Below are 576716 nucleotides of genomic sequence, written 5' to 3'. Positions count from 1 at the left end.
GTAGTAACTATACATCACCACTTAGCAAAGTGCGTTTTTTACTTTTAATGAAGGGATTTTAATGGCATAAATCTAAGTAATTTTATTACCATGCTAGGAACATTGTAAGTAATCAACAAATATGTTTGAATAGTTTCTCCCTGTGTCTCAGTTGAGTCCTGTACAAAGACCTGTTCTCTAGCAGGTTTCTCTTTTATTCTGCTTTCTGTCTCTAATCTTCTTCCCTTATCTACCTCCAATGACAGAATCTTTCTATGAGTTGCGTGCACCTTCAAGCACACTGCAGGTTTCTCAGAACAGTTAAACAACAACTCTAATTACTATGTATAATTGAGGAGTAATTTTCCACAGTACAGGTGCAGTTACCTGAAATCCATTCTTCCGCAAAATACTAAACTCTTTTCCCCATGTTAATTTTGCAAGGAAACTATTTATCTTTCAATAACCTCCCTTTTTTTCTATTTAGGAGGTGAATTGGGCTTTACTTTCTTTGCAACAAGAGATATTATCATATCAGTTTATTCCTGTCAGCACAGTTTGCTGAGATTAAGCTGATTCTATTGAGGAGGGCATGGGCTTTGTCCATTTACTAGAATTGACTATCATTTAATGCAACAGTGATTATTTACTTTTATTTCTTCTGGTCCGAGACCATTAATGCTCTTTACTAAGAATCTAAGTACTGTCTGTCATAAAGAAATGAGCTCTGCAAAAGCAAGACCCTATCAGTTTTGTACTCTTTGCAGTGTTAAGTCAGGTGTAGCAGGGAGGGCAAGAAATGGAAGGTCTCCTTCACAAAGAAAGGTTTTCTTTTCTTGATTTTTTGGAAGTCTGACGTAAACAAAATAGCATTTTATACTAAATACATAACTAACTTCCATTAGTTTCCTCAACCGTGAGAAAGTCTGAATGTACAGCTCTGTATACACATTGAAAAAAAAGCTTTGTTAGAGAATTTGTTCTGTTTCAGCTTAATAATTAGTAATATAGCCTTTAGTTTCAGGTAATATTTAATCTGTTAATGGAACGTTAATGAATAGAAGGAAGACTAAAATAGAAGTGTTGCCTTACAGCTGAAAGATGGCTGGAAATAGCTGTTTTTTGAACTGATGACCCCGCCTCCCCAAACTCTAAGCAAGTGATGCTCTCGGTCTAAGGTATCTTTTATCTTCATAATTAGAACAGAGAAAATTAAATCCTATTCCTGAATTCCACATATTTCAGCTTCTTTGCCTCATGTCATCTTCAACTTAATAATTATCCTAAAGTTGTTGTTGTTCTTTAAGGAGGTTTAATCCACTTTTTAGGGCAGTCTGAATGTCTTGTGATTCTTGAAAACAAAATGGCAGTGGCATTTTATGCTGCAACATGCTACATAACACTTCCCCAGCAGCAGAAATTCAGTGCACCATAAGTGAGGGTTCTTGGATTCACACACACACACACACACACACGCGCGTGCGCATACACACACAGAGTTATTAACAGTCTTGTAGGACTTTGCAGGGCAGATTCTATGCCTGAGTTTGCTGATTAATTTGTATAATTCTTTTGCAAGTGTTACCCAGTAGGCTTCTTGGGTATACATTAATACAGTAGACTTAAAGTCACATATGCACAACAAAACAAATCATAAATAATGAGATACTAAAAACCAACTGTCACTGAGGTAGCAATTATTGGTGTCTCTTTTTCGCTTCAGTGACTTTTTCCTTTTACCCTGAGACATGCAAACAGAACAAACAATTAGCGAAATAATTGATGATCAGTACCTTCAAAGCTTGTGGTGACCTGGTTTATGCTTTATAAGCCTAATAATGAGAACACCTCTTATTACTGATTAGGGTGCTGCCTGGTGCTCTCTGATGGTGTTCAGGAGGCACATCTGTATCAGACAAAAGGTTTTATCTGCCCTTTACAGTTAGCTGGTCCCTAATGAACTGAGCTTTTGTCCCTTGCTGTTTTTAGATTCCAATTAAACTTGTTTATAGAATAGACAAATAAAGATGAACTGTTTTCCATGACTTAATATTGTCTTCCAGTAGGGTTGTGTTGAAGTTGGTGGCAATTAACATATATAGTAATGTTTTTAATCATTTACATATTAAACCACGTGCAAAATGTGTCCATGTTTTCTGAGTCTTCTTTGTGCTTGTCAACCCATTCTCTTAACTTGCAGTGGGTATGCTAATTACCCTCTGTCAAGCTAGGGTAATTCATCTTTTCCAAGAAAAAAATTCGGTTTTCATTTTTATGCTTGAGAAAGTCAAAGAATGGCAATTTATTCTTGAGCTTTCAGAACCAGAAAGAAATGCTTTAAGGTTATGACAAACTGATTTTATGTTGTGCACAGCAAGAAGTATTAAACAGATAAATAGCATGTCATGTTAGAAATTTTATGTGAGAGTATAATTTCGTGCCTCTTTTGCTGATTTTTCTATCAACTTGCATCCTATATTAGGTCCTTATGCAAAATACGTGTATAAAATATTTCTTGATCAGAAAAACATGCAGAATGAAATAGGGAATCCTTTCGGTAGCCACGTCATCCCCAAACAAATTAAAAAGTCCCACAAACCTCAGAGACTGTGGAACTGTTAGTTCTCTTGTAATCTGTAGATAGCCTCAAGTTTTCACTTTCAGTTTTTAAACAAAGATTTTAAATATGGTCATACCTTATCAGTGAGATGGGAAACTCTTTAAAATTCCTGTGGGATTTTCAGGAAATGTGTGACATTAGCTCATACTCCCATATACCGAACACTATTCCTTCCATGTGGCAGGCCCTCAATAAATGTCTATTAGTGGATTCATTTCTCCATCTCCGTCCATTTGATTCATCTGATTTTGAGTTAAGTATTAGTGAAAAAGCTATGCCCTGGGCTTCCAATGGCCTCAGTGAACAAGGAGACCACCTGGGAGATATTGTTTGAGTAGGTGAGCTTTTTGTTTTCATGAAACATCCAGAGTATGTCTTGCATAGACACTGCAATGGAAAGCCAACCTAGTACAATCTGATGCCTTTTGAAAATTGCGATGAATTTGTTGTCTTCAACCAATTAGAACAAGTAAAAATAGAAAAGGTTCTTTATTCTGTAGTTCTGAGGAAAAGATGGGAATATAATTCTAGTTGTATTCTAATTTCTTTTCCTCTTTGTTCTGGAACAAATCTTAAGACAGTTTGTACAAGGCACGTTTTGGATGGCTATCAATCCTTCAGACACTAAAACTTGCTACTCTACAATGCAATATAAATAGATTGGATGATCTATAATTTTTAAAAATATATATTTCCAGCTATGTGTTGAGTCTTTGAGATTAATACCAAGTGGACATTTTTTTTCCTTATGCAGTTATGGTCAGTGAAAGTGCCAGATAACGAAATCCTACAAAATAGAAGACTTCCCAGTAGGTCATGTGTACATGTGGTTGGAGTGGGTATGTAGAAATACGCAATCAAATTGCTAGATCAGTCAGCTCTTTCTGTTCCTTTAGTAAGACGTGCTGACAGATGACCATGGCACATGGAGTGCCAGTGATTAGTAGACTATTCCATAGGGAACCCACACATTTTTGCTCCCACAAGATAAGTTGCGTGCTTACCAAGAGTTAGTTGTGTTTGCTCCCAAGCCTATGTATGCCATTGGTACTTGTTATTTTAACCACATAAAATGGCTTATAATCTTAACTACTTTTTACATCCATGAAATATGAGTGCAAAAAAGAAAGCTATGTTTCTGTGAAAACTAAATTGAATGCTTTGGGAAAACATGTTAAAGTTAACTTACTAAAAAAAAAAAGTGTTGTAGAGTTAGATTTGGGTGAGACAAAGGAATACATAAAAATCTTTAAGGATACCCCACTCAGATTGCTATGTAAGTCTCTATTAGTTGAAGAAGCTCCAACTAGAACTCATAGAAAATGCATTATGGGTGTGATTTATGCAAGAAAGATAAACAGACAGACCCACGCTCAATGAAAAGGCCCACACAGAAATGAAAATTATTTGGTTCCTCCTCAAAATATTGGTGAAATAATGCACAGTCATATATTTTAATTTAAAATGCTTAGAACATATTCTTTTAACTGTCTCCCACTTTAACTTCCTTTTTGGGTTAATTAGACAACTGTTATTCCCATTTGCTTTGATAAGAGAGCATCTAGTGTAACATAAGTAGAATTTCCTTATAACCAGTACTTTGGGTAATTGATTAACTGAACACCTTTGGCCAGGAGCCCAGACTCATATTTATTTTCCTGCATCTTGCTCTGTGGTGATGTTAGAGTGAAATAACTCTAGAGCATGGAAAAATATTTTTGTCCCAATTTGAAGCATGGTAAGGAACTAAATTATGGGTAAGCCAAATGACTGATTCAGGATCAGATCGTTTATAAAGTAGAGTGTCTGGGTGATCTCACACCAGTTTACTCCTCAAAGCATGAAACCTGTACATTTATTTCTGGAACTATAATTTCTTCAAAGGCTAGCTGTTCTCATTTGATGAATAGTAGGCTATTGGATTTTGGCAGCAAGTTCCAGGATTTCTCCCATTTTATATGCATATCTAGCACAGAGTATGTAAGTGAGAACTAGGCTCTGGGTAACTGACACATTAGCATGTGTGAAAATAGCTCAATTAACACAGGTAGAATGTGAGAATGTCCATTAATTCCTCAGGAAACTATGGCTCATAGTGCTAGGACCAATGCAGGGTCTTGCAGATGGTGTCCAACCAACTGTGTTTGCAAAGACACAATGCAGCATCTGGAGGGCTGGCAAAATACAACAACTTCAGAGACAGCAAGTCAAATTTGATCAGAGAGACCAACACTTGACCACATGAGTGTCTCAGCTTCCTGGGATGTGTTCCAAAATCCATCCATCTCATCCAGTGTGACAGTCAAAAAAAGTCACACTTCACATCTCTGCATCAAGCCATGTCTCTGACTGTCACACAGCTCAGCCTGCCTGACAGAATAAATTTATGGCATCCTCCAAAGGCTTCCTCACCTTTTTTTAAATGCATAACCTTTTCTTCCCCTTAAGTAAAAGAATATGCATAATAGACACAATGAACTACAAATGCAGTTTTCTGTGGACAAAGGAGGAGACCAAGGATTTTAATAATTTCATTGATTTTAGAAAATGCATCATCTCTTACCAGTGGTCCCTTTGTGGAAATCAGGGCACCAGGCAATATAACCACCTGAGCGTGTGCAATGGTAAACAGAAAGGGCGCTTGAGTCCAACTTTCTGAGTGCGCATAGCATTATCTATTATCAGCTGTGTGCCCTTGTGTGAGACACTCAACATTCCTGGGCTTAGTTTATAATTCGTTTTTTAATTGGGGGGAGTAATAAATATATCTATCTCTAGAGTGTCATGAGGCTACAAGTAGAATAGTTAGGATATTGTCTAGAATATAATACAAAGTTAGTAAATGTTATAAATTATTTTAACATCTTTATTGGAGTATAATTGCTTTACAATGGTGTGTTAGTTTCTGCTTTATAACAAAGTGAATCAGCTATACATATACATATATCCCCATATTTCCTCCCTCTTGCGTCTCCCTCCTGCACTCCCTATCCCACCCCTCTAGGTGGTCACAGAGCTCCGAGCTGATCTCTCTGTGTTATGTGGCTGCTTCCCACTAGCTATCTATTTTACATTTGGTAGTATATATAAGTTCATGCCACTCTCTCACTTCATCCCAGCTTACCCTTCCCCCTCCCCGTGTCCTCAAGTCCATTCTCTACGTCTGTGTCTTTATTCCTGTCCTGCCCCTAGGTTCTTCAGAACCAATTTTATGTTTTAGATGCCATAAATATGTGTTAGCATATGGTATTTGTTTTTCTCTTTCTGACTGACTTCACTCTGTATGACAGACTCTAGGTCCATCTACCTCACTACAAATAACTCAATGTCATTTCTTTTTATGGCTGAGTAATATTCCATTGTATATATGTGCCACATCTTCTTCATCCATTCATCTGTCGATGGACACTTAGGTTGCTTCCATGTCCTGGCTATTGTAAATAGAGCTGCAGTGAACATTGTGGTACATGACTCTTTTTGAATTATGGTTTTCTCAGGGTATATGCCCAGTAGTGGGATTGCTGGGGCGTATGATAGTTCTATTTTTAGTTTTTTGAGGAACTTCCATACTCCATAGTGCCTGTATCAATTTACATTCCCACGAACAGTGAAAGAGGGTCCCCTTTCCCCACACCCTCTCCAGCATTTACTGTTTGTAGATTTTTTGATGATGGCCATTCTGATTGGTGTAGGTGTTACCTCAATGTAGTTTTGATTTGCATTTCTCTAATGATAAATGATTTTGACAAATCTTTCATGTGTTTGTTGGAAATCTGTTTATCTTCTTTGGAGAAATGTCTATTTAGGTCTTCTGCCAATTTTTGGATTGGGTTTTTTGTTTTTTTGATATTGAGCTGCATGAGTTGCTTTTAAATTTTGGAGATTAATCCTTTGTCAGTTGCTTCGTTTGCAAATATTTTCTCCCACTCTGACGGTTGTCTTTCTGTCTTGTTTATGGTTTCTGTTGCTGTGCAAAAGCTTTTAAGTTTCATTAGGTTCCATTTGGTTTTTTTTGATTTATTTCCATTCCTCTAGGAGGTGGGTCAAAAAAGATCTTGCTGTGATTTATGTCAGAGAGTGTTCTGCCTATGTTTTCCTCTAAGAGTTTTATACTGTCTGGCCTTACACTTAAGTCTTTAATCCATTTTGAGTTTATTTTTGTGTGTGGTGTTAGGGAGTGTTCTAATTTCATTCTTTTACATGTAGCTGTGCAGTTATCCCAGCACCACTTATTGAAGAGGCTGTCTTTTCTCCATTGTATATTCTTGCCTCCTTTATCAAAAATAAGGTAACCAGATGTGTGTGGGTTTATCTCTGGGCTTTCTATCCTGTTCCATTGATCTATATTTCTGTTTTTGTGCCAGAGCCATACTGTCTTGATTACTGTAGCTTTGTAGTATAGTCTGAAGTCCAGGAGCCTGATTCCTCCAGCTCCGTTATTCTTTCTCAAGATTGCTTTGGCTATTTGGGGTCTTTTCTATTTCCATACAAATTGTGAAATTTTTTGTTCCACTTCTGTGAAAATTGCCATTGGTAGTTTGATAGGGATTGCACTGAATCTGTAGATTGCTTTAGGTAGTATAGTCATTTTCACAATGTTGATTCTTCTAATCCAAGAGCATGGTATATCTCTCCATCTGTTTGTATCATCTTTAATTTCTTTCATCACTGTCTTATAGTTTTCTTCTTACAGGTCTTTTGTTTCCTTAGGTAGGTTTATTCCTAGGTATTTTATTCTTTTTGTTGCAATGATAAATGGGAGTGTTTCCTTAATTTTTCTTAATTTTTCTTTAATTTTCTTAATTTTTCTTTAATTTTCTTAATTTTTCTCAGATTTTTCATCATTAGTGTATAGGAATGCAAGAGATTTCTGTGCATTAATTTTGTATCCTGCTACTTTACCAAATTCATTGATTAGCTCTAGCAGTTTTCTGGTAGCATCTTTAGGATTTAGAATTTTTAGGATTCTCTATGTATAGTATCATGTCATCTGCAAACAGTGACAGCTTTACTTCTTCTTTTCTGATTTGGATTTCTTTTATTTCTTTTTCTTCTCTGATTGCTGTGGCTAAAACTTGCAAAACTATGTTGAATAATGGTGAGAGTGGACAACCTTGTCTTATTCCTGATCTTAGAGGAATTAGTTTCAGTTTTTCACCATTGAGAACAATGTTGGCTGTGGGTTTGTCATATATGGCCTTTATTATGTTGAGGTAAGTTCCCTCTATGACTACTTTCTGGAGGGTTTTTATCATAAATGGGTGTTGAATTTTGTTGAAAGCTTTTTCTGCGTCTATTGATAATATCGTTTTTCTCCATCAGGTTGTTAATATGGTTTATCACATTGATTGATTTGCATATATTGAAGAATCCTTGCATTCCTGGGATAAGCCCCAGTTGATCATGGTGTATGATCCTTTTAATGTGCTGTTGGATTCTGTCTGCTAGTATTTTGTTGAGGATTTTTGCATCTATGTTCATCAGTGATATTGGCCCGTAGTTTTCTTTCTTTGTGATATCTTTGTCTGGTTTTGGTATCAGGGTGATCGTGGCCTCATAGAATGAGTTTGGGAGTGTTCCTCCCTCCACTATATTTTGGCAGAGTTTGAGAAGGATAGGGTCTTCTGTAGATGTTTGATAGAATTCGCCTATGAAGCCAGGTGGTCCTGGGCTTTTGTTTGTTGGAAGATTTAAAATCACAGTCTCAATTTCAGTGCATGTAATTGGTCTGTTTATATTCTCTATTGCTTCCTGGTTCAGTCTTGTAAGGTTGTGCTTCTCTGAGAATTTGTCCACTTCTTCCAGGTTGTCCATTTTATTGGCATACAGTTGCTTGTAGTAATCTCTCATGATCGTTTGTATTGCTGCAGTGTCAGTTGTTACTTCTCCTTTTTCATTTCTAATTGTATTGATTTGAGTCTTCACTCTTTTTTCCTTAATGTGTCTGGCTAAGGGTTTATCAATTTTGTTTATCTTTTCAAAGAACCAGCTTTTAGTTTTCTTGATCTTTGCTATTGTGTCCTTCAGTTCTTTTTCATTTATTTCTGATCTGATCTTTATGATTTCTTTCCTTCTGCTAACTTTAAGGTTTTTTTGTTCTTCTTTCTCTAATTGCATTAAGTGTAAGGTTAGGTTGTTTATTTGAGATGTTTCTTGTTTCTTGAGGTAGGATTGTATTGCTATAAACTTCCCTCTTAGAACTGCTTTTAATGCATCCCATAGGTTTTGGGTCGTCGTGTCTCCATTGTCATTTGTTTCTAGGTATTTTTTGATTTCCTCTTTGATTTCTTCCGATATCTTGTTTATTAGGTAGTGTATTGTTTAGCCTCCATGTGTTTGTACTTTTACAGATTTTTTCCTGTAATTGATATCTAATGTCATAGCGTTTGTGGTCAGAAAGATACTTGATATGATTTCAATTTTCTTAAATTTACCAAGGCTTGATTTGTGACCCAAGATATGATCTATCCTAGAGAGTGTTCCATGAGCACTTGAGAAGAAAGTTTATTCTGTTGTTTTTGGATGGAATGTCCTATAAATATCAATAAAGTCCATTTTCTTTAATGTATCACTTAAAGCTTGTGTTTCCTTTTTTATTTTCATTTTGGATGATCTGTCCATTGGTGAAAGTGGGGTGTTAAAGTCCCCTACTATGATTGTGTTACTGTTGATTTCCCGTTTTATGGCTGTTAGCATTTGCCTTATGTACTGAGGTGCTTCTATGTTGGGTGCATTAATATTTACAATTGTTATATCTTCTTCTTTGGTTGATCCCTTGATTATTATGTAGCTTCCTTCTTTATCTCTTGTAATAGTCTTTATTTTAAAGTCTATTTTGTCTGATATGAGAATTGCTACTCCGGCTTTCTTTAGATTTCCATTTTCATGGAATATCAGTTTCCATCCCCTCACTTTCAGACTGTATGTGTCTCTAGGTCTGAAGTGGGTCTCTTGTAGACAGCATATGTATGGGTCTTGTTTTTGTATCCATTCAGCCAGTCTATGTCTTTTAGTTGGAGCATTTAATCCATTTACATTTAAGGTAATTATCGATATGTATGTACAATTACCATTTTCTTAATTGTTTTGGGTTTGTTATTGTAGGTCTTTTCCTTCTCTTGTGTTTCTTGCCTAGAGAAGTTCCTTTAACATTTGTTGCAAAGCTGGTTTGGTGGTGCTGAGCTTTTGCTTGTCTGTAAAGGTTTTAATATCTCCATCGAATCTGAATGAGATCCTTGATGGGTTGAGTAATCTTGGTTGTAGGTTTTTCCCTTTCATCACCTTAAATATGTCCTGCCACTCCCTTCTGGCTTGCAGAGTTTCTGCTGAAAGATCAGCTGTTAACCTTATGGGGATTCCCTTGTATATTATTTGTTGTTTTTCCCTTCCTGCTTTTAATAATTTTTCTTTGTATTTAATTTTTGATAGTTTGATTAATATGTGTCTTTGTGTGTTTCTTCTTGGATTTATCCTGTATGGGACTCTCTGCGCTTCCTGGACTTGATTGACTATTTCCTTTCCCATATTAGGGACGTTTTCAACTATAATGTCTCAAATATTTTCTCAGTCCTTTCTTTTTCTCTTCTGGTTCTGGGACCCCTATAATTTGATTGTTGGTATGTTTAATGTTATCCCAGAGGTCTCTAAGACTGTCCTCAATTCTTTTCATTCTTTTTTCTTTATTCTGCTTTGCAGTTGTTATTTCCACTATTTTATCTTCCAGGTCACGTATTCGTTCTTCTGCCTCAGTTATTCTGATATTGATTCCTTCTAGAGAATTTTTAATTTCATTTATTGTGTTGTTCATCATTGTTTGCTCTTTAGTTCTTCTAGGTCCTTTGTAAACGTTTCTTGTATTTTCTCCATTCTATTTCTGAGATTTTGGATCATCTTTACTATCATTACTCTGAATTCTTTTTCAGGTAGACTGCCTATTTCCTCTTCATTTGTTTGGCCTGGTGGTTTTTTACCTTACTTCTTCATCTGCTGTGTTTCTCTGTCTTCTCATTTTGCTTCAGTTACTGTGTTTGGGGTGTCCTTTTCACAGGCTGCAGGTTCATAGTCCCCATTGTTTTTGGTGTCTGCCCCCAGTGGCTACAGTTGGTTCATTGGGTGGTGCAGGCTTTCTCTTGGAGGGGACTAGTGCCTGTGTTGTGGTGGATGAGGCTGGATCTTGTCTTTCTGGTGGGCAGGATTGCATCCAGTGGTGTGTTTTGGTGTGTCTGTGACCTTATTATGATTTTAGGCAGTGTCTCTGATAATGGGTGAGGTTGTGTTCCTGTCTTACTAGTTGTTTGGCATAGGATGTCCAGCACCGTAGCTTCCTTTTTTGTTGAGTGTAGCTGGGTCTTAGCATTGAGATGATCTGTGGGAGAGCTTTTTTTGTTTGATATTATGTAGAACTGGGAGGTCTCTGGTGGACCAATGTGCTGAACTTGGCTCTCCCACCTCAGAGCTACAGGCTGGACACTCGGCTGAAGCACCAAGACCCTGTCAGCCACACGGCTCAGAAGAATAGGGAGGAAAAGAGAAAGAAAGAAAAATATATAAAATAAAATATAATAAAGTCATTAAAAAGAAAAAATAATTATTAAAAATAAAAAAATTTAAAAGTAAGGAAAAAAAAGAAAGAAAAAGGAAAGAAATAAGGGAGCATCCAAACCAGAAAACATATACACCAATGAAAACAAGTGCTAAAAACTATACTAAAAAAAAAAAGAGACCAAAAATAAAGACAGATAGAGCCATAGGACAAATGGTAAGACAAAGCTATACAGACAAAATCACACAAAGAAACATATACATAGACACTCATAAAAAGTGAAAAAGGAAAAAAAATATATATCTATATTTAAAAATAAGGAGGAAGAGAGCAACCAAATCAATAAACAAATGTACCAATGTTAATAAACTCTAAATACTAAACTAAGGTAAACATAAAACCAGAAACAAATTAGATGCAGAAAGCAAACCCCAAGTCTACAGTTGCTCCCAAAGTCCACTGCCTCAATTCTGGGATGATTTGTTCTCTATTCAGGTATCCCACAGATGCAGGGTACATCATGTTGATTGTGGAGATTTAATCCGCTACTCCGGAGGCTGCTGGGAGAGATTTCCCTTGGTCTTCTTTGTTTGCACAGCTCCTGGGGCTCAGCTTTGGATTGGACCCGCCTCTGCATGTAGGTTGCCTGAGGGCATCTGTTCTTCACTTAGACAGGACGGGGTTAAAGGAGCAGCTGATTCGGGGGCTCTGGCTCAATCAGGCTTGGGAGAGGGAGGGGTACGGAATGCAGGGTGATCCTGCGGCACAGTGATAGCCACGGCTCACTCCCATCTCTGGAGCTTGTTTAGGCGGTGTTCTGAATTCCGTCTCCTGGCGCACCACAAAACAATGGTCTCTTGACTCTTAGGCAGGTCCAGACTTTTTCCCCCAGACTCCTTCCTGGCTAGCTGTGGTGCACTAGCCCCTTTTAGGCTGTGCTTATGCTGCCAACCCCAGTCCTCTCCCTGGAATCTGACCTCCGAAGCATGAGCCTTACCTCCCAGCCCCCTCACGTCCTGGCGGGTGAGCAGACAACCTCTCAGGCTGGTGAGTGCTGGTCGGCACCGCTCCTCTATGCAGGAATCTCTCCACTTTCCCCTCTGCACCCCTGTTGCTGTGCTCTCCTCCATGGCTCCACAACTTCCCCCCAACCCCCGTCTCCTCCAGTGAAGGGGCTTCCTAGTGTGTGGAAACCTTTCCTCCTTCACGGCTCCCTCCCACTGGTGCAGGTCCCATCCCTATTCTTCTGTCTCTTTTTTTCTTTTTTCTTATGCCCTACCCAGGTACGTGGGGAGTTTCTTGCCTTTTGGGAAGTCTGAGGTCTTCTGCCAGCGTTCAGTAGGTTTTCTGTAGCAGTTGTTCCACATGCAGATGTATTTCTGATGTATTTGTGGGGAGGAAGGTGATCTCCACATCTTACTCCTCCGCCATCTTGAAGGTCTCTATATATTGTTTTTAAGCCTCTGCTATATGTTAAATTCATGTCACAGTCATGAGAGAGAATGAATAGAGCATGGGGCCTATGGAAATGGGACTGGAGGTTCTTTTCCTGTTCTAGTCTAGGCTTATGGGAGAGGATAATAAAAAGCCCTCTGAATGGTACTGTCAGGGCTGCCAAGGTAGTAGAGTGTTATAAAGTGTGCACTTGCCTGGAGTCCCCCTGTGCCATGTAATTCTACTGTCAGGAATTGGTGGCAGCAGGTAGCCTTTAGGTAAAGATTTGGGTATTCAGGATCCTGGCCATCTTGCCATCTGTTGTGACTAAGTAATAATGATAATAAAATAACCAGACAGACATAGTAACCATGTTTAGACTCTGTTTTAAGCACTTTTCATATATTAACTCATTTTTTCTTCTCAACTACCCTATAAGGTCTTTTTCCATTTTACAGAGGAAGAAACTGAGACTCAGTGATTAAGTGTAAGAGCTGGAATTTGAACCCAGGCAATCTGGGTCTGACATCTGATCCATAGGCTATGATATTAGGAATAGATATGTGTTTCCATTATAATCTGTATCATTATATTGTGCTATGACTTTCAACTCTTCCATCACTTTTATCCCCAAAAGTAAGAATTCCAGGGACTATTAGAAATTGTAAGTAATAACTTCATTAGGAGTACGTATAGTAACATAATTCACTGATAGTAGAAGGGCACTTACAGCTTTCATTACTGTAATTCTGTAAATTCTCCTGGGGAAAAATAATTGAGAGGCATTTTCTCTTGGGGAATGCTTTTGTGTTTAGTGAATGACACTTATTAACTATTAAATCACCAAATCATAGCCTAGTCTATGAATCTGAGTTCGATCAGAAAATCAGAAGCCACCAAGGTATTATGGTTAGAAATTAGAAATTTATTAGAGGAGTTTATTTATTTATTAGAGGAATTTATTAGAGGAATTAAAGATGTATACAACTTCTGGAAATTCTGAGAGGATGAAGTCAGGAGACCTTTCAAGAAATATTTCAGGAAATCCCATGAGACAGGGTTTGCAGGGAAGCTGCAGCCAATGCTCTCAACTCCTTGTAGCACCATTGTGGCTGATTCTTAGTAGAAATCCTCAGAAGTCAAAAGCAAATCACACCTCACATACTCTAAGCTTCCTGCCTGCAGTTGCCACTGGGGAATGAGCTTCAGCCGGTGACAGTGCCTTTTATAGGCACTAAGGGCCATGAGAAGGCCGAGGACTTATGGGAAGTGTAATTCCAGACTTCCCTCCTACCGTGCAGAGATGAATGCAAATGGGGTGTCACCGAGACTGAGCTCAGTACAGACCCAGCACCACACTGAGACTCAGCCTCAGGAAGTCAGATCAGTCATACTCCTACTTCTCAACAAGATTTTGTCAACCCTATGAGGACAGTTATTTTCAAAATGCATGAGAGAGTTCACTTTTTCCTTGTGATAGTTAAATGGTATAGTACAGAGAGTTCATTTATTAATTCAACAGATACTTACTGGCCACCTTCTTTATTTAGAACACTGTTTTAGGGAGTCCCTCATTACTAAGGTGTAGGCCTAACACTGCATATTCAATTAAGACTTTATGAGTGAATACTTTAATTTTACATCATAAAGGTATTAACATCTTTTCTTGCCTTCTAGTAGATACTGTGATCATTGTGTGTCATCAGCAGGACAGATAAATGCTAGAGGAATTCTGAAGAGGAATTGGCCATTTAAAATTTTTGTGGCCGAGGAAGACCTTGTTAAACACATGGAATTTGAGCAAGGCTTAGAGAAAATGACCAGGCACTGCCATAAGTGATTTAATTATACCAGACACTAAACCTAGGCCTCTCTGAGGGTAGGTACTCTTCCTGCTCCCATTGTGCATTGGTGGTAACTGTGGCTCAGAGAGGTTGTGTGCCTACTCTCAGTTGCCTAATACCAACTGGCAGAAATTATTGGAGGTGGGCCTCAAATCCAGGTTAGTGAGATTCCAAAGCTTCTTTCATTATCACCCATACTTAGTACAACTATGTTTTTTTTTGTTTTTTGTTTCTTTTTTGCGGTACACGGGCCTCTCACTGTTGTGGCCTCTCCTGTTGCGGAACACAGGCTCCGGACGTGCAGGCTCAGCGGCCATGGCTCACGGGCGCAGCCTCTCCGCGGCATATGGGATCTTCCCAGACCAGGGCACGAACCCGTGTCCCCTGCATCGTCAGGCGGACTCTCAACCACTGCGCCACCAGGGAAGCCCCCAACTATGTTTTAAGCTCTAAATATAAACTGAGATAAAGAGAGTTCCCAATGTAAGTTTATGAACATATCAGTAAAGCTACACAGGTGACCCAAGTTTCACATAGGAACATAGACATGAACTCATATTGAAATAAGTATGTTTAATGTAATATACTTATGTCTGATATCAACAGAGACCCAATGGTATAATTGTGAATTAAGATACTATAAACCCTTTTGCAGTCAACTCTAAATTGTTTGTTTGAGTTAAAGTCACTTGGCTATGGTATAGTAAGCGGTCCAATTTAGAGAAAGAACTTTCATTCATTCGTTTATGAGGCAAGTTGGCTTTGTGATTAAGAGTGTGGACTCTGGAGCTATACTGCTCTTCTTTGAATCCTGTCCCTGTTATTTACTAGGTACATGAGCCTCAGAGTTCTCACCTAAAAAGTAGAAATAATAATAATAATGTATCACCTATTGCTGTGTAACAGATTACCATGAAACTGAGTCAGGAATCCAGGTATGGCCTAGCTGGGTGCCTCTGCTTCAAGGCCTTTCATAAAGCTGCATTTAGAGTGTCAGCAAGAGGGCTGTGGTCTCACCCGAAGGCTCAGCTGTGTGAGGATCTGCTGACAAGCTCATATGTTCTTAGCAGGATTCAGTTCTTCATGGACTATCAGACTGAGGGCCTGAGGTCCTCTCTAGCTGTTGGCCGGAAGCTTCGCTATATCCAGAAGAGTTGATTACAGACAGGTGTGAATACTAGGAGTTGAGGATCATTGCCAGTCCATCTCACAGGCTGCCTACCACACCTACCTAATGGGTCTGTTGTGTGGGTTGAGTTAATTTATGTAAAAGATCTTTGAACAAGGCCTGGAACATAATAAATGATAGATAAGTGTTGGCTCTAACTATTACTATATTGAAATCACTGGAATGTTTAATAAATAAGACTCAGTTTCTACTTTCAAGAAAATGATAGCCTAAGATACTATACGGCAGAAAATGAAAAGTACTGTAATAGAGGCACAAATGAAGAGCTGTGGATGTTGAGAGGAGGGAATGGTCACAGTGAGAGGTGAATGACCAGAAAAAGTTTGATTAATGAAACAATATGTGCTGTGCCCCAGAATATGGGTAAGGTTTTGATGGGGCTGGGTGAGGGAAGTTTGGGGGGTGGCGTGGGATGGACAGGGAGCTGTTGAAGGCAGCAAAGCAAGGAAAGTAACGGTATCCTTAACTTATATAACCGTATGACAATGCCCAGGGTTGCTAGGCATTATCCAGGAAACCATGGCTAATCCAGGTCAACTGCACCATCCAAAATGCAGCAAAAGCTGGGAGGGAAATAGAATGAAAAGAAGGATTTACACCTGTTTATTGAAAATACTGAAAAGCTGATGTATTTTGACGTAGTCCTATCTGTAGTGGGAATCATTGAAGATTAGGAACTGAGCTTCAGGAAGTTTATTCTGGAAGCTGGAAACAAGAATGGATTGGGGCAAGGAAATCCTGGAGAAGAGCCCAGTTAAGTCATTATTATAATAGTTAAGGTGATTAGGGATAAAGATCTATCTGACTAGAGCAGTGTCAGTGGGCTGGATGAGGAAGGGGGTGAAGCTGAAAGAGGAACAGCCTCAGCTGATAGTTTTGTTATCCCTGAAATATAGGATGAGGTTGACTGGCTTTGAGGACAGGCTTAGGGACAAATCCTGACTTTAACAACTTTTAGCTGTATCACCTTGGGTAAATTGTTATAAACTCTTTGAACCTTAGTTTCTTTGTGACAAGAGGATTAAATGATCTAATGTGGGTAAATATATGTAAAGGACTCACCGTGGTGTCTATCATAGTAAATGCTCAATGAATACTAGTTTCCTCCCTCTGAAAGGGTTATTATTTACAAGTAGAACTATAAATAGAATTCTGAGTCATAATTTTATAATTAGTCCCACTTGTAATGGGTTTAAGCTTTAACTATTATAGTTATATAATATATATATATATATAATATATATAATAGCAACAGCAGCTTTTATTAATTTATGCCCAGCACTGTGCTGAGCACTATACATACATCATCTCATTTAGTTCTGCCATCAGCCATATGAAATATGTGTTTTCATCATCTGCATGTTATACTTCAGAAAACTGAAGCTTAGAGAAATTAACTTTCTTAAAGCCTGATGAGTGGCAGAGCCCATATTTGAACAGGTTTTTGCTGTTTCCAAAGCCTTGCTCTTAGTTATTGAACTGCCTTTCTAAAATATAAACGAGAGCACATGAATATTTCTCTTTCCATCTATATCTCACCTGATATACCATTTATACAGTGAGAGTTGCTAAATCAATACTTGCTTGTTGATGAAGACCCATCACTCATGTTCCAATTGAGATGATGTGGCTGCCAGTTTTCTGGCTTCAGACTCTCTTGGCACTTTACCTCCTGCATGATGAATGTGGTTTTACTCCTTACTATTTTGGCACTGCTAAAGTGCTTTAAAAATGTTCCCTTCCTGACTTCAAGAGGTGATTTACCAAAATGTCAGTCAGAATTAATTTGAATGATATTCATTGCAGTTCCCCAAGGCCTAGAGTTACTGGCATGTTGTTTTTGCATGTCATATTTTGATGGGAGATAACATTTTAACCGGAGTAGGAAGGGCACGATATTGGATGAGTCAAGCAGTAAGTCACCAGGGACTATATTCATAACTGTATCACTGTTCTGCTTTTACAGGAGTTGTCTAATCACAGTGATTCCAAGCCATTTAAAATTTCCAGCACCCTATTTTTTATCTCATTTACAAAATCCTTCTCCTTAAATTACTCTATGCCATGTTTTTCTTAAAGAGGTTTCAAATTGAGTTTACTTTGATGACTTTAAAAAATTATGTTAATATCAGTGAGATCATTAAGGCCATTCCAGGAGGCTGTAGTACCAGGATTTGGAAGTGTTGCTTCCATGATTCCATTTCTCAGCTCTGCTTATTCAAATAAACTTGGAGAATCTGAAGTTCTTCCTTTTTTGGGGAAGAGACTCTTTTTTTAAAATATCTTTGACATATGGAAATGGTATATATTTAAGGTTTACAACTCTCTGTGTGTAGATGTGTGTATATAAAAGGTCATCATACTCAAGCTGAATAACATCATCCCATGTACATATTTACCCTTGTGTGTGTGTGAGAAGATTTGATTTAAGATCTATCCTTTTAGAAAATTTCAAGTATATGGTACAGTATTATCATCACCAGGCTGTAATTTAGATCTCCAGCACTTATTCATCCCAAATAACCGAACCTTCATATTCTTTGACCAACATCTTTCCATTTCCCTCATCCCTCAGCTTTTTACTCTCTGATTTTATGAGTTTAACTTTAAAAAATTCCACATATAAGTGAAATCATGCAGTATTTGTCTTTCTGTGTCTGGCTTATTTTGCTTAGCCTAGTGTCCACCAGGTTCATCCATGTTGTTGCAAATGGTAGGATTTCCTTTAAAGAGATTATTTCCAGGTACAAAAGCAGGATAACAATGTTTGCTATTTTCTGGGATCAGAAGGGTTGCATCTCAGACTCATTTAGTGTGAGAATTGCAAGCAATTTTAGAAATCATCTAATTCACGCCTTGTCTTTTAGGAAGAAGAACATTAAGATTCAGGGTGGTGAGGTAATTCATCCAAGGTCCTACAATTGCTTAATGATGGAACTAGAAGTGAAATTCAGGACTTCTGGCACCCAACCCAAATTCAAATTAAATTGACTTAGCAGGTGCTTAGCTCTTCAGAGGTGCCTTGTTTAGGTGTTCAGTAAAAAAGCCGTAATCCTTGAGAATACATTACAGTTTATTACTGAGGATAAAATTCACTCTTACATATTGTCTTCTGAATTATTGCTAACTGGCTAGAAAATTCATTTTGACTTTAGTACTCAGTATTGCCCATAATTATTTTCTTATCACATTTTAGAAATACATCAATTAAAAGAGATGATTCCATCAAACCAAATGATTTTCCTAAAGTATTTTTGAAATGGAAACAAAATCCCTTAATACCAGCATTGGACATTATTTATTAGGTACCTGTCTATACCTGATACAGTTTAGTCATTGTACAGACTAAGACAAACATATATTCTGATTTTTCTACTTTTGTGAAATGATTGCTGACTGGAATGGAGTTGATGGAATGGCATCCAGTAAGTTTAATTAAATAAATAACATTTTAAGATACATGTAACAAAGGGGTTACCTTGCAAAGTGGTTAACAAAGAAGGGTCAAGTCAGTTATTTAGACAAGTGGCTCCCAGACTTTTGACTTTAAAAGATTAGGGAAATTTCTCCCCAAAGTTTGAAAATCAAATAAAATGAAGCCCTGCTTATAAACAAATTTTATTTTGACAAAGAATGAAAAAAAGTTTAACAGACACTTCATCTACCATTGACATTATTATATAAGAAACAGGATCTATTAATATTTTGAAAAGTGTAAGAACATAATTTTAGAATAAAGGATAAGTCTTCCCAAGAAAAGGTAGTTTCAGCTGGCACCTTTATACCAATAGGGATGTGTGTGTGTGTGTGCGTGTGCATGCGTGCACCTTATGTTTTCATTTTGCTACAGGTGGTACAAACTCTGTAACAGCAGTGGTCCAAGGACTGGTATTTAGGAACGATTAATATTTGTTATGTAGAATCTGTAGATATTTACTTCCTGCCCTGAAGCTAGGGAAGGATTAAAGGAAAAGGAAGAATTGCAGGAATGTTAAAAAAAATAAGCTACCACAGGTGAGAGCCAAGTACATTTTCAGGTATAGATATAGCCTGCAAGAAGTCTTAGACTTAGGAATGTAATTATTCAATGAAGAAAGCATTTGATAAATACATCTGAGGAAAACATACAACCTGTATAGAGAATGAGATGGAAAAGAAGAGGTTGAAGAAAACCTTTGGGTCATCTAATTAATTTAAATTTGAGGGAATTTATTACTTTTCTTCTGAGTTTTTAATCATGGCCAGAGTAATAATGAAGAGCATTGATTCAAGAAGAGAAGGGAAAAGCACTAATAAAAATGGCTGTTCTGAATAAGTAACTAGAAATTTTTCCTTTTGAAAATACCCTACTTGAAATGAATGCATACCTTTCAAGCTTCAAGGTAAATGCACTAACTCTCTTTTATAGGAGTTTGTCCTTTAAAGATATGTCTTTCTTGCTAAGAAAATGTTATTTAAAAATCCGTAATATAGAAGATAGCAAACAGTTATTATGAACTCTTCCTGAACACCTTGCCTGGGAACAGCAAGGCCAGGCTATGCCAGGAGCAGAGAGACTCCCTTTAAGTCAGGAAAATTATTTCCAAATTACCTTCCTTCCAAGGTGTTAGGGTGTGGGGAGGCTTTTTCTTCTCTTCATGTGGCTGGTAGCTGCTCTCATTTGTAGGATGAGGCTTTGGAAAATCATGACTGGAGACCGAGTTTCTTCTTGCCAAGTGGCCAGTACTTCCTTCACCAGTATCATGGAACACCTATGTTAATCTGTGATTGGAATCTCAAATTAGAATTTGGGATACCATTTTCCTTTCAAAAGCAATGTTATTAATGATAGTTACATCCTAGGATGGAATAGAAAATGTTATCTCCTTATGTAACCTCAGTGCCAGTTCTAATTATTTACTGAGCACCTACCAGGTGTCAGTCACAGTTCTGGATCAATAATGGGCCTTCTCTACTTTTTTTTTTTTTTTTTTTTTTCCGCTGCATTGGATCTTTGTTGCTGTGCATGGGCTTTCTCTAGTTGTGGCAAGCGGGAGCTTCTCTTGTTGTGGTGCACAGGCTCTAGGTGCATGGGCTTCAGTAGTTGCAGCATGCGAGCTCAGGATTTGTGGCACGTGGGCCCTAGAGCATGTGGGCTCAGTAGCTGTGGCGCAAGGGCTCTAGGGTGCGAGGGCTTCAGTAATTGTAGCATGCAGGCTCAGTAGTTGTGGCACGTGGGCTCTAGAGCACAGTATTAGTAGTTGGGGCACGTGGGCTTGGTTGCTCCGTGGCATGTGGGATCTTCCCGGACCAGGGATCAAACTCGTGTCCCCAGCATTGGCAGGTGGATTCCTAACCACTGTACCACCACGGAAGCCCCCCTAATTGTTTTTTAACTCTGTGACTGTGACAAGATTATTTGTTCTAACTGGCTATGGCCTGTTTTATGTATTCTCCATTAAGATTTCTCTAAGTGGCCTCATTTGTACTATTATGATAAATGAGTGTAGCCAATTAGTCTTTTATTGTTGTTGTTGAAACAATTACCAATAAAAACAAATATTCCATAGACCCAGGTCAGATTGCAAGAGATTCCTTATTCAACAGAATTTCACTTTTTTCTTGAATTTTGAATTACAGTATTACCTATAAACAATTAAAGAACCTCTTTATTTCAAGTAATGCAACTAGGGATTTATACTAGACCCCAAAACACAGTTCAAAGAAGATAATTACACTACTACCTTTACTTTCTGATAATGGAGATGCCCTAATTAACAAACGTAGAAAAAGTTGCATGGGTCAAATATTCCTTCCTTCTCATCAGGAGATCTTTTGTAGCATGACTGATGCTTGCTCTAAAGAGGTCACTGGGAGGGGTAGTTGGGGAGCATTTGGGGAGATGCAAGGTAAATAAATGAATACACTCTTCTGTTATAGAAAGCACCTTTACCTTCCTCTCTATTCATAACTTGTTTTTGATTGTAAGGATAACTTTTGTTAATCTTAAAAATAGCATAATTTAGTATTAGGTAACAGCTAAGGGAGGCAGTGAGATAAGATGCACAAAGGATTGAGGGGTTACGTGTGAAGTATGAAGTGTGACCAATAAACCTTTCTCTGTATAGCATGTTGAATATCCATACTCTGGACCACATTTTCTGGGTGTGAATCCCAGCTCTACCACTTCCTAGTTGTGTGACCTTAAGCAAATCACTCAGCTCCTCGAGGCTTCAGATCCCTTATCTGTCTGTAAAATGGACATACTAACAGTATGAACTTCAGAGGGTTGTTATGTGAATTAAGTGAGTTAATATATCGAAGCTCTTAGAATGAGACCTGGCACAATAAGTATTTGCTGTTATTATGCAGCAGTGTTCTCCAAAGGAGAGAGTGTATTCCTCAGAGACTGACAATCCAAACATCTATTCATGTCTATTTTTATCTTAGCCTTTTAAGTTTCCTACTTTGTGTATGTTTTCTAATGTACATAATATTTATAAATTATGTAATATATGTATATATTTCATAAATATTACATATACATGTATTAGAGGTATATAAACTTTTTTATAGTCATAAAGATTGGGAGACCATTGATATGGTAGTCTCCTAATTTTGTTTCAAAATCTAGTTTTAATTAGTTCTCCTTGGGAAGTATCTTTATGCATAGCAAATTTTATTTTGTGTTGAGGCTATGGCCAAACTCATCAGGGTAGGAATATACTGCTTTTAAGACTAAATTAATAACACCACTAAATTTACTCAAAGTTTTCTTTTTCTTCTTTTAAATCATTTCTTCAGAATGTTCCCCAGTAGGGCATACATAATTCTTTAATTTTTATGAACATTCAAATAATTTATATTGACCCATTTCTTGAAAACACGGAATCATTCTGGGTGTCATGTACAGTTAGAAAGACCTCACTTGGGTATTTGTAAACTACTCAACTCCTTTCTACTTCCCCTTTATTTAGGTTTTCTTCCATGCATTGATATATTAATTTCCCAAGTTATCTCCTAAAAATCTAAGGACAGGAGTATAAAAGAATCATTAGCTAGGTGAACTTTTTTCCTTTTCAAGTTAGATATTTTAAAAATCTGCTTCAAAACATATGTTCCTTTATGGCCCAAACCATTTTGTTACAACTGAAGAACAAACCTATGGCATCTAATTTAGGCTGAAAATTAGCAGGAAGCTTTTTGAAAGCACCACTGTGGTGACAGAACAAATATATGAAATAATTATTACCTTCAAAAGATTCTAGAGAGGCTTGCTTTCACAATATGTCATTATATAAATGATCTTTGGAGGGCCCCAGAGCTCATGATAAAACTACCAAATTGCTTATTAGGAGGCAAACAACAGCTCTGCTGAGATAAATGTAACAGGCTTAGAAAAGCACATCCCTGGTGCAGTCCACCTACACAAATTCAGCTCCTACAGGAATACAGAAAACACTTCGGAATACATTAGCATGCAGTATTTACTCAAAAGCTGCAAAAACATTGTGTTTGCATAATTTTATCAATTGTCAATAGCAGTGCTTGCCAACATTCTTATCTTTATTGAGATGTAAAATTAAGAGCAGGAAGAAAGTTTGTATCAATATTAATACTGAACTCACTTGAAAAGATGACATTTATTAATAAAGCATCTGGCTCAACATTCACAGTGGTATTTAAAGGCTAAACAGAGTCCTGGTGCAGGAAACATTTTTTAGCAAATCTTGTTCATGAGCCACCTTATAGTTTTGAAATGTAGAAATCATTTTTTCCATTCCACAAATGGCTACTTCCCTAAAATTCTTTTGAAATTTGGGATGGGCTGGTTGTAGTCAGAACAAGAGCAGTAATAAAGATTACAATGCATTAAACATTCTATGGAGAATTGTGTTGGTGCAAAGCATATTAGTTTTAAAAACTCTATGTTTGGGGAACAGCTGGTGTGGGCTGAACATGGAAACAACTGTTGTAAAACAAATGTTAAGGAATTGCTGTAAACAAGACTCCATCTATTTACAGTATGTTTCAATTCTCTTTCTTTCCTCTCTCTCTTACTCCTCTATCTACATCCATCCTGTCCAATAGAACCAGAATGGTGAAAGATTCCAGTTTGTAGGTGCATTGTGTGTGTGTGTGTGTGTGTGTGTGTGTGGTGTGTCTGCGCCTGTGTTGTGGGAAGGTTATATGCACATGTACACACACATACATATGTAATATAAAATATATCAATATCTATCAATCTATTCTGATTTCTTAGGTTGATCTTTTGTGCTCAAAAACTGTAAAAATGGAATAGTGATGATATTATGGCCATGATGTAAACTGGAAAAAAACCTACAGATTTTACTCACTATATTACCCATATTCTGAATTCGTGACCAACCATCCCTTTGTTTTTTATGAACTTCAACTTTCAATGCATTGTGGATACATTACCCACAGATACGTTACATTGTTCAAAAACAACCACATTTCACATATGACCTAAACAGTTTGAAACTTGAAACTTTAGATAAAAATGAGGACGATGCTGAGAATACTTGAAGTGGGGCAGGTACCTCAGATTCCACCTCTCTCTTTACAGTTGATCCACATAAATTTCTAGCGACATTAAGAACCTAACACTGTCTTGTCCTATTTTCAGTCTGCTTCCAACCCACTCCTGCTCAGCTGTTCAATACATAAGGAACTCATGCATCATGTCATTTTTTTCATCTTAATGTTGTTGCCCTTGCCTGCTTCCCTAAATGATTATGATTATACAGCTTAATTAAAAGAAAATGAGGGACTTCCCTGGTGGCTCAGTGGTTAAGAATCCTCCTGCTAATGCAGGGGACACGGGTTCAAGCCCTGGTCCAGGAAGATCCCACATGCCGTGGAGCAGCTAAGCCCGTGAGCCACAACTACTGAGCCTGTGTGCTACAACAACTGAAGCCCGTGCACCTAGATCCCATGCTCAGCAACAAGAGAAGCCACTGCAATGAGAAGCCCACACACCACAATGAAGAGTAGCCCCCACTTGCCACAACTAGAGAAAGCCCACTCACAGCAACAAAGCCCAACGCAGCCAAAAAGATTAAAATTAAAAAAATTAAATATTAAAAAAAGGAAAATGAAAGGATTGTAGATAAAATAATCTAATGGAAAGCTTCTTACGCAATTATACCTTAGCATATAAATTCCTGGAAGGCAGATGGATGCTCTAAATACCATTCATTTTTTCTTTCATTGCAGACTTCTGGAAACACCTCTATTTTCTAGAAGACACTGGCATCACCATGACTTGATTCTTAGACAGTAAGTATACTTCTTTTTAAATTCACGCCTCAGCTCCAATATGTCAGGAATCCTCACTAAATCATGCCGTGATTCTGGTCAAAATCCTGCAGTGGTTGTCTGATTCTAGACCAAGAGAAAATACTGCTTTGTTTTAATTTTAGTGACAAAATGCTATTAAAGAAAGAATACTCTTCTCAGAAAAGTGGTTTTGTTCCAGTTCTCTCTTAACTTTCATTGCTTTGTTGTATAATTTTAAGGCAAATCATATGTATTCTGCTTCTTATGAAATGAGAATTACTGGTATTTAGGAATTGAATATTTTTCCTCTGCAGCTGTGGGCCATTATTATTTATCATTTTTCACCATGTGTGTTATAAAGTTTGATGAGTCCTAATTGTTTTATTTTTAATCCTTAGGAAGAAAAGTACAATATAGAATATGATGATTACTTTTATTATTGCAAGAAATCTATCAAACTATCCCATTGATCTAGAGTAATCCATTTATTATCTTTTTTTTGTTTGTTTCAACAAAAAACATCAAGTGCCTACTATTTGGGAAGTTGCACACAATTGAATATTCTTTGTCATAGAGCTTACAGTTTAAAAGAGCAGCAGAAAAATCCCCCCAAAGTATTGAAAATTGCATGTATTTAATGAAAAAAAAGGGAGTTAGCATTTATTGTGCTAGGCTGCTTACATAATAACCTCATTTAATCCTCACAACCATCCTGTTTTGCTGGTAAGGACACTAAGGTTCTGAAAGGATAAATAGCCGAAAGTCTCAAGGCCCAGTAATGAGGATAGGGGAAGTCAGAGTCGTTCCAAAAGCTACATTACTTTCATCATAGTGAAGTACATTTGAAATTCAGAAAAATAGCGTTAGGGAATGGTGTCAAAGAAGTCAGTGGGAAGGAAGTAGATCAGGAAGAATTTTAGAGTGAGTAATAGTGAGAAAATCCTTTTTCATACAAATAAGTGTTTGCAAATGGTAATAATTTTTAGCTGCTTACATATCTTCTCAGCTTGATCTTCAATTAAACTAATCTAGAAACTTGAAATCTGTTTAGAATGGATTTTTGATTTAAAGTTAAATTGTTAAAAATAAATATTGACATTCCTTGTTCTGAATATAAACCTATGACTTGAAGCCTTCAGAACTCACAGTTAACACCAAGCTACCTGTATTACGATATATGTTATGGATTTGCTTATTATTGCTCAACTGACTGTTACTCTGTGGGAGGATCATGTGGTAAGCTGATGCATCTGCACCTTTCAGAGCCCTGACCGAAACAACTTGCTTGGGTGCTCTGCAGGGGTAGAGTGGCTCTAGAGCTCTGAGGGAGACCTAAAAAGAACAAGGATGTAGAGAAGAAGGAACCCTAGTGCACTGTTGGTGGGAATGTAAATTGGTACAGCCACTGTGGAAAACAGAATGGAGGTTCCTCAAAAAACTAAAAGTAGAACTACCGTATGATCCTGCAATTCTACTTCTGGTATTTATCTGAAGAGAATGAAAACACTAATTCAAAGAGATATATGTACCCCTATGTTCATTGTAGCGCTATTTACAATAGCCAAGATATGGAAGCAACTTAAGTGCCAATTGATAGATGAATGAATAAGATGTGGTATTTATATATGCAATGGAATATTACTCAGCCATAAAAAGAATGAAATCCTGCCATTTGCGACAACATGGATGGACCTAGAGGGTATTATGTTAAGTGAAATAAGTCAGAAAGAGAAAGACAAATACCATATGATTTCACACATGTGTAGAATCTAAAAACCAAAACAATGAACAAATGAAACAAAACAGAAACAGATTCGTAGATACAGAGAAGAAACTAGTGGTTGCTTGGGTGGAGGTGGATGAATTATGTGAAGGGAATTGAGGTACAAACTTCCAGCTGTGAAATAAATAAGTCACAGGGATGTAATATATACATAGGGAATATAGTCAATAATATTGTAACAACTTTGTATGGTGACAGATGTTAACTGGACTTATTGTGGTGATCACTTCATAATGTATAAAAATATCAAATCATTATATTATACACCTGAAACTAATATAATACTGTCAAGTCAAGTATAACTTAATTAAAAACAAATTAAAGCCATATGTTAAAAAAAAAAAGAGCTAAAGACTTCAGAACAGCTCTCACTGTCTGCTTTAATGACTCCCAAGCGTCAACACTGGAAGGTGACGTCCAGAGGAATGTGGGGAAAATTTTTTTTTTTAGTGGAGGAGAGCATGCAGAAAACTAGCTGGCATGCATAGTGTCTTTGTGACCTGTGTACACTCACCTGTAAATTTTACAAAAATCAATATACATCAATCTGAATTAAGAATAAAGAAAGCAGTGCAGAGCTACAGTTCTCCCAAGTAATGACACATTTCCAATACTCAGGTATATGCAGAGTTGGGGAAAAATCTCCATTAAAAATGAGGGAGGAGCCCAAGCAAATAGGCTTGATAATCTACAGTGTATCAAAATTTGATACAGAATTCATAGTTATATGCTTGTTTTTAATGATCAATTTAAAAATAATTTTAAAATACCTTTTTAGGAAACAAATTTTGAACAGCTCCTGAGTATTACCACAGAGCTTTATAATCTTCTAAGGGACAGAATTTGAGGAGTACTGATTTAAAGCATAATTTTCCTCCTGGAGAACTAGAACTGTTGAATATAGAGGTAAACACTTCATTTTACTCTAAGGAAACAGGGGTCATTTGTGCCTGTCCAACTCCTTTTTCTAAATTTTCAGAGGATCTCCTACTGCTTTTGTTGACATTAGTAATAGCCCACTGGGAAAGAAACTTTGTGGAGAGAAATGTTAAATGTTCCTGCTAGAAACTGGAAGTGGGGAAACATACAAGGGGACTATATGTGAGTAAATAAAGTACTGTTGAATGACTTAAAATACAAAGTAGCACAAATTTTTTTTTTTCCATTTCTGAACTCGACCTCTACAAAGCTGTTTTGGGCTATAATAGAAAGGATTACAATAAAAATGTAATATAATAAATTACAGTACCTCCAACTATATCAGTGATAATTGAAAGTTATTGCATTCAATTAGGTGATTACTCAATCACACACATCTACATTTCTACGAATTACACTTCATTTTACTATATTATAAAAAAAAGAATCATTTTAATAGAACAACTTGAGAAAATTAACTAGAAGAATATGTCCACTTTCAGATTAGATATACCATTGTGCATTTTGGCATACATATTTAACCGCTCGTCCTTAATATATTAATGTAAAAATTTTTGGCTTTCTTCAATTTAACTTCTAAGAGAAAGAAGCAAACCACACACACACACACACACACAAAGCTATCTATAAAGGAAATGCAATAAAATAGAATAAACTGAGTTTAGACTCAGCTCTATCATCTACATCTTCTACATCTCTGCACTAGAGTTCATCTTTACATCTCTATGGTGATCTGTATGTTGAAAATTTATGTTCAGATCAATGTTCCAAAGGTATTTCAGTGTATTAACCATCCAAGATAGATTCAAGCAGGTTCACTTGTGATGTTCTTACTAAACAATTCTAGTATGTCTGTCTGTCTGTCTGTCTATCTCTCTCTCTCTCCCTCTCTCGCTATCTATCTATTCATATGTATAATTGTATAACAATACTTTTAATCTTATTTTATTTACTATATATGTGTTATTCTCTATCAGTAGAGCAGAGTTTGGCAGACTTTCTATAAAGGTCCAGATATTTTATACTTTAGGATTTGTGATCATATTGTCGCTGTCACAGCTACTCAATTCTACCTTTGAGCTCAAAAGCAGCCGTAGCCAGTGAGTAAATTTACGGTTTGGCTGTGATCCAGTTAAACTTCATTTTTGAAAATAGGGGTGAGCAAGATTTGGTCCTTCATCCTTCTCCATATGTGTAATTCAAATTCATCTTTTATGGATTATATGTATATATAAAATCAAATCATATTGAGGGATATTTAGGTTTCCAATTTTTACTCTTATAAACTGCTGCAATAAATACCCTTGTGTATGTATCTTTTAACTCGTTGATTGTTTCTTTATAGTAATTCCTAGAATTTGAATTGTTGTGTCAAAGAGGGTACAGATTTAAATATTTGAATCATTACATAATTGCTCACCAGAAGAGCCAGACCAGTTTATACTCATGTGCACTGGATATGAGTGCTTGTTTTCCCATATCCTCCCTGATACTGGGTCATATTTATCTTTTAAATTCTTTCTCAGCTTGGTTGGTAAAACATTGATTCCTCATAGTTCTTTGGGTTTTTCTGATTTTAACAATATGAGCATCCTTTCAGTTTCTTATTGTTCATTTATTTATTCTTCTGTGTGTTGTCTGTTTATGTAATTTGCTTATATTTATACTGACTTGTCCTTTTTTTTCTTATTGATTAGTAAGAACTCTTTAAATAATAAAGAAGTTAACATTTTGATCTTTATAGGTATTACAAAAAAAATTCACCACTTTGTTATTTGTTCTTAAATTTTGTATGTTTTTCCATGTAGAAGCTTTTACTTTTTAAAAGTGTTTTAATGTAGATCTTTTCTTTTATTGCTTCTGAATTTGGAGTCATGTTTACAAAGACATTTACCAATAGAAGATGTAAAACTATTTTCTTGTATTTATTTGTTGTGCTTAAAGCATTTTCCTTTTTGAATCTATAATATACTTTAAAATAGCGCTTTTAGATTTTTAGCTTATTAGTATAAATTTACATGTCCTGTTTCTTATTATTTTAAATCTCCCTTCCATAAATATGATTACATCTCTTAAAGTTATGCACTTGTTTTTTTCTCTTTTATTATTTATCCATTTCCTCAACATTTGCACATTGTCGTATGTTATTTTTCTTTTCAGAAAACCAGCTCTTAACTTTATTGGTTAATTCTTCTTGGTTCCTGCTTTTAACTTATTTACTGCTTCTTGTTTTATAAACTTATCCATCCACTTTCTGTTTATTTTCTTGTACTTTTTTCCATCCTGAATTGAAAACTTTATGAAATTATATTCAGTAGTTCTTTCCTTACAGTAAAAGAAATATTTAAGGCTATAGGTCGCATCTCACTTCTTTGCATATATAAGGATACCATTAGATTTGATTTCTAAGTAACCTGGAATTATTAAGCTCCCACACATTATAGTTTCACAGATGATTTAACTCAGGTTTAACCATTAAGAGGTCATGGCTCTTTATCTTGATTCAGATAATTTGGTTGGTTGTTACACAGATGTATACATTTGTCAAAACTTTTCAACCTATATTTTTGAGAGCTGTGTATTTTACCATGTATAAAATATACTTCAATAAAATTACTACCACAAAACAAAAGTAAAATAAATGTGAGAATGTGGAGGGGGGATATTTGTGGCACAGCTTACTAGCTTCTCCAGTTCCATAGAAATGCACTGGAGGAGCAGGTGCAGGCAACTTCAAGCTTCAAGCGTCCGAAAACCAGGCCCACTGCCTTCCTTACCCACTGTATAAGCCCCACTCTGTATACCAATGATGTATACATTGGTATACATCAACCCAATCAGATAAATTTGAATAGTTCAAGGTATTCAAGCATACATTTCCAACACAGTCAATTTGTCTTTGGAAGATTATTCCTGTGGAGTTCATGATCTCCATTCCTTCCACATGAACCGCTACCAAGATTCTCCTTCTGATCCATTGATTTTATTGCTTCATCCATAGACCACTTCAGTTCTAGCAGTTATCATGGATCTCAATTATTACTGTCAGGCCTGATTATCATTTGGTGCCATATGGAAATTTTGGCCTGATTATGCATAGGAGATTGGCTGTGAAGTTTCAATACTTTTGCTTTGCTATATCTTTGCCTCCTTACTAGTCTTGAATTCTGGAAGACTAATTTTATTTCAGTGTGTTAATGATACAATGTATTAACTATAAAATGTATAAAAAATTAAAATATAGGCAGCCTGATCTTTAGCAGTAGCTTATTTTTGAAGATGTGTGACAGAGAAAAAGCACAAGAAAATTTTATGTTCAAACTCTTAAAAGACCACATGAAAAGGACGTTTCTGAAATAACTCCCTTGGTCACTCTGAGTTCCACATAGACATGCTGGCTGGCAGGTTCATGGCTGAGAACCTCAATCTCAGGTGCCCAATATGTTCTTATTTTGTCCATAAGCATAGGGATGCCTATCAACTTAAAAAGATACATCTTTTTTTTAACATCTTTATTAGAGTATAATTGCTTTACAGTGATGTGTTAGTTTCTGCTTTATAACAAAGTGTATCAGCTATACATATACATATATCCCCATATCTCCTCCCTCTTGCATCTCCCTCCTACCCACCCTATCTCACCCCTCTACGTGGTCACAAAGCACCGAGCTGATCTCCCTGTGCTATGTGGCTGCTTCCCACTAGCTATCTATTTTACATTTGGTAGTATGTATAAGTCCATGCCACCCTCTCACTTCGTCCCAGCTTACCATTCCCCTTCCCTGTGTCCTCAACTCCATTCTCTATGTCTGTGTCTTTATTCCTGTCCTACCGCTATGTTCTTCAGAACCTTTTTTTTTTTTAGATTCCATATATATGTGTTAGCATATGGTATTTGTTTTTCTCTTTCTGACTTACTTCACTCTGTATGACAGACTCTAGGCCCATCCACCTCACTACAAATAACTCAATTTCATTTCTTTTTATGGCTGAATAATATTCCATTGTATATATGTGCCACATCTTCTTTATCCATTCATCTGTCGATGGACACTTAGGTTGCTTCCATGTCCCGGCTATTGTAAATAGAGCTGCAATAAACATTGTGGGACATGACACTTTTAGAATTATGGTTTTCTCAGGGTATATGTCCAGCAGTGGGATTGCTGGGATGTATGGTAGTTCTATTTTTAGTTTTTTAAGGAACCTCCATTCTGTTCTCCATAGTAGCTGTATCAATTTACATTCCCACCAACAGTGCAAGAGGGTTCCCTTTTCTCCACATTCTCTCCAGCGTATATTGTTTATAGATTTTTTTGATGATGGCCGTTTTGACTGGTGTGAGGTGATACCTCATTGTAGTTTTGATTTGCATTTCTCTAATGATTAGTGATGTTGAGCGTCCTTTCATGTGTTTGTTGGCAATCTGTATATCTTTGGAGAAATGTCTATTTAGCTCTTCTGCCCATTTTTGGATTGGGTTGTTTGGTTTTTTGATATTGAGCTGCATGAGCTGCTTGTAAATTTTGGAGATTAATCCTTTGTCAGGATTTCATTTGCAAATATTTCCTCCCATTTCATTTGCAAATATTTCCTCCCATTCTGAGGGTTGTCATTTCATCTTGTTTATGGTCTCCCTTGCTGTGCAAAAGCTTTTAAGTTTCATTAGGTCCCATTTGTTTATTTTTGTTTTTATTTCCATTTCTCTAGGAGGTGGGTCAAAAAGGATCTTGCTGTGATTTATGTCAGAGAGTGTTCTGCCTATGTTTTTTTCTAAGAGTTTTATACTGTCTGGCCTTACATTTAGGTCTTTAATCCATTTTGAGCTTATTTTTGTGTATGGTATTAGGGAGTGTTCTAATTTCATTCTTTTACATGTAGCTGTGCAGTTATCCCAGCACCACTTATTGAAGAGGCTGTCTTTTCTCCATTGTATATTCTTGCCTCCTTTATCGAAGATAAGGTGACCATATGTGTGTGGGTTTGTCTCTGGGCTTTCTATCCTGTTCTGTTCATCTATATTTCTGTTTGTGCCAGTACCATACTGTCTTCATGACTCTAGCTTTGTAGTATAGTTTGAAGTCCAGGAGCCTGATTCCTCCAGCTCCGTTTTTCTTTCTCAAGATTGCATTGACTATTCAGGGTCTTTTGTGTTTCCATACAAATTGTGAAATTTTTTGTTCTAGTTCTGTGAAAAATGCCATTGGTAGTTTGATAGAGATTGCACTGAATCTGTAGATTGCTTTGGGTAGTATAGTCATTTTCACCATGTTGATTCTTCCAACCCAAGAACATGGTATATCTCTCCATCTGTTTGTATCATCTTTAATTTCTTTCATCACTGTCTTATAGTTTTCTTCTTACAGGTCTTTTGTCTCCTTAGGTAGGTTTACTGCTAGGTATTTTATGCTTTCTGTTGCAGTGGTAAATGGGAGTGTTTCCTAAATTTCTCTTTCAGATTTTTCATCATTAGTGTATAGGAATACAAAAGATTTCTTCTCATTAATTTTGAATCCTGCTACTTTACCAAATTCATTGATTAGCTCTAGTAGTTTTCTGGTAGCATCTTTAGGATTCTCTATGTAAAGTAAGATGTCATCTGCAAACAGTGACAGCTTTACTTCTTCTTTTCCGATTTCAGTTCCTTTTATTGTTTTTTTCTTCTCTAATTGCTGTGGCTAAAACTTCCAAAAATATGTTGAGTAATAGTGGTGAGAGTGGACAAGCTTGTCTTTTTCCTGATCTTAGAGGAAATGGTTTCAGTTTTTCATGACTGAGAAAGATGTTGGCTTGGGCTTGTCATATATGACCTTTATTATGTTGAGGTAAGTTCCCTCTATGTCTACTTTCTGGAGGGGTTTTATCATAAATGGGTGTTGAATTTTGTTGAAAACTTTTTCTGCGTCTATTGATAATATCGTTTTTCTCCTTTAGTTTGTTAATATGGTTTATCATATTGATGGATATGCATATATTGAGGAATCCTTGCATTCCTGGGATAAACCCCACTTGATCATGGTGTATGATCCTTTTAATGCGCTGTTTTATTTTGTTTGCTAGTATTTTGCTGAGGATTTTTGCATCTATGTTTATCAGTGATATTGCCCTGTAGTTTTCCTTTTTTGTGACTTCTTTGTCTGGTTTTGGTATCAGGGTGATGGTGGCCTCGCAAAATGAGTTTGAGAGTGTTCCTCCCTTTGCTATATTTTGAAAGAGTTTGAGAAGGATAGGTATTAGCTCTTCTCTAAATGTTTGATAGAATTTGCCTGTGAAGCCATCGGGTCCTGGGCTTTTGTTTGTTGGAAGATTTTTAATCACAGTCTCAACTTCAGTGCTTGTGATTGGTCTGTTTATATTTTGTTTGTTCCGTGTTCAGTCTCAGAAGATTGTGCTTTTCTAAGAATTTGTCCATTTCTTCCAGGTTGTCCATTTTATTGGCAATATAATTGCTTGTAGTAATCTCTCATGATCCTTTGTATTTCTGCAGTGTCAGTTATTTTCCTTTTTCATTTCTAATTCTACAGGGTTGAGTTTTCTCCCTTTTTTTCTTGATTAGTCTGTCTAATGGTTTATCAATTTTGTTTATCTTCTCAAAGAACCAGCTTTTAGTTTTATTGATCTTTGCTATCTTTTACTTCATTTATTTTTCATTGATTTCTGAACTGATCTTTATGATTTGTTCCTTCTGCTAACTTTGGTGGGGTTTTGTTCTTCTTTTCTAATTGCTTTAGTTGTAAGGTTCTTAATTTGAGATGTTTCTTGTTTCTTGAGGTAGGAGTGTGTTGCTATAAACTTCCCTCTTAGAACTGCTTTTGTTGCATCCCATAGGTTTTGGGTCATCGTGTTTTCTTTGTCATTTGTTTCTAGGTATTTTTTGATTTCCACTTTTATTTCTTCAGTGATCTCTTGGTTATTTAGTAGTGTATTGTTTAGCCTCCATGTGTTTGTATTTTTTACAGATTTTTTCCTGTAATTGATATCTAGTCTCATAGCATTGTGCTCGGAAAAGATACTTGATACTATTTCATTTGCTTAAATTTACCAAGGCTTGAATTGTGACCCATGATATGATCTATCCTGGAGAATGTTCCATGAGCACCTCAGAAGAAAGTGTATTGTGTTGTTTTTTTATGGAATGTCCTATAAATATCAATTAAGTCCTTCTTCTTTGATGTATCATTTAGGGCTTTTGTTTCCTTATTTATTTTCATTTTGGATGATTGGTCCATTGATGAAAGTGGGGTGTTAAAGTTCTCTACTATGACTGTGTTACTGTCAATTTCCCATTTTATGGCTGTTATTTAGCATTTGCCGTATGTATTGAGGTGCTTCTATGTTGGGTGCATAAATATTTGTAATTGTTATATCTTCTTCTTGGATTGATCCCTTGATCATTATGTAGTGTCCTTCTTTGTCTCTTGTAATAGTCTTCATTTTAAAGTCTATTTTGTCTGATATGAGAATTGCTACTCCAGCTTTCTTTTGATTTCCATTTTCATGGAATATCTTTTTCCATCCCCTCCCTTTCAGTCTGTATGTGTCCCTAGGTCTGAAGTGGGTCTCTTGTAGACAACATCTCTACATGTCTTGTTTTTGTATCCATTCAGCCAGTCTGTGTCTTTTTGTGGGAGCACTTAATCCATTTACATTTAAGGTAATTATCAATATGTGTATTCCTATTAGCATTTTCTTAATTGTGTTGGGTTTGTTATTGTAGGTCTTTTCCTTCTCTTGTGTTTCCTGCCTGGAGAAGTTCCTTTAGCATTTGTTGTACCAATGGTTTGGTGGTGCTGAATTCTCTTAGCCTTTGCTTGTCTGTAAAGATTTTAATTTCTCTGTCAAATCTGAATGAGATCCTTGCTGGGTAGAGTAATCTTGGTTGTAGGTTTTTCCCTTCATCACTTTAAATAAGTCTTGCCACTCCCTTCTGCCTTGCAGAGTTTCTGCTGAAAGATCAGCTCTTAACCTTATGGGGATTCCCTTGTGTGTTATTTGCTGTTTTTCCCTTGCTTATTTTAATAATTTTTCTTTGTATTTAATTTTTGGTAGTTTAATTAATGTGTATCTTTGCGTGTTTCTCCTTGGATTTATCTTGTATGGGACTCTCTGCGCTTCCTGGACTTGATTGACTATTTCCTTTCCTATATTAGGGAAATTTTCAATTGTAATCTCTTCAAATGTTTTCTCAGTCCCTTTCTTTTTCTCTTTTGATTCTGGGACCCCTGTAATTCGAATGTTGGTGCATTTGATGTTGTTCCAGATGTCTCTAAGACTGTCCTCAATTCTTTTCATTCTGTTTTCTTTATTGTGCCCTGCAGTAGTTATGTCCACTCTTTTATCTGTCAGGTCACTTATCTGTTCTTCTGCCTCAGTTATTCTGCTATTGATTCCTTTTAGAGGATTTTTAATTTCATTTATTGTGTTGTTCATCATTGTTTGTTTGCTCTTTAGTTCTTCTAGGTCCTTGTTAAACATTTCTTGTATTTTCTCCATTCTATTTCCAAGATTTTGGATCATCTTTACTATCATTACTCTGAATTCTTTTTCAGGTAGACTGCCTACTTCGTCTTCATTTGTTTGGTCTGGTGGGTTTTCACCTTGCTTGGATAGTGACCTGTGCTTGCACACAGGCTTCTTGGTGGCTGCAGCAGCAGCCTCAGCATCTCATGCCCGTCTCTGGGGTCCGCGCTGATAGCAGTGGCTTGCACCCATCTCTGGAGCTCGTTTAAGCGGTGTTCTGAATCCCCTCGCCTTGCGCACCCCGAAACAATGGTCTCTTGCCTCTTAGGCAGTTCCAGACTTTTTCCCAGACTCCCTCCCATGTAGCTGTGGCACACTAGCCCCCTTCAGGCTGTGTTCACGCAGCCAACTCCAGTCCTCTCCCTGGGGTCTGACCTTCAAAGCCCGAGCCTCAGCTCCCAACCCTCACCTGCCCCGGTGGGTGAGCAGACAAGCGTCTCAGGCTGGTGAGTGCTGGTCGGCACTGATCATCTGTGCGGGAATCTCTCCGCTTTGCCCTCTGCATTGCTATTGCTGTGCTCTCCTCCTTGGCTCTGAAGCTTCCCCCACACATTGCCCATCTTCGCCAATGAAGGGGCTTCCTACTGTGTTGAAGCTTTTTCTCCTTCATAGCTTCCTCCCAGAGATGCAGGTCCCATCCCTCTTAATTTTTCTTTTGTCCCCAGGTACGTGGGGAGTTTCTTGCCTTTTGGGAGGTCTGAGGTCTTCTGCCAGCGTTCAGTAGGTGTTCGGTAGGAGTTGTTCCACATGTAGACGTATTTCTGATGTATTTGTGGGGAGGAAGGTACTCCACATCTTACTCCTCTGCCATCTTGAAGGTTCTCCCCGCAAAAATACATCTTAATTTAGAGGTGCAGCACAGTCTCCAGATCTTAATGCTTGGGTTTGTATCCTAGTTCTGTTAGTTACCCATTATGTGATCTCAGGTAACTCTTTTAGCCTTTCTACGCTTCAGTTTGCTTATCTATAGAGTGGGAACAGTACTACTACTTACCTAATTGGGCTGCTGTGAAAATCAAATGAATTGATTCTTAGAATAGTGCTTAGTGTATAGTTAGTGCTAAATGTGTGTTATAATATAAATTGTAATTAACATTATCCACCATCCCTATAAAGCAATCCATTGGGTTATTATCTTGGTTGGGCTCCTTGTCTTTGCATTCTCAATACATGAATACCATAGATATGTTTTCCTGTAGTTTCATGAAAAATTGCTGTTTTTGATGTATTATACTCAATTCTTATGGACATAGAAATTATACTTGTAAGTTGTCTCTTGTTTTATTCAGTAACTATGTTTTAGTTCAATTGCTCTGATTGTTTTTTGTGACCCTTGCCCGTAATATAATTGTTGTTGTTACCCTCATCATCCTCCATCACCCTTCACTTCTGATTCCAATGTTCTACCACACTAAACATGCCTTTCTGGTGGGGGCTCCCAATCAGAGTACACCCCCTTACCACAAGCTAAGCTTATCATAGTACTTCATCATTCTGGCCACAGTGACTGCTCTAGGCATGGATTCCCAAGTTGGACCAATTATAATTCTTCCTTGGGATTTTTAACATGATAGAAAGGAGGCTCCTTGGTGTTTTGTGTTGTAAAACTGAAAGTGTTGGAGTTGAGAGTAACCAGCAACTACGCTCCCTGCTATGAGGATAAAACTCATATGCAGCAAGAGAGAATGAGGCTAAGACATTCTTATAAGCAGAGAAACTCCATGGTGAGATTCCTGTTGCTTTTCCAAATCCTTCATTTCAGTTATTATTACTAAGACCAGTTATACTCTTGCATTTTCTGTTTGTGTAAGCGCCTCTAAATTCCATACCCCTCTCCTCTTTTTTGTCTTTATTTTTGTTTAAGCTAATTCATATTGGATTTTCCTCACAGCACAGTGTCCTAACTTATAGAATACCTCTCTTTCAAGCAGCCAATTCTTTTACATGTTCGGAAATTTTAAAATGCCTATTCATATTTACAAATAACTGGTTAGAAGTCATTTTCACTAGTTCCATGAGGACATGGACCACGTCTGTCTTAATAATCACTACATCCCCAATGTTTAACATGGTGTCTTATGCTGTAAGATAGTAAGGTGGTTGGGATTCTCCTCCAATGAACCAGACAGAAGGTAGTTGCCCTAAAGCATGGGCTGATGGGTTACCAGATTGTTTTAAGCGTGTACTAAAGAGGACCAAGGGAGACCTCCCATCAAGTGTGCTAGATGGAAGGGGGCTGTAGGGCTCTAGCAGGTAGAAGTTCCTGTCCATTCACTTCTAACCTATTGAAAGGACCCCTCTGTAATTATCTGTGGTAGAAGTGATACACATATTTAGCAACTGGCTTTCAGCATTGGTTGAGCTACCTCACTGGGAAATTTGGAGACAGATAGATGCAACTTAGATTTAGATTAACATATTGCTTCCAAAAAAAATCAATAAATATAATTTAGATAGGTTATCAAGTATTAATGTAATATTTCTGGTTGTAAGAAATTTAAATATACTAGTCTTCCCCATTCTGTACATTTTCATTTATCATGATTTATTATGATTGTAGTGTACATTTATAGCTGTTTTGTTTTTAATCAACAATCTATAAAACTCTGAATTCTTCTAAATTGAGTCATTGAAGCATTAAATAGGAGCTAGCTAAAGGAAATGACACATGTAAGATATTTTTGTACATATATATGCTAAAATTCACCTTTTTCTTTTTTCAGTAGATAAATAAATGCACAAAATGTTTTTATTTAGAAAAATGAAAATTGAATGTGCTCTCAAATTCCTGGTATTGGACCATATTTTTAAAGCAAGATTCATTATAATCTTGTTGGATATTAAATCATCAAATCGGATCCATTTCAAAGATTATTTCTTAATTCTGGATAATGAAGTCATTTTTTTTTTCCCCAAGGAAAGCAATCAAAATAAGAGACACTCCCCTTTCCATGATGCTGCAGAACTGAACCTGTTACTAACTGCATCTCAGGCACTCTGCAGCTAAGCCAAGGAAGTGTGCACAAGCAGTTGAGTGACTTGACATTGAAAAGCAAGGTTTCCAGTCAGATCCTAATGAGAAGAGAATTTTAAGGGAGAATAAAAAGAGAAAATCCTAAAGAGACTTGACTGTACTTGCAGACAATTAGGAGGAAAATCCAAGGTTTTGTGTTAGGATGATTATAGGTATTCCTGGCATAAAATATGATTGTACCAGTTGTTGCAGACAACCACCTAGCAATTCTCATCCCTGACTGATACCAAAATGCAAATGAAAGGAGCCTTCTCTGGAAGTTATGGATACCGGTGGCATTTCTTCTCTCAATTCTTTCTCTTTTAGTCTCAAAATTCAATTCAAACACCATTATGCTTTCTTTCTCTACCCAGCCTTTCTGCTTTCCTGCTATCAACTGTAGCTTCTTGTATATTAGCAGCTTTGGGAACGTACTAAAGCTATCTTCTGATTATACTCAAAGGGGAAGTCAAACTATACTGAATGATGACTTGAAAGTATAAAAAGCTTATATAGAAATGAGCTCTTTCAAGAAGTTCAACTGAGTCTCCTTAAATCAGCCTTGACAGACTTAAGAAGTTAGGCTTTTCCAAAAAAATCATAAGGGTCATTATCCCGATGTTCTGTGAAAGACAGACATGTACTGTGTCTGATTAAACACAAACTCCTGGGCCCTCAGCTGGGCCTGTAGCATAAAAGAGAGTTGAACAATAGCTTATGAATTCATTAGAAATGACAGCAATGTTTCTATCAAACATCTCATCTGTTGTATTTATGAGCCACATCAGTAGAATGAAAACTTTCACCACTTTGTGTACAAAACTTAGGAAAGCAACATACAGCAGCAATTCATAACATGTACACACTCATCATCTGGTTTGTAAACCATTAGGTTTGGGCCTGAATACACTGTTTGACAGATGCTTTCAGCCTCTTAGGTTTTAAACGGTTTTCACTTGCCAAAATTCTCACTTCATTATTATGAACATAACATGAGGTGGCAGCAGCTGCTTCAGGTAAGCTAGCGATTCTCATCCACACCTAACAGTGAATCTTAAATTAAGAGTTACCTTCTCAGAAAGTTAGGAAAATTTAGATTGGTGCTTTGAAGTCCTTTTCTGGTTTCAATTTCAAATACTTTTCAAACACAATTCTTAAATTTTCAAACAATGCAACCACGGAAATACCCAAACTCGAGCAACTTACAGGTTATTTCTTTTGCTTCCCTATTGTACAAAATCCAAAATTTATGTCCAGAAAAATCTATTTAACTCTGACGGTATGTCTGAGGTGAAGGGCAAAGCCAGGAAAACCAAGGGCCTGAAGCCTGTGGCAAGAGGCACACATTACCATGAAGAAAGAGTATAAATCTACCTAGAAATCTAGCATGCTGGGCAGCCTAGGGAAGATGAGAAAAAAGGTGTCTTCTCACATGTTGCCTTTCCCTGAGACCAGAGTGCTGCAGAAAATTTGGTTCAGGAAAATGGGTGAAGCATCCACTTTTCTTTTTCTGTCTTTTTGTTAACATGTTTTTATAACTGGCCTTGAAGAAAGATAGCTGATCATGGTCCACTAAAAGCAAAAAAGAAGAGAAAAATATCAAAAGCAAATGCTGAAGAAGATAGGTAGACAATTAGAACAGGGATTTGTAATTGTCAGTTATAAAAGATGCATGGTAGGATCTGATAGTGGTAGGCTTCTCAGTTAGACAAGACATATGTTTTCCCCATGTTTAGTTTCTTTCCTGACACACTTCGTCTCTTTTTTGGCCAAAAAAAAAAAAAAGAACAAAATAGAAACAAGACTTAAGTTTTTTAGAGCATGTAGCTAATTTCATCTGCTAACACGTTAGTGTTTAATTGAGTTTATGGTAGTTACAACACTTTATCTCTGAGAATGACTTCATGGGGCTTTATCATAGTGGCATGTACTCCCGTGGAGCCAGCCCGTTCGTTCGTGCCACCCTCCCTTCCTGCCACTCGCCAGCCACACACACTTGCATACTCATGAATGCTACATTTTCCTCATTTAATTGAATCCCTTTTTTCTGTTTGTATGTTTGTTTTTTTTTTCTTTCCACCTGTAATTTTGGTGAAGGAGTTACGGGTGTGGCAGTAGGTAAATGAATCACTGAAAGCAATGGCAACCTTAGGTCTTAAATATATGAAAAACCACAAAGCTGAAGTTCCTTTCAACCATATCTCTCTACACCATGCTTTCAAACACAAGAAAAATGCTCATTTTTCTTACAGGTTTATGTGTTTTAGATTTCCCCAGTGTTATTAATCTGCCAATTCCAGTTCAAGAACTAACTCCAATTGTACACATTCTTTTTCTAATCTCTTATTGTTCCTCACCTGTTCATGTGCAATTTTTTCATGCCTGGTTATTTGTAGAATACAGATAGAAAACAGTAGAATACAGTGCTCTCTTGTTCCTAAACATAGATAACCAAGTCCCAAGACATTAGAAAATAGAGAGAAAAACAAATGCTTTGCAGGATATGTATTTGGATGCGAAAGATGTATTGCAATAGTATATGTTTTTACTCTATAGACCATTTGGTTAGAGTCTTGTGTTAACTTAATGAGCATATGTTTTATTTCATATTTCTGTAATGAACATGTGAATAAGTACATTTGCAATGTGCAGGTAGTGAACCTATAAGTTCTATCTCTTTGTATTCATCTGTATTTATCAGTGGGAAATGGTCACATAAGCAGCACCATGAACAAGTGGTTACAGTCTAATTTTTCATAATCATTCTTCTTCTTGCCCATGTCTTTCATTATACAGACAGTTTATCAACTAGACCAGAACATTCACATTTTTTCAGTAATGGGCCATTCAATCAGATATTATATGTACTCAGATTGTAGGGACTTTTAAAATTAAAAAAAATATAAACTGTAGCCTATATATATTAAAATATTCAGTTTGAAAGTCATAAAAGAGCAATTTTAATCAACTTATTTATGTGAAAAGCTTACCATTAACAGCATATTGCTAGTCATTGATCATTTTTTTAGCAAATCAGTAAAAATACTGCTACTTAGTACATTGAGTTAATTTTAAAACCAGAAGGATATTTTTTACTTAAGACACGTAACAAAGTGTGGTATATATATACAATGAAATATTATCAGCCATAAAAAAAGAATGAAATAATGCCATTTGCAGCAACATGCATGGACCTAGAGATTATCATACTAAGTGTAGTAAGTCAAAGACAAATATCATATGATGTCACTTATATGTGGACTCTAAAAAAATGATACAAATGAACTTATTTACAAAATGGCAATAAACTTATAGACATTGAAAACAATCTTATGGTTATCAAAGGGGGAAGGGGGAGTATAAATTAGGAGTTTGGGATTAACAGATACACACTACTATATATAAAATAGGTAAACAACAAGGACCTACTGTATAGCACAGGGAACTATATTCAATATCATAATAACCTATAATGGAAAAGGACCTGAAAAAGAATATTTGTTTATTTATTTATTTATTTATAAAAGGAAATCGTTTTGCTGTATACCTGAAACTAACACAACATTGTAAATCAACTATACTTCAATAAAAGAAAGATACATAACAATTCTGATTCCAAAATTGCATCATTGGTGGTAGCTTTCACTTTCGAATTTGTGGTTTCATGAAAGAGAATACATTTTCACAGAGTCAAGTAAAATCAAATAAAAGCCAAAGTTTTGCTACAGGGCCACAAAGGACAGTTCTGAGATTTATATATTCATTTCCAAATTTCAGGGAAACTATATTTTCTGTAATTCTCCCTCAGCTCAATAAGTTCCATATCCATATTAGCAGCTGGTTTATATTTCACTGGGAAGTTTTTCCTCCATGCACCTCCACTGCAGAAACCTAAATCATGATAAATATTTATCAATCTATAAATTACTTCCGACATTGTGGCTTCCATTGACCTCATGGAAGTTCAGCTGTACAAGTGATTTTTCTCCCCTAGTGGTGGGAAGAGAATTACTTCCTACAGAGCTTGGGGCAAGATTTAGGAGTCACAGTGTCTGATTTCTGCAGTAGAGATTCATAGGGCCGTGGGAAAAAGGGAAGATAGGACCTGGAATTGATGTCCAGGTCAAAGCCTAAAGACTTGTTCCAAATAGATTCTTAATACAGATAGTGAAAGAAGCCCTGGAGGAGGGGTGGGGGGGGGATGCAGGAAAGGGAGGAAGAACAAGAGCAGCTGAGTGGTGGGTGATATCACATGTTAATTCCAGAGACAAGGTACCAACACTTGTGGGAGGCTTTTAGTATATTACTACATACACCTATATTTGTGTTTACTAGTTAAGTTCATTAAGAGGTCAAGATTCTACTTGCCCTTTGCTTAGTCTAGGCAGTTTGAGTTTCTTCTAAAAATCCCCCAAATTGGCAGAGGTTAATGGCACAGTCATAAGGAGATAGGCCCTCATAATCCATTCTTCTGATCACATTACCTAATAACCCTTAAACCAAAATTCACAGTATATGTTTTTCTGTGGTACAAGGGACACTGGGAACATCAACTTCCATTTAAAAAGAGATTTTTATTCAATTATAGTTGACCTACAATACTATTATTACAATACTACAATACTATTAGTTTCAGGTGTACAGTATAGTGATCTTTTTATACATTAAAAATATATACAATATATATTATACATATAAAATAAATGTATATAATAAATGAAATATGTAAAATAAAAATGTATTTTAAAGAATACGTAAAAATATACGTAGTTTTCTTTACATTATGAAATAATTACCATGATAAATCTAGTTACCCTCTGTCACCAAAGTTATTACAATATTTTAAAACTGTATCCCCTATGCTGTACATTACGTTCCCATGACATATTTATTTTTATCTAAAATTTTGTACCTCTTAATCCCCTTCATCTGTTTTGCCTGTCCCCCATCTCCATCCCCTCTGACAAATGGCAGTTTTCCTATGAGTCTCTTTCTGTTTTGTTTGTTTTTTTAGATTCCACAAATAGGTGAAATCATATGGTTTTTGTTTTTTCTCTCTCTGACTTATTTCACTTAGCATAATACCTCTCGATTCATCCATGTGTTGCAAGTCACAAGATTTCATTCCTTTTTAATGGCTAATACTCCTTTTTATATATATATATATATATATATATATATATACGCACACACACACACACGCACACGCACACACACACATACATACATACACCACATCTTTGTTCATCTATCGATGGACACTTTGGACACTTAGGGTGCTTTTGTATCTTGGCTATTGTAAAAAATGCTGCAGTGAACATAGGGATGCATATATCTCTTCAAATTAGTGGTTTTGTCTTCTTTGGAAAAATATCCAGAAGTGGGATTGCTGTATATTAATTTTGTAATTTATGACTTTATTAAATTCATTTATTAGTTCTAATGGTTTTTTGGTGGAGTTTTTAGTGTTTCCTATATATAAGGGCATGTCATCTGCAAACAGTGACAGTTTTGCTTCTTCCTTTCCAATTTGGATGCCTTTTATTTCTCTTTTTTACCTAGTTGCTGTGACCAGAACTTTCAATACTATACTGAATAAAAGTGGTGAGAGTGGGCATCCTTGTTTTATGCCTGATCCTTGAGGAAAAGCTTTCAGCTTTTCACGATTGAGTATGATGTTACCTGTGGGTTTGTCATATATGGTTTTTATTATGTTGAGGTATGTTCCCTCTATACCCACTTTGTTGAGAGTTTTTATCGTAAATGGATGTTGAATTTTGTCAAAAGCATTTTCTGCATCTATTGAGATGATCATATGATTTTTATTCTTCAGTTTGTTAATATGGTGTATCTTGTTAATTGATTTGTGGATGTTGAACCACCCTTGCATCTCTGGAATAAATCTCACTTGATTATGGTGTATTGTTGAATTCAGTTTGCTGATATTTCATTAAGGGTTTTTGCATGTATGTTCATCAGGGATATTGGCCTGTCATTTTCTTTTTCTGTGGTGTCTTTTTCTGGTTTTGGTATCAGGGTTATGCTGGCCTCATAAAATGAGTTTGGAAGCATACCTTCCTCTTCAATTTTTGGAGTTATTTGAGAAGAATAGGTATTGACTCTTCTTTAATTGTTTGGTAGAGTTCGCCTATCTAGTCTTGGCTTTTGTTTGTTGGGTGTTTTTTAAATTACTGATTCAGTGTTACTGTTAGTAATCGGTCTATTCTGATTTTTCCTTTCTTCATGATTCAGTTTTGGAAGATTATATTTCTAGGAATTTATTTCTTCTAAGTTGTCTAGTTTGAACTTCCATTTTGAACTGAATAAATTGCTAAAACTTTTTCTTCTCTTTCATTTTTCTGCCTAATCTGAGATAACCGACCTCAGTGTTTGTAAGCTTATATTAAATTTCTTAATATAAGCAGGGAGTTAAGACCTCTGGTTTGTGCATGCTAATTGTATTAGTCTAATATTTTTAGTTTTCTTAATTGGGTTTGATTTCAATTTAGTTTTGTTGTCCTAAAATTCGTGGGTCTCAGGTAGATTTTACTTGGCACTTAGACTAAATGTGAATTTTCTTTAGAGTTAGTTAGAAAGGTAGTGCTTAAAAAGCCATTTGAAATGGACAAAACTACTTAATACTGCTAGAATGTAAAGCCACAAAAGAAAGGATTTCAAGTAACATCTTGCCTTAGAAAGTTATTAAATTATGTGAGTGTTGAGGATACTAATGTTTTAGATCAATATAGGTAGGTAGTACTTAAGAAATTAAAATTTTTTTCTATTTATTCTTGAGTTGGTGATTTTCAGGGAACTTTTCTGCTCTGTAGATTCAGGCTTTATTAATTTTAAAATTTCTATTATTTGCTTCTACCCTATTTATTTTTCTTTCTTCCTTATTCTTGGTCTCTATCATTCTGTTATTTATTATATACAGAATGGATGATTAGAATTTTTCTTCCATAGAACCTCTTATCTAAAATTATTTTTATTTTTTTATCCTTCACCTTTAGATAAATTCTGAAATTTGTCTTCTATTTCGCTAAAGTGAATTTTCTGCAATATCCAATCTGCTGTTTATTGCCCCTCCTCAGGTTTTAGTTGAACAATTTTATTTTTTACCTTCATGAAATCTGACATTTCTTAACTTCTTCCTTTTGATATTTGACATATATTTTTGAGAACTCAAATTAGACATTTTATAAAATGTGCTCTTTTTCTTGCAATAAATCTATTTTAAGGAAGGCATTTCCTCTGCTTCCTCCAGATGGTCTCTCTCCTTTTGACTTACAGTATCTTTTACATGTCTTTCTGAGGAAGCCCTACTTTGCCAACTCTTGGTTTTGGGGGGCCATCTGTTCTAGACTAAAGCTCATCCACACATATTTTCTGTTTGGTGCAGCTGCCTGCTCCATATCCTGCCCTCATTTCTCAATTATAGGGTATTAGTATATTATTTTAGGGCCTCCTGTACCTGTCTCCCAGGTAATTCACAGTATAGAATAGTCACCAGTTGGCCTTCTATATCACCTTCAATACAAAAGAAATTCCAAGTGTCTGGCTTATGAGTGGTATTTTCCCCTCATTTCCAGCACAGGTACTGGCATATTAGTTTCATGCTCTTTAGCCTTTTTCATGGCAATTGGGAGTGAGGTGAGTTAAATATCTACATTCATAGTTTTCTTTTTCTCTTAAAAACATGGTTTTTAGGTTCCACGAAGTACCATCTCCAGTTATAGGCACTACTGAGAGCCCAATGAGAATCTGGTCCCTCAAATCTTTTCCTTATTACTGTTCTTTTCCCTATCCTCCTTCTGGTTTTGAGCTCTCCAAGAGTGCATGGGAACCATGGCATTCCCATGCTGAGGTTCCCCTTCCTATATACATTCTCTAAATTCCTTCCTAGCAGCACTAGCACCCTCTTCTGCCTTCAGTCTTGATCTCCTCCCAGAGGTGCTCAGGGTTAAGATTATATTGCTGCATTATTGTGGAGAGAATGGAACATCAGGATGTCAGACTGCATCTAGCATGAGTTAGAAGGCAGCTCCCTTAGAGTGAGGAGGGATTCTTCTCCCTCATTGAAAGGGCAGGGAGGTCCTGAGACTGTAAAGAATACTTCTTCCCATGGATACAACCTGATTTTAATCTGTTCTATGTGATTTCCAGTTGTCAGGAAAGTTATTTTACTTCTCTTTATAACTCTTAAGTGTCTGAGGAACTGAGAATCCAGGGACGTAGAAATCTTTAGAGTCTGGAAAAGTAGTTGGAGCCATTTTGTTTTAAACCAACGTTTTAGTCTCTTTCTCTTTTGATGTTTTTTAAAATCACATATGTTTGATGATTTGGGGGTTGCATGAAGGATTTTTTTTTTTTTTTTTTTGGTAAATCTGTTCCTACAAAAAGCAATCCAAAGCAATCAGGCTTTAATTTATTATATGATTACCCAATTGCTCTTATTGTCAGCACCCTAGCTAGCTTCCTGAGAACTTCCTTAGCCTCTTAGATTAGTTATAAATTAGCCACAAAGGCTGAGAAATCTGAGTGTTTAAATGTGCTTTGCTGTGAACATATCTTTCTCTTAAAGCAATGACAAAGCTTAGTACAATTTTTGCCAGTGGAAGTATGCTTGAAAAAGGGAAGCAGATAGCCCAATGAGGACGAGTGGATGTGATGCTAAATGCAGCATGTTTGGAGGAAGAACACCTGGGCCAGGACATGGCCCAGCCTAGCGCCCTGAAAAGAAAAGCTGACAAGGTGGGAGGTGGGTTACTGGGCACCGCAAGAATTTCCTCACATGCAAATCAAGCTGATGTCCCTACCATCCTCTACCCTAAAGTATTAAGGGGAGAGAGCCTGTGATTCCGGCTCCTATGACTGGATGAATTCCTTGTGGAATGTCAGAACAAGAGAGGCTGCAGCAGGGTGAGTTGTGTTTTACTCCTTTATAGTCCACTCACTTGTATCCCCATCTCCTTTATAGTTTTTGCCATGCTTATTTGCTGGTTTGGTAATAAACCAAAGTGAAAATAGCCTTAGAAGAATCTGAATCTATATTCTCAAAAATCTTTGGGCTTGCATGAGCTTGTGTTTTCTGGTCTGGCTTAGTGCCATATAAACAAGGTCAGTTTTTAATGAGAACTTTTCATCCTGACTATTCTGCCAGTGATTTCATAAAAAAGGTTTGAGGGCAAAATTAACCATTTTACCAATGTATCAGATTCATCTTTCAAATGTAAACACTCTTCATGATCTGAGAATGACAAGCTTACCTCTGCAGAGCTCTGGAGATTGTCATTTTTGGATAGAAAATATCTCATTCATCAGAATGTTAAATAATCCACAGTACTTATATAATGTGTTATTATTTATCAGTCTTGAGCAGCTCTATTTCCAGAGGGGAGAAACAAAATAATTTCAACCAAGTGAGCATAATATTAATGACAGCAGTTTTATAAATAAATTTAAAATGATACCAGAAAGCACGTGACAACAAGAAAAAAACCCCAATTCTCTGAATTTTTTTTTCCCCTTCAATGTGCAAAACATGCTGCTATATATACTTTTATCCACAGACTTTGCTTGAAAATTTCTCAAGCCACAAGCCACCTCCATGTCAACATGGAGGTGGGTACTTGGTTTGGTGCAGTTAAAAGATTTTTACAATTTCTACAATGGAAAACTGCAGGAAACCGGGAAAACTGGCAATTCATCAAACAGTCTAACTGACGGGAAAAAACAAACAGGGTGTAGATGAACCACTGAAAAGAGTACCATTCTTCTCTGTGATATTACAATAGGAGTGATCTTAGGGTCCCATGAATGTGAATTTCAGGCTCCCTTTCATTAAGCTCTCTTTAGACTAGGAATTATTCCAATATGATGTGAATACCCCTTTACATCCCTCATTCTTATAATTTAACTTGGAGCCTGTGTCCCTAAGCAGCTGTGTTGTCATCCTCCGAATAGGACAAACAGACAGGGACACTGTAGGAGACAGTGGTTCTCTGTGGGACACCGCTCAGTCTTCCTGCAGAGGGAATCATGTTTCCAGTTTGAAGTTTGCTATTTTGATGCAAGTAGGCAGAGTGTGCTATGAAGATGAGCTATCTTTTTATACCTAATTACATTGGCTTCTGAGGCCTGTTCTGCTGATCTGCATACCTGAGAATTAAGTTGTTATTTATGCTGAGACTTTGCCACCAGGATGTATTGGGCCAAGAAATAGATTTTCTAATCTCAATATTTTTCTCCAGTGCTTTATCCAATGGGTACCATTCTTAAAGAAAGGTGTTATGTGACTGTCAAATGCCAGGCTCACAAACAGGAACGTTAGCTCATGTGGTTGATTCTAGGATGCCTCTTAGGATTCTTAGTTGTGTTTTGCAGAAGTTTACATCCTAAAAATATACACAGATTCAACACAACCCCAGTCTAAATCCCAGCAGTATTTTTTTTGCAGAAATCCCCAAGCTGATCCTAGATTTCATATGGAAAGGCAAAGGAACTAGAATAGCCAAAACAATTTTGAAAAAGAACAAGTTGGAAGACTCACACAGTCTGTTTTTAAGACTTATTATAAAGCTATAGGAATCGAGGCAATGTGACATTGGTGTAAAGATAAACTCATAATCAAGAGAACAGAATTGAGAATCAGAAGTAATCCCTCACATATCTGATCAATTGATCTTTGGCAGAGGTGCAAAGGCAATGTAATGAAGAAAGTATAGTATTTCGTCAAATGATGTTAAAGCAATTGGACCAAGCAAAGAAAATAAACCTTGACCAATACCTCATATTTTATACAAAAATTACCTCAAAACAGATCGTAGACTTAAATGTAAAATCTAAAACTATCAAATTTCTAGAAGAAAAAAATAAGAGAAAAACTTTGTGACTTTGGGCCAGACAAAAATTTCTTAGATATGACACCAAAAGCACCAAAAGAAAAATCAATGAATTAGATTTCATCAAAATGAAAACCTGCTTTGCAAAAGACATTGATAAAAGAATGAAAAGGTAAGCCATAGACTTCATGAAAATATTTGAAAAACACATATAAGAGGACAAACTTTTATCCAGAATACGTACAGAATTCTCAAAACTCAGTAAGGAAACACAATACATTTTTCTGGATTTGTACAAATACATCACCAGAGAAGATACATGGATCACATATAAGCATGTGGGGTGATGGTCAACATCATTAGTCATTAGGGAAATGCAAGTTAAAACCATAATGAAGGGCTTCCCTGGTGGCGCAGTGGTTGAGAGTCCGCCTGCCAATGCAGGGGACACGGGTTCATGCCCCGGTCCGGGAAGATCCCACATGCAGCAGAGCGGCTGGGCCCGTGAGCCATGGCCGCTGAGCCTGCGTGTCCGGAGCCTGTGCTCCACAACGGGAGAGGCCACAACAGTGAGAGGCCCACATACTGGAAAAAAAAAAAAAAAACCATAATGAAATATCACTAGAAACTATCAGAATGAATAAAAACAAAGAATAAAAAAACCCGTGACCATACCAATTGTGAGCAAGTGGAATTCTTGTACATTGCTGGTGGGAATACTGCAATATGGCCAACCCAATACAATATGGTATAGCCCCTGAGAAAGACAGTTTGCCAATTTCTTTTAAAGTTGAACCTACACTTACTATATGACCTAACAGTTTTACTACTTTTCCAGTATTCCAGTATTCCCAAGAGAAACAAAAGCTTATGTTTACACAAAAACCTGTACATGAATAGTGATAGCAACTTTATTCATAGTCACCAAAAACTAGAAGCAACCCAGATGTCCTGCAACTGATACATGGATGGACAAACTGTGGTACATCGTACAATGTAATTCTGTTCAGCAATAAAAAGGAATGCACTATAAATCCATTTAAGAATATGGGTGAATCTTAAATATGTTTTGCTAAGTGAAAGAAGCCAGACTCAAAAGACTACATCCTATATGATTCAATTTATAAGACATTCTGGAAAAGGTAAAACAATGGAGGCAGAAAACAAGTAAGTGTTGCCAGGGTTTGGGGTGGATTCAGGGTCTGGCTGCAAGGGGACTTGGAGGAATGTTCTGGGGGTAAAGGAACTGTTTGTATCTTTATCATGGTGGTATTACACGACTGTATGCATTTGTCAAAACTTACAGACCTATGCACCCAAGAGTGAATTTTACTGTATATAAAATTTTTGCTTCACTTTGTATGACAGACTCTAGGTCCATCTGCCTCACTACAAATAACTCAATTTTGTTCCTGTTTATGGCTGAGTAATATGCCATTGTATATATGTGCCACATCTTCTTTATCCATTCATCTGTTGATGGACATTTAGGTTGTTTCCACGTCCTGGCTATTGTAAATAGTGCTGCAATGAACATTGTGGTACATGACTCTTTCTGAATTACGGTTTTCTCAGGTTATATGCCCAGTAGTATTGCTGGGTTGTATGGTAGTTCTATTTTTAGATTTTTAAGGATTCTCCATAGTGGCTGTATCAATTTACATTCCCACGAACTGTGCAGGAGGGTTCCCTTTTCTCCACACCCTCTCCAGCATTTACTGTTTCTAGATTTTGCACAGGGAGATCAGCTTGGTGCTTTGTGACCACCTAGAGGGGTGGGATAGGGAGGGTGGTAGGGAGGCTCAAGAGGGAGGGGATATGGGGATATACGTATGCATATGACTGATTCAGTTTGTTGTACAGCAGAAACTAACACAACATTGTAAAGCAATTATGCTCCAATAAAGATGTATAAAATATATATATATACATAAAAAATTTTTAACTGTTAAAAAAGAAAGAATCAGCACTTAGAGCTTAAAAAAATCATATTGCAGATTTTTGAGGGTAAGGACCCTGGCTTCTTTTTCATCCTAGTGCCATACAGTAAGTGTGCATGTGTTTAAAGCTTGTATAAAGTAAATTTTGTCTACATCAGGTCATAGTGAGATTTCTGTAGTCAGACACTTCTATGTTCTTGAGACCAACTAGATTTATTTTTACCAGAGATTTTTTTAATACACATAGGAAAAGAAATAAATAAAAGAGATCATTCATTAAAGCATCCCCAAAGGCATTCCCAAGAATTGTTTTGTCTTATGTAACAAAGGAAGACTTTATTTTATAATGTATCTGCATAAATAAGAGCTTTTCCCCAAAATGAACCAATGATGTATTTTTTTAAAGGCAGAAATAACAGAAGAGAAATACATGTGACCCTTTACAGTGTTTTTCTTTCCCCCTACATTTGAAAATGTGACAGCCCCTCGCCTCCAGCACCTCAGCTGCAGGATCGGGATGCGGAAGGATTATTAACGAGGGCGCTCCCATTCTGTTTTCAAACCCACATAATACCCGTTAAAAAAATAGCCTTGCTGAAAGAATATTATACATCTTTCACACCATATTTGGAGATTTCTGACAGCCAGCTCCAAAGAAGTACAACACTCCGTAGTCTTTGTCAACCAGAACGACTTTTCTTTACATAGAATCAAGAAGCAGTGCCCGTTTTCCCCAGAGATTCTCCCAGCCCAATATTCCCCAAGTCAAATGTGTCAGGGGAAACTACATCTTGCTGTGGGATTCAGATGTAGTTAATAGAAAGAAACGCTACTGTTGTTGCGGTACTTATGGTGGTGACGATCTAAAAAGTTCTCATGACAGCAGAAATGACACTTTTGACATGCTATATATAGAGGCAGAAGTGTACCATTTAGAATCTGCAATGGATCGTGACTCAGTCTGCTTGTTCTCACACTTGGTATTGTTCCTTGGCACCACTGTGTGTCTTAAAGCACACACCAGTTCTGCCAGTCACAGACCTCCTTAGCGGATCCTCATTATCACCATGGCACAGAATCAAACCCCCATTCAGCTCTCTCTGCTTTTAAGAAGAGTATCTTTTAAGCTTTACATCAATGTCATGTCAGAAAACTAGGGAGCTCCCTGCTTATGGATTTGCCCTATTGAATAGAAAACAAGTAAATGGAATAGTCAGTGTTTGTGCTGCAACAAAGGAAAGCTCCCAGCCCTAACATTTACCCCACTGGGCTAGCCAATATCAGGGAAAACAATCTTCTGCCTCTGGGGCAATAACCTTCGCGAAATCGGGAACATTCATGTTTTCCGTCCTTCTCGACAACCTTCACTCTTCGCCATGAGGGAACAGGAAGAAACTCTTCCAACTTTACTTTCATCTGAAAGGCCATGCATATTCTGTTTGCCACCCTGACTGCTTTTATAGTAATGGAAAAATTTCTGAGTAATGGAAAATATCCTGAGGCCATGATGGTTCCTGAGAATAAAATAAGCAGAAAATGGAATGGAAGAGAGAAAGTTATAGAAGGCCCAGAGACAAGGTAAGAAAGAAAGAGAGGCTAAGGGGAGCCAAAAGAAAAAGGGTCAGTGTCTGGGCAGACTGAAGAACACTTTGAGAATTTCACGAGGGCCACAAAACCTTTACATAAATGCTATTCTCTGCTCAGGCAGTTACCTCTGCTGCTGTTCGGATAATTCAAGGTTCTGCTCTTTATCCCCAGCTTCATTACTTACATTCAAGGCATTTTCCATTGAGAGGGCATTTGTTCTTTTTTAAAAAATTTTATTGAAATGTAGTTCATCTACAACGTTGTGTTGATTTCTGCAGTGCAGCAAAGTGACTCAGTTATGTGTGTGTGTGTGTGTATATATATATATATATATACACACACACACACACACATTCTTTTTCATATTCTTTTACATTATGGTTTATGACAGGATATTGAGTATAGTTCCCTGTGCTATACAGTAGGACCTTGTTTATCCATCCTATATATAATAGTTTGCATCTGCTTATCCCAAACTCCCAATCCATCCCTCCCCCATGCCCACTAACCCCCTTGGCAACGACAAGTCTGTTCTCTATGTCTGTGTGTCTATTTCTGTTTTGTAGATATGTTCATTTTTGTCATATTTTAGATGCCACATATAAGTGATGTCATAAAGTATTTGTCTTTCTCTTTCTGACTTACTTCACTTAGAAGACATTTGTTCTTAATGTTCTATCCCACATTGTATGATACCACAACTTTCCTACCACCACCAAGAATCTTCTTTCACTTGCCTCGGGGGTCACAGGATATAAGCACCCACTTACCTCGCCCTCGCCCCTCCCCCCCAAAACAGACTGAGCAACCTTGTCTGTCTGTACATCTCTATATGCCATTAAAAAATAATTATTACCATGTAAAAGAGCTGGTGAAATTTAGATGTATTTTTGTGTTTTCTGTGTATTCATTCATGAAGTTGTTTTTTGGTTTTTGTTTTTTGTTTTTTTTTTTCAGTACGCGGGCCTCTCACTGTTGTGGCCTCGCCCGTTGTGGAGCACAGGCTCCGGACGCGCAGGCTCAGCAGCCATGGCTCACGGGTCCAGCTGCTCTGCGGCATGTGGGATCTTCCCGGACCTGGGCACGAACCCGTGTCCCCTGCATTGGGAGGCGGACTCTCAACCACTGCGCCACCAGGGAAGCCCCATGAAGTTGTTTTTTAATTGAGCAGTGTATCAATATATAATTTGTTTTGTTCTAAAGGTTTTTACAAAGTGAAAAAAAATAATTTTATGTATTAAAAGGCATGCTTATTTTTTAAAATTAGAAGAAATAAAATTATAATGAAGAAAATTTATAAAATACTGTAATTCCATATACAAAAACAAACTATATTACCTTTTACTATATTATGTCCTTGACACTTGTTTCATTTAACCTGTCCTGAATCTTTCAGAATGTGTATCAGTTAGGATTGACTAATCTATGCTGCAGTAACAAAAATCCCCAAATCTCAGTGGCTTAATACTACAAAAGTTTATTTCTTGCTCATGTTACATATCCCAAATGAGTCAGTGGAGGGCTCTGTACCACACATTCACTTACGGACCCAGGCTGATGGAAGCTCCGTCATCCTGTGGCTGCAAAGGTTGGAATGCCCTGCCTGCTCAATTTTCAAAGTAAGAGAAGGGAGAGATTAGAAAATCTTACAATGGCTTTTAGTTGCCTCGATTTGGAAGTGGCACACCTGACTTCCACATTCCACCTTGGTCAGAGTGAATTACATGGCTCTACCTCACTACGAGGGTATGACAGAAAATGAAAGGAGTAAGTGAAATATCTAGTAGGTATTACTGTCTCTGCCAGATGAGGATGGGGAAAGAAAAGAACTCCATTGTTTTAATTTTTATTTCTTTGATTCTTTGCCCTATGCTTTAAAATGCTCCATTGTTCTGGGTGAAAAAACTCAAGACAATTCAGGACTTCAAGAAATAGGCCAATACAACAATTTGTATGAAATGAGAAAAATTAAATAATTTTCATATAAATTATTATAAAGATATGTTTTGAAACTATATAGTAAATAATTTATCTACTTATACTTAAAAAGCAAGTTCAGTTTCTCAAAGTTTTAAAGCAGCTAGTTTATAATCTCAGAAGTTTTGCCAGAACTTTTTCACCAAGAGCAAGTAAAATATCACCAATTTTGAAAAACAAATTTTGCAGATACTTTCTTCAATCACGTATGGAAATCATTTATCATTTTTGTCCCAAACAGTAGAATTTTAAAAAATTGGATTGGTTAGGTGCATTCAGCATTTTGGGAAGGTCTGTGAATTAATCGTTTGAAGTACAGTTAAATAATACAAAATATATTTAAATATACTATAAAGCATATTATAAATATTATAACCTTGATAAGGCCATAAAAATCATTATCCTATGAAAGAAAAGCTCACTTGTATAGTTAGATTTTTGAAAAGTGTATGATGTACAGAAAAATCATATTGAACACAAAGAACAAAGTAAACATATTGGATCAGAATCTTTGATAAATAAATCTGAGTAAATGTTACTAAATCGATAAACACACTGTTGGTTTGAAGAGAGAGAAAGAAATTTTGTTCCTGTTTGCTTTTCGTTACTACCTTCCTACCTCTAATGTTTAATTTTCTTATTAATTTATGAGGTGACTTTATCATGTTTATAAGTCAAGGAGAGGATGGCCGTCTATATTTCATTGTTTCTATGGCGTACTTTTTCTTGGTTCACATTTTCATATTTCTGATATCGGGATGCATTTTGCAGTTGCTGTTAGTGAGGCAGCAGTCATGACTTTTAGTCACTGTCAGCACATGCGTGTCAAAGCTTAGAGGATGGGGGAAGCAATTGAAAGAACGTCTTGGAGACAACAGTGGAGCGGTCATAGGAAATGGTGTATAACACTTTTGATAGCAGAGTGTAATACTGTGTGGAAAAATATCCTCAACATCCCTGAGTATAAGAGGAATCGACCTGTGAATGCAGAGTTTTAGGAATACCTTGTTCAACTTCTTTGCCTACATTTCCCTTACTGTCTAGGCTCAAGAGAGATATATGTGAGTGATAAAGTGTTCTAGCCTAGTTTAATGGCAATGTTTATTTTTCTTTACAAGTGATGATATCTTAGGGTCAATAAAATCGAGTTTTAGAGAATAGAAGAGGACAAAAAGTTGAAAACTTGAAAGATGGGTTACGGTACTAAAAGAGGCAAAAGTGGTAAGATCATTGACATAAATAGAGGAGTTACCCTGGCAAAGAAGGTGAAGTTCTTTCTCTGTTGGAAGGAAAGGAGAAGATGAACTTTCTTCTAATATCCCATTGTTCCTTATACCCACCTCTCACTCATGCTGCTGCAGAAATCCAAGTCAGTCTATGAAGAGGAAGTGATTATCCTGTTGCACATTGACACCAGAGAATCCAAATAATAAAGTCTGTCATTTATTCAACAAGCCTGCTATATTCCAGGCTTTGTACTAGGTGCTTTATTTGCAGATCAGAAGAAAACATTTGAAAGTGCACTTGTTTCAGTGTCCTAACTTCGAAAGTAAAAGTTAAGGCAGGTGAGGTTTCTCAGAGGTGTTTTGAAGGAGGAGGAAGGGAAGGCAAAAGCCTGATATGACAATTTTAATAGGCGATTCATAGATGCCATAGCTCTAGTGTTCTACAGAAGATATTGGGTCATACTAATGTAAGGTCATCTGTGAGTACATATTCAAGTCTAGAGTAAAGTGACAAATTTAGAATAGCCTTTATAGTATAAAAATAAATACCACTCATAGAGCCCATCTATAGATGTAACAGTAGGCTAAGTGTTTTACATTTATTTCTTCATTTACTTATAAGGAATAATTGTTGGGAGGCAGTACAGTGAAGTGCTATAAAGCATGGGTTCTGGATGTTTAAATCCTGCTTCTGCTATGTGTTAAGTATATGGCCTTGATCAAGTTAGTTACCTTCTCGGTCCCTCAGTTTCCTCATCTGTAAAATGGTGATGATAATAGTGCCCCCTTCATTATGTTGTTGTAAGGATCAAGTGAGGTAATTGTAAAGGGCTTAGAAGAGTGCCATTATTTTCACCTTTTTTATGCATGAGAAGATCAAGACAGAGGAATCTTTGTGATAGTTACTATGATAAAACCTATGTTTCAGGTAAGGAAACCGAGGCATGGAGAGGTTAGGGTCATATACTTAGTAAGTGGCAAAAGCTGTGACTTGCTGTTAGGTCTCTCTGATGCCAAATCCTATACTGCCTTCCTAATACGGTTGGCACTCAATTTGAGGTGAAAAACAATTGCTGAGCAACAGAGTAGACCCAGCTGAAGAGCATAGATTTTTTAGTGAAAGCACCCAATGATTTTGGGTGACTTAAATTTCTGTAGACGAATATGTGCGTGATATTTGTGTGTGTATAAATTTAAAGATTTTTCTTTTATGTATATACATATCTTTTATGTATATATGCTTATATATGCAATTATCATACAGTATATTTTAAACAAAACACAAAAACCATAATTCATTAAGAAAAAACCTGATATATCGGTATTAAAATGTCCTTCTGACAACTCATGAGAAAGTTATAAAACAGACACCATATAGAGAAGAGATTTTTACAAACATATATGAGATATAATAGTAGTATTCAGAATATATAAAGAATTCCTATAAATATGACAAAAAGACAAACATCTCAAAAGAAAATTGGATAAAAATACATGAAAAAGCAACTCACAAAATAGGAAAGCTAAATGGCCAATAATTATGAAAAAATCTTCCAGTTTGGCAATCATTAAGGAAATTTAAATTAAGGTAGGGAGATTTTATTTTATGCCCATAAGATTGGCAAATGGTCTGACAATATAAATATAAAATGTTGGTGAGCACATAGAGAAAGAATTATCAAACATTTCTGGTGGGAATGTAAATTCACATAACCCTTTAGAGAACTAGTTGGTACTAGGTAGTAAAGATGAAAGTGTGTAAAGATGTGTATAAGGATATTCATACAGTATTGCACATAATCGTGAAAAATGGGAAATATCTAATAGGGGAATGGGAAAATTTATGGTATGATCAATTATATAATGAAATGCTACCTAGCAGTTAAAGTGAACAAGCTACTTACACATTGTTCATGTAACACATTGTTGAGTGATAAAAAGCAAGTTGAAGAATATGCACAGAATGAGTGCATATATGAATAATTAAAAGAACATACAAAGCAATATCATATATTATTTATACACAGATGTATGTTATAAAATGACCTAGAAGTATATACAAGACCTAGAAGTATACAAATCAAATAATGATAGCATCTGGAGAGGGAGGGAGGGAGGGGTACAGGGTGGAGAAGAGTAACAAATACTATTTCAAATTTTTCTGAAATGCTCTATTTTTAAAAAATCTGAAACAAAGTGACAAACTATAAGCATTTGTTAGTTCTGGTATGTGAATAGTACATGCATGATGATGATGATGTGTGTGTGTGTGTGTGTGTGTGTGTGTGTTTGCATTTTTACTGTATTTAAATTTTTTTCTTCCAAATATTTAATGAGAAAACAGAGCTTCCAGGAGGTCACTGCAATGAGGAAATGGTATTGTTGATTGAACAATGCAAATTTCAAAAGAAGAGTGATTGGCTCTAAAATGCTTCCCTTGACCCTGCAACTCTGCCAGACTACTTTCTCTTCTCTCTAAATTCTTTCGCAACCAATATAAATGCAGGTGTTAATTTGGGAGTTTAACCCCTTGACCCAGTGATGTAGTAACGTAGATTATTTTTCCAGATTCGCAGAAAGCCCTGTAAGGCTTCAAGGCAAGAGACAGAGCAAGAGGAGTAATTTTGATCAGTAGTGCTCAGATTGCAATAATTCTCATCAATTTCTGTGTGGACACTGTTCAAGACAATTTGTAAATTGTAAGGTTTAAAATAAAAGCCCAGAGTTTAGAAGGTAGGGTTTGGGGATGGGACAGGGCAAGGCTTGGCATTGCATGTTGAGTGGCCCCAGTGGAGGGGTGACCCTGTGTGGCTGGGACAGTGGATGAGAGCCCTGCAACTTGAACAGGTGACAGTCCTTACATTGGAAGCAAAGCCAGTCCTGCTCCCCAACATGGACCTCCCCTAGGGTTCCTGAAACTGCTGGATTCTCCCTCTGTTTTCCATGCTGGTACTGGGTCGTTGCTCAGACGATCAATCAACATTTTTTTTTTTTTTTTATTGTGGTATGCGGGCCTTTCACTGTTGCGGCCTCTCCCGTTGCGGAGCACAGGCTCTGGACGCACAGGCTTAGCGGCCATGGCTCACGGGCCCAGCCGCTCCGCTGCCCGTGGGATCTTCCCAGACCGGGGCACGAACCCGTATACCCTGCATCAGCAGGCGGACTCTCAACCACTGTGCCACCAGGGAAGCCCTCAATCAACTTTTAATGGCTCTTCCTCACTTTTCAAGGAATACTGTACTCAGTGACGTGGATACTAAAGAGATAGAGATATAAGCCACTTAGAAGAGGAATGGCATAACTACATTAAAAAATCTCTTCCGTAAGGGGACTAAGAAAAGATTTTTGATTAGCTATGCAACCTTTCCTCTGCCATCACAACTCAGAAATCAGCAAATAAAATTCCTTTGGAATAGGACTTCTCTGCTGAGATAATTTTAGGCTTAGATTTTGTGGGTAAAATTCTTTCTTCCTTTCAATTAAACTCCCTCAACAGAGATCTCTCACTTCTGTTATGTAGAGACTTCAGCACAAATTTCCCTCAATTTTATACATTTCCCAAAAAGGCCGACTGTGAAATATTTGCAGTGTCGCAGTTTCCTTCCTTTCGATATTTATTTTTCCCTCAGAGGAATACATTTCCATGATGACATGTAACTACTACTTGGGCTCATGTGATGTATCACTCAGAAAACCTTTCTAAGCCTTAATAACATTTTCACTTCCGTTTGCTATTGTGGTGTATGGTGCTGACACACTCGGAAAGTTTGTGGTCTTTCCCAGCACCTGCTTTTTTTCAAATATGCAATTGAATTTTTCACAGTTGAACTCTAACATTTCTCTCCTAACTGAGTGAAGTTTTACAACACATTTGAAATATTTCTGAGCCTGGGCATATGTTCCTGTTTATCCAACACGAAGCTGAGGCCTCTTTGAACTTTCATCTCCTGATAATGTTCCTCGTATTTTAACATCATAACACTCTAAGATTGGAACTGTTTGGAGGCTTTTGTGCTTTCCAAAGGCTTTTCTCCTTTTTCTCTCCTCCGTGTTTCTCGTCTCTCATTTTAAGCAGCTGTGCAAGGGCTGCAGTAGCAGAGTGTATCGGTGGTCAGTGCCAATAAACCTTTGGTATGTACCCTCTGTTTTCTCAGTGGGGAATTTTCTAAGAATCTTTATCTTACACATATTTAAAATCCTACGAGACCTTCTGGAGAGTTCCAGTACACCATCGTGGGTGTCAGAAGCCCAATCTATGCCAAACGTCTTTGCTCCTGAGTTGAGCCCCTTCAGTTTTTCTTCTCAGATGCATTTCCAGCCCCCTGTTTGTTCTATTTCTCATGTGTTGCTTCCCATAGGTAATGAGAGACTAGCGTAACAAAGCCTCATCTCCATTAGGAAATGGAATGATGTGGTTACAGGTTGGATATACTAAAATACTAAACCTCATCTGGAATCTGTCAGGTTTGACTTTTTATCTTTTGTGAGGTTTGTTTTTTTTTTAAAGAAAAGTCTGGCTCAGAGAAACCTGAAAATGACTTTCTTTGGCTTTTTAACACCTTCTTCACATACCACAAGAATATTATCCAGAATGCATTTGGCCCCCTGTCTGCCATGAAACCTTGGTGAGATATTTCTCTGGAGTTCCTCCAAAGCTGGAGGAGCCCACATGGCATCCTTTTACACCTCTAGGAAAGAAAGAAGGTATTCAGACTACATTTATTGGCTGATTTCTTGGTTGGCTCCAAAATACCAGCTTTATTTGAGCATTGGTACCTTATGCTAGGAAAATATTACCTTCTCAGTCCCTCTTTTTAGATAAAGTTTGACATATTCTTCACCTTTTTTTATCTTCTCCTACCTCTTCTCATGATAGGGCATAATAAGTCTCTCACATGAGTTCTAAGGGAATGGATAAAGTGATAAAGTGTTTTAAGACACAGTAAGTATTTGGGCCGCACAAAAGCAAAACTTTAGCATTGTTGTCCAAAAGATTAGCACCTCCGATTTTAACAAAATTTACAATTGCAGCATCTCATGTGAGCAGATTTTTATTTCAGCCTAATGTTGTCTGCACTATTAATTATCTTTGAGTTCTTCATAAAAAGAACAATTTGTAAATCCAAGATATGTTTTTGTCTTCCTTGAAATTTACTTAAGTGATTGGGCAAAGATGGACTTCTCAGTAATTCTTTTTCTTCATCTGTATTTAAAAGCTTAATTTTTCTATATGTCTTTTATCCATGATTGTATTTTCAAAGACGAAAGTAGCAATGAATTAATTTGTTTGGTATAGATATGCTGACTAAATAATTGGGTCATCTGGATCTGGAATCTACTCTAGGGCCTAAAATACTTGACTGAACTGTCTAAGACTTCTGAAATTTTTTTTTTTTTTTTTTTTTGGCTGTGCCATGCAGCTTATGGCCCCGAACCCAGGCACCCCTGGCAGTGGAAGTGTGGAGTCCCAACCGCTGGACTGCCAGGGAATTCCCTGAAATTTTTAATTAGAAAGACGAGACAGTCAATTTTATTTCCCAGGAGATCCAACGCGGCAGAAAATCTAATCATGAGGAAGTTTTGTCCTTAGTTTGGTTGTCTGAAAGAATAATGTGTTCCTAACTAGGAGTCAGATCAACTTACATAACTTAGAAAATCTACACAAACATTCTCCAGATGTGTGGTCAATGGTCATGTGAGGCAGAGAAATCTATTTACTCCCTTTAGTATATTCTGTACTTCTCCTAAGTTCTTTTTTCTTTGTTTTGTTTTGTTTTTTTAATTAATTTTTATTGGAGTACAGTTGATTTACAATATTGTGTTAGTTTCTGCTGTACAGCAAAGTGAATCAGTTATACATATACATATATCCACTCTTTTTTAGATTCTCTGCCCATATAGGTCATTACAGAGTATTGATTAGAGTTCCTGGTGCTATATAGTAGGTTTTTATTAGTTATCTATTTTATATATGTGTATATGTCAATCCCAATCTCCCAATTTATCCCTCTTGCCCCCCCTTTCCCCTTGATAACCATAAGTTTGTTTTCTACATCTGTGACTATTTCTGTTGTCTCCTAAGTTTTTGATAGACTGAGTTATGTTTTGAATCAAAGATTTTAGAAAGATTTATTAGAAATGGTTAAAGGTCTACATTTCCATTTTTTGCATAATCATTTAGGGACCATCACATAACTGATTCTCCTTCTCCTGATCTTTCTGTTTTCTAATTCATTTGTCACACATTTGTTATGCACTTATTCCTTCAGCTATTATCTCTCAAAAGCCTAGAAGGTTCAACACAAATTAGTCTTTTAAATAACTGCCAAGTTAATTGAGTATTTTAATTGAATATGAGTATTTAGCTTTACTTTTTCTTGTAATTCACATAACCTGTGTATCATTGGCAACTTCCAAGGGCTTTTAATTACAGTATAATACCTGTGTGCTGTAAAACCACTGACTGTACCATACTTCTGTGCACAAAATTAATAAGTATACCAGAAATATATGAAAGTCTACTAATGCAAATAATCTTACTGAAAATAAAGTCAAAAGGTGTGCCTCAGAGATATTGTGGGTTCAGTTCTAGACCACCACAATAAAGTGAATATCACAAAAGAGTCACATGAATTTTTTGGTTTCCAAGTGCATATAAAAGTTATAGACTGTAGTCCAATAAGTATGCAGTAGCAGTATGTCTAAAAAACGCAATGTGCATACTTTAAATCAAAACTACTTTATTGCTAAAAACTGCTAACCATAATCTGAGCCTTCAGCAAGATGTAGTCTTTTTGCTGGCGGTGGGTCTTGCCTTGATATCGATGGCTGATGGTTGATCAGGGTGGTGGTTACTGAAGATTGGGGTGGCCATGGCAATTTCTTCAAATAAGACAGTGGTGAAGTTTGCCTCATCAATTGACTTCCTTTTATGAATGGTTTCTCTGTAGCACGCAATGCTGTTTGATAGCATTTTAGGCACAGTAGAACTTTCAAAATTGGAGTCAGTCCTCTCAAACACTGCCACTGCTTTATCAACTAAGTCTTTGTAATATTCTAAAGCTTTTGCTGTCACTTCAACAATCTTCACAGCATCTTCACCAGGAGTACGTTCCATCTCGTGAAACTACTTTCTTTGTTCATCCATAAGAAGCAACTCCTTATCCCTTAAAATTTTATCACGAGATTTCAGCAATTCGCATCTTCAGGCTCCACTTTGAATTCAGTGACTTCCTCCACTGAAGTCTTGAACTCCTCAAAGCCATCTATGCAGGATGGAATCAACTACTTCCAAATTCTTGTTAATGTTGATATTTTGACCTCTTCCCATTAATCCTGAATGTCCTTAATGGTATCTAAAGTTGTGAAGCTTTCCAGAAGGTTTTCAATTTACTTTGCCCAGGTTCATCAGAGGAATCACTCTGGCAGCTATAGCCTTACAAAATGTATTTCTTAAATAATAAGACTTGAAGTTGAAATTACTCCTTGATGAATGGGCTGAAGAATAGATATTATGTTAGCAGGCATAAAGACAACATGAATCTTGTGGTACATCTCCGTCAGAGCTCTTCGGTGACTAGATGCATTGCCAATGAGCCGTAGCATTTTGAAAGGAATCTTTTCTCTCAGCAGTAGGTCTCACAGTGGGCTTAAAATATTCAGTAAACCATGTTGTAAACAGATGTGCTATCATCCAGACTTTATTGTTCCATTTAGAGGGCATAAGCTGAGTATATTTGGCATAATTCTTTTTTTTTTTTTTTGCAGTACGCGGGCCCCTCACTGTTGTGGCCTCTCCCGTTGCGGAGCACAGGCTCCAGACGCGCAGGCTCAGCGGCCACAGCTCACGGGCCCAGCCGCTCCGCGGCACGTGGGATCTTCCCGGACCGGGGCACGAACCCGTGTCCCCTGCATCGGCAGGCGGACTCTCAACCACTGCGCCACCAGGGAAGCCCTGGCATAATTCTTAAGGGCCCTAAGATTTTCAGAATGGTAAATGAACGTTGGCTTCAACTTAAAGTCCCCAGCTGCATTAGCCCCTAGCAAGAGAGCCAGCCTGTCCTTTGAAGCTTTGAAGCCAGGCATTGGCTCCTCATCTCTAACTATGAAAGTCCTCGATGGCATCAGCCGCCAGTATAAGGCTGTTTTATCCACATTGAAAATCTACTGTTTAGTGTAGCCACCTTCATCCATTATCTTAGCTTGATCTTCTGAATAACTTGCTACAGCTTCCGCATCAGCACTTGCTGCTTTACCTTGCCTTTTTATGTCATGAAGATGGCTTCTGGCTTCTTTCCTTAAACCTTGTGAACCACTTTCTGGTAGCTTCAGACTTTTCTTCTGTAGCTTCCTTACCTCTTTCAGCCTTCCTAGAATTGAAGAGAGTTAGGGCCTTGCTGTGGATTAGGCTTTGGCTTAAGGGGATGTGTGGCTGATATGATCTTCTGTCCAGACCACTACAACTGTCTCCACATCAGGAATCAGGCTGTCTCGCTTTCCTATCATTTGTGTGTTCACTGGAGCAGCACTTCTAATTTCTTTCAAGAACTTTTCCTTTGCGTTCACAACTTGGCTAACTGTTAAGCACAAGAGACATAGCTTTTGGCCTATCTTGACATTCCACATCCTTCCCTCACTAAGCTTAATCATTTCCAGTTTTTGATTTAAAGTGAGAGACATGCAACTCTTCCTTTCACTTGAACACTTAGAGGCCCTTGTAGGGTTATTAACTGGCCTAATTTCAATATTGTTGTGTCTCAGGGGATAGAGAGGCATGAGGAGAGGGAAAGGGACTGGAAAATGGCTGATGGGTAAGCTATCCAAACATAAGCAACATTTATCAGTTAAGTTCACTGTCTTACATGGGCACAGTTTGTGGTGCCCCAAAACAATTACAATAGTAGTATCAAAGATCACTGACCACAGATCACCATAACAAATATAGTAATAATGAAAAAGTGAAATATTGCAAAAATTACCAAAATGTGGCTCAGGGACACAAAGTGAGCAAATGCTGTTGGAAAAATAGCACCTAGAAACTTACTCTACATTGGGTTGCTATAAACCTTCAACTTGTGAAAACGCAGTATCTGTGAAGCACAATAAAACAAGGTATGCCTGTACATGAAAACTGAGAAAGGAATCAGAATTAAGAATTGAAGAGTGAAGTAGTCATAGGGCAACAACACTAGTGTTTAACTGAAACTAGCATTGTTTTCAATTAAACATTTCAGTTAAACAGAGGTCAAAAAATTATTTTAATTTTAATTATAATGTGCAGCACAAATGTCAAAATGATTCCTAAGAGAAAGCACCAAATGTTCAAAATAATGTTTTAGTCTCAAGTAGGTGAAGCTAAACATTTACACTGTATTAACAAAATGATGAAGGGCAGGGGGTGGGTGGGGAGAAAGCAGTAGAAGTTTGTTAAATGCCTTATCTTAAAGAAATGTTCTACAGATGAGTTGTTTATTTTTACTCTTATTAATTTTCAAGTTATAAGAGTAGTTATGTTTGTTATACATATCACTTGAAAATAGCTTCTATTTACTGATTTAATTTTTTTTTTTCTGTACCTACTTTTTGTTTTTCCAGTATTTCTGAAATGAGACAGTTTATAAGGACTTATTTCAGCTATTGCTTGGATATATTCTGCAAAATGAAATTCTAATAGTGCTTTCTCTAAGTACATGAAACTTTGAATTTTTATTCAATCAGGATTCAATGATGAAATCTAAAACCAAAATTTAATTTGTATTTTCCCCCAAGAATCTGTTGTTAAAGCTGCCAATTATAAGTAAAATAGTCAAATAGACTAACAAATGAAGAATGAAGAGGAATAATGTATGGATCAAGGACGATTGTACATGTTGGTTTTGTCTGTGGTATTATTGAGACTTACCAACATGGGGGAAAATGAATCTCACTGGGGTGCTAAGTTATCATTAAACCAGAGGAAGAAGGAGGAGGCCTGGCTAGTCTCTGCTGAAAGATTTAGTCAGGGTATGTGTGGAAGCACATGGGAAAGAGTGTCAAGAGATGGGTCACCAGCAAGCCTATATTCCCGACTGAGGCCCAGAATGTCTTCTAGAGATTGCCCTAACTCCCCCAGATTCAGTTTATGGGTTTAAAAGTTAGCTTCCTCTTGTCCACATATCACAGGTACTCTAAATGAGTACTGAGCTGGAGGATAGGCTACCTAAGCTGCTCTTGAGTCATCTCTTAACTAATGATAGGAAGGAAATGAACACTATCTAGGAAAGTACAAAATGAGCATAATGGCAAGCAATGATGTGCCTTTTGCTGAAGCAGTAACTTCACTGGGCTCGGAAAGGATATGAGGAAATCCTTGGGGAAAAAAACACGTTTCAAGAATCTTAAGTAAGCCAGCAATTCCACATGCATATGGCCATTTTATTTTTAAAGAGACCAAAAAAAAAAAAAAAAAGAGGAACTGCCCTTTCAAATATATAAAGCAATTGGATTCTTCGTATACAATACCACTTTAAAAAAAAGTATCTTTATTTACATGTATTAGGAACAATAACGAAAAGCTTAAAAGTAGAGTGCTTAAAAATGAGTTGAAGAATATTCTTGACACATTTGAGGTTGCCTAATCATGCTTTTGAAATATTTTGAAATGATATAGGCAATGTAAAAATGAAAGTCTTCATTTTTTTTGGAAAAACTGTATCAAATATGTTTTTAAAAGAACATTTCTGCCTATTTGAGAACTTCTTGCATTTTATTACCAGACCAAATATGAAAAAATACAAACTAACTCCAACTTATCGATTAATTCAAAAATTCAGGTTTTGGGGGTTTTTTGGCTGTGCTCCACGGCTTGTGGGAATCCTCGTTCCCTAACCAGGGACTGAACCTGGGCCCTCGGCAGCAAAAGTGTGGAGTCCCAACCACTGGACCACCAGGGAATTCCCAAAAATTCAGTAATATTTTTATCATTAACTATGAAACGTGCTGAGGTTCTACCCTCGTGAAGCTGGCATGGCAACTATAACAAAACAATCCCTAAAGTTAAAAATCTACCTCAAAAGGAAAGTATCCAAAATGATGGTACTTGTGCTAGGGTGATCAGTTTATGGGTGATCTTTTCCCCTTTTTTATTTTCTCAGTTTCGTATAATGTGAATATTATCCTTAAGGTACCACTGATTGAGATCAGTGTGCTAATAGGTGCTTTATAAACATTGTCTCATTAATCTTAGTGATTAATAACAATCCCTATTTTACACTTGTAGAAACTACAGCTTAAAAAATTAAAAATCATACCTCAAGCACTTATCATGGAGTAATTTGAAACCTAGTTGGTTTTACCTCGAATGCTCACAACCACTATGAAATTTTAGCAAATCACAGAACCTTTCAAGCAATATTTATTTCCCTTGAATATGATATAATATGTTAAAAGATAAAGTAAGAGAAAATTTTCCTGGACTTGAACTTTGTAAATTAAAATGTTTTTGTGAGAAACATAGCAATTCTTTATTTTCTTTAAATCAACTCGATGTCCAACTCTTCCCTTCCCATTGGGCTGCTGGGCAGCTCATTCATCATTCTTTAAGCTCTTCCTCTTCAAGGTTGCACCAGGGATCCAATATTATAAACAAGTTTCAAGGGGTTCTTGAGATCTATGGATATTGGTTATCTGTTTCCACTGGTTAGTACTGAAATGTCCATTGTCCAAGCCACGCATTCCATTCAGGTCTGGGTAACTCTACAGCTTTTTTGATTATGTTTTAGGCATAGAGGTCTTTGGAGAGACTGGAAACTTGTAGCCATTCTTCTGTGGGGTCTTGTAATCTCTTTGGGGCATTGTCAGAGAACAGGAAGTAGGTCACTTGCCCACCCCACTCCCCACCAAAACAGCTGTAAAATGTAAAACCTCTGTTGGTCTTGTATGAAACCATCATTTTCCCCAAACATTTGCTAATCCTTGTGAGAGGTAAGAAAGGGTTAACTTGTCCAAAACTGATCTCCTGTAGATTGGCTTCCCAAAGAGAGCTGGGCTTCTGCAAAGCTCCATGGAAACTGGCTATGACCTATGTTTAAGGCCACCAATACTTGGCAGTCTCAAGGCTTGGACCCCAGTTGCTCACTCCATCATGCCAGTTGAGGGGCCACTGCTTCAACTATGAAAGCACGGGGGCAGATTCTTTGCTGACTTGCCACTATGTGCACCTATCAGACTCCCAAGAAAGGGCATTCCTTCCAACTGTGAACACCAAACTGGCAGCTTAGAACTGTAGCAAAGGTTCTGCATATGATGTTGCTATTGAAACTTGGTTTTTAATCCCTGCAGAGAAGGGGTTGGCCTTTCTCAATCCCGCTGCATAAAAGCATCATAGCCCAAGGATCTGAGTTGTTTTCCTAGACTCCAGAGTTGGGCTCTACTAGATTGCTGTGAGGTGTTCCAGGGTAGCTGCTCCTGTCCCTTGAAAGTTTCCCAGGAAAAGCTGCTCAAGAGAGCCTGGCATGTGAAGTGTGTGGCCACTTGAACCTGTTTACACAATATTTTGACATCATCAAATTAAAAAAAATTTCATTGCTAACCTGAAGGGTATAAAATGATATATATTGTGCTTTTAATATCCATTCCCTTGGCTATTAATGGACTGAGTGTCTTTCCTTATGTTTATTGATCATTTTTGTTTCCTCCTCTGTGAAATTCTTGTTCAGTCTTTGCCTTTTTCTTATTAATTGGTAGAAGTTTACTGAAAACCAATCTTTCGTTTCTTATATGTGGTTCAAACCTTCTTGCCCATTGTTTCTCTTCTAACTTTATTTATGTTATCTGTGTTTGCAAAGAATTTACATTTTCACTCCTGATTTTTTCCAAGCTTTGATACCATATTTTCTTTCTTTCTTTTTAAATCTGATCTTATTTATTTGTTACTCTTAGAAAATCTTATTTTTGACTTGACTCAGACTAGCATAGAAGCTCTTAGAGAGAGTAGCCTCTGTCTCTTGGAAATGTTCCTGGCATTTCTCCTTGGTCTTCCATTCTCTTGATCAAAAGTTTAGCGTATTCTTCAACCTCTTCCTTCTTTTTATTAGTAAGCTGTTTCTTCAGAGCAGTGTGTAGAATGCATGGAGTAACAGGACATAGAATTTGGGCACTCTGGTTCTGGGTTTCTTAATTTCTTTGTGCAGTGATTTTCTAACAGCATCTTGATGGACATCATCTTTTTAGAGAGATTGAAAACTTTACAGATGCTTTTAGCCTTTTGGGGCCTAAGCAATGAGGCACAGCAGTATCCTTTCAGGAATTTCCTACTCTCCCTTTTAAAAAATAACCAAGTTAAGAACACTCAAATTACCATTTCCTTCTCCTATTCTCCTTGGTCTATCACAGGAAAACCCCCTACTCAGTAGCAGATGAACATGACCATGGATCAGGACACACTGGATCATAGGGAAACCTTGTTTGTCATTCCCACCACTGATTCAAGCCACATAACCCTTCCACTTTTCACTCAGAGCATCATCAGCAACTTCTGTGTCCATAGGCTTCTTAACAAAGGTATGAAGTTTTTGTTCATTGTCTATTTCAGTGAGTTTCTGGCGGCTAGTGACTGGGAAGAAGATACCTATCTTCATCCTGAAGGAGCTGCTTTTCCTCTGAGATGCCTTGTGAAAGAGGGAGCCAATCTTATATTTCTAAGTATGTGTTGGACATCTTTCAAAATGAAGTCGTCTTACCTTTCTCTTATGACCTCTCCTTCCAAACTTTTCTGTCTTGCATGATCCCAAACTACTGTTGTACATAATGACTTGAAACAAAGTCAATTTTGACTTATTTTCCCCCTTTTTTTTTTTTTTAACCTTTAGGCCCTTTCTAAAGACAATAAGTCAAAACACATTTGATGCCAAACAAACACACCACGATGTTACTCCTTTGGCTTTTTTTCAAAGTTGGTAGAGAAAATATTTTATTGTTATTTTTCTTGCAACATGTTCCCTGGGTTCTAAGTTCAGTTGGGGAAGAAAAATGCTTATGCAAATAAACTATCATGTGCCAGTTTTTAGTGAATGAAAGCTATACTGTAAAATGTTTCTATGATTACTTAATATGCGAATAAACTCCTGTATTTACCTTTCCAAAAGAAGGGGTTCTTGGCAAGCCTCCTTTCTTGACCTTTTAATAGAACAGTGTTGTGAGTATGAAGGTGCTCTGGAAAGGGCCAGCACTCGCTGTAGCTTTTTCTCCTGGCTCCCCGTTTTCCTATGTGGTTACCTCCAGTCCCATCTATGGGAATTTCTGTGAAAATTTACTATATGTTGCCTTTCTACATGAGGCATACAACCATCAAAATTTTACTTCTCAGTAGCCAACTAGGTAGAAGAAAAATCAGCTGTGATTGTAATTTTAATGCAGCAGAATTTACATTGTTTCCAGGCTGTCTGCCAATTTGTTATTTAGGAAAGTTAACCCAGATGCAGCTTAATCAGTTTGTCTTTTTATTTTAATCATAAAATATTCTCTTGTCAAGATCAGATGAAGGGTAATAATATCCCCTTAATGGTTTTGCACACCAGACAGGAGTCAGTCCCTAACTTCAGTGAATAGGAACCAGCTGGAGGTCCTAATGGGTCCTTCTCTGCACCCACCCATGGTCTAATGCAGTCACATTCTCTCCTCTCCCATCCAACCTGTTTCTGTTGGCTTCAGCAAATCCATCAGTAGCTGGGGTATGTGGCCTCTTGACCAAATAGCTTGGGAAGCAAAATCTGACCTCATTGTGATACGTCTTCCCCTGACCCATAAAAGTTTTCATTATATTAAAAGTGTCTTGGGATTTCCCTGGTGGCTCAGTGGTTTAGAATCTGCCTGCCAATGCAGGGGACATGGGTTTGAGCCCTGGTCCGGGAAGATCCCACATACCACGGAGCAGCTAAGCCCATGCACCACAACTACTGAGCCTACAATCTAGAGCCCATGAGCCACAACTACTGAGCCTGAGCCTAGAGCCCATGCTCCGCAACAAAGAGAAGCCACAACAATGAGAAGCCCACACACCTCAACGAAGAGTAGCCCCTGCTTGCTACAACTAGAGAAAGTCTGGGAGCAGCAACAAAGACGCAACACAGCCATAAATAAATAAATAAATTTACTTTAAAAAGAGTGTCTTGATGAATAGATTTGAATCTTACACTCTCACAGAACATTGGGATCACAACTTATGTTGCACAATTTACAAAGCTGGTTCCTGAAGCCATCACATTTTACGTTCTATCATGTTTCTGTCAGTTAAAATGTGTGTGTGCGTGTGTGTATGCAAAACACTAGAACATTGTGATATCATACTGGAATACCAGAAGTTTGTTGTGAGACAGGGTAATGTTGTGGCCCCTGCTCCCAGGTGTCCACCTAGAAATGAGACTGTAGCGGCATTGATAAGCCTAGTGTGTAATGCAAAAATCAAGAGACAGAATAGGTCCCAAACACGTTGATTATTTTCCCGTAAAAGAATAAAAGCTTCAGGGTCCATTTTATATCCTCTACCAAAATATAAATGCTACAACTCATTCCACGTTCCTTTCTTCACTAACAGTCCTCACACCCTTCCACCAGCCCCACCATAGCAGGTAATTATATGATGTGTGTGTCCTGGATCTGCTTGCTCTCACACCCCTTCCCTGCCCTCCCCCTGCTCTGCTCTGTGTCAAGAGGCAGCTCTGGTTCCCATGCTTTTCAGACTGGATTGTGGAGGGGGCAATAGAGAGGAATAAGCCAGGGTATCTCTCTTCCTCCTTCCCTGCCAGCAGCTTTATGAATCCAACTCTTGGCAGGTGGGCCAAACTATGGTTCCAGCTTCCACTAGTGCTGGGAACACTGCCTTTGCCTTTTATCCCGTCAGTTGTGGGCGAGGGTGGCTTCCTGCTGTTGTTAATCTTTGGGTTGCCCCAGTGTCCCTTGTTTGGTGTCTCAGCTCTTTCATCACCCACGGAATCAATTTTCTGCATTAAAGTCTCTTTAACTACTCAGGTGGTTTCTGTTTCCTGACTAGACTTTGATGATACACATAATTTCCTCAGTACATATGAAATAACCTTTCAGACTTTTTTTTTCTAAATCTCTATAAAGACTGAAAATGATTCAGTCACCCACAGAGGGCAAATCCAAAAATAAAACTGCCAAGGGGGAAGCCCAAGAATGTGCAACTTTTTAATTTACTCTGATACATCTGTCGACTTGCTCTATTTAGAATATATTTATTTAAATTAAATATTTCCTCATTAAAGATGATGTAGAAAATGAATCTCCACTTTAATAAATTTCAAGAAGTTGAAATATTGCTTTTTACCTATTCGTATCATTTCTCTGGTTAAACTTTACTGATGGTTAGATTTTTACTTTTACAAAGAGAATTATTTCAGTAGTTTGTGGAGAAGGAAAAATCAGCATATAACATTTTGCATTACTTTTCTCTGGTTAACTGCTACAAAATGTGAACCTAGTAACAGTAAAAGTAGCTTCCAAGGTTTCCCACTTAATTTCAAACTGAAGCAATGACTTAGAGTAGAGCCCTTTCATCTTTCTTCTATTTGACATTAAATATTGACTTTCAGTAAATTGCATCTTGACATTATTCCTCTGTTTTTCAGTGTAAGATGACAGACATTTTTATAAAATAAGAAATAATATTTGTTGTGTATATGTGTGTGTGTTTGTCTGTGCACATCTGTGTGTCACACTTTCTGCTTGTTGCTGTATATTCCCCCTGAAAAAAATGGTGAGAGTTCCAAGGAAAAAAAGGCACTGATAAGGAAGAGTTAGATATGACATTGTAATAAAAATAGTTAGAATCTGAAATACCTTTTGTAACCATTTAAATGGCTTCCATTCTCCCTTTTCCTTTATTTCTAAAACAAAAACTCTAAGCCTAGTTTTTTTTTTTGTTGTTTTTTTAAACATCTTTATTAGAGTATAACTGCTTTACAAGGGTGTGTTAGTTTCTGCTTTATAACAAAGTGAATCAGCTATACATATACATATATCCCCATATCTCCTCCCTCTTGTGTCTCCCTCCCGCCCACCCTCCCTATCCCACCCCTCCAGGCTGTCACAAAACACCTAGCTGATCTCCCCGTGCTATGCGGCTGCTTCCCACTAGCTATTTTACATTTGATAGTGTGTATATGTCCATGCCACTCTCTCACTTCGTCCCAGCTTACCCTTCCCCCTCCCCGTGTCCTGAAGTCCATTCTCTAGTAGGTCTGCATCTTTATTCCTGTCTTGCCCCTAGGTTCTTCATGACCTTTTTTTTTTTTTTTTAGATTCCATATATATGTGTTAGCATAAGGTATTTCTTTTTCTTTTTCTGACTTTCTTCACTCTGAATGACAGAGTGACAAATAACTCAATTTCATTTCTTTTTATGGCTGAGAAGATGTGGCACATATAGACAATGGAATAAGCCTAGTTTTTAATTGCCACATTGCTTTTATCAATGTTGAAAGCACATGCCAGGTACCAAATGCCTGCCGTGGGCTGTATGTTTTACTTGCCTGGTTCTAATCATTATTAGCAAGTTAGACATTTTTACTCTCATTTTACAGATGGAAAAACTGAGACTCAGATGTAAATTAATCACTCAGCATACAGAATTTAGGCAGGAAATTCAGGATTCAAGACAATGTAGTACTCTTTTATTTCACTGAATTACTTCTCTGTGAAAGAAGGAAAGCAAACTAAAAACATTTCTGAGCCATTTATTTATGCATAGGACTCTGTTAGGATTTTTTGAAAACTTTAAAGTTGAAAATATTGACTCTACTCAACAGAGCTTACAATTTAATTTGAGAAATAAAGTGTCCCAGATCATGAACAGTAACAGAATAAATGGCAATCCAGACTATGACCATGAGAGTGTCAGAATAGTGTGGATAAAAAAAAAAAACCTCTGGAGTATTAGGGTCATGTTAATCAGGGGTGTTTTCTTTGAAGGATTAAATTATGAAAGGTTCAAAAGATAACAGAAGATGCAAAGTATTGAAAGAGAGAGGGAGAGGATTGGTTTGATTGAACCAAGTTAATAAATAATGAGTAAAAGAAATAGGAAACAAAATAGATAAGTTTTAAAAACTAATCTGACTTCACCAGGGCAATTAGGTAAGAAAAAGACATAAAAGACATCCAGATTGAAAAGAATAAAATAGGAATAAACTTAACAAAAGAAGTACAAAAGTTGCACTCTGAAAACTATAAAACATTTTTGAAAGAAATTTAAGAATACTTGAATAATTGGAAAGACATCCCATATTCATGGATCAGAAGACAATATTGTTAAAATAGCACTATCCCTGAAATTGATCTACAAACTCAGTGTAATCCCTACTGAAATCTAGCTGGCATCTTTGCAGAAATTGACAAGCTGGCCCTAAAATTCATATGGAAATTCAAGGGATCTAGAACAAGCAATAAAAAAAAAAAAATCTTGGTAAAGGAGAATAAGGTTGAAGGATTCACATTTACTGATTTCAAAAGTATTACAAAGCTATAGTAGTCAAGACTGTGTGGTACTGCCACAAGGATAGACATATAGATCAATGGAACAGAACTGATAGTCCAGAAATAAACTCTCATGTTTATAAACAATTGATTTTTGACAGGGTACGAAGACAATTCAATGAGGAAAGAATATTCATTCAACAAATGGTGCTGGGACAACTGGTCACACAGACCACATGGTTCTCTATTGTCTTTCTCTTGGCCCAGTTTACACATTTCTCATACCTGCTTTGTGTCTGTAAGCATTTGATTTTTCAACCTTGATCAAGTCCAACCATTCACCCAGTGCTTGAATTCTGCCTACCATTTCCCCGAAAAGAGGTTCTAGCATATGCTTGAGTATGTCTTATGGCAGGGATCTCCCTTACATTGAGCTCCATTACTTAAACCAGTAGTTCTGGGCTTCCCTGGTGGCGCAGGGGTTGAGAGTCCGCCTGCCGATGCAGGGGACACGGGTTCGTGCCCCGGTCCAGGAAGATCCCACATGCCACGGAGCAGCTGGGCCCGTGAGCCATGGCAGCTGAGCCTGTGCGTCTGGAGCCTGTGCGTCCGGAGCCTGTGCTCCGCAAAGGGAGAGGCCATGGCAGCGAGAGGCCCGTGTACTGCAAAAAAAAAAAAAAAAAAAATCAGTAGTTCTTTACAGGGAGAATTTTTAAGTGATGTGATCATTTTTATTTTTCATAGCAAATAGAGGATGATGTTATTTAGAGGGTGTGGGTGGACAGAGATGGTAAATGTCCCACTATGCATGTGTCAGTTTTACACAGTAGAGAGTTAATGGTACATGACTTTCAAATTTTTGAAATTTGAAATTAATACTTGTGTAGGGGGAAAATCGTTTACAATTATTTGAGAGACTAGAAAATAATTTTACATATTACAACAAAGTTTCTTCCTTACAGTTATAAACTCAAATTTCCAGGAATGCAGTACTGTTTATATCAAGGGAATATTGCACTATGTTTTCTGAGTGATATTCGCCATTTCAGAAAATCACATCAAGAAAACAGTGCCACTCATTATAATTGAGTCATCTATATAACTTACCAGTGTCAGTTGGCCCACATAGCTGCCACATGCAAATATATAACAAAGGAAACCTGAGACTCCTTTTAACAGACTTAGAATTAAAAATTGTTAAATTAGTGAAGATACACAAGATACAGGGATCTTGTTGAATTTTATTAATAAAGATTGTTTTTATATTTTATGTTATTGCCATCACATACATTTAAAAAATTTTGTGAATAACAATGATAAATCTAGATTATAAAAGTTACATATTGGAATTATTTATTTTGAGGATTGTCTGTTTTTGCCAGTGTACATAGATTCTCTGTCATAGATTTTCACTGGTTTCTTGTATTACTGCTTCTTTTTGCAGTGCACCCTCCATCCCCCATAGCTTAGCAAAGGATATGATCTCCTGGGTCTTTCTAAGTGCCAGAGACTGATAGCGAGCCTCAACATGTGGAGGAATTCAAGGCAGGAGATATGTTTTCAGAGATACTTTGTCACTATCCCATCATAACACTGGGAATTATTTTGACATTGCGCTCATAAATAAGGCTTATCTTGTTCGTGCTAATATCATACTTCATCATTTTCTCTGTTTCCAAAGTCTGTAATTTGTCTTGGCATGTTATCCTTATTTCAATTAAGATTATTTCCCTCTTTTTCTTATAGACAAATAAGTCTGGTCTGTTAGGACTTATTTTTAGTTTAGTGGCCATCGGTATCTCCACTCTTTTATCTTCTGAATTTCTTGTGATGATGGGTTTCTGATCATGTTACTCTGCTACTCAAAGACCTCCTATATATATACTGAATGTATATGTATATATATGTATATATAATGTACATACTGCATATAATATATAATACATTTATATATAAATGTATATATTATACCTCTTACTCTTCCTCATTTTTTCCCTGAATTAAGTCCAAATCCCTTATTATTTCACTCATGACTTTCTTGATTCTGATCTCCCAGTATCATTTGCATCAATCTCCTATGCACAGGCTTTGCTTATGCCACGTGGGTGGTTTGCAATTCCCTGAATCCATTCATAGATTTCCAGATCTTCACACTTTTGTTCAGGCAATTCCATTTGCCTGGAATGGCCTCTTCATGTCTGTGGGCATCTTTGCTACCCTTCAAATGCACATTCAATTGTTGTTCCTTCTGAACTTTTGCTTGAGCCCCAATCTGATTAACATCTCCCTCCACTGAGTTCTGAAGCCCCTTTTTACTTTTACAGGACTTAGATGACATCACATATATACTGCATATTTTTAATTTCCTTTACAAAATCCAAGTTCCTTGGTGAAGCAACAGGGCATAGAATTAAGAATGTGAATTAAGAATGTGAGACAGACCTACAGGGTCCAAATCCAGATTCGACCCCTTATTAGCTTATGTGGCTTTGATAATACTAGTACCGTGCCTCTAGGGTGTGTTACGTACTTATTTTTATTCTGATGATTTGATATGTGGGACCTTACTGGCACTGGAGACTTACCTTACTCCCAGGGCTAGCCAGTTCTGAGAGATAGTAAATGACTAGTCTGTGAGTATGGCTCTTACATGCAAACTACCCAATCCAAAGCCTACACCCTCTCCTACCTCCTCTATCAGGCTCTTACACTGCAAGCCAATACCTCCCTGCCTCAGTCACCCCAAGGCCAGGCATCAGGCAACTTGGGACAGCCCCTACACCCCAGAACTACCTGAAATCATTCCAACTAGCCAATCTTAAACCTTTTTATCATGCCTTGCTTGTTCCTCCCAATGGAAACCACAATAAAAGCTCTTCCCCACATTTTCCTTCTACTCTTTTTATATTCTGATTGATCCTGGTGCTTCTTTGTGTGGCCCTGCACAGTGTGACGAGTCCCCCTCTCTTGGGAACTGTGAGTAACAAACTATCTTTTCAATGGCAGTCATCTCCTGGTCTGTTGGCCTCATCATACCTGAATAATAATAAAACCTGAATATTAAAACATAGGGGGGCTTCCCTGGTGGCGCAGTGGTTGAGTCCGCCTGCCGATGCAGGGGACGCAGGTTCGTGCCCCGGTCCGGGAAGATCCCACATGCCACGGAGCGGCTGGGCCCGTGAGCCATGGCCGCTGAGCCTGCGCGTCCGGAGCCTGTGCTCCGCAACAGGAGAGGCCACAACAGTGAGAGGCCCACGTACCGCAAGAAAAAAACATAGGGAATGTTGGGAGGGCCAAGCAAGTTGATATTTGTAAATCACATAGATCATTGTCGGACACATAGTTGGTGCTATTTGAGCATCAGCTGCTATTGAGAGAAGTGATGGTGTATAGAGCATCTTTGTGTTCTCCCACAGTGTCTTGCACATAGTAAATTCTCAATAAATGACTGACAAATGAATGCAGTTGTTCTTCTGCTGTCATCTCTACAAAGTCTTCATTAATGAAAAGCAGGAGCAAGTTCATGAATGGATTATAAAACAGAATAATTAAGAGGAAAATAAGACTATAACTGAAGGAAAACATTAGCATTGATAATTTAAAGGGGAGTTTGAAAGGAAGCAAGGGAGCTGAAGAAAGCTGAAATCAGAGAAGTAGACTGCTATGAAGAGAAGAGATAAGGGCTCATGGGAAATAGGAGCTAAGGGATATGGAACATCAGAGAGGGATCCAAAAGAGGAAACTCAACAAGCAGGAAAATTAAATCCAAAGTTATTATTGTTGCAACTTAATTACAAACTCCCTACTTAGGGTGTTCAGGTATAACTTGCCCATCTTCAGACTTTGATACTGACAAAAATGGGGGAATGAAGAGTAGAGCTATTCAGTGCATGTGCTTGGGGCCAAAGTGAGAACTGTGTGAAATGATTCCATTTTCACTACATGAATTTTCACTTTTGAAAAATTAGACTTTTGCAGAAACTATGAATTTGATGAGAACTAAAATTGTGTCATTTCTACCACAGAACAGTAGGTTGTCATAGCACAGAAAATAAATACAAGTGGCAAAATTCCACATCAGTAATACATCCAGAACTCACTAATATTGCCTCTGGCAAAAAATTTACTGAGCTATATAATGGTTAAAGGAAAAAGAACTCTTGAGGGAAAATGACAGACTTTCACCTGTGAGAAGTCACCTGTCATGGCAGAGGGAAAGAAAAACTTAGAAACTTCCAGAAAAAAAATGCAAGTTGATTTTGTTAGGCGTATATCACATTTTTCTCACCAATGGTGAGAATTTTTTCTCACAGTTCTAGAAGAGAAAGCAAAGCTGAACTCAGCCAAAGTGTCCTGTATGAAAAAAAAAAAACACAAAAAAAAAACTGTGTCCATAAGCTTGGAAAAGCACAACGTTTCATTTTCAGTTTTTTTTTAGGAAATATGACAAATACAAAAACAGAACAGATGTTATGTCTCTAAGCAACATCATCTTTGACACATCTTGAAACTTTGTGAAACCTGCTCTACTTTATTTCTAACTTTTATATCATAAATGGAGGAGGACGAAAATGTTTGGTTTTCATGTTCCCGTGAGCTGTTAGTTAATTCTTTGCTCTTTTTCTACCACACCACAAGCATATACTTGCGCTTAAGCTTTCTCAATCTATAATCAAAGGGTCGTTTAAGTGCAGTTACTCATTTAATTTAATTAAGTGCAGTTATTTAATTTAACTGTGTAGCATAATTATTATTTATAGATTGTGAAGAAATACCTAAAGAAAACTATGCCAGTGCTAAGCATATTCTGGTATGCTATAAATGTATTATCGTGTCACCTCTGTAACCCTTTAGGCAAAATTACTGTTTATTTTCAAAAATAAATTTATGAATCACCAAAAGAAAATATACACAGAAAATTTGAGTCCTTTACCTGGCACAACAAATCAATGCTACAGTCAACAGCTTTGTTCTTTATTTATTAAGATCTAACATACGATGGTGAAATTATTAGACAAAGTAATGAGTCTCTATCAATCTGTCTTTAATTTTATAAAACCCAGCTTTACTCTGTCAACCTTGTCAATGCTACTGAATATTAATGGGAGTAAAGTTAATTGCTGGGTGGAGAAAGGTCTTACTCAAAGTGAAAAGGAAGCACCTTGTTGAAATCTGTCATTTTTGACAAGCCATAATTTATTTCTATTTAGTGATATGTACCGACAGGTTTCAAACCTCACTCTTATCTTTACCACAAATCTAATTATTTTCATTCGGGATATTGTTGGATCCTAAGCCTTTGACCACTTTCATCATTTAGAAATAAATTATTTCATGAAAGGTAGTAACGCATTGTTAGTAGAAGGAATTTTGTCTAGAGTATAGGGAAGCAACTTCCTTCTGCAACCTCTAGAAGACATATAAATGTATTTATTTTATTTCAGTAACCAAGGAGAGGAAAGTAATGACTTTCATAACAAGAAAGGGTTATATGTGAACATAATAATGCTAGCATAGCTACATGCTAGTTAAACAATTTCATTCAGAGAAAATGAATGATGAATAATCACTTAAGGTTCATCCTGATTAGTTTGTCACCTGATTGGAAACACAACATTCGGTTGTGTTAAGAATCTTAAGAAGTTTCCATTAACTTTAAACAGTTATAACTTTAAAACAATACATATTTTACTTTAAATCAGTAGCCTGTCAAAAGTAATACCATTCTTCACTCAGTAGAGTTTAGGAAATAAATTAACCTTGAAAATAAGCAGTGGCCAGCTTATAAAGTTCTTATTTGAAAGGACCAAATTAAAATAAGGTGGTAAGATGAAAATGCATTTAATATTGTCCATTTCCCTTTCATATATCTTTGCAGTTGCTTCTTTATGAGAATCTGCATTTATTGTTGGAAACTTTGAATTACATATTGTTAGCTGAAGGTTCATTGTGGTCCTTACACAAATAATAAAGAAAACACTAGAAAGAAGAGAAACAGCTAAGAGGAAAAGGGGTAGCTCAGTGGGGTCAACACAGGATTTTGTTTTTAGAAATTAGACTTTGTGGCCTGATGATTTTGGTAATGATTTAATAAATGAAATCCACCTGTCCTCATGACCGGGCCTCTGATAGTTGGCTGTAGATTCTTCATTATATTTGTCATCTACATCTAGTAACAATTCAGGAACCTGCTCTTTTCCCTTGGCTAAATGTAAGTGCCACATGTGACTGGCCAGCAGATTGGGTGGCGTTTATGTTGTGGTTCTTAGTCATCCCAATTTTTCTCCACCACATCCCAGTCACAATGGGGAAAAATGAAAAGCAGCTGCTAACAGCCTCGCAACAGTTCTGTAATTACTTTCCTGGGCTGGCATTATATGATTTGACAATGGCCTGGGGATGTAACAAATAAGAAAAACCTTGTCATTCAATTTAAAAGGCTTCCTACCAGGCCAACACACTCCCCACTTCATCAGAATGACAGTACCCCACTCTGACACAGCCAGCGTGTTTAGTGCTGAGCGATGTAACTGCAGCCAGGTGGTGCCAAGCACAAACACCAACCTAAATAAATAGGTTGGTGCTTTCCTATTGACACTGCCATTGAATTCAAAGAGGAACCCTAACTTAGGCCAGAGATTCACATCTCAGGTCCAAAAAGCACCAACCTATTTATTCCAAGAAAAAATGCTAATATATTGGAGCATTTTAGTTAAAAGCAAAGATTTTTGCCAGAGATTTCAAGTTTCCTTGATGCTAACACATGCCATTTTCATAGCTTTGCACAATCAAGTTTCATCCTACCTTTCTGAGACAATATTAGGTACTGGCTCAATTGGTCATGGTGGAATACATATAAAAATCAACCCCAATTATCAGTGCGATAAAACTATAAAGATTTTAGCCATCATTCACGTCGCTGTCCAGTGAAGAGTTTGGTGAATGGTCTTCCACCTTGTGATTCAGAGACTCAGCCTCCTTTCATCCGGTGATTCCATCATGTTCTAGGGCATCTGAATCCTCCACTGCATCCTCTCCTTCCGACTAGGGGACAAGGGAGAAGAAAATCACAAGGGAAACGTAAGGACTCAGCCTGGAAAGCGCAATCCTATTCTGTTGAATTTCTACCGTATTCTACTGTCCAGAACTACACTCATAACCTCCCTAAGACTCCCAGGGCTGAGAAGTGGAGTCCAGCTGTATACCAAGGAAGAGATAGTGTCACCCCTGCCATGCTGCATTGCACAATAAGGTGAAGGACCATTAATCATTGCAGCTTACAACCACTTTAAAGTAACCTATCCAAGACCAATAAATTGTTATGCCGCTTAGCATTACTGTGAAGCTCTTCTCCACTAGTGTCAGTGATGAGGTATATTTCTTGAAGGCAGTTTTTGGTGTTACACTAGTCATAATTATACCTTAATTGGTGAGATCACTAGAGGAAAAAGAAAAATTCTTTTTGCCTTCAGAAGCTATTGGTCTAGCCTTAAAAGTTAAAGCATTCATTCACTCAACAAGTATTCAGTGTTCTTGGTGCTTGAAATGCATCAGTGACCAAACAGACAAATTTTCTGTCCTCACGAACCTAATATTGTAAAGGAAGGAAATGATAAACAATAAACGTAAGAAATATTGTATAAATAGATGGTAGTACAAAGTAATGAATACTTGGGGTGTGGATGGAGGTTGGGATATGCCTCATTGAGAAGGTAATAATTACTCAGACTTGAAGGAGTGAGGAATTAGAAATGCAAGTATCTGGAGAAGAGGCATTTTAAGCAGAAGGAAAAGTAGTTGCAAGGGCCCGAAGGCAAGGGCAAACCTGACACATTTGATGAATGTTAAGAGGGCAGTATGGCTGGTGTGAAGTTAGTGACAGAGAAAATAGAATGAGGTTCAAGTTTTCAAGAGGCCAATTCACATAGGGCTTTATGGGCCACTGTAAAGACATTGGCTTTTACCCTGCATGAGGTGAGGAGGCATTGGAGGATTTTGAGCAGAAGAGACATGTTATATTACTTAAATTCTAACAACTTTACTCTGGCTGCTATGTTGTCAATAAATTGTAGGAGGACAAGGGTAGAAGTGGGCCAGTTGGAAGAACATAAAAGTAATAATTTAGGTGAGAGATGATAGTGCATTTATAAGGATATATCAGTGGAGATGGAGAAAGTGGTAGAATTCTGATTATATCTTTTTTTCTTTCTTTTCTTTTTTTTTTGGCCAGGCTGCACGGCATGTGGCATCTTAGTTCCCTGCCGTGGAAGCACAGAATCTTAACCACTAGACCACCAGGGAAGTCCTGATTCTGATTATATCTTGAATGTACTTTATATTTTGAACAGCAAATCTTTGTGGATTCCATATGGGGTGTGAGAAGAAGGAAGAAGTCAAGAAAGACTAAGATTTTTGGCACAAATGACTGAAAGAATGGAGTTGCCATCATCAGAGGTGGAGATGCTAAAAGCAGAGCAGGTTTGGTGGCAGGATGACTTCAGCTTTGGATGTGGTGAGTTCGAAATGTCTATTACACACTCAAGCATATTGAATTGGCAGTTAGTAATGTAGTCTGAAGTACAGGAGAGGGCTCTGGACCAGTGATATATATTTTGGAGCATTTAAGGCCAAGAGATTGGATGAGATGCCAAAAGTGTGTGCGTGTGCGTGTGCGTGTGCGTGTGCGTGTGTGTGTGTGTGTGTGTGTGTGTATGAAAAGAGATCCAAGGATGCTTTAGTATGCTCAAATATTAAGAAGTTGAAGAAGAATCACCAAAAAAGATGAGTAGAAGGAGCAACTAGTGAAGTGAAAGGAAATTGAGAAGAGTGTAGTGTCCTGGAAGGCAAGTGTGTCTACAAGACAAGAGTAGTCAACTGTGTCAAATGCTGTTGATCGGTCAAGAAAGATGAAGATTGAGACTTGAACGTTGGATTTAGCAATGTGGAAGCTATTGATAACCATGACCAGAACACTTTGAGTGGAGTGGTGGGGTGAGAGTCAGATTGGAGTGTGCAGGAGAGGACTTGGTGAAGGGAATATAGATGTCTTTCAAGGGGACAAAGGGGAAGAAAGGGAACAAAACCATTTGTGCAGGATCTGTCAGATAAAATAGACTCAAGAGTTCTTTTGAGATGTGCAAAATAATGGTATCTTTATGCATGTTGATGGGAATTATACAGTTGAGAGTGAAAATAGGAAAGTCAGGGAGGGGGGATTTGCTGAAGTATAGGATTTAGGGTACAAAGTTACGGATAGGCTTTAGATAAGAGCATAGATAATATATATCTGGTAACAGTCAGGAATCCAAAAATGTTGGGGAAGATGTAGGAAAATCTTTGGAAATTCTCAGCAAAGTAGGAAGAAGAAACGATAGCACCAAAGAATAATCAAACAAAACTCAACACTATTGAAGAGTTCTAAATGAGATACTTCTAATACTTCAAATTTATGTAGGCTATTTTGGGAAAGACACCTTTCGAATTGATTAATATGGTGTAGCATCTGCACCATGAATATTTATGACCCAGGTCTCATGAATTCCATTTTCATGATTATCCTCATTTTTTCCATAGTACATGTGCTCCATTTCATTCAGGAGTGTCTTAACTGGGCTGTTGTAGATTGAATTGTGTCTCCCAGGAAGATTTGTTGAAGTTCTAACCCTTGGTACCTGTGAATATGATCATGTTTGGAAATGGGGTCTTTGCAGATGTATGGATGAAGTTATACTGGGTTAGAGCCTTAAATCCAATAACTAGTATCCCTATAAGGAGAAAGAGATTTGGACAGACACAGACATGCAGAGCAAAGACAACCATATGAAGACAAAAGCAGAAATTGGACTGATGTAGCTGAAAATCAAGGAACAACGAGAATTGCCAACTATGAGAAGCTAGGAAGAGGCAAGGAAGGATTATTCCCTGGAGTCTTCAGAGGGAGCATGGCCCTGATAATATCTTGATTTCAGACTTCTAGCTTCCAGAACTGTGAGAGAATACATTTCTATTGTTTTAAGTCACCCAGTTTGTGGTAATTTGTTACAGCAGCCCTAGGAAACTACATCAACCATGATCATTTCAGCCTCCATAATTTTGCTGTGCTCTTTCGCTCACATGAAGTGCCTTCTCCTGTCCTCAATTTAATTCTTATGTATTTCCACGCATTAATTAAAATTATATATTGCAACCGTTTATGCTAAATGGTCTGTAACCAAAAATTGAGATCTGTAACAAAGGTGAGATGGAAAAGTTGAAAATAAAACAATATCTAGTATTTGCTATCAAAATAATTTCAGGAGCTCACCCCAATCAAATTCTGAGTGTATCTGCCTTAGAGAAAATCCAACAAAGTTTTAGCATTTGAAGAATAGAGAAAACTCACTTAGGAAGAGTGAGTTTTAGGAAGAAACCAATTATATTGTAGATGTCAGTCATTGCCCTCATTCCCAGTCTATGCGCCTTCCTAAGGAGATCTCCACCCATGACCCCTGCTGAGAGGATCGCCATAGAATATCAGAAGTACTTCAATAAGCTTGACCCACTGGCCCGAGATTACTGATCCAAGATGGATGAATCAGACTCTTTCTTTTGAGAATTGCAAAATGAGCACTAAATGACTAAGTCTGTTGTGGAAGAAGAGCTGTAATGTCTGTAAAGACAAATAAAAGTCAGTTCATGCCAAACCAAAGCCATGTGGCCTTTTGTGGGAGTAGAGAGACCATGGGCAAACAAAGCTGGTTTATAAGAGGAAGAAGAATAATAAGATAAGGGGAGAAGCAGAGACCCACTGGCATGAACCCGCTTTAAAGCCAAGGTGGATAGCCTTGTCCTGACCTTTTGGATCCCATCCTATGAATCCTGGTGTTATTGTTTCCCATTCTTGAATTCTCGTGAGATTGTCTATCAATCCTGAAACCAAACTTCTCTATTGATCCCCCTTCAAATAAAACACCTACGCATTCTTGCAGAGAATAGGCTGGCATGCTGTATTTTATGAGGGATATGTGTTTCTGGAAGCAGACATGGAGCTGAATTAGGACTATTGGGGGATGAAGATAGGTAACCCCAATCTTGAACAAAGGCAATAATCCTTTCTCTTAAAATGATCAGAAATCATGATATTTTTACATCCATTGTTTTAGCCACCATTGCACACAATTATCGGTCAGGGCTACTAGGTCTCTATGCTCTTAGGATGCCATAATGTTATGGTGCCACTTATAATAACAAGGATATTGTGAATCCCCATTAATAATATGCTGACTGCTTTCTAATCTTTACCTTCCTTTATAGATCATTTAGTAGTCCTAGACCACTGGTAAGGTGGCTTAAACAACTGTAAAATTTGCATTTTGAAATCCATCATGATTCTCTTGTTTTGTTTATTTGGGACAGGTTCAACCCTGTCTCTTGCACCACTGTAGTCAGGCATATGTGTCAAAATTGTTCCCCAGAGCAGAAACTAAATGGTGGAAAAGGGTCCACTGTGGAATAAGGAATGCATGATTTGAAGGTAGAACTTTGGGCCATGGGGGAAGGAAGAAGTCAGCAAATCCTGTTCTCAAAAGCCAAATGTAAAACGGTACAAAATTGTCAAAGCAAATCCCCCAAGCATTTCTGAGCTTTAGAAATCAACGAAAGGCAAACAGTAAAGAGAGAACCATTTATTTATGAAAAGCTGCTAGAATTTAGGTAAAAACAGTGGGAGGCAGCGGCCTTCTTGCCTGAGGCTGCTTCCATCTCTCCTCCACCCCAGCTCAGTTGGCACACCAGTTAGACCAGGATAAGGCTGTCTGTGAAACCAGCAGCTTTGCTGCCAGAGGGAATGGAATTGGTCTGTAGCTGAAAGCAAAATCCCATGGCTGACAGGTGTTTTCAGTAAGAGCAGCAAACTTGGTAAGAAATGAATAGGCAAGCCTGCAGCTTTGCTAGCTTGAGAGTGCGGTCCTGCTTGTGATGGGTGGCAGGCTTACAGACTAGCCAGAAATTTGACAGGGAGATCCTGGAAGTGAGAGAGCTGTAGCAGGGCTATGTACATTCTCCACACATCCCCGACTGACTGGGGACTTTGTGAACACACAGAGGGACTCCAGAGAGCTGAGAGGAAAATAAAATCTGGAACAGACAAGAAAAAGTTGTCTGAACTTTGAATGTCTTCTTCAAATCACACACAGTTCCATTGGCAGAAGATAAGTTTTATGAGCACAAGGTGTTTGAGCACAATCTCTGACCACTAAGCTATGGCTTATTGGCTGGCCACTGAGCAATTCAGAGTGACCCCTAGGAAGCCAGGGTAACAAATAGAAATAAGAATTTAAAAAATCTTAGCAGAGACATTTGTGGTGGCACATTACAGAGGAGACAGCTTCTACAGCATAAGTTCAACGAAGCAATGTATAAAGAGAGAGAGAGACAGAAAGGAAGTAGGGGGAGAGAGAGAAAGAAGGAGAGGGAGGGAAGGGGGAAAGAGAGAGAAAGAGAGAGAGAGAGAGAAGAACTCAATGAAGAAAATCAGGAAAACCAGGATCCAGAGCTACTACAATATACTACCTAAAATATCCAATGTTTAACAAAAAAACGTATGAGACATGCAAAAAAGCAGGTAAATGTGACACATACCCGGGGGAGAGGGGGGGAACACTAAATAGAAACTGACTTTGAGTGGACTTTACAGTATTTTGGATCTACCAGATACAGACTTCAAAGCAGCTGTTAGTAATACATTCAAAGATTGAAGGAAACCATGTACATGTAATATAAATATAAACGGTTAAAAGAAAATATGATGACAGTGATAAACCAGGAATCTCAATAAAGAAACAGACTATAAAAAAGAAACAAGTGGAAATTCTAGAGATGAAAAGTAAAATAACAAAAATAGAAAATTCACTAAAGGGGTTCAATAGCAGATGACAGGAGAAATAATCAGAAAACATGAAGACAGACCAATAGAAAAATCAAATAAACACATTTTTTGAAAGAAGAGAAAAATTATTCATTATGTACAGGAGAAACAATATGACTAATAATTAATTTCTCACCAGAAGCAATAGAGGCCAGAAGATAATGGAATGGTATAATCCAAGTGCTGAAAGAAATGGAAAACTACTGTCAACCTATATAATTCTATATCCAGAAATGCTCTAAAATTGATTCTGGTGATGGCTGCACAACTCTCTGACTATACTAAAAAAAACATTGAAATGTATACTTTAAATGGGTAAATTATGTGGTCTATAAATTATATCACAATAAAGCTGTTAAAAACAGACACAGAAAATTCTATCTACAGCAAAATTATCCTTCAAAAATGAAGGCAAAATAAAGATAATTCCTCAAAAATGTATACTGGAAGAATTCATTACTAGCGGATCTTCCTGACAAGATACACTAAATTTAGTTCTTTGGGCTGAAAGGAAATGTCACCTGAGAGTAACATGAATCCACAGGAAGAAAAAATACCATCAGAAATGGTAAATATGTGGGTAAATATAGGACCATGAAAAAAATTTTTCCTTTTTTTTTCAATTATTTCTTTAAAAGACGTAAGATTATATATAAAACAGAATGAAAGATGCCAGAGACACTCAATTTAAAAGAGTACAATAGAGCATTCATTGACAGAAAGCAATGGAAACAGGGTGTGCTATACCCATTGCCTGAAAGCTTACATGGCAGTTTGCCTTAAAGTGCTTGTTGGGCTTCCCTGGTGGCACAGTGGTTGAGAGTCTGCCTGCCGATGCAGGGGACGCGGGTTCATGCCCCGGTCCAGGAGGATCCCACATGCCGCGGAGCAGCTGGGCCCATGAGCCATGGCCGCTGAGCCTGCGCGTCCGGAGCCTCTGCTCCGCAATGGGAAAGGCCACAGCAGTGAGAGGCCTGCGTACCACAAAAAAAAAAAAAAAAAAAGTGCTTGTTAACTGAGAGAAAACCACACTCAGCAAATGAAAACACATACTATAAATTTTTATGTATATATCTATTTTATTTTATTTTATACAGCAGATTCTTATTAGTTATCCATCTTATACACATCAGTGTATACATGCCAATCCCAATCTCCCAATTCATCACACCACCACCACCCCCACCTCTTTCCCCCCTTGGTGTCCATATGTTTGTTCTCTACATCTGTGTCTCTATTGCTGCCCTGCAAACCGGTTCATCTGTACCATTTTTCTAGGTTCCACATATATGCGTTAATATACGATATTTGTTTTTCTCTTTCTGACTTACTTCACTCTGTATGACAGTCTCTAGATCCATTCACGTCTCTACAAATGACCCAGTTTATCTATTTGATGTGTATATAATTGTTTTATATGGTTGGCCCTCCATATCCACGGGTTCCACATCCTCGGGTTCAAGCAACCACAGACCAAAAATATTCGAGAAAAAATTTTATAAAATTCCAAAAAGCAAAACTTGAATTTGTGGGCAACTATTTATATAACTAACATTGTAGTTACAAACTATTTACATAGCATTTACATTGTATTAGGTATTAAAAGTAATCTAGAGATGATTTAATGTGTACAGGGGGATGTACTTAGGTTATATACGAATACTAGGCCATTTTATATAAGGGACTTGAGCATCCTTGGAATTTGGTATCCGCAGGAGTCCTGGAACCAATCCCACACAGATACCAAGGACGACTGTATTCCAGCTTTGGGAATTGGACTATCTGATTGATTTATCACCGGCCATTTTCTCATGGCAGGGTTCTCAAGGAATGGGACACAGGAAGCGAAAATATTGATGGGAGAAAATGGGTGGGGAATGTTGGGAACATGAGTTCCTGCCAAAGGCCTCAAAATCTTATGTGTGGAAGGTAGTGGTGATGGTGGTGGTCATGGCGGCTAGGGGAGCGGCCGCAAATAACGAGATGGGAGTCCTAAAAACCTGTAGGAGTCTTCCGAAAGTAGGGACAAGCCAAAGAAAAACTCCTCATATTTTATAGTTTTGCCTGGGGATGACCTTATCAATAAAATGTGATGACAGTAACTGTAGTAGGCAGGTGAGTAAACAGTAAAAGCTCCGGTGGGGAGTTGCAACACCTTTTACCCCTCATGAACAGGTTCTTGCACTTTTTTCCCCTCTATGAAGTCAGTAGAATTGACCTATTCAGGGCTTTTCTAACTTTAACGAGTGTGATTTTGTCATACTGTTCTGAATTCTTATTCCTCTCCATACATCCTCCATTGCCTTGGGGAGAAGAAAAGAATGGAACTATTAAATAGGAAAGGGTTTATCCTTAACTACTTCTTCTATTCTTCTCTCATCATCAAAGAACTACACACCTCCCTGCCAAACAACAGGAACAAGAAGGAGTGGGTGTGTGCCTTCCGGCCTTTCTGGATGTTAAAAGGGATGGATTGAGCAAAGATGGTTTTATAGCAATTATTTGCCTTTGTTTCTGAGTGTATGTATTTGTTTCCATAAAAGTTTTTTTTTCCCTCTGTGCTGTGAAAGTGTCGTAACAGCAGTCATTAACAATATCTACATGCTAAACAAATACCTAACTAATAGATAGTTAATAAGTATTTTTATTATTGAAAAGGTAGCCTTTCCTTTGCACCCCACTTTAATTTCCTACCCTAAGGCAGATATGAAGTAGCAAACCAAAGGGGAGGGAGATGGGAGAGAACTAGAGGCCTACTCTGTTGAGGAGCACTATGCTATCACCAACGTGATTTAGAAATGCATGGTGATAAGAAGATGTAAGCAGATTTTTAGTTGGTTTTATTATGGTTTTTCAGTTGCCTACAGACAGTGTGCCTCTTTACGACCTGCACCTGGGGCAGACCACACCCCCGCACCACCATCACCTTACTCTGCCACTGGCATTTAGGAGAATAGACATGACATGCATATTGGAGCCCCAAGAAAGCAGACACTTTGTGTGCACCTTCATACAAATGAATATGCATGCAAACATGAAAAGATGGTTAAGTTAATATAGGGTCTTGAGCTTCATGTCCATAAATGAATTCTTATTTAGCTGTAACCTTCTGGTTCTGCTTCAGAGAAAATATATAATATATGGACACACATATATCTTACATTTGTAACTATACACACATTCATGGTTTAGGGCAAAGTTAACAATTCTTATTCATATCTATCTATCTATCTATCGATGTAACTACGTATCTGTGTAACTATATATCTATCTATGTATCTGTGTATCTATGTATCTATCCATCTAGGAAGAGGAGGGAGATAAGCAGAAAAATAGCAGTCAGATAAACTTCTCCCAGCTCTTCATGTATAAGTTGTATCATTTACTACCCAGTGCCTCATTTTCCTCAGTGGTAAACTAAGGATAATAGTTATGGCTCCTCATAGAGTTACTGGAGGATTCAGTGAAATGATGCACATGAAGTGCTCACTCCAGCATAAGTCCATGTCCAATAATCATTAACTATTACTATTATATGAAATAGCCTTGTATTATAGTAACTTGGGTATGTTTTTATATGCTCCATTTCTCTTTTGCCAAATTTCCTCACACTGCAAAGGTGAGGTACAAATGTGGCTTTGTGCCATCAGACTTCGGCGTGTATGTGCACGCCCATTCCAGGGGCTACTTCAGTAACACCACTGTTACTAGGAGAAGACAGCATTTTCTGTGAGTCATGTATTATTCTAAGTGTTTCATAAATATCAGCTACTTCAGTCGTCCCATCAATCTTATGAGGATGAGGAAACAGATGAGGAAACTGAAACCTAGGCACAGGTATTTTGCTGGAAAGCATGCTAACACGTGACAGAGGCAGGAAGTAAACACGGGCGGTTTGGCAAAGCCCTGGTGGTTTGGACTAGCCCTCTGCACCACTTCCCACAGTTCTGCACAGATACACACCATGCGGGGACCTGGCTGTTTTCCCAGAATGTGGATGCATAGACCGAGGTACTAATAAGGTCAGGTTAAGTAGTTTTGAAGACAAGTCAGTTTCATAAAGTGAGCAACTCTGCCCTTTTGTCACCTGCGTTACAAGTTGCTGCTTCTGGTTGTGAGAAGCACTGCTGAATGCTTCACCACAAGAGGGGAAAAAATCCCAACTCACATTTCATTATTCCCAGGTGTAAGAAGCACCATTATTGTGTATGAAATAGGAGACATTATTTCATTGACTAGATTCTCCCCTCTTTGTCTTAAAACAGCCTGTCATTTTTCTAGTCATCATTGGGCCTTTTTCTGAGCCTTTCTTTGGGAAGAATTCCTCCAGATTACATCCCCCTCCTTCACTCCCCTAGGGAGGAAAACCAAATAAGAGCAAAACCCTCTTTAGTATTATAAACTAAACTTCAGAAGAAAATCCATCCCCAGAGAGTACAGTAATACAGTAATATCTTACTTTGGGGATCTATTTGCCTTCTCTAGGCTAGAGCTCTCCTAACATTTCAGTTCGGAGTACATTGCTCCTTTTTATGTGACCACCTGCATGGCTCTGTGCACCTTTAGTGCCAAGAAGCATGAGAAGATTTTATAACAAGAGTAATTGTAATAGGATTTAATCATGTTGTTGGCAGCAAAGGGCCAGCAACCCTAATGATAATGTTACAATAGAGAGCCCTGGAAATGGTATAAGTAGGTAAAATACTGTAAATTGAAGGTGCCTTATGCCTGTAATACACACTTAAATAGCCATTCAAAACCAGGCAGCATAAAAATATGTCCAGCGTCTATATCAGGCATTAAACATGAAGCAAACCTCTGACAAAAATCCAAAACCCCAAAGGATGCCCTCATGTTAAAACCCCATCTGTTAGAAAACTGAATTACAATGCATCAAGAACAGTTAAGAAAGCAACAGTGAAACCAAGGAAAAATTACAAATTACTAGATCTTTCAAAATTTTGAACAAATGAAATTTCACAACCCATTCTTTCGCCTCTCTAGATGGAATGGGTAGACTGGCACACTGAGTTTAGAAGGCAAAATAGATATATAGGTATAACCTTTTGGCAAATGCTTTAGGTGTCAGAGAGTCTGGTATAAGCCGAATATCGGGTTGATCAGGAAGCTATCATTTGTAGGTTTTCTGCATGTCTTTAAGGGATAATTTGTGCATTAAGTAATAGTGACACTGTTTATTCCAACCCTTTTTACAGAATGCTGCAAATGTTAATTCATCAGCCTCCACAATACCCTTTTGGAATAACATAAAAAGCAATATTAATAACACTTTAGGCTTATGTAACGCTCTTGTCTGAAAATCCCTGAAGGCATCATAAACATTAATAACATGAACAAAAGTCCTAATAATACTAGCTGGGTCTCAAACAGAAAAGATTCCTAACCTCATTTTGTAGATGCTGAGATTTAGTCACAAATCGGCTAGGAAAATTGCCTCAGACTACAGAAGCAGTCACCAGCTGAGCCAGCAATAGAAATCAATGCTTTTTGATTCTCACGTCCCCATTCCAGACATTGGACTTTTTCCTATAGAAGCAAGAGGCATTCGATCTTTACTCTTGAACTCTTGAATGTAACATTTTATGTTCACAAAACTACCTAAAACTATCTTGGACTCTCCTCCCTGCCTGCATCTGTTATCCCCAGTATCAGGAACATCAGTTCACTCCAGATGTCTATTTTAGGTGTGGACACAAATATTGTAATGGCTGCCTTTCACGTTCCCAATCATACTTACCTGTACTAGATCTTGTAAATGCTCCCACTTTAACAAGATTAGGAATGGTTTGGTTCTCTTTCACCATACCTAGACTTGGAGGCTTTATTGAATTTGAAACTTGCTAAAGCAACTGACACACACGCACACAAATCTAATCCATTAGATGATCTCACTATTAAATAGATTTTTTTTTCCTACAAACTGGTTGGTAAATATTTACCTTAAACTAGATTTGCGTTAAATTCAGCTTGTACTCTGAGTGTCTAATATCTTTTACAGCAGATCAAAATCTACTCAAAGCCAACTAACTAGTTTCTTCTCCCATTATAGATCTTGATGACTTTTAGTATTTCTCCCTTAGAGCTGCTTTTATGAAATGATGTGGAGCTTTTCAGCTTTACTTTTGAAGGAAGGTGATGCTTTGCTTCCCTTTTATATTTGTCTGAAAGCACCTTTGCCATCCAACTAGCATCTGTGCTACATGTGAACTTTTCTACAGAATCTCCCAAACAAGGTGAAAAAAAATCATTAGTAGTCCAGATTTCAGTCTTCTGCACAGCTCAGGTAACAATAAATGAGTAATTTGCCGCCCTTCGCTTTGGCAAGCTGATGCCTAATGATTACCCAGGGACAGGATAATGGTACCATAGTGATTACACTATGTTTTTCTAACCACTTTCAAGGCCTTTGCTTTCAGACCTGCCCTAATGAAAAGAAAGCTCTGAAATTGGGCCAGGTTTTTATTAAAAATGTTCTGACAGGCTCTGCTTAGATAAAATGTATTCACTTCTCAGATTTGAACCTTCTTCAGAGGATTTGGGCTCCAGAGTGGATAGGATTGCCTGATCACTTTCATAAGGAGGAAATGAGGTGTTGGTTAATTCCAAAAGCCACTGGAAAGCTTTATTTAAAGAAGATACAATGATAACCCATCTCTAGACAGTTTTACTGGCTGAGGAAGAACTGTATAAGAAAAGGAGACAGAAGATCATAAAAATCTGGTGTTTGTTTATATTACTGAGTTACTGTGTGATTTTACAAAAGTTAATTAATATTTCCAAGTTTCTTGGTCACTGTAGGCAGTCAGCACAGATGTTAATCATCTATTTTATAGCTAGAAGAGATTGATAGGTGATAATGATAGATAGACAGGAATATAGGTAGACTTACTATTGACAGGAACCACTATCTTTTGCATGCAGTTGTGGCTGTAACTAGAACCTTTAACATTTTTATCTGAAGGAAAACATCTGGGCAGCATTTAATCAGCCTCTAGTACATCCTGCACACTGCTTCCAGAACTGTCTTTCTGAAGCACAATATTTTATACAACGTCATTGTGTAATACCTCACCAGTGCCCAGTGTTTATCAGACAATGGTTTGTTTGATAATCACCTGGGAAAATTTTAAAACACGGCTTATTTCTGCCCCCTTTCTGACTCAGTATATTTATGGTGGGAGTGGGGGTGGATAGGTGTACAAATAACAAACCTGTATTTTTAAATAATCTTCCTCAGGCTCTCTGGGTAAATCAGATTTGGAAACCATTGACTACAGTATACATCCCAAACTCTTTGAAGGACTAAAGACCCTTTGCTGGAGGACGCTAGGAAAGTATCGTAAGAGTCCACACTGAGGTAGAAGAATACAGATGTAAAAACAGGGGACAGAGCAGGTAGGAGGAGCTCTGGATGTTACTCGGGATTTTGGATTAGGTGATAGGAGGATAAAAACCAAAACAGGGATGTAAAATGAAGTAGAGCAGTGGTCCCCAACCCCCTGGGCCGTGGACCGCTAGCGGACCCGGGCCGCACAGCAGGAGGTGGGGGGCGGGTGAGGGAGCGAAGCTTCATCTGCCGCTCCCCATCGCTCCCCGTCACTCACATTACGGCCTGAACCATTTCCCTCTCCCCGGTCTGTGGAAAAATTGTCTTCCATGAAACTGGTTCCTGGTACCAAAAAGGTTGGGGATGGCTGAAGTAGAGACATATTTGAGGGATGAAGTAGAAAGTGAACGTATGAGAAAAGTGATGAGTTTAATGTGTGCAGAGTCTGAAGCAGTTGTCGATAATTAGCAGCCAGTTAAAATGAGAGATCTGGAGCTCAGGGAAGGCTTCTGGGTTAGACATATTGCTTTGAGAGTCAGCACTCATGGAACATGGATAAGATGACCTAAGGAATATAGCTGAGAATTGAACCCTGAGTAGCTCCAAAATTCAGGGCAGGCAGCGGATGGGGAGCAGACACAGAGATGACTAAAAACAAGAGGTCGGAGAGTTAGAAGAGAGGTGTCCCAGAAGCTTGTGTGTCGGGGGTGAGGAGTTGACAGTGTCCCATGTTCTAGCGGGCCCCAGGAGGATTAGAACTGAAAGGCCTACGCTAGGTTTGATGAGAGCCAAGTTATTGATGTGTGTTGACAGATGTGTTGCTGCAATTCACTGGGAGGGAGTGGGGCTGGAAGATACTTAATTATGTATTTATTTATTTTTATTGAAATATAGTTGATTTACAATGTTGTGTTAGTTTCAGGTGTACACCAAAGTAATTCAGTTATATATATGTGTGTGTGTATGTGTGTGTGTGTGTGTGTGTGTGTGTGTGTATATATATATATATTCTTTTTCAGATTCTTTTCTTTATAGGTTATTACAAAATACTGAGTATAGTTCCCTATGCTATATAGTAGGTCCTTGTTGATTATCTATTTTATATATAGTAGTGTGTATATGTTAATCCCAGACTCCTAATTTATCCCTTCCCTACCCCTCGCTATCCTCCTTGGTAACCATAAGTTTGTTTTCTGTGTCTGTGAGTCTATTTCTGTTTTGTAAATAAGTTCATTTGTATCATTTTTTTTAGATTCCACATATAAGCTGTATCATATCATATTTGTCTTTGTCTGGCTTACTTCACTTAGTATAATTTCTAGGTCCATCCATGTTGCTGCAAATGGCATTATTTTGTTTCTTTTTATTGCTAATTTTCTATTATATATATGTGTGTGTGTGTGTGTGTGTGTGTGTGTGTGTGTGTGTATATATATATATGTATATATATGTATATATATATATCTCCACATCTTCTTTATCCACTCCTCTGTAAGTTGTGCTGCAATGAACATTGGAGTCATGTATCTTTTCGAATTAGAGTTTTCTCTGGATATATGCCCAGGAGTGGGATTGCTGGATCATATGGTAGTTCTATTTTTAGTTTTTAAGGAACCTCCATATTGTTCTCCATAGTGGCTGCACCAATTTATATTCCCACCAACAGTGTAGGAGGGTTCCTTTTTTGGGGCTGGAGGATATTTAAATTCTATTCTTCTCTTTAAAGCAGCTTGGCTGTGAGGGGATGAAGAGATGTAGTAATAGTTAAAGGGCCAAAGGCGGGATTTGTTAGGTAGAAGAGACTTGAGCATGTGTATATGCTAAGGAAAAAGAACAACTGAGACGGGAAGATTGAGGATAAAGAGGAGAAGAGAAAATTGATGGAATGAGGCTGTCAAGGAGATGAGAGAGAAAGGGATTCAGAACACAATTATGCGTTTGGGCATGAGAAGCAAGAGAAATGGCCCTTCCTCTGAGGCTTAAGGTAGGATGGCAGTGTAGATAGAATTCTTATCTCAGGTGCTTTGATAAGCCTGACTGGGGAAAGGTTGAGTAGGGCCTTGAGAATAGCAGTGAAATGTGGAGCAGCTTCTCTGCAAATTGAGAGAACAAGGCTCTGAGATTCTAGGCAATATTAATAATCCACTGGCAGTTAAGGACTATGAAAATATAACAGCACAAATCTCATCCACTTTGTGGTTTTTCTCCCATAGTTCTCAGCAGGGTATACAGTAGATTCAGAGTTGGGTTTGTTCAGGGAGGGTATGTAGAACAATAAGATAGAACTCTAAGGATAATAAGAATTGGGAGGTTGGAAATTATGATTCTGAGCATTAGACTGGAAGTGTAAGCCCTACCATCATAGAGCAGAAGTGAAAGTTCTTGGAGTTAGGAATTAAAGGAATTGAGAGGTGAGATGTGAGTTGGTGTGCGATAAAGCCTAAAATTAAGGCTCAATATGATGTGCTGCCTTGACATCTGGTAAAATAAGAAGGGCCTCAAATACCTTAATCACAAGCTTCCCCCACTCCCACTCTGCTCTCAGAGGTAAGACCCCCCTAGCCAAACAGCCCTCCTTATCATGGGGACCAGGTGCAGTTCTTGCTTATCCCTGAGTAGTGGGTTTCAGTTTCCTGTCATCCCATAGAATTATCCCAGCAAGCCAATCCCCTGGGAACCAGGGGCACCTACCCTCTTGGTACTATAACACCGCCTCCCACTGCCCCTTGGTAGTTCACTCTGCTCCCAAGCACAAGCCCATGTAGCCTGGCCTGGCATATGGTGTCCTCCTCTCCTGAGCTGTGAGTATCATGAGTATCATGGGACCTTTGGGGCCATCCTCACAACTCCAGGGCAGGAATCCCTCCCTCACCAACAGGGTTCTGAATAGGAGGTGATTAAAACAATTGGGTGTGGTGTTCACCTGCACAAGATGACACCCAGTAGGTGGAAGTAGTGTTTTTCTGAAGGAAATGAATGTTCCCACTGTCAGTCATCCAGGGAAGTGATTAATCATGGGGCAGAAATTGAGAAAGCTTTGTATGCCAAGCATTGAAGGATGTAAAGTTACAGAGCTCATCATGGTCATTTATGTGCTAATTGTGTTACCTGGAGCAGTTTTGTTGGGAAATGGATAAAGGCAGTCAAATTTAGATGGACAGAGAGGAGGGAAAAGTCAGCAGGGGCCTGGAAGAGTGTGGCACTCTGAAAAGTTGAGGCAAATCATGACCCCAGTGGGGGAGGCAAGATAGACAAGAAAAGCATGTATGGCATGATGTCAGGACTTGGGGAAGAGGGAAATTGAGAGTCAAAAGCCAGTTTTAGTAAATGCTGGAAAGCAATTTTGAGGCAGGTGGAGCATTAAAGATAAGAGCAGACAGAGAATATCCAGGTAACATGAGCCATGTGAGTGGGGTCTAAGATTGTCAGAAACTGCTGACCTTCCTAATCCTCAAGCTGAGGCGTGTCGGAGAGTTGTAGGAGGTCAGAAAAAAGGACCCACGTCTTCAGAGACAGATCTGTGCCAGATGTTATACTGGACACTAGGCATGATACTTCATTTAATTCTTTACCAAGCCAAATAAGGTGGGTATTATCATATTATCCTCTCCTTTTTTTTCAGAGGTGGTAGCTGAGGACCATAGAAATAGGGGAACCTGGCCAAATTCTCAGAGACAAAGGCTAGTCTAGAACACTGATCTCCTAAGTCCCACTACTGTCCTACAGTGACTCTGTCAGTTCCTATCACTGAAAATTTTATTTTGAGATACTATTATGTTCAAAACTCTATCTTAGACACCGAGGATACAGGACATCAGTGGATACAAGAGTTCCTTGCTTTCAAAGAGCCTACAACATAATGGGAAATGTTGTCATAGTCATTCCTCCAGGAGAAACAATGACTTATGCCAAAAGAATTTTTAAAAATTGGTAATGTGAGGTCTGTCTTTACTGCATACTGGATTATAAGTTATTTTCAAACCTAGTGTAATCCTTTTGCCAAACATGAGAAGAGGGATCACTTTTACTAGTGAATATAGAAGCATCTATTTTTAATCACCCTTTTGTTTTTGGATCTTGCACCAGCCCCTACAGCTTAAAGCTGTGTCTGTTTCTCTTATAAGCAGCCTAGTTATAGGCATTGTATGTGGTTCTTTAAGAGACTTATGATTTTTTATTATCCCTTTGTGACAGTTTTCTCAGAGTTATGCAAATGGTATGCCAAGTGTAGTAGACTGAAATTTCTTCCATTTTATCTCTGTCCAAATAGAAGTTGCCTCATCTGCATATAACAGTTCCCTCTGCAACTCAGTTGTAGTAGAAAATTGGAATTCATTTGTATTTGCATTTCCTGGGGATACAGACAAGAGCAGATGCCAATAATGGATGTCATAATTTGCTGCCTTCTCTTTGCTGCCTATAAATCTTTGAATATTTTTCCTACAATAGCAAGTAAAGAGATTCAGCAAGCATAATGGGGAGAGAGGAGATGTAAATCTCAGCAGTGGTGGTGGATTCCAGCTATGAATATTTCAGAAACAAGGCACTCTCTTTAAATGAAACACTAATGGTTTGTAAGATGCTGATAGGCCTGATGTGCTTTTGATTTCATTTAATAACCAAAGCTCCTGACTGCATAACACTAGTTCCAGGTTGGTAGATTCTAAAGGAAGTCTTTTCTCCAGTGCTGGCCTTATTGTGGTGTTAAATCTTGATTGCCTACACACTACACCAGAGATATGCAGGTACGCACAGTTCAAAATTTAAATTATTTATATTTGGTTTTGAAATGACACATATACAAAAGGTCTCTCTCTCTCATTTTACACACAGGTGTACAAATATGCACACTCACCCACATTCACCCCCAAACACCTAGCCTTGAGCCTTTGCTTCCCTGAACCTTTTTCCAGTAGTTTGTGACTCAACTGAGTGTTGGTGATTATCCAAACATCGATATGAAAGACAGCATTTTTACTCAAATTTTGAGTCCCAAATATAGAGATTTCAAAATGTAATGCTATTGATCAAATGTTAATTTTGTGTGTTTTTTACATCTTATATCTTGCAAGTAATAAATTAGGAAATCCAAAATTCTCCAATCTCCTCCTTTTCTAAATCACTTGGGCCAGTTTTCTACCGTTTTACTTCATTTATTTATTTTTTAACATCTTTATTGGAGTATAATTGCTTTACACTGTTGTATTAGTTGCTGCTGTATAACAAAGTGAATCATCTATACATACACATATATCCCCATATCCCCTCCCTCTTGCGTCTCCCTCCCACCCTCCCTATCCCACCCCTCTAGGTGGTCACAAAACACCAGTTGATCTCCCTGTGCTGTGTGGCTGCTTCCCACTAGATATCTATTTTACATTTGGTAGTGTATATATGTCAATTCCACTCTCTCACTTTGTCTCAGCTTACCATTCACCCTCCCCATGTCCTCACGTCCATTCACTATGTCTGTGTCTTCTTCTTGGATTGATCCCTTGATCATTATGTAGTGTTCTTCTTTGTCTCTTGTAATAGTCTTTATTTTAAAGTCTATTTTGTCTGATATGAGAATTGCTACTCCAGCTTTCTTTTGATTTCCATTTGCATGGAATATTTTTTTCCATCTCCTCACTTTCAGTCTGTATGTGTCCCTAGGTCTAAAGTGGGTCTCTTGTAGACAACATCTATATGGGTCTTGTTTTTGTATCCATTCAGCCAGTCTATGTCTTTTGGTTGGAGCATTTAATCCATTTACATTTAAGGTAATTATCGATATGTATGTTCCTATTACCATTTTCTTAATTGTTTGGGGTTTGTTATTGTAGGTCTTTTCCTTCTATTGTGTTTCCTGCCTAGAGAAGTTCCTTTAACATTTATTGTAAAGCTGGTTTGGTGGTGCTGAGGTTTTGCTTGTCTGTAAGGGTTTTAATTTCTCCATCGAATCTGAATGAGATCCTTGCTGGGTAGAGTAATCTTGGTTGTAGGTTTTTCCCTTTCATCACTTTCAATATGTCCTGCCAGTCCCTTCTGCCTTGCAGAGTTTCTGCTGAAAGATCAGCTGTTAACCTTATGGGGATTCCCTTGTGTGTTATTTGTTGTTTTTCCCTTGCTGCTTTTAATATTTTTTCTTTGTATTTAATTTTTGACAGTTTGATTAATATGTGTCTTGGCGTATTTCTCCTTGTATTTATGTTGTATGGGACTCTCTGTGCTTCCTGGACTTGATTAACTATTTCCTTTCCCATATTAGGGAAGTTTTCAACTATAATCTCTTCAAATATTTTCTCAGTCCCTTTCTTTTTCTCTTCTTCTTCTGGAATCCCTATAATTCGAATGTTGGTGCGTTTAATGTTGTCCCAGAGGTCTCTGAGACTGTCCTCAGTTCTTTTCATTCTTTTTCCTTTATCCTGCTCTGCAGTAGTTATTTCCAGTATTTTATCTTCCAGGTCACTTACCTGTTCTTCTGCCTCAGTTATTCTGCTATTGATTCCTTCTGGAGAATTTTTAATTTCATTTATTGTGTTGTTCATCATTGTTTGCTCCTTAGTTCTTCTGGTCATTGTTAAACGTTTCTTGTATTTTCTCTATTCTATTTCCAAGATTTTGGATCATCTTTACTATCATTACTCTGAATTCTTTTTCAGGTAGACTGCCTATTTTCTCTTCATTTGTTTGGTCTGGTGGGTTTTTACCTTCCTCCTTCATCTGCTGCATATTTCTCTGTCTTCTCATTTTGTTTAACTTACTGTGTTTGGGGTCTCCTTTTTGCAGGCTGCAGGTTTGTAGTCCCCATTGTTTTTGGTGTCTGCCCCCTGTGGGTATGGTTGGTTCAGTGGGTTGTGTAGGCTTCCTGGTGGAGGGTACTGGTGCCTGTGTTCTTGTGGATGAGGCTGCATCTTGTCTTTCTGGTGGGCAGGACCACATCCAGTGGTGTGTTTTGGGGTGTCTGTGAACTTAATATGATTTTAGGCAGCCTCTCTGCTAATGGGTGGGGTTGTGTTCCTGTCTTGCTAGTTGTTTGGCATGGGGTTTCCAGCACTGGAGTTTGCTGGTCGTTGAGTGGAGCTGGGTCTTAGAGTTGAGACAGAGATCTCTGGGAGAGCTCTCGCCAACTGGTATTACATGGGGCCGGGAGGTCTCTGGTGGTCCAATGTCCTGAACTCGGCTCTCCCACCTCAGTGGCTCAGGCCTGACACCTGGCCAGAGGACCACTACCCTGTCAGCCACACGACCCCAGAGTCAGTTTCTGCTTTCCTGGAGCGCCGTCTTCTGCCCCAACTCCTGTTTTCTGTTTAGTTAAGCAAGGAGGCATTAGACTGTGGAGGCTCCAGTGCCATGACAACCAACATAAGCAAACCAAAATCTGCTCCATTTTACTTTAAATGTAAACCTTTGTTTACTACATTGTTTCGGAAATTCTGGAGCCTCTGGCAAGATTACCTCTCATACACAGTTTTTCCTTTTTAACATCTGCCAACGTATACAGCCTTTCTATAAGGTGTCTATTATTACTCTAGTGAGATGTTGAAATACATTAATTAGTGTAATGTTGTACACTAACCCCAGTATACCTCATTAACCAGCTATATTCAGTAATACTACTGCCAGGAAGTATTGGCAGCTTATAGCTTAAAGAAAATTATCCAAAAGAAAAAAAGGAAAATGGAAAGAAAGAAAGAAAAGAAAAGAAACTAAATAAAAGTTAACACCTAGCCTATTGATGAGCTTCCACTGAGTTCAGAAAAATGTTGAAATCAGATATATACGATTCTGACCACAAATCTCCTCCAGATTTGAAGTCAGTGATCTTGTTGCCTAAATTACTGTTCACTCCCTAACTTGAAGGCTACTCCGTTCTCAGCCTAATTACCTCTTTTCTCTTCCTAACAGGCCAGGTGTAATCTTCATGACAAAATCTTTTCTAATTCCTCAGCAAAGAGTTTCTCATTCCTCCTGTAGGAGAGCTGCTGGTGCCCGGCCCAGATCCCTTTTAGCAGCTCACGTACAATGATTGCCTCCCACCAACAGGAGCCTCCTCACTCAGAAGCGTCTGAAATGTTGCTCTCTGTCCCAGAGATGATGATACGGGGAGACAAAAGGCTGCCCTCTTGCCTCCAGGTGGGACAACTCGGGGTGCCCTTCATGCTGGAGAGCTCACCAGGGGATCGCTGAGGCTAGACTTCTACTGTATCTCCATCTAGCTTCATCCTCTGCCCTATTCTGCTTTCCTCACTAACGTAAGGTTTCTTCTGAGAGAACTCCTTCATTAAATCATTTGCACTAGAAGCCCTGTCTCTGGCTCTGATTTTAGAAAACCCAACCCAAGATAGTTGGTACCAGGAATAATCCTAGAAAGCAGTCTCTAAGGATGGGAGGCTGGGGTCAGATCATTCACCAGCCAGATGGCAGCAAGGACTTCATTACTTTTGGTTAGTAGCGTACTGATTCCTGACCTGCTATAGCAGTACAGCTGCTGAGACTTTCACCTCTGGTGATCTTGGATGGGATACAGGTGGACATAGCTTGTGTAATGGTCCTGAGGCTTAAGAATTTCAGGGAAAATAATAACTGTAAAGACTGAGGTATTTGGGAGCTGTTGCTAAGTGCTACTAATGCCTTAAAGAGAGAAAATGACAGGCTCAGACTCAGTCTCCAATTTAAAGTAAAACATACTTCCTTGGCTGCAATTAAAGAGACCCGTACCTCTTGTTGCCAAAGTGCAGGCAGATCTGACAACCAGTCACAGGACTTAACTGTTAAGAGTGGCAGAAATTCACAGAAAGCTGAATTCATAGGCTTGGTGAGTCTGTGATAGTCAGAGCCCTGATAGGGATGGGACCAATTGAATGGGCTCCCTCTCAACATGGTTCATCTGGCTACTACCATGGCTGACTGTCTGACCTGTCAGGCACAAACACCAGCACTTAGCCTCCAATCAGTTTAAGCAACCTGATAAAAGTGGACCGTTTCCACCCTAGAAGGAGAAACCATTTAATCTGATTGTGATTAACTCGTATTCTGGATATGAGTTTGCATTTCCTATTCACAGTGCCTCAGCCAGTACCAAGATTCAAAGGTCTGATCTACCAGCATGATATCCAATATAATATTGCCATGAAGCAAGACCCACTTTATGGCAAATGAGGTGTGCTGTTCCTACCACATACTATACCATTCAGAAGCGGCCAGCCTGACAGAGTGTTGGAATGGCCTCTTGAAAGTACAGCTGAGGCTTGAAGATGACACCCCGTAACATGGTGCTACGTCTCCAACAGGTGGAATATATGGATCTGGTGATCAAGGCATGGAAGTGGGAGTCAGCCAACACCTATAACTGAAGTAACCCATTTGGAGAATTTGTGCTTCCCAACCCCACATATTTAGGCTCTGTGTGTCTAGAGGCCTCAAGAAGAGGAATGCTCTTTAAGTTTTCCACTGAAATAAAAACTGCAGCTGCCACTGGTCATTCTAGGCTCCTTATACCAATAGACCAGCAGAAAAAAAGGGAAATTACCATACTGGCAGGGGTAATTGAACTCAGATAAGCAGGAAGTAAGACTCGTTGCATCGTGAGGTAGGGAGGAATATTTTTGGCACACGAGTGACTCCATGAGTCATCTCTTGGTAGTCCCATGCTCCATTTTAATAGTGAATGTGTAAATGGTAAGTGGGTTAATATAGCAACCATGACCTAGAATGGTCAAGGTAACCAGAGATTCAGATCTGTCAGGGATGACAGTCTGGGTCACCTTACCAGGAAAGCTACCTGAATCAACAAAAGTGTTATCTAGGGATTTCCCTGGTCGTGCAGTGGTTCAGAATCTGCCTGCCAATGCGGGGTACATGGGTTCGAGCCCTGGTCCTGGAAGATCCCACATGCTGCGGAGCAACTAAGCCAGCGTGCCACAACTGCTGAGTCTGTGCTCTAGAGCCCATGAGCCACAACTACTGAGCCCACGTGCCCCAACTACTGAAGCCTGCACGCCTAGAACCCATGCTCTGCAACAAGAGAAGCCACCGCAATGCGAAGCCCGTGCACTGCAACAAAGAGTAGCCCCCGCTCACAGCACCTAGAGAAAGCCCATGTGCAGCAGCAACAAAGACCCAACACAGCCAAAAATTAATTAATTAATTAATTTTAAAAAAGAAGCCGCCTACCAATGCAGGGGACACGGGTTTGAGCCCTGGTCCGGGAAGATCCCACATGCCACAGAGCAACTAAGCCTGTGCGCCACAACTACTGAAGCCTGCGTGCCTAGAGCCTGTGCTCCGCAACAAGAGAAGCCACTGCAATGCGAAGCCCGTGCACTGCAACAAAGAGTAGCCCCCGCTCACCGCAACTAGAGAAAGCCCGCGCGCAGCGATGAAGACCCAATGCAGCCAAAACTAAAATAAAAAAAAAAAAATTTATTTATAAAAATAATTTTAAAAAGTGTTATCCAAGGCAGAGAGGACTCTGGAATGGGTGGGTAGAGAAGGGGGATGGTGAGTACTAGTGCTGTGGGGACTGTGGTTTGTCTCACTAACCCTCCTCCTGTAAGTTTCTCCAGAAATTTTGAACAACCCAAATCTTGGAGAAGTGGTGCCATCATGATACTAATTTAATGTGAGAAGCAGGTGGGGCTGAACGGTGTAAATAGTGGAATGCAGTAGACAGATTCTATTTCCTGGGCCAGTGCACCCATCCCCCACTTGCTGTGAGTGATGGCAGTTAACAGCCTACAGGGATATGCCTGGGAGTTGTCCCTGGTCCACAGAAGCCTGCCCATTTGGAAGTGCCTAGGAGCATATGCCTTCTCCCCAGGGCCATCCTGGAGACTGTGGTTTATTGATATAAGGTCTGGACCTTTATCTCAAGGTGGGACAACTTTATGATGCTGTTCCTGACCCGGAGCTTCTTGAAGAATCAGACCGAAGCTGAACTACTGAACTTACATCTTTGTCTATATTCTTGCTGCCCTCACTGTATGTTATGTTTCACTTGAACACATTGCCTCAATAAATCACTTGCACAAGAATCCTTGTCTCTTAGGCTCTGCTTTTAAGAAACCCACCCTCAGAAATTCTCTTCTGTGTTCTCATAGCTCCGTTCACTTTGTATCAAATACCTCCTATCATATCATTTATTTTTATTTATTTATTTTTGGGCTGCGTTGGGTCTTTGTTGCTGAGTGCAGGCTTTCTTTAGTTGCAGCAAGCAGGGGCTACTCTTTGTTGTGGTACGCGGGCTTCTCATTGCGGTGGCTTCTCTTGTTGCAGAGCACGGGCTCTAGAGCACAGGCTTAGTAGTTGTGGCGCACGGGCTTAGTTGCTCCGCGGCATGTAGGATCTTCCCGGACCAGGGCTCGAACCTGTGTCGCTTGCATTGGCAGGTGGATTCTTAACCACTGTACCACCAGGGAAGTCCCTACCATATCATTTAATACTTTGCATTTATCTTCATTACTAACTATGAGCTCCAGGAGGAATTTGTCTCTGGGTCTCTATTATCTAAAACAATTCCTGACACAGACTACATAAAAGCATATTGAATGAACTGAACAAACAACTGAGCAAATGAGTAAATAGTCATTATTGTAGGGTTTGCCAAATCTGGGCTAGACTATGCTTTGAATCTTTTCATCTTAATTAGAAAAAAAATTCAAGATACTTACTGTGGCTGATCAATAGTTTCAATGTACGTAATTCTCAATTGAATGTAATTTCCAAGTAATAATAAGGTGTTTTTCTTCATTTTTAGCTCTATACCTGAAGGTGGTGAAATTCAACTGATCAAATTGTGCTGGTCTCAGGAGCTACCAATTGCTCACTCTGTGATGGAAGGACTATACCATACTCCTGCAGCATAGAGGAAATCCTCTAGGGTAAATTGTTTTTTTACAATTTCTTCTGATGGTAAAATTCCACTAGGCTTTTTCCAATGGGGAAATCCCTTGAGCTTTTCTTTTGATTTATTTAGGAAACAATGGTTCCTGCCTCTTCCAAAATAGTTTAGGCATACATATCAAAAGGAACAAACAGTTCTAAACAAAGGTTTGCAAATTTTCTTCGTATTTCCTCTGTGCAGATTTATAGATGTCTTATTGGAAAATCTCAGAGACTTTAGTTAGCAAAGCTTCCCATGTGGGATATTTCCTGTTTGCTCCTTCGGATTCACTCCTCATTTTCCCACCCTTCTATGTGACCCTATGAGTCTGACCTGTTTGGACTGCATCAATGGTAGAGGTTTTTTTACCATTAGTGAGCATAAATGCTTTTCACATACTTATCGGATACGTGTGTTTTATTGATAATCTGTTCATGACCTTATTCCATAGGGATGTTTATCTTTATCTTAATGATTTCTAAGTTATTTTTATGTTAGGATGATTAATGCATTGTCTTACATATACGTTACATTATCCCTAGTTTTCTGTTTATCTTTCAGTCTTTTCAAACAGTACCTGAATCTTTATTTTGATATTCTTTAATGGTTTGTGTGTTTCATAGCTGACTTAGATATCCATGAAAAATTCTGGTTATGAGTCAGATAAACGGAGGATCCCTAATACTATTTCGCTGCTATGCATAATGCCTGTTGTTTTAGGGGGTTACTGAAAATAACTTCTAGCTTGGACACTAGAAGACAAAAGAACATCAGATTTCTTTAATGTTTCTATTGTAGAATAGATCATATTCATTGATTTTCTTTTGAGAATTCTTCCCTCTATTTCATTTGGAGCTGTCTAGTTGCAGAGCTTCCCAGTTACTTTGTGGAGGTTGGAGGCAAGTGCACCTCAAGCATTTCATTCCTCAAGCATTTCATTCCCTAATCCAAGGATTACTAGCAACTTTTCGGCTCACTCAGTAAATGGGCCAATGTGGAATATGTTGCTTCTAAATTCCAAAGAGGCCCACTAGGCATTGTGTCTCTTTTTCGGTTGTGCCATAACTTACCCTTAATCTTAGAAGGCACATCTCAACATGCCCTACAGTACTGAAGCCCTAGAAATTTCACTGAGGTAGAAGGTCCCTGATTTTTTGTCAGATTTATTTCCCACCCTGACACACAGACGTCTTACCCATAAGTCTAGAGTAGTTTGTATTTCTTCCTCACTAGGTCCATCAGTGTAATAGACCAGAGTGATATCTTGTGGAAAGGAAAGGCAGTCAAGATTCCTGAAAACTAAATGATGACATAGGATTGGAGAGTTGTTGATATACCCCTAAGGCAGGACAGAGAAGTTGTATTGTTGGCCTTGCCACCTGAAAGCAAACTGCTTCTGGTGGTCTTTATTGACAGGTATCAGAAAAAGCGTTTGCCAGAGCAATAGCTATATACCAGGTACTAGGGGATGTATTAATTTGCTCAAACAATGAAACCCCAACTGATATAGCCGTTGCAATTTTAGTAATTATTCAGTTAAACCTAAAATAATCCACTGTCTTTTGCAAGATCCCTGTCTTCTTCACAGATCCAATAGGAAGGTTGAATGGGGCTGTGGTGGGAATCAGCACACATGCATCTTTCGAGCCATTGATAGTAGTACTGATCTCTGCATTCTCTCCAGGAATGTGGTATCGCTTTTGGTTTACTATTTTCCTAGGTAGAGGCAGTTCTAATGGCTTCCAATTGGCCTTTCCCACCGTAATAGCCTTCTCACCACAGATCAGAGAACCAAAGTGGGAAATCTCTCAGCTGCTAAGTATGCTTATTCAAATTATGCATTCTACAACTGGAGAAATAACTAACCCCAGGATGGATTTGGGGACCCACTGGCCCCACTGTGAGTCAGACCTGAGCTAAAATTACATTGATCACGTCACCTCCATAAGCCCCTACTATAACTGGTGGACCACAGTGATGCTTTAGGTCACCTGGAATCAGTGTCAGTTCAGAGCCAGTGTTCAGTAGTCCCAGAAAGGTCTGATTATTTCCTTTTCCCCAACATACTGTTATCCTAGTAAAAGGCCATAGATCCCTTTGGAGGAGGACTGAAATACAGATTAGCAGTATAAATTTCTGGCAGCGTACCAGGGTCTTTCCTTAAGAGGGCCTCCCTTGCATTTAAAGGGTTCCAGGTCTGTAAACTGGCTCAAGTCTGGGAACGGATTGAGGGGCTGTGACTCTCTCTTTTTATATTCAAGTTAGACTTTTATTCACTTAACGTAGAGTTTTTCTGCTTATACAGGTCAAGTAAGTATTTAGTAGGCTTGCTATTTAGTTCACATTTAGGTGTATACCATGATCAGCTAGTGAATACTGCTTGAGTCAGACTATTCTAATTGCTGCTTTGACTCTGCTGTCCACTGCAGTAACCATACTCACTTTTCTTTTGGCAGTTGAGTGGTGCCTTTTGGACCCTGCCACTCTGGGATTCAGTTACTCTCTTGCATTTAGGTTTCCCAATTCAGTGACTGCAGTTCCCAATGTAAGGTCTGGCTTGCAGAGATAAGCAAGCAACAGAGCACTTCAAGGCTGTTGGGACTCCCCTCACAAATTGATTCCTCATAGTTGTGGTAAAAAGTGTGTCTTCTGGACTATCCCAGGGTGGGTGAGTAGGTCTTAAGTGACAAATCCACTCTAACATTTCAGTCTCCCTAAGCCTTTGAATCCCTTCATCTACAGTAAAGCAAGGTCGGTCCAGCATTTCCAGCTTGCTCACTGTGGGCCACCTTTTGGTCCATGCTTTAGCCAATCAACCAACCAAATTGTTAGATCCCTTTCTAAGCCCCCGAGATGCAAAATTAAATGCAGAATCACTGCTTAGTCAGTCCATATTAATGAAATTGGCCTGATCCAACTTTATATTCCTGATACCATTATCCCACATCCTTATTATCCATTCCCACACATGTTCTCCAAATTTCTGTCTGTACAAATTGGAAAATTCAGGTTCTTTTTTTGGAGTATATTGCACATCCTCATGGGTCACACTTTCTACCTCGGCCTTAGGGACCTATTGGGTCTTTAGCCTGGTTGTAGGTCGGGAAGCACAGAGGAGTGGAGGACAGTCAGCATTGTCTTGCGTGGCATCTGCCTCAGGGTAGGCCATTACTCTTTCATCAGGCATTGCAGAGTTAATCCCCCTCAGATGGGGATGGAGAGGCTGCTTCTACTGGAGGTTCCACTGGGGATGAAAAGACCTCTTCCATGGTGAGTAGAGAGGCTGCTTCCATTGGCAAAATGATTCATCAGAATTTAGGGGCTCAGTGTCTGTAGCTACAGCAAGGGCTTTTCATGTGTCCTCATTCCACTTTTCAGGATCCCAGTGCCTTCCCAATCAGTGCCCTTTAACAGTAGACACCTTACCAGGCTGGGAGTTCAACATGCCTTGTAAGTCAGCCAGCTACAGGTTGAGATTCTGCTTTTGATTTTCAGCATTTTCAGCCCTGCAGCTATAGGAGCATACATAGAGCTTTCAGGTCATTTATGTGGCTCTTGAACTGGGAATGTGAATCCCTGAGCTCCTTTTCTTCTCCCACTTTGTCCACCAGTGAGTGTTAGGAGCAATGAGTTACTCTCCTTATACTTGTTAGTTTGATAGAAGCATTCAAAAGTATCATGTACACAGACACTTAGATCCTTGCTTCTTGTAAGTGGTTGTTTAGGAGTCTCCAGTGGTGATATTTTGCTTATCTCTGTTGCCAGAGGTTGCCTGATCATGAACTATTAGAGCTTTCTTTACTACTGGAAATGGAGTCATTAGCATCTTGAAACCTAATCAAATTAGAAAGCCAATTCCAGAAACCCGAGAACCAATTCAGAAAACTCATAATTCTATTCCTCTAGAATCACTGTTGGTAAAATCTGTTTTAGAGTTCCCCAGAGAAACAGAGCCAGTAGGATAGAGATAGAGAGGGAGATAAAGATGGAGATAGAGGTACAGCTAGAACTAGAGTGAGAGTGATAATGAGAGCAAGAGAGAGAGAGATTGAGAACGAGAGAGATTTATTATAAGGAATCAGCTCACATGATTATGGAGGTTGGTAAATCTTAGATCTGCAGGGTTCATCAGCATGATGGAGGCTCAGGAGAGCCAGTGGTTTAGTTTCAGTCTCAGTCTGAAGGTCTGAGAGCCTGATGGTGTTGTTCTAGTCCAAAGCCCAGAAGGCTTGAGACCCAAGAAGAGCTGATGTTTCAGTTTGAGTCCAAAGGCAGAAGAAAGCCAATATCCCAGTCCTCAAACTCTCAGAAAGAACTCTTTTACTCATGAGAGGGTCAACCTTTTTGTTCTAGTCAGCCTTCAACTGATTGAATGAGGCCCATCCACTTTAGGGAGAGCAATCTGCTTCACTCAGTCTACTGATTTAAATGTTAATCTCATCCAGAACTATCTTCATAGAAATATCCATAACAGTGTTGACTAAGTATCTGGGTACCCTGTGGCCCAGTCAAGTTAACACATAAAATTAAATCATCACACCAGACTTCGCCCCCACAAAAATAGGCCTCAATCTTTAATACCAAGTATTACCACTCCACCTTGTATGTTATGTTTGTTGGGTATTTAAATCTCAATTTGTTTGTTTCCTCCCCAAATTAATCATTATTATTCTTGTTATTTAATGAAATCAGTACTTTTTTAGTTTTATCTATTTTTTACCAATTTATTTGCTCACCTCCCCTTTTTTCATCTCAATCCTTCTTTACCAATTCAATATTCTTTTTCATGAAGAATATTCATTAGCAATTCCTTCAGTGATAGTCTATTGATAGTAAATACAATTCATTTTTATTTGTGAAATGCCTATTTTGATCTCATTCTTAAATGATGTTAAATGAGCACAAAATATCCATTTTTAGGAGAATTTTCTCAGCTCATCGAAGAGGGTAATTTACTTTCTTCCCTTTTTCATATTGTTACTGAGAAACATCTATGTCTAATTGTTGATTCTGGTCTGCCTCTTCTCTTGGCTTGGTTTAAAAATCATTTATTTGCCTTTGCTCCTTTAGAGACTGCTTGGGATTTATAAGATTTCTTGAATCTGAGGACTGGAGTGTTTTATAACTTCTGGAAAATTCTCAGCCATTCTTTTAATAGATAGGCTTTTTACCATTCTCTCTATATGCTCCCCTGAAATTACTTTTGAATATATGTGTGACTTTCTCATTTTACCTCATGTCTCTGAACCTCTCTTTTTTTTCTTTTTTACATCTTTATTGGAGTATAATTGCTTTACAATGGTGTGTTAGTTTCTGCTTTATAACAAAGTGAATCAGTTATACACATACATATGTTCCCATATCTCTTCCCTCTTGGGTCTCCCTCCCTCCCACCCTCCCTATCCCACCCCTTCAGGCGGTCACAAAGCACCGAGCTGATCTCCCTGTGCTGTGCGGCTGCTTCCCACTAGCTATCTACCTTACGTTTGGTAGTGTATTTATGTCCATGCCTCTCTCTCACTTTGTCACAGCTCACCCTTCCCCCTCCCCATATCCTCAAGTCCATTCTCTAGTAGGTCTGTGTCTTTATTCCTGTCTTACCCCTAGGTTCTTCATGACATTTTTTTTTCTTAAATTCCTCTTTTTGTATTTTTCTATTTCCTTGGTCTCTCTGTGTTTCTTCACATTTATCCTTCTATTCACTAATTCTATCTTTATCCATATCTAATCCCTTTTTAAAAAATTTCAGTGACTAAATTTTTTATTTCTAAAAGTTATTTTTCATTTTTTTTTCAAATTTGCCTGGTCCAATTTTTTCATTAGTAATAATCTTGCATTATGTTTTAAAATTATAGGAAACAAAACAGTTAACTGGAATCAGATATAAAGAAACTGAACATCCTTTGTGGAGAAAAGGGAACTCTTATGCACTTTTGGTGAGATTGTAAATTGGTGTAACCACTGTGGAAAAAAGTATGGAGGTTCCTCAAAAAATTAAAAATAGGACTGTCATATGATTCAGCAGTTTTACTTCTGGGTATCTATCTGAAGAAAACAAAAACACTAATTCAAAAGATAACATTCAAAGCAATGTCCATTGCAGCATTATTTACAATAGGCAAGATATGGAAGCAATCTAAATGTCCATTAAGAGAAGAATGGATAAAGAAGATGTGGTATATATATGTATAAATATATATATATATGTGGAATATTACTCAGCCATAAAAAATGAGATTTTGCCATTAGCGACAACATGGATGGATATAGAGAATATTATGCTAAGCGAAATAAGTCAGGTAAAGACGAATACCATATTATCTCACTTTTATGTGGAAATAATATTATAATAACTTCGTACAGGGACAGATGGTTACTAGACTTATTGTGGTGATCATTTCATAATGTAGGCAAATGTCAAATCACTCTGTAATACACCTGAAACTAACATAATATTGTACATTAACTATATTTCAATTAATTTTTTTAAATAAAAAAGAGAATGAACATCCTTAGAGCAAACACACAGTGCCTTTTCAATTCTTTTAAACAACAATGGATTTATACTATATGATGCTTTTGTAACTAGCTTTTTTATAAGAAAATTTGGAGATCTTTATATATCAGCATATATAGATATACCTAATCTTTTTTAATTGCTGCAAAGTATTCAATTATATGCATTGTTGATAGTATTGTATTACTTTCTTAGACTTTTGAGTCCTTCCTCTATTTATTTTAGTCATTTTAAACGTACTTATTTTTTTTAGTGTGTCTCAATCTTATTACCTAAAGCTCCCAGGATCTTATTCTGCTGTTTGCTTTTTCTGTGGATGCAAATTTTTTATAGACCTTTTTTTCCTACCTAGGTCCCAGGACACCTCAACAACGTTTCTCTCATTTCACTTTGCCAGTAGATGACTTTTTCCCTAGCTACTCTTGCCCTGAGGACATAGCCCTTCATGTATCCTGAACTTATATATGTGTCTTTGAGGGGAGGGTTTGCTAGTCCAACTCCCCAACTCAAGCAGTTCCAGTGCCTTGGTTTTTGGTCCATAATGTTCATTAAATTCCTTTCAATAACAAGAGTGACTAATATGCCCCACCCTCTCAAGCTGCCAAACTATCAGCATCAGTTCACTAATCTGGTTTTCAATTTTCTCTTTGCTTTTAGCCCCTGGGGATGTTACAACTTCTCTGTGAGTTTGACTATGCATTTCAAACAATGTTTGTTATGTTATTATCTCATACTTATAAGTGTTTGCTGCTGAAGATTTTCAGGGTCTCTAATAATCTGTAATGTTGCTAGACACAGAAGTCCTACTGTTTTGTCACTCAGCCTTAGAAATGCCTGGGTGCTGCTTGTCTCTGAAACTCTCTAACTCTGAATTCCTTGTCTTCACGTGTTCTTATTGATATATTTAAGTAAAGTGGGGCTAATTTAGGTCTGAAAATTTGACATGGGGCTTGTTTGAATTTCGAAGTAAAAATGAACATGCCTAATTAACAATGCCAAGGACATATCTGGCAAATATCTTTATTCTTCATCACCTCCTTCCCTTCTCTCACACAACAATAGCTCAAACTCCCTGTTTCAATTTCAAGTCCAATATCAATTTTATAATTACATTCGAGGCAGTGCAAGGTAGTAGAAATAATAGTGACTACAGTGAAACAACCTGAATTATAGTTTAAGTTCTACCACTAAATTGTATGCCCTTGAATTAAATTATTCTACCTTTTAGTGCCACTGTTAATCTGTATGAAACCCTCAAGCTCTATCTATGATCATGCAATTCTAGAGCTTATTACTTCTAAGAATTACTTCTAGCCACCAAAAGTATAGAAAAATTAAAAGCTGGAAGGTTTTATGTTTTTAAGTTATAATTTTTAAAGGCATTCATAAAAACTGAATGAAAGGGTAATTCTTAGTTTCTGGGGTTTTCCCATAAATCAGGAGAAAGTGGTCATTAGATACATTATATTAAAATTATTGAGGGTAAGAAAATAGACTGACATGATTTCAATAGGAAAAGTCTAGGCATCCCAACCTGTAAGTGTCTAGGTTACATGTAGGGCTGGAGCTAACTATTCTGACCCAGAGCATAATTGAAGGAATTAAATATAGTCACAAAGCATGTAATTAAACAACTGACTATGGTGTTTCATTCTTTGAAGTAATTCAACATTTCGTCTACAGTGTCAGTTTATCTTGTCTTCTCCCCTGTTTACTCTTACCCCTACTCACACAACCCACTGAAGCCCAGAAATAGACAGAAGTCACTAGAAAAGGTCTCAGAATCCTGACTCCCTCGATCCTAAAAGCTATTTGTAATAGTTAGGAATTATATACACATATTTCTATGGTCAGAGCACTTCCTTTAATAAAAATGCTGGGAAGGAAATTTGTAGATCTTTTTGCTCGTGGCCTTTTAGTACTTTTGACATTTCAGAGGTGAATCTCTCTTGTGATTTTGCCTACTCAAATTTATATGGGTTCCTTCTGTACCTTCACCAGCGATTAATGAGATTATTTTATCTTCAATTTTCTTTAACAGTGGTAAAGGACCTCCAAACCTGTGGTATGATTTCCTCAAAAAGCACTGATAGCATTTTTTAGACTCACTCTCTGGAGGCCTTAGTTGATAGCAGGGAAATGTACCTCCCATAGACTTCCAGTAGATGGCAGGTACAGTATTTCAAACCTCTCATAACATGAAAAAATCCAATAGCTCAATGCGTAAATATAGATTGTTATTGTGTTTTAAATCTCAAGAGCAATAAAAAGAAAGAGTAAAACTTTTGTTTATGGATCTAGTATCATATTACCATATAAGTATCTTCTTATTTTTGTCTTCTACTAAAAATACAAATGCAACAAATGAAAATACATCTTTATCAGGGAATGCCTGCAATTCCAGATTGCAAATTAAGCATTTAAATGTTGAATAATATAATCACCATGTTATAGTTGTTAATTAAAGTGCTTAGTGAACAAAGATACATTTAGCAATTTTTAAATATAAGTTTTGGAGGACGAGAACCTATTGTTTTATAGCAATTATAGTTTAATAGGCTTCCATTTTACACTTTATTTATTCAGTTTTGTTTTACAGATTCATAGATGTCAGAAGTACAGACATAGATAGATAAATACATACAGATGTACATACATACATACAGACAGATTTCTCAATCTGTTCCTTTGTTTTCTTTGACTAATTAATCCCGTAGTGTTTCCTTCAGCTTACTATAGAAATGACTTTCTACAGTGTGTTTGGAAAGAAATTCCTCTCTACTATCTGTGGTAAGAAACAAAGAACGTTTAAGCTGGCCCCTTATAGATGGGAAATGAGCACTCGGTCAGACCATATATCACCGGATTAGTAAGACAGATGTTTGTTCTGAGAAGGATGACTGTGAAAGCTACAAAATATTCCATTACACATTCAGATACACACTTTCATTAAAAATATGTCCAGGTGTGACACAGCTAAAGTTCCCAGGACTTTCTGAAATATTTTTTATTAACTCAGTAAAATACTTTCAAAGGATTTAAAAATAGTTTTAGCTTCACCATATATCTTGAATTCCTTATAAATTTATCATATTTGTGTTATACAAAAGATGTTCAACGTGACTTGTTTGAATGAAACTCAGCCAAAGTAGATTTTGGGCTATTTACTTGACTTTCCCAACTTTAATACTATATGTTTTACTTATTTTGTTTATTTTCTGTCCTTCCCTTGAAATTATAAGCAAAGGTTTCAAATTTTATTTTATAGTTTTATTCATTACTGAATCCACAACATTTAGAACAATGCCTGTCACTTAGTGGATGCTTCGTACATAAGTGCGTAAGTGTAGACTAAGTGAATGAATGGATTTACTTTATATGGTTAGGTCGCAGGATAAAAGAAAATAATGAACAGCAGTCACTCGATGAATGTTGGATTGGCTCAGTTTCCCTTTTCTCTCTCTCCTGTCTACTATAGCACACTAGAAACCTTGGAGTCATCTTTGACTCTTATTTTCCTTCGTCACACTGGATTAGATCATTATTTTCAAAATCTTGTCTTCTTAACGTGTGGTTCACAGATTAGCAGTGTGGGTATTACCTGGGAGATTGTTAGAAAGTCAGAATTCTGGGCCTTAGCCCAGAACTACTGAATAATAACTTGCATTTTTAAGAAGATTCTCAGGCAATTCATGCATACAGTAAAGTTTGAGAAGTACTGATCGAAGTCTGTTTCTTCTCCCACGTCTTCGATTTTTTTCCCCTCTCTGTAATCACCGTCAGAGAGAAAACATCTTCCAAGTTAGTTTACTTGCCTCTGAACTGTACAGTATACCACAACCAGATTTAACTTTTTACACAAACATTTGGTCACAATACACCTCTGCTTAAGGATCTACCACTCCTCCTTTTACCTAGTTACAGGAAGTCCAGGTAACTCCTCTTCTGTAATTCATGCCTCTCCATCATCTGGCACCACCCTCCTAACCCAGTATCATCTCTTATCACAATTTATTCTTCCGTTGGATTTCTGTAGCTTCTACGGTCATTCCTGGCTACTTTGTCTCTTAATCTAGAACACATTTTTTTTAACCAAACTTTTTATCTAATCAAACTCTACTCATCGTTCAATGTTTAACACAAAGAATTATGCCTCCAAGATCTTCCCTCCTTGCTAGAGCCCACATGGATTTCTCCATTGTCTACTGCACATAATTATGCCACCTAATGCTCATTGTGGAATAAGCTGCATTGTTTTGGAGAGTTTTGTTATATGTGAAGTTCTTGTTTCCCTAATAAGAGTTTAAGTTAATCAAAAGCAGAAAGTTTATCTTTTTATTTCTTTGGTATCACTCATAAGTGATTTAGAAACTTAAGTAAATGCTTGTGTTCCATTTTAAACGAGTCAATTTTTAGGAATCTCTGGGTTTCCAGTAATACAAAACAAAGCCAGTTGGCTTAAGCATAAAGAAGTATCTCACAGACTCAAAGGGCAGAAGTTCAGTAGAGCCTCAGAAGGTACAGGAATTAGAGCGTGCAAAGCTGTGTAGAATTCTTTCACCACTCAGATCCCTTTTCCTTCTGCCTGGTCTGTTAATTTACACATATCTGCTTCATTCTTTTCTTCTTTCTCTCTGCGTATTTGCTGTCTCTGCTTCTCTGATCTGCATGGAAGGCAGATCACACTCACCAGTAGCTCTGTCTTTGAGCCTACATATTTCAGGACTCAAAGACGTTGAGTCAGGCTCCTCTCACCCCAATCTCAAATTCCTGATTAGTCCAGCTTAGACCCATCCAGTCAATGTCAGAAAGGGAAATCATTGCTGCCAGGGCTTCAATGTTTTTGTGATAAACAGTTAATATGGAGAGAGGGGAATCATAACTTCGGAAATTATTCCAAGTTTGTACATTTTAACCAGGTAAAATAGAATCTTAGCCCGTATCTATTTAGGTCAGATGAGAAGAAAGCTTTTTTCCCTCAGCAAGTACAGAAAATATAATTAATTCAACAGTATAGCCTTCTCTTTTCTCAAAAAATTCCATGATAACTTTTGTTTAGTCATTTGATCAGTAAGATAGATGTTTCACTCTCTACTTCAACAGGGCCGTAGCAAAAGAGTTTTCCAGGAGTTATCTTGCCATCCTGCTTTTATTCAGGAAAGGCTGCAATTTTCAAAAGCTCTCTAGGGTTGAAAATCTTTCAGTTCCAGTTAAGAATCTATTGTACAATTCCAGTAACCCTAAATATACACTTCTGCTACTTAAAAAGCAAAGGTGGCAGAAATACTTCTGTTCACAAAAACTGCTGTAGGAAGATTTTTATAATCATTAGAAGTTTAAAATAGGTGAACTCTTTTTCTTTCTGACTTACACACACACACACACACACACACACACACACACACACTGAGGTCACTGAATCTATGTGAAAAAGAAACAAGAGCAGAGGTAAACCCTAAAGTGTGGACTTTTTTTATTAACTAACTTTTTTATTAACTAACCCTAAAGTGTAGTCTTTTGACTACAGTAATTATGATTTGAAACTGTAGTCAAAAGAAATATCTGGGGATGATGAAAAGCTTCTAAAATTAGATTATGGTGATGGTTATAAAACTCTGTTAATATACCAAACGACACTGGATTATATGCTTTAAATGGGTGAACTTCACAGTATAAAATTATAACTCAATAAAGCTATTAAAATACATTGCATAAGATTAAAAACCAAATTTAAACAAACCTGAAAAGCACAGGTACAATGTTGTTTAGATCACTGTTTGGACACTAAAAATGTCTCTTAGTATGTGTGACTCATCATTTTGATAATGTTGTATGATTATAAGCAAAATCGTTGAGTTGGTTTTAGGTTATTGAATATTTGAATAAGGTGAATTATTAAATAAAGTCTAGAGATATAGGAAAATTATAGTTGTGCCATTGTAATGTGTGGTATAAATGAAGCAATTCATTTGTAGCAAATGACTTGTAGTTTTCATTTAAGTGATATATGAATAAAGCTAAGTATAAGGTTGAGGAGCAGTAGGTTGTCACTATCTGGATATTCACTTGAAGGTCGAATATCAGGGAACATTGAGCTAATCATAAAAACAAGCTCTTCAAGAAGAATTATATGCAGGTTTTTTGTGTATGAATTATCCTGAATAACCAGCTACCTTGAATTTGGTTGATTGATTATTCAGTTTTTCATTTCACTTTGCTCACATAGTGTCAACTTTGTTTCAGTAATCAGCACTCATAGACTAAGAGAAAAAGACCTTAACGTCGGCACTTACTTAATGCTTCAATGAAGCTCTAACAGGACTGTTACACTGGGTCTCTCTCTGGATCATTAAGCAGATCATACAACCTTTAATTCCAGTTATCAGTGTAGGCAAATGAAAAATCTTGCAGACAAATGTAAAAGAAAAATAAATGTCACCCACTGTCCTGCAAAATGTCTTCTAGTGTACAGTATAGTGGTGCCTTGTTCTCATGCCATGTTCTTCAACGATTTTCTATTTTCTTATTGTTCACTGGGGATAATCCTGGGTTTAGTGATTTCCTGTGCCTTCTGATAGCATAACCCCTAATTGTCACCCACTACTGCTTTCTCAGCAGGTTCCTCTACATTTTTCTTCCTTCCTCCATCACTTTGTAGAGCAAGCCATATTTACTTGTATGCTACAGCCTGTATTTCTTACATGTCTACTTGATCAGTTTCTGTGGATCATGCTATCTGTCTTCATTTGTTCCTTCAATGGCCAATTCTCTGTAGTCAGTCAATTCACTGACTATAAGGGCCGAATTCCTCTGTGATCAAGAAAAATGTGATGCCTGTGAAAATTTATTCAAATACTGTATTTATTGCGCTATTTTTATTGTAACTTTATTTTTAATTGTTTAAAACTAGAACAGAGACAAAGAACCCAGTAAAACAGATAAATTGTGTTATAGTCATACGATGGGATACTATACAGCAATGAAAAAGAATGTATGCCTTTCATACACAGGATCATTGTGTACAAGCATACTATTAAGTGAAAGATTATTCCATTTATATGAAGTTTTAAAAGAGTCAAAACTAAGCTATGAAGATAGAAGTAAAAGAGGTGTACTGTTTTTCCATTGGATAATAAGGGCAAAGGGACATGAGGGATGTTTCTGGGTTGCTATTTTAATATTCTATGGCGTGATCTTGACAGAAGTTTCACAGGTGTATCACTTTGTAAAATTCACTGAGCTGTACACTTGACTTAATATTTGTGTACTTTGTGTGTATTATATTTCTTTTTCCTACTCTTTCTCTTTAATATTATTTCATACAAATAATAATGTTATTTTTATATTCCTCAAGATGGGCCACAGAACTGTTTCAGATAGCTTTTTAGTATTAGATTTAAATTTCCTTTTTTTTAACCTTTTGACCCCGTTCACTCATTTCTTTCACCTCCCACCCCCTGTCCCCATCTGGCATCCACCAGTTATTCTCTGTATTGATGAGCTTGGTTTGTTTGTTTTAGATCCACATGTAAAAGAGATAATATGCTATTTGTCTTACTAGATGCCTAGACCAGTGCTTGGGAAACAAAGGTAAATTGCATAACCCCTACCCTCAATAAGTTCACAGTTAATTGAAGGAGACATTTACAATCAGATAATATGAAAATAAGTGTCACGACTTCTGGCTCCCAATCCCATGACTCTCTGTATCCTCCTTATGCCTTTAGGTGTGAAAGTACAACCAAATACGTCTTGCCTTTAAGAGCTGTTAGTCAAAAAGCATAAAATCCCATATGATGGGAATGTTACCACATGAGAAAATTCCTTAATCAGCTAAAAGAGCTTAGCATCCAGAACTATCCAAAGTGACTAATCAGACATTTTATCCTTTGAAAAAGCAAGCGATAAAGACAGTCATAAAACACTACTTCTAAGAACTTTGTCAGAATTAAAATAAATATCCCCCCCAAATTTGGAATAAATGGTTACTTTAGTATAGTACAAATAGATATAGATGTTCTAAGTAACAGTAAAACAATTTTTAATTCAATCATATGAATTTTAAAGGTAAATTTGGGGCAGAAAAATCACATAGATGTCGTTTTTAGGCATTTAAGTAGTCTGTTTTATCTGTCCCCATTATTATTGTTTGCAAATGCATTGCCTGTCTTTAGTCTTCAAAAGCATGAGCATGATATCTAGGTAATTTGGGAATATTCTCCTTTTTCATTCAGTAAACTATTCTAAGCCTCCAACCTGGTGACAAGATTCCCTTCACCCTCTGACTAGTCATCTTTTACAACATAGCACAACAGCCAGGATTGCGCTAGACAGATTCGCTCTATCATTGTAAAGAGGAAAATACCCAAGTCTGCAGGAATCACTGCAAGGAACAAACTGGTTTACCGTAAATAAAAATGCCAATTTAAAAAGGTAAATAACAAAAATTGTTTTTAAATGTCATTTTAGCACCCTTGTTTCATATAGGCCTCTGGACACACAAGTTCACATCATTTTGTGTTACTGGGTTTGTTGGAGATTTAGTGTGTCCTGATCACAAGGGCTTTTTCCAGAGTCCATGTGACTGTAAGAGTTTTCTTTGGTAAATTTTTGCTTACTTACTAATTAATTCAATTATACATTACCTGATTTCCTATTATGTGCTTTATATAGTTTCTACAGAATTTGCCTTGTAAGTGGTAGGCAACCTGGAAAAAAATGAATGAATTATTGAATAGAAAACATTATATCCTAACCTTCAAGAAACTGGCACATAGGGTGAAAGTACTTGTGCCTCCCCCATTCCCACCCTCTATGGCCTGATACCCTGTGCTTCTGTTCTCTTTGACCAGGCTCTACCCACCCACACAGAAACTTTGTGGGAATTAGAAAAACACACTTCTTCCTCAAGGAAAAAACACGTATGACAGTATATTTTCTCATTTATCAATAGCAAATTTATAACAAATTAAATTGTTACCCCAATTGGATTTTGTTACAAATGGATTATTAATATTAAATATTAGTTATGAAATATAATTATATGTGAATCATGTCTCAGTGAAAGAACTTGTAGATTTAAACTGGAAACTCAGCATACATTCTGATGGAGTAAATGTGGATGATATTAAATGCAAAATGAAACATTAGAATTATCTAGATTAAACCATCAGGCTTTTTTTTTTTAATGTAGAGATATGCCCCCTAACTTGTACATCTGTCAGGAAAGAAGCTCCTCTTTTAGAAGCACAGGTTATAAAAACGTTGTTAGATCAGCAAGAGTTTTCTTGAATTCACATCACTTTTGTAAGTCAAAATGTAATAATCAAGACCAACTATATAGGAACAAGCCTAATCATTTCATTTATTTACTATGATAAAAGCCAGAAAATGGCCATAAGTATATAAATTGGCCATCTCTGGATTCAACAATTATAGTGAAAAGATGCAAAAGTGAAAAATAATAAAAATGTGAATTATGACCCATTGATAATGGTGCTTTTGTGCAGTGCACAGCCTAAACAAAGGTGTGCTGCAGACCTGTCCCTGACATATGACTCTTTCTATATTATCAGTTTTCATATGCAGTCCCCTCTATTGGAATGCCATGGCAACCTTCATAATTCTGACACAAACTTCTATTCACTTTTTGGCCAAGTCAAATTGAACCGATCTATGAGGATATTCTGGAACTTTCTCCTCCTGTTTGGTTGAGCATTGCCTATGCTTCTACAACACATGCTTCATTTTGTATTGCAAAACACTCATCGGGTTGTTTTATGATATAGTCAGTAGTGTGCTAATAAACAAGCTCCCTGGAGGGTATGGAGAAACCCTGATTAGTAGTATTTGTTTATTTCCATGGTATAAGTACTCCCACCATGGCCACTTTGAAGTTATCAATGGTTTAATGGTTTAACAACTGGCTGGCAAAAATTCCCAGAAGGAATCGGGAAGATGGTGGAAGAGTAAGACGCAGAGATGACCTTCCTCCCCACAGATACACCAGAAATACATCTACACGTGGAACAACTCCTACAGAACACCTACTGAATGCTGGCAGAGACCTCAGACCTCCCAAAAGGCAAGAAACTCCCCATGTACCTGGGTAGGGCAAAAGAAAAAAGAATAAACAGAGACAAAAGAATAGGGATGGGACCTGCACCAGTGGGAGGGAGCCGTGAAGGAGGAAAGGTTTCCACATACTAGGAAGCCCCTTCGCGGGCGGAGACTGCAGGTGGCGGAGGGGGAAGCTTCGGAGCCGCGGAGCAGAGCACAGCAACAGGGGTGCGGAGGGCAAAGTGGAGAGATTCCTGCGCAGAGGATCAGGGCTGACCGGCACTCACCAGCGCGAGAGGCTTGACTGCTCATCCGCAGGGGTGGGTTGGGCTGGGAGTTGAGGCTCGGGCTTCGGTCTGAGCACCGGGAAAGGACTGGGATTGGCAGCGTGAACACAGCCTGCAGGGGGTTAGTGCACCACGGCTAGCCGGGAGGGAGTCCAGGGAAAAGTCTGGACCTGCCGAAGAGGCAAGAGACTTTTTCTTCCCTCTTTGTTTCCTGGTGTGCGAGGAGAGGGGATTAAGAACGCTGCTTAAAGGAGCTCCAGAGACAGGCGCGAGCCACGGCCAACAGCGCGGGCCCCAGAGACGGGCATGAGATGCTAAGGCTGCTGCTGCCGCCACCAAGAAGCCTGTGTGTGAGCACAGGTCACTGTCCACACCTCCCTTCCGGGGAACCTGTGCAGCCCGCCACTGCCAGGGTCCCGAGATCCAAGGACAACTTCCCCGGGAGAGCACACGGCACGCCTCAGGCTGGTACAATGTCACGCTGGCCTCTGCCGCCACAGGCTCGCCCCGCATCCGCACCCCTCCCTCCGCCTGGCCTGAGTGAGCCAGAGCCCCTGAATCGGTGGCTCCTTTAACCCCGTCCTGTCTGAGGGAAGAACAGATGCCCTCAGGCGACCTACACCCAGAGGCGGGGCCAAATCCAAAGCTGAACCCTGGAAGCTGTGCCAAAAAAGAAGAGAAAGGGAAATCCCTCCCAGCAGCCTCAGGAGCAGCAGATTAAAGCTCCACAATCAACTTGATGTACCTGGAATACATGAATAGACAACAAATCATCCCAAATTGAGGAGGTGGACTTTGAGAGCAAGATTTATTATTTTTTCCCCTTTTCTTCTTTTTGTGAGTGTGTATGTGTATGCTTCTGTGTGAGATTTTGTCTGTATAGTTCCACCATTTGTCCTAGGGTTCTATCCGTCCTTTTTCTTTTCTTTTCAAAAAAATTTTTTTTCTTAATAATTATTTTTATTTTAATAACTTTATTTTATCCTCTTTCTTTCTTTGTTTCTTTTCTTTCTTTCTTTCTTTCTTTCTTTCTTTCTCTCTCTCTCTCTCTTTCTTTCTTTCTTTCTTTCTTTCTTTCTTTCTTTCTTTCTTTCTTCTTTTTCTCCCTTTTATTCTGAGCCATGTGAATGAAAGGCTCTTGGTGCTGCAACCAGGAGTCAGTGTTGTGCCTCTGAGGTGGGAGACCCAACTTCAGGACACTGGTCCACAAGAGACCTCCCAGCTCCACATAATATCAAATGGAGAAAATCTCCCAGAGGTCTCCATCTCAACACCAGCACCCAGTTTCACTCAACGACCAGCAAGCAACAGTGCTAGACACCCTATGCCAACAACTAGCAAGACAGGAACACAACCCCACCCATTAGCAGAGAGGCTGCCTAAAATCATAATAAGTCCACAGACACCCCAAAAGACACCACCAGACGTGGACCTGCCCACCAGAAGGACAAGATCCAGCCTCATCCACCAGAACAGGCACTAGTCCCCTCCACTAGGAAGCCTACACAACCCACTGAACCAACTTTAGCCACTGGGGACAGACACCAAAAACAATGGGAACTACGAACCTGAAGTCTGCAAAAAGGAGACCCCAAACACAGTAAGATAAGCAAAATGAGAAGACAGAAAAACACACAGCAGATGAAGGAGCAAAATAAAAACCCACCAGACCTAACAAATGAAGAGGAAATAGGCAGTCTACCTGAAAAATAATTCAGAATAATGATAGTAAAGATGATCCCAAACCTTGGAAACAGAATAGAGAAAATGCAAGAAACATTTAACAAGGACCTAGAAGAACTAAAGATGAAACAAGCAACAATGAAAACGCAATAAATGAAATTTAAAATACTCTAGATGGGATCAATAGCAGAATAACTGAGGCAGAAGAATGGATAAGTGAACTGGAAGATAAAATAGTGGAAATAACTACTGCAGAGCAGAATAAAGGAAAAAGAATGAAAAGAACTGCGGACAGTCTCAGAGACCTCTGGGACAACATTAAATGCACCAACATTCGAATTATAGGGGTTCCAGAAGAAGAAGAGAAAAAGAAAGGGACTGAGAAAATATTTGAAAAGATTATAGTTGAAAACTTCCCTAATATGGGAAAGGAATAGTTAATCAAGTCCAGGAAGAACAGAGAGTCCCATACAGGATAAATCCAAGGAGAAACACGCCAAGACACATATTAATCAAACTGTCAAAAATTAAATACAAAGAAAACATATTAAAAGCAACAAGGGAAAAACAACGAATAACACACAAGGGAATCCCCATAAGGTTAACAGCTGATCTTTCAGCAGAAACTCTGCAAGCCAGAAGGGACTGGCAGGACATATTTAAAGTCATGAAGGAGAAAAACTTACAACCAAGATTACTGTACCCAGCAAGGATCTCATTCAGATTTGATGGAGAAATTAAAACCTTTACAGACAAGTAAAAGCTGAGAGAGTTCAGCACCACCAAACCAGCTTTACAACAAATGCTAAAGGCACTTCTCTAGGCAAGAAACACAAGATAAGGAAAAGACCTATAGTAACAAACCCAAAACAATTAAGAAAATGGGAATAGGAACATACATATCGATAATTACCTTAAATGTAAATGGATTAAATGCTCCAACCAAAAGACACAGACTGGCTGAATGGATACAAAAACAAGACCCATATATATGCTGTCTACAAGAGACCCACTTCAGACCTAGAGACACATACAGACTGAAAGTAAGGGGATGGAAAAGATATTCCATGCAAATGGAAACCAAAAGAAAGCTGGAGTAGCAATTCTCATATCAGACAAAATAGACTTTAAAATAAAGACTATTAGAAGAGACAAAGAAGGACACTACATAATGATCAAGGGATCAATCCAAGAAGAAGATATAACAATTGTAAATATTTATGCACGCAACATGGGAGCAGCTCAATACATAAGGCAAATACTAACAGCCATAAAAGGGGAAATCGACAGTAACACATTCATAGTAGGGGACTTTAACACCCCACTTTCACCAATGGACAGATCATCCAAAATGAAAATAAATAAGGAAACACAAGCTTTAAATGATACATTAAACAAGATGGACTTAATTGATATTTATAGGACATTCCATCCAAAAACAACAGAATACACATTTTTCTCAAGTGCTCATGGAACATTCTCCAAGATAGATCATTTATTGGGTCACAAATCAATCATTGGTAAATTTAAGAAAATTGAAATTGTATCAAGTATCTTTTCTGACCACAACGCTATGAGACTAGATATCAATTACAGGAAAAGATCTGTAGAAAATACAAACACATGGAGGCTAAACAATACACTACTTAATAATGAAGTGATCACTGAAGAAATCAAAGAGGAAATCAAAAAATACTTAGAAACAAATGACAATGGAGACATGATGACCCAAAACCTATGGGATGCATCAAAAGCAGTTCTAAGAGGGAAGTTTATAGCAATACAATCCTACCTTAAGAAACAGGAAACGTCTCAAATAAACAACCTAACCTTGCTCCGTGCTTTGTGACCACCTAGAGGGGTAGGATAGGGAGGGTGGGAGGGAGGGAGGGAGACGCGAGAGGGAAGAAATATGGGAACATATGTATATGTATAGCTGATTCACTTTGTTATAAAGCAGAAACCATCACACCATTGTAAAGCAATTATACTCCAATAAAGGTGTAAAAAAAAAAAATTCCCAGATGTTTAACAGTTGGCTCTCATAAGCCTGTATCAGCCCGCTCTAGCACACCAGTGGATATCGTTGTTTTATATATCGGTCTCATCTACTGGATTGTGAATTCCTCAAAGCCAGGAATCCATGTAACCCTATGAGCTAATATTGTGCTAGGTACAAGATAGATGCTTAATACATATATTGAGATGTTAGCTTATGTTGTTTTCCATCGGGTGTTCCCATTTTCTATTCCACAGTTAAAGCAATTGTCTTTGAGTTCATTGGTTCAGAGAATATGCTGTAGGGTAGAAAAGAGAAATAAATGCATGTGTCTTGTTTTTGTAAACAAAAAACCTGAGCCCCAGAGAGGGGAAAGGATTTAGAGTATAGATCAAGTGTTAAGACATTCTATTTGGGTAAATTTTATAAACATTTCTATGTGCTCTAATTATTGGTTACAGTTATTAATTGTGTCATCCAAATTTTCTATATCCTCAACTTTTTTTCCTTGATTTATCAGTTATTGGTAGAAATGTCCTAAAATTTTCATCATAGAGAATGGATTTGCCAATTTCTCCTAAAGGTTTTATCATTTAAAAAATAAACACCTTTCCAATTGTATAATGTAAATAGAGGAAAGTGTATTTATTATTCATATCAAGCCATAGTGTTCGGCCTGATGAATTATGACAAAGAGCCTACACCGAGGTTAAGAATCCCAGAAGTCCCCTTTAGGCCACTCCTTGTCACTAGCCCATGTTCTTTCCCAAACCACTCTCCAAACTTCTAATATCACAAGTTAGTTCTGTTCATCTTTGAGATTCATATAAATGGAATCTGTTTTATATACTTGATTTTTCAATCAAACTCATGTTTGTGAGACTATTCATTAATGCAGTTGCATGTAGCTTTATTTTTTTAACTTTCACCATGGTGTAATATTTCCTTATATGAACATACTATAATTTATTCATTCTACTGTTGTGAGCATTTAGGTTGTTTCCAGTTTGAGAAAATTAAGAAAAATGTTTGTCTTTTGGAACACATTTCTAAACATTTCGGCTGGGTATATATCTAGAAGTGAAATTGCTGGTCATATGGTGTACATATGTTCAACTTTAGTGGATAATGCCAAACAGTTTCCCAAAGTGGTTACACCAATTTCAATCCTACCTGCAATGTAATGAGAGCTTACATTGTTTTATATCCTTAGAGACACTTGGTATTTTCAGCCTTTTTAGTTTTAGTCATTCTAGTGTTACGTGGTATTCTCTCATTGTTTTTTTGTTTGTTTGTTTGTTTGTTTGTTTGCAGTACGCGGGCCTCTCACTGTTGTGGCCTCTCCCATTGCGGAGCACAGGCTCCGGACACGCAGGCCCAGCGGCCATGGCTCACGGGCCCAGCCGCTCCGCAGCATGTCGGATCTTCCCGGACCGGGACACGAACCCATGTCCCCTGCATCGGCAGGCGGACTCTCAACCACTGCGCCACCAGGGAAGCCCTCTCATTGTGTTTTTTAATTAAACTTTTTATTTTGAGATAGTTGTAGATTTATGTGTAGTTGTAAGAATTTGTACAGAAAAATCCTGGGTTCTCTTGCCCAGTTTCCCCCAGTGGTAACATCTTCCAAAACTATAATATTATATCACAAACAGGGTATTAACAGTGATTAGCAGTCAAGACAAAGAACATTTTCATCACTATAAGTGAATTCCCATCACTACTCATTTTGCACTTTTACGGCCATGTCTAATTCCTTTCTACTCCACCTGCTCCTTAACCCCTTACAACTACTAATCTGTTCTCCATTTCTATAATTTATCATTTCAAGGGAGTTATATAAATGGGTCATACAGTACATAATCCTTAGGGATTGGCATTTTTACCCAGAATAATTGTCTAGAGATTCATTCAGATTGTTGCACATATCAAATTTCTTCCTTTTGGGGGGGATGAATAATAGTTCATAGTACAGATGTACCACAGTTTGTTTAACCATTCACCCATTGAAGGACATCTGAGTTTCCAATTTTTGGCTATTACAAATAAAGCTGCTGTAAATATGCATGTGTAAGTTTTCATGTGAATGTAACTTTTCATTTCTCCAGGATAAATGCCCAGTAGTGTAATTGCTGAGTCATACGATAGTTGCATACTTAGTTTTTTAAGAAACCAAATTGCTTTCTAGAGTGGCTATACCATTTTCCATTCCCAACAACAATGTATGAGTCATCCAGTTTCTTCACTCCCTTGCCATTGTTTCTTGTCATTATTGTTTTTCAATCATACTGATTTGTGTGTCGTGATATATCATTGTGGTTTTAATTTGCATTAACCTTAGTGATTAATGATGTTGAATATTTTTCATGTGCTTTTTTGCCATCTGTTCCTATTCTTCAGTGAAATATCTCTTCAAGTCTTTTGCCCATTTTCTAATTGGATTTTTCCTTTTTTATGGTTGAGTTTTGAGAATACTTTATATAGCCTAGATACTTTGTTGGATATGTGGTTTGCAAATACTTTTCCCCAGTCTGTAGCTTATCTTTTTATCCTTTAATAGGATCTTTCACAGAGAAAAAGTGTTTAAATTTGATGGAGTCAAACTTTTCAGTTCTTTCTTCTACAGATTGTTTATTTGGTGTCAAGTTCAGGAACTGTTATCTAGTCCTAGATCAAATATTTTGTCCTATTTTTTTTGGTAGAAGTTTTATAGTTTTACACCTTACATGTAAATTCATTATCAATTACAAATTAATTTTTGTATTAGCTGTGATATTTAGGTTCAAGTTCTTTTCTTTTTTTTTAAATCTATGGATCGCAGTTGCTCTAGCACTATTTGTTGAAAAGGCTTCCTTTCCTTCATTGAATGTTTTTTTTCACGTTTGTCAAGCATCAGTTGGGCAAATTGGTATGGGTCTATTTCTGGGTTCTCCATTTTCTTGCATTGATCTATGTGTCTATCTCTGCCAGTTGTACACAGTTTTGATTATTATAACTATATAATAAATCTTGAAATTAGGTAGACTGATTCCTTCCACTGTATTTTTAGTTTCATAATTGTTTCAGTTAGTCTAGTCCCTTTGCCTTTCCATATATATTTTTGGAATAATTTTGTCTGTAATATATAATAATATATATATAATTTTGTCTTTAAAATACTTTGGGGATTTTGATAGCAATTGTGTTAAACCTATATATAAATTTAGAGAAAATCAACATCTTTACTCTGTTGAGTCTCCTAATTCATGAAAATGGTTTTTCTCTTCATTAATTTAGATTGTCTTTGATTTCTTTCATTAGTGTTGCATTGATTTTAGTATATAAACCCTCTACATTTTTAATATTTACATTTAAATATTTCATTTTTTAGTGATTGTAAATAGTGTTGTATTTTTAATTTCAGTGTCCACATGTCCATTCTAGTATATGGAAATACAACTTGTTTTTGTAGGATTATTTTGTAATCCCATAACCTTGGTGATCTTACTTATTAGTTCCAGGAATGTTTTTGTAGATTCCTTGAGATTTTTCTATGTAGACAGTCATGTCATCTGCAAAAGGGAAAGCTTTATATCTTTTTTCTAATCTGTGTGCATTTTCTTTTCTTTTCTTTTCTTGTTGCATGGGCTAAAACTTCTAGTACTGTTTGAATAAGGGTAATGAAAGCATAGATTCTTGTCTTAGTCCCAAGCATAGTGGAAAAACTTTCAGTCTTTCTCCATTAAGTATAATATTTTCTGTATGTTATTTGTAGTTGCTCTTTATCAAATTGAGGTTGTACTTAGACCAGTGTTTAGATACAAAGATAAATTGTATAATCTCCATCCTCAAGGAGCTCAGAGTTTAATGGAGGAGACAAATGCAAACAGATAACTAAAATACAATGATGAAAATACGTGTAAGACATTACAGGAACTCAAGAAAGGGGGAAATAGCAATGTGTATCCTAGAGTGGGGATGGGTGTGAAGGTCATGAAAGATATGTCAAAGAGCCCATGCCTGAACTAAGTCTCCCCCACAGTCAACATTTTATTATGGAAATTTTAAGTATACAGCTAAGTTAAAAGAATTTTAGAGTTTCCACATCAAGAACCTAGAAAAAGAAGAGCAATATAAACCCATTGTATTCAGAAAGAAGGAAATAATTAAGATTAGAACAGAAATCAATAAAATTTAAAACATAAAAGTAGAATGAATCAATGAAACCAAGATCTGGTTCTTTGAAATATCAATAAAAGTGACAAATCTCCAGCAAGACTGACAAAGAAAAAAGAAAGAACACAAATTACCCATGTCAGGAATGAAACAGGATATCAGTACATACCCTGCATACATCAAAAGGATAATACAGGATTACTATGAACAACTCTACACACACAAATTTGACAACTTAACTGACATGGATCACTTCAATGAAAAACAGAAAGTACCAGGCTTCCCTGGTGGCGCAGTGGTCGAGAGTCCTCCTGCCGATGCAGGGGACACGGGTTCGTGCCCCGGTCCGGGAATATCCCACATGCCACGGAGCGGCTGGGCCCGTGAGCCATGGCCACTGAGCCTGCGCGTCCGGAGCCTGTGCTCCGCAACGGGAGAGACCACAACAGTGAGAGGCCCACGTACCGCAAAAAAAAAAAAAAAAAAACACAAACTACCACAACTCACCTAATATGAAATAGATAATTTGAATAGACCTATAACTGTTAAGGAAATTGAATTAATAATTTTAAAACTACCAGAAAAGAAATCTCCAGACCCATATGGTTTCACTGGAGAATTTTGCCAAACTCTCAAAGAATTAACACAAATTCTACACAATCTCTTCCAGAAAATAGAAAAGGAGGGAACAATTTACAATTTATTTAACAAAAAGTATTATCATATCAAAACCAGAGAAAGACATTTCAAGAAAAGAAAACTATAAACTGGTATGCCTCATGAATATAGACATAAATATTCTTACCATAGTATTAGTAAATAAAATCCAGCAATATATAGAAAGGATTATACACAATGACCAAGCAGGGTTTATCTTACTGAGGTCTTAATCTGTATTTTCCTGAAGAGTAAGGTTTAAGGACCTTCTTAAATATTTATTTTTCTATTGTATTGTCTGTCATTTGCTTATTGATTTATAGAAGTTCCTTATATATTCTGGTTACAAGCTGTTTACCATTTAAACGTGTTGCAAATATGCTTCTCCTTGTGACCTGCCTTATCCCTCTCTTAATGGTGTCTTTTGTAGAAGAGAAGTGCTTACTTTTAGTTTAGCATAGTTTGATAATCACTGTCTTTATGATCAGTATTTTTTGCGTCCTATTTACAATTTTTTCCTATTATTAAGATGTGTTCCTTTATTATCTTCCAGAATTTTATTTTTACTTTACCTTTAATAGTTAATTTGTAATCCCTTGATTTTTGTGTGTGGTTTGAAAAAGAAATTATATCTTTCTTTTAAATGAACATCTAATTGGTCCAGCACAGTTTATTGACTATACTACTTTATTCCCACCGCCTTTGAGGGCTTCCTTTGTCATTATGTGCATGGGTCTATTTCTGGATTCGCTATTCTATTCTACTAGTCTATTAATCTATCCTTGTGACAATTCCACAAAGTCTCTCTTTTTTTTTTTCTTAAAAATGGCGTTGCTATCCTTAGTCCTTTACATTTCCATGTGAATTTTAGGATTATCTAGCTGACTTCCACACAAAACAAAATGTGCTTCTGTCACCCGGATTGGAATTGCATATAATCTACAGACTAATTTTCAATACAATTCATGAACATTGTTTATCATTTCATTTATTTGGATCTTCTTTCATTTCTCTCAATAGTGCTGGAGTATATCTGGAGGTCTTGTATATTGTTAGATTTATTCTTAGGTATTTGATTTTTTGTTATTATAAATGTATCATTAGTCACTTAAATTTTCAATGTCTTATTTTCCGTATTTTTACCCTATGTGGTAGGTACAGCTACTTTAGATGAAGAAAGTAAAACTTAAAACAACAACAACAATTTAAGGAGGTTAATTATCTTATGCAAGGTCACACCTCTAATAATTGGTAGAGCTGGGATTTAAATTCAAAGCAATTTGACTCTAGAGCTTACAGCCTTAACTACCACCTTGTTAGGCCTCATCAGTCATTGCTCATTTCAGAAATACCAGTGGACTGCGATGAGACTGGCCACAGAGAGTGCTACAAAATGCCCTATAACTCTGGGCACATGCAGGATGGCAAGCACAAAAAAGAAGAAAAGGAAGTGCAGCCTTATCAATTTGCTGACAAAATTAAATTCTCAGATTCCCAAGAAAATACCTAAAAAGAGAAGGGTTAAAGGTGATTTTTAAAGTCTTATTTTCAACTCTAAGTTTTTTAAAAAAAGTGAGAGGTAGATGATTCCAGTGGTACCAGCTCAGGTTCTAATACTTAGATGGACTCTTACTCAGTTAAAAGTCCTAGGTGGGGGCTTCCCTGGTGGCGCAGTGGTTGAGAGTCCGCCTGCCGATGCAGGGGGCTCGGGTTCGTGCCCCGGTCCGGGAGGATCCCACATGCCGCGGAACAGCTGGGCTCGTGAGCCATGGCCGCTGAGCCTGCGCGTCCGGAGCCTGTGCTCCACAACAGGAGAGGCCAAAACAGTGAGAGGCCCGCGTATCGCCAAAAAAAAAAAAAAAAAAAAAAATCCTAGGTGGCATTTTGCTGGCTTTATGGAAAGGCCTGGTGGAGCAGCCACAGACCTTCCAAAGCTGATCCAGGGCAAAGGAACCCATGGGTTTCTCCAAATGGGCAAACACTAAATTTGCTTCCCATGAGGTAGCCTGGGACCCAAATGGAGAAACTAAGACCAAGGGTAGAATTCCTACTGGGAACACTGCTCATCCTGATGGGATAATGTTTCTAAGATTTAGGGAAGCATAAACACTCCTCTTTTTGTTTTGATTATGGAGAAGATGGATTTTTTTATGGTCAACAGGCCTCTTCAAAAGACTGCAGGGCTGCAGCCATGGTGAGTTGGCTGGTGAACAGACTCTAGTTGCTGCAATTTCTGATCTGCTGATACTGTAGTTGTAGGGTCTGAAGAAACCAGAGCAGGACCAGAGTGTGGAGCTCCATTGGCCCCACAAGAGCCAGGCTCAGCCCAATCAGTTTGCTTTCTTGTACCAGATGGCTGATCTATGAGGAAGACAAGGTAATGGGTGAGGTCAAGTTGGAGAACTACCCATTGTTCTTCTCCAATTCCCTGCTTCACTCCCCCACCAATTATGTGAGGCCTGCTGGAGTTTTATCTCAAACAAAGAACTTTCCGTCTGCACCACTGGCTTAGCTTCCTGGAGGGCAGGACTGAGACCCTCCTGAGGGAACACGTAGTGACCCACAAACAAAGGAAGTAAGACATCTGTCCTGTAATGAGGCTCCCCAACTCCACACTTAGGGAAAGATCGCCACACAGCCAGCCAGTGCTATCAGAGTGGGAGTTACTGTCCCCAGAACCCTGTTGCGGACAAAGACACAAGTCCTATACTCTAGAGATGGGTAATATCTGGATGAAAAGTAAAATTTCTTTGCATAAAAGCAGAGAATTTCTAGAAAAATGTATCAAGATGATATTTTTCTGATATTGATTTATATTTCCTGTCCTAGTATTTCCTCCCTCCCGTTGCCCCTATTGAGACAGATAACAATACTCCTCATAGCTTCAGAGAAGGAATGTGAGAGGTTTTAGGGCACAGATTAAATAGCTAAGACAGAAACATGAGAGAAAAACAATGCCCAGAGACTAGAAAAAGTTTCGTTGGATCAGACAGCTGGGAGGAGAAAAGGAAGTTGCTTTGAATAGCTTTCTCAGAGTGTATCTGAAGACAGACAGGACCCCAGGCAGTCTCACACATAAGGATTCCCAGGTTCCAGGAGTAGCATGGAAGCTGAAGGGGTTTCCTGGACCTTAGGGCCTTGCTTGACTGGGTCAGTGAGTGTCTTAGCAGTAACTGGTGTGTCCCTCTCCTTTGCCTTGTTGCCACATCTCTTGGGACATAACATATCCCTGGACAGGATTGATGAGACAGTTGCTAGGATTTCCAAACACAACCCAGTATGGCAGAGCTAAGACAGTACAGTTTTATTTCTTGGACTCCTGAGTTATTGATCTGAGGTGCATTAACTATCACATTCTATTCTACCATACCTAAACAGATTAACATAGTATTTCCTAAAATGTGTTTTCAGGGTACAAATGGGGATTCCTCAATTAAACAGTTCCGTGGGATGTTGTTCAAACTGTTCATGAGCAAGACGTTAGAGGATTAGTGCTGGAATTGGCCTGGGGTCCACAGCAGAGAAACAAAGGCACTAAAAGGCCACAGTCTAAATTTAGAGAAAGCTATCGGGCCAGCTACCTTTCCAAAGGCATACTGAGAGCTGGCTCTCAGCAGAACAAGGGGAAATGGGCCAGGACTTCACCTTCTCCAAGTTACCAGTTCCCATGGAAGACTGAAGCTGAAGAGTTGGCCACAGCATGTAGATGATGTTGGGGCTTTAACCTTGCAGGGGACTGTCACAACACAGCACAGAGAAGCACCTGCTTCAGAGGAAGACAATATGATGTTGCCTTCTACCAGTCAGCACAACGATATAGCTGAGTCTCATGGGCCACCAAGGCCAGGGGCTGCTGGGTGTGAGTCCCTCACAGAGGGGCTGCCTACTGGACCCACCACCTGTTTTACATCAAGATGATGAGAATAAGCTAGAACTGAAGTTATAGCCACTTGCCCAGGCAATGTATTAAGCAGCTATTAGTATTTTCCTTCTATTTTTTGCCCCATCAGAGTAGCAAACCTTGTAATGAGGAAAGAAAGTGGTGTGAAGACAGACTATGTCTTTCTTAAAGAAAAATTTTCATGGTCAAAGACATTTGGGAGACATTATATTAAACAAACTAAGTTTCTTTATTGCACTGCTTCTTGAAGCAATTAATCACATGAAATCCTGAGAAAGGGAATGTTATGCACAACGTACCCAAATTCATTTAGCCACCTATTCCTTTTTTCACAGTCTGGTATAAAGGTATCGTCAACTCTGAACACCTTTTTTTGGGGGGGGGGTAGGAGTTAATTAATTAATTAATTTATTTTTTCTGTGTTGGGTCTTCGTTTCTGTGCGAGGGCTTTCTCTAGTTGTGGCAAGCGGGGGCCACTCTTCATCGCGGTGCGCGGGCCTCTCACTATCGCGGCCTCTCTTATTGAGGAGTGCAGGCTCAGTAGTTGTGGCTCACGGGCCTAGTTGCTCCGCGGCATGTGGGATCCTCCCAGATCAGGGCTCGAACCCGTGTCTCCTGCATTAGCAGGCAGATTCTCAACCACTGCGCCACCAGGGAAGCCCTCTGAACACCTTTTGAGAAACATTGGGTTATTTGTCTGCACACAGTCAGCAGGAGGGTTGGGGGAGTGGCGTTCACAGAATACAAGGGAAATATCCAAGTTCATTCTAAACCAGTGCTTAAGTAACACCCATATTGCTTTTTAAATATAGTTATGCAAGTATTTTTCTCTTCACAGCTGAAATGGTAGTAAATATCAAAAGGTTGAAAGTCCTTTCATTTATGTATAGGCTACAAATATTCTAGGTCTTCCGTAGGTGTTTAAGTGTTTATATGACCCTGTTTTCCAGAACAAAACATTCTGGAGAAATATTTCTTTGTGAGCCTTTGGCTACTGTAGAACAAGATAAACAGGTTTTATTGACAGAGGAAAAAAGGTAACTTTTATTTCAAGAAGTAACCACATTATTCAAAAAAATAAGTACATTTGTCATTAAAAAAAATGTCTATTTAATTGTATTCTGAACTTCAGTTTTACAAACGTTTTCACATTTCTATTTATCCCATTGGCTTTTCCACCCTTCTGTGAAACACACTCATTTTTTAAGATTAAAAAATTTTTTGCAATTATTCCCCAACATACTTACACCCACACACAACCACACACACACACACACACACACACACTTTTATATCTCTCTCTCTAAAACTACATACAAGGTCATTTCTTACCATCAAATCTTTTGCTAATAAGAATCAGGTGTGTTCAGTTGTGTTCTAACCTGGACAGACATGTAATTAAAAGTGACCGTTTATTAATGATTGATTCCTGAGAGGGGAGAGTTCATCAGTGTAAAGCCTCCCATCTAAACTGTTGTTAAGACATCTGAAGTACAACTTTGTTGCAAAAACTTGAAGTCAAGCTGCAGCCATTAATTTGTTCTCATTCCCTGAACTTCTGGCATCCAATGGGGGTGAAATTCTCTATGTACAGCACACTTTTCAGTTACTTGAACTCTACTCCTTGTCCCCATCAAGGTACACAAAACTCTTCTCAAGGAAAGGAGTTTTTGTTGGAAGGACAAGTCTTCTGGTACCCAATGTCAAATTGGGTTTTTTTTTTTTTTTTTTGCGGTACGCAGGCCTCTCACTGTTGTGACCTCTCCCATTGTGGAGCACAGGCTCCGGACGCGCAGGCTCAGCGGCCATGGCTCACGGGCCCAGCCGCTCCACGGCATGTGGGATCTTCCTGGACCGGGGCACGAACCCATGTCCCCTGCATCGGCAGGCGGACTCTCAACCACTGTGCCACCAGGGAATCCCCTCAAATTAGTTTTTATCAGTGAGTGACATATATAACTCTGAAAAATATCAGTGTAATTTTAGTAAGCAGGATTGGGAACCTAACAGTTGCCAAAAATGATAAACAGACCATAACATACACATTGTGTATGTTCACCTCTGATTTTCAGGTGAAAATATCAGAATAAGGTGGGAGAATGCGCAATGCAGTGTATGAGGTAACTGTCAAGCGTCACGTTTGTCTTGGGGCAGCACCTCTCTTATATAGCACCTCTATCCCTCCAGATAGGCTCAGCTTCTGAGCCATCTTAATAAGCTGAGACATATTCAACACACAGGAAAGGGCAGGATTTCAGACATGGGGACCACCTCCCCACTGTTTCTCTATCACACCATAAATATACACAAGGCCTGATCTAGTGATGGAAAGATGGAAATGGGTTACACATCTTGTTTATCAATTGTTATTTCTTGTGCTTTTCTTTGATTTGTCTTTAATTTTTATAACTTGCTATAGCAGCTACTCAATTATTTAATAGTCAAGAAATAAACCACCACTGGAAAGAGAAAACACTAAAAAGATCATTAATATCCAAATTGACTTCTTAACCCAGCATGATAGATTTTTTTGACCATTTTAGAGTGGTAAGGGAAAAATCAAAGTGGCATGTAACAAGCTGACACATTGAACAAGTCACATAATATTAGGTGACCATATGAAATTCAACACACAAAAATGGCTGTTTCATAGGGCTCGCTCTAATAGCAAAGCACACAGACCTTGTCTAAACTGACTTGCTGCTGCCTTTCCAGGTCCCAAAGGTGAAGTTTCCATGGGTAAACCAAGGACTTCCTCATTTGCTGAAGCTTTGTAATGCTGAACCATGGTAAGAACAATAATAATGGTAGCTACCACTTAACACGTACTGAGTGCTGCTCTGTGAAAGGAGTCTTATATTATTTACCATATTGAATCATTACAAAGAAAACACTGGCATAACCATTTTGCCAATAAAGCTCAAGGAGGCTAAAGATTTTGCCGCATTCACACAAGCAAAGAGGTTGTAGTGCTGGTGGTTTTTGAACTTAGTTTTGCATAAAATGTGCACGTCACATCCCCTCCCATTAATCATATAAGTTTATTATTGTTTTTTTTTTCCTCAAAGACAATCTGTTTTACTATGTTTTCAAGGTGTCAACTTGAAGTTAAAAATAACTGCTTTCTCATTCACTGCTATAAAGTTAACAGGAAAAACAAACTACAGTTGAAATATATGAGTTCAAAATGAAACTAATAGTTGGAAAACTTATCTAACCAAACTAAAAGGTAATAGCAAGTGAGAACAGCTTGAATTTCCACTTTACTGCCTGGTTTCCTCTAACTGTGGTTAAACTGTCACTTGCAATTCTTCAAATGACAGGTAATAGAGACCAGCCTAAACAAACCCTTTTCAAAAAGTACTTTTTAGTATAGATACTGATAAGCTTAATGGTTTTAAGAAACAAAAACTCTCTAGGTGTCAAGGGTAGCCAGGTGAATGCATCTTTCAAGTTTACTTTTTTCTTTAGATCTAATACTTTAGAGAAGCAGCCGGGGAGCTTCTGTGCATTCTGCTGTCTGGCCCCAGTGTGATCTGTCAGAGAAAGTACACATCACAATTCCTGCAAAAGTGCCTAAGGAGGGAGATACAGAGAGCCTGCATCCACATTTCAATCAAATGTATACACACATTATTGCACAAATTTACCTGGGAATCTTACTAAAACATTATATCACATAGTTTAAGGAAGCATATGTTCAAAATGTCCACTATCACTCATTCCTCTATAATATTCTGGGAGTTATGCATAACATTTGTGTTTCTAGTGAGATAACGACAATTTCATTTGAATGTTTAGTATCCCTCTGCTGCCTATCTTATTTAATGTCAACATTACCATATTTTGTCAATTCTAAAGCGCACCACCACTCATTTTAACATCTCTGTAATCAGGATGCATCTCATAATTAATAACTTCTAACTGTTGTTGACCCAGGACGCAGTTGTAATATAATTTTCATTGCTGGTGCCTGCATGAACATCTTAATTATTCCTCTTGCTAGAGCTGGACAATGGCAATTCCCTGACCTTTTAGTCAAGAAAAATTTTAAGGATCACTTGAAGGCATATAAATCCTAGACATTGTCTAAAAGCCTTGCTTTGACATGCTCTTGTAAGATCAACAGAGTGCCAGCTTCAAAGCTTACAACTTCAAAGAAAATCTCAGAAACAATAGTGGAGAACTCTTGTTGGCACAGAAGACAATACTGTGTGAAAAAAAATGGATTTTGACAATTCTGAGTAGAAAAATGACTTGGAAGAGTTAAATTCTGAATGTGAAAGAAGTTTTAGGAATGCTTTCTAGTTTGCTTATGTTTTCCTTTTCAGAAGAGTAAACTATGATCTTTAAAATTTCTGTCTAAGTAAATCTAAAGTAACTTTTTCAGTTGGTTCAAAATAAAAATTCTAAGAGATAGGAAAACATTATGTTATAGTTTAATAGAGTTTTTCCCTTTCTTAGTGAGAGGTCATATAATGGTGCATTCTACAATCAAAGTTGACATAGATTAGTAATAATCTAAGCTAAAGATGATCAGAGGCTTCCACAGCATCTTCACTCCTTGTATCCAATTAATTACAAGACTTTGTCAATTTTGCCTGTGGAATGTAATTTTAATCTGACTGCCCTCCACCATCTCCATTGTTTCTTCCCTAATTATGATCATTGTAATTTCTTCCAAGATTGTTAATAGTGTTTTATAGCTCCCTTTGTCTTGGTCTCTTCCCAGCCCAATTCATCCTTAACAACTGAGTGATCCCCACAAAATACAGTTATATTCAGGTCACTACTCAGGTTGCAGACCCTCAATAGCTCCCTATTTCCTAAAGCACAGTTAATGAATGTACTGTGTGTCTTCTTCCCACATGTCCATGGCTAATCAATCAAGGTGGTTTTTTTTGTTTTCTCTCCTTTAGTTTCTATGCTCAGTAAGGACAGGTTTGTGTCTACCTTGCCAACCACTGAATTCCAAATCCTTAGCATACCACTGGCATATAATATGATCTCAATAAATTTTTGGTGAATGAATAAGTAAGCCAAATTTGCTTCATAAACCATCTAAACACCAAACTCCTGGAGGCAACTATCTATCTCTTGGAGTTGGCGCTTAAAGTTAACAATCCCAAACCTTCAGGACAAAATCCTAGACTCTTTAAGATAATAATCAAGGTCATTAAAAGTCTATAACTCTGTTCTTTTACAGTCTCATCTTTTGTTTCTCTCCATCATGAATCCTTGTACTTCAACCTCATCATACCACTTGACATTACTTGAATAGTCTTGCCAAATTTCATAACTTCTGCCTCTGTGCTCCCCTCATACTACTAACTCAACATTATTACCCCGAGTTAATTGAATGTGTCCTTTTGCCCTTTTAGAAAGTGAAGGAATTACGCCATAGTCATTTTTTATGCCCTGAATGCCTAGCATCATTTCCATCACAAAAATGTGCTGAAGTAAAATGTTTATGGATGACCGTATTCATGTTTCCTAGGGCTGCCATAACAAATTGCACAAACTTGCTAGCTTAGAACAGCAGAAATGTATTCTCTCACAGTTCTGGAGGCCAGAAATCTGAAATCAAGCTGTTTGCAGGGCTGTGCTCCTTTCAAAGGGTCTAGGGGAGAATCCTTCCTCTCCTCTTACAGCTTCTGGTGGCTCCAGATACTTCTTGGCCTCCATAATCACCGGTCTTCTCCTCTTTTTTGTGTCTCTCCTCTGTGCCTCTCTTATAAAGACGCTTCTCATTGGATTTAGGGCCCACTCAGATAATCTCATCTTGAGATTATTAGTTTAATTACATCTGCAAAAATCCCTTTTCCAAAATAGATTACATTCATGGGTTCTGGGATGTGGACATATCTTTTTGAGAGCCACCATTTAACCCACTAAATGACTGTCTAACATACACACTTTCCCCACAAATAGTTCTAAAGGTGTGAACTCAGTAAAATGTAAAGGTAGACCTTACAGGGACCAGGTACAAAAAGACCACACATTTTGAATAATACTAATATGTACTCATGTTGCTTAAATCTCAGGCTAATGTTGACATTTGCATTATTGCATTTTTATTGATGTTAAAATTATGGCCATTCTATGGTGTATCACTAAAATGCAAATAAGTGGTTCTATCTATTACAGACTTTGACAGATTTTGAAATATGATCTCATCTCTCCACATTCGAAGTAAGCATGCATTTTATTCATAGACTTTCCAAAGATAAGTCAATGATTCTAAAATACATATATGTAGTTATACAGATATCTAACTGTCTATATATCTATGTATCTATGTATCTATCTATGAGTGTTTTCCTGCTTTTGCTAGCCCTAGGGAACATTTCCATCTCTTGTTGGTTTCCTTTAACCTTGCCCACAAATTTTAAATAATCCCTCCATTAATTTCTCTTTAATCTCTTATTTTGAGTTTGACACTTTTTTCCTTCTAGGATCCAAAAAAAGTGATTTGGCATCAGGAGTGACTGCAGGAAATTAACCTTTCAAATGGGATTCTGTAATTGAGTTGCTAACACATTCGAGAAGGATGCAGATAACCTCCCTGCCATAGGAAAATACGACAAGTCCTTGTGGCATGTAGTGGCACCACTATTACTCAAATTATCACCTATCATGGCATAGAATAGAGAGTAGGTCGAGGGCAAAGTATTTTAAGATCAGGTGACTGTGACACTTCATCACTTTGGAGACAATGGTGATTACAAAATTGTGGCTTGAGCTGGTTATTTCTGACTATTCTCTAGTGTGTAAAGAGAAGAGGACAAATTGAAAGGCTTGAATGCCAGAGTCATTGCAAAGAGGAAAATCACAAAGCCCTTATGGTTAAAGGAATGTCTTAGCCCCTATTGCTGCAGAGCAGATATGGCTGAGCATCAAGCCCACGGCCTGACTCTAAGGGTTGCAAAGTTGTGGTGCCAATTAAGTAGGCCGCCTTGTCAGGTCTTTTAGGCCCATTTGATCTGGTGAATAAGAAGTAGCAAGCACCCTAGATGCTTTACTAAAACACATGCATGCCAAAGGATGGGAGGTAAACCCCATAAAAGTACTAGTTTCTTCGTATAAGTGAAGTTTGTAGGCCTCCTCTGTGTTGTCTGGAGTGTGTGGTGAGACCCCTTCTAAAATGAGAGGTACATTGTACTGCCCACCACAGAGAAAGAGGCACAGTTTGACGGATCTCTTTGGATAGCTGGGACCAGATATGTTACATTTGGGCATGTTGCTCCAGTTTACTGAGTAATCCATAAGGCAGTTTTGAGTGGTACTAAGAGCATAAAAATGTTCTGCAGCAGGAACCGGTGTGGTGTAAACTGCCTCGCCACCTAGGCCTTAGGACCCAGGAGACCAGTTTGTATTCAAAGAGTTTGTGGCAGATGAAGAGGATCTGTGGAGTATCTGGTGAGCCCTGATAGGAAAGCCCTAGGGTTTTGGAGTAAGTTCATGTCCTCTTCTGCCATTAACCATTTTCCATTTGAAAATAAGCTCCTGGCTTGCCTTAGTAGAGACTGAAGAACTGATCGTGGCACATTGAGTGACTGTGCACTCTGAAGTACCCACATTATAGTCCACAGGGTCATAAACTTGTATATGTAGAGCAGTATTCCTATGTTAAATGAAAATGGTCTGAATAAGACAAAGCTTTAGCAGATCCAGAAGGCTCTACAAAAATGAATGAGTGGCTAGCTCAGAATCCCATGGTATCTGTTTCTACCGCTTTGTCACTTCTTTCTCAACTTGCATCCCTGGCTCAGCACTGTATGCTAACACATGCCTGAAAGTTGATAGGCACTGCATTACAGTTCCACTCAGAGGTGGCCCTGAAAGACAGTGGCTAAGGAAAATCCTCCAAAAGAATAGAACATCTAGCTGTCTAGTTGGCAGGGAAGGAGAGATGGCCTGAGACGCAGATCTATGCAGATTCATAAGAATAACTAGCAAGTTTATGACATCAGTTGGTCAGGGACCTGGAAAGAACAACGTTGGAAGAATGGTAACAAAGAGTAATGGGGAGGAATGGAGATGAGCTCTTCACAATTTGATAAGTAAAGCTTTTCATAAATCAGTGAGTAAGATGACCTGACCCATGAATATCAGTCAGTTTTTAATCCCAGCCACTCTTAATGTTTGTTGAAGGAGCCCATGAACAAAGTGCCAAGGGGGCAGGGATGGAGGCCGTACATGGACTCCACAATATGGACTTTCCCTCACTTATGCTGAACACTAGCTACTCTATTCCTCTACACCCCACATACAGTCTCTCAATTCATCCCTGAACTTCATCGCATCCCTGGGAGAAAGGCCTACCACTGCAGATAGGAAAAGTTGAAGCAACAGAAAGACTGGTGCTTGAAAGACAAATGTTACCCACTTTACATGTGTGCCCAGAGACTTATCCCCTTCCCTGCCAAGTCCTTACAGTGATATTTTATAATGATATGGGATTGGTTTTCTACTTGTTTCACATTTTACATAGAAGATAAGAATTCAGGTCTTTCTAGAAGAGAGGCATTTTTGTGGAAACAACTCTTTGCTGAGTTGTCATTTTTAAAATTTACTTGACTTGATGCTGTAAATATCTGAAAAATTCAGCAAGTTGCAGAATACAAATATTTCTGCCTACATGAACCTTGAAGGTGTTCCAAATATCCTCTTAGCTTTCTAAAACCCATGCTCTTACCCTGCATTTGTGTCAGTTGAAATGCCTTTATCAATTTAGAAAACTTTAGATTGGGAAACACCACCTTAGAAGTAATCTAGATGATGGGTTTCATTTATAAATAGAGAACGTGGATCTCAGTTAGATACACTGATTTGATGAAAGTCACACAGACCTGAGAGTTAGGACTTAGACCCACTCTCCTGTCTCCCGGCTACTCAGATAACAGGCAGGGATGTTTGCCTGGCCTCTCTGGAGCATACTCCACAGCTGTCATGAACAAACCAACAAATCTAATTAGTCAACAAAAAATTAATAAAGAAAAGAAAGCGCTAGGTCTTTATTGGCATTGTGAGGATCCAGTTTCACATGGTCACTGAACACATCAGAGTAACTTCGTTCTTTCTCTTAGTATATAACGCGTGTGGATGTTAGAGTCTGATGTGTCACCTGCCAGCAGCTCTGCCCCTTCAGAATTCAGTGTCACATGAACAGAACTATCCATGAAATCTACTGATAGATGGCCACAATTCATTCATTTACCAGGAAATTAGAAAATTAGAGTTTGACGGCAGGTGGGGGGCATTAAACAGTCACTGTCACTTTTGTCTGTTGAGTTCCAGATATATAGTGATGCTAGCCTTGCATAAATTTATCTTTCATCTTTTTATTAAAATTCAGTCTTATAAACTAGCAAAAGAAGAGGAAATTTTTTCTATCTATATATGTATTTTTTAAATTCAGCAGCAGAAATTTCAGGCCAGTTTCCTCTCCTTGAGCCTTAATTTATTGGTCCCATAACATATTCAGTCTCAGTTTCCTTATTTAGGTTTCCACAAGTTAGTCATCATTTAGAGTCTGCATTTTTACTTTGTAAGAAGGTTCTATGATCCTTTTAAATTTAGGTTGTTTGAGCTGTGAAAATGCTTACAAAAATAAACATGCTTTGTTTAATCTGCTCTAGTTGTCGGAAAACTGCACCCGATTCATGCTTTTGTTTTGTTCATTGTCTTTGCCTTTGTTTATTTTTCTGATGGGGTAAAGCCTATGATTTCTAGTCTAAACTTTTTTATAATAAGCTTGTGATTATTTTAACTTATTTCCATTATAGTCTATGCCTATCTCATTTAACTTGCAAAGGATCTTGGGGAATACTTAGGGGCTAAAAACTAAAGATTAAATGAATTCTTGAAAACTAAAAACTAAAGGAAAACTAAAAACTAAAGATTAAATAATTCTTGAATTTATTGACAGAATATCATAGCTAGATTATTTTTTATTTCCCTATGTCCTAGTCAAGTAATTAGAAAAATTTAAGTCATTGATTGTGTCCATTTGAGCCATATAAACTTAGTTATGTATACTTTTAAATGAATCTCTTTATCTGTTAATCCTTGATTGAAGTAAATATATTAAATCAATTCATTAAGTCACATTATTTAACTTAGCATCAGCAATACAAACCAATTTCCAGAAAGACTGCCTTGCTTATTGCTTGGTGCCAGATAGCCTCTTAAGTACATATGGAAAAGTCCACCTGATTTAGTCAGAAAATTTGTTTCTAACAACTTTATGTCTATTTAAATTGAAAACCCATTACTATTCATATTTCTGAAAGTAATTAAGAATGATTCCCTCTAAGATCATATGGCTTCAATTCCATCTTTTTTTCCAAATGCACTAGAATATTAATATTTATTTAAAAGGATTGTTGAAATAGTAGTTTCTTTTAACTTAGCTTTCTAATCCATTATTAAAGCATGCATAATAATCCAAACATTAGCATATGCAAATTTGAAAATGTGGCAGTACAGAATAAGCCATTTACTCCAACCTTTGGGGAGTAATGCATGTAAGACCTGGTGCTAATTCTAACTTGATTAATATCTGGCTCATCAGTCTATGCATTTCCATTTTCAGTGTTGATGTGTATAAACAACAGGTGTTATGCCAATCCACATCCAATAAATGTTTTTTCTTTACACCATTACTTTCATCATAGGAGAGGAGTTGTGTCTGTCTACATAAACACATGCACATACACCAACCGTTAAGGAAAATGACTTTAAATCAACTAAAATACAGAGACCCCAAAATCCTTTAGTAACAGGGTCTGAGATAAAGAGGACACATTAAAAGAAAAGTGTTCTACAGATTACCAATTGCACCGTTGATCAATGAACATTTTTTTAACAGAAAAATGTACAGAATAAAAACAATGTCTCTTAGTTTCTGTCAGTATAATGGTAATTCTCTTTAATTACCAAGTTAAATGGCAGAGAATATATCAGGATCATTTCTGGATTCAAGGCTCTCATGCTCATGGTTAATAATCAGAGATGAGAATAAAGTCATCAAAACACACCAGAAATCAGCAGGTGAACAAAACTAACTTGTCGTTATTTTATTCTCATCACAAAATTTTAGGCATTTTTTTTTTTTATTATTCCTTTGGGAAAGTCTGACTAAAAAAACTAAACCCTGTTTCAAATTTAGAAATTCTGAGGGATGGGGTTTGCCAGTTTACTCTAGAGACTTACAAAAAGACAGACTTTTGTGAAAAATCATATCCTCGGCATCTCAAAGCATATATTTGGTAATTGTATACTGACCCTAACCTCTTTGGTTCTCTCTGAGATATTGCCTCACACAATAGTCCCCATTCTTGGGCATTTTCAACCTATTCTGCTCCAAGAGCTCCTTTCTCTCTTCCTTCAGGCATGTATAAGCCTCCTTCATTCTGAAAATAGCTTTCCACAACCAGTCTCCTCTCTAGCTACTACTGCTCCTCTCTCGTTCCCTTCTCCAACCAGCCTTCTTGAGAGAATATCTATATTGGTTGACTTTTTCCTCAATATTTATTCTCTCTTTACACCCTTACAAACCTGGTTCTACTTCTACCACTTTACTGAAAACTGCTCTCATTAAGGTCACCAAGAAGATTCTTCAAGAGGTTAGGAGCAGTAACTGTGTTAAAGGCTGTTGAAACCTCAATTGGATGGTAATTGAATCTAGACCTCCAAATGGGGCAATTAGAAGAAAGGCAATCTAGGCTTTTCACTGGTGCATGTCTAGAGGTCATGAAACAGTCGGTGCCCCCCAAAGTGAGGAGGCCCTTTTAACATTCTGAAATGTATGCCCTCTGATTCAAAGAGAGGTTAAAGCTCAAGAATGTCACCCAGTTAAGGCAGCAGAGAAACATTCTGAAATAAACAAGAAATCTGGAAATTTCACATATTTTAAGGAAAAAATATTACCCCAAATGTACATAATTCAACTGAGAAATGAAGCAAAATTAACAGCTCAAGAATAGGGAACTTATAAGAATTTATATAAAATGACAAGAATGAAACAAGGCAAAAATAGAAAAATAGTCTAAAAGAATCAAAATTTCATTACAAAACTAGTATCAAAAATGAATATTGAAAAAGAAGCTATGTAATATAAAGATTTTTTTTTTTTTTTTTTTTTTTTTTTTTTTGCGCTACGCAGGCCTCTCACTGTTGTCGCCTCTCCCATTGCGGAGCACAGGCTCCGGACACGCGGGCTCAGCGACCATGGCTCATGGGCCCAGCCGCTCCGCGGCATGTGGGATCTTCCCGGACTGGGGCACGAACCCGTGTCCCCTGCATCAGCAGGCGGACTCTCAACCACTGCGCCACCACGGAAGCCCTAAAGATAATATTTTAATAAATCATCTGGGTCAAAAAATAATAGATTATGCAGACAAGGAGCAGTACGTGAATGCGGTACCCAAAAGGAAGAAGGTTGTAAAGTTCAAGCTGACCAAAGAGATATGCAAATAAGTCATGTCTAAAAATTTATAAGGGTTTAAACCTCCCAATAAGGAGAAAGATTTTCATATGGAATAAAAAATTAATATAGATAAAATTACATGCTTTTTCCTACAGCTACCTCCGTAAATATATAATTCACATATCTTGGCCTCTGGGCCAAGATGGTTCCAAGTAATAGAAATAATAGATAACTCCCTATTATAGAAACTGAGAGTTTGGTTTTTTTTAAAGGTGGAGAAATATATCAAATAGTACAAACTTTTAAAAAGTACTGTTTTTAGTTTGAGTAGAATTCAAGGCAAAACAAAAAAACAACAAACAAATATTGAAAAATACACAGCCCACAATGAGGACGTTAGTTATGGACCTTTAAGTGCAGAAGACATAAAAATATGTAAAGCAAAATGTCCTAGGAATATAAGGATTCATTGATTAAAAATGCAGTAGAAGTAGGAGACCACATTACTCTATGAATCTTTGACAAATTAAAGCAAAGCATGAATAAAGGTACAGATGTGAATAATATGATTAGAAAATTTGATTTCAGAAATTGCAGATGTGTCATTTTGTCCTAAAATTGAGAACACCCTCTTTTCAGAATCCATGGAATATTCGCACAACCTAACATTAAAGTAAGCTGTAAAATACATAATACAATCCATATATTCTGACTACATTGCTATAAATATAAAACATAATGTTTACAAGTTTAAACGTAGCAACCTGAAAACGAAAAATTACTCTAGTGCTTAAATTACAAAGTATTTAAGACAGGAATTCACAATAGAGGGAGGGGTTTTATTTCATTTGTTTTGGAATTCAAATAAAACGTGTAAGTGTAAGATTTTCATATTTGTTGAAGAGATAGGACTTAAAATTTTGAGAAACACTGATTCAGAATTTAATTTAAATGAATATACTATGTATGAAAACTCATAGGTACAAAGTCAAACTTGAAGCGATCCTTAAATGTTTCTATTATAACCAATAAGAATTAAAATAGATTATACATATGCTTAAAAAGGTAGAAAGAGAACACAACCATCTAAAGAAATTAGGAAAAGATAATTAATATATTCACTTATGGATATCAATTCAAAAGTCCTAAGTAAAATGTTCAACAAATTTAAAATATACTTCAAAATGATTAATGAAGGAAAGGATAGATTAGTGGGAGAAAAACTACTACCTTTGTATTATTAAGTCAAAGGAGAACAATGTTGAAAAAAATTTTACTAAACTGGAAAGATAAATTATCAACATTATCAAGAATTTCTAACTAACTGCTGGTCTTATACTTAATGGAGCATTTCTATTAAAGTTAAATTTAGGAGTGAGGTGGCCTGGCATCACTACTTCCATTTATTTACATTTTTTTTTCTGGAATTCAAACTAATACTATGAAACAAACCAAAAATGAGGGAAAGAAGGAGGAGAGGGAGGGAGAGAAGGAAGGAGAGGAAGAGAAAGAAGGACACAGTAAGAGAACAAGAAAGAGAAAATAAGTGGTATAGATATTGGGAAAGACAAAAATCTAGTTGGAGTTAATGGGATTATCATGTCAGTGCCCTAAGAACATGTTAGCTATTAACACAGCAACAACAAAGAAACCACATAATTTTTATGAAAACAAGAGCAAACTAGAAAATATTACAAAGCAAAAGATTAAATAGATAGGCATTTATTTTCTACTGGGTTTTTTGGTAAGATTCAGTATGGTAAAAATATAAATTCCCCCCAAATTAATTTATATACTAAAGTTAATTCAAATAAAATTCTTAACAGAACTTATAAACAATCTTAAAGTACTTCTGTGGTGCTTCTGGAAGAATACATGAACAAATATTGCAAGAAAAAATATAAATAAAAGAATATTGAGAAGGAAATTGCCTTACTGATATTAAAACATATTTGTAAAGTGGCAGTGGTTAAAACATTGAGGTATGAGAATAGTCAAGTCAGTGTTACAAAATTAAAAACCTGTTTTTAATGTTTGTATTTTTGTATTTTGTATTTTTAATCATATATGAATCATCAGAGGAGAAATTTATTCTTCATCCCCAGGAACTTGCAGTGAGGTGAACAGTTGTGTCTGAAACATTAGGCAAATCCAAATAAGGACCTTCTGAACAAACACACATACAAAAGTAATCATGTTTCTACGCAAGTGAAGGAATGAAAGCACTTAATGAGATTGAGTAAAGGATGAATGAAGTGTAAGGAGAAAAATTCAAAATTTAAATATATAAAAAAGGGCACAAAAAGTAATCCTATACTTCTGGTAGATGATGAGTAAAGGAAATTTGCCAAATAAGAGTTACTGGTAAAACATTGAAGTAGTAAGATGTCTTTAAAATTTTTATTTTTCAAATATTTGTGGTACAAGTAAGTAAACATGATAAAAGATCACCTTTTAAATGATTTGATCATTTAAACAAATGCATCTCCTTTTTATTATTTAACTTTATTGCAAGTAGCAGCTTCCGAAGCATTAGCTGCAGGATTGTGTTATAGTCTTTGGTAGCTCTTTAAAGTGAAAACAAGGCTGACCTTGGAATGTAGTAACTTATCATTAAGGGCTCTCTACGAAATTAACTTTAAAAGTCAGACATGAAGACTTATGTCCAAAAACTTATCAGAAGATAAGCTTTCGGCCTAAGGACTTCATAGGAGAAAGCATTGACCTTGCTCTGGCAGTTTTTAGATAGTGCTTCACTTATACACAGAATAAATGAAATATGGTGCTTGTCATATCAGAGTTTATTTTGCAACCTTAAACACTACAGGTGGAGCATGACTTTTTCTTTTGGAAGATTAAAACATGATCATGAGAATTGTTCCAGAGACGATTCTGGTCAGAAAAATTATTCTAGTGGGAACCCTCTCCACAGAATCCCTTTTTCTCAATGTTTTTCTTGGCCTGGGACAACAATTTTTCAAATCAGTCCTTGACTCACCTCCCAAGTTGCTTTTCAAAGACTTCCCTGGAGGCAGGATAGGGGAGTGGACAGAGGCCCAGCCAGAGGAAAAGGAAACTGATTTTGATAATAGTGTGTTATATAGCTTTGTATAAGTTTATTTCTTTCTCTAAAAAGGGAAGATGATGCCGTCTCTGCCCAGCAGCCCAATATGCTGGCTCTGATTTTCTTCATTCAACATTTACCTACCCCATAATATTACTTAATTATTTCAATGTGTTAAGAATGAGGGACCAATATATTTATTTTATATTCCCCACAGTTTTATCATGGGGCTAAGAGCTATAGTAAGGTACTTAATACTTCTGTGGATTGTCACAAACTTTGAATTGAATGAGAATTATAATTGCATATTATTCATGTGGAATTGAAACACTTCTAAGAGTCTAAGTTGATGAGCAAATATAAGATTTTATTACTATATTTACTCTCACAATAATAGAAGTCAGAGGTTCACTACATCTTATGTCTCTCTCCTTTGTTTTGTTTATCTTACTTAGTCCAAAAGTATCGATGCCAAAAACTCGACCTTTGTGCACTGGTGCCAAATCGAATATCAGAGACAGAGTTTTGGGTGAAGTAGAGAAGAATAGCTTTACTGCTTTGCCAAGCAAAGGGGGACACAGCGGGCTCATGACTCAAAAACTGTGTGTCCCAACCCAGGAGGATTTGGTGAGGAGTTTTATAGCAGTGGTTCAAGGGCTGAGTTGCTGATAAGGGTCAGAGTGTGTGCAGGGCCTGCACTCCTTTAGTCTGGTCTCAGGTGGTCTCCTGATGAGCTTCTCTGGTTCCTTTAATCTGGCCTTAGGTGGTCTCCTAATGAGCTTCTCAAGGTTATCAAACTGTGACCTTCTCTGGAATGAAGAATGCTAACATCGTCCATCTGTTGGGAGTTTTACTTCTGTAGAGAGCTCAAAGATATTGTTCTGTGTATCCCTGGAGGGGGAACCAGGACCCTGCCCCAAGGCTGCACTATTGTTCCTTGGCTGTTCCTCCCTTGTCTCTGCATCCCCTTCCTTCCCTGATTAGCAACTGTTCAAATCTGCCATTTGGAACTCAGGGAAGTTCATGGAGGCTGGAATCTATTTCCTACAAACAAGAAAAGAGAGACACGGAAAGGCTTCCATGCCCAGGAGCCCCACAGGGTCCTGCTCAGTTTCAGTATTAGGGTCCAAATTCTATGTTAGTAAACTCTTAGGGGGTGATCTAAATTATATAGTTTCCTTAAAATTTTTGTTGTGTCCAGTAACACTTCAAAGTTGACTGAAGGCTGGATTAATTTTGTTATACATAACTTTAATATTTTATTGATAGAAATAATTTTAGATTTCACATTAGGATAATATCAATCATGAATGCTAACCCTCAGGTTATTTTCAAAACAGTCCAACATATTTTTTGTTAACTTGATCTTAAGTACAATAGTTTTTTTTTTCCCCAAGCCAAAGTATATTTTCTTTTAGACATCATGGATCTTCAGCCACAAGCCGTCTATTACAGGTGAACAATATTTTGTCCACATTTATAAAATTCAAAAAACTTTGAAAACAGAACACTTTTCATGACTCATTTAGAGCCAGAATCCAACCTAGACCAACTCATTAGATAGCACAACTTGACTTGGACTGACATGAAGCTATTTGTGTTTTTATCCGTTTTTGTACATTTTGTTACAAAATACAAAAATATTAGCATGTTTGATTACAGAGTGTGGCCGTAGACCTAGATGGGCTTATTAAGAAATACATAGTAGATGTATTGCATTGCTTTCTAAATTTCAAAAATAATTTAAATTCCCAAACACATCTGGAATTTGGGGACTGCATTTGTGTTTTCATTCATGAAAAGATTTTAATCAGGTCAGAAAAGATCACAGCACTTATTTTTTGGTTAATCTTTGCAGGTAACTCTTCATCCTATTGCTGTTTGATTGTTTATTTGTTTGCTTTAACTCCCCTGGTTGTGCACCTCATGGTTCATTCTACCTTAACCATCATCCTCTATTCAGTGCTCCTTTGTGTCCCTTGGACTAAAAGGCACTCTTGCCATGTCTCTCCACTGTCACTAGCAACCCTTCTTGCTTGTCTCTGGGGAAAGAGTTTCTACAAATCACTAAAGGAACCCCTTGACTTGCTCCAACTTTCCTTCCTCCAAACTCCAAATTTCTGTCCTTATTTACCCTTTTCCATTATTAATTGCAAACAGTCGACTTTGGTGATATTTGAAACATTTTTGTTATTCACAAAATGGGAAAAAAAGCCAGTTGAAGAGGAATTTATTCCAATATATTTTAAGCTCAGAGATTGATATACCAAATAGTACTTACCATATATAAATTACTGAAAAAATAAATGAAGATGGCATGGTGTTCTGGTTACCTGTTGCTGCATAACAAACTGCTCCAAAACTTGGTGATTAAAAAAAACCCAATTTGTTGTTATTTTATTTCATGGTTCTGTGGGTCAGGATTTTGGACAGGCACAAAAGAGGTGGTTTTCTTCTCAACCATGATGTCTAGAGCCTCATTTTTTTTAAATTTAATTTTATTGAAGTATAGTTAATATACAATGTTGTGTTAATTTCTGCTGTACAGCAAAGTGATTCAGTTATACATATATATATGTTCTTTATTCTTTTCCATTATGGTTTATCACAGGATATTGAATATAGTTCCCTGTGCTATACAGTAGGACCTTGTTGTTTATCCATCCTATATATACTAGTTTGCATCTGCTAATCCCAAACTCCCAATCCTTCCCTCCCCACCCATCCCCGCTTGGCAGCCACAAGTTTGTTCTCTATGTCTGTGAGTCTGTTTCTGTTTTGTAGATATGTTTGTGTCATATTTTAGATCCCACATGTAAGTGATATCATGTGGTACCTGTCTTTGTCTGACTTACTTCACTTAGTATGATGGTCTCTAAGTTCATCCATGTTGCTGCAAATGGCATTATTTCATTCTTTTTTATGGCTGAGTAATAGGGATCATTGTGTATATATACCACATCTTCTTTATCCATTCATCTGTCGATGGACATTCAGGTTGTTTCCATGTCTTGGCTATTGTGAATAGTGCTGCTGTGAATATAGGGGTGCATTATCTTTTCAAATTATAGTTTTGTCTGGGTATATGCCCAGGAGTGGGATTGCTGGATCATATAGCAACTCTATTTTTATTTTTTTGAGGAACCTCCATACTGTTCTTCATAGTGACTCCACCAATTTACATTCCCACCAACAATGTAAGAGGGTTGCCTTTTCTCCACATCCTCTCCAGCATTTGTTATTTGTAGACTTTTTAATGATGGCCATTCTGACTGGTGTGAGGTGATATCTCATTGTAGTTTTGACTTGCATTTCTCTAGTAATTAGCGATGATGAGCGTCTTTTCATGTGCCTATTGGTCTAGGGCCTCATCCTGAATGACACTGAGACTTTAATGGTTGGGAGCTGAAATAGCTAGACACCAAGCCAGAATTTCAACCTCTCTCTCTCATGATCCACTGCCTCTTCATATGGCTATTTTGGACTTCCTCATAGCATGATGGCTTCAGATAGGCAGACTTCTTACAGAGTAACTTGAGGCACCAAGAGGTAGGGAAATGGAAATAGAGTTCTCTTAAAGGCTAGGCCCAAATCTGGCATAGCATCATTTCCACCATACTTTACTGATAAAAGCAATGAGAGACTTGTCAAAGAATTTGTGGCCTTCTTTAATCTGCTGCAGTGGGTCAGTCAGCTTCCTCTGTTCTCTGGAGTTCTTCTCTTTCCCTTTACTTTCTTTATTCTATGATCATATGACCTGATTCCATATCACACTTAGTGGATTTACAAAAATTTTCCTAAGTTGTTATTTTTAAAAGCCAATTTGTTTGCATTTTCTGTAATGTTTTTGCTTCCTCCATTCTTCCTATATGTGTTACAAGAAGGCTAATGGAGGTGATGATTGCTCTAGCTGGGACTTCACATTGCAGTCTAATATTTACTTGGAAAAACAAGCAATGCCAAGAAAGACAGAGAGTATTCCATCTTACCTTTCCTCCAAAAAGCCCCACAGGGAAAAAGTTGTGGATACCTCTGAAATCTCATTTTATATAAGATTAGCAATTAAAGAAATGAATTTAGAGAGTGCTACAGAAAAGATCAAACAAAGGAGAGGTTTTAGAAGTCCTTTATTTCTCCCATTCAATACCACATGTTCTTGAAGCTCCAAAAAAGTATGTTATTTATAGGGTATTATTAAAGTTCTTAACTGCAAACAAGAGAATCCACTCCAGCTAATTTACAGAAAAGACTTGAAGGAAAGGAGGAAGAGATAAAGAAACTATGCAAGCTCCCAGAAACAATGAACAGGAACACACCCAGAGAGAACACACCCAGAGGAACACACCCTGATGAGAAATCTGTCACCAATATCTGAAGAATGATAGCACTACCTGCAGTAAGAAAAAAAATCACCACACAGACTTTTCAGATAGTTCACTTCTGAATCATTGTCTTCCATGAATGTTTCTGATCGATGGAACCATGGCCATGTGTCCCACCCTAGCTATTAGACTCCCTAGGACCTTTAGGATTAAAAAAAAAAAAAAAAGGCTAAGATTGTGGCAAAATATCAAAATGCAAAGTGGGTGTTTAAAATTTATTTGAAAGCAGACATATATGAGAAATATCTATCTCAGTCCATCTTTCAGTTGACAAACATCAGTGTACATTTTTTCTACCATATTAAACTTATAAAGAACACAGCAGCAATATTCTCCAACCTGATATTCTGTAAATATCGATTATACTTTAAATATTCTTACTCTTTTCCTGAAAGGACTACCCAAATTCTTCTCAATCCAGCTCCAAGTTGGAGATTTAGGTAATGTCCTTTCCTCCTCTGGTGTACAGTAGTCCCCCCCCTTAACCTCAGCTGCACTTTTCACAGTTTCTGTTATCCATGGTCAACCTCAGTCCTAATATATTAAATGGAAAATTCTAGAAATAAACAATTTATAAGTTTAAAATCAAATGCCATTCTGAGTAGTGTGATGAGGTCTCATGCCATCCCGATCCATCCTGCCCACAATGTGAACCATCACTTTGTCCAGTGTATCTGACCTATTAGTCACTTAGTAGCCTTCTCCAGTTCGGTATCACAATGCCTATGTCCAGTTAACCCTAATTTTACTTAATAAGGGCCCCAAACTGCAAGAATAGTGATGCTGGCAATTTGGACATGCCAAAGAGAAGCTGTTAAGTGCTTCCTTTAAGTGAAAAGGTGAACTTCTTGAATTAGTAAGGAAAGAAAAAAAATCGTATGCTGAGTTTCCTAAGACCTATGGTAAGAACAAACCTTTTATCCATGAAATTGTGAAGAAGAAATTTATGCTAATCTTGCTGTTAACACCTCAAACTCAAAAGTTACAGCTACAGTTCATGATAAGTCTTTCATTAAGATGGAAAAGGCATTAAATTTGTATAAGATATTTTGAGAGAGACCACACTGACATAACTTTTATTACAGTATATTGTTATAATTGTTCTATATCGTTATTGTTGTTACTCTCTTACTGTGCCTAACTTAGAAATTAAACTTTATCGTTGATGTATATGTATGGAGAGGGAAAAAAATAGTATGTATAGGGTGCAATACTATCTGCAGTTTCAGGCATCCACTGGGGGTCTTGGAAGGTATCCCTCGGAAAAGTGGGGAATACCATATTCACAATTCGGTCTTGATGTACTTTCTAACTTATGGACTAAAATATAATAACATTGGGAAAGGTGGGGCATGGAAAATGTTATAAGTTTATATATGACCATCAAAAAATGAAATGTGTCTGCAAGCATCCTCCTTTTTTGAAACTAATCATAAGGCTGTAGTTGACATTTACAACTCTGTGCTTTCACTACACATTCCAAGTTCCCTTTTCCCTCAACCAAATCTTAGTTGGTTACGGTTCCTTACCTTGTAGGGTGATACAAACCTTTATTTTTGAGGGAGCTGAAGCTCATCTCCCTTGCCCTGAGTTGGAACAAACTCTGAGGTCCAGTTTATGCTCCAGAGATCCCTCAGGGTCAGGCTGAGGCTGTTCCTCTTCCAGGTCCAGCCTCCCAGCTCCCTTCCTGGCTTCTCTTAGGAGCACTTTTTAAATACGTCACTTGGGCAGGAATCCTCACTTCAAGTCTACTTCTGAAGGAACCCAATCTGACAGTGTTGTCATAGGGTTCATCCTCAAGAATTCCCAGCCTACTCTGCATTAAGAAATTCTGTGCTGTGAATTGACTGAGGGAGCCATGGCATGGAGGCTCAATTCTGGACTCTGTTTTCTGGATGGAGTTGTTGATGTTGTTTGTTTGTTTGTCTTGCTTATACAGATAAAGGGGGACTTTAGTGAGTGCATAACTTTTTCAGAGCTGAGGACCTCCTAATCAATTAGCAAGGCAAAGTGATATGTGTCAGATGACTCTGATTATCACTATGTGGGTTAAGTGCTGCTAATGAGGCTCATATTAATGGTAGCATCTCTCACCATTGTTTTAAGCTTGCAGAGAATAGACACTGCATACTTTTCAAAGATGGTTGTGTCTTTTGTCATTTTTTTTTAATCTCATACTTTCCTTTTTCTAAACTCATATCTAAAACTTTGCCTCAATAGATAATTATATTCCATTTGTTCTGATTCAGAATCTCAGAATCCATTCCCACATATACTCCTGCAGGTGTTTGGCAATATAATTTGGCAATATACGACATTCTTTTTGGTGTATAAGCTTTTTATTCATGGGTTTGATTTTGCAGTGGCACATGCTATACTCTGACACTAGTTATGAGCCTAAGGCATTGAAGGGTATCAGGAATAGGTTGTGAGGAAAGTTACACCACCTTGCAAGGTAACTGCCCCAGGCAATGTGCCTACATAATTTTCAAAGAGGACAGGAAAAGCTCATTAAACAGTGGTGAAAAAACTATTTCTTCCAGTAAGGGATGTTTAGTAACTTAAAGTATTCAAGATGCTCTGAGTTTTCAGGGTTTTCCCATTTGTTCCAGTTAGGATTGGGATTTCAATGTCTTAACTTTCAACAAGAGACATGATACCAGCTGAATTCAACAGACATAATTCATAAGCCACAGGATTAGACTGTGCATCTAATTATTAGTTCCATCAGTCCTGCAGAGTTGAGAGCTAATTTTAGGCTAATCATTTTGTCACCCTGGCTTTTTTACTTTCTTGAGTTGAAAATTTTAAACTGTAAGCTTGTCATTTCGTTTCTTTCGAAGAGCACATTTAGAAGTAGTTGACTCACCCTGAAGCTCTTGCATTCTTCATGCCCATTATACTGTTCTAAGGCAGTGACCATTCATTCTTCCCATTCCTTGCCTTTAATAGTCACTTTATTCCAGGGGACCAATAGCACAGATGATAAAATAAGCAACTGTTTCATTACAGTATGCACTGGGTACCAGTGCTCTTCTCTCTAAGACTCACTGGACTCAGAGCTTTCACTCTCAACTTGCCAGATAATGAATCCCAGATATCCATTTCCTTGAGGGTTCCTTGCACTTCTGATACAAAGTATTCTATTGTTAAGAATCTTAGTTGCAAGCAACAACATTCATTCCATTTAAGCAGAAAAGGCATTTATTAAAGATACTAGGTAGCTTTTTTAGTCATTGAGAGGCCTAGAGGAAGAAACAGGATAGCCTCACCAGAACATTACCCATAGTCTACTGCCAACTTCTGAACTGCTTTAAAAACAGTCCCAAGGGAGAAACTGCCTATGGCACTGCCAATGCCACAATCACCAGAAGAAAATGGATGCTCTCCAGAGACTGTCCTTACTTAATTGAAGACTTATGTGGGTGCAAATGATTGCCAGTGTCTGGTTTTTAATTTAGACCATTTATATATATATATATATATATATTTTTTTTTTTTTTTTGCGGTACGCGGGCCTCTCACTGTTGTGGCCTCTCCCGTTGCGGAGCACAGGCTCCGGACGCGCAGGCCCAGCGGCCATGGCTCACAGGCCCAGCCGCTCAGCGGCATGTGGGATCTTCCCGGACAGGGGCACGAACCCGTGTCCCCTGCATTGGCAGGCGGACTCTCAACCACTGCGCCACCAGGGAAGCCCTAGACCATTTATATTTAATGTAACTTTTGACATGTTAGGGACTAAATTTTCCATTTTATTATTTGTTGTCTTTCTTTTTCCGTTTTTCATCCTTCTGCTTTCTTTCATTATCTTCCTGTGAGTTACTTGAACATTTTTGAGGACTCCATCTGGATTTACTTTGGTGTTTATTAATATATGGTTTGTATAATTTTTAGTTATTTCTCTAGATAGTATATACATACATAACACAGTCTACTGTTATTGACATTTTACCACTCTGAGGGCAGTGTGCAAGACTTACTTCCATTTAGCTTCCTCTCTTCTCTCAAGTTTTAAAATATAATTGTCTCAAGTATTTCCCCTATATTCATCGAGTACCACATCATATACTCTTATAATTTTTGCTTCAACCATAAAGTATGATTTAAGAAACTCATGACTCAAGCCTCAAGTAATATATTCTATTACACTGACCTTTCTTTTTTCCATTCTGGTGTTCTTTCTGTTCTGAAGTTTTGAGACTTCAGTTACAATGTCCTTTCTTTTCAGAGAACTCCCCATAGCCATTTTTTACAGGTAGATTTAGTGGAAACAAATTCTATTTTTTCTTTTTTCTGAGACTGTCCCCACTCCCCCTTCATTCATGAATGATATTTTGACAACACATACCACCCTGTTTTTGTTAGTTTGCCTTTCTTTTTTTTTTCAGCTTTAGTGAGGTATAATTGACAAAATTATAAAATATTTAAAGTGAACAATGTAATGATTTGACAGTTGTATACATTGTGAAAGAATTCCCACAATTGTGTTACAATGCTCAATTGAAGGAAAACTTTCAGTACTTTAAAAATGATGTACCACTTCCTTATGGCCTCCTTGGTTTTTGATGGAAAATTTACTGTCATTTGAATTGTTTTTCCCCAAAGGTAAAGTGTCATTTCTCTCTGGGTGCTTTCAAAATATTTTCTTTGCCTTTACTTTTCAGAAGTTTAATTATGATATGTCTTGGTATGAAATTCTTTGGTTTTATCTTATCTGGAGTTCAGCTTCTTGAATCTGTAGTTTTATGTATTTCACCAAGTTTTGGAAATTTTCAGCCATTATTTCTTTGAATACTTTTTTAGTTCCATTGTCTCTTTCTGGAAATCGGGTGATTCAAATAGTAGCTCTTTTGTATTGTCCCATCAGTCTCTGAAACTTTATTTCTTCAGTCTATCTTCTCTTTGTTGTTCAACATAAATTCTCTTGATCTGTCCTCAAGTCCACTGATTCTAGCCTCTCTGATCTCCACTCTACTACTGAGCCCTTCAAGTAAGTTTTTGTTTCTGATATTGCATTCTTCAGTTCTATACTTTCCATGGGTTTTTTAAAATAACGTTTATTTCTTTGCTGAGATTGCCTGTCTTTTCATTTGTTCCAACAAAATTTATAATAGCTTGTTGAAACATTTTTATAATGGTTGCTTTAAAATTCTTGTCAGATAATTCCAGTATCTGATTCTCCTCAGTATTGGAATCTGTTGATCATTTTTTCTCATTCATGTGATTTTCCTGGCATGATGAGTGATTTTCTGTTGTATCCTGGCCATACTGGATACTATCTAATCTTCTTTTAGAAGATAATCCCCTGGTGAGGTATAGCCCAAGGGTTGGCTGGATGTGTACATTCAGCTTCTTGCTGGCCTTCACTGACACCACTCAGGCAAAAGAGGAGCAATGACTCACACTGCCCCATCTGTCAAGCCAGACTTCTGTATCTAGTGAAAATGTCCTTCAGGAATTAAGGTAAATAAAGATAGTCCCCAGTGAAGGAAGACTAAGAAAATTCAAATGTGGGCAGTAGACTTGCACTAAAAGACTTGCTAAAGGAAGCTCTTTAGATAGAAGGGAAATGATACCAGAAGGAAATGTTAAACATTTGGAAAGAAGGAAGAGCAATGAAATTGCTGAAGTTACACAGTAGCTGGGGATATGGGGCAGTAAGAGAGAGTGGAGCCACATGTAAGTACAGGCCAGTGATAAGGATGTGAAACTTGAGGAACGGGGAGAGGGTGAGGGCATGAGCCAGCAAGCTTTGCAAGTATGATTGCAGGCAATGAAGAGGGGTGGGAGGGTCCACAGAGATACAGGCCAGCAGGCTTAATGACCAAGGACACAGAATGGTGTTGGTGGTACTGTGTGGAGGTGGAGGGTGGGCCAGCATTGTTGAGAGATTGGTTACATTGAAAACATAGGTAAATTACTTGAGCAAATGAATAAAAATACTGAGGATGATGGGAACCAAGTTTCTCATGTTGAAGAGTATATTAACAAACTCAGAAAAGGAGAAGGCTAGAAAACCCTGAATGCTAGAAAAGTGGATTACAGTTGGAGATACAATATCAGTGTGAACTCCTTGTTTTATAATATATACAGATGGATATAAAAATAGTTATAGAAGTATTAATGTGCATACATTCATGTATATATAAATATATACATACATATATTTCCTAGCTCTATCTGCTGAGAGGGACTAGAAGGAATGACCCATCAGTAGCAATGGGCACTACTAGGCAGGGCCCTGATCTTGGTTTCTGGTAACTTATCCTCCACTAAAGGAACCAGAGCCTCTTGGGGAAATGACTGATTTCAGGGCTGAAGATGGAGGACAACGTGAGCCTGGGATATCTTTTTGTGCCAGAAGGTAAGACTAGTCAATGATTGGGATACATCATAAGGACACAGAAGTCAGCTGGAAAGGGCTCACTGGCCAAGTACAGGGAAATTTCAGCATCAAAATAAATAATAATAAAATATTTCAATATTGTAAACAAATAAGAATCCATGAGCTCACAGTCATAAATTTAAAAAGTGAATAGAGTACCTTCTCAGAAAAAGGAGAAAAGAGAACGTGGCTAACAGTGAGCTTTATTACCTTGTGGAGGAAACCTCCACTTCCTGAGGTCTCCAGATCTGAGATAAACTTCTTTTACATCTTAGATTTGAAGTTGGCAAAAATGTGACAAATACATTCCATTTCTCACTCTTTAATATATAGGAATTCTTAATTTGGGGGGGCAAAAGTTTTAGCAAATTTCAGGGCTTCTCTTAGATGCTTGACTTTGGCCACCCTCCCTGCTTTAACTTATAACTTGTCCTCTTCTCCCCATTCCCTGTCACAACCAACATTAGTACTACCAGTTAATTATCTAGATTTTTTCTCACCAGAACTCAACCTGATCTTCAACTTCCCAGCCTCCAGAACTATGAGAAATAAATCTCTGCTGTTTAAGCCACCCAGTTTATGGTATTCTGTTACAGCAGCCTGGAATGACTGAGACAGTCAGGCTTTTGGTGTCATATCTAAGAACTTTTAAAGTTATGGATTTACTGTAATTTCCTCAATAGTTAAAGATGATTCAATTACCTATTCATTATTGAGTGAGTTCTGGTTTTTATGCTTTTAAAGAAATGCTCTGCTTCATCTAAGTTGTCAAATTTATGTGTGTAAAGTTCACTATAGCATTCCTTTCTCATTTTGAGGTCTGCAGGGTTTTGTAGTGATATCCCCTGCTTCATTCCTGATATCAGAAATTTGTGTCTTCTCTCCTTTTTTTTGTCAGTTTTACTAGAGTTTTTTTCATTTTATTGAAAAATAAAATTCAGCTCTTTAAGAAGCTGAATGGATTTTATTTCATTGATTTTCTCTATTTTTCTGTTTTCAATTTTATTAATGTCTGCTTTTTATTATTTCCTTCCTTCTGCTTGCCTTGGGTTTATTTTCCTCTTTTTCTAGGCTCTTGAGGTAGGAATTTAGATTATTGATTTGAGATTTTCCTCTTCTCTAATAGATACCTTTAATGCTATATATTTCTCTCCCAGCATTGCTTTAGCTGCATCCCACAAATTGTTAGATGTTGTATTTTTTTCTTTTAGATCAATATATTTCTTGATCTCCCTTAAGACTTCCTCTTCAGCCCACTGTTTACTTAGAAGTGTGTTGTTTAGTTTCCAAGTGTTGTGAATTTTTCCTGTCATTGTTCTGGAATTGATTTCTAGTTTGATTCCATTGTATCAGAGAACACATTCTGTATGATTTCACTTCTTTTAAGTTTGTTGAGATTTGTTTATGGCCCAGGATATGGTGTATCTTGATAAATGCCCTATGAGTGTTTTAAAAGAATGTGTATTCTGCTCTTGTTGAGAAGAGTGTGTTATAACTGTGAATTCAATGTTGTTGGTTGACGGTGTTGTTTATTTCTTTTACATACTTGCTGATTTTCTGCCTAGTTGTTCTATCATTTGTTAAGAGTGGGATATTGACATCTCCAACTACCTTAGTGTGAATTTGTCTATTTCTCTTTTTACTTTTATCAGTCCCTCCATCCCACTCATTTTGCAGTTCTGATGTTTAGGGTCTCTACATTTAGGATTGCTATGTCTTTTTGGTGGATTGACCTTATTATCATTATGTAATGTCCCTCTCTGTCCCTGGGAAATTTTTTCACTCTGAAGTCTACATTATCTGATATCAATATAGTCACTCATGCTTTCTTTTCATTAATGTTTGGATAGGATATCTTTTCCATCCTTTTACTTTAAATTTTTCTATAGTGTTATATTTGAAGTCATTTTTGTAGAAAGCCTATACTGAGTCATGATTTTTAATGCACCCTGCCAATCTCTGCCTTTTAATTAGTATATTTTAGATGATCTATATTTAAGGTAATTATTGATGTATTAGAGTTTACATTTGCTGTTTTATTTCTTATTTTCTGTTTATTCCTTCTGTTTTTCTTTTCTGTTTTTATTCCTGCCTTCCTGTGTGTTACCTAAACTTTTAAAAAATAATTTTATTTTGATTTATCGGTAGTGTGTTTGAGTGTATATATTTGTATATTTTTTAATGATTGCATTAGGTTTTACTTTATACATACATAACATACTACAATATACTGATATCAACTTTTTATTCATTTGAGTGAAGTGTAGTAACCTTACCTCCTTTTAACTCCCCTTACCTTCCACCATTTATAATATAATCACCTTAACAATTTCCTCTATATAGACTGAGAACAACCTTATATAATTTTATAATGTTTCTTTGAATTACAAATCTTATTTTAAAACCTCAAGAGGAGGAGAAAAGTCTATTGAATTTATCTGTGTATTTATTTTTCCCTTGCTCTTTCTTCCTTGTTTATGTTCCAGGTTTTCTTTTTTATTTCCTTTCAATTGCAACAGTTTCCCTTAACCATTCATTTAGGGTAGGTCTGCTGGCAAAAAATTCTCTTTAGTTTCCCTTCATCTGAGAATGTCTTTATTTCCCCTTTTTTCCTAAAGGATATTTTCATTGGACATAGGACTCTGGGTTGACAGATCTTTTCCTTCAGTACTTAAACAATATTGTGCCTTTTTCTTCTAGCTTCCATGGCTTCTGATGAAAACCCACTGTCATTTGAATTGTTTTTCTTCTAGAGGTGAGTTGTTATTTTTCTCTGGCTGCTTTCAGGATCTTTTCTTTGTCTTTAGTTTTCAGATGTTTGATTATGATGTATCTTGGTATGGAATTCATTGGGTTTATCCTGTTAGGGATTTACTCAGCTTCTTGAATTTGTAGGTTTATATCTTTTGCCAAATTTAGAAAATGTTCAACCATTATCTCTTTGAATACTTTTTAAGATCCACCCTCTTTCTTCTCTCCTTGTGTGACTCCAATGGTATAAATGTTGGAGCTTCATCTCTTTCCATGGATAGCTTAGGCTCTATTTATTTATTTATTTGTTTCAGTTTATTTTTTCTCTGGTTTAGATTGGGTGATTTCTATTGTTCTATCTTCAAGTTCACCAGTTCTTTCCCCTGACCTTTTCATTCTGTTAAGCTCATTCAGTGAGATTTTACTGGATATTCAGTTATTGTTTCTTTCAGTTGTAAAATTGTCATTTGGCTTTTCTTTATTTCTCCTCATCCTCCTCCTTCCTTTTTGTTGTTCTTTTTCTGTTAAAGCTTTCTATTTTTGAGTCTTTCTATTTTTTATTTTGTTTCAAGCATGTTTGTAATTGTTCATTGAAACATTTTTTATAATGTCTCATTTAAAAATCATTGTCAGATAACTCCAACACCTTTGACATCTTGGTGGTGTTATCTGTTGATTTTCTTTTCTCATTCAAGTTAGAATTTCCTGATTCTTGTTATGAGAGTGATTTTCAGTTGTATCCTGGACATGTTGGATATTGTATTAGTATACACTGGATCTTATTTAAATCTTCTATTTTAGCACGTCTCCTCTGACACTGTGTGAGAAGAGGGAGGGGCAAGGTAATTACTGTCAGGTGGAGGTGGAAGTCCAATTACCTGGTCTGTCTCCATTGTCACTAAAGTGAGGAGGCTTAGCTCATTGCTGGGTGGGTGTGGAATTCCAGACTCTCCACTAGGCTTCTGCTAGCACCACTCTAGCGATAGGGAAAGGGATGCCTCGTTACCATTCAGAGGGTGTGGAAGTCTAGACTCACCATGTGCTCTCTACTGATAGGAGATTCAGATCCTAGAAGGATTGAAAGTCCAAGCTCCGCACTTGGCTTTCTCTGATATTATCCCAGGGGTAGAATGATGGGGTATTTTATGTGTGCTGGGTGTGGTGCTTGTTCCTGGGGGTTGATGAGAGTTGAAGTCTAGGCTTCTTGCTCAGCCTTTGATGATGGGTGTGGATCACAGTTTTTCCCATGGCGTTAGGCTGGAATAAGGTAGTTATTATCTCAAAGTTTTCTGTCTTACTGGGCTTCCCCTTTCCTGGTCCTTTGGCTACAGAAAGCAGGCTTTCCTTAGGGCTTTTTTGTTTATATCTGTTGGTATTTCCAGGCTGTTGGCCTCTCTAGCACCCAGTCCAGACATATAAGGCAAAAATAAAACACAGTGAACTTAATTTTGTGTTATTTCTTAGGTCTCAAAATCCCTAGTTTGCCTGTCTTCTTCTCCCTACTTTTCAGAGTCCCCCTTTGTTTCATTAATACAGTGTGTAGGGTTTTTAGTCGTAACAGGAAAACTACAGAGTAAGTGTATCTGCTTCATGTTATCCAGACCTGGAAGTCCTGTTTGTAAATGCTCTTCTGAATTTCTATTTTTGTATATATTTTTACCAATCATATAACATTAATATAATTATACGTATGTTAAATTACAAGTAAGTACACAAACACATACATAGAAGGTACATGCTCAACTTTTACTCAACTTTTACTAATGGGGTACACAGTCAAATTCAGATTGCAGACCACTGGTGCAATGAAAGCACTGTTGACTCATTTCTTGCCTGGCTTGTCTACTAACTTATGCTATTTGGAGTATTCCTTTTTTCACCTCTAAAATGAAGCAATTGGATAAGATGGTCTGTAATACCACTGCTACCTCTAAAATTCTACAAATAAGACCAGCCAGTATCCCTTTTTAAAGATATAAAATACCACATGAAAATTGTTTCCCTTATTTATATTTTATTTAAAGCACTTTTTAAATCCTGAATAATATTCATTCCCTCAAGTGTAATTTTTTATACAATTTTTAATTATAGTAACAGTCAAGATTGATGTCAAAAACAGCAAAATTGATTTGATTAAAAAGAGCCTATTATTCTGTTCAGTAGCTTCTCTTTTTGTTTTGTTGATGTTTTGTTCTCTTTTTGCTTTTGTTTCCTTTGCTTTAGGAGGCAGATCCAAAAAAATATTGCTGTGATTTATGTCAAAGACTCTTCTGCCTATGTTTTTCTCTAGGAGTTTTATAGTATCCAGGCTTATCACTACCTTTAGTGATAAGTGATGGTCTTTAATCCATTTTGAGTTCATTTTTGTATATGGTATTAGAGAAGATTCTAATTTCATTCTTTTACATATAGCTGTCCAGTTTTCCCAGCACCACTTATTAAAGAGACTGTCTTTTCTCCTTTGTATATTCTTGCCTCCTTTATCATAGATGAATTGACCATAAGTTCATGGGTTTATTTCTGGGCTTTCTATCTTGTTCCATTGATCTATGTGTCTGTTTTTGTGCCAAAACAGTACTACACTGTTTTGATGGCTGTAGCTTTGTAGTATACTCTGAAGACGGGGAGCATGATTCCTCCAGCTTCTGATATTTGCAAATGATAAATAGTTCTTACAACTCAACATCAAAAAAACCAAACAACCCAATTAAAAATGGGCAGAAGAACTGAGCAGACATTTTTCCAAAGAGGAAAGGCAGATGGCCAACAGGCACATAAAAAGGTGCTCAACGTCACTAATCATCAGGGAAATGCAAATCATAAACATAATAAGATATCACCTCACACTGGTCAGAAAGGCTGTCATCGAAAAGAACACAAATAACAAATGTTGGCAAGGATCTGAAAAGGGAACCCTCGTACACTATTGCTGGGAATGTAAATTGGTGCAACCACTGTGGAAAACAGTATGGAAGTTTCTCAAAAACTAAAAATAGAACTACCATATGACCCAGTAATTCCATTCCTGGGTATATATCCAAAAAACCAAAAACACTAATTGAAAAAGATACATGCACCTCAGTGTTCCTAGCAGCATTATTTACAATTGCCAAAGTGTGGAAGCAGCATAAGCATTCATCAACAGATGAATGGATAAAGAAGATGTGGTATATATATACTACTCAACCATAAAAAGAATGAAATTCTGCCATTTGCAGAAACATGGATGGACTTGGAGGAAGACTACTGTATGATATCACTTATATGTGGAATCTAAAAAATACAACAAACTAGTGAATAAAAAAAAAAAGACGCAGACTCACAGATACAGAGAAAAAACTGGTAGTTACCAGTGGGGAGAGGCAATATGGAGATAGAGGGAAAAAGGGTTATTATGGGATCATATGAAATCATGTGTGTGAAACCTTTGAAAATTGTAAAGCGCTATAGAATTTAAAGAGTCTTACATTCAATTAAAAAAAAAAGAAAAAAGAAAAATAATCTATTATCCTAGTTTTCTGTGAATTGTTAAGTTCAGGGTTATATTATCTTATTAAGCAATTTCATACTTTTCCTTGACATTTTTCAGTAATATGCTCCCCTCCCACACTTTTCTGATGAAACTAAAGAAGGTCAAACATCAGAAAGAGAGGCTATTGTACTCTATGTCTAGTGGTCCAAGAAAATAGACCTTTGTCTTTTGGCTCTGTATGTATACTGAAATATATTCATTCTACTCTAACATATTATACGTGACTGTGTTAGTTTGCTAGGGCTAGCATAACAAAATACCGTAGCCTGGATGGCTTAAGCAATAGGAATTTATTTTCTCACAGTTCTGGAGGCAGATGACTATTCCCTTGCTGCCTCTTCACATCGTTGTACCTCTGGGCATGAATGCTTCACAGTCTTTCTATGTGTCTTAATCTCTTCCTCCAGTCAGACTGGAGTAGAGGCTACCCTAAAGGCTTCATTTTTAACTTAAAGGCCCTATGTCTAAATACAACCGCATCCTGAGGTCCTTGGGGTTTGGGCTTCAACATAGGGATTTTAGTGGGGACACAATTTAGCCAATAACAACTACATTCACCATTCTGCCATTAAAAAGTAAATTCTTTAAGATTTTGAGATTATGCTAATGACCATAGTTTCAGTTTTGCTAATACAGTACAATGGAATGTATGTGTGTGTGTGTGTATGTGACATATTTGTTCAAAAGAAGCTACCTTTCCTCAGGTTATCTCAAGGCTGTGGGCTGTCAAAGTGCTCCACAAATATGCAGTTTAACAGTTACTAAGAATATAGGTCAGTTAGAGATACTGTACTGACATAATTTGGGGACAAGCCAAGCAAATTTTATAGGCCCAATAGAATAAAGTTGCTTAATTATTTTTTTTTAACTAAAAACTAGATGATTTCATCAATTGTATCATTAACCAATAATCTGTGGCTTTGTAATCTTGAAAATGGGATTGGTTTGTTAAAATAGAAGTTTTTTAAAACATAGTTTTACTAGGTTTTAAAAATCAATTTTAAACATCCTTTATTCCATCTACTTTTGAACCATGTGCTTATAATTTTTAAAGTGTTATACTTTAGCATTAAGAAAATTAGATTGGCACTTATATTTCTAGCCAATTAACAAAAAGTATGGTTGGAAAGTAGCAAAGCAAATACTTTACAATTTCACTTGTCAATGATATTTCATGAAGTTAATTAATTTCTGTCATAATAAGATACAGTAAAAAAAAATATATTCTATCACTTACTTTCTAAATATAGCATACATCACTGTTTTGATTTCTGACAGCAGAACTGATATTCTCCTGAGGTGTCAAATTTGATTTGATTATTCAATTTAAAAACCTACAAAGTGTCTTGCTGATTTAAAAAAAAATGGTTTTTCAGATTTTATGTCAGCTTAATGTATTTCACCGTTACAAATTCTTTGAAATTTTGTGCATTTTTAAATGATTCTATTTTAATTAAAAGCTTCTAGATATTATCCTTTTTAGCAGAGCCAGTTCCTCCCAGAATTTATTAGTCTTATTTATGTTTTTTTCATGCAGCTGCATTTCTAAATCTGTATTTCAATTTATGAATATCTTTATTGCCCAAGCAATAGTGCTATTATTCACATTTTTTAAAGTGTCCTAGCAAAAACAAAAATAAAGTAAATGTCACAAAAGCGAGACACAAACCTTATTCTAGCATACTCTGCAGCCATTCCAAATGATGTTTCTGAAGAACATTTAATGACTTCAGAAAAATACTTTGGTATATTAAGTTTAAAATCAGATTTAACAAACAATATTTTATTTATATTACTCCATACACACACTCACATAGGAGAAATAGAAGATTAACATTAACTCTGAGTTAGGAGCTGATAGATTTTTTTTTTTTTAGATTTTTGTTTTTTCCAGATTTTCTAAATTAACACATATTACTTTTATAATCAGCAAGAGAACAATGTATGTTATTCCAAAATAGAAGCACAGCTGAAGTAATTGATTTGGGGGAAAGCTAGGCCATTAGATTATTGCAATCCATCTTTTTAAGGCGTTTTAGACTCAAGTCATTGACTCCTTCAATAAACAATTATTGAACTATTACCAAGTATCAGCATCTATTCTATATCAGGTTTAACAGTTGATTCTGGAGACACTTGAGGAGGGCTATGTTGAGATGATTACAAAATGGTTCCCACAGGTATACGATGCAAGTAAAATCCATATAATGTGATAGATACTATAGCAATAGCCCTAAGAAAGTGCTATAAGCATATCAGGCCAGGGGAGCTATGTCAGACTACATCACAAGAATTGAATTTATCTGAACCTTATTAACTGAGTCCCTCAAAGAAATGTCTATCTGATTTAGAGTTGGTTTCTGTGACTTGAACTTTTGAGCAGGGTGGATATAAACGACTATTATCTTGAAAAAAAATATTTGCAAATTTTTAATCTAACTGTAGTTGAACAGTTTTATTCAAAAAAGCACATTAATAAACATTTGCTATATTTGGGTGCTAAGCGACAGAAGGTGAGTTAAAACAAGAGTCTTGCCCTCAGGAAGCTCTGGTTCTAAATCAAGTGTTTTTCTATGTCTTGTGTAATATGGACACTTGTGATAATTTCATTTAAAATTTTTGTTTAAAATTAGACAATAAGAATTAGAAAATACATTGTTTTCCTTCTTTTGTATTGACTGTGAGGAGGGTTAGAGCTAAATGTTTCAACGGAAATCGTGGATATTAGTTGAGATATTTGCACTACTTTGTTTTAATAAAAATGTTTCTAATCATTAAAATGGCTTCATTGTTTTTTGAAAAGATGCAGGTGATATATCATAAATTAAAACCATGTAAATCCATTTATCATTTAATTATGAAGTATTTAAAATTTTATATAAAAGCAAAGAAAATATTGGTAAAGGAAATAAAGGTTAAAATGAATCTTCCTCATAGGTGACTTAAATTGTTGTATTTCTCCAAAGCAAGTGCAATTTATTTCAATAATTAAATTATTTTAAAGTTCAACTTGCAAGGTTAGATGTAGATGGATATGTACTGAAATAAAATAAAGAGAATACAAAGATGTGCTGGGAAGTGATAGGACTGCTGTGGCATGGACAAACTAAACAAGCATTCAAATCTAATTATCTACACTTGTAGACTTCAGCATTCAACCACAGCAGCAAAGTGCAAAGGTTAAGGCACTCTAGAATGTTCTTCCTTTATCTAAAAGAGTAAGTACATAATTCTTTTCTTGAATATATTCTGAAATAAGTCTGAAAAATAATGATTTTTTTCAGTTTATGAGGACTCCAATTTTCCTAGACAGTCTGGATGACAAACTTATTGAACAAAACAAAATATATGTATAAAAAGTATGTATAATATCATATAAATATAAAGAATTTATATATTTAAAATAAACACAAAATTAATATTTAATTCAAGAAGTAAATATTCTACTTTGAGCTGTATGAGGTAGAGATTTTTACTTCGAATGTATGTGAGATCAAATGTGTAAATTCAGTTTAAAAATAGTAAAGTATGGGTAAGAAGGTTTACTGTGGTTGCAATAATATGATTTTTTAGGATGGTATGTTTGAGGATAAGAATTGATAAAGAAAATGCAGCATGATAATTAGATAAAATATGGCTTTAATTCCATATAAATGACCTCATTTTAACTATGCAGACTTTCATCCTAGTGGAATATGAATTTTATAATAAATGAATTTTAGAAATAATGCCATTTAAAATTTTTCTAAGCCAAGAAAAGCAAATTATTTTTTTCTTAAACTATTAAAACTATTTTTCCTGGTTATGTCACGAAGAAATAAATCTGCCAAATTCTTTCCCTTAAAAAGTTCATTTTCCAAATCAAGCATCAGAAACCACACACGAGAAATTTCAGCTCAAAAAATATTTTTTTCCAGGAAGGAACCCAAAAAGCAACTTTGGGTTAACTGTACCTCCTTTATTCTTTCTTATTAGTTTTTCAAGATTTAGCCAGTGTTTTATAAAACGTACTGAATAATAGCATGTAAAGTATCACAAAATAACCTGTACTAAAGAGAATAAATCAGGTTATGGAATATTATCAACTGATGGGATGTATTTGATATTCACAGTTGGAAAATATTTGGCTATGAAAACATGTAAGATCCAACAAGAATGGAGGAAAAGTTTGTATCCCTGGAACCAATGTGCCTCAAAATAGGATTAGAAGAATTGAATCTTTATTAAAAAATATATATATGTGCTGCTGTTAATAGTTTCTGAATTTGAATGTTGGATTGACTTAATAAAAGCTGTTGTGCACAATTAGAGTTGGCAACTCTAAGCAATAGCCTTCTGAGTATACTATAGTCCAAGGAAAAAGTGTTTCAGTCTGTTTTCTGCAGGGGACCTGAGCAAATTTTATAATACCTTGGAGTCAGCAGATTTTAGTTCTTATTACAACAGCAGAGTCAGAGTGATTACTGTCCAGGAAGGAATGATGTTTAGGGAATCAAGTCTAAAGAAAGAACATAGTATAAAATAGAAATGTAAATGTAGGTATTTTGCATGTGTGCAAAAAGTAAAACCTTCAACATTTTGGACAAAAAATTTTAAAGTTCACTTCACTCATGACTTTAAGCATTAGAGAAATGTAAGTTAAAAAGTACTTTAAAAATTTTAAGCTAAACACTGGAAGCTGGATCTATTTTTTCTAACCCATTGATGAATATGAAAGCAAATAAAAATGTCCTCCAATAGCTGAGACAATTGACATTTTAGAAAAATATAGGTCTCGAAATCAGTACATGTACTCAGCTCCCAGATTGATTAAAGTTCTTAAAAAGCAATATAATAGAGTAATAATGGAAAGTAAAAACTACAGATGAATATTTTTCTGATCTCAGATTAGAGAATGCCTTTCTAAGCAATATAAACAAAGGCAGAAAAAGACATTTATAAAGCAGCTTGAAAGATATAACCCCATAAAAAATTAAAAGATGAATGACAAAAAGCATTTGCCTTTATATATAACAAAGGAATGACATTCCTTATATATGACAATCTCTTAGTCATTAATAAGCAGAGAGCAAATATTCCAATATAAAATATATGAGGAACTTAGAATGTAATATTCAAAAAAAGAAGACATACAAGTGATCAATGAGCACATTAAAACGTTTAACCTTGCGTGAGTAAAAATTAAATTGAAAAATTTAATTATTGCCTATAAGTTAATTTCTGGGTGGGGCGGAGAATGTTTAAAAACTTGGCGCTCTCACATATAGCTAGTGCATGTTATTTTTAGCTTAAAATAACCTTTATTTTTATTTACTCTTGCTCATATAGTTTATGTCTATCTTCGTTCATTCTCTTTGCAGATCTGTACTCATCCAAAGCTTCAAGTGTAGTCACACTGGTGTCTGAGTTTATTGCTCACCCAGATCATCTGTAATTTTATAGTTAAATGCTTCTTCGAGGGCCTCCTGTCCTTTTGAGAGTCTCTGACTCTAGGATCATATTTGTTTTTTCTTTGAATTTTTGAAATTTGCTTTCTTAAAGAGTAAATCAGTTTTTCTTCTTGGTGAAAATTAATTTCAGTTCTTTTCTGTTTTATTTTCCATGAAAGTATTGGCAAGACAAGGCAACATTTTGTCACATTCTCAGGTTTCAGCAGAACAGTATTTTGGCAGATGACTGTATAGTTGATATCTCCATTAGGATATTATTTTTCTGTTGTGCCAGTTTTGTGTCATTAACTTTATTTAACCTGGTCTTACAGACTATCATTTATGAACACTCTTAAGGAAACAAACAATATAAAATGGTTATCATCTACGTTAATCATCTATCATCCATCCATCTATCCATCCATCATCTCATCCATCCATTATCCTCATGCTCACAACTTTCAGTGATTAATTGTATAAAAAGGAGGCCATTCTGGGACCATACTTTCAAAATTTCCAGTTTCCACATTGGTATATAATTTCTCTGCTCTTCAGTTTTTTAGGCTGTAAAATGGTTGTAGTAGGTGTAGATAGGATCCTTTCAGCCATAGAATTGCACATGTTTTCTACTCATTTTTCTTTCTCCACCATCTGTTTCATCTGGACAAAGCATATAGTGCTTCCAGACTGTCTTCCATTCAAATTGGGTCATTCTCAATCCTCTTTCTGATTACTGATTGTGAACTACTAGACACTAAATATGCATCTGTTTTTGCCATTCATGCTCTTCTTCAAAGTGTCTGCTTTTAATTATCTGAGCAATTTTCTTTACCTTCAAATTTTAACTTAAATTCTTTTACATTTGTTGTATAGTACTCCATTTCCCAGAGTGTGTTCTGTGGAACACTAGCCATGTGAAATGTTAGGGTATGCCGTGTGATAGAAACAACAGCAGCAGCAGCAACAACAACAACAGCAACAAATGATAGGGGTTCTGAGATCAAAAATGTCTAGAAAGGAGTGGGTTAAATGCATAAAACTTTTGTAGGACTTCCAAGTGCCTTCAAATGGCTAGTTTATATCGAGAATTTAAATGCTAAGTTAATTTATAAGCTATAAAGAAAAATAAAATGTATGCACTTATATCTAAAACTATTTCAACATCCAGCCCTCTTTTGAAGGCCATTCTAAAGGATTAACATTCAGCTTTGGAAATTGTAAGTACCTCCACATACTTCTGTACACTCAAATCAGTTTACAAGGAGTCTTGATTAGGGTAGTGAACCTACTTTCCAAGATGGTATTCCTTGACACTGCCAGAAGTCCATTATTCCAGTAATGTTAGCCAAGAGTAAGAAAAAAACCAAAATTCATGAATATAATTTATACAAACAGCTATTCACTCTCTACATCCTTTTTTTCTTTTCCGAAGTTCAAACACCCAGAAGGGATTAAAACCACTGAATTCTTTCAAATCCTTCAAGTTTTCTATGTATAGTTTCAAAGTCACCAGAGATGCACGTCAGGTTTCTTTTAGGTATTATCTGTTGTTCATTCTCTTTTCACTCAGCAAAAATAGGGAGCAGTTGGCAAACTGTCAGATCTCAGGTGCCTACTATTCAAATTGCAATAATCAACTCCATAGCATTTTCTGCTTGTTATGGGGGAGCTCCAGTGGTTCTGAGATTTTTTTTCTTCTTCTTGTTTCCCTTTATTCACTCCCTTGCATTCAGTAATTTACCAGCCTCTTAAAAGTGATTCTAATTCTCCAGAATTAAAATTCTTTAGAAGTCTCTCTCCCTCCCCTGCTTTCTTCTCAATTATTTCCAACATCCTACAAGAATCTTTTATACTGTTGAGAAATCAGAGTATAAGCAGCAGTTACTGTCCCACAGCTTACTTTCTTCCTATACAGGACATCTAAGTTCCTGTCTCATATAACTGATGACTGCCTTAAGCCCTTCCTCTGTAGCGATCCCATCTAATCTCAGTTTGAAACATCTTTGCATTACTTATTTCCAAATGTATTTCTGACCATCCTCTCTTTCCTGAATTCTGGGCTCAAATATTCAACTATAGCTGTTATTTCTAAGTTGAATGTCTAGAGGCATCTCAAACTCAACATGGTCAAAGCAGAAATCTTATTTCTCCCCAAACTTGCTTCCTCCTTGTCTTCTCGGTCTCAGGCATCAGCACTACCATTTGGCTAATTGCTCAGAAATTTAGGAGCCTTTCACAACTCTCCTGTTCTTTCACTCCCCATAAACCTCTGATTCATCAACAAGACCTTCAGTTCTGCCTCCAAATTAGATCCTGCATCTTTACATTTTTTAGTATCTCTACTACGACCAGAGTCGTCCAAACCATAAATGTCTCTAGACTGAACAACAGCTAATATCCTACCTGGTGTCTCTGCTTTGACTCTTTTCTCTTACACACAGAGGCAGAGAGTGATTTTTAAAAAATGCTAATTAAATCGTATCACTCCCCACTTTAAAATCTTCAAGTGGTTGGACAGTGCACTGAGAATAGAATGAAAGGGTCTTTCAAGGGTCTTTCAAGACCCTTTGTGATCTGGCTTCTACCAGCTCTCCGACCTCATCTCAGGCACTTGCCCCTCTGTTCCTGTGCCTTGAAAATGCCAAGTACATTCCTATGTTAGTTCTTTGCACTAGCTGTTTCCTATGCCTAGAGTGTAATTCCCCCAGATCTTCTTAAGGCTGGCCCTTTTCTTTCATCCATGTTTTGGCTCAAATATAAAGTCAGTGAAAACTTCTATCTTTAGTTCAAAACTTCTCTCATCTTTAGTTCAAAGTTGTGCTTTTTCCACCATCCCCCTCCACAAGTCACTCATTACTATTGTATTATTGTTATTCACTGCAATTATGATTATCAGAAATAATCTTATTTATTGTTTTCCTTTTTTTCATTTTAATATGATCTGTTATGGTAGGAACCTTGTCTGTCCTCGCAACTGCACACCTGGTGCCAGTAGTGCCTGGCACAAAGAAGGCCTGAATAGATCATTGCTGTATCTACAGAACACGAATGTCTTCATTTCTCCTGAATCTCAAGCTTTTTGTAAGGCCCTTGTAAACTGACCAGCAAACTTTTTTTTCTCGTGATAGGAAATTGTGGGAAAATTGACTTATTCCAACTTTAAAAAAAAATGAAATACATTTTCTGACATTTAAAAAAAAACCCCTCAGAGAATTCCAAAGGGCATTCATTGCATTAAGAATAATTCCACTATTCTCCTAGCTTAGCTGAATCTGGTACATTAAGGAAATTACACTTTACCATGGATGAAGCGAATCACTTTTTAAGTAAGTTAGGACGGAAACTGCCAACACACATGTAGACCTTCTCAGACCATCAAATCCAGGGAGAAAATCAGGTCTCTTCTAGAGCAGTGAATGACACAATGTTTTTGGGGACATTCAAGACTCCATTACTGACCCTGGGAACAAGGCTCAAAGAGAAAATCACCTTGCAATGTCATGTCCTGGGTCAGATACAGAGGTCAAGACATAAATAAACAAATATTATAAACAAACAAAAAATGCAACTGAGTGCAAAATATGCATATTCGTTTGCCTGTGTGTGTGTGTGTGTGTGTGTGTGTGTGCTTGTGCTGTATAAGGGGAAGGACTAGGTAAGTGCAGAAGTGGGCTACATAATTTACCTGGCCCACTGCAAAATGAAAAAAAAAAATTATTACGCATTCCAAGATGGTGACAGGCAGCAGATCGAGGCCCTGTGCACCTACCTGCACAGTTACACACCCTGCGCAGTGTGTGAAGCACGCCCAGGTGGGAGGAGAAGATTAGAGTTCATCTCCAAACACCACACCCCCCATCTCCCCACCCCCGCCAAAACTACAACAACAAAGGCAACAAGAAGAAACAGCTATCAAAACTAAAGCAGATGGTGTCCAACTTTGACGGTGGCGCTAGTGATGGCGGTGGCGGCTGAGAGCATCACTCCTAAAAAGCAGACTTTAGAGTGATGGCAAAGGAAAGAAAACGGTTTCTGAGGCTCCCGAAGTAGAAACGTCAGACACAAAGAATAAGGTAAAGGGAAAGAGGCCACACCAGACCTTCCTCCTTTCTTTATGTAGACAATGCCTTCTCTTTCAAAATCCTGATTTCAGTGACTTGTGTTTGGTCTGGTGCCTTGGTAGCTGCGGTGGAGCGTGTGGGATTGGGGATCAGGGTGTGTCAGAGTCAAAAAAGGTAGAGACAGGTTTAAATACATTTCCGTGGATTGGCTTCCTACCCTGTTTGGCAACAAACCCAAGGGCTCCTAAAAGGAGCCGGGATGTACGTGGGTTTCCAAGGACCCTCTATTTTCATCCTCCCTCGACACTCCGAAGGTAAGACCCACGGAGAACCGCAGGGCTGGGCATTCTTGGGTCCAGCACAGGTCACCTCACTGGTAGAAGTGCGTAGTCCTCGGACATTTGGAAGAGGTGGCGGGGACTGTGGGGACCGTGAAGCTCGCGGTCCGGGGCAGCGGGTTGCAGGAGGTGCGCCCCGTCCCCTCCGTCGGCAGTCGGGAAGCCGGGCCAGCGGAGAGCGGAGTCCGGGAGGGGAGGGTCGGACCACGCCCGCGGAGGCGGCCCCGGGCCCTGCCGCTCGGTCCTGATCCGGCCTCGGGAGGCTTAGGCCCCAGGAACCTCGGGCGGAGGGGGCGGCGACCGGGAACCCTGCGGCCACTGCGGCCGCACGGCCGCGGCTCTTGCGGCTCCGGTGCCTGCCGGGTGGTGGCTCCGCAGTGCCCGCCCCCAGCTCCCCTTCCCCGCCCCTCGCGCCCCCTTCCCCGCCCCCGCCCGGCGCCCTGGCCTCGCTGACCCGCCGCCCCGTCCCTCCGCGCGCGCAGCGGCTGCTGCTCCTCCGCGCGGCGGCGCCTCCCCCGCGCGCCGCCCGCGCTCCCGGCGGCGCAATCCTCCCGCCTCGGCCATTTTCCCTCCACCCCCTCCCCTCCTGATCCTCATCCCCTCGCCCTCCCCCCGCGCGGGGACTTTTCCGGAAAGTTTTTATTTTCCGCCTCGACTCTTGAAGAAAGAAGCTCCCGGCTCGGCGGCAGCAAAACTTTTCAGCTGTCCGGACCCGCGGCCCTCGGCGCGCCCGGCCGAGCGATGAGCGCCCCTCCGGTCCTGCGGCCGCCCAGCCCGCTGCTGCCCGTGGCGGCGGCGGCGGCGGCCGCGCTGGTCCCGGGGTCGGGGCCGGGGCCCGCGCCGTTCCTGGCTCCCGTCGCGGCCCCGGCCGGGGGCATCTCGTTCCATCTGCAGATCGGTCTGAGCCGCGAGCCGGTGCTGCTGCTGCAGGACTCGTCCGGGGACTACAGCCTGGCGCACGTCCGCGAGATGGCTTGCTCCATCGTCGACCAGAAGGTAAGGCGCCGCGCGGCTCCGAGCCCGGCGCCTCCCAGCCGCTCAGGGGGCGCTGCCAGCCCGGCCGCCCCCTCGCCGCGCCAACTTTCTGGCTCCGGGGCCTCGGCCGGGAGCCAGCCTCGCCGGCGCGCTGGAAGGGTCTGGCACCCGCCGAGGTTGGACGCCCGCATCCGAGGCACTGCGCTCCCTGTTGTCCAGTTCTCCCCTTGCCCCATCCTCTTATATTCCCGATATCTCTAGGGTCTGCATCCTCCTCACCCATTCCCATCCCTTTCAGGACATTCCCAGGTATCTTGCTCTTTTCGGGTCGCGCCTCTCCCTTCCCCTTAAGACTTCCCGGCTCTCCCCTCTCTTCCTTCTGCACCCTGGACCAGCACATTCCTGGCGCCGGAATCCTCCTTCCTGCACTAGAGTTCCCCCGGGGACACGCTCAGCACGATTTCAGCACCCCTCCCCTCCCCTTCAGGCCCCTCTCCCAGCTCAGATTGATGCTGAGGAGTTCCTGGAATGATCTGGAGAGGAGGAATTTCTCACCTGTCAAATAAGCTTTGAAGAGAGAATGATTGACTCGGCCAGCTGTGAAAACAACTGACCAGACCACGACTACCCACTTCCTTGTGGTCTTTTATTCCCAACCTTATGTGAACATAGGAGCAAATTTTTCAACGATAAATCTGAAAGTTGCAGTCTTCTTGATTTTGATTCCCAGGGTACTGATAGTAGAGCGTTGAAGCTGGGACACAGATATGTAGATGGTAGGGGTACTGTCCAGGAGCACCCGAGGCTGGCTGTGCCCTTAAGTTTGAGGCTGTGGGACTCTGGACAGCGGCCACCAAAGGCAGGGTTGAAAAAGGGCCATTATCCTGGACCAGGCCACCCGAAGAGGAGACCTAGCCCGCCCACCAATGTTTATAGTGCAATTCTGAATTTCAGGTTGTGTCTGTAGCCATCCAGAGGGATGTTGCGTGGAAGGGGGTGATAAGAGTATAAAGGAAAGGGGGCCATGGCGCCAGTCTTCTTAGTATAAACAGCAAGTGTTTAGGGGTGGAGACAGAGGTCTCTAAAGGTGCTGAATTTCAACCCCTGGAGGACTGACTAGTACTTACCTTATGAAGATCACTTGAATAATCATGAAAGCTTTCTCTAAACTATTTGGAACAGAATTTGCTAAACCTGCCTGTTGCAAATGGTGGCACTGAGCCCAGGAATATTAGGAAAAGCCCCAGGGAAAAAATCACTAATTTAAAAGTTGTGAAAGTTCTGGAGGCCAGACTAAGGTAACAGCGAGTGCCAGGAATTTTTGTTTATTGAACGTAGTGACATTTTGTAATGCATGTTACTCTTAAATTTTTGCAACTTCCACAAAAATTAGACAAATTTTGTCTAATTCTGCTACAAGTCATATCATATGACTTATCATCAGTATCGTGGAGTGTCTATTGCAGGTGAAAAGGAATATTCTCCTAGGCACTGAAAGCCTTCCCTTAATGGCAGTTGTAGTCTACAACAGTTTTCACTGAAAGCCTTCCCTTAATGGCAGTTGTAGTCTACAACAGTTTTACAACAATTAACTGGGGTGCAATCCAGTTAATTAAAGGACAATACTGAATAAGCATATAAGCAAGGTAAATTAAAATTTCTTTAAAAAGCTAATGTAATTGTATAGAATTTTAATTGAAAGCGAGTGATAGAGTTACAGGTAATATTAAGTTAATATAGACAGACTGTTTTTGACCAGCTTTAAAACACACACACACGCACATACATATACACACACCTTGATGGAGTTTAGGATGGGGAGAAACATGTATGGTTCAAGAGGTTTACGACTGGAAATTGATTAGAGAGCTAATTCTTATCTCAGTAGCTACCAAGAGGGATGTTATATGGAGGGGGTGATATGCGTGCAGAGGAGAGAGGCAGCAAGCACCTGTGGAACACAGTGGACCTGAGGGTAGTGGCTAGGATATTTAGAGAAAGTAAAACTGTGAAAAGGCCTTGCAACTAAGATGAACTCAGTTTACTAGGAGTCTCTGTAATCGTCCACATAGAGATATCAAACCAAGGACATCTGAAAGATGGATTTGCTGCATGGAATATGTTTTAGAATGCCAAGAATTTTATGGCAGATGGAAAATTGGAGTTCATGAGCTAATGGAGTCCTGAGCCAAAGCTCTTGGGGAGAGACCTGGAGAAATACTGGAAAAGGAAAATCATCAGCCCTGGTGACTGAGATATAGGGGGAACCCCTTCCTTCTATATTTATTCTAGCAGTTCTGTCCTGAAGAGTTGGAAACATTTGACTACTTGGGATAGCCAGAATAAAGATCTCACTTACACTTTTTTTTTAAGGTTATGGCAAAGGGAGAGTTAGATTTAGAGATGTGGATTTGACAGTTATTTATGTACAAGATACTGTAAGTAAGTATTTACTGGATTGTGGGTCTAAATAGGAAAATTTTCATCTATTTATCTGTCTTCTGTCATCTATCTTGAGATACAATTATGGCCCCAACAAGATTAAGAGGGCTGAGTATCCATCACAGGATAGCAGAGATCACTTTGTTTTGTGACAGTAGAAATGGAGGAGGGGTCAGTGTGTAGTTAAGGAAGTAGGAGGAGGTCCTTTGTTCCTCATTTCAGGTTCTCTTGAAGTACTTTTTCAAGATACTAACTCTGAGGAAGGATGACAGGAGAGAAAAAGAGAGAGAGGAAGGGAGAGAGGGAAGGAAATGGATGTTTTAGGAGAGTGCTGGGAGTTTGAAGTCATTTATAATTTACTATGTAGAACGGAGCCATGTTGAACTCACAGCAGAATTCTCCAGATTTTCTGAGCCCTCCACATTCACTGTGTTACAGCGTGTTAAGAGGGTTTTCATATGATATGTCTGAGAGTTTCCTAAATACTAATAGAGATCAGACTAGCTTAAATCTTTGGAAGTATTAGCTGACAGTTCAGTTTATATCAGCAACATCCATGGGACATTTTCTGTGGGATGAGTGCTTGAGGTGTATAGAGCTAAATAACAGAAGTCCTGTCCCTCAGAAGCAATCTTTAAGTGATTATTGTTATCATTTAGAATTCAGAGTATAATTTTCTTTTTAGTTACATAGGTTTGAAAAGTGGCAGACATATGATCGTACTCGAAAACTTTTGATGGCAATTGATCAAAAATATTCTTAGTTTAAGATAAATGTACCCCAAATATGTACTGAATTATATAGCTAAAGAATTTAAAAAATTTTTTAAATTATTTTTTAAGTTTAATTTTATATTGTAGTATAGTTGATTTCCAATATTGTTAGTTTCATGTATATAGAAAAGTGATTCAGTTATTTTTAAAAATAGTTTAGATGAAAAATCTAGTGTTCCATTTCTGTATATAACAATTTATGAATGTAGAGATAGAACTAATTCCTTCTTTTTTTAAATACTGGCTTAAGGTTTTATTTATATTATGCTTATTTCTTTATTTTGCAAGCGTGTAACCTTGAAGCCTGGTTGTATGTAAAGACATGTATCATGTTAGTTAGTATACATGATTATTATTTTCTGGAGGGTAAAAAAATAATAACAGTAGTTGACTTCACTTTGAAACGTTGTTACTTTCTACTATCAAAAGAACCTTGAATATATAGACTAAGAAGGAATTGTTTTCAAATAAGGAACAGTATTCCAAAGGAAGAATTACTTTAGTTTCATAGTACATCATCTATGTGTCTACACACACACACACACACACGTTTTTAAAACAAGCAGTATTAATTTGGGGATGTGGGATGCAATTAATATGACTATCCATTCATTTTGCCTGTTATCTTATTAGAAAAACGACTCATATTTCCCTTTTTTTTTTTTTCCCGGTACGCGGGCCTCTCACTGTTGTGGCCTTTCCCGTTGCAGAGCACAGGCTCTGGACGCGCAGGCTAAGTGGCCATGGCTCACGGGCCTAGCCGCTCCGCGGCATGTGGGATCTTCCCGGACCGGGGCACGAACCCATGTCCTCTGCATTGGCAGGCAGACTCTCAACCACTGCGCCACCAGGGAAGCCCCATATTTCCCTTTTGAATTTACTTAAATGGAGTAATAGCATCTATAAGACTCCTGGCATAGTTTCACTTTGCATAGTCGTTTATCTGACCAAAGAAACTAAGGAGTGAGATTTTATAGACGATAGCTCACTAAAGGAATAACAAAGTTTAGTGCCTTGGTTTGAGAGCAACTGTGCTCTGCTTATAGTTGTTTTGCTTTCTTTTTTTTTTTTAAAGAAGATGTTGGGGGTAGGAGTTTATTAATTTATTTATTTTTGCTGTGTTGGGTCTTCGTTTCTGTGCGAGGGCTTTCTCTAGTTGTGGCAAGCGGGGGCCACTCTTCATCGCGGTGCGCGGGCCTCTCACTATCGCGGCCTCTCTTGTTGCGGAGCACAGGCTCCAGACGCACAGGCTCAGTAGTTGTGGCTCACGGGCCTAGTTGCTCCGCGGCATGTGGGATCTTCCCAGACAAGGGCTCGAACCCATGTCCCCTGCATTAGCAGGTAGATTCTCAACCACTGAGCCACCAGGGAAGCCCCTGTTTTACTTTCTTAATTGTAAATTGTTTTTCTAACACTTGTAGTGTCACTTTAATTTTTATTGTTAATTTTAGCTATTCTGCTTCTACATAGATTGAGGAAACTGGAAGTAAATAGCTGCTTGATGAGGCCAGCATATGTGGACTAACAAAATCCTTTTAAGCTAATAGGTGTTTGGGTCTTAGGTATATTATTTTATTTATATTTTATATTTGTCATCATTATATGTTTATTGATTTCTGATTTAATGATGAAGTATAGAATGTGTCAGTTCATTAAGCGATTCTTAAAGTAATATAATGCTTTAATACTGTATATCTAAAATTTTGTTTTCAAGATTAGTTAATAATAGGATTATATTTTGATATACAAGTAATGCCTATGTAATATATATCTAATATATACATACATCTGTAGTATATTATCTAAATATCTGTGTTTTGAAGCATAATTTCGAAAGCCTAATTATTCATAGCCTCCAGATGCTGAAGTATTGTTTTATATTTTGCATTGTAGGCTGCAAAACGTGGGGCCTTGTTATATATCTCATAATCCAAAAGAAACTCTGCTTTATGATTTTTCTATCAATACACAGAACTAAAAACCTTTTCTTATCGGTGTATACTGTTTAACAGTTTTCCCAAGGAAATACCATTTGAGTAAGCCTTCCAGACTTAGGGCTGGGAAGAATTGGACAAATATGTGAATTACTTTAGACCTTTAGATTCAGGATTAAGATAAATTTGAAGGAATTTTCTGCAGCAACTATAGTGTGTGTGTATGTGAGAGTGGAGGTTGAAAGTAGGGAGTGGAGCTGGAAAACTATTAACGAAGTCTGAAAATTTGTCCCATACTTCATGACTGCATTGCTCTGTATCACCGGACCCCTGTCATAATTATTAAGGGAGATTTAAAACTTTATTTTGCCAATTATTATTACGCTTTTTTTTGACAAGATGATTGTATGTAGGTCTTCACTATTTTTGCATAAATGACTTTTTTTTAAACATCTTTATTGGAGTATAATTGCTTTACAATGTTGTGTTGGTTTCTGCTGTATAACAAAGTCAGTCGGCTATATGTAGACATATATCCCTTTATCCCCTCCCTCTTGCACCTCCTTACCACCTTCCCCATAAATGACTTTTAATGACCTTACTAGTCAATACAAACAAATTTATAATCCTATGAATGTATGGTTGTCACTTATCTAAGATTACTTTGAAGAATAAAGATAATATGTGTAAAGGATTAAATATACTGCCTGGTAGATAGGTGAATAATAAATAGGAATATTGATGTGCGAGGCTTTATGAATTAGCATACTGTTTTGTTAACAAAGAAATGTATATTCTATTATCTCATTCTTATCTCAATATAAAATTAAAATTGTATTAAAAAGCAATATAGCTGTATGGTCAAGGTAACTCTTTTTTTCTGCCCTGTATAATAGAGCAAATCTTAGGAGTAGCTGCATTTTGATACTGCCTCTGAAATTCAACCTCAGAATTCCTCAAGGAGTAATTTGATTATTGCTAAATGAAAAACACATATGTTGATGAACTAAAGCATCTTTTTATTGCATTTTATTATTTTTGACAAGAAGTTGATTTAATTGCTTTTCAGTTTCAAGTGGCATTCCAATGATATTTCAGTTGATAAAAAAAAAAGGGACATAAAATAGGTAATTGTGCAACATTTGGCAACATAATGGTTCTCAAACATGGTCCTCAGGACTGAAATCAAAAGTTCCTTTGTAGATTGACCCTTGATGTGAGGAGGAAGGCACTTGGAAATGACTTACGGAGATCACATTTTGCTGCGATGCTAGCATATAGAGCTTATTTGTTAAACTGTTGCATCTGATGAACATCTAATATAACGTGGTTGGTTGTGCACACGCAGAAGTGTTATATTGGGATGAGAGGCGATTTTACTGGGAAACGATTGAGACAACAGTTTGGCTAAGCCAATCACAAGTCTTTTTCCAGGTCTTTTCACTACCACTTACCACTCATGGGAGTCCATGCTCCTTTAAGACAACAACAATCAGTAATTATTCATCCATCTTTTAAAGAAGAAAAATGGAATGGATAATTACATGAAACCTGTGTGTGTGTGTCTGTGTGTTGTGTGGTGTGTGTGTGTTTATATTAGATTGGAATCATTGAATAAGCTCTCAAACTGTAGTGAGAAACTAGTAGTATAATCAAGATAGCAAAGCCTGGACTCAGATTGGATTAGAAGTGAATAAAATGCAGTTCCATTGGAGTTGATCATAACATGAGAATTCTTTGTTTTATTTTTATATTTGTTTGTGGTGTTTCTGTGTGTTGAGGATAGCTAATGCTTTTGACCTCTGACCGCTGATAGTCACCTTGGTTCATCTGAAAGCTCTAAACCCAAATGTGAAAATAGAGGTTGAAAATATAGGGTGTTTTTAACGATAGTGCTCATCTTTTAATTTCCCCAGTATTATTCTAGAGAGGTTTTGAAAATGAGATTTCAGTTTCTTAAATCTTTCCTTGGTGTTGGAATATGTTAGAACAACAAGAAAAATAATGCATCAATTTTTCTCTTTCTTCTGATAGCGTTTAGATACAGAGAAAATGGTTATTTTGCTCACAGATATTAAAAATTCTTTTCATATTTTCTACAAGAATATGTGAAATTTCTCCCAGGAATTCCTCTGATACTGTCAAACAAATATTTTTGTACCATTAAAAATCGATAATGACAGCACTGCTTGACATTGCTTGGCAGCAGAGAAACCCACATTATGCTGTTTTTTATTCTGTCTTTCTAGTCTCACAGAAAATAGATAATTAAATAAATAAAGCCTTTAATTACATGGCCACTGTGGCCATTATGGAATATCATACAATTTATATAGTTATAAAGGTGAGAGTTGGGATAAAAATCTCACATATTGAGACACAATTATGCTGGTCCAAATTTATAATTTCCTATATAGAAGTTTCTTCCAAAGTTGCAAAAAGGTTTATTTGGCTAAAGCTAGACAGTTGATACAGCAGCTAAGCAGTGTTGGCAAATATGAAGATTAGATTTTTAAATATGCAATCATGCACAAATTTTGTCCAACTTATTTTACTAAAAAGAAAAAAAGTTATGTACCCTTTACTGCTTCACTGGATTTTATTCTGACTAGGCCACTAATTGATGAGGAATTTGTTGAATTTAGTCACAATTTCAAAAATTTCTGAATGCCTCTCTCCCTTTCCACAGCCATTTTTTTTCACATATATGTTATGAAATGAATGAAAAGTATGAATGTGATAATGAAAATATGAGCCACAAGCAGCTGTGGCTTTCACCATTGTTAAAAGCAGAAAAGAGTTGAGGGGAATAGTGGGGACAAGAGGGGTGGCAGTTAAGCTTTGGTGATGGCTTTGAATCCATGGTGGCTGAGTAGACTTGAGTAGGCTACCGTGGGCGAGGCTGGTGGGATTTTGAGACTAGTGGCACCTTCGGGCAGTGAAGGAGAATAACAGCAAAGCTCTGACCTCTTATGGATTGAATTAGCAGGAATGGTCCCACCAAGTAAAGCCTGCATAGCAATCGGGAGAGGTATGGAAGTGGCTTTTTACAAACAGAGTTGGTCCTCTTGGGAGGTTTTCAAAGTGCCACAGGCGAGAGGTTCAAAGAGCAACCCCACAAGGATTTGACTGTGAGAGTTTCAGGAGGAGCTTGTCCTGGGAGCCTTGGACCCTGCTCTACAAGGTTCTCGGGCCTCATGGTAACAGTGACCTGCAAAGGGGAGCCTACAGAGCAACACCTTCCTGTCAGTGACTCTGTGTGCCTGTCTGTGTCTTGGCTTCTTTGCTTTTGTCGCGTCTGATTTTCCCAGTAGCCCTTTGTGATAGTCCTTTTCTCTCCATTTTAAGGATGAGGGAGCTAAATAAGGGTCAGAGAGGTTAAGTCGTTCACCCCAGATCACATAGCTGCTAAGTAAAAAGCAAAACCGTCCAATTCTTTCTTCCCTTCATTGTAGGTAACCCTAAGAGCAAGGAGGGCCGGGAGGGCCATAGGTCTATATACAGAGTTTGGAATTATCAAATTGAGGGGGAGGGGAAATGTTAAACTCCCATATGTTGGGTGAAATTTATTTAAAAACACTTCAGCTTTGACAGTGTGATATTATTTCTGTTAGTTTAAAGTATTCCTTAATCTGGAAGACTTCCCTTATGCCGGATTCACATCCCAGTTAGCGGTCAGCTGGAATTCTAACCACTTTGGAGGCTACCACTGCACGGCTTCTTTCATCTGTGGCAAGATACCTACCCCAGCTATTGATAATTAGCATAAGGGACATTAAATATGGACTCTCATTGGGGATATTAGGGCCATTAGAGATATGTGATTGCCTAAAGTATTTTAGAGACATGCATCACCCTTGAGGAGTCATATGAACTGTAATGTATCTACTTGTTAATATGTTGGGTTTTATTAAAATAAATATCTGTGTGGCAGGATCTGGTTTGGTATTTGCTTTCAGCCAGTCATCACCCATCTTTAAATTTCCAGACACCACGGTTATTTATCTAGAGAAGTTAATTACCTTATGTGATTAAATTTCCTGGGTTGGTTCACAACCCTTCCTTCCAAGGAAATATGGACACAGAGGTGTTTTGGAAGAAGTGATTATGTTAAGAACGTCTATTGATTAGTGTGGCTCAAGACTAGTGTATGTAAAGAATTTTAGGTACCCGTGAACATCAGTGAATCATTTCTTCTTGAATAGTATATTGATTCTGAGCAGATTTTGAGAAAGTAATTTAGGGTCTTAAGAAAAGTGCCTGTCAGTGGTTGCTTTTCATTTGAGAAGTATTTGGATTGCCTGTATGCATATGCTTAGGATTATGCTTTTCAAATATGTTTCCTATTTTTATAAATTTTATGTATTTGTTTGCTTATTTTTGGTCAATTATAAATTAGTCCTCACCCTAAGGTAAACTTAGTCTCACTTGTGCATAATCAATTACAAGCCATGTGGAATTTTTCTTTCCACTTCAGTAGTGCTCACCAATCTGGATTGTGAATTGTCTTGTGTTCCTTTGCATTGTCTGTGTACAGGGCTAAGGCCAACACTTACCATATAGACTAATTGTACTATTTTTACAAAAACATAATTGTATATATAGGTAGACATGATTTGATTTAAAGTATTATCATAACTCAGTTATATCCCAAGGGTTCCTGCCCTGAATGACCATTGGGAAGCCTATAGTAAAGTAGGTACTCAGCCCTAATAGATTAGAAAGGTACCTGAAATATTGCCTCTTTCTGATATATTTGGAACTTTGGAGCTTTAGTACAATGGACAGGTTACATAGAGAATTATCTTTTTTTTTTTCGCGGTATGTGGACCTCTCATAGTTGTGGCCTCTCCCGTTGCGGAGCATAGGCTCCGGACGCGCAGGCTCAGCGGCCATGGCTTACGGGCCCAGCAGCTCCGCGGCATGTGGGATCTTCCCGGACCTGGGCACAAACCCGCGTCCCCTGCATCGGCAGGCGGACTCTCGACCACTGCGCCACCAGGGAAGCCCCTGGGAATTATCTTTTGATATGACTCACTGATAGTCTCTTGGCTGACAGAAAGGGAGCAGAGCTGTCCAGCTGTACTAGAAATCTGAATTTACTGGATGTCTCCTAGTGGAGTACTTACTGTTCTTGTAAGCCTTATCTTCAGATAACCTGTCTTGAACTAGGAGGGCACGGCGTCAGTTGTTGCTCGGGGAGTAGTGAGGTGGATCACTCATGCCTGGCTCTCCTCTACCAACGATCAGTGCTGAGAAAAAATTGCGTAGCTTTACAGTGCTCTCCAGACAGCAGGGTTCTGTGCCCTTCCCTTTGACACATGCTAATTCCATCTATTCATGTGGCATGAGCTCTTGTCACCTGGGATGTAGATTTTTAGAGTATTTAAATAAATCCTGTAGCTTGCATAGATTTGCAAAGAATGAAAGACTAGATATTGCATGATCTTCGCTTTTATTCAATTCTTTGGGAAGAATAGGGAGCAAAAGTGAACATAGAGTGACGATGGACTAATTAGTAGAGTTAAATACAGTGACCAGATGCCCACTTGTCTGGGATAGTTCCAGTCGTGTCTGTTTTCCAAGAATTCTTTTTTTTTTTGCAGTACGCGGGCCTCTCACCGTTGTGGCCTCTCCCGTTGCGGAGCACAGGCTCTGGACGCGCAGGCTCAGCGGCCATGGCTCACGGGCCCAGCCGCTCTGCGGCATGTGGGACCTTCCCAGACCAGGGCACAAACCCATGTCCTCTGCATTGGCAGGTGGACTCTCAACCACTGCGCCACCAGGGAAGCCCTCCAAGAATTCTTTTACATTGTATGTTTACTGATAAAGAACTGTGGAATTTTAAGTTAAAAACAAACAACAAAAAAAAACAAAGAAAAATCTTACTTAGGACAGATATTTTATTGCCTTTTGGCCAAATGTCCTTGTATATTTAAATATAAAAGCAAAACTTACACTTAGAATTTATTTCGTGGAGTCACCAGATTATTTATATTAACCATGTCACATTGAGTAATTTTTCTAAACGGAATCTTAAGCTAAAAACAAAATGAAAACCTTACTGTGATTAGAATATTATCCCCTTTGACCAAAAATTAATGTATAACTTAAAGATGAAGACAGTCAACATTTAGAATTGATTTCATAAGCCAGTTAATTAGATCTGACTTTGAATATAGTATCTAAAGTAATTTGAGCTCTATTTTTTCCAACCAATCAATGTAAATCAAGATATTGTCATGTATGTTTTTTGTTTCAAGCAGCAAATAATTGTACTTATTCTGGTAGTTCATACTACCCTTATTAATTCAAGTAAGTAAATAGAAAGGCCTGCCTTGAAGCTCCAGCACCCTTGGCAACCATCACAAAGGTAGAGTACACTGACTTACATGCAGAGGGATAACATTGTCATAGTTTCAAGGTGTACTTTACTGTATTCTCTGGTCTGCAGAAAATATAGTGCGGTTAGCCAAAAAGGAGAGAAATTACACACAAATATCCTTGATTACTTAGAAAACTTGTCTTATATTTAAAGAAAAATAAGGCAAATAAGAGAGATAATTTCTTTGGAAATTATATTGTCCCACAATAACAATGTGTAGGCTGTAGCTCATATTTTCTTAAGATGTTCACAGGCATAGCCTGGAAGAAGCAAATATATGAGTTATACCTGTTCTTCTATGCTTGATTTCTATTGATGAATATACTGTTGAAGTAATATTAAGAATTTTAAATTCAGAAATTATAGTGTTGAAAATAATGCAAGTCAGTGGGGTCTAAAACCACTTGAAAAGGAACTTGATTTTGTATAATCATTTCTGTTTAGAATTTTCCTCACATGGAATATTATAATTTTATACTTGAATTAAATAATTGTTTTTCTTTTACTTTGAAAATTATAAAATTACCACATACAATAGGCTGAATAGTGACCCTCAAAGGTGTCCACATCTTAATCCCTGGAACCTGCAAAGGGTACGGCAAAAGGGACTTCGCAGATGTGATTAAGTTAAGAATTGTGAGTTGAGGAGAGTATCCTGGATTCACTGGGTGGGCCCAGTCCCATCATATGAGCCCTTAAAAGTGGTGAATGTTCCAGGTTAGGTCAGACAGGTGAGACCAAAAAGCAGGAGAGATTACAAGTATGAGAGGGACTGTATCCCCTTTTGCTGACTTTGAAGATGGAAGAAATGGGCCAAGAGCCAAGGAATGCTGGGATCACTATGAGGGGGAAACAGGAGGAGTCAGATGATAGTAGTAGGAGGAGATGTGACAGCAGTAACTGGAGGTGATTCAAGAAAGGGGTCATGAACCAATACAGCTGAAGCTAGAAGCTGAAAAAGGCAGGAAAGATGATTCTCCCCTAGAGCTTCCAGAAGGAACCATACCTTGACTTTAACTCAGTGAAACTGATTTTGTACTTCGATGTACAGAAGTGTGAGAGAATAAATTTGTGTTTTTTAAAGCTGCTGAGTTTGTGGTAGTTTATTACAGAAGTAATAGGAAACTAATATACCACATTCGCTTGAGAAAAGGCGAGCAATTCAGATATATCCCAAAAAGGGAGCTCGATTCATTCTATAAATGAATATGCTCATCATAACTCGCATATAGTTCTTTTTCTCTTTTCATTCGATACTGTCTTTCTGTGTCAGATTTTAAATATGAAATGTTCAGTGCCCTTGGGGTTAATTTTTGTGTGAAGAAAGGCTATTCAGATATTTACTTTGGTTTTAGAATTTAATATTCAGGGTATTAAAGTTACAGATTCAGATGTTAGTCTTAATCTTTCTAGTGCAACTTATAAATAGTTTAATTTTTTAAGTCTAGTAGATTTTAGCAGTCACATTTAAGGACGTTTGGAGAATTAGTATCTTTTGCAAATGTAATTATTTAAATACTTTCAAACATTTCAAAATGCATTTCTAAATTTAATATATTCTGTTTTCTTTAAATACTGCAATCACCTGCTTGATAAACCTTTATATCTTCTTTAGTAATTCTTATACATTTTATAAATGAAACTTATAAATATGCAAATATGGTAAAATTTAAGTTCTTAAATGTTCCATTGCCATATACATAAGCCAAAATTAATTGCTTAATTATATTTATATAATATGCACAAAAGTATTAATATGATGGTTTTGACTCTCAAACTTTTCTATATTTAGTTTCAACTATTCCCATTTTTGAAAGATGTTTTTCTACCTGTGAAATAATTATGTGATTCCACACAGTTTGTGGAGTTCCCTCCCCATATAAATTCTGCAGTTGTCTTCTTGGCTTGGTTAAGGTTGCATAAACACCAGTGCTTTTAGCTGGGATGGAGATTGGATTCTTGCTGGAAGTATAGGTCAGTTCCATGGAATCCTGTTTCTGTCTGTGATTCCATTACTTCAAGAATGGGGGTAATCATGTATCCCATCCCTGGATTCAATTTATGTATTACTTCTGAGTGCTGAAAAGTCTCAAATTCCTATCCAGATTGATCATTTGATTGGATTTTGAATCACTTTAAGTCCTAAGATAAATGAATCCCTTTTCTGTCTACACTAAAGAGCTTTGAACCTAACGGAATAACTGCATTTTCATATTTTTTTCTTAAGGCTCTTAAGGCTACATTATTCTTAGAGATATTAGTATGTGATTGAATGTTGGCCCTCTCTCAGGGCCTTGCCTGACCATCTAGTCACAACTCATAAGATGATTCTCCTAACTTGGTATTTTCCCCTGTAAATAAAAGAACACTCAGGGCACCACTTTCTAATATCTGAATAGAATTGGTATATGGATTTATCACAATATGTTTAACTTGTCTCCTACTCTTGGATATTTAGGATTCTTTCAATTTTGGGTTTTAGTTTTTCTTTTTTTAAGCATCTTTATGCATATGCCATGGCAGAAATTTTATATTTGAACTTTTATATTTGAACTTATCTGTTAAAATTCCTAAGATTAATATTGTCTTTTAATATTGTCTGTTAATATTCCTAAGATTAATATTTAGATTATAGTTCTTATTTTAGACTTACAGTGATTCTTTGCTTTCTTCAATTTGAAAAGTACAAATGCATAGGGTTTTGGGGGTTTTGCTCTGCTTTTAGAGAGAAAAATCAAGTGGAGCAAGCAGCAAGATGCAGAATAAACTTATTTTTAATAGCCAACACTTAATCCATCATTGGGTAGACTACATATGGACTATATCTAGCAAATTCACAGTGAACAAATAATAAAATTTAAAAAAAGAACACTTTCCTTTTTCCTGTTTTCTTTTGTAACAACTGGCCTGATATTTTCTCTGTATATCCAAATTCACTTTGATCTTTTAAAAAGCAGTTTGAAAAATACACATTCCTATAAAATTTCCATAGGATAATTTCTTAAAGATTAAAATTTCATCCTAGCTTGCTCTTACAGTTCTCTGTAATGTTCTTTAGATACCTGAAATGCAAAGAAGAGGTCCTTAAAGACCTCAGTGTGAGTGTCATCTTTACATGTCCGTTTTTTTCCAAAAGTCTTTTCTTTTGCAAAAGAAGCAATTGCATTATTTATTCAATACTGTAGAGCTGTCTTTGATAATTTAAAATATGTTTTGATTGATAAAACTTTGATTTACACACAAAGGTTCAGGAACGTCTTTATTGAGTAAATTGAATAAGATTGAGTAAATCACATGAGAGTGTAAATACCATACAGGCAGCCATCTTTGCCTGTTTCTCCTTTGTTACATCCCAGGGATCTAGAATAGTGCCTGGCACTGAATGATTTGAAATAAAGATTTGTCCCATTATTTACTGGTTAAGTTTCTAGAAGTAGAACTGTGTGATCAGTCTGTATGCAAATTTGTCTTTAGTTATATCTGGTCTATTTGCTTTCTAGGAAGTCCTCATTTCTACTTTTGATCCGTAATTATTATTCAAATCATTGGTTTTTTAAAAAGTGAATTAGAAATATTTTGGGAGATAAGATGTACTTCCAGAGAAAGTTGGGCTGTTATTTGAGGAAACAAGCAAACCCAAAATTCTGGAATTTGAGTGTCATCTGAGGAACTGGTATTCCTCTCATCTAACTGGGCCAAGAATTTGAAGCCAGCGAAAGCTTTCCTGAAAACGTTTTATGATTGGGCCTGAATAAATATTTGTTGAATTGAATTGAGTCTTTGGAACAGAAGGAGTCTTTTGTGGTTGTTAGTGGATACCTAGTTGAAATATTATGAAAGGCACTTCAGTGTTTTACTTGTCAAATCTCAGCCTAATTTACCTGTAGATTTTAAGAACATAATTATGGAAATAATAAAAAGTCTGACATATAAAATATAGTGGTAGGAGAGACAGTGATGGAGAGGAAAGAATAATGTCTTTGCGGGAGTGGGGGGGTGAATCAGAAAATAACACAAATTCAACCAATGTTAGCTGGAAGTCCCTTTGCTTTTTTTTTTTTTTTTTTTGTTTTGTTTTTTTGCTTCCCACTGGCTTGTAGAGTGAACTTGAGAAGCTCGGATGGGCTGGCAGGGAACAGGGAACATTCAACAGAGTGGCCTCAAGCAAGGAATTTTTTTAATAGTTAATAGTCACTAGTTTGGCTGCTTTGATGTGTCAGTAGGATTACAATTTAAAAACATTTACCTTTTCTTTGTTTCCTGCCAATTCTTAACCTTAGTTACTTTAATTTCTTTACTTTTTATGTCACAATTACTGTGTTTTACATTTCTTAAGTCAGATTTTAGCTTTTTAAATGATATAAAGTTATGCTTTTTCTTTTTTTCTTGCGGTACGCGGGCCTCTCACTGCCGTGGCCGCTCCCGTTGCGGAGCACAGGCTCCGGAAGCGCAGGCTCAGTGGCCATGGCTCACAGGCCCGGCCGCTCCGCGGCATGTGGGATCTTCCGGGACCGGGGCACGAACCCGTGTCCCCGGCATGGGCAGACGGACTCTCAACCACTGCGCCACCAGGCAAGCCCAAAGTTATGCTTATTTTTGAAAATCATTTTTATTCATACTTTTAATACTTATTGTATACTAGATGGCAGATGTTAAATTATATATCTATATCTGTCCATCTGTATGTGTATATGTTTGTGTTTCTTATTTGGGGGGATATTTTTTAAAGTCTTATCTTATTTGGGGGGTATTTTTTAAAGTCTTTTCTTAATTCTTTTTATTTTCTGTTCATAATTTTAGCTCTTGACAATCCAGATTTACACCTCATATGTTTTAAATTTTCTGTCCTGCTGTTAGTATCTTTTTTTTTTTCCTTCATAATTTACGTTCTCATGCAGTTTTAAGACTTCTCAGACATTCTTAAATGTCTGAGTTGATTTTCTCCTGAGTCACAAACACTACTGGGTGGATATCATATTTGATTTTCTGCAGCCCTGTTGCTTTTTAACATAACATCCAGTCCTTGGATGAGGAATCTGTGATCACCCAAGTACATAACCACTCTATTTGGGCAAAGAGTTGCGTGCTGTCAGCCAGAAGTTTGTGTAACTTCAGCAGTCACTCCTGGGGAGGGCTTCTCCCAGCCCTTGGTGCCAAGCCAGGGAAGATGACACCCTCATCAGTCATTCATAACAGGTGGAACAGTAGTGATTTTGTACCCGTGATTCTGTTTAAAACTATCCTGCTTCTAGGCTACTTATACAAGGATGGTCCCCACCTTTCCTGGCAAGATTTTACAAAGAACGAAAAAGCTGGTGAGAAGAGGAGTTATCTCAACTTGGCTTTTTCACAGTGAAAATTTTCTCCACTGGAAAACAGTTGTTTAAAGTCATCAAGTGTATCTTTTATCCAGCATTTTAAGAGTCGAGCTCTTGATATTGAAAAGAACTTTCTTCCTGTTTATTTTTGGATTAGTGACCCTACCCCCCTCTTCCCCCCAATTCCTTGTGGTGCAGGGATATGGAAGACTAAGATTTCCTGGAGAGAAACTTGTTAAATTTCATGAATTAGGCCAAGTTACAACACTCTTGATGGTGTAGTGTGACCTTCCTGCCTTTCTCCTCCAAGAATTTTCTCTCTGACTCCCTTGAAGGTGTGCTCTTTCATCTTGATGGGGTTCATCTCACACAGTCAGTGTGCTGTGCATATGAAAATCAGCTTTAGAGGTGACATCAGTCATCTGGCAGTCCCAGAGTACAAGTAAACTGTCTTCAGAAAAAGTACCATGTGTTCTCCACAAATTACTGATTTATTGGCCTTTTGTCCAAACTGATTTCCAATTAAAAATCTTAAGTCTTGTTGAGGCCACTGATTTTTTATACTAGGAACAGTCAGGAATTGGATGCTATTTTTGTACCACCTCTTTTAACTGGAAATAATATCAAATTACTTTTAGGTTTTATTAATTTCACCTTGGCCTTTGAATCCATGAAATAAGAATCAGTTGTGATTTAACTTGTTTGAACTCAGCACACAGCCCTGATCATTTAAACTCTATCAGAACCTGCTCAGTAAGGGACCATTGGCATAAACATCAGTAGGAATCAACTTCTGATAGGTCACTTAAGATAATAATAGCAATTATTATTATTATTGTGAGTATTATCCCTAGTACAGCTAACATTTGTCAGCCATTACTCTACCACTCTTAAAGGGCCTACCTCGTCTAACTCATTTACCCCAGAGGTAGATAACAACTTTTACCCTCATTTTACAAGTGAGGAAACTGGGTCACTGGAAGAATTATCCAGTATTACATAGGCAATGACAGAGTTGGGATTTAACTTTAGGCATCTAGGCTCCAAAGTTCATGTACTTAGCCGCCAGACTATATCTATAGAACATCTTGAACATTTCCAGGCAGATTAATAAACCTGAAAAAACAGTGGCCCCTCATCCCTTTAGCTTGTGTCTTAATCATTTGATAATACTTTTGAATGCGCTAGATGTCTGTTATAGAAAATACAAAGAAAACATTCTTTTCTAAATGGATAAGTTTTATTATTTGAAAGTACGAGGAGCCCGGACTAGAGACTGATCCTGTTAATTAATTATTGCCATAAAGACAGGTACCTATAAACTTTTCTAAATCTAAACTTATTATGTTTCCAAGCTTATAATTGATTTTAAAGAAGCGATTATATATATTCGTGTGTATTTGTACATGTAAAATATATGTATTTGTTAAAAGCATATATAATTAATATAAAATGTAGATGCATATTTAGGTTTCTTGGTATCGTCACAAATAGTTTATCTTAAAGAGTACATTAAGACTAGTACTGTACAATGTTAGGCTTTCTTTGGATACTTTACTAGATTTTTATTTTCACTTTTTAATTATGGACTCCATATACCTATAACCTAACTTCAATAATTACAAAATATAGCCAGTTTTGTTTTATTAATAATTAATTTCTTGTTCCCCAGGCATTATCCCTTCATCCTCTTTTCCCCAGATTATTTTGAACCTAAATATTAATATTTATTTTTAATTAAAGTTCTGGAAAGTCTTCAGAATGAGTTTTGGAGAGAATCTGGGTGTTGTAACAGTACTTTCTAAGGGGGGATGCCTTGCATTTAAGTGCTCAGCTCTGTATGGCTCCTTACATTTTAGTTTTATTGTCAGTCAGGATATGTGTTCCTTTGTTCAACTAGCAACAAAGAAAAACTGTGCTCCAGGCATTATACTGATACTTGCTCCTTAGTAGTATCTTAGGTGAGAGAGATGGGCTTCAAGGGGAATTGCTTGAAGGACACAGAGTCCATCCATTCTCCCAGATCTTTGAAAGTACATTCCTGAATCAAGTTATGTTAAACAGCTGTGCGCCAAAAGGCATTGCATTAGTGAAACGTAGAATTACTTGTCGTGATGCCATTAAGCGATTTCTAGGTTGGTTAGTCCGCATGATCCTATGAATCTCAGGTCTAGGGTGATGCGCAATACATTGTTCATTATGATGTACAGCCGCCTTTGTAAGGAACCTACAGAAGAATTTCCTGTTAAACTTTAGTTCTGAGAATAGTTATTCGTCTCTGGAGCTGTTCCTAGGCTTCTAATCTCACTGATAGTGTGAAGTGTGAAATTAACATTTTTCAAACTTGTGATGACTGCCCTAAAAGTTAGAGCCAAATTTGAGGCCCAAAGAGCAGGTGTACAGGACTTTATGGTATGGATTTTAAAATTTGTTCCTACCTCTCCTTTGTCCTCACACTTGTTCTTCTTTTTCCTTTTTCAGCTAAGACAAAATATAAACAAATGAATAAAAATCCTAATAACGGTTATCTCTGTTTTGGGGTAAGACAGATGTTTATTATTTTCTTTTTACTTTTCTTAATTCTTTTACGAAAACTGTGGTTGGAGAGCCAGGGTCATGTGAGAATTGGAGGACTCTTTGAGTGCAGATTTTATTTTGTCATTTTGAATTAGCCCTATTTGAAATGACCAGATCTTTATAGAACGAGGCTGTTACGTTGAGTACTTTCAGAACAGTACGTCATTGCATCCTTGGAGCATCCATGTAGGAGAGAAATACTCAATCCCTCAAAAATACCTTCTAAAGGAAGTGACAGTGGCTATTAATTTGATGCTTCAGCTTTACTCTATTTGCCTCACTTTTAGAAGGCTTTGGTACTGTTTTGATGATCCATATTATTGATAAAAATAATTTATTCCGGTAAACGTAATGTGTTTTGAATGAGTTTCTTGCCGTGAACATGAATTAATCACAATTCCAATGCACCTCGCTCCACGTTGTGCGTTGTGTCCCGTGAGAGGAGTGACAGCATGACAGAGTGGAAAGAGAAATCTGGCTTCCGAGTAGAAGACCCAGGTTATGGTCTTTCCAGACGTACACCTGGTACTTAACTATACGCCAACCACTGTTCTAAGCACTGGAGATGTAAACTTGAACAGCATTGGGATCCCTGATAGTCTCCTAACTTCTGAATCCTGAGTCCCCACATTTTTACAATGTCTTATCTAACAGGGATAACAGTTTCTCTTGTTCCTACTACAGGGGTGGTTGTTGAAACAATCAAAAGAAAAATGTCTTGAGTGAGTGTTTTGAAAAGGGCCCAGCAGTGTTACGATGGGAAGATAATTTTCTTGATGAAATAGTTTGACATTTTCATGTTACTGTGGATCAGATGCCAGTGTAAGTTGATTAAATGATACATGTGGAGTTGAAAACTCATAGAATTAATGAACTTAATGCTTTACCTTTTAAAGTGCTTTATAGTAGGTTTATTATAAGAGTTTTCTTTTTCCCTTTCCAAAGCCAAAGGTTTTTAATTAACACTGGCTCTCACTTGGCCTGGCTTGACTACTGTTTTTGCTACATGCTTTCTGAGTAACCTTGGGCAATTTACTTATTATCTCAATTGCCTTTTCTGTAAAATGGGGATAATAAGTGTCTATGCATCATAGTGACTTCTTTTTTAACATCTTTATTGGAGTATAATTGCTTTACAATGGTGTGTTAGTTTCTGCTGGTGATCTTTTAATAATATTATCATGCAGGTTAATAATGTCTATAGGACAAACAGTGCTTTGCACATTTTAAGCAGTCTATGCTAGCTATGATGACATCTCATTCATAGCATTAAGGTCATAAATTCAGGCTTGTATGGGCAAAATCATACATGGTAAATTATTATTTTACATGAACAACCTCTTCATGTTTAAGGGTGTATTGTATAAAATAAATTGATTCTACATTTTTTTTCAGTTTCCTCATTTTATTATTATTTTAATTTTTTATGGAGTTATAACTAACATACAATAGTATATTAGTGTTAGGTGTACAACATACTGATTTCATACCTTTATACGTTATGAAATGATCACCACAATAAGACCAGTTACCATCCATCAGCATACAAAGTTGTTACATCATTGACTATATTCTCTATGTGTACTTTTCATTCCTGTGACTTATTTATTTTATAGTGGCAAGTTTTTACCTCTTAATCCCCTTCACCTGTTTCATCTGTCCCTCCCACCCTTTGGCAACCACCAGTTTGTTCTCTGTATCTATGACTCTGTTTCTGTTTTGTTTTGCTTGTTCAGCTTTTTAGATTCCACATATAAGTGAAATGATATGATATTTGTTTATCTGTCTGACTTATTTCACTTAGCATAATACCTTCTGTGTCCATTTGTGTCATCACAAAGGGCAAAATTTCATTCTTTTTTATGGTTGACTAGTATTCCAGTGTGTGTGTGTGTGTGTGTGTGTGTGTGTGTATGTGTATATATGTATATATGTGTGTGTGTGTATACACATACACACACACACACCTTCTTTATCCATTCATTTACCAATGAACATTTAGGTTACTTCCATAGTTGGCTATTATAAATAGTGCTGCAGTGAACATAGGAGTCCATACATCTTTTGGAATTAGTGTTTTCATTTTCTTTGTATAAATACCCAGAATTGGTATTGCTGGATTGTATAGTAGTTCTATTTTTAATTTTTTGAGGAACCTCCATACTGTTTTCCATAGTGGCAGCACCAATTTACATTCCTACTAACAGTACACCAAGGTTCCCTTTTTTCCACATCCTTGCCAACACTTGTTGTTCTTATCTTTTTGATAGTAGCCATTCTCACAGGTGTGAGATGTGGTACCTGAAAATGGTTTTGATTTGAATTTCCCTGATGATTAGTGATGTTGAGTGCCTTTTCATGTGCTTGCTGGCCATCTGTATGTCTTTGGAAAAATGACTATTCAGGTCCTCTGCTCGTTTTTTGTTGTTGATTTACAATGTTGTGTTAGTTTCTGGTGTACAGGAAAGCGATTCAGTTTTATATATATGTAGTTTTTAAGATTCTTTTCCATTATAGTTTATAACAAGGTATTAAATATAGTTCCCTGTTTTATGCAGTAAGACCTTGTTGTTTATCTATTTTGTATATAATAGTGTATATCTGTTGATCACAAACTCCTCATTTATCCATCCCCCCTTTCCTCTTTGATAAGCGTAAGTTTGTTTTTCTATGTCTGTGAATCTTTTTCTGTTTTCCAAATAAGTTCATTTGTGTTGTTTTTAAGATTCTGTATATAAGTGATATCATATGATCTTTGTCTGATTTACTTCACTTAGTATGATAATCTGTAGGTCCATCCATGTTGCTTCAAATGGCATTATTTCATTCTTTCTTATGGCTGATAAAGAATAAGAAAGTGTGTGTTTATACCACAACTTCTTTATCCATTCATCTGTCAGGGTACACTTATGTTGCTTCCGTGTCTTGGTTATTGTAAATAGTGCTGCTGTGAATATTGAGGTGCATGTATCTTTTTGAATTAGAGTTTTTATCTTTTCCAGATATATGCCCAAGAGTGAGATTGCTGGATCATATGGTAGCTCTATTTTTAGTTTCTCAGGAACTTCCATACTGTTCCCCGTAATGGCTGCACCAATTTGCATTCCCACCAACATTGTAGGAGGGTTCCATTTTCTCCACACCCTCTCTAGCATTTATTATTTGTAGACTTTAATAATTTACTTACTTATTTTTGGCTGCGTTGGGTCTTTGTTGCTGCGTGCCGGCTTTCTCTAGTTGCAGTGAGCAGGGGCTACTCTTTGTTGTGGTTTGCGGGCTTCTCATTGTGGTGGCTTCTCTTGTTGTGGAGCACGGGTTCTAGGAATGTGGGCTTCAGTAGTTGTGGCATGCAGGCTCAGTAGTTGTGGTCCATGGGCTTAGTTACTCCGTGGCATGTGGGATCTTCCCGGACCAGGGCTCGAACCCATGTCCCCTGCTTTGGCAGGTGGATTCTTAACCACTGTGCCACCAGGGCAGTCCCTATTATTTGCAGACTTTTAGATGATGGCCATTCTGACAGGTATGAAGTGATACCTCATAGTTTTCATTTGCATTTTTCTAATTGTTAGAGATATTCAGCATCTTTTTATGAACCTGTTGGCCATCTATATGTCTTCTTTGGAGAAATGTCTGTTTAGGTCATCTGCCCATTTTTTGATAGGGGTGGTTGCTTTTTTGATATTGAGCTGTATGAGCTGTTCGTTTATTTTGGACATTAAGTCCTTGTAGGTCACATCATTTGCAAATATTTTCTTCCATTCTATAGGTTGTCTTTTCATTTTGTTTATGGTTTCCTTTGCTGTGCAAAAGCTGATAAGTTTGATTAGGTCCCATTTGTTTATTTTTATTTTATTTATTTTGCCTTGGGAGATTGACCTAAGAAAATATTGCCATGATTTATGTCAGAGAATGTTTTGCCTATGTTCTCTTCTAGGAGTTTTATGGTGTCATGTCTTATAGTTAAGTCTTTAAGCTACTTTGAGTTAATTTTTGTGTATGGTGTGAGGGAGTGTTCTAACATCATTGATTTAGTCCCATTTGCTTATTTTTGCTTTTGTTGCCCATGCCTGAGGAGACATACCCTCCCAAAATATTTCTAAGTCCAATGTCAAAGAGGTTACTGCCTATTTTTTTTTCTAGGAGATTTGTGGTTTTAGGTCTTTAATCCATTTTGAATTTATTTTTGTACATGGTGTAAGAAAGTGGTCTAGTCTCATTCTTTTGCATGTAGCTGTCGAGTTTTTCCAAAACCATTTATTGAAAAGCATGCTTTTTCCCCATTGTATATATTCTTGCCTCCTTTGTTGTAGATTGATTTACCATATGGGCATGGGTTTATTTCTGGGCTCTCTATTCTGTTTCATCTATCTAGGTGTCTGTTTTTGTGCCAGTACCATACAGTTTTTATTAGTATAGCTTTGTAGTATAATTTCAGATCTGGGAGCATGATACCTTCAGCTTTGCTCTTCTTTCTCAAGATTGCTTTGGCTATTTGGGGTCTTTTGTGGTTCTATACAAATTTTAAGATTATTTGTTCTAGTTCTCTGAGAACGCCATGGGTACATTGATAAGGATTGCATTGAATCTGTAGTTTGCTTTGTGTAGTATGGACATTTTAATGATATTGATTCATCCAGCCCATGAGCATGGTATATCTTTCCGTTTATTTGTGTTTTCTTCTGTTTCTGTCCTCAGTGTCATACAGGATTCAGAGTACAATTTTTTAACTCCTTGCTACTCCTAGGTATTTTATTTTATTTTATTTTTTGGTGCAATTGTAAATGGAATTGTTTTCTTAATTTCTCTATCTGATGCTTTGTTATTAGTGTCTATATTAATTTAGTATCGTGTAACTACTGAATTCATTTATTAGTTCTAATAGTATTTTGGTGGTGTCCTTGGGGTTTTCTGTATACACTATCATATCATCCTCAAATACTGATAGTTTTATTTTTTTCCTTTCCAATTTGGTTGCATTTTATTTCTTTTTCTTGCCTGATTGCTGTGGCTAGGATTTCCAATAATATTTTGATTGAAAATGGAAAGAGTGGAATCCTTTTCTTGTTCCTCTTCTTAGATGAAACACTTTTAGCTTTTTCACCATTGAGTATAACATTAGCTGTGGGTTTGTCATATATGATTTTATCATGTTAAGGTATTTCCTTTGTAACCACTTTGTTGAGAGTTTTTATCATAAATGGAAGTTGAATTTTGCTTTTTCTGCATCTGTTGAGATGATCGTATGATTTATATACTTTGTTTTACTAATGGGGTGTATATCATTGATTGATTTACAAGTGTCAAACCATCCTTGTATTCTTGGAATGAATCCCATTTAATTATGGTGTACGTACGGTCCTTTTAATGTATTGTTTTAGTTGGTTTGCTAATATTTTGTTGAGGGTTTTTGCATCTAGGTTCATCAGGGATATTGACCTATAATTTTCTTTTTTTGTGTATTGTCTTTGTCTTGTTTTGAGATCATGGTAATGCAGGCTTTGTAAATTGAGTTTGGCAGTGATGCTTACTCTTCAGTTCTTTTGGAATAATTTGAGAATGATAGGTATTAACTCGTCTTAAAATGTTTGATAGAATTCACCTGTGAAGCCATCTGGACGTGGAATTTTGTTTGAGGGGAGTTTTTTGATTATTGATTGAGTTTTGTTTCTAGTAATTGGTCTATTCAGATTTTCTGTTTCTTCATGATTTAATCTTGGAAGATCATATGTTTTCAGGAACCTATCCATTTCTTCTAGGTTGTGTAATTTGTTTGCATGTACCTGTTCATAGTATTCTCTTATCTTTTGTATTTCTGTGGTGTTGGTTGTAATTTCTCCTCTTTCATTTTTAATTTTATTTATTTGGGTTCTCTCTTTTTTTCTTGATGAGTCTGGCTAAAGATTTGTTGATTTCATTTATCTTTTCAAGGAACCAACTTAGTTTCATTGAGCTCTCCTGTGGCTTTTTAAGACTATTTCATTTAATTCCTCTCTAATATTTATTTTCTTCTACTAACTTTGGATTTTGCTTTTTCTTTTTCTAATTCCTTTAAATGTGCATTTAGATTGTTCATTTGAGATTTTTTCTTGTTTCTTGAGGTAGGCCTATCTCACTATTAATTTTCCTCTTAGAACTGCTTTTGCTGCACTGTGTAAATTTTGGGCAGTTGTGTTTCCATTTTCATTTGTCTCAAGTGTTTTTTTTTTTAAACTTTCTTTTTGTTTCCTTTGTTGACCCATTGGTTGTTGAGTAGCATGTTTACTCTCCATGTGATTATGTTTTTTCTATTTTTCTTCTTGTGGTTGATTTCTGGTTTCATACCATTGTGGTCTAAAAGATGCGTGATATGGTTTTGGTCTTAAATTTATTGAGATATGTTTTGTGGCCTAAAATGTGATCTGTCCCTGGAGAATGTTCCAGGTGCACTTGAAATGTTTTTCTTTTGTTTATGTTTTTGTTTTTGCTTCTTTTGGATGTATGGTTCTCTGTATATCTGTTAAGTCCATCTGGTCTAATGTGTTGTTTAAGGTCAGTGTTTCCTTATTGATTTTCTGTCTCAATGATGGATCCATTGATGTAGGTGGGATATAAAGTCCCCTATTATTGTATTACTGTCTATTTCTCCCTTTATTTCTTTAATATTTGTTTTATATATTTAGGTGCTCCTATGTTGGGTGAATAAATATTTACAGATATTATATCCTCTTGTTGAATTGACCCCTTTATCATTATGTAATACCTTTCTTTAGCTTTTGTTATAGTCTTTGTTTTAAGGGATGATATGATTATTGCTACCCTGGCTTTCTTTTGATTTCCACTTGCTTAGAATATCTTTTTCTGTCCTTTTACTTTCATTCTGTGTGTGTCTCTAGATCTGAGGTGAGTCTCTTGTAGGCAGTATATAGATGGGTCTTGTTTTTTAAATTAATTCAGCTACCCTATGTCTTTCAATTGAAACACTTGGTCCATTTATAATTGAGGTAATTATCGATAGGTTTTTACTTATAGTCATTTCGTTCATTGTTTTCTGGATATTTTTGTAATTCTTCTTTGTTCCTGTCTTCTTCCCCTGGTTTCTTCTCTTGTGGTTTGATATATTTCTTTAGTGTTATGTTTTGATTCCTTTCTCTTTTTTTGTGCATGTATTCACTGTAAGTTTTTAGTTTGTGGTTACCATGAGGTTCATATATATATCAGCCTGTATATATTGCTGCCTGTTTTAACCTGATAGTTGTTTAAGTTTGCACGTATTCTAAAAGCAGCACCTTTTTATTACCTCCTTCCTTCACATTTTCTGTTTTAGAAGTCGTATTTTACATCTTTTTATTTTGTGTATCCCTTAACTACTTATTGTAGTTATAGTTAATTATAGTATTTTTTCTTTTAACCTTCATACTAGCTTTTTAAGTGGCTGATGCACTGACCTTACTATATATGTGAGATTTTTCCTATATTATCCTGTGTTTTCTTGTTTGTAGTTGTGGCCTTTTCTTTTCCACTTATAGAAGACCTTTTACCATTTCTCATAAAGCTGTTTTAGTTGTGTTAACTCCTTTAGTTTTTGTGTCTGAGAAGCTTTGTTTCTCCTTCAATTCTGTTTTTGTTTTTTTTTGCAGTACGCAGGCCTCTCACTGTTGTGGCCTCTCCTGTTGCGGAGCACAGGCTCCAGACGCGCAGGCTCAGCGGCCATGGCTCACGGGCCCAGCTGCTCTGCGGCATGTGGGATCTTCCCAGACCGGGGTATGAACCCGTGTCCCCTGCATCGGCAGGCGGACTCTCAACCACTGCGCCACCAGGGAAGCCCCTCTCCTTCAATTCTGAATGATAACCTTACCAGATGGAGTATTGTAGGTTGCAAGTTTTTTCGTTTCAGTACTTCAACTATATCTTGCTACTGCCTTCTGGCCTATGAATTTTTACTGAAAAATCAGCTGATAGTCTTATGAGATTTCCCTTGTATGTGATTAGTTGTTTTTCTCTTGCTGCTTTTAAAATTCTGTTTTTAATCTTTAACTTTTGCCATTTTAATTAGACTGTGTCTTTGTGTGCATCTCTTTAGATTCATCTTGCTTGGGACTTTTGGTGATTCCTGGACCTAGATGTCTGTTTCCTTCCTCAGATTAGCAAAGTTTTCAGCCATTATTTTTTCAAACAAGGTTTCTGCCCCTTTCTCTCTCTCTTCTTCTGGGACCTCCATGATGGGAACATTAATATGTTTGATGTTGTTCCTTAAAATCTCCTTATTTTTAAAAAATCTTTTTTTCTTTTGCTATTCTAATTGGGTTATTTGCACCATTCTGTCTTCCACATTGCTTATCCATTCTTCTGTATCATCTAATCTACTGTTGATTTCCTCTAGTGCATTTTGTATTCTTCAGTTCTAATTTCTAATTTCAGTTCCATTTTCTGAGTTTAAAAAAAATTTTCATTGAGTTTCTCCATTCTTCTTCCAAAGAATAAGCATTCTTATGACCATTTCTTTGAACTCTTTATCAGATAACTTACTTATCTCCATTTCATTAGGCTGTTTTCTGGGAGTTTTATTTTGTTCTTTTGTATGGGACATATTACTCAGTCTCCTCATTTTGTTCAACTTTGGATTTTTATTTCTATGAATTAGGCAAAACTGCTACCTCTCCTGGTCTTGAAGAATTGGCTTTATGTGGGAGTGTTCCCTGTGTAGACTCCTTGTGCTGGTGGCTTTGACAGGCTGGCTGGAGCTGGAATGAGCCCTGGCTGGGTGTAGTCTTTGGGTAGTGTGGTTCCTCAGGGTGGCTGGAGATAGAGCAGGCTGGGCTGGGGGCAGTCCCTGGGGAGCATTGTGCCTGTGTCCACCCTGACAGGAAGGCTGTGGCTGGAGGGGGCATGGGCTACTGGTAGTCCTGAGGGTCCTCGAACAGTGGTTCTTGCTGGTGCCTCCAACCTGGGAGAGGACTCCAATAGTTTCCTGCCTGTTTGACAGAAGCTCTAGTGTTAGTAAATGGATTTCCTTCCTGTATAGCCCAGCCTTTTAAACTGCTATTTTATCACTGTGTCCCAGGGCAAGTGAGTCTGCATTCTGGCCCCTCAGCAATATCCCTCCCTATTGTAGGTCAAAGCATGAGGAGTTGGGTTCCTCTGGATACTGTGTCTCTGTCCTCCTACCCATTTCTGTGTGGTCCTTTTATTTGCAGAAACTGCACGCAAAAATCAATCAGCCCTCAGGTCTTCTTCAGGCAGAATTGCTCTATATGTAGGTGGAGATTCGATGGGTCTGTGGAAGGACGTGAGTTCAGGGTCTTCCTGTGCTGCCATCTTGGGACCCTCTCCGCTGATTCTGTAATTTTTTGACAAGGTTTGAAAACTAGAAAATTGATTTATATCATAGAAACTCTCATCAAGAGATGTTTGAATTTTATTTACAAATGTGTCTAAATTCAGTGTTATGAAAATACTGTATTTATTTGATGTAAACTGCATTCTGCTGGTGTGTGCTTGTATTGATTCTTAGTGAACTGTGGATTGAATTCAAAATAGCAAGTGCTAACCTTGGTATAAATATTTTCATATTTGCATCATAAGTATGAGAATTTGCACTTTGAGCATTTCATAAATATTAATCAATTAAACTTCAGAATACTCCAATGATCAAGATATTGTAAATCAACCTTCTGGATGAGTATTAAAATTTTCCAGCCCACAGAGGTATTCTCCGCCGTATGTCCTCTAAAATACCATCCAGATAAGAGCCTTAATATTGATTTGTTCTTCAAAATATATCTTACTTTTTATTTTAAAAGGAATATTTTAAAATATACTAAGTGTAGCAAAGGAAGGCTCAGGCAGTTTGTATCTGTGGGCACACCTGATTATTTGGAGTGAATTGGAGCCTGTTTAGTCCAGTTTTCAGCCAGCTCAATTAAAAACAAAACCAACATGAGTAGTGATAACAGTGTCCTCTGTTTTGCTCAGAATTATTAATCTAGTTATGTTGGAAGATATAATGTTGATGTGCTTTGTCTTAAGAAGTCTAATAACCCAGTGAAGTGATGAAATGTGAAGTAGATTACATCTTATCCATGAAAAGCACCAGTATTTGAATAATGTGGGATTCATTTATTCAATAAACATTTTATAATGTGTCTTTATTGCACTAGGAAAACATAGACCTGTTGATGTAAAAAGAGAAAAAGACCATGCCTCACCCTGAGGAGATCACAGACCACTCCACGGCTTCCTTAGGCACATTAACTAAAATGTAGTGAATTTTTTTTAATCCTTTAAGAAATGAAGTAGCCTCTTTTTTTTTTTAAACTTAGATGATTATTATCTAATGACCTGCATAAACATTATAGAATGAGTCCCTGACTTCCTTAATGTGCAAAAATATACATAAATGTAGAACTGCAAAATCCAGGATTGAAAAGTTGGATATATTACTTTTGCAAACACAATGAATAATAAAAAACTTAATTTTTTTAAATTTGTGAAATTAAGAAACAATTAGTAGTTTTAGGATAAATTTACTTCAATTTTAACTTGTTTTAAATTTAAAGGGGTGCATAATGTATGAGGTATGTCCTATATTCCTTTACATTTCAAGAAACATAGGTAGCTTTATATTACTATACAAGATTGTTTTTGAGAAATCACTTTAATATATAAGAAAATGCTAACTACTATTTCTTGAACATTAGTACTCAGAATTTATCTTTTATCAAAAATAATTGAAAAGAATGATTTCTACTGGAGAACTTACCAAATTATTTTTTTAAAAAATCTTAATTTTCCCCAGATTTTAAAGTATTATATGTCTGTCTTTAGTGATATAACATACATGACCAATATCTGTTCCATTACTTTGGCATTTAAGCTTATCTCCTCAAGAAAGGAAAGCATTATTTTTTAAGGTTTTTTTCATGTGGACCACTTTTAAAGTCTTTATTGAATTTGTTACAGTATTGCTTCTGTTTTATGTTTTGGTTTTTTGGCCGCAAGGCATGTGGGATCTTAGCTCCCCGACCAGGGATCGAACCCGCACCCCCTGCATTGGAAGGTGAACTCTTTACACTGGACCACGAGGGAAGTCACAGGAAAGCATTATTAGTTTTCTACTTTTGCATGAAATGCCCTCCAAATTAAACTTCATATGCAGATAATATTTTGAGTATTGCAGAAGTCTTTTTTTTTCACTAACTATACATCACACTCTCTTCAGCAATAACTAAACTTTTCTTTGATGGTTTAATAGACTTGTTGGTGGGTCCTGTTTTGCTTGATTTTCTACCACAGCTATTGTGCACTGAACAGTTAGTTAAGCTGTCAAAATACTATGAGATCATAGTTTCTGCCAAGTTAGAAAGTCAGTCTTTCAGAAATGCAACTCTAATTCTTTATCATATCTTTAGAAAAAATTAGAGTAACTAGGCACCTACCAGATACTGATCACTTTACTTATTTTCTTTCCATCTTCATAAAAATGCTGTGAGATTGTAATTGTTCTTATTTTACAGATTAGGAAATTGTGACAGAAAGAATAACTAGTAAATGGCAAAGGTCTTTTTGCTCCAAAACACTTGTTCTCCCACTGGATCATGGTTCCACATCGGAGATCATTGCACTGCAGTGCACAAGGTTGCTTTAATATGGCATTTGTCGCCTGGTCATAGAAAATACTCCCCTTTTCAACATGCATTGGATCTGTTATAGCTGTTTGTGGGGTTCCATCAGTGTAGAGAGTTACTGAGGGTTTTGGACCACACCTTCCTCCCTAACACATGCTTCATCCTTGTTTTCTCTATTAAGGTGTTTCTTTTTAATTCCTTTCTAAAAATACCAGTTTGAAACACAAAAACATTACATAATGCTTCCCTATGTGTTGAATTTTAACCTTAAGGTTAAATGGGAGTTGGCTAAGTCACACAATTTACTACCAAATATTCTCCAACTTAAGATGCACAATTTTAAGGTTTCTGAAATTGGAGAATTGGAGAATTTCTTGTCTTTGTTTTGTAATATTATGAAGAGTTTTCCCTTTTGTTAGCTGTGGGGCATTGGACAAGTTATTAAGCCTCTCTGCGTCTTTTTCTTTTAAAATTTCTGGAAGTATCTCCAGATCTTCCTGTTCTACCTGCTTATTGGGTAGCTCTATTGAGACAAAGTAAGCCAAACCTTTTGTAAGCTGTTCAGCACTATAAACATTTAACATATGGGCTAGTGATTATCAGATTTGAGTGTTCATGAGAATCATCTCCTGAGCGTGTTAAAAATGCAGTCCTGGGGGCTTCCCTGGTGGCACAGTGGTTGAAGGTCCACCTGCCGATGCATGGGTCACGGGTTTGTGCCCCGGTCCGGGAGGATCCCACATGCCGCGGAGCGGCTGGGCCCATGAGCCATGGTCGCTGAGCCTGCGTGTCCGGAGCCTGTGCTCTGCAACGGGAGAGGCCACAGCAGTGAGAGGCCCGCATACCGCAAAAAAAAAAAAAAAAAAAAATGCAGTCCTGGGACCCACTTCCAGTGATTCTACTTCTGTGGATTTGGAGAATAGAAACAGGTCATTAGAAAAAAAAGATCTTGCCAATAGCTTATGAAATTTTGTAATAAAAATGCACACAAAACATCTTTCAGAGACTGGTTTTCACCTTTTAAATTGGTAAAGACGAAAACAATAATAATTGATGTCAGGGAATGACTGTTCTTGTATGTCATTGATGTGAGTATAAACTTGGAATCACCTTTCGGGAGAATAGTTGTGGAATATGTATTAAAATATGTAGAAATAGGGCTTCCCTGGTGGTGCAGTGGTTGAGAGTCTGCCTGTCGATGCAGGGGACACGGGTTCGTACCCCGGTCCGGGAAGATCCCACGTGCTGCGGAGCGGCTGGGCCCGTGAGCCATGGCCGCTGAGCCTGTGCGTCCGGAGCCTGTGCTCCGCAACGGGAGAGGCCACAACAGTGAGAGGCCCGTGTACCGCAAAAAAAAAAAAAAAAAAAAAAGGTAGAAATATTCTTGCCCTTTGATCTAGCAATTTCATTTCTTGGATTTTTTTAAGCAGAAAATCTCACATGTACACAGTCATATGTGCAGGAATATCCAAGCATATGTGCAGGAATATCCATTGCATAGTTGTTTATGAAAGGAAACATACACTCGACAACTGAAATATGTCACAATAGGAATTAGGTAAATGAATTATGTTATATCCACATTATCAAGAATTATGCAGACATTAAAATGTGGATGTAGAACTATATTTACGTAAAGGTGTCTGTGATATGTGGTTAAGTGAAAAAAGTTTATAAAACACGTATAAAATGAACCAATTAAAATTTGTATATATACATATAAGTCTAGAAAGATAATCTGATCATCTGAAGTGGCAAATGGTTTTCTCTGGCTGATAAGATTGTGTTTTCGTTTTTATTGTATTTCGTTTTTAATAAAATATGAAAATTTACAAATTTTTATAACCAGATAAATAAAGGAAAGCAATTTCTATGCTTTTAAAAGGAAAAACATTTAGGGGACTTATATTACTGATTAATATCATTATTTTCTCTCATATTGTGTATCTATAGCCCCTTCCACTGCCCATTCTTCTTCTAAACATGATAGTATTGGGTTGTTTTCTTCTTAGGCTCTGACAAGAAGCCTCATTTATGTGTTAGTTGTGGTTATAGAAGCCAATGAGTTTCCTGCCCCCTCCTCGACTTTTAAATTTAATTCTCATGATAAATTGAAACATCAGCATTTTTGGACCATTTGATGTAACTAAGGCCTAGCAACCGTGATATAATGTACTTTTACTTGGTTGCCACATGTCTTATTTGTTTCGTATTATGTTTTCCCAGCTTTATAACCATATCTAAAAGTTTTGCTGATGGAGGGAGAAATAAGTTCTCTCTTTTTATTTTCCTGATAGATTACTGATTATCAGGGAGAGAAAAAACATTGAGTCTGCTTCCACTCCTGTCACCTAAGCAAATATTACTTGTAGAAGGGAAAAACAAACCTCTGTTTAGGCTAACAGTTTTGATGGGGAATGTTTGTGAGTGTGCGTGCAGGTGCATGTGTAGAAGCATTAAAAACCTGATTACTCTTATAAACATGGTACTGAGCCAGAGGGTAGCCACTTCTCAAAGTTTTTCTTCAGGGCTTTGAATTTAAATATGTACTGTTATTTGAATGTACACGTTTTAATATCATATATATAGAAATTAAATAGGACATCTTAGTTTTAGTGATTTAACTAAAGCCCTGGGGAAGAAATAAAGTTTCAAGCACAATAAAGATTGCCTTTGTTCTTCCTTTGACAGTACACGGTCTGGGGTGATTCAGTGTTGCCCTTGCTTATTTCAGAAATTGAGAAGGCATTCTCAACACCACCCTCTCTCTGTCCCCTCTCTACTTTATAATCACCATGTCTTGTCCATTGTGTTTTCATATGTTAATCTCTCACCTGTTTACTTCTGTACATCTCCACTGTTATCCCCACAGTCCTAGACATCATCAGTTTTGCTTGTACTGCAAGTATCCTCATCTATCCTTAGCAAACAGAGACTTTTGTATAAACACAAGTCTCATCAAATCACAGCCCTGTGTAAAACCATTCAGTGACATCTTCTATAGCTTATTCTCTACAGGCCCCTGTCCCTTCTCTGCCCTGCTCTGTACCTCAGAAGGCACAGACAACATCACTGGAACTCGTTTGGCTTCTGACTTCCCATTGAAGGTGGTATACTTCTCCTTACACCTAGGATGAAGTCCACAATCCATGACACTGACAGTAATCTGCAAGGCCCTGTACCATCTGACAATCCACCCAGGACACTCATCTTGCCTCTTTTCCCATCTCTGGCTCTAATGGTTCCCTTTCAGTTCCTTAAAGACCCCAAGCCCCTCCTACCTCCTTGGGTTCATACATCTCATCCCTCCTGACTGGACCTCCCTCCCCCTTCACTTCTCTCACCCTTGCTCATCCAGAATGTCTCAGCTTTAATGTCTCTTCCTCAGAGAAACCTTCCATGGTTATACACTTCCATTTCTCACTAAATTTTTCCTTTGAAGCAGGTGGCATGACTATATATAAATATTCATGTCATAATTTGCATAATGCTTCTTTTCTCTGCTGGATTCCAGGCTTCATGAGGTCAAAGATATGAAAGTTTTTGTTTATCTTTTGAATCTCGGCCTCAGATGCAGTACTTGGTAAATAGAGAGCACTCACTAACTGCCTGGTGAATGCATTCAGAAAGTGAAGATAGCTTCACAGGTAGTTTTCAGTAATTATGAAATAAATTTTAATGTGTTAGTGTAGGGTGAGACCTAGGAGCAGAACTAGAATTCAGAATTACAAGGCGACCTCCAACTAGAACCTTGGTGTGGCATTCTTTCCTGTGCTGAAATTGATACCCATGAACCCAGTGGTAACATGTAAGACACTAAGAATCGTGTGATAAAGAAAATAATGTCAACAGGTATTTCCCATCTTTCAGTTTTGAAATGGAAAGAGTATATAATTTTTTTCATTACATGTGCTTATTATAAATTTTGTGACTGGAATTATTGACATTTTTTCTAACTTTAATTAAGAGCAGTTATATGTAACAAATGGAAATGAGGGAGGGAAAACTTTGGCACCATATATGTGGGTGAAGACAAAAAAAATGACAATAAGATTTGAAAAACAAACCTATAAAGCTATGTTATAGATAATTCTTGTTCTTAAAAAATTCCAGTTATTTTTAAAAACATTAACCTTGGTCATTAACACCCTCAATAAAATATAACCTTTAAACATAAAATTTGTTTTTGCCAATAATGAACTACCCTGTTACATGCGTTAAATATTTTGAAATCTTATATTTTACATTTTTGTCATTATGAAACTTATTTTCTACTAGAAAATGAAAATCTACTAATCTCAGTATTATAATTTAATGTCATTGATTAATTTTTAGAAGTTTGAACTGTACCCTGAGATAGTGCATCAGTAGCCATTTCAGAAGTAAACAGATATGTCATTGAAGTACATATGGTATTCTAAGCATTTCAAGTTCATAGAGCTGAATGGAACTTATTTTTAACTTTATGAAGAAATAGTCTTTGATGGACATTTTTAATGGTGCTTCTATTCCAAAATAAGTTTTGTGGCTGTAACATTCTAGAAATAGATGTGTTTGATGGAAATGTTGACAGATAACTTATTTGTAAGCAATGAATAAAGCCACCTAGAATTTTAGTGACCTCTCCTTCAATGAATGGCTATTCATATTTATTATTATCAATTCTAATAATAATCAGTTTTAAAGTGCCAGCTGAGCACTGTATAACATTTGATGTGCTCTCAGTCTAACAGGTCCACTTTTAAAGTACCGTGGTTCAGCACACTAAAGCCAGTGCACAGCAGATGGTTCAGCTTTGAGCCTCTACCTTTTCCACGAGTTAATATATGACAGGAGGTCAGGATGTATATGTAATAGACCTTGTAGCGTTAAGTCATTCTTGGCACTGCAAAAAAAGGTAATTTGTGTACGATTTTTATTGTGAGGTGGAAACTGCAAAACAAACTCCTGAAAGAGATGATGTCTAATACTCTTTTGTCTTTTATTTATTATTATTGTTTTCTTGGTATGGGTGGCCAGACATGATTCCAAATTTAGTAGAAAAAGGCACAGAAATTTGTTCTAGATACACAGATAAACTTCCTCAATAATTTGGCTAAGGTATTTGGGAAATTTGAATCCTTAAATGAAAAGAGAAAGCCCAGTTAATTATTTATCTAGTATCTACCATATACTTATTCAAGGTGTTACACTCAATACACTGGTGTGTTTTAAATGAAAGAAAGAATGGTTGTATGTATAGACATGGACGATGAGATGAAAGAAAGGTGCTGAAGAGCCGTGTGTAAAAAATCATCTGGAGAATGTGACCTGTAAGAAGTGTGTGGTGTAACATCCCCCATATACTAAAAGGACATGTGGTTTCATGAAATTAAATAATTCTTAATTTATAACAAAGTGAAGTCATTATTGTTAATACCAACAGGATGATTTAAGTGACTTATTTGTCAGCATCAATGGGCCTTAAAACTTTTGATGAAAATATTTTAGAAATTTTAAGAGGTAAATAGGGAAGTCCTTTAGAAGTTTTTATAAAAAATGAATTTAGATTAGATTATTTTGGTATTTTATATATATGTGTGTGTTTATAAACAGCTAGCTACATAGTAAACTCTGTTTCTGAATTTAATTCCCCAGATATCTCTCAAGTACCTTCTATTTTTCAGACAATGTATTTTTTTCTGTAAAGGCTAAATAGGGGTAAGGTACACACATTCTTTGAAATTTACCACATATATGGCAAACAGAACAATCTAGAAGGAGATTTAAAAAAAAAAACACAACACTAAAAGTGTACCATCTAGTAGTAAAGGCAGTTTGGAAGAAACCTTGCCTTGGGAGAGACAAAGAAGGACAAGGTCCCATTCACTTGGAGGGATCAGGAAGGCTTACCTCATGGAAGGGGTAAGCATTGGAGAAGACCTTGAAGAAAGAGGCTTCTTTGTATATATGAAGATGGAGGGGGAAGAGACATCATGACTTTAGCTAATAGATTGTAATAATATAATAGTGCATGGGAGGGAGGGAGAGGGCAAACTGGTATCTAACCAGACAGTTCACTTGTGGGTTTTGGTTTTTGCTGCTGAATTGGCCTGAGGCTGTTGCCATCCATGGTGGCTCTGCTTTATATGCGAAAAGGTCGCTCCGTTTTTGAGCAGCCAGTACCTTTGCCACACCAATGATATTTATCCCCTTTAAAGGAGTTTTCCTGTCCACTCATTTTGCCTTTCTGCTTATTACATAGCTGTCTATTGGGCATCCTGCCAGCATCCCTTGACCATATGTGATGGGAGGTGTTGTGCATTGGTGTTTCTTCCTTGATAAGTCCCCAGTGTCTAGAACAGTGCCTGGGATATAGCAGGCACTTGTTAAATATTTGGTTAATGTGCTTGGTATTCTTCTTTTTTAAAAAAATATTTATTTATTTATTTATTTGATTGTGCTGGGTCTTAGTTGCGGTTCATGGGCTCCTTAGTTATGGCACGCGGGCTCCTTAGTCGTGGCATGTGAACTCTTGGTTGCGGCATGCATGTGGGATCTAGTTTCCTGACCAGGGATCAAACCTGGGCCCCCTGCATTAGGAGCACAGAGTCTTATCCACTGTGCCACCAGGGAAGTCCCTGTTCTTGGTATTTTCTTATATTTAGTATCAGGTATACTGAAATGCAGATTAAGCTCATCACAAGAAACTGTGACTAGTAACTGTGGTGATAGATACAATTTTCAGTCATATGAAGCATCTAACACGAAGCATCACAACAGTGGATCAGTTTCATAAAAAATTACACATCTTTGTTTGTCAGAGTATGTGATGTCAAACAGCTGTCAGGTTTCTTTGATAATTGGTTTCAGTGTTTGCACTCTTATCCATCCATATGCTCTCTAGGCAGTGTCTTCTCTTGGAGGAATTATTGTATTGGAAGATTCCCTTTCCTTGGAAGATACTTAGAATATATTATCTTTAACCACTTTATTAAAAGAAGAAAGACAAGTCAAGGAGCTTGTTTCAATCCTGTGATAGTCCTTAAAGTATATCTGAATTTTCTAAGGTTATTGACAAACTCACCTTCATTCTTTGGATTGTCAGGAGTTTCCTCATCTATCTTCTATCTATATCTACATACATACACACACACACATATGCATGTATTTATTTTGGGGTAACATTTATTATGTCAGGTACTAGGCCACATTTGTTATTCCTCCCAGCATATTTGCTTTATAAATGAAGAATTGAGAATTAAGAGGCTTAGCTCTCTTGCTCAAAAGTAAACTATTAGTAAGTTATGGGAAGGGATTGACTCTGAGAGATTATTTGATGGGGTTCTCGCTTTCGGACGATGCCTTTAAGAGATTTATTCTTCTACTTACACAGATTGGGAGAATTAATAAAAGTTCTCAACAGTGAGAAAAAAGAAAACACTGAAATATCTGAGCATATCAGAAACTAGCAGCTCCTTGCTTTTTATCTTAGGAGAAACAGAATGGTGTCTGGAGAGAACTACATTTGATAAAATATGGGCAAAAATATTAACTTACTATGGTAATATAAATAATCGTTTAGGGATTTAAGAAGCTCAAACGTGTAATAAAAATGGCACAAATTATTTGAGAACCTTGTTAGAGAATTACCAAGAAAGGATTTTTAGTTTAAGTGATTCCCTGTATTTTTCAGGGCTAAGATTTTTCCAAAAGTTTCCCTTTTGAAGAGTCAAGGAGAAAGGACAGGATTGAAGTATATTTCTGAGCACCTTAGTGGTTGACTTCTTCAGATTAGAATTCCCTAAATACCTGAACTATTGCCAGCTGTTATTGGCAGTATTCTCAGTTTGCAGTCTAAGGTATACTTTGTGCTTCTGATAATTTGGGGGAGTGGGTATGACTGTGTCGTATTATTTCATCTGCAAAGTGAGCAGTTTTAATGGTAAAATGATCTTGGTCATTTTATGTTAGAGTAGCATAAACTTTTTACTTTTTCTATGTATCTCTTTTTTTTTAAAAGTAGCTTCATCACATTGTTGTCTTACTACAGTGTAATTTTACACTTATCTGTGTGATTCTCTAAGTGATGTCTGTCTTCTCTGTTGGACTCTACATACAAGAATACTTTTCTGCTTCCTTCTATATCTGCAGAGCCTAGACGAGTGTCTGGCATACAATATATGCTCTGTAAATTCTTGTTGGATGCATGAAAGGACATGTGTAGGCTTTTTAGAGTAGGCTAGATAATCCGTTTTTCAGGAGCATCACTGACTGCATTATTTTCTAAATGCTCAGGAAGTATTTGTAAAGGATGGAATTGTCATTTAGCAGTCTATAGGTTTTATTTTATTTATTTTTTATCTTTTAAAATTATATTTGTACAAAGTAATTTCTTATATTCAAAAATGGTTACTTTTTCTCATCAAACATACCTTATGTTATTTTTTAGAAAAGTTTTAGGTTTGCAAAAAAATTAAATTGAAGGCGTAGAGATTCATATTATTTTATTTAATTTTTATTAGAGTATAGTTGATTTACAATGTTGTGTTAGTTTCAGGTGTACAACAAAGTGAATCAGTTATACATATATCCACTCTTTTCTAGATTGTTTTCCCATATAGGCCATTACAGAGTATTGAGTAGAGTTCCCTGTGCTATACAGTAGTAGGCCCTTTTTAGTTATCTATTTTATATATAGTAGTGTGTATGTGTCAATCCCAATCTTCCAGTTTATCCCTTCCCCTGCCCTTCCCCATGGTAACCATAAGTTTTCTACATCTGTAACTCTATTTCAGATTCATATTATTTTAAAATGATACTTGGACTACTGATTAACCGGTGAACCATTTGATCATACGCATTATATATTATACATATAAACTGATGTGCTGTTATAAAACTCCATAAAAGCAAACTTTTGTCCAGTAATATTCTAGATATCTCTTAATTTATTAATGAACTATTGGACCACCATAGGAATAGTTTTTAAATTTTGAAACTTTTCTGTTTTGAAAATATATGATATATTTGAATTTATTCATAATTAAAACCACTTAGACATGTTGACTTCTTGTCTGATTTCCCAATAGCTTTTTATTCCTTGAAGGAAATAGTAATGCATATTAGATACTTTTGTCTATATTTGCAGATGAGGAAATCGAGGTGGAATGATTTTTTTTATGATCACTTAGCTAATAATTAATAGGAAGTTAGAAAGAATTATTTTATCTATCTTTGTTGTTGTTGTTGTTGTTGCAAAGAAGAAAATAACCATTCATGGGGTAGTTTTTCGGTTGCTTCTCTATTTAGATGTGCTGTTATACTCAAATGATGATACTGTCATTTCATTTTTAATACATAAACTCTTTTATTTCTTTTTTTAAATGTCCATGGCATTGGGCAAAACTTCAGAAAAAAAGTTTAAAATGTGAACAACAGTATTTCTAGAAGAATACTCCTAATGTGTCATTATTAAGTAATGATGTCAGCTGTTGTTTTGTATATATTTTCATGTAAATGGAAACTTCTTTTTATCCCTGATAAAATAGTTGTTAGTATATTACTTGAAGAAGCATCGGTAGAGATCATTGCAACTACAAATCCTTTTAAATTTAATTTTTTTATTGAAGTATAGTTGATTTACAATGTTGTGTTAGTTTCTGGTATATATATGTGTGTGTGTATATATATATATACACACACACACACTATATATATATATATACACACATATACACATATATATTTGTATTCAGTTTTCATATATATGTATTCTTTTTCAGATTCTTTTCCATTATAGTTTATTGCAAGATATTGAATATAGTTCCCTGTGTAACTACAAATCTTAAAACAATTTTGGTTTGGGAATAGTCTTTCTAATTTAGATCTGAAACATAATTGCCTTTAAAATCACAATTTTGATCATATTAGGATAACAGTATTTATAATTTTTTTTGTTTTTTTGGCCACTGTGAGGCATGCAGGATCCTAGTTGCCCGAACAGGGATCGAACCGTTGCCCCCTGCAGTGGAAGCACAGAGTCCTAACCACTGGACCGCCAGGAAATTCCCAGTATTTATCATTTTAAATTGCATTAAAATTAAAATGAGTTTAAGAAGTAGTATCGAGAGCTCAAAGGCTAGAGGATTACTGCTTATAATTTTATAGTAATCTTACTCTGAGGAGAACCCGAACTCAGAATGCTTGGGAGGTGTTTGCACACATTAGGAACACAGCGACTCAGGGGATAGGGGAAGACAGATGTTTCAAAGGTTTAGGTCACTATCACTACTTGTATAATAAAAGGTTGACTTTGCCCAGCTTTACTCACCAAGTTATTTTCATCTTATACATTGTATGCTTTCTTTGTGAACTCTTTTAAAATCATTTTAGAAACAGGGTTGAGTAGGTATCAGTAAATACTGGGAATTTTGGAACTAGGTGAGCTATAAATAACTTAGCGCAGTATAAATAAATTATACATTACCTAGGAACTGAATTTCTGATTTGTATGGTGTACCTGCTCTTTTCATCACTCCTCTAATTTTTTTTCTATTTCTTTGCTATGTGGAGTTTTATTTCCATTACTCACCTGTGTTAACCCTGTTGGTCAATATGGATGTCACAGATTTCCTTATATGCCACTTGTGATTTGCTGTCTTGTTACCCTTGAATGAAACCATTTAGGTCTGGATTTTTTCTTCTTCTCTTGAACATGTTGCTTACTAAAATACAACCTATATTCCAGGTCTTGAGCATATGGTATCTCCCTTCATGAGATCCCTTTCTAGCCTATTCCATGTAAAAATTGATACATCTTTTTATAGGCCTTCTTGTGTTATTTTGTTTTATGAGGCATTTATACATTGCCTCAAGTCATATTGAATAGGACTCATGTCACTTATGACATATGACACCATAAATTAATAACTTGAGCTTTTCTTTCTTCCTGATTTTAAAGTCATTGAGGAAAGGCTCTTATATTCTTTTATATCTCTCAAGGAGCCTAGTGTTGTTGCTTTTATAAATTGGGTGCTCGGTTTTTCCCTATTCTTATCCTCACAGAACGTATAGCTTATTTAATGCTTATTTGAAAGAAATATTGCTCCTACTGCAGTATGGATATATCAAGTACACACACATACAGGTACAACACAGATCAAATCTTCATGCATTATAGGGGGCATGCATTGTGTTAACTCCCTGTTGTGTACCTGTCACAACCCTAGTGGGCGACTTGACCATCTTTGTGCAAGATGAAGAGAGAGCAATAGTGGCAGTGGGCTGTCATAAACGTTAATTCATATCCACCCTCCCAGGGCAGTCAGGATTGCTTCCTGAGTTTTCCCCTGTAGTTTGAGCTGATAGTAAGCATTAGAACCGTCTCTAGAAGATTTTATATTAACACTGGCAAGAAACAAATAATTGACATCAGGCATAAGTCTTATTTTGCGTTATGCTTTTGGCGCATCGTTGCTGGGAAAATTATGCTAATCCACACCATCTGCAGATACCAGATGTGCCATTGAGAGGTGCACAAGTTCCTTTCCAGAAAACTGCTTGATGTCGAATGTCAATCATTCATGTTAAAATGACAGCATCTACCATCAAAGGAGGGAGAACAACTACAATTCGTGTTTTATCTTTACCATCACATACCAATCTGGATGATTTATACTGTAAATTAAATGTGGCTGACAGGGGTAAAGTAACAAATGCAATTGCTCAGTCCCTCTTCTGTTCTTTTGCAAATAGCTATAGAATCTGTTAAAAACTGTCTCATTGGGTACACGTGTACAGTGGGTGTGGTTACAGCCTGCTGACAACCTTACATTTCTTGACTTGGATGGTTTATTATATTAAAAGAATTGCCTGGAAGGGTGTCAGCAGATGGTGCTAGGCACAGAGTAAGTTTTGTCATTGCGTGGTTGCATATGCTTCCAGGAACTCTCTCCCAAATACGATTTTTGAAAATAAGTTCGTTCATTTAAACACACTAATAAGTTCTTCATTCATAACGTTATGTCATAAAAGACATTGCCATCAATTCAGTGGAACTATGAATTCGTGTCTTCTGGTTGGGGGAGGGAGAGGGAGAGAGAGTAAGAAGCAGTTACAATTGACTTTCATCTGAAATCTTTTCATGTTCTACCTGGGTCTGGGTGTATCTACATTTAGAGGTAATAGAAATCCTTTACGTTCTCTTTTCATATCTTTTCAGTTTTGCTAGCTACTGTTAAAAGAATGTCAGGGCACAGTTCAGTCTGAACTGTTGAACATGTCAGGTACACCCTAAAATTCCATTAATTTCTAGGATATTAATGAATAGCAGTGTTTGTCAGCAGCTAGAACTTACTGTAAGCGTTCCTTGTGTAGTAATGTGTCCAAGTGGGGAGCAAGTCTTTTCCTCTCCTTTTTCTTGTCCTTCTTCTAAAGTTCCTGCAGCCACACTACACTGTCGCCTGAAGGGACTTTGTACGGACATCAGAGAGAGTTTCTCATAGGTCAGGTATTCTATAAACATGTTGCAACCATTGTATCAGAAGAAAGTGTGGCTTGATTGAAATTCCCCCTTAACCCTGCTCAATGCTGTTCTGATTCAGATTTTTCCAGGAAATGAAGCATTTTTTTTAAGTTATAATTATTTCCACAAACTGTCTTGGATAAATATCTAAAGTCACTCTTTGGTCCTATAATTGGTATATGGTATCATTCCTAAGTCTTGAGTAAATGGGAATTTATAAAAGAAAATGAATGAAGAGCCAGCTTCATCCAAAAAATAAGGGGTCCCTGTGGATAAGTAGGAGATCATAATGTTAAAAGAATTACACTGTTTTGCTTTTTTGAATAACAGTGCCCATTGAAAGCTCATCTCATAAATAAATAAAATTGTACGTTTTCTTTTCTCAGGACTGATAACAAAGCCTATAGAGAAAAATATTTTAAACATTTTTTACTGGCCTTTGTGCCTTTGTCCTCCTCGTTCCTTCTACTTAGAGACTTGTCACTTTACCCATGAAACCCTGGGCTCAGCCCCAGGTGAATTTACCAGTGAATTATTTACTAGTCTTTGCAGGATGCTTTTTTTTTTTTGACTTCTCAGGGGAGAATTCTGTACTTGTTCCATCCTGTACTCCCAGTCTCCTTCCCTTCTACTCTCAGTGAACTGCTTATATGCTCTAATAATATGCTAACTTTTGTCTTTGTCACCTAACTAAAGTCCTTGATGTGTTGAGAATTTCTTCTCTTCTCCTTTTTTGTTAGATATATCTTTGAATCTGTCTTTGGGATATAATGAATGTCTATTAAATGTTTGTTGAATAAATGGATAGATGAATAATTTAATATTCTATTATTTTTAATTGACGTTTAGTTGATTTATAATGTTGTGTTAGTTTCAGCAAAGTGATTCAGTTATATATACATATATCTATTCTTTTTCAGATTCTTTTCCCTTATAGGTTATTACAAAATATTGAGTAGAGTTCCCTGCGCTATACAGTAGGTCCTTGTTGGTTATCTGTTTTATATATAGTAGTGTTATATGTTAATCCCAAACTCCAAATTTATCCCCCACCCCTTCTCCTTTGGTAACCCTAAGTTTGTTTTCTATGTCTGTGAGTCTGTTTCTGTTTTATGCATAAGTTCATTTGTATAGTTTTTTTAGATTCCATATATAGGTGATATCATATGATACTTGTCTTTCTCTGTCTGGCTTATTTCACTTAGTGTGATAATCTCTAGGTCCATCCATGTGTCTGCAAATGGAATTATTTCATTCTTTTTTATGGCTGAGTAATATTCCACCATATAAGTATACCACATCTTCTTTATCCATTCATCTGTCAATGTACACTTAGGTTGCTTCCATGTCTTGGCTATTGTAAATAGTGGTGCAGTGAACACTACTGGGGTGCATGTATCTTTTCGAATTATGGTTTTTTCCAGATATATGCCCAGGAATGGAATTGCAGGATCATATGGTAGCTCTATTTTTAGTTTTTTAAAAATAGTTTTTTTAGCCTCCCTACTGTTCTTCATAGTGGCTCTACCAATTTACATTCCCACCAACAGTGTAGGAGGGTTCCCTTTTCTCCACACCCTCTCTAGCATTTATTATTTGTAGATTTTTTGTTGATGGGCATTCTGACCGGTGTGAGGTGATACCTCATTGTAGTTTTGATTTACATTTCTCTAATAATTAGCGATGTTGAGCATCTTTTCATTTGCCTTTTGGCCATAAGAATGTTATATTATTCTTATATACAAACCTTTCATATATGGAAAGTCATATTTGCCATCTTTATCTTCAAGGTTCAAGAGGGTATAAAATTGTGGACCATGAATTGCAGATAACATAATTAATATCTCTATTTTGAAAAATGTAATAACATAATGTGTTAAATTGATCATCGGTATTGCTAATATTAGACTTGACATATTAATACATCAGTGTACATTTGAAAGTTTTTTATAAAGTCTTATTAGTTTTCTGTGTTTTAGTTATTTTAAATTTGAAATATTATTTGTTTCATATTAAAAAATAACTTAGCTGATAAAAAATCTTACCAGCCAAAGTTACTGTTACACTTTTATTCATTATACAAGCAGAACATTGCATATAGTTTGAAAAAATTGTTTTAATCCTAATGTCAGTAAATTATTTTTGAAATGTTTGTCTATAGCCTTGCAGACCTTTTAAAATGTATTTGCGGCAGACCTTTTAAAATGTATTTGTATACAGACTTTAAAGTACAAAGAAGATCACATGTTGTTCTTTAACTGAGCATCACTTTTGAGTTGACCAAATTACCCAAAACATTTTAGGGTAGGAGTTGCCATTTGATGATCATCTCTGCAGATGATGCTCACATTGAAACTAGAAGGTCAACCATATGGAGAGGTTAAAAATAAAATCTGCTGGCCTTCAAAATCCTCTTATCAGCCACCTAACGGGGTCAGATGCTGACAATGATGCATCTGAGAACAGTGAGTAAAGACAGATTGCAGAAGTTTCGTAATTGTGAATTGTGTTCTCAATTTATTTAATTCTGCTTATCTTTGTTCCCAGCCTTGGAGTCTCTGGACTGTGCAAATTTGGTGGCAAATCTCAGATGCAGCCCCAAAGGGCCCGTAGTTGTTTACATATTTATGCATGAAGTAAAGTATTTTATGCTGTGTCCATCAAATATACGCCAAAATCAGAAAACAGGTGTTTTCCCAAAGTAAGTACCTTCTAAATGTAGCTTAAAAGAGCTACTTTATCATTAAAGTGAATGAATATTCATTTTTAGAACAGACATGATATTTGGCTTGTGTTAAACGTATATCTGTTAGTGAAAGTGTGAGTCACAAAGATAAAATTTCTTCTAAAAATAATATCAATAGAAAAAAAGCAATAAGTATACACATGGTAAAATATTTCTCTTTTCTGTAAGCTTTTACTTCTTTATTTTTTTATTATTTATTTATTTATTTATATTTTTGCGGTATGCGGGCCTCTCACTGTTGTGGCCTCTCCCATTGCGGAGCACAGGCTCCGGACGTGCAGGCTCAGCAGCCATGGCTCACGGGCCCAGCCGCTCCGCGGTATGTGGGATTCTCCCGGAGCGGGGCACGAACCCAGGTCCCGTGCATCGGCAGGCGGACTCTCAACCACTCTGCCACCGGGGAAGCCCTACTTCTTTATTTTTAATGATTGTGATATTGTTTATTTTCTGTTATTAAAAGAAACTTGTGGGACTTCCCCAGTGATGCAGTGGTTAAGAATCTGCCTGCCAATGCAGGGGACACGAGTTTGATCCCTGGTCCGCGAAGATCCCACATGCTGCAGAGCCATTAAGCCCGTGCGCCACAACTACCGAGCCTGAGCTCTAGAACCCATGAGGCACAGTTACTGAGCCCACGAGCCACAACTGCTGAGCCCATGTACCACAACCACGGAAGCCTGTGTGCCTAGAGCCTGCGCTCTGTAACGAGAAGCCTGCAATGAGAAGCCCGTGCACCACAACCAAGAGTATCCCCCACTCCCCACAACTAGAGAAAACCTGCACACATCAACAAAGACTCAACACAGCCACAAATAAAGAAAGAAAGAAAGAAAAAAAGAAAGAAACTGTGACCATGTTCATAGTAGTGTTTTTCACAATAGCCAAGAGGTGGAAGCAACGCAAGTGTCCATTGATGGATTAATGGATAAATAAAACATGGTATATACATACAGTAAAATATTATTCAACCTTAAAAGGGAAATTATGACATGTACTACAAAATGGATGAACTATTATGCGAAGTTTAAATATGCGAGTCACAAAAAGACAAATACTACATGATCCCGTTTATGTGAGGTATCTAGATTTGTTAAATTCATAGAAACCATTCGGTGGTTGCCAGAGACTAGGGAAACAGGAAATGAGGAATTGTTGTGTAATGGGTACAGAATTTCAGTTTTGCATGATGAAAAATTTCTGGCAATTGAATATACCTAACCCTACTGATACGTACAGTTAAAAATGGTTAAGATGGTAAATTTTATATTAAGTATATTTTACCACAATGAAAACAAAGAAACAGAAGAGAAGATATAACTTTTAGACCAAAGCTTATTTATTTTTAGTCATAATTGTTTCTACAGAATAAATACATAGGATTGGCCTTTGAGCCTTTACAGGGTTATGATATGTTACATGATTACAAATCAAATAGAAATATACAATGGATATAGTAAATTATTATTTGTAGAATAATTAAAAGCTAACTGAAATACTGAAATCACTATGTCCAAATATGTATTTAATAGATTCTTTGCTTTTATGGTTATCAGTTCATAATTTGAAAACATTTGTTTATTCAAATATTTATCAACTGCTTACTGTCATGTCAGAGACTGAGCTGGGTTCAGATATACAATGCTAATAAGTCTTGTCCTCAAAGAGTGTAAAGGCAATTGCAGTGGAGCAGGGGGAGAGTTTACAAATAAACAGAAAATTAAAATGAAGTACCATAAAGATGATGAAAGGGGTAAATAAAGAGTGAAGTGGGAAAATGGAAGTTTAGGGATTTCAGGGTTTCTTTTCTGGGGCTTCAAGAAAAATTTTATGAAAGAAGCAACAGCTTAGTTCAATGAGAACTGGAAGTTAATTAGATGAAATGGTTGGAGGCGACCTTGGAGAGAACAATAAGGGCAGAGGGCTTGTGGGCTGAGAGAGCATCTTCCAGTTTTCCTGGGATAGTCTGTTATGCCTGTTGTTCTATTTGGATGGTTTTTTTTCACTCTCACAAGTCCAGGTTTGGTGATCTGCCTGTAGAGCTCAGAGAATCTGCCTTCATAACTGAGAGGAGTTTACTCTGCTTGGAACATTGAGTTTGGTGGTGGGGAGAGAAGAGATGCCATAGATAAAAGGAGGTTATATAATGAAGATATATGTCACCTTTTACCATGATTCTGATGGCGTGGAGGAACCATGCAAGAGTTTTGTAGAGGAGAAGAGTATGGCAAAATATGTACTTTAGAAATTTAAGTCTGGCTGCATTGGCAAGAAGAGATTGGAATGGAACAAGAGGCACTGCTGTCACTTACTAAGTACATTACAGTAAGGGCAATAACTGGCACTGATTGTGGGCATAAAAAGGAGTAAATGAATTCCAGAGCTGTTCAAAAGCTGGACTTAACAAGACTTGAGAACATTGCATGTGAGTTTATGTGCATGTGGGGTGGGGAGGGAAAAGCAAAGGATGACATTAGCTCAGACTACTGAGTGAATGATGGAACGTTTCACCAAGGTAAGGACATAAAAGGAAGAGGAGATTTTGGGAAAACACATCCGTTTCCACTGAAGCCTTGGGAGGGGATGGATAAGCCTAGTGAGAGTCCATGGAATGGACTCAAGAAGTCTAAAATATGGAACCAGAGGACAAAAATTAAAGAATTAGCAGAGGGTGAACAGCCCACAACCAAACCTAACCAAACCAACAAAAACAAAAAACAAATAGCAAAACTGGGCAGGAGTGGGTCAGAGAGGAAGAAGGAGAACCTAGTGTGTCATTTAAAGAAACTGAGGGAACACGGTGTTTTTAGTATGAGGCAGTGGTCAGTGGGCATGTCAGGGAAGGATTTGGCAGTGAGGTTCTGGGCGGTGTGCTTGGTGAAGGCATTTCAGGAGCCCTATGGGGCCCAGGCCAGGCTGAAAGGGGTTACAGAGTTAGATCAGAAGTGGGCGCCATGAGTGAAGACAACCCTTTCAGTAATTTTTACTGTAAAGAGGAGGAGACTAGAATAGAAAGAATTATTCTGGAGAGGATGTGATAGTATCATTTTATATTTATTTATTAAAATGTTTTATTGTGGTAAAATGAACGTAGCATAAATTTACCACTTAAATCATTTTCAAGTGTACAATTTAGTGGTATTAAGTACACTCATGATGTTGACCAACCAATACCACTATCTAAATCCAGGACTTTTTCATCACCCCAAACAGAAATTCTGTACCCATTAAGCAGTAACTCTCTGTTCCCTCCTCCCTCTAATTCCTGGTAATTTATAATCTTTCTGTCCTTGAATTTGCCTATTCTAGATATTTCACATAAGTGGAATCATATAATGTTTGTCCTTCTGTGTCTGGTTTATTTCACCTAGCATAATGTTTTAAGGCTCATCTAGGTTGTAGCATGTATCAAAACTTCATTCCTTTTTATGGTTGAATGATATCCCATTATATGTATATGCCACAATTTGTTTATACATTCACCTATGGACACTTGGGTTGTTTCTACCTTTTGGCTGTTGTGAATAATACTGCTGTGAACACGGATGTACAAGTATCTGTTTGAGTTCCTGTTTTCCATTCTTTTGGTATATTACCTAGGAGTGGAATTGCTGGGTCATATGGTAATTCTGTGCTTAACTTTTTGAAGAACTGCCAAACAGTTTTCTACAGTGGCTGCAACATTTTACATTCCCACCAGCAATGTGTCAAGGTTCCAGTTTTTGCATATTATTGCAAACACTTGTTACTTTCTGTTTTACATATGCCTCCTGGACCTTAATAATGTTCATACGAACTAACATCCTGGCTTTTGTGGACCTCCCCTCCCACCCCTAAAAAAAGATCTGTGAGGTATTATCTCCATGTTATACATGTAAAAACTTAAGTTTTGGAAAGTTCAGAAGTTTGCCTAAGATTCATGCATTGCATCTCTCAGGGTAAAAATCTTTACAGCTATAAAGACTTAATATACTTACTATAGTCATCATTTAAAAAAATTTTTCCTCTCCATGAATATTAGCTAAAACTTGAAGTTGAAATGTGTGTGATTACAAAGCAGTCTGATTATTCAAGATACATGGAGCTTTTACTATGTATACTACCAAGCAATGAAATATATATTAATACACATGCCAGCCTAGTTTGATAAAACTGTTAGACCTGTAGCAAATAAATCTTAATAACATATAAAATAACTGCATGAATTAAATCTGCGAATGAAGAGTTTTTGTGTAGTCTTCAAACTCTTTTGAGCACACACACCATTGGTGAAAACAAATTGGATCATATATTCCAGATCACATATTCCACATAACTTTATTAATGAAATGCATATATTATAAAATTTAAAATAATACACATTTTATAAAGATAAGAATAGCATTAATATGAAATTATTTAATATGAACATATTCGTTACTGTTCTCTCTCTTTACAGTGGTTTTTCTTGCCCATTTCTGGGGTGGGTGCCCCCCTATTTGTGTAAATTACTTATTAAAAAATGGCGAACAGCCATCTTGTATGATGTGTTCAGGCACTTTTTTTTTTTTTTTTTTTTTCGCGGTACGCGGGCCTCTCACTGTTGTGGCCTCTGCAGTTGCGAAGCACAGGCTCTGGATGCGCAGGCTCAGCGGCCATGGCTCACGGGCCCAGCCGCTCCGCGGCACGTGGGATCTTCCCGGACCGGGGTACGAACCCGTGTCCCCTGCATCGGCAGGCGGATTCTCTACCACTGCGCCACCAGGGAAGCCCCATTCAGGCACTTTTAAAAACAATATTTAAAAGTCTTTTGCATGGGAAGGGTATTTACTCACATCAGTTCACAAATGCATGTTGAATATTTATTAGGTATAAAGTATTTTTGAAAATGTCATGATCTTGCTTTGCTGTCTTCAAAATATACAATATAACAATGAATGCTGTTTTTCCCAATCGGTAACCTCTCGTAAAATCTAATTTTAACTTAATAATACATGGCTAAAGTTCCAAAACCTTGTCCTTGAGAAAGTGCCTCTAATTATGAGATGATAATATAAATAACACCAGATTCACTTGTAAAGCAATATTTGCAGCCTTCATCTATAACTTGTATGTAAAATTGTCTTTGGAAAAGTGAACAAGGTAATAATTTATCTCATGAAGTCATTTATGCTGGTACCTTGACATTTTGAAGAAAAACACGAATATAAAATCTAATAGATGCTAAGGGGAAACTGACAAATGACTCTTTGTGATCTCAGGGAAGCAACATCTAAATACATATATAGTTTTTCATAGCCTGAATTCACGTGACTGTGTTTCCATTTTGACTGCTTTTGTACATTGATTTGCTCCATAGCAACTAACAAATAGAAATATTCCAAAGGGAAGGAAAAAAAGGGAAGGTATTTGGTGTGGAGATTGTTAAATGTTTTTTGAGTCAGGCCAGTCAGATGTTTTCCTTTTGATTGTAGTAGTTATTTAAGAAGATTTGAAATGTATTTTTGTGGTTACATTGTAAGTACATTAGAAAGTTTTTCCTGAATAGTGTGTTTTTGTTTCTTTGTTGGATAAATAAAATGAATTTCCTCTCCTGAAACAGTATCAGAATCAAATTTTCAAGGTCAGAATGTGTAAACTTTTTCCCCAGTGGCTCCTGAAAATCTAATGGCTAACTAGAGGTGACTAACTAGCTAAATTCCAGAGACTAGATTAATGAATGAGAATAAAAACATCACGGGAACAGTTTATCAGTGAATACAGCTACTGTTATATTAGGTCTGGAATAAGCAAAAGATGACAGTTTTGTATTTGTTCAGAGTCAAGATCAGCCTTTCTAAGTGTGTGTCCTATCTTTCACATACTTTTTTCATCCTTATTTTACCAGGGTTAGTAGATGGTAATTTGGGCCAAGAGCTTTACCATCTCATGCAGCACTGGCTTAATTTCCAAACATGTTATCATCTCCTTTAGAAAATAGGTTAATTTATGTAATACATGAGGACCCAGACCTAGAAACAAACACTTGGCAGACAAGTCAGGTAAGAGTACTCACTGCCCTTTGAAATGATGATGCTTATGCTGGTGATGCTGATAAAAGTAGCTAACATTTATTAAAAATTGATGAGAACCTGTTTTGGTAAGAACTTTGCATGTATTATCTCATTTAATCCTCAGAATTTTGCAGGTGTTAATTATCTCACTTCACCCTGAGTTAGGTACTCTCATAACCCCCTTTTTATAGATGAGGAAACGGAGATATGGTGAGGACAAGTCATGTTCAGGGTCACATATTTAATGGCAGAGTCAACATAAGAACTCAGGCTTTCTGACTGCAGAGCCTGTGTCTACTACACTCTACTGCCTCTGATTTTGGCAAAACTTTTTAGCAGGTGGTGATCACAGAAGTTGCTTAAAGTCACAGCTTTTAAGTACTGTTTTTTTCTAAAGCCAAATTGTGTAACTTTTATTCCCCCCCCAGATCATATTATCACTTTCGTAGTTTTGAAGAGGAAGGTGTGAAAATTTGAAATGTTATCTATTCTCATTCAATTTCTTACTTTCCATGGAGAACATACCATACCCAGATCTAAATGTCATTACCGATTGTGTCTCACACTTAACGAAAGGGAAAGGGAAAGTGTATGCTCAGTTTTGAGCAGAGGCTCCCTTGTAGGTGTGTGACAGTCTTCAGCAAAGTTTTGGCATTTGTGTTTGGCAAAACATCCTGGGCGGATGAGTGATTCATATGGCAAGAGTATTGCTCCTCGAAAAGGTGCATTAATATGAATATTAGCACCTCTTAGTGCTTGTGAAATAACCTTAATGGAAGGACTAGAATATTGACAAAACATTTTCAAAAAATTGCACTACATCTACTGGTTAAAGATATAGACAAAGAGTAATTTATTGCAGAAGTCTGTGATGATCCAATTCCAAGTTGTATGTGATGTCTGTAATTATATTTTAGAGGAATATTAAGCAATATGGATGTGATATCTGATTCTTAAATATCATCATTAAACTGAGTTCTAAATATAATCCACCTATAACCATACTTAACGGATGTTACTATGTGACAATCAAGACTTAGATGTAACAAGAAAAAACAGAAATTTCAAATTTACATGATTTCAAAATAATTCTAAATAATTCTTAGAATTTCTTCAAGGATTATTAAGGCAAATGAAAGGGATTTTTATAAGGTGTAGTTCAGTTGCAGTTTTCCTCTTCAGAATTCACATTATTGCCACAGTCTACTAGTGACAAACATTTGTGGACTATGGCAGCAATCTGTTGGGTGTTTCAATCTATTTTGAGCTGAAATTGATTAGCACTTTATGAAAAGTATACAGAAAATTGCCATGCTTATCAAGGCAAATCAAGCCATAATTCTGCCTTTTTTTTTGTACACCTGCAGCTATGAATGTTTTTTGGTGGATACATTGAGATGTGCTCAAGAATATACATATTGGACTGCATATCATGCAATTTATTCTGATCTTACTGACAGTTTGCAAACAAAAACTCAAAACAAGATGCAACTGTGTACAGCTTCCGAACTGTAGGTTCTGATTTTGGCATCCATGAATGCGTGAGGAAAGGGGCTACAGCTGAAGAGGGAGGTGTGCTTTTGCTCATCTTACTGTGAAATATAATCTGGGCAATTGTTTGATGGATTTCATGAAATATGGAGGGAATCTGAACTAAAGGTTTTACCTGATTGCCTTTATTTTGTCCCACCTTGGAAATAATGAAAAGTTAAAATAATTTGGGATTGATGATTGTAGTGACATGAGTTGACCATATTCAGAGAAAGTTATTAAGAGTGAGGAAATGAGGAAGTGAGCAATGATGGTGAACTTCATATTTTGAGAGGATGAGCCCTCTTGGTTAGTAATACCTTCAAAGAAAAACAAATATCAAGCCAGAAGAAAAGGAGGGCGACCATGGGCTACATTTGAAATCTGTTATTTGATAGAATTTTACAAACAAAAATAATGTAGAAAGAGACTAGTCTTTGTGCTGTCACTCTGGGGCAGAATTGAGAATAAATACTGTGAGATTAAAAAAGAAAGAAAATCATTGAAAATTTGCATGTGCTATGGAGTAAGCTATTCACCTACAGCTCATTTTAATTCCACCAAATGTTGTAAATTGCTACTTAAAGTAGCATATTGTGTGCAAATCTTTTACTTTATGCCTGGCTCTATCTAGAAAAACATCGTGAATCATCTTGCTAAGTTCTGTATCTGCAATCAGTCCATTCTGATAAAATACTGTATTTTACATGAAAACATTTCTAATAAACGTTTTCTTAAAAATAGATGTTTGCTATGAAAACTAAGGAAAAAGGAAGAAAATTTAAATCACTCATGATCCTAACACCCAGAGACGACACTGCTAACATTTTGGAGTACATCATTCCAGTCTCTTTTATTATAAATTTGATACGGTAAACTGTTTGGGAATTTGCTTTTTTACACAGTACACCGTGAACCTATTTCTATGTCATTAAATATTCTCCTCTAATATTGTATTTAGAGAATATACAGTTTTTTAATCATATGGACTTTCCAACATTATCATATAGATTTTCAACATCCGGTCTCTACATGGCTGGATGTTTAGATATTTCCAGTGTTTTTCTAATTAACGATAATAATAATTTTCATCATCATCAACATTAACAAAATGTGAAATTCACGTAACATAACATTTGGTTTTGTGCATCCATTACCTCTTTCTAGTTCCGAAGTATTGTCATCACTCCAAAGACCCCTTACCCATTAAAGGGTATTTCTCTGTCTGGCCCAGCCTACTCTCCATCATCGTTTCCAGTCTCCTCAAAATTAAACTCTCAGGTCTTATCAGGGCCCAAACAAGCCTAGTAAATTCCTGCCCTATCACCTTTGTCAACTGTATTCACTTTTCTGCTTCTCTCCTTCCATTGTTTTTCAAGCCCAAGTCAATTGCCATCTCTCTTGTGAAAAACTCTGACAGACTAAGCCTAAATCATCTCTCTGTTATGAAAACCCTTAGCACACATATCTGTACTGTTCATTTGGCCCATTTTTCATCTTATGCCGGTTCAGTAGCATGTGTTGCCCATAAATTATATTGCAAACAATTTCTGTTTCGCTAGAGTGATGTCTCATCTATTTTATATCCTCTGATGATTATCTTAGTACATGGCACAACAGAAATGCACAATAAATTCTTGTCAAAATGAATTAAAACTTAGGTTTTTTCCTTACAGACCTTACCATAGTGCTTAGCACATAGTAGAGTGCCAACAAATATTTGCCAATTGATTTTTTATGTATTTATAGTTTTATCTAATTCTCTGCCTGGAGGTTACAAGTCCTGAATAACTAACAGATTTGTAACAAAAAAAAAAAAAAAGTATGTACTCATATTTATATGACCTCATTTAGGAGATTGGTATTCATTTTTAGATACTGAGATTTATTGAACAAGGCCTTGTTTGTCACATGTATTGATAAATCTTCCTCCCTCCCTCCTTTCCTTTCTTTGAGTTTAGTGTAGTCTTTTCTCAGCCTTAATCTTCCTATGTGTGATGTTTATTTGCACATGGCAAATTCCAACTGTGGGATTCTAAAATGTAGGATTATGTTTTTGCTTTTGTTTTCATAATGGTACTGGTGGCTAGTAACTTAAGAGAACATTCCACAGTGACTTTGGGGTCCTTTGTGGCTATTATTTCTGATATCTCAGAGCTCATTTTACTAGAGTTATTTATTATATGACTTCTCCCTAATGTATTTGCTTTGTACTTGTGTCCATATCAATTGCCTTCACTTAATTGAATGCATATTTCCATAGGAATTAGAAATAATAAATTGGTATTACTGTGCTTAGAGTTTCATTGTACCATGAAGACATTTGCAAAGCAAGAGAATGTGAATCTGTGTGCTCAGTAATCTATCTGTTTTGCTTTTAAAAATAATGTTTTTGAAAAGCTCCACTTCACTCCAAGAAAATATCTTTTTCTTTATTACTTCAGAGGAAGAATTTCTACTAGGAACTGATGAAATTTTCACCTCCTTTTCCCCCTTTTATATGATTCCATGAAAAGCAAATGAAAAAAAATTCAATGAAGATGAGATTCACAGCTAGATCTCTCAAAGTGTACCTCCATATGTTTCTGATAGACTTTTTATATAGCATAAGGGCCACCGTTTATTTTTATTGTTCTTATAATCAGTGAATAGGTTGAACTTAATTTTATTGACAATTCCTTTTTAAAACAATTCAGCCAGATTTCAGAAGTTACACCTTTTGCATCAGAGAACTAAACTATGCAGAGTGGTGTCCTTTGAGGAATGCTCATGACCAGAATGACATCAAGGAACTCAGCTCAAGCAGTTCCTATGGTGATTGCAAACTGGCTCATGTCCCGGCTCTTAACAATTTCAGCTTGGGTTTTTCTTGATCAATCATCAGTCTTCATCTCTAAACACATTATATTACACACACACACACACACACAGTTGGCCAGACACAAGATAAATAAAGATTCTTATTAAACTTGAGGAACAGCTTACACAGACTGATTTAATCCTTTTTGCATAAATAAGATCCCTGTTCTGTTACGCTGTTCTTGGAAATCCTATAAAGCTTGACTGAATTTTCAGAAGGCATAGTCAACTGTAGAATGTTTTTTAGAAGTCCAGATAGTCAGGGTATATGACTAACGCTCTCCCAACATGGATTCTTCTGTAGTCTAAAATGCATTGCCAGACTAATCATTCTAAAACTAATTGGTAACTACCACTCCCAGCTTTAAAGTTGTTGACTCATTTATTCGTTAATTCTGTCATCTATATTTGGGACATTTACCATGTGCCGGTTCTGTACTAGCTGGAGTGTCCGAAACTTCCCTACAGCGACCCCATGCCCATCCTGCCTCTAGCACCACTTCTGCATGCCACAGTCATGGTCATCTTTTACCAACAGATTTGACCATGTTACCCTCCTGCTTCAAACTTTTCGATGAAATCCCATTACAATTTGCGTAAGTTACAAACTCATCACAGCTCACAAAGCCTTGTGTCATGTGGCCCCCGTCACATTCTCTGACCTCCTTTACTTCTGTTCCGTCCTAGATGAAGCCAGGATCTTTCTCTTCTACAGGCCTTTGTATGTGCCGTTCCCTCTGGCTGGAGCACCCTATCCTCTGTTATTCCCAGGGTTGGCTCCTTCTCCTTCATGTCTTATCTTTTTTTTTTTTTTTTTGCGGTACGCGGGCCTCTCACTGCTGTGGCCTCTCCCGTTGCGGAGCACAGGCTCCGGATGTGCAGGCTCAGCGGCCATGGCTCACGGGCCCAGCTGCTCCGCGGCATGTGGGATCTTCCCGGACCGGGGCATGAACCCGTGTCCTCTGCGTCGGCAGGTGGACTCTCAACCACTGCACCACCAGGGAAGCCTTACACTCTGTTTTCCGTATAGAACATTCAAAGCTCTGAGTTTATCTTTATTTGCTTGCTTTATTATTTTCTTCTTCGCCCAGTAGGGAATGATGTCAGAAGAGAGTAAAGTTTCTGTCTTACTGAAGGTGTAGTGGGAATGGAGGTTTGAGACAGCCAGAAAGATGGAAGATTGTGGCCAGATTGGCTTTTAAGATTTTAAATGTGTAGCAGTTCTCAGGACAACTTTTGGGGTTAGGTTAGGTGTGTAGGAGGCCATTGTCAAGTGGAGAGGAAGTGAGGGTTGCTAGAGTTGAGTGTCTGCCATGGACCAGGCTTCACTAGGCATTGGGTACATAAGCCTTAAACCAAAATCGAAAGCTCAAGCCCACTACAGTATTTTCTTACTGTTTTTAACTTCATTCCCCAATGGTACTGTTTTTTAACCTCCTACGTCTGCCACATTCTTTTCCTTAAATCCAGTCAAAGCCTATTCTCTGCCTTTTCTTTTTGCCTGTCTAAATTTTGTCCATCCTGTAAGCCTCAACTCTTAAAAGGCCTTTCCAATTACCTCTTGCTGCCAGCTGCCCCATCTCCCACTAGCATGCGCCATCTGTTTTTCCCCTAGGCATATAGAGAGTTGTACCTCTCTTTGTGTTGCCAGTTTGTTTATGTCCCACCTAGACATAAACATCTAGAGTGCATAATAGTTTCCCCTATATCTTTGTAATATCATGTCTCAGTGAAGCATGTTAGGGAAAACATTTGATGATAGTAAATTGAGAATTTCTTCTCATGTATATAGCTACCAAAGTGTTACATGGTGCTAATACATAGCTGACTAAGAAATTAACCATTTGACCACATTGTATATGAAATACTTGTATTGTCTTTTATTTCAGTAAGAAACTGATGGAGAGAGACATGCTAGACCTCTAAATGACATAGTTGCCACAGTCAAGGCTAATCCTTTCCTTTTTCTTTTTTGGTCTGAAATAATATCAATGTACTTTTAAAAGTTCCATGTCTTGTTTTCTGTCCATCACTTTATCTTATCATGTGAATTTTCACAGTGATTAACGTATAATAAACATCATCATTCAACATGGTTGAATAATAGTACTTTTTGTTCATTTTAACTTGGGGGTAATGCAAAGTTATGGATATTTTAAAAAACTAAATACATTCAAAGAGTATTGAGCACAAGGTAACCTTTGCTGTTTAAAAAGTAATTTAAGGTCTAACAAGCCATAATTATCAACAATTATTATTGTAGACCAGGTGCATGGAAGTTCATGGATAATTCTGTTACATAAATACGGAATTAGTAGAAGGTTTGTTGTAATCTGGAGAGTAAGCCAGGAAAGTGGAATTTAGGGTTTCCTGCCTTACCAGAAAGCAGCAGAGAGATATGGCAAATGGTAAGACAGATAACTGAAACAACTGTGGCCATTTTAATTTCCTCATTTGCAGCATTTTTGAAAACTTATTTATTCAGCAAATGTTTATTCAGTGCCTGTTCTGTTGCGTTGGAGGCTAGAGATAATTACAAAGGGAATAAGATAAGCACAGTCATCCACCCTCATGATGTTTACGTGATCTTCAGTATGCAGTTGAGTGTGCAATTTTTTTGGCACCTACCTCCCTTGCATTTTGTATATTAATTTTGTATTATCACTGAGTACATCCTGACTGATATTATCATAAATATATGTTGGCAGCAGTTTTGTGTATATTTTTCTAATAAGATGGTGCTTGTACATGTGACTTGTGTCCCAGGAAAATACAGAAAACAGTTGAAGACCTGAAAAGACTACCTTAATATTCAGTTCAATAAAGATACAGCTATTTGAGGAAAACCTGAGGAAATAATCTGAGCATGTGACCTAAAAGATCAGACCTAGAAAGGATTCAAGAGCGTCTACCAGCAAACAGGTTTCAGAGACAGAAATCCAGTAGATCTGTGCTGTTTATTCACATGGACTAACTCCACTACTCTAGTTCCTTTATTTCCCTGTCCTTAATTCCAGGCTCTTGGTATTTAAACTAAATTGCTTCTTCTTAAAGTCATTTTCAAAATGATTCGTTTTTGGTGCCAAACTGTCCCTCCATTTGTCTACACACCCACACTCATACTCCCCCTTTGGCTTGTCTGTATGATAGTGGACATTTTAAATGTGTGTTCTGAGCCTTTGAAATGAAAAAATGACAATAGCTGTTGATAAAAAGGAGTGACATTCTTAGAGAAAAAGTAGCTGTGCTTAATTTTTTCTTTTCTTCATGCTGTCAGTACTGAGGATCTATGGGAAAGAATAGGTATTGAACTCAGAGCTTTGGGCTGTTCAAGGTGTACTTTGGATATACTTCAAAATCAGACAGAATGTGTCTTCTTTTTAAGGTCAGAGAGTCTAAAATTTAAAAAAGAATTGGATTAATTGACTGAGATTCCATATTCAGGAACCCTTGAAGACTTTTAAGTGCAGGCTCTACTCGTTGAATGTCGGAGTGAAACTTTGCACATGTATTTTCTTTGATTCCTTCTGTAGAGTTATATAACAGTGTCTTCTGACCAAGTTACGTTGGCAGGAACATTAGTATGTCACCAGTTTAATTCACATATAGTCATTGCCCAGTAGTGATAAAAATGTCCCAATTAATGTCATTTGGTTCTGCTTTTTAATTCATAAAATAAATATTCTCTTTAGTATCTTGCTTTAGAGATAGATTCATTGCTTTAGCTGATACCATACGTCTGTATTTTAAAACCAAGCATTTTTTTAAACTGCAAAACAGTATTATGCCATTTGATTTTAGGTTTACCTTAAAATTATTTTGGCTGTTCTTGCATCCCTTCTGTTTCCTAGAAGTAGCTAAGTACTGTTATTCTTTTGTAGTTTTTTGAGATCATATCGTCTTACCTTAGATTCTCTGAAAAACTCTGTATGCTTTACTGATTTTTGTTAGGGAAAAGTGTGCATTTCAGGACATAGTTCTCCAGGGTAATGGACATGTTATCCAAATATGAAAAATAGTAAGAATGCCCCCCAAGAGCCTTGAAAACAAAGGGCAAGAGAATGGTGGTCACATTTTCTTTGCCATGTATTTTGCTTGATTTTTCACTATATATTAACTTATTTATGTTTCTCCTTTTTCTCTGAATTATAAGAAGTCACTTTGTGACCAGAGCAGATAGGAATATCCTTAGGCCTCATTTAGCTTTCAACAGTTAGTTCTAAAAGCCACATTGGGGAAGGAGTCAAGATGGCAGAACAGGAGGACACGGAATTTGTCACTGCTCACAAGTGCATCAAGAATACATCTACAAATGGAATAGTTCTCATAAAGCACCTACTGAACATTAGCGGAAGATTTTGGACCCCTAAAAGAACAAGAAAAATCCCCTCACAACCAGGTAGGATGAAAGAAAGAAGAAAAGAGGAATCAAAAAAGGGACCAGCAACCCTGGTGGGAAGCTGAAAGTGAAGGGAGGTCCCTGTACTCAGAAAAACTCCCTCAGGGTGGGGAAATCAACTGGGACAGAAAAGAACCTTCAGGGGATCAAAGGAGAATGCAGCAGACAGTCTGTGGAAGGCAGGACAAAGTAAGAATTGCATGCATGGTCTACACTGCAGCTCTGCGCATTCCAGCCTGAGTTGTGAGTCACCTGTTGCAGAGGGGGGCTGGGTGCTGGAAAGTGGGGTTTGGAGCGTAGACCCAGGGAGAAGACAGCTATTGGCAGTGAAAAGACAGCCTGAAGAGACAGGAGTAAGGAGCTCCACAACCAGGAAAGTCTGCAGAGAAATCCCGGGACACCATAGAAACAAGGCATCAGTGTTGAGTGGCGCACAAGGGGCAAAGCCGCCATTACAGCCCCTTCCAGCATCTACCAGTTTCTTTGGGCCATGGGAGGGGTTCCCTTCTGAGCCGTGCCCACCTGCCCCTCAGGCCGGGGTCCACTCCACCCGTGAGGGCTCTGGGGCCTGAGCACCGCTCATCCCAAAGCCTCCTTGGGAATCAGCCCTGGCAGCCCTGCCTGGGACGAGAATCCACCAGTGCTGGCGGGGGCTGAGTGCTAAAGCGTGGGGGTGGGAGAACTGATCCGAGTAGAGGAACGCTATTCGCTGCACAGGTACAGCAGAGGGGCCGGGAGGGATGGGATGCACGGCCGGGAATGCCCCTAGAGGAAGTGTGGTCTGCCTGGAAAGCGAGGCACCACGGTTGAGAGGCACGTGGAGCGTGGAGCCACTACCACTGCCACACACCAGCTCCTGCCTCCACGGGCACTGGGAGGGACTCCCACCAGAGTGAGCCACTACAGTTGGTTACAACCGCCTGCTGGCTCCTGACGCTGCAGGCAATTTGCGCACACCCTGGTCTGAGTGATTAAGTGTTCCCCCAGCAGCCACTGCTTTTGCTCCCTCTCATCTGGGCAGGGAACAAACACCTGAGGGTGGCACACAGAAGTGGGGTCAAAACCAAAGCTAAACCCCAAGGGCAGAGCGACGAAGGAAGGGGAACGGAAGTCTTTCTGTGCAGCTGCACAAGCCACAGGTTAAATCCCCTAGATTGGCTTGGTAAGTCCTGCGCCTGTGGAATATCTGAATAGACAATGAGTGCTCCCACAATGGAGAACGGTCTAGTCTTCGCAGCAGTGGCCTTAGGGGACAAATACATGCAGGAATTGGGCCAGGTCAGAGTCGAGCTGGCCCCACAGTGCCCACGGCAGGCCCAGAGACCTATCTGGAGGTATTGGAAGGCCTCCTGGGGAGGTGGGGATTAGCTCTGCCTCACTGTGGGAACAAGGACACTGACAGCGGAGGCCCCAAGAAAATATTCTTATTACTATTATTCTTTTTTCTGTTTCTTTCAACAGTTGTTGCTGTTGTTGCTTTTATTACTTTTTATCTTTTATTTTCTTATTTTTTCATATGTATTTATTTTTTTACTTTTCTAGTTTTACTTTAGTTTTTTGTTGTTTTGTAGGTTTTTATCTTGTTTTTGATTTTACTTTATTTTTTCTCTTTTTTTGATTGGTTTTTATGTGTATATTTTATGTTTTCTTGCTACTCTTGTTTGTTTGCTTTCTGATTTTGCTTTAGTTTTCATTTTTTTGTTAGTTTAGTCCTTATTGACTGTTCTCATTTTTTAATTCTTTGTTTATTCTCTTTTTTTTTTCTCTTTGTGTGTGTGTTGTTGTTGCTGCTGTTTCTTTGCTGTTGCTTTTGCTGTTAGTCCAGGGTGTTGTTTATCTGTCTCTGTTCTTTCCTCTTTTCTTTTCTTTTTCTCTGGCTGCATGGTGTGGCTTGTGGGCTCTTGGTTCCCCAGCCAGGGGATGGGCCTGGGCCTCTGGGGTGGGAGTGCTGAGTCCAGGATGCTAGACCACTGGAGAATTCCCAGGCCCCGGGAATATTAATTGGTGTGCGTGCTTCCAGAGGTATTCATATCAAAACCAAGACCCGGCCCCACACGACTGCCTGCAAACTCCTGTGCTGCACACCTCACACTAAACAGCCAGCAAGAAAGGAACACAGCTCCACCCATTGCAGACAGTCTGCTTAAAGTCATACTAAGCTCACAGACACCCCAAAACACACCACCTGACTCAGACCTGCCCTTGAGAGGGAAAAGATTCAGCTCCACTGACCAGAGCGCAGGCACCAGTCCCTCCCACCAGGAAGTCTACACAGGCCCTTGGACCAACCTCACTCACCAGGGGGCAGACAACAGAAGCAAGAGAAACTACGACCCTGCAGCCAGTGGAAAGGAGACCATAAACACAGCAGGTTAGACAAAATGAGATGACAGAGAAATATGTTGCAGATGAAGGGGCAAGGCAAAATCCCACAAGAGCAAATAAATGAAGAGGCAATAGGCAATCTACCTGAAAAAGAATTCAGAGGAATGATAGTAAAGATGATCCAAGATTTCGGAAATAGAATAGAGGCATGGATCAAGAAGATACAAGAAATGTTTAACAAGGACCTAGAGGAACTAAAGAACAAACAGTCAGTGATGAACAACACAATAACTGAAAAGAAGAATACACTAGACGGAATCAATAGCAGAATAACAGAGGCAGAAGAACCGATAAGTTAGCTGGAATATAGAATGGTGGATATAACTGCTGAGGAGCAGAATAAAGCAAAAAGAATGAAAAGAAATGAGGACAGTCTCAGAGACCTCTGGGACAACATTAAATGCACCAACATTCGAATGATAGGGGCCCCAGAAGAAGAAGAGAAAGAGAAAGGGCCTGAGAAAATATTTGAAGACGTTATATTTGAAAACTTCCCTAACATGGGAAGGGAAATAGTCAATCAAGTCCAGGAAGCACAGAGTCCCATACAGGATAAACCCAAGGAGAAACATGCTGAGACACATATTAATCAAACTATTAAAAATTAAATACAAAGAAAAAAAATTAAAAGCATCAACGGAAAAGCAACAAATAACATACGGGGGAATCCCCATAAGGTTATCAGTTGATTTTTCAGCAGAAACTCTGCAGGCCAGAAAGGAGTGGCAGGATATATTTTAAATGATGAAAAGGAAAAGCCAACAACCAAGATTACTCTACCCAGTAAGGATCTCATTCAGATTCAGTGGAGAAATCAAAAGCTTTACAGACAAGCAAAAGCTAAGAGAATTCAGAACCACCAATCCAGCTCTACAACAAAGGCTAAAGGAACTTCTCTAAGTGGGAAACACAAGAGAAGAAAAGGACCTACAAAAACAAACCCAAAACAATTAAGAAAATGGTAACAGGAACATACATATCAATAAATACCTAAAATGTGAATGGATTAAATGCTCTAACCAAAAGACACAGTCTAGCTGATTGGATGCCAAAACAGGACCTGTGTATATGCTGTCTACAAGAAACCCACTTCAGACCTAGGGACACAAATAGACTGACAGTGAAGGGATGGAAAAAGATATACCATGCAAATGCAAATCAAAAGAAAGCTGGAGTAGCAATACTCATATCAGACAAGATAGACCTTAAATTAAAGACTATTACAAGAGTCAAGGAAGGACACAATATAATAATCAAGGAATCAATCCAAGAAGAAGATACAACAATTGTAAATACTTATGCACCCAACATAGGAACACCTCAATACATAAGGCAACTGCCATCAGCAATAAAAGGGGAAATTGACAGTAACACAGTAATAGTGGGGGAATTTAACACGCCACTTACACCAATGGACAGATCATCCAGACAGAAAATAAATAAACGCAAGCTTTAAATGACACAAAACACCAAATAGACTTAATTGATATTTATAGGACATTCCACCCAAAAGTGGCAGAATAACTTTTTTCTCAAGTGCTCATGGAACATTCTCCAGGATAGATGACATCTTGGGTCACAAATCAAGCCTCGATAAATTTAAGTATATTGAAATCATATCAAGCATCTTTTCCGACCACAATGCTACGAGATTAGAAATCAGTTACAGGAAAAAAAAAACTGTAAAAAAATACAAACACATGGAGGCTAAACAGTTTGCTACTAAATAACCAAAAGATCACTTAGTAAATCAAGAGGAAATCAAAAAATACCTAGAAACAAATGACAATGAAAACTTGATGATCCAAAACCTAGGGGATGCAGCAAAAGCAGTTCTAAGAGGGAAGTTTATCGCAATACAATCCTACCTCAGGAAACAAGAAACATCTCAAGTAAACAACCTAACCTTACACATAGAGCAATTAGAGAAAGAAGAACAGAAAAACACAAAAGTTAGCAGAAGGAAAGAAATCATAAAGATCAGATCAGAAATAAATGAAATATAAACGAAGACAGCAATAGCAAAGATCAGTAAAACTAAAAGCTGGTTTTTTGAGAAGATAAACAAAATTGATAAACCTTTAGCTAGATTCATCAAGAAAAAAAGGGAGAGGACTCAAATCAATAAAAGTAGAAATGAAAAAGAAGTTACAACTGACACTGTAGAAATACAAAGGATCATAAGAGACTACTACAGGCGACTGTATGCCAATAAAGTGGACAACCTGGAAGAAATGCACAAATGCTTAGAAAAGTACAACTTTCCAAGACTGAACCAGGAAGAAATAGAAAATATCAACAGACCAATCACAAGACCTGAAATTGAGACTGTGATTAAAAATCTTCCAACAAACAAAAGTCCAGGACCAGATGGCTTCACAGGCGAATTCTATCAAACATTTAGAGAGGAGCTAACACCTATCCTTCTCAAACGCTTCCAAAAAATTGCAGAGGGTGGAGCACTTTCAAACTCATTCTACGAGGCCATCATCACCCTGATACCAAAACCAGACAAAGATATCACAAAAAAAGAAAATTACAGGCCAATATCACTGATGAACATAGATGCAAAAATCCTCAACTAAATACTAGCAAACCGAATCCAACAACACATTAACAGGATCATACACCATGATCAAGTGGGATTTATCCCAGCGATGCAAGGGTTCTTCAGTATAAACAGATCAATCAGTGTGGTACACCATATTAACAAATTGAAGAATAAATCCATATGATCATCTCAGTAGACACAGAAAAAGCTTTTGACAGAATTTAACACCCATTTATGATAAAAACTCTCCAGAAAGTGGGCATAGAGGGAACCTACCTCAACATAATAAAGGCCATAAATGACAAACCCACAGCAAACATTATTCTCAATGCTGAAAATCTGAAAGCATTTCCTTTAAGATCAGGAACAAGGCAAGGGTGTCCACTTTCACCACTCTTATTTAACATAGTTTTGGAAGTCCTATCCATGGCAGTCAGAGAAGAAAAAGAAATAAAAGGAATCCAAATTGGCAAAGAAGAAGTAAAACTATTACTGTTTGCAGATGACATGGTACTATACATAGAAAATCCTAAAGATGCTACCAGAAGACTACTAGAGCTAATCAGTGAATTTAATAAAGTCACAGGATACAAAATTAATACAGAAATCTTTTGCAATCCTATGCATTAACAATGAAAGATCAGAAAGAGAAGGAATAATCTCATTTATCATTGCAACAAAAAAAGAAAATACCTAGGAATAAACCTACCTAAGGAGACAAAAGACCTGTATTCAGAAAACTGTAAGACACTGATGAAAGAAATTAAAGACAACACTAACAAATGGAGAGATATACTGTGTTCTTGGATTGGAAGAATCAATATTGTGAAAAAGACTAAACTACCCAAAGCAATCTACAGATTCAATGCAATCCATATCAAAATACCAGTGGCATTTCTCAGAGAACTAGAACAAAAAATTGCACAATTTGTATGGAAATACAAAAGACCCCGAACAGCCAAAGCAATCTTGAGAAAGAGAGACAGAGCTGGAGGAATCAGGCTCCCTGACTTCAGACTATACTACAAAGCTACAGTAATCAAGACAATATGGTACTGGCACAAAAACAGAAATATAGATCAACGGAAGAGGATAGAAAGCCCAGAGGTAAACCTATGCACCGATGGTCAACTAATCTATGACAGAGGAGGCAAGAATATACAATGGAGAAAAGACAGTTCTCTTCAATAAGTGGTGCTGGGAAAACTGGACAGCTACATGTAAAAGAATGCAATTAGAACACTGCCTAACACCATACACAAAAAGAAACTCAAAATGGATTAAAGACCTGAATGTTAGGCCAGACACTATAAAACGCTTAGGGGAAAACATAGGCAGAACACTCTTTGACATTAATCACAGCAAGATCTTTTTTGTCCCACCTCATAGAATAATGAAAATAAAAACAAAAATAAACAAATGGGACCTAATGAAACTTAAAAGCTTTTACACAGCAAAGGAAACCATAAACAAGACAAAAAGACATCTTCAGAATGGGAGAAAATATTTGGAAACAAAGCAACTGCAAAGGATTAATCTCCAAAATATACAAGCAGGTCATGCAGTTCAATATCAAAAAAACAACCCAATCCAAAAATGAACAGAAGACCTAAGTAGACATTTCTCCAAAGAAGACATACAGATGGCCAACAAACACATGAAAAGATGCTCAACATCACTAATTATTAGAGAAATGCAAATCAGATCGATAATGAGGTATCACCTCATGCCGATCAGAATGGCCATCATCAAAAATCTACAAACAATAAATGCTGGAGAGGGTATGGAGAAAAGGGAACCCTCATGCACTGTTGGTGGGAATGTAAATTCATACAGCCAGTATGGAAAACGCTATGGAGTTCCCTTAAAAAACTAAAAATAGAACTACTGTATGACCCAACAGTTCCACTACTGGGCATATATGCAGAGAAAACCATAATTCGAAAAGATACATGCACCCTAACGTTCATAGCAGCACTATTTACAATAGCCAGGACATGGAAACAATCTAAATGTCCATCAACAGAGGAATGGATAAAGCAGATGTGGTACACATATACAATGGAGTATTACTCAGCCACAAAACGGAACAAAATTGGGTCATTGGTAGGGACGTGGATGGACCTAGATAGAGACTGTCATACAGAGTTGAATTAAGTCAGAAAGAGAAAAATATCGTATATTAACGCATGTATGTGGAATCTGGAAAAATGGTATAGATGATCATATTTGCAAAGCAGAAAGTGAGACACAGATGTAGAGAACGAATGTATGGATACCAAGGGGAAAAGGGGAGTGGTGGGAGGAATTGGGAAATTGGGATTGACACATACACATTATTGATACTATGTATAAAATATATAACTAATGAGAACATACTGTATAGCACAGGGAACTCTACTTACTGCGCTGTGGTGAACTGAATGGGAAGGAAATCCAAAAGGGAGGAGATATATGTATATCTGATTCATTTTTCTGTACAGTAGAAACTAACACGACATGGTAAAGCAACTATACTCCAATAAAAATTAATTTAAAAAAATAAAAGCCACATTGGGTCCTGAAGTCTAAAATCTTTTGTTTTAAAGGAAGTAGCGTGAGGGATTTGGAAAAGAGTAAAAATATGAATTGAAGATTTCAAAAAAATGAAAATTATTTCAATAGTATCAATTTAGGATTGGAAGATAGAAAGACAAGTATTTCAAGAACACTAATGAATAGAAACCATGGATCTTATACTTGGCAGCAAAAACTGGAGAAAAAGAATCTCTATGTTTAAATATTATTTCCTCATGGAAACCTTTCTCATCCTCTTAGACTAGGTCAGGTGCGCCTCTTCTACTTTCTCATAGCACTAGGTACCTGTCCCTCCATGGCAGCTATTGCAGTAGTAAATGTATTTATTTAATGACTGTCTTTCCCCATTACTCTTTTATTCACTGGTATTCCCAGTAAACATCATGCAGCATGACACTTGGGCTCAATGAATTAAAAATAAAACAAAATTTAAAAGTTGGACAGAGACAATTAATAGAATGAAAAATAAATTGTGTGCACATTATCATGTAAGAACAAAAGTATAACAGCTTCTGTTATGGTTCCCAAATGAACAACTGACAATGATAGAACTGAAAAATAAGACGGCTTTTTTTCAGCTCCAGGGGATTGGTGCATTTTCTTCATACAGGTGAAGCACTCAGTTGATAACACTTTGTTTTTAATTCAGCTGTTTTCAAAATACTTTCATGTCTGATATCTTGTTTTTACCTTAGTCTACTGTAAGGCAATATGAATAGAAATTTTACTCAATTTAGGGATTTAAACTCAAAAAGAACAATATTGAAAAGATACTAGGGGGACCTACGTAAATGTCCAGAGTAGGAAATAAACTCTTTGAGTTTTGGCTCCTAAATGGACTCTTCTGCTAACTTCACTCAATATGTGTGTTTTTCCCACTTGAGAGGTCAGTGAAAGGAAACCCTTGAACGTGTGCTACTGTTCTTCAACCAAATTCTCAATGGAGAGTGGCAGCTGAATCCAGCTAGTAAGATGTTGATCTCTTCAAAGCCAAAGTTGATTTTGCCCTATGAAGCTGCCAAAGAAGAAAACTCTTGTTGAACAAGTAGGATAGGATTATATATGGTATAAAAACTTCTAGAAGTGATGCGTCAGGATACAGTTTGTGAGTCAGGGCACCTCTTAGTAGAAATAAACAAGCTAAAACCAACTTACTTCATGAGAAGTGGCACCAATGAAACTGGGAACTCCCTTCCCCACTGCCATTTTTTCCCCACCGTTATCACTCGGTAAAAGTTATAGTTGGTTTAGGTGGTGCTAGTTATAGTTTATTTGGACTACTTTTGTCATTTATTCTGGCTGAAAAATGAGTTTAATTTGGCTTGTTTAGTGTACTGTTACTGTATTGAAAAGTAAATGATGGAAGGGAGGGCCTGTTTCATGTAGGCTTGAAATTAGACTGGTTTGTTTTTTTTTTAGTGAGTGTGGAAAATGTAACCTGTCTGATTACAGAATTAACATATAATTGGGTGAGACAAAGATCTGGGAAAAGCTGGGAAGTTGATTTGGTAGAAAGTTTATTGGCCCTGGAGTCAAGCTAAGTTTGAGTCCAAGTTTTATCAAGTGACCTCAAGAATGACATTTAAATTATTTAAGGCTTAGTTGCCTTATTTACAGAGAATAAAAACACCTCCTTCAGAGGATAGGAGGTAATATTTATAAAAGTACTTTCTAAATTGCAAATAAGTTAAACACATGTTAAGTATGGCTACTAAATGAAAAAGGCATTTATAATGCATGCAAATTGTAGAGTGGCATCAGTAAGCCATCGCTAAAACATGGTCTTATTTCTAGAGTTATAATTGTAAAAGTATCTCTCTGTGCCACCTTTGGGCAACAACATCTCAGATGAGATATGAGCTGAATACACTTAAGTTTGAACTCCCCTGAAACCTCCAACTTGGTTGCAGCAAGTCTGAGACATCTGGTTTGACTTCTACCATGCAGTTTCCGCTATTCGGAATGCTATTATCATCTATCTTGCCTTCTGTTAAGAAGAGTATCTTCATGTCCCCTTCTGAGCTATACATTGCCTATGCAATTTAGTTTGGATTTCATTCTTCTAGAAAAGTGTAGCCACATTTTTTCTATGATAGACCTTTGCTCTTCCAAACCTTCAGTGTAACAGCTGGTTATGTCGAAAACAAAGTTGCTTGTCTTATGATTTTTTCCAGGAATAAGAAGTGTACTTATTTTGGAGATTGTAGACATGGTATATATCCTATTCATGTATATTTTGAGTGAAGTGTTTATTTTCCAAAACCACTTCTTGCCCCTCCCGTCTTGCACTTAAGTTTCTAGGAATGAAGAGTTGATTTAACTAGGACTGAATTACATAGAATTCAGAAAATGTCCTAAAAACCCACAAGAACCCTTTATTCATCCAGTTTATGAAATATATTAGTTATACATTGTTTTAAAGAAATATCTTAGACTAAGTATGTTAGATTAATTATTTTTTAAAGTTATGTTATTTCCTAAGCATAGTCTCGAACTGAAGAAGAATTACAGATCTCTTTCTAGGCCTTGAATGTTTACTACCAAGTGATATACCTTTATGATTATTAGTAATTAATTAGTTACTAAATTCCCCTTCCCATCTTTGAATTCTTATAATGAGATCAAGGTTATAAAGTGAAGCTTATTTCACCCACTTATCTACATGAGGAAGCTGGGTGACCGAATATAAAGAAGTCATTACTGCCAGACTTATAAATACGATTCACAAAGCAGCTGGGCTTTGTCTACTGATAGCCTGCTTTATTTTGAAAATTATCAAACACTTCATGTGAGAGTCTGTCCAAGTGGGGAAATGATTTACTATTTTATAACAATCAGTATAAGCAATGAATACATTGGTCTGGAAATACAGATTTGACATTGGTTTAATAGTCATGGCTCTTTGAAACCAAAAGAATAATAACTAATTAGAAATAAATGGTATTGTACCATTATTTGGATAGAGGAGACTTCTCTAATATTAGAAGCAGATGGTTCTACCGGAAGTTATTTTGAGACGCTAAATATGAAATAGGTGATTGTGTCCCCTCCTCTCATTTTTCTAAATATCAGTATTTATTTTTTCTACAGAAAAAGAAATGGGAAGATCTTACATTTCTGTATATGTGATTTGGTTTCAGAGGTCTTTTCAGAGAGAGGAGGAAGAGTTTATGGCACTGAAAAAAAAACAGAGAGACTCATTATATATGTGGAATTATCTACTTTTGGTGCAGGTGGAATCTCTCTTTGAAGGCTTGCCATTAAAAAAATAATCTGGGGGAGCAGTGGTGCCAAGGACAATCACTCATATCATGACAAGCGATCTCCAGTGCTTCAAAGTCATCCGTGGGGCATTATTTAAAAGGAAATGATCACAAGTCCAGACAGTAGTCAGGTACTTGTGGTGTGAAACAAGAAGTGGAGACTGAGTGAGGGAGGGCCCAGAGTACTGCTCTTCAAGGCTTAGTGTTCAGTCTCAAAGTGTCTTATGAAGACATTGCCATTTCAGATCAGCCATCCACGTATTCAGCAAGTATCAATATTTACTGAGCATTTACATTTGCCAGAGGTTGTTTTAGGTGAGGACTTTAGCAAACCAGAAAACTGTATGTACCCTCATGGAGTTCATGTTCTAGTAGAGAAGACAGGCAATGAATTGACAAACAAATAAATACGTATTATAAGTCAGATAATGATATGTGTTTAGTAGAAAACCAAACCAAGATCAAGGGAGAGAGGGAGATTGATCAGGCTGCTCCTGGCGCTGGCTTGTCATGAAGGCTTTCCCTTCAATTATTCGGTCATCCATACATCTGCTCATCTGTTAGTTTAATGAAATAAATTATCTGTCTTAAACAAGAAGATAATAGGTTATTCTTTTCAGGGAGTCATGTGAGTGTGTTCTGTGGAACTTAGAACTCATTTTCCTATACGAAAAAAAGTTAAACAGATGAAGTTAAGATTATTAGCTGGCTCACGAAAATCCCCTTTAACCCCTGTGAAAGCTTCACTGTGGTACTAATGATGGAAGACTGCATTCCAGTTCTTGGGAGAAGGAAGGAACCAAGTCAGAGGAGGGAAAAGGAGGAGAGGACTTCCTCCTCTTCCCTGGATACCTGGTGGCCACCTTGTGGGCACATTTTTAAATTGGCTAGTTTTGGTTTTCAGTGCTCCTACCGGACTTTCCACACCCTAGACTTTCCTTGTTTCCCACGCTGCCCCTTTTCAGCTGCACTCAGGCTGCTCTGTTCTTAGAAAGCACTCTGTGGCATTCCAGCATTTTCTTTATTTTTGGTTCCCCCTCACGTTCCCTATGAGGAGAGCAGTTCGATTGAACTACTTCTCATAAGTGTATAGATGAGGCATAATGTGAGCATAACCCTAAACTGAGCACAGGAATCTGTGTTTTTCTGAGGATACTTGAATCACTAATTGCTGGGGGTATAAGCTGTCTAGCAGACCTACGTGAAAACACTCAGGGAACGTAGAGGAACTACTGTGGGCCGGGGGCCACACGGGGGTTTCGAAGGCCAACACTTCCTTTCCATCCACTGTGAGGTAAAGTGTGGAGCCTTGCTTTTCACCTTTTTCTCTTCCTCCTGTGAAAAGACTGGAGTTTTCTTCTCTGATGGCTCCCATGACAGCCAGGGAAGAGAGACAGTGGGGACAGAAGGCATTTTTATTTCCTGCCTTTTATTAAATTGGACAGGGAATTCCCTGGCAGTCCAGTGGTTAGGACTCCATACTTTCACTGCAGGGGGCACAGGTTTGATCCCTGGCCAGGGAACTAAGATCCCACATGCCATGCGGCCAAATAAATAAATAATAAATAAATAAATTGGACATTTGTAAGTCAGGGGTGGGGGGCAGTGGGGAGAGTTGTTTCTACCAGGTAAGTAGTCTCGCCTATTACTGCACGTGGGAGGGGAGCCAGTAGCAGTGACGTCAATGATTATCTTAGAGACTATGTTTCCTGACTGTCTAATATACTAGATATTAAACATGCATTCATGATTTCATTCAGTCTTTACCACAGTCGTGCAGAATGTGTAATAAAACCATTTACAAATAAAGAAGGCTGAGAGGTTGAGTGATCTGCCCAAGGTAACACAGGCAGTAGTAGAGTTGATCCTCAAGTCTCTTTTCTCCTTGTCCCCGTTATCCCAGAAAGAAGCGACTGATGATTCCAGAGAAACGTCCGTTGTTAGATATGCACTCTTTTTTTTTTTTTTTTGCGGTACGCGGGCGTCTCACTGTTGTGGCCTCTCCCGTTGTGGAGCGCAGGCTCCGGATGCGCAGGCTCAGCGGCCATGGCTCACGGGCCCAGCGGCCATGGCTCACGGGCCCAGCCGCTCCGCGGCATGTGGGATCTTCCCGGACCGGGGCACGAACACGCGTCCCCTGCATCGGCAGGCGGACTCTCAACTGCTGCGCCACCAGGGAAGCCCAGACATGCACTCTTAACTCAGGATCAATAAGCTACTTTTCGTGTCCTGTATATGGAGGCGGATGGACTAGGCTGTGGAAAGGAAAGCCTGGCACCTTGAGTTCTGTTTGACTGCTTTGTCTTGTGTCAGCTCACTGGGGCCACCTGTGCTTGGACTCTGTCCTGAGCTTGCTCATTCCCTCTTTTGAGTATTAAAATGGGAACATGGAACAGTGATTAGTGTATTGAGCTAACGACCCTGTCGGTCCTTCTCATGCTCACTATTGACAGGACCTCCTGCTGCAGATTTTAGATAAGGTTTTATCTATTATTCACACCCATTAGTTATTTGTATTTCTTACTCCATGGGGACACTTTGGCTGATTGTTTACTTTTTTTCGCCAAAACACCTAATGAGAAATCTGCGGTTTTAATGTCTTTGTTGTTCTGCTTAGGGCACCTGACAGATTTTTGGTTGTGGTTGTACTACCAGTTATTCAGGTATTTCAGCAACTGGCTGAATTAATTTTTTGTTTGCTTGTTTTTGAGGGGTTTGGGGGATGGGCAGTGGTGCCTGAGTTTCCATATTTGTAATGTAAAGTTATCTGCTTGGATCAAATGAAAAATGTATTCTTGTAGACTTGGCAAAAGGATTTGTCTTTGACTATAGGCTGGCAGCTGCTTTTTGGTTTTCCAGCTGTTTTCCAATTGGCCAGTTTCAACTGCCCTTTATTCCCTCTGTGATGTGAGGTATTGGATGCAGCATTCTTTATACTGTGTCACTCTTCATCCAGATGTACGTGTTTTTAATGAAGCCCAAAGCTGAGGGAATAGAATAATTCCATTATGATGGGTCTGCATACAGTTTATGACGTATTCTCTGATGTCCAAGATGGTCCTTCCACAAGTGTACTTTTGCGTCAGAAACTTCATCACCAGTGAAGGCAGCTGAGCACAGTGGGAAGAGCAGAAATCTAGATGGCCTATATATATGGTCCCATCTGTACCACTGACTAGAAATGTAACTTGATAAGTTCCTTTATTTTCTCGGTCTTAGTTTTCTCACTAATCAATTAAAGCAATTATTAACATGGTCTTTAAGGCTGTCATTTGGGTCACATATTCTGTAATCCAAGGCAGAAGTAAAATAGGGTACATTCTAGGAATGAAGAAGATAAGACCGAATGGTTAAAAATGCATCACGAAATATGAAAACAAGAGCAAAACAAATCCCAGCTGTAGAACTCAGATTGTGTTGAGATGTGGTAGAAGGGTCTGGACTTAAAAAACACTTCATTATGACAGTGTTATATTATGTTGGTGTTAGTTTAAGTTGTATCCTAGGGTGGTCTATGCCCTAGGGATACACAAAACCAAGAGCTAAGGATTTAATTAAAAGGCTGAACTGAGGAGGTGCATATTATCCCATGTCTTAATTTCTAGTCAACAGGAGAAGTTTTGCTAGCGTTAAAAAACAAAATTCAGTTGAGTACATTTGAAGATCTAATTGGCTTTATTAAGAGATTCATGAATTGGGCGCATCTCATCTGGGAAACAGATACTCTCTGGAGTTACACAACATGGAAGGCTTTTATAGTAAGGAGGGTGGAACAAGGAAAGGAAGTCATCAGTAAGGGAAAGATGAAAGTTCATTGGAGGAAAATAAAATTTCAGATGTGGACAGCTTCTCATTGGCTGAACCGCAGCATTTTTCCATTGGGTGGGCATTTTGCTGGGCAAGGAGGAAGTCTTCCTTCCTCCTGCTGGGGTAGTAAACTAGTTTCACTTACTGTTGGGAGTGTAAGGTACATCTCTTTTAGTTGGAGGTCAGTGAAGTAACTTCTTTTGGGGGGTAATTCATGTCTTCCTGCTTGGGGTCATTGATGAAGCGTGGTAGGGCATGAGAGCTCCCTCTATAGACCTTCCCAACTCCAATTTTAGTTGAAGTGTCCTTTTATTATTTTTTTTTAACATTTTTATTGGAGTATAATTGCTTTACAATGGTGTGTCAGTTTCTGCTTTATAACAAAGTAAATCACTTATACATATACATATATCCCCATATCTCTTCCCTCTTGCGTCTCCCTCCCTCCCACCCTCCCTATCCCACCCCTCTAGGTGGTCACAAAGCACCGAGCTGATCTCCCTGTGCCACACGGCTGCTTCCCACCAGCTATCTACTTTACATTTGGTAGTGTATATATGTCCATGCGCTCTCTCACTTTGTCCCAGCTTACCCTTCCCCCTTCCCGTATCCTCACGTCTGTTCTCTAGTAGGTCTGCGTCTTTATTCCCGTCTTGCCCCTAGATTCTTCATGACCATTTTTTGTTTTTGTTTTTTAGATTCCATATATGTGTGTTAGCATATGGTATTTGTTTTTCTCTTTCTGACTTACTTCACTCTGTATGACAGACTCTAGGTCCATCCACCTCACTACAAATAACGCAATTTCGTTTCTTTTTATGGCTGAGTAATATTCCATTGTATATATGTGCCATATCTTTATACATTCATCTGTCAATGGACACTTAGGTTGCTTCCATGCCCTGACTATTGTAAATAGTGCTACAGTGAACACTGTGGTACATAACTCTTTTTTTGAGTTATGGTTTTCTCAGGGAGTATGCCCACTAGTGGGATTGCTGGGTCATATGGTAGTTCTATTTTTAGTTTTTTAAGGAACCTCCATATTGTTCTCCATAGCGGCTGTATCAATTTACATTCCCACCAACAGTGCATGAGGGTTCCCTTTTCTCCACACCCTCTCCAGCATTTATTGTTTGTAGATTTTTTGATGATGGCGATTCTGACTGGTGTGAGATGATATCTCATTGTAGTTTTGATTTGCATTTCTCTAATGATTAATGATGTTGAGCATTCTTTCATGTGTTTGTTGGCAATCTGTATATCTTCTTTGGAGAAATGTCTATTTAGGTCTTCTGCTCATTTTTGGATTGGGTTGTTTGTTTTTTTGATATTGAGCTGCATGAGCTGCTTGTAAATTTTGGAGATTAATCCTTTGTCAGTTGCTTCATTTGCAAATATTTTCTCCCATTCTGAGGGTTGTCTTTTCATCTTGTTTATGGTTTCCTTTGCTGTGCAAAAGCTTTGAAGTTTCATTAGGTCCCATTTGTTTATTTTTGTTTTTATTTCCATTTCTCTAGAAGGTGGGTCAAAAAGGATCTTGCTGTGATTGATGTCATAGAGTGTTCTGCCTATGTTTTCCTCTAAGAGATTTATAGTGTCTGGCCTTACATTTAGGTCTTTAATCCATTTGGAGTTTATTTTTGTGTATGGTGTTAGGAAGTGTTCTAATTTCATTCTTTTACATGTAGCTGTCCAGTTTTCCCAGCACCACTTATTGAAGAGGCTGTCTTTTCTCCATTATATATTCTTTCTTCCTTTATCAAAGATAGGTGACCATATGTGTATGGGTTTATCTCTGAGCTTTCTATCCTCTTCCGTTAATCTATATTTCTGTTTTTGTGCCAGTACCATACTGTCTTGATTACTGTGGCTTTGTAGTATAGTCTGAAGTCTGGGATCCTGATTCCTCCAGCTCCTTTTTTCTTTCTCAAGATTGCTTTGGCTATTCGGGGTCTTTTGTGTTTCCATACAAATTGTGAATTGTTTTGTTCTAGTTCTGTGAAAAATGCCAGTGGTAGTTTGATAGGGATTGCATTGAATCTGTAGATTGCTTTGAGTAGAATAGCCATTTTCACCATGTTTATTCTTCCAATTCAAGAACATGGTATATCTCTCCATCTGTTTGTATTATCTTTAATTTCTTTCATCAGTGTCTTATAATTTTCTGCATACAGGTCTTTTGTCTCCTTAGGTAGGTTTATTCCTAGATATTTTATTCGTTTTGCTGCAGTGGTAAATGGGAGTGTTTTCTTAATTTCACTTTCAGATTTTTCATCATTAGTGTAGAGGAATGCAAGAGATTTCTGTGCATTAATTTTGTATCCTGCTACTTTACCAAATTCATTCATTAGCTCTAGTAGTTTTCTGGTAGCATCTTTAGGATTCTCTATGTATAGTATCATGTCATCTGCAAACAGTGACAGCTTTACTTCCTCTTCTCCAATTTGGATTCCTTTTATTTCCTTTTCTTCTCTGATTGCTGTGGCTAAAACTTCCAAAACTATGTTGAATAAGAGTGGTGAGAGTGGGCAACCTTGTCTTGTTCCTGATCTTAGTGGAAATGGTTTCAGTTTTTCACCATTGTGGATGATATTGACTGTGGGTTTGTCATATATGGCCTTTATTATGTTGAGGCAAGTTCTCTCTATGCCTACTTTCTGGAGGGTTTTTATCATAAATGGGTGTTGAATTTTGTCAAAAGCTTTCTCTGCATCTATTGAGGTGATCATATGGTTTTTCTCTTTCCTTTTATTAATTTTCACACTAGTAAGCCAGTGAGTGTCCAAAGTGAATTTTTACTGGTGAAATTCACAGCTTGTTAGTTAGCATAATGGATGCTAGAATGAGGTTTTGTGGTTTTTTTTTTACATAAAAAGTGGTATTCAGGATTCATGGATTGGCTGCAATATCTTAGACACACATCCTACCCCTGCAAGAACATGGCATAGGAATCTAGTGTGGCTTTCACGAATGACAATTGAAACATGAATCCCAAATTGGCCAGCTGATAATCAGGGGATTGTAGTTGATTAATACCTGTGCAAGGATAACAGAATCCTCTCTATAGATTGTTGCATGGAATGTATGATCAGAATCCCTAAAAGAATAGAAACCTGAGACTTTGCTGAGCTTATAAACAGGTTTAAAGAACAGTATTTTTGTTTGCTTGCTTTTTTGTCCCTTCTAGCTAATTAGTGTTCTAAGTGGGTCACCATTTATTCTAAGACTTGCTTTTCATACCTGTTTGTGATGTCCAGAAATAAAAATCCAGACCTTTCATTTATTTGTTACTATTGGTAGTAACAGTCAAAAAGAGCTTCATATCGTTCATGGCCAAATTAGCTTGGGTAAATTTGCATGAGATTCTGAAAATCTTAGCTTTGCCACTTAATCAGCTGTGTAATGAGTTATTTAGCATTTATGAGTCTTGGTTTTCTCATCTATAGATTACCTTAACTGGCCATCATGATTACTGGGATAATATATGCACTGTCCTCAGCACAGCTTTTGGAACAATGGTCAGGAATGCTGGCAGGCTTTGGTTACATTTAGGATTTGCCCAACAGATTCCTATTTGATCAGGTCCTGGATGAAGCCAGTGATGTTAGACACGTCCCCACTGCCCTGTAGGAGTCACAGAAACTGCAGGGATGGATACTTCATCCAAGCTGGGCAAATTAGATTATATTTTCTGGGGATTTGGCTATTGGTCCTACAGTTGGTCTTTATGTGCAGCTGGAACTATAGAGCATGTTGAAACTTGGGAGTTATGGGATGGCCACCTTTCTCCATCATGAAGTTCAACTCCATTTCTGCCTTGGCTGCAAGAGAGATGTTTGTGTCTGTCTAATGAATAACATAAAATAAATAAAAGGTTTTGTTTGGGCTTGCTCAGATTACTTTCTATTAGTTGTAACCAAAAAAAAAAAAAAATCCAAACTATATTTTCAAGGTCACCAAGTGTAGAGTTGGTCACATCTTTTTCATGCTGGCAGTAGCATTTGATATAGTTGTAGTTGTTTTCATCTTTCTTAAGACACACTCTCACCAGGTATCCATTATACTGCCCTCTCCTGATTTTCTTCCTACAGCAGTGGTGATTCTCTTCCAGCCTCCTTTGCTGGATTCACTTTCTCTTACCAAACTCCAAATGTTGAGATCCTGCAGGGCTCAGCTGTTGGCCTTCTCTTTATCTACAGTTTATTCCTGGTTATTTCATCTAGTCTGATGGTATCAATTCCTGTCTACTTGATTAAATATTATCTGTGTAGTGATTATGCCCAATTTTAACTTTTGCCTCCGCCTTTGCTCTGAGCTCCAGACCTGTATATCCAACAGTATAGTTAGCAGCTCTTCCCTAATGCCTGTTAGGCATCTCAACTTCAGGTGTCCAAAACCGAACTCTTGAGTTCTCTTTCCTACCTGTTTCTGCCAGTGTATTCCTGGTCTTAGGAAATGACACCAATGTTCATCCAGTTGCTTGGGTTGACACACTGGTGTCACGCTTGACTCTTCTCTTTCACTTTAATCCTGTATCCAGTCCACCAGCGAGTGCTGTCAGCTCTGCCCCGTATTCCAACCTGACTCCTCATTTCTACCACCTCCTTGTCTTTGCCGCTGCCCCTCTCAACTGCCAGTCTGTCACTCACTGGTTTCTCTGCTTGTGCCCTTGTCTGTCTGTAGTCTCTTTTCTTCCCAGCCACCAGAACGATCCTTCTAACGTGTCCTATCATGCCTCTGCTCTACTGTAAACCTTCCTAGTGGCTTCCGCTTGCACACTGAGTAATACCCAAACACCCTTAACATGGTCCACGGGGCCCTGCCTGATCTGGCCTCTGGCTGCCCTTCTGACTCATCTCCTGTGTCTTCCGTCCTCTTTCCTCCCAGTCGCTCTACTTCCTGTCTAAGCATGTATGCCTCAGGGCTTTTGTACTCACTGAGCCTTCTGTCTGGGCTGTGCTTCCCTTGGATATTCATGCGGCACCCTTCTTCCTTTAATTCCGAGCTTTGCCTAAGTGTCATCTCCCTGGAGAGACTCGCCTTGCCCAAATTCTAAATACCCTTCCTTCCCCTAATGCTTGCTTTTTTTCCTTACCAGTTTTATTTTTCCTTGTAGCACTTATTGCCACCTGCAATTATACTTTATATTTAGTTGTTAATTGTCTCCCACAGTAACATGTAAGCTCATAAGCCAGAGATTTGTCTTGTTTATACCTGTATCCCCAGGGCTTAAAAGAATGCCTGACATCAATAAGTTTTGATTGTAGTTTGATAATGAATGAATAAATACTACCCGCAACTGTCACCTGTTAGATGTTGAAAGATACACAACTTTCTTGGTTAGGTACAAAACACTGATAGTGTATTTCCTTAATTTTAAGATTTTTTTTTCATGTTTTATGATTTGAAATCAAGTTGCATCTTATAATTGATACATATATTTAATATGGTAATCGTAACATCCTGAGCTGATATTAAATTGATTCATCAACATCTCATAAATTTTAAGCAATATATTGGCCCTATGGTTGATGGGATAAACAACATACTTCTGGTCCTTCTCAAATATTTAATAACAGTAGGTGCATAGTTTGTTGTTGGGAAGTCTTTTTTTCCTCAACTGGGTAGAGGTTTTTGCTAATTCTTCTTTATTATTCTACAGACATTAACGAATGTCTCTTAGACATTATTTCCATTGTTCTATACAGTATAAGTCATACTAGAATTGCCATGTAGATAGTGATTTTTATCAATTTAGCAAAATATGCTGCTATACAAAATGTGACTTATTTTCTAAGGCATTTACTGTCAAAATCATATGCTGTCTTAAATTTGCTCTTATTTTGGGAATTCTACATTGATCTTGATCATATTGTCTTGTGTTCAGAGTTTACCTAAAGATTTTCCAAATGTTGAACTCATTAGAAAGTATGTAATTTTGCAGCTGTCTTAAAAGTATGTTTTATTACCTAATAAGCCTTTCTTGGAATAATTATTTTGGTAGTATGCTTATAGACAAAAAATACATTAAACATGCCTAGATGTTGTATCTAAGATAGTATAGTTCCCTAATATTTATGATAAGTAGACATTAAGTTAACCTGTCAATAATTTAGTTTTTTTCTCTTTAAATGTAAGCCCTTTCTTTACAGAGCACTTATGTTTTGGTATCACTTAATAACTTTGAGTATCATAAGCAAGAAAGCCTTTTGTTTTCAAAATTGTAAATATTACCCATGCACTGTACAGAATTTAGAGAATATAGAAGAGTCTTATGACAGAGACTACAAGGTGCTTTCTTAATCTCTTCTCCCCTCTTTCTTAGTTAGGAAAAATAGCAACAAAAACAGATTGGCATTCTGCCACCCATGTAAAGTTGGTGTATCCTTGCTGTGCTACAGATGGGTATCTATGTTTGGGTAGGAGTGTTTTGTGGTCTTGATGAGAAATCATCTTAACAGCAGGAGGGTACCCGTCCTCTTCCCCTTTTCCTCCGCCTTGCTGACTAGTATAGATACCTGATGGATAATGCTCCACAGCCTCGCTGGACCTTGAGGATGAGGGTCATACTGTAAGGATGGCAGAATGATAAGCTAGAAGGAGCCTGGGTCATTGATAACTTCGTGAAACCTTCATACCAGCTCTGGGCTGCCAACCTCCAGACTTTTCTTTAAATGTGTGAGAAGAAAAACTTCTGTTTAAACTATTGTTCTTTGCACGTGATCATCTGTTATCCTGCTATACTGGGAAAAAAATGCTTTCCTTCTTCCAGTCTTTCCCTGTGTCTATGTATCTGAAACACACACATGCACATACCACACACACAAACTAATACAGAGCTGAGGCAAAACTGTTGATAGTGTATTTATATCGTTTTTGTCTCAATATCATATCTGCACTTTCTCATATCATTAAAATTATTTTTAGACATTTTAATATCTACTTAACATGTCTATATACTATAGTTTGTTTAATTGGTCCATTATCTTTGGCTAATTATTTTCTTTTACTAAATAGCAATCTTTTTATCTCTCTTAGGAATATTTTGATTTGCATTTTAACTTACTGAGTGTATGTTGTGTCGAAAACCCTATTTAAACACAGCACATGAAATTCACTTTCACTTCTCCAAGGGATCTTCCCTTTGAAAAAGATGCCCTAGATTTGCTGCACCTTCATTCTCCCTATAATCCCTCGTACTTGCCTCTCGTTTAGCACTTGGCATTCCTACTATAATTACTTATTTTCTTCCATGCTTCCCTCATTTGCACTTTAGGAAGGTCTGGTGCTGGGTTTGGTTACTCACTGAATATTTGGTTTGTTCACTTATCCCGGTCCGTCCACGCAATAGCTCCATGCTTCCCTAAGTTTGAGTTTCTTTATCTGTAAAATAGGTATAATATAGTTTTCCATTCTAAGTATCTTGAGGATAAATTAGATAATCCCTGTATATTGCTTAATACAGTACCGAACCCAAGGTCAATACTTATCTACTACCTTCAAGTCTTTGCTCAAATTTCATCTTCTCAATGAAACCTATCCTGGAGCTGTATTTAAATTATAAACAACACTTACCCATCATTCTTAATCCCCCTTACTCTGTTTTCTCTATAACATTTATCATTTCCAACAACTATATGATTCACTTATTTATTTAATAGCTCTGTTGTTCATTGTCTGTTACTTCCCACCAGAGTGGATGTTTCAGTGAAGGCAGAAATGTTAATCTTTTTGTTTACTGCAGTATCCCAAGTCCAGAGAACAGTGACTGGCACATAGTAGGTGCTTAATAAGTATTTGTTGAACAATAGTGATATTAGTATATTTAAGATGTGTTGAATGAATAAACATGTTTGAGGAGCAGTTTACAATGTTCTCTTTATTTGTGGATTTAGAGACTCTGTAAAAAGCATCTATAACTTTTCCAGGCTCCAGAGGTTATTTTTCAGGCTCCATATCCTATCCTTGGTCAATATCTGCTGCTGTTTTGGTATGGAGCCTTTAGTTTCCGTCCTGCACTTGTCTTCTGTATTAGTTTTTTAAGGATGCCGTAACAAAGTACCATAGACTGGGTGGCTTAAACAACAGAAATCTATTTTTCAGGATTCTGGAGGCTAGAAGTGCAAGATCAAGGTGTCGGCAAGGTTGATAATCTTCTGAGGACCCCTCTCCTTGGCTTGTAGATGACCATCTTCTCTTTATGTCTTCACATGGTCTTTCCTCTGTGCTTCAGTGTCCTAATCTCCTTTTCCAATAAGGACACCAGTCATACTGAATTAGGGATCACCCATATGATCTCTTTTTTCTTTAGTTGCGTCTTTAAAGGCCTTGTCTCCAAATATAGTCACATTCTGTACTAGGCATTAGGACTTAAACATACGAATTTTGGCTTTTTGGCAGGGGGCAGGGACAATTCAGTTCATAACACCTCTTTCTCTGACTGGCCCTTTCTATAAGTTGCATAGTGGGACAATCTGTCTGAATTTTCTTGTCTCTTTTCACCTTTGGACTTTTTATGATCTTTTTATGATCTTTTTCTCAAAGCTTTGAGTTGGCCAGTCATCCCCCTACCCCAATATCCAACCCTTTGCCCAGTCCATGTTTCCAAGAGTCTTTCAGAAAATAAGGCTCAAAGGAGAGATTGTATTCATGCCTGGTATGCTCACAATCCTGTGGACATGTCAGTTTGGTTTAGTTTTGGAGGATAATGTGGGTCAAAGATGGACAGTTAGTATCCAGAAAAGGATTATCTTATTATGTGTTAAAGGAACAGTTTGCAAGGACAGTAGAATAATTTGGATATTATATACACCCACATAACACAGCCTTTAAGTATCTAAAGAAAAGCAAACATATTTACAAGGAAAATATAACAAATCCACAATGGGAATTGTTGCATATTAAACATACAGTCGACCTTCTGTATCTGTGGGTTCCGCATCTTTGGATTCAACCAATCGTGAATTGAAAATATTTGGGAAAGAAAATTTTGAGAAAGTTCCAAACAGCAAATCTTAGCATTTACATTTGTATTTACAACTATATACATATCATTTACATTGTATTAGGTATTATAAATAATGTGGAGATGATTTAAAGTATATGGGAGGACGTGTATAGGTTATATGCAAATACTACACCATTTTGGCTCAGAAATATGTAGATCAAGCCACTGTTTCTTCTGCTTTATCATAGACCAGGATCACTTGCAAGACTTGTTAAAACAGAATTCTGGGCCTCACTCCCTATCCCCAGAGTTTCTGGTTCAGTAGGTCTGGGGTGACCTGAGCATTTGCATTTCCAACAATCCCAGGTAACTGATGCTGGTGGACTGGGGATCACACATTGAGAGCCAATGGATCAAACAACTAAAAATGAGAAATTAATAAGAACGTAGAAGACCTTGACAACAATTAGCAAACTTGATCTAATGTACATATTAGAATCCTGAACCCAATAATTAGAAAATAAACCATATTTTCAATCATACAGTGAATATTTACAAAGTGGACCGTGTACTGTGGCGTCAGGCCAACTCAGTAAGCACCAAATGTTGCTATAATACAGACATTTTGATCACTGTGCAATTAATTAAAAGCCAATAATAAATAACTTAAAAACTTCATATATCTGAGGAGTATTTTTAGGAGATTTTATACTTCTAAGTAATTTCTTGATAGTTTTATATAAGAGGCCTCAATTCTGTCTGTAACTTTTATTTCTTAATAAACAAAAGGTCTGAAGCAGATATGGCACAATGTTAAAAATGGACAGATAGGGATGGTGGTTCCATTAATGTTTATTTCATGCTACTCTGCAGTTTTTATTTGTTTTACATATTTCTAATTTAAAAAATGATAAGTGATTTAGAAGCCTATACCCATGTACATGAACTTTATGTGGGAGGGCAAAACAGAGACATTTTCCTAGACTTACGGACCCAGAAAATTCACCACCGATGGAACCTATTAGAATTCTAAAATCAGAAGACCCTCAGAGTCCATTTCACTTCATTAAGCATCCTTAGATCTTCGCCTGTGAAAACTAGTATGTGAATGCAAATAGGGAGTTCTGTGCTCTGCTGAGAACTCCATATAGCTTCCAAAAGTCAGCAGCCAGGGAGAACAGTATTTTCTCATGGAGTACAACATTGACTGATGAGAATGTTTGAAAAATAGGTGTGCTGATAAAGTAAATCTGGCATTCCCCAAATTAGTAGAGCCTTTTATTGCAATGCTGGAAGTTCTATCAAAATTTTCTAAAATATAGGTATATAGTTTTTTGTTCATATGTGTGTGTGTGTGTGTGTGTGTGTGTGTGTCTGTGTGTCACAATAAGTACTTTTAGCAAACCTAAATGAATCTTTTTAATGATTGAGAATCAATGTTTTCGTTATTATGCACATCAATTACTATTACACTATTACTGTAATTAATGATAATACTTTACATTTGATTTTACTTATATAAGCTTTAGGTACAAAATGTAGGCCTTGTATTAAATTTATACCTGACAAAGCCATAGATTATAAGTGCCCATTGGATATAAATCTTTTATGCTACTACATTTCATCATAATTTGTCTTCCTTGAAAGTAGGTTTTAGTTACTCAAGGGTTCATACAAATGAATTTGATTACCACTCTACTTTTACAGTTTAAATATTAAGCTGCTCTAAATACACATAAGAAAGCTGAATAAACATCCTTAGCATTAATGGCTAATATTTATTAGAAAACAGTTGATTGAAAGTGCAGTGGTTTATGCATCATGAACCAAATTCCATTTTTGAAAGGCAGACAATCATGTACTTCAGGCTGCAACAAAACAAGGAGACCTAAAAATAGATGGTTTTGTTTGTTTGTTTTTATTTTTATGTTGCTTTTGGAAATAATTGAATTTTGAATCATTTACAAAAGGAGCACTTCAGTCATCATGAGAAAAAAGGGTACTTAGTTGCCTTCCTTTCCCTTCTTTTATAGTCATTGTGTTTATTGGAATTACTCATGGTGTGGAGGTGCATGATCCTTTTTTTCAGTTCTTAGGGCCATTTAAAGTCTAAATCCAGCCAAAGATCTTTTACTGTGCAAGGAACTAGATGGAATCATTTTGACTACACTCACAGCCAGGAGTTCAGCTAACCATCCTGGTGATAGGTCTGTGCCTGTGACTTTATTATGATTTTTACAGATACTTTGTGGAACCATGTGGCCTGCCATTTCTTCCTCTAACTTACTTCCTACTAAACTTAATCCTACCCCTGTCTAGCTCACTCAGATCTGGCCGTCCCACCTACTGGCCTTTTCATTGGTCCTGAGGAGTGCTTGTTCCATCCCTCACCCCACCTGGCCCTCATTATTCCCACTTGCCTCCCTTACTTGAAAGTGAATCCTCTGATGACACTGGTCTTCCTCTCCAAGCTCTCTCCAGGGAGGCTGCCTTCCTTGCTGCCTCTGACTGAGGATGAGGAGGTGTTGGCAAACTTTTGCTCCCAAGGGCTGAGTCCTGGTTATGTGATTTCTCAGCAGTTCCTCTCTGCAGTTCTGACTGCCTGCCGACACCAGCTGCTGCTCTTCACCTTCATTAGAGTGGCCTGGTGACCTTTTAAGACATTGTTCTAACACCCAGGGTTACAAGTACATGAGCTCTATGTCTACAACATCCCTTTATAGTTCTTCAAGGCCCTCAATACCAGTGAGCACGTTTTTTAGCTCCTAGCTATATAGTAAACATCCATGGGTTCCATTCTACTGTTGGTTACCATATTGAATTTTCCTAGTTCACTGCTCTGATTTAAGACTGAATGGTTCAAAATCCTCAGTGACTCCTCAAGATTTACCAAATGGACTTGAGGACACGGGGAGGGGGAAGGGTAAGCTGGGACGAAGTGAGAGAGTGGCATGGACATATATACACTACCAAATGTAAAATAGATAGCTAGTGGGAAGCAGCCGCATAGCACAGGGAGATCAGCTTGGTGCTTTGTGACCACTTAGAGGGGTGGGATAGGGAGGGTAGGAGGGAGACGCAAGAGGGAGGGGATATGGGGATATATGTATATGTATAGCTGATTCACTTTGTTATAAAGCAGAAACTAACACACCGTTGTAAAGCAATTATACTCCAATAAAGATGTTAAAAAAAAAAAAAAGATTTACCAAATCGAGTACCAAAACCTCAGTGTGACAGTCCAGGCTCAGCTCCACTCCCACCCCCTCAATTCAGCTCCAGTTTACTTTCCAAACACCTTTATCTTCCAGCTGGCTAAATGTGCTTGATGTTTCCTTTTTGTTTGAAATACGCTTTTCCCTCCAGTCTGAATTTAGCCACGCTCTAGTGAAAACTTGGCATAATTATCACCTTCTCAGTGAAGCCTGTCTTGACTTTCTCCTCTGGAGAGTCCTCTCTTCTGATCTCCCATGGTACTTAGTTCATACCTTTTAAGTGACAGTTATTATACCTTTTTATTTTTAGAATATTTTATTGGGTTTTATGATGGCATGAAATATTAAAAGGGGTCCTGGACCTTAGGAAGAATATAATATTGATTATGCCTGGATTTTCAGATAATTTCTCCAAAAAGCAAGCCCAGAGGTGACAAATATTCAGAGTCTGATCAGTCAGTGCAGGTTGAGAAAAGGAGTCTTTTTTTTTTCTTTTTGGCTGCATTGGGTCTTCTTTGCTGCACACGGGCTTTCTCTAGTTGTGGCTTCTCTTGTTGTGGAGCACCGGCTCTAGGTGCGCAGGCTTCAGTAGTTGTGGCACGCGGGCTCAGTAGTCATGGCTCCTGGGCTCAGTGGTCGTGGCTCGCAGCCTCTAGAGTGCAGGCTCAGTAGTTGTGGCGCATGGGCTTAGTTGCTCCACAGCATGTGGGGTCTTCCCAGACCAGGGCACGAACCCGTGTCCCCTGTATTGGCAGGCGGACTCCCAACCACTGCGCCACCAGGGGAAGTCTCCGAAAAAGAGTCTTTGAACAATAACCAGCAGATTTTTAATCAAAGTTGGTCTAAAATAACAACCAGTTTCCTTAAATCTACTCTGTTATGCCTGTTGAGGTAAACTGTACTATGTAATTATAAGATTTTTCACCCAGTTAAAAAGGCAAAAGCTGAACCCATCATCCAGTTTTCAATTATTCAAGCCAATAAAGGCAGGAAATAAAATATGAGCTGGAAAAGGTTATTAGTGTTCATTAGCACAATGAAGTTGCTAAGTAAAAGCAATGAAGTTTTGATCTTTTCATTTTTAACGGCTCCAGTAGTTCTACAAAATAAATTTATTATTTTTTCATTGGAACAGCATTCACAGCGTGAATACATTTTTAATTAAATGTACTTTTAGTTGGTGTTCCTACATTTGTTTGTATTTTTTTGTGTTAATATTAATCAGATTGTAAAGTCACAAATGGAAAAGGATAAGTTTCAGAAAAAAAAGTAGGTCTCTATACAGCATTATGGACTAGAAGGTAGTAATTCATAGCATTTAAAAACATTGACGGGCTTCCCTGGTGGCGCAGTGGTTAAGAATCCTCCTGCCAATGCAGGGGACACGGATTCGAGCCCTGGTCCGGGAAGATCCCACATGCCGCAGAGCAACTAAGCCTGTGCGCTACAACTACTGAGCCTACTCTCTAGAGCCCACGAGCCACAACTACTGAGCCTGCGAGCCACAACTACTGAAGTCCGTGCACCTAGATCCCGTGCTGTGCAACAAGAGAAGCCACTGCAATGAGAAGCCTGCACTCCCCAACGAAGAGTAGCTCCCACTCACCGCATCTAGAGAAAGCCCACGCACAGCAATGAAGACCCAACACAGCCAAAAATAAAATAAATTAAATGAATTAAGTAAAAAAAAAAAGCATTGACGCTGGAGTCCACGGCCTGACTGTGACTCTTGGCTCCACCATCTTTAGCTGTATGACCTTTGGCTAATTACTTAACAGATATGAGTCAGTTTCCTCCTTCCTACAGTGGGGATAATATTCACTTCTTAGGATGTAGGAGCATTAATGAGATAATCCTTGTAAAATGCTTAGTAAAGTGCCTAACACATAATGACTGCTATATGATTGTAACTTACTGTTATTGCTTTTCAAATAAATATGCCACTAATATTTAGTTAAATAGAAAACAATAGCATTGGGAGAAAAATTAATTATATGTAAATTATCTATAAACTGGAAGACCAGGCATTACATAATTAAGAATATGCTTTGGTTAATTTGCTTTGTTCTAAGATTTAGGGCAAGCTAAACCTGGAACTTAGTTATGTATGAGGACTAATGTCAAAGAAAAAGAAGTATCTTATTGTAACACCAGTGATGTTTGCACTGGATGAATAAAACAAGAAGAATCATTTTAGAGAGAAAAAGAAGATCACTTAAAAAATCAGGCCTGTGTTTCAAACAAAACAAGAAAAGTGAGACAATAGTTTGTCAACAAAAACTAGATAAATGGCACAGCTATATTTTGCCCAAATCACAACTTGGATTTATGAGTTTCCCCAGCCAGAACAGTGAACAGCTGACGGCTTCTGTCTCTGTTAGAGCCATTTTGACGAAACTTATTAACATTTTTTTTTTTTTTTTTTTTTTACTGAGAAACCCTGCTTGAAAATATTCGTGTGGTTTAAAACAAATTAAAATTTTAGGAACCTATACAATTTAATATTAAAACCCATATAATTAATTTTTAAAGGAAGAATAGGTCTATTGCAGTACAAAATCTGTAGGGAGGATCTCCATCGGGAAGCTGGAGAAGGACATGATCTTTCAGAAAAGAGCTATATTCCTTGCTCTGTATTTTGCCTTGAGAGGTTTGAATAGCTACTCTCTTGAGAGTTTTTCGTTTTCTTTTTTTCAAACTCACTACTATCCAGTAATGGGTCTGATGGATAGAAAATGGAGGTGTAAAAGGGATTGCTTTTTATATACGAAATTGAAATTGGTTGAATTCAACAAATAGCAATTTCAATGTGTAGGAAGATAAATCAACTAAAGTTCTTTCAGAGAGAATGCAGAAAATGGATAAATGTGGTCAATTGTAAAGTAGAATCCTATCTTATACATATTCTTATACTGAAATGTTTCCTACTTTATGGGGAAGGAAAGACTGTTCAATTCTTTCTGCTCTGGAAGCAACAATAAATATCTGACATCATCAGAATCCATTTCCTCTGAGGCACACTGCCTTTGGGTTGTGAGTAATGGTTTTTATTTCAGTAGATATATTGAAGAAAGGAAGTTGCCCATCCCATTTTGGGCAACCAAATGTCAAAAGGAAATTTTAGTTTCCCAGCTGCTATTGAGGACCTTGAGAATCTGTGTGTGTGTGTGTGTGTGTGTGTGTGTGTGTGCGCGCGCGTGCGTGTAGTTTAACAGACTTATAAAGGAATAGAATTTTGTAGATCATTTTGCCTAATGCATTATTTTACATAAAAGGAAAATGAGGTTTAGTGACTTACCATAGTTATATAACTAATGGCAGGATGTTTGATGTATAGAACTGTTTAAGATACTATTAATTCATCCAGATGATATCCAAAAGAATAATCTAGGCTAGGGAAAGTGTTCATTAAGTCCCACCTTTCAAAAATGGATTGTTTCCAACTTCCATATTTTTGAGATATATTTTAAAATTCTACAGATAATGAATTATAGGGAAAATATATTTTGTCCTTATAATCTCTTTCCTTACATAATATTTTTCAGTTGTACATGCAATTTGTATTTCCAGCTTCTCTGAAAGCTTAAAAATGTAAGTTACCTCAGTAATAAGAAAAACTGACTCTAAATAAAGAAGGAAGCATATGCAAAATGTACAGGTACAAACGGGATAAAATAAAATACCACAGATGGGTCAGTTGATAAAATATATAATCATATAAGTTACTGTGGTCCTTGTTATGATGGATAATGTTATCTTAACAAAAATTATAAATATTTTAATATTTTTACTTCAAATAAAATACAAAATAAAAAGATAATTCCAGTGAAAATGAAGTGATGAATTCTGAATTTTATTGGTAATAACCAAGGATGTAAATAGTCACTTTGAGGAGCATTTTGCTCAATGCAAAGAAGGAATTAGTCCAGTTCTTATTCTTCTCTTAATTTTCTTTGAGAGAGTTACAAATAAGGGGGCCATTTCCAAAAATCTTGGAAGAAAAATATATACATTCATATGAATTTGAATTTATTGTGCTAGTCAAAGGGAAAAAATAGACAAGCTTTACTATCTCAAAATTAAAGTCCCTGTATAATAAAGAATACTGTGAACAAAGGTAAAAGCCAACTCTGTCTGGAAAAAAGCAACATACATAACAGACAAATAGAAAAAATTTTCAAGTCAGTAAGAGCACAAACAAGCCAGGCGAGGAATGGGTGACTGATAAATGAATTAAAGAAGAGGAAATCTAAACAAGTAATAGTAATGAACTAGTACTCAGGGAAATGCATAAAATAAGAATGAGAATACCACCTCATATCTTATAACAAAGTTTGAAAGTTTGGACAATATGCATTAGAGAAAATTTGATGGGGGAGTCCAGCAGGGATAACTGTGTAGTGGGTGAAAGTGTGAATTCGTACAACCGCTTTGGAAAAGTATTTGGTCATATCTAGTGAAGCTGAAAATATACATGTACATTGAGCCAGAAACTTCTGCAAATAAGCCCAAAGAGACATGTACAAATACGTTTATGTAGCATTGTTTGTTATGATGAAAAACAGAAACAAATAATAATAATACAGTATATTCATAGGATGGATATAACTAGAAATTAAAAATAATGACTTGGACATACATACGTATATTGCATGGACAAATCCCCCCAGGCATAGTTTTGAATGACAAAGCAACATACTTATAGTACACAATATGTACCTGAATAAAAAATAATTCTATGTGTCAGTTATGAACACCTATAACAAGTGATTATTGAATAATCATTGAATGATTAAAGCATGGGCTAGAAGAATACACAGCATATTTAGGAAGAGATGAATACAAATAAGGAGAACAAAAGGGACTAAAAAATTAAAAACCCCTATACAGAATGTGAAATAAAAAACATTTTATTGACTATTAGGCTGGGATTGAGAAGAACAGGGTTAGATCGTGTTCTGCTACTAATATATTTGTGACCTTAAACCATCTGGCTTCAGTTCCCTTACCTACAAAGCAAGTCAATTTTAAATGTTTCTTCTAAACTTGAAAATTTCATGAGCTTTGTAGCTGTGCAACACCAGGTCTGTTTTGTAAACTTACTTTGTCTCGGTTTCCTCATCTGTAAAACGGGAACTAATAGTAGTACCTACTTAATAGGATTGCTTTGAAGAGTATATAAATAATCCATGTAGAGTGCTTATCTCTATGCCTAGCAGGTATGCTTACATATATACACACTTGAGTAAGACTGAACTCAATAAATGTTAGCTCCTACAGCCATGACTTTAAGTTTATGAAACAGACTGACTCTGGGATACTTCAATCATAAAGAATATTTTCCTCTTTAGAGACTTCTTTTAGATAACAAGTTTTTCCAGGATATTACTATAAACTTGGTATATATGACTCCCAGGGACTAATGTCTTACATTCTGTAAGCTGGTCATACTTTTTCTAAATGTTGGTTAGATCGTAGTTTTTAATCTAGACAGGAAAAAATATGTATATGAAATAAGGAAAAATTTTAAACATTGTGTTATATGTGATTTTTTTCTGTGTGTTGATTAGAAGGTTGACTGTCTACTTGAACAGTGTCTTTTATTAAAGTCTGCTGATTGTTATGGTTAAATATATACAAGCTTGAGTAAGAATGAAAATAATCTCTTGAGAAAAAAATTGAGGATTAGCATTTAATCATCTAACAGGAGAATGGACATGGAGTACCTCCAGGGCAGACCTGACTTAATTCTTAGATATGATTCAGTAAAATATAGATTTCTTAAATGAGAAGATTTGACAATGTGCGTAATTTAATTGTACAAAGACAAACTCCGCTCTGAATGTCTTCTTGGCAAATGAAGGCCCATTAAGGCATGTTTCAATACACATGCTGGGATGGAGGGTAGGGAGGGGGGAGGGACAATTTGTAGTACACTGTATCTACTTTATGGCTACTGATTTTAAACAAATTTCAGATTACCCTTATTGTCTAATCATATGTTTGGGAGGATGGGCTATTTATGAGCTGTTAGCTTTCCAGATGCTCGAACAATGTGCTTTAAATGCTGTATTCATAAACCAGCCCCCAAAATGCAGCAGATTAGCTGTTTCTAATCTTTGAATTCAGAACAAATGTTAGAAAAAGGAACACTTGCAGAGCTGTGTAGTCTCTATTACCTCATTAAAATGTATTTATAAATGAAGTAGACAGAGGAGCAAATGTCTGCACAAAACATTGCTACTTCATTAATATTTCTTTATTACAAAAGCACTTTCTATGAAATCTGTCAGCCTCAAGGAAATAAGTGAATCAGTTGTCTTTCATTTTTGTGTTTTGTTTATTTTCCCTGATATGCAAACGCAAGTTTAAAAGAAATATTTTAGCAGTAAATATGAACTTAGTGAAGTAAAAAGAGTACACGTGACTAGAACAACATCTGTTTCAAAGTATGCATAATGCTAGGATTCAAGCGGGGAAGGTTTCTGAACTTGAGGTTCTATTTTTCTTAAATGTGAGGTTTCTGTGTTAGGGGAGAAATATGTTATGATGGGTTTCATGCCTAAGGGTAATTCCGTAAAAGAAGGTTTCTTGTTATATCAAGAGTAGCTAGAAACAAACAAACAAACCATTTTTCTTCTCCAGATTAGAGATAACTAAATACTTAGGTTTAAAAAGTACATAATAAAAAAGTTTTTAAAAAAGGGAGTGACAATGATACTAGAATGATGGACACCTGTCATTATACATAAGTATATTTGTAACCCGTAGAATGCACAACACCAAGAATGTGTCCGAAGGCAGGCTGTGGACTTTGGGTGATGATGATGTGTCAGTGTAGGTTCATCAGTTGTAACAAGTGTACCGCTCTGGTGGGGATGTTGGTAATGGAGGAGACTGTGCATATGAGGGTCAGGGGGTATGTGGGAGATCTCTCTGAACCTTCCTCAATTCTGCTGTGAACCTAAAACTGATCTAAAAAAATAAAGTGTATAAGTTAAAAAAAAGTGAAAAGTGAAAGCATACTGTGACACTCTTCCCTATTAAGTTTGTATAAGGCAGTGTATTTTGGATTTTACTTTCAAGATCTGATAGTGAACTACCTAAAAAATCATGTAATGGATCTTATTTCTTTTAAGGATGGACCTTATTCAAGTTATCTATTGCTGTGTAATAATCATCCCCAAATTTAGTGACATTAAACAAGTTTTTTATTATTATTATTTTAATAGATTCTATAGGTCAAGATTAAGAAAGGGCACAGGGAGTTTTTTGTCTCTATTCCACAATGTCTGGGGTTTCAGCTAGGAAAAATTGAATGGCTGGGGGCTAGAAGCATTTGGAGGCTTCTTTAGTATTATGTCTGGCTCCCTGGCAAGATGATTGAAGACGGTCTATGCCCATGCCATGTGGTTTAGGCTTCTAAGCCTAAGAATTGAGATGCTCAAGAGGGAGAATTCTAAGAGAGTCGAAGGTCCTTTGTCTCTTAAGAGCAAGCTTAGGAAGTTACATGTCATTATTTACACTGCACTCTGTTGGTTGAAGCAATAACAAGCCTGTCTGGATTTCAGGGAAAAGGTTGCAGACCCCACTTCTTGATGGGGGAGTGTTGACAAAATATTGGTGGTCCTTTTCAGAAAGTTACAGCTGATCAACAGTCCAATCTTTAAAACCACCTTTGATGTAATATGGCTAAAATGTAAATGAAGCCATGTCATTATTCCTTTTAAACTCTTTACATACTGTCCCTTTGGAAATTAGGTCCATACCGTGGTATAAACTTGCTATAAAAGTCTTGATGATCTGGAAAATATCTACTTCTCATTCTCTATCCCGTTGAAATTTATGCTACTTTTACTAGAGTGAATTTTCCCTGCCTCAGGGCAGTGACTTCTCACAAACACACATATATACAAATCATACATGCACACACACACATATTCAAAAATATGGCTCTTAGCCTGACCAACTGCTGCTGCTTATTGTCTGTCAAGTGTCAGTTCCAGTATCACTTTTTCAGACCTCATATCTGCCTCGCATACCTCTTTGCTTTCTACACATACCTCTGCAATCATGACATTATAAAGAAACAATCTTTTTATACATTATTTTCCCTTTTGGACTCTGTTAAGTCTTTATTCTTACTTCATCAGGAAGCACCTATTACATTTCCTGACACGTCTGGGAAACTATCTCTTCTGCAACCCAGACAAGAACACTTATCTTTTGAATTCCTCACTAAGGAAAACTGGAGACCCACTAGATTTCGGAACCAAAAGTATTATCTCTCTTTGGAAAATTCTCATATTCAATGAAATTTTAAAACATGGATGTTCCAGTCCTCCCATAGGATCCCCTGTTGAGGTGATTAATTCTCTGGCTTTTTCAGTATGTTCTGACAAGTGGATAAATACTGAGTTTATGTCCAGTTGGACTAAATACTTTGTTGTCATCATTACTGACAAATGCTGGGATATTTGTAACCACAAGTCTCTCTTAATTAAAAACAAACCTGAACAAGACATATCCTCAATTATCTACATAGGGATTTCATATGGCCAATTATATAAACTATCTCCAAGTCACCTAGAATGGCAACCAGTTAAAGAATGTACTTAACAGAGTTCCTGGTACAATTTCATCACTATGGTGAATACATTTCTTGCATATGAATACATTCTGTTGATGTCAGTCAAGTTGTTTTTCAAGTAGTATTTTGACAGGTCATTTGATACATCAGTTATAATTGGAGACACACTAACATTGTGCCCGATTATTGGTACAGGGCCCTGAACAGAAAATCATATTGACCCTAAATTGCATTCCTACTGATGGATCTCATGCAGCAGGGAAAGGAAGAGGCCACCAAGTGCTGCTGCCACTTAAGAAAATGGTGGTTTTGAAAGGCAGGGGTGGGAGAATCAAGTTTATTTATAACATCATTTTGGTTGTTCAGAATGCTAAGATATAGTCCCTACTTTAATTTTCATAAGTGGAAAATTGTGAAAGCTTGTTTTGGAAACTTGGACAAAACATTATTTAGCTTAGTCTGCTACCACTAAGTTTGATCCCTGTAGCCTTTGGCAGAAGGTAGCAAGTGTGACAGAGGCTGTTTCTCTAAAATGAATAAAGGAACATTAGGACATTCGGATCCCATTACTTCCATTTAAGAACTTTCCAAATACAGAATTGCTATGCCCTGACCATAGCTGATAACTCACTTAAAATTCACACAAACTGATTAAAAAATGCATGGACCTCAAGCAGTGCTTTCCAACTATGTGTCTTCTGATTAAACTGAAAGCGTGCAGTGTGTCTGAGAATGTGTCAGCTTATGGAGTACTGGGGGGTTTCTATGGCTTACCCTCAGAGTTCTCAAATGGAACATTTGGAGAGCCAAAATACACAACGGAAGACACGCACAGTCTTGCTGTTTCCAATTAGGAGTGGGCTTCTGTTTCTTTGACTTCAGCAGGTGGCTGTTCATCATTAAGATGGAAAAATGTTTATTAATGTGATATATTTTGGAATGGTTACAACTGAGAGCCAAAGACTCAAAACCTTTTTTTCCTCTTCCATCAAAAACTTATAATGGTCTCATCCTGATGTTTCTGTCCTCTGACCTATTACTTAAGAGCTTTACAAACGTGGTCTTGACCTTCTTCCTTTTTATGTCAGCTCTTAGGTTATGCAATGGAGACAGTGCCCCACTAAATAGCGTTTTATATTTGATCCAGTTTACTAGGTAGTACAAAGGAGGTGATGATGTGGTATTCAATGAGTGATTTTTGTCATTTGTATCATTGTATCTGATAGGACTAGGAGCCCAGGTATTTTTAAATTACAAGCCTTTTTTTTTACATTTATTAATCACATATATACTTTAATATGTGTGCATTTGAATAGTTTTCCTTTTGTATTATTCTGTGAGTACATAGGCTATGGAAGTAACTAACATTAAACATCGCTTATGAATCCACTTGTGACAGTTACTTCCCATGTATCACAGAGGAATATTTGTGATACTCTTTTGGGTTTTTTTTTCAGTACGCGGGCCTCTCACTGTTGTGGCCTCTCCTGTTGTGGAGCACAGGCTCTGGACGTGCAGGCTCAGTGGCCATGGCTCACAGGCCCAGCCACTCTGCAGCATGTGGGATCTTCCCAGACCGGGGCACGAACCCGTGTTCCCTGCATCGGCAGGCAGACTCTCAACCACTGCGCCACCAGGGAAGCCCCTGTGATACTCTTTTTTTACAGGCTGACAAGTAATCATTGGAATGCAAACCACACATATGTATAATGAAAAATTATGGAATTCCCTAACAGTGTTGTTATTTACATTATCAAAATGGAGAGTCAAGAAGGAAGGTAATATTTTGTGAGTGCCTAGAGGATACCAAATGCTAGGCTTAGTTTATTCACATATTATATTCAGTTATTTCCATCTGTATTGTCAGCAAAGTCAAATAACTTGTCTAAGGTCATGCAGCCTGTAAACCTGGGAATTTAGGTCTGTTTGAATTCAAATGTGACTTTCAAACATGACTGTACTGTTTCCTATTTTGAATTAGTCTTTTGTATAATTTACTGTTGGCATAACTTTAAAATTTACTTGGAAAAAAACTTTTTTGGTATCTTGATTCTTCACAGAAATATCCAGCTCTTCCTTAGTCAGAATAACCTTTATGAATGTGGTAGTACTGAACCACGAACTGTGGGAGTATTTTCTTAGTAGCAAGACTCAGTAAAGAATGTCCTTTTTGCATCCTAGTTCCTTGTGGGATATTCCCTAAACAGAATAGTTTCCATATATGCATGAACAAAACCCAGGATTCTGTACTTAGAGCAACATTTTAAAAAATGTTGGTGAAAATCTAGATATTATGTACCTAAAGTAAAGGGCAGAACATTAACTGTCTGCAAACATAGTGATTGCTTTCTTCCTTTGGAAGCTAAGGATCTCAGCATGAGATTTTATTTATAAACAATACTGTTTCTCTTACAGGAGGTTCATCATAAGGTCATCTTTTTCACTGTCCAGAGTGAAGCACTAAAATAATTACTGCTCTATTAACATGCTAGACCAATGGCAAAGCCATTTTGGATTTGAGCTTTTATTTGCTGATTTAGAAAGCATAAGTGAATATTCACCCAAGAAAATATTCACAAAATGTAAAAGAAGTTTGTGTAATGCACATGGGATAAAATTCAGATCATATCTGGACAAAAGAAACTCCTGGAAGGCTTCTCTATAAATCCCTACCTACATCACTTGTTTTGAAGCTTCTAAACTTGATCTGTGACTGATTATTTTCTATAGCTCATGTGTAATGAATACCTGTAGTCAGATGACTGGGTATTATTTATTCAAATGATTGTACAAGAAAAACAGATTGCTTTCTGTAGTGACCTGGGAGGCCAAGAACGTTGCAGATCCAAGCAGTACATTAATTATGAAATTTAAAAAGAAAAAAATTTTACAGACACCAAACTGGCTCAGGGAGCTAGTTGTAAAACCTGGTTGCTATGCTGGGTTACTAATTACAGGTATCACTGTTTCTGTGAGAGGATAGGTGATTGCACCAGACTGTTGGTCACTGTGTGTGATGAGGGCAGAGCGTGTAAAAGATCACTCTGACTATGAAGTCTTTGTGAGTGAGGAGGTTGTGTGTGGTGTGTGCACACACATGTGCTCTCACATGCGCATCTGCAGGCATTCCCTGTGGAGGATGCTTGTTGTTTAACCCAGAATCACCCGGTATTACTATGATGAAATCAGAAGTTTGCACTATTTTAACCGTGGTTTATTATAATATTTTCCCCATAAATAATATTAAAAAGAAGGGTGAATGTGTTGAAGAATAAGTTTGCGAACCTTTTTATCATTATAGCCCTGAATGGCTACAAAGGCTCTAGTGCGTCCATGATTATAGTCCCTTTTAATATAAAGCCTTTTGTTTAATTTTGTAGTTCAGTGTGTAAAGAGAGAGTGAATAGAACAAGAATTTAACTTGCACTGTATCCAAACTTGAAAGTGACTATCTTATTCAGATATAGTAGGAAATTGGGATAGTGTAATCATCGGGTAGCAAAGCATCAGGTGTCTAATAGCCCTCAGTGATTGTGTGTTGAATGTTGGTAGAACTGTGCTGACTGGGTGTCTAACTCATGTATAAGTACCATGTAGTACCAGTTACCATAGAATTCTGTCCTCTCATTCTTTTTCCTTCTCTTCGCTTGTTTTTTTTCCCCTGATCATCTTTAAATATCTATCCTTATCGTCTCAATCTACACGATCTTCCTTAAAGAATACAAGAAAGCTATCTTGTATTTAATCATCGTCAGTATGATCCTAGCATCTTTACATTTACCCTAACTTCTCTCCTGAACTTCAGTGCACTTTCCATAATCCTAAATTCTATATTGAACGTCTCGAAGCATACTACACTGGAATTTCAGACTCAGTCACTGTTAATGACTCCCAGAGTTTAAGCTAGAAAGTTGTGTCTTCACTCTCATCCCTGTCATATCTCATCGCCCACAATCATTTGGTTGCTGAGCCCTACTCGTTCTGCTTCCTTCAATGTCTCTTTCCTGGATGTTGTCTCAGTACAAGCTCTGGTCACAACTCTTGAAGGCTCATGCAATTTACACATGAACCGTTCTTCCTGACTCCATCCTTTTTTGATAATGTATGCTAACATTTCAACCAAAATTGTCTTTCTAAAATAAAAATTTAATCACTTGAAATTTCCTGCTGAAAATACTCTGCCATTCCGTCTGCAAGAAGATTAGCTGGCAGCTCCTTAGCATGCTCTGCAAGGCCACTTGGGATCTGGTTCGGACTGATTTTACCTCCTCTGCTAACCAGACTCACAGGAGATGCTGTGCTCCCAGCCATGGTGATTCCCTTCCTCATCTCTGAAAGCAGCTTACGCTTTCATGCCTCTGTGCCATTGTCTCATGTTATTACTTGCTTTTACCTGAAATTCCTGTCTCACTTCTTCGTCTGTCAGCTGGAGGTTGTCACCCGTCTTTAAGGTCCCTTTCCCTGACACAAAGTAAACGTTCGAATAAATGAATGAAGCCAAGTCTCACGTATGTGCTTAGTCCTTCTCAGAATACTTGATATGTACCTTTATTACATCAGTATTTCATATATTCTACTGTAATTATGGAATTAGGTCTTTTTCTCCTTACGTTGTGAGTTCCTTAAGATTAGTGCCAAAGCTTATTCATCTTTCTCTTCCCAGCACATAGCCCAGTGCCTGCACAGAGTAGGCTCTAAGTAAACATTCACTGAGTCAGACCACTAGAGTTGTAGCCATAAGATGTAGCCTCTGGATTGGTGGTGTGGGTGAGCCTTATTCCCAGGGCACGTGAGGAGTGGCTTTGTGATCCTGCAACCATTGTATTAAGGTCGATGAGCCTCGCTTTCTCATTATGGAGACTGTGAGCTTATAGTGGCTGAGGAACTTGAGTGTATCCAGGAGTACCTTTCTGGTGAGACCTTAGTGTCAGAAATAACTGGCACTCCATATACACCAAGGTCTTTTGAGACCTGAATGTCTGTGATAGTCCATGACATAAAATCAATACCTTGAGGGCAGGCTTCAGGGACTCTCCTTCTGTGTCTTGTAAAGAGTGAGCTCAATCTGTGGGATTTAATTCATACTTCTGGTTCAGGTCAATAGTTCTTCATTGTTGCTTTCTTTTACTTTTTATTTGGAAATAATTTCAGTTTCACATAAAATTTGTAAACAATAAAAATAATACAAAGAACACTCCTCTACCTTTACCCAGATTCACCTAAACATTTTATCCCATTTACCTCTTCCTCATTCTCATGCTTTTTTTTTTCCTCCTGAACCATCTGAGGATGTTACAGACATCTTCAGGAGATGGGTCTTTCCATCCATTTACTGCAGGGTGTATTTCCTAAGAATAGGGTATTCTTTTATACAATCAGCGTATAATTATCAATTTCAATAAATTATCACTAAGAAAATACTGTAATCTATCTTTCAGATGACAGTTTTATCAGCTGAGTCAATAATTTCCTTTAGAGCATTTTCCCCTCTAGTACAGGATCCAGCCTAGGGTCAGGGATTGTGTTTGGTGACTATGTCTACCTCCTTTAATGTGGACATTTCCACAACCTTTCTTTGTCTGTTACGACACTGACTTTTGAAGAATACAGTATACCTCACCCTCTTTTTTTAGTAGAACATTCCTTCTTTGGAGGTTTGATATGTCTCTGTAGATTTTGCTTAATCATTTTTTTTCCTTAAACTAACAATGATTTGGATTTGAGCTAATAAGTTATTACCACATCTAATACAAGGAATTACTACATGAAAACTGTTTATTACTTAATTTTCTTTGAGTAACTTGATAATATTTGTGAAACTTCACACAGAAATAAAACAGATCCTTCAAAAAAGATTTATACCCAAAAGAAGCAGATTGAAGAAACCAATTTGGGGTGTTTAAATAGGCTCCTTATGGTACTGGAAGAAAAAAATACAATGCCTTCTATTGGGTTTTCATTAGTAAAATGAAACAATATAGTAAAATGGAACAAAAATAATTGTATTGAAGGACAGGTACAATTTTTGTTTTATTTTAAAATAAAATGAAGTGTTTAGTTCAAGTGAACTATTCAATATTTGAAATTTTAAATGTCAAGAAGATTGAATTCACCTCCAGTTCCATATGTTGATTAATTAAGTCTTTAAATAAAAGCTTTTGCTGTTATTTTGAGGAAGGTGTGCTATTTTTACTACAGGTACTTGTAAATTAATTCCTTGTAGAATAAAACCCTCAAGGTATTAAAACAATACATGAATATTTCATAGGTAACAAATATTTAGAATGTTTAAACAAGAAAGTAAATTAGCATCGAGTTAAATAAGCAGCTCTGGATATTCATCCCCACTATTGGAGAGAATTGTGTAGTTTGATATTTCTGTTTGTTGTTGTTTGTCATCTGTTCTGCCATCTCAGCTAAACTCATGAATTGAAAAGCATCCTGGGCTTATTTCCACAACATTCAGCCCTTACTGTGCATTTACATTTGCTTACAATATGCTCCTCTTTTCTTTGCAAGCATGGTCATCTTTCATTTTCACACCCTGGGTGCTCTGCACAGCCACTATATACAGTGCCGTCAAATTGTCATAGGCAGCAAGGTAGAAAGGATACTGTCAAATGCCATTTCTTAAAAAACTTTAATTTGTTTTTCTTTCTTCATTGTTTATGATAACCTCCTAGAAACCTGAAAATAGCTTTTCCTTCCCTGCTGTTTTTTGTCATTTGTGTTTGTAAGTCAAATTTTTTTTTTTTATTTCTTACTTTTAGTGAAAAATAGTTATGTTGCCTTTAACTGAAAGGGAAAAAACTCCAAAGCTCTATACAGTTTCATTTTCTTCTGTAATAAAGATATTGTCTTGGTTTCTTATTGGATTTTTTGGTGGAGTTTATGAGAAGAATAAGGGAAGCAGTGGCCAGGAGAAGGCAGTTATTAAGAGCACGGCCTCTGAAGTCTTACTGCTTGGGTTCAGATATTGGCCCATGCAGTTTACTAGCCAAGTGGTCTTGCACAAGTTACTGCATCTCTCTGTTCCTCTGCATTCTCATCTGTAAAATGGGTATTATATAACAGTACCGACTCATAAAGTTGTTACGAAGATTTATTGAGTTAATATTTGTAAAATACTTTAAAATAGTGCCTAGACTATAGTGAATGGTATGTGTTTGTTAAATAAAAACAGTGTTTCCTCCTCTCGCAATTTTACTACACTCATTCTTTTTCTTCATGGTATAACTTAGTGGAAAACAGAATGCACAGCTCCTCAGAGAGTCCTCCTCAGAGAAGTAGGGGGGGCCCTTAACTGAAGAACTGCAGGTCATTTTTGAAATGTAACCTTTTTAGAAGTTGAAATGTGTCAATGTGCCATTCATCCCTGTGCTTCGGTTGAGAGAAGGCATTATTAAAAGGTTACTATTGTTTATTCACCCATGGGCTCTACTTAGTCATGTGTGTCTTCATTTTGATTTAAAAGGAGCCCCACTCTGTGTTCTTGTGAAGAACATTTAGTTTAAAATTTCACAGATGTTAGGTATGTAAACTTGAAAGAAAACACGTTTTTAAAGATGATCCTAGGAGATATAACCTCATTCTTCAAACAAAATAAAACAAAAACCCAGCTAGTATGAAAGTAGAGTATATAAATGTGTATTTAGAAAAAATAGTTAGAAACCTTCAGGCCTTAATATGTCTCTTTTATCTAAATGTAGTTAAAATGAGTCATTTTTGAAACCTAGTAGATCACCAGTAGTTTATATTTATTTTATACTGAAGGTAGCAACAGAGAAAGCATGATCTCTTGGACTTCCAGGAATGCGGAAGCATTTCAATGTGTGGAAACCACTTTTAGTAATCACAGGGTTACATGGAATAGGTTATTTACTTTATTGAGGACATAATATCCTGATGACAACTGTCTTAGTTCCGGTTGCCAAATTACCATAGACTGGGTGGCTTAAACAGCAAACAGTTGTTTCTCACAGTTCTGGAGACTGGGAAGTCCATGATCAAAGTGCCAGCACATCTGGTGTCTGGTGAGAGCCCGTTTCCTGGTTTGCAGATGGCCATCGCTTTGCTGTGTCCTTAGTTGCAAGGAGAGAGTAAGGAAGAACAAGCTCTCTTGTGTCTCTTCATGTAAGGGCACTATCCCATCATGAGGACACCACCCTCATGACCTAATTACCTTCCAAAGGCCCTGTCTCCTAATACCATCACATTGGGGATTTAGAGTTTGAACATATGAATTTTTGTGGGGGACACAAACATGCAGACCGTAGCAACAGCTTTTACACTCCATTGAAATTTAACACCGTCAGCAAAGCTAAAGAAGCCTAGACCAACATCTTCACCCAGGACAAAGTCAAAGTAAACGTAAACTTCTGAAGATTATTAATGACGTGGCTGAGGATATATATTTACTGTTAGAAAAAGAAATTGCCTAGAAATTAAGGACAGTAGTTAATTTAAAGAAGTTCATATGTTGGGCAGTGAATAATAACTTAAAAAGCAAATAACTTTCCAGGTTATTTAAATGTTGTGTTTGTGGGTAATAATTTTTCTATTAATTATGTTACTATTTAAGTTTCATAGCAATAGATTTAACTAACAATAAAACATATTTTTTAAAAAGAATGAAAATCAACTCCCTACCGCTGTGGTTCTGTTGTCATTCCTGAGTTTGTGGCACATGGTTAGTTCTTTTGTTAGGCAGTGGTGGTAGCTCAGGGAGCGTGGCTTTCTCTCCCTGCTGATTTCTGTAAATGCTGATAAAAAGCTTCTAAGAGGAGTATTGATTAATTACTGACATGGCTATGTTTCATTCGTTCAAGTGTTCCCTTTGCTTACACCTCCACTGAGGGTAGAATTATTTTTTTAAGTTAATGGAGAAGTGAGTATTATTACTATGTAGAAAACAGGCACCACATTTAAACTGGTAGACATAAAAGCTATTGTAATTTCTGTAGTTTATCTGGAAATAAAAATGGAGTCTGAATTTGTGCTATTCCAACTGTGAGAAGCACAGCTGGAAGTATTCAGTGGACTGTGAGTCCACTTAAAGACTTGTAAAGAACATACATTGTTTATGGTCTGGGAAGCACCCCGTGATGAGTAGGCATGTCCCACTCTCCAGAGAGGCGGATACTACAAAATGTATCAGGCTGAGTTCTTATCGAATGTTCCATTGCAGAGTTGTGTAAATTGTTCCAGGCTCTCTAATTAAGTACCGCTTGGATTAATGATTAGATTGTTACCAGTAAATTTCACCACCTTTTGTGTGTTCATTTTCATACCTCAGTTTGTGCCAAAGGCTTGTATTCTGTGCTTGAATTTTCTTCTCATTTTTGTGTTTAACATCTTGCGCTCAACAGTTTCTCTCTAGGGACATTTTGAAACTGAATTTCTGGAATGGAGAGGTGAGAATATGCTGGGAGGGTATAAATCATGAGACTCTCTATGGCATTCATGTCAATTATGATGTACTAGTGGATTAGAAAGTAATAGCTAATTACCGTATGATTGATTTATCTTAAATAATTTAGATATTTATAATGGTAGTTTTGCCATGTCATGATTAATTATTTAATGGTATAGAAGTGTTCAGTCAACTGGTAATTTTTCTTTGATGATTGAAAGGTGATTTGATGCACTTTTAAAAGTAGCTCTTTAAAGCCAGTGAGGAACCTCTGAAATAGAGCTAGGAAGAAGAGCAGGGAAGTTGGAGCAGCAAATGATTTCCATGGGACGTTTTAGAAAACTAGTTTCTAAGAATCAACACAAAACACTTTGCATTGTTTATCTATGTTAAACCACACATTCTGTCATCTTCTTTTGGACTGGTATTTATTTAAATATTGAGCCCTCCTTTACACTGTTTATATAGTGACACAATTCAAGTTGGCTCTTACCTATGTTTTGCTTAGTCATTAAAACTTTTGCATGTAGTTAATTAAATTTCATGAAATAAAATTCCTTCATTTCAAGTGCTGAGGAATCAATGGTAGAGTAGAGCAGAGGCAGGGTTTCTGTGGCGCGTAGATACAGAGCTGCATTTGTGTCAGTGCCAGCCCTGCAGGCAGCAGGGAATCACTGAGACGGGCGCACAGCCAGCTTGGGATCTGCGCCTACGCCAGGTGGGGAGGGTTTGAATATACCTTTGAGAAAGTGTATGGAAGTCAGGTGTGCGGGCACAGGCAGACGCGAGAGGTGAGCGGTGCCAAACCTGAAGGCCGGAGATGGGCCAGGGAGAAGCCCAGTTCCTTAGTTCCCTGGCACAGTCAGAAGCCCAGCAATCCACAGAACCTGGAGACTGCCAAAACAAACTAGGGCACCACGAGAAGGAGACAGTGATAGTCAGCCAGCGCTGCTCTCTGCCTGGGGAGGTTCTTAAATGCTTTTTGTTAGACTCCCATGCTCAAAGCTTGGCTAGACGAAGGCGCAGTAATTTGCCACACCTGGCAAAGCCTGACGGAGTTGTTGATCCACGTCCGACTGGCGCTGACAGTGATTAATTACGTAGCTGAGCCTGCACTATACAGTCAAGTGAGGTCGTGAGCAAAGTGCTGTTTTATTTGTGGTTCCTCCCCCTCTACTTTGATATGTTAACTCCGAAATGCAGCTGAAAGGGAATTTAGCTAGGAAAGAGAAAAAAAGCCAGGTTGGAGAGATGTCTGTGCACATCCATTCATTAATTCAGTCTTTCATTCAACAAATATTTTTTGAATGCCTTGGTATGTAATTAGCCAAAGTGAATGAATATTCATCTATCTTTGAAATTCAAATTCCATTTCACTAATAAACAGCCCAGTGGTTTACCCAGAGGTACAGAGTTAGCAGTGGCAATATGAATTTGAATCTCAAACTTCTTTCATTGCTTAATCAGTTCTTCAGGTCTCTGCGAAGTTCTGGCTTGAACCAAAGGTGAGCTTATCTTGGCTATGAGCACTGTCTGGTGGAGCAAGAAATCGTAATTGGATGCATAATTTATATGGAGTTGGTGCTGAGCGCTTGAGAGGTCAGAGTGGGAACAGGCTGCTATGGTTGATATAAATTGTTAAAGTCTGGTGAGTATTTCCAGTGTGCTGGGCTCGGTGGTGTTCAGAGCATCTCTTCTTTTACCTTATTTATGGAAGTCAGGGTAGAATTAGGTGCCCTTTGGGCAGTTTCTGTTCCTGAGGCCCTATAGAAGTGGCCTTCCCCTTCCCCTCGGACTGTGATGAGATCCATCCCCTTTGGGTATTTGCTCCCATACACAGTCCTAAAAGGCAACATGGAATTCTCACCTGGCTCAGTTCCTTGGGAACTCAGCCTGCAGAATTCAGAGTTTCCCCATTATATTTGTGATGTCTCAGCATCTGACAGGGAAGATGTTTTATATTTGTATATAAAAATTAAGTCACTGTACCAGCATCAAATATGTCCTTTTAGTTGTAAATGGTACACCGGCCAACTCTTCGGATGCAAGAACATTTTAAAGTTGATTTTGTGCTCTTCCATACACACTTCTCCCTCTTTTGTGAATAAAGGCATGCTTTGTGTAGACCACTTCAGTTTCCAGTGTATTTCTGCAGTTTCTCGATGGTGTGTTTTCATTTTATCTCAGGTAGATAAAAGAAGTTTCAACAAGAAGTAGAGCTGAACACATTCCTCCTGATAGTACACTGTGTGGTTAACGTGCTGATTGCAGACTTGTGTTTGAGCTAGTTATTTCAAGGATCGCTCTTTTACATCATGTCAAGTCAAATTATATACAATTTAACGTTCTGAATATATCCAGGTAGAGGTAGTTTTGGTAATGATCTCCTGTATGCTATATTTTGTCCGTTTAATAGGCCTTGGATCTTTTTTCAAATTTGAGATAATTAAAATATTCATTTGTAAGAAATAATACAGAGAATCCCTTGTACAGTTGACATGGTTTCTCCCAGTGGTAACATTTTGCAAAACTGTAGTGTAGTATCACAGCTAGGATACTAACATTGATACAATCCACCTTTACCCAGGTTTACTCAGATTTTCCCGGTTTGTACTTATTTGTGTGTGTGTGTGTGTACGTGTGTGTGTTTGTATTTCGTTCTATAAAATAAAAATAGGGAGCACATAATGAATTTGAATGTCATCCTATGTGTCTGTGTTGTTCAATTTGAGTGTGTATACTGCAGAAGTAAGCACAGGCCTTGGGTTTTTATATGAATCAGGGCTGGCTTCACGGGCCTGTGACCAGAGCACTCAGTTGGAATTCAGTGCTCTGGCTTTCCTGACTTGAAGTCGTTAGTTTTATGTTTGAATTTGTGTTTTGTAAGTGAAGTCTGATAGGATAACGGAGCGTGGCCCGGAACTGGGAGCTTTAGGTTTGGTGGAAGCTTTGGTGTTTCAAAGCTGGAGCAGGTGCGTGCCTTGCTAATATCATTAGCAAGCATTTTCTTAAGTGCCTTGCTAACATCAACACGATGAGACCGCCTCCTTGGGATGGGTTCTCTTCTGCTCTCTACTGCTCATTTCCCCAACTCCTAGGATCCCAAGGACCTGGCCTCTTCCTCCCTGCTTCTGCCCCACAACTGCTGCTGCCTTCAGCCCCTGGCAGGGGAGGCTCAGAGTCTGGAGCAAGAGCCTAGGATGTCTCAGGACAGGACACTGATGCGGCCATCTACATCCTGGAGTGTCACAGCAGTACCTCAGTAGGGCGAACCTCTCACCCACCACAGTCCAGGTACCCAATCCAGGCACCTCCTTGAGTAGAGCTTGCAGTGCTCCCGGGGAGCGGGGGAGGGTCTGTGGGTTGGGAGATGCCTGAGTTGACTTAAGCTCCCCGGTTGGTGTGCAGAGCGCTGGTCTGCGGCTGGAAGGAGGGGAGCTCAGTACCTAGTGGGTGGGTTGTTAGTGTGCACTGTGGGAGCACACGTGGGGTGGTACCCAGATCTGCACTCACCCTGCAGGTATCCCTGTGCCGGAAGGATTGAAACATTGAGTAGCAAATAAACAACACCATGGCAGGTTGAGAGAGGAACTGCAGGAAAAAGGGAAACCTTGATACTTTAGTACCTTTACTAGAACTTTTACTCTGCATTTTGAACAGGGGACCTCACATTTTCATCTTGCATGGGGCCCTGCAAATTCTGGAGCCCATTCTGATAGGCACAGTGTTAACTTCAGCAATCATGTACTGTACACATTGCCCACTTGTTTCCACCGCATCATCCTATATTTGCTTCAAATTTCGTTGACATAATAAGAAGATATTCAGTGAGACTGTGTGGGGACTGGAGCAGCACAAAACCCATAATGATATAAATATGTGGTGGAAAATTACAATAAAACCCTTGCATCTTCCACTTTAATTTTGCCTCAAGGAAATGGCAAGATGCCCAGCTGGCAATAACCAGTTCCAAATGAGCTGCCAAAACTGCTAGGTGCTGAAATATATAGTTTGTTGCTCTTCCCCATTTCGGTGCTTGACTGTAGGTTTTGAGGTTGGTGTTTCAAAGCCGGAGCAGGTGCCTGCCACCTGGGAGCATTTTCTTGAGTGCCTTGCTAATATCAACACAGTGAGACCTATTGAAGTGCATTTTTAAATAACATTGAAACTGCTTTACATGTGTATACATGTCTATTGAAATACAATCATAAATAGGCCTAAAATGTTTTCGTCTGGAATTCAAAGGGATATGATTTGTGTCTTGGAACAATGAAGGATTCTTATTAAAAAAAAAAAAAGGAACATGCTGATGAAAAACATTCAGATAAAATTAAACTATTTGAAAAGTTTGTAAATGTGGGTTGAAGTACTAGCATAACAAAATTAGATTGCTTCACCTTAGAGCCCTACAAAAAGAGGTGCCTTGTAACTATCAGGCAGCAGTGCTCCTGGGGGCAAGGTGATGATGAAGAATAAGTACAGCTCTGAGGACACATTTCTATCTTGGAGACCAAAGGCCCTCTCTTGTTTTATTTGAAAAAAGTACCTTCATTTTGGTACCTGTAAATACATTTACATATCAGATCCTTTCGGGATGCTAAAAGGCAGTTCCTTGTCTCCAGTTAAGGTCTTCTTTTCCTTAAGCTAGTGCTAGAGTTTTCCGTGAGTATCTCTGCATATATATTGCATCAGGGATCAGTGAATGTCAAAAGTTTCCGAGGTCAGTTTTTGTTTTAATGCTTGTCTGAACAATCTGAAGTGTTTTCCAGTTCTCATCTAAGCAAACAACTGCTTTGTTTATAGTTCTGCCTGACCTGAAGTCTACTCTGCATAATGTGCTAGCTGTTTTCTGGTTCAGACTATATATACTTCAGGCTGGGTACACTCAGCACATTTCTTCCCCCAGCAACATGAAGGCCAGCAACGTGAATTCAGGTGCATTGAATTCTAGGCTTAATAAGAACGTATTTTCATCATTAGTTTCACATGCTAATCTCCCTGGTCCAAACCTATTGCTAGACCCCCAAATAAGAACAAAAAAAGCAAAAACAAACCCCCAAACCCTGACTTAATCGTCTTCTCTTCTCCCTACTTTCACAAAGTTGCTGATTAGAAGCAAAATGTCCAAACAATCCTGTAGGAAGAAGAAAGAGACTTAGCAGGGGGCCCAGATAATGTGTAACTTAGGTAATTTGTGTAAGGATAATCATGACTGTTGTCTTTGAGTGCTTTTTTGTATATTTGGTGGAAGTAAACTGTTCCTGTCCTCCTGTAGTTGGTGAGATCTACCACTTGACTTGCTTTCCTCTCTGGGGCGTTTATTTGCCAAGCAGATTTGCATCTGTGTCTGGTTGGATGCTACTTCCATTAACACAGCACTCTCCTAAATCTATTTTTCTCCAAATATTACTTCCATTTTCTAAATTTTCCCTTCTCCAGCTTGTTCTTATTTCCTGTCTTACCCTAACTTCTCAGTTTTCCTCTTTCCTCTCCATCCCCTATACCCCTTCACTGGCAACTTAAAAGTACTCTGTCACCTTGCAGTGATTCACACTTCCCATCAACACTGAAATGTGCCTATGTTCCAGAGATCAGAGTCTCTGCTCTGGAGGCAGCCTGCCAGGAGTTGCATCCTGGCTCTACCACTCACCAGTGTTGTGACTTTAGGCAAGTTACTTAACCTCTCCTTGCTTCTTTTTTCCCACATCGGTAAAATGGGGATAATAATATAGTTCCTACCTCATAGAGTTGCTGTGAAGATTAAATGAGTTATTCCATATTAAGTATTTAGAGCAATGCCTGACATATAGTAAGTGTTTAACACACGTTAGCAATTTGTTTACCTCAGTTACATGACCATTGAGTCTCCTATTAGCATCTTATTTTTCTGACAACACCTATTAATATCCCAGATAATTAGGGCTCCTTGGGATCCATTTGGAAAATGCTGCTCTTCAAGGTAAGTTTAGTATTGCCATTTTTTTCAGTGATTTTCCACGGAGGGCAGTTTGGGGTGGAAAATCTAGAAGCAGAATCTCTTGCAGTCAAGTCCTTCTTTTGTAAGCATCCCTCTGCCGATGTGCTGTCTTTTGCTCTTTCTCCTGACCAGTCAGTAATGTATTCTGTCATCTTGCTACTTCAGGGATGGTCTACTGACATCACCTGGGAGCTTCTAAAAATGCAGATCTCAGGGCCCACCCAGACCAACCGACTCAGAATCTGTGTTTTAACAAGATCCCCAGGTGATTCTTAAGCACATTAATGGTTGAGATGCACCAGGCTAACATTTCTGCCCCTGCAGCACCAAAATTCTGCTCGAGGGAAATAGGAAGAAATCAACCTGAATTCTATTTTACAACACATAATATTGACTACTTCTACAAGTATAGCAGTTTAAGCCCTATGAGATTTCCTGGAAAACCTATGCTGACATTCTCTTGGGTGTAATTGTTATCGATTAATGTCATGATTAAAAGTGTAGCTTAGGTCTACTGGGAGCTTTAGCTCATTGAAAGAAAAAAACCCCACCTCATTGATCTGAAGCCCTCAGCCAGTCATTCTTACCTTTTCAGAAAACACTTCAGATAAATAGCAATAATCTTAGCAGTGAGAGATTTGTCTTAAGGGATAATCTTTCCAACAATGACTGGCATTGATTAAGTTCATTGCTTTTTAACTGTTCAGTTTGTTGCTGTGGTAACTCTGTTTTAAAAATTAGAATGTATTTTCTTAGTCGGGGTTATATGTGGGGATGGTAGCACAAAGAAGCACATTTGGGCTTCTACTACTGGTTTGGTACTTGCTGAGAGCGTCTAGTGCTCTTGATGTTTTCAGGTTAGTGCTTTGTTGAAACGAGGTTCTGGAATGGGGAGACTTTGGACACGTGTAAGGGGTGGACAGCATACAGGAGGGTCAGGCTAGTATTACGGTTCTTGGTATCTCTGTCAGCTGTCAGGAAAGGACCAAAAGTGCTAGATTGTTAGCTGGAAAACTGCTTTTGAACAGTTTAGTCTTGTAAACCATGTAGAATAGTGTTGTTAGATTGCTGCCTCGCCCTTTACATATTCCTGTCTATGGGTGGGTGGAACATTTGGAAAATCTCCAGCTTGCTGTGGTTGTGAAGAGTAAGGACTCAGCTTGCTAGATTGGGTTTTGACTTATATACCACTGACTGGAGTGTATTAACTCATTCAGCTTCCTCAGCTACCATGCGTTCTTTATAATTGCAACCATGAGTATTAATAGAAAACGATTTACTCGAGTTTTTATAACATTTACTGTAAAGAGAGAGCAGAAATGTAAGACTGGTGTCACCTGTCTCCTACACTTTGCCTCACAAAAGCAATCTTTCTAAAATATAATTCACATCATGCCTCTCTCTCACTTAAAATTCCCCTGTGTCTTCCATCACCCCCGGGCAGAGCACGACTCATCAAGACAGAGCTTCTGGTTCAACCATATTGTGAGCTGATTATACAGAAAGGATTTTGATTTTGTTTCTTTTGGTTTGTAATAAGAGCTAACTTACTTACCGTTGAGTCAGGCACTCTCTCTCGGGCACACGCTCTCTCTCTTTTTTTTTTTTTTTGGCCACACCGCGTGGCCTGTGGGATCTTAGTTCCCCGACCAGGGATTGAACCCGGACCCTCAGCAGTGAGAGCACAGAATCCTAACCACAGAACTGCCAGGGAAATTCCGAAGGCAAAGCTTCTGACCATTCCCTATGTGCACCTGGATTACACTACAGCCCCTAACCTTGCTCCCTTCTCTGCCTGGTGCCATAGCTTCAAAAGACTCAACCAATGATACCACCTCAGTGGAACCTTCCCTAACCTCACAGGTTGTTCACCTTGTGTGCTCATACTTCTGCCATGGCATTTATCATGTTGTATTAGTCAGGATACTCTAGAGAAACAGATCAGTAAGGTGTGTGTGTGTGTGTGTGTGTGTGTGTAAAGAAGTTTATTTCAAAGGGTTAGCTTATGTGACTGTAGGAGTTGGCAAGTCTGAAATCCACAGGGCAGCCTGTCAGCAGGAACTGATATTACAGTTATGGGGCAGAACCTCATCTTCCTCAGGGAAACCTCTGTTTTGCTCTTGAGCTTTTTGACTCTTTGGATGAAGTCCATCCAGATTATTGAGGGTAATCTCCCTACTTAAAGTTAATGGACTGTAGATGCTAATCACATCTACAAAATACCTTTATAGCAACATTTATATTTAGTGTTTGATTAAATAATTGGGTACTATAGCCTAGCCAGGATGACACATAAAAATATCTATTACGTGTGTCATACTGTAATTGTTTATGTACCTGTGTTTTCAACTTAGGACGGTGAGCTCTCTCAGTCATAACCAAACAATAACTTTAAATAATTGAAATATTATTTTATAGATTGTTCAAATTGTGAAATTAAAAAACATGATAGTTCTACCATTTAAATGTATAGTCCTTAAAAACTTGAGTCGGTTTGCCCATGATTTATAATGAAGTTATCCATTAATAACTTGCTAATATTTTTAATTGAAGGGAAACAGGAAGCAGTGTATTTATTAACAATATTTTATATATTATATACTCATAGGCATTCATTATGTGCTTTATTAAATTATTAAACTTGCAAACTATAGGTATAAAAATGAAAGAAAAAGATCTGTGTAAAAATGGTGATTCAGCTTGGTTTAAAATTAAGAGATCTGTATCATTGTGTAAATATATGCTACCTTTATTTTCATTGAGAAAAGTCCCCAACTATACATAATATTAAGTACAATTATTTAATAAATATTTAGTGTCAGCTTTTTACCATGTTGTGTCACCACTGAAAAGGCAATCCCCTTATTTTGATCCTATCTTTGTATTATAGATGTTTGAAAATATAGCTCAAAGCACCTTTCTCTCATGAAAACTTCCAGGATTAATTGATATATTTTAATGTTCCTTTCTTCTCCTTAATATGTGTATATATGTTCACATTTGCTCTTTTTAAAAAAAATTTATTGGTATGCTGTTCTGTACATTGCAAACATCATTTTTACGTGTTAATGGTTTGAATCTCTTAATATCACTGGTTAGCATATGCAAGTGGGTTCACTATTTAAGGCCAAATTTACATTGTCTAAACCCAACCTATTTGTCTTTCCTGCTATCCTATGTCTGCTTTTTTCCCTGGCATGTGTATTTCTCTTAGTGGCACTGTTATACTCCTACTTGTAACCTTGGAGTCCATATCAACCTTTCTAGGCCCCTAATCTTTCACGTTCAGTCAGATGCTTAGTGAATCCCAGTGATTATCCTTGCCTTAGGGTCTCACCTTTACATCTTCTATTTTTTATTCCAACAACCATCTTTCCAGCTTGGATTATTATTATCTCCTATGTAGACTGTTGCCGTAAACTTCATGTTTACCAGTCCCTCTCTCCTCAAAGACTGTGCTCTTAACAAATTAATTATGCTATTACTGTGTAAATTAATTACTATGCAAATACTGTGCTCTTAACAAATTAATTATGCTATTGTACTTACAATTTTGATATTGACCAGCTCAAAAGAAAAATCAAAACTTGGTGGCTTCTATTGCCAATAAAATAAAACTCATTATCCAGTTTGGTCATTTAAAGTGCTCCAAATACCCAGTCTACCTGTACAGTCTTCTTTTTCAATGTTCCTAAGATTGAATTAGAATAAATTGGATTATTGATTCTAATCAGTACATACATTGTGTTTCCCCATCTTGGAACCTTAGCTATGTTTTTCTCTCCATCAAGAATGGTCTACTCAAAATTGCTGCGCATTAAAATACTTATCCTCCATCTTTTTTTCTGAATCCTCTGGGTCCTTTCAGGCTTCAACATACAGGAATGACTCAGAGACCACTACTGGGTAGGAGTACAGAAAGGCCTGTCAGGCATGGCCTGTCAAGCTGGCCTATCACATGACTGGTTCACTGAGGTATAGTTTCTGGTTCTCAGATTTTAAGCTCCAGAAATTTAATTTTTTCCTTCCAGCCAGAGTTGCTATAGCTCCTCAAAGACAAACGCCATCTAATAAAACTCACAAAAAATATCTTTATGAACCAGAATGCCTATTTATCAATTCACAGTGATTGATATGCCTTTCTAGGGCATTGCCTCTCCATAGCAAGAGGCCTATGAAGCAGCGTTAGTAACTGGAAAGTTGCTAAACTGGCTCAGAATTGAAACATAAGGAATTGATTAGTCTTGAGGGATATTCCATCTAGGTTATGGGAAAACCTCGTTGCCTTATTGGGTCACCTGATAAGGTTCTTTTCCTTGGATAATTTGATATAAACATTGATGGATCTTCAGGTTCTAATCTCTTATCTGTCACTCCAACTGACTGAATTACAGTTCTCCTTTACATTTTCCATTCCAATAGTGTCATTCTAAAGATGTTGCTTTGTTACCTTGTTTTAAATTTTGCAACACTCTATCCTTATCAATTAATTTGTAAGGTAATCCAGGTTTACAAAACCACAATTAGATCCCTCTACTATGGTGTCTTTGGATGGCTGATCTCATACATTGTGCTTGGTTTTTGACCCTTCATAGTCTGAGAATGTGCCTCTTGTTTGTCTTACACCAGAATTCTTTAATGCATTAGATGCATTTACTTCTGTATTGCTTTTTTAATATGTTTGTATTATGTTTATAAATGGTCGTATTTGCAAGCTGGACTTCTTTACCACTTGTCAGGTCTAAATTGTTGGAAAGCGGGGACTGTATTTTGTTTTTGTTTTGTTTTGTTTTTCACTTCTTTTTAACGTTTTTATTGGAGTATGATTGCTTTACAATGGTGTGTTTGTTTCTGCTTTATAACAAAGTGAATCAGCTAAACATATATATATATCCCCAAATGTCCTCCCTCTCGTGTCTCCCTCCCATCCTCCCTATCCCACCCCTCTAACTGGTCACAAAGCACCGAGCTGATCTCCCTGTGCTATGTGGCTGCTTCCCACTAGCTATCTGTTTTACATTTGTTAGTGTATATATGTCCATGCCACTCTCTCACTTCGTCCCAGCTTACCCTTCGCCCTCCCCGTGTTCTCAAGTCCATTCTCTAGTAGGTCTGCATCTTTATTGGGGACTGTTTTTTATTCTCATTTTTTTTTTCCTGTAGTCTCAAGTACTGTAACTTTGGGTTCTTTCCAGAAGTGAGCTTTGACATTTATTTCTTCATTTACTTATACATTCATTCATTTTTTTCCTTCCTTCCTTCTTTCCTCCCTCCCTCCCTTTCATTTTTCCTTTGTTCTTTAATAAGCATACTGAGGTTCAGGGAAGAAAAGTGACTTTCTAAAAATACACAGTTAGTGAGACAGCTGGGATTTAAGCCCAGGACTCTTGCCTCAGTTTGTTCTTTTTCCCTATTGCTTATTCGTGTTCATTGGAGGCAACTTTATGGGGTAGAGTACTGTGATGGTTAGTTATAGGTGTCAACGTCATTTGGCTGTGGTGTCCAGTTGTTGGTTAAACATTAATATGAGTGTTGCTGTGAAGGTATTTTGTAGTTGTGGTTTACATCCACAGTCAGTTGACTTTAAGTAATGATCTGGGTGGGCCTCATCCAATCTGTTGAAGGCCTTAAGAACAAATACTGAGAAGAAATTTTGCCTCAAGACTGCTGCACTGACTCCTGCCTGAGTTTCCATCTTTCCTGTCTGACCGATAACTTTGGACTTGCCAGCCTAGACAATCGCATAATACACACACACAGAATATATACGTACACACACATAACACTGTTGGATTCTGTTTCTCTGGAAATAAAGATTGATTAGCTGCTAAGCTCATACAGGTTCTGACAATTAAGTAGGCAAAAGTATTACACAAAAATGTTTATTGCATTATCTTAAGTTCCCAAATTAAAACAGTGTTTTAAATTTAAAATTCATATGGCAAATAGTAATTTTTTTAATAAGGAGGATTGGTGCCAGTGGCCTTATCGGATAGGGAGCAAGTGTGGAGAGAGAAGGAAAGGGATATGAAGGATTGGATTGTTTCCCAAAATGACTGAAATAGTGGGCTGGAACCATCTACTCATGTGATAGCCATCTAGGGAAAGATTTATAATATTGCTAAAGGCTTTTTCTTTCAAGGAAATCCAGCAACAAAAACAAAAACGAACTCCGTTTTTTTTTTCCCCTTCTATTTGATGTTGTCATCTATCCATATATAGGGTTTGTAGTGTTCAAAATTTTACTTTTGGGATTTTTAAGGTAGAGCATGTCAAATATTTTCCTGAAACATGTTTTTTTCCAAATCAGAAGATACTGAAAAGGAAAAAGAGTGGTGATTTTAGGAATTTGGATTGTATAAGAAAAGTAATGTTGTTAGACCCAAAATCACCATGGTCAATCCATAGAAGTAAAGTTTTTTGTTTGCTTGTTTGCTGTAGATTGGAGATAACACTCTTAATAAATCCCCAAATCTAAAGAACGGATTTTTGTTAAATAGAAATGGACAATATCTAGGAACAAAGTGTTAAAGAAAAGTGAATGTTCTGCTTTTCTCCCGATGCGGCTTCTCCTTGGGATGGTATACCATAGCCAAATTGATTAGAAATAACACAGTCCATGGTAGTTATGCTCTACAAAGTTATTTTGAACACTGAATTAGTAAATATCAAGCCATTGTTCATAAGGGAAATATACAAGATTGGTTTCTTTGAGCCTCTGACCACATTTTTGTCAACCAATCAATACATAATCTTGTTTATGTGTTTTTGTTTAAAGACACCTTGTTTAGTATACTCATTGGCCACCAGCAGCCTTAACTCATGCCCTGAATGAAGCTAATCTGACTCACATATTTCTCCATAAGGCCCATTACAACCTTCTTACACTCAGGCACACCGGACAGCACTTCAGCACCATTCTTAGGGGCCATTTTAAACAGTGAAATCATCAAAAGAAGCACAAAATGCAAAAACAAAAAAAGTGGCACTAAATAGAGAAAAGTATACTTGTTTACAGTATGAGAGGTGAAACAAGAAGGCAGAGCCTCAGCCTGGGATGTGCATGTTGGGTGACTCAGAAATTTTACCACTCTGTAAATGACCCTGAAATGTCTGTGCATGACCCTGAAAGCACCGTTGAGTATTGGTTTGGGGGTTACAAATACATATTAGCCAATAGGTGAATTCACAAATACAGAATCTACAGATAATGAGGATCTACTGCAAATAGTTTGGGGCTTTCTGGAAGATCCATATATCTGTAGTTAAATAGCCTCCTGCAAAGCCACTCTGTGAGAGAGTACAGTGCTGCGAAAGAAAGTTGTTGGGCCTCTAAACATTTTATGTTCATTTGCAAGATTCTTTAATAAACATTTTTAATCCTTGCTATCGCAACCTTTTAGGAGAAGGAAATAAGTGCTATAAATAACAAAACTCCAAATATAGCAATAGGCTTTCCTCAGAAACCCTAGCAATTTCAGGTGTCTGTTTTGAACCACTGGCATGATTAATAAAATCAGCAAAAGTAAACAATACCTGAGCAAAGTAATTTGTCATCTTTTCCAAAATATTAGAGGAGAAGCAATTTGTTTTCTTTCCCTAAGATTTACAAAGTTAATTCATTAAAATGTCGCATGTTTAACCATGTTAAGACAATTGCTTGTTTAATTGAGGTTTTCACCTTTTAGTGATTTTTGTCATATTGAAATTTGCCAAGAAATTAGCAAGTCTACAACTTTGATACTTGCAAATTGTTTATGTGCTTTTAGATTGATACCAGTCCTATAATTCTTTATTTTTCAAGCACTTATGTACAAATTTCTGTGCTTAAAAGTCCTGAGGGACTTCCTTGGTGGTCCAGTGGTTAAGACTTCACCTTCCAATGTAGGGGGTGTGGGTTCGATCCCTGGATCCCTGGTCAGGGAGCTAAGATCCCACATGCCTTGTGGCCAAAAAACCAAAACATAAAACAGGAGCAATGTTGTAACAAATTCAATGAAGACTTTAAAAAAATGGTCCACGTCAAAAAAAAAAAAAAAAAAGTCCTGAGTCAGCAAACCAGGGCTTTTCTTGGCTTAAGCAGCTGCCACATCATGAAGGTACCCCCCGTGCCCACCCAAGAAAGAGGAGTAAATGGGAGATCTGCTCCTTTATAGCTACTAAAGCAAAAGTAGAGCTCAGGGCAGAAGAAGTAGATTGGCTCAAATACTGGTGAGATGATTATCAAAAAAAGAAGAAAAGAAAAAAATGAAGAATCAGTGATATGGAAGATGATTTGAGTATTTTATTGTCCGTGTTTCAACCGCTAGACCATTGTACACTGAAGTGAAAGAAAGGTTAGGTTGTTATTTCTTTATTTTGAAAAGACATTACAAACCACTTTCCTCAGCCATTTCATAAATTAGAATGGGAGAAAATAGATTTATGTTACAGCAAGTAGAATTTAGTTTAGACTAGTGGAAGGGGACACTACCAGAGGACTTTGGTTATGAATATTTATAACCTGAAATACATATAAGAAGTAAATTAGAGAAATTAGCATTGGCAATAATCATATTCATATAGTGACACTCTGACTTGGAGGGAATTATATTAGGTAGTCAGAAAACTTAAGTCTATTGCTGCTTGAAATTATGTATACGTGGATCCCTAATGTTCTGGGCTTGAATTTGAAAGGCTCGCTCATCAAGATTTTTAGACACATTATATTTGCTTTTGCAAATTAGAAGCTCCAACCACAGATGCAAGTATACATTGCCATGTGTGGAATTAATGCTTCAGACATCTTATGAATATGTATGTGTATTTTGGTGGTGCTTCTGCTACATAAGTCTGAAAAGCAGTGGGAAGTGGGTGGATCTGTGTGGAACTGCATATTGCTGTCAGAAAAGTGCAATTCTCAAAGAAAAAAAAATTATAGGGGCAAAATTTCATTTCAGACACGTCTTCAAAGACATAAAATTTTCCAGAAGAGGAAAGCTGATATTTGTCCATTTTAATTGTTAAAATTTTTGTTGACATTTTCATAACAACTTGGAAATAATCTGAGGATAATCCTTTGTATTTAAGTGTGCATACATCTTCGTGATGGTTTCTGGAATGCCTTAAGTATTAATATGCTGTGAAATTTGGATGATATTTAGTTCTGTAGTTACAGTTGTACCTGATTGAATGTCTCTGTTGCTGGTATGCATCAGTTGGGTTCAGCTTAAATTTTAGTGTGAGGTTTCATTTCTATATGTCACCTGGATTTGGGTATTAACTAGTGATTATCTCAAAAGTCTGTTTTGGCAAAAAAAGAAAAAAAGCAAAGTTAATGGTAGTGCAGTTGCAAAATCCATCTGTTTTGTGGTCCCCCATTTAGATCATAGTCCCTGGGCAGATTGGGGAAGAAGAACAGGAAAGCTGAGGTGAGTGGCTGCTCGTCCAGTGATGTGTGTTTCTGCAGTGGTGGATGTGCCTTGAGATTTCCTGGGCTCAGTGGAACACAGGATTTCCACCAATTAATTGAGGCCCCCATGTGTAGTTTGAATTAATTATCCATTACAGTTCAGTGCAAAGAAGCCTCTTTCATAAAGGTTTTAGATGTTCTGAGAAACCTTGTTACTTGGTGACAAGTGTAAGGGTGTGGCTAGAGCAGCATCAGATCATAGTTACATATTTTATATATTCTAACAGTACAATTCTGATACTTTAGACAGACATTTAAACCATTCCTTCCAGAACACATTTTAAACATCAAATTGAACTGGTGTTAATAACATCATCCTTTCAGGTCTATTTTATTGAATTAAGCTTATTATTTGACCAATCAATCAACACCAAAGAGATTTTAATTTATCACTTACATATAGTTTGTTTACAAGGCATGCTAATATTCTCCCTAAAAGACCACCTAATACAGCTTTGCTTTTTTACCTGTTCTGGGAATAGTGTCCCTCAGCAGATTTCCCATTACCCCAGTATCATTTATGAAAGGGAAAAGAGCACTTGACTGTTGCTTTTGACATGTAGTTAGAATCCTGGTAAATTTTAACTGCTTTGAGAATAGGGCTGGCCTAATTGAGGGTTGAAAGTTTTCTAGACAAAAATATTTTCCTACAGTTAGCCCAGGTCATCATTTCTTAATGCCCGTCCTCATTTAGAGCTTTAAATTGGATTAAGAAAATATGTTGTCTGGGGACTTTATAATTGTTGTAAATTTTCAATTGTCTTAAAAACAAACAAAACCCTCTTGCCTTTTCATCTTTCTTGCCCCACTAGCCAGTCTTTGTTTCCCTTGGCAATGAAACTCACAAGTCTATACTTTTTGTCTCTACTTCTCCTTTAATTGTCTTTTAAATGTACTTCAATCAGATTTATGTCCCCATGACTCCACCAGAAATCTGATCAGGTTCAATAGTGACCTCACAGTCACTTGAATTGGTCAATGTTTTGGTCATCTTACTTGGTCTATCCCAGAGCAGCAGAGACAGTGCATTTTCCCAGATGCCCGTGACTCACTTTTTCTTTCCCCTTCTTTTGCCGTACATCTTCACATTGGAGTGCCTGAAGGCTCAGTACCTAGTCCTCTTCTCTTTATTTGCACTTATTGTTGGGTACATCATTCAGTCTCATGACATTAAATATCATTTATAGGCTGATGACTGCCAAATTCATGTCATTAACCCAGAAGTCTTTCCCAAACATTCAGTTTTTCTATTTCAGAAATCATAGGAATCTCTGGTTCTACACCCTAAAATTTAAATAGACCAGTTTTGCATCTTCCATCAAAAGAAAAAGCCGTCTATAAGATGATAAATAAAGAACAAAAATTTAAAACATTGATATCATTATAATTAAACATTCATTCTAATTTCCGTATTCAGGAGTTGGGAAATTTAACTTCAGATAGATAAACTAGAATCATTCAATTCAGGAAAACATCATACACGTTTAAATGATTTTTATGCATACTTGTTGATTGCTATTTCATGTTTAAATTTATTTACCTAACAAACTAATTCATACCAACATAATATACCATGTAATCCTATTGAGAGATATCATTTAGCCAGAGAATCATTTGCTTGTTTAGGAGAGTGTTACAAATATGCATAGCACCGTTATTTATATATCAATAAATAAAAGAATAATATAGCATTTATAATTAAGGAAGAAACATATATACTAATATGGCCAACTAACACATTTAAAATGATCTTAGTAAATTATTTGTTTTGCTTGCCTCCCTTTGTAAACATTGTACTTTTTGCTTACCTACCAATAAAAAATTAACTCACTGTTTCAACCAAGTTGAGATATGCAGTCCACAGCATACATCTTGTATTTTCAGGCTTAAAAATGTCCAAAGTAATAATGATGAGCATCCTAGAACATTTTGTGTCACATGTTTTAAATGATTATTTTAACACCTAGAGTTTGGGAATATTCCAGGTTATTATATTTATCATTCTTCTTGGTCAATTTTGCAATAATTTCTCACTAGAAAATAACTCTGATTTGAAAGCAATTCCATATTACTTCATTTCAACCTTAGTCATCAAAATGTTTACTCATTATCTAAGTCACACAAGTACTAATTCTGCTGAAGGAAAGACAAAGTTAAACTGAAGATTTCAGAAATGTTTGTTGGAATTTGTTAGATGAAAATTAGGTGAGAAGATAGTGAGAACATGAGTTATTTAATGCACAATGTTGTAAAACTGAGGTAAGAATATAGAAATAGATAAATTTTCCCTATATCTCATGTGATTCAAAAACAGGAAGACATATGTAATGTACAAAACAGATTAAAATAATTACATATATGTATGTAAATATGTGTTATATTTAAAAATATAAAAATAGAAGAAATACAAAAATTGACAAAAGCAAAATGGTTTGGGGGTGAAATTTTCTGGCTCTATATTTAATATTTCAATAAATTTAATAGTATGATGAAGTATTGATAGAGTTGATAACTAAGAAATTGATATTGATGTCATTTTGGAGAATTAATGTAAATTGTGAGATTCAAAGGAAAGATAGATGTTCAAAGAATGAAAATAAATTTTCATATAAATGAAAACACAAATATCAAAGTTGAAAAGAAAAGTATCTTAGTAATATTACAGAAATGTAAATTAAAATAAGTGTGGGGTGTGTACTACTGTCTATTAAATTATTAAATAACTAAAAATTATAAATCCACTTTAGGTGCATTTGTAGGGATATATGTGAACTCACATATTGCTGCTAGTATTATAAATTGGAAGAATTTATCAGTATATCGGGAGGGTTACAACTGTGATCATACCTTTGACTCTACCATTTAGCTTCTAATTCTAAGACTTTTGCTCAAGAAAATAACCCCCAAAATAAATACAGTGGCAGAGAGAGAGAGGGGGGAGGAGGGAAGTATCTAAATTTTTTTATATTTAAACTGGTTTTATTTCAGTAAATTAAAAAAAATTTTTTTTATGTTGGAGTATAGTTGATTAACAATGTTGTGTTAGTTTCAGTTGTACAACAATGTGATTCAGTTATACATATACATGATTCTGTTCTTTTTCAAGTCCATTTCTCGTTTAGGTTATTATAGAATATTGAGCAGAGTTCCCTGTGCTATGCAATAGGTTTTTGTTGGTTACCTATTTTAAATACAGCAGTGTGTATAAATCTTTTACATTTATTATAAAGATGTAGTATAAATTGATGAACAACCATATATGAAATAGATATATCAGTATGCAGCATTTTATCTACACAATGATTATAAACTTCTAAGGGTCTGTATGTGGAAGGGTAGTGAAAGGAAAAGGCTAAGGAAAAAAAAACCCAACCCTAATAATTTGTAGATGTTATCTAATGTAATTTAGCTTTGTTTACTTCATTAATTTAAGCTTCTGGTTATAATAGTTGTTGCATATTCATACGTTAAAAAGAAATACGATAATTTTATATACTAAAGTATACTCTGCCATATATTGTAATATATAATATAAATCATGGCCCTTGTTTTGTATGAATAAAATTAAAACTTGAAAAAATCTGAAATAATTTTTTGAAATTCTGAGCCACCTTTTTAAAAATCAGCATGTTAACCTTAAATTACAAGTTAGATTTGAAACTAAAATATCTGTTAATATGTCTGCATTTTGTGGCAACAAAACAAGCTTAATCACCTTTGCACAGCAGAAATTTGCAAAATGCTAGTAAGCTTGACTTAAAATGGCCACAGTAAAAATCTGATGTTAGTAAATTCACAGCATGGCCCATGAATTGCTGTGTTGAGAGAAGGTACTCCTCTAGCTTGCTTATTTCCTGTCTCTCTCTTTAGCATTCCCATTAATGCAAAATACACCTGTACATGGAATAAAAATAATATTATGTGTTTAAGAAAAAGACCTAATTAAATTCTACATCTCCTATTCTGTGGTTAGACAGCAACTGTGGATGACCTAAAACCCACCACTTGAGTAGAGTTACACAGAAGAGTGCTGGAGACCAGGTCCATTTTTCAAAGCTTGAGAAACTGACAACAAATGAAACCCCCTGCCCCCCAACCAAAAACAACCCAAAAGACCAAACTTGTACTTCTTTCTTCCTATTTTTATCAGAAATACCCACTGTTCATGGACATGATTATTTTAAACATGGTACCTATTTAAGTGTAAGAAACTTAATTGTTCAAACAAAATAGTGTCTTTACCCTCCCACCTTCCCAGAAAACACACATTGAACAGGTAGCTATGCTATTCTTTACAGAATGGGGGATTTAAGTACGCAAGTATCTTAGAACAAATCAATTCTTGGTAGTGGCTTTTGTTTTCTTTAAGGAGAGCCTATCTCACATTTCCCTGAAACAGGGAAATAAAGTGAACAGACGAAGTGTTCTCTTTGGTTATTGTAGTTTGGATGATTTTAAAATAGTCTGCTTCTTTTATTTTTCCTGTGGATATTTTTTTCTTGCCGGCATTTTAAAGATGACTACTGTACATGAGGTATAGAATTTGATTTTTTTTTAAGTGCAATTCCATTTTCTCTTCTGCAGAAACACCTACCATTTAAATAAAATTACAGTGCTCCTGCAAGCAAAAAATAATCTTTTGTTACCCTTGTATATTTATGCATATTTTGCTTTTATTTTAACCACAAGAGCTTTATCCAGTTTTGGCAGCGCTAATAATCTGCAGATTGTCATTTTTTTGTGATGCTACTGTGAAGTTAAAAAAGAATCTGATTCGTAGCTGTCTCTATATTGCCATTATATTCTCTTTTATTTTTGAATATATTTTATTTTGTGATTAGGTCACTTTTGATCCAGTGAATGTTAGGGGAATGTTTGGCTTTTTAAGGCAATGTCTTCAAATTGGCAGCACTTTAACATTGGCTATTTTACTAAAACCTTGCTAAGTGAATTCAAATAATTTTTCCTGTCTATTTTCCATCATGTCATTGCTTTGTTTGCAGGTATTGCTGTGTCCTGGTATTTGGGAGTTGGTAGCAATTTCCATACAGATAATAACCTTTTTCTTTTTGCCTGAGTTCTTCAACAATGTCATGTTCTGGCACTTATGACATTTTAGCAATTTTCCTGACTGCTGCTGTTACTGAGATGGCAAATTATTTCCTCCCATTTTTTGGGGTTTTTTTGACTTAGTTATCACGGTCATCAAATTTCAGCCTCCTGGTTGCAGTTTCACAAGCTCCAATTGTGCCAAGTATTGGCCTTGGAAACTTTAAATATTGAATAAAATTTTTTTCTACAAGGAAATCACTCATAATAACATTTGAGATAAATTGATATGTGAAACATTTGAAATATTACTAATATTTGATAACTGTACTAAGAAGATATCTCATCCCGCCCAACTCTGTAGGATTACAGTACAAAATTTGGACCTTCTGACTCTGTAGAAGATATTTCTTTTTTTTATAATATTTCATATTCTAGTCTGTGTTTGGGATTAAAACTCATTTGCCTGCTAATTTTACTGTGATGTAAATCTGCATTATGAAAGTTCAATTATAATATCAAATGGCATAAGAATTTTGACATTTTTTAAGTTTAAAATTTGTATATTAGAACACAATTTTGTGAACTCTGAAGGGACTTCTTGTAATTTATCTCATTGGGAGGAAAACATGAGCAGAGCTTCATTGTTCTGATCTATGACGTGGAGATTATATATCTTTTTCATAGAATGAGAATTAAACAAGGTATAACTATAGAATGGCTAAAAGTAAAATGATTTACCATACTCAGTGTCAGTAAGGATATAAAGGAAGTGGAACTCATACACTGCTGGCGGGGAATATAAAACGGTACAGTCATTTTGGAAAACAGTTGGGCATTTCCTTAAAAAGTCATATATTCCAGCTATTCCATTCCTGGGTACTCACCCAAGAGAAATCTACTATACCTTGGTATGGTATGTCCATACCAAGAATTATATACAAATACCTATAATAACTTTGTTTGCAATAGCCTTAGACTGAAAATAACCCAGATGTCCATTTCAGCAGGTGAATGTATATGCAAACTATGGTATATCCACACAATGGAATCATACTTGACAATGAAAAGGAATGGACTATTGATATATGGTTCAATATGGATGAACCTCAAAATGATTATACTAAGAGAAAGACGCCCCACACATAAAAAAGTACGTAACAAATGATTCTATTTATAGAAAATCTCAGAAAGCATGCAGTCTAATCTGTGGTGCCAAATTGTAGATCAGTGGTTGCCTGGAATCAGAGGGTAGGGAGGAACCAAGGGAGGGATTGCAAAGAAGCATGAGACGTGATGCATATGTTCCTATTGTAGTCTGTCTGGGCTTCTGTAGCACGATATGATAGATTGAGTGGCTTAAACAATAGAAATTTATTTCTCACAATTCGGGAGGCTGGGAAGTTTGAGATTATGGTGCCAGCATGGTCAGGTTGTGGCTTGCACACAGTACTTTCTTGCTGTGTCCCCACATGGTGGGGTGAGATCATGTCTTCTGTGTCTCTTCTTATAAGGTCACTAAGCCTATTCATGAGGACTTCGTCCTTATAGCCTAATTATGTCCCATAGTTCTTATCTCATACCATCACATTGGAGATTAGGGCTTCAACGTATGAACTGGAGGGTGACACAAACATTCAGTCTGTAGCAGTTCCTTTGGGATAAAGCATATATTCGTTATCTTGATTTTGGTGGTGATTTCAGTGATGTATTCACATGTCAAAACTTATCAAATTGTGCACTTTCAATAAGTATAGTTTATTAGGTCAATTACGCCTTAGTTAAGCTGTTAAAAAATTTAAAAAGGTAATATATATGAAAGCACCTACTATGTTGCCTAGGAAATGGCAATCTCACAATGCATGGCATTAAACTGAAATGATAAAATGATGAGGTGGGGGAAAACCAGTTTCACTTCTACTACAAGGAAGAAAATGGTTGAACACTAGTTTCCCTTCCAGTGAGAGGATTGCTGTGTATATTTAAGGATTGTCGTGTACACTTGCTCTTATTTATTTCTGTGTGTGCGTTCATTGAAGCCACTGTCACCCTGTTTTAGTCATCTGGTTGTCCACACATGTGAATGCTTATACTGGCAGGTCCTGGGGCTGAGGCCGATCTCACTGAAATGGCCCAGTTTGAAGAGGAGCTACATGACTGAGGAATGTGGAGAGATACAGAAGGGCAGAACTGAACAGGTCAAGGATGCTAAGTTTCTCAGTGGCTTCATGCAAACCGGAGGAATGAGGGGCCTAATATGATTGGAGCTGCCTGACCTCAGCCCTAGCTCTTCTCTTTCCTGAGTAGCATGGCAACTCCCATTTGGATCTCAAATAACATATTTAGAAGAGGAGAGCTAGAAATATTCTAGGGAGGCACACACTGTTAAGGCTCTGATGAGCAGAGTCAATGATAAAGTAATGGTAAAGATAATGAAATGGACAGCTACAAGCTCTAAGGCCCTTTGTCGTTATTCCTGAAGCAATAGACAACATACAGTTGTTCTTAGCACATCTGGTTCTATTCATAATATATTCTAAACATGCCTGGTCTGGAGGACTAGGAAGATATTGAGCTGAATGATTTTAATTGTGTCATATCATCATCATTATCACCATCACTTCACTGAGTGGCTGCTATGTTCTGGGCCCCAGGCCATATGCTTTTCACGCATTTAATTTTCACAGTAACCCTCAGAGAAGACTTCCCTGAAAGCCTTTTCTCCCATCCCTCTTCCCCAAAGTAAGTCAGAACTTTATTTTATATGGTCTCATAGCATCCTGTACAGCTGTTTAACACTTGTGACCATTGCAGTCATATAATGGATTACATAATTAGTTGATTAATATCTTTATCCCCTCTAGAATGTGGAACTAGATATGTCTTGTTTACAGCACCTTGTACCTACTTAAAGTTTAATACTATTTGTTGAGTGAGTGAATGAATAAAATATCATCATAACATAACTTCTATAGAACTGCAGTAAAGACCCTGTGATACAGTGATTCCAAGTTCTGTATAAAGATGTTTAGTCTGGGGATAATTTTAGTTTTAAACAAGTGAAACAACTGAACAGAAATATGAGCTGTGACATTGAAAACAAGAATAGAGATTGGGAAATTGGGATGTTATAAATAGGTTAAATCAGAAAAATCCCCTGGGACTGGCTAGTTCCAGGGATTGTTAAACTCAGTCAGTTGATGAATATCTTCTTCGCTGAGAGGCATCAGCTTTTTTGTTCAAAAAGCAGAAGTAAAAACCTAGTGGTATTTATGGCATATGATCAGCATGTTGTTGAATAAATTACAAATCTTCTGTTACATTACAACTGGCAAAGTAAATAATAATTAGACTGTATCCACAATATACATCTTTCTTTTTTTTTTTTTTTTTTTTTTTTGCGGTACGCGGGCCTCTCACTGTTGTGGCCTCTCCCGTTGCGGAGCACAGGCTCCGGACGCGCAGGCTCAGCGGCCATGGCTCACGGGCCCAGCTGCTCCGCGGCATGTGGGATCTTCCCGGACCGGAGCACGAGCCCGTGTCCCCTGCATCGGCAGGCGGACTCTCAACCACTGTGCCATCAGGGAAGCCCCATCTTTCTTTCTGTCACAAGGTGCTCTCTCAGCCAAGCATACATCATTAGCAAATACGACTTTTATGATATGTATTTCTAGATGCAACATACTTAGATGATGCTTCTAACCAGTTTTCATCCTTACTATTAAATAAACAGTGAAGAGTTCCCAAACCAAATACAGCAGAAGATAATTTAAATATTAAAATTTTTCAAAGGAAAGATTCATAGTTATAATTCCCCGAAACTGTATAATTTACCTAATATAAAATCAAATTTTATATTTTGCCTCAGGACTTTTCTGTTGTTGTTAGTAACACTCAAAACTCAGGAGAAATCACAAAAGTAAAATAGTCTTTAAGATAAAGCAAATGACCCAGAATTCATTTGTGAATCAGATCAGAACATATTAGTGCAAGTGCTCTTGAGAGCAGAATGCTTCACTAAGACACAGAGAAGCATCGATAGTGGTCAGAAATGTTCACTGGTACTTTAGAGTTTCTTTGATAACTTCTCTTCTCCATTGTCCAGAACCTTCTCAAAGCGAGTAGTTTTTCGGTCTTCAGTGGAACTGAGCATCACGATACAATGTCTTACAAAAGCAAATGTTTTTAGGTATTCAAGGAATATAAGGGCATAAAGAATGCATAGTAGATATATTTCATATATATGAGATACCTCAGTGCATTTTTCAAGAATGTTCACAAATGATACAATTGTCTCCGTTTCAATGCTTTTCAGAGAGAATATGCTGACTGCTCTTTTTTCCTCTATCAAGTTATTTAGTAAGAGTGTGTTCTATGATTATGTTATAGAAGTGTTCCTGTAAACTCAAATCCCTGAATATACAACATAAACAGTGAACTTAAAAAAAATTCCAACTCTAGCCAAACACTTTAGGCTCATCGTGACCTTATTCCAGCTGCCCTTCCACAATGTCCATCCTCTCTGGTCGTACACAGCCCATTCTCTCCAGCACGTGCCACACTAACTACCCTTCCTTTGTCGTTTTCACGCTCAATCCTACTTCCAATGCAAATAGAGAAGGGTTTTGGTTTTGTGACTGCTTCTCCCATGAGCTTATTCACATAGCAGTTTTTAGGACTGTTCATATTTCACCTTTTCTAGGAAGCGTTTTCCATATACTCCAGCCAACTGATCCTTCCTTTCCCTGATCTAATATTTATGGTACATAAAACTTAACACTTCAGTGCTCTACTGTTTCTTATGAATGTGTATTAGTTTGTATCTTTCTGGCTTGAAGTATGAGGTCCTGGGGGTTGGGGCCACAGTGGCTAACTGGTCATAATGGTTGGTTTTCATTAAACACATAGTCCTGAATTAGTCATTTTGGAATAGTTTCCTGGTTATGTGGGTCTATCTCATAGTCTCATGTCTAGCTTGTTGTCCCTTATCAATTTAGTTCTCTCAAAATAGGAAAAATCAATTTTAACAAGCAATGGTCAAAACTAATGAAAACTTTGAGTAAGTTGTTATGTTTCTCTCTATAGAAATAACATAAAATGTGATTGAATTATATAACAGTATATATTTATATATATATATATATATATATATATCTTTTTTTTTTTTTTTTTGGGGTACGCGGGCCTCTCACTGTTGTGGCCCCTCCCGTTGCGGAGCACAAACTCCGGACGCGCAGGCTTAGCAGCTATGGCTCACAGGCCCAGCCGCTCCACAGCATGTGGGATCTTCCCGGACCGGGGCACGAACTCGTGTCCCCTGCATCAGCAGGTGCACTCTCAACCACTGTGCCACCAGGGAAACCCTATATTTATATTTTTAAAAGGAAGTAACAAACAGCACAAATGGCTGTGATGAGTGCAACTGCTCATCGGAAAAATAGATCTGATGGTGATTTATGTGTCACCTAGAAATGCATTGTATATACCTATATAATATAACTCTCTTGGGTTGTCTTTACAACTCAAAGAGTTCTCTCTTTTTTAAAACTAATTATTTCTGAAAGGATTATCTGAAAGTGTTGGCAGAAGGATTTAGCAAAGAGTATCTTCATTTGTTTTCCAACCCTTATTGTAAAACTATTTTAAGCAGTCCTAAAAAACTTAAGATTTTATAAAGTACATTTTAACATTTAAGAAATCTTAAGGCACTGAGCACCAAAAAAATTGAATATGTTAAAACAAAAAATGAGCCCAAACAAGGAGACACTATCAAGTGAAGATAAAGAATGCAGTCATTAAGATATCTCTAGAATAAAATCTTATGAAGAAAATTCTTGTTATCAGTTGTACTTCCTAAGGAAATGTAGAGAGCTGAAAACTGTGGAGGTGAACATGCAAGGGCTAACAAAGAGAAATGGGCACTGTATTTGCAGAAAAGGGGAACGAAGCTAAGATTTCTGAGAAACTAAATCCTGCAATCTTTGAAGGCATGGAAGTATACTTTAATTTGTTTGTTGATCTAATGTGCATAATCACATAACATTCTGTCTTAGGCAGAGCTTTGCAACCTGTGGGCAATTGTGAAATGTCAGTAGAGACAGGATTGGTATTAAGTAGGTGTCAGGAACATTTCAGATGATAAATAGAAGAAGAATGTATACTCAAACACATAAATTAATATGAAATATATAATATGTAAGCTATAATGTATGAAATATGATTTATAATATGTAACATAATACATAATATATATCATTTATTGAGAGTTATTTTCTATAATACACATAGTATTTAATAATTATTAATATGAATTTTTGTTTATATTCATATAGATAAATTTCCTTGTATAACAGTCTATATCACTATTTTCCTATACATTTATATGTATGTATTTGTATATAGTATATTGTTTCTTTGTTAGTTTCCTTAATATACCAGTGGGTTGGGGGTTGAGGCAGCAAACTGCTGCCTTTTTCCACATAAAGGAAAATATTGGCATGGACTCCTCCTCAAGAAACTTTTACATAAATTCTTGCGGAACTTAGATATTCCATATTAAAAAAATAGGAGAGAAAAGAGTGCCATATAGAGTCTCTCTCTGGGTGTGTCCCTGCATGTTAGACCTGTGGTGCTTTGGTTTTCTCCCTCTGGTGATGTGTGGAGCTCCTATGACCTGCATTTCTGTCTCTCCCCCCCCCCCCCCACCCAAGACTCTTATCTGTTGATGCTTCTGTTATTTCCTGGTATTTGTACAAGTTACTGTAATGCTTTTAGTTTCCTTCTTATCGGCTAACATTGGGCCCAGGTTAAGCATTTTGGGGTGTGGGGAGGCAGAAGGAAATATACAGGTCAGGGATTACAAGTGACTTGGTCTCCCAGATTCAGGACAGTGCATATCATGTTGGCCCTGAGATGTATGTAACCAAGGATGGTTATAACAGAGGGAGAGTATCTTTTAAAACTGGTTTCAGAAGTTTGAGGCATAGCATAATCTAAAATATACAGCATAACCTAAAATATACAACATCCTGCCAAAAGAGAAGGCATTTGAAACTAGTTTCATAATGAGATCATGGAAGAGGTAGACTGTTTGAAGACTGTTGTATGGTGTTCCTAGATGATAACAAGAAAGCAGAGGTACTTAATAATTGTTTTACTTGTATTTTTTTTTTAAATCAAGGAGAAAGATCTTCAAATTCTAGAGGTAGAACAAAGCTAGCTAACAGGAATTTGATGCCTTAAAAGATGTGGAAACAGTGCTTGAACCCTTAGATAATGAAGAAGTTTTGTTTTGAGTCCAGATTTACCACTTAGGGATCTTGGAAAATCACTAGGTCATCTTTACAGATTCAAGGAATTGAAGAGTTCTAAGAGATTAAAGGTAATTTTCCAGAAGGGGTAATAGAAAAATTTATATTGATAAATTACCAATTAGTTATTTTAATCTCAAATTTTAGGAAAATTTCAAAACAGGTTATGAAACTGTGAGCACTTAGAAAAGTAGCAGTGATTAATAGGAGATGGTACAGCTTCCAGAATCTAAGAGGAAATCATGCCATACCAACTTGTGTTAAATTAATTAGACAAGGGGTCCATTAGACTGAGGCAGTTCTAGTGCCTTAGTAGCCTATGTAAGCAAACCCAAACCTAAGCCTGTAATACCTCAAGGTTAAGAAATCAAAACCTAAGGACAACCAATCAAAAACAGCCAACAAGGCTTTCCCAAATAAGGCAACAGCTTATAGTCAATCGAGTAAGTTTGTTCTGGGTCTTCCTTGTAATAATCTTGCCCCTAGCTCCTGTCGGTGGAGATCCCCTAACCACCTCTTGCTTGTCATTGCCCTGTTTCAATGGATTTTTACTTAAATATCTTTATCTTTCAACACTTGATATCTCTCTTCAGACAGTTATTTGATTGGGGGGTACAGGGAATTTTGTGTATGTGGTGAGTCTGGATAGTTTTTACAGAATTTCTTTTGATAGTCTTAGGAAGTAGATGGAAAAGTGTGGACTTCCTGGAAATGGTTCTTAGTTCTTAGTTGTGACGTTAATCCTTCAAGGACTGTTGTTGAATGGGTCAGTGTGTCTTCGTATGGGAGGTTTCTAGCGTGTTGCAAGGTTCCTTACTTGGTTTTGCCCCGTTCAGAGGTTATCAGTGACTTGGGTAAAGACTAGAAGGCCTACTTGTCAATTCTGTGTTTATCTAAAGTCGTGGGATGAGTAGTAAAGGGCAGGGAGGTAGACCACAGACTTAGGAGTCAGATGAGGTATGAACACTGATTCCAAGGCAAGTTACTTTTGAGGTTTTGTACCTCTATTTCCTTATCTTTAATATAACAATTTTCTGTGTTACAGACAGTAAGTACTCACCGAATGCTAACTAATTTACCTCTTGGTTAAAAGAATAAAAGATAAATATTTCAAGCGACTCAAAAATTGGTTTATAATTAATAGGGTGATATTTATTACATATAAGTATAAAGATAAACATAACTTTATTGAAATTGATCACTTATACAAAATATAATTGTGTGTGTGTGTGTGACAGAGAGAGAGAAAGGAGAGAGTGAGATTCTGAAGGTTTGCTGATTTTCATGTAACAGTGTAATAGTGCTAACAAAAACAGGGTTTATTCCAGGCTGCATTAATAGTAATGTGGTGTAAGCACAAAGTACCATGTTGAGTTTGAGCACTTTATTTTGGAAAGAACATTGACAAAATTGAGTTCAGTCCTGTAATGGATCTTGAAACCATACTCTGAAAAACAGCTGAAGAAATAGAATATGTTTAACCTGGAAATAAGAAAATAGAATCCTCTCTCTCTCTATATATATGTATATCTATATATCTATATATCTCTCTCTATATAATATATATATGTATATATATACATATATATACCTACAAGACCTACATGAGGTTGAGAGAGTGGAGATATTTTACATGGCTCAAAAATGTACAAGGGGGCTTCCCTGGTGGCACAGTGGTTGAGAGTCTGCCTGCCGATGCAGGGGACACGGGTTCGTGCCCTGGTCCGGGAAGATCCCACATGCCGCGGAGCAGCTAGGCCCGTGAGCCATGGCTGCTGAGCCTGTGCGTCCAGAGCCTGTGCTCCGCAACGGGAGAGGCCACAACAGTGAGAGGCCCGCGTACCGCAAAAAAAAAAAAAAAAAAAAAAAAAGTACAAGGGCCAGCTGGTACGGCCTACAAGAAATAATTAGAACATCCTTACTACTACTCAGATTATGGATCTGTCCCATTGGAGTTTGGGTTCACTACTGCTGAAGGTTTTCAAGCTGGATAAGCATTCAACAGAGATGAATTAGGTAGCATTATTGCCTGGGTTTGGGGAGACTGTTTTCTCAGAGCTGAAGAAACTGAATAGGTTGCTCAAGAGAAACAGGAAATTTGGGCAAGTTTTCTGTTTCAGGGACAGAAAAGATTCAGGAGAGTCTGATAACATAAAAATCAGGATTTAGGGGTAAGGGTTGGGCACTGTTATTAGGAATAATATAAGATTAAGTACAAGTAACTTTTAAAAACTTAAACATGACATGAAATACAAACCATTCCTTTTCGGAGAGGGCGTTTTAAATAAAACATGGTTTCATTTGGGAGAAGGAACAGATTCCTAACCTTAAGTAGAATTTCTCCCTCAAGACAGGTATTGATTAGTTAATTTTATTTTATTTTATTTATTTATTTGCAGTACGCGGGCCTCTCACTGTTGTGGCCTCTCCCGTTGCGGAGCACAGGCTCCGGACACGCAGGCCCAGCGGCCATGGCTCACGGGCCCAGCCGCTCTGCGGCATGTGGGATCTTCCCGGACCGGGACACGAACCCGCGTCCCCTGCATTGGCAGGCAGACTCTCAACCACTGTGCCACCAGGGAAGCCCCTTCTTCCTTCTCTTCTTCCCTCTTCCTATTACTCCTTGTTCCTCTTCTTTTTAAATATTGTTATTATGAAACGTAACATGTGACCAGAAGAGTCCATGAAGCTGAAATTATGCTTTAAATAATTACCATAAACACAAATCCATGCAGTCGTCACCAGCTCAAGAAAAAGAACATTGCCTGCTCTTCTGTGTGTCCCACCCCGCTTATAACCTCTCCAAATCCCCCATTCTTTTCCTTTTTCTTTAGAATTTTACTATAGGGGCTTCCCTGGTGGCGCAGTGGTTGAGAGTCCGCCTGCCGATGCAGGGGACACGGGTTCGTGCCCCGGTCCGGGAGGGTCCCACATGCCGCGGAGAGGCTGGGCCCGTGAGCCATGGCCGCTGAGCCTGCGCGTCCGGAGCCTGTGCTCCGCAACGGGAGAGGCCACAACAGCGAGAGGCCCGCGTACCACAAAAAAAAAAAAGAATTTTACCACGATGTGTGCATATCTAAACAGTATTATCTGATCTTACCTGTTTTTGACTTTTATGTAAGTGTAATCATACTATAGGAATTTTAGTGGCTTGCTCTTTTTCATTTACTGTAATGATGTATGTTATTGTGTATAATTGCAGTTTACTTATTCTCATTGCTGTATAATACTCTATTGTGTATACCACATTTTATTTATCCATTCTACTGTTGGTGGACTTTTGGGTTGTTTCCAGTTTGGGCTATTAAGAACAATGCTGCTAAGAACATTATTGTGTGTGACTCTTGATGTTCCCTGTGCATGAGTTTCTGTAGGATGTATACCTTGGAGTGGAATTTCTATAGCATGTGTGTTTCTTCAGTTTTACTAGAAAAAGCCAAATGCTTTCCAAAGTGCTTTTTTTTCCCCCCCAATTTATATTCCTATCAGAAGGGTATGAGAGTTACTGTCTCTCAATTCTCCAAAACATGTCCCATTCCCCGGCTTCAGAACCAAGCAATCAGGAGGGTGTGTAGTGTCTTTAATTGTGGCTTTATTTTGCATTTCCCTGATTATTAATGAGGTTGAGCACCTTTTCATGTATTTATTCACCATTTGGATCTCCCCTTTTGTGAAATATCTATATAAATCTCATATAGGACTATCTATATTCTAGACATTAGTCCTTTGTCTGTTACATGTATTACAGTTTTTTCTCTCATTAGGTGCCTTGTCTTTTCTCTTTCTTTATGATGTCTTTTGATGAACAGAAGTATTTTACTTGAATATAGTCACATTTACTTGTGTACCGGAATGAAGATACCTTCTTCCAGAGGGAATCTGTATTTGCGTCTACCAGGCACCTGGAGGCACTTTGAGTCTAGCACCAGCTAAGTTCAGGGCTTGAGTTTCTTTGGCTGACCCTCATAAGGCCAATCAGGGCTGCAAATCCATCCTCTTTCACCAGTGCCCTGAATTTAAGTTGGGATTCCGAAAGGAATCTATATCTGCTTCTGCCAGAGTGATCTCCTATTAGATTCCCCACCCTGTGTCAACTTGGGATTTTGATTTCAAACACCTACTAGTGAGCCCGTTAAGAGAAAATTCAGATCTGTAGGAACTGTGAAATTTGCACTCAAAGAAAGGTGTTGTCCCATGCTAGCTTATCTCTCTGGGTTCTTGTTTTCCTTTCGGTATTGATCTGATAATTCCTTATTATCTTGTTAGCTCTTTGATGCTTTTGAAGTGATTTATTAAATGAAAAAACTACCCAGCATTTTTTTTTGCCAGTGGAGGGAGATTGGTTTGAAAACCTAGTTCATCATTACTGCAAACTGGCACCTCTTCAGTGGTTCTTTATCAAGGGTGTACATCCGAACCAAATAGCGACTTCCTTTTTTACCCCCAAAATACACATGCTTGCGTCCCACCAGAGCAATTCATGTCTGTGGCATAAGACAGGTCTAATCTTGAAAGTCTTCCTGGGTGATTCTATTCTGTAAAATGGTTGAAGTATCATTGTGAAACAAAATCAATCAATCTGTTACCTACCTACAAAGAAACAATACAGGCTATCCTAATTTATACGATTAGAGCAGATTAAAATCAACAATTTATAGGAGGGGAGGGGTAATTTAGGTTGCCTGGATTGCTTTGGGGTCCAGTGTGAGCCAAAATCCAACAGACAGTTTATCCTAACTAGAGCAGGAGCTGTTGCAGTCAGTTCTCTACTCTGTACGTATTCTTCAGCAGGAAGAATAACAGGGTAAAGCGGGGTTTTAGGTACTTGGTTCCCAGTCCATTGTTTTTTCTATGGTTTCTCCCATGAGGTACAAACCAAATCATCAGTACCTTGAACATCTGTGGAAGCTTCTGGAGCACCACCCAAGGCTACAAGAGCTACATTTCCTGGCTTTGAAGCTTCTGCCTTTTATTCTATGATCCTTCTGCCACCAGGACACTGATTTAACAATAATCAAACGGCTCCATTCTTCCTGTTACTAATCATAATTTACTTCTGAAATACTTCAGTACAGTCAGTAATATATGTGTGTGCTCAAGTTTGCTTTCCATGTAGACGTGGTTGGTTATACAAGAGGAACCTTAGGGGGAGTCTGCCATCTTAAAGTGGTCACTAAAATCACTTCAAATATCGCTCTATAAATATGAACCACAAAGTTAATTAATTAATTAATGGATGTTAGAAGTAATTTTCCGATAGTGAGATGAATGTGGTTCGTTAGGAGTTATATAGGTACCTCCATCCTTTGCATGAAGGGTGTGTAAGAATCTTGCGAGTGGAGCAGCTAACACCCGCAGAATAAAGCCTCTGAACTGAGAATTCCAGTGAGTCCACTCAGGAGCATTCTGCCTCCTTATTTGACTAGAAGGTTAGCTGATCCTCTGGGAATGGTGAATCTTTCACGCAGAGCGGTGGTTGGAGTGCCTAAAAAGTTAAGAGGGGAGTTCAAGAGTCTACAGCAACAGGTAGCATGGTGGTGTTTATGCCTGTTTGCTAATGCTTATTTGAACTGGCGGCCAAGTTCCATCTAAGACTTATTTTCATTGCAGACAGGTTTTGCTGATTATCCCAGGATACACATGTGTTTATCAAAAGAACTAGACAGTTGTGATAGGCCCAGTTGGTGTAAATCAGTTTGTAGCACCTCTTCTTCCTCCATTTCCCTTCAGGAAGCTCTTTACTTAGGGGAACCCATTCCTCTGCTTACAGGAGGAAAGAGGAGAACTCTGTTCTGTTTTATACGGGAAGGTTCCTTTTATTTGTTGTATCCTGTACCCCCTTTTTACTTGATAGACCAGTGGTTAACATAATGATGGCAGTGATAGCATCAGCCTATAGCACAGGCAAATAGACAATAACGATCAAATCAAGCCTGAGAACTCTGAATGTGCCCTGGTCTGGAGCTGTGAGACTAGAGGCAGAAGTTTCACCTGTCTCAGCAGATTCTGAGAGTGCTCCAGCCTTCTAGAGGAATGATATGGACTTGTGTTTTTTGAGTGCTCTTAATTATCTAACTCAGTCATCCTGACAACCATAAGAGAAATGTGTTCTTATTGCCATTTTGTGCATAAACAGGCCAGGGGTCAGACAATCCCAAGTAACCTGATGAATTCGAACAATGAGCCCAGGACTTTATTTATTTAAAATTTATTTATTTATTTGTTTGTTTGTTTATGGCTGTGTTGGGTTTTCGTTGCTGCCCTCGGACTTTCTCTAGTTGCGGCGAGCGGGGGCTACTCTTTGCAGTGCGTGGGCTTCTCGTTGCGGTGGCTTCTCTTGTCGCGGAGCACGGGCCCTAGGCGGGCGGGCTTCAGTAGTTGTGGCACGTGGGCTCAGTAGTTGTGGCTCGCAGGCTCTAGAGCACAGGCTCAGTAGTTGTGTCACATGGGCTTAGTTGCTCCGCGGCACGTGAGATCTTTCTGGACCAGGGGTCAAACCCGTGTCCCCTGCATTGGCAGGCGGATTTTTAACCACTGTGCCACCAGGGAAGTCCCGAGCCCAGGACTTTTGATTTTGATGCTCCATTGTGTTGCTTCCAGTAATTACTGATGTTTATTATGATGACTTCAAGCTAATGTTCAAAATTTAAGTTATGTTTAACAAATATCCTTTGGAGGGAAGGAAGCATGTTTTCCATGTTAGAAATACTTCAATACCTGTTACTTAAAATAAGGCGTTAAACAATGCTAATTAAAAGTGAAACATTAGTAAATCTAGCCAACAAAGGTATGCCTAGGACCACCAATTCTGTACGAGCTTTGTTGGGATAAACTTTTACTATGTAGCTAATATAAATACAAGCTACCTATTATTAGGGTAGATATATGTGTTACAAAGGATCTAGAAAGACTGAAGAACAAAGTGGAATGACTGCATCATAAGGCTGGTAGAATGGAGCTACAAGGTAGTAATCAAGAAATAATTCACTAATATGCATGTTAACTAACATGTTTGGTGTTTGCTAAAGGTGAGAAAATTCCAGATGGTGAGACCTAAGTGGCACTTTATAGTGAATTTGAAATCCAGAAGCTGTTGTAATGCACCACTGTTGCAGGCAGGAGTGAGCTCTGTGTGGTCTCTTATTGGCAACTCAGGGACTCTGCAAGCTAGAACACAGAACAATTTGTCCAATATGAGGAAAGAGGGAGTTTTTGGTTGGCTGAATGGAATGCTGCCTATTAAAAGGAAAATTGGAGAGCTATTGAAAACTGCCATCATATGAAAATAGTAAACAATGGTTCTCGCCCATTAACTGGACACAATAGTCTCTTATTGAATGACATTGGGGAGGTCTGTATTTCTACAGCCTTTCCATGTGTTTAGTCAAGGGTCTGATTGGCCAGATTATTTTAACTTTTGACCATAAACCTGAATTTGAAAAAGTTGAAGTTATTTTTTATAAACAAAATATTTTGCCAGTGACTAATACGCAGTGTCTTAGTCGTAAAGAAAATATACATACGAAACTTTTCTGCATGAGTGCCTCTTTAAGAGTTTTCACTTAGTGAATTTGCCACGATGTAGCAGCTTTTCACCTACATGAGGTTGGTGCCAGACTGAAGACGGTACCAACTTCTGCTGCTGTGCCTGTGGCCCTTATGTTTCCTATGTGCTTGGTGGGCTCTCATATTTCTTGCATCAAAGTACAATGTTGTACATTTTCATAGAAGCCCTCCCTTTTGTGCTTATTCTGAGTATCACTAAATTGCGTGACCTTCAAACTGCTGCCAAAATGCAGAGGGCTAGGAATGCAGTTGCTTCCTAGTCTGTAGTGGCTTCTGGAATGTTTATATTTTTAAATTAGTGTTAGGCCAGTGTTTAAAGTTACCTGAAGTGTGAAGATGCTTAACGCATTTTAGCAATGTGCCCTGTTTAATGCTTGAGCTTGCCTTCATAATAATAGAAAGATAGCTATTTTTAAACTAAATAGGGTTCGTTATAAGGGCCCTGTGCTTTTCACACAACAGATGATTCACATGCTCTTTCAGGTGAATTCCATGTGCCCTTGCATAGTCCCAATAACTACTCTTTTTTTTCCATTTTTTTCTCTTCTGTTTGCTTCCTGATAGTATGGAATCATCTCACTAGCATCTTCCACACTCATTGCCTTTGTATCTAATCTCAATATTGTGTGGTAACTACAGTCATGGAGCCCAGAAAACCCAGCACAGTTACAACAGTCTCCTTATACTAGAGAACCCTGTGGTGGTGAAGACCAAAAGACCACATCATGTTAATGAACACCATCTGTAAAATGTTGAGATACTTTTGCTCTGGAGTGCAGCTGTATTCTCATATGTGAAAGTTTATAAGTTGAGAGTTTGTAGGTATAGGAGCTCTTGTATTTAAAAATTTCTTTCTACTAGAAGTGAATGTGCTAATATCAAATGAATATGGTTACAGTATGGGAAATGCTTGTGTGACAGGAGGATTCTTTTCTTGAGAGTGATAGATTGAGGTTCCAAAATTAGCAAGTTCTTTATCTGAAGAGGGAGGCTTCTCTCAATCCCAACTTGGAATGTCATGTGGCCAGATTTCTAATTTTTGAAAAGAAATCAGAAATGATGTGAAACCTCCCAGTTTTTAAATATTGGTCAAAAACGAAAAATAAAGTATAGACTACACCCACGACCTTGATGGAATTGACCTCCTGTGCTCTAAAGCTCAGTTGAGGAATTGTCTCTTTGCAAATATAAGTCCTGATGTGGCAGTTAAACTTCTCCAGTTATTTATTTGCTAACTGTCCGCATCTGTGGAAAAAAGGAGTTCGGTAAGTCCTGCTGACCCTTTCTTGCCTTGGCTCCCTCAGAGAGAGAACAGGCTTTTGTTAACAAAAGGTATCTGAGGTCTGTGACCTCTTGCTGAACTGCCGGCGCTCTCTGGCAGTTTTACTGTAGTGGTTTGCTGGTCTCACTGTAACCACCTTGAAGTCAGGTCTGCACAGCTGCAAAGGTTTGGTTCACTCTCGCCGATGCTAATTATTCTCTTTCCACTTTCTGTGGATATCACTTCCCTCTTCATCTTCCATATGTTCACTCTGCTCATTGAAGTATCTTCTTTTTTCTCTTTCTCCTTTCCATGCTTTTATCCCCCTCTCTTGGTAAGAAGAGATTTTTATTTACCCCATAGGAAACTATAATTTTGGCAGAAAATGACTAGCTTCTGAGCAGTGCAATCAGAAAGAGAGGCACACCCAGGAAGCAAAGCTTGCATCCTGGCATTTTGTACTCCCAAGTGCAGTTCTTCATCTTCTCCCCTAACTTCACTCTTCCTCTGGTATTCCCAGTTTTGGAGACTATCAACATGAACTATCTAGTGGGTCAGCGCTCAGATGTGAAAAATGTCCCTGTACACACTACACCCTCCCGATCAGAGCTGCTTCCCTTCACTGTGTCCTCACTGCTCTGCCCTTGGATGGCTCTCAGTACTTCCTGTTTGGATCTCAGCCACTCCCGCCCTCATTCCCGTTACTCCAGTCCATGGAATGCCTCATCTATGATCACATTTCTATTGAAAAAACTCAATCAAACTTTTTTGCACCCATAATAAAACAAAACGTTCTTGTAACAATTAAGGACTTAAAAAAAAAAATCAAGGACTTTTCCCTGTCTACCTTTCCTGCCATTTTCCTGAAGTATGATTTGTTACAGCCGTATTCAGCTATTAGTCATTCTCAAGGAGTGCTGTGTATTTTCACATGCTCCTCTCTCTTTGCCCAGTGGCGCCTCATACTTCGAAACTCAGCTGAGAAGACACTTCTGCCATGTAGCCTTCAGGTGGGCCAGGTACCGTCCATCCCTGCATTTAGCTTTATCACTGTGTACAGACTGCTTGTTTCTCCAGCTCTCTCATTAGACTGTGAGCTTCTTGAAAGCAGGAAATATCTTTCATCCCAAAATCCTTAGGGTTTCGTGTGATGCCCAGGTACTGTGTTAGAACCTAAGAATGGTGAAACAGCCAACAGACATCAGTTATTCAGTCGTTCAGGGTATGGAGCTGTTGCAGTTTACTAGCAATATGACATGTTAGCTCTGATGATCTTTATTAAGACTCGTGTACAATAGATTCATTTAGCCCGTCTTATAATTATTATTATTTTTATATAGTTTTAAACTCTGAGTTATAATTATTTTTAGTCTTTTAACTACTTAGACAAATCTAAAATTAAAAACATGAGGTTTATATGCGATAAAGGTGCTATTGGTCTGAATGTTTGTGTCCCTCCAAAACTCATATGCTGAAATCCTAATGCCCAATGTGATGGTATTGGGAGGTGTGGGGCCTTTGCTTAAGTCATAAGGGTGGAGCCCTCATGAGTGGGATTAGTGCTCTTACAGAAGAGACCTCACAGAGATTCCTAGCCTTTTCCATCATGTGGGGAAAACGTGAGAAGTCTATGACCTAGAAGAGAGCCATCACCCCCCGATCATGCTGGCACCCTGATTTCGAACTTCCGGCCCTTAGAATTGTGTGAACTAAATTTGTATTGTTTTTAAACCACCCAGCCTGAATAGACGAAGACAAAGGGACTTCAAAGTCAAATAATCTGTTCTGCCAGAGAGCATTCAAGTTAAAAGAGGCATTGAAATTGGTCGCTAGCCACTCTGCCCTTTTCGTAAAATTCATGAACAGCTAACTCAAAGGGTAGTCCCTGATGATGAGTCCTGAGCCTCTCAGGTAGTTTCTGAAATACCCCATCTCCGAAGTCTGGGGCTACTGCTGTGGTTTTGCCACTGTGCAGGCTCACAGAGCTTTGTTTGTAGGACCTCAGACTTTTTGATTATGTGGTAGAGACTTCAGTCTGCAGTGAAGGAGGAACCAATGGTGTAGTTCCTGAAATGAGTATTCAGTATCCACACTGATCCTATTTCCATCAACGACAGAATAAAGGACAAACATTGGACAGTTTTGGTGGAAGTTTTATCTTGCTTGATTTTAAAGTAATATTCCAAAGAACTGTCTATGCTATTAGTATTTGAGGGTTTTAGTTAGTTAGTTTATTTGTTTGTTGTATGTTGCTTTTATTCTTGAAAGCCTGATTGGTAAGAGATGAGCTACCATGTGCATATTTTCAAATCCTACTTCCCCCCAAAATCATCAAAATCTTGGATATACCTTTATTACTGAGTAAATTTTGATTTAAGAACATAGAAAGTCTTTATACACATCACAGAGAAAGAACACTTCAAGCAGACTTTGGCAGCATGTGTCATTGTTTCTAAATGTAAAGTTTTTAAACATAGCTTGGTACAACAGTTTGTTACAGTTAAAATTCCGTTTGTGTCACTTTTAGAAATCTAAACATTGTTTCTCTGTCATATGTCTTTGAAATGATATCATATGTTCTGGAAACTCAATGGAAGTATTGAGAGTGCCAGAACTTACTAGAGGAAGAAATAAATATGTATAACCACTATAGATATAGATATGACTATATATAAATATATGTTTTCCTTCTTTCTCATTAAGTTTATGAAACTGTAAAGTCACAATTGGGGACTACCTAAGGAAACTGAGTGATAAATGTGTGTGAAGATTGGTAAATCTCTATTTTATCTGCAAATCTCTGACACCGTGACCTGGGGCAGTGTGGGGCTATGGTGATTGGGTGGAGAGCTAAAGAGAGAGCTTGGTTGTTCCGAGTCAAAAGATAGCCAGGTTCTGAAAGTGAGATCAAGGCTACTGCTTCAGAGAGCTCCGTTCCGCACACCCGAGAGCAAGCAGAAACTGTGGGCTCAGGATATCAAGGCAAAGGCCACGGAGTCAACAGTTTCCCTCAGGCAACATTTTCAGGGGCAGGAGGTCAGTAATCAAGAACCAAGGAGGATCCAAGTTTACAGGCCAAGGTATTAAGACCGAATTTTTAGGAATCGTGTGATTGCAAAAGTCAGAAACTAGTTGAGAAACATCTTCTTGAGGAACTCTTGGCACACCCAACTATGCTGACCAGGATTCAGTCTCACAAGGGCTTATTTCTTGGCTTTGTTGGCTCAGATTTGGGTCCAACTACACAGTGAGCCTCTAAAATCCAGCGTCTTCCTTTATGATTCCATACCTCGTATTCTTATGCTACTAAGCCAGGCAATGAAGAGCTTTGTTTATCATTCTTCACAAAAAAGTTCTGGGTTTTCTGTCTGGGCCAGTTAAGGTAATACAGCTAATCCCTAGACCATTCATTATGGCAAAGGTAACTGATTTGCTGATTGGTAGGGTTAAAATATATGGCCTGACTCTAGAGCTGGAGAAGGGTCACTTCTCCAAAGAAAAATGTCTGATTTGTAAACTTCGATGAAATGAGTCCATTTCTTAAAAGATATAAAATGCTCAAATTGGCACAAGATGCAGTAAGGGATTGGAATTAATCAGGTAAATTACAAACACATAACCCAGGATCGGATGGCTTTGTAAGTTAATTGCACCCCACTTTTAAAGAACTCTAATTCCTATTCTTGAGAGTTGCTCCAGAAAATTGAAAATGAGAAAAAGCTGTCCAGCTCATTTAATGAGGCTAGTATAATCTTAACTCTAAAGCCCAATGAGCACAATAAAGAAAAGATTACTATAGGCCTGTTTCTCATATGACTATAGATACCATGATCCACACATAGGAAAACTTCAGCTAAGCAGATCCTATGGTGTATTATAAATAATGCGTCATGATCAAGTAGAGCTTGATATTTGATATTTAAAAATATGTCAGAATAAGTCAACATACTACTAGATCAAAGGAGAAATAAAATCAAATGACCATGTTTATCGATCCCAAGAGAGCATTTGATAAGGTTCAGTACCTCTTTATGAAAAATGTATCTTGGGAATAAAGGATTAGAAGGGTATATTCTTAATTTGATAAATTTTATGTACAAAAAACTACAGAAATGATTATATTTCATGGAAAAATTTAGTACATATTTTGGAACATGAAAAAGTTAACGGGTAAAGGACAACACTTAAAAAAAAAAGAAGTGGAAGGGGATTGGAATGAGAGAGATAAGACTCATTATTTGCAGATGAGATGACCATCTATCTTAAAAGAAAAAACCCAAAGAATTAACAGGCAAACTATTAGAATTATTAAAAGAGTTAACCAGGGTCCTGTATGCAAGATCAACTTTCGTAAATCAATACTATTGCTCTATACCAGGAATAATAAACTAGAAATTACAATGGAAAAAGGGCAATACAAAGTGTTAATTACCTAGGAATTAACAATTGAGTTTATACAAGACTTCCATGGGGAATGTTAAAATAGAAAGCATAATAGGTGTTGTGTATAAAAAGAGATAGTCCATACTCTTGGGATGATATAATTTGATATTATAAACATGTCAAATCTGCCTAAATTAACCTTTATCTCAATTTCAATTGGATTAAAAAATACTAATTTGATTTAAAATATTTATGGAGAATAGAATTCCGGAAACAATTAACCTTAAGAAGAGGAAAGCAGAGAGATTTGGCCATCAAATATTAAGATATAATACAAAGTCATAGGAAAATTTTTAGAAAGTTTTATTGGTACAAGAATAGACAAGTAGTCTGAAGAGATTGAATGAAGAGCACAGAAATAAACTGGTATATATGGACAAATTTTATATATGACAAAGCATCGCACCACAAATCAATAGGGAACAGATGGATTGATTAGTAGATGATGTTGGGAAAATTGGTTCAGCAATATGAAAAAAAGGAAACCTCATGCCTTCTTAATACCATATACAAAGACGTACCTCTTCCAAATAGGTGAAAGACCTAAGTATGAAAGGTAAAATTGTAAATTGAATTGAAGAAAATTTAGGAGACTATCTTGTAATGGAGAGAGGGAAGAAGGCCATCTTCTTCAAAATTTCAAAAAGCAAAATCATAAAATGAAAAACTGATGAATTTTATATAATCAGTTGTAGGATTTCTGCTCATCAAAGGATACCATGGACAACATTAATAAGCATGTAGCTAAATGGGTGAAGATATTTGGGATATCTAAACCCCAACAAGGGACCAATATATAGAATACAAGAAGTTTCAAAAAATCAACTAGAGAAAGAAAGCAGCACCAATAGAAAAATAGGCAAAGAATATGAACAGCTAATTTATAGAGGAAGAAACCCCTAGTGCTCGCAACCTCAGATTATTTTGTAATTAGGTAAATGCAAATTAAACAAATTATGAAATGTCATCTTTCACCTGTTAAAGTGAAAAAAACATTAAAGTTGGATAATGCCAGGTGTTGTTGAGGATTTGTATAGTTAGGAAGCCTCAGGCACTGCTGGTGAGAATGTGTGACGGTACAACCATCCTAGAGAGCAATCTGGCACTATTAGTGAAATTAAACTATACAAATATTGTAACTCAGCATTTTTGGGTACATATATCCCCCCAAATCTTCTTGCACTGGTATATGAGGAGGCCTGTATCAGGATATCCATTGCAGCATTGTTTGTGGAGAAAGCAAGTTGGTAGAAATACGGGTGTCATCACTAGAAAAGTGCATAAGTAGATTATAGTGGTCATCAAGGAACATTATGCAGCAAGTAGAAGCTGTGAATTTGATGTGCATATGGCAACATAGATGCATCTCAAAAGCAAAAAAGAAATAAAATGATTACTTTGCATAACACTGTTTTTGCAAATCAAAATATATGCATATACATACAAACTAAAGATACCCATGAAACACATTATGATGGCTTTCCCTGGGGTGGAGAGAAAAAGGAAGTAAGTTGTGGGTATAAAAGAGAAGCAGAAAAAGGACATATCCCAAGGGAAGCAAGAAGCATAGATATTGTAAAATTGAAGAATGAATCTTGTCTGGCCAAAAAAAGCCAAGTGTCTACTGTCTCAGAATGTTCAAGAGATCAGGACATCAAAAGTAGACTCTAATAGGCAGAGTATGAGAGAAGACTGTGTGAACACCAACCTAAGGCACAGAGCACTGACTTCATTTATAGTCATTATCAAAACAGCCACCCAAAGACCTGGGCCCCCCCAAATGTGGAGAAAATGGCTAGCTACTTAAATTTAAGGAGAAGGTTTGGCGAGCATTTGCAGAATGGATTCTGAAATATCATGGCACAGTAAGCCAGAAACTAATCATGTCACACATAGAAGTTTCTCCCTAGCTCTGATAAAATTGGTTTCATTGTGATGCTTTCTTTCTTTCTGGCTTTTTTTGCTCTTCCTGTTTCTTTTATATGCCTCCTAGTTTTTTCCGTACCATCATTCACATTCCTTGGCTGTGTCCTGTCACAATTTTTTTTCCACCACATCAACTTGCTTTTTCCACTTTTTTCCTTTCTCTCTGTATTAAAAAATGACTGTTATTTCTCTTTCTACACTTTTTCCTGTTCCAAACAGTCATACAGCCTCTGTCCCCATTTCTTTCTACTAAGAGATTGTTTTTCCTCAGCCTGTAGATCTATCCTGCACACCTCCCACACTGTTTTCCTAATATGACTTGGGGAGGAAAATGGTAGGAGGGAATAAACTACTAGGTTCCTTGATCTTATTTTCATGCACATATTTTAGCAGTAGAAAGTAAATGTTATGAAAAAACTCAGGAAATCAGAAAAGTTCATTTCTAAATATACTCCTTTTTACGTTTTAATTTTTGGTACCGTAGGTTGTTCTTTGATGATTTCACAGAAATGAAAAGATTAAATTTAATCACTGTATCAACTAATCTCATTTTTCAGCCTTTGACCTCATGTTAAGTTGGTGATGCCCTCATGGATCCTCAAAAATGAGGCCCACATGAGAAATTGTTACCTGATTCCTATTTCTAATTGATGAAAACAGTTCAAAGAGCATGGATATAATAATAAATTTTAAAAATTGATTTCTCACTTCTGGGGAGGAATGCAAATAAAAAGTCCTTGTATTTGGAAATCCACCTCCCCACCCTACCTCCCACCATTATTCTAGCTTTCCCTGCAGGTGTATAAGGAAGTAGAAACCTACTTTCACTGATTATGTCATCCTTTTCCTATAGAGCTGAGCAGCTTTCTCTTGGGGAAAATAATTTATTATCTTTCTTTATGATGTAGAAATGGAAGAATCTCTTTTCTGTCTCAGCCTTTGGGAGTTCAGGGGACAAGGTGGCATGTTATCCGATACTCAGTAGTGTGCTGGTAAATGTTTAACACCCAGCTCTCTGAAAAAAAATGTATTATAAATTTTAATGATATAAAAGGTGTAGCATATAATTTACAAATAATAATAAAATGTACAATATCCTTTATTATAAATTCCAAATAGCCAGTTATATCTCACAGAATAACTTTGTCTTTTTTCCCCCTAAACTCTTGCATCCTGTGGATGCAACCTATGGTTGCAAATGATGAATAGGTATAGTTCTGACATGACTGTTGGTTTATAATTTTTTTATATGAAGATGAAAATGAAACAACAAAGGTGGAGGTCAGAACTTCACATGCTCATCAGTGACATGAATGAGTTCTTTGCTGAGTTGAATAGCGGTTTTGAATACTGGAAGAAAATTTCCTGTGTGTTTATGTGTGTGTGTGTGTGCACGCACGCATGTATGTGCTCTTCACGTGGCAGTGGCAGGTTTCAAGGGTAGCAAGAGAGGACAGACTCTAGTCTCCAGAGCTTGAATCACGTTTGCTTACATCATGTTGGCCAAAGAAAGTCACACGGCCAATCTCAGAGTCAGAGTGAAGGCACTAAAAATTACAGGGTAACTGAATGGACATGGATACAGGGAAGGAAATAATTGCCAGTCATTTTATGTATTCATTCTATCATAGATGCATTCAGCTGCATCACAGAAAACCCACAGAACGATGTTAAACTATAGGGACATGTAAATGTATTTAGCGCGGAGTTTGTAGGTAGGCATTTCCAGGGTCTCTTCTACTGCTCCACAGTATCAGGTTGAGGGATGGTATCTCTGTGGTTCTCTTGGCTTTATCCTCTTTGTCGTAAGATAGCTGCCCACATTCTAGACATCATGGCCTTATAAAACTTTGAATAAAGGCAGAAGGTATCTGAGAGGTCAGGGCAGTGAGAGAGCTTAATTTGCATGACCCATCCTTTCATTAGGAAGGAAAAAGTGTTCCCAGAAGCAGCCAGTAGACTGCCCCTATGTGTCATTGGCCAGAATTAGGTCACATGACCTCCCCTAGCTTTGGGTGACTGGGATACCAATTTTCAGGCTTTCTCCAAGAAGGATGGGAATAGCTCTGAGGGATAGGCAACTATGACTGAGCAGGACCCATTAATAGCCTAGGATGCTATAATTAAGAGTCAAGTCAGTGTCCCCTCTCATGCACTTGTATGACTCAGTTCAAGGATTAGAGGAACAGCAGAGTTTAGTTTGCATAGCTTGGGTCATGTCATCACCCCTTTACCAGAGGAGGAAATGAACTGCTCCTTTTTTTGTACATCTAATGGACCAAAGATGTGATAGTAATTTCCTCTACCAAAAAGTGAAATGCTATTTCTCCAAGAGAGGGATGGATATAGAATAACAAAAACCACTACACCGCCATCATAGGACATATTCTCCATTATGGGGGATAGATCTTTTGAATGGGAAGATACACTTTTCTGACTAACTAGAAGTAACTTCTCTGCTACATCACATACTCTCCTGACACAAAAATGTATGATTTGAAGTTATGGTAAGCTAAATAAATGTTAAAATCCATAGATGATTTTTCAGAAATTTGCTTTGCTAGAATGAACTGATTCTCTTACTGGGTGTCCCTTGGTTCACATTTGTTAGAATATTGATCACACCTCTGAGGGAGACTTATAATGAACTGTGATGCAGTGAACCTTGTTCCATACAGTGCAAGGACGAGGTAATAATTCCTTTGGCAGTTCCTCAGACTGTGCCTCGTGATACCTCTTTTATTGTGATCTGGAATACATTTTTCTAATATCTTTTGCTCTGTAATTTTTCATGTGTGTATGGTATACATACCAACGAATTCTGCCAGCAACTAATTAAATTTTCTCTAAATCAATCTTTCACATGCAGGAGGAAAATAAATATTTGTGATTAAATAAGGGTTTAGAGGTATAGGGTTTCATCTTTCAGTTGCTGTTTTTACGTTGTCTCCTTGTCTTATTTATTTATTTATTTTTTGCGGTACGCGGGCCTCTCACTGTTGTGGCTTCTCCCGTTGCGGAGCACAGGCTCCGGACGCGCAGGCTCAGCAGCCATGGCTCACGGGCCCAGCCGCTCTGCGGCATGTGGGATCCTCCCGGACTGGGGCACGAACCCGTGTCCCCTGCATCGGCAGGCGGACTCTCAACCACTGTGCCACCAGGGAAGCCCTCCTTGTCTTATTTACTAGTAAGTAATTATAGGGACTTCCCTAGTGGTGCAGTGGTTAAGAATCTGCCTGCCAGTGCAGGGGACATGGGTTCGAGCCCTGGTCTGGGACGATCCCACATGCCACGGAGCAACTAAGCTCGTGCGCCACAGTTACTAAGCCTGCACTCTAGAGCCTGCGAGCCACAACTACTGAAGCCCACATGCCTAGAGCACATGCTCCACAACAAAGAGAAGCCACCGCAATGAGAAGCCCGCACACCGCAACAGAGTAGCCCCTGCTCACCACAACTAGAGAAACTCCACACGCAGCAACAAAGACCCAACGCAGCCAAAAATAAATAAATAAATTTATTTTAAAAATAATAATTATAATAATGTCGATTATTTATTACACTTTACTACATGCCAGGCCCTGTTTGACAACTTTACAGACAGCCACATGATTTATGTGCACATAGGTAAGGAAGATGACACCAAGCATGGGTCAGTAATGACCATTAAGTAATTGAGCTAAGTGGGCCTGACCTATTCTTCCTGACCTCAGATGTGTTCGTAACCCCATGGTTCCATCTTGGTGCTGGGAACTGTACTGTGGTGGAGGAAGCACCCCAAATCTGTTGGTAGGAAATGCATCCCTGGAGGAGCGACCCCTATATACCATCCCAACACGGACACATGTACACACATACAGACGTATCTGGTGTATGTTCCAACCTGAATAGGCTGTAAAATTGTATCCTGGAAGGCGGATCACAACCCATAGCTGGTTCTTGCCTGTCTCTGTAACTGCCTGCTTGCCACCCCTCCATTTTTCTCTCCTCCTTTCCTGTGTATTTGAAGAATGGGGCTACAGTCTGGCACATAATGTGGTATGAGCTGGCTGGCTAGAGAGTGGGAGAAGAGATAGCAAGCAAAGTAATTTTAGGAAAACGGCAGAACCAAGTCCTTCTGCTGTACAATAGCTTTTTCCCCCTCCTTAATTATAAAGGGATTACACATATGTAGTGGAAAGTTTGAAAAATGAAAAAGAAAATCTTTCACAATCCCATTCCTAGATATATCTACAGTTAATGTTTTTTGATTCTCTTCAAATACTTTTTCTATGACTGCATTTAGTTTTAACAAAATAAGGGCGCCATTGTCTATATTATTTTATAATCTTCCTTTGCACTTACTGGAGCATCAAGACAAATTTCTCACAACATTAAATATTTCAGGTGGGGGGTGGGATGAATTGGGAGATTGGGACTGAAATATATACGCTAATATGTATAAAATAGATAACTAATAAGAACCTGCTGTGTAGCACAGGGAACTCCACTTTGTTGTACAGTATAAACTAACACAACATTGTAAAACAACTATACCCCAATAAAAAGTAAAATAGTATGACTGTTGGGAGTAGACAAGTCTGGATATAAATCTCCAGGCTATCATGTACTAGCTTTGCATCCCTGGAAAAGTTGTGTCCTCCCTCTTAAAAAAAAAAAATTAAATATTTCATTTCCCACTGTCCATTCGTTTGTTCGTTCATTCAGAACGTATTTATTGAGAACTTTGTATATGATTAGCCTTGGATTTTAAAGGTGGCATACTGGTACATTAAAGTGACTCAATTTATTTAATTTTCTATTAATGGCTATTAATTCACTCAATAGACAAATATATATTGAGCACCTATTATTAACCTGGCCTGTTCTAGGTGCTGAGGATATAGCAGTGAATGATGCAGATAAGATCCTTGCTCCTTGGAAAGTTGCCCTGAGGGAAACAGTAGTCAGTCTCCATGTAAATATATGCACAGGACAGGTGAGGGCCTGTATGAGATCTGTTTGCATCAGATTTCCATCTCCTTGATATTTGTCAAAAGTCTGGTTCATTGATGATTCTTGCCACTCCCATGTTCAGTGGTGACATGGATTAAATTCTCTTTATACAATACTGTCCTTTCAGTAGAATTTTTCAAAATGAAACATTAATGTTTCTGCTTCATCTGCCATCTTGAACCAGAAGGCTTCTTAGCTTAAATGATTAGAAAGGTATTTCCTAATCAAATAAATATACTCATATTTCTTTCTGATTTATTTATTTAACTACTTATCTTATATTTAATTCCTTTAGTATGTATTTTGGTTGGTTGTAGAGATTTCAATTTATTTTTCCCCAATATTTTGAAATCCATAATCATAGTACATTATATGTATTCAGTAAATTATAACTGTTACTCTAATTATTAATAGAATCAGAATATTCTGATTTCTATTGGGAAATATTTCAAATAGTAATTCTATAGCCAGATTACACAGTGCCCATAGACATATTTGTTACATTAAGTATTTGGAGTGGTTTTGGCATATATGTTTAGGAAGAATTGTATTTTTAAAGTGTAATTCTTTGAAGCTACTTACATTGAAATTATATAAAGTATACTGGCTGTAGGAACTTACAGAATGGAGTGAAGAAATTGTTCCAGAGAAGCAGTGAAACAAAATCCTAGACAAAGTCATGTCAATTCACAAATTAATGAAATATATTAATAACTGTTAGCTGTGAGTAGTATTTGTTTACATTTCAGTAATGTTCTCCAGATCAATAAAGTGTGTCATTTCATAACTAAGAAAGAAAATTATATTCTAAAGTAGATGTCAAAATAGCCTATTCTTAATAGTTTTGAAATAAATGAAAATTTTCTCAATGAATAATGAGGGGAACTAGCGTGAAGATGTGCTGTTTATGGAGCATTCATTCAACAATTGTTTATTGACTATCTGCTCTGAGCCTGGCCTTGTCCTGGATACTGGGATAGAGCAGTAAACCAAACACATAGTTTGTGCTCAGATGAGGTCACGTTTTAGTGATCAGAGAGGTACGATACGTGCACGTGATGAGATTATAACATAAACATATTTGGGCATATACCAGTACCAGATGGTATGTGCCAGTGGACTGTTAGGTGGAAGAGTGTTTCAGGCAAAGGGAACAGCAAGAATGAAGACCATGAGGCAGTGTGCCTGGTAGTTGAAACGCCCCGAGAAGAGTGACTGAGGGGAGAGTGGAGAGTAGTAGTTGATAAGAGAGAGAGGTGAACTGAGCCAAGATCGTGTAGTTTTCTATTGATTTTGCGAATCAGCATATTTAGTTTTCCTTGCTTAATCTAAAGTTTTATAGAGGTGATAAGGACAAGATTCTCTGATAAGTCAACTGAGGAAATACCCATAGTGGCACAAAAACTGAGAATTAGGTCCCGGATGCCTGGAGTTTCTATATTGGGGAAACATGCTTCTCCAGTGTGAGCAGTCTGCCAAAGTCATTGTAAACATTTGAGTGTTCGAATGTGTCTGGGCTGTAACCTCTGCAGGGAAAGGAAATCCTGATTTCTAAAAATAAAGACTGCTTTTATTTTAAGAGTCAAAGGGGAACAGACTGTCCCAGTAAATACAGGCCATTGACATGTTTTAATTGTGAAATTAGAACGTGAAGAGAGATCATCACTTTAAATCCGTGGATCGCTAGATACCACTTTTTTTTTTTTTTTTTTTAGACACCACTTTTTAAAATGTCTCCGAACATATTTTATAACCTCCATCGAGAAGTCATGAATTGGTTTTCAGTATTGATAGGTTGGTAATGTTAAAGGAAAATGAAACAATAGTTAAATTCCTCTAATACTTTTGTGAGGTGAAATAGCTTGCTTTGTTGTGACTTATAAATTTATTCATGCGTTCAGTACTTCATACTGAGCACATACCATGTACCAGACACTATTCTAGGCTCTTAAGTTATAATAGCGAATAAGATGGAAAAAGTCCCTGCTCTAATGGAACGTATATTCTAGTTGGGAAACAGATACTAATTTTTAAAAATGAAGATAGATACATTATATAACTTCAGATAGTGATGCCTTCTCGGAAGCAAAAGGAGGCAGGATAAAAGAAATCAGTTAGAGGAGCTGTCATTTTACTTAGGGTGGTCAGGGAAAGCTTCACTGAGGAGGGGACGCTTGAGCAACATGAAGGAATTAGTCATGTGAACCTCAGGAAAAGGAGTATTTCAAGCAGGAGGAGAAGAGCAGGTGCACAAGCCCAGAGGAAGAATTTTTTATGATTTATTTGAAGAACAGTAATGGGGCCAGGGTAGAGGAAGAGTGGTAGAACATGAGAGCAGAGAGGTAATAGCTGGGGTAAGAGCACTGTGGGCTCTGGTTACCACTGTGGGATGGTTTTAAGTATGAAGACAAGCCATCAGAGGGCTTTGATCTGATACTTGTTTTAAAAGGATGACTCCAAGTCCTGTGTGTAGAATTGACCGTGGGATCAAGAGTAGAAGCAGGTAGCTTGAGCAGTTACTGGGTTTTGGATGAGAGATGGTGGCTCGGACTAGGGACATGGCAGTGGAGATGGTGAAAATTTTTAAATTTGGAGTATATTGTACTTTTTTGTAGAGCTAACAGAATTTGTTGATGGATCACACATGAAGTGAGAGAGAAAGAGGAAACTTAAAGATGTTTCTAAGGTTTTTGACCCAACAACTGAATGTTGGTGCCATTCCTTCAGGTGTGAGCAGCAGGGAGGACATCAGGAGTTCCACTGTGAACACGTGAACGCGAAGACCTCATAGATATATCTACGCAGAGATGTTGAGTGTTGTTAGATTGATCGGTCTGTGTTTCGGGGGAAAGCTCATTAACAGAGATGGACATTTGTATCACCAGACTCAGAGTACGATGATACAAATGTCTATCATCATTAAAGCCAGAAGACTGGATGAGGTCCTCTAGGAGAGTGATTATAAATAGAGAAAATAAACTTCCTGAAGAATGAGCCCCAAACACTGTAGCATCTAAGAGGTTGGAAAGAAGAGAAAGTTTTGGTAAACATGACTGAAAAGTTATAGCTTATCAGGTAGGAGTAAAAGCAAGAGAATGCACTATTGCAGAATCAAGGGAAGAAGGTGTTTTGAAGGAGGAGGAAATGAATCACTGAGTCAAGTTCTGCTGAGATGTTGCCTATGAGGACTGAAAGTCACCCATGGAATCTGGCAATGTGAAGGTCATTGACAGTCTTAAGAGATTGGCTTGAGAGTAGAGGCTGGGCAGACAGCTTGCCTGCAGTCACTTCAAGTGAGAGTGTATGCATTGAGCACCGGTACTTCTTGTGAGGAGAATTTCTCTAAATGGGATGGACTTTGGAGTGCAATACATCTTGAGTGTTTTGCTGGCAATCTGAATCTGATTGTTGAGTTTGAAGTTTCATAAAGCATGGTGTTCTGATTCTTACCATGTTCCAGTCTCAACTAATGAATTTCCTTTTCTATGAATTTGAAGTGAGATATCAAATTTCTTTTGATTCTCATTTTCTTGATTCTCTGTGTTCAGGAAATTACAGTTTGTTTTCAGTGCTAATATAATCACTATGGCACACATATATAGTGAACTTTAAAATACCGTATTCAATTCAAATGTTTGTTTTAATTTTTATATGCACTCATTCCCTCCCAGTGAAAAGGAATATGAATTAGTGCAGTGACTGGATCTAGATGAAATGACGTCATCACGGGCTGCACTCTTATAAACTCCCAGTTGCTTTGAGAATACATTAGAGAATTTTGATAACTTGCAGTTGCTGGGCTATTCAGATCACCCAGATTTCTCAGATTTCACACTGTAAACTAGATTCCTTTCAAGAGGATTTTACTCTGCCCTCTTTTAAAGGCAAATAGAAACTTATCTCAAAATGTCTCACTTAAAACATGTTCCACACTGACTACCATCTTTACTGTGCTGTGATTAGTATAAGCAAATTAGATCATAAAATACCAAGGGAACAGGATGAAGAATGGCAAGATGTTAGCTTTTGGGGGATTGTCTGTGGTAACTAAGATAAAGTCATGAATTTTAGGCAGAGAAAATAGAGAGGATATCTTAGATTTTCATGAAGGTGGGGACTATTTGTCTATTGTTTACAACTGTGTCTCCAGGCACCCAATAAAATAAAAATATAAACTTGTACTGGAATAACTTATGTCACAAGGTATTAGTATAGCTATTGGCAGCCTAGCTATCATTGTTTTTCTTCTTGAAAATACAAGTTATTTTATATTAGTATACATATGTATTTATAGGTGACCTTTGATATGTATGAAAAATGAAAGAAACTAACCTACTTAATGTTAAGTCATAGTATAGGGTTTCACCTTTATATTCATCTGTACTATCTACTCTAAATCAAAGAACACAAACAACTATAGTTGTTGTTTTTTTCCCCTCAATGTTTCATCCTTTGCTTCCACCTCACTTGGGATCCAGTGTACTTGCTCTCTCTCACCAGTTGTCAGATTTAATCTTTGCAAGTTATCTATATCTGCCTTTATGAGCGACAGTATCAGAAGGTTGGTCAGTTTTGCTGGAAATATAATACATTTCTCTATGACCCAATAACTTGAATCAAGGTCCAAGGCATCACAGATATTTGTAAGAGCCTTTGCAGGTATCTTTTTAATATAAGCTTAGATAGGTCTTTGTAGCTGGGGTCAAAACCTTTTCTTGACAAAGAACTCAGCTGAGGACATCTGGCCACTTAGAAATGAATTGAAAGGCTAATTTATTAAATGTTACTTCTGGTGGGGTGGCAGGTGGTTTTATTATCTTTGGCCACTCCTGACTCTTCCAAAAGCTATAGCATTCTTTCCAGAAGCTGTATAGCATTTTACAAGGGGAGAAAAAATTCTTTCCTATCTTGGGGAACATCAAAGTAAATGAGAGAATGTTTTAATTTTGATCCTATAAATCAGATGCACTGCCTGCTTATCAGTACAAAGAAGAAAAAAAAAAAAAATACACCAGCTCCTTGGGGATTTGGTTTTAAGGAAATGAAATTTTTATCCATGGAACCAAAGGATCATTAACAGCACAATCAGAACAATGGAATTCCACAGTATGGATGCCAACATCCAAATCTATGGCCCTTGCTTGGTTCTAGTACAGTACTTGGAATTAACGCAGTAACATTACCGTATAAATAAATACAAGGAAGGGAGCTGTTTAAAAATCAGTTAATTTATTTTCACCAAAAATAGGTTAGTTTTGAAGAAACATATCTTACATATAATGAATATATGTATCAGAAAGTTCACAAAGCTGGGAGTGAAGAAGGTCTTAGCCTACCTAGCCTTTTGAGTTCCAGGATGTGGCTAGAGTCAATTAGAAATTACATGAGCTGTATTGGAGCTACAAGGAGCCAAGGAGAAATAGCAGAACACTGAGCATGCCTGACGTATGCAGCTGAGTTGTCCCTCCTCTGGAGTTTTTGATGAAGAACAGAGTGGCTGGAAAATCTTGCTTTTATTATAGCTAACTTACTTATAACTAAATGTTGTAATTATTATCTATAATAACGACAACAGACACTTATCAAGCGTTTACCGTGGGTCTGGCCCTATTAGAAATACTTTACATATGTTCATTTAATCGCTACAGTGGTCCTGGGAGGCAATCAATCAATAAACAACTAAACAAGTATATGTGTGTATGTATTGAATATATATATGTATTCATATACATGGATGATGTATATCACATATCGGTGTCAAATATAGAAATATGATTTGGACACAAGTTTCTTTGTAAACATTAATTATGATAATGTGCATGGTGGGTTTTCAAGAAGGGCATAGCGTATGACACATTTTCCAAATTTATTTCAAACCTTATTGTCATAGAGCTTCATAGAGCTTCTCATGGAGAAAATACATACGCTTTGAGAGATATTTATTTAGTCATTGAACTCAGGTCTAGGTCTAAGTCCAGGGGATTCTTAAATGAATGAGTGTTTTGTTGGGTTTCATGTGGTATCAGAGCTACAAAGCAGCTCCTGCCGCAGGCTTTGGACCCAGTGCGTATGACTATGGGATCTGAAGGGGTGATGGCAGCAATACTTTTTTCTACCCTTAATCAAAGGAGACTTAGAGCCATTATTTTTAAGGATAATAAAGAACATGTAAGATTTCTGCACAGATCCTTGCTCTGCTGGGAACTCCAGCCTCCTGCCACCCTCCATCTGAAGTTACTGAGTTTGAGCATTGGATCTGAGCTAAAATGTTATTTCTTCAGGGGAGTCTTTCCTAATTCCCTGTCTAGTCCTTTGTCATAGTCCTTGATTATATGCTATCTTAGAATGGCGCTCCATTTCTTTATAACATTGATCTCACTGTGCCGTTACACTCTCATTAGTGCTATATTGCCTCATGTCTGTCTCCCCTACTTGTGTTCTCCTGCTTATACAGCCTCCCCTGACTTATCTCATGACAATGGGGACCATCTGTGGTTTGACTTATCATCATATCTCTAGCTAGGGACACAGTGCCTAAGTGTCTGCTTCATTCCTGAGTGAATGAAGAACCATGAGCCCTTGTGGTGTGCCCAATATCTGTACCTACCTCTTGTGAGAGGTGTTATGTGTATTCTGTGTGCTGTGGTGATCCAGGCAAGCTCTCGTCATGAGTGTTGGATTCATGACATCAGCTTTTCAATTTCATTTGGAAAGCCAGTGTCTATACTCATTCCTTTTTCCTCTAAGGCATATCGTTCAGATAGCTTTGGTAAGAAAAGTATTTTACCTCCAAACTCTTAGGAAATGTCTATTTCTGTATTTATGACCTGAGGTTCTGTATTTATGATCCAGGAAGTTCTCCTCTCTTCCGCATCTATCTCCAGTGTTGTTATAATCCCTGATTTTTACACGTACTTAGATCTATCCCATTATTCTTTTTAATGAAAATTACCTAGAATAAAATTAATTTAGTAAAATTAAACATTTTATAACATGACAGTAAACAGTTAAAAAGGAGATGGTTTACTTATTTATTTAGTTATTTTGCTGAAGATTGATTTTTTTTTTAAACTGACTTTCCTAAATTGGTAAACTGTTTATGGAGTCCGATAATTATTTGAAGTTAGTACCATCTTTAAGGATTACATATATACTTTGTTGCAAATGTGTGCTATTAAATCAGCATTTCCTAGTCATTGGCCTATGTATGTTTAATGTTAAAATTTAGTTTTAATATAATGGAAAATTATACTTCCTGCATCTGAAATACAAACCCAAATTGTGTACCCTAATAGAGTTAGCCTTTCTTTATCATCATCAATGAAGGTGGTATTCAGATGTACAAACTTAACAAATAAGAGTACATTTTATTTTTCAATTTTATTTTAGATAATTTAATGGAAATCTTTTCAAATGTATTGGTCAATACTATGTATATGTTTCTTTTTATCTAAAAGGTCAATAATTCTGTAAATATTAGTTGCAGTTCCATGTAATGCAATGCTGCTTTGAGGGTGGGATGCATAAGGCTAATAGCCCCTTGTCTTAATGACCTCAGCCAGTTTTTCTGCTGCTGTAAGCTGCCATTCTGCTGTCAGCCAGCCTTCAATGAGCTACCTCACTGTCACTACCCTTTTAATGACTTGTCTGTCTAGTAAGAACTGGAGATTGCCAGGGAATAGCTGCTACAAAGCTCATTAAGCCATTTTACCTTGGTTTGTTCAGAATCCAAAATCTAGAGGCCTGGGTCTGTACTTTCTGGCCAAGAAAAGTGCTCAGAATTTGCAATTCTGAGTCACTGTTTGCTGGACATTTGGCTACTCTTCCTGCATTTTCTTTCTAAGAGAAGCAGAACTGAGAGGAAAGATCAAGGAGTATGTTTTAAGAGACTAGGCCACTCACCTTGTTCTGGCATTACCTAGCATTGCCACCTTGGTAATATGTTCTGGGCACCAGTCTTCTTATCTCTAAATGACAAGATACATAATGCAGCAGTTTTTCTTTTCCAAAGTTAATGATTCTTAATTTTTGGTAAAACCTTTTTAGTTGCTGTCACAGTCTTCATTTTATCCAGTACATGCATCAATTATCATTAGTTCATTAATGAGCAAACATGTAACCTTATTATGCAATGTAAAAAATCTACAGTATGCTATAATGACAGTTTTATTCAGAGTGAGACAAAGAGTGTGAAGTACATTTTTTTCCATTTTCAAGCTGCACATCCACACACCTAATTACTGTTGTGTGAATAATTTCACAGTGCCTACTAAGACTTCTAATAGCTATCACTGACTAGTAATCTGTCAAGCTATAATGCAGGATAATATGTTTTTACACAACAATGGTGAGGCTCTCATTAATTATTACCACCTATAATTGCTTGATGTGAACCTTTATTCTAAAACTTAAAAATTATATACAACAAAATAATGATTTAAAATACTTCTAGGAAGTCTATACGCAGACGTTGCAGCATTAGAGTTAATGATGTATTAAGTCATTTATTGCTTTTGTCTTTTTAATAGGTGACATATTATTCAAATTGAAATAGAATAAAAGTCTCTGCCAACAATTAAGCATCACACTTAGTCACATCTGCTGCCTTAATGATAAGCATATAATTTATTAGACAGACTTCTTTAGCAATATCTGATACAGAACGTCAATATATGCCCAAGGAAGAAGAATTTATAGTCTAGCTTTATTCTCCAACGGTATTGCAAGTTCAGGTTTTATGCATGTTCTGTGTCTTGTAGTATATCTGACTTTCAGATCTCATAATCAAAATCTACCATTTCACCTTTAATCTAAACTTTAATTCCAGAAGATTTCAAGCAGACCTCTTTTTGATAAAGTATATTCTTTCTTTTCTCAGATATCTTATTCCTTTTACTTTTTTACTGTAAAACATAGAGGGCAAGGCTAAGGTCCAAATTTAAAATTATGAATGAAAATGATTGTTTAAACAAGGGAATTTTGAATTTAACGGAAAGGAGAAGGGCTAAAAAAAGGAGGTCTAAGCAGAAGAAAATCCGTGTTTCAGATTCTAGATTTGCCTGTAGGAAGGCAAGAGCGGAATAAACTCAGGTTCTGTCTTGAATGAGAAGAGGAAGTTTTTGGCGGTGGAGTGGAGAAAGGAGGACTAACTAGAGTGACTTGTTTCTAGGTTTGGACCTTGAAGATTTCTGAAATTGATAGACCCCTGGTGTTAGGCATACCTTTTCAAAGGCAGCATTGGGTTTGTGGAATGGGGAGTCATATGATTGCGATTGCAGGTGCTCATGTGAGAGAAGGAACGACAGAGGAAGCAAGGCAAGGATTGTGATTGTTTGCCAGGGTGATCTGCATTTGGACAGTACGCCCATGGCCCAGAAAATAGCAAAGTCAAATGGAGAATGATGCTCTGCAGTGGACAACAGTGCCGTTTTTCATGGCTGGGAAATGTATAATGAATCTTCATAAAGTCAACACTGTAATTAATCATTTAGTCTTTATTTCAGAAACTGAAATTTTTCATAGGCTTTTAAAAACTATTTCATGAAAGTAGGTATTGCAGATTTATTTATATGAATCACATCTTTCAGACTGAGAGATGAATGATTCAACCAGGGATCTCTAGGAAAATAGATTGCCACTAGGAAAGATAGTAAAGTGCTACCTTTAATAGTAGTTCTTAGTTATTTTGATTCAGCGCTATTCATTTTCTGCCTAGCTTGGGTGGCATTGGGTGGAGGAGGGAGGGAGGGGAAGAAAAAAGAAAGGTCTAAAAATTTTTTTCTGGTTTCTGTTTCCTAAGATTACATTCAGACACTAGTCACATAGCTATGTGGTCATAGTGTGGAATTCTTTTCAAGTGCCTCCTTTTGAGGATATGAAATCACCAAATAAAAGATCCTGTGCCCAAATTTGAACACTTTTCAGAACTATGCCTGCAAATAATACAGATTATTCACTTTTTCTTTTATGCTTTCGTTGACACATTATAACTTGTGTTTCTAAGTGAAAATTTAGTGTTCATGCTTTTAGTGGGCTTGAACAATCTCATGATTTTTTTTTTGTCATTATAGCTGTAGTGCTATGTACATGACACTCACCCAATGTTTATTCACTGTGTTGTTTTTTCATTTACTTAAATTTTATACACTTAAATTTTCAATCTGTTATTAGATGCTTTTTTAAAAAAGGGGATAGGTTTAATTTCCTAGGCAAAGTTAATAATACAAGTTTATGACTCGTGTCTTAGTTCTCGCCCATGAGACCCCTTGGAAGGATCCAACTGATCTTAAGGATCTACTGCTTTCAGAACCATGTTTAAGTGCCTGCCCTTTCCTGCTTTTTACAGCTCAATGGCCGCATCACTCAGGTGCAACTCCTCCAAGGGAATCCAGAGATCACTCAGGTGCAACTCCTCCAAGGAGAATCCAGAGGCATTTTCACCCAGTGGTTTAGGAATTCTCGTTAAAATAGTTGCTTACAAGGTGTCCATGTTGTCCTGTACTCCAGCAACAAAGGGAGGATTTTGGTCAAGCTAGGAAGCGGTAGCACCTTTTTAATTTCTTTGCTCATTAAGGGTGACCAGTCATGGCACTACTTGTTGTAAACAGGAGAGTCCTTGGAAAATGACTTGGGAATCATCTTTGATGAGAAGAGTGCTGTATTCACCTGCCTGATGTGTTCTCTTATTGAGCAGAAAAACTTAATTTCAGGACTTTCATCACCTTTTAGCAAAAGTAAACTGCAGTGTATTTTCATTTCCTAATCAGGCCATTTCTCTCTTTCTTTTTCTGCTTGACTGAGTCATGGCTTAATTTATTTCTGATATTGCTTGTTCCTCGCCCTTTGCGATTGGCCTCAACTGTGGAAGAGCACCCTTTGTTCCCTAGAGTTCTCTTTGGCCAGGTCACATTTCAGCTACTCACTGAAACATATATTTATTCTACTCTGGAGCACATTGTCTGGCCAGCCAAGAATTTATAGTGAAATGTAACAGTAAATTGTGCTCTGTGGTCAAAAAATGCCAAATGATACACACAGCAGTACAGAGATTTCCAGCATAGGGTAGAATTAAAGAGCTAAGGACCAGTGCCAGGATTGTTGGCCGTATTTTCACAGTGGCCAGGTTTGTTAGAGTCGAACTTGGAGAGGGCTTGAAGTCACTTATCTCAGATGTTTGGGCTCACAACCACAAAGCCTCTGAGAAACACAGCACTGATCTTGTAATAAGCGCCAGCTGAGTGTACAAGCCTCCGAGCCTTTCTGAAAGCCTGTTTAGTTTAATGAGGGTTTTCAGGTTTCAAAGCTCACACACCTTCACATAAAAACAGATGATTATGACCAAATTAGGGAATGTTGTTCCATGAGTGTTTTCCCCAATATGTTCTCTTCTCAGTTGTCAGGCATTGTTCCTTTACGCTTTTCACCTTCCAGGCATCATTTTTAAATATAATTTTTGAAAGTCTTACTGTATATAGTTTCCATTCAAGCAGAATGTTACATAAAAGAAAAGGTTTTCTCTTAACAGGGAAAGACAAATATGCATATATTTTATTCTGGTCAATAAAAAAAAAGGTACAATCTTAAAAAAAATCGAACCCTTAACTTCTGCTGCCATGACAGCTGTCCCGAGAGGCTATATCTCCATGTTCACCCCTGTGCCCTGCTTCACAAGGCTCTACAACCTGTTTCTGAATGTCTTGTTAATGAAGAGAGAAAAGCCATGTCTGTGACCCAGTAGGAAGGAATGTGGGAGAGTGGCTATCCACACCTCAGTCATTTATATATTGGACAAACAACCTTCAAGAACATTTATAACACTAACTTCATTTTTTCAATTTAGCCTTTTAAAATAATAGCTTTAATGTGTGGCATATATTGGTATTATTCTACTTATTCTGATTTTTCCAAATGTTTTGAGTCACCCTTAGAAAGAAACATAATTGGGATGTGAGGCATTCAAGCCTTACTTGAATACCAAATCTTTGATTACACTATACCCATGGTCTTACAAAGAAGCACGACACAGAGTGTGATGTCCACATGTCAGCAATACAGGACCACAAGGGAATGGTATATACAGATGTCCAAGGGACATGTGCATAGAGGCCAGGTTGCGCTGACATTGTGATGAGCCAGCAGAATCCTTGTCTCCTAAGCCCCTCTTCAGTATTCCCACCTATTCTTCCACCACACAGGCTCATTGACAAGGTATTTGTTAGACGATGCAGTAAAGTTTAGCTCTTCTTTGGGGAAACAATTGCTGTTTCATCTCTTCCTTTCCAGCTGTTATTTTCTATTCACTCCAGCTCAAGTACTGAACCTCTTGAATTTTCTCTTCTCTCTTGAGTCAGAATCAGCTACCCATGGTTTTTGAAAGAATATGGTAAGAGGAACTGCATTAATTAGTGTATTATATTTTGAAGAACATTTGTATTCCAATCAGGGACAATCCTTTAACAGTTAAAGTTTAACTCAGGATAGGTCAAACTATGTTTTGAGAGTTATATGATAATTATTAATTTTTAATTCTTATTTCATTAAATATACTTTGCATTTATTTCAATGTAATATTAAAAATGTACTCTTACTAACTATGGATGTTTTATTTTTCTTTAATTTACTTTTCTTGCAAATGCTATTTGCGTAGAATTAAGTAGTCAAAAGTTTGGGTAGAAAAGATCGGTATTCTATATTTAAAAAGCACATGAGACTTTGGCTTTCATTCACAAGGAATATCTGGTATGGGACGTGCTCACCTGCCCCAAACAAATAGAAAATAATACAAAATACATAAAATACCTGTTATAGACACTGGCCAACAGGCAATGCAGGGTGACCCCTGAGAAAAGGAAACAAACAAGGTAGGTGTTACAGTCATCTGAGGTTTAGTGCAGGGAGAGAGAACCCAAGAAGAGCCTAGTTCTGTGGCTGCATAGAGGAGACAGGTAATAGAGCTCAAGGTGCCCAAGTCAACAGAATTTTTAGGGGAAGAATACTGGAAAGGTAGGACCTATACAAAGGAAGAGCTCCAGAAATCTTGTTAAGGGTCCACTTGAATATTAGACTGAATACAAGTCCATAGGGTAAAAATCTATAAGGCAGAATAAAGAGCAACTGTTGGGAAGCTCTGAAATGAAAACTTTTCAGAGCCCATATAGGGCTGAGAGATGGTCGAGTTCCTACCAGACAAATAGAAGAGATTTCACTGAACATTTGAAGTGTTCTATAGAGATAAAGAGTCATGCATTAGTAGTGGGACTGAATTATCCCTAGAACAACTATTATTCTAGAGCTGCCATAACAAAGCTTAAAAGTAAGCCTTGAAAAGATAAAGCCAGTCTGCAAGTACCTTAATGTTTTGCCAAAACAAATATCAGTGTTCTTTAAAGGAAGACAACAACGTACAACTGCTCACATTAATTCATAAAATCTGGCATCTAATTTAAAAAACACAGGTATAAAAAAGCAGGAAGGGCTTCCCTGGTGGCGCAGTGGTTGAGAGTCCGCCTGCCGATGCAGGGGACACGGGTTCGTGCCCCGGTCTGGGAAGATCCCACATGCCGCGGAGCGGCTAGGCCCGTGAGCCATGGCCACTGAGCCTGCGCGTCCGGAGCCTGTGCTCTGCAACGGGAGAGGCCACAACAGTGAGAGGCCCGCACACCGCAAAAAAATAAAAAAATAAAAAAATAAAAAAAAACAGGAAAATGTGACCCATAACCAGGATTAAAAGAGCTAATAGAAACAGTTCAGAAATGATAGAGGTGATGGACTTAGCAGAAAAGAACTTTCATGGTTACATGAAAATATGAGATGAAAGACTTGTACACTAAAAGATCTCTGAAAGAAATTTAAGCAAAGGCAAATAAATAGAAAACATCACATGATCATGTATTGGGAGAATTAATATTGTTAAAATGTCCATACTACCCCAAGCAACCCACAGATTCAATGCAATCCCTATCAAAATCCCAAGGCATTTTTTACAGAAGTAGAAAAAACAATCCTAAAATTCATATGGAATCACAAAAGACCCCCAAATAGCCCAAGCAATTATGAGCAAGAAAAATAAAGCTGGAGGCATGACACTTCCTGATTTCAAAATATATTATAGTAATCAAACAGTATGACATAAAAAAAGATATATAGACCAATGGCCAGACCAGTCAAGCAAAAAAGAGAGAGGACACAAATTACAAATACAAGAAAATAATAGACATCACTACAGACATTAAAGGGTGACAAAGGAATAATATGAAAAAACTTTTTGCCTGTAAGTTCAGCAACTTGGATGAAATGAATTGGTTCCTTGAAAGATTCAAAATACCAAAGCTCACTTAGAGGAAATTGAAATCTAAGTAGTGATATATCTATTAAGAAAATTGAATATATAATTTTAATCCTTCCAAAAAAAAGATAATTCCAGGCTCAGATGGCTTTGCTAGAGAATTCTACCAAACATTTAAGGAAGAATTTATACCAATTTTATACAGGTCTTCCAGAATATGCAAAAAATGAACCTCAATCCATATTTCTTACTTTATTAAAAAATTACCTCAGAGTGGATCATAGACCCAAATGTAAAACCCCAAACAATAAAATTTGTGGAATAAAACATAAGAAAAAACCTGTTACCTTAGGTTATACGAATATTAATTAAATATTAAACCAAAACCATGACCCATCAAGAAATTTTGATAAATTGGGTTTCATAGAAATTAAAAACTTAAGAAAATAATGTTAAGGGGATGAAAAGACAAGCCACAGACTGGAAGAAAATATCTGTGAAACACGTATCTGGTGAACCGCTTTTATCTAGAATATATAAAGAGCTATCAGAACTCCACAATAAGCAAATAACTCAACTTTTAAAATGGGCAAATGAATTGAGCAGGTGGGTCTGTGTGTGTGTATGTGTTAAATAAGTACAAGAAATGATGCTCAATATCATTAGTCACTAGGGAAAAGTAAATTAAGACTATGAGATACCATTATACACCTATTAGAATGTCTAAAATTTAACAACCCAACATTGCCAAGCGCTGTCAGAGATGCAGAGCAACAGGAACTCTCATGCGTTGCTGGTGAGAATGCAAAATTGTATGGCCACTTTGAAAACAGTTTGGCAGTTCCTTATGAGGTTATTCAGATACTTCCATATGCCCCAGAAAAATAAAAACTTACTATGTTCAGGCAAAAACCTCTAAGTGAACGTTTATAGCACCTTTATTTGTAATAGTCAAAAACTGGAACTAACTTAAATGCCCCTCCACTAACTGAGGACTAGATACACTGTGGTCCATCCATACACACAATGGAACAATCCTCAGCAGTGAAAAGGAGTAGATTAATGATGTATGCAACAGCATGGACAAATATCAGCTTCACTGCACTAAGTAAAGTCAGATTCAAAATTATGTATGTACTGTATGATACCATTTATATCACATTCTTGAAAAGACCAAACTATAGGGACTGGAGCTGTTCTGTATCTTGGCTGTGTTGTGTATACTACATATACGGCATGTGGTTATGGTATACATCTTTCAAAACTTTCAGAACTGCACACTAAAAAGGGCAAATTTTACTGTATGTTTATTGTACTTTAATCAGCCATTTATAATAGCATAAAAATATAAAAACTTAGAGATAAATCTAGCAACTATATCTAAGACATGTACACTGAAAACTACAAAACATTTTTGAGAGCAATCTAAAGGAACCTAATAAATAGGGCGATATGCCGTCTTGTTCATAACAAAATAGAAGTCTCCACATGGTTAAAACATAGATCTACCCAAGTTGATCTATGTTTCAATGTAGTATCATTGAAAAATCACAGCAGATTTATTTTGTAGAAATTGACAAAGTGATTCTAAAATGTGTATGGAAATTCAGAAGACCTATAATATCCAAAGCAATCTTGAAAAGGAAAAAGATGGAGAGCTTACACTAACTGAATTCAGGCTTAGTATAAAGCTCTAGTGATAAGTATAATGTGTTACTGACGTTAAGATAATTATATACTCAAACATATATTTATATGCCCCAGAAATTCTTTGCCTAGATATTTACTCATAAGAAATGAAAACCATATACCCATCGAAACACTCATACATAAATGTTCATAGATTTATTATTTGTAATAGCCACAAATGGGGGGAAAAATACGAATGTCCATCTGTGGGTGCACAGATAAGCAGTTATCCTAGATCCACATAATGAAATGGTAATAACATAATAAAAACAGGTGAATCTCAAATACCTTATGTGTAAATGAGTCTCAAAAACATAATGAGCAAAAGAAGCCAGCCAAAAAAATAGTACATAGTGCATGTTGTATGATTTCATTTGTATGAAATTCTATAGCTGGCTAACTAATCTTTGCTGACAAAATAAAACTGTGTTGAGTCAAGATTGTGGGTAGCATCAACTGCAGGGGGTACAATAAAACTTGGGGGGGTTGATGAAAATGTTTCATGGCTTGGTTGTGATTTTGGTTTCATGCGTGCCGGGGCAAGAGTCAAAACTCATAGACTTATATCCATTTTATTTATTGTAAATTACACATCAGATGAGGTTGATTTTTAAAATAGTACATGAACTATTTGTTGCTGTAGTTTAGAAAATGGTATTTTAGTTTCTCCCTTTCCTTGCACTCTAATAATATTATTGGAGAAATTACCAAAAAAAAGGAACTATTATTTTTGTTTTAATTAGCGCAGTGGAACAGTGACATCATTTCAGCTGTTACATTTTATTTTACAGAAGCCAACTTTACTAAGTGATATGCAGAAGTAGTTTTAAGCCTGGTTGTCAACAGACTCTTAAGAGCAAGAGGATGTTCTGTATATACTTACTTATTTTTAATTCACACAAAACGTCTTACATGATTGTAGCCCCTAGTTTTATTAATAAGAAAAATAAGGAAGAATGCATCATATATTGTATTTATCTTCAGAAGATCTCATATTCTGGACATTTCTTCATGACAGTAGCTCCTTAAAAGTCAACCTTTATTGACATACGTGTCAGAAATATCACAAGTTTCAGGAACAAGACAATTTTCTCTCCTTGACTTATGACCTTTTTCCACACATGGCAAATATCAATTTATAAAAGAAATAACAACTGCTAATTATGTGAAAATATCATATACAAGAAAAGAGCCCTTTTCACATACCCATTAGCCTAAGTTGTTTGTTTTAATAAAAATATTCAATGCTAATACAGACGGATCTTTGCTTACACTGTTCCTGAGATTGTGGTTTGTGATAAGTTTGAAGTTGGCTTTAAGATTCTTAAGGATGTTCCTACCCTTTGATCAAATAATTCTACTTTTAAGATGGAATTCAACAACCAGGACTATGGTTTGAATTTAGAGTACTTTCTTGCATTAGAAGGAAGAGAGGAAATGAAAGGAATAATATTAATTGTTGATATTCTAATAGTTATTGTTAATATCAGAATTTTTTAGGTTTCTCATTAGAAAATATCATTCATTTAGCTTTCATTATATGCCTGCTATTGGGAGATAGTCTTGAGTAATAAACTCTTGGATTTATCCCTGTGAGGAGAATATAAACTATGTATACTTAAAACGAATTGACTTCTAGCTATTGTACTTGTCTATTTAACCTAGATTGCATGAAAACTAAATGCAATGTATGGGCAGCAACAAAAGGGAGAGTTGGGTTGTCTCCTCTGGTGCTTTCCTGAATCAAAGAATCTAGATAACACCTCTGCCCACACACAGAACATGTTTAGATTTATTGAGTCATCTCTTATTTTTGAATATGCCAAAATGGACTGACGGTTTTTTTTTTTTTTTTGCAAATAAATTGCAACAATATTTGTAATGGAATTGTAACAAACTCCCATTTTAATGTAATTGAATTGCTATAAATCATGTGAAAATGCACAGTTCTTACCACCTGTTGTATTTCTTAACTGCCTCATTACTGCCAGGACTTTCTTTGAATCTTATCTCAGATTCTGTTGTTTTCTTGCTCTCTAATTAGAAGATCATTTTGTCATTATTGCCCTTACGATATGTGATTTCTTTCCTCCTGCTTTGGAGTCATGTCAATATCAATTTGGCCATTCATTTTTATTTTTTGATATTCTAGATATTTTGAACTTTTCTAATTAGTTTGTGTTGGTGCCCTGACATTTGTTTATTTGGTTTTGATTAAATTTAGGAAGATTTTGACATTTAACCTGTTGTGGTATTTGTATTTACAGTTCCCTGAATGTGGTTTCTATGGAATGTACGATAAGATCCTGCTTTTCCGCCACGACCCTACCTCTGAAAACATCCTTCAGCTGGTGAAAACGGCTAGCGATATCCAGGAAGGCGATCTTATTGAAGTTGTCTTGTCAGGTAGTATACTTTTTCCCTCTATCCATAGATAAATAATTTGTATCTGGAGAATTCTTGGCCATACGTTTTTAAGGCAGCATAGAAAGCGTACATCAAACCCGGCCCCATGAGGAAATTTTAGGGCTCTGTCTATATGAACTTTCAAAATTATTTTGAAAAAAGCAAAAGGTTTCCCTTGAATTGGCTGTTTCCCTAGCCAGTCCTGTCCCAGTCACTTCTCCCAACTTCACGCTCTCCCCAGGCTTCCAACAACACACATGAATACCTTCATGCATTACCTTAGATCATCTGGAAGAGCAGTAAAAGCCAACAAAAACAAACTCACCAATGGTGAAGCTAAGACAGATGTCAGGGCCCCAAATGTACTGAGTGTCTGGAAGCCAAGGGCTAGGGAACGATTGCTTTAGTCGAGTCAGAAATCCATTAACAACTAGCCAAGACCAAGGTGGAAAACAGAGCTCAGGAGTTACAGCAGGTCAGGCTATGCTGTGTGACTTTATCTAACTCACTTCGTGAGAAATGGCTGCGTTTCCCTCTGCCCAGATTTATATTTCTTGTTTAGGATTTAGAAGTTAGTAATCAGACTGTGCCTGTCGATACAGAAAAAAAATTAAACTTTAAAAAAAAATGCCAGAGAACACCTGTAGCAGGGATCCTAACAACAATGATCAGTGCAATATTCTGAAGAGGTACAGATTTTTATTGTTTATTTTTGTTAAAATTGAGTCATTATTGAGAAACACAGATTACATTGCTCTCTCTCCCTTCTTTGCTTGCTATCCCTTTGACTAAAGGAAATTCATTCGCTTTAAAAATGATTCTAGGCTTCATTTCCTCAAGTTCCAGAGCCCAGTACTTGGATGCACTGATTATAATTCACTTGGTCTTTGTTTTGATTCAGTCCAATTCATGTTGTCTGTATTGATCTATCATTGCGACAGGTCCTGGGATTGCCCCACTTTCATTGGGTAGATAGATCCTATAAAACAACTTGGTTTAGCTAGGTAAGAGTAATAATTTTCCTGTTGTTTATAAGTTTGCCCGTTGCTAAACAAACCAAAAAAGGAAAAGTTTTCATTTTTTAAATTTGGGGGGTGGGGGTAGAAATCACTTGCTTTGAGTTCTCCTTTTTACTTTTCTCTGGCTCTCTTGACATTGGCTCACCGAGCCTGGCCACACAAAACTAGTGCCTAGACATGTTGTTCTTTAAGTTTCCTGTTTCTGAACACTAGGGGCTGCCTGAAATAAATTATTCAAGGACATCATACACCAGATCTATTCTCACCATGATTCATATTAGACTCATAGCAAGACGGCTTCGCGAAGAATGTGTTTTATGAGTCTTTTCACTGTGGCCGTGTCCAGAAATATATGAATATTTTCAAGATTGCATTTCGAAATTATTTATTTTTCTTTTCATTTTACTTTTGTTATCAAGCCCTTCAGAGTAGTACCAGACAGATCGAATGCAAGCTGTGTGTGAGTGTTCTTGAGGTGGGGAAGAGGTACTGCCCGTTTGCATGTTATTCCCACGCCCTCCGTGAGCCAGACCTGCTCTGCCCCACGTTGACATGATGCAGCCCTCTGGAGGGCCCCTGGGCACAAGGATCAGCGTTCTGCTTTTCCTTTCCGTCTTTGCAAGCCCAGAACCTCATTGTGCCTACACTCCACTTCTTTTGCCATCCACCCTTTATTTTCTGTGTCCTGCCTCTCCTGTGTCCCTGGCCACAGTGCTGAGGGGGCATTTAAAGGCAGCGCTTTTCCTCACCTGCTGTCGCAGCACCTGGCTCAGGAAAGCCTCTCCTACTCTGTCAGTAGCTATCTGGTTGCTAATTAAAAGGAGCCATTTTATAACAGCCTGATTCCAATTTTGAAGCTTGAACCTTTGAACCCTTTTCACACTCCACATAGTTGCACTTCACCTTAAATTATTCATATATATACACACACACATTCAATTATGTTTAGATCTCTAGCATTCACCTTTAACTTCTTTGGTATTCTCCTACCACTCTAACACTCAGCATTGTGATTTTCTCAATACATGGTAAAAATGTTTTTCCTGGGGCTTCCCTGGTGGCGCAGTGGTTGGGAGTCCGCCTGCTGATGCGGGGGCTGCGGGTTCGTGCCCTGGTCCGGGAAGATCCCACATGCTGCGGAGTGGCTGGGCCCGTGAGCCATGGCCGCTGAGCTTGCGCGTCCAGAGCCTTTGCTCCGCAACAGGAGAGGCCGCGGTGGTGAGAGGCCTGCGTACCGCAAAAAAAAAAAAAAAAAAAAAAAAATTTTCCTTAAAACCTCCCAGTCCTCCATATTACAACCCTGTTTCCCCCTCACAGCACTTACCTTTGCTGGTTGTTGTCAGTCACCTTCAGTGTAACTACAGACCTGACCTCACCAATAAGGTGTGGCCCCCGCTCTGAGATCTTCACTTGAGCGGCACCCCTCCTCCATCTTGTCAATCGCCACCAAATGCACACACCCATTCCCTGTCTTTTTCACTTTAGCTTTTAATCACTAACTCCCTACCATTTTTGGACTATATTTTTCCCTTTCTTCTTTGCCCACAGCACATGGCCCACTATATTCATGTCTTACATCACTTTGATGCACTCTCGACTACTTGGTTATTCTCTTACACCTTAGCAGGCCCTGCTATACCTGTCTGTAATCTGAATTACTTTAACATCCATTTTTGCCATTCCTGTTCCTGAGCCACACATGACTGCTAGACACACGGTCCCTTGCCGACATGACTCAAGGCAGATATGTCTTTCACTTGGCTTTACTGTTGTTTCTCAATCTTCTTCTCCCCCCATCCTTTTGTTACCATAGACATGAGGTTCTGAGTAAACATATGTGGGTTGCTTAAGTGACTATTGGCTATCACATTAGAAATTATCATGTATACTAAATTTTGTAAAAATACTGATTTGTTGTAAAAATATTGTTTTTAGATATAGACTCAAAACTAAACTGAAATTCAAGTCTCCTTGGTGTGCATTTACCCAGCCCTGACAAGAAATTAGTGCCTGTGATATGGGCAGGATTGTATCGTATTATAATGTGAGGCAAGACAAATGATAGCTACTAAGACACTTCAGGACATCGTGCAAAGGAGCTCATAAGCATACTCATTCCTGAACCAGTCCCTGAAGAGAATGGATTCTATGATTAGCCAGAGAAATGTGCCATTTCCTGGAGGTGTGGTTAAGGACCAGCTTCATTCAAAATGCAGCAGATAAGCGGGGTAGAGGAGCAAGACACTGAACATCCGCTCTGTGGCCTTTTGACCAGCTCCAGAACATAAACATGCTCTGGAAATTTTCCTCCTACAGACTATAAATATTTTACTGTTAAAATTCATTTCTCCATATTTTCTATTTTTCCTCATTAAAAATTAAATTTGGAGAACACAGCAGGTGCCTCATCACCTCTTGCTCTCATTGGAGGAGTGCTCACATTCTCAGGAAGCTGCACATGAGAGAGGTGCTTTTGCGGAAGCCAGCGGTGTCTGGTCCAGCCTCCTCTGGGAGCGGGCAGGTGGCGACCCCACGCTAACCCACACAATTCTGTCCCGATCCCCAAATTCTCACACGGTGCCCGGACAGCTGTGTGGCTAACAGGGTGTTGGTGCTCTGGGCGGGTGTCAGACCTGTGCCTCTGAGGTGGGAGAGTTGAGTTCAGGACATTGGTCCATCAAAGACCTCCCGGCTCCACGTAATATTAAATGGCATAAGCTCTCCCAGAGATCTCCAGCTGGTAAGACCCAGCTCCACTCAATGACCAGCAAGTTACAGTGCTTGACACCGTATGGCAAAAAAACTAGCAAGACAGGAACACAACCCCACCCATTAGCAGAGAGGCTGCCTAAAATCATAATAAGGCCACAGACACACCAAAACACATCACCAGATGCCATCCTGCCCACCAGAAAGACAAGATCCAGTCTCATCCTCCAGAAGACAGACACCAGTCCCCTCCACCAGGAAGCCTACACAACCCACTGAACCAACCTTACCCACTGGGAGCAGACACCAAAAAAAAATGGGAACTGCAAACCTGCAGCCTGCGAAAAGGAGACCCCAAACACAGTAAGTTAAGCAAAGCGAGAAGACAGAGAAACACACAGCAGATGAAAGAGCAAGGTAAAAACCCATGAGAACAAACAAATGAAGAGGAAATAGGCAGTCTACCTGAAAAACAAGTCAGAGTAATGCTACTAAAGATGATCCAAAATCTTGGAAATAGAATGGAGAAAATAAAAGAAACGTTTAACAAGGACCTAGAAGAACTAAAGAGCAAACAAACATCAATAGGAATCAATAGCAGAATAACTGAGGCAGAAGGACGGATAAGTGACCTGAAAGATAAAATAGTGGAAATTACTACTGCAGAGCAGTATAAAGGAAAAAGAATGAAAAGAATTGAGGACAGTCTCAGAGACCTCTCGGACAATATTAAACACACCAACATTCGAATTATACGGGTCCCAGAAGAAGAAGCGAAAGAAAGGGACCGAGAAAAAATTTGAAGAGATTATAGTTGAAAACTTCCCTAATATGGGAAAGGAAATAGGTAATCAAGTCCAGGAAGTGCAGAGAGTCCCATACGGGATAAATCCAAAGAGAAACACGCCAAGACACATATTAATCAAACTATCAAAAATTAAATACAATGAAAAAATATTAAAAGCAACAAGGGAAAAACAACAAGTAACATACAACAGAATCCCCATAAGGTTAACAGCTGATCTTTCAGCAGAAACTCTGCAAGCCAGAAGGGACTGGCAGAACATATTTAAAGTGATGAAAGGGGAAAACCTACAACCAAGATTACTCTACCCAGCAAGGATCTCACTCAGATTCGATGGAGAAATTAAAAACCTTACAGACAAGCAAAAGCTCCGCACCACCAAAGCAGCTTTACAACAAATGCTAAAGGAACTTCTCTAGGCAGGAAACACAAGAGAAGGAAAAGACCTACAATAACAAACCCAAAACAATTAAGAAAATGGTAATAGGAACATACATATTGATAGCTACCTTAAATGTAAATGGATTAAATGCTCCAACCCAAAGACATAGATTGGCTGAATGGATACAGAAACAAGACCTGTATATATGCTGTCTACAATAGACCCACTTCAGACCTAGGGACACATACAGACTGAAAGTGAGGGGATGGAAAAAGATATTCCATTCAAATGGAAACCAAAAGAAAGCTGGAGTAGCAATTCTCATATCAGACAAAATCGACTTTAAAATAAAGACTATTACAAGAGACAAAGAAGGACACTACAGAATGATCAAGGGATCGATCCAAGAAGAAGATATAATAATTGTAAATATTTATGCACCCAACATAGGAGCACCTTAATATATAAGGCAAATGCTAACAGCCATAAATGGGGAAATCGACAGTAACACAATCATAGTAGGGGACTTTAACACCCCACTTTCAACAGTGGACAGATCATCCAAAATAAAACTAAATAAGGAAACACAAGCTTTAACTGATACATTAAACAAGATGGACTTAATTGATATTTATAGAACATTCCATCCCCGAACAACAGAATACACATTCTTCTCAAGTGCTCCTGGAACATTCTCCAGGGTAGATCATATCTTGGCTCACAAATCAAGCCTTGGTAAATTTAAGAAAATTGAAATCATATCAAGTATCTTTTCCAACCACAATGCAATGAGACTAGATATCAACTACAGGAAAAAATCTGTAAAAAATACAAATACATAGAGGCTAAACAATACACTACTTAATAACCAAGAGATCACTGAAGAAATCAAAGAGGAAATCAAAAAAATACTCAGAAACAAATGACAATGAAAACAGGATGACCCAAAACTTATGGGATGCAGCAAAAGCAGTTCTAAGAGGGAAGTTTAGAGCAATATAGTCCTAACTCAAGAAACAAGAAACATCTCAAATAAACAACCTAACCTTACACCTAAAGCAATTAGAGAAAGAAGAAGAAACGAGCCCCAAAGTTAGCAAAGTAAAGAAATCATAAAGATCAGATCAGAAATAAATGAAAAAGAAATGAAGGAAATGATAGCAAAGATCAATAAAACTAAAAGCTGGTTCTTTGAGAAGATAAACAAAATTGATAAACCCTTAGCCAGACTCATCAAGAAAAAAAGGGACAAGACTGAAATCAATAGAATTAGAAAAGAAAAAGGAGAAGTAACAGCTGACACTGCAGAAATACAAAGGATCATGAGAGATTACTACAAGCAAGTGTATGCCAATAAAATGGACAACCTGGAAGATATGGACCCATTCTTAGAAAAGTATAACCTTCCGAGACTGAACTAGGAAGAAATAGAAAATATAAACAGACGAATCACAAGCACTGAAATTGAGACTGTGATTAAAAATCTTCCAACAAGCAAAACCCAGGACCAGATAGCTTCACAGGTGAATTCTATCAAACATTTAGAGGAGAGGTAACACCTATCCTTCTCAAACTCTTCCAAAATATAGCAGAGGGAGGAACACTCCCAAACTCATTCTACGAGGCCACCATCACCCTGATACCAAAACCGGACAAAGATGTCACAAAGAAAGAAAACTACAGGCCAATATCACTGATGAACATAGATGCAAAAATCCTCCACAAAATACTAGCCAACAGAATCCAACAGCATATAAAAAGGATCATATACCATGATCAAGTGGGGTTTATCCCAGGAATGCAAGGATTCTTCAATATATGCAAATCAAGAATGTGATACATAATATTAACAAATTGAAGGAGAAAAACCATATGATCATCTCAATAGATGCAGAAAAAGCTTTTGACAAAATTCAACACCCATTTATGGTAAAAACCCTCCAGAAAGCAGGCATAGAGGGAACTTACCTCAACATAATAAGGCCATATATGACAAACCCACAGGCAACTTTGTTCTCAGTAGTGAAAAAGTGAAAAAATTTCCACTAAGATCAGGAACAAGACAAGGTTGGCCACTCTCACCACCATTATTCAACATAGTTTTGGAAGTTTTAGCCACAGCAATCAGAGAAGAAAAGGAAATGAATCCAAATTGGAAAAGAAGAAGTAAAGCTGTCACTGTTTGCAGACGACATGATACTATACACAGAGAATCCTAAAGACGCTGCCAGAAAACTACTAGAGCTAATCAGTGAATTTGGTAAAGTAGCAGGATACAAAATTAATGCACAGAAATCTCTTGCATTCCTATACACTAATGATGAAAAATCTGAAAGAGAAATTAAGGAAACACTCTCATTTACTATTGCAACGAAAAGAATAAAATACCTACAAAAAACCTACCTACCGAGACAAAAGATCTGTATACAAAAACTATAAGACACTAATGAAAGAAATTAAAGATGACACAAATAGATGGAGAGATATACCATGTTCTTGGATTGGAAGAATCAACATTGTGAAAATGACTATTCTACCCAAAGCAATCTACAGATTCAGTGCAATCCCTATCAAACTACCAATGGCAGTTTTCACAGAACTAGAACAAAAATTTGCACAGCTGTATGGAAACACAAAAGACCCCAAATAGCCAAAGCAATATTGAGAAAGAAAAACGGAGCTGGAGGAATCAGGCTCCTGGACTTCAGACTATACTACAAAGCCACAATAATAAAGACAGTATGGTACTGGCACAAAAACAGAAATATAGATCAATGGAACAGTATAGAAAGCCCAGAGATAAACCCACACACATATGGTCACCTTATCTTTGATAACAAAGGCAAGAATATACAATGGAGAAAAGACAGCCTCTTCAATAAGTGGTGCTGAGAAAACTGGACAGCTACATGTAAAAGAATGAAATTAGAACACTTCCTAATACCATACACAAAAGAAACTCAAAATGGATTAAAGACCTGAATATAAGGCCAGACACTATCAAACCCTTAGAGGAAAACATAGGCAAAACACTCTGTGACATATATCATAGCAAGATCCTTTTTGACCCACCTCCTAGAGGAAGAGAAATAAAAACAAAAAAAAACAAATGGGACCTAATGAAACTTAAATGCTTTTGTACAGCAAAGCAAACCATAAACAAGATGAAAAGACAACCCTCAGAATGGGAGAAAATATTTGCGAATGAAGCATCTGACAAAGGATTAATCTCCAAAATTAACAAGCAGCTCATGCAGCTCAATATCAAAAAAACAAGCAACCCAATCCAAAACTGGGCAGAAGACCTAAATAGACATTTCTCCAAAGAAGATACACAGATTGCCAACAAACACATGAAAGGATGCTCAACATCACTAATCATTAGAGAAACGCTAATCAAAACTACAATGAGGTATCACCTCACACCAGTCAGAATGGCCATCATCATAAAATCTACAAACAATAAATGCTGGAGAGGGTGTGGAGAAGAGGAAACCCTCTTGCACTGCTGGTGGGAATGTAAATTGATACAGCCACTATGGAGAACAATATGGAGGTTCCTTTAAAAAATAAAAATAGGGCTTCCGTGGTAGCACAGTGGTTGAGAGTCCGCCTGCCGATGCAGGGGACACGGGTTTGTGCCCCAGTCCGGGAAGATCCCATATGCCATGGAGCGGCTTGGTCCATGAGCCATGGCCACTGAGCCTGCGCATCTGGAGCCTGTGCTCCACAACAGGAGAAGCCACAACAGTGAGAGGCCCATGTACCACAAATAAATAAATAAATAAAATAAAAATAAAAATAGAACTACCATAGGACCCAGCAATCCCACTACTGGGCATATACCCTGAGAAAACCATAATTCAACAAGAGTCATTTCCCACAATGTTCATTGCAGCTCTATTTACAATAGCCAAGACATGGAAGCAACCTAAGTGTCCATCAGTAGATGAATGGATAAAGAAGATGTGGCTCATATATACAATGGAATATTACTCAGCCATGAAAGGAAACGAAATTGAGTCATTTGTAGTGAAGTGGGTGGACCTAGAGTCTGTCATAGTGAGTGAAGTAAGTCAGAAAGAGAAAAACAAATACTGTACGCTAACTCATATATATGGAATGTAAAAAATATATATATATTTTTGAAGAACCTAGGGGCAGGACAGGAATAAAGATGCAGTTGTAGGGAATGGACTTGAGGACACAGGGAGGGAGAAGGGTAAGCTGGGACGAAGTGAGAGGGTGACATGGACTAACATATACTACCAAATGTAAAATAGATAGCTAGTGGGAAGCAGCCGCATAGCACAGGGAGATCAGCTCGGTGCTTTGTGCCCACCTAGAGAGGTGGGATAGGGAGGGTGGGAGGGAGACACAAGAGGGAGGAGATTTGGGGTATATGTATATGTATATAGCTGATTCACTTTGTTATAAAACAGAAACTAACGTACCATTGTAAAGCAATTATAGTCTAATAAAGATGTTTAAGAAAAAAATTAAATTTTATTCTGTAGTTTGACGTACACATAGTCTGAGTCTTCTCATGTTTAACCAATGTTCCACCAAAAGGAACATTTTCTGGCATAGTACAGTAATAACGTGAGAAAACGTGGAAAATATTAATTTTCAGGAATGTTAAACACTCTTGTCTCTTCAGACAGCATCAAGAATTTTCTCTTGCTTATGTCATTTTCTGCTGAGACCTTTCATCATGTTAGTACTAACTAGACTGTTCCTGGCTAATTCGCTGGCTTCCCCCACCAATCCCTGCTTTTTTTTTTTTTTTTTCGGAAAACATGGCATGGTTGAGCTAATGCTTTTAGAACCAGTAAGCCAGGAAAAGATTGCTCATGGGTGGGTGGGTTGGGTTATGGAGGGAAAAAAAAAACAACTCCATGGAAGTTTCCCACCATATATACTCCCATGGCTGGCAAACTTTCTTTGTCTTTTGACCAAAGGGTTAGCATTGTTACTACTGTTATGAAGTAGGAAAACACTGCAAATGGAAATTTCTTTTCCTAAAGCCAATGTCAAGTTCAAGTGTATGGTACTGAACTGTAAATAAAGTTCATGGAATTTATCTGAAGTCTTCTGCATGATGGATCTCTGTTGAAGCATGGTAATTCATCCGTAGCAAAGCATATTAATAACAGGACTGCATTCATATGACTCAACCCTTTTTTGCTTTGTTTTGTTTGGACTTGAGCTCTAATTGTCTATATGTGTGTATGTATCAATCTTGTAGGTGATTAAATAGACAAGGACTACAAGGATTTCTCAAATAAAATCACGGTTTTAAAGTCTTAGAACTAAGTGTTAGATCTTTCCTTCTTTTATTAATAGTAAAAACCCACATTTTTTCCTGGGAAATTTTTGTCATCTTTTACAGTAGATTATGCTGTATTATTTATAACTTTTGCAGAATGCTGTTTCCCCATTTGGTTATTTGTTCCCCACTATCTAGAGATGGGAGCCTCCTTAGAAAGCTAGTACTATAGCCCAGGCAGAAGGGTATGGACCTATTCTCAGGCAGTGACAGAAGAGCTGGAAATGAGGTACAGAGATCAAGAGATATTTTAGAGCTGAAATTAAAGAGATCTCATAACCATTTGTATATAGTTGATGAAGGAGATGAGAAAATGAAGGCAACTCCAAGGAGGGCTACAGCTACCTAAGCGTGATCTCATTTCCTTTCCTTCATCCCAAGTCTTACCCTTATACATTCTTCAACATGTTTGCCAAGTGGTTTGGGTACTGCCCCGAAGGGCTGAATAACTGATTATATATAATCAGGATATATAGTACCATTGATTTCCTTCGTGCTTTTGTATAAGTTGCATAACCTCTGGGATTCATGGGTTTTGTTTATTTTTTAATCTAAAAAGGAGCTTATACTGGATGAAAGTATCATACAGTGATAATAATACATGGATTCCATGTTTTCTTCAGCCTGCAAGTAAAGTGGTATGCATAAGGCTTGAGTAGTTTCCAGGGCCAGATCATCTGGGTTCATATCCTTTTTCTGTGCTTCACCACTTACATCTTTGCTAAGACATTAAATCATTCAGCGATCCAGTTTCCTCATCTATAAAACGGGGACAACAATAGCACCTACATTGTATGGTTATTATAAAAATTAAAATAAATTAATGCATGTAAAGCACTTCGGAGAATTTCTGTGCATAGCAGCTGCACAATAGATGTTAGCTGTTTTGATTGCTCTCCTCACACTCTAAGTGGCCTTACCCATGATGTTCATGGTGGTTAAATATACCACAAAAGGGAATCCTGGTCTTTGATAACTTTGAGATAACTTTGAGAAATGTTGTGTTAAGCAATGTTGAAAGAATTATTTACTGCTGGACTCTTCAGAACTCTGGTGCATGCTAATAGGAAACATAATTCTCCAATATCACTTCCCAAATTCATTGTATCACAAAATACTTTTTTTTCCCCTCTATCTGGGGAGTCTTGGGTCAGCAGTTCACACTGGAAATACTCCTCTAGGTCAAGCCCATAGACAAGTGATGTGAGATGATATATCCATTCTCTTTATACAGGCCACTTCTTTCTCACAGAGGGCAATGTCTAAACCATGGAAAAGCAGGAGTTAAGAAGCAATAAATCATTGTTTACATAGTGGCACAGGCTTTTGAAGCAGTTTACATAAGTAATGTTTCCTTTGCAATGACGCCATGAGGTAGTGAAATCAGGTATCTTAAAAGCTATGGAGGGCTTCCCTGGTGGCGCAGTGGTTGAGAGTCCGCCTGCCGATGCAGGGGACAGGGGTTCGTGTCCTGGTCCGTGAAGATCCCACATGCTGCGGAGCGGTTGGGCCCATGAGCCATGGCCGCTGAGCCTGCGGGTCCGGAGCCTGTGCTCTGCAACGGGAGAGGCCACAACGGTGAGAGGCCCGCATACCGTAAAAAAAAAAAAAAAAGCTATGGAATATAAATTTTAACTTGCCCACATCCTACAGTGAGTAGGGGTATTACTAACCAGAGCTTGAATCTAAGTGACTGAATTCTTCACACCGCTTCAAGTTAGCCCTTTGAACTTGTACCGGTAAACAGGAATTCTTGAGAACCTGTTCAAAGAATTCCTACTATAGTAAGACAGTTTATATTTCAAAGAAACACTGATGGTATTTGTAACAACAAAACCAGCAATGAGCTAGCTACAAGTTCCATTGACATGATTTTTATCACACAACCATTATTTCCCTCTTCCTCATAAAAAATATTTCATAAACATACAAATTGTGATCATATTAAGAAAACTCTGGAGGCTCTTCTCTGTAGAGTTATGATACAAAATATGAAATAATAAAGTAACCATGTCCTTGTTTAAATAGGATCCCATCATGTAATTTCACAGCTCTGATCAAAATTGAAATAGTGTCTTAGGGTCACTATATTTAAAGTATTCTTATGACCATGTTTTTCTATTAGTAAGATTCATTGTCTAAACTATAAGCCAGAAAAAATATATGGTAACGAAATTCCAGGTAGTCCTCCCTTATTTTATAGAAGGTGTAAATTATTGATTTATATGGTGCTATGCCAGTTATATCCATTTCTCTCAGATATAGTACATTGCCTAGCAGTGTTTTTTTCCCCCTCTGAAATATGGATGGAAGGGAAAAACCTCGAGAGTGATGTATTAGATCACTGCATTATTATTTCTCCAAGAGTACGTTATGTATACATAAGTTTGTTTGTTTGCTTTTAAGAAGGCAGATTTAATCATGGAAAGCACCTCCCCAGCCCTAATACTGCTTGGATAATTGTATTTCTTTGTAGTTGTTCTTAGACATCTAAATCTGCCAGGCTGAGTAGTCCCAATTCCTATCCACCTTTAGTTGCAATTATCTGTGCAGGTGGTTTTTTAACAGTGGAAAACTTAAATGTGAGATTATAGGTCATTACTCTTTTCTTCTAAATATGGTTTATGTTAACTGTGTCTTTAGCATTTCCATTTATTAGTAATATTAATTCTCTTTACATTCTTATCTTTCAGATAAATCTGGTTTTGGTCTCATTGTGCCACTCTAAACCATTTGCATTAAAAAGTGAATGCAAAGAGCAGACTGTTGGAATGTTTCCATAGATTGCCCATTTCCTACTTGTGACCTCCATGATCACAAGTAGGAAAAGGGGCCTTGGAGCCCTCTCGCCTTACTTTGATAGTTTTCTCGATTATTTATCCTTTTGTGGAGTGGATTCTCCAAGGAGATACAGTACAATAGTGCATTGCTTCTCTGTCTTTTTTTTTTGAAACTTAACTATCCTTAAGTGTCAAGGCAAAGTGAAGACATTCTTCCCAGGTCACATGGGACATAAGACAAACCCTAAAGGAAAAATATTCTTTGAAGAATCTTATTTCATTTGAAAATTTTATGCACATGTTGCATTCTGCTACATTGTATTTCTCTTAATTTTTTTATTGAAGTACAGTTGATTTTCAATGTTATGTTACCTTCAGGTGTACAGCAAAGTGATTCAGTTATACATACATATATATCTATTTTTTTCAGATTCTTTTCCCTTTTAGGTTATTATGAAATATTGAGTATAGTTCCCTGTGCTATATAGTAGGTCCTTGTTGGTTATCTATTTTATATATAGTAAAGTGTATATATTAATCCCAAACTCCAGGATTAACATAATTTTGAATAACTAATTTTTCTTCCCCATGTTGTTCTTTAAGGAAAAAAATGATAACATTACTGATAGTGATATAAGGACATATAGCATTTATGATGTGTTAGGCACTGTTCTAACTGCTTTACATATATTCATTCAGAAATATGCACATTTCTTTTGTGGCATATATCCTCATAACTTCAATTTGATAAATAGTGGACTTCTAACAAAAGACTTCAGTTTAAACCCCAGAGCTGCCATTTATTTCTTATATAGTGTATTGCAAGTCACCTCATTCCCCAGAGTCTTTATCTATCACCTGTCAAATAGCAATAACAGTATCTCCAAGATAGGGTTGGGTTATAGATTTCATGAGAATAAATAGAACGCCTTTCACAAGATGCCTGGCAAATGTGAAGTTCTCAACTTTCATGCCCCACCTCCACCCCACTGGACTACACTTTACTTGAAACAGGAACCGTTTATTTTGGTATTGAATCCTCAGGACCTAACATATGACATGTAATCAATATCTGTTTGTTCAGTGAATGAATGAATACTTAGGTAAACAAAATGAACAAACCAACAAATGAACAGTTAAATAGGTGCTCTGTATATGATGTTGAAAATTGCTGTTCTTTTGTAGGAATTGAATTTCAGTGCTTACTGTTGACTCTCCTTGGCCTAATCTGTTAGTAAGATTAATATTATTATCATCTGACTAATCCTTTTTTTTCTGTTTTTTTGCTGTCTTCTACATATCCTTAAAAACTATTTTTTGGAAATTATTTATTTTTAGAAATTTAGTTTGCTTTCAAAACATTGCAATGTCTTTGACAACATTTCTCATGTACAATGAGACCTAATTCATAAAATACCAGTTGTTTTCCTATCTTAATTCTTACAGCTCCTTGATTGTGCTCATCACTGTGACCAAGTGACCTCATCTGCCACCGAAGTCCATTCATTCTTGCTTGAGTTAGCTTTCCCACCCATTGTTCTTTTCTTTCAAATATCCTTGCTTTCTTTCTAAAACATGTTTAGTAATCACTTCTTTTTGATGCGCTCCCCCTCAATAGTAATCTCACTTTCCTTCATCAACTTGCCATCATTTCTTCATCTGGAGCCTCAGGGTTTCCTACCTGGCCTTACAGCTCAGAGAGGTGACCCTGGAGCTGGCCTCGGGCTCTGACCTTTCTATTTCAGCATTCAGTGATATCCTGAGATGCTGGCTAACCTTTCCGGCCGCTCCCCCTCTTCTTTTCCCTCCTCACATTGGAGCTCTGTAGCTTTGCCCGTCCAGCAGAACAGCTGTCAGTGCCTAAGGGTCAGCTGGCAAAAGATCTATAGGAGAAGCTGCGTCACCCGCTCCAAACTGGAGTCTAAATCTCTATAGAGATCTCTGTCCATGTACGTACTGTGGTTTTCAGATAAGGACATACCAAGCCCCTCTGCTCTCTCAGAATTAGCCTAAGGTCTAGTTCTTAACCATCTGGCAAGTGAATATCTAGCCAGAAATAATACTTTTTCCGTCTCTTCTCTTTTAATCTACTACTTTTGTAATTGAGGACAGTACTGTAAGTCATCCAGATAAACAGGAAAAGAACACATGGGTAATGAAAACCACACAGAGGGGGATCTTTCTCTTTATGTTCCGGTCTCTGTATAACCCCAAATTCCTTATAATTCTTCTTAGGGTGGACACTCAATGTCTGACGTATATAAATCTTACAATGTTAGCATTTTAATGATACAACAAGAGCTCAGAGGACTTGCATATTCAGAATCCTTCTAGGAAACATAGTAAGATGTTCTTGTTCTTTTTACATTAATTTTGTCTTTATAATTGGTTTATAAAGCACACAAAAATGTCATTAATCTATTTTATTTATCAGATTTGACTCAGAATTATTTGGAGCTTATTTCCAAAAATCACACTCCAACTCAAAAATGAAGATTTTGACACATCAGAGATACTGAAATAGATGAGTTACACAATCTGACCATAATATAAAAAATATTTTAAGCAATAATAGTATCTTATAAATAGGTATTGCCTTGTCTCAATTCTATACAGAGGTAATACAGATTTTTTTCGAGTCAGAAACTTTGAACAAATGGTTAGTTTTCTGCCGAGCTAAATAACATGAAATTCTTGTGCTGTAGACTCAAACTAGAAAATAAAAGTGTTTGGGTTTTTATTTTGTCCATCTATTGTGAAAATATGAAATTGTATTCGTGAGAATAGGTTGAGGGCTGTGCAGTCCAACCATGCCTCTGGCTGTGCCCTGTCCGGTGTGGTAGCCACTATGTGTGGCAATTTAAATTTCAATTAACTAGAATTAATGTAAAATTAAAATTTAACTCCTTAGTCACATGACTGCATTTCAAATGTTTAATAGGCACATTGGCTAATAGCTGCCATGTTGATATAGAATATTTTGACCATCAAAAAAATTCTATTGGACAGAACAGCTAGATAAATGAAATTTTACTCCTAAAACTCTGGAATACATTCTTTACACACACACACACACACACACACACACACACACACACACACACACTTCAAAAATGCTTTTAACTGAAATGTTCTTTGATATGACATACTGAGAGATGTTATAAATAACACAACTGAAAATTTTGGTAGCATATTTATTACTGAAATCTCATGGGAGTCATTGTCTACTATATCATCTACTATATCACCCTTTCTTATTGGATAAATTCCTCAGACTTTAGTACCCAAAACAGCTCTATTTTATGAATAATATTACTCTTAGGACATTTAATTTTCCTTCTTGCTTTGGCCTTGACCTCTCAAATCTGAATTCATGGGCCACCTTTAATAATGGTGCAAGTCAGTATTACATTGCTTTCACTATACTAATCCTTTGTATTTGGCATGATATTCACTTTCCCCAGGACTTCTTCATTTCTTTATCTCATTTCACTGTGTGCTACACAGAATACCCTAGTAGTTAAAAGCACAGATCCTGGAACGAAACTGCCTGAGTCCAATTCCCAGCAGCCCATTTATTAGCTGTGTGGCATTGGGAAAGCTGTTTTGTGTTTGGGTGCCTTCAGACTAAGGCTTGACTATGATAATAATGTAAAGTATCTAACACATTATGTAAGACATCCAGATCTTGTAAAATCATCCTAGAAAGGAAGGAGACAGGGAAAGTAGATAGTAGAAAAGAAATAGGTCAGGAAGGATAATACAGCATGATGGTGTAGTATATAGACTATTTGTGCAATATATGAATGGGTTCATTTCTTTGTTTTATCTCACATTTTTCCAAGGTATATTTATAATGGTTTACAAAAACATGCAAAATATAATAAAATATCAGGGGTTAACAGTGGATCTTGTGCAAGTTAGAAAAAACATTTAGTTAAGTACGTAAATTCTAAAATCTTTATTTAAAAAGTTATATAACCTTAGCCTCATACTTCATAAGGTGCCTTGAATCAGAGAAAAACCTGCTTTTGAAGGCCAAACAGTGCCCAGCTGTTTGTTCTCTGGAAAATCATGTCTCTGGGTTTGCAGGAAATTTACATAGTAGCATTCTGAATGCAGTTTTTAAAATGTATTAAACAAGATTGATCAGTGAAGATTAATATTGATCAGGATTGTCTCATGATCTTACATGGATGGATTATTTTTCACTATGATGACAGGACATACTGAAATGCTTCTTGACTTCTTCCAAGATAATCCCCTTAGTAGTAGGAGAAATCATAATATATACTTTGTTTTCATATTCCTTCCTCTCCCCCTCCCCCCGTCTCTCTTTCTGTCTCTCAACACACGCACGCGCGCGCGCGCGCGCGCGCGCACACACACACACACACACACACACACACACACGAGAGCCCAGAGGAGGAAAGGAAGGAAGGAAAGGTAGAATTGTATGTACCATCAAAATCCGTGAAATAAAGTCATTGAAGCCTGCCTGTGTTGACAAAGGCCAGTTGGAGAATGGCTACTGAATGGCTATCTGAAGACTTCGTGGACTTGAATTATTTTTGCTTGAGGTAAAGGATTGGGCTTGACTTGAAAAGCTGCCAAATATCCCTTTTTGATGTTCCATGATTGGTAGCACATAGCACTTCAATTCAGTAACTCAGCCGTGCTACCATCTGCCCAGCACTCTCATTTTGCTGGTTGGCATGTCGTTTATTTGCTTTTAACATGCCACCCATATAAAAATCCCTCGTAATCTGCCAAAATTAGAAATGCAGCTGTTTTAAGTCTTCAACGGCAATAGACTATTCATTTTGCCAGTATGGAGGAATAAAATAGAAAGATGTATTTGAAAAGAGCAATACTATACCAGAATGTATTTGTACCTCCACTTCTAAGAATTTTTAAGACATCTATATACTGTTACCAGTGTTGACTTCAAGAAGAAGTCTACACACAAATATACCAAGTACCTCTTTTCCTACATATACTTTAATACAAGAATTGGGATTTGAGTCAAACTCTGAATTCATTTTTTTTTCATGTTATGAAGCAATTTCAGCATTTTGATTTCTAGAAAATGAAAAATTTCTAGCTAACTCTGGGTCTCATTCTATTTTTATTTTCCCCAGGAGTTTTTTGAGGTTCTGATCATTATAACTTGTTAATCCTGAGAACGTGATAATGTAGAGCTGTGTGGAGAATTCTCAATGAGAACAAGCAGTTGGTCCTCTGTTTAAAAAAAAAGATGAAGAGAAAAAATTTTTCCCCACGTAGTAATCCTGTGATGCTGAAAAAAACAAAATTAAAACAAATACTACCCCTTGTTTCACTATGTTATCCACAATCAGATTATTTAGGAATGATGGACATGAGGAAACAATAAAGATCTGGTATGGATCACTCTATCCAGAAGCATCTTTCCTCACAGTGACTAGGCATAACCATTCTGAAACTCAAGTTGGATAGTTTGAAATTGTTTTGCTCCAACCTTTACACTTTGACGTTCATATCGGTAAAGGTCTAAGTTGAATTCATTTGGTTACATGTTATGTTGCCCCCACATGAGACCTTACACCGTGTGAGTTTTGAACGCTTAAAAAAAAAATCATGTATATTTTTGAAAAATGACCTGTAAAAAATTACCTCCTGTGGAATCAGGGCATGAAAAGCAACAATAGAGCAAGACACAAGTTTGCTAAAATGAATGTATTGATATGCATTTATCTTATGTATCCAACAATATTAATAATACTAAAGAACAGGGACAATATGTTACAGTTCTTCAGAAATATGTATAACAATTAGCTCAGTGCCAGACATATAGTAGTCACTCTGTAACTACTTGTTCATGATATACTTAGCTTGGCAACTTAAGCCTTCATAAATGGATCTCAATTTGAAGGGAAAAATTTAATTTTGGTTTCAAGGAGTTAAAATGTTTGGGTAATTCCAAAGTTAAAAGACACACTAGACCTTATGACATGTTGTTATAACAATTATTTTGAAAATTTTAATGAAAAATATTTAATTCTATAGCCTTAATATACTACCTTTTCCCCAAGAACAAATGTGTAATGTTTATATATCCATCCAGCCAGATAGATTCATCTTGTCCTTCAAGCTTAACAGCAACCTCAGTATTATCTCATGTGTAAATCTCCACTCTTGCTGGTTTTATGCTTTCAAAACATTTAGTGCTGAGCAGAGGTCTTGGTTTGCTATCGCTAATGACTGAAATCTATTTTTGGTCTCCTGGAATACTTAACATGCAGAACAAGTGAGACAAACACAAATGCATCTTTCCCACTTTGAAATCAGACTGGCCTCCTTAGATGATACCACCCTAGCAAGTGAATCAGTAGTCAAGCATGATAGATTTTTAACTAAACTTTTTATTTTTTGAATAGTTACAGAATTACAGAAAAGTTGCAGAGACAGTACAGAAAGTTCACCTCACTCGGATTTACTTTCCTCCAATGTTATCACCTTACATTGTCATGGTACATTTATCAAAACTAAGAAATCAACATTGGTCAAGGATTTGAACTTAGCAGTGTTTTCCCATTAATGTCCTGTTTCTGCTCCAGGACCCAATCCGGAGTATCACATTGCATTTAGTTGTTAACGTTTCTTCCAGTTTCCTCTGGTCTGCCTCAGTTTCTCATACTCCCCCTGTTTTTCATGACCTTGGCGGTTTTGAGATTTATCTCTTCTCCATTTATTCAAAACCCAATTTTAGGTGTTTATTCTTTTACTACATTTGATAACACAAGTTCTAATGTCACTTGTTACAATATCTTTGAGTTCAGCTTTTTTTATTAAACGTATAAAGAGGATACACACACATATATATGTATAGTTCAAAGAGCTAATTCTGAACACCAGTGAATACCAGTATAACCAACCATGATGATTAATTTTATATGTCAGTTTGAATGGGCCATGGGTGGCCATATATTTGGTTAAACATTATTCTGGCTGTGTCAGTGAGGTGGTTTCTGGATGAGGTTAAAATTTGAATCAATAGACTAAGTAAAGCCAGTTGCTCTCCCCAGGGTCGGTGGACCCCATCTAGTCCCTCATAAGCCTGATTAGAACAAAAAGGCAGAGCAAGGGAGGACAGTCTGCCTGACTGCGTTTGAGCCGGGACATTGGTCTACTTCTGCCTTTAGACTGGGATTAGAACTAAGTCACTGGCTCCCCAGTTTGCTGCTTGCTGATCCTGGGACTTGTTAGCCTCCATAATTGTGTGAGCCAGTGCTCTTTCTCTATTGATAGACATAGAGATAGAGATAATCTTCATCCTGTTGATTCTTTTTCTCTGGAAAGAACTCTGTTTATTATACCAAACATCCCACCGAAGAATTAAAGAAATACCATAAACCTGAAAACCCTTTGTGGGCCTCTTCCCTGACTCGATCCCTTTCTACACTCCTGAAATTTAAGTTAAATCATCTCTTTGCATTTATTGTTTTATGTGATGGTATTTTACAACTTATAAATTGGAATTCTTCTGAAGTGGTTAAGTAGGTATGGTTCTTAGCAAAAGCTATAAAATAATTTTCTTTACATTTTGAGTTTGACTTTTCCCTTTTATTTAGGGGGATAAAAGGCATCTCTTCCTTAATGCTTTAGCAGTAAAGATGATGAATCAAACCCTGTGTACTGAATAAACTAACTCTTATTGGAGTTTCTTTACTCCATAACTGATCTGTTTCTGAAGCAGGTACTAATCAATGGGTAAGGATCCTCTTATCTTTAGATCTGAAATTGCCATAAAAAAAGAAACTTTGCTTAAGAACAATTTTTTCAAATATTGCAGTGCAAATTGAAGAAACTTGACACATTAATACTACAGTATAAGTTAAGTTGCATAAAAATATGTATTGGTATAAATATATAAATGTTTACTATCTTGCTATAGAAGGAGTGATTGTAGCTTTATCTCAATTTAAAGACCTAGAGTTTTTTTATAAAATAAATATTATAACATAAAGATGCTTGGTGTCTTTACCTTACCGTGACTAATAGGTAAGGAAAGAATACTAAAATCTCTTATTTGACATCATGGCCACCGTATAAATTTTGAAATAAATTTTTTAAAAAATTCAAATATTTATGCACTTATAACAGTAGTCATACAATCACTAAAACAAAGTGTTGCAGGGTTTAAACCCTAATAGTTATCTCAACTCTCTAAATCATTTAAGTTTGCCCACCGAAGACTGCAAAATAATCCTAATTATACGTTTTAATGTCATCCTTTAAATACTTAATCCCCTAAAGTCTACTCATTTCTGGGATGTGTTTTCTTTTATTTTTTCACTTTGCAGGTACAATTTACTTCTTCTTTATGCTTTACTCCCACTGCCTAGAACAGAGCCTGACAACTAGTAAACACAATACATATAAGTTAAATGAATGAATGAATGTAATAAATTGGCAAGTTCTATGGATATTACCTTTTACTAAATATCTGCATCTCTTACTGTTTTCTAGTTCAGGTCACCATACTTGCCCACCTGTATCATTGGAATAGTTTCCTAATTGGTTTCCTAATTGCCTCTAGTCTTGTCCCTTCTCATTCATTCTCTTCCATCATGCAACCCTAGTAAATTCTAAAGCCTAAACTGGATCATGCCATTCCTCTGTATAATACCCTTCAATAGCGCAAGGATAAATCCTCCTACATGCTTTAGGAAACTGTGATTTGCCTTCTGCTTATTTCTCCAGCCACATGGCCCCCTATTCCACTCCGTACCCTACCCAACTCTAGAATATGGACGTATGGAACTTCTTTCATTTCTGCCAATGTTTATAATATCCTGTTTTACTTCCAGTGCCCCTTTATACCTATTAGTCTTACAACCTGTGCTATTCGTATGCACCTCCATCCTCTTTTGACTTGCCTGGCCACCTTCTATTCATCTTTTATGACTGGGTATATGTATCCTCCAGGAAGTCTTACCTGAAACACCAGGTTTGGGTCAGGCAGCTCTTCCTACCAGGTGCTCCCTTCACTAACACTATGTTTGTAACAACATGTTTATTGGTTTCTTTTTTTTTTTTTTTTTTTGGCGGAAAGCGGGCCTCTCGCTGTTGTGGCCTCTCCTGTTGCGGAGCACAGGCTCCGGACGCGTAGGCTCAGCGGCCACGGCTCACGGGCCCAGCCGCTCCGCAGCATGTGGGATCCTCCCGGACCGGGGCACAAACCCTCGTCCCCTGCATCGGCAGGCGGACTCTCAACCACTGCGCCACCAGGGAAGCCCATGTTTATTGGTTTTAAAGTAAATGATACCCTGTGAGTAAAAGGGCCATGGTTATCTAATATGCAAATATAATAGTAATATTATAGGACTATTGGTAAAGATTATATGAGATACTACTGTCAACTTCTTACATGTTTTAACTTTTCTTCTGATTATTATCATCTTCAGTGCCTTGTGCACCATATGGCTGTAAATGTTCACTAAGTAATTATCATTAAATATATTAAAATTCCACACTTATTATCATCATGGGCACTTAAATCAGATTTGGATTTAAATATGATACAGATGATAATCAGTTTAGAACATGATCATTAGTACTTGTCAACCCAAAGAGAAATTTTTCAAATGAATGTTTATGTGGGTTTTTAAAATTCATAACTTGAATAGCATCTAACAACAGTATTCCTAAAAAGCACGCATCAGTGAACAAGAATAAAGAACATATGGAATTAGTCTCCATTGAAGTTAAAAAGCTTAAAAAGAAGTGGGGAAACCAAATTAAAAACGGGCAAAAAATTTGACTAGAAATTTCTCCAGAGGGGTTACGTAAATGACCAATAAGCACATGAAAATATGTTCAACATCATCAGCTTTTAGGGAAATGCAATTCAAAAGCATGTGAGGTACCACTTCATACCTACTAGAATGGCTGTAATCAAATAGGCAAAACAAGTTTTGGCAAAAATATAGAAAAATTGGAACCTTTATATATTGCTGATGGAAATGTAAAATGATGTGGCTGCTTTGGAAAAGAGTTTAGCAATTCCTCAGAATTTCTCAGCAATTCTGCTCCTAGGTATATACCCATGAGAAAACACGTTCATGCAAAATCTTGAACACAAATATTCATAGCAGCATTATTCATTAAACCAAACAATAGGAAAAAAACAAATTTCATTAACCAATGAATGGATAAATAAAACGTGGTATATCCATTCAATAAAAACGAATGAAGTTCTGATACATGCTACATCATGAATGAACCTTGAAAACATTATCCTAAATGAAAGAAACCAGAGGCAAGTCTGGCATAGTGTATGATTCCATTTATACGAAATGTCCAGAATAGGCACAATTTTAGAGAAAGTAGATGAAAAATAAAAGAAAAAATAAGAGAATTTGGCTTTTCTGTTCACCTAGAGGATAAAGGTTTGGTGAAGGGAGGATAAGGAAGATATTAGTGTATAAAAAATACCATGGAGGTTTCATACACAATTTCAATTGCCCCAGGGCTTTTAATTGCTTACAATCTGTAGAATATAAGGATTAAAGAGTCAAGAAGTTGAAAATAAGCTTTATTTCTGGGAACCTACTTAATGAAGGATCATTATTCAAATTATCTCTTCTGAGAATAGCCTGTCAATATAATTCAAAGGATTTGGCTATAGCACCTTGCAGTTCTGAAGTACAATATGCTTTGATTCTTTTGCAGCAGAGATTTTCCATTCTTGCCAATGCAAAGCTCTCTCATCTTCTTAACTTATACATGTTTATGCAGTGATATGATATTCTTGATAGAACAATACAACATCTTTAGCTTTGACAGGACAAAAATTGCATAGACTGAATTGTGTGTTAGTCTGTGCGTGTGTGTGTGTGTGTGTGTGTGTACAATAATTAGTTGGTACTCTAATTATTTCCAGTGGTGTTTAACAGGTATTTATTTTTTCTTTTTCACTGTGTCTTTGTTTTACATATTACGAGCTCACAGATTTTTATATGTTCATTTCAGTTAAGAGCACTGGAAACACCCCCAAAATCCAGTGGAGTATGATGATTCACATGTAGCACTCTGCATGATCTGCATACCAAAACAGTGGCCACATAATTTACTTGCCATACTTGATGTAGTGGGGGGCTTCACAGAGGTGAAGTAGATTTCTTGAAGGATGAAAGGCAGAAAGTAAAAAGGAGACATTAGCTTTAGTCCACAACCTGGTAGATGTAGTCATAAATGTTATCATCGTTTTTATATGGAAGGTGATGGGAGACTTCTGGATTTAAATGGGATAGCTCCACGAGCTGAGGATCAGTAAATGGAGACGAGGTAGCTAAAGAGAAAGCACAGACAAAGGATGATCAAAAACCCATGGGAAAAAATCAGGGATTGGCTACATGGCAAAAAAAAAATCTTAATAAATTCCTCAAAGTAGAAACCATCCAAGCTATGTTCCTTAACCTCAGCACAATAAGATAAAATAAAAATCTAAAGGACAAACAAAATCTATCAACTTGGAAAATTTAGAAGATTGTACTAGAAATGCAAGTTAAAGAAAAAAAGCAAGCAATGAAATGATAGACTATTTGGAAACGACTGGTAGAGAGCACTGTACATCATGTACTTTTAGGATATTGCCAGTACGGTCTTAAGAAGAAAATAAATATTCTTAAATTCATTTATTAGAATACAAGAATGTTTAGAAATAATGAATTCATCATTCCACTCAAGAACATGTAAAGGGAACAAGAAAATAAGGGAATTGTAAAATGTTAAAGAGGATACTATGCATTATTCTTACTAACACATTTGAAAATCTAAATGGGGTTTATTCTAGGAGTGAAGGACTGCACACTTTCTAGAGATTTATTGATATAATTTCTTACATTAATAGATTAAAAGAGAATAAATGATATAATCAGCTCAACAGGTACTGGAAAAGCTTTGCATCCATTTATAAAATAAATCTAGCAAGTTAGGAATAAAGGTAAACTTCCTTAACTTTATAACGCATATTTTAAGAAACCTGTATCAAGCATCTCATGTAACAGTAGAGTGAGAAAGAATCATTCTCATAAAAATCTGAAATAAAACACAGTAGACTGGTCTAATGCCATCATTATTAAATATTGTACAAGAGATCTTTGCTAACGACATATGTAAAACAAATTGTATATAAGTATTGAAAAGAAAACCAACTATTATTTTTTAAAACAATTTGATTCTCTAATAGTTAAATCTAAGGAATTTAACTCAAAAGCTCTTAGAGTGATTAGAGGGTTTAGAATAAGGTGAGATAATAGACCATAAATCATGGGAGAAATCCATAAAGCACATAGAAGTACACCTTAGAAATGTTAGTGCCTCTAAATGAAAACTATTATACATTGCTGAAAGGCATTAAAAGGAAGACCAAAGGAGATAGTTCCATATTCCTAGATAGGAAGTTTCAATAAAATAAACATTTCAGTTCTTCCCAGAGTAACCATGAATTTATTGCAATCTTAACAATGTTTAAGAGACTTTGATTTAATCTGAAAAGCTGATTTAGAAGGGGAAATGTGCAAGTATAAGACTATTTGGTGGGGCTTCCCTGGTGGCGCAGTGGTTAAGAATCTGCCTGCCAATTCAGGGGACACGGGTTCGAGCCCTGGTCCGGGAAGATCCCACATGCCGTGGAGCAACTAAGCCCGTGCGCCACAACTACTGAGCCTGCGCTCTAGAGCCCACGAGCCACAACTACTGAGCGCATGTGCCACAACTACTGAAGCCCACATGCCTAGAGCCCGTGCTCCGCAACAAGAGAAGCCACCGCAATGAGAAGCCCGTGCACCGCAACGAAGAGTAGCCCCCACTCTCCACAGAGAAAAGCCCATGCGCAGCAACGAAGACCCAATACAGCCAAAAACAATAAATAAATAAAATAAATTTATTAAAAAAAAAGACTATTCGGCATATTTAGATTATGGCCTTTTTAGGTGATTCTTAGAAGGTTGGGGAATTTATGTCTGAGACAGGAAATATACAAGATAAGCTGGTCATATTTCATGGTGCCAGGAAGTGAAGAAGTTATCAAAAACTAATGAGTCTTGTCAGAAAGATACAGGAGCCAACATGAGGAGTTTCCCATTGAGTAAATGTGGCACAATTTAAGCATCAAAAAGCAATAAGTCCAATTTATGGAAACACTGAATATATATTTAAAAATCTATGAGCTCATGATATTTAAGACAAACCTAGAATAAAAAAAGAAAAAAAATAGATAAATAGTTATTGAACAGTACTGGAAATAAGTAGAGCACTAACTAATTATGAAAAATAATAGCAAGTAAAAGGAAAGAATTAGGAATTTATTTTGCTTTCCCTATACTGACTGCAATGCGAAATAGTCAGATAGCACCAGTTTATGAGGAAAAGATATTCTTTACAGAAATATTCCAACTAACAATGTAGAATGAATGATAGAATTAAAATCACTATTTTGCAGCCTCTAATGAGATCATTGATTCAGGCAGTGTTCATCAATGGATGAAACCATTACAGCATCAGTTCTGAAAATTTTAGTGTGCATCAAAGTCTCCCAAGGAACTTGTTAAAATACAGATTGTTGGGCTTCACCTCCAGAATCTCTGATTTAGAATGTTTAAGGTATGGCCAAGAATATGCATTTCTAACATGTTTCCAAGTGATGCTGATGCTGCCGGTCTGAGGACCACACTTTGAGAGCCTCTGCATTAGGTGAAATTTTGGTAGGGAACCAAAATGGAAAAATCAGGCTGTCATCAACTGAATCTATGCATCAGTCAGCGTAAACCTAAAGTAGGGCAACCAGATACTGTGAGTATCTGGTGTCGTGCAGAAGGAAGTACATAGTACTGAACTATATGGACAGGGTTCTCCAAAGAAACATAACCAATAAAGAGAGAGAGATTGATTTTAAGGAACTGGCTCATGTGATTGAGACTGGCAAGTCCAAAATCTTCAGGGTAGGCCAGCAGGCTGGAGACCCAGGGAAGAGTTGATGTTTTAGTTTAAGTCCAAATGCAGTCTGCTGGCAGAATTCCCTCTTTCCTCGCGGGAGGTCAGTCTTTTCCTGTTAAGGCCTTCAGCTGATTGGATGAGGCCCACCCACATTATGGAGGGTCATCTGCTTTACTCAGAGTCTACTGATGTTAATGTTAATTTCACCTTTAACATACCTTTACAGAAACATCTAGAATAAATGTTAGCTCAAATATCTGGGTACTGTGGCCTAGCCAAGTTGACATTTAAAAGTAACCAGCACATGAACATAAAGTGTTCTTGCCAACAAAGTTGAACCTGAATCCAATCAAGCCTCCAGAGTTAACTTTTCTTAATAAGAAATATGGGAGAACGTGGAATAAGTTAAATGAGAAAACAAGATGTCGAAGTGATTAGGCTTCTTCAGTGTATCAGTGGTATGAAAGAAAGAAGGAAGGAAGGAGGGGAAGAAGGAAGGAAAGGAAAAGGAGGGGGATCTGCCCTCAACCAAGAGATTTAAGAGATATAACAACCACATGTGATGTATTGAATTAGTTTGGACTTATTCAAACAAATCAATTGTAAAAAGAAGTTTTGAAACTATTGGAGACATTTGTTTATGGAATAGAAATGTCCAAGAAATGAAGTTGTTGTTAGTTTCATTTAGATGTTATTATGGCATTTGTGGTTACGTATGAAAATGTCATTTTTATTTTAAGGAATTCACTCTGAAATACTCAGGGCTGTAATGACAAAATGTATGGAATTTGCTTTAAAATACTTCAGTAGAAGTAAAAACAAGAATTGAAAGGGATAGGTGAAACAAATGTAGCAACTCTTTTTGATAGTTTTTGAATCTCGTGCTGGGCATGGAAGTTTACTGTACTATTTTTTCTTCAGGCTTAAAAATTTTCATAATAAAAATTTTAAAATACCTTGTAAAAGAAAAATAATAGAGGGGCAGGGCATTTACTCCTCCAGATATCAAAACATACTATACATCTACATAATTAAACAATGTGATTTTAACTTGTAGAAGGCAGATCAGTAGAAAATATAGTCAAGAAGAGACATATTTGGGTAGGAAAATTTAGTTTAATTTTGAATCAATAGAAAAAAGAATGGATTATACAATAGGTGATGTTGGAACAATTGGATATCCACTTAGAAAATAAATTTAAACAGTCAAGAGCTAAGAAGCAAATCTTTAAATTTTAGGTAAAGCCTTCTGAAGTGTGACACAAAACTCTAAATCCATAAGGGTAATTATTACCAGATTCGAACTTATTAAAATATTTAACTTCTGGGGGCTTCCCTGGTGGCCCAGTGGTTGAGAGTCCGCCTGCCGATGCAGGGGACACGGGTTCGTGCCCTGGTCTGGGAGGATCCCACGTGCCGTGGAGCGGCTGGGCCCGTGAGCCATGGCCGCTGAGCCTGCGCATCTGGAGCCTGTGCTCTGCAACGGGAGAGGCCACAGCAGTGAGAGGCCTGCGTACCACAAAAAAAAAAAAAAATTTAACTTCTGAACAATTAAAAAGCCATAAATATAAAGCACTGATGCAAGGATTGGAGAATGTTTTGCCATAATAGACAGAGGATTGAGAGTTTGGATATTTGTGGAGCTCCTTCAGAAATCAGAACAAGAGAAATTAATCAAAGGAAAAGTATGCAAAGATCTGGATAGCCCACAAAAGAAGAACTAAAAATATATGCAAACAAATGGGGGACTATTAATAAACATTTGAAATGATGTTCAACCTCCTTTTTAATCTAAGAAATGCACATTAACATAATATAGCCTTCATCTAGAAGATTGTCCAGACTTATAAACCGGGGGAATTCCCTGGTGGTCCAGTGGTTAGGACTCCAAGCTTCTATTGCAGGGGACCCGGGTTCAATCCCTGGTCGGGGAACTAAGATTCCACAAGCCGCGAGGCGTAGCCAAAAAAAAGCAAGGCAATGTCCAGTACAGATGAGGCTCAGAGAAGTCTGCAACCTCACATATTGTTGGTTGGAAAACAAATTGGTAAAGTTCTTTTGGTGGCAACTTGGTAGTTCCTTTCAAAACTCTTTAAAAAGCAAACTCATTGACCAAGGAATTCTACTTCTAGCAAAACCTTTTTTAGAAATACTTTCACATGTAGAAATACTCTTTCAAGGTTATTAGCAGCCAATTAGAAATCCACTATAATAAGTCCTTAATGACCCAATAAATTTTGATACTTCATTGCCAGGAAATATTATTTAATAATTAGAAGGTAGAATTAAGGAGATCTATATTTACTGACATGGAAATATTCATAATATTGAATTAAGTGAAAAAAAGTCAGCAAATTTTATCCTGAGTTATGCTCTTTGTTAAAAAGCTGCCCTTGACCACATGAATCTATATTGGAACTTTAGCATCTAACAGGAAAAGACCTTCCTCATTTGTCCCAAACAAAATTTCTTTTGCTTCATGAGGGCAGTACAGGCTGAGCTTTGTGTTTTGTGATTTTTTATGAAGTCCTAGCTGCTGTTGATTTTGTCCTTAATTTTAGGGCAAGTGGATCATGATTAAGTCGACTGTCAGGACTCACAAACTAGCAGTCAGTGCTGTAAGATACTGCATGGAGCTGTGTCTGGAAGGCCTTTGCATTGTCAAATGGCTCTACATGCTTTCAGGCAGAGGGTTAGGATGATGTTCTTCCAATAAGCAGGGTAGACCCTCTCCCAATTTTAAGAGTAATAAATGTTTCATGATTAGAGAGCTACAAAGGAATTGGAAAAGCCAAGATTTCCTTGTAGCATTGAAACTTCATTGGCAACCTGGGAAGGCAGAAATTAATTCAAACGGCCAAATTATCTACCATCTTGGATTTTTTGTAATAGATCATTTTCTATTATCTCATTCCTTCCCTGTCAAGCTTGACAGAGCTTGATAAAACTTGCTTTACAAAATTTCAAAACTGTAAAAAGCTTTCCTTATAAATAACACTGTTAAACTTGTTACTTTGCTCTCTTCATTAAAAAATGACATCCTAGAGAAAGAACTATGTCTACTTTACTTAGTTTTAGTAATTTAAAAGGTTTTATATAGTATCTCATGATCCAGATTATAGAAATTAGAAACATTTATTTATGTTTGAATATCATTTTTCAATTTTCCCAAAATTTAGTTTCAAATATCCAAATCTTTGAAGTGAGGAAACACTGGGTTATTGCTCCAAATATCGATGCTTGACAGATCCCATGTCATTAATGATAACAGGTTTTAGAAAAATTTGAAATATAGGGTGTAACCAGAAGGGCATATTTCAGTAAATTTTTTGAGCATCTCTTGTTTCCTTGTGAATTTTGACCTCAGCTTACTTTAGAAATGCATAATACTGCTTCAGATATTGCTCTGCAAGTTTGAATAGGCATTTATTCTCAGGTGCTCTGTCTTCTCTGGCATATAAAATTACAGGGTTCTTATATAATATCAAAAAAGTAGAAAGCTGTGGGAGTTATACAATTTTGTTATGTCAAACAGGAATACATTAAGGCTTACTGTTTGTTAAAGTTAAAAATGCATTTGCTGAAATTACTGGAGAAATTCAATTACAATCATGTCAAAAAAAAAGTAAAAAAGAACTGAAGTGTGACTACCTAAAATTATTTTAGTCCAGTTCATGAAACAGAATTTTATATTACTACCTTATTGCCTCTCCTCCAAAGTTATTTTGCACATAGATTTTAATAAAATAGATGTTTGCAGTGGGAGAAAATACTGTTAATCAGGGGCTGCCCTAAAACATTTTGCTTCATGAAATTTAAAATGTTACTAAAAGCAAATCTGCATACATGATACAGACATCCTTATTTTAGAAAATAGTAATTCAAATGACATTTTAACTTTTTATTAAATGTTTAATCTTACGTACATATATTCAATTATGCTGTTGTAACGCTGGGAGGTGTGTTGGTGCTATCACTTGCCAACCAAGTAGAAGCGGCCGTCTCCCTTGGAGCACAGTGTAAGAATAGTTTTCAAAAGATGCAGCCCCACGTTTTAACTCTTAATACTGAGATTTTAAATTATCTGGTCAGAGTAGGAGTGGACTTAAATTTGGGCACATGATTTTTATTTTCTTTTACTATGTATCAAAATGTGGCAACAAACTGGCAGTGCATGGGCCAGATACAACCTGTAGACATGCTTTATTGAGCCAACAAAATGTTGATTTTTCCAGAAACTTAGAGCAGACATTTCAAAATACAGAGATTTCACATAAAATCTGGATTCCAGAATTTTCTTGAAAATCCAGAGGGCCTGGCGCTCAGGCTCAACATTCCATGGCAGCCACTTCTCAGAGCAGGCAGCCTCTCTTCTGATGGATCTTCCATTCTGCTGTCATCTCCACTCTCTGTTGTCTTCCTGGCACTGAGGCTGAGTGTCCGTTACCACTAATCTTTGCAATTGCAAATTGTATCTCTCGTAATTCAGAAATATTTAGTGGCAACTATATCTCTAGCAAATGACAAAACAAAAAATTGAAATGACTGAATGTTTCAAGCAGAATGTGTTGAAATAATATCGATGATTCACTTCATCTATTTTTGTTTATTTTCTGCCAGGTCTTATAGACATTTAAAATATCTTTATTGACATATAAATCATATACCATAAAAGTCAGTCATTTAAAATGCATAATTAATGGTATTCGGTATATTTACAAAATTGTGCACCCATCACCATCTAATTTTAGAGATTTTTGTCACCTCCGAAAGAAACCTTATAACCGTTAGCAGTCTTTATAAACATCTAAAAGTGTGAACCTGGTAGAAGATGTGAAACAAAGGAATCAGCTTTAGTCCGTAATCTAGATTTTATTTCAAAATTTGGGGAACTCAATTTTCATGTCTCATAAACAGCTGGCCTTTCCTAACTTGGTATGTACTTCAGATTTCATTTCTCCATCCAAAATAATGATTTGAAAAAAAAACAAAACCACAAAAATCTCGTACATGTGCACAAATATAGATAAATACTTGGCTCAGTGGAGTATGACTAGATGCTTTCCTAGTGATACATATGAATTCATTAATCAGCAGTTTATATGTTTAAAGTTCAGCCCATGTTTTTTCGTTTTGTTTTTTAATTTATTGGGCTAACCCAAGACACTCTAACGTGTGTTTTGCAGAAAACAAGATGCTTCGTGCTCTGGTTATTCCCTTGTCTTCATGCACCAAAAAGAACACTTACTCCTAAGGCGAAGTGAATTTATTTGGCTGAAATGAATGAACTGATCACTATTTTTGTTTCCCTCAGGGCTTCCAACTTGTCTAATAATCCAATAAGAAATTTATATTGTAAATCTATTGGTTTATCATTTTCCCACTTTCTTCCCCCTTTTTAAGATCTAGGGTAATATGTGCCAGTTTTCATTGCCTGGCAATCTTCCTCTTTTCTGATATTTCCCTACAGATTCACTCTAAACTTTTTCCAGTTTGAAGATGTCCCCCCTGAACTCCAGACTGTCATATCCACCTGCCTCCTCAGCATCTCCATCTGGAATGTCTAATAAACTTTGCAAAGGCAGCACGTCTAAAACTGTACTCCTCTTAGTTTCCTCTAGACGTGCTGCTCTCATACTCTTCCCTTCTGGTTGAATGGCAACTCCATGCTTTCTATTGCTCAGGCTATGAATTTGGAGTCATCTTAGTTTTTTCTCTTTCATACCCTACCTCTGCTCATCAATCGTAATCTATTCTGCCTTCAACATATATCCAAGCGCTGATCACATCTCCCTTTCGCTACTGCCTTCACCCTGGTTCAAGCCAACATCATCTCTTACCTGCTTCTGCCCTTGATCCCATACAGTCTGCTCACAATATAACAGCTAGATAATCTAATTAAATTCTAGAATTCAGTGCTTGTGGAGTAGCATTCGGGGTATCCTGAATTGGAGGAAGTCGAAGACAGTGGATAAGTGTCATATCAGGCCACTGCCATCCTTATTAAAAAAAAAAAAACCCACAGTGCACATTTCCAGTAATGTACATTCATACTAAACTTTCATTACAAAAAGAAAATATTCTGGTTGCCCCGCTAATCAAACATTTTAAATTTCCTTTTTCTGATGGCCACCAAATTTTGCAGTTCTTTCTCTCCTGCCTCTAAATAAAAATAATCCTTTCCCTAGAAGCAACCCCAAGAACAGTCATTCTGTGAAGTTTTCCCTGATTAAAACCCAGTCCTTAAGGTACAGCATTCTCTTGCTTCTAAGAACACAAATGAGGTTAAGTGCTAAGACAACCTAAAGTTCTAAGGATATTTAATCTTTATTTAACTGTGTACACTGAGAGATTTAAAGGCAGGGATTAAATCATCCAACAGGTACACTTGGACTAAAGGCTTGCTGGGACACTTCATTTTCTTTTGAGCAGAATTTTTTAAAATGAGTGGGAAGTCTGTTGTGAACTCCATTTGAAGACATTTTTAAATTCCTAAAATGCCCCTCCCAAATTATTGTAATGGGGATAACTTATAAGGTCACTTATCTCAAGCACAGAGTATCATCATAGGAAGATTTAAGTTGTACTCAAAGCTTGGCTGTGTGGCTTAAGTTTTACATTTAAAATATTGCATTTCTATGCATCCATGAAAATTTAACATGTTAGTTATTCTGGTGGAACACTTACCTAGAATTGTATATGTGCATCTTTAAAAGCCCTAGAGGAAGGCTGCCTCTTCATTAAGGTAGGCAATGAGGAGGGGAAAACATCTTTTTTAAATAAGCTCTCATAGCTGTATGCAAGTGCTGTTGGAGAAATGGCACCTACAGACTTGCTGGACACAGCGTTGCCACAAACCTTTAATTTGTAGAAATCAAATTGATGAGCTTGACTTTGAATATCTTAGACAACATCTAAGGCTCCTGTGAACTGAACAAATGAACTGTGGAATAGTAGGTGGTCATACAAATCTAAAACTCATAACTGATGTTGGGTCTAGGGATGACTTGGGGAGTATAAACATTAATAGGATAATTAAACCAGGGGAGTGGATGACATTCAGAAGGTGAGAAGAGAGAGGAGCCTGGATTTAAAAATTTCAGGAATAAAGGAGTTTATTAGTGGGCATCCCTGTCCAATACCAGTACATTGGACATCAGTATAACCAGGTTATAGTTCTGGCCTTGCCACTTCTTATAACTATGCCATGGGCAAGTGATTAAATGGTTCTCATTTCATTTTCCTAATCCATTCCTGGAAAAGCCTCTGCCTCCACCTTTGGTAATGCTCCATCAAAGTTGTCTATGTCCTAATCCCTGGAACTTGTGAAAATGTCAGGTTACATTGCAAAGGAAAATTAAGCTTGCAGATGGAATTAAAGTTGCTAATCAGCTGACTCTAAAATAAGGAGATTATCCTGGTGGGCCCAGTATAATCACAAGGGTCCTTAAATGCAGAGGAGAGAGGCCAGAAAGAGAGAACCAGAGGTAGCATCATGAAGAGAACCTGGCCTGAGTTACTGGCTTTGAAGGTGGAAGAGTGGGCCGTGAGCCAAGCAATGCCGGCCACCTCTAGAAGCTGGAAAGGCAAGAAAACTGATTCTCTTCTGGGAACTCGAGGAGGAATGCCACTTGCTGCCACCTTTGATTTTAGCCCACTGAGGCTCATTTTGGACTTCTGACTTCCAAAACAATAAGATAATAAATGTGTGTTGCTTTAAGCCACTAAGTTTGTGGTACAACAGCACAAACTTAGTGGAAACTAAGGAAACTTGTGTTAGGAAACTAATACAAGTGATGGGCAGATGAAATGAGATTATGGATATGAAATAATTTTAAAGACAGCAAATGGACATACAAATGGATATGCTTATGAGGGCACGTTTATGTTTGCCTCTACTGATTTCAGTGACAGATATTGAGCACTAGGTGGAGGTGAATTGTGCCAGACGTGATTGGTTTTAACATTAGACTTTTAAGCAGTTACTAAGTAACAGGGAAAATGATCAGAAGACAAATGTCGCGTGAATATGCAATCAATGATGATAATTCTGGTATTGAGATATCTGTGAAGTGCCAGGTAGTGTGTCAGAGTGGTTGTGATCACTGAAGGCAGCTTCTCTGCCCCACTCAAGGACTGTCCACATTCAGGACCCCCTTTCCACCTACAACAAATTGTGCTGGAGCCTTAGGTGAACTTGGGCCTCATGCTGTTGACCCTGAAGAAATTAGCAAAACATTTTGAGCCTACAGTGATACTAGCCTGTGGAGCTGTCGTAAAGAGATAATTATATACATGATTAATCCCTTTTCCCTCTTTCTTTCCTCTCCACGCCTAATTTCAACCCTTCTCTCTTCCCACCAAAAATATGAAGACAGCCGGTTTCAACTGGGCTTTAGCACAGCTGGTAAAATAGCTTCAAGTACTTATCTTCTGTTATCAGTATATCATCATAAGAGACTAAAGTGTGTTTTCTAAGAATATGCAAGAAGTTTTCTATTCTGATAAAATTTTTAAGTCCGTATTATGAAAAGAAATATGTTGTAGATGGTGACATCAGCCTCAAGAAATGCCCAAAGAGGCGGGGTGGCTGAATGCTTAGGAGGACTCAGGCTAGCAGGTCTTAGAACCTGGGGCAGGGAATGGGTAGTCAAGGTCAGGCTGTAGAGAACGAAGTAAAACAGACTGAGCTTTAGGAACGGGATGGAAGGCTCTGACAACAATACCGTGGCGCATTCTTAACAGTCAGCTGGTAGTGAGTTCTGTGCCGTGGTCAGCATCAACCCTGTTTAACCTCAGGTAGAAAGAAGGGTAATGATAATGGATTTCCTCCTTGAGTATTTAACTGAGTGCCAAGTGTTGTCTTAATTATATTACAAAGAATCCTCAAAATATTCTGTTAGGTAAGTAACGTGACGCTCATTCACATTTTTACAGATGGAAAAACTGAGGCACAGAGAAGTTTATGAATCCGGCCAAGGTCACATAGCTGGTAGCTGGCTGGTAGAGTTACATGACCTACGGACAAACCCCTTGACTGGGAATCCAGAACATCTGTCAGATAATAGCAAGGCCCCAGCCCCTGCTTAGTGTCTGTGGCTAACCAGTGAGGGGAAAACTGGCAAAATCAAGATGGGGCAACAGATGTAGAGGGGATTGTCTGTATCCTAGTACAGACAATGGGAAAAAAGATTCAGCCATCAGAACTGGATGCTTAGAGTACTCTGAATGTCGAGAAGAAGACTGAAGAAGTACGTTTGTCACAATTGACTGACTCACAGGGGTAGCTGGATATCACATCAGAATGTAGAGCGCCAGCTTAAAGCCCCCAACCCTCTCCCAACTGACCACACTTCCTGTAGTCACTCCCCTAAATGCCTCCCCCCAGAGACCTTGTGAGAATCCTGGTGTTTGCTAGTTCGCCCAGAGTCAGGCAAGTCAAGCAAGCATGTCACCAGCTGAATTGGGGAGCACCTCTCCCCTCAGACAAGAAAGTACCCCAAAGGATACCAATTAAGAGGAGGAGGTTTCAAGCCACCAGTGGGACAGGAGCTCTGTATCCCATTTCACAAAACCAATAAAGAAAGTAGGAAGCCCCTTAAAGAATTGTGCAAACTGAATCTAAAACTGCATTATGCCTTCCCCCCCGATAATACTGTTACTGTGGAAAGTTATTATATGTGTGTCTCTGAAGACTTTAAAATGGAAATAAACATTTTCCCCAAATCAGCTGTCATCATCAAAATGAGAATCTGTCTTACTGTTAGAAATTCTGAGTTTAAAAAGTTTCTATTTCTAAAACTAAATGCTGATGAGAGCTATACAGTCCAAAATAGAAACATTTTTTTCTCCTAAGAATAAACATCTGAAGTTCGAGTTATAGTTAGCTGGTCCAGTATTGCATAGAAAAGACTGTTAATACACACACATTCAGAGTGAGCATAAAGATACATCTTTGTTCATTGTCTGAATTATAACTATCCATCTTTCTAAAGTATTAAACTAAAGATCCACAAAGGATGCTATTTGCTTCCAAAGGTTTATCACCTTTCCTGGAAAATATGTCAGAATGTTGATCACAGGATTGGGGATTTTAACCACCCACATTTTTGTTCACTTGAACAAGATGGAGCTAAAGCTGAATAAGATGGTCCCCTTGTCGTAACAGTGTTTGTGATGCCAGATTCATTTCCATGCAATTAAAGGAACACTTTACTTTTTTTCCTTGGAGAGGATATAAAACTGTGCTTGTGTAAGAACACTGTTCAGTTTAATATTTCAGAGAGATAAACGCTGATTATTTACGGAAAATTTTAAGATAAAAACTTACGGTGGATGAGGAAAGTTCAGTTGTAAAAAGCTTCATTGCTATAGTCTTTTCTTCACCAAAATGAAACTTTTTAGATGTTTGCGTGTACTATACTATCATTTCTATCAAACCGAAGTTCCACTGCAGATGATGAAAGGAAGAGTGGTTTTAAATGCATTTAGTTTGGCGCTTGCTTTCTCAGGTACACTTGGAATAATATTATGGAGTATATTTAAACAAGCTGAAAACAAGCACTCAAAGCAGGGGGAAGACGTACTTTCTAGCAGTTGTCAAGTCAGATGTTCTGGATACAAATAAGGTGTCCCTAGTCCCAAGGGCAGTCAAGCTTTGGCCGAGTGGGCAGCTCCTTTGCCCTCTGAGTGGAAAAGAAGTCACGTTGAGTCTGTACCTGAGAAGTGCTGCCGGATGGAGACAAGCCAGGGAACTGGAGGGGCTTACATTTTGGAGTTGGTCTCAATCTTACTCTAAAGAGGACTTCATCTTTGTTTTTTACCAAAAAAAAAAAAAGTAAAGTTTTGTTTGAGAGGCTTTTTTTTGGTAGAATACTCCCTGGAAAGGGGAAAAATTCTTTCAGATTTCAGAAACCAAAGAACGAAAGGCAGGAAAGCCTTCTAACATAAGTTTAAACGTCTCAACCATTGGAAAAATTGTATGCCATAATTTGCTAACAGTTTCAGGGGTCTGATAACTGTGTGAGAAGCCAGGTATAATTTCAGAGCCTCTAGCTTGGAACAGCCCTCCTCAGCCCCACCCAATGAGCAGGGTCTTTCCTTCCTAGGAAAGGAAGGAAAGGGGCTGAGGATATCCTAGGGCTGAGGATATCTTTCTGCTCTCTTAGAACCATCCTGGTAAATCCATATAACTGAGAACATTTCTGCTCACTTAGCCCTCAGCACAATTCTGATTTCTTTTAGAGTCTGGAGGAATGGGTTAATTCATGACAAATATTTCCTCACTGGGTATACCACACTTCTCACTGACAAATTGCTTTGTCGGGTACAGAAGAAATATACAAGGTGATAAATCTCTGTCTGAAGGCACCAGCTACTTAGCTGAGGGAGAACAATGCACTTAAATCTTTGGTGCATAACATAGGATGTTACATAAAACTAATGGGTCTTCTACATGTTACATAAAACTAATTGGTCTTCTACGTCTTGAAAAGTAAAATGCTGTGAATGTTATAAAGAGGATATTTGGAGAGTGAGAGTTATGGGAACGATGGCTCTTGAATTAAGCTCTGAGGGCTGGTTTTGAGGAGTGAGGGACATTTTAGCTAAAGAAACCTCACAGCAGCGGGGCATGTGGGCACAAGGAATTTGTTAACTGTGAGAAAATGATCATCGGGGTCCAACCGCTCTGAATGCATCCCTGCTCTGCCAATAAAAACTAGCATTGTGTCTTCAGACAAGATGTTTAAATTCCGAAAGCCTTAGTTTTTTTCATCTGTACAACGACAGTAGAATCTACCTGTTGTGATTTGGTGTCAGGAATAAATGAGATCGTACCCAGAAATCGTTTAACGTAGTGCCTGATGTATGCTATGTGTGTAATAAATGTTCGTTATTATTTCTCAGTCTGTATCCTACTCCACAGCCATCTTTGCAGTATTTGATAGTGGTTTAAAAACTGTTCAATTTGGACATCACTTCTTCCTTAGCTTCCATTGAACTCCTGCCTCCTCTTTGACCATGGCTCTTCCATCCTTAGAGGACCTCCAAATGGCCTCTTTACTCTTTCTGTTGGTGACCTTTTCACTGCCATGCCTTCAGGAACTACCTGTGTGGTGGGTGACTTCTCCAATCCTGAAGCACATTTCTAACCACTTGCTGATATTTCCGCTTGGATATCCCACTGGCACTCTTGGCTCAATATATCCAGAACAGAATTCACTGTTCCTCTTCCTCAGCTCACACCTGTTGGTCATCTGCCATCCTTAATGGTGCCAGCTGGTCCCCAGTCAGTTGTAAGGGTTCAGTGTCGCCACTGACTGCTTTTCTCAGTAACTTCTCATTGCATAAGTTGTCAGGTCTGTAGCACGCATTTGTTTTTCTCTTTGCTTCCACTGCTAGAATCCCTGTAACTCCTTCTGCTAGTGTCCTTGCCCCTCTGCAGTCCATCTTCTCTGCAGACCATTGACATATTAATCTTCCAAAAACCTGGCCATGATCTGATACCACCTCTGCTCCAAGGCTTCCGTTTCCTCCCTGTTCACTGCTGAATACAGCTTCCCTAAGCAAGTGTCCAATCCACACAAGTCCTGACTCACCTTCCACATTTTCCCTGGCACACTTCTGTACATCCCATTTGGGTATTCCATGATCCAGTCAAACTGAATGGCTATACTCTAAACTGCCCTTTGCTTTTCTGATTCTGGGCATTTCTTTCTGCCTGGAATACCTGCCTCTTTGTAGCTTTTTTTTTTTTTTTTTTTTTTTTTTTTTGCGTTACGCGGGCCTCTCACTGCTGTGGCCTCTCCCGTTGTGGAGCACAGGCTCCGGACGCGCAGGCTCAGCGGCCATGACTCACGGGCCTAGCCGCTCCGCGGCACGTGGGATCCTCCTGGACCGGGGCACGAACCCACGTCCCCTGCATCGGCAGGCGGACTCTCAACCACTGCGCCACCAGGGAAGCCCTCTTTCTAGCTTTGCCTCTCACGTTTTATATTTCCCCGTCAAGATCCACTTGAGATCCCAAACTCTGCATGAAGTTCTCCCTCTTCTGTTGCAGTATTTGTCGCATTCTACCTAGTGTAATTTTATGCACATTTTATGTCTTCTACTAGACCATAAGCACCTGAACCATATTTTACTTCTCCTCTGTTAATATCCCCACCTCTCCTTTCCTGCCCACTTCCTAGTACTATGTCTTCTGTATAGTTGCTGTTCAGCAAATGTTTCTCGAATCAGTAATGCAGTGAGAAACATAAAGCCATTTCATTTTAAGCAAGGGAGGGGTAGTGATGAAAATGGTATTGGAGGAAGATTAGTCTGATACTAATTACATGAGGGATCTGAGCTATGTTTTCAGAATATTTGAAACTTAAAAAGGGAAGTAAAATTATTTTATTGAGACCCTGAATCCAATTTATCCTTTCAGGCCTAAGGAAGGCCTAGAAAAAGCCTTTGAGATGGAGGTTAAAGGAAATTTCTCTAATTTGTACTGATATGCATAGTTCAGTATCTCCACTTTAACCAATGCTAAATAAATAAGTGCATAATAATTACCAAACCTTGTTGATATTCTCAGACATGACATTCACATTTTAGATGACCTAGTATGATGGAGAACCCGAAGTCAAATCTCATACCTAAATTCTTAATTACATGAATACTCACAGACACACTACTTTATATAATCAGTGGGTATCAAATTATGCACTATGATCCGTGGTCATTTTGCTAGTTTTTACTTTCCATTTGTTCATTATCTTTAGGTTCAGTGTATTTTTTTTTGCCATGGAAAATGTCATTGGTAGTGTAATTGAGAATTACATCTATACTCAGCAATTTTGGAAGCTTAACTGCTCATTTTCTCAGCATCCTCTCAGTGTTATTGGCTTGAACTGATCCTTCTGGAAGAATTTCACCATGATGTGAATTCTTGAATATAATTTGTGCCACCTTGCAGGTTTAGAATCAAAATCACAGAATCAAAACTATGATCCACGAGGGCAAGTTTTGGTTCTACACAAAGGACAATGTAACTATGACAAAAGGGAAACATCTCTCAGATATTATTTTTTCTTATTTTACTTAAAGATATTAAAGTATATAATTACTTGACGTGTCTAAGTGCCCTCCTAATAATTTCAGCATAATAAGTCTCTGCTTCTTCACCATACTCAGAATGCAATGGAGAATAATGCCTGTGAGAATGACTTTTCAAATACACACTGAATGGGGACATGAGGAGGGCAGGGTTGGTCCCCTGTGGACATTGTAGCAGTGACACAGACAGTTTATTCACCTTTCCCTTCCCCCAGTGTGAAAGTATTACCCATCTCTGTTATGAACACATGTAAATATAATTAATTTATGATTACTCAGAAACAGAACGAATTTTCCAGGATACTAGGTTCTTCCCTCTTTTTTCTTTTTATTGTTGAACTTTTTAATTCATCCTGTATTATCATTTTCATGAAAAGACAAAGGATCAGGAAGCAGACTTGAAAGTAACACAGAAAACTTTAAATTGTACTGTGGGAAAAAATTGAGGGCAGTAGCTAAATAAGGTTTGGGGCTTTTTTTAATGCATTAGTCTTCCATTTTTGAAAGCAAGAAAATATGAAAGAGAGCAGGCAAGCAAGAAGTAATACCTTATTTGCAGCAGGAAATTTGTCCCAAAATACCAGTACAGGACTCTACAGAGCTAAACTGAAATACATGGAACAGTGCATCTCTGTATTAGTTTTCTTTTGCTGCTTTAACAAATTACCACAAACTAATTGGCTTAAAACAGCATAAATTTCTCTTAACAGTTCTGCAGATCAGAAGTCCAAATGGGTCTCACTGGGCTAAAATGAAGGTGTTGGCAAGGCTGCATTTCTTTCTGGAGGCTTTAGGGGAGAATATGCTTCCTTGCCTTTTCCAGTTTCTAGAGGCTGCCTGCCTGCAGCACTTGGCCCATGGCCACCCCACCATCTTTAAAGCCAGCAATGAAGAATTGAGTCCTTCTCATTTTGCATCATTCTGCCTTTGACTCTTCTTGCTTCTTTCTTCCATATTTAAGGACCACTGTTATTACATTGGGGATTAGATAGTCCAAAATAATCTCAGTATCTAAGATCAGCTGATTAGCAACCTTGATTCCAGCTACTACCTTAACTTCTCTGTGCCACTATACGTTCACAGGTTTGGGAGATTTAGATGTGAACATCTGTGGGGAAGGGGTGATAATTCTGCTTATCACAGTTTTCCCTCTGGCTCAAAAAGATTCACATTCATCCCACATCCCAAGATCCTCAAAAGTCATTGTAGAATCAACTCAAAGTCCAAAGCCTCATCAGCTCCCTCAAAAGCCCCAAATCTCATTATGTGCATTTGAATCCACTGGTTATCTTGTTAAAATGTAGATGCTGATTCAGTATGTCTGGCAGAGCAGGGATAGGAGTGAAGGGTATGGATGACTGTGATTTCTGTGTTTCTAATAAGCTCCCAGGTGATGTTATATTGATGCTGTAGATGCATGGACCACATTTAAAATAGCAAGAATTTAACTTCTCTTCTAAAATGCTTGGTGGCTATTCTTAGAAAACTATTCCTGAAATTTGGGTGTAGACTTTTAGATTGAATACATAGAGCAGGTCTTTGACAAACTTTAATACTATGGTATCTCACACATACACACACACACACACACACACACACACACAGACACTCAAGTAAAGAAAGGAATGGAGGGAGAAAAGGAGGGAGGAAGTAAAGAAAAAAAGATTATAAACAACAACAAAAAATAGTTTATACTTGCTGCATGTTTACTGTTTGCCAGGCACTGTTCTAAGAGCTCATTCAAACCTCAAAACCAACTGCGTCTTATTTTTATTCTCAACTCCTTTGTCACATAAAGAAACTGAGGCACAGAGAAATATGTAATTCACCTAAGGTTACCTAGCAGATGAGTGATGGAGGGGCCAACGGTTTATGCCCAGGGCTCTGACCCCAAAGCATGTGCTCTTTGGCTATATCTTAGATCTCTCTTATTTGCTCTACTCCCATATTTGCTATAGTGCAATTTATATACTAGCTTCAAATAAGATCAAATTGATGAGGGCAGTAGTTTAAGCCATAGGCGGCCGCAACAGACTAGAGAGAATACCATGGAAGGCTGTCCTCACCTCTCACGTGCAAGGTAGGCTGCAAGGAAGACTGGAGAGAAGAGACCACACCCCTGCCCGTAACAGACTTTAATCTTCTGAATGTCACACTGGCTAAGAGCAAAGTGTGTATGTTAGAATCCAGAGGGGGGACTTAGTTGTCCTAGCAGCTAATTAAAGTAGAGATGTCAGGTAAGGAATAGTACATGTATATGGCCCATGTTCTGCCATGAGCACTTCCTATTCTTGTGGGAGAAGTTCACAGCATTGCCTGTGGAGAGTAGTTGCTGAATTCACAGGCAAACACTGACCAGTTGGTAAAGGATGCATGGAAGATTAAAGAATTTTACTCCACGCTTCATCGCTTTATAGTCTCAACAGGCTTACGTTAAGCTAGAATATTCTCTCCCATACTTTGAAGAATAGCATCAGGCATATAGTTTTGACTGTGTTAGCTCCCATTATTGTCATCATACAATTCAGCTCTGAGTCATGTATGTCTTTTGATGTTCTTAAAATTGTTACATAGAATGTTGTTTTATTTCTCCATCTAGCAAATTATGGATGGCAGTCACATCTTGCTTTAAATATGCTCCTTAATACCTTGAAAAACAATGAACCAATGCTAGGTTCTAAGACTTTGTTAATTGAATGAGTTTTGGAGACCCGTGAAAATCAGTGAGGTCACTCTTAAGCAGTGATTCTCACCCTGAGCACTCATGAGAGTTAATATATATATATTAATTAGAATGTATAATTAGATTAATTTTATATTAATTATATAAATATATAATATATATTAATTAATTATATATATATATACACATTTTCTCTCTAACCCAGAACAATTCAATCATTTTCTAGAGGTCAGGTCCAAAGCTTTCCATTGGTTTAAAGCTTCCCAGGTGATTTTAATGCACAGCAAAGGTCAAGAATTTCTGCACTAGATAATTTGTGAGAAGGAGGCATAGGGAGGCTTAGGAAAGGCCAACTGCTTTGGCAACTGAATAGGAAATATGTATTGGCTTTTGTTTCTTCTTCTTAAGGCGTGAAGAGGCTGGAAGGAGAGAGAGGTGATGAATGTCTCAGCACTGCTCTGGGCTTATTCTAGGTGCCAGAGGGCTGCTTATGGGTTTCCACAGCAGAAATATCATTACATGGCTACAATCCAAGGAAATTTCCTGTTCCTCCCATTACCCAAAGGGATCACTGTGGACTTCTGCTGCCCTTTAATGCCAAGTACTGTGGATAAGAGAAGCTTAAATATATGATATTCCTTTGGAATTCTAAGTGAGGGAAGAAGTCCCTGCACAATCACTTTCTCTTTTTCATCCTTTTCTTTGTCAGCTTCCATCAGGCTGGACTCTGCCCCTCTACTCCCTCTCACAAACTCTCCAACTGACTTGATGTTAAAAAATATGCAGGTGTGTTCTCAGGCCGCACCCTTCTCCCAAAGCTGTCGTCTTTACTTGCCTGTGACACAGGGCGCCTCTGTTACCCCTCTGCCCTGTGTTTCTACTTCTGACAATCCCTCCATCTGTTTCCTTCTTAGCTCTCAAGCCTCAAATCTTAACTCTTTACTTCTTACTTCTCAAAAGGCTCATGTAGTCTCAAATTATTCAGCAGGTGTTTTGGGAAATTATTTCTTGAACCCCTTCATTGTGCATTTTCTTCTACTGATGTAGTTTTTGCACTTAAATGTCTCATTCCCTCAACTATGGATCTAAAATACAGGCTTTCCCTTCAAACCTTCCTCTCTTTTCCTATTTCTTTTAGGGGTACCAATATTTTGTTTCATTAATGCCAGAGCAAGTCAAATTAAAACAACTTCAAAAATAAACAAGCAAAACAAACACAACAGATTGAGTCATATTTGCCTTCCGATTTTTTCATAACAGTGTACTATAGGTTTTTCCTTTCTTCTGTATTCCTACTTCTCCTTTCTTAGTCTAAGGCCCCCAGGATTCGTATTGCTCGCTAAAGCATGTCTTTTTGTATCTCCCTGAAAATGCTCCTGAACATCCTTGACTAATCTCACCAAAACACAGACACTTCTCTGTTTAATCCACCTACCTGCGAAAGGGATCATAAGGCAGCTTCAGAGGTAATGGTGATTTTTCTTTTTCTTCAGTTCGATGGACATTACAATGGCTGTTTATTATTACTCTTTAAACTACACATATGTTACCTATGCTCTTTTGTGTATGTAATACTTTTAACTAAAATGAATTACAGTCATTTTTTTTAAAAAAAGTTCAAACTATGTCTTATTGTATTCTAGAGCCTAAGCTTGAAATACCAGAGTTGGCCATCAGCTAATCTCAAATAAACTGTCCCCTTTCTCACTGCTTGGCGATAGTAACCTTCCCTTCCAGTCACATTAATTCTTTCAGTATCCCTCACTTCCCACATGTGTTTCCTCTTCTGAACCTTATTCCCACTGTTTTTCTATCTGAGAAATTCTGTTCCTTCTTCCTTCCAAGATTGATATTTTCCTTCATCTTTCATAGCACATCTTTCTGTACACTCTCCCTTCTCCTTGCCTGGAACCCTTCCTGATGGTCAAATCTCCAAATCTATGTTTGGTTACATGCTGTGTTATAGTCTTAACTGACCTAGTTTGTTTGTTTTTTAGTATATTTATCATCTTTCCTCAGTTAGAATATAAAATCCTAGAGGGCTGACCATGAATCTTATGCTACTTTGTTTTAAATATGCTGGAGTATGCTGTTTTTGTTTGGTCTAATCATGTTGAGTGTCGAAATAATATGGAGAATGTTACCGTAAATGTTGAGTGAGCCAAAAAATGTTGAAGGCCAGATACAGTCTTTAAGTGTCAAAAACAATGGCCTTTGAAAATGAATTCAAAGCTTTACCAAGTGTAATAATCCTGCAGGCAAAATCACCTTTTGGAACGTTTTGTTCAGAGTCACTTGTGCTAATGTTATGTTTATAGCACACTTTAGAAAGATGGGCTAACGTTGCCATATGGTACATGTTTATTCTCTGCTTATCATCAAATCAGTTTTCTTCCATTTTAAATTTCCATTTTTAGGTTCATTTCATCAGCTTTTTTGATAAACATGGCACATGACTTGGTTTCTGAATTTTGTACTATTTTTCTTTATCATTTTCATCTAGGAAAATTACTTAAAAGTGTCCAGGAAAATGACTGCATTCTCTCCTGCGATGTGGCCTTCTGATTAACAGGAAGCTTTTAATAATGGCTGAAGCTTTTACCTCACCTAAAGCTGAAAGCTGATGTACAAATTGTCCTTTGTTTTTAATGTTTGTCTTAATGCTTACTTATTATCATTTTGAATAATGTTTGTTTTAATGCTTATTATCATTTCAAGTATCTTTTCAAATAATATCTTATGATTTAAGATGAGGATTATCATGTTAAATGTATGCTAATTGTGTTGTGACCCAAATATTCACAGTTTATTAATTTAAATCTGACCGTTTATGTTAAAATTCATTATTTTTATAAGAGATACAATTAAAATCAATTATTGAAATACATTTTAAAAGTAAGGTTTATCCACTATATGATTTTGGTTCTAAGAAATTATTGGAATGTCCTCTTTACTCCCAGGTAAACATACACACACACACACACACACACACACACACACTTTTTGATAGAAAATGAAATTTGCTCAAGATGTACAAAGTACCCAAATTTTCCCTCAAAAAAAAAAAAAACCCCACATTGTGTAGGCAATTTTTATTTATTATTTTTGGCTGTGTTGAGTCTTCGTTGATGTGCATGGCCTTTCTCTAGTTGAGGCGAGTGCAGGCTTCTCTTGTTGCGGTGGCTTCTCTTGTTGCAGGGCACAGGCTCTAGGCGCGCGGGCTTCAGTAGTTGTGGCACACGGGCTCAGTACTTGTGGCTCGCGGGCTCTAGAGCGCAGACTCAGTAGTTGTGGTGCACGGCTTAGTTGCTCTGCAGCATGTGGGATCTTCCCAGACCAGGGCTCAAACCCATGTCCTCTGCATTGGCAGGTGGATTCTTAACCACTGCACCACCAGAGAAGTCCTAACTAATCTTTTTATTGTATTTTTATAAATTTATTTATGTATTTATCTCTGGCTGCGTTGGGTTTTTGTTGCTGTACATGGGCTTCCTCTAGTTGCAGCGAGTGGGGGCTACTCTTCATTGCAGTGCATGAGCTTCTCATTGCGGTGGCTTCTCTTGTTGCACAGCACGGGCTGTAGGCGTGTGGGCTTCAGTACTTGTGGCTCATGGGCTCTAGAGCATGGGACCAGTAGTTGTGGTACACGGGCTTAGTTGCTTCATGGCATGTGGGATCTTCCCAGATCAGGGCTCGAACCTGTGTCTCCTGCATTGGTAGGTGGATTCTTACCACCGTGTCACCAGGGAAGCCCGTGTAGGCAATTTTAAGTGAGATTTCTGTCAAACACTTAAGCAGAAACTATTTCAGAACACATAAAAGTTGAATATCTTGTCCAATACGTTATCTAAATCTAACAAAATTTTAATACTGAAACCTCGAAAAGAAAGTATACAAAAGAAAGGGAAATTGCAATGGATTGAATGTTTTTGTCCCGCAAAATTCATGTTGAAATCCTAACCCCCAATTGATGATATCAGGAGGCAGAGACTTTGGGAGATGATTGGGTCAAGAGGACCCCACCCTCATGGCTTTAGTGCCCTTTTAAAGAGAACCCAGAGTGCAGAGCAAGAGCACCCTCGCCCCTGCTGCGTGAGGTAAGAGAGAAAGAAAGTCATCTTTCAACCAGGAAACAGGTCTTCATCAGACACCAAATCTACTGGAGCCTTTATCTTGGGCTTCTGAGCCTCTAGAACTATTGTTTGTAGGCTCCACAGTCTGTAGTATTTTGTTATAGCATCCCAAATGGACTAAGACAGAAAGAAAACCGTAGACCATATGCGCTAGTGGAATGGTTAATGTTTTTGAGTGTTTACTATTCACTAGGCACTATGATAAGCCTTTTTCAGAGGTGTAGAGACATTAAGTAATTTGCCAGGAGTCGCCAGATTACTTAGTAGTAAAATTGTACATAAAACCCAGGAATATCTGAAATCAGAACCCATTAATCAGGCAAAATGAAGTATTATTTTTGCTTCCTGGATGCAAAAGTTTTAAATAAATTGTTGGGAAAAATAGAATCCATAAGAAATCAAAAGAATAATACAAAATAGCCAAGGAAGTTTATTCTAAGAATAAAAAGATGATTTGGCATTGTTAGTAAATTAATTCATTGTCATGAATTTTATTACTCTTTTAAAGTAATAAGGAATAGCTAACTCACGTCAACAGCATCATATGAGGTATAGTGCGATCAAGCTTAAGGAGAAAAGAGCTGTCTTTACTGGAATTCAGCATTGTTCAGGAAATTCTTAGCAAATGCGATAATGCCACAAAAAGAAATGAATTAGAAATATTGGAAAGGAACAGCCAAAGTGATACTTACTTGCAGTTGATATGATGACTTGGAAAAATCCATATATAAGTCTGGATTCAAATTGATCTAAACTATTCTCCAGAACTTCTCTGTTATTAGTTTGTAGCCTAATTTGTCCACAAAGTCTTAATCTCTTCATCTATAAAATGATGGTAATAATAGCACTCATTTTGTGAATTTGGGAGATTAAATGAAATAAATAATATATTGCTTTTAGCATGGAACCTGACTAAAAGTAAGTGCTCAATAAATGTTAGCCTGTTATTTCTAAGTGCAATACTTATAAAGCTGGAGAATAAAAATGAAACGTAAGCTTAGAAAATACATGTAGAAAACATGTAGAAAACACATCTGTGTTTTATGTGCCAGCTACAAGATCCTTTTACTTTGCTAAATGCTCTCTCTAGAGCAGTGCTGTTCAATACAGTTTTCTGCAATCATGGAAATGTTCCATGCTTTCCAATATACTGGGTTGGCCCAAAGGTTCGTTTGGGGTTTTCAAAACCTGAATGAACTTTTGGGCCAACCCAATAGCCACTGGTCACCTGTGACTATTGAGAACTTGATATGTAGCTACCGTGTCTGAATTTTTAATTTTATTAAATTTGAACAAATTTAAATCAGAATAACAACATGTGGCTGGTGGCTACCATACTGGAAATTAAAGCTCGAGAGGATCTCATAAATTCATATGGTTTTAATTACCGTTGTTATGCTATCGATTCCCGAATTAACCCTTCAGCCCACACCTCACTCTAAACCTCATTGTGTATCCATTTGCCTACTCCTCACCTATCTCTGCTTGTATTTCTCCAGTTTTCTCAGTTGCACCTTGCTCTTAGCAGATCCAAAATTGAACTCAGAAATTGATCCCACTGATGTTCAAGAAAATGAAAAATGTTTAGAAGTCCACTGTGAAAGAGACTAGTTGCCTCCCAGTATCCATCTGCTCCTCCTTCTTTAGCCACATGAACCCCTATTTTTTTTTTTTTTTTGGACACATTTTCTGCAGGGTTCCTTGCAGTTGGTGGCTTCCAGCAAGTGTGAGTAAAGGGAGGTGGGCTGTTCTATTTCTCTATCCTGCTGCCTAGAACTAATGTCCGTTTTGAAGCTGGAGGAAAAACCAACTGAGGAGATACCCAGGTGGTCAGCTGGAAGGAGCATAGGTTCATGGAGTAGCCATAGCAACATGGAGCTTCCTACCTCTTTGTGAGAGTGTAACACATTCCCATGTTGTTTATGCCACTGTTATTTTGGGTTCCTTTGAAATAAACATATGAACCTAATCCTATCCTAAAACAAGAACAGGACCACCATTATAAAAACATTAAGGACTTCAAAAAATTGAATAAATGGAAATTCATACAAAATAACAATAATAATGATCATCATATTAATGTTTGACACCTAACCTGAAGATAGAATAAGTGTTAAATAAATTTTTATTTATCTCAGCAACAATAAATACTTGTTGAATGAATGAACATTCCTTTGAGAAAGATAGAGATAATGCATTTGTTCAACATATATCTACTGAGTAGCTGAAATGCTAGGCAATGTGCCATTTTAAGAATAAAAATGAAACAAAAGAGGGGCTTCCCTGGTGGCGCAGTGGTTGAGAGTCCACCTGCCAATGCAGGGAACATGGGTTCGTGCCCTGGTCCGGGAAGATCCCACATGCCGTGAAGCGGCTGGGCCCTTGGGCCATGGCCACTGGGCCTGCACGTCCGGAGCCTGTGCTCCGCAACGGGAGAGGCCACAACGGTGAGAGGCCCGCGTACCGCAAAAAAAAAAGAAACAAAAGAAAACAAAGACAAGCAAAGAAAACAAAAACAGGGAAGTAAGATCCAGTACCTTGGTATAGTTCTTTTCATTGATGATTTGCAAATGTTGACTTGAGAGTTAGCTGAGATAAACTTTCAATTTAGAAACAGCATTTTAAAAATTACTCTATGAAAGCTAAATGAAAAATTGTTACACTGTTTCATGTCTGCGATATTCACATAACGTGAAAACAAATGAATTATAAAATGAATATGGGAGAGACCTTCAAGATGGCGGAGGAGTAAGGCATGGAGATCACCTTCCTCCCCACAAATACATCAAAAATACATCTACATGTGGGACAACTCCTATAGAACACCTACTGAATGCTGGCAGAAGACCTCACACTACCCAAAAGGAAAGAAACTCCCCACGTACCTGGGTAGGGCAAAAGGAACAAGAAAAAACAGAGACAAAAGAATAGGGACCGGGGCTTCCCTGGTGGCACAGTGGTTGGGAATCCACCTGCCGATGCAGGGGACACAGGTTCGTGCCCCGGTCCGGGAAGATCCCACATGCTGCAGAACGGCTGGGCCCATGAGCCATGGCCGCTGAGCCTGCGCTTCCAGAGCCTGTGCTCCGCAACGGGAGAGACCACGACAGTGAGAGGCCCGCGTACTGCAAAAAAAAAAAAAGAAAAAGAAAAAAAAAAAGAATAGGGATGGGGACCTGCATCTCTGGGAGGGAGCTGTGAAGGAGGAAAAGTTTCCACACACTATGAAGCCCCTTCACTGGTGGAGACGGGGTGTGATGGAGGGGAAGCTTTGGAGCCACGGAGGAGAGCACAGCAACAGGGGTGCAGAGGGCAAAGCGGTGAGATTCCTGCACAGAGGATCAGTGCCAACCAGCACTCACCAGCCCGAGAGGCTTGTCTGCTCATCTGCAGGGACGGGTGGGGGCTGGGAGCTGAGGCTCAGGCTTCAGAGGTCAGATCCCAGGGAGAGGACTGCGGTTGACTGCGTGAACACAGCCTGAAGGGGGCTAGTGTGGCACAGCTATTCAAGGGGTAGTCTGGGAAAAAGTCTGGACCTGCCTAAGAGGCAAGATACCATTGTTTCGGGGTGTGTGAGGAGAGAGGATTCAGAACAGTGCCTAAACAGGCTCCAGAGAGGGGCACGAGCCATGGTTATCAGCGCAGACACCAGAGACGGGCAAGAAACACTAAGGCTGCTGCTGCAGCCACCGAGGAGCCTGTGTGCAAGCACAGGTCACTATCCACACCTCCCCTCCTGGGAGCCTGTGCAGCCCACCACTACCAGGGTCCCACGATCCAGGGACAAATTCCCTGGGAGAACACATGGCATGCCTCAGGCTGTTGCAACGTCACGCCAGCCTCTGCCGCAGCAGGCTCGCCCCACATTCTGTAGCCCTCCCTCCCCCAGCCTGAGTGAGCCAGAGCCCCCTAATCAGCTGTTCCTTTAACCCCGTCCTGTCTGGGTGGGGAACAGCGCCCCCAGGTGACCTACATGCAGAGGCGGGGCCAAATCTAAAGCTGAACCCCAGGAGCTGTGCGAACAAAGAAGAGGGAAATTTCTTCCAGCCGCCTCAGGAGCAGCAGATTAAATTCCCACAATCAACTTGATGTACCCTGCATCTCTGGAATAGCTAAATGGACAATGAATCATCCAAAAATTGAAGTGGTGGGCTTTGGGAGCAACTGTAGACTAGAGTTGGGGTTTGCTTTCTGCATCTAATTTGTTTTTGGTTTTATGTTTATCTTAGTTTAGTATTTAGAGTTTATTATCATTGTTAGATTTGTTTATTGATTTGATTGCTCTCTTCCTTTTTTATATATATTGATATACATATTTTTTCCTTTTTCTCTTTTTGTGAGTGTGTATGTGTATGCTTCTTTGTGTGATTTTGTCTGTATAGCTTTGCATTTACCATTTGTCCTACGGTTCTACCTGTCGGGTTTTTTTTTCTTTAACTATAGTATTCAGCACTGGTTATCATTGGTGAATTTGTTTTTTGCTTTGGTTGCTCTCTTCTTTCTTTCTTTTTTTTTTCTTTTTAATAATTTTTAAAATTTCTCATTTTAATAACTTTTATTTTTATTATTTTTTTCTTTCTTTCTTTTTTTCTCCCTTTTCTTCTGAGCTGTGTGGCTGACAGGGTCTTGGTGCTCTGGCTGGGTGTCAGGTCTGTGCCTCTGAGGTGGGAGAGCCGAGTTTAGGACATTGGTCCACCAGAGACCTCCCAACTCCATATAATATCAAACAGCGAAAGCTCTCCCAGAGATCTCCATCTCAATGCCAAGACGCAGCTCCACTCAGTGATCAGCAAGCTACAGTGCTGGACGCCATGTGCCAAACAACTAGCAAGACAGGAACACAACACCACCCATTAGCAGAGAGGCTACCTAAAATCACAGTAAGATCACAGACACCCCAAAACACAAAACCAGATGCGGTCCTGCCCACCAGAAAGACAAGATCCAGCCTCATCCACCAGAACACAGGCAATAGTCCCCTCCACCAGGAAGCCTACACCACCCACTGAACCAACCTTAGCCACTGGGGGCAGACACCAAAAACAAAGGGAACTATGAACCTGCAGCCTACGAAAAGGACACCCCAAACACAGTAAGTGAAGCAAAAGGAGAAGACAGAGAAGCACACAGTAGATGAGGTAGAAAGGCAAAAAACCACCAAGCCAAACAAATTAAGAGGAAATAGGCAGTCTACCTGAAAAAGAATTCAGAGTAATGGTAGTAAACATGATCCAAAATCTCAGAAATAAAATGGAGAAAATACAAGAAACATTTTACAAGGACCTAGAAGAGCTAAAGAGCAAACAATCATGAACAACACAATAAATGAAATGAAAAATTCTTCCCTAGAGGGAATCAATAGCAGAATAACTGAGGCAGAAGAGCGGATAAGTGACCTGGAAGGTAAAATAGTGGAAATAACTACTGCAGAGCAGAATAAAGAAAAAAGAATGAAAGGAATTGAGGACAGTCTTAGAGACCTCTGGCACAACATGAAACGCACCAACATTCGAATTATAGGGGTCCCAGAAGAAGAAGAGAAAAGAAAGGGACTGAGAAAATATTTGAAGAGATTATAGTTGAAAACTTCCCTAATATGGGAAAGGAAATAATCGTTCAAGTCCAGGAAGCACAGAGAGTCCCATACAGGATAAATCCAAGGAGAAACATGCCAAGACACATATTAATCAAACTATCAAAACTTAAATACAAAGAAAAAATATTAAAAGCAGCAAGGGAAAAACAACAAATAACACACAAGGGAATCCCCATAAGGTAACAGCTGATCTTTCAGCAGAAACTCTGGAAGCCAGAAGGGAGTGGCAGGACATATTTAAAGTGATGAAAGGGAAAAACCTACAACCAAGATTACTCTACCCAGCAAGTATCTCATTCAGATTACACAGAGGAATTAAAACCTTTACAGACAAGCAAAACCTAAGAGAATTCAGCACCACCAAAGCAGCTTTACAACAAATGATAAAGGAACTTCTCTAGGCAGGAAACACAAGAGAAGGGAAAGACCTACAATAAGAAACCCAAGACAATTAAGAAAATGGTAATAGGAACATACATATCAATAATTACCTTAAATGTAAATGGATTAAATGCTCCAACCAAAAGGAATAGACTGGCTGAATGGATACAAAAACAAGACCTGTATATATGCTGTCTGCAAGAGACCCACTTCAGACCTAGGGACACATACAGACTGAAAGTGAGGGGAAAGAAAAAGGTATTCCATGCAAATGGAAATCAAAAGAAAGCTGGAGTAGCAATTCTCGTATCAGACAAAATAGACTTTAAAATAAAGACTGTTAGAAGAGACAAAGAAGGACACTACATAATGATGAAGGGATCAATCCAAGAAGAAGATATAACAATTATAAATATTTATGCGTCCAACATAGGAGCACCTCAATACATAAGGCAAATGCTAACAGCCATAAATGGGGAAATCGACAGTAACACAATCATAGTAGGGAACTTTAACACCCCACTTTCACCAATGAACAGGTCATGCAAAATGAAAATAAATAAGGAAACACAAGCTTAAAATGATACATTAAAAAAATGGACTTCATTGTTATTTATAGGACATTCTATCCAAAAACAACAGAATACACTTTCTTCTCAAGTGCTCATGGAACATTCTCCAGGATAGATCATATCTTGGGTCACAAGCCTTGGTAAATTTAAGAAAATTGAAATCGTATCAAGCATCTTTTGTGACCACAATGCTATGAGACTACATATCAATTAAAGGAAAAACACAGTAAAAAACACAAATACATGGAGGCTAAACTGTGTGCTTCTAAATAACCAAGAGATGACTGAAGAAATCAAAGAGGAAATCAAAAAGTACCTAGAAACAAATGACAATGAGAACATGATGACCCAAAATGTATGGGATACAGCAAAAGCAGTTCTAGGATGGAAGTTTATAGCAATACAAGCCTACCTCAAGAAACAAGAAACATCTCAAATAAACAACCTAACCCTACACCTAAAGCAATTAGAGAAAGAAGAACCAAAAAAATCCAAAGTTAGCAGGAGGAAGGAAATCATAAAGATCAGATCAGAAATAGATGAAAAAGAAATGAAGGAAACAATAGCAAAGATCAAAACTAAAAGCTGGTTCTTTGAGAAGATAGGGAAAGTTGATAAACCGTTAGCCAGTCTCATCAAGAGAAAAAGGGAGAAGACTCAAATCAATAGAATTAGAAATGAAAAAGGAGAAGTAACAACTGACACTGTAGAAATTCGAAGGACCATGAGAGATAACTACAAGCAACTATATGCCAATAAAATGGACAACCTGGAAGAAATGGAAAAATTCTTAGAAAAGCACAAACTTCCCAGACTGAACCAGGAAGAAATAGAAACTCTAAACAGACCAATCACAAGCACTGAAATTGAAACACTGATTTTAAATCTTCCAACAAACAAAATCCCAGGACCAGATGGCTTCACGGCGAATTCTGTCAAACATTTAGAGAAGAGCTAAAACCTATCCTCTCAAACGCTTCCAAAATATAGCAGAGGGAGGAACACTCCCAAACTCATTCTATGAGGCCACCATCACCCTGATACCAGACAAAGATGTCACAAAGAAAGAACACTACAGGCCAATATCATTGATGAACATAGATGAAAAAATCCTCAACAGAATACTGTCAAACAGAATCCTGCAGCACATTAAAAGGATCGTACACCATGATCAAGTGGGGTTCATCCGGGAATGCAAGGATTACTCAGTATACGCAAATCAATCAATATGAAAAATAATATTAACAAATTGAAGGAGAAAAACCATATGATCATCTCAATAGATGCAGAAAAAGCTTTTGACAAAATTAAACACCCATTTATGATAAAGGCTGTCCAGAAATTAGGCATAGAGGGAACTTACCTCAACATAATAAAGGCCATATATGATAGACCCACAGCCTACATCTTTCTCAATGGTGAAAAACTGAAACCATTTCCTCGAAGATCAGGAACAAGACTAGGTTGTCCACTCTCACCACTATTATTCAACATAGTTTTGGAAGTTTTAGTCACAACAATCAGAGAAGAAAAAGAAAAAGTAATCCAAATCAAAAAAGAAGAAGTAAAGCTGTCACTCTTTGCAGATAACATGATACTATACATAGAGTATGCTAAAGATGGTACCAGAAAACTGCTAGAGCTAATCAATGAATTTGGTAAAGTAGCAGGGTACAAAATTAATGCACAGAAATCTCTTGCATTCCTATACACTAATGATGAAAAATCTGAAAGAGAAATTAAGGAAACACTCCCATTTACCACTGTAACAGAAAGAATAAAATACCTAGGAATAAACCTACCTAGGGACACAAAAGACCTGTATGCAGAAAACTATGAGACACTGATGAAAGAAATTAAAGATGATAGAAACAGATGGAGAGATGTTCTTGGATTGGAAGATTCAACATTGTGCAAATGACTATACTACCCAAAGCAATCTAGAGATTCAGTGCAATCCCTATCAAACTGCCACTGGCATTTTTTACACTAGAACAAAAAATTTCACAATTTGTATGGAAACACAAAAGACCCCTATTAGCCAAAGCAATATTGAGGAAGAAAAATAGAGATGAAGGAATCAGGCTCCTGGACTTCAGACTATACTACAAATCTATAGTAATCAAGACAGTATGGTACTGGCACAAAAACAGACATATAGATCAGTGGAACAGGATAGAAAGCCCAGAGATCAACCCACACACATATGGTCACTTTATTTTGATAAAGGAAGCAAAAATATACAATGGGGAAAAGACAGCCACTTCAATAAGTGGTGCTGGGAAAACTGGACAGCTACATGTAAAAGAATGAAAATAGAATATTCCCTAACACCATACACAAAAGTAAACTCAAAATGGATTAAAAACCTAAATGTAAGGCCAGAAACTGTTAAACTCTTAGAGGAGAACAGACAGAACATTCTATGAGATAAATCACAACAAGATCCTTTTTGACCCACCTCCTAGAGAAATGGAAATAAAAACAAAAATAAACAAATGGAACCTAATGAAACTTAAAAGCTTTTGCACAGCAAAGGATACCATAAAGAAGACAAAAAGACAACCCTCAGAATGGGAGAAAATATTTGCAAATGAAGCAAGTGACAAAGGATTAATCTCCAGAATATACAAGCGGCTCATGCAGCTCAATATCAAAAAAACTCAACCCAATCCAAAAATGGGCAGAAGACCTAAATAAACATTTCTCCAAAGAAGATATACAGATTGCCAACAAACACATGAAAGGATGCTCAACATCACTAATCATTAGAGAAATGCAAATGAAAACTACAATGAGGTATCACCTCACACCAGTCAGAATGGCCATCATCAAAAAAATCTACAAACAATAAATGCTGGAGAGGGTGTTGGAGAAAAGGGAACCCTCTTGTATTGTTGGTGGGAATGTAAATTGATACAGCCACTATGGAGACCAGTATGGAGGTTCCTTAAAAAACTAAAAATAGAACTACCATAGGACCCAGCAATCCCACTACTGGGCATATACCCTGAGAAAACCATAATATAAAAAAGTCATGTACCACAGTGTTCTTTGCAGATCTATTTACAATAACCAGGACATGGAAGCAACCTAAGTGTCCATCAACAGATGAATGGATAAAGAAGATGTGGACATATATACAATGGAATATTACTCAGCCATTAAAAGAAATGAAATTGAGTTATTTTTAGTGAGGTGGATGGACCTAGAGTCTATCATACAGAGTGAAGTAAGTCAGAGAGTGTAAAACAAATACTCTATGTTAACACATATATATGGAATCTAAAAAAAAAAAAAAAAAAAACTGGTACTGAAAAACCTAGGGGCAGGACAGGAATAAAGACAGAGAACAGACTTGAGGACACGGGGAAGGGGAAGGGTAAGCTGGGAAGAAGTAAGAGAGTATCTTTGACATATATATACTACCAAATGTAAAATAGATAGCTAGTGGGAAGCAGCCGCATAGCACAGGGAGATCAGCTCGGTGCTTTGTGACCACCTAGAGGGGTGGGATAGGGAGGGTGGGAGGGAGATGCAAGAGGGAGGAGATATGGGGATATATGTATATGTATAGCTGATTCACTTCGTTATAAAGTAGAAACTAACACACCATTATAAAGCAATTATACTCCAGTAAGGATGCTAAAAAAAATGAATACGGACAGAGACAGAGTAAGCTAGACAGGACAAGCTCACTTTGCAAATATCATAGTATGATAACAATAACTTTAAAGTGAGACTAGAGAAGCAAAAAATTTCCTAAATGTTAGCAAACATTTTTTATAAGGTTATTACATGCTAGTCACTGGTCTAAATGCTTATATACATATTGAATACTTCAGCAGTCCTGAGGGAATTTCTTTTATATTCATCACTCTCATTTTACAGATGTGGTTACTAAGACCTATGCAGTTAAGGAATATAGCGAGGCTCAGACACTTAGTGAAGGTGGATTTCAAAACCCGACATTCCTGCTCCAGAACTGGCGTTCCTAACCCATGACATGGAATGAAACAGCACAGTCCTTTCTGCCTCCGTGTTATGTACATGCTCAGCACAAAGTAAACTGTGCTGTCGCATGGAATAATAGTCACAGGAGAATATTCCTCTAGACCAGGAAATCAACTGCTATCATAATTTCAAGGGTAGATATATAATTTGAAAACTGCTTTGTTCCCTTCCCTCCCAATTCTGGAACATCACTGGGAAAATATTACTACTGTGTGAGAATCACTTACCTAAACAAACCATAAAAGGAAACATCAAATTTAGATAAAAATTTACATCTCTCTCCTTTAAAAATTTTTCCTATGCTGTTTATCCTTTATTGTCCTGAAACCACTGAATTTAGAATTCTGGTAGAGAATTTATATAATAATGAAATTAGCCCCTTGTTTTTTAATAATAATGACATTGTGATTTCTGATTTTAGAAAGGGAGAAAGGATAGTATTAAATACTAAAATCAGGTATGACTATTAGAACAAGGTGAGAATAAAGTACATATTAAATGATTAAATGAACAAAGTTGAAATAATAATTCACTTACCATACACATGCAGAGCATTTTGATAATCAAAAAATAAATATTGTTATACAAAATTAATTAAGGACTGTCCAAACATAGTTAATTTTATATTAAAAACCATAACCTGCAATTACTTGTGATGTTTTCTAAAAATTATTTGGCAATGATGTCTTGATCTTCCAAAATATTCTCTTAAGTAGGACCATAGTTTGTGATTTCAGTTACAGAGATGGAATATGGTATAATGTCCTAGGACAGATATAGATTGCCCTGTATATGAGTGAGTTATATCCCCAAATGTATTAATTTGTAAGTTAAATATTTAGAACATGAATGATTTTGGATTGAAAGAGTTTCATAAATGGTGATAATGATCCCAAACTAGTTTACTAAAGACCACTGAACCCCAGTGTACTGCAGTGAACTCAGTTTCATGTGCTTCTTTGCCATCCATGTAGCTTCTTTGGTCAACTTGTCTTTTCAAGCCTTTTGCCTATTTTTAGTTGGTTCTTTTCTTAATAATTGTTGAGAGTTTTTAATGGAATCTGGATACAAGTCCTTTATCAGAAATATATTTTGCAATTACTTTTTCCCAGATTGTAGCTTTTCTCTTCATTTTTAAACAGTTTTTTCAAAGACTAGAAATTTGTAATTTTGATAAAGTCTATTGATTTTTATTTTATTTTCTGCTTTTTTAATTTTTGTTTTATATTGGAGTATAGTTGATTAACAATTTTGTGTTAGTTTTCAGGTGTACAGCAAAGTGATTCGGTTATACATATATCTATTCTTTTTCAAATTCTTTTCCATTTAGGTTATTATAGAATGTTGAGCAGAGTCCCCTGTGCTATACAGTAGGTCCTTGTTGGTTATCTGTTTTAAATATAGCAGTGTGTACATGTCAGTCTCAAACTCCCAATCTATCCCTCCCCGTCTGGTAACCATAGATTCATTCTCTAAGCCTGTGAGTCTGTTTCTGTTTTGTAAATAGGTTCATATGTGTCATTGTTTTTATATTCCACATACAAACAATATCATATGATATTTGTCTATATCTGTAGGACTTACTTCACTTAGTACGATAATCTCCAAGTCCATCCATGTTGCTGCAAATAGCATTATTTCATTCTTTCTAATGGCTGAGTAATATTCCATTGTATGTATGTACCACATCTTCTTTATCCATTCATCCGTCGATGGACATTTAGGTTGCTTCCATGTCTTGGCTATTGTAAACGGCGCTGCAATGAACATTGGGGTGCACGTATCCTTTCAAACCATGTTTTTCTATGGATATATTTCCAAAAGTGGGATTGCTGGATCATATGGTAGCTCTATTTTTAGTTTTTTAAGGAACCTCCATACTGTTCTCCATAGTGGCTATACCAATTTATATTCCCACCAGCGGTGTAGGAGGGTTCCCTTTTCTCCACACCCTCTCCAGCATTTATTGTTTGTACATTTTTTGAAAGTGGCCATTCTGACAGGTGTGAGATGATATCTCATTGTAGTTTTGATTTGCATTTCTCTAATAATTAGTGATGTTGAGCATCTTTTCATGTGCCTCTTGGCCTTCTGTATGTCTTTGGAGAAATGTCTATTTAGATCTTCTGCCCATTTTTTGATTGAGTTATCTGTTTTTATGATACTGAACCGCATGAGCTGATTGTAAATTTTGGAGACTAATCCTTTGAAAAGGGATTAGGAAGCAAGACCCTATTGATTTTTTTAGGTTTTTTTGATATTTATTTTTTTTTGAATTTTATTTTATTTTTAGAGAGCATGTTCTTATTAGTTATCGATTTTATACATATTAATGCATATATGTCAATCCCAGTCTCCCAATTCATCCGACCACCCCCTCCCTGCCCCGCTTTCCCCCCTTGGTGTCCATATGTTTGTTATCTACATCTGTGTCTCTATTTCTGCCTTGCAAACCGGATCATCTGTACCATTTTTCTACATTCCACATATATGCATTAATATACGATATTTGTTTTTTTTTCTGACTTACTTCACTCTGTATGACAGTCTCTAGGTCCATCTATGTCTCTACAAATGACCCAATTTCATTCCTTTTTATGGCTGAGTAATATTCGATTGTATATATGTACCCCATCTGCTTTATCCATTCATCTGTCGATGGGCATTTAGGTTGCTTCCATGACCTAGCTATTGGGAATAGTGCTGCAGTGAACATTGGGGAGCATGTGTCTTTTTGAATTACGGTTTTCTCTGGGTATTTTCCCAGGAGTGGGATTGCAGGGTCATATGGTAGTTCTGTTTTTAGTTTTTTAAGGAACTTCCATACTGGTCTCCATAGTGGCTGTATCAATTTACGTTCCCACCAACACTGCAAGAGTGTTTCCTTTTCTCCACACCCTCTCCAGCATTTGTTGTTTGTAAATTTTCTGATGATTCCCCTTCTAACTGGTATGAGGTGATACCTCATTGTAGTTTTGATTTACATTTCTCTAATAATTAGTGATGTTGAGCATCTTTTCATGTGTTTGTTGGCCATCTGTATGTCTTCTTTGGAGAAATGTCTATTTAGGTCTTCTGCCCATTTTTTGATTGGGTTGTTTGTTTTTTTAATATTGAGCTGCATGAGCTGTTTATATATTTTCGAGATTTCGAGATTTGTCCGTTGATTCATTTGCAAATATTTTCTCCCATTCTGAGCGTTGTCTTTTTGTCTTGTTTATAGTTTCCGTTGCTGTGCAAAAGCTTTTAAGTTTCATTAGGTCCCATTGTTTATTTTTGTTTTTATTTCCATTACTCTAGGACATGGGTCAAAAAGGACCTTGCTGCGATTTATGTCAAAGAGTGTTCTTCGTATGTTTTCCTCTAGGAGTTTTATAGTGTCCAGTCTTACATTTAGGTCTTTATTCCATTTTGACTTTATTTTTGTGTATCACGTTAAGGAGTGTTCTAATTTCATTCTTTTACATGTAGCTGTCCAGTTTTCCCAGCACAATTTATTGAACAGACTGTCTTTTCTCCATTGTATATCCTTGCCTCCTTTGTCATAGATAAGGTGACCATAGGTGAGTAGGTTTACCTCTGGGCTTTCACCCTGTTCCATTGTTCTATATTTCTGTTTCTGTGCCAGTACCGTGTTCTCTTGATTACTGTAGCTTTGTAGTATAATCTGAAGTCAGAGAGTCTCATTCCTCCAGCTCTGTTTTTTTCCCTCACGATTGCTCTGGCTATTCAGGGTCTTTTGTGTCTCCATACAAATTTTAAGATTTTTTGTTCTAGCTCCATAAAAAATGCCGTTGGTAATTTGATAAGGATTGCATTGAATCTGTAGATTGCTTTGGGTAGTATACTCATTTTCACAGTGTTGATTCTTCCAATCCAAGAACATGGTATATCTCTCCATCTGTTGGTATCATCTTTAATTTCTTTCATCAGTATCTTATAGTTTTCTTCATACAGGTCTTTTGTCTCCCTAGGTAGGTTTATTCCTAGGTATTTTATTCTTTCTGTTACAGTGGTAAATGGGAGTGTTTCCTTAATTCCTCTTTCAGATTTTTCATCATTAGTGTATAGGAATGCAAGAGATTTCTGTGCATTAGTTTTGTATCCTGCAACTTTACCAAATTCATTGATTAGCTCTTGTAGTTTTCTGGTGGCATCTTTAGGATTATCTATGTATAGTATCATGTCATCTGCAAACAGTGACAGTTTTACTTCTTCTTTTCCAATTTGGATTCCTTTTATTTCTTTTTCTTCTCTGATTGCTGTGGCTAAGACTTCCAAAACTATGTTGAATGACAGTGATGAGAGTGGACATCCTTGTCTTGCTTGTGATTTTAGAGGAAATGCTTTCAGTTTTTCACCATTGAGATGGATGTTCATTGTGGGTTTCTCATATGTGGCCTTTATTATGTTCCCTCTGTGCCCACTTTCTGGCGAGTTTTTATCATAAATGGGTGTTGAATTTTTCAAAAACTTTTTCTGTACCTAATGAGATGATCATATGGTTTTTATACTTCAATTGGTTAATATGGTATGTCACATTGATTGATTTATGTATATTGAAGAATCCTTGCCTCCCTGGGATAAATCCCACTTGATTATGGTGTGTGATCCTTTTAATGTGTTGTTGGACTCTGTTTGCTAGTATTCTGTTGGGGATTTTTGCATCTATACTCATCAGTGGTAATGGTCTGTAATTTTCTTTTTTTATAGTGTCTTTGTCTGGTTTTGGTATCAGGGTGATGGTGGCCTCATAGAATGAGTTTGGGTGTGTTCCTTCCTCTGCAGTTTTTTGGAAGAGTTTGAGAAGGATGGGTGTTAGCTCTTCTCTAAGTGTTTGGTAGAATTCACCTGTGAAACCATATGGTCCTGGACTTCTGTTTTTTGGAAGATTTTTAATCACAGCTTCAATTTCATTTCTTGTGATTGATCTGCTCATATTTTCTATTTCTTCCTGGTTCAGTCTTGGAAGGTTATACCTTTCTAAGAATTTGTCCATTTCTTCCAGATTATCCATTTTTTTGTCATAGAGTTCCTTGTAGTAGTCGCTTGTGATCCTTTGTATTTCTGTGGTGTCTGTTGTAACTTCTCCTTTTTCATTTCTAATTTTTTTGATTTGAGTCCTCTTCCTCTTTTTCTTGGTAAGTCTGGCTAAAGTTTTATCCTTTTGTTTATCTTGTAAAAGAACCAGCTTTTAGTTTTATTGATCTTTGCTATTGTTTCTATTTCATTTATTTCTGCTTTGATGTTTATGATTTCTTTCCTTCTACTAACTTTGGGTTTTGTTTGTTGGCCTTTCTCTGTTTCCTTTAGGTGTAAGGTAGATTGTTTGAGATTTTTATTGTTTCTTGAGGAAGGCTTGTATTGCTATAAACTTCCCTCTTAGAATTGCTTTTGGTGCATCCCATAGCTTTTGGATCATCATGTTTTCATTGTCATTTGTCTCTAGGTATTTTTTGATTTCCTCTTTGATATCTTCAGTGATCTCTTGGTTATTTAGTATCGTATTGTTTAGCTTCCATGTGTTTCTGTTTTTTCCTTTTTTTCCCCCTGTAATTTATTTCTAATCTCATTGTGTTGTGGTTGGAAAAGATGCTTGATATGATTTCAATTTTCTTAAATTTGCCAAGGCTTTATTTGTGACCCAAGATGTGATCTATCCTGGAAAATGTTCTGTGTGCACTTGAGAAGATAGTGTAATCTGCTGTTTTTCAGTGAAATGTCCTATAATCATCAGTTAAATCTATCTGGTCTGTTGTGTCATTTAAAGCTTGTGTTTCCTTATTAATTTTCTATTTGGATGATCTGTCCATTGGTGTAAGTGAGGTGTTAAAGTCCCCCACTATTATTGTGTTACTCTCGATTTCCTCTTTTATAGCTGTTAGCAGTTGCCTTACATATTGTAGTGCTCCTATGTTGGGTGCATATATATTTATAATTGTTTTATCTTCTTCTTGGATTGATCCCTTGATCATTATGTAGTGTCCTTCGTTGTCTCTTCTAACATTCTTTATTTTAAAGTCTATTTTATCTGATATGAGTATTGCCACTCCAGCTTTCTTTTGATTTCCATTTGCACGGAATATCTTTTTCCATTCCCTCACTTTCAGTCTGTATGTGGCCCTAGGTGAAGTGGGTCTCTTGTAGACAACATATATATGGGTCTCGTTTTTGTATCCATTCAGCAAACCTGTTTCTTTTGGTTGGAGCATTTAATCCATTCAGATTTAAGGTAATTATCTATATGTATGTTCCTATTACCATTTTCTTAATTGTTTTGGGTTTGTTTTTGTAGATCCTTTTCTTCTCCCATGTTTCCCACTTCAAGAAGTTCCTTTAGTATGTGTTGTAGAGCTGGTTTGGTGGTGCTGAATTCTCTTAGGTTTTGATTGTCTGTAAAGCTTTTGATTTCTCCATCAAATCTATATGAGATCCTTGCCAGGTAGGGTAATCTTGTTTATAGGTTCTTCCCTTTCATCACTTTAAATAGAGTTTTAGAGTTTCTGCTGAGAAATCAGCTGTTAACCTTTTGGGAGTTCCCTTTTATGTTATTTGTTGTTTTTCCCTTGTTGCTTTTACTAATTTTTCTTTGTCTTTAATTTTTGTCAACTTGATTACTATGTGTCTCAATGTGTTTCTCCTTGGGTTTATCCTGCCTGGGACTCTGTGTGCTTCTGGACTTGGGTGGCTGTTTCCTTTCCCATGTTAGGGAAGTTTTTGACTATAATCACTTCAGATATTTTCTCGGGTACTATCTCTCTCTCTTCTCCTTCCAGAACCCCTATAATGTGAATGTTGGTGCATTTAATGTTGTTCCAGAAGTCTCTTAGGCTGTCTTCATTTCTTTTCATTCTTTCTTCTTTATTCTGTTCTGAAGCAGTGAATTGCACCATTCTGTCCTCCAGGTCACTTATCCGTTCTTCTGCCTCAGTTATTCTGCTATTGATTCCTTCTAGTTTGTTTTTCATTTCAGTTATTGTATTGTTCATCTCTGTTTGTTTGTTCTTTAGTTCTTCCAGGTGTTCATTCTTTAATTCTTCTAGGTCTTTGTTAAACATTTCTTATATCTTCTTGATCTTTACCTCCATTCTTTTTCCGAGGTCCTGGATCATCTTCACTATCATTATTCTGAATTCTTTTTCTGGAAGGTTGCTTACCTCTACTTCATTTAATTGTTTTTCTGGGGTTTTATCTTGTTCGTTCACCTGGTACATAGTCCTCTGCCTTTCCATCTTGTCTGTCTTTCTGTGAATGTGGTTTTCATTCCACAGGCTGCAGGATTGTAGTTCTTCTTGCTTTTGCTGTCTGCCCTCTGGTGGATGAGGCTATCTAAGAGGCTTCTGCAAGCTTTCTGATGGGAGGAACTGGTGGTGGGTAGAGCTGGGTATTGCTCTGGTGAGCAGGGCTCAGTACAACTTTAATCCACTTGTCTGCTGATGGAAGGGCCTGAGTTCCCTCCCTGTTGGTTGTTTGTCCTGAGGCAACCCAGCACTGGAGGCTACAGGCTCTTTGGTGGGGCTAATGGCGGACTCTGGGAGGACTCCTGTGAACGAGTACTTCCCAGAACTCCTCTTGCTAGTGTCCTTGTCCCTGTGGTGAGCCACAGCCACCCCCCCGCTGTGGAGGGTTGGAGACCCTCCAACACTAGCAGGTAGGCCTGGTTCAGTCTCTTTTGTGGTCACTGCTCCTTCCCCTGGGTCCCAATGCACACACTACTTTGTGTGTGCCCTCCAAGAGTGGAATCTCTGTTTCCCCCAGTCCTGTTGAAGTCCTGCAATCAAATCCCGCTAGCCTTCAAAGTCTGATGCTCTGGGAATTCCTCCTCCCATTGCCGGACCCCCAGTTTAGGAAGCCTTACATGGGGCTCAGAACCTTCACTGCAGTGGGTGGACTTTTGTGGTATAATTGTTCTCCAGTTTGTGAGTCACCCACCCAGTGGTTATGGGATTTGATTTTATAGTGATTGTGCCCCTCCTACCATCTCATTGCGTCTTCTCCTTTGTCTTTCGATGTGGAGTATCTTTTTTGGTGAGTTCCATTGTCTTCCTGTCAATGATTGTTCAGCAGTTAGTTGTGATTCCAGTGCTCTTGCAAGAGGGAGTGAGTGCATGTCCTTCTATTCTGCCATCTTGAACCAATCCTGGGCCTATTGATTTTTAAAAATGAGGTATATTTTTGGCATTGTATCTAAGACATCTTTGCTTAAACCAAGCTTATAAACATTTTCTCTGAGGTTCTCTTCTAGAGTTTTTATAGTTAGGCTTTATATTTAGGTCATTTTGAGTTAATTTTTGCAAATAATGCAAAAAATAAGATTAAGTCTACATATGCATATTTGAGAAAATGTCTGGTGTGTTTTACCATATTTTGTGCACTACCACAGTGTAGTGCCAGTTACAATGCTGTGATTTCAAAATATTTTCTCAATGAAATGATTATGCAACTATTCTTTGAGTTAATAATTATACCCATTTCAAAGATGAGGGAAATGAGATACAGAGAGATCTTGCAGCCTAAAAGTGGTAGGTGGAAACAGCAATGAAGCCACTTTATCTCACTCTAAAAGTTATATGCTGTCCCCTGTTGTAAAAAGATAATTGTTTTCAGCAATAAAGTTCCCATGCTGCGAATGACGTGTTCAGATCATAAATTATTTCTCTCCACCTCTTTCTCCCTACTGGAGCCTGGGCTCTGCACCCTAGATCCCTACTGCCCTCAAACCCAGCATGACCCTTGGCCCTAATGCCCAGATGAATGGATAAACTGATGCCCTTTTCAAAAGATTCAACTGGTGAGTGGATAAGCAGACTGTAGCATACCAGCCAAATGGAATTTGACTCAGCACACAAGGATGAATTTCAAATGCATTATGCTGTTAGAGGCTACACTCAAAAGACCACATTTATATGACATTTTGGAAAAGGGACAGAAAATAAATCAGTGGTTGCCAGGGAATGGGGGTGGGAAAGAGTTTGTCTCCAAAGGGGCCCAGGGGAATTTGGGAACGGTTGAAAAAAATTGTTCCATATTTCAATTATGGTATTGGTTACACAAAGCATAGATTTTACTTTGAGTAAAATATTTACTCAGTAAGTGTGACTGAAAAGCATAAAAGCAGATTTTCAATTAATAAAGCTCTTTTATTCTGATAAATCAGAGCAGACCAACTGAGTCAGTCAGCCTGATTCTTCTTACAAGAATACAAGGAGTCCCTTAGCAGTAAATTCCCTCCTCTGGGCACCCTTGAGCAGCAGCCAGAACTATTCCTGTTCACAGCAGGTGCCTGGTCAGCAGGCATTGAGTTGAATTCAGCCACCATTGAACTGTTGCTTCTTTGGGAGTGGGAATATCCAGCAAATTTCACAGCTTTTAAGGTTTTTGTTTGTTTGTTTATGAATCAAGAGTAAGCATCTGTTTTTAAGAAAAGTACAGTGAGACTTAAAGAAACGTGAAGCAAAGCATATAGGACCTCAGCATGTTGTCTCTATATGCAAAGATATTTGACAACAGTGATGCTATTTGTTGCCAGAAACCCCGCTGCCTATAAGAACATTTCATTATAATACTGTACCTAACCTTTGTCTACCAGCCTTTTGTAAGTAGTCTAAAGGGCAGTTTGTATGCTGGTATTCCTCATGCAAATGAGGTCATTATCCTTTTAAAGGCATAAAGTCTCCTGTATGTGATGGAGCTTTCTAAGAAACAGGCTTGACCTTTCTTTCCCCTATTCCGGGTGCCTGCAGAGCCTGCACTCATTAGCTAGAATTTGACTCCATGACATTTTTACTTAATTTTCTTTTTCCTCTATGTTGGACACATGGGGCAACCATTTATGTTCTTTCTTGACCCGAGATGCTCTCAAATCTCTTTCCAGCTGTGGCATTTTTCATTCAGTCACATCAGGATATAGTGATCCTTCTTTCCCCTCTGCAATTCCCAACTGTTAATTGTTTCATTTTAGAGAAGGGACTAGACACAGTCCTATGGACTTAGCACCATTTAATTAGCATTAACCAGAACAGTGGAAAGAAAAGCAATTTCCTCTGGAGTGGAAACATATTCTTTATGAGGTAGTAGAGGAAACGAATAATAATAGTTTTTAAAGGCCTTAATTTTTTTATGTGCTGTGATTGATGATGGATTTAAAAGCAGTACTTCCCTCTATTAGTATTGATGATGATGATGACAATAATAATAATTACAAATAACAAATAATAATTGGGATTCAAACCCAGATCTTTCTGATTACAAAGCCCATACCGTTAATTATTATGCTAAGAAATCCCTGTGATAACTACTACCAGTATGCCAAGGACTGTGCTAATCACCTTGTGTCCTCCTCACAGCCTACCTAACAAGGTGAGCTTCACTAAGCCAGTTTGAGAGAGAGGGACACTGAGGTTCAGAGAGGGGAAGTAACACATCCAAGGTCGCCCATTTGCTGTGACTGGGATCGGAGCCCAGATATGCTCTGACACTAAGTCCGTGCTTATCACCACTGCCTGCACCACTCTGCCTATAGAGCAATGACACACTAGCAAAGACATCTCTGGGAGTGTCAAGGACATTGCTAGTTACTTTTTAAAATGTGCAAATTGTGATCCACGTTATGAGTCTGATGGGCTTTGGGCTTTGCTTTTGAACTTGAAATACTATGTTTACAGATTATTAGGACTTAAAATGTAGAACCTTAGAACTGCAGGCTAGCAATATCAGTTTTAAAGACATTGCTTCATTTATTCAACCATGGACATTAATTGATTGCTTAATGTGTGCATAAACTCAGAGAAGGTATACTCTCTATCCTTCAGCAATCTGCTAATGTCAGGTGTGATTGCATGAAGGGGTAAAGGGTGTCAGCATAGCGTGATACATTTTATGATACGAGTGTGCCCAGGAGCTTATCAGAACATAGAAGAGGGCAGTTAATGTCAGGTGGGGGTGGGCTTATCACTGAAGGCTTCCCAGAACAGGTGATACTGAGCTGAGTTGTGGGATGGGAAGCAGAAGGGAAGGTTTGTGTGAAGGGCAGGGAGGCATATATCAGTAATGACTGGATCAAAAAGTATGTTGAGGAGAGTGTTAATATGAGGGTCTTTGGCAACTTCTTAATATGGAGGTGGACGGATATAATAACTCGTCTTACAGCTCTCTTCCTTTAGTTACATAGAGTTCCATTTTGTATCTGTTTCATCCTAGTAGCCTTCCTGGCAGAAGACATTGCTACTACTGTAACAGTTATTCTGCAGCAGCTACAGAGCTCAGTTGCCTGAGAGGGAAACAAAGGATCGATTGCTCAGGTGTTAACTGTAACTCTCCAGGTTCATGAACAGATCCTAAACTTCTTGTGCAGAATTTTTAGCCCTGCCATCATAACTCCTACTGTCCTGCTGCTTGCCTCTGGTTAAAAAGAAAAATAAAAGAAGGCAAATAAGGATCTGTTTCCTTCTGAGAAGGAATGAATGAATACTTGTGAACTTCCTTAATTTTCATACTAGAACATAGGCCTTGTCACCTGCATGCCTGACATTTAACAAGCGTAGGGATCTCTCCTTGAATGTTTGTGATTATATTATAAATGCTTGAAACTATTGAACATAATTCTGTGACCTAGCACATACAATTATTATGAATAAACCTATACTAAATGAAAGAGACTATTACATGACTCTTAAGCCACATCAGTCAGTAGTGCCTGCTACATGATCATGCTGATAAATCTTTCCCATTTGATTTTCCATCACTTTGAAGATTTATGAATTTCTTTTACTTTCTAAAGTCTTTTTTTCCTCCAGAGATTTGATAAGCACTCACTTCTGTTTCCTTCTAGTTTTTCCATGGTTTGTTATTTTAACTTTTTACTCATCAGGTATTTTTTTTTTATATATATATATATATATATATATTTATTTATTTATATATTTGTATAACATAGGAGATAAGCTTCTAAATTGTGTTCCCCCCAAGTAGCTAAATGTTACTAATTGTTAATCATTTGTTAAATTATGTTTCCCTGCTGCATTGATTTATGATATCTATTCTATCATATTTAAAATTCATACATAGAGTAGATTTCTATGTTATCAGCTCTATCCTATTGATCTCTTTTGTCTTACACAACCACCACTTACTTTTTTTTTTTATAAATTTATTTGTATTTATTTTTGGCTGCGTTGGATCTTCGTTGCTGCGCGCGGGCTTTCTCTAGTTGCGGCCAGCGGGGGCTGCTCCTAGTTGCGGTGTGCGGGCTTCTCATTGCCGTGGCTTCTCTTGTTGCAGAGCACAGGCTCTAGGTGTGCAGGCTTCAGTAGTTGTGGTGTGCGGGCTCAGTAGTTGTGGCTCGCGGGCTCTAGAGCACAGGCTCAGTAGTTGTGGCGCACAGGCTTAGTTGCTCTGCGGCACATGGGATCTTCCCGGACCTGGACTCGAACCTGTGTCCCCTGCATTGGCAGGTGGATTCTTAACCACTGCACCACCAGGGAAGTCCCACCACTTACTTTTTTTTTTTTAATTTATTTATTTTATTTTTGCTATGTTGGGTCTTCGTTTCTGTGCGAGGGCTTTCTCTAGTTGTGGCAAGTGGGGCCCACTCTTCATCGCGGTGCATGGGCCTCTCACTATCGCGGCCTCTCTTGTTGCGGAGCACAGGCTCCAGGCACTCAGGCTCAGTAGTTGTGACTCACGGGCCCAGTTGCTCCGCGGAATGTGGGATCCTCCCAGACCAGGGCTCGAACCCGTGTCCCCTGCATTAGCAGGCAGATTCTCAACCGCTGCGCCACCAGGGAAGCCCCCCACCACTTACTTTTAAATATCATAGTTTTGGGCTTCCCTGGTGGCGCAGCGGTTGAGAGTCCGCCTGCCAGTGCAGGGGACACGGGTTCGTGCTCCGGTCCGGGAAGATGCCACATGCCGCAGAGCGGCTGGGCCCGTGAGCCATGGGTGTGCTCCACAACGGGAGAAGCCACAACAGTGAGAGGCCCACGTACCGCAAAAAAAAAAAAAAATCATAGTTTTATAGAATATTTTGATATGACTAGGGCTAAATTTCTTCATTAACTCTCCTTTTAAACTCTTCCACTCTTATCAGAGTATCTTCTGTTTTTCTTACAGTAGGCCTTTGGCATAATTCCACAAGCCCAACAAGAGTCTGTTAGAATATTGTGGTAGATGTTTTCATAAGATTAAAAATAAATTTATATAACTCACCTGGGCCTATTGAGAACAGATCAGATTAGATAATCTTTGTTCATCTACTCTAGACTTTGTTTCCTTCTTGAGTATATTTGATATTTCTTCTTCCCTTTATTTATTTATTTATTTAGTTTGAATATAGATACTCCTCTTCTAGAAAAGGTAGAAGCAAAACTACAGTTGAATAGTTTAGCTTTTTCCACTTTGTTAGCATTAAACTCTTTTTTCCATGGTGCAGGCCTATCTCGTCCTCATTCTTGCCACATATGACACACAGCTAAACGGCCTTTTGTTCTTTCCAGCTTTTTAAAAGCTTCAGCTTTCTCCTCCTGTTAGCCTTCTTAAGGTGGTTCTCACTGGCCAGGCCACTATTTGCTGTTTCCCTGACTCTGCTGCTCCTTCTGTAGCTGCATTCTCTTTCTGAGTATAAGCCTAACAGAGTTCCCTGGGCAGTTACATCAGTTTCTCTAGGTACTACCCCCTCTTCTCCCTAATTAGGGTAACTTGTTATTGTGCTGTCACTCTGGCTTGTGAGACCTTTTTATTCCTCTTGGAGCCTTTTTTTTTTTTTTTTAGCATCTTTATTGGAGTATAATTGCTTTACAATGTTGTGTTAGTTTCTGCTGTATAACAAAGTGAATCAGCTATACATATACATACATCCCCATACCTCCTCCCTCTTGCATCTCCTTCCCACCCTCCCTATCCCACCCCTCTAGGTGGTCACAAAGCACCGAGCTGATCTCCCTGTGCTATGCGGCTGCTTCCCACCAGCTATCTACTTTACATTTGGTAGTGTATATGTGTCCATGCCACTCTCTCACTTCGTCCCAGCTTACCCTTCCCATTCCCCATGTCCTCAAGTCCATTCTCTACATCTGTGTCTTTATTCCTGTCCTGTCCCTAGGTTCTTCAGAACTTTTTTTTTTTTTTAGATTCCATATATATGTGTTAGCATACGGTATTTGTTTTTCTCTTTCTGACTTACTTCACTCTGTATGACAGACCCTAGGTCCATCCACCTCACTACAAATAACTCAATTTCGTTTCTTTTTATGTCTGAGTAATATTCCATTGTATATATGTGCCACATCTTCTTTTTAAGAGTCTGGCCATATACTTCTAAAATATTTTCCCAGAACTTTCTGAACTGCCTGATCAGCATATCTAAATACATTTTATGTTTCTTCTCTTGGCTGCTGTAATCTTTGGGATGATATATTCACAGCTTCCCAAGTTCCCATCATTGCTCCTCACTAATGCTTTTCTGGTCATATGTGAGTGAAAAATTGAAATTTCTGTCTTTTTTTCTCCAGTTATCTAAAAGATGTTTTTGTAAGTGTCTCAACAAGAATTTGTTTAATGCTCTTGTTTCTGAAGAGCTATGGGACTTTCCCGACTCTAGACATCTCCACGTATAACAAAAATGTGAACCGTGTGATTAATTTGAACAGTGCTTGCGTGAAGGGAGTATCTGGTACAACAGTGGCTTGGAGAGACTGGGATCAATGGAGAAGCAAAAAGAAATGACCAACCTCAGGGTGTAGGTATTAGGTAGTGGAATGGGGGCGAGGCAGGTACACATCTGCAGGCGTAATTTCACAGGCACAGATATCTGGGCCACAATAGTGTGTAAATGATCTATTGTAATTTCTCAGTTACCTGTGTCATGGACAATTTGTTGGAGTCACTCTTGCTAACTGTCCTGACAGTGCACCAACAATCAAGAGCCTACAAAATTATAATTATAAAGAAATTTGTAAGTAGTCTTACAAATTTTCTATAATTAAATAAAATCAGGCTATACAAAATGTTTCCTCTTTCCTTTATCCTATTCTTTGCTTTTCAAAACACTCTTCATCCTTCAAGATTCTGTTCTTGTGATCCCTCCTTGCTGAAGCTTTCCCTGATAGACCCAGGCAGTCTTAGTTGCCCTTTCTTTTGTGTTTCCATCCCTGCATCTTGTATTATGATTATTTATGGGTCTCTCATCCTCATTTTGACTTTGAACCCTCAACAACAGATACTATTCCTTGTTATTTTTCTATTTCTTATATATACTATATTACGATACATATATATTACTATATAGTAGGTTCTAGATATGTTAGTAAAACATAATATTAATCAACTATATGCTTGAAGATATTAGGCCTGCTTGACTTACATGAGCTGATTTAAGAAAGGCACAAAAATGTCTTAATTTAAATGCTTGCTTTTAGAACTATCACCTCCAAATAGAAATTACAGAGTAGTGTTTGGGACACAATATAAAAAAATATTTCTAATAATTTGAGATATTTACAAATACAGTAAACTGATTTGTGAATAGTTATCATTCCACTAATGAAAGCTCTCACGGAACAGAGGATTATTTATGTGTATCTATTATGTGTGTGTATGGATGAATGATAGGATGTTAAAGTGGATATGGTTTCATATCCACAGAATACCTTAAAACTGATGAATATTTGTATTTATGTGCTGAGAGTGATATTCAGAAGCTATTTTCAATATTCCAGAGGTTAAGAAAAAAACAAATTTATCTACAACAAATCTTAATTTTTAAAAGCTTCATAATGTTTTGCTTTGGGCCAGACTTATCAGTTGAATGACACTGGTTATCATGTAGACACAAACTCGAATTGGGTGTTAGTTATCATTACCTTTGATTTTTGTAAAAATTTTAAAACCAGTTATTGTTACTAACTCCAATTTGTTTGGAGGGAGAAAGATTTCAAAAAATGGAGTATATGCAGAAAGCATGTTAAAAGAATTTTTGACTATGAACTGAATTAATTTCATTTTATACATTATTTCATGGACTTTTTTTTCCTCAGTATTTTTTGCATCTCTGAAATAAGGATGCAGCTTACAATAGTGGTGTGTTGTATTTAATTGCAGTGTTTTTTAAGTCTTTGCTAGTAATTCATAAAATAAAGATGCAGCTTTATAATCGACAGAATTTTGATGGTCAGAGAATGTGATGATTAGATTCAGAGTCGCTGAGAGAATTTGTATGGTTCAGCTGTCAGGCTGTCTGAATCAAGATCCTGTGTTACCTAGGGCAGCTCCTTAATTTTTCTGAGACAGTTTTCTCATCTGTAAAGTGGGGACAATAGTATCTACTTCATAGAGTCCTTGTGAAAAATTGAATGAGATGATACTTGAAATGTGTTAAGCTTTTCTTCTTCTTATACCTGTTCCAACTTGGCAATGCCAGAAAGAGTTAACACTTCTCCCAAATTGCCAAAATTACCAGTAAAAATAAATTACTAAAACTCTTGGAAGATAGGACATTTTTTGATTTTATTATGCAAATATTTTTGACCTCCAGAGATTATTTATTTTGCTTTGGAAGCCTGATTTCTTCTGTACTGCTAACCAAACAGTTTATTCCATTTTATGCAACAATTTATCATGAACCTTAAAAGAAGTACTGATTATCTTAGAGTTTTTGGCTCAATTACCTGTTTTAAATGCTCAGTGACTAAGGAAAGCATGTTATTTTCTCCTCTCCTGCACCGTGGAATATAACAATAGACTGAACAAAGCAAATCAAAGATACACAGGTACCAGTATAAGGGGCCCATTGTGTTTAGTTTGTAGCCCTGTCATATGGTTTTAATTTAGGTCACCTGATTGATTATGACATACTGACAGATAGCACATTGTTCTCTCTTGGAATCTCTAGACACTTTAGTATTTCTATTCTTATCTGTCCGTTTTGCTTCCAAACCTTAAGTGAAATGGAATTACAGCATTCACTTTGTTTTCCTGTGCTAAGTGATTATCTCTGAAGTGCAATTTTGTGATTAGGCAAGATGGCATGCATACACTCAGCTAATGCTGATTTCCCCCAGGGTGCAGAAACAGGTAAATTCATAATGAATGGATGTTGTGCTTTGATTTCAAATGCATGTGAAACCTCACCACACTTGGTAGTTTTATTTTAAAAAATGTATTTAATTATTCTAAAATTAACAGGAGAATATTAAAATTGAACTTTAGAAAATGGCATTTAAACATAAGTCAAGGGTGCTAACTGCTTATGAATGTTAATCCCCTTCAGAAAGTGAAAAAACAAACGTACCTGACATAAACTGGATGGGGGGGGGTCATTGAAAATCTTCTTTTTAATTATTTATATTCTTTCTGATTAATTCAAAAAATATCTGAACACATCTAGGTATTAGTATTGTCAAATTCTAACATTCCTTACTTTGAAAACTACCTTAATTATTCAACTAATTGCTATCATGGTATTGTCACCATTGTTTGGGTGACATTTGGCAGGGGTGGGAGATGGGGGGAGAGGCAGGGGAGAAGTTAGGAGTTAATGGTTGGCACAAAGTATTTTCTTTAATTATTTTCTTTGATGTTTTAAAAACAAACTTGTCCATGACTGTGAGAGACCAATTTTAAAGAAGATTTAGCATTTACAAAATTAGACACACTTTGACCAAATTATAAAAGTAGTTGATTGGAACCCAAACCATACTTTTTTACTGATTTACTTAGAATAAGCGTTGACTGTAATATTGTGAAACTTGAAGTGAGAAACATAATAATACAATTTCCCAATCTTATTTCAATTGAAATCCTTTTTGTAAGGAACCTTGACACTAATCAAAACTCCTTGTAGGCAATGCTAGAGCAACTTACTTGGCTGCACTTCTTTGATTAGCTCCTTCTTCCCACACTTTAATCTCTTAGTGTAGTGTCTGGTATACAGTAATAGCTCAATAAATCTTAACCTTATTATTATTCTCATTATCTTTCCATTGAGTAAAACTAGTACCTTTAATAAGTTGATGGATGATTTCCAATAGTAAAGCATATTAATTTGGAATAAAGTACTTTTATTCAAGGGAAAACTGACCCATTAAAAATTTTAATCTCTTTTTATGGTCCAGATATACGTCTGTGAACTATCAGTAATATCCTTTCTGGTTGAAGTGATTCACTTTCCTGCATGTTCTGTTGTCACTTGCCCTGAGGGATGTGATACCCTCAAAGTTGTCCTCATAATTTTGGACACCTATCTAGCAGAGATGAATTGCCTACAGTTTCAGCGTTCACTCTGTCACACCTTGCATACTTACCAAGGTAAGCACTTCATAAGTATACTCCACAGGTGATTCATTAGCCCATACCTGCTATCCAAGACAGCATCAGGAAAACTGCAGATGTTTATTTCCCTCACTATGGGGCTGTTGGATATAACTCTTTGGGCAGAGTTAGGAAAGGTAAGATGTAACACTGGTATGATGAAAAGGACAGTGGATTGGGGACAAAACACTTGTGGGTTGTAGTCTTAGTTCTGTTTAGTAACTTAGGCCAAATTTTGTAGCTTCTTTGAACCTTAGAAGTTATTTTATAGTTATTGTGGAGTTTTTTTGTTTGTTTTTATCTGCCTTTCTGCTGGTCTGGTAGGCTCTGTAAAGATGTCTTACTTATCTTTACATCTCTGTCCCTGGAATGGTGCCATTGACAATATTGAAAAGGTGTTTAACAAATGTGTGTTGAAAAAGTAAGGCAAGAAGACAAACAGGAGGAAGAGAAAGGAAGGCAGAATAGAAGGATGTATTTAAGGCCTAAATTTTCCCCCAAATTCTCTTTGCATAAAACCTTACGAAATCAAGTGCATATAGTTCTATTCTAAGTTAATGGAAGTTTACACTTTAAGGGTTAGGAGAAGTCACCATTGGTCAGACCTTCTCTTTTTATGTATGGGAAACTGAGGCTCGTGATGATTCAGTGAGTTGTCAGTAAGGTAATGGCAAAGCCTCATCCAGCTCTTCTCACTCGTAGGTCAGCACTCCCTGGACTATTACGGGCAGCCTTAATATCGGGCTATATATGTAAATAGATCCAGAAAGATATAGCCCTACACACTAGAATTTGGGGAAAAGGGGTGGTCTTTCACTTTCATTTATCTGTACCTTTCTATTTCTTGATTTAAGCAACACCAAAAAACCGTGAACTATTTTTATAACATAATAAAAATATCATGTGGAAAAGTATAATTTTTAAAACATAATGAATTTCAATACTCTGTACGAATACCATGTGGGATAAATAACAATAAGCATAACAAAAAGTACCCTATAGCATGAATATGATTTTCTAAAATATATTTATCAGAGTGGGCTGAAATTCACCAGTGTGTGTATTAAATCCCTCTGTTTGGCATATTGATGAAGAGACTGCTTGTTATTTTTAGGTCAGGATTTAAATGCTTGGTTATATTGCCTAAGAGTTCAAACAACTGTATCTCCCCAAAAGAGGCTGCCCAGATTTCTTCCAGTTGGGCCCCACCCTTCTAATGTACTTCTTCAAGGTCATATTCAAGTACACTGTCTTCTGATCTGTCTAAATTCCATTCATCAAGTGTTTCCTTTCCATTAATATTTCTGAATACCTCTCTGGCTCATTTAGGTAAGAGAAAAAGCAAAGTGTTTTAAAGCAACATCCCGTATTTATAGATTGAATTGAGTTATTCTTTCATTCATTCTTTGTTCTAGCGTTTTGGCTATTTTTGAAGTGGCCTGAGACCTTGATATATCAGCAGGAAGACAAGAACGAGGTTCCTTTGCCACCACTTATAAGGCTGTGGTTGAGAAGAATGGAGTGGAATGGCTAAAAGTCAAGCAGTGTTGCATCTTATCTTTCCTGACTTTGCCCAGTTATACCCATACTTGCATGTTAAGTATCTTGCATACTAATTATCTACAGATGAGCGTATTTATTCAACTTATTTTTCAATGTTATTATTTTCACAGCTTCCGCCACCTTTGAAGACTTTCAGATTCGCCCCCACACTCTCTTTGTTCATTCGTACAGAGCTCCAGCTTTCTGTGATCACTGTGGAGAAATGCTATGGGGGCTGGTGCGTCAAGGCCTTAAATGTGAAGGTAAGGTATTCCTTCCCCAGCCAAGTGGAACGCATGCTGGAGTTAGCTACTTATGTCGTGCCCTCTTCTGCAATGCCTTCTTTCCTTCAGATAGCTTCCAGGGATCTGGGTACTGCATGGATTCTGTTCGGTTCATTTCCTATCTTCAACATGTTAGCCCTGATCTGGGAAACCAGATTCTCCTATCTTTTCCCCTATATCATGTGGATATGTTTCTCTCCCATAAGGTGTTGTTTATTTTGCTAACAGGCTAAACATATAATTTGCATCTTAAGCCAGAACTTGGAATAGTAGGCATTCAATAAATGTTTGCTGAAAGGAGCTGAGATTCAGGAGGTTAATCAAACCATCCAAGGTCACTCAGCTGTTGAGTGGCAGGCTGGAACGTGTACCCAGTTTCTACACCAAGATCATAGTTTTATCATCCTCCATGGACAGAAATCCTTGAAGTGCATAATTCAGGTTTATAGGATACCATGATATAATCTTAAAAACGGACCAAATCATACCTTGCTCTTTTTTGATGAAGGATGGGGCGGGGAGGGATAGAGCTGTTTGAACTTTGACCAAAAACCCCAAGCTTTTATGATGAAATCCATAAATAAAATAACCATAATTTCTGAATTTCTATCTGTAAGAAGGGAAGTTAAGAGACAGTGATCTGGAAGAAAGTCTGCCTAAAGTGTAGTTTTATGAAAATTTGCCTGGCCTGCTATGTGACACATGGGGAAATTCTGAACAGTAAGACTACGTGATAGAACTATGAACAGTAGAAATATTGAGAGGAAAATGGTGCTTTTTCCTAATTATCTACCATGTAGAAACTAGCATGCATAGTATTTTACATATTTTCTCAACAATTCTGCAAGGTAGTTATTATCCTCATTTTACAGACAGGAAAACTGAGGTGAAGTAATTTTTCCAAGGCAATGTAGACAAACAAGTTGTGGAGCCATGATTCGAATCAGTGCAAGTCAAAAGTTGTGAAGCGTTATGATTAATTTTCCCTTGCAATAGAACTTGAGGCAGCTAAAAATAGGTCATTTCACTGGAGTTTTATTGCTAGATCCCTCAAAGCCCAAGTCCCTTATGTTAGAAAACATTTTTTTAAATGATAACCAGGGTAGTTGCTGGGCTCATCCAATAAAATCAGATGTCAAAACCCAGCTTATTGACAAATTGGGAAAATAAATCAGGAGACGCTCAAAAGAAAATTTACATTTTCGAACAGCCGCAAGAAAAATGGAAGCAGCACTGTTTCTAAAAATTCATAATTTACAACTTATACTAAAGTAGCTTTTAATTTATAGTTGAACAAAAGTCATTTTTACTTTCTCCTTCCAGGATGTGGGCTGAATTACCACAAGAGATGTGCATTTAAAATCCCCAACAATTGCAGCGGCGTGAGGCGGAGAAGGCTCTCAAATGTTTCCCTTACTGGGCTCAGCACTGTCCGCACAGCATCTGCCGAGCTTTCCACCAGTGCCCCCGATGAGCCCCTTCTGGTATGGCCTCCTGTTTATCCATTTGCCCGTTTACATGAGAAATCTGTAGGACGATGTGGTAACAGTGGTAATCAATCCAAGACAGCGTCCTGGGAGAGAGGACACAGCCAGGGTGTCAATGACTGTGTTTCTTCAGGGCCTGTGCTGTAGATTGGTCAGTGCTTCAACAACTATCCAACAGCTTCGAGTTTGCTTTTATCTGTGAGCTTAGAGCAATTTTAAAATCTGTGAGGTTTCATCATGGTCATGGAGCCAGAGCAGCACAGACTAATACGTGAATGTGACAAAACATAGTTTGTCAAAATTTGGAAACCAGAGATAAACGATTTTCTTCTCTGATGATTATTAGAGTATTTCGTGGCATAGTTGACTGTTTATTCTGGGAGAAAATCTGAACTTCGCTCATATGAAAAGATGAAAGTCTTTAATTGTTTGGCATTAAAGGCATACATGCTGATGTCAAAGTGACACTGGTTGACAAATGCCATGGGAAAAATAGCATTTAATACTTAAAATATTTCCATTGGCTCCAAAATATATATCTGTGGATGTGGCTTAAATATTTTTCTTTAAGAAAGTTAAATTTTGATTTTCCAAACATTGAAAGCAAAGTAAAAATTGTGGTAATTATGTGCACTATTTAAAATAAGAACATTATCCTGAAATAAGCTAATTGTGTGAGCTTAAGTTTCCTATTTTTATTCCCTCTGCTAGTGGATATTACAAAAACTCTTTATAATCTAATAATTACAAAAGTCAGTTAAAGAGAAAAATAAAAATTATGAAACATTTAGTTTAGATAAATCCCTGGGGTGGAGAGGGGCAATGCATTTTGAAGCCATCTCTAAAAAGCTGTATTAATTACTCTGTTGTTCAGAAAATATTTCATTGTGATCTTTAAATCACTTAAATTTTGTTGCAACATAAGCCAGACATATAACTCAAATGAATGCTTATTTTGATAAATAGGAAAAGTCTGTACTCTGTGTTTCTGTGACTTTTGGATGGGAGTTTGTTGTGTTTTCATGAAGTGAACCTGTTAGGGGAAGTCAGGCACTAAATCCCACCAGTAACTAGAAGAATATATTATATTTTGGTGACTATTCAGAATCCATGTGTGGTGGTATATTACTTTATAAAGTTGTATTAGTTAGAATTAATGATACGCTTACTGAAAGGTGCTTAAGTCAAAATCTATTTACTTTTTCAAATAACTCTCCTATTATCTTTCCAACTCTGAGATTTCGTTTAAATTTTTGTAGGTAGTGATTTTATAAGTTAGCAGTTACTCTTGCTTTTAAGTACCATCTCTGAGAGTCATACTGTTTACAGAATAGACATTTTTAAACAAGTTTAAGAAATAAAATTATAAGTTAATGTGTATTGGTTTCAGTTTCACCAGGAAAAGATTTTTAAAAGTTAGTTAACATCTCATAAGTAATCTAAAGCTGTAAACTAAAGTTATTCATCATTAGAATAGATTAGAATCTAGGTAATTAATGCTAAAGATTCTTCCTTTAAAACTCAGTTTTTCAAAAAGAATAGGAATATATTTAATTGTTTGCCTGGAGAATTCAGACCAGACTTCCAAGATGAGGTGTTACTTAAGCTGATCTTTACTGTGCTTTTTCATTTATCAGCGGTTTGATTTTCTATATTAGGCTAAGTGTTTGATCTCTTCAAAGTCATACAGGGTAATTTTAAAATGATGGCTTTTGTGCAAAGACTTCATAAGTCAATAGAAAGAGTTGCATGTATATAATTTGTTTTAATGTGTTTCTTAATATATGCTTGATGTATTTAAAATTAATTTTGTGTGAAATTTGAATACTAAAATGAAGAAAAAACCTATCTCAGTTTTTAATAATATATACATATATGCACATATGTATGTATACATACACATGTATGCATATATGTATATGCTTCCAAACATCACATATGTATCATTTAGATTTTATAAATATAAATGAAATTATTATATGCATGCATATTTATAAATGTGAATGCATAATTTATATATAAATTTAATTTAGGTTACTAAAGTCTTTAAGCAGGTTTTTGTGTTTTTCAACCAAATTATTTAATTGCTTTAATTGCTTTATTTAATCAAATTACATAATTATTTAATTATTCGAATTACTTGATTACAAGCTATATTGTACATCAGATGTTGAAATTCATTAGCACTTTATTGCTGAACGGAATTTTTTTGTAGTAGAATGCTTAAAAATGTTTTAAAAATACATTTTAAAAATCATATTTTAACTATATCTGCCAAGAATGCTTACAAAAGTTTGATCAAATCGTATATTTATGAGGTGAGAAAATATTGGGGCCACAGGATACTTCGAAAAATGTTATCATGAACTTTCATAACCTTATATAAAATGCCCTATGGGTAACCTTTAAATGAAAAATGCCTTTGGTAATAGTGTTGGTGACACATTGGCTCTCAAATGCACGTTTTACATTCATCATAGCACTTTTTGCCCCTGTGGGGTGCCTGTATGTCTCTCTTTGCATGCTCAGAGTGCAGCTAATATGTCTCTTTTCATCCCTGTGCAAAACATAAAAGGCCAGTAACTATAGTTTAAAGGTTATAGTGAATGCCTAGTCAAAGGTAACATTATGGTAATGATAGTAAAACCTTTTAGTCCGTATACAATAAACAATATTTTCCATTTCTGAAAAGGATGATGGTCTATATTAAGATGGCATTGCTAAGTAATGCCATTAGACCACCCATGTTGCAAGTCTGCAATAAGTATAGATTTTCTGCCAAATGTAAGAAAATGATTTTTCTATTCAACACTTGATTGCCTATTTTGACTGGAAAATCACCATTTCACATATGGATTAAAATACTGGTAATTCTATTAATTTACCCATTTCTGGCAAATAAATTGAGTCTTGGATTTCTATACTGCTGCTAACATAGAAAAAAAAGTATAACAACATAGATCTTATGACAAGCTTTGTCTGTCATCAACTTCGGCACTAAACTGTATCCATTATTCCAACCATGATGCAGTCCTTTTTTGAGAAAATCCAAAATGTAGGCAATTTATGGCATAAGAGCTCTGCAAGGGTGTATATCTTTTTGTACATCATCACCTATGTTAGAAGGAAACAAGAAAAACTCAGTAGGTACTTAAGGAGGACACACTAATATGTTGTTTCGTTATGTATAAGTATACTTATTAAGATTATATCAGTTTTATAAACTTTTAGACAATTGTATAGGAGAAGTCAAGATTAAATGATCCTATAATATCTCTGTTTATCATCTAGATCTTTTTAAAAATCATCTTATCTTTTTAAAAATTTGCAGATGTTCTTGTGGTGTTTGGGAAAAGTTAAAGCCATTTGAAATCATGTTATACAAGGCTTAGTCTTAGGCAAAAAAGTTAATAATCTGTTCCAGAACTTCTGCTCCTAGCTATGAAGAAGCTTGTATCAGACCACTCTCCTGTAAGGGACAATTATAAAAGCTGAATACAGTATAACAGAACATAACAAAACAATATTTAAAGGTACCTGGGAGCAACCAAGGCAATCAGGATTTGAGGGACAAATGTCTCAGAAATAAGGAAATCACAGAGAGGTCAATGTACAGGACAGCCCCCAAACAAAGAAGTAGCTGGCTCAAAATGTCAGTAGTGCTGAGTTTGAGAACCCCTGATGTAGAACAAAGCTGGAGAATTTCCAAACATATCATAAAGCCGTAGTTAAGACAATGTGGTATTACACCAGAACAGAAAATAAACCAATGAAACAGAATAGAAGGAGTCCAGAAACTATGCGCATATACAGGCCAACTAAGTTATGACAACAGTACCACTGCTGTGAGAAAAGGATGGTTTTTTTCAACAAATATTTCTGGAACCAATGGGATATCTATATGGAAAATATGAATCTTGACCTTACCTTATACCATATACAAAATAAATCCTAGGTAGATTAGGAGCTTCTAGGAGATAACATACAAGAGTATCTACAGTAACTTGGGTCACAAAAACCTTTTTCAAATAGGACTCAAATCACTGATGACAAAAGAAAAAAATTGGTAAATTGGGCATCATTAAAATTAACAAATTATTTTCAGCAAAATATACCATTAAAAGGGTGGAAAAGCAAGTCACAGAATGGGAAAAGATATTTTCAATGTATATAATATGTATATATATCTTGTAAAAGAGTCATATCCAAATGTATAAAGAACATCTATAAAAGTTGAAAAGACAGACAACCTTATTTAAGATACAGGCAAAGTACTTGAATGGCACTTTACAAAAGAAGACAGCCAATAAACATGAAAATGTATTTTACATCGTTATTTATCAGAGTCTAAATTTAAATCTACAGTGAGATATCTGTACACCAGAATGTCTAATGTTGGGGGAAAAAAACTGACAGTAACAAGTATTGGTGAAGATATTGAGCAACTAGAACTCACATACACTACTACTAGGAATATAAATTGGTTCAGCAACTTTGGAAATCCGGTTGGCAGTTGTCTTCTAAAGCTGAACATATGCATATCATGCGACTCAGCAGTTTTACTCCTAGGTATATATTCACCAGAAATGTGTATAGACATGCATGGAAAGATATGTACCAGAATTTTTTTTAATTTTTAAAAATACGTACCAGAATTTCTAAAAAATTTTTAGACTTCACTTTTTTAAAGCAGTTTTAGGTTCACAGCAAAACTGAAAGGCAGGCACAGAGATTTCCCATATACCCCTTGCCACCCACACATGCATAACCTCCCCCATTATCACCATCACTCACCAGAGTGGTACTTTTGCTAACACTGGTGAACATACGTTGACATACACATCATAATCACCCAGTCACATCATAACCAACCAAAGTCCATGGTTTGCTTTAGGGTTCACTCATGGTGTTGTACATTCTGTGGATTTGGACAAATGCATAATGACATGTATTCATCATTATGGTATCATGCAGAATATTTTCACTGCTCTAAAAGTCCTCTTAGCTTCATCTATTCTTCCCTCCTCCCCTCCAGCCAACCCCTACCAACTACTGATTTTTTTTACTGTCTCTATAGTTTTGCCTTTTTCAGAATGTCATATAGTTGGAATCATACGGTATGTACCCTTTCCAGTTTGGCTTCTTTTACTTAGTAGGACATACTTAAGTTTCCTCCATGTCTTTTCATGGCTTGATGGCTCATTTCATTTTAGAGTGGAATAACATTCCATTGTCAAGATGTCCACAGTTCATTTATCCATTCACCTAACAAAGGACATCTTGGTTGCTTCCACGTTTTGCCAGTTATGAGTAAGGCTGCTGTAAGCATCCATGTATAGGTTTTGGTGTAAACATAAGTTTTCAGCTCTTCTGAGTAAGTATCAAGGAGTGCAATTGCTGTATCATATGATAAGATTATGTTTTGTCAGAACTGCCAAACTGTCTTCCAAAGTGGCTGCACCATTTTGCATTCCCACAGCAATGAATGAGAGTTCCTGTCGTTGCACATCCTTGTCAGCATTTGGTGTTGTCGTTATTTTGGATTTTGTGTTCTGATAGGTGTGTAGTGGTTTCTCATTGTTTTAGTTTGCATTTCCCTGATGACATATGATGTGAAACTTCTTTTCACATGCTTATTTGCCATCTGTATATCTTTTTTGGTAAGACGTTTGTTAAGGTTTTTGGCCCATTTGTAAATTGGATTGTTTGTTTTCTTATTGTGGAATTTTAAGAGTTCTTTGTCTATAGATATATTATTTAATATTTATTTATTTTGGCTGCCCCTGGTCTTAGTTGCAGCATGTGGGATCTTTAGTTGCAGCAGGCGGACTTCTTAGTTATGGCATGCAAACTCTTAGTTGTGGCGTGTGACCTCTTAGTTGCGGCATACATGCAGGATCTAGTTCCCCGACCAGGGATTGATCCCAGACCCCCTGCATTGTGAGTGTGGAATCTCACCCATGGACCACCAGAGAAGTTCCAAGAGTTCTTTGTATATTTCGGATAACAATCTTTGTTAGATGTGTCTTTTGCTAATATTTTGCAAATGTTTTCTCCCTGTCTGTGGCTTGTATTTTAATTCTCTTAACATTGTCTTCTGCAGAGCAGAAGTTTTTAATTTTAATGAAATCCAGCTTATCATTTATTTCTTTCAAGGATCATGTCTTTGGTTATGGATTTTAAAAAGCACCACCATATCCAGGGTCACCTAGGTTTTCTCCTATGTTATCTTCTAGGATTTTTATAGTGTTGTGTTTTACATTTAGGTCTATGATTCATATAGAGTTAAAATTTTAATTTAAATTAACTTAATTAACTTGCATTAATTTACTTTTTAATTTAAGTTAATTAAGTTAATTCATTGTAAGTTCTGTGTCTAGATTCATTTGTTTACATGTGAATCACCAGCACCATTTATTGAAGAGACCACCTTTGCTCCATTGTATTGCCTTTGCTCCTTGGTCAAAGGTGAGTTGACTGTATTTATGGGGGCTTATTTGGGGTCTCACTGTTTTACTTCATTGATCTATTTGTCATTCTTATACCACACTGTTTTGATTATTATAGCTTTATAGTAAGTCTTAAAGTTGGGTAGCATCAGTCCTCTAACTTTATTCTTCTCTTTCAGTATCATGTTGGGTATTCTGGGTCTTTTGCCTTTCCATATAAACTATAAAATCACTTTGTTGATATCCATAAAATAATTTGCTCAGATTTGGATTGGGATTGCATTGAATCTATAGGTCAAGTTGGGAAGAACTGACAAATTGATAACATTGAGTCTTCCTATCTGTGAACATGGTATATCTCTCTCCATTATTTTGCTCTTTTATGTCACTCATCAGAGTTTTGTAGTTTTCCTCATATAGATCTTATTCATATTTTGTTAGATTTATACCTAAGTATTTCACCTTGGTGGGGTGCCAGTGTGAATGGTATTGTTACAAGCATGTTTTAACATTTTTATTCATTGTAGCTAAAAGCTAGAAACAAATAAATAGTGGTAGAGTCATACAATGGAATAGTATACAGCAATACAGCAATAGAATTGAGGAACTGTTGATTCATTCAGCAACATAAATGAATCTCACAAAATAATATTTAGGGGAAAAAAACAGACACAAAAGATTATATGCCTGTGAATCCAGTGTATGAAGTTCTAATCCAGAAAAACTGATTTATGGTGAGAGACATCAGAATAATGGCTCCTCGTAGGTGCCCACGTAGAGAGGGAGCAAGAGAGAGCCTTTCTGGATGCTGGAAATATTCTATATCTTGATCTGGGTAGAGGTTACATGCTTATATGCGCATGTAAAACCTCATCAATATGTACACCTAGAATTTTCTGCACTTTATTCCATATAAATTATACCTCAATAAAAAGATTTTATTTATTTATTTTTTTAATATGTGGTCTTAATTATTTATTTATTTATTTATTTTTGGCTGTGTTGGGTCTTTGTTTCTGTGCGAGGGCTTACTCTAGTTGCAGCAAGTGGGGGCCACTCTTCTTCGTGGTGCGGCGGGCCTCTCACTATCGCGGCCTCTCTTGTTGCAGAGCACAGGCTCCAGACGCGCAGGCTCAGTAGTTGTGGCTCACGGGCCTAGTTGCTCTGTGGCATGTGGGATCTTCCCAGACCAGGGCTCAAACCCGTGTCCCCTGCATTGGCAGGCAGATTCTCAACCACTGCGCCACCAGGGAAGCCCAATAAAAAGGTTTTAAAATGACAATAGCAAGTTATAAAGTCATTAGATTTCTTCATCCCAAGTCATGTGGTAAAAGAATGAAATATTATATCAGAAAAGTAAATAATTTAATTTAATTCTGAGATTCCTATCAGTCAATTTAAAGAAAATGGGGTTATAGAAATTACATTATTCAGTAACAGGAAACATAAATTCTTTGGGTGCTAAATGAAAGTAATATGCCACATCACCCTAATATATATAGTATTCATTTACATAATAAACATTTTCTACAGTAGTCTTCACCACAGATACACAACTGTGATTCATATGATCTTCTTTCAAGGGAAAAACAAAAGTAAAAACAAAGCTCTAGTAAAATATTACAACCAACTACCAAAGGAATAGGTGGCTCTCTTTTTCTTGGCGACCTATGGACATTTCTGGTGATTCTAATTTGATAGCAAGGGAGAAATACAGAGGTGTGTGTTCCCCAAAATATTTTCTTTAAAATAATGGTGCTATAAAATATTATGCAAAAAATCCTTCTCCTAGTCAAATAAGATTGGGAAGTACTCCTCAGTCCATCCAAGTACTGGACATCACAATATTCATTAAGCATAGTTATGGCTCTCAGAAGTCTTGCAATAATGAAATCAGTGTTCCTAAACTGACTCAACTATGGAATCCCTTTTTCTCAGGAAACCTAGAAATACCTAGTGCGAAAATAACATGCACTTTTAGAAATGGTAACTTAGAGGAATAAGTCAATTAATGCATGTTGCATAGACCATCTTCAAATATCGTGCAGTAAACCAGCACTAAGCTGGAATTGAATTCTGCTGATAGCCCAGAATAAAGACATTCAGGGCTACAAACTGGAGGAAAATCCTGAGCTTTGGATGTTAGGTATGTTGATGACAAGGATAATATCTTATTTTGGAAATTGAGGAAATTTGATTTCTTCTCGCAAAGGGAAAGCTTTGCCTCCTCTGTATGAAAATGTTCTATAAAAGTACATTCAAACAGGGTTATAATTTCTCCTCCAAAGTCATGTTTGGGTCTGGCCAAATGAGCAATTGTTGCTCCTGAATTCTGCTCATGCTTCCTGTTAATCCAGAGGTCTAACTGGTATCACTGGGTAACAGTTAATTTTAGCAGAACCTCAACCTAAATGTACATCCCTTTCCAAAGTCTCTGACAAAATGGGTTAGCTGTAGATTGTAAATTAGGATGCAGGGACTGAGAGAACAAATAATAGGATTTTTCCCAAAGTGTAATGTTTATTCAACACTGGAAATATCATGGATTTCAAAACACCATCATACATTTTTGTTAAGAAAAAGAGTCAACTGTATTTCAGTTTTGATTTAATTTCTAGTTATCAGAGCTACCCCACAAAGCTTGAGGGAACAGAGATGAAAAAGAACATATTCAGCATAAATTACCAGATGCATGTCTACTTAACCAAAATGTTTCTTAGATTTTTCATTGATACTCCTCCTCTTAAAAAAATTTATCATAACCTTTCTACTTTTGAATTATATTTCAACCTTAAATGAAATCAGACAGAAAGCAATGATATGCAGCAAAGACTCTAAAATGAGCAAAGAATACACTGTAGACATATTTCTCTCATTAAAACTCTAACCCACTATTGGACTTTTCAGGTTTGTAAAGCACTGACTGATACTGATTATTCATCAACTTATTCTTGCCTGCAGGCAGATAACTATGTCACATTTGATTACTTTGATGACCTTTTTCTTTCTTTTTCCATTGAGAGTATGAATTATTGTGAAGAAAATCTGATCTTTCACTTAAAGGTCAAAATGCTTCTTTCTGACTCTCATTTATTTTCAAGAAGGTGAATGAACCGTCTTTCATCACTGACACTGTGACAAGTAGATATTTTCTTTACCTCTACCAACTCAAAACTTTAAACTGTGTTTTTTGCAATCTTAGTGTCTGTAGTTCCATTGAAATGTTAAAAAGTAGTTTCTAACCCAGATGTTTCTGTGCCACAAAGACTGATTAGTATCACATTTTGCTTTTTCTTGAAAATATATCTATTATTTGCCAATAATATTATTGAGTAACATGCATTGCTTTCCTCCAATAACACGGTTCTCTTGTCTTCTGCCTCCCCTTTTCTGCACCTTTGTCTGCTTTTTGCTCTTACGACTTCATGTTTCAGTCTCCTGTGAGTCCTGGCTTTGAGGTAGGTACTAACTCTGCCTAGGAATGTGCTTCACCATCTTTTGCAAGCCAACATTATAATATTAAATTAACATCAGACAGTCATCTGTATTGACTCTATGAGAATACTCAGGTCAGAATTTAGCTCAGAATCCCACCTGTTGAACTGCAGAAAGCCCATGGGTGGTGGTGGTGGTGGTTGTCTTTTCCTGGTGTTATTGTTTAAGCTTTCAGTCTTCAAGAAGACAAAGAGCAGTGCAGGCATTAGACCAATAGTTGGTTCATTAGATAAAATTTTGCCCTCAGATTACTTGATTCCATAACATTGGCGTCTTTTCTATGAAGCTGGGCAGGCCAGTTGAGAATAGAACAGAACACAGTCAGCACTCACTTTACCTGGTAGCATATTAACTGAAATGTGTGCATGCTGGAACTGTGTCCTGGTGCTAGGTACCATAGAACCGTGCCAAGTGAGGTCACCATCCTGATATCCAGCAGTTTTGGTTGGCACCATAAGGCACAAAACAAGGACTGCCTGAAGAGGACTTATAACTTTTCAAGAAAGGAGCTTTGAATCCGTAATGTATTATCATAGTCTATTGCATTATTTTTTAAAACGATGGTACTAGTGTATGTATTAAGGTCTCAATCCAAGAAGAAATTATATATGGAAAACCACGTATTTACTTCATAAAGGTTTTAAGTAAGACCCCCCTCCAAAATTGACCTTTTGTCTATCTTAAGCAATTAATAACCTAAACATGGAAAAGTCAAGCATTAAAGCAGGATATACAACAGTACTCTTCTTGTGATAACTTGTTTTGACCAGTTGACTTGTTAATGTTTCGTTTTTCTTATTTCTGTACCTCTGGTGAGTTGAGAGTTGACATATTGTTATTTTCTTTCATGAGACTGTAAATTTCAAATACAATTATTAGTGTCCATTCTAAGATGGTATTGTTAAGGTAACTCTAACATAGGAAGCAAATCAAAATACAACCAGAACATGTTCTGGGTTAAAGAAAATTAGCAAGTCAAGATATCTTTTTTTTTTTTTTTTTTGCGGTACGTGGGCCTCTCACTGTTGTGGCCTCTCCCATTGCGGAGCACAGTTTACGGACACGCAGGCTCAGCGGCCATGGCTCACGGCCTAGCCGCTCCGCAGCATGTGGGATCTTCCCGGACCGGGGCACGAACCCGTGTCCCCTGCATCAGCAGGCGGACTCTCAACCACTGCGCCCCTGGGGAAGCCCCAAGTTGAGATACCTTGATTCATAAGATGTAAAATGAAGAGATCTGCTTCTATAATAGTGAATTCCCACGATTGAAAAATTATCCTAGTTCAAAATGTGCCGTACTTAGAAAAGTCTGGGGTGAATGCTAGGTCAGTATAATTTTTGATATTCTTGTAAATTTAAATTTTGTAATTTACAGTGCCGTTCAGACATAATTTTAGATGTGGACTAGTATCTTTCCCTTCAAATTATCCTTTGGGAATAAAGCCAAAAAAGGGCGGGAAGCGTTTTCCACTTCCCTCTCCTGCACTGAAATCGGAGCAGATGGTGTAAAAGAGGACTGAAGGGTAGTTTGCTTTTCTGTGGAAGTTGTACAACTTAAAGGCAGCCAGGCCTTCACGGGATAGCTCCTGAGGGAAACAAGATGCATTTTCTGCATAAGCTATTGTTCTTGAAGTTGTTTATAGCTGGTTTGTTGAAAAGGTAACAAACTTTTCTTCTTTTCTTTATAATGTCCTAGAAGATAATTATTCATAAAATTTGACCAGTATTTCAGAGAAATATTCTAGTGACAGTTTGTGAGTTGCAGAACTGTTTGAGAAACCTGGTCATGGCTCCATGTTCAGCATGTCCTAGTCAGAGTTTATATTTTCAGGTTTGTAACTCAAGGATGCAGAAGTATACAAGTGTAGATCAATCCTCTGCCCTCATGGACTTGCAGGAAAGGACACTATGGAAACAAAGAAATGTGTTTTTGTAAAAGCTTTCTGGTATTAACATTGCAATGATATATATTAATTTACTTAATGTCCTCTATTGATTAGGTTGGTTCCTTTTTTTTTTAAACAATGTGGAAATAGGCATCCTTGTCTGTATTTTTTGCACACTTGTAAACATATTTGTAGGTTTCTCAGTAAGTATTTATCGAATGAATCCAGTAGGTTATATCCTTAGAAGCCAAGTAGACTAAAGAATATACACATTTTTTTTTGCCAACTAGTTCTTTAAAAGGATGTAAAAGTTTAAATTTATGACTTCACTGACTGCAGTGTATGAGAGTTTCCATTTCCTCATAGCCTTCCCAACAATCGATTTTATCAGTATTTTAAAAGTTTTTTTTTTCACAAATTTGATAGATAGGTAAAATAATTTCTATTCCTAAATATGATTTCTTTACTGGAGAAGAGAAACAACTTTTCATATATTTATTGGACATCTGTATTTCACCTATGGTGAATTGCCTGTCTCTTTCTCTATTGAGTTGCTTTGAATATATATATATATATATATATATATATATATTTTTAAACTTAAAAAAAATTTTAACATCTTTATTGGAGTATAATTGCTTTACAATGTTGTGTTAGTTTCTGCTGTATAACAAAGTGAATCAGCTATATGTATACATATGTCCCCATATCTCCTCCCTCTTGCATCTCCCTCCCACCCTCCCTATCCCACCCCTCTAGGTGGTCACAAAGCACTGAGCTGATCTCCCTGTGCTATGCGGCTGCTTCCCACTAGCTATCTATTTTACATTTAGTAGTATATATAAGTCCATGCCACCCTCTCACTTCTTCCCAGCTTACCCTTCCCCTCCCCGTGTCCTCAAGTCCATTCTCTACGTCTGCATCTTTATTCCTGTCCTGCCCCTAGGTTCTTGAGAACCTTTTTTTTTTAGATTCACATATATGTGTTAGCATACGGTATTTGTTTTTCTCTTTCTGACTTACTGCACTCTGTATGACAGACTCTAGGTCCATCCACCTCACTACAAATAACTCAATTTCATTTCTTTTTATGGCTGAGTAATATTCCACTGCATATATGTACCACATCTTCTTTATACATTCATCTGTCGATGGACACTTAGGTTGCTTCCATGCCCTGGCTATTGTAAATAGTGCTGCAAAGAACACTGTGGTACATGACTCTTTTTGAGTTATGGTTTTCTCAGGGTGTATGCCCAGTAGTGGGATTGCTGGGTCGTATGGTAGTTCTATTTGTAGTTTTTTAAGGAACCTCCATACTGTTCTCCATAGTGGCTGTATCAATTTACATTCCCACCAACAGTGCAAGAGGGTTCCCTTTTCTCCACACCCTCTCCAGCATTTATTGTTTGTAGACTTTTTGATGATGGCCATTCTGACTGGTGTGAGGTGATACCTCATTGTAGTTTTCATTTGCATTTCTCTAATGGTTAGTGATGTTGAGCATCCTTTCATATGTTTGTTGGCAATCTGTATATCTTCTTTGGAGAAATGTCTATTTAGGTCTTCTGCCCATTTTTGGATTTGGTTGTTTGTTTTTTGATGTTGAGCTGCATGAGCTGCTTGTATATTTTGGAGATTAATCCTTTGTCAGTTGCTTCATTTGCAAATATTTTCTCCCATTCTGAGGGTTGTCTTTTTGTCTTGTTTATGGTTTCCTTTGCTGTGCAAAAGCTTTTAAGTTTCATTAGGTCCCATTTGTTTATTTTTGTTTTTATTTCTCTTCCTCTAGGAGGTGGGTCAAAAAGGATCTTGCTGTGATTGATGTCATAGAGTGTTCTGCCTATGTCTTCCTCTAAGAGTTTTATAGTGTCTGGCCTTACATTTAGGTCTTTAATTGAATATATATTGTGATAGTAATCCTCTATCTGTTAATCTGTGATGGAAGTATATTTTCAGTTTTACATGTGTTTTTCATGGCTTTTTCCCATACTGATATTTTAATACAGAGAAAACACTTTCACTCATTATCTTACTCTACATGGAATACTATTGAAAATAAATAAATGTAGGCAGATTAAACATAATATTCTTTTCAAATGATTCAAGAGAATAGTCTTTTCTTGACGTAAATGAGCTGAAGTCAAGGTAGAAAATGAAGCAGAATTAAAGATACTGGTGTCCTTTGCAACGACAGGATACAATGATGACACAATATTTTTTTAAGTTAAGTAGGCCTTATGGAGTTTTTTTAAAATTTAAGAACTTTACTGAAGTTATTTTAAATATTTTTAAATGTCTTTAAGGAAGCATTTACTATTACAGCTTTGAAGTTAAGAGGCTCTAGAGAGAATTTTTTTTCTTTTTTTTTTTGGTGAAATTAAATGCTTCTAGACTAGTCTTCTTGGTAATTCTTAACAGTCAGACTGCCTTACAGTAAGATATTATTAGGAAATACATTGCTCATTCCAAAAGCTTTCTCTATGTTTGACTGTTTACCCTTCACATCCTTTAGTTTTTACAAAATTTGGACGATATTCAGTTTACCTTTTTATGTGAGGGTGCGTATTTTCTAAATAATACTTTTCCATAAACCACTATTATTTTTATAGAGTTTCCTGAGTCACATTTAATTCAGACAAGTATTGTAGTAAAAGGAACTCTTGTCTGCATACTCTCCTAGAAAACCTCCCCCCAAAATGACTCATTCAGTTGCTGTTTCTGTTCATTAATAAATAAGTAAAGACAAGAGAATACCACTATTGCATTACCTATCTGTAATTGGGTATGCTCCTGATACACTTTATAATAGTTAAGGCAGATTCTTTTCAAATGAGCAAATACTGGGGGAAAAGGTTATTTCTAATGAAACTATGGTGAAATTTCTGGCCCAATAAATATTTACCAGGATATTTTCCAAAGTAGCAAAAGTCTATCTAGAGGTAGACACTTTCATTGTTATGCTTGTGTTCTGGAGTTCCAGGAATCCTGGTGATTCATCTGAATTAAGAAGTCGTTTTTCCATTTAAATATGAACCATGACATCCAGTACGTTAGCCAGATATTGCAAGATTTCTTTTGATGATTGTACAGACTAGTTCTCTAAATTCAAACCTGGGCAGTGTATACTTCCAGTGAGGAAAAGACATCCAAGAATTATTTAACTGGCACTTTTCCACCTCCTGAGAGGCAGAAGAGTATGTGCAGTGGTGCGTTTGTCGGGAAGGAGCCCATCAGTAAAATTAAGAGTGTGAGGCCTTCTTTGATGTGCTATTAATCAGCTGTTGCCTGATTTCATTCAATTTGTCTGGCTTGTCATCTGTACATTATTATTTCATGTTCTGAACATAGACTTCCAGGTGTGTAATTCTAAGTACGAACACAGCTGGAGAGTTCTTCATGAATTCCACTGGGGAAGAGGACATCAAGTACCACTTGTCCACAGTTACAAACATACAGGTCTTTGGAACAAATGGATCTTTAGTGAAGTCCCTGAAGGGCCTGCACTCACATCGGGAAGGTACCTTGGCCTCCTTAACACTCTGCACTGCCATGACTTAAGACACAAAACATTGCTCTCTGCTTTAAGATGCAAAGCAACCCCCCCACGCACCCAGTGACCAGTAACAGGCATTTGCTTAGTGGCTATCTGTGTCCATCTAATGTCATGCCAGGCCTGTCAGATTTAAGTCTCTGCTCCTTAAATTCCTCACCAATCATGACTACTAAGCTCCAAGGCAGTAATCACTGGGAAAATCTCTTTCTAGATTATTTCATTCAGCTTTCCCGTTAGCTCGTAAACCGAGGCCAGGCGCCTGTCAATTCAGTCAAGGTTAAATACCATGAGAATATGTGTCCCTAAAATCACTTTTGAATTTTCCACATGATCTGCTTACCTTCCAGTTCACTTTCTATATGACAGTCGAAGCCCTCAACTTGTTGACATGCAGAGTTATCTTCTTCCTCAGCGGAAGTGCTTTTTTATTTTATGAGTGTATAGTGTGTGGAGTTAAGGTTGCATTGCCTTCAAGGATAAGGAGAGGCAGTACTTGTATTATGTCTCCCCTTTCCTCCAGGAACCCAGAGATTTGGAAGATGTCAGTAACTGACATTTTGAAAGAACAGTGCATTGTAATTTGTAACAAGTTCTCCAGGGGTCTAGTGCTTTCCCTGGAAAAGGTGGATTGCTTAAGAAAATAGTAAGGTTCCTTTATCCTTCATTTCTGTTTACTTAAGAAGAGTGAGGCAGTATAAAAGTTAATGTAACTTCTAAGACTGCTTCAGCACTCAGCAAATCCAGATCACCGTGTATTTTTAATAAGAGATTATATATGTTGTTACTATGAAATCTTTCACAAATTGCTGCAAACATTAAAAATGGATTCTCCACTGTAAAACAGCAGCCATCACCACTAAGCAGGGGGCACACTTTTTTTTATTTCTGCTCTGTGGCAGTCCTTTTCACTGTTATGAAAAGGTGTTGATTAGATTTTATTTATGGTACATATTTAGGGTATCCAACTGAGGAACCAAACTCATTTATCTGGCACACTTGGCAGGTAGTTCAAGGCCTGTAGAATCAGAATTGTAACAGAATAGCACTGAACAATTTAAAACTCGCCAAACACCGTACCTCTACTCAGCGAACTACAGGGCATGGCAACATGCCATGTTCGCATGTTCGTATATGCACCTCAATTCCCAGGGCTCTTCAAACTTGTCTGTTGCCCAAGAACTGCTCTGTGCTGGGAAATCCTGGACTCCCCATGTCTGAGGTGAAATATTCATCTCAGTGTTGTTGACAGAAGTCGATTGTTTCTTTTTTGCTTCGTAAAATAACCTCAGACTAAGCATTCACAGCCGTGTTTTACTAGCAGTGACAATGGGTGGCATTAGATAATCATTTCCAAGTGGGATAAACAGGTTTCAGAGTGTATAAAAGAAATCTCTAGGCAGTCTGAAGATTAGGAGGACTGAGTTGTCCTAAACAGAATTTTAACTGCTAATAATAGTCAACATAGTCATTGCATGGCAAGACTCACTTCAGGATCCACACCCAATGCCTCTTCTTCAGGAAACTCCTTTTCTGAATGACCCCTTTATCTCCATCATGGAAGTGGTTTATCTTTTCTTCGAACCTTCATACATATGGGCACTTATTCTGTGTGAGGCAGTATTCCAGAAGTTGGTGATACAGTGATGAACAAAATTGTCAAGTTCCCCTTCTCATGGAACTTATATTCTACTGAAGGGAGACAGTAAAAACCTAATAAACAAAGAGGTAAATAAGATAGTTGTGCTCTGCAGTAATGGCTCTGGAGGGGACGTGATGATGTGCCAGAGAGTACCACAGAGTGGAGGGGATGTGGGCAGGAAGTGAGGTGATCTGGAGGCGTCCTGGAGAAGGTGATATATGACCTGGAATCTGAAGAATGAGACAGAACCATCTATGCCTATAGAAGGGAAGAGCACATGTTGTTGATAGTAACAGTTATGTTGTGTCCAGAATTCTATTGAATAGTAAACTCATTGGGCACAGAGACTGGTCCTTGTATGTCCTGTAGCATCTGACTTGAGGCTTTAGGTAGGATTTGTCCGAGTAAGCACTTGTTAAATTACATAGATCCATCTGGATGGCAGTAGGAGCAAACTGTTACAAGGTGCTATTCTGCACAGTTCTTTGATAATCAAAAAATGCCAGATCATAAAACTTCTAGAGTAAAAGATTAATGTTTGGTTGGCTGTGTTTCACATAGCTGTGCTGGTATCTTTTAAGCATAACAGCACCTGAACAGGAAAGTTGGCAGGCAACTGAGTGATACTTATACAATAGAGGCTGTGTATTATGCTAATCATTATGTTCTAGAAAACATGCATGACTCAGATGCTATCCTCTGGGCACAGACAGGTCGCTTGAAAGTCTCTTCTGTAGGTCAAGGTTAAGGGGTTCACAATATTTTCACTTTGCATTTTGGCAAGTAGAACATACTATTACTTGATTTTTCTTGTTTCCTGTGAACTCTTCCTTCATGACTTAAATGAAGGGAAGAAAATACTTTCTATTTTTATATTAGCATAAAACCAGGGGATGTGAGAACTGGGAGAGGCTATAAAGAGAGGAATCATTATTATCATCTGGAACAAGAATACCTGGGGCTTCCCTGGTGGCGCAGTGGTTGAGAGTCCGCCTGCCGGGGACACGGGTTCGTGTCCTGGTCCGGGAAGATCCCACATGCCGCGAAGCGGCTGGGCCTGTGAGCCATGGCCGCTGAGCCTGTGCATCCGGAGCCTGTGCTCCGAAACAGGAGAGGCCACAACAGTGAGAGGCCCATGTACCGCAAAAACAAAGAAAAGAATACCTTAGTTCATAGTTCTGCTTCTACAGGCTGTGCGATCTTGGGCAAATGATGTAGTCTCTCTATGATTCAGTTTCCTTATCTTTAAAAAACCTGGTGGTCATGAGGTTTAAATGAGTTGATGAATGTAAAGTGCTACGAAAAGAATCTGGCACCTACAAAGGTTATAGAAAGTGTTTTATGTCGTGATCTAGTTCAGAGGTCTCAGACTCCCCATGACCAGATTTATTCCCCAAATCAGTTGACTGGCACAACGTTTCAGAATTTTTTCAGAGTCGCTAATGTCGAGAAATAGAGTTATTTCATAAAGCAGCTAGATCTTCTGCTTCTTTTGCAAAACTAAGAGGTCAGGAAACATAGGGCTTTCATACTCACAGCCATTAGCAGTCTTTGATCCATCCCTTTTCAACCGAGCCTGTCCTCTCCGATTTACTGTAGTCTCCACCATTCTCTATTGCATCCCTGACACCCATTAGTATTAGCAGCCTACAGATATTATTGATATTTGAGCTTGCCACCTGTCCTCTTTCCAGAGCAAAAGGGTTCTGACAGATTTTGTTTTCATGTTGGAGATGCCAAGTAGGGACGAGGAGCAGGTAGACAAGTACAGAGAACAGTTCCAGTGGAAAACATTCCTTAGTCAATTGTACTCACTTAAAATTGAAACCCTGTAGAGCAAGTGTGTCAATGTTACAGTGCATGTAATACTAAATTTTTTTAAAAGCTTATATTAACAGTCTGTATTTTGAACATCTCTATTGAAATGTCTCATCCATTATTTGCATGCATTTATTGCTTGAAGACATTCATTTTTGTTTAGTTCAAGCAATGCTTATTACTTATCTTTACCAGGCACTTCTTTCCATTAACAGAGGACAAACATGATTAAGACGTTGTCCTTCCCTTAGGAGCTTATTGTGTCCTTCCCTTAGGAGCTTATGATTAAGACCAAAAAGAGTCCCAAAAATGAGGAGTCCAAAAAGTGATGTCAACACGTACGCTAAAGTGTTCTCTACTTTTCTATTTCTCTTTGATTCAAGGGGAGTTTATGTCACCCCAAATCCAGTCCCCAATATGGGTCTGTGAAATGGATTTTAGTTAATAAACATAAATATCTTAATAGTGGAGAAGTTTTTATTTGAATCTTGTTTTTTAGACAGTGACTTTCATCTCTCAGGAAGTCTTATGTTTGATTTTTCCATAAATGACAACAAGAAACCACAAGTAAGGGCCATTTTTCCCCTCTGTTTTCTAGCTTAACTAATAAAGAGAATTCATTTCGAACTGTGAAGTGGAATATACCTTGTTGGGAAATTGTTTCATGGTCCTGTTGAATGTTTAAAGATGTGCTGGCAGTTGGAGTTTCCATAATGTAATCTAACCAGTCATTTCCTGGGATGGTTCCAAACTTGCTGAGTCATCAATTTAATACAGCAGGTTAAAAAACAGATTCAGTCTCTAGAAAAGCAAGATGCATTGCCTCTGTAAGTAGGTGTTCAGTGCATATAGTTTTAACTTTGGCAGTCATTTCAAATGAAATATTGTTAGCATGAGGATGTTACAGACACTTCAGGACACCAGTCTTTTAAAAAAAGTGTAATCTGTATAATCTTTATTTAATATCTAATCCCGCCTTTAAATTCAGCTTTCATCATTTTTTTGTTCTCGTATTCTCTCTCATCTATGATGTGATACCTCTTACAATGAGAACAAGAGATCTTTATACTTTTCGTCATCTATAATTTGCCAAATCCGATCATTTACATCAATCCATCCCAATACCATATTGTACAGTGATGTCAGTTCTCACAAAAGTTCCACACCTGTAATGTGATCCAAACTCCTCCACTCAGGAAGAGAACAGTTCATAGGACCAGTGGCTAATGTAAAAATGTAAATTTTTAGAAGCACATCCTCCTGCAAGTGCCTACCATAATTATAGAGAGAGAAGAGAATTTTATAGCTGTTCAGAGTTTTGAGCCAGTTTTTGTCCTGCACAAAATAATGAAGCAGAATGAAACAAAATGTTGCTGTTCCCTTTCCAAAACATTTCAACTTTCCTCCCTGTTCCCTTAAAAAAAAAAAAAAAAAAACCACTCATTCTGCAGATTGCCCAGGTTCACCAAACACACAGTGCCAAACTGGAGCAGCAAGTAACAGTGGAAATGAATTTAAACACCATTTAGTTAACCTAGTAAAACTAGTGTTGATGGGTAAGAGAGAGTTTTCTCTTTACCAGAATTAAAGAAAGATTTTATTTAAAACTGTAAAGTTCTATACATATTATAATTAAGTATAAAAATCTACAAATAAATAAAAAATAAAATGAAGTTAATGAAGAAATACAATGATATCATATCTCTTTACTTTGCATAATAATGCATAACATCCATAAAAGCTGTTATTTAAATCAACATTACCCTTTGACTTGCTAAGTCTACTTTCATATTGAAGTTATCTTAAAGTCCAAGCTAGTTGGATTTAGATCAGTGAGATTTTTTAAACCATCCCGTTTCATTTAAAATTACTAATTTCTGAATTTTCGCCTACTCTGTAGCTTGATGCATCAAACAAAAATACTGTAATTGTGGATTTCTGATGTATGTACCTTCAAATAAAACTTCACATAAAAATTGAAATTACAACTAGTAACTTTCTTAAAATAGTAACTGAATATGAATTATTAATCAAACTCTATCACTGATTCTGAAAAGCCTTAGAAGCATTTAGTTTGCTTTCATATTATTGGAAGGAATAATTGGCAGGATTCCAGAAATGATGGTTTTTGAACATTTATATAAACAGTGATATATAGATAGATATTATAAATATAAATTTATATTACAGGTCAATGGCCTTGTTTCATAAGATCTTATTTTTCTGTTTGTTTACAATTTTCTGTTTGTTTTACAAGTAAGGACTCTGGGCCACAAAGTAACAGCCAATTTCTTTTCCCTAAACTCGTGTAACGTTTTAAAATTCCTTATGTAATCTTGCCTTGAAGGTAATAAACGAAATGACTTCTCAAGAATAATTCTGGTTCTTGTAGTTTATGGCAGTGTTTATGTGAATGTTATCATGTTGGATGAAAAGAAAACATTCAGTTTTATCAGATTGCTTCTTGCTCTTCTAAGTGAATTTGCCCCATGGTATACTGAGTAGTCCTACATTAAACTGGCTTTGTTAACACAGCCAAGAATTAGGTCTCTTTAATTAAGGAAAGTAACTGAAAGGTGATTTGGTCAACTTTTCATATGATTTTCCAAATCTGAGAACATTTTAAGTCTGCTAAGAAAGTGTGACATCACGTCAGCTTTTATTCTGAGTGTTGAAACTTTCCAACTATGGAAAAATATCACTTTTCATTTTAGTGTATGCTTAAAACTGGCCCATTGGATATAGTTAAAGCAGGGACCTAACCCTACAAATTTAATTATTTTCCAGTAAAATTCAATTCCATTGGAGATATTTATTCAATATATTTATGATTCTGGTTTGGCAAACCTTTGGCTCATCTTTAAAAGTGCCCTAGATCTCTCTGCAAGAGTTGAGCCCTTCCAGAATAATTATGCTTTGTAGTTTTATTTTATGGAATTGAAATTATAAATGTAACTGTAGACATAATATCCCTAAGTAGAACCTCATCTCAAATTTCTTTTTATTGCAGCTAGTGAATCTGCAAATCAAAAATTTCCCATTTGGTAATAAATGGTATTACCTTTTGATGCAGATAGGCATTGAAAAGGATGGAAATTGTCTGTAAATATGATTTGTTTCTCATCAGTAATTATTTCAAATTAGAAATTAACTGAGTAATGTGATAATACAAGGGCTCTAGAAGCAGACAAGTGTAGGTTCATGTTTTGGCTCCACTGTTTACTAGCATTTGACCCAAAAGAGTATATTTAAACTTTATGAGCTTAGATCCTCAACTATAGATAACCAGGCCTGTCTTGTAAGGTGCCTAACACAGTGATTATTAAGAGTTAATACTAAGCTAAGAGCTTAATAAATGAGATATATAATTATAATAACTGTTAAAAAGTAATTCAGTTCTTTTATTCCAATGATTATTTTTCCTGATGATTCCCAAGTACACTTCCATGATATCAAGAGATACCATGAAATTGTTCAAAAACATTGTAAACACAGTTAAATTTATTTTATTTTATTTTTTTAAAAACGTTTATTGGAATATAGTTGCCTTACAATATTGTGTTAGTTTCTACTGTACAGCAAAGTGACTCAGCTATACGTATACATATATCCCCTGTTTTTTTGACTTCCTTCTCGTTTAGGTCATCACAGAGCATTGAGTAGAGTTCCCTGAGCTATACAGTAGGTTCTCATTAGTTATCTATTTTATACATAGTATCATTAGTCTATATATGATACTATATACAATAGTGTATATATGTCAATCCCAATCTCCCCATTCATCCCATCTCCCCTTTCCCCCTTGGTATCCACATGTTTGTTCTCTGTGTCTGTGTCTCTGTTTCTGCTTTGTAAATAAGATCGTCTATACCAACTTTTTCAGATTCCATATATATGCGTTAATATACGATGTTTTTTTTCTCTTTATGACTTACTTCACTTCATTTATTTTTTTTAATCTATGTACTGGGCTGATTAATTACAAAATGAGAAACAAGAGTGCACAGAGATATAATTGTAACCGAAACATTAATATTTGTGTGTCTTATATAATCCAGTAGTCACTATGTTTTTCAATTATATAAATGATAGTATAATTTTAACCCTTTACTTTTATGGTTGAGGAGTAATTTTAAATTATATTCATTTTTTTCTTGGAGGGAATCCAAAGAAGCTGTAGGCCCTGTTCATATGAAGTACTAGATTGGACAGATTGGGGGAATTTACTTTTCATTTTTTATCTTCCTGAACTGCTTGCATTTCCTATATGTAAAACTTTAGAAAATGTCAATGAAGTAATATATGGAGTGGGATTAAGAACGATTTTTTGGTTTGCTTTCAACTTTATATTTCTGCATTAAACTAATGAAATTGAAAAGCTGCAAATTATTTGAAAGTCCTAGAAGTAAGGTTCAAATAGTTTGATCTCCAATTCTCTTCTTTTCATACTTTAAAAATAAAGTAACTCAGAAAAGAAATTAAGGGGAAATAAATGACATTAATGAACAGAAACACAGTTTTAGTTTATTCCTCTCACATTCTTAAGGATCAAACCACTAAATACAATAGTAAAATAAAAGGCAATTTAAAAATACACAAATATATTATGCTGTGTCAGGGTCACTTGCATCTTACCATATCACTCTGAGAACATCACTACTATATGAACAGCTGGATGTGCTTTATTGGGAAAATGGTTTTGTGTCAGTATTTCTGCACTAGTGCTTTGGCTCAATAATGAATATATGAGACCTTTTGTTGGAAAATAAAATTTAAAAAAATGAAAATAAAAATATATAAATATATAAATCAGATAGTCTCTTATATCTTATTGTCCTTTATTGTTTTTCAAACATATAGCAAAAGTCACCATCAGAGTCATTCATTGGTCGAGAGAAGAGGTCGAATTCCCAGTCATACATTGGACGACCCATCCAGCTCGACAAGATCTTGCTGTCCAAAGTTAAAGTGCCGCACACTTTCGTCATCCACTCCTACACACGGCCCACTGTGTGCCAGTACTGCAAGAAGCTTCTCAAGGGGCTCTTCAGGCAGGGCCTGCAGTGCAAAGGTAAGGACGATCTTGCCACCAAGTATTTGTCAACCGCCGAAGTTTGAGCCTCACCTATTTGAAATGACTATTTTTCCCACACCTTCTCTTTCTGATGCATGCTTGGTTTTGATTTGTTTTCTTTTAAAATGATTGTGATTAGATTGCAGATTCAACTGTCATAAACGTTGTGCACCAAAAGTACCCAACAACTGCCTTGGCGAAGTGACCATTAACGGAGGTAGGTAAAAGGTCAGCTGTCACATCTATGCTTCTTTTCCCTCTTAAGGCATGTGTCAGTTAGGACTTAGCGGGATTTTTTTACTTTTAATTTCTTCCATTCAGATACTCGTGACCCAAACCAAAGTAAATTACGGTCTCTGTCCTACTTTACTGTAAAAAAGCACCCATCATTGCGTTGTGATAAAGACCAGAGATTTTCTTGATTTTTACATGGTGAACCAGCTAGTACTGAAAACTTGGATATCCAGGATTTCTTCCCCAGCTCTCTTATTTTTCTACACCTATTCTAGTTCATTCAGAAGCATAGAAATTGTTGGAATGCCTCCCAGTTATAGCTATCAGTCTCATCCTCCATCCTTTTCATTCCCAGCATTGAGACAGAAGTTAACTTTTCTTCCCTGTCTGTCAAGGAAGGGAAGAATCACAGAAATTGACCTACCAGGAAATAGTTACAACTTTCTTCCTCCACCTGCTTACTATTCTCATTATGTATGTGCTTGTTAACCCGCATCTTTAATAATAATAAAAGGAACTTTAATTTAGACAATTAAAAACTACATATCCTTTTCTATATTGGGGAATATTCCTTTGGGAAAACTTTAATTGTATAAATTAAGATTGAAGGAATTCTAAGAAAAACGCTATGTCCTAAAGGAACAGCTCTCATTTTCTTCCCTGGTAGAATTCCTGATGGATTCTGACCAAAATATTTGACTTAGTGTCCCAGGCTGACTTTTTCCATAGATAGTAGACTGTGTTATATTTTCAGTCTGTTATCAGTTTGCTGATTCCTCTGGGAAGAAAACTGGTGATAAAAGACTGGAGAAACAGGTTGAGTATTTCTGTTGCTAAAATCCTGAAGAACAAGTGATTATGTATGTTCTCCAACTTTCTTCTCTAGAAGAAGAGAAAGCTCTCTAGGAAAACATTCCCATAGTAGTTTCTGGCTTCAAGATGCATGAATTAGCTGCCAAACTCAAAAGCTTGGCAATCTTCCCGCTTTCTGTGGCATATGGTATTGATTTTGTTCAGGCCCAGGAAATGTCAATGTGTACTTGATAACTAGAACCAAAGGGAAACAGTGTAGTTTATGTTATGTTGATTAATTTGAAATTGCATTTTTCCATACAGTCAGAAAAATCTGGAAAAATGTGCATTTTCCAAGCTTGGCAGGCTAGGGTCTCTGATCAATCTGTTTTCTAACTTTAAAGTAAGTACTTTGCCTTAGTAAGTAATTACAATTTACTACATTACCATCAGCTATATAATGACAGGATTCAGTATTACTTCGAATATCAAATATCTTAGGCTTATGTGACCATATATTAGAATCCATGATTTTAAAAGTTACTGGAATATCAAGAATCAGTGACCTTGAGTGTTCTTGCATGTCAAAGTTTCCCACATCCTCCCATTTATTTCTTTTTCCCACCAGGGCTGTACTACTGAAATAAGATTCGTATCCTCTTCACTGGTGCCTGGTATCACTTTGCTTCCTAGCACTTTGTTTCTGTCTCACCCTTGGCTTCCTTCCAAGGCTTCCCATGACTTTTCATGCTTTTAGGCTTAGAGGCACAAAAAACGAGCATCTGCTCGTAAAATTATATATTCATCCTCTCATTCATTCAGGTGGCTATGAACTAAAATTTAAAAGGAAAGTGAAAGAAAAGAAAAATTCTTCACATAACTATATTTTTAGGGCTTCCAGTTGATTTGCTTTAAGATTGCCTAACTTTCTCTTAAGTCCTGGCTCCAGGATTCCAGGCTTATCTTCATGGGCACAAAACAATTTTTTAGATTTGCTTAGCCCTGGGGCAGAGTCTGATGTAGTCATGGAAGAAGGGAGCGATGACAATGACAGTGAAAGAAACAGTGGGCTCATGGATGACATGGAAGAGGCAATGGTCCAAGATGCTGAGATGGTCATGGCAGAGTGCCAGAACGACAGTGGGGAGATGCAGGATCCAGACCCAGACCACGAGGACTCCAACAGAACCATCAGGTGAGGGCTGCAACCCCAGCTTTGGCCAAACAGGGGAACCCCAAGTGGTATGTACTTTTTAAAGCTCTTTGATATTTTTATCTGTTATAAACTTAAAGTGTGCATTCACAGGCATACCTCGTCTTATTGCTTTATTGCACTTCAAAGGTATTCCGTTTTTTTTACAAATTGAAGGTTTGTGGCAACCTAGGGTAGTGCACATCTATCAGTGCCATTTTTTCCACAGCGTGTGCTCACTTTGTGTCTCTGTGTCACATTTTGATAATTCTTACAAGATTTCAAACTTTTTCCTTATTATTATATTAGTTAGGGTAACCTGTGTTTAGCAGTCTTTGAGGTTACTATTGTAATTGTTTTGGGACACCACAAACCATGGCCAGTATAATACAGTATACTTAATCGATAAATGGTGTGTGTGTTCTGACTGCCCCACCAACCAGCCGTTCTCCAGTCTCTCTCCACTTCCTCTGGCCTCTCTATTCCCTGAGATACAGCAATATTGAAATTAGGCCAGTTAATAAACCCTACAATGGCCTCTCAGTGTTCAAGTGAAAGGAAGAGTCACACGTCTCTCACTTTAAATAAAAAGCTGGCAATAAGTAAGATTAGTGAGGAAAGCATGTCGAAAGCTGAGATGGGCCAAAAGCTAGGCCTCTTGAGCTAAACAGTCAGCCAAGTTGTCATGCAAAGTAAAAGTTCTTCATAGAATTAAAAGTGCTACTTCAGCAAACACGTGAATAATAAGAAAGCAAAACAACATTATTGCTGAAGGAAAAAGTTTCAGTGGTCTTGATAGAAGGTCAAACCAGCCACAACATTTCCTTAAAGCAAAGCCTAATCCAGACCAAGATCCTAATTCTTTTCAAGTCTGTGAAAGCTGAGAAAGGTGAGGAAGCTGCAGGAGAAAAGTTTGAAGCTAGTAGAGATTGATTTACACGGCGTTTAAGGAAATAAGCCATCTCCATAGCATAAAAGTACAAGGGGGGGAAGCATTAAGTGCTGATATAGAAGCTTCAGCAAGTTACCAAAATATCTAGCTAAGATAATAAATGAGGGTGGCTACACTAAACATCACACTTGCAATGTAGATGAAACAGCCTTATATTGGAAGACAGTGTCATCTCGGACTTTCACAGCTAGAGAGAAGACGATGCCTGGCTTCAAAGCTTCAAAGGACAGGCTGACTCTGCAGCTGGTAACTTTTAAGTTGAAACCAATGCTCATTTACCATTCCGAAAATCTTAGGGCCCTTAAGAATTATGCCAAATCCACTCTACTTACGCTCTGTAGATGGAACAACAAAGCCTGGATGACAGCATATCTGTTTACAACATAGTTTACTGAATATTTTAAGTCCGCTGTTGAGACATATTGCTCAGAAAAAAATATTCCTTTCAAAATGCTACTGCTCACTGACAATGCACCTGGTCACCCAAGAGCTCTGACAGAGATGGACAGTGAAATTCATGTTGCTTTCATGCCTGCTAACACAACATCCATTTTTGCAGCCCATGGATCAAGGAGCAATTTCAACTTTCACGTCTTATTATTTAAGAGATACATTTTGTAAGGTTATCATTGCCATAGATAGATGGCTGTTCTTCTGATGGATCTGGGCAAAGTCAACTGAAAACCTTCTGGAAAGGATTCACCATTCGGATGCCATTAAGAACATTCATGATTAATGGGAAGAGGTCAAAATATCAACATTAACAGGAGTTTGGAAGAAGTTGTTTCCAAACCTCATGGATGACTTTGAGTGGTTCAAGACTGCGATGGAGAAAGTAACTGCTGATGTGGTGGAAATAGCATGAGAACTAAAATTAGAAGTGGAGTCTGAAGATGTGACTGCAATGTCATGATAAAACTTTAAGGGTTGAGCAGAGGAAGTGGTTTCCTGAGATGGAATCTACTCCTGGTGAAGATTCTGTGAAGTTTGTTGAAATGACAACAAAGGATTTAGGATATTACGTACATTTAGTTGATAAAGCAGTAGCAGGGTTTGAGAGTATTGACTCCAATTTTGAAAGAAGTTCTGTGGGTAAAATGCTATAAAACAGCATTGCGTGCTACAGGGAAATCATTCGTGAAAGGAAGAGTCAATCAATGCTGCAGATTTTATCGTTGTCCTATTTTAAGATATTGCCACAGTCATACCAGCCTTCAACCAACACCATCCACATCAGTCCACAGCCATCAACAACAAGGCAAGACTCTCCACCAGCAAAAAAATTATATCTCCCCTGAAGGCTGAGGTGATGGTTAGCATTTTTTAAAGCAATAAACTAATTTTTAATTAAGCTAGATACATTTTTTTTAAGCATAATGCTATTACACACTTAGTAGACCACAGTATAGTATAAACATAACATATATACACTGGGAAACCAAAAAAAAATTCATGTGACTCGCTTTATTGCCATATTTGCTTTATCTCTGTGATCTGGAACCAAACCTGCAATATCTCCGAGGTATGTCTATAATTTGTTTATAAATGAGCTGTGTACTACGGAGGAGACTCCTAACTTTGGAATTAGGAGGTCGGGATTCCCTTGGAGAAATGTAGTTTGCGTCCTTTCCTGGTATTGCCTCATTCTTTGACCCATTTTCTTTTGCATGTGAGGGTTACACGTATGTGCAAATGACAAATTTACTACTAAGTTAATATTCATTCAAGGCTCATTGTGTAAGGGTAAGCTGGGACAAAGTGAGAGAGTGGCGTGGACATATATATACTACCAAATGTAAAATAGATAGCTAGTGGGAAGCAGCCGCATAGCACAGGGAGATCAGCTTGGTGCTTTGTGACCAGCTAGAGGGGTGGGATAGGGAGGGTGGGAGGGAGGGAGATGCAAGAGGGAAGAGATATGGGAACATATGTATATGTATAACTGATTCACTTTGTTATAAAGCAGAAACTAACACACCACTGTAAAGCAATTATACTTCAATAAAGACGTTAAAAAAAAAAAAGCTCATTGTGTGCACATACAGAGATCAGGGATCAACCTCAGCGGACACCATCTATTTTTATAGCTGGTCCCTATTACAGATATCACATACGTCTGGACCTTACTGTTCTTGATTTTATTTCAGAAGTGTGTGGAGTTTCATATTTGTCATCTAATTATCTGTACTTTTTGATTTGTAGATGATCCCCATTTTTTATATTAGTGGTCAGCACACTATGGCCCGAATCAGGCTGCTGTCTGTTTTGTAATAAAGTTTTATTGGAACATAGCCAGGCCCGTTCATAGCTATGGCTATGTCTGCTTTTGCACCACAATGACAAAGTTAAGTATTCTGCAAAGCCTGAAATATGTATTACCTGGCTCTTTACAAAAATAGTTTCCAAACCTCTGATTTATGTTATAAAGTGTATTCAAACTTTTGTGTCCATTTTACAAATACCATATTCATTGACTGACTGAAATTGTTCATGAGAGGAGAGCAATAAAATAATTGGATTTTATTCCATTCAATAGCATGAGAAATATTTTTTAACTACTGGAAAATATTAGTCTTATGACCCCACTGTCTTTCAAAGGTGTACATTTCTTTAGTATCAAAAGATTGGTGTGGGCAGGTGGGCCTGTGGTTGGGGGCAGTGAAGGAGAGAGGAAGACACAGAGACAGAAAAGACAGAGAAAGAAAGACATGAAGGATGGGCATAATTCCATGAGCAATAGTTGTTTAAAAGACAGTTTCAACAGCAGATTCTAATTTTTGTGAAATTATCCAGAGAGAGACTGAAATTCACAGTAACTGATATTATCTCTAAACGATTAATATTATGGCTGTAATATGTAGCAAGCAAGCATTCATGTGTGATTCTGAATACTGTGGCCTCAATACACTAAAACTGTAATCTACCCAATGTTCACCCCAAAACTGAGCACCATGCACTTCAACCTGAAAACCGAGGAGCTTATTATCCTCCCTCGGGATTGTTAAGGTGTACATATCAAGCGCCTATCACTCTTCAGAGTAATCCAGATTCTGAACTAGGGTACTCTGGCAGTACCGTTCACTAAAAATGGAATATGAAATTTTTTTTTGACTTTCACTTTGAAATAGCTGAAATAAGGTTTTATGCAGGAAAAGAAGATCTGTATCTAAAAACATTTCTCCCCTAAAATATTTTGACTTTTCAAGTCCATCAACAAGCAACAATATCCCACTCATGAGAGTAGTGCAGTCTGTCAAACACACGAAGAGGAAAAGCAGCACGGTGATGAAAGAAGGATGGATGGTCCACTACACCAGCAAGGACACACTGGTAAGATCCACAGCAAGAAATTTTCTCTTGTCTTGCGAGCTTTAATTAGAGGAGCTGCTGATGCCCTGTCAACACTGTGGGATGTCTGGGTTATGAGGAGCAAACCTCAGTGCAGGCAGGGCACCGGATTGGGGGAGCACGTTCACAGTCACTGAGTGTCCCAAGTAGTTGAGCTAACAACTGAGTTAGAAAAAAGTGTAGACAGCAATCTCAGGGAAACAAACTCATTTCCCTCCATTACTTGAGGTGATTTCCAAACAACTTGAATGTCTTGCCTGTCATTTTACAGGCTTGCTCTCAGAGCACTCCTCTGTGATTCAGGTTTTTTTTTTGAAACACTGCATTTTAGGGAGAGAAGAAACGATGATAACTATTATATACTTCTTAAATCCTTAGGTGTTCACTTAAAAACTGACCTATTCAGAAATACAGGAATCCTATATTTTATTAGATAAAAGACAACACATTTTAATTTTTTCATATAGTCTGAGTAGTTCATTACTTCTTATTTTCCTAATAGTTGATGAATGAGTTTGTGTGTAAGAGAGAAAAAAAATTGATGTATGTTTCAGTTAAGCTAATTGACATTTAGTGCTAAGCTTCTTTCTCAGCTATTGGTAGTGTTTTCCTCATCACCCCCTAGCTATAGGATTCCTATCATTTTTTTTAGATAAATGGACATCTATAACCTAATCACTCTAGCTATAATCTCAACCTTCTCTTCTGGAGGGAGATTTACATGACTTACTGTAGGACTCAACTGAATACTATCCAGTCCTTCCTAGACATGGTAAAATATTTGAAGCATATTTAGTGTATTTGACTGGTCTAAGATAGGTGTGGAAGAGACCAAGAATAGTATCAGGGCATTTTGGCCTAAAAAGAAGAAACACATACACACATACAGACACACAAGGACCTGATCACCAAATCATAGAAGTTTAGATCTGCAGTGAGCTTAAGAGAGAATTGAGTTATTGATGCACTCTCCTGGTGTTGTTAAGTTGATGCCATGGAGTCAACCTTGCCATCCTACAGAACATTCTTTAGTTCTGCTGTAACAGTCAGAGCTCTTCCATCTCTAATGGAAGCCAGAATACCTGGCTGGATCAGCATGGCATGCCTTATGTTCTAAGATAATAAGAATATATAAATATTGTATCTCCTGTTAAGCCTTTTTATTTTATTACAGCTACAAATCCACTTTTAGCTCTTCAAGCCATCAAATAAATTTTAAAATGGAGTTTTCTATTTACTATACATTCAGTAAGTGCCAGGCACCGCTTGGGTGCTAACACATCATCTCCTTTATTATTCATAACTCTCGGATGTAGACACAGAAACTCACCACACATTTGCTGAGTAGTCATCTTCTAGAGTCTTGAAATTGAGTGTCAGTCTTCCTGGTCCAAAGCCCATGCACTTTCCACCATCGAGTCTGATGTCCCCAGTGGGAAAATGTTTTGATTTTTATCTATCTTGGATATTTTTTAAGTTTTTAAAAGATACTAAATCCAACTTCTGTTTCAGCGGAAACGGCACTATTGGAGATTGGATAGCAAATGTATTACCCTCTTTCAAAATGACACAGGAAGCAGGTACTACAAGGTAAGGGTGGCTCTTTCCTTGACTGAAGTTTCACACCCCCTCTTTCTTTCTCATGGGAGTGTAGAGTATCAGAAATACAAAATACATCCAACAGACATGACTCTTTTGGAGCTTGCTCCAAGGGATATTTTTTCTTCTCTGTAGTTTACACATTTGCGGGGAATCAGGTTGTGACCCCATGTTAGTCATCTGTGAATTTCAAATATCCCTGTGGAATGCTTCTGGCCCCATGTGATGGTGGGGCAGGAGGGGGAGGGGGAGAGAAGAAGCTTAACTGACTATTTTAGCAGAGATGTATGATTTAACTAGAAAACTCAAGGTCACAGAATATTAGCTAAAAGTAAATTCCTGAAATCTGTTCTATCCAACTTTCTTTGTTTTGTTTTGCATCTGTAGCCTTGCCGTACGTCACTGGGGGTTAAGAAACATTTTATGATTTCTCCATGTATTGTCAATATTCACAAGGAACACTTTCCTCTAGAAAAAGATTTGTCAGCTATTTTCATTCTGTCTCTCTACATGAAATAATACAGGTGTCATATAACGTTATCACCCAGTAAAACACGGTTCCAAAAGAAGTTCATACTGAAGACAGTATATACTTGCTCCTTCAAGATTAATGCAGGCTCAGGCAAAGTTGGTGTCGTTCTCCATGGCCCCTTTACACAGATCTAACAGAAAAAGGAGACCTCATTAACTTTTCAATTAAAAATTTGTTTTAAAAGTTATTATTTCTTAGTCACTCTGTACCTCCTGGAAGACAGTGTGGTGATTAATTTTTTTAGTTATCTATATTGTCTTAAAAGCAACTACTTTTTAGAGTCTGAGGGCGGCCGAAATGGCTGGCTTGTTTTAAGATGAGGCTTCTGCTACTTCTCCTGGTGGCGGCGTCAGCAGTGGTCCAGAGCTGTGCCTTGGCCAACCTGGGAGGCGTGCCTGGCAAGAGATTAAAGATGCAGTACGCCACGGGGCCGCTGCTCAAGTTCGAGATTTGTGTTTCCTGAGGTTATAGGTGGGTGTTTTAGGAGTACACGCGGATTGTTAGCTAGCGGTACCCAGGCATTCTCATTGAAGGAGAGAATTACCTCCCTCAACCAATATATAGACACATAGCATCTTTCCTGTCGGTCTTCAAGCTAGCCTAGTAATTAGGCTTAATAATTGTTGGCAAGGATCCTTTTGCCTTGTTTGGCATGCAGGCTCCTAGCATCTGGCAGTGAGGCCAAGAAAATAAGGTCTCTGCATGCATGATGGTCTTCTTCTTGAGCAACATGATTGAGAACCAGTGTATGTTAACAGGTGCATTTGAGATAACTTTGAATGATGTACCTGTGTGGTCTAAGCTGGAATCTGGTCACCTTCCATCCATGCAACAGCTTGTTCAAATTCTTGACAATGAAATGAAGTTCAATGTGCATATGGATTCAATCCCACACCATCGATCATAGCCCCACCTATCAGCACTGAATACTCTTTTACATTAAGGGATTTTTGCAAGAGCAGCATGAGTGACATTGTGAAGACCTGTACTAAAGACAGCAAGCCGTTAGTACAGACCAGATGCTTTCTTGGCAGGCTCGTTGTACCTCTTGGAAAACCTCAACACAAGGCAGTTTTTCAGTGCTGGCACATTTTGGGATTCTGCACATTCGTGGAGTGCAATAATACTGTATAGTTTTTGTTTTTTTTTTCTTCCCCAAGTCCACTCGGTTAATAGTTTTTTTAAAAAATGCAGACATTACTACTTGTACTTCTTTTTCTCTCGGTCATATTTGAAAAAGTAGAAAACTGAGTTGCAATTTGATTTTTTTTTTCAAAGATGTCTGTTAAGTCTTGTGATTTGATATGAATTTTCCTTTTTTATAGGTTAAAATTGATCTTTTCAGGACTAGAGCTGAAGTTCCCAAATACTTTATAAGAGTTTATCAGACATCTCTAATTTGCTCGTGTCCAATTTATATAGTCTTCAAAATACTGCAGATTGTGAACAGCACATTATATAAGATTATGGGGGGAAATCCTATATCCAGAGTACTGTACAAATTTGTGTATGTGTGTGTGCGCGTGTGGGATTACCAGAGAGCTACTAAAAGACCAACCACTTTTTAAATCCTGTTAATGTAGTTCAAGGGTCCTGCCTTGACTGTCAATTTAATGAGTTGATTAGCTGGGCTTTTATACTTAACTCAATAAAAAACTAAGCAGATGTAAGTTCAAAACAAAACAAAACAAACAAAAAGCAACTACTCTTAAAACCACTGTCTGTGGTCTTTCTCATTAAAACTATTCATGTGGCTATATTATTATATTAACATCTATCAAATCAAATTGTATGATTCATTTTCAGTGCCTTAAAGAATAGTTGAAATTTAAAAACAGCTGCACATACCCAAAGGCATTTCAAAAGGGTCGTGATTTTACCTCACCGTTATAAAAATTATCATTTACATTCCAAGTCTTAGATCTTGATGCAGATTCAAAATTATTATTCTTATTCATACTTATTCTTACCACATGAACATAGTAAAAAAGTCACTTGCATTTTTCTGTAGAAAGGAGATGATAACTTTTCCCCTACTAAAGATATTTTTGTATTTTTCTTAGTAATATTCTGTGTCTTACTAAACCATTTGATGGCTGATTGTAATGCCATTTCTCACATGTCCCTGGCATGAATTTTATTTGAAAGTTTACATAGTTTTGATAAACTGCGTTTAACACACTCTTTCTTCCACAGGAAATTCCTTTATCAGAAATTTTATCTCTGGAACCAGTAAAACCATCAGCTTTAATCCCTAACGGGGCCAATCCTCACTGTTTTGAGATCACTACAGCAAACGTCGTGTATTATGTGGGAGAAAATGTGGTCAATCCCTCCAGCCCACCACCAAGTAGCAGTGTCGTCACCAGTGGCATTGGTGCAGACGTGGCCAGGATGTGGGAGATGGCGATCCGGCATGCCCTCATGCCCGTTATCCCCAAGGGTTCCTCCGTGGGTTCAGGAACCAATGTGCACAGTGAGTCTGCTAGTTTTCTGACTATCTTTAGAACAGGTGAAGAGAGACTCTTTGGGGATGATTTATTTTATTGGCGAACATAGGGTCTCCAAATAAAAGCTGCTGCTACACATACTAAGGTATGTCATTCATTAAATGATCCTATTTTATTTTTCATTTTACATTAAAATTCTGAACAAATGCATGTCAACCCAATATATTAGGCAATAGCAGAAACCTAGAGCTGTTGGTCATAAAAGAAGAACTAATCTAGTCAGCTTGAGCTTGACCTGGAATGCCGGTCTTGCCATTTGCAAATGTGAGTTAACATATGTCCTCAAAACCACCTAATATGCTATTCCGGGCAGGACGCTTAGTGTGCAGAGTACCTGGAAGCTCTTGATCATTTTATCCCAGGAAGAAACCTCTGTTCATTGTAGAATGAGATAAATTTTACCAAAATGCGAACAGGATCAAGTATTGAGGATGAATTTCTAAAAGATATTTTAGAGGAGTATCTATTTAAAATGCAACTTAAAATCTTATAATGGCTATTAATAATGAAGCCTATGGCAAAAAGCCCTCTGTTTTCACATCACAGTGTGTTATCTAATGATCTATCACAACTTTTTAATTGATCTCTACAACCAATATACGTATTAATAGAATATATATGCCTAGTTGGGTGCTAAGCATTTTATGTGAGGTCTCTATTTTAATGCCTAAAATAACCCCAATAGTTGGATGTTAATGGTTAGCCTGTTTTACAGGTGAGGGAATCAGGCCCTAGAGACATTAAGTTGTCTCAGCTTGTACCAGAGTTACGACATGGCACACCAGTATTTGAACCCAAGTCTTTACGACTCCTAACTCTAAACTGACAAAATATTATTTTTCAAAGCCAAGTACAGAGTAAATCTGTAACTGTAAAAGGAAAGAAACATTCTAATAGACATTTTTGTAGAAAAGTCTAATCATTATGGTTTTAAAACAGCCCTGCAGCTTAATTAATAAGCATGTATTTACTTGTTTTGCTATTATCTCTCTTACTTATTTTGTGTATTTTTGAACATGTATTTCCAGGAGATATTTCTCTGAGTATTTCGGTATCAAATTCCCAGATTCAAGAAAATGTGGTGAGTGTGTACCTACTAATATAAAACTTGCTACTGTGATCCTTTATTTGAAAATAAGAGCATCATAAAGTACATTTTTATTGATCTGAAATTTTAATTTTTTAGTGTTTTCTAGAAAATAAAATAGGGTCCTTTTGGATGTTTTTCTTCTATAAAATTTTAGAAACATTACATTGTATCAATTCTCTTAGTGATTTTCTATCATCTGTTCTGCAGGGTGGAAAGTTAAATACCTACTTTTCATCTCAGATAAACAATTATCATGCAGTGCCTGATTTTTCACGTGTTTGCGCATCTTGGTACTGGAATTTTAAATGGTTGATACTATGTAATACCAGATAAAATGAAATAAATTATTTGAGTTGCATGAATAGCTTAAACATGTCCTATTCTCATTCCTTGATTGCTACCCAGAAGTGCTGTCGTATGACAAGGAGCTGCATATACTCTTACAATCACTTGTACTTAACAAGGAGACCTCAGAAAGCTGCATAAATCAGATTTTATGGAGCCACATTCTAGCACCCTAGTCAGCTGTGCCACATAACTCCATCCTTTCAGCTCAGTTTTTGAAAATTGTAGATCATACATATTATGAAATAATTTACACTCTGTCATATGTTTGCTTCTTTTGGTTATACTTTGTCACTGTGGCAAGCAGCCCAAAAGTAATAAGGCCTTTCCTACCTCATCCTGTGACTCGATCTTTCCCTCTATTTTGACTGCTATACCTGTCACCAAAAGGAAAAAGTTTGTAGCCTTACACTAATCTGAGTCTATTTTTTAAAGAATAAACTCCATGAAACTGGATTCATCACTAGCATAGCTTTGCAACCTTTGCTAAATTGGCATAAAGTAAACTGAAAACCAAATATGATTGAGAGAATTAGGGAAACTTTGTAATGAAAATTAGACATATTCTTGTTCTGTCAATCATGAGCTAGATTTCTAAAGACCTGAAGGTTCCTGTTGTTCTTGCTTAGCCAGAGAAGACTTTGGGAAATACTGATCTACCTATAAGCCTCTTAGGAAATTCTAGATTCCTGTGGGGTTCTTCCACCCTGTTTGGCTGAAAATTCTGGGTGGCCATTGAGCTATCAGAGAAAGATGGAGTAGTAGTTTGGACTCAGAATACTGGAGTAGTATTAATTCATTTTCTTGTCTTCAGACAACCTTGAACTCTGAACCATGGATACTCTGAAGGGATCACAGGATAGAGAGAACTTGTAGTTGTTTTCTGGGGGGAAGGACAAAGGGAAAGGATAGCAATGTATGGAATATGCAGAGGGTAGGATGTGATGTAAAAGGACTTTTATTTTTGTTTTTTTAAAAATTTATTTATTTTTGGCTGCGTTTGGTCTTCGTTGCTGCACGTGGGCTTTTCTCTAGTTGTGGCGAGCGGGAGCTCCTCTTCGTTGCAGTGCGCGGGCTTCTCATTGCAGTGGCTTCTCTTGTCGCAGAGCACAGGCTCTAGGCACGCGGGCTTCAGTAGTTGTGACACACAGCCTCAGTAGTTGTGGCTCGCGGGCTCTAAAGTGCAGGCTCAGTAGTTGTGGTGCACAAGCTTAGTTGCTCCGCGGCATGTGGGATCTTCCCAGACCAGGGCTCGAACCCATGTCCCCTGCATTGGCAGGCGGATCCTTAACCAGTGCACCACCAAGGAAGTCCAGGACTTTTATTTTTGAAAGGACAAAGAGTACAAGAGTGGAGGATAGGCAGAAAATTCCATAGGATGTCATAGGAATACTGAAAGTGAAAAAGTATTACATTGTGCTTTCATGAGTGTGGTCATCAAAATCACAGACTAAGCATAGTCATCTAAAACAGAATGCTTTACTTAGCAATTATTATTTCAAAGAGGAAAGAGTAGACATTTGGAGACTTGTTAACCTCCAGAAGTGGTAAAGGTAGAAGAGTGTGGTTGCCTCACAGATGAGAATTTCATTGTGGATTGTCATCTTTTTGTGGTGTCTCTGGCTCACTCACAGGGATTCAGCCCCCTCTTCCTTCAGTTTAAATTCATGTGGATGTGGATGATTGATAAAGAGGCAGCCACAGCATTTTAGCCATAAAGAATGAAATGGTTGGAATCAGGACTCACACAGACATATGCTTGGGAACCATGATTATTTAATGTGAGATTTCTAAATAACGATTGCAATAAGCAAATCACTTTTTGAATACTGACATTATGTATGTAAATGACATAGAGTTTTAAGTCTTTTTTCTCTCTAATGAAACCTATATAATTGAACATTGGAAAATTTCTGCTGCTTAAGATTAGAATAGTTGTCCAACATTACAGTATTACATTAAATTGAAGAGTGGGTTTTTAATATAGTTATATTGTAGATTTCATCTAGCATTTAAATTTTAATTGTTTATGTTTAAAATATTTATCAGTGTTAATGATATATTTAATAAAATTATAGAGTTTATTAGGACTAATCTTTTGTTCCACTTCATGTTTGTTTTTCTCTGGACTTGCACCTATAGGACATCAGCACAGTTTATCAGATTTTTCCTGATGAGGTACTGGGTTCTGGGCAGTTTGGAATTGTTTATGGAGGTAGGTTAATTCACTAAGTATTTTTATTAATTTAAAGTTTTAGCATTTTTGTTTAGAAAAGTAATATCTCCGAGAAAAATATAAAGGACCTATATGTAGATACGTTTTTATGTATGTCTCTCTGTGTTTGACCTCTTTAGAAATTTCTCTTGAGGTAGTCACTAAATGGAAATTTGGTACCTTTCTGTTTTGAAAGAGAAATTTTTCTACTACTAAATATCAACAAACTTTTGCTTAAATATCAACAAACTCTATACACTATACTGGTTAAATATTGGTTTATTTAGACAAAATATTGAGAAACAAGGCAGCTGTAATCATAAAGATTCCTTTTCCTCTTAGCATATTTGATCAGAATGCTATAGAAGTCCATTCAAAAATTCTTTAATTCTAACATCTTTAATAATATTATGTATTTTGGTAAGGTTTGCATTTTTTACATTTTTGAAGTAAAATACTGAATTTTTACCTTTTTCTTATTGTCAAGCTATTTGGTGAATTTAGTTAAAACTTCTGCTGTTTTTGATTCTAGCCAGTTCAATGACATTTTTCAAGTCTTTAAGAAAAATTTAATATCAATGTTTCACCTGCCCTATAAAATGACATCATAACTTTCATTTCCTTAATATAATCAGTAACAGATTATCTTTTTTTGGTGAGGTTAGGGTGCTCTGAAATAATCACAATGTCTCATTCAATATTATTTATCATAGTATAATATTGTGCTTTTTATTTAAAAGCTAATTAAATTCTACTCTAAAAGTAATTTGGATTCTTAACAAAATGCACAGATTTTTTTTTTGATAGAAAATCTATCAAGTCAGCAACCATTGTGCTTTTTGTTAAGGCATAACTATATAATAGAGGAGACCAAGTACTACATAGAAAATTCTTCTGTGGTGTAATAATTGCATGCAAAGAAATCATGGTATATAAAGAATAGTAAATATACATAACTGCATATAGTGTGGAGGTGAAACAGGGATAAGAAATGAGGTTAGAGAAACCAGCAGGTGCCAGGTAATTTGTAACATCCAACAGTGAAGGAGCAGGCATGGGAAGAGGCCTCCGTAAGCTGTGACAAAGTGAGAGAGTGGCATGGACATATACACACTACCAAACGTAAAATAGATAGCTAGTGGGAAGCAGCCGCATAGCACAGGGAGATCAACTCAGTGGTTTGTGACCACCTAGAGGGGTGGGATAGGGAGGGTGGGAGGGAGGGAGATGCAAGAGGGAAGAGATATGGGAACATATGTATATGTATAACTGTTTCACTTTGTTATACAGCAGAAACTAACACACCATTGTAGAGCAATTATACTCCAATAAAGATGTTAAAAAAAAAAAAATGTTACGGCTGGACACATATGGGATGAGGCAGATAAGAACAGTTACAGAAGAGAGGTCAGTTGCCATAGTGACAGAAGCATAGAGACAAAAGAAGCTGCAACCTTGAAGACAGTAGATGCAATAAAAGTCTGCATTGGAATAGAGATTGCAGCGAGTCAAAGAGTTAAAAAGTGATGTGAAGAAAGTAGAGAACATGAAAGCAAGACAATAGTTTTGTCAGTTGGGAAGGGAAGTATTCTGGAAGGAGTTGGAAGGAATAGTGAAAGTGGGATGTAGGGGAAAGGAATGCTAGATTTACACCAAATGTAGAAATAATGGAATTTCAAGTTAGTTTGTATGTGACCAAAAAAATGAATAATTAGGTTCATTTTCAAATTCAATTAGCATTCCCATATTCTATGCCTTCTATAATCTAGTAGTGTAGGAGTTAAAAGCTTGAGGGTACCCTGTGATTCCCTAGAAAACTTGTGAGAATTAAATGGGATGTGATGTACATAAAGGGACTGTCAGGTGATGACAATGATGATGATGATGATAATTCATATTTTTGAGTGTGTATAGTTATCTGGGCACTCTGTGTACTGTACGTATCTTATTACACCTAATTCTCACGACAACACTACCATTGAAGATGAGGAGCTCAGAAAGCTTAAGTGATTTGCTCAAGATCATGAAGCTAATAAGGGACAGAGCCAAGACTTTCGTTTGTTCCATTATAACATACATTCGTTTTTTAGGACTTTAAAATTATACTTTTGTGTGTGTGTGTGTGTGTGGTACGCGGGCCTCACCATTGTGGCCTCTCCCGTTGCGGAGCACAGGCTCCGGACGCGCAGGCTCAGCGGCCATGGCTCACGGGCCCAGCCGCTCTGCGGCATGTGGGATCTTCCCGGACCGGGGCACAAACCCGTGTCCCCTGCATCGGCAGGCAGACTCTCAACCACTGCGCCACCAGGGAAGCCCTAAAATTATACTTTCTTAAGGAGAGGACTTTTGCCTGTGGTATGAATATTTTCTATATCAAGTAGCTCAACATCCTGTTTCTAAAACATATATTTTACAAGAAAATATCAGGCTGTTCATGCAAATAGCTTTTAATGTCCTAATTCTTTTGTGTTCTAAATTGTAGCTAATTTTATAGTGCATATTTGATGTAGAAAATGAAGCTAAGAAGTGAAATCTTTATGGATATAAGTCGGTGCTCATCAGAAATGTTAATTTATTCAGTAAAGCATTTTTATAATTCCAAACGGTTTTTATAAATTCTGGTATTCTTTAATAGAGATGATATATAATAAGATTATGCTAATATTTCTCTTTTTTATTTTAAAGGAAAACATCGTAAAACAGGAAGAGATGTAGCTATTAAGATCATTGACAAGTTAAGATTTCCAACAAAACAAGAAAGCCAACTTCGTAATGAGGTTGCAATTCTTCAGGTACTTTTTTGTTTTTTATGTAGGGGCTATAAAATGTCCCCTCAACTTCTGCAAAACAAAGAAAAGTTATCCAAATATCTGTGGCATAGATATTTAGGAACATTTTTAAATAACTGAAAAGGCAGATCAAGCATCAAACTGCAGCCTGTGTAGTATCTTTCCTGAGTCTAGGCAGCGTTTTTTTATTTTTCTTATGTACTTACTTCTAGGTTTTAACGTATTATTAATTCTCATTAAATGGGTAATGTTTCAGCATTTGCTCATAGTGGGCACGCTGAGACCATTTTGTTTTACATTATCAATGAACTTGCCTTCATAAACATTCCTCCTTTATGCTGTGATAATTATATGAATTGAGTACGTAGCTGTCAGCATATCAGGTAAAAGAGTAATACATGTCCGAGAATACATGATCTTGATCTTATTAATGTCCTCTTTGTGTCTCACTGTAAGCCTTTTATTTAATATTGAGACTGTTCCTTAACTCTTCTCATTTTTAAAGCCAGTCCCTTTTTAAAGCTAGAATTTGTTAATAAAAGGTATTATGTGATATATATAATTTCTATAACTATTAAAACTTCTTCTGCAGATCAAAAGGAAATGGAGCAGTTGTTTGCTAAATGTGGTCAACCTAGCTATCTAGTGTAGACAAATTAGACCATTGAAAGTGCTCATTTTTATATAACTTCCATAATTCTCTACTTGTCATGCAAGCTGATCATAGTTTCTAATTTTTAGTTTTATTGAATAATTTTCATTTGAACATTGCTAGCAAAGCAAAACAGATTACGTTTCTTCATTTATTGTTTCATGTAACTGCTATTTATTGAGTTTATACAATAAAATGTTGAAAAAGATATGATTTCTGCCCTAAAGGAGCTCATGTATACAGACAACTGAAAATAATTGCTGCTGTACATAAAAAATGACATAAACTTTTCTGGGACTCATATTTTCTAAAGATGGTGTTCTTGTGCCTTTGGACAGCTAATGTAACACAGAGAACTACCACAGTGTTCTCTGCTTTCTTGGAAGAAGATAACTACAGATCTTAAGCTGACAATTCATAGATTCATAGCTTAGTCCTTGCTAATCAGATTCTTTTTTTTTATTATTATTCTTAATTTGGCCACATTGAGCTGCAAATGACATCTTTCCACACTTGGACCCTGCTGTCCTGGTCTCCACCCTCACATAGTGTCCTGAAGGCAGACTCCTTTGCAGCTTGCCACAGTTGGCATAAGGATAAGACATTTATCGTTCCTTTCAGGACATAAGAGGAGTTTCCCGGTTAACATGGATGGTTATATCTTTCTACATTTTATTGCAGCTGCAGAGGAAGGTCTAATTTTCTGTGTATAGCCCTTTAATTGGCTTTCCTGAGCCTGTCAACACATTATCAGCTGCTGACTCTGTAGTAAGGTAGAAAAATAAAATACACCATAAACCGACTCCATCACCTTTGCAGAAGAGTAGCTGCAATCAACAACTGAGATGCAGTAAACATACATTTGGCAAAAATTCCATTGTAATGTGAAAAAAGAGTTTGCTTAGGTTGAAAGTCAAATTCTGCCCCTTGAGCATATGAAGCGTTTGAGCAGCTCTTATATTATGGCCTGAAATCTCAAGAATCCTCATCACTTATCACTCGTCCCCATTGTCCCCAACCATATTTCACTTGCTTCATCAAACTCATATTTATTGAGTACATATCATGAGCTAAGCACTGTTCCAGGTTCAGTGGATACAGTGGGGACAAAAACACACAAGTCCTTCCTGTCACGAGGCTTTAAATTGTATTACTCAGGCTTACTTCTAGTCTGATGTTTGCAACATACTTACGTGTAGAATTTTTAATTACAAAACCTGTATAAGGAGTCTTATTAAGGCTTGGCATAAATATATGAGGTTCAGGAGTTCATACTTTATCAAAAGTTGACATTTGTTTCAAACTTGTTCCTCAAAAATTACTCTGACCTATGTCCTCTTTTTCCCATGGTACTTATCATCTTCTAGCCTATTACAGAATTTCATTTATTATATTTGCTGTGGGTTTCTTTCCCCATCCCCTACCCCAGCCCCTCCACTGGAATATATACATTTCAGGAGGGAGGATATTGTTGTTTTGTTGTATCCCAAACACCAGAGACTGTTCCTGACAAACATTAGGTATTTAGCAAATATTTGTTGAATGAATGTTTGTTGAATTAAAATTGTACAGAGACATCCTTCTGTCACATAAGAAGACATATTGCTACATAGTATCCAACCAGGTAGCAAAAGTCCAGACTCTATTTTCTATTAATGGTTAATTGGTTAGTTAAGAAGGATCGTGTGTGTTTTGTTCTTTGAAATCCCTCATTCCCCTGTTTTATATTGCTTCTCAAAAGAAAGAACTCATTTTTTGAACCTGAAAAGACAAAATGGTAATGAGGCAAGCGATAAGGGAAGGGTTCTGACTCACTAAGTGATATGTTCAGGGAAAGTACCATGATTGAAATCAGCTGAATGGTGGGGAGTGTTTTCTTTTACTAATCTTGAGGAACAGAATTCTGTCCCTCTGGATATAAAAGTGATACCCAGAAGCATTTGGTATTCTCTGCCCTGTGGTCTGTAGCTTATGAAAGCTGTTTTCCTGGCTTATGGTTATACCTGGAGTCTGACAAGTTCTGCCCCAACCCTTTCCTCTTTCTGATTCTCCAGAGGGGATCAAGTGGGCCGAAATGGCTGATGGGAGAAAATTCCCCTCATGCAGTTCCGTTAGTCCTCTGGTCGAATTTTGATTTGTTTCTGTTTTTGTAAAAAAAAAAAAAAAAAAAAAAAAGCACCTTAGCTTATAGAAAACTTCAAAGTTGTATAAATGCAGAATGTGTAAAAAAGTAGACTTCTTTTTCTATTTCATCTTCTTTACATAACCTATGTGAAGGCTTTCCAAAGTCTGATTCAGTCATTGGAAAACCAAGCTCTTTAGATATCTTTGAATAGTTGGAAAATTAAGGCAAGTGTGAATCTTTTGGCATAGTTATCCCTTATTTATATCTTTTCGAGTAGCTATTTTCATTATCTCTAAATGCTTCATTATTATTATTATGTTTCAGAAGAATGTTAATTAATGTAGACGTTAAACTTGGTTCAAAAATTCCCAGAAGATCCTATTTATATTGTTATTTTAAAAGTTGTATCTTGATTTTTAAAAAGGTAAATTTGAAATTACTGTTTTTTCTATTCATGTCAACAAAATAAGAATAAAAAGATAGTTTACGATTATTAAGGGTGTCACAGAAAACTGACTTTTACAAGGAGGTGCAATTACATCTTATAAGGCTTAGAAACTTAAAATCTAAAATAAGTGATGTGGGCGTGATATATTTAATATAATTTATCAACACAGGCTTGTTTGGTCTAAATTAATTTTTATTTTCTAACATAGTATCACAATGCATAAAAAGCTTTAGGATAATACTTAATTGATTTACTATTATTTTTAATTGATTCACTATTATTGAATATAATATATGAATGAATATTATATTCTATCTGATTTGAATATAAATCTATATATTCAATTGATTTACTATTTTGAATTTAATTCTAATTGATTTACTATTATTTTTCTTCTTTATCTTAAATATCAACTTATTTATCTAAGGAACAATACTAGAGCTTCTGTTTATAATACAGTATATTAAAGCATTTTGGAATTGTAAAGATGCTGAATACAAAATGTAGGAAACAATATGTAAGAATTTTACAGGCCATCAATTCAGTGTATCCCCTTGCACTTATCTCCTGAAATTCCCCCATCATTCTTATTTCTCTGTTGTGTGGAAGTCCCTTTCCCATTTTAACTTTAAAACAAAATAACAGCAATAACAAACTGTGAGCTCGATATGTCTGCCACCTCTCATAACTGCAGCACGTTTTATATTGCCACACTTCAGATTTCTGCTCTATGCCAGTTTCCATTCTTATTCATAAATTCCTTTCTTTGATTTACACACTTTTCTTAAAATACAAGGCCCTTTGGTCTTCTACCTCTGCCCAACTATCACCCTTTGGCTATATTTTAGTCTTTACCCTAGTTGACTAGTCTCAGTCCTTCAACAGCATTGATCATTTGCTCCTTTTTAAATCTCACTCCTCACTTCATCCCTGCACTTATCAGGCCCCGTTTCACCTTCCCTGCTAGCTCCATCCTTCTTGAACTTCTTCTGTTCCTCTAAATGACGTATGCTAATCTGGAACTCATTCCCAGAGTGAGCTCATCCACTTTAAGAGAGTTGTCTGTCATCTCTTCACAGGTCATTCCTTAATTTATCTCTTGAGCTCCGTTCTTTCACAGACACTTCAGTCTCCTGTTTCTGACCTTAGGACATCTCCACTTTGCTGTGCCAGTCTTACCCAAACCAACCAGCTGAAAACCAAACGATTATTCCTAATGTCTTTCCCTGCAAGTTATTCTTTCCCTAATTTTGTCTCTTTTGCCATCATTCTTCCAGTTTCTAAGCCTAGTATCCTTTACCTTCAATTAATAAAAATATTAAGTCATTCAGCAGTACCCTGAAGCACTTCCTTCTTTGATACAAAGCGATTTACTGGGCCTCTGGGTCATATAACAATGAATGAAACCTTTTAGGATGTTTATCATCTATTTGAGCAGATAGATACAAGTAGCTACAAGTCAGGATAGCTGTGGAAATATCATATACTTATAGCTGATTCGCTTTGTTATACAGCAGCAACTAACACAAAAATGTATAGCAATTATACTCCAATAAAGATGTTAAAAAAAAAAAGAGTCATGGATTATGACAGAGGTCAGGACATTGGAATGAAGGATTACTTCAAAGAGAAATATAGCATTGGCGAAATCTTGAAAGATTCACTGCCTTTTGGTAACCAAAGAAATGTTGGAAAGGGTCATTAGGCTGAGGGGCCACCTTAATAAATATACTATGAAATGTAAGTAGAAAACTAGATCATTTTAAAAGAGTGGCTTCAAACCATTTCATGTGTCCTCAGAAAGAATTCTAGAAACGTTTATTTCTGCTTGTGTATTTTTAAGTTGACAGATAGAACTATTTTGTCAGAAGTTTAAAGAATTTTAATTTTGTACTGTACTGAAAATATTGATATTTGAAAATGAGCTGCTATATAACTTATTTAAATATACTCATTAGAATCTAAATATCAGAAACATTTGATATTTTTTAACAATCATTTAAAAAATACATGCATAGGCTTTTTAAGCAATAGTTTATTTTACAGCATTCCTTGTTTTATTTGACTACGTAACACTTCTCCCACAGAACTGTATTCCAGTGTAATGTATTTTTATACTTAAAAGTCTTTTACTGGTCCCCCTTTCATACTTATTTGCAGTAAACATAAGTATATATTTTTAAATTTCTTGATTACAACACTAAATGTTTAAAGCATTCTCCTGGATGAATTTATCATTACAGTTATTATTAGTAAACCCTTTATCCAGCAAAGATAAATATTCTAAAAATTTTGATCTATGTTTGTTAAACATAAAAAATGAAATGTTGCTGAAAATACATTATTTAATGAGATTTTTTAAAATTTAGTTCATAAATTAGTGGGTGATTATTACTTATTGTTTGAGTTAAACAGAGTTCAGCAACAACTTTGTTTTTCTAAATTGTAGGAGCCCAGCTGTAAGCCCTCCCAAAACAAGACAAAACTATCCCAGTGATTTATCTTCGAAATTCATCCTCTCTCTTTTAATTCTCTCTCTGTTAATAAATCTATTAAATGCTTCTCTAATTTTGGTGAAAGCATGAATTAGAAACTAAGTTGCAAAAGAACTGATTTCCAAGTTATTAGGGTCATTCACTTCATATCAACACAATGTTTCAAATTTTCCTTTTATTTTTCTCCCAGACAATTTCCTTCCCCATGGCAAGGTATCCTAGTAATATTTGGAATGTGTGAGAAGCATGCCTTCCTTTTGGAAAGTGGAAGAAAAATTATTCTGAAAGGCAACTTGGGGTTGGAGAATTTGAAGACTGTGGGGATTTTCTCAAATAGATCTGTATTAGAAGAATATTTATAGACTGTTAAGATTCATTCATTCATTCAAAGTATAGTTCCAAGCAGTAGAGACACAAATGTAGACAAAGCACATTTTCTTAAAACTATCCCTCTGCTCACATATCTTTAAAATCTTCTGGTACCCCAAAAGTATGCCTACCATAGTTTAGAGACTGCTGTGAAAGGACAGAGTACGCTTAGGTAAGACTGGGAAATGGCTTTCATGTGAGTTCATAGAGAACCTTAGATATTGTGCCAAGTCACCTGGATTTTATCATGCTTTGGTGTTTGTGAATTACTGAAATATTTTGAAAAAGAAATTGTTATGATCAGATCAGTATTTGGGGATGACATATTATAGAGAAAAAAGTTTAAAGGCAAGAAAACTTTCTTAGAAGCTATTTTCAGCTAGTTGTGACAGTCAAAATGCCCCCGTTCTTGTATAAATAAATAATTACATTTTAGGCTCTAATTAGAAAACTATGATGTTTTATGAGGAGGAAGAGTTTGTAGAGTGACTGCTCATTGTTCCAGATGTTACAGCTGTCTCAGAAGCTTAGACCTGGGGGAAAAAATTGGGCATCAGGTGCAAAAGAAATCAGAGAACATGTCAGAATGATACCTTTAAAGGCAATGGAACCTCAAGATCAGGGGGGGATTTGGTAACACAGAACAACACGGTGGCGGTACATGAGCTTAAAAACAGAATAAGCTATAAGGAAGACGTTCTTCCAGCTAGGAAGGCGAGGAATCCAAATTGTCAAGGTGGATGTCATAACAGGTACAGAGGACACTGCAGTGAGAAGACTGACAAGGCAGCATTCAGAAATCCAGACAACATGCTCAAATGCACTCTGAGAGCAAAGTGAGGAGGCTTAAGCAGCATGGCCCCTGAAGCATACTAGTTAGAACAGGCAGGACAGGTCCTAAATGGATTTGAGTCCAAGGAAAGCATTGAGGCAATGGATAACATAGAGTTTAGAGAGCCTAAGTTCTGGGGTTAGACTGCCTGGGTTCTCACATCAGGCTTAAGAGTCTTAAGAGCTTGGATAAGTTACTTAACTTCTCTGACTCTCACTTTCCTTATCCAGAAACCTTGAACAGATGTTATAAGAATTGAGTGTGATAATTTTGTGAAATTCTTAGTGCCTAGCATATAGTAAAGATTCCAAACTTATACTACTAGTATTGCCACCACTAAGTTGTAAATCTAGCTCCTAGGAACAAGTTCAAATAACTTGATATTGAGAATTTCCTAAATAGAGAACATAGAGACACATAATTTCATTGTAACAGAGAACACAGTTGACTCAAATCCTGGGGTAAAGCTGAACATATATACATTAACATATGCCTTACCCCTGGTAGACACTCAGTAAATATTTGTTGAACAAATTATTTAGCCACAGCTCAAGGAAACAGAGGGATACAGAATCACAGAGCATGCCAATAAGACAATAAAGTATTCCTTACCTTAATTCCTTTTTTTTTTTGTTGTTTCAGGCAAGGCTTTATTTGGGACCCCTGCTGCAGCAGGGGGGAATGAAAACAAGCAACAGTTTCCCTTGCTCGCTCCCCAAGGCGGGTGCGAGTTGGTTCCTTATATGGGGTGAGGGTAGGGATGTATCCAGTGTTCGGCCAGAGGGGTGCGTAGGTGATTTGCCACCCCTTAGGTAGTGTTGTGTGCAGGGGGCATGCACAGTACCCTGCTTTTGCTCCCTACCCCCTGCTTTTGCTCCTAGGTCTTCAAAAGTGGCAGATGGGTTTTTTGGTCTCATTGTATCTTTTGTCCAGAATTTGCCCCAACTGCACATGCATGCATTCCTTTTTGACTACAAAACATGGTAATTTGGGCTTCCCTGGTGGCGCAGTGGTTGAGAGTCCGCCTGCCGATGCAGGGGACGCGGGTTCGTGCCCCGGTCCGGGAGGATCCCACATGCCGCGGAGCGGCTGGGCCTGCGCGTCCGGAGCCTGTGCTCCGCAACGGGGGAGGCCACAGCAGTGAGAGGCCCGCGCACCACAAAAAAACAAACAAACAAACAAAAACAAAACCAAAAAACATGGTAATTTATCTTCACAGAACAAGATTAAATATACATCTTGTAAATACCTGGCTTTGTTCTCTTAGTCAAAAAAGACGATCAAGAGTAGGTGGAAAAGAGGTAATCATGATAGAAAACCAGAGAATAACACTGCTAAATATGGGTGGGAAAATGAAGATTTGCACAAACTGGTGATTTTACTTAAATCATGAAAGAGTCAACTTTTCTTTCTCTAGAAAAAATATGGAAAATTTGAGTTCTTTCTCTTTTGTGTGTACTGAGAGGTTAGTTTATACTTCTTTTGTTTCATCTTACATGTTCATCATATTTCTTCAAATATTTTTCTTTTTTATATTACTGCATGAAGAATTTTAGTGAAATGTTTCTTCTAAAGACATGTTCTGCTCTAAAGTAACCTTGTTATCTTCTGCAGGTTCCAATAAATAAAGCCCACAGATTATGTGTATATATATCTAAGATAGAGGGAAAAATAAAACAAAGATCTATTATAAGGAAAAGAAAACAAACTTAGAAAATTTTCTGAATAGGTATTGTGTTCCCTAAGAAGTTAGTCATAGTGAAAACTTAGTGTCAGAAGGTCAGGTTCCAGTCAAAGCTTTTCCATTTTTTGGCAACCCTCTTTTTGTTTCCTTAATTATGGCTTAGAATTCACCTGACTTGGTGTGCTTGCTTCTTCGCAGGAATGTTTTGGGGGGATTAAATTAAATAATATATAAGATGTTTTATTTATTTTTTTAAAAAAATATTTATTTATGTATTTATTTATTTGGCTGCGCTGGTCTTAGTTGCGACACACAGGATCCTTCTTTGTTGCAGCATGCAGGATCTTTAGTTGCAGCATGCGGAATCTGTAGTTGGGGCAACTCTTAGTTGCGGCATGTGGGATCTAGTTCCCTGACCAGGGATCAAACCTGGGCCCCCTGCATTGGGAGCGTGGAGTCTTAGCCACTGGACCACCAGGGAAGTTCCTTTAAAGTGTTTTTTAAATCAATGTTTCCCAACATATTTTTGGAAGATCATGTCTTTTGAGTTCCTTCATGGAAGAGGGTGGGGGTTAAGATGTTCTCATGAAGACAGTTAAGAAAATATTGTGTACTACAGCCAGGTCATCTACATCTTGGAAGTGAATAGTCTTTCACTTATTAAAGATTCTGAGATGCCACATAATTAAGAACTTATTTAATTTTGATAATATGCCAGTTAAGTGCCACAGAACCCTTACACAAATGTAAGATATCACAAACTGACCTTTTTGCACATAATGTTCTGTCTTCTAACCCTGTACAGTAGACTTTACATGGTCACTCCAGTTCCTAATATCCAGTACTTAAGACATCAGAGAGATTATGTGTCTACACATGTCATTTAACCTTATAACAGAATGTTATGCTTTCTGGGGTACTGACATTTAAATACAGTAACTGGGCTACAGTGATATGAATTGTTAAAAGTTACACTTTAAATCTAACATCAAGGTAAGATGGGATTCATGTGTTCATGTTTCCAATCAGGCAGGTTAACAGGAAATAAAAAAGTTTTCCAGATGTTGTCTCCATTGCCATGCGTTTGTAGCAAATAGAAAAACATATCCAGATATTTGATCCATTTTTTAACTTTTATGTACAGTAAACACACCTTGACCTACAAATTCCAATTTCCATATTTTAACATGCCATTCTTTTAATTCTTGCCTTTCCGCTAAAAACAAACAGTAATGGCATAGAGGAAAGGGGGTCACACTTTATGGGTAGAATGTTTACTAACACTGATTTTTTTTTTAAAAGGTAACAATCAGTTATTAATTTTCTGCCTTTGAAGCCTTTGCTGCTTGTTCTCAAATATTACGTCCTTTTGCCTAAATTCAACTTGGAACTCCGGCCTTTGTCGGGGGCTAGGGAATAGATACTAGGATGCATACAGGATCCTTGCTGTGTAAGGGTCTTTCTTTTGATAGAAATCACTCCCTCGACCACCAAAAGTTATAGTAACAATTTCACCCATATACAAACATCAATGCCAGTGAAACCTCAGTATATGTATGACTCTAGATGGTGGGCTTAGGAATCTAGATTTTGCTTTTTAAATTTCTCATTCATACCTCTAACCTGAAAGTGTCCTGGTGGTAAGTAGAAAATATCACATATTTTTATACTGTTTCTACCTACTGAAAAGTCAAGAAAGGCTAGAAACATGAGAGATGATGGAAGGGTTTTTTAAGTGTATTTTTTACATACTCCTCCCTCTGCATTCGGTCTCTTCTCCTTTTATAAGGAAAGGAGAGGACTCATTCTAGTTATCATGTGTCTGCACAGCCCTGGAATCTAAAGCTAGATTAAAGCATTTCCAGAAGAGATGAAGTGCAGAATGACTGAGGGGGTTGTATATAGGTTTATGGATATATGTGAATACAGAAGTTTTATATCAGGTGTCACCTGATTTTTTTTCTTCCATGCAAATATTGAACTGGTCCTTTAAAAAAAATTTTCATGCGCCACCGTTACTTAATAGAATGCAGAGGACTTACAGCTAACTTAAGATGAAATAATGGTAAATTTCGCATTATAATCCAGCCACCTAAAAGTTGACTCCCTTTCTTGATATCCAGACACAATATATGTATTGTCATTAGCAGTCAATGGAGATGCTTCAACTTATTTCTTCCACAAAATTTTGAACTATTTAAACCAGGGTCAATCTGAGCTAATTAGTGCCATACAAAAAAAGTAACATTACACTCCAGTTCTGATGGGTGGTATAGGCAGACAGTTTTTACCAGGAATGATCTGGTCGCTTCTGAGTTCTCAGAGTCTAATAGGTTAAATTTGGTTGTGGCCCCATTGATCTAAATGTCAGCCAGTGATACCTATTCACAGGAGGGTGGATTGTTACATCTGGTCTTACTGAAGTAATATCGGTGCATTTATTCCTCTGACAGGATATGTTAGCTTTATTTGGTTCTAGGTTATTATCAATGTGCATTTCTAAAATTTTACAGGTGAAATTTCCCCCAAAAATGCTACCTCCAAAAAGATAACCACTAGAGTATGAGCCTATTTAAATTGTAGGCTTTTTGCCAACGGAACATGAAATAGGGATACATTCATATGCAACATCTTCATCCTCATGTTATATCAGGAGGGCTCTCACATGGTGTAACACAGCCCTCACCTGTTGACTTCACTGTAGAGGCACCTCTGCCATCATTGAAGTTTAAAAATACAGCACAAGGGAAGACAGGGGAGGACAAATTAGAAGGTGCAAGTTTGTGGCAGTTCATACTTAGCTTAATGTAGCCTCCTTTAGGTGAAACACAAAAGGAAATTTTCTTTTCTGCCACTTACTTTAAATTTCCAGTTATCAAACTAAAGAGAGAATTTAGGAGAGATAGCTGAGTTTACTGTATCAATTTGGGTATTATCTTTCGCAAGTCTTTTTATAATTATCTGCTCTCTACACGATGACTTTTCAGCATCTATCAAGGTACTATTACACACTGTGTCCCCTTCATAAGGCATTAGGTGATTATGACTTCTAGGACCAGTAAATGAAGCATAAATTGTAAGAGACTGTGTTTAGAAAATTCATACGATGGTACGTTTATCCCTCAATCTGGGAATGAGAATCAACAAAGCCGTTGCCATGGTGCTGTGCCTCCGAGAAAGGTACCTCTCTTCCCCACCCGCATCGCTGTGCACCACTGTGCTGTGGTATATTCTTCTGTCTGCTCTGCATGCTATTTAGAATTTAGATCCTGGATTCTTCACTTTGAAGTTTCTTTCTTTCTGTCCCAGTATGACCTAAACAACTTAGTTGTTTGATAGAAAAGTAGTCAGAAGTTCCCACATTAAGGCTGAATCCTAAATAACCTGTTGAAAAGATACATTGATTCTAATTTTTCTCTTTCCTACGTCTCATATGTTTGAGTATAATAATCCTGAAGGTAGAAGAAGGGGAACACATGACATTAATGTTTCACAGCTAAATATATAGAATGAATTTGCAATGCTAGATTTACAATAAAGCAAAACTATTAGAATCAAAGATTTTAAGTACAAATTAAATATTACTTAATACAAATCCAAAAAAAAGTAACATAAAATAGAAGGTACGCATAAACTAAAATTTTTAATTAAATGTTTTTATAAAATATTGCTGCTTTTATAAAATCCTTTGCTTTTAGTGACTAGTTTCCATTAATTACATGAGAATTCTCTTTGCAATTTGAGTCAGGAGAATTTTTGTCTTGATCTCCAAATGGCATTTCCTCCGAGTCTTTGAAACAACTTATATTCACCCCATGGATATGTCATCAATCTGTAATGTGTGAATAGACACTATTCTTTCCTATATTTGACCAAATGTTTCATTTCCTGAAAATTAAATTACTTAAATGCAACAAACAGATGGTCAGAAAGTCCTGTAGTAGCTTACTCTGCCATGAAATTTATTATCCAAATCCCTGAGCTAGGCCTGAGAAGTTAGCAAAAATTCTTTCTGAACTCTACTATTCCACAGTTGATGTTACAGTCATCAAACCATTTTTAAGTTAATTAAGTTACTTTAGACTTCAGAAGGAAAATGTTGAAAAGCTATTTCATATTTTATATACAAAATTAAAATTGTGAACAAGTCACATCAACTACTTTGATTAAAGCTCATCTTAGAGTTGATCTTAAGGTATTAAAAAGATAATATGAATCATACATGATAGAAAATAGTGACTTGAATTTTTTTTTCTATCTCTAGTCTTCAAATATTATCTTCTCTAGGCTAAATAAATGCTTCTCATCAGTATAGTAAAGAGAATTTGGATGATGAAGGCATGATTCTTTATATTCCATTTTCTTTTGTTATTGTCAAATGTAAAAACAAGTTTGGTCATTTGGTTCAGTGCAAAAAAAATACGGGTCTTGAGTAGGCATCTATGATGGCCTTGTCTCAACCATACATAATAAACCCAAAAAACTATCAACTTATTGTATATCAGCTATACAGAAAAAATGAAGTCATTTTGCTATTGGAAAGATTTTTCAGCTACCACTCAATGTATTCTTTAGCAAACCTATAAAACATAAAGGTTTTGGTAAAAGACCAAGGGCCGATTGCAATGAACATATGAGTTTAAACTTTTCTAAGACATTTTTTTTTACCAGTGGTGTATACATGACCTTTAGTTCAATGCATTCATTGACTATACTTTTTTCTAAAATATATACCTAATTATATTCAAAGTCCTATACTTTTTTCTAAAATATATCCCTAACTATATTCGAAGTCCTTTATCGAGAAATAGAAAAATTTTCCCTTATCCTTTTCATAAAGATGCTGTTAAAGGAGAGTTGTACAGTCCTTCAGAGTCTACAGGGAACATGGCACAAAATAATTGACAGTAAACAATCTCATTAGTCTATTCCATACTTTTGGCCTAGAACATTTTGGGAATATACCAATTAGATAAGGACATGTTAAAGTCCTACCTTCTGAATAGGGGCCTCTCAAGTCTTCTTGTTGAGTGGTGGAAAGGAAAAAGGAGTATACTGACTGGAGGACTTAAGTACCACTAGGAACTCATATGCTTAGAAAAATACAAGTAGAGGCGCATGAGGGTTGACATTGTGCATATATTCGAATAATTTAGGTAGGAGAGATTCCTGGTCATCTTCTGACTCTACCCCCAACCTTCACAGCCTACGACAAGGGCAGCAGAAGCAGCAGGCTGAGCCACTACCACACCACTTTTGTCCTCCCCTGCCCTCCTTGGGTCCTGGAGGTCTCACTCCCTTAACTTTCCTCTTCTCCTTCACACTCTAGGTTTTCTTCTGTCTAAACACAAGGGACCTGCTTGCTTTGCTGCCTACTTCTGTTGTTCTGCTCCTTTCCTATTCATTTTTCCCACTCCCCACCTAGACAAGGCCTTGGCCAATTAAAGAAGCCAAACTCCCAAGAACACTGCTTGAGTGCTTAAAGTTAGAGTAAATAGAAGAAAGAATCAGTTAAGAAGATACTCAGAAGAGGAAGGTATACTTATCACATCTCATAGTGGACTTGTCCTGGGAGAATCATGACTCTGGCAGGACTCTCATGTCATCCTTAAAGCTTCTTCTGTGATCACTGATTTAAAAGAGGACAGCTGAGATGCTTGGGTACCCAGAGGCTGGTGGTCTGTCTAGTTGTTGTGACAGCCTGGGCACAGGTTCAGGTATGAACCATGCTGTCACTGGTCTTCCATACTGCGTATCGAACAGATATATGGAGTCATTAATTAGAGTCTCCCACCTAAGGATCTGGCACTCCCACAGTGGTCAAAGCCAACCAGCTATCTGGTCCTATTGGTAGGCAGTCGGGACAAAGAAATTTAAGAGTAGTGACAGTGTGAGCTTTGTTAATCCCACAGTTGTCCCATGTACTTGAGCTCTGACCAGGAGAGAATAACTCTGGGGGGCCTAGTCTATCTAGGCCAGATCTAGTAGCCAGATTTGACAGTTTCAAGAATAATCACTCCAGCCCTCGAGAGGTGAATGGCCATTGGGTAGGTGTGCAGGCATCTCTCAGACCACATTCAGTACCTTGCTATACCATGACCACATAATACTGCATGATTGGGCCCCAAGGCCTCAGAATCAGAAAGACCCATCAGATGTCTGAGGTGGAGATCACAATTGCCAAAGTAGTGGAAGGGCACCCAGAGAGACAGGTTATCATCACGGGAGCTACTGCCAGCCACAGCCGTAGCTCCATGTTGAGTTGATGCCAGGCTCTCTGTGCCGATGAGTAGCATGGAAGACAATGACAGTGCAGATTCACCCACATGCCCTCTACTGCTCACCACCCAGCATCTGTCTGTGAGGTCTGAAGAGTGAACCATTTCAGGTTTCCAATAATTTGTGGAATTTTCATTTTACATTTAATTTTATTGCTCGCTGAGATTTTTTTTCCCCTAGAATAAAGGATGCAATTTCTTCTGCCTGTTCAGCTGTTAGCACATTAAAGTTAGTCCCTATTTTTTTCTTTTGGTAGTTTTTATTCGTGATGATTTTTTTCCCCATTTTTCATTGAAATATAAGTGGAATATGTAATAGTTCTTTTAATGTTAGGATTTTTTGTTGTCATGTGCATAAAAAAAATATTAAAAGTCAAATGATCAAAGGCTTTTGTTGATGACCCCAGACCAACATTCAGACTTAAGCATCATTACAAGGGCCCATCTAATGTTAAAAGTAACTTTACTTGACATGTGTGACAACCTGTCAAGCCAAGTTCAGCCTATCATTATTGGCCATTACTTTATTGTGGAAATATTTATTGAGTGCTTGAGAACCATGCAGCACTACCACATGGCATGGTGTCCTGAACAAAACAGGGCTCAATAATCATTTCTTTTCTGTTTTCATGGGGGTCTTTACTCTGTGTAAGAGCTTCTGGAGCAAACGAGAGCAGCCTCCAAGAGCAGAGCAGTGCCAAAAGGTTTTCACTAATATGCTTCATCAGTGCAGTCAGGTGCACTCCACGAACATACTTCATCTTGTCTACCTTAAATTTCTATGAAGTGTGTAGAGATGGCCTAGTAAACTTATTTAGGACAGTATGCTTAATATTGGAGATGATCCTAAGAAATTACAGATTTCTCAGTATGGTATTCTAATTAAAACCTAATTAGCAATTCACTGTGCTGGAACTTGGATTTGTAGCATAGAAAAAAAAAATTCACTATGCACAGAAAGTAAAGATGTATTTTTTGGAGACATTAGAATTTCAAAAATATAAGGCAGCACATGTGGAATTTAGAGGTGTTAAAAATCTTAAGTGTGGGTTTCTCCACAGCTTTAAACGTGAACAGTTTTGTATAATCAGTGAGCTTGCCAAACAGTATCAAAAAACTCATTTTCTTCAAGTGCTTTATTTATCTTTAATAGAACCTTCATCACCCTGGTGTTGTAAATTTGGAGTGTATGTTTGAGACGCCTGAAAGAGTGTTTGTTGTTATGGAAAAACTCCATGGAGACATGCTGGAGATGATCTTGTCAAGTGAAAAGGGCAGGTTGCCAGAGCACATAACGAAGTTTTTAATTACTCAGGTAAGAAATCAATTAGAGTCAGAAAAAAAAAAAAGGTAATATCTAATATCAAATGTTATCACTGTTTACCTAGAGCTTTCTACCCTTGTTGTTTAGTCCCTACCTCCCCAGTCTAAACTACACTTAAAAAAAAAGTTGCAGTGGCTTATTGTATTCTCTAATTTATATCTGTAGCATCCAGAGTTCAGGATACGTACCAAATGAATAATGTGTGTGCAGGCTCATGTATTAAAACTACTCATGAAATTTTAAAACGCACAGTGACTGAGTCCTCATTCTTTGAAAATATTCAGGAATATGTATCCTTGTTAGATATCATTGAATTCTTTTATCTACACCTGTTTTGGTTGCTATATGGATACCATAATATGATACTTTTTCCCTTAAAGTTTCCTTAGAAACCTGCTGTGTTAATTAATCTAGCTCATTTCAGGAACTGGAGTATAAAGAAACTCAACCATTCATTTTGAGGTTTCTCTTGACCCTCTAAATTTATGTCCTAGTAGAAAACATTTTGAAATAAACCTTTAGACTAAAATAAAATGATTTTGATGATTTTTTTCCTTTATAGATACTTGTAGCTTTGCGTCATCTGCACTTTAAAAATATTGTTCACTGTGACCTCAAACCAGAAAACGTGTTGCTAGCATCAGCTGATCCTTTCCCTCAGGCAAGTACGAAAGCCTCTCAGCAAAAAAGCCAGCCGACAGCATCACTGCTTCCCCTGCAGCATTCTGTCACCCTTTCTCCTCAAAACCTTTGTTTCAAGTCTCACCTGTCTGTTTTCATCCATTTGTTACCCTTCTTATATTGTGGGGACTGCAGCTTTGTCGCTCTGCATCTCAGCTCAGCCTGCCTTAATAATGCACACTGAGCCTCTCATTGTGCTTCTGCTTCTGTCGTGTGGACATCCTGGAGAACTGGCAGCACTAGGTCAATGCTGGGAGCACTGGCCTAAGAGGGAGACACTTAAGAGTCCCAGGGATGCTACCAGCTCTCTAATGTTAGGCAAGAAATTGCAGTTCAGTGTTGTTCTCAGGGGCAAGGAAAAAAGTTTCTTCTTTTCCTCAACTCAGAGGATGCAAAACAACTGTATCTCTTCCCAGGAACTGTCATATCTGAAGTGACTGAGGTGGCTGTTCTGCCCTGGCTCCCTGATACCCTCAGGTCCTGGCTAGGTGTCCGTGCAGAGCTAATTTTGAGGAATATTGTGGATGGCATGATGCGTCCTTGTGCTTATCCTTCAACCTTTCCTTATAATAAGCCCTTGAGTTAAATCCATCAGTTTGCATGATGTTTTCCTGCCTGGTAAAACACTATTACCCACTTCTGTGTATACATATTTTCACATTTATCTCTGGTTCTACGTAGGAGGGAAGGAGAATGTTTAGATGATATTTTTATGAATAAAAGCATACTTTTGTATCAGTACCTAAACCACTATCTTCAAGTACATAAAATGGAAAATAGCTATTCTACCGTGAGAAATCCATACAATATATGTAAAATATTATAATTGTTTTTTAGCAGTTGTGGACTAAGACACACAGTTTGTGACCTTACTATATCTCCAAACCATTATCATCAACAGGTGAAACTTTGTGATTTTGGTTTTGCCCGGATCATTGGAGAGAAGTCTTTCCGGAGGTCAGTGGTGGGTACCCCAGCTTACCTGGCTCCTGAGGTTCTAAGGAACAAGGGCTATAATCGCTCTCTAGACATGTGGTCTGTTGGGGTCATCATCTATGTAAGCCTAAGTGGCACATTCCCATTTAATGAAGATGAGGACATCCACGACCAAATCCAGAACGCAGCTTTCATGTATCCACCAAATCCCTGGAAGGAAATCTCTCATGAAGGTAATATCTTCCATTCAAAAATGATAATGATTTAATCATTGTGTTATATTATTAATTCAGTTGTGAATTTTTAAATTGATAAATGCTTATTGCAAATTGCCCACTAAGGCAGGGGCACAAATTTATTGAGGTGGATGGAGCAGTAAAGGAAATGGAGACAAAAATATCTACTGGTAAAAAGTATATGTGTTATAGAGAAATTGAGAAATACACATTAAAAGGTAAATGAAATAAAGAGAAACTGTTAATATTTGGTGTATTTCCTTAGAACTTATAAATGTTTACACATTGATATAATGGTAATACTTGATCTTTGCTAACAGTACTCTTTTATTTACTATATGCCTATTTCTATGTTAAGCACTTTTAACTTATTATGGGCACAAGAACCTTACGATATTGATATTTTAATTGTCACATTACATATATTAGTATACCGCATTCTTTGTATACTGTTTTCCTATATGTGACATTAGAGCATGTATAATATTTTATACATATACCCCGCTATTATATTTTTAGGTTATTTCTATTTGTTCAGTGTTAGATAACCTTCATGTATAATTTCTTATATGTATCTCTGATGCTTTTTTTTTAGGATAGATTACCTTGGCAGTGTTGCATTATTTAAAATTAAATTCTTCTTAATAAATGTTTCCTTCTTAAAGGAAGAGTGGTAGATAGTTTTAATTCCTTCTTAAAGGAAGAGTGATAGTTTTAATTCCTTCTTAAAGGAAGAGTGATAGATAGTTTTAAAAGAAGTGGTGGGGCAGTCAGGGCAGTGAAAATGGCTCGCTGCATGCTTCAGAAAGAAGTTCCTGGGCTTCCCTGGTGGCGCAGTGGTTGAGAGTCCGCCTGCCGATGCAGGGGACACGGGTTCGTGCCCCAGTCCGGGAAGATCCCACATGCCACGGAGCGGCTGGGCCCGTGAGCCATGGCCGCTGAGCTTGCGCGTCCAGAGCCTGTGCTCCGCAACGGGAGAGGCCACAGCAGTGAGAGGCCCGCGTACCGTAAAAAAAAAAAAAAAAAGAGAGAGAAAGCAGTTCCTCTTGAACGTGCTTTGGAGTTTATTTAAATCACACACACACACACACACACAAAATGTGAAGATAGGTTTAACTATTATATCTATATTTCAAGTGAGAACACTGAATCAAAAGAAGTGAACCACTTGGCAAAATCACAAAGCTAGTAAGTGGCAGAGCCAGAATTTATACCCAGATGTTCTGAGCGTACATTCTGTAACCACTGGTCCTGCTTCCTTTTTAGTTTTCAGGCAACATCTAGCTCTAAGTTTGTTGAGATTTTCCACCACTTAAAGAGGCAAATACATTCATAGATAAACATCTATTTGATACCTGTTATTGCACGTGGTGGTGCAGAAATTGGAAAAGAGCATGTATAACTTGCTTGGACAATTAGTTCTTAGACTACATTCATATTAAATGGCACGATCCATCTATTAACAGAGCTTTGAGTTACTATTGGCAGCAGCCTTTTTAAAAAAATTGTATTGAAGTATAGCTGATTTACAATGTTGTGTTAATTTCCTCTGTACAGCAAAGTGACTCAGCTATACATATATATATATATATACACACACACACTATATATCTATATACACATTATATATCTATATATATCACATTATATATATATACGTTTTTATATTCTTTTCCATTATGGTTTGTCCCAGGATATTGAATATAGTCCCCTGTGCTATACAGTAGGACCTTATTGTTTATCCATCCTATATATAATTGTCTGCCTCTGCTAGTCCAAAACGCCCATCATTCCTTCCCTCCCCTCCCCTCCTTGGCAACTACAAGTCTGTTCTCTCTATCTGTGAGTCTGTTTTTGTTTTGTAAATATGTTGATTTGTATCGTATTTTAGATTCCACATATAAGTATGGTATTTGTCATATGGTATTTGTCTTTCTCTGTCTGACTTACTTCAGTTAGTGTGATAATCTCTAGGTCCATCCATGTTGCTGCAAATGGCAATATTGCATTGTTCTTGATGGCTGAGTAACATTCCATTGTACATATGTACCACGTCTTCTTTATCCGTTCCTCTTTCAATGGCCATTTACGTTGCTTCCATGTCTTGGCTATTGTAAATAGTGCTGCTGTGAACATAGGGGTGCATGGATCTTTTCGAATTATAGTTTTATCTGGGTATATGTCCAGGAGTGAGATTGCTGGATCATATGGAACTCTTTTTTTGGTATTTTGAGGAACCTCCACACTGTTTTCCATAGTGACTGCACCAATTTACATTCCCACCAACAGTGTAGGAGGGTTCCCTTTTGTCCACAACCTCGCCAGCATTTATTATTTGGAGACTTTTTGATGATGGCCATTCTGAGTGTGAGTTGATACCTCATTGTAGTTTTGATTTTGTGAATAACCTTTAACATCATTTAATTAGTTGTAAATCATAGCTAGGTGGATATATTTTGAAGGAATCTGTGACCTTAAAAAGAACTACCATGTAGCCAAAGGATTAATGAAATATTTAGGATAATTCAATAGGAGAAAAAAGGGAAGTGTAATTCTTTTTCTCATCCAGGAGGCAGAAAGGAGAGAATTATCAAATAACCTTGTGACCTAACCTTGTCAGGGAACATTACCTTTAAATACAGTTAAAGGTATGTTTGATATCTATAATCTAGAAATCCAGTAGGATAACTTGATGTTGTTACCACAGTGCAAATCTGAAATATCTCTAAAGCGAGTCATACATTTTCCTGTTATGCAAGAATAGGACATTAAGAAAATAACCTTCACATTAAAAATTTTTTTTCTTGCAGTAGTGGAACAAATGATGCCCACTCTCAGAAATATGCTGGCCTTCTGTGTAGATAGAAGCTATAGATTATGAATGTTTAATTATCACTAGTAATAGAAACCAGAGGCATAGATATCAATAGCTCAAGAAACTCTTCTTGGGAAACCACAATATACATGCATAAGTAATATGAATGTAAAGGGCAAAACATAAAATATCCTTCAAGTTTTCATAAAATGCCCTTGAAAGTTTGTTGGGGAGATGAGTTATATGAACTTGGGAAAATGATCATTTATTTCCTTGAATTGTTAGCTTGGTATAAAATCAGGGTCTCCAAGTTCAGAGGAGGGAGAATCACTGTGGACTTGACTAGTCAGAATTGCATTTTAAGGGGAGATGGAACTTAGGCCAGTCACTGAAGAAAGAAAAGGAAGAGATACAGCATTTTACAAAGAGGGAATTACATGGGATTATTCAAGAGGCATTTATATTAGACCAGAAAGAACACATTTTACTTGGCTATAGATGTCTAAGCACTAAAAATGCCCTGCCACTCAGACAAAGTGATGTGGAAACCAGCTCAGGTAGAATCTCCTTCTTCTAAATGACTCAAGTATCAATTTGGGGATTAACTGGCCTCTCTTCTCAGTATCTTTTTCTAGCTCATCCTTGCCTTTGAGGCACAGGAGTTGTACTATTTGCTAAATGAAGCTCAGATGGCAAATGAGTTACCTACCTGCTGGTGTACAAACAGAAGTATTATTGAATATAAAGAAAAGCTAATTAAATTATGTCATAATATTAGCTGAGGTGTTACAAAAGTAATTACTGGCCCAGATTCTATTCCACTGTCTTGTTGGGAACAAATAATTTCCTGATTAGATATTATCACAGGGCCAGTACCAAATAATTTTAAGCACATAGGATCTGATGAATACACAAGCAAACTAGTATCGGGCCAAGGGTGGTCACAACTGAAATTAGTGAATTTTCAGTCTCAGGATACTGTAAACCACACCAGAACCACTAAAATTCCAGATGCAAGGAAGTAAACATCTAGGCACCTCAGTGACTCTAAATCAAAGGTAAGGAACAGCAGTGAAGCAATTTGTGATGTTGTATTCCTGCCATTCTAATTAGCCATCACTTACCTTTTCTGAGCTTCAGTTTCTCATCTGTAAAACAGGGTAATGATTCCTGCCCATATAATGAAGTTGTAATAGAGACTGAAAGAGATAAAGGATGTGAAAGGCATTTATAGAACGCAGGTGTGGGGTGAGCCAAGGATTTGGATCTAGGAAAAGGATAGCAGAGCACTAAGCTAAGCAGTTGCTCTGGCGAGTAACCAAGAATTGATTGTATAATTTTAGAAATTATATGCAAACTGATGTGCACATTTCCCAAGTGTTCTTCAGAAAAATTGTTAGTTGTACTTTTTTTCTTGGCATGAAAAAGCAAAAGATAAAAGAAAGTTGTAAGGTCTTTGTAACGTACGTAGATGTGTCAGGAAGAGAAAATTCCTTTATCGTGCTTTTTTTTTTTCTGTTAGTGTAGACATGGACTCAGTAAAATATAATACTATATATTGAAGTGCTTGAGCTATCATTGTGTCATTTGATCCTCACAGCAATCCTCTAATAAGTAACTTGATTTAGTCTCTATGTTAGAAACCAGAAAGGTTCAATAATTTGCCTAAGGTCACACAGTGGTAGGGCTTGGACTTGAAATCATTGGTTTCTCTCCATTCTTTACAGCATACATTGTTGCACACCAAAGGGTGCTTATTTCTAATGTCTTGCTATTTAGCAACCTATAGGGAATATTTTAAACTCATTAATTATTCTTGCTATTATAATATAATAAGCTGAGTATTGGCATTAGAGATATGCTTACTAATAATTTATCAGTGAGTTAATCAGGACTCTTGCATGCAAATAATAGAAACTTATCTCTAAGTTAGACAGAGATAATTTATTGACTCACACAACTAGGGAAGTCCAGAAGGTGAACTCCATTCATCTGGATCCTATAGTTCAAGTGTCACATTTCTCTCTCTTACCTCTGCTTTACTTTATGATGGCTTCCTTCTCAGGTGGGCTTTTCATGTGGTACAAAGTGATCTCCCAGCAGCTCCAGGCTTACATGCTACCCATTGTACATGACTCAGACTGGAACCATAATTATCTGTCAGTAGCTGTAGAGTCTCTGAAAGGGGCACTGATTGGCTGCCCTTAAATCCTGTAATACCCTGGGAACAATCACATTGTCACTGCAGGAGCCTGGCTCTGATTGGCACTGTGGATGATGGAGAGCCCCTCCAGGTTGGAGAGAGGAAGTTCCTGCAGGGAAAAGATACTAGGCTAAAAACAAACACAAAAGCATTAACAGATGTCCGTTATAAAAATAGATTTTTTTGTGAATTAAAGCATGACTTGAAAAATGAGAAAAAAAATGGGGAAAATTTAACTTAGCAAATGTTACAGGTAAAATGGTAACAGTAAAATTAAATAAATTTTGAGAGAAAAAAATAAGAATAAGTAATCTTCTATAACCTTTGCACTGCAGCCAAGCACTACTTTACACACTTTACATATATGAACTTATTTAATTGTCCCCAACCTTTGAGTAGATACTATAATTGTTTCCATTTTAAAGATGAGGCACTGCAGACATAGAAGGTTACGTGGCTTCCCTGGGTGGGGCTAGGGTGCAAATCCTGTCAGCCTACTCCAAGGCAGATGCTCTTACTCATTGCATTGAGAGCCACTTGATTATCCTTTCTAATGGATTTAGCCATGCTGTCACATTAAATTTTTAATATGTTTTCACTAGCTTAGAGCTAGCGTAGCAACACAATTTTTAATAATGTCTAAAAAGACAGGGAAACAGGATCATGTTGTGATAAAGACCTGAGTTGCCTCCACTCAGCATCTTGGTGACCTCATCCAAGTTACTTATTCCTTCAGGTCTCAGTTTTCTTGTCTGCAATATAGTGACACTAGTTACTAACTCACTGGATTACTTTAAGTATTAAATGAAATTGCACTGGAAAGTGGTTAGCACAGTGATTGACATAACTAGATTACCTTAAATGTGTTAAACACTATTTCCAATCACTTTACATGATCAGTCGATCTCTCTGTATATATATATTTTAGTTCTACACTCATACATACAGTCATATAATTATGTATGTAACTAAACACATATTTAATCACAGTTATATATTATATATATAACTAAATACTTGTGTAAATTATATATTGCTATACATATATAACTAAATAAAAATGCATGTATACAATAAAACACTCCAGAATGAATCATATGATTACAAATAATTGCACAAAAGGAGACTTTAGGTAATCATGGGAAAGGAGGAGTTTGAGAACATTTCAGTTCATTCTAAGTCAGTGTGTTGTACCTTGTTTCATTTCATCATTGTGACTATCTGATGGCCATTTGACCATCCAGTTTATCCATTACTACCTGTCAGTAATTAGACATGGCCTCACTCTCACCTCCAGCTTTATCTCATACTAGGTTAAGCTTAGTCCTCAGCACATAGGATGGCTATGACATTTCTCAGTTCCTTGAAAGGACTTGTTCACCTATTTTCAAATAGTTACTTGATTAGGCAGATTTACTTCATCTTATGGAACAGGCAGTCCATTGTCATTTAAACGTTTTTTTAGATAATCAGATGAAACTAAAGAGAATTGCACCTTATTTGATCATGTACCAATATGCCCTTTCTTTCATTGCATTTTTAGCAATTCCAAAATAACAAGAGATAGGCCAGGTTGTCCTCCATGTTTGTCACATCTAGTACATAATAAGGGTGAATCCTGGATGGACATGGCCAAAAAACCAGAAAATTGCAACCAAGACTCAATCTATAACTTAAGAAATAGGTAAGCAGGGCAGTGGTTGAGAGTCCGCCTGCCGATGCAGGGGATGCAGGTTCGTGCCCCGGTCCGGGAAGATCCCACATGCCGCGGAACAGCTGGGCCCGTGAGCCATGGCCACTGAGCCTGCGCATCCGGAGCCTGTGCTCCGCAACGGCAGAGGCCACAACAGTGAGAGGCCCGCGTACCGCAAAAAAGAAAAGAAAAGAAAAGAAAAGAAATAGGTAACAGGGATGTAGAGCTTAGAAACAGGAAGTGGAAAAACTACCTAATAGTCAGAACACAGGAATATTTGCAAGGCAGGGGATTACTAATAATTTTGCCAAAGAACCTCCTTGATCATGGCTCGTTTTAAACTACCTGTAATTGTCTCGTTCTAAATGTATAGCAGACAGTTTTTAACTTTGGCATGCCAGCGGTTAATCAGAGGAGCGAGTTAATAATGGGGATTCCCAGACTCCACCCCCGTAAACTGCCATCTTGCTCTGAGACTGTAAGTAGTCCATGGAGCACACCTTCTAAAACACTGCTCGGGAGCCCTGATCCCCAGAAAGACCTGGCAGCTGACAGTGCTCTCAAAAAATTTTTAGTAAGTTTCCAATATTCAAATTTAGATGAACTAAAAATTCCTCTCATTCGTAACATTTTTTTTGTATCCACATCATTTTCTTTATCAGATATTTAATATCAGGAGGTGTAATTTGTTCCAAATGTTGAATGTATTTCAATATAGACTTGCATGAAAATAGTAAGAAAAAAAATAAGAAAAAGCTTCTTGACAAGCTTCCTACGTCAAGATGAAAGAAGAAAAAAGAAACTCCAGGAAATGCAAAAATTTGTGTAATAAAGTTATGTGTAATAAAGAAGAAACTAACGTGTGTCATGATTTTGCGCGATTAAGGGAATATAGGAAGAGAGAATCCTTTTAACACTTGAAAATTCTCCTTTGAGTGGGCATAGGTGTAGAAATTTGATGTTACAGGTTGTAGGGTTATAGGTTATAGACTATAGGGGGTATGAGTTATAATCCTATAGTTCATAATAGTTATATATAAATTATTCCACATATTGCTTATTAATTTTAAAGTATAGAAAACCTTTAGACCAAGCATATCTGACTTCATTTAATTATGCAAAGGATGTGTAAATAGTGAAACTTCTTTCACACTGGGAAGGAGGACAGAGAAGAGGTGAAAGGAGCTGTAAGAGCTGTAACTTGCACAGAGTTGATATCCGATTCTGCCGAGGTGAATGGATTGGCTTATGTATTGTGTTGGCCAAAAGGTTCATTTGGGTTTTCCTGTAAGATTGTATGGAAAATGCTGAATGAACTTTTTGGCCAGCCCAGTACATTCACATGCATGATTTAGTATACGATTTAATCATAGAGTTAATCCTTTTGAATAAATGTTTTATATATACATATGTGTGTGTGTGTGTATATATATATATATATATATCCTGTGTTGTGCACCAGGCACTGTTCTAAATTACAACAGTAGCCAGTACATTAATGTAACTAAATTAATTGCATAAAGGAGGACAATGAGGTAGAAAAAGCTGAAATGAATGATTCATTGTCCTTAATGGAAGAGAATCAGTGTTTTATTTTGTTTTGTTTTTAAGGTGGTTCTTCTCAAACTATGTGATAAAGGACCAGTTTTATTTTATTTTAATTTCCAAACATATGGATCAGTACTTCGTGAAATATAATAAAAATGTGACAGCAATCTCAAAATGCTGTGAAAGTTTCCAAAGACTTAGTCTCACTTTCTATACTTATCTCATTGTAAACTAATAAACATTTCACAGACTGGCATTCATCCATACTCTGAATAGCTTAAAGTTAGTGAATCAAGCATAAATGATACTGCACATATTTTTTTAAGGTGTAGAGGTAATCAGAAGAAATTTTTTACATAGTTAAAAGAGGTTTAATAATGAGATATTAGGTTTTATCTTTCAATTTGAACTCTTCCTACTGATTGATTTAGATCTTTTACCAGGTGCATATGACACTTTTGTAAATAATAATAATAAGGAACAAAAGTGCAAGAAAGTTCCAGGAATAAGTGGAGTACAACCTTTTGTTTGACTTAAATTCTTGCACACCTGGTCTAAAAGTTGTCTATCATGTTAAATATACAAACTCTATATTACTGGAGAGTTAGAGGGTTATAGTTCCTTTTCTATAATACCAATTCTTGCATGGTGACTGAGCAGATGAAGAAGATGTAATCTTAAATCTCTAAACCTGCTTTGCCCACACAAAGGAGAATTTGCAAGTGTGAGAGTCAAATTAATTCTCTTTTTCTACATTCCTTCAGTTGGTCAAGATCCTAACACATCTTAAATTATTCTATTTTATAAATGGCTTTTTTATACAGCATTTTTTACCCAAGAGTTTATTCTTAGAAGGAGAAGAGAGATGACACAGGTAACCATGTGAGGTGGGTTATATAGCTAATAAGGTGAAATATAATTTGCTTCAGTGCAAATCATCCTACTAGGAGAATGATGACAAACCTGCAGTGATGGGAAAGCCTCTGTTAGAGTAAAAGTACACTTCCATCATCAGATTGAATTGATGTGTTCAATTAGAGATACACAGTAAATTTGAGGAAGGTTAGTGATAGACCATGATGATCACTAGATAAATTACTATTTTTTCCTTCTGAGTTTTGATATTCTTTTATATGCCATTAGGGAGGCAAGCAGGCAGTAATCAACACAGAGGCAACCTCAGAAATTGTCTCACAAAGAGCCCACGACCCCCGCAGACAGAGATCATTTTCTGTGCTTGCAGGTGAAGTCTGAAGAAGCACCTATTCTCATCTCACCTGCTGTGTTGTCACTGCTCAGCTTCAGAGTCACATGGTTAGTTGATATAATCAAGAATTAAGATCAGACATGAAGCCTTGACATATGTGAAAAGGAAAAAAAAAAAAGAAAAGGAAATGCCCTTTCATTACTCCTATAACTTATCTTTAGTTCAAAATTATCAACTTGGGATGGTGCACCCGTGACACAGGTTTTTTTCCACTGCACGATCCAACAGTCTCAATGGTAATATTTCTGCTGCTTCTTTCCCCTGATAAGTGCAGCTGTAGTTTATTCTTCCATTTGGTCTCAATCCTCTGCTGACATTTATGTTCAGTGCAGAATATATGGCATCCCAAGGCATAGAATGGCTATAATAATATACCACTAAATTTATCCAAGCATCTAAATTTTATTTTAAAAGCTATTTTTTTTTGCCATTCAATGTGGTAAATTCAAATAAAATTGGTCACAAGTGCGTTTTTCCCCCAGAAATTGGAGATGAAAAATACAGCCAGTACAAACACAAAGCAAAGCTAAATAAAAGCCTAGCACCATTACCACATGGTATGTTTTCAAAATCCAACAGTGTTCCAGAACGCTAAACACTTAAGTTGGAAGTAGCACTTTGCCATGAAAAGGAACCAGCTGTAGGTCCCTCTTTCACTACATATTGTTCAAAACAAAAAATAACCCTATTGAAAATAAGCCTCGGGTAGATGAGACCCAGAAATCCAATGGTATGAGAAACAAAAGAAAGACAATTGTCATTTAAAAATTAAACTGTGTTTGTAACAGTTTATGAGCCTTGCAGATCCAGCAAGCCTGCTGAATATTAATGAATAGATTGATTTGTCAACATATTAGCACCACTGTCAGACATAACAGCATGGAGGAGATGCAAGGGGACTAGGCAGTAAAGTACTTAAAAATGCTGGACTGGGTACCATGAGATTCTATCATGATTGATAAACTATAGTGAATGATGTGGGTCACAACTTCCACTGGGTTTTAACATTTTAAACAACCTCTATTTGAAATTCTAGGATTACTTGCGTTTAATTTTTTTGAAAAAGAGTATGCTTTTTGTTCAGTAATAAGGAACTTTAAAATTATGAGCCAAAGACATACAGTGGTTTAAATGATATCTACTTAGTAGAGTGAATTTTTAAATATATGTATGTGTGTATGTGTTTAGATACATACACACACATACATATTTCAAAATCCAAATGAGTTAATATCTGAAAAGGTGTCCCACCAGGTAAGGAACCTTTGATAGCAAATAAAATATAATTAGATTTTTTTCTTAAAAAACGATAATTTGTAGAGAGAAACTGATCTGAAGAAGTTTTAGCCAGAACATTGGCATTATAAGTACTCAAAAATTGGCTGTTTATTTGTGCTCCAAACTGAAATGTTTCCTATATATCCCAATAATAAAAATAAAATTTCACTTCTGAATGTACATCCTAGTTGAGTTGAAATGTGACATCTAAATATATGTGGAGATGTCAGGATATAGGAACAACAAATGTTAAATATTCTGTAAATTTGCTTTCTTTCACAATAACAACACAGAATAATATTTCAAAGTACAGAATATTAAAAATCTTATCCTACCCGTGTACTGCTCCACAATACCAATCCACTGAGCAATTATCCAGAATACTCTTACGTTGCTACTGTAATAGAGAATGTACAATTTCATGAGGAGCCCTATTTCTTCTCAGTTTGAGCCTAGCACAATGAACAAAATGTCTCTGGGTTTTTACCCACTGGTAGAAACAAACCCAATCCTTTTTCCAAATAAAAGCTTATCTCAGAGGTTTGAAAACAGCCATCATGTCACCCCAAGCTTTCTCTTCTCCTGGGCAGTGAGTTTTTTCTTTAACCACCTGTTCACTCTGGTCCAGACACTCCCCTCTCTCTGTTCTTTTTATTTATTTATTTTGCGGTTTGCGGGCCTCTCACTGCCATGGCCTCTCCTGTGGCAGAGCACAGGCTCCGGATGCGCAGGCCCAGCGGCCACGGCTCACGGGCCCAGCCGCTACGTGTCATGTGGGATCTTCGCTGACCGGGGCACGAACCCATGCCCCCCGCATCAGCAGGCGGACTCTCGACCACTGCGCCACCAGGGAAGCCCTATGTTCTCTTTAAATCAAACCTCAAAACTGTTCTGACTCAAGGTTCAATGAGCCTGAGAGTAACGTGAATCCACCATTCCTTCATTATAAAGAACACATTTCTTTTAGCATGGCATAAAATAACACTTGATTTCTGTATAAAATGTAGACTCAAGTTGAGTTTACTGTGCATTTAGGACCCTGAATTTTTTCTTATAAATGTTGTTGATAGGCCACATTTTTCAATTCTGTACTTAGACTGGTTTGGTTTCGGGGTGGGGGGGAGCTAAATAGAGGACCCTGTTTCATTTGTCCCTGTTAAATGTTATCTTACCAGTATAGCTATATATGTATATAGTTATCTTGGAACTTATTTGTGTAATCCAACTTGTTTGCTCTTCCTGTCGGCATCCTCTGAGTAGAAGCTATCCTGAAACCTTTCTATTGTCTTCGTTCCAGAATACTGAACAAGATGGGGCCTCCTCTATGTTTATATCCATCTATTCTGGGGCCCTTTGAACAACATTAAACCAGTTTTTTCAATGTTCTCATACCCCTAGTCCTTTGCTATTCAAAATGTGGTGTAAGGTTCCACCTGGGACTCTCAGGCTCCTACCCAGACCTACCTAATCAGAATCTACAGTTTAAGATCCCTAGACTATTCATATGGGTGTAAAAATCTGAAACACACTGCTTAGCACAGCCTTTCTCAACCCTAGGAGCACATATTAGAAACACCTGAGGTGCTTCTAAAACTACCGACACCTGGAGGCCCCTAACAATTTTTCACTTGACCTTTGGCTTGAGTATCAGCATAAAAAAAAAAAAAAAAAACCAGAAACCCCTCCAAAGTGAAAAAAAAAATTCACCCCAAACTTCATTAAACTAATATAAATAGATTTTAATTTAGACTTTAAATTTTGAATCAATTTGGCATCAGTTTGGGGGCTGCTGTATGCTGTGTTTAAACAATTCATGATTTCCAAGATTGTCTTTCTAGTCTTCAGGCGGAAATTAAACTGAATGTAAAGCAAAGGACTACCCAATGATAGAATAACTTTCTACAGCGGAAAGAACTGGGAAAGGAAAGACCCTGCTTGAGCCTCTAAAGGTCTTGCACTTCATTGGATTGCGGTAATTGACTCAGGAACGAGTGAGATGATGATTCCCAGCGCCCTTGTTTGCTGCCGGCAGCCTCTGGTTTCAGCCCCTGAGAGGAGCGTCCCACTTAGTGTTGCCGGGCAACAGCTTGCTGGGTTGAGAGCTGGAATGTGAAGGGTTGCAAAACGATTTTTTAAATAAACACATAACTTACCTTCAGCATGAATCAAGCCAAAGGGAGAAGTACTGAGCCTACAGGGTGACAGGCAGTGAGGCAGAATGGAAAGGGAAAAAAGCAAACAAGGAGCTCAGTAGTGACAGATGAAGACTCCATCACTAGAGTGATAGTTCTGACCTGGTTTCTAATTTGAAAATTTGTACCTCAATAATTTGCAGCTGGATGAAAGACAGTACGGAAAAAACAATTTTTTCTAAACTACCATGTCTGGACAAAACAGGTCAGCCCCAGGGTTTCACAGATAATTTCTCTTGTGTCAAATAAACATTGTAAAGTAAATGTGATCTGTATTGCAGATCCTCTCAGCATTATTCTGATTTTCTGACGAAAGTCATTGATCCTGTGATCCGTTTGTAGACGTGTGATGTCCTACCATCCAGGAGTATTTTTAGCCAAAATATACAAACTATATGCACATAATGTGGATATTAAAACATAGAGCTGAGAAAATGGATATTTAAATTTCTAATTAATGTATTCAATCTATCAAATGCTATTTAGCAAGCATTTTCCTAATACATTAAATGATGCATTTGATTTTACATATTTATGAAATTGTGCAAAAATGAATACACAATCTGTGGGACCTTAAAAGAGCTAAAATCTAGTGGGGAGAATGGGGGGACAGGCAGGTACCTAAAATGAAAGATGGGAAATGAGGGAATTTCCAGGGGTTAAGACTCGGTGCTTTCACTGCAGGGGCCCAAGTTCCATCCCTGATCGGGGAACTAAGATCCTGCAAGCCTGTCGGCCAAAAAGAGATGAAAAATGGAAGATGACTGAGAGGTGTGACCTGAGGGTCCTATTATGTCTTCACATATGTCCAGTTCCATTCTTTCTGTAGGATTTTCTCCAAGCTTTGGATGCTGTTTAGTTTAGCCATAGCTATGACACATGCAATGTCCCTTCTGCATACTAAGAACCAATTGTCCATACACATGGTATTTGCTTTGAAATGGAGAATGACTGCAATATAGTTTCCACAATTTCAAAGATGATTCCGAATTTTGACACCCTAAGAAAATAGAATCCATACAATTAACACCGATGGAACATTTCTTTTCATATTAAAACATAAAGCCCTCAGCACCTACATATACCATTTAATTTTGTTTTTGTTCATATATACTTATGCAGAACTTCAGCTATCCCAACATCTGCTGAAAGTCCCGTTCTGGTAAAAAAAAAAAAAGTTTGATAAAATTTTCTCTTCGCTTTCCTGACATTTCAGTCTCTCAGCTGATGGGGCAACAAGAGAAATTGCTGTACAAGAAGTTAGGGGAAAAGTAACTTTGTTAGCCAAGAATTTGTTGTAGCAAAAAAGAAACATTAAGCGTCATAAAACAGATTTTCTTTGCTCTTATTTTAATTTATAGGAAACATTAATATGAATCCATGGCCAGAGACATTTTAGAAAACACAAAACTCTGTGCTTATGAGAGAGGGGATTCTTTAAAATAAAAATCTGAACCATACAATTGTTTAAAATTTTCTAATAAGAAAGAAAAAGGAAAGACTTCTCACATTGCCCAAATGTAGCTATTTGAGGTGCTCAGAGAGCTCAGCCTTAAGACAATTTATTAAAAATATGGAAGGAAGGGATTGAGTTTTAAGATGAATAAGAGAACAGAACTCTCAGAATAATATTAGAAAGGCTAACTCTCAGAGTAAATGGACAAGTAGAATCAGAAAATAATCCTACCACTCTCTGAAAAAGTTGCCATCATATTTACTGCAAAGAGAAGGAGGAACTAACCACTGCCTATTTTGCTCCTGTTTTCTTTGGGGGTGGAGAAGCGGCTCTTCAAATTGAGAGAATAAGGGAAGGAGGGTGTGAAACAAATAATATAACTCAGAGAATGGAGGATTTTCCTGCACAGCTTTGGCCCTAGGTACAACGACAGCTGTTTTAAATTACATCTGCTTATTGCCCCAAACTGGAGAATCCAGCACTGTGTAGCAATAAACCTTGACCTCATGAAAGGCAGGTATTGGGATATGTACTTTTTGCTATATTTATGGAAGGAAGTATGGGGTACCAGGAATTTGCGGCAATCTCTGCTTCCCCAAATATCTCTTTATCCTGGGGCTCCAGATCTTCCTGGTGCTCCGGGGAACCTGGAGTTTCTGTATCCTTCTAGTTTCTGCCTTGGGTGCTAGTATCCTGTTCTGCTGACATGCCAGCATGTCACCTTTCCTTCTGACTTCCCATTCTGCTGCAGTCCCCTTCCTTACTTTCCTATTTCCCACAGCCAGACCACCGTCCCTTTCTCCTTTGCTTTGTTTTTGAAAGAAGTTCACAGAATGGCCCAGTTTCATATCTGTCTTTCCCATTGTCTCTCCTTCTCCGCCCCCAGCCACCCTGCAGTTTCAAAGACAAACCCTGTCAGATTCCCTCTAGGTCAGAATTCTGAGCCTTGATTTGAGTTTTGGAACTGGAGTTGAGATCCCGTTGGGAATTTTTTCCTGATTGTTGACTCTCTGGGGACTGCTGTAGCTACTCCAGTTTTACTAGTCTTTTTGCTCCTTTGCTATTGGCTTCCTTCCTCCCTTAACTTGGATCCTTTACATTTGAGGGTTACCCATAGCAGTCTCAGCTGGGAGCTAGTACCCAGGGGGGAAATAGTGGTATCACAAGAGTACACTCAATGGCAGCTATAAACTATGACTGATGTTCAGAACAGGACTTACTGCATATTGAAGAGGCTAACAGAGGTGCTCCTAGAGCCATTGTGGGTAATTAGTAAATCATGGATAAAATGAGAGAGATACCAGAATACTTAAGACAGGCCAGGGTTTTCTGAATTTCTAAAAGGGGGAAAGAATGGATTCTGTAATCATTCAAGAAGAAGCTTAATATTTGTCCTTGTCAAAATCCTAGAATGAATGATTAAATGAATAGTTTGCAGATATTTAGAAACAAATCCTGGTACTGAGAAGGAAATGACTAAAAACCAATACTAGTCAATATTAGTTTACTTAGAATCTATTACTCCAGAATAATTGCATTCTTTTTCAATAAGATACCTACTGCCAGATAGGTAGAATGAGTAATACCAAGGACTTATGTTTCTTAACTATAATAAAACATTAGAAAAAAATCTCCCACAGTAGCCTTTGGAGAAGATGATAACATATGGATTGAATGGGATACTCCTAGGATGAAACATTGCTCATTTATGAGTGTGTTCAAAGAATAATTAATAGGCATGGCAGTTGGACATGTAATCTATTGGAGAGTCATCAAGTCCTATGTTTAAGCCTTATCCTGAAAAAAGTTTCCTAGTAATTTGATTAATACATAGCAGATAGGCTTACTCAGTTGGGAAGTGGTGGAAAGCTAGAGGATTAGTCCCTTCGATAGGAGAGATCACATCACATTCAGAATAGTCTTTGCTGAAATGTTGAGCTAAGGTCACAAAGATAGATAGATAGATAGATAGATAGATAGATAGATAGATAGATAGATAGATCAATCCAGGCACTTATGTACCTAAAAGTATGGTGGAAACATGACTAAGAAGAATTTAATGTTCATTATTGGAAATTTTCTAAATTTAATTAGTTTTTGAGATTATTATCGGTTAATAATAATGAGTTAATGGTATGATGTGGCTACTGCATGCCACAGTATTTAAGGGCATGGGCTTTGGAGCCAGTTACCCTGGGTTTCAACCTCAACTGTTACCTGGGAACTGTCTGACTTCGACCAAGTTATATGACCTTTTGAAGTTTCAGTTTTTCCTTTTATATAAAATAGAGATTAAAATAGTAACTACTGGAGCTTCCCTGGTGGCGCAGTGGTTGAGAGTCCGCCTGCCGATGGAGGGGACGCAGGTTCGTGCCCTGGTCCGGGAAGATTTCACATGCCACGGAGCGGCTGGCCCCGTGAGCCGTGGCCGCTGAGCCTGCGCGTCCGGGGCCTGTGCTCTGTGGCGGGAGAGGCCCACGAACTGCAAAAAAAAAAAAAAAAAAAAAAAGTAACTACTTTCATATGTTTGTTAGGAGTACCTAAGAATATGAATGTGAAATTTTTTTAAAAAAGCAAAACCTTCCATCCTAGGCTATATGAATAATATCACAATTAAGGTGTCAGTTAATTGTGAGGAAAATTCTGGTCCATTGTGAACAGGGACATTGAAAAAGAGCTAGTGAACATAAAAAGCTGTCATATAGAATAGTCAAGTTCTCCATTGCATCTACAACATAAATAGGATTAATGTGGGTAAGTTATAAAAAGACAACTTTGGGCACAACATAGGAGAAAAGAATTCTTGTCACTGGTATCCTGCAACACCGTTGAGATGTGAAATAGATTGGACTACTACAGTTAGTCACTAGGACCCTAGCTAGTTATATTTAGGGAGCGCTAAAGAAAACATTTTTTTCTTTGAGTAGGATAGTAATTAAAGGTAAAAGATTTTAAATGGTGCATTTTTTTTTTTTTTTTTTTTTGTGGTACGTGGGCCTCTCACTGCTGTGGCCTCTTCCATTGCTGAGTAAATGGTGCATTTTGTCATGTTATATGTGTGTGTGTGTGTGTGTGTGCGTGTGTGTTTGCGCACACACGTGTGCATGTTTTGCCTTTGCAATTAGATTGGGAGCTTTTCAGGGCTTTATCATTACCTTTTTTATTCCCAATGTCATTGCCAACAGTAATTCCTTAAGGAATATTTGGTGAATGAACAGATAAATGAATGATATGTATATGCGATATATACATGGTCAATAAAAAGAATATTGTAAAAAAAAAAAAAAAACAGTAGAATCTCTTTTTATAAGTGAGCTTAGTGAAAGGCATTTTGGATGGTATATTTAATGCTGGGTTGTATGAGCCTTGATTAATGAAAAGGATGTTTTAGGAGTTCCAGAAACAGTGACCAGTAGAATGGAACTCTCAAACACTATGATGAACCTATTTTCTCAGTAACACCGGGTTCCCAATATTTAACTACAGTGTCCAACATTTAATAGTTAATTATTTCTGTTTTCTGCTATCAAGAGCCATGAAATATATTTATAAATACACAGATACACCCACCCCCCCACACACACTCCTGCTAATTCTCGCCTTAGGTCCTAAACTATTTTCTCTCGGAGGTACTTGTCATTGGCTTGCTGTGCTTATTCAGGTCAGCTGTGTACTGTGGCTGTAGTGAGACTTGTGATTATATGCTTCATTCAGCAGAGCAATTTTTTCATCTTCACATATTCCATTCCCTTCAGACACATCTAGTTTCTCCCCTGGCCGTACTTCCTTCCCCATTAGGCAGTGTGATTCACTGCTGGAGCCCATTTGGGCACAAACCAGACTTTTTGTCGAGTTGCTGTACTCCTACCTTCCTAATTATAGAATTCAAAGCAGAAGGAGTGAATTAATAACATGTCTTTATTCCCTGCAGTGTATGAGGAAGCATAATGCTGTGGCATGCTTACGGTAGCACATGCATTCTCCCGTCTCCCCTTATTCTCCATTTTTGCTGTGTGACTTCACAGCAGCAAGAATGGAAGGTGCACTTTACACACCAGTGAGTAAATCATGTGAATGGATGTTTTAAAGCCCGTGCCCAATACACAGTTCACTGAGAGAACTATACTTTCAAAAGCCCTCTGAGAACACATGCTTGGAATTTGAAATGGTACTAAATACTGTGTTTCCTAAGGTATCCTAGCGAAGGCAAGGGTGTAGGGGCATAGACAGCATTTAGATATGTGCTATTACATTTACTTTCTCCAATCAAGCAATTCTTAGATGTTTGATTCTACAGTCTTTCCATGCAGGCAAATGCTTGGAATATTAGTATCAAAGTGATACAATTCTAGATTAGCAAAAGCCTGTAAAAATCGTTTCTCTTTGCCTGATAACGAGAAGGATTCTGATTCATTCTGAGGGAATAAAGTGATCTTTGTTCCAGGTGGCCTCAGGACTCCTGTGACACTGTATTTTCAGATCCACACAGACTGATGTAGACCAAACAATGGAGTCAAAGCCCCCTCATTCAGGACTTGATGGTTGAGGAAGTTGGGGAGTTAATTTGCATCTTTATCAGATACCTGTTAAAGGTTTTTGATAGAAAGATCCATCTCTCAAGAATCTTAATGACCAGGGTTGATTAAGGGAGGGAATGGACTCTTTGGTGGAATGTGAATGCTTTCATTAGTTTGGCAGATTTCACTAAGTTCTTTTTGGGAAGAAAATGCTAACAGGAAAGAAAGAAATGGGAAGTCATTACAAGAATGAATGGGAAGCATGAGGTAATGAATTGAATAAATAGTGAACAATTAAGGGTATAGGCTGAAAATAATAGTTTTCAGAAAGGTGAGTGAGAACTCTGTTACATGGTACTCTGGGTAAGATGATTTGTAGACTAGATAACTAGAAGAATCGCTTTTTTCCCTAAATTACATTCTCTTGAAGTCCCAGTCAGAGGCAGAGTATGAGGCTGGATGGTTTGTGATTCTAACCTCTTAGAAGAATTCTTGTTAGACAAGTTGATTACCTGTCTTCCCTATGAAAGCAATGAAGGCCGATATAATTCCAATTCATGGGTTTTTTTGTTTGTTTGTTTTGTTTTTTGTTTGCAGTACGCGGGCCTCTCACCACAGCGGCCTCTCCCGTTGTGGAGCACAGGCCCCGGACGCACAGGCCCAGAGGCCATGGCTCACGGGCCCAGCCGCCCCGCGGCACGCGGGATCCTCCCGAACCAGGGCACGAACCCAAGTCCCCTGCATCGGCAGGCGGACTCTCAACCACTGCGCCACCAGGGAAGCCCCATGGGTTATTTTTAAAAGTAAAGAGAAAGAGACAAAAGTGTTTCACCACTGGGCCATTGGTTTTTAGGCTCTAAATTTATCATGAGTCATGGCCCATGGTTATGCTTTATTTTCTTCCTTTTAAATGTAGTGTCCAGATGTCTGTCACTTAATTCAAGACTACGGAGCCCATTATGTGTATTCAAACTTTAAACACATTTTGTAACAAAATTAGTAAATGCTTTCTCTTGAATATTAGTTTTATCCTGCCATTAGTGCAACACATATTTAAATGATGTATATTTGAACAAAACTCCTACTTTAGAAAAATGTATTAGAAACTAAACTAAGAGAAATTCACATCATACTCACAAAGGACTCATACTCCTTCCTCTACAATTATTTCCAATTCATTTTTTTGCATCTAAAATTAAATTAAGGCCAAGGTTTTAGAATTCTCAAGGGGAATTTTCTTCAGGTTCTAGTGTCTATTATCACTGTGTTGCATTTAACTGTGTGAAATAGCAGATGTGGAATAAACTATAAATGAATTATGCATATGTTCCAGATATGTCATCTATTTTTACCAATAAAAATTTTTTTCAGCCATTGATCTTATCAATAACTTGCTGCAAGTAAAAATGAGAAAGCGCTATAGCGTGGATAAGACCTTGAGTCACCCTTGGTTACAGGTAAAAATCAATCACTGGCTCTTTTCTCAGTTGAATAAGCTTCTAAATATTTAAGATTCTGATACTATATATAAAAATCTTTTGTCATTTTTTAAAGTATAATTATAATACCAGTTTGTTTGCCAAAATGCATGCCACTTCATAGGATTTAATAACAATTTAGTATTTCTAAACCTCTTTCTCTACCAGGAAGGTTGGATAAGGGAGAAACACACCATACCACACACAGACACACACACCAAAAACAAAAGACAAAAAAAGAAAGGTCATAATGAAACTCCAAGGACCAGATTTCAAAGGCATGTGTATGTGTAATCCTGATAAAGATCCAAGTAGACGCCCACCTGGTTATGCCCTGTACTTGTTTGGAAGCTGTATATTTAAATCCAAGGCAATACTTGTAAAAGAAATGCATGGTAGATATAAAGCATATGCATGTGTTTGTTCTCTCTTAAATATTTTATTTTCACACTGAACTTAGAAGTTTAGAAAAACGATCCTCTGCAATACTGAAGGATTATTTGTAGGCATTAAATTCCAAAGGAATACCAACATTCTGCTTTGTTTGACTGCAAATATTAATTGCCCACCTTCTGATGCCTGATATCCTATAAACAGTATGCATTTGCAAAGTTTAGGTAAATAGGATGGCTTTGGTGCTGATGCTGTCACCTCAGGGTGCCTGATGAAAGACATAGCACGGTGGGAGTGGAAGAAAAAAGGGTAACATATATGTTGTGGGAGCTGACAACAATGAAAGAGTGTTTTAATGAGTTTTAATCATATCTATGGTAATATTTTGCAATTTCTCCCTCAGGATTATCAGACCTGGTTAGATTTACGAGAGCTGGAATGCAAAATCGGGGAACGCTACATCACCCATGAGAGTGATGACTCAAGGTGGGAGCAGTACGCAGGCGAGCAGGGGCTGAAGTACCCCACACACCTGATCGATCCAAGCACTGGCCACAGTGACAGTCCTGAGACCGAAGAAACAGAGATGAAAGCCCTCAGTGAGCGTGTCAGCATCCTCTGAGTTCCATCCCCTATAATCTGTCAAAACACTGTGGAATTAATAAATACATACGGTCAGGTTTAACATTTGCCTTGCAGAACTGCCATTATTTTCTGTCAGATGAGAACAAAGCTGTTAAACTGTTAGCACTGTTGATGTATCTGAGTTGCCAAGACAGATCAACAGAAGCATTTGTATTTTGTGTGACCAACTGTGTTGTATTAACCAAAGTTCGCTGAAACACTAAACTTGTTATTGTGAATGATTCATGTTATATTTAATGCATTAAACCTGTCTCCACTGTGCCTTTGCAAATCGGTGTTTTTCTTACTGGAGCCTCAATTTGGTAAGAGTCTACAGAACCTGTCCATGAAGTGGTTCTGTTCTGTGTGTCCCATTGGTGTTGTCACTATAAGCAAACTCTTGAAGAGTAGATTATTACCGGTGTTCTATGAACAACTCCAAAACTCATGTGGAAAAAACGAATGATGGGGACTGGGGGCTCAGGGGGATGGATATGCAATCCTAAGACACAAATGCATGAAAGAGTTTTACTGTATAGTTTCAAATCCTTTGCCTGCCTGGTGTGCCTCAGTATATTTAAACTCAAGTAAATGGGCCTAGGTGCACCTACTACTTTTTAAGCCTAAATGCCTTAGAAATGTAACTGCCATGTATATAACAGGTTTATTTTCCCCTTTCTTACAATACCCTGCTGTACTATGGAAAATCAGCAGCTAAGCAACCTTTTGCCTATGTGTATTTTTCAACAATAACAAATAAATATTCTTGGCAAAATATGTGTCCATCCGACTGAATTATTTTCATTTGTGATCCATGCTAATGTTCTCTGGCCAAGTAAGAGCAGGGGTATCTGCTCAAAAAGACCAGAGAAAGTCTCAGGGCCTAGAACTTAGCTTTGTCTAGTCTGCAGCCACAAAAGTATGTTTCCAAGTATACTGAAACCTTTCTATCTTGCATGTCATCTAGTTTCCAGTAGAAAGGAGAAGAATGACCAAAGCCAAACAGAATACTTGGAGACATAAGAATATTACAAACAGCAATCTCAATGTAGCCTCCTGATTTATTAGAATAATGACTCTAATAATTTCTTTCTAAAAAAGAAGATTCTGAGGTGAACTATAATAACACATCAATATTGGAAAACTCCTAAAGAGAAAGCCAACTTAAGTAAAGTTCTGTAGCCTGGGGAAGACAAAACTAGTATTGGACTTAACAGACTTCAGGTGTGTGGAGTGGATAATTGTGGGCTGTTTTTCTTTATAGCTGGATGACAGTGAATTATCATGTATTACTGTTACTATATAACAGAAAAAAAATTGTAATAAAGGTTTGGAAGAATTTTATGTGTTGTAAGCCACTTGAATATGTTACATAATTATGTTAAGACAACAGACAATATTTGCACTTGGAGGGATGGGAGGAAAATAGTTGATCTTTCCAATGGTTAATTACTATTTTGTATTATTTTAAGGGATTTGGAATTTATTCTGTGTTAAATCTGAGGAAATCATTCAAACTTTTTAAGCAGAAGAATAATCAACATCAACAAGTTCACTGCCAGCAAGACAGAGTCTGGATTGAAGCCAGGGCAGGGGTGAGCCAAAAGACCAGGTAAACTATTGTAATAACACATCGGGGATGATGAGGGCATGAGCTAAGGCAGGAGTAAATAGGAAACTAGGTGGGGAGGTATATATAAGAGATGTTGATGGGTGGAATCAGTGGGACTTGGTTACTAGTTGAATGTGGAATTTAAAGGAGTCCAGAGTGAATCCTAGGTTTTAGCTCAGATGAATGATGGAACTATTAATCAAAAGGAGTTATAGCCTTAAAAAGGGTAAGTTCACATTTGAAAATGTTGCATATAACGTTCCTGTTAGACATCAAGTCTGAGATATCCTGAAGATATTTAGATATGTGTGTAGAGTTTAGGGAAGAATTCTGGAGTTGAAGGTACAGATTTGGGAGTCAATAACTCACCACAAGTTGATTAGAATGACTCAGGTCCTTGGGGGTGGAATGAGAAAGAATGATCATAGGACACAAACCTGAGAAATATCAACATGAATGGTTCAATCAGAAAAAAAGGAAAATTGAAAAGGAATATTTAAAGATAGAATTACATGAAGTAATATTATAGAACTCAAGGGACAAAGTAAGTTCAGGAATGAAGTAGACAATAGTAGAAAATATTATGGAGGAATAATGGTTTCAGCTTTTTGGGGGGCAGCCTTACCAACTATTCCAGCAGTTTGTAACAAACATTACTCTTTCTGTTACATTCAGAGTAGCATGTCAAAAGGATATCTGTGTGGCCATGCTACCGACACAACTTATTCAAGCACAAGAAAGAGTAAGTAACCGCTAATGTTCAGGAAAAAAATGGGCCGCTGAAAGTCATGCCACTTTCTTCCATCCAAAATATCAGTTGATACTGCAAAGACTCCAATTTCACTGAACCAGCACCCACTTTTTATGCTAAATATCAATGCAGTTGTCCACACTTCACATCAGTGGTATATCATTGTGTTTAATGACATGGGCAGTAGTCTGTGTTTAATGCAAGAGGCAGAGCAACATTTTTGATACAGAAGAATCTTCTGATTCTGACAAAGATGAGAGAAATGACTGACGCATGATTTAGGGAGGATGTGTCCTCTGTCATTGTTGCAGTGGTGATATTCCTTAAACGGCATTATCAGTCTATTCAAGATGTCATAAATTTGCTGATCTCTATATATCCAGAACCACTAGAGCAAACTCCCACTATTCTTGCTTCTGGCCTGAGCAAGAGGACAGTGCTTAGAAAAATATTTTGATCAGTGATGCTTTCGATTTGTCCATTAGCCCTAAAGAATCTTTGAGTTTAGTGAATACTTACTCTCATGGAGACTTTTTTAAAAAATATATGGTCAGCCATTGTACTGAATGTGTACAATAAGTACAGCAGTGAGAATAAGAAAGCCATCTGTCTCCTCTTTGCATTCATTATCCAGTCAGTGTTAAGTTTGACTACCTCTATGAAGTGATTACATTTTACATACTGTCTGTTTAAACCTGTTTTAAGGAACCAAATACTGGTTCATCTGAAGATACACTGAGGCCCATGGAGAAGGGCCAACTGCTTTTAGTTGCCAAAAGGGAACAGGCTCTTTCATCTCAGTCTTTTCACATTGTCTGAAACACTCAGAAAATGTGGGGTGTCCTCTCCACCCTACCCTCTTGCCTTGTTAACTCCTGTTTATCCTTTTACCATGCATTTGACATATGTCTCGTGTCTTTTTTGTTCCCCTGCTCCTCTTTAATTACCTTCTTTTTTGTTAGATAGTTATTATTAATGTAACATTTTAATTCTTTTGTTGGATTTTTTACTATTTTTAAGTTATTTTTTAGTGATTGCTCTAGAGATTTTAATATGCATCTGTTCTTATCACAGTCTACTTCACACCAGTAATAACTAAATTCTGGTGAAATATACAGACTGTGTCCCAATATAGCTCCATTCCCTCCACCCTTATTTGTGATGTTATTATCATATATGTTATAGATTTATATGTTATAACCCAATTTTTTGTAATTATCATTTTATACAATTATCCTTTAAATCAGTTGAGAGAAGAAAGGTAAAAAAATACACCGTCTTTTATATTTACCTACCTTTTCCATTGCTCTTTATTTCTTCATGTGAATTCAGGGTACTATCTAGAGTCATTTCCTTTCTGCCTGAATGACTTTCTTGAGGATTTCTTTAAGACATGTCTGCTACCAACAAGTTCTCTCAGTCTTTGCATATCTTGTGAATGCCTTTATTTCACATTTATTTTTGAAGGAAAGTTTTGCTGGATATAGAATTCTTGGTTCACAGGGTTTTTTGTTTTTTGTTTTTTTCTTTCATCCTACTGCTTTTTAGCCTCTGTTGTTTCTGATGAGAAGTCACCTTTAATCGTATTGTGGTTCCCTTATATGTGATGAATTATTTTTCTCTTTCTGCTTTCAGTATTTTCTCTTTGTCTTTCAGCAGTTTAAGATCATGTATCTAAGTGTGGATTTCTTTGTTTTTATCCTATTTCAGCTTATGCTTCTTAGATGTGTAGATAATTTTTTTCATACAATTGGGAAAACTCAGACCATTGTTTCTTCAAATACTTTTCTGCCCTTCTATCTCTCTCCTTTCTGTCTGAGACTCTCATTACATATAAGTTGGTGTGCTTGGTGAGTTTTACAGGTCTCTGAAACTCTGTTTTTGTTTTGTTTTGTTTTTGTTTTTGTTTTCTTTCTGTTCTTCAGATTGGATCATCTGTACTGATTTATCTTCAAGTTCACTTATTCTTTCTTTTGCCAAATCAAATCTGATGTTGAGCCTCTCCAGTGAGTTTTTTATTTTACTTTTTTTCCAAATGTAAATTTTCTCTCTGGTTATTTTTTATTATGCTCATCTTTCTAAAAAGTATTTTCTATTAGTTGAGTCATTATCATACTTTCCTCCAATTCTTTATATGTGGTTTCCCTGAGTTCTTTGAACATGTTTGTAATAGCTACTTTGAAGCCAGTGTTAAGTCCAATTTCTGGGCCTTCTCTCCCATCCTCTACCCCACCAGAGACAGTTTCCATTGAATACTTTTTTATCCTGTGTATGCATCACACTTTCCTCTTTCTTTTCATGTCAAAATTATGGATTTTAACTAACATATTGTAGCAACTCTGTATTGTGACTCATCTCTTATCATCCCCATCATAGTTATTGTTGTTGCTTTTGTTTGTTCGGTAACTTATCAGGATTAATACTCTAGAGACTGCCTTCCCTGAAGTACGCATCTGCTTATGTCTCTGCTCAGTTTTAGTTTGTTTATTTTTATTTTTAAGACTGGCTTCCTAGATGCCACATCTAGGACAGCATAGGTTAGTAGTCAGTGATAGTTCAGAGATTGTGTTTAAGCACCTTGAGCCAGTTAGACTTCTATCCTTTGCTGGTGAATCAAAGTGTGGGTTAGGTTCAAGCAGTTAATAAGTTTCTTTCCCTGAGATGCTTTTATTCTCCCTGTGTGCAAGGTCTTTCACTCAGGTGAAAAGTAGATGCCTAAGGCTCAGAGTCTTCTGTGTGTATACACCTTTGTACATACACGTAGCTTTTGAGCCACGAGGGGTATGTGAAAACCTCCTCTGTATCTTCCTAGTAAATTTCTGGCTGTTCTACCAATCTGTTCATTATCCCAATCTGTATTGCAACCTCAGGATAGCTGTAATGTTGTCCTTAAATGTTTGTTCATGATGAGATTGCTATTGTTTTTGACAATAACTCTAGAAGTGGGTTTTCCATGTTCTGCTCCAAATCAAGTCAGCCATGTGCTATCAGTAAGATCCCTGGTTTTTCCCAGCCTTCCCCACCCTGGTAGAACTCCCTTGCCACAGAGTCAAGGGGAGAGGGGCGGAGGGGAGCAAGCTAAAAGGCCACAGACTCCCATTGTTCTTAGTAAGGGTTGGTTAGTTTTTCCTGAATAAATGCTTATCAGTTCATTGTATGCCCTTGGCCAATTTCCATGGTCCTAAAATGGTTGTTTTGGGAAAATTTGCTAGGTGTATTATTGCTCTTTGGGAAAAGATTTGCTGAGCTTCTCACTCCCCTATTATGAAAGTCTTCAGAGTTAATAATATTAACCTCACTTTAAGAATGTCCATAGGACTTTAAACAAACACCCTGAAAACATATATAATCTGTTATAAATAAAAAGAGAGATACATTAGGAGAAAATATTCAGAGAATCCAAATTTTTCTCATTTATTCAGACTTCTTATGATGAGCAAATAAACTATCAGGTAATTAAATTTCAATTATATGTGAAATTGAAATGTCTCATTTAAAATTTTCACTTAATCTATTTCTCCCTCATTTAAGGCTCTGCGTGTCTGAACAACATGACTCCGGGTACTCAAGTGGATAAAAACATTCCCTATCTCCACAATAAGGGATGAGTGGGTGTGGATGGGGCCTGCATGAACCTTCCAACCCTTAACACTAACCTCAGCTAACAGCAGCATGCTGCTTGAGGAGAATGTTCCAAATTGTTTTTCGAAAGAGAAAGGGTTGGCACTAGTGGTAGCTATTTTGCACGTTTTCCTCAGCACCTCCAGCTTCTTTGTTCCTTTGTCCCTTTGGTTTGACTTGTTTTTCTTTCTCCCAGCTCTGAACTTTTCTTGCAGGTTCAGAGAAAGAATCTTTTTTAAATCTACTCAAAGGCTGAGTAACCCTCCTACCTGAACTCTTCTGATTCTTTCTTGCCTTTTTTCAGACAGAACGCAGCCCCCAATTAACCTTGCTCTGTTTGGTATCCATCAACAAATTATCTTTTGACTTAAAACAAGTTCAGCTTCCCACCTCCAACAAAACCTAAACAAATCAAGTTGGGCCTTCCTTCTTCTAGCAAACATCTAATTACTGTCTTTTATTTCTCTGGAAAATTCCTCACTCCTTTTTCTTCGGCTTCTGTATTTATATTCCATGGAATAAAATGTTCATTTTTGTCATCAATGAATCTCTTCTCACATGAGTCATCAGTGGCTTTAAACTCAAAATTGATGAATTTTCTCAAGATAACATAGAGGTTAGAAACCCAAATGAAGAGACAGACTAACTTTGTCTTGAATTCTGGGTGACCATGAAAGCATTGTAATCTCTTATTGGGGTATTTTGAGAGATTGAACAGGATAATGCATATAAAACTCTTTAGTGCATCCTTGATCTGAGACATCCATCAATCAGTGATAATTATTATTCTTGAATCATTCAACAACTATTTTTGACCACTTTCTATGTGCTGGGAATATAGCAGATGAAAAGACAGATGTGGTTACTGCCCATATTCCCTCTAACTTCCATCTCTGGTGTCCTGCCTCCATTTGTTTTGATGGGCTACGGGAAAGGCCTGAATTCTGAAGCTTAAGAAGCCTGGGTCCAAATCCCAACTCCATTCCTTGTTTAGTGAATTTAGACAAGTTCCTCTAAAGTCTCTCTGTCTACTCGAAAGTAGAATGGCAATGATGTATGTTTCAGAGTGCAGGTGGGATAACTAAGATAAGTATTTAAATTTCTTAGCCAAATTGCTGGCATATGTTACAGCTCAACAGATGTTAACTTCCTCCTCTCTCCTACCTCTATCTGCATTTCCCAAAGTTTTATTATTTTTCTCTTTCAATATTTTCTTCTTTTGATATGACTTATTTGCATGAATTCAACTGTTACTTTAGCTAACATTCCCAAATCCATATTGACCACGTCAAACTCTCAACATTCCAGTTACATCTCTCTATAAATCTATAGATAATCTCCATAATCTATATCTATCTAGAGGTTCCCACCCCGTGACTTAAATTCAACACATCTAAAAATCACTATTATCAATTTACTTTCAAATCAGCTTCAATGTAATGTTTTCTAAGTGAAATCTTCTCCTTCAAATTCCTCTCCGTATCATCTACTCTACACACCTCTGCTAGATTTACCGCCCCCCAAATTGCTTTAATCATTGTACTCATAGGTTCTGAAATCTTCAAAGACTCTGCTGCCAGTTACCTACAAGATGAATTCAAATTACTTAGTGTTACAAAAGCTGTGGGATCTAAAAATTAATAAAGTACTATTCAGTAAGAATTCCATGTATTCCACAAATTTCTGAACCACATATATGAATGTCAGAGCTTAGACAAAAACAATTTTCACCTCTTTGAAGTTCATTTCTTGTTTCTATAGCAAGACAAGAAGCTGGGCAAGCTGACTTCTAACTTACCTTCTAATTCATAGATTTCATGAAAGCATGGTTTAAGTTGAATGTCAGCAAGATGTCAGTGATGCATATGTTTTCTAATTCTCTGGGGGCAAATTCGGTTTTGAAAGAGGAAAAGTCACATCCTTCCCTGGACCTCATTTGTGTCATAGATTGTGTCTAGGGACTTTTGACAGTGACAGTTTCTTTAAATGAATCTGGGCTACCAGCTACTTTCTGTTGAAAATCGTGAACATTTGCCTCAAAACTTCTTTCTGTACCTTGAATGAAATGGTAAGATTTTGAATTAAGATTTATTTTTTCTGGGAAATGAAAGGATCTTCATGTTTTATACTATTTTTTAGTAAACCTGAAACCCTTGGATCTTTTCCTTTTGAAATATTCAACTTGTTTTGGTCTGAGAACTGAGGTTACGCTTTACTTGAGCTTTGGACACTTAGTGATCTCAATTTTCAAGGAGATCCAAATAGATTATTTTTCTTTTCTCTCATAATTTTGTCTCCACTCTTGAAGGTGGGTAACTGTCTCGTATTGGTTGACTACTGCATTCCACTACCTTCCATAGAGACATGGGTTATTAGAAGCAAATACCTGAATGTGACCTATATATAGGTCTCCTGCAAAAGCTCCAAAAAACTGGGTTCATTGTGGGTGCTTTCAGCCCTCTAGATGGAGGCAGAGGAGCAAGAGGAATCACTTGAGGAAGGATAAAGAAGTAAGAATGAATTGAACAAAGGAAAAGCTCTTGATGAAGTAGAGGGTTAATATGGAGGTAGATCCAGGAAATAACATTGTCCAGGTTAATTAGAGCAATACTAACAAAGGCCTCAAAAACTAGGAAGAAGAATTCACACTTTGTCCCAAAGTATATAGGAAGCTCTTGGTTATTTTGTCAAGGGGAATTGTGGAATCCTTATTTTACACTTAAGAAAATAAAATAAAACTTTTGTTTGGAGTCCAAGAATTTAAATATTAATTCATGCTTATGTTCATAATGAGATTAAAAGGCTTTTTTTTAAAAAAAAAAAGTAATACGAGCAGAGTCTAAAATTAAACTGACTACACTTTCATTACTCCCTTTTGAAGACAGAGTACTCTTTCCATCAGATGTGAATTTTTTCGTCATTCTTAATTCCCTCTATTCAGGCACCCAGATAAACAAAGGACATCTCAGAGGAGATAGTGACTTGAAGTATGCTCTGTAGGCAAAACTGCAGAATAAGTCACACTTGGACATCATAAAACTGTGGCTTGTGTACATAGAGAAATAATCATTAGAGCCAATTATCTTTAGACAGACTGATATTTCAAATTCTAATTACAAAGCTTTAGCCTCATTAACACATGTGTTTCATTTTGTATCTTGGCTACCACATTTTATTGTTACAATTCATTAAAAATAATGTGAAAAATGAAGATGATCATAAACTTCATCATATAAGCAAAAGAAAAAAATAGTGCCTGGATAATGATATAGCAACACTTTATATTTGCATAGCAACTTCCTTTTAAGGAGCTCAAAGCATTTCACAAACATTATCTCATTAATACTATAAGTACAACAATACAAAATAATTTTTTAGAACTCTAAGCTAGGGAAGTTGATGCATTAAAATGGCTACAGTTTGTTTCCAGTGTCGCACACTGAATTATGAACAAATGAAGTAAGATATTCAGATTCATTTATTATTATTTTAAAGTTTACATACAGTAAAATTGACTTGTTTTTTTTTGGTCTATGCTTCTGTGAGTTTTCACACATACCGATTAATGTAACTACCAAAACAAAAACACTGATTCGAAGATACATGCACCCCAATGTTTATAGCAGCACTCTTTACAATAGATAAGTTATGGAAGCAACCCAAGTGTCCATCAACAGATGAATGGATAAAGAAAATGATCTGTAAAAATAGTAAATCATTATGCTGTACACCTGAAACTAATAATATTGTAAATCAACTATACTTCAACAAAAAAAGTATGTTTTTTAATTTCCAAGTATTTGGAGATTTTTCAGTTATCTTTCTGTTATTGATTTCTAGTTTAATTCCCTAATGATCAGACAGTATACTTTGTATGATTCAATTCCCTTGAATTTGTTAAGATGTTTTTATGACCAAGAGATGGCCAATCTTGAGAGTGTTCCATGTGTACTTCAAAAGAATATGTATTCTGCTGTTGTTGGGTGGAGTGTCCTACAAATGTCAACTAAATCCAGTTGATGGATGATTTTGTTCAGTTCTTCTATATCATTCTGGTTAGTGGTTAGTGTTTGCATGGTACATGTTTTTCCATCCTTTGGAAAGGATGGAAAAGATGTATATAGAGAGAGTTTCTTGTAGATACCATGTAGCTGGGTCTGGGATTTTAAAAATTCATTATGAAAACATTGGTTTTTAATTGGTGTGTTCAGACAATTTAAATTAAATATAATTATTGATATTTTTGGACTTAGGCTACAATGATATCATGTTTTCCTATTCGTTCCTTTTGTTTTTTCATTCTTTCCCTTTCCTGCCTTCTATTGAATTATTAGAATATTTATGTTTTAGTATTCCATTTTAGTTTGTATGTTGAGTATTTTACTATATCTCTTTGTAATTTTTTATTATTGGTTGATCTAAGGATTAAAATATACCTAGTTAACTTTTTACAGTGCACTTAGAATTAATATTTTACACTTCAAGTGGAATATTGGAACTTTACTACCTTATAGGTCCTTTTACCTTCCCCTATTTATATTGTAGTTGTAATATGTATTACATCTACATATATTGAAAACCCTATCAGACTGTTATAATATTTGCTTTTAATCATCATACATAATTTAAAAAGCTAAGAGGGGATATTTGTCTGTTATGTTTACCCTAACGTTTACTGTTTCTGTTCCTCTTCCTTCATTGCTGACCTTCCAAGTTGCCCTGCAGTGACATTTTTCTTTAATCTGAATAACTCCGTTTTGCCTTTTTTTAAGAGTATTGCTGCTGGCAACAAATTCTCTAGTTTTTCTTCATCTGAGAATATCTATTTTTCCTCCATTCCTGAAGGATAATTTCACTGGATAAAGAATTCTCAGTTGACAGTTTTCTTTCAGCACTTTAAAAATGCCCTACTGCTTTCAGACTACCGCCCTCTGGATTTTGATAAGAAATCTGCTGCCATTCGAATTGTCTCTGTATATGCATGCAATGTTTCATTTGGCAGGGGCGCTTTCAAGATGTTTTGCTTGTCATTTGTTCTCAGGAGTTTGATTAGGGTGTTTCTGGGCATGGATTTCTTTGCATTTATCCTATTTAGGTTTCACTGAGCATCATAAATCTCTAAGTTCATGTCTTTGGTCAGATTTGTAAAGTATTCAGTCATTATATCTTAAAACAGTTTTTCTTAATCATACTCCTTCTATTATCCTTCTGGGACGTCAGTGATATTGAACAACATTTTGGTATTGTCTCACAGATCCCCAAAACTCTGTTCATTGTTTTTTCAATCTTTTTTTAGATTGGATACTTTCTATTGATCTATGTTCACATTTACTGACTCTTTCATCTCCATTTAGTTCTTGAATCCATCCAGTGAGTTTTTAGTTTTTGTTGTTGTGTTTTTCAGGTCTAAAGTTTGCCTTTGGTTCTGTTTTTATGTCTTCTATTGAGACTTTCTGTCTTTCCATTCATTTCAAGAGTGTTTGGCATTACTTTTTTGTGTGTGTGTGTGGTACGCGGGCCTCTTACTGTTGTGGCCTCTCCCCTTGCAGAGCACAGGCTCCGGACGCACAGGCTCAGCAGCCATGGCTCATGGGCCCAGCAGCTCCACGGCATGTGGGATCTTCCCGGGCCGGGGCACGAACCCGTGTCCCCTGCATCGGCAGGCAGACTCTCAACCACTGCGCCACCAGGGAAGCCTGGCATTACTTTTTGGAATACAATTAAAATATCTACTTTAAAGTCTTTCTCTGATAATTTTTACGTTTTGCCATCTCAGTTTTGGTGCCTGTTAATTGCCATTTTTCTTGTGTGATATTGAGATTTTGTTTTTCTCTGTAAGTTAAGTGATTTTAGGATTTTATCCTGAACATTTTTAATACTATGATTTTGTTTTGTTTAAATATTATGAAGAATATTGTTTGTAATTTTTTTTTTTTCAGTAGTTATTGATCCTGTTAGATTCTGGCTACAAATATCTAGTTGCTGTCTGCGGGCTGTTATTTCAAAGTCAGTGCAGTTTTTGAAGCCTTTACAAAATGTGCTATCTGAACCTGTCTTTTGTGTGCTCCACCCAGTAGCAGTCTAGCATCTGGAAAATGGTTACCCCACAATTTAGTTCTGAAAGTCTTTGATATGCTGATTAGAGTCAGATTTAAGTGTGCACAACTTGTGACTGACCCCAAGCGTTCATATATAACTTTCTGGAATTATTTTCCTGAGCTGCCTCCTCTCTGTGATGTCCCTGACTCCTCTATCTCACAGGAGCACCTTTCATGGTCCTTTGGCTAAAATGCCAGGGCTTTAGATTCCCCACACTGCTGCATAATTACTATGACTGTGTCCATCTCCCGGGCCAACCAGCAAGAGGATGTATTGGGTTGGCCAAAAAGTTTGTGTGAGTTTTTCCGTAACATCTTACAGACTTTTTGGCCAATCCAATACAAAGGTAAAGAAACAATGGGGCTACACTCTTGGGACCAGAGTTCCTGTGGTCAAAAAAAAAATGTTACTTCATTTGAGTTTTAGGTACCTGCCTAAAAACAGTCACTGCCATTGCTGTCACTGCTCATTCGGGATTGTCTGGGGGCTAGGGTGAAAGACAACAGAAAAAAAAACACAAAAAGAGGATTTTCTCCAACTTTCTCTGACCCTAGGGAACCCCCTTCCTGCTTAGTGGCCAGAAAATAGCTTCTCTTGGCAGTGTTTCTATTAACATTCAATGCATAGTCCCAGGTTTTAGGCTCTTTGAGTTTTCATTGCCAAGAGATACTAGAGAAGAAAAGAAAATGTGAAACTCATCACTGATTTGGTGCTACATCAAGTTTTGGTTTCTTTCCCCAATCTGCCTACTACCATTTACTTTTCAGAGTCCTCAAATAGCTGCTGTATGTATTATGTCCAGGGTTTTTAGTTGCATTTGGAGGAAGAAGTAGGATGTTATGTGTTTATTCCATCTTGATTGGAACCAGAAACCATGGTTTAGACTTCTTGAGCCCTAGTCGTCAAACCAATCTTGAAAGTATGCTGTAGTCTGGAGCCTAAAACAAATGTCCAAACAATAATAGTATGTGAGATTTAAGCAACAAAGGTGCCCAAAATTCAAGCGTTTTATTTAAAACTCTGAGGGTTATGTGATAGGTGTTTTATATATTTTTACTTTACAGATAGGGGACTGAGGTACAAGGATATTGAGTAATTTACCCAAGGTCACACAGTTAATAACTGTTGGGGGTCAGGATTTGAATCCAGGTAATCTGGCTCCAGACACCAAGCTCTTAATCATAAACATATGTGCTTAGTTGTCTATTTATATTTTCTTTTTTTGTTTTGTTTCGGTGCATATGATATTGTGCATTTTGGGGAGAACATTAAGTGTAATTGCTATAGCTACAAGCTTAACTTATTTTACTCTAAGTTTGGAAAGGAGTAAAGATTAGTTGACAAAGAGGTGATATTACCACTTCTCCAAAAGGGTGAGGAAAAATTGGAGGGATCAAAATAATTTTAAAGTCCCACTGATAGATGTGTATCAGCTGGATTTATTCACACAGTCCCTTTCCCCTCAGACTTTTAAACTCTAATGTTAAATGGAAGGGCATATGGAGGGTAGGCGGTTTCCACAAGAATCAGCTCTTGCTGGAAAAAAAAAAAAGTTTTTAAATTAAAACAATCAATAGGTTTCAGTTATTCATAAAACTAAAACCCCAACCAAAGCACTAACGTAGTGCTACAAGAACTAAAATCTGTGGAATAAGGCTGATCTTGGGCCACCATAAGATGAGTACAGAGATCGAAAGCAAGTGTTTAGGAATTTTTATGGCAATTTGATAGAGTAATTTTATGTTGTTGAATATAATAATTAAAAAGTAGACTAATATTTTATTGTCTTTGTTTTTATTTTATTGTAGTAATTCATTTTTACAATATTTTCCAAAAGTATAACTATGCAATGGATTGGGAATTAAAACCAAAAAGTGAAAAACTGATTCTTTACCATAACCAGTTCGAGAAGTGCTGCCTTCTAATTTTAAAAGAAACAATGGCAAAATGAATTCAAACACAGGGTTGCTGACAGGATTTTCTTTCTTCAGTGATTCTTAACATTTCTAAAAAGTATGTCTGGCATTTTAAATAAAGTTGTGTTTGTTATTAAGAGACAGAGGCCTGGAGAAAGGTCCCAAGAGTTGATTTCAAACCTGTCTGAAGGGTCAGCCCCTACACTCCCATTATGAAGAGCCCCAAAGCTGCTGCAGCAGGGGAAAACCACTGACACCAGGTCCCAGCCTGGTGTTTCTCAGGGAGCTGGAGGCCCCCGTGGAGGCATAGCACTGTAGTCTCAACCCTTGCAAGATAAAAGGGACTGAAGACAAAAGAGAAGAAGTGGAGGCACGTGCATCCCAGTACATGTTCACTATTTTCCTTATTACTCAAACTTGGTGAGTGACAAACAGCTCTTACTCCTTTAATCTAATCTGTTCAATTAACAGGCTACTAATATTTTCTGACAAGTGTGCTACATAAACATCCATGCCTAGTTAAAAATGACAATTAACCAACTTCTCTGGAGGTTCCCTATGTATCTAGAAGTAGATCTTAATGTAAGATAATGTATTGCAACACACACTAAACATGTTCTTAGAGAAAAGAACTGCTATGGGTGTGGAGATTGTGTTCCTTATGATAAAGTTTTACAACAACATTTCATCAGAAAAACCCTGTCCAAATTTGTTCAAGACTTTTTTCTTTTTTTCACTCTAATCGATCCAAATCTAAGTATTCTAAAAAAAAAAAAGTATTTACAGAATTGGAAAATTGGGATGTATAAATGTCTCAATTTGTTCTAACAAAAATACTAAGAATTAGTCAAAATACAAAAAAGAAAACTAAATCATTAGTTCTATATATCATGTTCTATGAACTAGTCCATCAATGTTGGTTTATAGCCTTCAGGTATCAGTTGCCTCAGTATCTTCAAGTCTTTCAGTCTACTTGAGGCACTCTAGCCTGTAAAAATTTAATGTTCTTTGTAAGATAGGAAACACAGTGTTTCCTGGAAATTCTTGGGTTACTCTGATGTTTCTCTCAGTGTGACATCTCTTTCTGCTTGAATAAATATTTTTGACCTCCCTGTGTTTTCTCTAGTCTGCATTTACCTGAATGTAAATGGAACATAGCCTTTAACTTCTCCAGATTATCGCTCCCATGAGGCACCTGCATGTTGTAAACCTTTCCTGAAGACTGGGGTTCACAATAGTTCCTACTTCATAGAACTATTAAAAGCATAAAGTGAAGTTATGAAAGTAAACTACCTCGTATACGGTAAGCATCTAATAAATGTTGGTTGTTATTATTTGTTTAGGGATAATGGTGTGGAGCAACATCACATCAGATAGAATGAAATTAAATATTAGACATCCCTGTTCTCTTTGAAATTCCTTTAGCCTGTTCAACCATGGGCATTTCTCACTAGGTCAAACTGGCTTCTATAACATACTTATTACTATTTCAATCTAGCTGTCCATATCTCAATTCTAGTTACTTTCCTTAAGCAGAGGAACTGAGCGTGCTCTCGTTCTCTTGCTCTCACTTGTCTCCTGACACCCCTGTCCTATGGTGTGGTGGAGAGGAGAAAGGATTGGGGTCAGATATGGGACCAGGAATCATTTGATAGACCCTTTCATCTTCCAAACTCAAGTGACCCATCAAGGAGGAATTGTTCCACTACCCTAACAGCTGAAGGTCAGATAGGGTAATCAATTATGAAATTAAAGGTTAACCTAGCTCTCAAATTATTATTTGACTTTACCCAAAACTGTTTCCAGTAATGAATCCATCACTGAAGCAAGGAGAGTTTGATACTGTGGAAAATTACTCTTAGACAACTAATATCAAATATTGCTCCACATTTAATCTTCTATTAAGTGTCTAATGTGTCTCTTATATGTTTCATTGAATGTAGTGCCTATTCTAATCCAGAATGGTCTCACCTTTAGACCTCTAGCTTAATTACATCTGCAAAGAACGTTTTTCCAAATAAGGCCACATCCACAGACTTGAGGAGTTAGAATATAGACACATCTTTTTGAGACCACAAGTCAACCAACTACAGCTCAGAAAATGAATAATGCACTGATTTGGGGAAAAAAAAAAAACTTCTAGCAAAATTTCATTAATTGGGTAGAATTAATGTCAGTATGAAATAGTAAAAAAATACTTGAAAATCTGATTATATTTTAGTATATATAATAACTTTAGCAATGCTAACAATCTATTAAGTAAATTATAATATCAGTGAAATAAGAATGGTACCCTGCAAATTTGAAAGCAACTCCTTTCTTCCCTTGAGTATTCTTCATATTATTATGTATGATTTTTTATATTGTTAGCAGATACTTTCATCACCGGTTAAAATCAATATGAGTTGAACCCTTTTGAGTGATCAAAAATTAGTTAAGTTTGAATTTATAAAATAAAACTCATAATGAGGAATTCCATAGTTGAAGAATTAAAACTTACCTAAATTCACTTGGAGACTTGCTTATTTCAATACATATTCCTATAGGTTAATCTTATTACATATTCTTGAATAAGTCCAAATTTGATGAGCTTAATAGGAGATAAGAGGATATTAAAGTCTTAAATCTTGACCTACAATATCACATGTATATTGGAATATCAATAATTTTTAACCAATTGGCTAAGCAAACTAAAACTCATGACTTTATATAAGATAATTAACACAAAAAAACATGGGTCCTTGTCTAAGGCCTACTTGTTTAAGTTAGGTTTTGATCTAGAGAATCCTCAAGTGCCTTCAGAGTAAATCAGTAGACTATCATAATGTGTCTTTATATTCAGTAATATTTATTTGGGAAAAGTATATCAGTTTCTGTTTCAGGAACAAAAGCTAGAATACTAAACCTTGCTTTTTGTCTAGAACATTCAGTTTGAGGCTAATCTCTTCAAGACCGTTCTCTGAAGAGATTCTTGTGCTTTAACAGTTCAGTTACTGAAATATAACAAATTTGCTCTATTAAATTATAACCAATTTCTCTAGGGAGTACCCTATTTAGAGCAAAGGTGAATAATTTTAATTTGGTTTAATAATTTGCTTCGTCATTTTCCTGAGGCCATATAAGCATGAGGAGTTAAGGGGTATGGATCAAAACAACAATCAACATAGGATGTCAGTGGCTTCATAGCCATCAGCAAAATCGCAGAACCCCAGTCCTGAACAACATCAGCTGACTTTTATTTAGCACTTACTTTGTGCCATCCACTGTCAGCACTTTACATGCATTAACTCATGTAATCCTCGTAACAGCTCTATTATTGTCACTCCCATTTTATACACGAAGAAGCTTGAGGAGCAGAGAGAATAAATCATTTATAGTGAGAATGTGACCGAACAAAGATGTGAACCAGGTAGTCTGGCTCCAGAGTCCTCTCAACTCCCCCCTCAACTTTGTTGTTTCCTTACTATCATACAGCAAGCATTTTTCTAAACTGTAACATTATTTGAAAACATTATTTACATAGCTGTACAACATTCTTAGAGTTTTACTGTAATTCATTTTACCATTTCTATATAATCTTAGTTTTCTGGGGTTTTTTTTTTTTTTGCTATTATAAATAATATGTATACAAATGTCAGACCAGCTTTTCAATGACTTACTTTTCAAAAAAGTGAAATTGACAAACATAAGAATGTGAATTTTCTAGAGCACTTAATACATTATGCCAAAAGCATCTAGAAAGCTTCTATGGGTTTATATTGAATATAACCCCAGGAGTACTAGCTAGATAACAAAATAGCATAAGCAAAGGCACAGAAGGGTGAGAAAATGTGGTAAGTTCGGGAGAAGGGTGTAGAATAGTGGCAGAGGCTGAAACCAAAGAAGTGGACAGGGTCCAGACCGTGAAGTGTACAGGGAAACCAAAAATTAGATAAAAACAGTCCTAGGTTTCTGACTTGGGTGTCACCAACCATTGGATTACCAGAAGTGAAATCAGATAAAAGGAGTAGGCATTTTGGGAGGAAGAAAATGAGAACAATTTTAAATACATTAAATGTAAATTGTGTATGGCTTATCCACATGGCTATTTGAGATTTTCTGGCTTAGGACTCAGGGAAGCCAGAGCTTCAGCTGTAGATTTGAGAGTCAGTATTATATATTAGGTCATTGAAAATTGGTTGATCACTCAAAGTACGTTACAGCAAAAAGATAGGCCAGAACATAGAGTTTTGAAAACAACAATATTAAGTCTTATAATCTAGCTTCTCGAAACCGAAAATTTTTGAACTATAAATAACTGTAATTTTGTGATAACTAGCACTAATCATATAATCACATCGCGGTTCTGAATTTGGGTAGCAATACCGCCCACTTTCCAACTGACTCGTGTATACATATCAAATGGATTTAAAACGTTGTAAGAGAGAGTCCTAATCATTTTGCCTTTAAAATACACATTTAGGATTTAAGAAATTCAACTTTGCTCTAAAAAGGAAAAATTTATAATGAATTAGAGTAGTAACGATACACACACTCATCTCAAGAACCGGGAATTTGGAATAATTACCAAATTTTGAGAAATTAGTATAATTTTGATATTCTCTGGCCAGCAGACAGTCATAAGAGAAGCCCTCCCCTCCCCACCCCCTCCCCCATGCTGAAAGACATTTTTTTCTACAGGAAGGTCCCATCTAAATGATGTAGATTTGTATACTTTGCCACCTTGTGGTCATTGTAGTTATTTGCATGACTCCATCTGTACTATGGCTTGAAGATTTTTCCTGTTAAAATGGCTAGATGTTCTTATATATTTAATAACAATGCGAGCAAAAATATATTAGAATAAACTTGAATGACCTTGACAAAAAGGCAACCATGTCCAAGATGAATACCTATGAGATGAATTTATTATGGGCTGGTATGACTGCTTGATGACCTTTCCTGGACCTTTCTTAAATGTTTTTTTTCCTGCATGATGCTACAGTAGTTATTTTGAAACAAAATAAATATTAATAAAAAGAAAAGGGCTATTACTCTTGACAGTGTGAATATTGACATAATCTCTTTTTTGCATTTCACTAAAGTTTTAAACAGAAAATAAAACTCGTGACATCATATATATGGAACATATATATGAATAAATGATAACCTTCTGTGAAACTCAAACCAAAGCATCCCTGAACACTTAGGTCAAGCTCTAGTTTCTATATTTTCCAGTTTAATCTGTAAGAAATAAATGTGCTGGAGAAATGAATATTTAAGATGTTTCTAGAGGTTCAGTAGCTATTGCCAGTTAACTAATGTGGTACAGATGCATTTTTAAGAGGTTTGGGTTACTTGCAAGATAATAATTACTGTATATTTCATTATATTGTTTCATTTTTTATTCCTTTTGGCATGAGATTTGATTTTTCTATGTTTGTAAATCAACAAAATATTCAAACATTTGTTTTGGAAGCTACTCAGAATCATCTTGGTTTTCGTGCTCTTTCTTAGGCATAAACAGAGGATTTTGCCATTTCAAGTCACTAGTACTCTGTATCTTGAGGCAATAACTGGGTTTTAAACAACAGATTTGGGACTTCCCTGACGGTCCAGTGGTTAAGACTTCACCTTCCAATGCAGGGGGTGCGAGTTCAATCTCTGGTTGGGGAGCTAAGATCCCACATGCCTTGCGGCCAAAAAAAAGCAAAAAACAGAAGCAATATTGTAACAAATTCAATAAAGACTTTAAAAATGGTCCACATCAAAACACCTTTAAACAACAGTTTCATAGACATAGTCATTCTTAAGACACATTTTATTTCAAAATTCAGGAAACGTTATTTAAATGTAGTGAGTTGAACAGCTCGGCTAAATGTTCTTAATTTTTTTTCCTTAAAAAATCTGTACACTTTTGACTCATTTAAGCTTTGGCATTAGAGTTGATAGGCTGCATATTTACTCATGTTATTCAGCTGAAGGGACTTTCTCAAAAGTATATCAGTAGTACAGAGCCCTGTAGAAAACACACAGCCTTGACTACAAGAGAAATGATGGGGAGAAATGATTATCATTCTATTACTAGAAAACCAACCCAAATTACAGATGCTCTTGATGTTAGGTCCATAATGGCTGTTCTACATGATAAGCTCTCAAGAATTATTTGGCTCATGTGTCCAATAAGGACAAGTCCCTCCAGAGAAGCATGAAGTAGCCAGGGCACACAGGCTTCTGCCACATATTTTTTCTCAGTTACCCACCAGCTTTAACTGAAATGAGGAGGGAGATTTCTGATAGACTGTCCTCTGCTGTGTATTGGAAACAAATTGTAGTACCTTGTTTAATTCTGAATTAGGGAGATTGGGTTTTACCTCATAGAATAAGAGGCTTTACTTATGCAGTGAGGATGGTCATAGCAGGCATACATTGAAAAACATAAGGATAAAAAGGGACAAAAGGAATCACTTTTGTTCACATACTAAGGAGCTTTGATGCAGAAATAGTAGCTCCATTCACATGCAAGTCCCATTATATGTGATATAATAAAGAATAGTTTAAGTGAAAAAAAAATCAGTTCAGATGAAAGCTTGATTTATACCCCAGCTCAGCCATTTCCTATTTAGGCAAGTATTTAGATGTCTCCAAGTCTCAGCTTTCTCATCTGTAATATAAAAATAATTACACTTGCCTCAAGTGAACTCATGAACATTAAATAGAAAAAAATATTAAAAATTATACAAATGTGTGAGTCAGGATAGCATAGACTATGATGTGGTAAGAAATAAGCCCCCAAGTCTAAGTGGGTTAACAAAAAAAATAAAGTTTATTTCTTGCTCATATTACAGTCTGATGCAAATCTAGTGAGACTTTTTTCCAAGTAGAAGCCCAGTTTCTAGCAGCACACATGGAAGAGAGCACACAATAGAAATACACCCAATTTTTGCTGTCCAGAATGGAAAGTGATGCACCACTTCTAAATTTGATTGCTGAGAGATAGTCACATGATCTTATGTAGATGCATGGCAGCTGAGAATTGCAGATGAGCATGTGGATATATTGCAAAAACCAGCAACCCCTACCACAAGCAATGTATTTTTATTGTTGGAAAATTAGTTCAGATGCACATAAAGAAAAAAATACACATTAAGCATAATCTCATTGTCCTTTCAAAATTTCAATATCCTGTCAAACTTTTCTACATATGCATTTTCATATAATTTTTATTGAGCACAGGTTTTCAATAAATGCTGTTTCCTTCTCCTTGGGAGACTGCACCCATTTTCCTTCCACGCAAGAAAAGCATGCAAATTGGGAACAAGAATGACACGATAGGGATAAACTTAAATCTGCTCTAATTTCCTTCAAATGCACACCAATTACACATGTCTATAATTATTGGCAACTGACTACTTGTGATACAACTTTTTCCCAAGACCATGAAACAATGTGTCCTACTTCAAAGGGTGAAAAGCCCTGCTTGCAGAACTTGCCAGAAGAGTTAGGTGGTGATGGAAGGAGTCATGAAACCTGGAACATATTTCCCTGGCTTCCTGTGTTCTACCTTAATTTTCCATGACAAAGTAGTGTGTATGATTTTTCATTGTTTCCTAATCATGTTCGTATATGCAGTAAGTCAAACTGCAGCATTCAATAACTCCTATGTTCCTGTTCAAAACAAATTATACTGCACACAAGTTTATTTTCTTCCTCTGGTCTCACTTCAAATCGGGTAGCTCTTATAAATAATACAAAAAAAACACGTTATTTTAGAAAAGTACAGAAAATAGCATCACCTCTTACAATGTTACAGAAATATGTGGCTAGTTGGAAACCCTAAATCTAAACTTTTATGAATAAATATCCAAATGGACTCAGGAGAAGTAAGACTGACTTTTAAAAATCATCTTTTCTAATTTTTAATACTAAGGTAGATGTTTCATTGTAGGTTAAGCATGGCTATAGAGATGTATAGACAAGACAAGACAATATATTCCTGCCACCAGTACAATGAAGATGATTGTTAAATAGTCATAGCAGTTTACTTTTTGTAAAATATAAGTCCTGAGTGACATTCTTAGAGCTGGTAAAATACATTGTTGGTAGTCATGAATACACTCAACAGAATTAACTTAAATATTCTTTATTGAATTTAATTTAGGGTAGTGGTAGCAATAGATGCTTAGGCTCAGAAGGAAGCATAACAGCCAGGATAGAAAGAGAAAATGATCCTTCTAGAGACAGAGTGTGCATTCAAAGACAAGGAGAGAGTAGCTTCAGATCAATTTCATTCTCCCATGAGACTCATCTGTATAACAATTCCCAACCTGGTTTCTTGAAATTTCTACTCTAATTTTATTTTTTTTCTTTATTAACACCCTACTATGACCAACTTTTTTTTTTTCCTTTTTAGTTACCTTGATTGAATCTCTCAGTTACTTGAGCCCATAAGGAGCCTTTGAGAGGTGACCATCTAGTCTGAAAATGTTCATGATGATTGGTCTCTGAAGACTTCATGAGGTAGGACCCTACACTTGGGAATCTGATAGATGTTTGAAATTTTTTTAAAGCTGATAACAATGTACCCATTTGAAGAGACATTTATTTCTATTTATCTGGAATAAGTAATATGTTATCTCACTAGCATTCCACAGCCCCTAGGTGGTAATTACCTATGTGAGAGGAGCTTGAAGAACAGTGCCTATCTGATCAAAACCCAGTGCCTAGGGTTTTGATTACTTTGTTAATGAAAATATTTCAATTTTTAGTGGGCTATAAGAGCAGGATAAGATACTGCATTTGAAGGTTAAGAATTTCCAGTTCAAGATACTAAGTCCTTGCTCTGCTAAAATGAACCGCTCACTTAGGAATGTAGAAATTTCCCTAGTTCTACTTGTGTAGACAGGATGAGCCCAAAGGCTGGGCTGGAGACATTGCCTTTCACCGCAAAGGTTTGATGTGAATCAGGGTCAGAAATTGAGACTAAAATTTTTTAGTCAAAGATGGAGATTTCTGGGACCTGGCAAAGCTTGTGTCCTGCCACAATAGTATTATAATTAGGGATGTGTTTTAGGAAGTTTGAAATAAACCAATGATAAAACATTCCTAAATCCAGGGAAACAATAAACTCACAGAATATATCTGTAGGAAACCTACCATATAATTTAAGCAGCTAGAATTAACAGGGAAAGATGGGGGAGAGAGAGAGAATGATACAGAAAGAAGATAGAACGAGAAGAGAGGAGACTTGGAGAGAGACAAATAGATATGAAAAGTCAAGATATGTGGGCAAGTATCTGCTCCAATTCATAAAGAGTTCCTGTCCCAATACTAGGTCACATGTAACTTAGCTGTACTTCATATAATTTAGCTGTACTTCATTTTGATGGGTCCAATATATCATTAAAGTAAGAATATTTTTTCTTGAACTGATGTAACTGGATTTCTCATCTTTGCAACAACATACACACACACACCTTAATACATACATTAATTTTCTTAGTGTTTCAAGAAAACTTACTGTGTGTAACAAAGTAGTGTATTCTCTGTAAATAGTGTGAGCTAAAACAAGAGTTGAATTCTGCCTGGTGTGATGTGATACAATCAAGATAATACTAAAGAATGTATTTATTTTTAATGTATTTTTTGAAAAGCAGCATTTATAGAACATTCTCTGATGTTTTCTGGGAATTTGTAGATGAGCAATAAAAAGACATAATTTCCAGCCTGGAGAAGTTTGAGTCCAGCCGTGGAAGTTCACAGTCTGGCAAACCCTGAAGTGTAACGCTTTGGACTAGAAATATCTCTGCCAACAAATCACTCTGTCAAGGTTGTGGGCTGTCAGAGCTGGTAATTTCTGCTATTGATGTCAGTATCCTGTCCCTCCTTATCATGAAATTGTTAGCTTTCTTACTCCTTAATTGCACTTATAAAAGAATCCATTACCAACCTGAATTCTTTAGCATGAGATTCTGTTTTGCTTGTGAACAAACCTGATGTCCCTGCTGTCTAAGTCCGCTTGGGCTGCTATAACAAACATACCAGAGACTGGGTGGCTTAAACAACAGAACTATATTTCTCACAGTCCCAGAGGCTGGGAAGTCTGAGATCAAGGTGCCAGTAGGTTTGGTTTCTGTGATAATCCTATTCTTGTTTGCAGACTGTCACCTCCTTGCTGTAACCTCACATGGTGGAGAGAGAGAGCTCTGGTCTCTTCATCCCCTTCTTAGGGCACCAATCCCATCATGGGGGTGCCACTGCTGTTACTTCCAAATACCATCACACTGGGGGATTAGGGCTTCAACGTATGAATTTGGGGGGAAACACAAACATTCAGTCCATAGCGCTTGTACAGGGTCACCTTTAAAAAGGGTATTAGTTAAAGATGAACCATGTGTCTGATTTTTAGATAAAATTTTAGCTAAGATATGAAATGGAAACATGTTCTTTTGCCCAATTGAGATAAATATACTTGAATCCTCTTTCCAGAAATCTAATCAAATGGAGAGTTCTCACCCTGGCCAAGTTTTCTGAGACATTCAAAACACTCTGTTGACCTACGTCGTTGTGCATTGTTAGCAGCTGAAAACATAGCATCGCAGTGTGCTAGAGTTACAAAATGTTTTGAAATAGTTCTAGAGACCTGCTTATGCTTATATAGTGCAGCAAGATATTAAATATATTAAGTCCTGCACATATTTATTGATGTCCTACTATGCATTTTGTAGGCACTGTGCTAGATAGTGAGGACTCAGTCCTCAAATAGAGTCTAATCCAGAAGATGAAAAAACCAAAGAGACAACATGTCAAAAGTCTCAGAGATAATGGCCTGTAGCATTCCATAGATGTCTGATTCTAGAAGGGAACCAAAGCATCTGGTCTAGCCCTTCACTGTGCAGAAGTTGAAGCTGAAGTTCAGAGAAAGTCCCTCATTCGGGACCCCCTGGGTCTAAAACCCAAGGCTTCTGATGGTCCCACGAGCATTGTTGATTTGTCAGAGAGTGGATGCATGGCACAGATCCTAAACTCACATATGGGTTTGTCTGGGGGACTCATTTAAGTTCCTGGTTTTTGTACTTTTTATAGGAGTCAGGGTCTAACTACAAAGAATATTATGATCATCCAAATTCAAAAAAGCACAAAACAATGCTGTGAACATTTTACAGTACCAGCTTGTAAGTTATTCCTAATGGCCCCAATATTGTTCGATTTCTAACTCCTAGAAGGAAGGAAGTCATACACGCTGATACCCTCACGACATGGAACACACATGGTACTTGGTGTTAAGTACCAAGCTCTTAGATTAATTAATTAATATATAAACTGGGGACAGGGAAGTGAGAAGCTGGGGTTTCAGGAAGAAGTAACTGAGTAAGTTATTCTGGAAAAAAGTTTACCTCATAGCAAGTGTATCCACCTGAGTTATAAGTAACTGAAAATAGCACCTCCTATGAAAGCACAAATCTTGCCTTGCAAGGCAAAATTCTGTAAGATTTTCAAGGAAAATGGTATAACAAATGACAGAAAAATGGGTGGTACTATACAAAGGTTAATACAATGTTCTTGCTTTTTTGTGCCTTCAGATTTCAGACATACTTAGATTGAACCTCCACCCTTACAAAGACATCTTGGTCTCCTCAATGATACCATGGGACCTCAGTAACCCTTGTTCTATTTGCATGTAACTTTCCCCTGGCCTCCTCCTCAGGCCATGAGCCAAGGCACAAAGTCATGCCTGCTTCCACTGCAGCTCCAGGGGAAGCTCGGGAAGGCTGCAAATGATTGGCATTATCACTAGCTCTTCCACGGTCATAGAATTTCAAACCCTCTTGGTTTTTTGTTTTCCTTTTAAAAGTTCTGACATGACTTTCAGAGAATCAATCTAGAATGAGATTATTCATTCATATTAGATTACTTAAGTCTCTCCTTCTGATACCAAAAAAAGAGTCTCCAAATACACAGAACATTAATATTTGTTTAAAAGGCATGGGTTTATAAAAATAGGCCCTAATTTCTAACAGGTGTCACTGACTGAGTAGCATGAAAACTGCCAATTATTTGAAAGAAGACTCTGTATTTAGAAAAGATTTAGAGACTAAATAATAATAATAATTTTAAAGTTCTTGGTCAGGGTTAGTGCTGGATATTTTTTCCATCTGTCCTTCCAGATCCACCGTGCCACTTCTGGACTCTGCTCTGTGCTCCGGTAGATGGAGCTTGTGTCCTGCTTCTCCTGGGCTTGCTGTCCTTTGGCTACAACTGGCTTCAGTCTGTGGAAGGAAAGAGCAGGAGAATGAAGGAGGGAACTAGAATTCTGGTAAACTACTTATTCCTTCCCTTTTCCTCTAGAGGCAGGGATGGTAACAACTCCCCTTGTTGTGAGCCCCAGGTTGCTGCATTATCCTTTGGGTTTCCTTTCTTCTCTTGACAGATACAGAAAAACTTAAGCAAAAACATAGAGCTAATTAAGCTCAATGAGGTTAGGAATTTCTGCTTTGCTCAGAGCCTAGAAGAGTACCAGGCAAATAGTAGGCACTCAGCACATACTTGTTGAATAAATTGTTATACACGTACATTCTTATGAAAATTATAATTGTTAAATAAAGATATGTAAAGATAATATTTATGATTTGTAAACATAGAAATTAAAAATAAATTCCTACATGCATACCAAAAAAAAACCCCAATCACATCCATTTTTATCATATGTACTTGATTTTTGCTACAAGTATATGAATAAAAAGGTATTAATGAGTGAGAGTGACACTGGCAGTGCCCTAATGAAAATACCTGGAGAAAGATGGTCACTGCTTGAGACAGAGTTTAACCTTTGTAGGTAGGAGATAGTTTATGCTTTCTCTTTCAACTCCCCCAAAATAAACTGCACACTTATACAGTCCCTTACGTAATAAATGTTTATCTAGTCCAGACTGGGCTTCCGCACTGCTCTAGAAGCTGGGAGTATAATGATGAATAAGCTAGATCCTATCTCTCTCCACCCTATGGAAATGTGATGGGCTATGGGTGGGGTAGATGAGTATTGAGTGTTTTGGGAGCCCAGGAAAGGATTGACTTCTTAACAGGAGAGCTGAGAGATAAGATGATGGGGGGTGAGGTGGGGCAGGAAGGTTTTCCAGGCACAGGGGATAAGAGTCTGCACAAAGTTGTGGAGAGCGAAAGCAGGCCTCACTCAGGCAACTGGAAGAAGTTCCTTATGGCTGGAAAACAGAGTGAGAAACGGGGATGGAGAAGTAGGTAGGTCAGACCATGAAAGGCTTTACATAAGATTTAAGGGAGTTGAGATTTCAAACCCGCTAAGCACTCATAGAAAAGGGGAAAAAGAAAAGCAAGGAAAATGACTATTCTGTCCATATTCTCCAAAATATAAATATACATACATATTTTATATCTCCCAACTGGAAGGAAGTTAAGGATCCCAAAAATTGCTGTAAAGCAATGGTTTTCTAGTTGATACTAACCCATATTCTTTGATTTGTTTAAATAACAACTATGGTAAAGCAGTTAGTAGTTACTGTGTGTTTGCTATGATACAGGGAATGTTCTAGGAAACTTACAGGTGTGATTTTCTTTAGCAATCAAGATAACTGGGTAGATAACCTTTGGAAGTAGTTACTATTAGTATCCAAAATTTAGAGATAAGGAAGAAGAGGTAAAGGGAGGTTAAATGGCTTATTCAAGGTCACACAGATAGTTAAGTGGTAAAGTTTTTTAAAAAGAGAGGGAGTAGAGCAGTTGCTTTGCCTTACCTGTTATGAAGGTAGGGTGGGCATTGATATTGAACATGAATAATAAAGGCTCTGCTGATAAGCTTGCTTTATAATGAGGCAAAAAATTGTTTATGCATCTTATACCATGGCAGAGAGAACAAGCCTAGCGAATGGGTAAATGAAGACTTTATCTGTTGAAATCTATGTAATCACAAACACAGCAATTAAATTGCTTTTCTATGGGGAAAGTTTAACAGAATTTTTTAAAGTCAGGGGAGCCATGGAAACTGAAAAAGGAAGCTTAAATCGAAACAGATCAGGAATCAGGAAGTCAAGGCAATGTCTGGTACCTCCATTTTCCTCACTTTAGAATAAAGTCACATTTTATATTACCATACTAAAGTGTTTAAGAATTATGCACCAGACAACCACTTGAAAATAGGCTATAATTCTATAATTTGAATCAAACAACTTCTAAGTCTTTAGTTTTAATACATGTGTACCATTTAATCTTTTTTTAAAAAGTCTTTGGTTGTTTGACACCAGCAGATGGCACCCTAACAAAATAATTTGTGTGCCACAGGTGAACTTTGTGTAGTCCTTTTACATGCAGATGCAAGGGAAGCTCAGTGGGTCTGGACGTGCAGGGTAGCAAAGAGAAAAACCAAAGACAGGACTTGATCTTTTTAATTCAGACAGCTTTTATTTGCGGAGGAAAAAGCAGAAAGAACATTTTTCTTATTATTCTTTATTTTGTGAATAAAGAATAGTTTGAATCATTATTGTAAGAAAACCCTCTATAAATCTGCATTAAAGACCTAACTATAATAGGTAACGTGATTACATTGAAAGGAATAAAATGGATTGATACATATATTTTCCAGCCAAAAAAAAAAAAAGAATTTGAAGAACCAAATATTCTTTTTGATTGCTTTGACTTTCAGAGGTGACCCTAGAGTTTTGTTTTGTTTTGTTTCACAGTTTAATTGAGAAGAATTTAAACAGAAGTCTGCACAGAAACTACTCACCACAATACCCATCTCAACATCAGGCCCATTCAGTTTGAATTGTTCCAATTAGGTAATTGGTGTTTGAATGCCCCTTTTGCTATTCATGTGTTAACTGTTATTTTTAAAGCAAATACAGATTATTGTGTCAAGATCATGATAAAGGCATCTATAAGGGATGAGTACCTTCCACTTTTCCTTTCTTCTTCCTCTCTTCGTCCTTTCACTTAATTCCAGGTATTTGCTTTAAGAAATCAACCATATTTGCAGTTTGCCTATCATTTTCTTGTCTCTGAAAAGAATAACGACTTACGTTTTTAGCCTTTTTACTAAGCCTTCTCACCTGCCTCAGTTTCCTAGCAAATAATTATTTCCTCTATAAAGATCTCAGTTTATAATTAATTTGCAAGAAGCCATAATAAAAGAACCAAACTTTGGCATGAAAACTACCCCGGATCTAAGAGCAGCCCTCTCTCTAAGATGGAAACTCCAGGTTTGAGGCAGCAGCAGCAACATTCTACAATCAGGATCCATCCACTTGCCTTGTGCACTGCTGCAAAGGGGGAAGAAAGACATAGAAGGTTGTGTAGGGCTAACGTCAGAGCAGGCACCAGAAGACGTGGCCAGTTTGTGAAGCTGATCGTCACTGGTGAGGATCTGAAAGAAGAACTGAAGGTTCCTCGTTGCCTCTGCCTCCTAGCTCTTGCTGAAGAGAAGGGCTGAAATTAAATATATAATTCCATCCTCTTTAAGACGTTGAATGAGAAGACTCAGGATTTGCTTTCTAAAAAGAAGGAATGGTGACAGGAGGCAGAGCCCTCCTAAATGAAAAAAAGAAGCTCAATTCCACCAAAGCCTTGGCAAGCAGGTGAAGCCAGAGCTTGGAAGATGAAACACACATTGAAGAAAATGAAGCTCAGTGAATTAACAACCTGACTTGAGAAGATCACTCAGCTGCAGATAATAATGGTTAACGTTTATTGAGCACAAACTATGACTTGAGGACTCTTTAAAATATTTTACATTAGTTAATTGATGAATTAATTAAATGCTTATGATAATCCATGATCTTGGTGCTACTGTGTATATATTTTGAAGTTGAGGAATCTGCAGCACAAGCAACTTTACCCAAAATTGCCCAGGTGGTCTGGGTCCACTTTTAACCACGAATTCTTACCATCTTTCTAATAATTTTCTATGAACCTTTTGTGAGATTGCATTTATTCTGGGAGAAGTCTATACCCTACTCCTATCACCACTGTCTAAATAAAGATGGAGAAAGACCGGGGTTTTATACAGCAAAAAAGAGAAGGTGTTTTTCTTTAATTTTGGAGCAGTGGAGCTTTCTGGATTGATAACAAAGCTCAACATTGCCAGGTTTCTTCATCATTGGGAAATGTGATTCAGCTGTCCTGCCCCAGAGTGCCTGGTCAGCATAGCAGATCTGTCAGAGTTTGCAGAAGGGGAAAGTTTCCGCTCCCCAAGAGTGATGTCAAGGTAAGTGTGCTTCAAGAGTTAGTGGGAGGGACTTCCCTGGCGGCGCAGTGGTTGAGAGTATGCCTGCCGATGTAGGGGACACGGGTTCGTGCCCTGGTCTGGGAAGATCCCACATGCCGCGGAGCGACTGGGCCCGTGAGCCATGGCGGCTGGGCCTGCGCGTCCGGAGCCTGTGCTCCGCAACGGGAGAGGCCAGAACAGTGAGAAGCCCGCGTACCGCAAAAAAAAAAAAAGAAGAAAAGAAAAAAAAAAGTTAGTGGGAGGCACAGAGACAAATGTGTCAGCAGGTAGGGACTGAGTAAAGGAAACTGGTGTTTTAAACAAACGCAGAAAAGCCATTTTAGAATCACTGGGAAGGAGTGGTCAGTCAAGAAACACACCAGGATGGTTTCAAGTCAATGAAGTCAGGGCTTCACTCTCCATACAGAGAGACTCTTTTCTGGGTATAAGAGAGAAGAGTTATCAGTTGAGTCTTGACGACTATTCTAGCATTCTAAAGTGTGAATCATGTCTGGGGACTCCTTGTCCAAATGTCGAGTTATCGGTGTCACTTGTCAGCCTATTCTTCCACCAAATAACAATGCAGCCAGTCCTGCCAAGTAACTCCTTGATCAATAAAGAGCAATCTTAGGCCTATTTTCTTCACTTTTTCTTTCCTTCTTGAGATGCCAAGATGTAGATGGTTTCTGGGTCTTCTCCTTAGCAACTGTCTTTCACAACTCACCTCCCATCAGCCCAATTTGTTTTCCCACTTTATCCTAAAGTACTCCAATGAGGGAAGCTAATAAAAACCATGAAAGGCAGAAGTTGGGTAACTACAGTCATTAACGTCTCTGAAGTTTTTTTTCCCTTTCTGTGTATTATCACCATCAAGGCTAGGCTGATGTTTAGCAAAGAGCACCTGTCAAAACAAAAGAAGAGTTTCACACCTCACAATTTTAAGCCCCAGGTAAGAAACTCAGCCTGGTGGATCGGCAAAAAGGAAGACAAGAAACCCGAAACTCCTAGACTTGGAGTAGAGTTAAATGAGTTTCCTCTGGGTACCAGCAGCCTTTTGTTTAACACGATTAAATCCTCTTTGTTTCATTACAGACATCAGTGCGAAAACAAACAGTGTGATCAAGATAAGGGCCTGGAGCAGCATTCTGTTTCTCTTTCTCTTTCTTCTTTTTCTCAGAGAGCTATCACCACCTCTCAGTGGACAGGCTTAAAGGAACTTAACTGGCTCACAGAAAATTGATGAGCTGAGCTGAGCAGGTGTACAGGAAAGCTTTGGGCTGCCAGGTTAGGGGATGGAAAAAGTGTGAAGCACTTATGTCCATGACCAGATTGAGTGATAAGAGGACAGGCTTCCTTTGCTATCTAATTAATTGTCTTTCTTTTCAAAACACAGTCTTTGATTTCGAGAAGCATCTGAAAAAGATAAGACCTAGTCCTGGTGAAATACAACAAGCAACTCCAAAACTCATATTGAGGTTGGAGTCAGGTGGTGGGAGGATGGAGTGGGGAGGAGGGAGATGTTACCGAGTCAGTAACCAAAACAACAAACTATTGACTGGTCAGGAGACAGCAGTCAACTGAATTCTATCAGGGATGCAACAAAACTGAAACCTCTGTGCATTTCCAAGGCAGTCCTTTCTATATTATTAAATTGCTTCTTTTATTGTTGTTAGACAACACGAACTCCTCTTCTTAAACAAAACATAGACATTGTCAGTGTAACAGCTACACTGAGCTGACAGAAGCTGGGGTCATCCATATACACATTTTAATTACCTCTTTTCAGTCAGGAACATCATTAGAAGTTTATTATTACCAGCCATTATCTTGTGATCTTAATTGGCTTCCTTCACAGACGACACCATGATGCCAATGCAGAAGCTCTGGCAGCCTCCCAGAGATAGTGACCAGATCGGTGACACTTTACACTGATACTGTCTTCAGCTGAATAACAACCATCAGTTTAAGTTTTAATGCTAGACATGAGGTGGAAGCTTCTTTTAACACCTGTATGCAGAGATGTTCCTGATTCCGTGGTGTTGAAAAACACACTGAGAGGGAAGACTTTTCACACACCCTTTTCTAGAGTTACAGAGAAATTATCTATAGGATAAGAGAGGGGCATGCCAAGCAGCCAGTTATTCCCTGTGGCTCTCTTGGATACTGCTAAAATGAAAAAAAAAAAAGTTTGCTTACCAAATGGAAAAATCTGGATCCATTGACTCACAAATTAAATCTGCAACGTGGACCATGGTTATCTGGCTGCTTGCTACTCAGAAAGTATGGAAACACCCTTAAATTAATAGTTTTCATTAATAACACTGGGCTTGAATGAATAATAATTATTAACTTAGTTTTCAAAGCACTTGCAATCATGTTGGAGATAATGGCAAACTTTGAGGCAGGGAGGAAAAAGAGAATGATTATCAAATAAACATATCGTCAGGTCCTGGGGTGGATAGGAGAGAGAAAGGTCTTTCTGTGAATAGAATTAGTATCTTTCTCTTTGCAAAGGAAAAGAAATAAGTCCTGAAATTTTAATTGCTGGGGTTAACTCTCTGTAAGATCAGGCTTATGATATCTCTGGGAACAAGGTTACTTGGATACCTTCTTATTACAGATAATTATATTGTTGATTCCCGGCCCTTTGGGCCATTCTTCAGACATTTGTAGAAAATGAGCTAAGTCACAAATATTCTAACTTTAGTTATCAAAATTCAGTAAAATTTTGAACTCCACCAAAGAGAAAAAAATCAGTTTAAAAAGCTACAAATATCAATGGATTACTTATTCAGAATAATAATGATTAGAAAGCTTGTTGTTATTTTTATAGTTAAGATTCAAGTAATTTTGGTATTATCAGTATATTCCTGACATTCTTTTAAAAGAGATTCTTGTCATTCATCACGATCTGCAGATTTAAGGGATACATCTACAAACATCATCGCAGAAAGAGCCTAGTAAGTGGGTAGACTCCTAGCAGTAAAATTTCCCATTCAGTGAATTGAATTAGTGTAGACATTAAGGTCTTTGGAAAGAGCCATCAGTCCACTTTGTTCTCTCTCTAGAATTTTGGTTATCAGAGGATTGGTACATCTGCTTTCTTTCTGGAGTTTACTCTCTGGTGACCCAGAACACATAGGATATTTCCCCAGGACATTATATTTTACTTTTTAATAGCACTCCACCTTTTAATTATAGGTAAGTGTTACGAAAATTTTTAAAGTATAAACGACAAAAATAACTTCAGTTTATGGAATTCCTGGAATATGAGGTCATGTCATGGTTATCCATATATAAGTATAATTTCCATGCCATATGTATAGGTTTAAATTTTAAAATGTCTCTTAAGACATGACATTGATATATTCCTTCTACAAATATAGCTGAATTCTCTGTGAGAAGAATCTTGAAATAAAGAAAAAAATTGGATGAAAAATTCAAATCCCCATAATTATTATGAGACTGCTACATATGGTTTATACTACACACAGTGAAATGGAGACATAAAATGATTCTTTTCCTCCACTACCAAGCATAACCTCTTGGCGGCTCCACTTCTGTTGCAGGAATGGTCATCTTTTGCCTCCAGAAAATAGTTTCCTTCTCATCCTCATTTTTGTTTACCTGATGGATTTCCTCTTTTTAGGGAGACATGAAAATTCGCTTTACATTTCAACTGCTTTACTGTATTGAAACAGGATGGTGAAAATACAGCTGTTTAAAACATACTGTGTGCAAAAAGGAAATATTATTTTTAAGAAGAGTTATCAAAATCAGAGTGCCAATCACTCTTAAAAGCAGGGTAAAAATTACTTGTACTTCAATATTTATATTTATATTTATTATAAGAAAAAAGGTTTTTTTTGGTGGAAAGAAGGTGCAGAAAAGGGCACAGTATTAGCTAAATATTGTACCTTAGAACATCAGTCATTTCCTTCTCAATAGTACTGAAAGGGTCTAATTTATAAGTTTTTCCATCTCCCTGTTATGCTGGTTTGTAAGTTCTGACACTGCTACTGGTATGTTAATGAGAAGCTAGCGTTCCATTAAGAGAAAACCATATGCTCTGCTGCCTACTGTGAAAGAGAAAGCATGTAATGTGGCTGTTGCCTTAGTAACACATTAATTCATTTTGTCAGTGTTGGCACAGATCATTTCATTTATAAGAAAACAAGTATAATAGTTTACCACATCTATAATATTTACAGTGTTTCTGTTACAAAACAGTGACAAAATGAGTTTAAAAAATAGAGTTGGTATATCATTAAAATACGGAATTTGTGGTAAAATTTTCCCTGTAAAAATGAAAAAAAAATAAAGATTGCTGTAAAATTTCCCTCCACAATTCTACTTAAAACATTTTAACACCAAACTGTTTGCTTTTTAGCATATTTGTATTATACTAATAACGTGCGTCTGCTGCAAAAAATTTAGTCCATGAAAAACACAACTGCATTAACAGTTTTTAATGAATGCTAAACAAAATATTTCATACAACAGTTTTGTTAAATTACAACCATTATAAACCTAATCGTACGCTAGTGTGTTACTCATAACAAGGCTAAACATTTATCTAGTTTTATCTGTTCTTCCAGATGTTTATTAGTATTCTAGCACTCCTAAAATATTTAAATTAAGCCACTCCATTTTCTCATGTGAATGCATTTGGGGTTTTATTCACAGAAAATCTAGTCACATGTATATCTAAATAAATATAGTACACTGTATATGCTTTATGCACAAGTGATACTTAATGTGAATTGAGATAATCCAAAAGCATGATAAAGGAGAGAAGTGATTAGAGGAAAGACAAGTTCCTGTTTATTAAAGTCTGCACCTGCAGCAGGATATCAGTTCTACCCATCCTTAGGGTATTCCACACCTGTAAACACACATTCTTAACAACACACATTTTGCATCTGTGATGTTCACCTACCTTCTTTAACCAATAAAAAGGGACCTGTGTACAAGATAGCGAGCAACTATCATTTACCAGTTTATGTAATGATTCAAGTTTTATCTCATTTCAAAGGAAGCATTTATACATTTACATAACTTATACAAATGGGTGCAAGGCACTGTAGAGCTGGCCACCTAAGTAATGAATGGCCAATTATACTTTCAACATTAAGAAACACCTTCTTAATATATGTGTGCAGTGGGTTCTTCCAGAGCTTCATGAACCAAATGTGGGTGTTTTTGTTTCAGTTCTCTCGATTATATTCACAGCAACGCTCCAAGTTTGATGGGATTCTTTCTAATTAGAACCCAAGACCCAAGAGGACTTTTGAGAGTCTCCCTTACAGACCTGCAATGTGATTACTCTGGGAAACACTTTAGAAAATAAAATTTATGATTAGCTTTAATGAAAATGACTTTAGTTTTAACTTCATAATATCTCTGCTTTGATATGAGTAAAATACTTTGAATGGCTACATCACCAGAAGAGAAAATATAAGCAAACATCAATGTGATTTTATATGATGGGGAATTAAATGTCTCTGAAATGTAATCATATCACATTGACTCACCCAATAAAAGTAAGTTAATGAAGTATTTTATCTAATTCACATGTTTTTACTTATTAGTTTGCGGTGCTTGAAAAAATAAAGCTGTAAACTTTTCAAGATCCTTCTTTCAACTCAAGCTATTTCTATCAATAAAACTGGTTTGTCAGCAGTTAAATGGCACCACACTTGTGCTTTAAGTACATGAAATTACGGGTATCTTTATAATAAAATTCACTGATTAGACTTACTATAAATAATGTGATACATATTACTATGACTTTGGTTAAATAAAAAAATTATCTTGTGGTTGGTAACACCTCAAATTTTAAATTCCTTTAATTTTAACAATTTATTGTTACTTATGTCCCTCCATTAATTAATATGATAATTAATGTAAGATTAGAGATTAAAGTTATGAACTGGAAAATATACATATATAAGTGTATATATGTATATATACACACATATGTTTATACTATTCAATATATTATTATTTTCTCTTGAGAAATAAAATCACATATTTTCTATCTGTACAGTCCTAGTGAATTCTCTTATTTTTCTCATGATTACTTCCAAAATCCACATACAATATTAAGAGCAAAGAAAGCTATTGTCGTATCTACATGACCATAAAAAGGATAAAATAAAAATTCACCAAAAAAATTATTATGCTTAGGTATATTATACCCTGTAATCAGGTTAACTATCCTTTCCTCTCTGGTAGCGTCAGCTGTGTTCACTTTATTTCCACACAGATATGTGAGTAATACAGAATGACAGTTGTGAAGGTCAACTTTGCTCAAGGTCAGTTTTATGTATACATTTGTGAACGTATCAGAGTCTAAGGAGTTCAGCTCTGATAATATTAAATTATTATGTTGCTTCATAACTGCTTACCCACAATATTATAAAATTATATAATCTTTGATCTGTAAATAATATTTATTATAATCACTACTTTGAAATATACATGAAATACAATCAATATATATCAAGTAAAAGTAGATTTTTTAGCTGTTTGGAGTACTTTAAAAACTTTGAAGGAGAATATAGTAAATATGTATTAAAAACCCCAACATTAAAATATTTTAAAAATCATACATGTCAAAAAATAAATGCTTCATTAGTGCTTGTTGAATAAATGAATGAACATAAAGTATGTAAGTATACTTGCATTTATACAAACCTTCTTAGTCACATATGTGATAAATTTATCATATAAATAAACTTACTGGTGGAGCATTTTGACTATAAGAGTGCTGAAAGTGAGTATTTAAAACTTAACAGTAACTAATCAAGCTTAGCCTTTGAAGTTAATCTCTTATAGAGTAATATTTCAGTCCAGTTTAATTCAATGTGAATTTGCTATGTGGTGAAGGGAAGACAGAATTAATGACCTCTCAAATTCTTAAGAATTTTAAGATTTCAACAGATAAACATGCCAGTATTTGGAGAAGGATTAAATAATGTTAGCTGCACATGTATGCCTTTTCAATATTTATCTTCACTTTTGTTTAATGGCATATAATTCAACAAAAAGTTGGTCAGTAGTTTTAGGTGAACTCAAATTCGCATTGTAGTAAAAACTCAATTTACCCAAGAGACAAATCATTTAAAATAAATGTCTGAATATTCATTATTCCTGATTTAAGTAGAGCAGCACATTTATATATTTTATATAACGTGTGAAAAATTTATACATAATATATTTTATCATAAATTAAAATAGTTATATAATAAGAATGCAAATATTAATAGATATCCAAAGATTTTAATCTGAGATGTAATTTGTTATTGTCATAATTTAACACAAAATATGTAATATGATACAAATACTAAACTTTAAATAGTTGAACACAGAAAAAATTGGTCTGATGCATTATGGGAATAGAAACAGAAATATGTCAGTATAAGCATAATGACAAGATTTGGGTTGTGTTGTTTTCTGGGAAAATCAAGATCCCTGTTTTAAGTTTGTCTTGTTTATTATCTACTTATATTAATAATATTTCCTAATTAAGTGAGAAATTAAAATTCATATATATGCTGTAATATTTTAGAAGATATATGTAGTATTATATTATTGTTCCATTAATTTATACACTAACAATTGCTGGCTACTAACTTATAACTATTCCAGTGATTAGGGTATTCTAAAGAATCTAGTCTTGGGATATTGTTTTCTAAGCTATATGGTATAGGAGGATATATTACAGCACATGTGACCCACACTTTTATGATATAATTAATATATAAAAAGGCTTTATTTAGAAATACTGGCACACTAGATAGTTATATATTTCAGTAAGTTGACTTTAACAGAATATGTTAGAGATAAAAATTTTTCCAAGTTGATGTAAAGATTATTCAAACATACACCACACATTTTTTTGAGTTTTGTCTCCTTTTTAACTTTTGGTCAAATTGATGAGCAGCCTAGCTTCATAGTAGTGTAATATGGAGGCATAATCATGTCAGAAGGCTAGACTTTTGACTCCTGGAATCTTATGTTCTAGCCAGTCCAGCAGGATTTTTCTTTTGCTTGTTTGTTTTGCTTTTTCCTCTTTTATACAGAGAATGAATTTTATGCCTAAAAAAGAAAGATTCTTGTGGGGAAAAATGTAGTAAAGAACACAGTATCAAATTTGAACTATTCTCTAGAAAATGAAATTTAGACATTTATACATATAAAATACTTTTATCACTAACTATACCCCATAAACTATACCTTATTTTAATAAAATCAAAGAATATTTTCACAAACAAAGAGTATATACTGAGACACTCATGTCAGAACTGGACCTTTTCATCTTTAATATACAAATGCTACTTGCAGAACTTTTATCATGATAAAATTTTCTCTTATGTTAATCAATAAAGGGTAACATAAATTTTCTATAAATCCCACTCTATTTAAGTCCTCTCAAGGCTACTTTACTGGTCATATTTACAAACTTTTGGTTATAACACTCATGCTGAAATGTTTTTTGAAAATATGATGATACCACCCAAAGCAATATATAATTATTTTAGACTGGGTGTATGAAGAATGCTAGACCCGTGGCCTCACTAGAGAGTTAATCAAGAAGACTTGAAAGGTGGGTTTTCTGATTTGTGCAAGATTAATATTCATGAAACAACCAACTTTTTTCCTTCATTTTCTTTTTGTTTGAAAACAGATCTCCAATTCTTTTGCTCAGTTCACTCATGCTCCAGGAGTGTGGGAATTTTGCCTTCATCGGTGTATTCTTCATAGTATGCTAAGTCACTGCTCACTAAACATTTGACAACTTGAACTGAAACCCTGTAGTAGGTGAGTTTGTCTTTACTTATAAGGGATGATATTGCACTTTGTGTTAAAATGTTTATTAAATTTATAGAAATAATTAACTTCATAAGCTAAACCTAGACAAAATGTAATTCCCCTTCTTGGTTGTCATGTACTAAATGTATAAGTAATTTTGGCCATAATTGCTTTAGTGAATTGTTAGCCTATGTAAAATTTTAAATAATATCCAGTTGATTGTATATTAAAGGTTTCAAGAAATACACATGTCATAATGTGTTATGCTAGAGTAGGCAAGTAATCAATGCTCACACCAAATAATTTTCATAAAATTAACTTTGACATTCAAGAATTCTTGTATATATATTTTATTATCAATGCTGATCAATGTACTTATAAACTATCCAATTACATAGGGAAGTTTCCACTCAATTGAACATCTAGTTGTTGAGTTTCATATGTAATTCCAGAAAGATTAAATTATTTATTCAAGATTAGAATTTAAATACTACTTAAAATTCAAACTTTTTGCCAGTTTAGATTATTTCTAGATATAGCTAATTTAAAAACTTATAATCATAAAATTGCAATATTAAGTACAATATGGTTGGGGTGAAGAAGTAAATAAATCTACCCTGAAAATTATAAAACAAACTCATTTCTCTTTCACCTGTTTAATGTTAATTTTCCTGTTGTTAAGCCCACAATAAATTATTCACTGAATATAATACCATATAGGTACCAATCAATCATTACTTACTAACACAGTAATTCACTGAGATTATATGTTTGCTAAAGTTATTTATCTAAGTTTACCCCTAAAACACAGTATTACCATAAAAAATGTTAGAATTTTAGGCTTTATCAGGATGCTAATGGGGCAAATACTTACCACCTTGGTTTTATAAGCCAAAGGTATTTTAGAAAGTCCTATCTTACAAATAATTACAAGCTAAAACTTGGAACGTATATTTCTGGAATTTGAATATAGTTTTCTACATGTATAATATTATAATGAAGAAAAAGGAAGAGGAAGAAGCTGAGAGAAAGAAAGAGAAGGAGGAAGGAAGAGGAAGGAGGAAGGAAGAGGGTGAATGAGGGAAAAGAGAGGAAGTGGGGAAGGAGAGAGTTCTGGAGGAAATTTTCCTAAATTACTGAACAAAAGTTGAAATAGAAAAAAGAAAATTTAGAAGGATGGGTGTGTTTGTGTGAGAAAGAGATTAACCAAAGCTAAGTCTGGTTATGTGTTTAAAATCGGAGAGAACGAGGGGCAAGGAGAATGCTTCAGAGGACTCATTCCCCTCAAAGGAGGAAAGAGATGGAGAGAAATGCATGAGGCAGATAAGGGCCAACAGGTGGCACCAATGGATTGAGACAGTTGAGTTGTTTGGCAAGTGTAGCTGGTCAGCTTGGAATTGGGAAGAGAAAAAGACTGAAACTACTGCAGGAACACATATTTGTCCTGAAGAAAGATTAAACACAGAATGGTTTCTCTAGTTGAAAGAAAAACAGGAAATTAAATTTATTCAACAAATAATTATTGAGCACCAACTAGTTGCCAATTACTGTTACAGGCTCTGGAGTTTAGTGGTGAGCAGCTAGACATAGCCTCATGGAGTTTGCAGTCTAATGAGGCCAGTAGCCAGTACTTATCAACACATCACCAAATAAACATTTAAGTATAATCGGTGGAGGAAATGTCCTAGGAGTGTGTTTATATCACAGCTGTAATACTTGTCCAGGGGGTAGCATTACTTCTCTGTGGAAGTGATGTTTGAGCTGAGCTTGGATCAGAAGAGGAGTGATCTGAAGAGGCAAAACGTGATAGAAGAAAAATGTGCAGAAGACCCCTAAAACAGGAAAGAAATTAATGTATTTGGGGGACTAGACAAAGGCCGATGTGGCCCACAATTTGCTGAGAGGAGTGGTTAGACACAAGATTGGAGAAGTAGACAAGGATGATCAGGCGGAGATTTTATGCAATGTTAGGGTTCTATGTGTCATAGAAAATGTTTGAAAGTTCTTAACTAATGCATTATTTCATCATATTTGTGGTATAAAAAAATCACCCTGACTGTAATTTGGAGAAAGAATTCAGAGCCTGTGTTTGGGGTGTGGGGGAGAAGGGGTGGTGATGGGGAAACAGAGTAGAATTAGGAATACTGTTTTGGAGGCTCTTATAATAACCCAGAAGAAAGATGATGGTATCATCAACTAGGGTGGTAACAGTAAATGCGGGGAGGAGGGGGAAGATTCAAGATGTATTTAGGAAGTAAAATTTACAAGAATGGCAATACATTGAGTATGAGAAGTGAGGGAAAAAAAGGATGTCAAAGGTTACTTTTGGGATGAGGGACCTTTTCACATATCATAACTGAGAATTATTTTCTCGCAATATCTTGCACTCTGGTTTGAAATTCATATATTATTGTAAAATTAAAAAACATGATTATTTGCAAGGGATCCCCAAATAGGAAAATCACATTGCATTGGAATGGAAAATATATTGTGTCCATTTCCAAACTGTGAGCGATTGAGTGTTCTGTTGCTCCCAAGGTTTCCCTCCTGAAGGTGAGAATGACAAGCATGCCAGTTCCCTGGTTTCTCCTCTGACATTCCTTTGTCCAGGATGCCCCTGAATTCCATCATAGATCACTGACTTTTATTCTTTATAACTGGTTCCCAGTTGGTTATGGTAAGACTTTGTAAGTTCAAGATTGTTTCAGCTTCAGGAAAAAAAACCGTGGCTCTCTGCTCCTTGTTATCCAATGTTGTTATCAAGAGAATTTAATTTAAATAAATTATTTAAGTTAACAATAAAAGTATAAATAGAATTCACATTATTGAATTTTCTTATTCTCATTTGTTATGAACATTAAGCATGCCATATATAATGACACTGTTTTTAAATTTAAAAGATACGGAATTAGCAGTTATTGATATATGGCCACCTAAATAAAGCCACTTAATAATGTTAAATTGTGTTTTCTTCTGAGTCCACAACTCACACTTAAGCTGTTTTTCTAATAATAATGGCTATAATTTTTAAGCTTCTACTAAGGGCAAGGAAATTGATATATACATGATCTCATGTAAATCTCACTAAAACCCTATGAGGTAGGTTATTCTTATTCCCATCTTTCAGAATAAGAAACAGATTATTATTTTTTAATCAAGTAATTTTTCCAAACACAGGTCTGTATCATTTCAAAGTTTTATGTTATAGCATATTCTATTTTTTTATATCATATTCTTAAGAAGAAATTACATGTTTATATCTTTATTGAAAACCTCTGTAGAATGAATCTTGGAAAGAAAACACTTTTCAATATTCTTTTTGTGTTTTGAAATTATGTTCAGTATTCTTGGCCTAAAACAAAGTTTTAGAAATAAATTTTAGGAAGTACACATCACTTGCTCTTTGAAAAGCGTTCACTGACATCTGACTTTCAAATACAGTTATGTGTAAAGCCCATGGAAGCCACATGTTGGCTCACAGGTCATACAGTGATGCACTCACTTTTGTCTCTAGGCAAGTTATTCGACTGCTTTAATCATTAATTGTCTCATTTCCAAATGTGAATAGTAAAATTTGCTTCTAGGAAATCCAGGATGACCAATGAATACAAAAGACAATTGGTTAGAAATTTTGAATAATTTATGAAAGAATGATTCAAGCTAATTTAATGTATTCTTTATCTTTTAGCTATCACATTGGGAAAGGTGCTATGACCCTAAAAGTTCTCAAGAAAGGTTGAAAATAGGATCTTTTCACAGCATCTATTATTTTCTTACCATGTACATCAAAGTAGAATAAAGTGATGGTAGAATTAGATCTTTCCTAGGTCTTTCCAATAATTACCCAACACAGGAAATGGTATTGTCATAAGTTTTCTGCCTCAATTTCAAAACATGACATAGTCATAGCTTATTAAAAAAGAGATAAGTTAATTTGATCAGGTAAAATATAAAACATTTCTATCGAAAAGTTATAACCTGGATATATTAAATTGTTTTAGAAAAAACAAAGTAAAGTAAATAGGGAAAAAGGCAGTTGCATTTTTGGAGACTGTCACAAGAGGGCATTTATGGACTAACTCAGTAAATTTTTCTATATGTGGAAACACTGAAACACATTTGCAACTCCCAAAAGCAAACTAAGGATAATTAATTAATAAAAATTTAAAGAGAGAAAAAGAAAGTCTCCAAAATTTTTATTTTATATTAATTCTGCTCTAGGAAATTGGCTGTTCTTTTTCAGGTGTCTATCAAATGAAATGTAGTATATACTTTCAAGTGTTAGATGCTAGTAACTCATTTCTCCAAAGTATTGAGATCCAAAAAATATTGTATTAACTAAAAAAAAAACAAACCACCCATATTTTGTTTCTAGCATTTGTTTGTATACTATTATAAAACAAATATGTAAAATAAATCCTATTACTACAGCTGATAAAAGGTAATTATATTTTTAAAACATGATTTTATCTTCTGTGCTGAAAAACAAGCTAAATAATATTCCTAAGTATTTTGAAAACTGGTGCCATTTAGACAATACAGGCACAAATGCCTTAATAAAATAATGAAAAGCTTGGTTTCATTAGGAAATAGGTAAAGTAAATTGCTAGAAAGAGAGTGTTTGGGGGCCCAGTTAAGGGGAAAAAAACCAAACTGAAACAAATGTTAAAATATCTTTACTCGTGAGATCTTGATTTAAAAGCAAGGTCTTTGACATCTTCATCTTTGCAATACCAGCCCAGCATGGTGCTGAGCATACAGTAGGTACTCAATGAATACAGTTAAATGAATAAAGAAAAGAATGTCTTTAATTGAGGATAAATTTAGAAGTGGCCACGCAAGGGAGAATTTTCAGTGATTATTTATTAAATTAATGACTTTCTTGTTGCATTAATTGATGTCAAGCCTTCAACTACAAAGGGAAAACTTCATCCAATCACCTGGGGTTTCCAAATAACTGCAGCGTTGGTGCCATATAAACAAAACATCAGGAGAGCTAATGTGATGATTGGTGTATGTTCAGTTGGCGAGAACAAAGAAGTTGCAAATACAGGAGCAACAATGTATATAATACGATCTGGGAATCCTAGAGTTATCTGGGAATCCTAGAGTTCACGATCATCTGACCTATCCCAATAATACCCAGTTTATATCATGAAGAATCACTATAATTTTTACCCAACTGGTCCAATATTTTGTAATATTTTCTTTTTATTCGTCGAAGACCTGCAATGGGCTATAAGAGTGTTTAATAAGCATTAGGTAATCCTTGTTATCATATTATTTTATATAATTTCAATCAAAAGTAAAGAAATGTGACATTTTAGATAACCTGCAGTCATATTACAGATAAACATACAATGTCCTTTAGGCATTTTGACATAATTAAAACAAATTTCAGATTTGTTTTCCTACTTAGGCCAAAGCACAGGCTTTCGAAAACCATTTTCATTATATCATACTCAGGGAAGACAGTGAGATACAGAGAAACAGGCTTATTGTTTACTTGTGTTAATAGCCCTGAATTTAGAACTCACCTCCAGTACTTATTAGCAAAATTATTTTCCTTAAATCTGTTTTTAATCTATAAGACTGGATAATATTGCGTACTTTACTATAAGTCGTACAGTTGTAGGTAGTAAATTTTAGTACTGTAGGTAGTTTTAATGTGTGTAAATTGCCTGATAAATAGAGGGTAGTCAGTAAATGCCAGCCTTTATGATTAGAGATTTTAGGACCCCTGTTGAGAAATTTGAGATTGTGGCAGATATAGAAATGATCACAAAATATCCCATGTGCTCTTTTATATTTCTCAGACACCTTTAGACCATAAGAATAGTTCTGACCAATTGGCTGTGATAGTAATGGTGTATATCACTTTCTGGCTGAGATAATTAAAAGCTATATACCCCCTCCATCAACATCGTCCCTTACCATGGTGCCCTGTGAAGCCTGGTCCTGAGATTCAGGTGGTGTCTCAACATAACAAGACATCCACCAACTGGGGTGCTGAGTGACTAAATGAAGCAGAACCTTTGCAGGCCAGTATTGGACATGAGAAAGATTTTACATTTGTGTGTTAGGCCACTGATATTTAGGAGTTAAATGATCAATGCAGCATAATTAATAATCTGATTTAACCCAAACACTCCATTTTGTTAATAAGGAAACTAAAGTCCAGAGAAGTCAGTTTGTATAACAGCCAAGATTAGACTGCAAAAAATAAATGAATACAGAGGTATCATGGGTCCTTTCTTAAGTTATGTATTATGAATCACAGAGCACTTTCTTAAGTTTCTCTGTATAAATATACCTAATATAAATTCCTCCACAATGAAACTGACATCTCAAGTTTTTTAAATTATTTTTTTCTTCCTTCCATCCATTTTCAATATAAAGTCCTCCTGATCAGGTCAGATAGTCTTCTGGGGAAAAAAAAAACCTTCTTTCTGTCTATTCTGGTCTTCATCTCAATCCAAATATCATCATTATTTTTGTGTTTTAAACTATGGTCCAGATTTCAAATCCTATTCATTAAGATGTATTTGGAACCAGAAGTTCTTTTCCCGGATATTTTTGTCTGACTAATCATTGGCTGAATTTGCAAAAAAATTAAATATGACTTTAAAGTATTTTAAATTCTAAATTAAATCGATCAGATACTACATTCAATATTGTTTTATGCCATTTGCTCTTAATGGAACTTTTTATTGTGCTGATATAGGTGTGGGCTAAAATTTCTGGTTATAATGTGAATTTGTTTTTCCAATGTTTGGTTACTCTTGAAAGGAGTGGCTCATTTTTGTAATCATAGTACAGTGATGAAAAGTGGGATTATTTACATCTATATTTGTTATGCTCACTTACTTTTTCCTCAATCCTCTTTATTCCTCTGCTCAGTAATTTGAAAGATTTAAAACAGTCTTCTGAGTACTTGATGGAAGTGGGAATTATTGTTAAGAATGAAAATCTAGAAATAACTTTGCAGGACACATACATTTAAAAGCAAAGTAGATGAAGAGGAGCTGGTGAAAAAGAAAGACTAGGTGCAGTCAAATAAGTAGAAGTGTAAGCAATAAAATAAGTTTTTAAGAATCATAGGATAGAGTTTCAAGAAAGAGATAGTAAACATCACATGAGTCTACGAAATAAGGATTACAACTGAGGAAAAGCATCTGACTTTGATGTTAAGGACATCTTTGGTGGTTTTTGAACGTAGTAATTCTTAAACTTCTTCTTCTCTCTGTAACGTAAGATATGTAGCCACTCCCATCAGCAACAATGCATTATCACAGCAGGAGATGATCAAAAGCAGTATCTGGTATCAGAATCTCATAGTAGGATATGAGTAGTTTAAAACCGTTTCAAGTTCTTCCGATCCACTGCCCCAGGTGGCCACGTAACTGTTTTTCCACCCCGATAAGAACCATTATTCTAAAGTAGTTTCCTCATCCTACCCTCTGTGCAGAGTCCACAGGTTCATAGGGTTAGCCTTTGGGTCTGATGAGTTCACCATGAAAAACATTTTAATTTTATGTTTTCATTTTATTTGAAAATCTAAAAAATAATATAACCATAAATTGCACTATTGAATATCTACCTGCTACATGGTTAGTGCTCATGTTTGCATCTAAAACAAGTGATGGATGGGTGTCATTTCCATCAATCTCTGCTGTCCTGATGATGGTTACATAGTACCTAATGGGGACGTGTTGGGGAGACTTAGTTTGCCATGCACTTCAGAGTATAGGTGTCCAAGCTCAGAAGCAGCGGAGCAGTAGCAAGTCACTCCATATTCAACCTGTAAGCTGTATTGTGTGAATTCTGTCTTTGTTCACTTCAGTCCTTAACAGTTATACTGAATCTAAATACCTTAATGAAGAACTTTTCTGTTTCTTCTTATTGCACTAATTGGGTCACATAGGCATTTAACATAGATTCCAACAATATAGCAGTACTAGATCTGTCTTAAACAAAGAAGACAAATTTAGAGAGTTCTCAAGGGACAGCTAATTAAAACTGACATTTTAAGATTGCTTCCTCAAAGGGTTTAGGTTAAGTATAAGGTCTGATTATCATGAACCAGAATTCAAAGACTAAATATTATTTACATATCTTCTAAAACTGGGTTGTATAGAGAGGTATAAGTATTATTGATGTTAAAATAAAGAAGCAGATTAGATATAAATGCATATATAATTACATTATATTATTACTAAACATAACTAAATATTTTCCAAAATAAAAATATCATCTAGATACTACATTTATATTTTACATTTATAATTTATTGATTTTTCAGTTTGTATTTGATTTATATGTTTATGGTTACATTATCATAACTGATAACAATTATACAGAATTTAACTTGAATTTGTATTTATGCGTATTTAGGTAACACAAAAATGCAAATAATTTAATACCACCAATATGTTAGAAGAGGATTCTGTTACAAGAGGTACATGTCTCAAATATAAGAAAAACTGTTCTAAAGTTTACTTCATAAAGTAATGTGGATGAAAGCCAGATTCCTTTCATCTAAGGAGAGTCTGCGGTAAGAAAACAGTGGTTGTGACGATATAAAACATCAATTAGAGAAATGTGATGGGAAAAGGAATAAGAAAAATAGAGCTGGTGCTAGAGAAATCAGCTGAGCTAGGCAGGCTGGGCCAAGATAGAGGAAGGAAGCCAATGCAGTTAGAAAGCCATGGAGGGAGAGGCCAGGAAGAGCAGATTACCATGGAACAAGATCTGTCCTGAAACCTGCCATATGGAAACAGACTAATAACACATGGTAACTTGCCACATGGCTTCAACCATGAAGCAACACTGGGCAAAAACCTGAGACATCATCCCCACTGTCCTGCTCCACTTTCTGCCAGAGGTCTCTCGTTGGTAGGGATCCCCAGGCTTGCCTGGTGAGAAGTCATTGAGGATAACTCTTAAAATAAAATTCCCCAATCCCGTGCCAAACATTCTGAATCAAAATCTTCATGAGACCAATCTGGGAAGCTATGTTATTAATAGGTTTCTAAGGCATTATGATCATCTGGTACTTTTTGTGGCATAGTTAATAGTGTTTCTCCAAATGTGGTTCACAGGCCAGCAGCATCAGCAATATTTATAAATATAAATTCTTAGACTCCACTCCAGACCCCTGAATCAGAAACCCCAGAGATGAACCATAGAAATCTGTATTTTAACAAGTCACCCAGATGATTTTGAAGCCTGCTAACCTTTGAGAACCACTGGATTCATGGGAAACCATTTGAAACTGGATCTCTGGAAGTGGAGGCCCAGGCATGGATGTTTTTTGGGTGGTATTAATATGTAGCTGTGGTTTACAGGCAGAGCCCATGCTTAATTTTCTGCATATTCTTGCTCTAATTTCATCTTTCTCAACCCAGGAATAATTGGACTACAAGTTGATATGAGTCATGATATAGATAGAAGTAACTTTGAGTCTGCTTTAATCTGTTTAAAAAAGTAATTATTTGAAAAATATAGTGGTTTGTTATTAGCAACAAATTACTTGAGGCCCACCACAGTTCATCAAGGCACTCCACAATATTGAGACTGAGAACAACAAATTAACATGTATAGAAACTGATCAGGTTTTGGACTCCAGCTGAGAGCCCTTTAGCCTAAGAAACACAAAATTATTTTGTCCAGAAAAGAGTGTATACAGAGGGGTTAAGTCCTGGTGTAAATGGCCTTAAAGTGAGCCTGAAGGCTTCACTCATTACCCTAGTTGCCATAGTCAGTTTCCTTTAAAACTAGGCCCCTCCTTTTTTGAGACTTAGTAGGAGGGCTTGGAAAAAGAGTTATACAAAGGAAAGAACTGTCCTTTTTTTTTTTTTGCTATCTAGCATAGACCTGGGATGAACTGGTACAAAGCATTTGTTGGGTCATATATCGGCTGTTGTCAGGATTATCATATCGGAGACCCTCATTTTATATATGAAGAAACTGAGACCAAGAGAGTTTGTCCCTGTCCTTCCTCTCTGTGTGTGCCATTCTCTCTCTTAGATATGAGTCAGTTCAGAGACAGTGTAGGTGAAGATGAGGAAGCTGGTCTCTTTGCTCTTTGTGACACATCTCCTGGGATTCTAACTCAGTATCCAGAGCCTTGGAAAGTGTAACTCTTGACTTCTTAACAGAAGATAGGAGGAGTACTTGTCACTGAGAAAAAGAAAAAAAAAAAGAAAAAGAAAAATCCTGAATTGAGTGAAAAAAGAAGGAAAGGACTGGAATCAGTGAATTAAAGGAAGGGAATAAAGGCACAGAAAAAAAATGAACATGAATTGCAGATCACTAGATAAAAGAACATTATTTTTAGGTAATACATCAAGTATTACTTCCAGTTTATGTAGAATTCTTTGTAAAAGAAGTTATTATATCTACACTGTCACGTAAAATAGGTTATAATGTCATACACTGTCATAAACTTCTCAGAGAAGCCTTGATAAATGAGTGTAGAAGTTGGACCAGCTGATGGAGATGGAACTCCCAAAAAAAGGAATAGAATTTATTCATCCTTTTACCAATTCCCTTATTTTTTTTTCATTCACTTACCTACACATTCATTCACTCAACAAAAATTTTTTGAGAGCCTACACAGACAAAGACACAATCTCTGCTCTCATGGAGCTTTTACTGAGTAATGAAACTCAGAGACTTATAGTTTGGTGTGGCTAAGGGAAGAGATTCACAGGGCAGCATTGGATGATAAAGTTGGAGACTTGGGGAGAAACTCAGAAAAAAAGAGGAGAAACTCAGAGCTCACATTAAAAAGGTTACTCAAGCTATAATGTGGAGGACTGATTAGAGGTAGCAAATTTGGAGGTATGGAGCCCACTTAAGGAGCTATTTTAGTACTCAGAGTCAGAATGGAGGAAGACTATTGTAGGCAATTTCAGTGGGGACAGACTGAATGGGACAGACACTGCAAATGTAAAGGTTGATAAACAATGTAACTTGACATCCATTTTGCCATTTTGTTCCAGGTGTGGCTCTCGTATACAGAAAAATCTCCATTGTTTTTAAGTTAATTCAACAATATTTATTTTTGAATATAGGAATTTAATCAATTCATATTTTTCTGGGTAATTGAATTTTTTATTCCTACCATCTTTTTTATTGTTTTGTATTTTGTTGCCATTTTATGATATTCTGTGCTACTCTTTTAATATCACTTTCTACTTTCCTCTTGTCCCATTCCTTTTTTTTGCTAAGTTGATAAAGATGTCTTAAGAATTCTTTCTTTTTTCTGGATATTTGGAAGTTCAACTATGCAATCTATTTTTCTAGTGATTACCTTCATACATTTTTAACAAATGCATTTGAATCCTTTTTATCTATTTATCTAATTTACCTACATAAGGATAAAATTAAACTAAATGAAGCATATAATAACATTAATCCTCATCTTTCAAACAATTTAGCAGTAGAATATCTATAATTCCTTAGAAATAAAAAGCTTATATTACCGTAATCATAGTCTAAGATTTTAATACATTACCTTAGAAGACTTTAACAGATGGACTAGACAAAATATACTAATTGATATAAAAGATTTGAGTAACAAAAATAAAAATATTAATTACAGCCCTCAATACACATACACACACACACACACGCACACACACACGAAAAGAGAGAGAGACACAGAGGTTTAGTTTTCACAAAATATTTGTGAGAGTAAAAGAAACTTTCATTAGAAAAAGGTTACAAATAAAGCCTAAATTATAATTCTTAAAATGTGCATCTTATAGACTACTTGTTGTACATGATTAAATAAAACAAGAAATTAAGAATAAAAAGATACAAAAGAATTAGGAACTTGAGAGAAAAAAGAATTATTATAAATAACACATGGACTTAAAACCCAATCAAAACTGAAGCAAATGATTTGCAGTTTAATAAAATAAATGTGAATATATCAAAATATATGACAGTGCAGGCCGTAGTTAGGATCTATGGCCTTATATGTTTTATTATTAAATAAGCATTGAACAAATAGAAAAAGATGAAAAGGAACAAAAAGCAAGGCACATGAGTATAGATAAAGATGAATAGGTGTGAGAGATCTGCAGTACAACATTGTGCCTATAGTTAGCAATACTGTATTTTTCACTTAAAAATGTATCAGAAGGGTTGATCTCATGTTAAGTGTTCTTACCTCTATAAAGAAAAAGATAAAAGGTTAAATAGTAAAGTAGGAAAAAAAGTAGAACTGAATTTTCGCCTCAAGCTATTGAACAAAATGTATAAATCCCTGACATGAATGAACAGAGAGAAATTTATATTATGAATGAAAAATAGATATAATTATGTAAATATAATATTACCAGTATTATATGAAAATATTTATATGCATATATCAATAAATTAGAACAGAACAATAACTGTGGAAGAAATTTAAAATGTGGTCAAAGATGTAACACTAAATAAAGTTGCAGTCCAAGATAATATTGTGTGTACGTTATATTTAACCTCTAAGGAACCAGTATATCCCGTGTTGTTTTAACTATTTCTCAGCATAGAAAAAGATGGAGACTTCCCAATTCATTTTATTTTTTTAAGATTTTTTAAAAAATATTTATTTATTTTGGCTGCACTGGTCTTAGTTGCAGCATGCAGGGCCTTCACTGCCGTATGCAGAATCTTCTTAGTTGAGGTGTGCAGAATCTTTAGTTGCGGTGTGCAGAATCTTTAGTTGCAGCATGCGAACTCTTAGTTGTGGCATTGCAGGTGAGATCTAGTTCCCTGACCAGGGCTCAAACCCGGGCCCCCTGCATTGGGAGCATGAAGTCTTAGCCACTGGACCACCAGGGGTAGTCCCCCAATTCATTTTAGAAAAAGTAAGGTATCAATAATAATAAAATCTCATACATTTACTTTCCATACAAAACTCTGTAGACCAATCTCATTTGTTCATGTAGAATTAACAATGTAAATTATACAATTGTAGTCTGTACTATATTAAAAGTTATTTTAGTAATAATACATAATGATAAAATATCATTTATTCCAGGAATCCAAGGATTGTAAAATTCTAGGAAATAGATCAACATGAGAAAAGAATAATTTATAGTGGTTATGAGTATGGGCTCTGCATCTAGACTGCTGGGTGTGAATCCTGATTATTCCACTCAAAGCTGTGTGACCACTTTATATATCAGCTTCTTCATTTTAAAATTGGGGTAATGATATGACATAATGAGTTCATGATATGACATAATGAGTTCATCAGTATAAAATATTTAATTATGTATGGCATATAGTGAGAACTACATAAGCATTAGCTATTATCATTATTAATAAAATGATGGCAAAAAAAACACATGATTATGTAAAATGATCCTGAAAAGTACTTGACGAAATTCAGTCATTTCCGATAAATTCCATATAGGCCAAATAGAAATAATAGATACACTCTAAATGTTATAAAATATTTATCAGAAACATCAAGCATGTGGAATCATATTAAATGCTGAAATACTAAATACTTTCCTTCCTAAATCTATATCAAGACAGGATATTCACTATTATTTAGCATTCCTGAAGGTTCCAACTAATGCAATGTGAGTAAAACAAAAAAAGTAGAGTAATTGCCAGCAGAAAATAAAATATACTTTTTTTTTCAGTTGACAGAAAGTTACAAAATTTACTTAGAACATGTGACAGACTCTACAAAAGCAAGTTTTATAAAGTCAAAGGATACAAAATATACAAAACTCAATAGCTTTTTTATTCATGCCAGTGAAAACTAGCTAGAAAATGAAGTGTAAGCAAAGGTTCCAATCACACTTGTGTTAAAAACTATAAAATACATAGGAATGAGTTTTGTAAAAATGATATAATACATAAGTATATGTATGCATACACATAATATGTATGTGTGTGTATGTGTAACTCAAAAACCTCACTGAAAGATGTATGAATCTGTCCACTTAAATTAACAGGTAAGTAGGGCTTCAAATATATAGGGAAAGTAAGGCTTTTTCACTAATGGTTTGGGAAAAATTAACAGCCACTTGGAAGAAAATGAATATAGACCCCTGCTTCACTACAAATTTGAATAAAAATTCTGGATGGATTAAATGCTTAAATATGTTTTGTGTATAGTATTTGAAATAACTATACCATTTTTGTTTAAATTACGGAGGCTCAAGGGGAGATTTCAAATTTTTTTCAAGGTGTAGTTTGTTTAATAAATTTATAGGAAGAAGTTCAAAAAAGAAAAGAGGCTTTGGAGTATGGGCATGTAAGAGAATAATAAAAGGAATGAAGTCCCTGAGGAGGCATGACGGGAGGTGATACTGATCACACCAGTGATGTGTATGGGAGAAAGGATGGTTCTTTGTTAGCAGCCATCGCTGAGCTACCTCATGTGTAGCTGTGTTTTAGGTTGTTGATAAAACAAAAAAGAACCCAATATATATTTTTCTCCATGAAAGCTAGAGATGGGGGATGAGAAATTATTTCTTGTGAGAAGTGGGGAGAATTCCTCCAGAAAGGCATTTGAGAGAATGGTCTTTATCCAGAGGAGGAGTGAGAGATGTCAGAAAAGTCAGAACATCTATGTCTGGGCACTCTGGTTTCAGTGGCCTAAGGTTTTAAGTGCTTTCTTCAGTGGCAGGGTGTGTGGGGGGATGTGTCCAGAAAGCAACTAACCAGATGCAACTATAGGGTCTTCTGTTCCTCTCTCTCTCTCTTCGCCTTTTTGAGATTTCTCTAACCATTTATGAAACACTTTCTTCGTTCTCCACTGTAGCCCCAGCGTATATGGACCAAAGAAAACTTGCTAGGCCAGCAGTTACTTTGGAAGGGAATAATTATTGTCCCCCAAATATTTTAGGAGCCTCTCATGGAAACGGGGCTATAGGGGTAAAACTCTCTTAGCACCAATGAGGTTAGATAAAATTCTTGCTGAATTAACTATTAATTTGAAATTTATTTCCTATAATTTATAGCATAAATTCTTTTTCTTCTTTTCTTTACAAACCAAAGAGATGGCCAGCTGACTTCTTTTGGGACAAAATAGCTGGAAGAAAAATAGGAGCTGTTAAGCTGAAACCTGCTATGCCAAGTTGTAAAACTACAGCAAATTTTCATGGTTGAGTGGAAAAAAAATCCTGAAAGACGGGGCTTGTAATGGAAGTGCTGACAAAACCAGCTCTAGCAGCACAAACGCAGGACTATTACCAGGCCCTTAGGGTGGACTAGTTGATATCATTTGCACTTTAAGCAGTTTAGGTGTTAAATTGCATGCAATTGCACAGTGTGATAAAACACCCTTCAAAGATATGAAATAATCCCTCTTTTTTTCCTGCGCTATTTTCTTACAGGAAATCTTAACTCATAAATGGTAGTATTGGGTAATTTGTTTCTAGTAAAATGCAGCATAATCCATTTAGTTACAATGCTTATCCCGTTCCAGTGGCAAAATGTAACAGGTGTAGGGTGTATTCAGTAGACAGTGAGCCTAATTTCACAGGTCTGAGTTTAGATTCAGATTTTCCTTCTTATTTTTTCTTTACTGATTTCTAATGGCTATTTAAAACCATTTGACCAAAACAAAACAGGAAAGTAGCCAGAAGTAGATTTTTTAATGTGAAAATTTTAATGTAACGGCTCTTCTCTCACTTCTTTTTCTAAGATTGAGAACACAATGAAAATAATTTCTGTTCCGTTCTGGGATATATATGGTTTGCTTGCTCAGTTTTGTTCACTAGTGTCATTTTGGTTTAATTCAGTGAGCAACAGCTGTCATAGGATGATTAACCTGCAGCTGGGCTGATAATACAGAAAGTAAAAATGATTTTCGGGTTTTGGCAAAGGCTTCTTGAGAGTGACAGGCGCTAGAGGAGGATTTTCTCTATCACTTTATGGAGGTTGTCAATCCTGAATTGGTCAAATAAAGACACATTATGGCAGGCTCTACCTCTTAATGGAAATATTGGTTAGAGGAGTTTAAAAACATATTTTAGAACACTTTTTGAAATAAAATCTTAGTATTATTTGATGACCCTTGTTAGAAAAGATTGAGAAATAATCTTTTGGAGAATTGAGAAAAGGGAAATTGTAAGAACCAATGAAAATGTTGACCAGAAAATGGAAATATACTGTATTTTTCATAAATGAAGTTACTTGTTAATCACTTAGATTAACCTTTTGGGAGGGGCAAGAGTTAAAAATTGTGTTCTTATTATAACATACCAACACAGTAAAGTCAGGACAATGCCTAAAGTTTAGTAAGGGCTGTTTACTAACTACCACACTAGAAATCCTTTACACAAAGTTCTTTCTGATGAAATAGAGCTGAAAGTTGTAAGTGAATATAGCCATCCATCCATCCATCTATCTATCCATCCATCCATCCATCCACCCATCCATCATTTCATCCACCCATAGAATATTTATTTTCTATTTCTCTATGCCAGACGTAGGTAGGTAAATGTTAGGTACTAAGGACAGAGCAATGAAAAAAATTTGATCCTTATCGTCAAGGAATTTATAGAACAGTGAGTGAGACATTCAAAAGCAGTAAATGCATTGACAACAAAACTGAAAAACAAAATTGTAAAAGTAGACTTTGTAGCAGGCAAATGCTGTTTTTTTAATGAGTGGGTTCAAAGGGAATAAGATGTGAGTGTGAGTGTTTACATGTATTACTTTCTAGGTAGCTATGTGACCTGCAGGAACTCAGAAATAACAACTCTCTCAACTCAGTGGGCTCTCTTAAGGAACCACAGGAAATCACAACAGTTGCTACTGCTGATTGAACCACAAATGTATGGACATGGCAAAAATGTCACAACAAAAGTTTTCAAATTTTAAAGAGATATTTGTGTATCACTGAAGCTACAACAGTGAACTTCAACTATGAAACTTGGCTGGAGAATGCGGTGATTTTTTAAATAATATTTTCCACTTAATTGGTCTATGCAGTGAAACAGCCTCAGAGAAACTTTCCCTGGCTTGAATACAAGTGCTTGCGTATTTGGACTTTTTTTCACTTATGCATAATTATGTTGGCTGATTGCTGAGGATGGGGGACCTGTACCTATTACCCTAGATGAGGCTGGGAATATTCTTCAGCTCAATAGTTTAGATTTTCACAAAGTTTTGAATATCCTTCAGGTGACTACACTTCACTGTATGTTTGTGTCATTCCAGTGTCATTCTGTTTCTTTACACACACACACACACACACACACACACAAGCATATGTTTCTTTTCAACATAAACAGAATCATTGTTCAGTAATTTGCTTCCAAAGATAAAATTTCAAAAGAATATCCAAGTCATCAATTGCAGTATCAATGCATTTTGAAAGATACCTAATAAAAATACAGAGGGGGATTGTAATAGACCTCAGATGATTCTGCCTATAGCCCTTGACAGCTATGTTTGAAAGAGGACCTCAAAAAAGCCACGATCTCAATGCATGGATGGGTTTGCCCAGAAGAGAAAGTACCCAGAAGATGGGTAGAAGGGAACTTTTAAGTTTTCTTTTCAGTTGAAATCTTTCCCATATGTTTAAATATTCAACATATTTATAATTATTATTAGGTTTTCATAGCTTCAAACTTGTGATTAATAAGGTTAGCAACCTTTGAAATAGAAAGAAAACTTCACAAGATGTGTTTAGTCATATTTGTCCTTTCATTTTGCATGGTACCAAGTCGGCTCTTTCAATTTGAACAATCGAATCTTTAGTTTAAAGAAATTTCTTTTCTATTTGGTTCTTCCTGTTTCATTTTTCTGGAAATGTATATACATCTCCACACATATGCATATATATACGTAAATATATATGCATATATAATCTGTATATATTATATGTATATTATCTTCTGCTGCTTTTTCCTCCTCATTATCTTTATCACTTCATTCTGCTGTAAGAATATATATAGCTGATACTTGAATGTATTTACTATCTCCACAGTATTTTAAAATTTAGTATGGTTTTCCTTCAGTTTTAGAATTTGTTTTTGAAATGGAGATAATAACATCTCCCTTATAGTAGTATGTGAATTAAATTAGAATGCAAAATTAGTGCTTAGTGAATTTCAGTTATTATTGGATTGTGGTAAGAGAATGTGTTCTATAAATGTATTCTTTTGGAAATTACTGAGGCTTATTTTGTATCTTAGTGGATGATTATTTTTGTGTGTGTGTCTTTAGAAAATGATGTTCTCAGGTACAAAACTCTCTGTATATGTTTGTTTACTAAGCACGTTTGTCAATCATTCATTCAGTTCTGGTCATGTCAAATTTTAAGATATGTCACTCCACAATCAGAGTTTCATCAGATTATTCTTATATTGTTGATGTTTTTTACCTTATATATTTCAGTGATACGTTTACTGGTGCATAAAAGCTCCTGACTGGGTATCTTTGAAATTTTTAACCTTGTAAAATATCCACCTCCACTTTTCTTCATTTAATGATTTTAAGTTGAATTCTTCTTATCTTTTATGACTCTCTGTGCTGGAAATCTTATACTTTCCTCCCAGATCCACTCTACACCCTTTTCTATTCTGCTCTGCCTCTAGATGCTGACTTGTATGGACCACACACAAGGGCACCACACATCAAGAGGTGCCTTTGCCCCCTGGCTTCTGGTTGGGTTAGGCTAACAGGGACCACTGGCAAGACATCTCAGGGAAGGAGGAGAATGAAGTTGGGATATGTCTTCCACAGGCTCCTTCCTTGTGGAGTTGCCATGTGACTCTAGGTTTTGACCAAAGGTCACAGCTCCTGTCAGATGGCCCTCTCCTTATAGCCCATGAGTTTCTGTCATAGCTCCCTCCCTTTACCCATGCAGACTTAGGTGTGGTAAGAATTTCCTGCTATAAATAGTGCTGGTTTTCCTAAACCCTGCCCATCTTTTCTTTTTATTAAACTCTCTTTAAATTATCCAAGCTGAATGTGCTAAATATTTTCTGCCAGGACACTTACTGATAAATTATTTTCAAACTTGCTTATTTTCATTTCTGATATATTTTTACTTTTTTTTTTTCAATCCTTCTGTGTCATTTTAACTATGTCTCCAAAAAACAGCATTTATAGATTTTCTTTTTTGTTTATTCAAACTGAATGTTTGGTCTTTTAAAAGGGGCTTTTTTAGTCCATTCATATTTATTATGACCTCTTCTATATCTTATTCCTAACATCTTATTTTTTGTTTTCTTTTCTTCCTGTTATTTGCATCCACTTAATTTTTGACTTATATGAAATGATCATGTAGACTTTGTTCCTTGAAAAAAATCTGTCTAGTGTTTTGGAAATTTTTACATCCTACTTCTTTTTCCCCCCTGTATCTATAAAATATTTGACCTCATGTTTTAGTATTATCATAAAGAATATTGATAACCTAATCTTCAAACAAGATTTGACTTTGGCATTCTTTTTTTCTCCACCACCCCAGACTTCAAATTTTTCTAAAAATCAGAAATTTCACTTCTAAATTGTCATAAAAGTTTATTTTACAATGAGCAGCAAAGGTGAGAAGAATGTACAGGATAATTATAGTCTTGGAGGTGCTGGGAAAGATGTCCATTCCTCTGGATAAAAAGCTAAATATAATTAATGCTAAACTTACTTGGTGATATTTATTATTGGATTTTTTTCCTGGAAAAAAATAAATTTTTATTGCTAGTTTGAAATTCTATAGTCCTAGTTCCATTATTTTCTTCATGAAAGTTAGTATTGTCAAGTAATTTTTAACAATAGCTACTTTCTCATTGATTCCACCATAGTATTACAATATAGACTATTTTAAAAATTATGGACCTGGTTTGAGAACTATTTATTCCTTAATTCACCATATATTATTGAATGCCTACTATGTACATACATCAATGAATAAATTAGACAAAATCCTTGCCCTGGGGAAACTTATATTCATGGGGTGGAAAATAGACAATAATAGTATATATAATGAATAAAACCATTCTTTGGCTTCTCTCCTTATTTGAGCTATTTGTTTCAGGTCATAATTGAGTCTTCTTGCTTTTCTTAGACCTTTGATGTCTTCTGAGGTCTTCCATAGGGCTGACCCCCTCTTCTTTTTTTTTATAAATTCTTATTCTCTTCCCTCTGAGACTAGATAGCCTGTTTGATTCTTCTTTTCTATATCTTTTTCTTCTTTTCCTTCATGAGTTTCTCCACCTTTTTCTACCCTTTAGCTGAGATTACTTTTTAAAGGCTGAGATCTTGGCTCGCTTCTTTTTCCACAGTCTCAGAGATTTTATTTATTCTCATATTTAAATGATCATGTCTATGAAAAGTTTTCTAATCTCATGTTGCCAAATCTCTACTAGATATTTCTTTCTTAGCTGATCATTCTTCTTCTTCAAAATTACTGTTTCTTTCCTGTTCCCTCTCCCCCCATTTTGTCAATACCATTGTTATTCTTTTCTTCAGCAAGGCTCAATATAATAATAATGCAATGATAAAAATGATGATATAATAAATAATACTTATTGGACTCTTTCTAAATGTCAAGCACTGTTCTAAGAACTTTACCTTTAATAACTCACTTATTCCTCACAAAAACCCTATGAGGTAGGTAAACTTAGGTTCAGCATTTTACAGATGTAGAAACAAAGGTACAGAGAGATGAAAATTTTTCTTAAGGGTCTCCCAGAATCTACAGCCTCTATTGCCTTATCCAAAGCCAACTACCACATAGACACTAAATCAATTTTTCTAAAACTTTCTTTTTATCAGGTACAACTCTTACTTAAACTCTTAAATGTTTGTACATTGTGCATTTACTCATAATAATAATTATAATTTATTGAAGAGTTACTACATGTAAGAACTGATCTAAACATATAGGCTGAAATTTTAAACTTGCATGTACTAACAAGTGCTTTTTTACTTTTTTTTTTTTTTTTGGTTTTTAAGGAAACATTTTATTTTAGAATAGTTTTAGATTTACAGAAAAGTTTCAAAGAGAGTACAGAGAGTTCCCATATACTACTCTATTGCTAACACCTTACATCATTATGGTCAGTTTGTCACAGCTAATGAACCAACTTTGATACATTACTATGAGCTAAGCTTCATATTTTATTATTGTTATTATTATTATTAACTAAACTCCATCAGATTTCACTAGTTTTTCTCTAAAGCCCTTTTTCAGTTCCAAATGTCCCATACAGAAAAAATAAATATGGAGAATATACTTTGCTCTAATGTCCAATAACCCACACAAATTTACTGTAGGAAACCCAGTTTTTTATCAGATCCCCCCCCATATTTTTGTAATCCCAAGGGAATTTAAAGGCTGCACATTTGTCATCTTGTCACATCTGCCTTCACTGAACCACCTCATCATGAGCCCTTCTCTAGCTGCCCCATTGTCATCTGAAAGCACAAGCCAAGACTTCCACAATATCTTCCTCGATTCTGGTTTACCTCCCATTGTAGAAGCCAGCTCATCTGCCCTACTTTGAAATAAAAGAATCCTAAAAACTGCTCCTTGTAAATATCTTGTTTCTCCTCGTGTTCGTGACGAGTAAAACAACTGTTAAATTAATGGAATAAAACTTAAATGATTTTCAGGTCTTCAATATACTTCTGAGATCTTCCTCTTTTTACTTACCCATTTTCCAGATCACCAAATCTTGTTTATTCTTCCTTTGGAATTACTCATACTTTTCTTTTCATTCTGTTGTAACTGTAGACCAAAGTTCGTTCTTTCTTTTTAAAGCTTGGTGTGGTTCTGCTGTATGAACAACTCACTGTGAGTCTGTGTATATCTGAATGGTGTTTTGTGTTCTAATCAGATACAACCTTCACATTTAAAGGTGTGCATGCTCATTATTGAGCAGCATTGTTGTTTAGGCATAGATTGTGAGTAGTAGACATAAATGACTGGAATTGGTATTACCTTTTTTTTTCTTTTAACAGCTTTCAAGATATAGTCCATTGATTTAGTGAGGACCCTAAATCCCACATTTTCAGGATTTAGCATGGTATTTTCTTCATTTATACAATAACTTGTACATATTTGTACATACTTAAAGTATTTATTATCATGGGGTAAGCTGGACGGTACCAGGAAAGTGATGGAACTTCAACTATGAGCAGCATTGCCAAGTGTTACACTTGTGGATTTGAGGGAAATAGATACAAAAGACTAGAACAAGTTTAAGTTCACAGTTGAGGAGTAACAGCCGCTAAGAAAGTGGTATGACATAGAGAAATCGTCTTTCTATTTAGGTATTATATTTCAGGACTGTTTCAGTGTATATGAAGCGAGCTTGGAGTAAAATTCTTTGAACATGGTAGTACCCTTCATTTTTTCTTTGCAGCAATATGTCTTCTGTGTCACCCTGAGTAGATCTATGTTGACCTAGATGGAAAAGAATTCCTTAGAAATATATATTTATTATAAGTAGACATGCTAGTAAGAGTGTAAAGTCCTGTCAGTCTTCTCTCTGCCCTCCTAGCCTTTAATAAACAAGTTTATTTCCAGTTTAACCAAAATGAAAGGAGTCAGCTTTGGTGTGTTTGTGTGGTTTCAGGGGTCAAGTTGTAGATCTGTCCTAGAGTGTATCTGAGTGCCAGGTTCTGTCCCACAGACATCTGTTGTATTCGTAGTATTTTTCAGAGGGGATGACCTAAGGTCTGGTTAGACATCCCTGGTTATTTTAAAACACAGTGGTTTGGTGGGGAAGAGAGGACAAAAACATCTTCTCTGACCAAATCTGTGTCCGTTTCTTTCTTTATTTCCCCTCTCAGGGGGAAGCATTGCTATGGTTTCTGCCAGCCTGTAGGATTTTGATTGAGACATATTTGCCAGTGAGTGCGGTCACTGAGGGTTAAGAAACATTCCCCCTTTCCTTTCCTTCTTTTCACTTCCCTTCCCTTCTCGTTTCTCTTTTTTTCCTTTCTCTTTCACCTGTTCTGCTCCCCACTCATGCCAATTTTGTGCACTCACTAAACTGGTTTAGGGCTTTCCTTGGGGCCAGATTGTTCTCCTATCTCTCTCTCTCTTTACCTTAGTTTACTGGTCACTGCTTTGAGTTCTTATAACATTGGGCAGAATGATCCTCCCAAGATTTAGGTGGAGAATGGATAGAGCTGGTTGGAAGTTGGAGGGCTCTTCTTACATGTATTCCTGCCCAAATTTTCCAGAGTTCTGTTCATTGAAGAACTGGGTGCTGGTCCAACTATTACAGACGTGTCCTTTGATTCCCATTTTGAAATTATTTCTTGCTTGTAGCACCACAGGTGGCACACTGTGGGGACAAGAAATGGGTACTTCTGGGTTCTAACTTCCTAAACATAATCTCATCAAATTCCTGCAAAATTTCACCTCAGTTCTGAACAGTGGGATGGTTCAACTTGCTTCCAAGACTCCCAGAGGGAGCATGAGGGTGGGCCAGTCTGAAGGTTTTGAGAGAAGCACTTCACTGTATTCTGATTCCATGTTATCCCTCAAACTTATGCTTAGTATCTTTGCCTTGTGGGGAAAGCCCAGGTGGAGACTCTGAGAACAGACTTGTCATGGCACTTCCCTCCCTTATTTTGTTACCCTGAGAATGCCATTCCTCCCACCAAGGAGAAGTGTGATTGCTTGCATATGCCATCTGCTTACAAACCCCTGTGAGCTGAAATTCTCCCCCAAAAGGTTTATGTAAGCCCCCTGTGAACTCAAACGACTATGTTTTGCTCAGCTCAAATAAACATTGAAAAAGTATCTAAGCATTTGAACTTATAATACGATATTTATCCCAACACATGAGGCTACTCATCATTGGTATATGTGTAATATATAATTGCAGTGTGTAGAAAACAAACAGCTTTCGATCAAAGAAGTCTCTAGATCCCACGGGGCACTAATCATCTACCAAAAATAGAGATGGTTGGGGAAAATAACTTATAATTGCAATGGCAATCCACTATTAAAGTATAATTTCATGTTGTTTTCATTTCTAGCAAATAAATAATAAAAAACTGATTTGATAAAATTGCTTATTGCATTTACTAGCAGACTCCAACATGAAATCTAGAAATTGAGTTTGTATACATATTTACTTAAGTGCGCATTTTAAAAATCTAGGAAAAAATATGCACACACATATATATGAACTTGTACTCTTTTAATTTATAAATAAAATTTAGTTTGTATTCATAAAATTTAAATTATACCCTTTAAAATATAAATGTATACTCAAGTTATGAATAAAAGTATGAATACATATTTCTCTTTAATGGTTTTAAAATATTTATATTTATAAAGACCTAGTTTTGCTATATCTTCTCAAAATAGGGGAATTGCATTTTAACTATATTTGCATATATGAAGCGTGAAGTTGCCGATCAACCAACAAGCAGAGCCTGAAATTACATGACAGCAATGGAACCTGGAATTATTTGAACCAGAATTTATGTTAA

The 576716-nt window shown here is 37.1% G+C and overlaps 1 protein-coding gene and 2 pseudogenes across 3 annotated transcripts; 2 read left to right on the top strand and 1 right to left on the bottom strand.

Moving 5' to 3' along the window:
* Positions 1-69679: 69679 nt before the first annotated feature.
* On the bottom strand, positions 69680-70335 carry LOC115851997 (small ribosomal subunit protein eS6-like; annotated as a pseudogene).
* A 109347-nt stretch (positions 70336-179682) lies between these two features.
* Positions 179683-513982, top strand: PRKD1 (protein kinase D1). 3 transcript variants are annotated; one of them, XM_060294694.1, is made up of 19 exons: positions 179683-179937; positions 351985-352123; positions 430586-430717; positions 432062-432222; positions 442109-442132; positions 455929-456139; positions 456282-456359; positions 458159-458363; positions 462519-462642; positions 464173-464250; positions 466988-467267; positions 468330-468382; positions 470879-470951; positions 473637-473743; positions 489777-489938; positions 490510-490608; positions 491530-491797; positions 512141-512226; positions 513044-513982. In XM_060294694.1, exons 1-19 carry the CDS (start codon positions 179683-179685, stop codon positions 513260-513262), a joined length of 2754 nt encoding a protein of 917 aa, XP_060150677.1. In that variant the 3' UTR covers positions 513263-513982. The 3 variants fall into 3 exon arrangements, with proteins under 3 accessions (XP_060150677.1, XP_030710561.1, XP_060150678.1); XM_060294695.1 differs by lacking the exon at positions 179683-179937 and adding an exon at positions 428717-428909 and having other exon boundaries at positions 352058-352123; XM_030854701.2 differs by lacking the exon at positions 442109-442132.
* LOC115852180 (thioredoxin reductase-like selenoprotein T) lies at positions 465108-465757 on the top strand (annotated as a pseudogene).
* Positions 513983-576716: the final 62734 nt, after the last annotated feature.

This window comes from Globicephala melas, chromosome 2 (assembly GCF_963455315.2).
Source record: "Globicephala melas chromosome 2, mGloMel1.2, whole genome shotgun sequence".
In the NCBI taxonomy this organism is placed as follows: domain Eukaryota; kingdom Metazoa; phylum Chordata; class Mammalia; order Artiodactyla; family Delphinidae; genus Globicephala; species Globicephala melas.
The sequence above is the reverse complement of the archived record's forward strand: the minus strand, read 5'-3'. Positions and strand labels throughout refer to the sequence as shown.

What these genes read in the sequence shown, in the direction of transcription:
- PRKD1 (XM_060294694.1), top strand. Translation starts at nt 179,683, where the DNA reads ATGAGCGCCCCTCCGGTCCTGCGGCCGCCCAGCCCGCTGCTGCCCGTG. An exon ending in CCCCCGATGAGCCCCTTCTG is followed by an intron (nt 432,223 to 442,108) that starts GTATGGCCTCCT and finishes TTCATGTTTCAG; the next exon opens with TCTCCTGTGAGTCCTGGCTT. An exon ending in CTGTGAGTCCTGGCTTTGAG is followed by an intron (nt 442,133 to 455,928) that starts GTAGGTACTAAC and finishes TCAAACATATAG; the next exon opens with CAAAAGTCACCATCAGAGTC.